Source organism: Meles meles, chromosome 3 (genome assembly GCF_922984935.1).
Source record: "Meles meles chromosome 3, mMelMel3.1 paternal haplotype, whole genome shotgun sequence".
Classification (NCBI taxonomy): Eukaryota; Metazoa; Chordata; class Mammalia; order Carnivora; family Mustelidae; genus Meles; species Meles meles.
In genome coordinates this window covers 143,019,308-143,596,023 of record NC_060068.1, presented here as the reverse complement: position 1 = coordinate 143,596,023, position 576,716 = coordinate 143,019,308, and the positions used below count along the sequence as shown (strand labels likewise).

At 40.7% G+C, this 576,716-nt stretch overlaps 7 protein-coding genes, 1 long non-coding RNA gene and 1 pseudogene across 22 annotated transcripts; 6 read left to right on the top strand and 3 right to left on the bottom strand.

Annotated features, from left to right (window-relative positions):
• Positions 1-21,112: 21,112 nt before the first annotated feature.
• Positions 21,113-30,218, bottom strand: ESM1 (endothelial cell specific molecule 1). The gene is made up of 3 exons (XM_045998902.1): positions 29,366-30,218; positions 25,943-26,095; positions 21,113-22,610 (listed from the first exon to the last, which is right to left on the bottom strand). Exons 1-3 carry the CDS (start codon positions 29,664-29,666, stop codon positions 22,513-22,515), a joined length of 552 nt encoding a protein of 183 aa, XP_045854858.1. The 5' UTR covers positions 29,667-30,218; the 3' UTR covers positions 21,113-22,512.
• Positions 30,219-53,463: 23,245 nt separating this feature from the next.
• GZMK (granzyme K) lies at positions 53,464-63,969 on the top strand. Its single transcript, XM_046000140.1, has 5 exons — positions 53,464-53,618; positions 53,980-54,127; positions 60,317-60,467; positions 61,261-61,530; positions 63,231-63,969. Exons 1-5 carry the CDS (start codon positions 53,555-53,557, stop codon positions 63,402-63,404), a joined length of 807 nt encoding a protein of 268 aa, XP_045856096.1. The 5' UTR covers positions 53,464-53,554; the 3' UTR covers positions 63,405-63,969.
• A 53,282-nt stretch (positions 63,970-117,251) lies between these two features.
• Positions 117,252-117,360, top strand: LOC123939369 (annotated as a pseudogene).
• A 23,289-nt stretch (positions 117,361-140,649) lies between these two features.
• Positions 140,650-143,627, top strand: SPINK13 (serine peptidase inhibitor Kazal type 13). Its single transcript, XM_046001172.1, has 3 exons — positions 140,650-140,719; positions 142,786-142,823; positions 143,496-143,627. The coding sequence occupies exons 1-3, from the start codon at positions 140,650-140,652 to the stop codon at positions 143,625-143,627; spliced, it is 240 nt and encodes a 79-aa protein (XP_045857128.1).
• A 16,330-nt stretch (positions 143,628-159,957) lies between these two features.
• On the top strand, positions 159,958-163,126 carry SPINK7 (serine peptidase inhibitor Kazal type 7). Its single transcript, XM_045998969.1, has 4 exons — positions 159,958-160,018; positions 160,857-160,882; positions 161,592-161,719; positions 163,081-163,126. Exons 1-4 carry the CDS (start codon positions 159,958-159,960, stop codon positions 163,124-163,126), a joined length of 261 nt encoding a protein of 86 aa, XP_045854925.1.
• A 9,540-nt stretch (positions 163,127-172,666) lies between these two features.
• Positions 172,667-226,902, bottom strand: LOC123939037. The gene is made up of 3 exons (XR_006817805.1): positions 226,769-226,902; positions 191,785-192,042; positions 172,667-172,798 (listed from the first exon to the last, which is right to left on the bottom strand). It is a non-coding gene; the product is annotated as an uncharacterized LOC123939037 (long non-coding RNA).
• Positions 173,159-178,391, top strand: SPINK9 (serine peptidase inhibitor Kazal type 9). The gene is made up of 4 exons (XM_046000901.1): positions 173,159-173,213; positions 174,154-174,182; positions 176,379-176,506; positions 178,267-178,391. The coding sequence occupies exons 1-4, from the start codon at positions 173,159-173,161 to the stop codon at positions 178,310-178,312; spliced, it is 258 nt and encodes an 85-aa protein (XP_045856857.1). The 3' UTR covers positions 178,313-178,391.
• A 125-nt stretch (positions 226,903-227,027) lies between the features above and the next one.
• FBXO38 (F-box protein 38) lies at positions 227,028-286,553 on the top strand. 5 transcript variants are annotated; one of them, XM_045999376.1, is made up of 22 exons: positions 227,028-227,112; positions 235,358-235,548; positions 239,320-239,453; positions 242,375-242,538; positions 242,961-243,126; positions 245,791-245,928; positions 247,216-247,353; positions 250,316-250,409; positions 251,604-251,734; positions 255,236-255,406; positions 257,056-257,198; positions 258,263-258,473; positions 266,396-266,515; positions 267,843-268,022; positions 269,532-270,041; positions 275,287-275,387; positions 275,579-275,681; positions 281,497-281,663; positions 282,982-283,127; positions 283,756-283,859; positions 284,136-284,249; positions 285,669-286,553. In XM_045999376.1, the coding sequence occupies exons 2-22, from the start codon at positions 235,421-235,423 to the stop codon at positions 285,845-285,847; spliced, it is 3,342 nt and encodes a 1,113-aa protein (XP_045855332.1). In that variant the 5' UTR covers positions 227,028-227,112; positions 235,358-235,420; the 3' UTR covers positions 285,848-286,553. The 5 variants fall into 5 exon arrangements, with proteins under 5 accessions (XP_045855332.1, XP_045855330.1, XP_045855335.1 ...); XM_045999374.1 differs by having other exon boundaries at positions 269,532-270,266; XM_045999379.1 differs by lacking the exon at positions 269,532-270,041.
• Positions 286,554-287,741: 1,188 nt separating this feature from the next.
• Positions 287,742-476,424, bottom strand: HTR4 (5-hydroxytryptamine receptor 4). Of its 11 annotated transcripts, XM_046000621.1 has the most exons (9): positions 470,569-470,865; positions 453,352-453,424; positions 372,461-372,586; positions 371,010-371,210; positions 352,098-352,251; positions 351,177-351,218; positions 347,936-348,504; positions 322,290-322,429; positions 321,559-321,655 (listed from the first exon to the last, which is right to left on the bottom strand). In XM_046000621.1, the coding sequence occupies exons 2-8, from the start codon at positions 453,375-453,377 to the stop codon at positions 322,339-322,341; spliced, it is 1,209 nt and encodes a 402-aa protein (XP_045856577.1). In that variant the 5' UTR covers positions 453,378-453,424; positions 470,569-470,865; the 3' UTR covers positions 321,559-321,655; positions 322,290-322,338. The 11 variants fall into 11 exon arrangements, with proteins under 11 accessions (XP_045856578.1, XP_045856570.1, XP_045856574.1 ...); XM_046000622.1 differs by lacking the exons at positions 321,559-321,655; positions 322,290-322,429 and adding an exon at positions 287,742-294,500; XM_046000614.1 differs by lacking the exons at positions 322,290-322,429; positions 470,569-470,865 and adding an exon at positions 476,250-476,424 and having other exon boundaries at positions 318,802-321,655.
• Positions 476,425-576,716: the final 100,292 nt, after the last annotated feature.

The window sequence follows — 576,716 nt, the reverse complement described above, 5'->3', positions numbered from 1 at the left end:
CCAAGCTGAAATTGAATGACCTTCTCTCTTCCCCCACCCCCGAAAAATAAATTCCTTTCCTTCTTCTTGCAGAAGAAGGAGCTCACTCTCGCCTAAAGTTATCACATCGCTTCCAGGCAATGGGGAGCCCGCTTTTTTTTTTTTTTTTTTTTTTTTTTTTTGCACCGATTGATTCTTCCTTAAGGGAAATTTTGGTGTCAGATGTTACAATAGTAATATTTTCTGTAGCCACCAGTCCTATTTATGACTTATCACGCTTTCATCCTTGTCAGGCTTCCTTTAGGGCTAGCGGGGGGCAGTCAGCTAGTGTGGGCAATCAGTGTGCTCTAGTCAGGAACTAGAGAGAGAAGCCAAAGTATACCGGAAAGGTGACAAAGCCTTACATGGCTACCACTTAACCCATCTCGTTTATGGAAAGAAGCTCTAAATGGCGGGGGGTTTTTTGCCCAAATTCTGTAATTTTTACCACTGCCCCTGGATGAAACCAAGCCAGCTACTGTCACATTGATAGGGGTGATGTGAACAGAGCTCAGTGCCTGAGCCAAAGGAAGTGCGAGGGGTGAATGGGCCAGACAGGAGAAAGCCAGTCTTCTATAGGAATGTGTGCGAATTCTGTCTAATGAGGGCCCTACGTGCTGAATGGTGGCACATTATCCCAATTAAAGCTTTTTGGGGAGCAATCAAGTGCTAAAATCAGCCAAGAGCAAGTGAATGTTCTGAAATGGTTTAAATCTAATTTTGGCAAAAACTATCCGCACTAATGGCTTTCCTTTCCTTCTCCTGACCTGAATCTTCCGTCCTCCTCCCAAATTGCTTTTCTGTTTACTTCCAGGGTCAGCATCACTGTGGGCTTTCATTATTCAAATAGAGGGCAACCAGGTCTAGGGGTAAAAACTGGGTGAGTAATCTAATGATCTAAGCCATCGAAGACGTCCTCCGTTTTTGCTCTGGCATTTGCTGCATAGACAGTTTGAGGATAGCTTGTCTGAAACTCAAAGTGTTCTACTGGGTTTTGACAAGCTTCATGAGGTGTAATTCTATGCGCTTTCACCCCTATCCATGCTAAGTAACTCTCACTTAGTGGCTTCCGGTTTCTCCTAGAAGTTGGATGCAAATGGGGATAAGCAGGACCTAGAAATGTCAGGGAGTTTACCCCTAGGGGTCTTCTCCCTTCACTAATGGGAGCCAGGAGCTGAGGCACACAGGCTTCTCCCTGTCACCTCACAGGAGTACTGCTCTGAGATCAGTTTCCTAAAGTTTCTAATAAGGCCCACACTCTTGGGGGACCAAGAGTCCCAAACTGATCAGCTTGATAACACATTCTAATAATGCCTTTCCCTGCTCTCCTGTTCTCTTCTCTTCGCTTCTCTCCCACTTCTTGTGAGTACTTAAAAATACATGCAAGAGGGGCGCCTGGGTGGCTCAGTGGTTTAAGCTGTTGCCTTCAGCTCAGGTCATGATCTCAGGGTCCTGGGATCGAGTCCCGCATCGGGCTCTCTGCTTGGCAGGGAGCCTGCTTCCTCCTCTCTCTCTCTCTCTGCCTGCCTCTCTCCCTCTCTCTGCCTGCCTCTCTCCCTACTTGTGATCTCTATCTGTCAAATAAATAAATAAAATCTTTAAAAAAAAAACATGCAAGACTTTATCACCAGCTGTTTTGGGGGAAAGACATCTATCATAAGGCAAAACACTGCCCAATAACTTTTGTTTTCAGGATAAGAATTTTGTCTTCCTAACATTAAAGATTTCATATGGGGGGTGCCTGGGTGGCTCAGTCATTAAGCGTCTGCTTTTGGCTCAGGTCATGATCCCAGCATTCTGGGATTGAGCCCCGCATCGGGCTTCCTGCTCGGCGGGGAGCCTGCTTCTTCCTCTATCTCTGCCTGCCTCTCTGCCTATTTGTGATCTCTCTCTCTGTGTCAAATAAATAAAAGAAATCTTTAAAAACAGAAGAGATCTCACCATCCATTTTTTTCAAAGAAATGGAACAAATAATCCTAAAATTTATATGGAACCAGAAAAGACCTCGAATAGCCAAAGGAATATTGAAGAACAAAGCCAAAGTTGGTGGCATCACAATTCCGGACTTCAAGCTCTATTACAAAGCTGTCATCATCAAGACAGCATGGTACTGGCACAAAAACAGACACATAGATCAGTGGAACAGAATAGAGAGCCCAGAAATCGACCCTCAACTCTATGGTCAACTAATCTTCGACAAAGCAGGAAAGAATGTCCAATGGAAAAAAGACAGCCTCTTCAATAAATGGTGCTGGGAAAATTGGACAGCCACATGCAGAAAAATGAAATTGGACCACTTCCTTACACCACACACGAAAATAGACTCCAAATGGATGAAGGACCTCAATGTGAGAAAGGAATCCATCAAAATCCTTGAGGAGAATGCAGGCAGCAACCTCTTCGACCTCAGCCGTAGCAACATCTTCCTAGGAACAACGGCAAAGGCAAGGGAAGCAAGGGCAAAAATGAACTATTGGGATTTCATCAAGATCAAAAGCTTTTGCACAGCAAAGGAAACAGTTAACAAAACCAAAAGACAACTGACAGAATGGGAGAAGATATTTGCAAACGACATATCAGATAAAGGGCTAGTATCCAAAATCTATAAGGAACTTAGCAAACTCAACACCCAAAGAATAAACAATCCAATCAAGAAATGGGCAGAGGACATGAACAGACATTTCTGCAAAGAAGACATCCAGATGGCCAACAGACACATGAAAAAGTGCTCCACGTCACTCGGCATCAGGGAAATACAAATCAAAACCACAATGAGATATCACCTCACACCAGTCAGTATGGCTAAAATTAACAAGTCAGGAAATGACAGATGCTGGAGAGGATGTGGAGAAAGGGGAACCCTCCTCCACTGTTGGTGGGAATGCAAGCTGGTGCAACCACTCTGGAAAACAGCATGGAGGTTCCTCAAAATGTTGAAAATAGAACTACCCTATGACCCAGCAATTGCGCTACTGGGTATTTACCCTAAAGATACAAACATAGTGATCCGAAGGGGCACGTGTACCCGAATGTTTATAGCAGCAATGTCTACAATAGCCAGACTATGGAAAGAACCTAGATGTCCATCAACAGATGAATGGATAAAGAAGATGTGGTATATATACACAATGGAATACTATGCAGCCATCAAAAGAAATGAAATCTTGCCATTTGCGACGACGTGGATGGAACTAGAGCGTATCATGCTTAGTGAAATAAGTCAATCGGAGAAAGACAACTATCATATGATCTCCCTGATTTGAGGACATGGAGAAGCAACATGGGGGGGTAGGGGGATAGGAGAAGAATAAATGAAACAAGATGGGATTGGGAGGGAGACAAACCATAAATGACTCTTAATCTCACAAAACAAACTGGGGGTTGCTGGGGGGAGGTGGGATTGGGAGAGGGGGAGCGGGCTATGGACATTGGGGAGGGGAGGCAAACCATAAGAGACTATGGACTCTGAAAAACAACCTGAGGGTTTTGAAGGGTCAGGGGTGGGAGGTTGGGGCAACCTGAGGGTTTTGAAGGGTCAGGGGTGGGAGGTTGGGGGAACAGGTGGTGGGAAATAGGGAGGGCACGTTTTGCATGGAGCACTGGGTGTTGTGCAAAAAGAATGAATACTGTTACGCTGAAAAAATAAATAAAATGGGGAAAAAAAAACAACAGAAGAGATCTCATACGGATGGTGTTCTTCCCAGTGAGTGGATGCATGGTGGTCCACTGACAGAGCCTCAGAACCCAACACGGCTGCTGCCAACTTAGCTCTCAAAATCTCAGTCATTAGGCAATGACCTATCAGAAGCTGAGTAATTCAAAGACAGTAGCAACAAATGACATCTTCATTATTGCATGGTGTGATGTAGGGTATGGCCTGTATGGCTTTTTGGTAAATCCAAGAACTCATTCTTTTATATATGAAACCATCATTGGTGATATGGGGTTTAACAGAAGTATTTTCATTTTTGTATTGAAGTTCTAAAATAATCCTAAAGTATATGCATATGCAAGCATTACTCTCTAGATTTGCCTTAGATACATTTTTCCCACTTCTTTTTTGTTAATCTTTTGATTTCACTTTAGGTCAGAGTATGACTTTTGAAAACAAATAGATTTTAGCTTTTTGTTATCCAATCTAGTAACTTCTATTTTCTTAATGGATGGGCAGGGAATCCACTTACACTTCTTAAAATTTCTCATATATTTGAATTTATTTCTTCCTTTATCGTTTAAACTTTATTCTACTCATAAATTCAACAGAAGGCAGAAACAATAAAAAAAGATTGTAAAGTTTCTTTATTTGTTCCTTTTTTCCTCATTGAGTTTTGAAGTTATTATTTTTATTTTTTGTGGTTACTCTTGAGTATGTATGATTTTTGGATGACTTGAATTTTTCTTGCTCAGTTTAGTAATTCTACCCTGAACAGATGAAAGATCTGAACTCTTTCAATGTTATCTATTATTGTAATATTGTCAAAATTCAGTTTTACCTATTTTGAACACATGCACACAATGATCATTTTCCTGTCAGTTTTTAACACAATTTGCCAACTTAAAGAAATTTATTTCTCTGTTCACAGTTGTGTCTTTGTGTTTATATTCTTTGGCAATTTTCCTTCTGTTGAAGTAGATGCAGGAGCAATTCTTTCACTGAAGACCTGTGGATGGTAAAGTCCTTTTGTACTTGTATGTCAGAAAATGCCATTATTTTGCCCTTATCCTTGAGTGACAGTTTATCTGGATATAAAAGTCTTGTTGCTAGTCATTTTCCCTAAAACACCAAACATATTATTCCAGTTTCTAGTGGCATCTATTGTTGCCAATAGGAAATCACTGTCAGACCAATGACTCTTTCAGACCAATTGTTACTCTTTCTCAAGTAATCTCTCTTTTCACTCTAAAAACTCCAGATTTTTTTTTTTTGGTCTTTATTCCTAAATTCTACAGTTCCACTAACATGTAGCTCAGTGTAGACATATTTATTTTTATTTTTACCCTCTGAGTTAAAATATATTTTATAGTCCCAAGATTTCTAACTGACTTTTTTAAAACCCTCTATTCTTAACACATTTCTTTCCGTTCTCTTTGCATGTGTGTATGAATTTCTGTGTAAAAACTTAAATGTATATTTAGGGGCTCAGGCCTTATAAAATTAATTTCCTTTTCAGAAAATTCATGCTTCAATTGTTGATTTTTATTGGCTGTCTTTCTTTGCATTTATTTTGGAATTCTGGTGTGGAGGCATATTTTTGAGTGGAAAGTTTTTAGGATTTTGTTCTTGTGGGATTTTTCTCTCTCTCTGGCTTCCTCCTCCATGCTCGCGTCCCTATCTAGTAGTTTTGTAGTTGACTCCATCACATGCCACTGGTCCTGCACGTAACCTAACAGACCAGGGAGTTTCTGCAGTGACAGATGTTGCAGAAACTAGAGATTCATCCATCCAGTCAAAGGGCATCTTGGCCCATAGAACTACATTGGCAAGTTTTCCACAGTTTGGAAGCCTCCTGAAATCAGCTCTGGCAAAGGTTTCAACCTCCCTCCACCATCTGCGAAAGCCTACCTGGTCCCATCATTTCAAGTGAGTCTGAGTCCTCCTTGCCTGCCTTTTAAAATGCTTCCTTGTCCCCACCATCCTTGCAGAAATGAAACCCTCATTTCCAACGCAGATATAGCTCAGCAGGCTCATGGCTTTAACCATGCTCACCGCATTCTAGCATCTTCCATTTTGTGAGGATTGTTCATGAGGGCATTTATCTTGTTTTTAATCTGGCTGCGTCTTTTTTATTTTTTCAATATCTGTGTTTCATGACTCAAACGAACTATTGAGACACTTTGACAGAAATCGATCAATACTTTTATATTCAAGGATAAAAAGAAAAGTGTATTTGCTTTTTTTTTTTAATAATACATTCCTTTTAAATTATAGCTCTAGTGGTAAAAAAAATATGAAATGGGAACTCGTTTTAAGTTGTAAAAGATAACTTTGTAATTTAAAATTTTCAATGTGTTTTCTTTCTTCTGTTAAGAGGAGAAGTTAAGTCTTTGTTATTTCTGGAGACATTTTTAAAATGTTGGTGGCAATGTGGTTTACAGTAATTTTGGTTCTTGACTATTAAGTCATAAATATATTCCATTTTCAAAAAAAAAAATCAACATAAAATAAAAGACTGTCCTGGCAACACACTCTGTATGAACTAAATTCCAGGCTGAACATAGTAAGTATAAAGCTAATGACTGCTTTGGAGAGCTACAAAAATATATGGCAGGATTTTCCATTTAAACTGTAGGATAGGAAATTCAAAGTATGACTATGGATCTTTTGGTCAAACTTTTTCAAATGCACTCACTCTTTTGGCAAACACTCCATTTGAAAAATAAAAATAAAATGTACTCAAAAGCAATGTGAGTCTTTATTTATCTTAATATTGGGTCCCAAACATATTTAAAAATTTTATTGCTTATTTATTTATTTTTACTTTGCTAACTTTCACATTTATACAAAGTGCTAAAACAAGCAACAAACTCTAAACCTAACAGCAGAATTTGGAGCCAATAGCACTCATTCCTTTTTTCGTGAAGGATTTTATTCTTCCCCTAGGTTACTGCTTTCTTCGCTCTTGTTGGCTCTCCATCTCCATTCTGGAATCTTGCTAAAGAAGACTGTACTGGTTTGCCCAGATCCAATATAATTTCACACAGGCTGCCGATGATTAACTAGAGTGTGGGTAACAGGTAAATCTGTGATCACAAAGCATCCCCAACCCATACCTCTTCAAGGTCACCTTACCCTGCTGTTCTCCTGTTTAGGTTTGTTCCTCAGTGGGTCTGCTAGCCCAGGACCCCGTTTCCACAGAGATGATGAACTAATAGTGTGGAAAGGCCCACATGCAGATCTCTGGCTTTCTAGTACATGGATCACTTCCGGCAACCACAATTTCTCTAGAAGGAAGGTATCTACCATGAATCACTGCTTGCTTTTAGATCTGCCATTTCACTCCCCTCTGGGGAGTCTGGAATATCACTGCCTCTGCCCATCTCCTTGTCTAGTGCTGGAATCCATATGGTATCACATCTAGAAGAGCTTTGAGGACTGGGAATTCTCTACCCATGTATGGATACCACTTGTGTTCATCCAAATCTGGATGTGAAGTCATTCCATTACATAATAAACAGCCTGACAGGTCAAATTTCCTGCTCATGGCACTTACCATCCTCATGGTTTCCTTACTGGACTACATCTACCTTGAAAAAGCTAAGAGCACACTTCTCCACCTGTCGTTCTATGTCTGTTCCACTGGTATACACATACAGAACTGAGTTCATCATTATACAACTGTGCACAGAGTTGTGCTCAGCTTCGACTTTGTTCCAGAAGAAAATCAACTCACTATATATAGCATTAAAGACCTTGTGCTATCTGTGTGGAGCTGCCTTGGCAGCTTCATCTTAAATTTCTCCAAACCCTAGATATATTAGTCACAGAATTACTTAAAATTCCTCCTATGTGCCATGATCTCACAAACCTCCAGGCCTTTGCATATGCTGTTCTCTCTGCCTCATACGTTCTTGACCTACATTGTTCCTCACCAAACCACAATAAATCTCAGTTTCTGTGTCCCGAGATGTTTCTCTGAGGCCCCGGTCGACCAGGACACAACTTACTTCAGAGCTTAGCCCAAAATATTGTCCTCCTAAAATGGTCTGCTCATCTCCTGAACTATGAACTGCTTTTGTAGATCCAGGATCTGGTTTATAGAAAGCAGCTACTAAACTTATTGAACGAATAAATCAGTGAAAACACATCTTGTGAAAGACCAGGGTTGATTAGTAGGGGCTGATTCATTCATTCATTTATTCACTCATTCATTCATTCATTCATCGATTCATTCATAACTAAGCACTTGATTACCCCTCTAACATATGTGAAATGTTGGACAAGCCTTATCAAGGATACAAACTGACCTTCACCTGTCTTTAAAGAGCTTACATTCTGTTCAGGGTAGTGACACGTACAAATAAGAATTCAAGGCAAATCTTCAAACCTAACTCATTGTCTCAAGTCCTACTTACAAAGGAATTTTTTCTATTTTTACTATGTGGTCACTTTGGCTGTTCCATCTAGAGTTTCTTTTACTTGGCCTAAAATTAAATTTAATCAGTCCTGATGGAATTGTGTCTTTTCTCTGGTTCCTGTCTATTGTTTGCCAAGAGCCCATGGGTAGAGTGGTGAGCTATCGCAATACCCAAGAGATGCTACACAACACGAAAAAATATTTTTTGATTGTGCCTAAACAGCAAGCAGCAGCGATTCCCCAGCCATTTTCCTGCCACCTGAGGAGTTGCCTTTAAATCTGAAGAGTGATTTCCGTTTTGCATTTTTCTTCTTCATTTTAATTAAATCCCAAGGACCTGAGCCTTGAAGAACTACCTATGGAATTTCCTTTTAGTTTTTTTCCTCAAATTCAAGACAGTTTATTTCACTTCCTCCTTGATTTTTTTCCCCCAGAAATATTTTTTCTTTTTTGTCGTTTATCTAAACTTAGGGAATAGGCCTGGTGATACAGAGCTTGGGTTGGCAAAAGACACTTTTCGGTGGTTTAATGAAAATTGCAAAAGATTACCAACTAGGCAAATGAATTATAAAGGTGGTTCCTCCCAGCTGATGAATTACACAAAGGTGCTTCCTTCAGGCAGAAGAGTTTCAGAGAAGGATCCCACAGGGCAAATGATCACAAAAAGTCAGGTGCATCTTGATGAGCGAACATGGGCTGTATGGAAACCCCAACTAACCCTCTAGGCTGAGTCCTTGTCCGAGGTTGAATTCCATGTAAATCCAACTCTGAAATGGAGATGGATGTGCAGGTGGTCTGTTAGGGAGTACTCTTGGAGCAACACCAGTGGAAGGGAAGGGAAAGTAAGGGAAGGGAAGGGAAGGGAAGGGAAAGGGAACAGAATAGGATATATGGAAAGCTGAGCTGTTGCAGAGTCTCCACAGAAACTTCAGGGAACCCTGCTAAAAGATTTGAAGCTGGAATACCATTAAGAGAGATACCAAGTAGGGCAAGGGGACTGGGCCTTTAGACTGCCATGTAGATTCAGACAGCCCCTCAAAAAGACTCTCTTCATCAGAGGCAATGCTGGAAGCTGACAGCTGAGGGCCTATGCCTGCTGGCAGCACTCCTAGCAAATGGGCTGTAGGTCCTCCATTCCTGAGGGAGTCTCTGGACAGCGCTGCAATTCCCACCACAGACCTACACAACTGTATTCATCCTTCCTAGCTGCGGATGGCCCTCTGCATTGCCTCTCATGCTCTCCACGTTAGCTCTTCTGTTGCTTCTTAGAGCCACGATGATCTCTGCAGATTTGTCACAGTCAGACCTGATATCCTCCTGGATACAGAGGAGAATGAGAGACAATGAGGCAAACTCAAGATGTAACATCCTACTTTGCTTTTGTGTCTGTCCTTTAGATGGCATGACCCAGGTATCAAGGGTCCCTGGAGGGGGCAGTCTTTCTTGTGCAGTGAAGAGATGTGTGGAATACAAAACAGCTCTTCTCTATCTCTCATTGCCACTATTAGCACCAACAAGTTCTACCTTTGATCCGTGAACACTCGTTAACAAGGAACGTAAACTGGGTATGTGAATTCAGCTTTTTCCAGGAGTGGCAAGTTGGTTTTCATCTTACCGATTAAGGGTTAAACTTGGGTTGAACCTTGGTTGAACTCTCTTAAGAGAGACTTTGGGTCCCACATGATGCTTGGCATTAAGGGTTTATATTGAGAGGGTAAAAGGTCGTGGAAGAAAATCCTGATCACATCTGCTATCTCCTGACTAAATGGAAGGGTTGGAGTTCTGGGACCTTCTTTCCTCACCTGTCACTGCTCTTAGCCAATCATAGACAACACTTGTAAAATGTAAGTTAAGGAAAAATGCACAAGAAGAAAAACTTTGCTATACATAATTTTTGGTGATGAAGCAAGCTGTCTTTAAACATTTAACAAATATTTATTGAGTCCCTATTAGATGCCAAGTGCTATGTACTTCCTAGAGGTAAGTAGTGAACAAAAACAATGAGATGAAATGTCTATCTTCATAGAGCTTATAATCTCACGAAAAGACCTGGTATGTGCCTAATTGATAGCTAATTGCTGACATAGCTACTGCCTGCAGAGTTACTGGTTGGTATCACACAGGAACTTAGCCAAGTCAAGGAACCCAGGGAATGTTTCCCTAAAAGTGGATGATTGCATTGAAATTTGAAGAATGACTAAGAGGGGCACCTGGGTGGCTCAGTGGGTTAAAGCCTCTGCCTTTGGCTCAGGTCATGATCCCAGGGTCCTGGGATTGAGCCCCACATGGGGCTCTCTGCTCAGTGGGGAGGCCGCTTCCCCCGCTCTCTCTGCCTTTTTGTGATACCTCTCTCTCACTGTCAAATAAAGAAATAAAACCTTAAAAAAAAAAGAATGACTAAGAGTTAACGCAGCAGAGGATGGGAGTCTGGGACATTATAGGCAAGAGAAAAAGATGCATTAAAGCCAGTGTGATTAGAGAGAGCTGAACAAACATAGTCACAAATAACTTAGATCTTTGACCCCAAGCCTAAAAATGTATCATTACTGGAGTTTCAGGCACTTTGCTAGACTAGGAGAAATTTGAGGACAGGTGACAGTTCTGGTGTCTTCAAATTGTGTTATATGGGCAGCCAGTTATCCAGTATGCTCATGGATTTACCCATATACACCCGTCTTTCCTGGACTCAGTCTTCATATTCTCGATCACCTCAAGCAATGAGATGAATCGCTACAGCCCCGAGGATTGAAGTCTGATTCAAGACTTTTAAGATAGAATAACAGAAAGGGGTCTAGAGGTCAATCAGTGAAACCCCTCATTTCACAGATGAGGAGAACGTGGCCTTTTTAAAAAAAGGTAGGCTGTGACCAAGCAGAACTTTTCTCTCACGAATCTGTACTAATATATCCAAAGATTGTCCTGTAGTCAGCCAGTGTGTTGGAACTCTAAAACGTTTATGTAGGGCTAGGGTAGAAATTACTGCCCAAACATGGCAATGCCTTGTGTGAGTCAAAGTAATGGAGGAGTCAAACCAGAGCCAGACTGCCTGAGTTTGAGACCCAGCTCTGCCCATGCCAGCTGTGTGATCCTGGGCAAGCTACTCTACTTTGCTATGCTTCAGTGTACTCAAATGGAAAATGGGTATAAAGGAAGTACCCGCCTCATGGGTTGTTGTGAAGATTACACAAATTATTACATGAAAAGGTCTTAGAACATGCCTTATGCAGAATAAACACACAACAAGTGTTAGCCACTACTGGTATTATGGTATGATTATTAATATTGTGGTTAACCAGAAGAAGACAATTGACAGAAGACTGGACAAGGCATAAAGAGTCAAACAAGATTAGGAACAAAGTCACAAGAATTGTGACCACAGGAAAGAGAGGAGCATTCTCTACTCCAGATTCCTTCTCAATTCCCAAAGGGCCGGCCTACTTTATAAGATTTCTATATCCTCAAAATAACACTCCCCCCTTTTTAACGTGAGCTCTTTTGATTGGATTTCTGTTTCTTGTAATCAAACAAGCCTAGACAAAAACATAGACTTCGCAGAGCGTGGTGCAGGCCAGACCAGTTGACCCTTCCCTGTTCAACGCCATCTACTGCCCCCAGGGTATCTCATTTATGTGTGCTGTCTCTGCAGAAACCCATCTTACTTCTCAAAATGCAACGCAAATGAATTGCCTCTCACGGTAGTCACCAGCATCGTCTCGATTGTATAGACATCTACAGGAACTAACCAGGAAGCCCCGGTCCAGCCATGTGTGGGAGTTCAAGAGGGAATCCTTCTCATTTCCACCTTTGAAGAACAGGTCTATCATTTCCTTTCTTGGGATCAGGCAGCCAGGATTGCCATGCGAATCCAAAGTGTTTCTAGCACTCTCTTGGCGAAGTTCTATTCATAGAAAACCTTGGCCCGGCTCCAGGTCTGTGTCACATTGTTTGTGTGGAATGAGGATGTGCTCTGCTTTTTCAGAATAACAAGCCCATGTTTTTGAGTCATTACAGGAAAAACTTTTCCCACAGCGCGATGAGTGGAGTTCATTTCATCGCAGCCAAGGTGTGTCATTCCAAAAGACACAGAAAATGTCCTCAAAGAAGAAACCCCAGAGCCACTCACATTCCAGCCCCCTTGTCCATCAGGAGACAGCTGAACAGGGCATCTGAGAAGGTTTCTCCCAGTGCCCTTGGATGCTTTCTTCCCGGGGCCACTGGCTCCCTCTCTCCCTTTTCTCCTTACTTCAGAGCACTTAAAAACTCCATGAGGGCAAGAAAACACATTGGAAGAGGTGGCAACATGTGGTCCAGCTTTTCCCATCTGAGTGTTCACCCTCTGAGCAGTCAAAATTCACATTTATCCTGAATTTCACGATTTCAGAATGACAGACCTGACGTGCAGGCACGGGCTCCTTCACCACCACCAGCACCTCAAGAAGGAAGTACATAAATCTGGTAACAACCTCCTCATCTATTAAAATCTCCTCAACTCTGAAAACAGAGTATTAATCTTGCTAGAATAGGAATAAATAAACATGGTTCATGAGGCAAATTGGCATATAACATTATATTAGTGTCCTGTGCACAACTTAATGATTTAATATTTGCATACATGGGGCTATGACCACCACAGTAGCTTTAATTAACTTCTGTCACCACATCTAGTTACAAACTTATTTTTCTTGTTATGAGAAGTTTTGAAGTCTATTCTCTTAGCAACTTCCGAAGATGCAGTTCAGCGTTATTAACTAAAGTTGTCGTGCTGTGTGTTTATCCCTATGATTTATTTATTTATAACTGGAAGTTTATACATTTCAACCATTTCATATTTTATATTTATTGTATAAATATAATATATATAATGTACTTCTGTATATTATATTTATATATCCATTTTACCTTTTGCCCACTTCCCACCTCCACCTCTGGCATCCACCTACCTGTTCTCTGTATCTATGAGTTCGTTTTTTGTTTTTGTTTTGTTTTTTAAATTCCACATATAAGTGAGATCATTTAGTATTTATCTTCCTCTGTCTGACTTATTTCACATAGTATAACATCTTTAAGATCCATCCATGTCATCCATGTTGTTATAAATGGCAAAATTTTCTCTTTTTAATGACTGAATAACATTCTAGTGTGTGTGTGTGTGTGTGTGTGTGTGTGTGTGTGTGTGCACCACAATTTCTTAATCTATTCATCCATCCAGGAACATGTAGGTTGTTTCCATGTCTTGGTTACTGTAAATAATGCTGCAGTGTACATAGGGGTCCACACATCTTTTTGAGTTAGTGTTTTCATTTTCTTTGGGTAAATGCCCAGAAATGGAATTGCTGAGTTCCATACGTCCTTTATTGTCTGGCAAATAGTTGCACAAGTAAAAGAAGGTGATATTGAACAGAGGAGATACTTTAGAATGAGTGAGCTAGTGATCATCTCACTGGGAGGGTGGACACTACTAATCACTATGTTGCTGCAGTTGCGTTGTAGCTTCTTGACTTGGCACTCGCTGGCCTGGCTGCACTCCACCTGAAAAAACCAGGTGTACTAGTCTCCCTGATGATACTCTTGGCCTTTATTGTTACTTCGGGGTGTCATGGCCACCATGCAGACTCAGAGCTGGAGAGGGCCCTTTCCATAGCCTTGGAAGCAAGAGGGTGGTCACCACCCTGAGCACATTTCCTAAGAGTGGTAGTTTTCAAGGTCCTTAATAGGTGTTATGTTGATCTAATTGTTGTCAAGACTACAAGAAAAGACGGTCAAGGAAGCAGTGTGGAAATGTCGATCAAACCATCACTGATCATCTTTTTGAACATTTACTTTGTCCTAATTTCAGATTAATGGAAAAAGTGAAGAAGAGAAAACATTCCTATATACCCTTCATCCAGATTCCCCAAATGCGCACGTTCCCTCTCTCTCAATATGTGTACATGTCTGTTTTTCCTGTTTGAACATAAATTGCAGCCATTTGGGTAGGATTGAAAGGAAGAATGTTTTTATTTATTTATTTTTTATTTTTTTAATTTTTTAAAAAAAGATTTTATTTATTCATTTGACAGACAGAGATCACAAGTAGGCAGAGAGGCAGGCAGGGAGAGACAGAGCAAGCAAGCTCCCTGCTGAGCAGAGAGCCCGGTGAGGGGCTCGATCCCAGGACCCTGGGATCATGACCCAAGCCGAAGGCAGAAGCTTTAACCCACTGAGCAACCCAGGCACCCCGAAAGGAAGAAGGTTTTTAAAAGTAATACTTCAAGACAAAGAACAAAAAGTCATTGATGTTAAATAACTGGATTTTTAAGAAGATCATTTTGCCTTAAAGAGATTGGGAGTAATAATGTTTTTGTATTTGGTACCAAATAAAGTCATTCAAGGAAAAAAAAAAAACAAGTAATCATTGCTCAGACTATGATATAGGTCAAGAGAGTCATCAAACTGTAATGATTTCCAGCCACCGACACCCTAGCCCTTGCCCCCTTCCTGGACCCATCCGAACCTAGCCATGCCTCTGCTCCATGCATCAAGAAGCTCCAACCAATCTGCAAAAATGCTTAAGTAAGGTGTTCACATTCGGTGCTTCTCCCCAAAGGGCCAATGACACAAATGACCTCCAGGGGGCCACCTACTTCCTAAATCCCCAAGACCATGGAGTGAGTTCTTGGTTCTCTAAGGTACTCCTTGCCCAGATTTTACTCTTAGTTGTTTCTTGTTATCTTATGCAACTTGTTTTTCTCCAGAACGGCACTGCCCAAAGTGATCAACATCTTACTGGCCAGACCGAGCTCTGAAGAGCTTTGGCTACATCCAAAAATGAAATCCAACTACAAAGGAAGAATGTTTGTCAGAACGGAGCTATTCATTACAATGGACCATAAGGTCAGAGGATAACATGCTAAAAAAGAAGTTTCAGAGAGGCTTGGAATGATCAAGAAGCACTGGGATATGAACAAATTGACTGTAGCTCTTGGTCCGAGCAGCACCCCAGTGTGATGTCTATTTGCTCCCCAACTGTCCTGCGTCCTCCAAACCAATGGATTCAGCAGGTGTGGTCTTGTCCCATTTTGCAAGACACCCCCATCCTACAAATAAACATTACATTTACGTTGAGGTTGGCTGAATCAGTTTTCCCACTGTTTTGTTTGGTGTTGCTTGCAACCAAAGAACTGCAAGTTACAACCCATGATTGAACTGGGCACCTGTGCATTTCACTTCTGTCTGTCCCATCTGCACAGGGCTCTTTAAGGATAGGGACCATACCTTCTCATCTGCTCACCCTGCTTCCTTTGACCTGAGAAGAGTGAATGTTCCCCCAAGCAGACTGCCTAAGCGTTCATAGGTAAAAGGTGAAAGAGTCCTGTGGTACACATACTGGACCTTCTCCTCATTTTATAAACTGGATTTTGCTTCTGTATAATCTACCAAAAATTCCTCTGGTTTTCAAGGCCACGAAACAATTTCAGGAAAATGGCATTCAAAAATCCACTGATCTCCATTCTCGGATGCCTCCATAGCTCTGATTCATTAAATAACTAGAGAGTCAACCAAGATCCTGGGTTTCCAGGGTTGTTTTCAAACCAAGAACTCGGCTGCTGCCAAGACTAGCAGGGGTTTCTGAGCTGGTCAACATTCCTTGAGTTTCCTTTGAGAGGTGAAAAAAAAGGCAGTTTAAAATGCATTATATAAGAAAGAAAGGTATGAACTAGTTGAGGGGAAACTACAAAGGAAGCGGGCCAAGTCCCAAAATAAAAGGCAGGAATAGAAAACTAAAAATAACACACAGGGAAGTGTGCCACATCTGTAGGGCTCCCTTGCATTCTCCTGGAGCATTGTACCTTTTTTTTTTTTTTTCAGGAGCATGCTAATAATTGTTTGGAGATTTAAATAGAACACTATTATTTGTTCTTTAAAAATAGTCACTTCTTTTGTAGAATTGTGAGAGAGTTTCAAATGATATTAATTGAATTTCACTGATCAGTTATTTACATTTTATGGACATCTTCAAGTGTGTTAAGGACTCAGTTTTCTTCAATCTCTATCCATCCTTAATGGGGCATTTAAAATATTTGAAATATTTGTCTTGTTGCAATTAATAGACATTTGAAATACAAACAAAAAATAAAGTTGGCTGATATGACAATACTTTAAATTATCTGCCATTTATTGGAAACCTTCCTACATGCCAGACACAATGAGAGGATATAATGGCATACATAGAACATGAGCAAAGGTCCTCACAACTTTGCCCCCAAGTCATTACCCACATTTTGCAGAGGACACTAAGGGGGAGCATGGATAAATGACAAACCCAAGTCAATAATTAGTGAATATTGCAATAAGTTAATCCTGCCTCCCTCTGACTGAAAAACCCTAGGGTCCTTCCACACCACTTAAGATAATCAAAAACACTTTTCAAATAAACTAACTATACATAGTTAACACAGAGCCACCAATAAGAATTCATTGTTCACTTTCTCACTTTTGCTTATTTTTAAAGACTTACAATTGAATTTATATTTAAACTCTGAAAATGCTTAGTATACACCGCATGACTAAGATAGGTGCCATTCTTCCTGGTTATAAGGTATGTCTTCTACCCTTCAGTTAGTTGTCAGGTTAGTATGACAGTTACATTTTTCCCTTAAGAGAAATATGTTATGATAGATTTGAAGAAAATGAAGCCTCCTACTGGGGAAGTGTCTATGGAGACGTCGTTTATAGCGTTTGTTCAATAATCACTTCCAAGTTGTAAATTCCTGTTTTCTCCAGACACAACAAAAACAGGAAATATTTACCAACTTCACAGGTGTCAGGAAATACTTGAAAAACCCTGGTGGCCTAACCACTCGCTTAAGCAGATAGCATTTCTGTGTGTAGGTGCAGAAGGTATATTGTAATTTGAAATGTGTACTTACGATCCAGAGACTTTCATCCATACTTCCTAAGGATTCACTGGGTTTGCTTTTGTTGGACCAGACTTATTTTTTTCCCCAGAAGAGAAGTATAATGTGCTAATGTGCTTTGTAGCCTTCCTAAGATTTGGAAGAAAATTACAGTTCTCTACATTTACTTGGTTTGAAATCCTATTTCTATATCTAACCAAGTGCCAAGATGACCAAGTACCCCTTGAAATGACTGAACTACGGGATTATGCCCTTTAGCCACCGTGTAGGCAATAAATCATGAGTTCATTTTCACTTGCTTGAGTTTGCTGCAATTTCCATTTCCAAAAGTGGAGAGATCTTTATTCTTTTTCCCAATTATAAAACTAATGGCAAAGATTTCGGAATATAGCTAAAAAGACAAAGAATCGGGTAAGCATTCCCATTAATATCTCCATTTATATCCATTTATATGTTTTTTTTTCCCCACAAGAATGAGACTATTCCTATGGCATCATAGGATGCTTTTTGACACCTAACATACAGTAGAAGTGCTCTTAAGCGGCCTCCCCTTTATCATCTCACCGAGATCACCATGCGTCCCTCTGCTCTCCCAATGCCATTCAACTATGGCTATGTCCATGGTGTACGGTGAAGGATGCAGGCACAGGGGCATGGGGGAGGCACCTGCATGCTTGAATTTCTACAGTTGAAATCAAAGCTCGAAGTCTGTTACATTGGTTCTTAAACCTGTTTGTGCTAGTTCATCACTGTTTATACACACACACACACACACGCATACATACATACACATACACACTATGTGGTAGGTAAACAAGGAATACACAAACACACACACATATGACTATGTGGTAGGTAAACAAGAGATCTGAATGTTTTCATTTAAAAAAATTGAATGGCTAAAAGTGATACGGTGATAAGTAATTTTCACACCATACACAAGATTTTATCACCAAATTTATTTGGGTCTAGGTGTTTTTACCTGTGAAAGAAAAGGTTTAGACTAGAATTCTTTGGGCCCCTCCCCTCAACTCCAATATTTTGGCTTTCTGTGTACTACTATATTTCTGAAGGGCTCAAAAATGTATAACTACTGTGAAAATTATGTCACAAGAATCTATATAAATGGAATTGTATAAACTGGATTAATGCAATCACATCAGACTCTATCATTGCTTCAGAATGGTTTCTCCCTAATCTTGAGGAAACAGAAAGGAACAAATACTCTCCTAGTATCTAGGTGCTTTTCTTGTTAGTTGCAAGCTAACTGCCCTTCCGTCCTTCCCAGATGACCTTCTAGAAAAGTGCTTGCCTGCCATGCAGTTTTAGTACACTTCATTCAGGCTTCCACCCTGATCTCTCCATGGACACGGCTCTTGTGGTCACCGGGGACCTCCTGAGGACTCTTTAGATCTGCCTGATCTCTTCATGACGCATGGCACCCCCAGTCACTCTTCTGGAATGCCTTTCTTCTGATGAGACCACACACCACTTGACCATTTCCTAATTCCACCTCCAGCCTCCTTTGATGGTTTTCTATTTGTCCCTGACAATCCCCCACGGTTTAAAGTTTCTCTGACATTTTTCAACCCTCGCACTTGTTTAAATAGTGAAATACCTTTAAACAACAAAAAGAAGTTGAATGAATTAACTGGTTAGGAAGTTATCAACTGATTAAGGAGCAGTGCATTCTTTTCACAAGGTCGGCAATGACCGGTTTTCATCACTCTTCAGTTTCTCTCCTTTCTAGGCAAGTCTAGATCTCCCTTTACCAGTGATCCTCCAAGTGCAGTCCCTGAACCAGCAGCATCTGCATCGCCAGGGAACTTGTTAAAATGGAAAATCCTTGGACCTCATCTCAGACTTACCGAATCAGCAATTTGTATTTTAACAAGGCCTCCAGAAAATTCTAATGCACAGTAAACTTACAGAATTGCTGGTCTGTGACATGTACCCTTTTAAAGCCAGGCCTTAGTTCAACGGTTAACACCAACTATAGATGATCAGAAGTAATCGATTTTCCTTCCAAATATCTATGTGATGTTGAATTATATCTACCGATCCTTGACTCTGAGGGATCTCAGGATAAAGGAAAATAATAAAATATAGACAGAAACAATAGTCCCCCCCAGTTACCTTTCATAGAAAATGACAACTCGAACTGACTACCATTAAAATTACCTTACACTGGGTGATATCCCCATTGCCTGATGGAGAAGCACTCCCCGTTTCTGTTGCCCTGGGCAACCGTATTTGTCAGATACACTGACTGTCACATATGTCCCCATGTTTTTCAATCTCCTCAGGTCCTGATAGGCAGGATAATAGCCACTGGGGAGATGGTAGCTGGCAGGTGAAAGGGATGGGAGGCCATCTGCTCCACCTGCTCTGCTGGAGATAGTCCTGTTATCTGCTTCATTCATTCATTCATTCATTCATTCATTCATTCCTTTCTTCATTCATTCCTCCAGACATCCACTCACTCACCCATCTTTCTTCCCAAACATCCTTCTACCCATCTATATACCAAACCACACTTTCATTCATCCATCCATCCATCCATCCTTCCATCCATCCATCCATCCATCATCCATCTATTAATCCATTCATTCCAGGAATATTTATTGGGTGGAATATGTGCCAGCTTGGTTTCTCTTCAATAGCAAACGAGGTCGAGTCTCACTGGAGACCACAGACATAGGGCATTTTCTTTTACTTCTCCAGTGTTTCCTGGGATGTCCATAATGGCGCAGGAAAAAACATCTCAGAACTCCCCTTCATATTTATTTTTTTATCTCTTAAAAGTTTCCACTTTGAGTATATATTTCATAACGAACACAGTGCATTAATCCTATGATATGCATATAGTTTAAAATAGCATGCTCAAAAATACTGCAGTCAAAAAGTGCAAAATCCAGAGATTTTCGATTAGCTGCTCTAAAGAACAGAGTCAGACTAGTGTTTGGAGTGAAAGGCACAAAGAGGTCCTGGTACCAGGAAGCTGGACAGCTAGAAAACATGCCTGCACCTGAGAGCAGATGAGCCCACCTTTGTTTGATTGTTTTGCCCATGGTCTCTCCTATTGCAGAGCATGAGAAAAGGCAAGTTCTGGCAGTCCAGCTTTTATTCCACAATATACCCTTCCCCAAGGGACATTTGGGCTGTGACCTGTGCTTCAGGCCAAGTCGGGGGATCTTTAAGAAACCTCACTCTCTGATAGCATGTCCTGAACCTCACTGCACACTGGTAATTTTTTGTACTTTAATTTAATTACTTTTTAATTACTTTAATCAATTTAAATGATTTGATTAACTTAATTAATTTAAAGTAATTAATTTAATTTGATTTGGTTAAATCATTGCTTTAATTTAATAATAATTTGAGTATCTTATGTTGATATAACTTTTTATCTCATTCACATTAAGTTTCTTCCATCTTAAAAAAAGGAAAAAGATTAACTCAGGCGAATTCATGTTTCTGCTAGTATAGACAATATTTTTTAGTGTTGTGTTGGTTCATTTAAATGTTTTCCTAATTTGCCCATCATAAGGCTGAATGAACCTATCTTGTTGCTGGATATGATACTCTCAAGCTGCAAAGCTGAATGCTACTCTATTCTTTTTTTTTCCCCTAAGATTTTATTTATTTATTTGAGAGAGAGAGAGAGAGTGTGTGTGTGCACCAGAGGGGGGAGGGTTGGAGGGATAAGCAGACTCCGGGATTGTGACCTGAACCGAAGTTAGATGCTTAACTGACTGAGCCACCGAGGCTCCCTACTCTATTCTTTTATACGTGCACTGAAATGTTCATCTTTGCCTTTGTCTTCTAAAGAGTAAGCACCTTCAGAAACTAATGGAAGACTTCTTTTGTTTTTGCCTCTGCAGGATGGGATAGTATGTGAGGACCTGCTTTTAAGAAGCTGTAAGGCATGAGAAGACCAAAAATGTAAGGCAAAGAAATAAATATTATAGCCTCAAGTTTTGACAGAAAATGTTCATCTGTAGCAGCAAAGTCAGTTGAAAAGCCTCCCTTTAATATGCATACAAGAGTCCCGGTTCATTGGATGAATCTTTTAAATAATTTAATGATTTAACAAAGTCATGAATGGACTCGAAGCAGCTGTCTTATTTTTTATTGAACAATCATAAACTTTGCCTTTTAAAACATATCCTAACAGCTTATTCAGCTTACATTCAAAGACCCTCCCACACACACATTCACAACTCTGCTGGCAAACTCTGAGAATAAAATATAGGTAAATAGTGAAATAATTCTTAAATAATCTTCACTCCAAATAAAATACTTCTGCAAATATTTCCTAACAAAATCTAGTACAACAGTCCTATTTGTGCTAAGGTCCTCCCAAGTGTACTCATAATTCCACTCATCAACCAACTTTAAAGGAAAGAAAAATAAGAAAATGAACACTATTTTAAAGTTGACATTTCCTACCGAAAACTGATTGTTTTCCAAACCTCCTAAAAAAGTATTTTCTACTTTAAATCTGAAACTCATCTAAGTCACTGCACTTTTAAATAAATTTCTTCTGTTGCTCATTTTCTGAGATTTTATAAATCCATAATGACTATTTTTTTCTAGGGTTCTCTTACGCTTATTACTATTAATATTGCTATAATTATTAATAATAAATTTACCATACCTCGGGTGTTTGGACACCTCTACCCATTTTAACAAATAGTATTTCGTTCATTTCTCAAGGTGATAATTATGGGTATGGAGGGTGACTCACACTAACATAATTGTTTACAAAATTATATAAATATTTACCTTCACACCTCCTCCAAGTGGGCAAAATAATTCCTACCTCTCTCAGTCTGGGGTGACATTCTTTAAAACCATTTATGAGAGTGTACATTTGCCCTCTGCCTCAGAATCATCCTTCAGATAAGGTAACCTGGGCATGACAAGTAGCAGCCCTTTGAAACCTGCCTGAACTCAAGGCTGCTCCTCAACCTCCCACAAGATTCAAACATCCCACTTCCTTCAGGGATTGTTTTGTGTTGACTTTTCCCAAGCAAATAAAAAGCACAACTAAATTCTATTGATGCTACCACAAGGAAGACCTAATTATCATACTTTTCCACCCTGCCCTCCCTTCTCTCACTCCTAACTCTCCCTCCATCCTGTATCCCAACATCAGTGTACATCCGAGTCACAGACGTGTGGACTCACTCTGGTCTTCAGCTTTGGCTAGCTCTCTCTTTGGCTGACCTGCATCCACATTAAGATTATCTAAATTGCATTTTCAGTTCTTTGGTATTACTATAAACACATATTTAACAAATCTATATGCATTCAAATATTTAACAAATATCTAAAAGTGTTCAGTCATATGCGTTTTATGGGTTGTTAGTAGCCTACATTTTTTTTTCCTGGACCCACACACTTGGCCTCCCAATATCACACGTCCATATGCTATAATCTAGACAGTTCCTAAAATGTTGGCTGTGTGTTGAATGATCATTAAAATAAGAGTCTTCTCTCAGAAATCCCACCCAGGATCAGCGAGGATTTAACCATTTCATTACAGGAGAGCGGGCATTCTCTTTTATGAGTTCTTCTTTCACAGCATTGCCGTCTCCAGATGCCATGTCATGCTCTGAAATTAGAAGGAATACAAATCATGTCCAGATGTTTATAACTCTAAGATGAAGAACAGTTTTATCTCACTTTTGTATTACAAGGGACGTACAATAAAATCCTTAATAGATTCACAGAGTCTGTGCTCACTGTATCCACCCACTCTCTGTCAATTGGCACGTCCCATTCACATCAGCACCCTCTGAATGATTTCTCTTCATGTATCTATCATCACTGGACATTATCTTATACATGCATTTGTCATTTTTTTTCATGTATTATCTCACTCCACCGCTAGAATATCAGCTCCAGGATGGCAGGGACTTTGCTTTATTCACGGCTACTGTGCCTGGAATATAGTAGGTGCTTAATAAATACTTATGGAATGAGCAAATGTAACAATAAATCTCTAAGTAAGATTTTCATACTATCTGGTATGTAAGAGGGCTTAGTTTATTGTGTGGCCCCAGAAGGCAGATGAAGATCAAAGGACAGAATTTTTCTAAAGATAGCTTTTGTTCTGCATAAAAGTTTATAATATTTAGAATTTTCCAAAGTGAAATTTGTCTGCTTCTGAGAGTAGCAAGGTGTGTTTGCTTCAACAGTGCACGTCTTACTATGGAATGCTGTAGGCTCAGTGCAGCCCGGCAGAGGAATGTGTGCAAAGTAATCAAATATTCCAGACCTTACACTCCCCAACTCCCCTTTAAAAAATTGCCGTGCAAATTCCCAGACTTAGAATATTGGAAATCTCACAACAACAAGAACAACAACAACAAATGGAAATAGGAAGGCAGGGAGCCCAATTGTCAAGAATATAGTGGCCAATAGGAAGAAAGCTAGAGAAGATAAGCTCATGGAATTAGGGTATGGAAGGGACCTCAAGAAGTCCCTGTGCAGACGAACATTGGAATCACTTACAAAGGCTTTGTAAACAGATCTGTGCAGAGGTGATAGGAAGTCTGGTGCAAGACTGAGCCCCCAAGCCTCCTCCTACAAACAGTGGCACGTGCACCCTGGCAAGCCCAACAGAGGTGACGCACCACTGAGCAGAGGAGCTCCAGTGCAGCCTTTCTGTGAGGACTTGAGGACATTCAGCTCTCCAGCCTGAACCTAAGGTTTACCAAGATCACACGAGTAATCATCTTTTGCCACCCCTTTAGGTAATGAAAGCAAATACCTTAAGTCAGAAAATGTTTTTCCTATGAATTTCTATTAAGAATCTTGATAGGTAATTTGGGCATAGAAATATTTTTTTGTGTAACCCATAATGTAATGTGTGGGTGGAATATCTGTGTCTGAAGCATCTATATAGTAGTCAAGAGATCTGTCAAATGTGCATGCAAAATGACACAGGGTGACAGGCTCAAGGGAAATAAACTGCACCAAAGTCCAGTGGAGAAGAAGATGTGTGGCTGGGTGTGCTATGGGAGGGACGGGTGTTCCGTTCCTGAAGATAATTCCAAAGCTGCTCTCATGGGCCTCCCAAACATTCATCCTAAACACCAGATTCACAAGGGATTCAATTCTCTCTCGGTGGGAAAAGTTTAGGTGCCACCATAAATGAATGAAGAGGAATACAAAAGTGGTTCTTCAAAGTGCTCTGTAGCCTGCAGTTGTTTTTTTTATATTTTATTTGATAGAGAGAGATCACAAGTAGGCAGAGAGGCAGGCAGAGAGAGGGGGGAAGCAGGCCCCCTACTGAGCAGAGAGCCCAATGTGGGACTTGATCCCAGAACCCTGAGATCATGACCTGAGCCGAAGGCAGTGGCTTAACCCACTGAGCCACCCAGGCTCCCCTGTAGCCTGCAGTTTTAAAAAAGCAAGATGAGACAAAAGAAGATGCAAGTGTTTGACACACTAGCTGTACTAAGACAATAGGTTTCAAACCTGTACTAAATTAATCAAATCATTCAAAAAATGTGTAGGTCTTGGAAAGTAGATTGATGGTTACCAGGGGCTGGGGAGTGGGTTATGAGGAATGGGAGCAACTGCTTAATGGATAGTGGTGTTTTATTTCGAGGTGGTGAGAATGTTCTAGAACTGGACCAAAGGGGCAGCTATGCAGCATTGTTAATGTACTAACTGCCACTGAATTGTTCACTTGAAAATGGTTAATTTTCTGTTATGTAAATATTACCTCAATATGAAATTTTGTTTTAGGACTTAAAACTCGAACTTTTTCCATTTTGCTTTTCAAGGACTATAGGACAGTGATAAGTACTTAAAATATTAATGATAATCTCAATTTCCAGATCAAATATTCACAAAGATACCTTCCTAATAGCTTTTAAAGGCAGGGTGGGGTGGTCCTTTTAAATTGATGTTTAAGGGCATAGCCACACTTCAACATAAAAATTCACTTAAAAATACAGCATTTCCTCTTTTAAAGTACTTAATTATATCCATGTGTAAGGAGGAGGTAAAGCTGGGAATCAGTACATTTGCCAACTATTTTGAATCTTAGTTAACTTGAAGCGCAAAGCACCAGAAACAAAAGCTAAATACAACGGACTTGGATTGTCAGCTATTTGTATGGAAGGAGGGAGGGAACCGTATAGTTTGTTGATACTGCAGTTTCTATGGCTACATGTTGTTTTAAATGAACTACTTTCAATTTAATGAAGCTTTACAATACTGGCCATTTATTGCATTAGATAACCAAAGATGTCCATAGCACCCTCTTGTATGTTGTATTTCTCACATTTTAACAACCTGGATCCGAAATACACATGCATAACAAGCATCATGTGACTATTACTACAGTTTCGTTCAAAGGCTTAGAGATAATTCTCAAATTTCAATCACAGTTACTGTCTCTTATCCTCTCCAACATCCATAAAAACGCAAGCTTGGAAATATCCCATTTAAATACTCCCATTTTGTTAAAAAAAAAAAAAGAAGAAGAAGAAATGCTCTATAATTTCTATCTTGGCTCTTAAACCTTATCCGATAAATTCCAGAGTGTATTTTTTTTCTACATGAACTTGAGAGAGAAGTAGCTTTGTCTAGGATGTATATAAAACAGATCAGGGAAGAATTTGAAGAACTTTATATATCTGGGTTATTTTCTTATTACAGGTGTTTTGATAATCAATCATATTTATTCTTCATAAAACAGGGTAAACTTTATGGAAAAATGTATAATCCCCCAAATTATTAATGAAATCTTAAAAAAAAACAAAACAAAACCAGCAAGAACAACCAAACTCAACCACTACCCTTTCCCCTGGGGAAAATTTAAAAAAAAAATCATTCAAACCCATGCTTTAAGCTTGTCATCTATATTTCTTGAGTTATTCAAACTGAAAATGAGGTTTTTCCAGTGTTTATACTGAAATTAATTCTTACCTGTGTGAGAAACAAATCTCCTGTTGGAAGACTTGGCTACCGAATATTGGAAGAAGGGAAATTTCAGACACTTGCCGGTCACTCTGTCACATATGCCTGACTGACAGTTGCAGGTCTCCCGGCATTCCATCCCGAAGGTGCCATAGGGGCAGTCTGAGGACAAAGGGAAAGTTGAGAGAGGGAGTCACTCTTGGGGTACAAGCCTGCTGTCTCAAGCCCCTGAGCGCACGGCCTCCAGATTCTGAACAAACCTCACAACGAATTTTGACCGTCAGGCAAAATCCAATTCTTGAAAAAAACCCAAGCTTTGGGAGTTGGTACTTAAAGTCACAAATCACATACTAAGACCAGATCACGGACACCTCAGCGGCCGTGTCCTGCCGTGAAGTTTATTTGAAGGCAGCTACGCATAACCAACATCCTTGAACCAGACCATTTTGTTCACTTTCTCCTTAGATACCAATAGACAGGTGCGTTCTCATAATTTCCTTAGATGACTCCCGTGACAGCTGAGTGAAGTGGGCAACGGAACAGACATATGCATCGACTTCCCAAAGAGTTTAAAGGATGTGGTGCTGCCTTTGAATTCACTGTTTTCACAAACAATGTAATATTTTGGATGGATAGGAAAGGGCTCCATCCACAGTAGCCAGGGGCCGAGAAGGGTGTCATGCCAGCTCTCCATGAAGTGATCCCTCCTCAGTCCACTCCTTCTTTGTTGAAATGGCACCACAATTTAACATCCCCGGATGTTAAGAGGATTTACTAGGATACCCTTCTGCAGATCTAAGATGCAACATACTAAGAAAAAACAAGAAAGCTGAGAATTTATTTACCTCTATATCTCCCCAAATCTGGAAGCATTTAAAACTTCAGTATGTTCATACTCAGACTTAACATGTAATACTGAGAAGACGACAAACCCATTTATTACAAATGCAGGGCCTTTATGACATAAGCAATATCTCTATAGATGACCCAGTCTTTTTTTTTTTTTTTTTTCGATGACCCAGTCTTTAACAACCAAGCAGAATAGATGCAAAATATTTATTCTCTGGGCATGAGAACATTCTCGTAAGTAGTGAAGCAGCTGAGCCCTTCCCAATCGAATATCCCACAGAATGACCAAGGTAGATGTTAATGAAATTTATTTTTAGAAGAGATTTAGAAGTCTTCTCACTGTAACTCTTCAGATTACAGAGGAGTCTGTTTTTTGTTGTTTTTTTTTTTTTCAAAAAGATTTTATGTATCTGATAGATAGACAGCACAAGCAGGAGGGAGAGGGATAAGCAGATTCCCCGCCCAGCAGGAATCCTGATGTGGGGCTCGATCCCAAGACCCTGAGCCAAAGGCAGAAGCCCAACCAACTGAGCCATCCATGCGTCCCAAAGAGTCTAGTTTTAAACATTAGCTTCTCTCTTGGGAAGAATTGTCCTTAAAAAGGATCCTTAAAAGCCTCTTGCAGAAAAGCACACGGGATTGGGATTTGACTGTGTCTCTAGTGATAGCGAACACTAACACATAAGCCAAAGTCTCAGTCGCGCTTCTACTGAAACCCCCAGTGTATTGAATAGCACTGGCTGGATAGCAGGTGTTCAGTAGCAATGTGTCTGGCTGGCTGGCTGTTAACCCAGCAGCATAATGCCAAACATCTGAATATTCAGAAAGCATCTGGAGGTACAGCTAGAATATACAGTTTTCCTATGAATGTTCTGTGAAACAGCTGAAGGAGGGAGTCTGCCCACAGCAAAACTCAACATCCCCGCGTAGAGTTAAGGAGGTTCATGCAGGCTCACTATGTCCAGCAGAGAGAAAAAAATGTTCGAAACTAGACTCGCTTGCAGTCTGAAGCATGCCAGAAAGAACATTTTAAAATACATTTTAAAAATCTATCCCATTAACAGCCACCTCATTCATTCAGTAGAATGTGCGATTGCTAAAGATCCCAGATGCCTTGCAATGTTTCTTTCCCCAGAGGTGACATTGCATTTACAATCACATTTACAGAGGCGATTTTTATGCCAAGAGAGAAAGCAATCCACCGCGTGTTCTTGCTATATCATAGTATGATTGTGTTCACCGTGTCCTCCCTAATTTCCTTCTGTGAAATCCTGTGATTTACAGAAAATACAGATCCTGGTCCGCCTAAACGTTTGTGAATGTTCACCAAAAAATGCTTCATCAATATTCTTTCATTGATTATAAACAAAAATAATCAGGACAAAAAAATAAGATTCTTCTAATAGTCCAAGCATTTATTTTCTAAATTCAGTATACATTGTAGATTAAAAGGTAAATTAATTTATAACATATTTGTCTAAAAGGTAGGTGAATTATTGAGACTGTCTCGATGGTGAATGCTTATGATTCATGAAGGAAAACAACTGTATTAAATACACAAAACATAAGAATGAAATAAGAAAGAAAATATAAGAAATAAATTTCCCAATCCTTTTAATCATTTTAAAGGCTTCTTTTTATTACAGAACTGATGAATGGGGCTATAACATATGTGTGTCATCTTGATAATGGCTTTTAATGATGAGATCATGAGGTATCCGTTTATAGACTATCTTAAAACCACCACTCTTTTGATTCTAAACATTTTAAACTACAGTCACTAAGTCTGAAATAAATTGTGTAACTGTGTAACTACATTGTTTAGTTATGATTTCAACCTAATGACATTCTTCTTTAAGTCTGTAAACTCTCATTCTTTATAGACTTCCATTTTTATTTTTCTTTACTGTTATTTTTACTTGTCTTAAGCCATCTGCTGTTTTTCTAGATGACCAAACACCTTTATAAAGTGGAATGGGGTTTGTTTTATACTTCAGGGTACCCTAAAAGAGGGTCCTCTTTTAAGGAATATGAGTCATTCTGTTAGATGACTTAAGCCCACCCTATTTCATGAAATGCATTAGCGTTCATCAGAAATATTTGATCTTGAGAGATGCCCTCCAACCCGTGGACCCTTTCAAGATCAAAGAATCCCTAAGCCCGGGGCTAGACACCCCTGAAAGGTTATCTAGGGCAGACCTCTGTAATCACTGTGTTGCAGAAAAGAGAGAACCTAAACCATCCAAACAGATTACCCATCAAGTTGCTAAAGTTTTCCAGAAAGGGAGGTCCCACAATTTTTCACTGCAACTTTTTTCTTACATCTCCTCCACGTAGGGAGTGAAATGCCCTGTTGCTTTCTGTGCCTTGCTGCACCCTGGCTTCGGCCCCGCTGTTTTGCTAAGTTCCTCTTCTCTCCCTTTCCCCATCACAATACTTGTGAAGGGCCTCCTCCCTAAGCCACCTGCATTTTCCCTCTAGTCCTTGGTAGCAAAGCGTCCGCACTTCCCAGGCAGGCTGAAAGCCCTCAGTGTGCCCCTCCCTCCCCTGGGGGGCGGGGAGAAGCAAGAGGTCACCCTTTACCTTTGCAGATACCGAACTCTTCACCAAAGTCATCCTCCTCACTGTAAAACTGACACCTGAGCCCCGGGCCGCACTTGACGCCGTCCATAGCCGACACGGTGCGGTAGCAGGTCTCGCCCAGCCCCGCGGCGCACACCCGGCAGCAGCCGCAGTCGTCCAGCACGGTCCTCTTGCAGCGCAGGCTGCTTTTGCACGCGGCGCTGTCGCAGCGCTCAGGGCAGTCCACCGCATACTTGGTGCTCCAGGCCGCCGCCAGGTGCGCTGGGACCAGGAGCGTGGCCAGCAGCAGGAGGCTCTTCATGTTCCCCGAGGGCTCTGGCTCGGCTGCCCGCGGGCGGGGTGGTCTTTGCTGGCGGGAAGCAGCTGTCCAAAGTGGTAGCTGCGCCTCTGCCTACACGTTTATGAGTTTTATACACTGGGTTGCCCGCATGCTTCCCCGTCATCAATTTCCTCAACCCAGCAGCAGCGCTGTCCTCTTGCCAGGCTCTCTTGTTTTAGTTTATGAAATCCAGGATGAAGGCTGGATTAACACGCCGCTGCCATCCAGGAATTGAAAAGCCCAAGCTGATGTCATCTGTTATGTTTAGATGGTTGTTTTGCATGAGCACTGAAAAACTCGCTCACATCCGTCTCAAGGGCTCAAGGACGTCTGTGAAGGGGGAATAAAGAAGGTTGCATACCCTCCTTCAGGACAGGAATTGTTCTGACACCGGCATATCACTTGGGCTGTGGCTTTGTCTCAGAGCCTCTGTCCCAGGGAGGAAAATGATATCGACGTGAATCATCAGGACGAAAGAAGCTCCTTTAAACAAAATAAATAAACATTTGGTATTTCCCCTCAATAAATAGCTGTGAGATCATTTGGAAGAAGAAAGGGTTATATTGTGTCTTTTCAATACTTAGAAGAAAGAAAATATTTTGAAAGGGATTTTTTAAGGACCCCTCTCTTCCTTCCTCCCACCCTTCCACTTAAATGTTATCTCTAAAACAATTCATAGACCATGCATCTGAGTTTATCATGGTTGGAGCTGTATTTCTAGGAAGACATGGAACTGAGAAATTTCTTTAATATCAATACGAAACCCACGGAAGAGGTGAGATGTTGCTGGCACTGTTTCTGGGTAACTCAGTTCTGGAAAAACTTATCAGTTGGACTTCTTCTGACCCAAAACTCCCTGGGGAGAGGGCTCATCCATCACCAAGTCTGTCTGTCCAATGACTGAGCCCCTTCGGAGCTCTTCCCCTCACTCCTGGCATCTACCAGAGCCCTCAGTAAAAACCGCCAAGCAAGGCAGCCAGCCCAAGGAAATAAGTGAGCCAGCAGGGAAATCAGAACATGGCCCAGAGAGGCAAGTCACAGGGAAGGGAAAACATTAACCATCGGGAAACAGGGTCTTCAAGCTATGGAGGGTCGCAGGGCCTATGTCGGACTGGGGAAGACGTAGCAGTCCTCTTACAGTATCAGCTGGACCAGTGCCTCATGGAACAAGAATCATGGGGCAGAAAGCGCAAGGTGAAAAAGAGGAGAGAGCAGAGCTCTTACACCAGCTGTGTGTTACGTCCCCAGTCCCACCCCTCACTTGTCAAATCAAATATAAACCCACTGTCATCTAGCAACTACTCAACCCATGAATGATGGATGACTCTTGCTCTGTCACAAATAAGGTTTGGACAAGCCACAGGACTTCTCTCAGCCTTGGTGTCCTCTTCTGAGAATTGCCAGTGTTAGGCTAGTTGACCTCTGAAATTCTTACCCCTGCTCCAAGATGAGGCTCAGGCCATTGGGTGGGACTTGATGATGCGCCTTCAAAAACACAATTTTAGGAAAATGGAAGGAATGGAATCTGGAATCCAGGAAACTGAGGGGGTGGGAAGTCAAGGTAAGAGACTTGCTTCCAACTTCCCGAATTTTTCCATGCAATCCAATTGGAAATATTCTGTCTGCCACTCTGCAGAAGCAAACATGTGTTTAGTAAGTGCTCACTCTGCTTTGTTGTTTTCAGTAGTGGGTATGACCGTTGAGGGCACACTGTGTACCATCACCATTCAGAAGCATTTCCCATGTATTGATTCACTCGTTTCTCACCACAATCTCATGAAGAAGGTACTATTTTCATGCCTATTTTATGAATGAGGAAACTGAGTCAGAATGAGTTTAAATAATTATCTCAGGTCCCCATAATGTCCAGGATGGAACTTGAGCCAAGGCAGTCTGCTGTCAAAGCCACGCGCTCCATTGCCTGTTACCACACAGCAGTGCTTCCACGGCTAATGGTTCTGATGACCTTATTTACAAGTCAGGCTGACCTTGGAAAAGGTTACTGGATACCACACCATGCAGAGCACTTTACATGGATTGCCATATTTAATTTTCCAAACAACCTCAAAAGGTAGGTACTGTTCTTATCGCCACTTTAGAAGTGAGAAATCTGAGGCCTTGAGGGGTTAAGTAACTTGTCCAAGGACACAAAGTTAGCAGATGGGGAAGCCTGGACTCAAGTCCTAAAACAGATTATTCCTGGAGGCTGCGATAAGGATGGCAAAATCAAACATACACAGATACCAGTCTGGTGGCCCAAGTGGGTAAAGTAATAAGGTAAACCAGATGGAGATGGGACTGGGCAGGACTTGCTCACCTTAGAGCACATGCCTCCACTAAGGGGAGTGGCCTTCCCTAGGAGAGTCTGGCTGCTGTCATGCAGGAATATAAGCCTACTGGGCCCAATCTTCTATTTTTTTTTTTTTTTTAAAGAGAAGGTGGAATCCAGACTGACTTTCAAATGTAATACCCGAATTTTTAAATGTTGGCTTGTGCTTCATTCAAATTATAAAACATTATATGCACCCTTATTTCTCACGGGCAGGATCCAGTCCATACATCACTTTGGTCTTGCTATAAATTTTGGATTCTGACAGTGCTGGATTCGAAGCACTATTCTGTCACTTCCTACCTAAGCGGCTGGGAAACTTAGTTTAACACCTCTAAACCTCCATTTTGTCATTGTGTAGAGTGGGACTAGCACCCTCTTCATAGGCCCGTTATAATGAAGGGATGGAAAGTGTCTCTCATTGTATGCATTCACGAAATGATGGCTGTTCTTCATTTTTAAAAGATCATCCTCATAAAGTTGGCAGTGAGTAAGGAGAAATAATAAAAGCATAAGGACCTTCTGATCTTCTATAGGAATTTAAGGAAGAAACAATAAAAGCCTTGCAGATCAACATCATGAGTGGTGGGGGAGGAAGGAGAAGAGGAACTCATGGACAACAAATGCATCTTCTGCATTTCCAAAAATGGATAATGCTTTCGGTAAAGGATAAGTAAAGAGAGGGAAGATGTAAGTTGAAGGTACCAAATCCCAAAAACGGTAAGCCAAAACATGTGCCCAGAAGAGTGGAGGAAATATGCTCAACAGAATTCTTCAGTGGTGGAAGTATCTCAACATGTAGTTCCTAACGACTCATTCTTGGGGAACGTTCCATTCCTTCCAAGACCCAACAAAAACTGTTTGTCCCAGAACGATCCCTATGGGATTTGTATCTAGCTGTATTTCTGTCTTTCCCAACCAGGAACCCAGCTCAACCACTCTTAATGAGGGAAGTTAGCAGTGGCCACACAGGGTTAGGAAATTGGAGCATGAGTAAACAAAAACTCTGCAACTAGAATCTGCAACAAAACAAATTAAGGTGAAAGCAAAGCTGTTGGTGATGAGGGCATGAGGCCCACCTTGGCTGGCTGGCTTTTGTCCTGCAGCTGGCAAATCTCTAACCTTGTTCTGCCTGTGTATGAGGTGTCAAACCAAGGAGTGAGAAAGGCTAAAGAGAATCACATTAGCTTTCTACAACTCTGAAAACAGAAGTTCAAGTTATAATAGGTCAAACCATATCGTCTTGGGATCCAAAGTGTGTGGCTTTCTGCAATGGGAGCCAGAGAAACAATGAAACTGAATAACCATTCAACCCAGTATACCTTTTTCATTTAAACTACCATTGTGACTTTTTTCCCTTAAATTTGGTATTATGCCAAGAAGGAAAATAAGACTAGGTAATGTGCTCTGGCAATTTGTGTTTAATTTTTCACATTCTGATTGCTTGTAACCAAATACCCAACATTTTCTTCTGGATAGGCAAAGTGGGAAAGGCTCTGAAAGGATTCCAAACCTTCATGGTCAAGTCAAATTGTCCCATGTTTACTGTGCCTTCCTCCCAAACCTCTTTAACAGATAGGTTTATTTTTTTTAAATTGTAATTGCTATTTTTTAAAAAGTAATCTCTATGTCCAACATGAGGCTCGAACTCAGAACTCTCAGATCAAGTGTCCTTGCTCTACTGACTGAGCCAACTAGATACCCCCAGATAGGTTGAATTTAAATTGAATTATGAAGGCAGCTTTGAAGGCAAACACTTCCAAGGGGCAAGTGGTGAAATGGAGGTGTATGAGACTTTGTGTTTAGTTTAGTTTTTATGTCTCGTACCATCTGAAAGTCTTTCTGCTTTGACACCAGCTGATGGTAATTTTGCCTGTGCCTAGGGCAAGGTTTAGCACATCACAAGAGCTCAATACTTAGTAAACATGTAAACGTGACCAAGCTGTTTCCCAGAATCATTTTCAGAGAGCAATAAGTTAAAATGTGCACCAATGTGTTCCCCAGGGGGAGTGAAGTGAGGCCCTGGTTCTTGAACAGGCTGAACCGAGCTGTGGACTGAGTGCTCCTTGTGGGGAATGAGGTAGAGGTTTCCATAGAGAGCAGAAGCAGCTGGGGACAGAATGGGGTCTGAGCAGAGTCCCATCATGGCAGCTCTTGCACAGCTGACCAACTTTTTCCTCTTGACCTTGCAGCCTTGGGTCTGGCAGCACCACACCCACCCCGAGAAGAAGTTCATGGGAGCTCCTCACTACTAATGGACCTTGATGAAACACATCTGACAAAGTGACTTTTACGGCAAGAACAGGTCAGCTGTCACAGGCTCTGGGGACTCCTCCCAGAACCTCCTAGCCTGGGAACAACTTGCAGGAATTCTAGAAACTGTGCTGCTATACCAAGCTATGTGATCTTAGGCAAATCACATGATGCACACCTCAGTCCCCTCATCTTTCCTGTCTACCTCAGTAATGAGTTAAGAAGACCAAAAGGGTCATCCTCAAAATTATTATCAAGAATCTAAATTTCTAGAGATTTGCTTCATTCTTGAAAAATAATTCTAGGTCTCAGAGAAAATATTACCCCCAAAGAAATATCCCCTTTCCAGTTCTCTAAGATTTCATTTCTAATAAAGACAACTTTGATAGTAAGGAGGGATTGGATGTTACAGCCAATTTTTAAAAACTACACATGCTCAGGGGTGCCTGGCTGGCTCAGTTGGCAGAGGATGCAACTCTTGGTCTTGGGGTCAAGAGTTCAAGACCCACGGTGGGTGTGGAGCCCACATAAACACAAAACAAAACAAAACTATACCTGCCCGGAAAAGTAAAGGTCAGTACCTGTGTTCTTACCGGCATGAGGTCTCTGATGTATCTTAGCAAGCAGATCAAGGCTCTGGGCAGCTGGAAGGCAGTCATGGTTGCTTATAGCTCTGCAAGAATAGTGAGCGTGGGCCAGTTTGAGGGAATGAAAATGGGACACCCACCATGTCTGCTGAAAACCTGGATCTCCAGGCTCTCAGAGAGCTTTGCCACCATATCCAGCGTTCTGGATCTAAAGGAGTCCCCCAAGGAAGCAGGCACGGACCTGGTTGTTTTTTAACCTTGACCAAATCCAGAAACTTCACCTCTGCATTAACACTTACAGGAGTTTTGAGCGTGAGAAAGTTTAGACATGGGAGCATGTGAGGATTCTTCCTACCTACCTGCCCACTTCTCTCTATCCCCGACTGTGGCAGGTCCTGGTGTGAAGAGTCAAGCGTGTTTTTCTAAGAGCTAGCTCTTTCTCAAGTCAGGTCTCTGAGTCTATGAGCTCATCTGCAAGAGATTCTAGTCATAGGGCATCCTTCCACCTCCAAATATAAAGCCACATCCGGAAGCATTGGGTGTTGCCTTGATCCAAGACCAAAGGCAGTATGAGTGGCAAATATAGCTCCACTTGGAACCCGAAGATCCGAGTCTGAATCTCAGTTTTACCGTCAGTCCTGTGTGAGATAGCAACCAGCCTTCTCGAGTACTGTGAAGTCCTTTGTCTCAGTAAAATCTAAAGGATAGAAACACTGTCCCTCTCTCAAAGAGATATTGAGACTCTCAGAGAGTAATATAGGTGTGAGAACAGGCTGTCCACTCTAAACTTCCACACAAGTGTAAAATGGTATGACTTATTCTAGAAGACAAATTATATACCATGAAAGGAAAAGAGCCTGTGGTGATCTAATCTCAGGCCTCACCCATCCCTCCATTTCCCTCACCTTCTGCAAGACAGCACAACTTTTCCATTCACTTAATTCACTGAATGAGGGCCAGGCATCCACATTCCCCTAAGGAAGACTCCATTTCCACTCCCTTAGAGCCCTCCTCACCCCAACCTGGCATGGGATGACTAGACAGTTCACAAATTGCTCTTGTGGGCCAAAGGAGGCTTTATTTTTTACTTTGTTCTGCTTTTTCTTTCTTTCTCTCTCTTATTTTCCTTTGGATCACCAGTTTCCTACATGACTAAAGAGTTAGCTAGGCATTGGAAGTCATTTAGACATTAGAACTATTGACATAAGAGAACCTAGGTTTAAAAAGTCACATTAGAAGCTATTGCTAAGACATTTGGAACTTTCATTAGGAATTTTGGAAGGGCTCGGCTTTCTGATTAACACACGAATCATAGGAAAAGATTCTGCTACTTTTCTTCTCTAATAACATGGCACTTCCTTGGCCTACCCCTAAGTTGACCCCTTTTATAATGTAATAAAATATTAATCAGGACCACCCTTACCAGACTCATTATCATAGCTTGTCTAGTGATGAAGAGCGTTAGTCTTTACAGGATATGTGGGTTGAATAAATAACTGAATTTTTTTTAAAAAGTTCAAGGTAAGTGCTAGAAGAAAATAAACAAGAAGTGTAACTTCCAAACCCCTTATTTATAATTTTTTTTTAAAGAATTGGCAGTTTCTGACTCACTTTCTAATCTGGCATCAAAATATCTTGGCTCTTTTCTTCCTGGGATCCTCCCAGTCAAGGGCCACATTATGACCTTCTTTTCTTCTTCTTCTTCTTCTTTTTTTCTTTTTTCTTTTTTTTTTTTTTAAGTGCCTTCTTTTCTTTTGGCTACCACAGACTTCATGAAGTCTCCAAGCCTACGATCTGAGAGCTTACTGCATACTGAGGGTGCCTCAGACAGAGGCAGCAAAGTACAGTTTGCTCAGGGCAGCAAAGTACAGTTGCCCTGGGACCCCTGCGTGGCTCAGTGAGTTAAGTATCTGACTCTTGATTTCAGCTCAGGTCATGATCTCAGGGTCATGAGATCAAGCCCTGAGTCAGGCTCTGTCCCATGTGTGAAACTGCTTAAGATTCTCTCCCTTTCTCTCTGCCACCCCTTTTTCCCCTCATTCACACACATGCTCTCTCAAATAAATACATAAGCGAGCATAGTTGCCCAGACCACCTATGTCAGTGTCCTGATGTCACAATGGCATGGCCAGGGATTCCAGTTTGGTGGATCAGGGATGGATGTAGGAATCAACATTTTAAACAAGACACTTGATTTTGACAAACTCAAAAATTTGAGAAACCTCTAGACTACTGATTTTTCCCAGTCACATGTTAACAGAATTAGTACTTATCTTTACTCTGGAGATTTCTGATAGACAAAGCCTATCTTTGAAGGGTTGTCCTAGAATTTTTAACTACAGGATACCCTTCAAAGTTTTTGTTTGTTTGTTTTTGTTTTTTTTACCATACTTTCCTGATTCTAAGACACACATCTTCACATGTTAATTAATAAGTTGGAGTTTGGTCATCATGATGGAAGTCATTGCTTTTGTGTACACACCGAAATTTGGAGGAGGAGGTGTCAGTTACTTGGAAGAGAATCTCAGACAGTAGTGGGGCTAGATTTTAAGACATGCTGTATTACTATTGATCTTAATGGCCCAGGACCTGTACTCTGTGAAAAAGACATGTTCTTGACACATGGCTCAGAAGGACCAGAATTTTATTTCATTTAGAAATATTTTAACTAATTTGTTGAATTTATATTTTTGTTCTTATGAAGGTTCAAAAGTTCTAAATGAATAGAAATCTATGTCCAAATTAACCTAAAAGAGTGCTTTCAATAAGTCAAACACTATACTTCAATAATAAATTTTTTAAAAGTATAAATAAAAATTCAAGAACTAAAGAAACATTATGTCAGAGTTTCATTAGAATTTTTTTCACATCATGACATTTATTATACTGATAACATTTTAGGTTCAATGAAATACAGTTCTCCAAATAAATAGACCTTCTTTTATTTTGTTGACCTACCACCAGCAGTTTGCATAGCAGATGTTTTTACCAACTTTTAATCCACTGCAACTTTATGTGATAGAATCAAGACCTTGCAAGTTGTCTGATAAACATCATCCTAACTTGGTCAGCCTAGAGGTAGCTTAGGGTGAGATAGATGTACTGTGCTTATGTATATGTGTGTGTACATAATATGTATATATTTCCGTATTTGTGTATATGTGTGCCCATCACAGGATATACGTGCCCACTTTCAGTTCCCACGTGCACACACAGCCAGCTTATATTTCTCACAGTGGACTATGAGCCCATGTATACACCACCACTTCCAGACAACATGCTGAGCCTGACTCCTTTGTAAATACATCTAGGAAGTACTCACTGAATAAAACACCAAACAATGACTCCAAGAATGAAAGGGATCCAACATACCTTTGGCTTTCTACATTCCAAGTGTTCTCAAGATAGCAAATCACAGTTTACACGGTCTAGTCCACAGAACTGGTTTATAAAGTATCAGCACTTAATAATAGATAATTTGATGAGCGATGACCATGCTAACTTTTTAGTATCAATGCCTTCCTTTTATGAACTTAAAATAATGGAACTTCAAAGAAGGCCATGAATGATCACCTGGTAAGCACCCCACATCCAAACGAGAATCTGTACTGAAAACCAGACACATAGGGGATCTAACCTCCCGGAGAATAGTTGGCAGGCGCTTTTGAAGGGACTGGCAAGGAAGCCACTTAGTAAAGCTGAAAACAAGATAACAAGTGCTGCATGCTTGCCATGATAACCTCCTTGTAATTGGCTGAAACACACACACACACACACACACACACACACACACCCCATACAAGCAAAAAACGTTGAGGCACCCCCCCTGCTGAACAGTCCTACATGGTGAGCCTTCAAGATTTGTGTACTTGCGGTTGGAAAGCTACGCAGACCTGCTGCAGGAAGACAGGCTTCTCCTCTGTGGGGTTGGATACATCAACAGAGCACTTGACATTCAATTAGTAGAGTCGGAATCTTCAAATTGCAAAATAATGCTTTCCCCCATGTTTCGTTCCACTGCTAGGGCAATTAGCATGAACAGGTAATCAAAGACCTTTAGTACCTGAAAAGAGGAGAAGCAGGTCAAAGCAATAAACATTGTCCCCCAAAGCTTCTTGAGCCCTAAACACACCAGAGCTCTGAGCTTAGAGCCAAAAAAGTCTGACTGAAGAAGTGGTTCAGGGTAAGTCGCTTACTCAATGGCTAAAGAAACCAGAGTTAAGGAACATTTTATACCTTGGAATTTTGTAATTTATTTTTTAACTAAATATATATTTTAAACTTTCCAGTTTTTGAAAAATCTTGCCCTATAGTAGTTCTACAACATTAGTATTTATAGGTTAGCAAGTAACTAAATATTTTCTTCATAAGAAATAGAAATGACCAGATTGTGGGCAAATGTGTCCACAGTCAATGACCAAGTTCACCTGGACCTGCTCCTCCATCTACCTGCTTGACTTCCTTTCTCCAGTCATTGAAATACTTTGCCCCCTGAGGCTGCGATGCCAGGGGCTGTGTGATGCCTTCCCTGATCTCCTCGCTGACCCCTCACCCATCTAGGCATGTCTACACTTCTAGCACTGTCCTTTACATCCAGGGGCCGTCTAGTTCCCGTGAGCAGAAAGTGTTTCATGGTTATTGTTGTGGTCTTCACAGTGCTCGGCTCTGGTCCTGCACATCCAAGGGGGACAAGAGATGGCATAGCGTCTGAGAAGAAATAAGCAAACCACAGAGCCTCAAGAACCCCAGCTCTCCAAGGGATAGTGAAGGGGCTACACTTCCCCATGGCCAGCGTCCTCCCGCCCTGCGCACAGTCTCAAGGAGCCCTGCTTTCAAGAGTGTGTTCTCACTCACCCTCTTCTAAAATTAAAATGGTGAGAGCAGTACCAGCGTTCCATCATTCACATGCAACTGGGAACGTTGATTAGATGGAAGGAACACTTTCCTTTCTGCCCTGCCCCTGCCGACCCCACCACTTCAGGCCCGAGCCCGCTACTCCCTGTGACCCCCTAGCTCCCCTGTCACAAAGGAAAGGAGGGTGGAAACGGTAAATTTATTTCACCATATAGAGCAGTGGCTAAGAATGTCCCATTTGGGGGTCAAGTTACTTGGGTTCCAATCCTGAGTATACAGCATATTAATACTACAGACTGAGCACAACATTTACGTCAGTAAGCCTTGATTTCCCCAGGTGCAGAAACACGTAAGAATGCAGATTTCATAGGGTTGAAGTGACACACGGGGCCCAGGTCCTGGCAAGCAGTGAGCACTCAGAATGTGTATAACGACAAGGCCCTGGGCTGGGCCTCCACCAGATGCCTCCTCCTGCTGTGGCTCCCCACGACCCCATGATTCCTGGTCTCAGAGCACCCAAGTGGAGGCACACAATGCAAAAAGAGGGGAGAAAGACGGTCCCCGGGAAGCAACAGAAGCTCTGGCTGTGTCGCCACCCACTAACCCCGCTGATGCCATTTACGTATGGTGGAGGGCAGGTGTGGATGAAGCTTCATTGACACAATAAAAAGCCAGTTTAGCCCCAGACTGTGAAAGTGGTTTATTTTTGTAGGCATGGCCTTGCACATATGGAAAGAGCCCTCAGCATTGGTCCAGGGTTTTGGGGGCTCTGGGGTCTGCAGCAGCCAGCTGCAAGGCTGAAGTTCAAGGCGGCCAGGAGTGGGACATATTTATAACAGCCTGAGGTTTCCAAGTGAGCAGAACAACAAGACCTTGCATGAGATGAGTCATACCGACTCCCAGGATCAGAGAAGTCACAGAGGATCAAAGAACAGATGAGCCTTCCAACTCCCTAACCCTCTCAACCCAAAAGACGCCTTTCGGAGGGCTCGCTCTAATCTGATCCAACTAATTTTCAGGGATTGAGTTGAGAGGAAGAGTCAACAGGAGATTTCGTTGCTATAGCCACTGGGATCCCTGACAAAGTGGGCTTCAGTGGAATAATAAAAAGCAACATTTTTCTCACAGCAGAATGTATGGAAGTCAAAACCTTACTCGTGATGAAGAGATTAAAGACATAACTTAGTATCGTGTCAAGAAATAAAAAATAAATGGGGATGGCATTGAGCAACTTGCAATGCACCACAAATAAATGTTACTTATTTATTCAAGGACACTTATGCAACTGTTTTCAAAGGGCGTATGTATTTTGCTTTTCCTGTTTAATTCTTTGTCCCGTTATGATGTCTGCCCACCAGCCACAGGGCAGGTAGCAGTGTCATGTCACACACGCTGGATCACGACGTTCGGTTTTCATCCCACTGGTCACTCTGCAAAGCAACGGAGATGAGTTTGGCACAGTGATCTTGGCTTCATGAGTGGACATGCGCTTGATTAAAAAGGATTTTGGCCAAAGGGCCGGGGAGCAAGGGGACTCTCCCTTGTTTGTGTCTGTCGTGGGAGACTTGCTGCCACCCACACTCCCCCGTCGGTTCCTGCCCGGGTTTCTTGTAAACAAGGGCAACTGGAGGAGCAGTGCACATGCCCTGGACCTGCCAGAGCAGAGTTCACGGGGGAGACGAGATCGCTTTCCCCAAGGCCCATCCAAGACCAGTGCACCAGAAGCCAAACGGAGCTATACTTTGGGCTGCACGATGAGGGCACACAGGCTTCTTACCTGGTATCCTCAGAGACCGCAGACAAGACTTACATGGCATGTCAGTACTCAACTCCAGCCCTACCCCACCAGCTCAGCACTCATGCTTCTGGAGAGACTGGTCTCTCCTGGACGAGGACCGAGATGCCACAAGCCAACTACAGAATTTCCCTATGAGCACCAGCGGTTAGGGAGGCATTCTCCCTTCTCCTGGCATGATCACAGGCTGACCAGGACTAACTGCTCTAGGCACTGGGACATCCAGGTATCCATAGAGAGGCCAGACTCACCTTTTAACAAGTGAACTCTGACCTCTACCAGGTCTAAGTGGCTTCATATAGTCATATACCTGCCACCCATTCTGCCCACTGGAATGTGTCTAGGGACCCTCTGAGCACAAAGGACAGATTTCTAAGGTACTCTTCCACCATTTGTCCCACCCACCCCAAATCCAATCTCTGCCCTTTCCTGCCATGCTCCATGCCCCCATGGACTACATCACCGAGGCTCCCTTGCCTTCCAGCTTCTCGTTGGTTTGGATGCCCATGGGGATTGGAGGAGGAGAGAGGGTTTTGGTGCTTCTTCCCCACTCCTTCCCTGCTTTAGCCTGTACTTGTGGTGGGGACTGTGTTATTCCATGCTCATGGCTCCTGCGGAGCACCTTCCTCCACAGCTGAGCTCTTCTGGGCACTGAGGAGGAGCAGCAGCTCTCTGCTCTCACAAGTCCCTGGGCACCTCAAGTCCCTTCGCCCTTGCTCACACTTCAGTGAGTAGTCCCTTCATTAAATTCTCTTCATTTTAACCTCCTGAGTCAGATTCTGTTTCCTGCCAAGATCTGACTGAAACCATATCTTTCAGCGGTAACATCCTGTGCTTTTTCACACTTGTGGTCTGAGCAGACATATATGCTTTTTTGAAACAGCATCCTGAAAGAGGTACATTACAGGCACTAAAATTATGACTTCTGATTCAGGTGGGTCGGTAACAGGACATGGGCTATTTCTTTAACTCAGGACTTTGGACTATAAAAGGATCTATTCATAATGATTAAGTCCAATTATGTCAAGTTTACTAAACAGTTACTTTGAAAATCACATATATAAACATACATATATCTCAACTAAATAGTATCGGCAAGATTTCAGGTATAAACTTTGAGTTTACTCATGAATTGGAGAAAACACAAATCCCTGTTGTAGACTTCTCTGAATTGTCTCTTGTCTTCTACTTGCATTGTCCATATTTGGATGATTCTTCTATGTATGTTCCATGTTGATCTTGTTCTGTGTCCAAGACTTGATTCCCCATCTAGAAAATGAATGTCATCAAGGACTAAGTCTTCACTGCTAAATTATCATGAAGTCTTGGCTTCGTTCTGATGCATTTGGCAAAATGCTAGCTGCCTACTGCTTTTATTCCTTATTTTCCATTGGAACAGTAATCTTGTATTTAATAAGTTAAAAATATAGTTCAGGATGCCAATTGTTGCCAATGATAATTATTAGTACTTTAAAACTTGAGAAAGGAGAGATTTTCCCCAGAAAATTGTTTTTTTTAGATAAAATAATAGACTTACCATATGTTGGTTTTGAACAAGAGATTTTATATCCATTTTTTTCTGACCCTTTTCTCTAAGAGTGTTGGTTATTTGGATGTACATGACCTTCCCCATCACCAGCCTCTGTTCTATAAGGATCTCTTCTGACACCTTCGCAAAATAAAAGCCTAAAAGACAAACAATTAAGACTATTCTAAATGTCTGGGATGGGAAGTTGATGGGTCTGCTAGAAGAGTTTTTTTTCTCCCCTAAGCTATAAATTATTAAAAGCCTCCTCATCTTACATAATACTGAGCACCATGATTTAAATCCCACACCAAGCATCCTTGGCTTTGGTTGAGTGGTGTCTTTGAATACTGTCAGCTGGTGTTGTAACCTATTGGCCTCAATCCTATCAAGTGAGTCACAAGGACACTTTTCTGACTTTTGACTGCATGAGACTTTCTTCTTACGGCAGGTGTCTGGCAGTTAGGACCATAAGACCAGTGCCATTCAAAGAAGGGCCATCTTCCTTAACATCATGCTATCCCACTGCCCTGCTTCCCATATTCTCATTCCATGTTACATGGAAATGGCTTCGGTGTGTGTGTGAATGCAGTCTGTGAACTGGAAGCACATAGTTTCGGGGGCCTTAATTTTCATCTTCTTTGCTTTTTAAGAGAAAGGTTTAAAACTCATTCTAGTGAGGAGAGTACTCTCTGGATGAAATCCAAACTTTAAAATATTTCTCTGGCCATCTCCCATACAACCTGCGCACACACTGGGCAGAAATACATGTGCCTCAGCACTTCTGGTTTAACAGTTTTAAACATCTCAGCATTGGCAGCTCAAGGCCTTCTGGCTTATCAATTACCCAATAAAAAGCAAAAACAAAATATGTCTAGAGCCAGCTTGTTACTTAGCCAGAATAGATGATGCCAATGTGGTGTGACTTGATCAAAACAAGGAATATTCTCTACCCAGACTGCCTTCATCACTGAGGATGTTTCTTCTGGATCTGTACAGTTATTATTATTATTATTATCATTATTATTATTATTATAGAAACATGAAATAAAATGAGAATACATGATAAAGAGGCAGCACTTTAAAATATTTTTGAGCTATGAGATATTGGTAGGAATTTGCTGACAATAAATCCTTGCAGATGAGGATTGTTAAGAGAAATCAAGATACCGAGAATAGAGATGCAAGTGTCCCCATGGTCACTTTTACCTTCTTTGGAATTTGCTCTTGACCAGTTCTGATAATTCTGGGTTTTTAGCTTGTTTTATTCTGTTTTGTTGATTCGTTTTTTGGCAAGTTTCAGAAAGCTTAGAGATACTAAAGACACATTCAAACTTTATTAAGGGAGAAATGATTAGAAGTGGATTTTGAAACATGTTCTTTCCTGTTGACACATGTTCAAAGAATGTCTGGAGGAAATACTAAATTAAAATACAGACTGATTCAACTATTGGCATCAAATCACTTACAATGTGATATGGTTGCTATCTTGAATATGAGGGAAAAGAAAAAGAAGCTTCCCAAAGTTATAATTTTGTTGATGAAAACAATGAAAATCTTAATTTAGAATCTGTTTTATGTTATTTTGATTTTATCACTGTGAATTCCCTTGGAGACATTTACTCAAAATGGCTCTATTATATTCCTGGTTCCTGATATTACTGATAGAAAGAGTATAGGGAGGACAAAGGCTTTAATATTTCAAATATAGAGTTAGTAACTATAAATATTCACCCATGAATATTCCTTCTCAGGTAAATTTTGAGTCTTCCTCCCAAAAAGTCAGGAAATGTAGTAGACAGGTAACAAGTTACAAAATCTTGACTAAACACATAATTTGGCACAACCACTGACCTGTTCTTTTGTTCACTTCGCAATTCCATAGAATGCTCATTTTATTCTGTGGGGAGCAGAGTAGGATAGTAAGATGTAAATATACTTCTGCTCATTCCCACCTTACTAACAGAATCTTATTTCGTTCAGGTCTGTTCCTTCTCAAAGATGATCCAAACCCCAGCTCCACAGATGTGTCCAAGCCAGTCCAGCATGAAATGGGAAACCTCCTTCTGCTGGCTAGTTACTGCATGTGATCTTGCTCTGTCCAACAGAATGTGGGAGGGAGAGATGCCAATGTGTTTCTGAGAAAGGTGTGGCATCCTAAAATACCTGCAGGAATTGCTGTCGACTTTTCTGTTCCCTCTGATCTTGTATCCAAATGTGACACCTGGGGTCATGAGGTTAGAGAACCCAAGAACTGAGGATGAACACCTGAGTCTTCATAACAACATCGAGCCTTGAATTAATCAACGCTGGTGTCCTACCCCTGAGCTTCTTGTTGTATGAGAAAGTGAATTTTCTTGTTGTTGATGTGCCTCTGGGTGGGGTTTTTTGCTACTTGCAGCTGAAATCATTCCTTGCCAGTGCAAAGTGCACAGACACAGTTCAGAAGAAGTTAACAATATCAGATGAATAGGCTGAATATGATACATATCATAATAATATCAAGCAAGATGTTAACATGATTTCTAAGGCTTCTTGTTGCTTTTGGAAGAGGGAAAATGTACTTCCACCCAGAGTGATTCGGAAGCACAACATGTGGAAGGTAGCAGGAGAGGCTACAGGAGAGCTGTTGGTGGAGTAATATTATGGAGAGAGGTCATGATGGAAAACTGAAGAGACTCACTGTCTTCCATCATGAGTTGTATGAAGTTCAGGCATCCAGAGGCTTTCGATAAAAAGAAATGTTTGTTCTATGGTAAAATAAATTTGAGAAACTAAGCAAACTCTAGCTCCACAGAGCCTGCTGGATATTAACAATGCCTATTAGTATTTAAAGGCTTGAAGAAGTCTTGAAGAACAGAACTACACTTACCTTCATTGAATTCCCTATTTGTTCCTGAAACTTCTTGGAAAACAGAACCTTTTTGCTTCAGGACAACTGCTATCATCACACCTGTGACTAGTGCTACGTGGTACACACTTTGGGAAGGGTTGGGCTGAAGAGAGTCGAGAGACTTCTAGAGAGAATTTGAAGAACAGGAAGAGGAAGTGGCATTTAAGACAAATAGTGATCAAAGGGGTGAAGAATAAACATACAACGTACCAGGAGTCAGGGACAGAGGATGCTTTCAGAAAAAGCTGGTCAGCAGAGTAAAAGGATGCGAAGAAATTAAAAAAAAAATGACTGAGAGAAGTCGACAAGAGTCACTGAAAACATGTTTCACTAGTAAAGTGAGAAAGGAAAGCAATTTGTCAGGGTGACAAGAGATAGTAAGAAATTGATTTTGAAAGAAAGAAAAGGAATGATAAACTGAAGAGCAAACAAATATTTCATGAATAGATAGGTCTGTTGCTTGCATACACAACTAATGTAGGGATAGATGGATGGAAAGATGAATATTGAAGGAATGAGCTAGTGAACATGTAGAAATTCAAGTTGCTATTTATTTATTTAAAAGATATTTATTTATTTATTTTAAAAGATCTTATTTATTTATTTGACAGAGAGAGAGATCACAAGTAGGCAGAGAGACAGGCAGAGAGGGGGAAGCAGGCTCCCAGCTGAGCAGAGAGCCCGATGTGGGGCTCGATCCAAGGACCCTGAGATCATGACCTGAGCCAAAGGCAGAGGCTTAACCCACTGTGCCACCCAGGCGCCCCTCAAGCTGCTATTTAAAGAAATAATTAAAAGTCCCCAGGAGATGAGGAAAAGAATAAATGTGTCCCTCTTCAGAGTTGCTCCCACTTGACCAGGAAGAAAAGATGAGTAGTTTGATAAAGAGAGAGATTATCCTTTAACTTCTGAAGTAGAAGGCGCAGAATTTTATCTAGTAAAGTGGGACATGGTATTCTGGGAAAGATGAAGAAAATCCAGAAAGGATATTGTGGCGCAGGATCTAGAAAATGAACACGAGATGAGGGAAAGAATTTCTACAGTACAGTGAACACTCTTGAGCTGGTGGGGTAGCCCACGAGGCTCTGTGATTTCTGCAGGAGTGCTCCTTATGGTAAGGGTGCTGTGTAGTTGGGCAGTTCCATAGTAGAAGGTTAAAAGGGTAGACAAACCTGAAGTTGATATGTGGGCCTTGTTATTATGACTGTCTTTTTCAGACTGAAAAGAGGTCAGACCTGTGCAGAACAGAGCTAGTGAGAATGGCTATGATGGAAGAAGGCCGGTGATTTGAAATTCTGGAGAGAATAGAAAATGTGTATTTTGGACCTTGGAGAGAAGGGATGAATTAAGGAACTGAAAGAAGGAAAGACGATTTACATGGTTCAAGATCTAAAAGAAATATCACAATTCCATTGTTGCTAAAAATCCAACTGACCCATCAATGATGAGAATTTAGTAGATTATGCCTTTGTTGACTCTAGTCTTCATAGTCTGGTGGTCTTTTTAATCAGTACTTGATATCATTGTTTGTTTTTTTTTAAAGATTTTATTTATTTATTTGACAGACAGAGATCCCAAGTAGGCAGAGAGGCAGGCAGAGAGAGAGGAGGAAGCAGGCTCCCTGCCAAGCAGAGAGCCCTATGCGGGGCTCGATCCCAGGACCCTGAGATCACGACCCGAGCCGAAGGCAGCGGCTTAATCCACTGAGCCACCCAGGCGCCCCAGTATCATTGTTATGCTCTTAATATATCAAACCTATACTTCCTAAGCTTTGCAAAAAATTTGCAATGTGCTTTATTTTTCATCCTATAATACAGGATTTTAAGTCCCTATCAAAGAAACAAATAATATTATTTTATTTGTATTTATATTGATTTGCTTGCCAGTTGAGCCCACTTATTGCTACTCTTAGCTTTTTTTGATCAATCTGTAAGACCACTTCATATGTTAAAGATATTCTCTTTTGGGGGGAATGTTTTTCAATACAAATGACAAACATTTTGTCAAAGTCTTTGGATATACCTGAAGTGTTGTTTGCCTTACATTAAGTCATGACATCTTATATGCTCTGACACTGATGGTTTCTTTTCTGCCTTCCCCTCTCAAACAGTATTTTAAATTAACCATTTCAGGAATACCTGGGTGGCTCCGGTCATGATTTTAGGGTTTGTGAGATTAAGCAAACCCTTCGAGCTCATCAGGCAGTCTGCTTGAGATTCTCTCCCTCTGCCCCCCACCATGAAGCCTCACACTCTCTCTCTCAAATAAATAAATGAATCTTTTAAAAAAATTTCCATTTCACTTTGACTTATAATTATTTCTTTTTTTTTCATAGACAATCTTTGATCCCCCTGGAATTTGTGAAAAAGACTAGGATAGGAATTCAGGGGTGTTGGGGGGGAAGGGATGGAGATGTGTTAGAGTGTGTACACATGTTCATGTGTGTTGTTTGGTCAATCATCAGTTTTTGGTAAGACTATTTCTTTTTTTTTTTTTTTTTAATTTCTTTTCAGTGTACCCGAATTCATTGTTTATGCACCATACCCAGTGCTCCATGCAATACGTGCCCTCCATAATACCCACCACCAGGCTCACCCAACCTTCCACTCTCCTTCCTTCCAAAACCCTCAGATTGTTTTTCAGAGTCCATAGTCTCTCGTGGTTCATCTCCCCTTCCAATTTCCCCCAACTCCGTTCTCCTCTCCATCTCCCCATGTCCTCCGTGTTATTGGTAAGAGTATTTCTATCATACTTAGAACTACATGATAAATTTCTACTTGATCTCATCTAAATGAAACAATGGATTTCTTTGAGTTCCAGTTGGGCCATTGCCTCATAAACAAATCTAATCATTACCTTTGAAATACCTACTATTTTGCCTCCCGTGACTTTATTTTATGAAACCCTTCTGATCAGTGCAAACAACTGACTTGCTTTCAATAGAATAAAATGATTCCTTTTTAAAGATCTGTTTCCAAAAAAGAAAAAAAAAAAAGATCTGTTTCTATTGTAGAAAGCTGATTTGTTTGGCTTGGGACACATCGGAAGTATTTAAATATAAAAGGACATGTGCTCTCATCTTCAACTGATTGTTTCTTTCTTTCTCTACAATATTTATTCCCTTTCCTTCCCTTCCTGCTTCTACCTTTCTTCTGGTTTTATCACCTGGTTCTTTCCTTGACTTGACCTACATATTGACTTCAGTTTTCTCCCTAAAACCCCACCCGGCTCAAAAGGCCTCAGTTCCTCTGTGCAAGGCCAGTGTCCCCACAGGCCTAGAGCTGGGAAGAGAGGTCAGGGCTCCAAACCTTCCTTTGGCAGGCATCCCTGGTGAAAGGATTTTCACATGTGTAAATCTTTTAGGACAAAGACTGCAGACAGCGTGAGTACAAGATTTTCTGGATCTGCCTCAGGTCCAGGACATCGCAGGGACCACCCCTTGTGGGACTCTCCTCATCATTCCCATAGCATTTCAGCTCAGTGAAAATAAACATCAAAAGCCACCCCAAAGAAGAAAAGGAAATGAAGAGATGTCAGCTTGCATCCTGGAAAGTCAGCTGAGAGAAGGTCAGTGTCTGACCAGGCAGCCAGCTCGGGGAGAACTAGGAGCCCCCTTCGCCAGCTCTCGAGCTGTTTTCCTGAGGTTGCTCTTTCTGCCGACAACTTGTATTTTACCCATTGCTCTTCTCTGCTGTTGCTATTTCATAGCTGACTTGGAATTGAGGGAGGAGGAGGTGAAAGGACTATTGTTACTTAACTTAGCAGCGGTGGGGAGGACACATATTCGTATTTAAGAGAGGAAGGTGATTCACACGCAAAATATGTTCTGATGAAAAAAGTTAAGATGGAGGAAGATATAATAAATTTCCTTCCAACTCACTCTCATTCCCACCACTGTTTCATTAAGGGGAGGTCCCGGAATAGTTCTCAGAAGTATTTAAGGGGCTTAGGAAAAAGCAGACTGCACATGCGGCAACCCATCTCCCCCAGTTTCTCTGTCAAAGAGAAACCATTGACTACTGAGACCACTGAGAGATCTCTGCCCTTGTGGGTCAGGCCAAAGCACCAGCTCAGGTCCCAGTCAAAGGGTACTTTGCGTTCCTTAGCGTTGGTTCTCAAGCTTGTCCATTTTATGGGAAGCATGGCTATAATGTGAAGTTGGGTGTATATTTTCTGGGGACCTCTGGACACAATGTCTCCACATGGCACCCCAATAGCCATTCCCAGCCAATTTTTAAAACTGCCATAGTTTCACCATATCGGTGAACAGATTGATTTATCAAGTGAGTGAAATCATTACTGGACAAGTCAAGAATGGTAGGGTGGTGAGCCATTAAGGAAGGACCCAGGGGAATTCTGCCAAATCCTAATCTCACATGCCTGGGGCTGAGGAGGATGGGACAGCTAGGGGAGTCTTGGAAATCTTGGTGTTGGGAAATTTTTTCAAAGGAGGCGAAAAGGAAAGAGAAGGAAAGAGCTTGAAACAGATCTGTTTTGCAGCTGTGTCTACAGAGCCCTGGTCAAACTACCTGCAGGGAGGACCAGGTGTGTTTGGGTTTTTGTTGTTGTTGTTAATTTGTTTGGTTTCAGTGTTAGTCCTTGGTGGACTGGTACTTTTACACAGTGCAACACAAGTAAATAGAAAACTTAAATTTTATAAAAGGCATAAAGACTATATGTCCTATTTTATTACACTGAATAGATAATAAATAGCATTTCATTAACTAAAATAAATTAGCACGGAACCCTGATAAATGGCTATAATGACTTTTAAACTGATACTCAGTTTCTGTCCTTAGCTTGCCCCCAGTGGGTAATGAATAGGTCGCGGACAGAGACAGTTCTGGGGCCGTGTTCTGAGTGACCTGGCTTTAGAGGGCACGGCTAATGAAAGTGAAGAAACAGGTGTCTAGTCTGGGAAAGAAAGCAGTCCAAAGGAGACAGCCACACGTGGTCTTTGGGCAGATCTATAAAGGTCTCCCAAAACATTGGAGGATCAAAAGAGAGGGGAGGGATGAAAGAAAACAAAAATGCTGTGCTCAGAAACAGTATCTCCAAGAGCGGCTAATGAGGACCGCTGAGCGCCACGCAGCAAGGGCGGACTGCAAGGTCCCCGATTCGTGAAGCCCGTCCAGCGCGGAGCCCCGCCTCACCCTTGCCCGGCCCAGCACAGCTGCTGCAAAAACCATCCAAAGCAAACACGGCTCTCCCCACAGCAGACTCAACAGAACAAAACCAACACCCAGAAATAAATTGGATCGCCGAGCTCATCATGTTACACAGCTCACTATTCTCAAATCCAGGATCCTGAATATAATAACAAATGATACTATTAACTGGTGCATCGGTCTGAAGCCAAAAGCAAATAACTCATTACTATAAACCAGATTGATTCTCAGAATTTTCCAGGTCGGCTACAAGAAAGAGTTATGACACTGTCCTCCCAATTGAACTAAATCTCACCCATGTCTAATTGCGGCGTATAGGGCTAAACCCTTTTTCCCCCTCTGCAGAGTCAGCTTGTCTCTTAGCACATCTAAACCCCAGGGACTTCTCGAAGCAGAGCAGACATGTGGTCATGTGAGAGCAACGTGGAGCCTGGGGCCAGCACCTAAGGGTCGAAGAAAGGACCCTGCCACCTGCTAGCTCAGTAATCTCTAGCCAGTCTTTGTCCACAAAACCAGACTGATGGCCACCTCCCTGGAAATTCAGTTGAAAATGCTTAGCAATTTGTAAAAAGCTACTGGATATTACTCCTCACTACATAGAAATAAGCAGCTGAGAGATGTTTTTAACCGTGCCTCCCGACCCCTCCAGAAGTGAAGCTTTGTCTCCTATACAGTTCATTTCCTCCTCAAGGTTCGAGCACTTCAGCATGTCACACGTGATTTTTCCAATGTCCCCACCATCATGGGGAAATAGTAGGGAATTGGCATCACCAGGTCCACTTCACAGCTTAGAAAAGTGGCTGAGGTGGGATCTACCTAAGGCACATGAGCAGTGACAAAGATGACTTGAAAATTCATAAGGACATTGGGCTGGAACTAACAAGTTTCGTTTATGAAGTTTGTGGCTTTTCTTAATCCGGCTCCTCCTTGTCTCACCCACTGGGACTCTGCAACAGGAAGTCACTGCTCTGCATTTATTTTGTTGTTAATTCTGCTTATTTAACACCCAGAAGAGCTTTACTATTGCTGTGTTCTTGTAAAGCGAAAACAGGATTATTTTTCAAATTCTGTGCTCTGGCGACGTTTATTAACATACACGTTATTCCAGGTCAGGCAAATAATTTGGTCCTGGTTACCCGCTGGGGAACCTTTAGTTTTAGCATCCCTGAGCCTCTTTCTTCAGTTGTAACCTAAGTGTAATAGTTGAACGGCCTTCCTCACAGACATAAGAAAACATGAAAGTATATGAATGATCATGTAATGAGAACCTAGAAATAATTTAAGACACTTCACATATATAATTAAATCAATAGATCATACACAATTATAATAATGTTTATTATTATTATTATTGTCTTATGTTAAAAAACAATTTGGTAGGATTCTCTTGCAATATGCCAAGCATGATAGTTCTGGATTTCAATTCTCCTTTATAAAAAAAATGGAGTATAGGATGCATATATCTTAGAAAAGAGAAAAAAAAAAAAACCGTGAATTCAAGGTAAATCTTGGTTAGTAGTTCTGGATTGAGGTTCCAGTGCCAGATTTATCTATTTGTACTCATTTTATAAAATTTGCACCATTGATCAGCAAGAAACACAAACAGAATCTTGTAGAATCTTAAGTCTGATCATGAAGGAGAAAGTACCATTGAAAGCCTGGCAATGCATTTATCATCTTCTCTTGAGGAGAATGACGAAATGCAGTCTTTCATTTTTAAAAGATATTATTATCAAGACCCTGGATAATCACATGATTATTTTCCATTAAAAATGAGTAAAGGAGACACTCGGAATTAAAAATATGTTACCCATGTTCCTCTCTAATACATTATGAAATTTCCCAAAAATGTAACTAAAATTAGCCCAAATCTGGTCAAATTTAGAGTAAATGGTATGACTAGGAATAAGTTTGCTACAAAACATATGGGTTTTTCTGGATGATGTTCAGGCTTTAGCTAAGCCTTAGAGCAATGCAACCATGATCTGTGCAAAATTCCATGTTTCTCCACATAATAAATCTATGTTCAAATGAAAAATAGGGGGAAACTTAATATGACAGGCACCATTTCTGCCAGGAAAAATAGTATTGCTATAGAGCAGTGAACATCTTTGGATCCTGTCTGCAACTTCATTAGGTTCTTATGGCTTAGATATTTTTTATTCTTTCACCATTTATAACATGAGTGCTCATACAGATATTGAAGAGGGTTCACTCCTGAAATGAGTTCTTTGTCGCATATACATCAAAAAAGCTCTCAAAGCATAGATCTGATCTTCTCAAACGGATTAACACTTTCAAACATAGGTGTGAAAAACCAAGATTCAAGTTCCACCACTGCCGTCTGAAACACTTGGGGTGAGAAAGATAAAAGTTTCAAGGTCAAAGCTCAGTCTTCAGAATCGTCTTCCTTCACCAATACCATCAGAAGAGTTCACCTGGGCTTCTTCAATCAAAGCCATTAACATGGTGAAGTTTTCTTCTTTTTCTTTGTTTTTCCTAACAGCTGGGGCTTATGTGACTCCAGAGTGTAAGTATCTTCTAGACTTACCACATTTGGGCATCAGATGAATTTCTAGTGATTGTGTTGTTATTTAGAAATGAGAATTTTTCCCCACCATGTCTATCCCTTGAAACTGTATTATAAATTATCATACTTATTATGCTATTTTATATTATTATTAAATTATATATTGCATATTATATATAATTTTATATATTATTAAGTGTACTCTACATGTATTTATTGGTAAAATTATTATAGCTATTATAGGTGATTGTAGGGTGGTTTTTTTTAATCTTGGAAATGATATAATGACTGTCGGAAGAAGAATTACATGAAATAATCTGCTTGGGTCTTTCATATTGAATCTTTGGGTTTTCTTCTGTAGGTTTCGGCATGGAGATTATTGGAGGGCGAGAAGTGTCGCCACATTCCCGGCCATTCATGGCCTCCATCCAGTACCACGGCCACCACCTCTGTGGAGGCGTGCTGATCCACCCACAGTGGGTGCTGTCCGCGTCCCACTGCCGCACCCGGTGAGTACCTGCTCTGACCTTGTGCGTTTGACCTCCACTGGCTGGAAGAGAAGCTCACCTCTCCCCGGAGAGAATTTTGTTTTTTAACATTCTAAGTTTAAGGAGCACAGTCATGTTTGATGAATACAGGTGTAATATGAAAGGGTACGAATAATGGTTCAATCATATATATGTAGATCCTTTTAACTGAAATAGAGTTAACACATACTATTAAATTAGTTTCAGGTGTACAACATAGTGATTCAACAATTATGCACATTATGATAGGCTCACCACAATGGAGGGCATTATATTATTGACTTGATTCCCTGTGCTGTAGGTTTCCGCCCTGTGACTTAGTTATTTCATAACTAGAAGTTTGTACCTCTTAATCATTTGCCTATTTTGCCCATGCCCCCCCCCCCAACCCTCCCCTCTGGCAACCACCAGTTCGTTCTCCATTAATGTGAGTCTGTTTCTTTCTTTTTTTATTTTTTTCTGTTTATTGGGGGATTTTGGTTTGTTTTTTAGATTCCACACATAAGTGAAATCATATGGTATTTGTCTTTCTCTGGCTTATTTCTCCTGACACACCATCCTCTTAAGTCCATCCACACTGTGGTGAATGGCAAGACTTTCATCTACCCTAGCTTCTGTGATCACAGACCAGCTGGTGGAGTCGACTTACCTTCTTGCCCATCCACATTTTCTGCCCTGGGTTTTCCTATTCAGGGAAAGCTGGGCCACCTTTCCCAGGCAGGCCACCATTGGACAGTTCCAAGTCGTCCGTCTGTGGAAGGCCAGGGAAGGCGGCAACAGTAGTGAGTGGAGCGGCAGCCTTCTTGACCTTGTTAGACAGTCTGGGTTTGCATCTCCCCTTTCCCATTTTATGAAAGGGGGATAATAATAGTAGCACCTGCTTCATGGGGTTTGGAGGATTAAATAGTGTCTATTTAAATATTTTAGTATGCTTAGTGCATAGTAAACACAAATAAGTTGCAGCCGTTATTGCTATATGTGCGAGAAACCTGCTTTGTTAATGGATTTTTAGACCCCTTATGGTAACTCCTCTGCCCCGCCTCCCTCCCCAAAGGCCTGAGGCACACAGTTTGGGAATCACAACCCACAGCATTATGGGGGCAACAAACTTCCTGGCAGAAAAAGATAGGGGGAAAAAAAAAGTTATAGATGATTTCTATAAGGAAAGAAAGAGGTATTTTTCTGAGATACTTAGAATCTAATAGCTTTTCTCAAAGCACCTTTCAGTCTGTGATTCTCTTGCTTCAGCTAAAAAAGTCCTAAGCTCTCCATGGGATGCTGCAAACTTTGCAAAAGGAAAAGCCATAGAAAACCAATTTGGTGTTTTTTGTTGCTTTGTTTACCTGCTGGTTTGGGGAGGTTTGGTTTTTGATTTATTTTTGTTGTTTTTGTCTCAATGTTTCTTTCTTCTGTCTCTTGCCTGAATAAGCCAAGAAGAGATGGGGCCTTCTTTTCTTATAAACATTATAACACTTCACTTAAGAATCTCTTAACCATAATGGTTTGCTCTCCAGGCTATGGAACAACTGAATTGTCTTTCGTCTCCATTTTAATAAGATAAGACACAAGTTTAGAAATTTTGAGGCCTGCACAAAATGAGAACTTCTGTTTTGTTTCTAAATAGCAAGTTACTGATTTCCAGTTTAATAAAGCTACTTCATTCAAATGGGGTGTTAGCTGCCATAGACATCACCCCCATCACCTCTAACCTTCTCAGAGTACTTGTCTCCTGGGGACTAGAGAAGCAGAGGGTGACTATCAAGAAATGTTCATTCAATTCAAAATATGCACATCTTCAAATATCCTTATGGCACACAATCAAGTGGATTCTAAGCTCCCCAAATACAAACCTTGACTTATAAATGCTCAAGACAGGCTGGATAGAAAGAAGGAAATAAATTGGAAGACTTTCTTTTTTTTTTTTTTCCCCCAAGCCAAAAACACAGTGTGTGAAGTCCTTCACAAGCCATATAGTGCTATCCAAAAGTAAATAATATTATTCATTTGAATTTAAAATTTTGTCAAGTGAACTTGACTCAAGAGGAGTGGGTCCTCAAACTGACAAATCGGGGAAAAGAACTCTTGGAATGAATGAATGAAAGAAAGAAAGACAGGGAAGAAGGAAGGGAGAGAGAGAGAGAAAAAAAAAGAAAGAAAGAAAGAAAGAAAGAAAGAAAGAAAGAAAGAAAGAAAGAAAAAGGGAAAGGAAAAACCAACTCTTGCTAAATACCATTTTAAATGGCCAGAGTTCAAAGAACTCCAGAAGATGTGGATCAAATTTCCTCTCTAGGACACTTGGGTGTAAAAATGTAGGCGGATTGGTGCTTGGAAAAATATTAAGCTTTATGAAATCCAAAATATTTATGAAATAGTTTAATGGTGGCTTCCCACAAATGTACTCCCAAGTATCCTGGGGGAATAGCTTACTAACTCCAGCCTTTGCTCTCAGCAAAACGGTAAAGGAGGCCAGATCTGGGGTGCCCCCTTCTCCCTACCCAACCATCCATGCAGCTCCTTACTGTGCCTCTTGTTCCCCTCTATTAGTTGCTTTGCCAAGTATAAACAGAAACCGGTAAAAAAGCTTCTTGTCTAATCTTATTTTCAGCGTTTCAATTTATCAGAAGCAAAACTCTCACTAACCCTTTTTCACTGTCTTCCTGAATTTCCCCCCTCACTGAGTACCCCCTCCTCTCACCTGTCTGGACTGTAATTAGATGAGCCTTCCCCTCTCCCCGAGCTCCTTCCACATGGCCTACCCCCATCTCAGACAGCCCCGGGCATCCAGAGTAGAATGGTGTAGATTCAGGATCCTGGGCTCAAACCAGCAGAGCTTCAATTCTCCTGCACTTGCATCCTGGAGCCTCCCCTTAATACCTGTGGGGCTTCCTCAAGTTTGGTCATTTACCTGAGCCTCAGTCTTCTCATCTGCAAAGTGGGGTAATCCTAATACCTCCCTCACAGGACTGTTGTGAGGTATAAATGAGGGACATTATGTAAAATGCTTAGCACAAAACCTGGCGAAGCACAATCACGTACTAAGTGTTAGTTCATGTCATCATGTTATTATCTGTATGTCCCGTGGTAGTCACTGAGACACAGGTCTCATGATCTGGGCGTACCGAGGATGGGACTGTAACAGCCCCTCTCTGACAGCCAACTAGCTCCCTCATGTCAGACTAAAGAGACCTCCAGGGAGTCAGGACCCTGTCTTTGTCAGCCCTGGAGGGGGTGGGTCTAAGCAGAAACACAGCTCAGTGCAGGGGCAAAATGGCAGAAGAAATAAGAGGCCTGAAGGGGCTTGGCACGGGGCTTCCAGAGTGTCATGGAAAGGAGCACTGGACTTGGAATCACAAAAGCTGTGTTTGAGTCCCTGTTGCCCTCCTTATCCTGTGTGTCACCTTTGGCCAAAGAATCTGTCCACCGGGGCGCCTGGGTGGCTCAGTGGATTAAGCCGCTGCCTTCGGCTCAGGTCATGATCTCAGGGTCCTGGGATCAAGCCCCGCATCCGGCTCTCTGCTCCGCAGGGGGCCTGCTTCCTCCTCTCTCTCTGCCTGGCTCTCTGCCTACTTGTGATCTCTCTCTCTGTCAAATAAATAAATAAAATCTTTAAAAAAAAAAAAAAAAGAATCTGTCCACCAATGAAGACTATACAGGGCATCAGCTTGAACAACTGAAAGGCTCTTTTGAGGCCCAATGGAAATGAGGTTTCAACAGACAGAAAAGGATTACTGTGAGCAATACTTTGGTTCAGGCTCTGCATGTAGTTCTGTTCCAGGTTAAGTCATTCTCCAGACAATTCTGCAGCAAAGACCTCCTGTGGAGAAGCCCTACAATAAACAAGTGAAAAACACAGGGATTATTACATCTTTGTGAGCTTAAACCTGGGTTTAGCTAAGGAGGTGGCATCCTAGAACTCAGCTCAGGTAATTCCAGGTATCCAGTGGGCAGAAAAATTGACCTTTGTATTGCAGATTCTAGCTGAAGCGTGCCAGGAAATGGAAGGTCAGAAAGCACTCATGGTCTGCCTGTGTTGTGCTGGGTATTAACATGTCCCAGTGGAGACAAAAATAGCCAAAATATTTCCAAGGCATTAACTAATCAAGGACTTTGGTAAAAAGATGAGGAAAACCAGAAATGCTCTCAGCATCCATCCCCTAATCAAAATTCATCTTCTCCACCTGGATGTGTACCCCACAGCCTCCCTTTGTTTGTTATTTATGCATGTTTCCATCTTTTCTGTTAAAGCAGTAGTCCTGGGGATTTGCTATCATTCTCCACCCTGCCTCCCATCCACAGTTTGGGTTTAATGAGTATGTTGAATTTGAGTTTGAATCAATCCTAGGAAATCTGATCCACATCCTTTGAGAAATTTCATCCCCATCCTGATTTTGCAATATGCAAGCTTTTCAACAAATAGAGCTGAAATTCCCCAAATAAACCAAAATAAACTCTTTTGGTAGAAACCAAAGAGTGGTCATTCCTGGCAGTCACAGTCCTGCCAGAGGCAAACCCACCCCACCATAGTCCTGAGCTCCTGCTTCAAACCTGAAATAATACTTTCTTCCTTTTTCTGTATGTTTCTACGCCTTTTAATTCTTATTAATCTTTATGAATCCATATGTGGGAGTATTTGTGTGTTTTTATTCTAACTGAAGTATAGTTGACATACAATATTATATGAGTTTCAGACATACGACATAGTGATTTGGCAATTATGCACATCATGAAATGCTCAGAATGATAAGTGTACTTACCATCTGATATGGAAGTTATTGCAATATTATTGACTAAATTCCTTGTGTTGTATTTTTCACCCCCTTGAGTTATTTTATGACTGAAAGCTTGTGCCTCTTAATTCCCTTCACCTGTTTTGCCCATCTGCTCACCCCTCCCCTTTGGCAACCACCACTTTGTTCTATGTGTCCGTGAATCTGTTTCTGTTTCTGTTTGTTTGTTCATTTGTTTTGTTTTTTAGATTCCACATATAAGCGAAATCCTACGGTACTTATCTTTCTCCATCTGACTTATGTGAGTGTGGGTGTTTTTATTGTAATCTGTCTTGATCTGTCTTTCAAGTCACAATGAGATAGTTATATGTAAACAAGTGTAAGTCTTTCTAGAATCTTCCTTGCTCTCTAAAGGATTTGAAGCAGCTTTCTCAAGGCACACATTAAAATGGGACTTTTTTTTAAATCTGCCAAACACCCCAAGGTGTTGTCAAGATCTCAAAGAAATCCTTCTATTTGCATAACTAGATATAAATGTAGTTTTGTTCGACATGCAGGAAATCAAACCAATTTTGGTACAATTGAAATACTGGTACTGGAGCTCTATATGACCAGGGATAAGCAAAACAAAACAAAACAACAATTGTTTCTTTATCTGAATCACCTGTTTCTATCCTGTAAGTCTTCACAATGGAGTTATCAATGGCAACTAACCCTACAGTGTCTTTATTTCAAATCAGCCATGATTTTTCACCTTGAGGCAAGTTTTCCTTTCTTGTCCAGATTATCTTTCTAATTGACAGGACAGAACATGGCATATCTGGCAGCCACATAATGGATCTTATTCTCCATATTGCCTTGAGGTGAGGTCTAGATATACCAGATTAGCAAATGCTGAGTTGAGTCTTTACCTTTTAGTTATTAAAACACTTAAGGTTGGGAAGATGAAAGAGCTCTGGAGATTGATGGTAGTGATAAATCAACAATGTAAATGAATTTAATGCCTCAGAACTGTACACTTAAAAATGTTTTAAATTATAAATTTTATGTCTATTCTACCAAAATTTTAAAAATGAACAAAGGTGGGTATACATCTCAACCCACAGCTGGAGAAATGTAATTTCTTTTTACATAAATTAACATAATTTTGTTGTAAACTTGATCTCAATTAGAATTTCAATCCTTTTCACCACAGCAGGATATAAGTTCTGATATTCTTTTGCAATACTAGGGAATTCAGGTGGGGTGGGTCTAAGAGCAGGTCTTTGGGCCCTTGGTATTGTCCTTTCATGCTTGGGTCCATTAAGACCTCCATCACTCCACCTAACCCAAACAGGTTGCCTTGGAGATGGTCCTTGTTTCTATATGCTCTCCACCATTTGTACTCCCTACTGGGGTCCTTGGGACTCATTCTGTTACTTCTATTCTCTTTGCTTTTTTTTAGGCATGAAAAAGTCCAGTTTTTCAAAGTGATTTTAGGAGCACACTCTCTCTCAAAGAATGAGTCCTCCAAACAAACATTTGAGATTGAAAAATTCATACCATTCTCAAGAATCATATCATATCGTAAATCAAATGATATTATGCTGATTAAGGTATGTAGTGTTGCCTTTCTTCAATTTCTCTAGTATCCTTATACACCGTAGTTCAGCTGTTATGAACTATGTTATGTTTCATCCACATAAAAACATTTTGTTAGCACCATCCCCATATTTGAGGTAAACGTGACACATTCTATAAGGGCCCCTTTTACTTCACGTACTGCCTTGAAAGAAACCAGAATTTATCACAACTGCACTAGGTCTTTGTTTAAACAAAGGAAAACAACCCTGATGCTCACATAATGTGGGAGGCGGAACATCCCAACAAGCCCAATGATCCCCACTGAAAGCTTTTTTCCCCAAATGCTTTTATCATTAGCAAATGAAAAATACAAGTGCTTTATACAGCCAAGCCAACCAAGTGAATTTAGGGACACATAAGTGAGTTATAACTTACTCTAGACCATACTTAGTCTAGTCCAAACTTAGTCTAGACCATACTCAAGGATCTTATCCAGCAGGAAACAGCCCAGCCCTCAAAGTCATGACCTATGGATGTTATTCTGCAGAAAACCATCCAATGAAGAGCAAAGGCCAGTTTGCTTAAGACTGGGCAAAATTCCTGCTTTGTCTAAGCTTCCTCCCCGAGCATCATTGAGCTCTACAGGGATTGGAGAGTATTTCGGAAAAGCAACAACCACAAATATAGCTGCAGGCTACCACCAAAGTAGATTCAAGAAGAGGGAAGCCTTCCTAGACCAGAGGGACCACACATACATTGCTCAGATTAATAGCAGAATACTACTGGGGAAGAATGTAATAATTTATGCTCTTTTCAATCTGTCAGCTTCACACGGCTGCAACCCTTGACAAACATGTCCAGCTGCTCCACCCAAACTCCAAAAATGATATCAGAGCTGGAACAAAATGCCAGGTTACTGGCTGGGGAGCCACTGACCCACACTTTTTAAGGAACTCAGACACCCTGCATGAAGTCACCGTTACAGTCATAAATCGAAAACTTTGCAACAGCCCAAGTTATTACAACCACAACCCTATTATAACTGAAGACATGGTATGTGCAGGAGATGCCAGGGGCCAGAAGGATTCCTGCCAGGTAAGAGCCCATCAATCAACCAGGCATCTTAAACACTATGTTGCCTGCAGTCCAGACTCCATGTGCTCCCTAGCACAGACAAGAGGTATGGAAAGCAAAAATCAGGACTTCAGAGAGTTCCTCTCCATTCCTGCACTAAGTCCTCTATTCTTTCTCATCTACCAATGTGAATGAGTCATAAGAACTTCACCAACACATAAGCACTCGTTAAAGGTCTGTGAATCAGGATGATAGACTGCATCTGGTAACTTTTACAGTCTTCTTGCAAGGGATCTTCCTGTCCTTAGAAAGCCTACCAACTCGGAGGTCACTAGTGTTGACTAAAAGATAACATCCCTTCCACACCTCCCCATCCCCCCAAACCCACCATTGTAGGTAATCAATAGAGAGGTGTCGGAACATTCAAATTCAAGAAGCTCAAATATATAGATGGTGTTGACAGACTGACTAAATGGAACAGGAGTCATACTTCTCAGAATCTCTCGTTTCCTGAAGCAATAAAAAAATAATAACAAAAATAAAAATAAAAATAAATTGTGTGTGTGTGTTTGTGGTTAAAAGTGACACGTAGCACAGCTGGATTACTAATTTTTTTTTTTTTATTTGACAGAGAGAGAGGTCACAAGTAGGCAGAGAGGCAGGCAGAGAGAGAGGGAGAAACAGGCTCCCCACTGAGCAGAGAGCCCGATGCGGGGCTCAATCCCAGGACCCTGAGATCATGACCTGAGCCGAAGGCAGAGGCTTAAACCACTGAGCCACCCAGGCGCCCCTGGATTACTAATTTTTAAGAAACTAAAATGCACTATTGATATCATACTATATGAAGTCTTCTCGAGGGGAGGCCATGATGCTTTCAGAGACCCTGAGTATCTGTAGTGCCCCAAGACTGTCGTCCTCCTCAGTCTCTCTTTCCCGGGCAAACAGAACCTTAAGCACTGCGGTTGGTGATGGGAGTGACCGCAGAGGCAAAGATGGCTCTTCAGATCAGAAAGCCCCCTCTTGTCACCCTGTCACTTTCTTTGACAGAATTGTAGTTACATGCTTAGTTCTGAGTCCTCAGGAATCCCTTCATGGGGCAAGTATTTGCAAAGTGTTGTACAGGTGCAGAGCATTATTTTCAATCACAGGAGAATGCAAAAACGGGGAAACAAAAATAAGACAGAGTCCCTGCCATTGATGTATTTACTATGATAAATTTCTCCTTTAGGCCTCTCTCAGTAGCAACTTGATTTCAGATCCGTGGGTTCCAAAATGAAATCCACAATTTAAACATCTCTTTCGTTTCAGCAGATTCCTTTAAACTTTGCACCTACTCATTCCTTAATGAATAAAGTTCTATAGCCACTGATTATCAAGGGTTTTATATATATATATATATATATATATATATATATATATATATATATAGTCCTAGACTGAGACAGGGATATGGACAGAGAGAGACAGACAGACCAACCCACAGATGGACAGAAACATGGTCCCAGACAGAGATAGTGACACAGACAGACAGATAGAGAGAATCATTGCCTTAGCCAGAGACAGAGACAACCCGCACTGAGTAAGAGGCTATATATAGGGCACTTTTCAGGACACAGAGAAACCAAGGATCCACATAATAATCCTTTGAGTAGTGGGTATTTGATGGTAGAAAAAGTTCAAAAGCTTCTCACCAAGTATCTATCTATTTTTTTTCTTTCTAGGGTGACTCAGGTGGCCCCTTGGTTTGCAAAGGTGCCTTCTATGCCTTAGTGTCTGCAGGTCATAAATGTGGTGAGGCCAAGAAGCCTGGAATCTACACCCTAATAACCCAGAAATACTGGGCTTGGATTAAAAGAAAGCTTGCTCCGTCTCATGCAAACTATGACCGCAAATGATTTTCTTGGATCTACCAGTTGCTTGTTTTGTTTTCATAAGATGTTCTAGAGGCCACCTTTGTCTTCATACATAGCTGGATGTAAAGTGGGGCACGACTAGGGTCCGCTCCTACCCCCCTAGGACTGATCTTGTCAAGGAATCAAGCTGTCTTTCACATCTGTAACTGCTGTTTCTACTACGCTGATTTCATTCTGAATAAATTTAGAAGACTATGTCCTTGTCTTTATGGAGACGAGATACAGCAGATGATATGCTCCCCGCTCTATTCACACCCCCCAAAGGGCAAAAAACCACACCTTCAGCCAGGCACCACCTTCAACCAGGTTTTGCTGTGATCTCTGCTGTGATTTTACCCTAAATTACATTTTTAAAATAAGAAACAGTACATTCAAACCCGCCAGTTCAAGTGAAGAAAGAATCATCAAGGCTTATACACATATTTAAGACAGTACTTATTATTGATTTCTGTCATATTGTGTTCCACACAGGATTTAAGGCAATGTACAAAATACCTGTGATAAATCCGAAGGTGGGATTAAAAATAAATTTTCCTCAAAAAATAAAGACTAGAAAATATTATATGATCCAGAAATTCCATTGTGAAGTATTTATCTGAAGAAAATCAACACACAAGCTTGAGAAATTATCTGCACCCCCTACCCATGTTCAATACAGGATCACTTACAATGGCCAAAATATGGAAGCAAGTTAAGTGTTCATCAACAGAAGAATAGGTAAAGAAACTGTGAGATAGATAGATAATATTCAGTAATATATATAATGCATAATATATTATACATATATACATATATGTATAATATGTATATAATGTGTATATATAATATATATAATATTCAATCATAAAAAAAGATGAACTCTTGTCATTTGTGACAACATGGGTGGGCCTCGAGGGCATTATGCTGGGTGAAATAAGTCAGAAAAAGACAAATATCCTATGAACTTTCTCATATGCGGCATCTTCAAGCTCATAGATACAAAGAACAGATTGGTGGCTGCAAGAGATGGGCAGTTGGGAGATGAGAGAAATGGGTGAAGGTGGCAAAAAGGTAAAAAAATAAAATTAATCATAAATAAATAAATAAATAATTTGGCGAGGAAACTGAAGCAAGGGGGAATTGAGACCTTTGAAGAAGATGAAGACAGGAGTTCTCCTACCCAAAGGGCCACCCTTTTCTTCCAACGCTGTTGCTAGAAGGAGTCGTAGTTGCCCCTTTTGTTTCACATGAATCAAAGCAAAAAGAGCAACACAACCAGTTATATGAATGACAGGATCCAGGAGATAAAAAGAAACTTATCTGTCCAGAGGCAGGAACGCTGGTGCTGGCACTGGGCCTGGAGATGACTGGGGTCTGTGTAGAAGGATGCCGTGTCAGGGTTCTCAAGTCCCTACCGACTGTGTCAGACCCGAGAAGATCCCTCAGTAACACACATTGCCCCGACTCCTTGCTCAGACATTTAGACTGAATGGGCTTGAGGTGGGCCTGGAAGTCTGCGCTGTTTAAAAGCAATTCAACTGATTCCGATAAATGGGCAAATCACAAAGCCCCTAAAAATGAACATCCTTAAAAACAACTGACAAGAAAGAACAGTAAGTGTCGTGGTGGTGTTCTTTTATAAGCCTTTCGGTGTGAACTGAGGACTGCAGACCAGGTGCCATTCAGTCAGCGTCCTGGAGGGTCTCACTGTCCTTGGCTGTGGCCTCCCCCCAACCCTCCATGAGAGTCTGGCAATTTCCAATCTGGTGATGGGAGGACCAGGGAGTCATTCAGGCTTCTTCTTTAACTATCAGAAAGCAAAAGATTGTTCTCAATCTCTCTATTTCATTTGGGTTTCAGAGGATACACAGTGCTCATTTCCAGCTGCCACCATTGGGTTTCTTACATTCACATAAAAATGGATGCTTTCATTTGTTCATTCATTTATTTGTTGTCATGGTTCTCAGAAACCATTCACCAGGACTACTTTCCTAGAAATACTTTGATATGTGGAACCACTGGGTTTAAAAGGAACCTAATTAAAATTATAGAACTGCTTTGAAAGTAAGTAGTTAAAAAAAAAAAGTAAGCAGTGAAAAAAAAAGTTCTTTCAGTATTCCATTTTGTATCATTTTGATTCATTAAAAATACACTGATTTTGGAATCTTAGAACACTGAAAAAATAAAATAAAATATAAAAATCCATATATTTAAAAATTAAAATATACGTATATATATATACTGATTTTGACCGAGAAATCCCAGACTATATTTCCTAAGAAAAGAAAGGGGAAATTGTAGAGACTCTGGACTCACCACTAAAAAAGTATTATATATTTCATCTAAATTCCAAATCCAATGGAATATATAGTTGTAAGTCTCTTTATTCTAGCAAAAAGATCACTGAGATTCCTTCTGATTGCAGTTGGGGAGTATCCTGAAAAATTTCACTAAAACCTGAGACTTGTTTTGGTTTTGGACCTCATGCTGTTCCCATCCAAGAGTCAAACCAGATAAGATTGCGGGAGAGGAAGCTTCTGTCAACAGCTACGGCAGACCTGGTGGCTCTTAAATTGGAAGATAAACAGTTTATTTTGACAAGTAGCAGATGATGGAACCCGCAACTGAAAAGTATCCCTCATCCTCCCAGGGAAGCAGTATTTTATTAAACATATGAAAATCTTCCCAACAGAGCCTAAAAGAATATGGTGTTTTGGTTTGGGGAAGTCTGTCTTGGAGACATTATTTAATTCCATCTATGACCTCAAAGAATGTCAAAATGAGATAAATATCTTAATTTTGAAAACTGCTCAAAGATTTTAGGGGGACATGGTTGACTGTTGTCATTCTAAATCATCCACTTTTTCCTCTCTTTGTGATGTGGACAGAGCACATTGCCTTTCCCCCAGACACTGAACAAAACTTCATGCTTTATTTTTTTTTATTTTATTTATTTATTTGACAGACAGAGATCACAAATAGGCAGAGAGGCAGGCAGAGAGAGAGGAGAAAGCAGGCTCCCTGCTGAGCAGAGAGCCTGATGCGGGGCTCCATACCAGAACCCTGGGATCATGACCTGAACTGAAGGCAGAGGCTTTAACCCACTGAGCCACCCAGGCACCCCCTTCATGCTTTATTTTATGTCCAACCAGTTCTAATAGAAAGTGACAGCCCTGGAAATAATTAGGACCGATATCATGCATGAAATAAATCAAGATAAATTCAGGTGGGTGACTAAACCAGTCTAGAACCAGGTAGTAGAATTAGTCCTACTGGCTGACCCTCATGGTTTTTGCACATAATAAATCTCCACTGACCCTGAAATGATAGGAAAAGCAGTGCTTCCCACTTGATTGCTACAGAAAGGTATCCCAATAAAGGTGAGACCTGCTCTCAGTCTGTCAGAGAACCTCTTCCTCTTTGACTAAGCTCTCGGGTTTATGACGGGGCACACACGCGATGGAGAGAGAGTGCTCAGCCTAAGGGCGATGCACCCAGATCTCTCCAAAGCTTACAGTTTCATAAGATGACCGAGGCAGCCCTGCACAGCCACTCCATTGTTGTCTTAAGGGATCTTTGAGTATCAAGTGTGTGCCAGCTGAATAGGGGGGCTCCTTGTACCTGGAATGATTCAGGCCGGCTTTTGAGGTTTCACACATCGACATCCTGTTTACTAATCTTAACTTGTTCAGGCCTTTTGCCGAGTCACATCAGTCAGCTCCAGACTGGCACGAAAAGATTGTGTTAGTTTTCTCGTTTTGACCGTAAATGTGTATGTAACAGCCTACTGGAAGCTGCCGATGGGTCTACACTGAAGCTTCTTTTGAGAACTTAGGAGTAAGTAGAATGAAATTGTCCTCGGAAAGTCTGCAAGACTGCCTGCCATCTGCTTGAAGGTTAACAACTCTCAAACTGGGTGACCCAGTCTGAAGGGGAGGAGGCCTGCTGTGGGTACAGGGAAAAGCAGGCAACACAGACAGTGGACCAACTAGAATTGATGAGGAAGCGGGGTGGGGGGGTGGGGGGTGGGGGGAGGGGTGAGCCCTTAGACCTGCTAGCCCACTATCCTCATTTTAGCCTGACTTCACTAAGCATTCAGCTGCCTTCTAATCCCATGTGCACCAAGCAAACTTCTGTGAGCATTTTGCTCCCTATGACAGTTATTTCTTACTGCAAATTAATAAACATTTTGCTTTTCCATATCTATGATAATTTTTTAACCTCTAAATTAGGGTTATTTGAATTTGTCTTCAAGAGTCAAATTCAGTCTCCGTGTGCTGATAAAAATCAAGTTTCCCTCCCCGCAATTATGAAGGTCAAACCCTGGACTTGGGTAAATTCACCAACATTATGAATACCCTAAGAGATTTTTCAACAGATCAACAGCCTGCCCTTCCCCTAGAGAGTACTCTTGGCAGCCCGGCTCTGGCCACAGGCATGAAATGTGCTCACACTTGGAGCATCTATACAAAATTATCCCATTAGTCCCCTGATTATCCAATAACTCCAAGAAAAATGATGGTTTGTTAGCTGTGTTCTGTCTGGTTCACCTAGTAGCACAGACTGCTGGTTTGCTACTCATCAGCCATCTCCTCTCTTCTCTGGTAACAAAACTCAAATATTATAAGCAGCCCCAAATGTACACAGCTTAAAAATGGTGTTTTCCAGCCTCTCGCCCTGCTAGAAGTGGTGAAGGAGATGTAAGTGAAAATCATTGGCTGGGAGCTTCCAGGACATTCCTTAAAAGAGAGCTGGTTCACTAGGAAGGATTACCCTTTCCCCCTTCCCTCTTCCTACTACCTGGATTGCAGATGTGGTGGCTAGAACACCAGCAACAATATTAGAACCATGAGGCAAACTTGAATAGAAGCCAAGTGTTTATTGCAATGAAGCAAAAAGAAGAAACCTTTGTGTCCATCCTGTACTCTTTACCTGAGGACTTCTTTTACATAAAGGAAAATAAACACTTGTGTTTAATCCTCTATCATATGGAGCTTTCTGTCAAATACACCCCCACTCAATCCTACTAGATAAAATCAGAAACCTAAACTTTCTATCCCTGACTTTTGCTCCAAACAATGACAAGCACATGTCTGTCTTTATGCCCTTATGTCCAGATCCCCCAAATCCCAAAATCCCAAATGGCTTTAACTTTCCACTGTGTCTTATCTAAATAAGAATTGATCCAGAAAAGTCACTTTTAAATACTATAATCAATAAATCATTTCTCCCTCACTGTTCCATCCTGTGGCTTAACATGGAGAAAATGCCCTGGCTTACTTGAGAAGATATTTTTATCTTAACCACACATTGCTGCATAACAAACATTCTTGTTCTTATTGTAAAAATAATGCGTGGCACTCAGTAATCTGTAACCCTATTTTCTCCTTTTGTGTATATTTTGTAAGGGGATCTCATGGAGCTGTTTTTTGTGAAGTTCTATGAAAATAATGTTTTCTGGCATTTGAGGTTTTTATTTGCTTTATTATTTCACAATCATTTGAAATAATGTATCAGTTTTTTTCATCCAGACTACAAAAGCAACTCCACTGGAAGATAGTGGGATATATTAAAACCTTGAATATTAGTAATGTTGTAGAAAAACAAAAGAGGCCCTCCTGTGGTCAGACCCGCCAATTGTGCAGAGTGACTTTGTTAACAATCAATGCATATACACTCCTGAATCCTCACTGTGGAGCATTCAGAGAGGTTCCCTAATTCATTCATTCACTCAACAAACACTTACCGAGTTCCTCTATGTGCAGCACACTGGGCTGGTTGTTGGAGATAACAAGGGGAAAGGACAAAACTCCTTTCCTTCAGAAACTCGCAGTCCAGTGAGGAAACATGGAGCCGCAGATAAACAAATATACCATGCTCCAAAAACTGTTATGAAGGTGATGCATAGAGAATAGTAATAAAGGAGATATGTACAAAACAATTATTTTATGATCCAATAATTGTTATAATGGAGACATGAACACGAGAACAGAAAGCTTAATCAAATGTGAGTTGTTCAGAATTCATGCAGGACAAACAATTTGCTCTACCACTCTGGGCTGATGCATTGAAGGCCTGATTCTCTTTTAGTTTGTCAACAATTTCCCAAGGTAGCGGGAAGGAAAAATTTAGACCACCAGATTTGTACAATCCACCTCTGACCCAGATAAAAGAAGACAATAGTTTCAGTAATTGCTGAAGTGAAACCATGTCAATAAAGGTGAACACAATTACTCTTGAGAAGTTGGCTGTCTGTGTGAGCTAACTGCATCATAGACACAGCCAAAGGCTAAGCAATATGAACATTTCCTCAGGAGGAAATGTTCCATTTCTCTCAGCATGATGATTCAGTTTATTCTGTGAATCAGAAATAATTATTAATCTGCCCTTTTAAAAGCTTCAGGGACCAGGGAACAGAAGAAGAATTTGTGAAACTTAACTTGACATTGAAATCTAGGATAGACTCATCTTAAACTTTGCCTTGCTTGCAGCCTCTGTTCACTTACTGGGGAGGGGTGGGAGGGGGAAGCAACTCAACAGAACATTCAAACAGAAGTTGACTAAAATATTGGTTTCCATGGGTCACCACCCTGCTTTACCACGTGGGGGATTGGCACACCTCATAGTGCCATCTAGTCACTTTAGCCTGCATAGGCTTGGGTGTGATGAACTCAGCTCTATATACACAAGGCCTCCATTCTCTCTCTAAGTGTTCTTACCTTAATATCTGTGTAGTTTAAATGTATATATTATATCTCTGTATATAATATATATATTATATCCTGATCTTAGGAAAAATCTATTTCAAAAAATATTATAGATGGAAATAATAGAATTACAGAAATCTTATTAGAATGTATGTGGGAGGGGCTCCTGGATGGCTCAGCCAGTTAAGCATCTGCAGCTTGATTTCAGTTCGGGTCCTGATCTCAGCGTTGTGAGATTGAGCCCTGCATTGGGCTCCCCACTCAGTGGGGAGTCTGCTTTGGATTCTATCCTTCTTCCTATGCCTCTCCCCCTGCTCTCTCTCTCTCAAATAAATGAATAAATCTTTAAAAAAACTTTAAAAAAAAGAATTTATGTTATAGAATTCCCCATACCATTGGCTCCGTGAGAGCCCATATCTGTGTTGATCACTACTGGACAGCCAAAACTTAGCATAAGAACCTCACATGTGCTGGCTGCTTAATAACCATTTGGAAATAGGTGGGTGAGTGGGTAGATGGAATGGATGGATGAATGGAAAATTTGTTATATGGATGAATAATTGAAAAAATCATTGATGTATTAATAAATCTCTATTTCTGGAGCCATTTAAAAATGTAGTGAAAATAAGAAGAAATCATTGAGGCAGAAAACCATAAAAGACTCTCAACTATAGGGAACAAACTGAGGGTTGCTGGAGGGGAGGTGGATGAGGGGATGAGGTAACTGAGTGGACATTAAGGAAGGCATTTGATGTAATGAGCACTTATATGCAACTGATGAATCACTAAATTCTACCTCTGAAACTAATAACACACTATATGTTAATTAAATTGAATTTATAACTGGATGTTATATGTAACTGATAAATTATTGAGTGCTACATCTTACTCATGATACTATATGCTGGCAAATTGAATTTAAATTAAAAAGAAAAAAATTTTAAGAAAGAATATAGTGATTATATGCTGGAAATTAGCTTCAAAAATTGTTCATAAAGGCAAGGAGTAACAGGGTATTGCGTGTAGAGTAGGTGACCTAGCAAGTCCCATGAATATTTGATAATTCCTAGAGATACGCAGTGAAAAAATACACTATATAAACACTGAATACTATTATTTACTTGAAAGTTTCAATGAGCCATCCTTTATTTAAGACTTGGTAAGCATTGTCATTTCTTTGTAAGAAGGAGGGAGAAAAGGTTAAAAAATAGTGTGCCTGGTCTGAAAGAGATTGCTTTGAAAGTTACTTGTTTTTGCCTTGCCGTCATTGTCTAAACATTGCAGTAATATAGTCACATTTTAACAATAATGAACTTAAGTGGTTAATTATTATGTTTATTTTCATAAAGTGCTTGCTCCCTTCAGTTTATTGTATGACTTAAAAGATTTAGAAATGTTAATATTTTCCAATTTGGTATTGTTAGGGAAGGAGAACTTCCTGTCCCCTTCCAGCCAAAGAATCAAATTGATATGAGACAGAGTAACAGGAGAAAATAAAATTTAATAGCACAAGTACAAGGAATCTACTCAGACATGGGAACTCCAAAAACAGGCAGGCAAAATAAGGTATATAGTCACTCTGAATTAAGGAGAAGGGTAGGGGTCTGGGACTTCAAAGGGAAGGAATGTAATTCACAGGAAGAAGAAAGAGTAAATATTTGGTAAACAAACATTTGGTGAGCCACTCAGAAACAATAGGACACAAAAGACTTGGATCCAGGTTCTTCCCCATTTATCATAACTAGTTCATATCATAATGTAGTTATCTGTGGTGAGAGCTCTCTTCTTGGAATAGTTTCTCTATCTAAACTCTTTTTAGGCAGATAGGGATGGGTAGGTTGTAAAGAGCTTTTCTTAAATCTACTGGGCTTCCATTGCTTTTTAACTCAAAATAATCTTCATGTCAAAGTGGCCATCTTGAGGTAGTCTGCCTTGACCCCTACAGGATAAAAACTACATTTTCCAAGGAGCCTGATGAATTTGATGTATTCACTATAGTACTATCTGGGTCAGCAAGTCTGAGGATGGATAAAACTTGCAAATCTTTTTGATGGTGGTATTGATGCAAAAAGCATCAGATAAATTACAGCTAACCCAAACTTGACTTTCATTAGAAATTGCTTGTCAAAGAGGTTGAGATCTTGAGCTCTACAGAGAAAACTTTTTTTTCCCCCATTTTTCCCTTCTCAAATGTCATTCTATGTGGCTTGCTTGTCTCAGGAGGGTTCTGTGGTACTATTAATTCTGAATATCTACTACATACCCTGGGAAGTTTGCCATAGAAATATTACTCCCACAGTTCAGTAATAGCTATGTCAGGAAAAACAGGCCCTAAATTTTGGGGTTGGAATTGCAGTTGGAAATGTGGGGAATAGAGAGGGGTAGGAAGAACAAGAGGCACGGGGGAACCCAACAAAATATTTAAAGGCTGACATCTTGGTTTGGTCTTCCCCAAAGGAAGATCTTGAGTCACAGGTTTGAGTGTATGTTAGTTGTGATTTATAAAGAATATATACTTGGACACTCAAGTGAACAAAATGTATTTCTCATATATATTTGGTCATTGTCCACGATTCCCCAAACCCTTGGAATTTCCTGAGCATTAAGAGCAATGGCAGGAAGAACAAATATTGTGAAAATGTCTATGCATTTTCACAATATTTGTCCTACACATTTAATGCAATCCCTATCAAAATCCCACCCAATTCTTTCAAAGAAATGGAACAAATAATATGGAACCAGAAAAGACCTCAAATAGCCAAAAGAATATTGAAAAAGAAAGCCAAAGTTGGTGGCATCACAATTCCAGACTTCAAGCTCTATTACAAAGCTGTCATCATCAAGACAGTATGATACTGGCACAAAAACAGACACATAGACCAATGGAACAGAATAGAGATAGAGCCCAGAAATAGACCCTCAACTCTATGGTCAACTAATCTTTGACAAAGCAGGAAAGAATATCCAATGGAATAAAGATAGTCTTTTCAAAAAATGGTGTTTGGAAAACTGGACAGCCACATGCAGAAAAATGAAATGGGATCATTTCCTTACACCACACATGAAAATAGACTCAAAATGGATGAAGGACCTCAATGTGAGACAGGAATCCATCAAAATCCTTGAGGAGAACACAGGCAGCAACCTCTTTGACCTCAGCCACAGCAAAAACTTCCTAGGAACATCGCCAAAGGCAAGGGAAGCAAGGGCAAAAATGAACTATTGCAACTTCATCAAGATCAAAAGCTTTTGCACAGCAAAGGAAACAGTTAACAAAACCAAAAGACAACTGACAGAATGGGAGAAGATATTTGCAAATGACATATCAGATAAAGGGCTAATACCCAAAATCTATAAAGAACCTATCAAACTCAACACCCAAAGAACAAATAATCCAATCAAGAGAGGGGTAGAGGACATGAACAGACATTTCTGCAAAGAAGACATCCAGATGGCCAACAGACACATGAAAAAGTGCTCCACATCACTCGGCATCAGGGAAATACAAATCAAAACCACAATGAGATACCACCTCACACCAGTCAGAATGGCTAAAATTAACAAGTCTGAAAATGACGGATGCTGACAAGGATGAGGAGAAAGGGGAACCGTCCTACACTGTTGGTGGGAATGCAAGCTGGTGCAACCACTCTGGAAAACAGCATGGAGGTTCCTCAAAAAGTTGAAAATAGAGCTACCCTATGACCCAGCAATTTCACTACTGGGTATTTACGCTAAAGATACAAATGTAGTGATCCGAAGGGGCACGTGCACCCAAATGTTTACAGCAGCAATGTCCCCAGTAGCCAAACTCTGGAGAGAACCTAGATGTCCATCAACAGATTAATGGATAAAGAAGTGGTATATATATATACAATGGAATACTAAGCAGAAATCAAAAGAAATGAAATCTTGCCATTTGCGACGACGTGGATGGAACTAGAGGGTATCATGCTTAGTGAAAAAAGTCAATTGGAGAAAGACAACTGTCATATGATCTTCCTGATATGAGGAAGTGGAGATGCAATGTGGGGGGTTTGGGGGGTAGGAAAAGAATAAATGAAACAAGATGGGATCGGGAGGGAGACAAACCACAAGAGACTCTTAATCTCACAAAACAAACTGAGGGTTGCCGGGGTGAGGGGGATAGGGAGAGGGTGGTGGGGTTAATGACATTGGGGATGGTACGTTCTATGGGGAGTGTTGTGAAGTGTGTAAACCTGGCGATTCACAGACCTGTACACCTGGGGCTAATAATACACTTTGTCATCATATTTGGTCTCTTGCTCTCAGCTCCTGAAAATGTTTCAGAGCCGATAAAGGTAAAATGGGTGTCTTTTTTTAAGCCCCTTTCTACCACAACAGGGTTTATGTTAATGAGATGAGTTTTAGAAGGCACCCAAGGATGGAGACTGGTTGCCAGGGCAGGAATAAAGGGCTAGAACTTTCAGTCCCACCCCCCAATGTCCAGGGAAGTGAGAGAGGCTGGAAGTTGGATCACTTAACAGTGGCCAATGATTTAATCAATCATACCTTTGTAATGAAGCCTCTATAAAAACCCAAAAGGAGGGGGTTCAGAGAGCTTCCAGACTGGTGAACCAGAATGCTTCCATATGCCATTATGCCAGGTCCCAAACTCCATGAAGACAGATGCTCCTTTGTTTGGGACCTCAACACATGTATCTCTTACTTGGCTGTTGATTCACTTTCTTTGATATCTTTTATAATAAGTCAGTAATCTAGTGAATAAACAAGTTTCCTGAGTTCTGTGAGCTACTCTAGCAAATTAATTGAGGTGGTCATGGAAATCTCAGATATATAGCCAGATGGTCAGAAACACCTAGAGCAACCTGGTTTTTTGATTGGCATCTGAAGTGAGGGCAGTCTTGTTGGACTGAGTTTTTAACCTGTACAACCAGATGCTATCTCCAGGTAGATAGTGTCAGAACTGAGTCAAGTTGTAGAATACCCATTTGGTGTCAGAGCATTGCTTGGTGATACAGGGGAAACACTGCCCCTTCTACACACATTGGAATTGATACCAGAATTTAGTGTGTTAGTAGGTAGTCATGAGGCACACCAGGAAACAAATAAAAGACTAATGGAATGAGAAGGGAAAAATACAAATCCAACAAAAGTACACACTTTCATGCCAGTTACCAATATGGGCAATGAGAACTCAAGGGGAGCTCTGGGTGACATTATAGAACACACCTCCCAGTTGTTCCAACTATGGGGCTAGGAAGTTGGGATATTAGCCACAGACATCCCTACCATCATTGTTAAAGGGTCACTCAGGGTCATTAACTTTCTTGCATTTCCACCTTGCGTAGGTTTTTGAGTGAGCAGCCTTCTGGTGTGTAGAGGTGAATGCCAAGGGGATATAGACACCAACAGTATCTGCTATGACTGCTTTGGAGGTACTCACCATACCCCCTTAATATCATTCTTTTTTTTCTTTTTTAAACATTCTTTTTTTTTTAAAGATTTTTATTTATTTATTTGTCAGAGAGAGAGAGAGAGCGAGAGAGCAAGCGAGCACAGGCAGACAGAGTGGCAGGCAGAGACAGAGAGAGAAGCAGGCTCCCCACCGAGCACGGAGCCCGATGTGGGACTCGATCCCAGGACACTGGGATCATGACCTGAGCCGAAGGCAGCCGCTTAACCAACTGAGCCACCCAGGCGTCCCAACCCCTTAATATCATTCTTGACGTTGCTTCCTACCACAAAGTCTTGACTAAAATGACTAGTTGTCTCAGCTGATAAGTGAATTGGTGATGAGGTGGTAATGACTTAAATGATTACATGTACTACTTCTAGATAACACATTTGATTATAACATAGTCTTTAATGTCATTATCTAGGACTGAGGTTTTCAGGTACTGTATCAGTTCTGGATTGAAGGAAATTTTTAATATCCTAAAAATCACACCCACAAGTAGGTTCAACAAGCAGATCATATTGGAAATTTCTAAGATACCTAATGGCCTCATAGGAAAGCCCTATAGGTCATGCCCAATGATTACTACTTACATCCAATTAAATCTTTGATCTTAGATCAAAGCTAGCTTTGGCTGAATGGCATCAGGCATTCCTCTAAGAATTGTACTTGTACTAATCCATTCAGCCTTCACAACAACACCATGATGTAGGTGCTGTAATAATCTTCATTACAGAGGATACAGAGTACAGAGGTACAGAGATTGATAACTTGTTCAAGGTTCCATAGCTAGTAAGTGTTAGAGCATGGATTCAAGCTCAGATCATCTGACTCCAGAGGCCACTCACAAACTCAGGGCTGACATGCACCTTTCTTCACTACCAAACATGAGTCACCACTCCCACTATGATGTTTTCTTCAGCCAATTATGCTGACTATTTTAAAGTCCTAACACTCCCCATCCTCTCAACACACTAGTTATTAGTTCCTTTCGTCTCGTACAGGAAAGACTGAAAATTTCACATGAAAGTAGAAAGTTTCCCCATAGAATTAGTGGTATTGATTACAGGGAGTTTAGACTAAGACCAAAGAAACAAATCAAGATCCTACCCACTTCAGATGCACATAGAGGAAAGCACTAGAACTCTGGAAATTGGGAAATATGGGCTCTGATCCCTACTCTTCCATGAACTGTGCAACCTTGACTAAGTCACTTCATCAGTGTGGGCTTCCATTTCTTCATCAGCCACAAAGGGTTGGACTACATATATATGTGTGTGTGTGTATGTGTGTATATATATAATTTTATATATATGTGTGTATATATATATAAATTTATATTACATAAAATATATAAGTATATCCAATTATATATATTATTTATTTATTTAACCTACTTTTTCTAGTTGTTTTTGAAGAAAAGGCTATTTTGAGACATGCTAGTCTGTTATAGCTGATTGCTAAGGTCTCTAACTTGCCTTAGAGAAAGTGGAGGGTCTATTTAGATTTGCTTCTTATACTAACTGCTGATGCTGTGTTGTGGCTCCTCTTGCCATCCCATTTTCTCACATATTTTACAGTTACATGTGAACTTCTCAACTAAACCTTAGAAATTCCTACTGGTTAGGAGACACCTTATTTCTAGGAAAAATGGGACTTGAGGCTCTTTCACGTTTCATCCAATTATAAGATTTGGTGATATTATGTTTCTAAAATACTATTGTATCAAGTTTTTAACTGAACTTCTAAAATATATTATTACTCATTTGTTTGAGACTTAGAAAATATTAAACCATTCTGTCATTAGACATTGTTTTAAATAAAAAGGTTATATGATATATATTTACTATATTATTTATCATTCTTTAATGGAAGCCTGGAAAAATGGTTATCACATAATGGGATGTCGTGTATGGAAGTGTATTCCAATTACACACACTGATGTAAGTCAGTGATGTCCATTAAAATTTCTAGGATGTCATTGAGTTACAGTGGATTAATGGATCATATAAATCTTATGATCAGAGAACTTCAGAACATAGTATGTGTGTTTGACTGAATGAAATGCTGCATCTAAACAGAAATCCTGTGAGACATCTGGTGTTTAGAAAATATTTACCAGGCAAGACAAATTGAATTTGCTCAATGAATAGTTAAGTAAACAGAACCATATGATCCTCACAATAGAAGCAGAAAAAGCATTTGACAAAATACAGTATTCTTTCTCGATAAAAACCATGTAGGAATAAAGAGAACATACCTCAACATTATTAAAAACCATATACAAAAGACACACAGCAAATAACATTCTTTTTTTTTTTTTTAGATTTTTTTATTTATTTATTTATTTGACATACATAGTTCACAAGTAGGCAAAGAGGCAGGCAGAGAGAGAGAGAGGAGGAAGCAGGCTTCCTGCTGAGCAGAGAGCCTGATGCGGGGCTTGATCCCAGGATCCTGAGATCATGATCTGAGCTGAAGGCAGAGGCTTAACCCACTGAGCCACCCAGGTGCCCAGCAAATAACATTCTTAACAGGGGAAAACTGAGGGCTTCCCCGCTAAGATCAGGAACAAAACAGGGATGTCCACTCTCACCACTGTTGTTCAACATAGTACTGTAAGTCCTAGACTCAGCAATCAGATAACAAAAAGAAATAAAATAAAACAAATGGTTTATCTTCCAAACTGATAAAGAAGAAGTCAAAGTTTCAGTCTTCACAGAGGATATGATTCTCTATGTAGAAAATCCAAAAGACTCCACCAAAAAATTGCTAGAACCGATAACAGGAATTCAGCAAAGCTGCAGGATATAAAATCAACACACAAAAGTCACTTGAATTTCTATACACCAAAAATGGAGCAGCAGAAATAGAAATCAAGGAATCGATACCATTTAGAATGACGCCCAAAACCATAAACTAGGAATAAACCTAACCAAGGAGGTAAAAGATTTGTACTCTGAAAAGTATAGAACACTTATGACAGAAATTAAAGAGGACACCAAGAAATAGAAAATTAATCCATGTTCATGGGTTGGAAGAACAAATATTGTTAAAATGTCTATAGTACCCAAAGCAATCTACACATTCAATGCCATCCCTTTCAAAAGACATTTTTCACAGAGCTGGAACAATCTTAATACTTGTATGGGACCCTAGAAGACCCTGAATAGCCAAAGTAATGTTGAAAAAGAAAACAAAAGCAGGAGGCATCATAATTCCAGACTTCAGGCTGTATTACAAAGCTGTAATCATCAAGATGGTATGGTACTGACACAAAAACAGACACATAGATCAATGAAACAGAACAGAAAACCCAGAAACGGACCCTCAACTCTTTGGCCAACTAATTTTGACAAAGCAGAAAAGATTATCCAATGGAAAAAAGACAGTCTTTTCAACAAGTGGTGTTGGAAAAATTGGGCATGCAGAAGCGTGGAACTGGACCACTTTCTTATATCATTCACAAAAATAAATTCAAAATGGATGAAAGACCTAAATGTGAGATAGGAATCCATCAAAATCGTAGAGGAGAACACAGGCAGTAACCTCTTCCACCTCAGCTATAGTGACTTCTTGTTAGAGACTCTACAAAGGCAAGAGAAACAAAAGCAAAACCAAACTATTAGAACTTCATCAAGATAAAAAGCTTTTGCACGGCAAAGGAAGCAATCAAGAAAACAAAAAGGCAACCTACAGAATGGGAGAAGAGATTTGCAAATGTATTACCAGATAAAATGCTAGTAGCCAAAACTTAAAAAGAACTTATCAAACTCAAGATACCAAAAACAAAGAAGCCAGTCAAGAAATTGGCAGAAAACATGAACAGACATTTCTCCAAAGAAGACATACAAGTGGCTAACAGACACATGAAAAATGCTCAACATCACTCAGCATCAGGGAAATACAAATCAAAACCACAATGAGATACCACCTCACACCAGTCTGAATGGCTAAAATTAACAAGTCAGGAAATGACAGTTGTTGGTGAGGATATGGAGGAAGGGAAACCCTCTTGCACTGTTGGTGGGAAGGCAAGCTGGTGTATTCACTCTGGAAAACAATGTGGAGGTTCCTCAAAAAGTTAAAAATAGAACTGCTTAGGACCCAGCAATTGCACCTCTAGGTATTTATCCAAAGGATACAAAAATAGTGATTCAAAGGGGCACATCACTCCAATGTTTATAGCAGCAATGTCCACAATAGCTAAACTTTGGAAAGAGCCCAGATATCCATCGGCAGATGAATGAATAAAGAAGATGTGTAAATGCACACACACAACACACACACACACACACACACATACAGAGAGTTGAATATTACTCAGTCTTCAAAAAGAATGAAATCTTGCCATTTGCAGTGATGTGGATGGAACAAAAGAATATTGCGCTAAGTGAAATAAGTCAGTCAGAGAAAAACAAATGCCATATGATTTCACTCATCTGGCATATTTAAGAAACAAAACAGATGAATAGAGGGGAAGAGAGGGAAAAATAATATAAGATAAAAACAGAGAGGGAGGCAAACTCTAAGAGACTTAAATATGGGAAACAAACTGAAGTTCACTGGAGGTGAGGTTGGTGAGGGTAGGATAATTGGGTGATGGACATTAAGGAGGGCACTTGATGTAATGAGCACCAGGTATTGTATGCAACTGATAAATCACCAAATTCTACCCCTGAAACTAAGAATACACTATGTGTTAACTAAACAGAATTTAAATGAAAATTTTAAAAAAACAGGGGCACCTGGGTGGCTCAGTGGATTAAAGGCTCTGCCTTGGGTTCGGGTCATGATCCCAGGGTCGTGGGATTGAGCCCCGCATCAGGCTCTCTGCTCAGCAGAGAACCTGCCTTCCCCTTCTCCCTTTGCCTGCCTCTCTGCCTACTTGTGATCTCTGTCAAATAAATAAATAACATCTTTAAAAAAATTTTTTTAAAAAGTAAATAGTAGACATTTACTCATCCATTCCATCCTTAAGTTAGTGCAGGCAGCTAGAGAACCGTGTGACCAAATTGTTACAAGCTCTTGCAGAAATTTTTACAATAGGCTATGCAATATCCTTTCCTCTAGGTAGTAGATGCACAAGAACTAATATTTGTTAATATCTGAATTAAGGCTTTTTAAAAATTCAATATACATTATTAAATGTCTATTTTATGCTAGCTGTGGTGAGAGACAGTAGGGGTAGAATGGTAAACAAAACAGACAAGATCATTTGCCTCAAGCAACTCACACTCAATTTGTTAATCATATTCCAAAAAGTCAATTTGAACTCATGATATTCATTTGAACAGTCTCTACCCTGAAATATATGTTGTCCTCATAAGCACACTTTTTACCAAAGCATACATCTTTCCAGTTTTGGTCATTGGGATCTGTGTTTCTTTGGCATTGTTTTGCTATTTCACTTCCTATTTTCTGGCACTGCAAGATGCCTCAGGCTCAACTTGTTTATCTCATGCCTCAGTCCTAAAATCAGCCATTTCCCCAAAGAACCTGATTTCCTTTTTGGGAGACTAGGATTTAGAAATCACAATCTAGGTATTAGGTATACTCTTTGCTGTTCCCAGGAGGTTTCAGCTGACAGAGCAAAGAGAAGTATGTGTATGTCCTATACATTTCCAATGGAGAAACAAACAGAATCTGGGTCCACTTTTCCAAAATTTTATTACTTGCAAAGGAACTTTTCTAACATCTAGGATCCAAATTAAAGTCAACTAGTCCCTTTTCCTTACCGCAATCCAAAGATCAACAAAACACAACAGCAAACAGAAGACCTCCGATATGTAGTTAGCAAGGAAAAAATGTAGGTGTAAAGTCCTCTTTTCATAAATAAGAAAGAGTAACTTACTCTCCCAGTCCTCTGGTTAGCCTATGATACTGTTTGCTCCATTTACAGAAAACGTTTACTTTTGAATCTCAGTATTTTCCTCAGGAAAATAGGAGCTGTATTGTTCCGGAAGGAATGTTATACACCAAGGCTGTGTTTCAAGATCCCCCACATGACCTACCTCCCACAGAGAAGGTGGTGAAGAAGGAGGTTAACTGCTCTGGAGATTGGTTATCTTGCTTGACTTTTTTTTCCTCATTTGCACAGAACCAGCTGGGGAGTTCTTTGATCTATTTGTGTGTGAGGAACTTGATGGATAAAACAAATGACCCAAGTGTAAGTCATAGGGGTAGTCTGCGTTCTGTCTAGAGGCTCTACAGTAGCTCATGTGCGGTTAGAGACAATTTGAAGACCATTTGTTGTGTTAAACCCAGAAATATGGGGAAGGAAGTAGCAACAAGAATGGTTACAGATTCTAAGATATAAAAGAGATGCACAACTTTTCCAAGCAAGTGGCCTAGAAAGGGACAAGAGTCTCAGAACAAGAAAAAAGAGTTTTGGAAACTATAATTAGACATAGGCATGACCTCTTAAAAGTTTTCTACACTACAAGCATATTAGACTCAGTAGAGCTATTTTATTTTTTATTTTAACCTTTTATTATCAAACAATTACAGATTTAAATAAGGCTTATAAGTATTTATAGATCTATACTCTTTAATAAATATTTAATACCTACATAGGATTATGTTATTTCTAACATCAAAATTATCCTAGGAAATTGTATTTTTTATCTTAAAGCTATTTTGTTCAATTATAAGATTTATCCATGAGAAGTTCAAATAAAACTGTCTAAACAAGTTAATAGAGTCACATATTTATCTTTTATACTTTCAAGTATTTCCATCTAAAAACATATGTCTTTCTATTTTTAAAGTCCATGTGTGAAGAAATCGATCTGATTAAATTGATTCATAGGTATTTTGTCTTCTATAAAATGACAGCCTTTGAGTACAAAGATGATTTACAAAATGTTATAGCATTAACTCTACCTTTTGAAATTTATATCTCTATATAGAGAGGAAAATTAAAGATCCTGTTTGAAGTGGTGATGAGAGAATCTTTCACATCCAGCCAGTCACATCAATTTAGAAGTTCCCAAAATAATGCCAGCTTGAGAATGGTGAACTAGAGGACCATCATGTTTCCCTTTCCAATATCCTGAAATCTATGATGCTTAGGAGAGTGTTTTAGAAATTGAAGACAAAGAGTCAAATTTATGGAGAATGATAAAGCAGAAAAACTGACCATGGAATTCCATGGAGGCAGATAATTTCAATTAGTGGTGAAGTCAAAGAAGCTAGACTTTGAAACTGGAGGCAGGCTTGTAATCCTCTTATGTAAGTGGAAGAATGTGGAAGAATGTGACCAACAAATGGATCCTATCCCTAAAGAAGTCCAAAACAGATATGCTCAGAGCATCTCATGTTGGAATATAACTTCAAGGTATATAGTAAATAAATTATAAAGGAATGAAAATGCTATTCCAGAAACAAACGCTTGACAAAGTAAAGTGGCAATAGAGGAATAGAGGTGAAATTAGATATTTGAAAAACAAACAGCAAAATAACAGAACAGAATAAGCCTTAACTTACCACTAATTATATGACAGGTGAATGGAACTAAACATTCCAATCAGAAGGCAGAGATTTGCAGAATAGATAAAAGAGAAATGAACCAACTGAATGCTGTCTACAACAGATACACTTTTGATTTAAAGACACAAATAATGTGAAAGTAAAATAATGAAAAAAGATATGCTATGCAAATAACAAGGAAAGACCTGAAGGGCGCCTGCATGGAGAAGATGGTTAAGCATCCAACTCTTGCTTTTGGCTCAGGTCTTGATCTCAGATACGTGAAATCGAGCTGTGTTGGGATCCACCTTCAGCACAAAGTCTGTTTGAGACTGTCTCTCCCTCTATCCCAAACAAATAAATAAATTTTTTTAAAGAAGAGAGGTGAAGTATTTACACCAATATCAGATGAAGTATAAGACAAAAATTATTGATTGATAAAAAGAAAATTTTATGAGAAAAGTGTCAATCCGTCAGAAAGACATAAAATTAAAACATATATCCACTTAGTAATTGAGCCTGAAACACATGAAGGAAAACCTGAGAGAACTGAGAAGAAAAATAGACAATTCGACAGTAGTACTTAGAAACTTCTATATTCAATGTTCAATGAGATAGAACAAGTAGTCAGAAGACTCACAGGGAAATTAAAGGCTTGAAGTTCACTATAGACCAACGGATCTAAAGATACTACAGGAAATTCCACCCCCAAAGAACAGAACACTATTTCTTTTCTAGCACACATGAACATTCTATAGGATATAACAAATGTTAGATTATGACATAAACTTTATTAAATTTCAGAGGATTGATATTACAGAAAGTATGTTCAATAACCTTCTGAATTTCTGTGCAAAAAAAGGCATCTGAAATTTTGAATGTGTTGAATCTGTAGATCATTTTGGGAAGTATGACTATTTAGACAATATTAAGTCTAAAACTATTTCCATTTATGTGTCTGGGATGTATTTCTAGTTATGTAGGTCTTCTTTAATTTCTTCAACAATATTTTGATTTTTCTGTACATAATTTTACACTTTTATTTAATTTGTTCCTAAGCAATTTATAATTCTAAAGTGCTGATACATTTGGCTGTCTGTATGCAAAATAATATAGTTGGACACCTTCTTACCCCATACACAAATATTAACTCTAATGGATTATTGACTAAGTGTAAACAAGACAAGAGTTAAAATTTAGGAGAAAATAATGTAGGAGAAAATCTTTCTGATCTTGGATAAGGTGATCATTTCTTTTATTTGACATCAAGAGCATAAACAACAAAGAAAAAAAAAGATTAATTAAACTAAAAGTTTTATGCTTCAAAGGACATCATGAAGAGAAAAACCAGCCCACAGAACGGGAAAAAATATTTATATATCTAATAAGAGACTTGTATCCAGAATATATAAGAACTCTTATAACTCAACAATTTAAAAAATAGTGTTTTCCTCAACAATAAAAAGTTACATTTAAAAGTGGGCAAAGTATGACATCAATAACAAAGTATGGGAGAAGTAAAAATGTAGAGTTTTTGTATGTGATTGGAGTTAAATTATTAGCAGCATAAAATAGATTGCTATTACCATAAGATGTTTTAGGTAAGCCCCATGGTAATCAAAAAGATAATATCTCTAAAAGATATGCAAAAGAAATAGGGAATGAAATCAAAGCATATCGCAGTAACAAATAATAACAGAGGCATTATAATACCCATTTTCAATAAAAGAACATCCAGACAGATCAGTAAGAAAACAACAGATGTGAACAACACTGTAGACTGAAGGGACCTAACAGGTATATCCCAACATTGCACTCAACAGAATCAAAATACACATTCTACTCAAGCACCCATGGAACATTCTCCAAGATAGGATACATTTAGCTTGGGTCACAACACAAGGTCATGAGAGATGCCTCACAAATATTTCACTATACATCTTTACTCAGCAGGAAGCTTGGAGACAATTTAATCTGATAAACCCTGAAGTATGAGAAGAGAGGAGGGTAGTAAGTGTGGTTATGGATTGTAAGATAGGTCAGATATGTGAAAACTCCACGCACGTGAGCAAGGAAAGAACAAGAGCATCAAGCAGGGAAAAAGGAGTTTGCAAATGTTAATTCAACAGGTATTTAAGTTCTTAGTGGTTTTAAAAACTCCATGAATATTAGAATCACCTGAAACATCTTGAAGCCTGAGGATGTACCAACTTGCTATCAAAACTGTAAATCAATGATTAATACACGAATCCTTGATATTGGTGTGTTTTAAAGGCTCTTATGTGAAATTTAATTGCAGGCATGTGTGAGAACCCCAGGGATAGAATGCAGAATGTGAATTCTGGGATAGGAGCAAAGAAAGGTTGGGGACAGAAATTGAGACCAGATAGGACATTGACCTATATTATAGGTTAAATGAATGTATCTTTACTTCAGGGGTACATGGGAGCTACTGAGAGCTTTTCAAGTAAAGGAGAGATTTTTCAGTTATTTTCTTTGTAACTAATCAATCAGCTTTACAGACTGACTCAATAGAAAGCACTTTGGGAGTTCAGTTCAAATCCCACCTATGGTCTAAACTTTCTAATGTAATTATGTATTTTAAGGTTTTTAAAAATATTTATTTGAGAGAGAGAAAGTGTGAGAGTATGGGGGTTAAAGGCAGAGGGAGAGAGTCCTCAAGCAGACTTCCCATGGAATGCAGAGCCCCACATGGGGCTCGAACCCAGTACTTTGAGATCACAACCTGAGCTGAAACCAAGTCAGACACTTAACCCTCTGAACCACCCAGGTGCCCCACATTTACTTATTTTAAGTATGAGAGCAATAATTTCTGTCCCATAGATTTGTCACAAATACTAGAGATAATATACTAAAACTGTCCACACTTTAGTTGTGTGTGAGGACCCCATTTGTCACCTGAAAGCCTTCCAGTGATTTTTTTTAACACTGAAGAAATCTAGAATTTAGAAAAAAATTTGAAACTGGTAATGTTCATAGCCAATTCAATACAAGAACCTAAATTCTTTCAAGTCTAGAAAATTTCCTTTAGTATCCTAAAATGAAATTACGCATACATAAATTTTTTATGTAGATACCATCAGAAAAATGTGCAGCTGACTAATTGTCCTGACGTAAGATGTTTGTGGGAAAAGTAAATGCAAGTCTAGAATTGAAAATAGTGGGAAGCGCTTATGTACATTTCACTGGACTTCTTTTTTTTTTTTAAGATTTTATTTATTTATTTGACAGACAGAGATCACAAGCAGGCAGAGAGGCAGGCAGAGAGAGAGGAGAAAGCAGGCTCCCGCGCGGAGCAGAGAGCCCAATGCGGGGCTCGATCCCATGGGATCATGACCCAAGCCGAAGGCAAAGGCCTTAACTCACTGAGCCACCCAGGCGCCCCACACTGGACTTCTTTTATATGTACTTATCAGCAGAGAGCAAGCAAGAAAAACTGCCTATTAGTACAGAAGGCTAAAATGTTTTGATATCAATCAGTAAAGTTAATGTTAGACAATGGATTATGTAATGCAGTTTCATGAAGAACATAATGCACTTGCCACCAACATTGTGGAAAAGGTAGAGAATACAATGACCTTGAGACAGAGATGATGAAAATAAGGCAAATGGGAACAGAGTGCAGGGTCCAGTCTTCCCAGTGTCACTGCTCCCCTTAAATGGAAAATTTCATAGAACGAGGCACCAAAAGGAAAAACAGAAGTAGAATCCATTTTTTAAATTTTGAAATCTTAGTATGGTCATTATTTTAGTCAATACTAGTATACCATGTCAATTTTCTGGTTTTGCCATCATGTCTTGGTTATGTAAATGGTTAGCACTGCATGAAGCTGGTTAAAGACTATGAGAAACTCATTTCTATTTATGGAATTTTTGTGACTATAAAATGAATTCAACACAAATATCATCAACAAACACAGAAATTAGATAAGTGGTTTTCGGAGGCTGGGGTTGATGGAAGGAATTGACAAGATGGTGAAGGTAATTTTTTAGGATGATGGAAAAGTTCTATAACTTAATAGTGGAGTGGCTTACATAATTGTGTGTGTCTAATTTATAGCTTAAAAAGTTGCATTTTATTATGTGTGAATTTAATTCAATAAACCTAAAACAATGAAAATCAGTCAACCCTTATAATAGGCAGATCTTCTTTTTTTTAAATATTTATTTATTTATTTGACAGACAGAGGTCACAAGTAGGCAGAGAGGCAGACAGAGAGATAGGAGGAAGCAGGCTCCCCGCTGAGCAGAGAGCCCGATGCGGGGCTTGATCCCAGGACCCCGGGATCATGACCCAAGCCGAAGGCAGAGGCTTTAACCCACTGAGCCACCCAGGTGCCCCTAGGCAGATCTTCTATTCTTAATTCTGGTGGGGTTAACAAACATTTACTACTATTAAAAGAGCAATTTTGTTTTTTTAGCTCAGAGCAGTAAAGTTAGTAAACTCTACACCTTTCTGGGTTTTACTGAATAAGGTTATGTGGATATGGCAATCCAGAGTTATGGCCCTTCACAAAGTTAAATATCCCAAGCATTTCTGAATCCTCAGATGAAGAATATGTCACAGTTTTACAAGTGAATTATGCATAGGGGAAGGGAAAGAAACTGAATGGGAAGTCATCAAAGAGGGAGAAAAACCATGAGAGACCCTTAGCTATGGGAAACAAACTGAGGGTTGCTGGAGGGGAGGTGGGTAGGGGTATGGGGTAATTGGGTGATGGGTGTTAAGGAAGGCATGTGATGTGATGAGCACTGGATGTTATATGCAACTGATAAATTGTTGAACACTATCTAAGACTAATGATATACTATATGTTGGCTATTGAATTTAAATTAAAAAAAGAAAGAGGAGAAAAATAAAAGTGGTCCTTCGATATTAACTAATTCAATTGGTGAATTGAATGACTTACTATTGAGTATAAATTATTTATCAGACAAATACCACAGATACATATTTGCAAGTTTTGCTTTGTCATTTCAAATAATTCAACTATTATAACCTGCAACATAGAACAATGGCATTTGACATATAGTCTTTTATTAAATGTTATTTTATGCATCTTTTTGAAAATATTATTACCTCAAAGGATGTATGGATTTTAAGTGCCATGTCATGGTATAGAACAAATAAAACTGGTTCGTATAGTTCGGATTTTTCATACTGGAGAGCTTTGTTAAAGTACACTCTCTGCCTGCATTTGGACTGATGGTTATCTGAAGTTTTTATTCAGTTCAGGATACCTAGACTTTGTATATGTATCTGGAGTAACTACAGGCAAGAGGAGTCTTGGTGGTGACTCTGAGGGAGGAGCAGAACTGATGTATTTGTGTCGGATGCTAAGTGAAGGAAACACACGGGTCTTTTCTTGGTCTAGGCCACAATACAATTTTCTTTCTTTCTTTTTTTTTTTTTTAAGATATTTATTTATTTATTTGACAGACAGAGATCACAAGTAGGCAGAGAGGCAGGCAGAGAGACAGGGGGAAGCAGGCTCACTACTGAGCAGGGAGCCCGATGTGGAACTCGATCCCAAGACCCTGAGATCATCACCCGAGCCGAAGGCAGAGGCCCTAACCCACTGAGCCACCCAGGTGCCCCCACAATACACTTTTCTTAAGCCATTCTCTTCTCCCTAGACTTTGGGTTCTGTGTCCAACTCTTACTCTATAATCTTAGGTTGCACAATTAATATTTGTTGTATGACTTGAAAATATTATTTTGGACAAGCTTCCCAGTTTAGGTACTAACTGCCATTTACAATTATACCTGGTGAGGTGGCTTTTGTAATGATCAGCAAAACACAAAACTACTTGCAATCTGTGCCTTATACAGTGTAATAGCCCTAACATAGAGTTGAAAAGTCACAATACCAAGAAGACTCTTGAAGAACAAGATGGTTCAGAAAAGCTCATTTCTGAGTGTCCACTTACTGTTTCAAAAAGCATTATGGAATGAATTGTTTGTAAGCTGCTATAACAAAAATACCACAAGTTGTGTCTTTCCACAATGTCAGCTTTATTCAATCATAAGGCAAAGTTAAATCACAATTACAAAGCAAGTTCAGAATTCTAAAGTCAATGGTATTTCATCATGTGATTAAACTTGGCTTCTTACACAGCACACAGAGCAGGACAGAAGACAAACCAAACAACAAACAAGGTAACAGAAGGGCGTAGGAAATGAACGAACCAAACTCGAAGTCATCTTCAACATCACCAACTGTTGGTGGGCCCACAGTTGACATAAAGTCTCGGTCCGGTCCAGGTCAGCTCTCGGCACTTACTGCTTCTGGTATGCAAGCAGCGGAGGCTCTCAGGTCTCTGTGGACATCAACTGAGCAGAGCCTCCAGGGGCAGCTGCCATTTTTAAAAGGTCATGTCTGAAGAGTCTGGCAGTTTGTTGCCAAAATCCTCTCCTTTTGAAAGGGATTTAATTGGTCTCAGATCCCTGCAGACCTCCTCTGGCTCTGCCTGTTATCAGTTCTGGGGAGTCGGCAGAAGCTGGTCCCCATGATGTTATAATATTGATATCTCTTAGCTGCAGTATAACTATTTGTGTTATTGCTTAACACAGGTCCTTGCTTGATAGGAAAGACTCCATTTTGCTCTCTACAATACACACATATACCTAACAATGGAATAGAATCTATGCATTAAACATATATACATATTGAATATGCATATCAAATATGCATACCCACCAATTCCACACTGTCTTAATTATCATATTTATATAAGAAGTACATACTAAGACTCAAAATCAGGTATTTTGACTCTTCCAAATTGTTTCTTCAAATTATCTTAGCAGTTTTAGTTCTTCATAATTTCATGCAAATTTTAAGATGAACTTGGTGTTATCTACAGAAAATCTTCCTGGGATTTTGACAGATTTTTTTCCTTGATTCTGAGTCACTTTAGGAAAAATTGGCATCTTTATTATTTTGAATCTTCCAATCATAAATGCCATGTTTCCCTACTTATTTACATTTTCTTGTAGGGCTTATAAGTACGATGCCATGGTGTAGAACAAACAACATTTTTGTGACATTTAGATATTTCTGGATCTAAAAAGTGTTAAGTTGAGTTATAGTGCCCTTGCCTTTTGTATTGGTGGTTGTCTGAGGCTAAAGCTTGGTATATAGTCTTTGTATAGGTGTCCTGAAAGTAACTAAAGATGAAAGGAAGTTGGAAAGTGAACAGCCAGCCAGTTAGAAGTTAGGTATGGGAAAAATGGAAAGGCTCTTTCCTTGATTTTGGCCACTAGATACTTGTCTTTAGGCAAACTGTACCTCCATAATGTGGGGTCCATAATCAACTGATAACACTATGGTCAATAATGGCTATCTCTATAAAACAACTTTTTTTTCATGGAGATGGAAAAAGCATTCATTTCCAAACTCCTTCAAACCCTTCCATGAATAGCTCTGTTAAGATACTTCGCTTCTTAGGGGTGCCTGAGTGGCTCAGTGAGTTAAAGCCTCTGCCTTCGGCTTAGGTCATGATCCCAGGGTGCTGGAATCGAGCCCACATCAGGCTCTCTGCTCAGCAGGGAGCCTGCTTCCTCCTCTCTCTCTCTGCCTGCCTCTCTGCCTACTTGTGATCTCTGTCTGTCAAATAAATAAATAAAATCTTAAAAAAAAAAAAAGATACTTAGCTTCCTATATTATGGGTACTTAACTTATTTTAAGAGTTTAGGCTCTTTGGTGGGACGTGAAATGGTGCTCTATGCCCAGTTAATTCATTCGTATTTTGATGAATGGGAAGTATTAATTTGCGCTGGAGTTCCAGTTAGTTATGTGCTAACCAAGTGGCATTTACAGTGGTGAGTTATGTGGAGACTTTGGTCATCACTACCAAGACATAAAACTACTTTGTAATATGTGCCTTGAAGAGTGTGTTGTAATAGCTCTACACTGGGGTTGGAGGATCTAGGAGTAGAATGTGTTGTAATAGCTCTACACTGGGGTTGGAGGATCTAGGAGGTTAGGAGGTTAGTAAAGGAATAAACAGGTTCAGAAGAACCAAGATTGATATGCTCATATAGTAACTTAGAAAGCATTGTGGACGGATAGCAATCATGGCTGTGCAAGCTGAAGGTATTCAACTTGAATAAAAGAGCACCCAGAAAGCTTTCTGTTCCTCCCTGGATCTTAATAAAGCCCAGCCTAACTCAAAATATCAACCTGGGAAATGGAGGAAACACTTTGGTATATAACATTGAGAATATTAAGATAGGTAAAATAAGATTATTTAGCATTAAAAGCCTTTAGATATTTTGTTGCCTTATGAGGATTATTTTTTCCCTTATGGTAGTAAATACATATTTCTTATTAAGATGAAAGAGTCAGAAAGTTGGAAAAATAAACATATACAATTCCATCACCAAGAAGCAACCACTTTAATATTTGGTATATTATCTTCTATTAATTTCTGTTTGTATTTTCTTAACTAAAACCATAGTGTATATATATAAATTTAATATCTTGAATTAGGTGTTTTTAACTGTTTCTATTACCTGAATAAAGTGTTTTAACCATTACTATTAAAAGCACTCAATATAATGGCTATAATTGAAACTCTCAACAAGAGTTTCTGATTCTTGATTCATTCATTGCATATAACACCCAGTGCTCATCTCATCATGTGCCCTTCTTAATGTCCATCACCCAGTTACCCCATCCCCCCACCCACCTCCCTTTTGGCAACCTGCAGTTTGTTTCTGGGAGTCAAGTCTCAGGCTTTGTCTCCCTCTCTGATTTCTCCCATTCAGTTTTCCCTCCCTTTCCCTATGATCCTCTGTGCTAGTCCTTATATTCCACATATGAGTGAAACCATATGATAATTGTCTTTCTCTCAATGACATAAAAAACTAATGAAGTACTATATGTTGGTGAATTGAATTTAAATTAAAAAAATAAATCAAATCTATCAAAAAAAAGAGTTTCTGATTATTTGGGAAAGAGAAGATCACCAATATCTCTACTTTTTATAAACATCCAAGTAATATAATATTTGGAAATTAACTTTTTAGTTCCAAATTTTTCTCCATATAATTCCAAGAGTATGCATTCGTGTTACCCCACTATTCAGCCAAAGACATAAAGGGCATTTTAATAAAACTAATACCACTTAACAATTTATTAAGCAAAATATTAGGAGTTTGATTGCATTAAGTTTTATGTTATCAAACATGCAATTAATATATTACTTTTTCAAGCTATCATTGTATAATTGAACATAGAGAATAAAAACCCTAAATCCCAGGATCTTAGAATTGAAAAAAACCTGAATGTCCAGAATTCCATCTTGTCACCAATAGGAGGATTTACCTGGGTTTTCTAGGAATTTAAGATGCTGATTTAAAAAATTCTAACTGTGCATACTGTAGAACCCACTGCAAAATGGGATTATAATAAAATCCCTACAAAAATATAACTCCATTAAAATTTAGCATTCACCAAAATGAGACAATATAAATTTGTTACTACTTTCTCTGTAGAAAGAAGGAGAAAGAAAAAACAAATTATTAAAAGAACACAGTAGGGGTGCCTGGGTGGCTCAGTGGATTAAAGCCTCTGCCTTCAGCTCAGGTCATGATCCCAGAGTCCTGGGATCGAGCCCCGCATCGGGCTCTCTGCTCCGTGGAGAGCCTGCTTCCTCCTCTCTCTCTGCCTGCTTCTCTGCCTACTTGTGATCTCTGTCTGTCAAATAAATAAATAAAATCTTAAAAAATAAAATAAAATAAAATAAAAAATAATATAAAAAAATAAAAGAACACATTAAACTCCTGAGAAATGCACAAAGTGCTCCTTCATGAAGAAGTTGGAATGTGGACTCCAGGAGGCACTGTGCTTCACTTCTAGAAACTTCTGGGCCTCGTCTGCTCCCAACCCTGCAGGTCTTTGCTGTGAGATTTTTTTTTTCTTCTTTTTTTGAGAGACAGAGCAAGAGAGTGTGCACAAGGTGGGGGCGGGGAAGGGCAGAGGGAGAGGGACTGAGAGAATCCCAAGCAGTCTCTATGCCCAACACGGAGCCCAATGTGGGGCTCAGTCTCCTGAGATCATGACCTGAGCCGAAAGCAAGAGCTGGAGGCTGAACAGACTAAGCCATCCAAGCCCCCTGCTCTGAGGATACTGACCCTTCCTACTTGCTCAGCCCTGCCTTCAGGCTCAGAACCTCTCTTGCCTGAGAAAGGGAAGGATTAGGGATTGTGAGAGTTGTTCTTGAGAAACAGATGACCATTGGGATTGTAAAGGAAAAGATTTTAGGAGAGGAGACATCTGAGAAAAAAAATGTGGACAAAGCAAGAAAGCTTCACAGAGCTATTAGACCACAAATCCCTTCAGGATAAAAGAGAAAGGAGAGGAAGTTTTGGTAGAAGTATACCAGAATGCCCTGCAGTCTGAAGAAGGTTTGAAAAGTTCTCATGAAGTACAGGGGACAAACCCAACCATGAGAGTAGTTTCTTTCCTGCATGAGTGGGCTCATTTGATGGATTTTAGAATATAGCACAGATCTACTGAATAGCATCAGAGCTTTGGAATCATATCATACTGGTTGTGCATTTGTCATTAGTAATTCAAAGTCGATTAAATTAATTGATTTATATGTTTTCAGAGCACCCAGCATGATTATGGTCTGAGAACTCAAACATGAGACTTCTAGAAATAAGAATTTCAAGGAAAGATACAAGTGTGTTTCTTTGACTTTTACAGAAATAGTAGTTATTTTCTGTGTATTCTGTGTTTAGAGTATCAACAGCACAGATGTACTAAGATTCTATAATTGTCATTTCATTTCTTAGAAAGCACACATTTACTGTCATGGTCTTACATCACGGCAAGGCAGAAAACACATTTATTCCAATAAGTTTGGCCATTTGTTGCCCAGATTGGATAATATTCTCTGCAAGTTTGCAAGTTTGTGCTGGATTATCATATACTCCACAAAGTGACTGTAAAACAGAAAGGCAACATAAGTTTACTGGATAATGAACATTTGAATAAAATTCTCTTTATATGAAATATCATATATATACAATAAGGTAAATATAATTAATATATAGGTACAAAGACAAATATCTGTGTATATACAACCCAGTAGAAATTTTTTAAAATTACCATTTCTTTAGATATATAAACCCTCCGCTAAGAAAAAGGCCAAGTAATTGGCACAAGTATTTTTATTATGTAGCAAATCCATAACTCATGATCTTCTCCAGCAGATCACATCTCCTTCAACCAACCCCCTTTACCAGAGGAAATTACCAAACTGAATTTTCTGTTGACTAGTTCCTGCATTCCTCTGTAATTTCACAGCGTATCAATAAATATATTCACTAAAGTTCAATATTTATACATTTCAAATTCATACATGTATTCATATATATGTTTACTTTAGGGTATCTTAGTAATTTGTACAATAAAAACTATATATATATATATTCTTATATGACTTACTTTTTATACTCCTTTGTGATCTTATATATGTATGCTGATATTATTTAGAGCTATAGTTTCACCTCTATGTAACATTCCACTATGTGAATGTATGGAAGTCATTAATTTTTTAACACTAAATTTATCATTTAGTTGTTCATTTTTTTAACTTGTTTTATGAGGATGAATAATTCTACTTCAACACACTTTCCTCTTAGATTCTTTTTTTTAAAAAAGAGTTTATTTATTTATATGACAGAGAAAGAGTGGGAGGCCACAAGGAGGGTGATAAGCAGAGGCAGAGGGAGAAGCAGGCTCCCCGCTGAGCAGGGAGCCCAAAGTGGGACACAATCCCATGACCCTGGGATCATGACCTGATCCAAAGGTAGATGCTTAACCAACTGAGCCACCCAGATTCCCTTTCTCAGATTCTCATGCACAACGGCATCTTATTGCCAATAAATAGCATGTTGGGGTAGAAGAATATGCATTTTATCATCTTATATAATAAGATAGGTAGTGGCAAATGGTTTTGTATTGCTGGCTAGATTATATTTCTTGAATATGGTATAATAAAAAATGAGCTGTTATTAAGAAATAGCGTACACACTGGTTTAATAAAAAATATATATTTTTTTACATTTGGAAACCTCATTCTGTTGTACATTTGGTCAATTTAGTGTTAAATTTTTCAATAAAATATGGTAAAAATTTTATATTTTTTACTTCCAAATCAATCAGTAATAACTTACTGAAACCTTGTTCTAAATAAGGATGATTTTACAAAGCCATTTTCTGCAACCAAAGCAGAGAAGAAAAGTTAAAAACAAACAAACAAACAAACAAACAAACAACATAGTCTCTGGTAAGAGGCGTCCAAATCTATTTGCAGCAGAAATTGAAGTAAATTGCCCACTCATTGCACCTAATAAATGAGAGTTTTGTGGGAGTAGTTAAAAAAAAATTATAATGAGACAAATCTTTTAAAAATTTAATTCCAAATTAATCTAGCTATGTGGAAAACCAGTGTGAATACTATTTGTTAATAACACCTCATACTCTGCTTGAAGACACTATCTTTTATATAAATTTTTAAAGGAGCTATCCTAGTCTCAAGGAAGAAAATGCTTTGCATGCATTTACTTAAGTAGGAAAAATTAATCAGTACTTGCCCTATTTGGGGGGCTCCAATTGGTACCTCACAACTACCTTATTCTGAAATTCACGGACAATCTTAAGCTTCATAGGTAGATAAGTTGTCAGAAAAAAAAAGAATCAATGAGCCCTCCTCTTCACAAAACCTTAACTTAGTAGACTCAGAGCTGGCAAACAACAAAGCAGATTGTCAAGGAATGTCAGACCTAGAAGACATCATTCTTCCTACATTTTGCACCTAGCAATCATGAAATCTGGGCCCTAAAAGGAAAAATAATTTAGATAAAGTTCTTGAGTTACAGATGAACAAAGACCTAAAAACTAATGCTTATTGTAACCTGCTATTGCACTGCAACTTCTCTAATGTGGGAAATGAGAATAACGAAAGTAATTTAAGGCATTTGGATCATGTGCCTGTTTCATTTTACTGGTTTATGAATTCCAAACTCCATAAAATCGGTTTCTCTTTTCCAAAATTACAGCAGTTGTTCTTTGCATTTTTTTCTAGTACATGTAGTGTTCCACCCAGGAATAAAAATCAACTCACCAGAATAACAAGGAAATAAGAAAGCAATGATGAAAAAAACTTTGATTCTTGAAGACAAGAGGGACATTTAATCAAGTCTGTGGAAGAAAGCTTTAAGAACGTTTATAACATTGATATATGCTAAATTGGATACCTGGAAAGAATCCAGAACCTAGTTTTTAACCCACTGAACTACCCAGGTGCCCCCAGAACCCAGTTTTCAAATATTTCTTCTTTCTAAAGGAATTACTATTCCCTTTTACCTTCCTACAACCCTATGATTCAGTAAAACATAGAGTCACATCAGCTGGAAACTCCCACGAAGATATACAAGACAGTCCCCCATAATATCAATTAACAAAATGGAAGGACTGATTATTCTCCCAACTTGTAGTTAGCCAAGAAAAAGCTTAGCTGCATTTTTAAAAACTACACATTTGAATCTCATTTCTTTTCCTCAGGAAATAAGAACTGATATTCTCCAGAAATACAGACCTGGAGCAATCCTCACAGCAGGGCCACACACCAGGGCCACCTCCATAGATGCCCCACCTGACTCACCTGACACAGAGAGATAATAGGGAGTCAACAGCTCTGGACACTATGGCTACCTTGTTTACATTTCCTCTTCAGCCATCTCCTTCCAGTTAAGTTTCTTTTCTTTGTCTGTGGGGGAGGAGATTGATGGGGTAAGATTGATGGCCCCGGGGCAGAAAAGATGCAGAGATATTCTTGTCTTTCTTTGGGACTATAAAGTAGGCCACACTACTTCTCAATAGATCTTCCTCAACAGGAGGTTTGATCCCCAGATCCCCAGAGGTACGGGGAAGCATCATAGATCCTAAGATCCTAGACCCTAAGATAAGATCCAAAGATACACAGGAAAGTTTTCCTAGCAAGTGAATGGAAAAAGGACAAGAGGATCAAGCAGGAAAAAAAGAGTTTGGGAATGATAATTTGAAAATTAATGACCTAAGCATTTAATATTTTTAAAACTACAGGCATATTAGAATTATATGGGAAACTTCAAGAGTATGAATACCCTGTCCTGCAGTCAAAATTGTGAATTGATTATTAGTAGATAAGTCCTGGGCATTAGTACATTATAAGAGTTCCCAATGAGTTTCAAAGGCAGCCAGGTTTAAGGAAGATTGTTAAGAAGACAGGATGCAAATATGTTTTTGTAATAGAAATATAATTGACATATAACATTGTGTAAATTTAAGGTGAGCAAAATGTTGATTTGGTACATTAACATATTGCAATATGGTTATCAATGGAGTATTAGCTAACACCTCTATCACATCACTTAAATCTCCTCCTCCTTCTCCCCTCCTTTTCCTCCTCCTCCCCCCCCTCCTCCTCCTTCTTATTCTTATTCTTATTCTTCCTCTTCTTGTAGTGAGAACAATTAAAATCTAGTCTCCTAACAGCTTTAAAGTTCATAAAACAGTATTGTTGACTATAATAACTATCCTGTGTATTTGGTCTCCAGAAGTCATTTTTTTAGAGCAGGAGAGAGAAATCTGGAGAATGAAGTTGAAACAGGATGGGACACTGTCTTAAATTATATGGTTAAAATTTGTTCTTTCCATCAGAGATATTTGAGAGACACAGGAAGCTTTTAAAGAAAAGAGAGAGGGGTGCCTGGGTGTCTCAGTTGGTTGAGTATCCAACTCTTGGTTTTGGTTCAAGATCATGATCTCAGGGTCTTGGGTTGTAGCCCGGTGTCAGGCTCCCTGCTCAGCTGGCAGTCTGCTTGTATTTCTCTTCCTCTGCCCCTCCCCTTGCTCATTCCCTCTCTTTCTCTCAAATAAATAAATCTTTAAAAAGAAAAAAGAAAAGGGAGATATTTGTTCATTATTATTTTCTCCTTTATTAATAACCTTCTTCAGTCTGACTCAGTGGAAAGAGCTCTGGCCATTAAAAAACCCAAGTACAAATCTCGTCTATCACCGAGTAACCTTGACTCAGTATTCAGTCATAAAGTTTGAATCCACAGTTTGTTTATATGAGAAGTATAGTATCTATCTTATATGTGTGTGAAGAATAGGGATAAAACATTTAAACTACCTGCAGTTAAGTTGCGTGTTTGGTAGGCTTGTGCCACCTTAATCCTATCTGCTATATTTAGCAGTGAGGAAGCCCAGAATTTAGAAAGAAACTTTGAGACTAGTAATGTTTTGTGCCAATTTAACTGAAGAACTCACATCTCATGAGTAGAGAAAATACGCTTTTTTATAGTCAAATGAGTATTATGCTTACACTAGGTCTTTGAATTATTTACATAGACACTGTTAAAAATGCCTGTGACTGACCAAGCCTTCTGGTGCAGGGTATTTGAGAAAAAAGCAAACTGAGGCCTAGAACTGAAGGTGTAGGAAAGATGCTTATATTCCATACATTAGACTTCCCTTCTTCTGTGTATTTGTCAGCAGGAATTAGGACCAAGAATTCTCAGTAGAAATCTTGAAGTACAGAAGATAGTGGATGATAAATTTAAGGTGAGAAAGAAAAAAACTGCCAAGTAAGAATCCTATATTTGGCAAAATTGTCCTTCAAAAATGAGGGAGTCAATTAAGACAACCCCAGAGAAATAAAAGATGAAGGTGTTCATTACCTTTAAAGCTACCCTGGGTGCCTGGGTGGCTCAGTGGGTTAAGCCGCTGCCTTCGGCTCAGGTCATGATCTCAGGGTCCTGGGATCGAGTCCCACATCGGGCTCTCTGTTCAGCAGTGAGCCTGCTTCCCTCTCTCTCTCTCTGCTTGCCTCTCTGTCTACTTGTGATCTCTCTCTGTCAAATAAATAAATTAAAAAACAAAAAGCTACCCTACAAAGAATTATGATAAAGAGAGACTTTCAATTTGAAGTGAAAGGCCAATAGAGAATAACTCAAAATGATATGAAAATGTTCTCCAGTGAATATAAATGCATGGACAATGATAAAACCCCATATTATTGTTATTTTGGTCCATAAATCCACTTTTAATTCTTTTATAGGGTTTTAAAGACTAAGGCATAAAAATTATTTTAAATTTATGTTAGTTGATAGGCAATATAAAAAGAGAATTTGTGAAGTCAATAAAATAAAGTTGAAAGGGCAGTCAGTGAATGGAGAAAACTTTATGCAATTAAAGTTAAGTGTTATCCATTTAAAATAGATTGTTATAACAATAGTATATTCAAGTATGTTAAATAACTGGAATTAAAATAAAAACCTTAAAAAACCAATAGCATATTTATGTTACAACTTTAATGTGTCATATGTAGTTCTCATGGAAACCATAATAAAAATTTCTATAGCATATACATAGAAAATAAGAAGAGAATTAAAATATGTCATTACAAAAAAATCAACTAAACACAAAGGAAAGCAGTAGGGAAGGAAATGAGGAACAGAGGATCTATAAGATATAGAGAAAACAAGTTAAAAATGGCAATAATAATTTCTACACTATTAGTAGCTATTTAAACGTGAATAAATTAAACTCCCCAAACAAAAGTCATAAACTGGAATATCTGGGAGAGATGGCAAAATAAGAGGACCTTAAGCTCACTTCATCCCACAGATACAACTAGATAACACTCACCTCAATACAAATAACCCAGAAATCAACCTAAAGACTGGAGGAACAAACTGCACAACTAAATGTAGAGAAGAGGCCACAATGAAGAGGGTAGGAAGGGCAGACACAGGGTGGTGAGCTAAAACCTGCAGGTCTGGCCACAGGAGGGAGGGAGCTGGGAGTGTGGAGAGGGGCAAGAAACAGACTATCATATCAGGGAACATGCATAGGGAACATAAATCCCCATAACAATTGGCTGTGGAAATCAGAGACATTGAAGTTTGTGAGTATTTACAACAGTAAAAGTTGGCTGCACTTGGCTCTAGAAGACCTTAGCTCTGTCACTCTTGCTGGAGCAGCCCTGACTGGCCCTGGTCTCTATAGCAGCTGCATATCCTCTGTGAAAGAGGACCAGTGTCACCTTTTTAAAAGTGTGTGCCCCACCCACTACTTTCAAGAGCAGGAGAAGTAGCTGGCTCTCCTAACACATAGAAACAGACATATAGAACTAGGAAAAATAAAAGACAAAGGAATGTCTCCCAAATGAAAGAACAGGACAAAATCACAAGCAAAACTGAGATAAGTAATATGCTTAATAGAGAGTTTAAAAAATTTTATGATCATAAAGACACTCACTGGACTTGAGAAAAGAAGAGTGAGGCCCTTACACAGAGATAAAAGGAACCAATCAGAGATGAAGAACACAATAAATGCAATTAAAAATACAGCTGATGGAATAAATAGCAGGCTAAAGGAAGCAGAGGAATGAATTAATGACCTGGAAGACAGAGTAATGGAAAGTAATCAAGCTGAGAAAGTGAAGAAAAGAAGAATTATGCAAAATGAGAAGAGACTTAGAGAACTCAGTGACTCCATCAAGCTTAATAATAACATTTGCATTATAGGGATCCCAGAACAATTTTGGCAGAAAATTTATGACAAAATAATAGCTGAAAATTTTCATAATCTAGGGAAGGAAACAGAAATCCAGATCCAGGAGGTACAGAGATTCCCCAACAAAATCATTCCCAGGAGGTCCACACCAAGACACATAGACCCAAGGTCACTAAAAGTATATTTCCAAAAATATTGAAATGAGGATCTTCCTGGCAGGCCATAAAGAGCTGGCATGATACATTCAGAGCACTAAATGAGAAAAACATGCAGCCAAGAATACTATATCCAGCTAAGCTATCATTGAAAATAGAAGGAGAGATAAAAAGCTTCCAGGACAAACAAAAACCGAAAGAATTTGCAAACGCCAAACCAGCTCTACAGGAAATATTGAAAGGGGTCCTCTAAGCAAAGAGAGAGCCTAAAAGTAGTAGATCAGAAAGGAACAGAGACAATATACAGTAAGAGTCACCTTAGAGGCAATACAATGGCACGAAATTCATATCTCTCAATAGTTACCCTGAATGTTAATGGGCTAAATGCCCCAATTAAAAGACACAGGGTATCAGAATGGATAAAAAAAACAAAACCCATCTATATGTTGCCTACAAGAAACTCATTTTAGACCATAAGACACCTCCAGATTTAAAGTGAAGGGGTGGAAAACAATTTACCATGCTAATGGACATCAGAAGAAAGCTGGGGTGACAATCCTTATATCAGATCAATTAGATTTTAAGCCAAAGACTATAATAAGAGATGAGGAAGGACACTATATCATACTCAAAGGGTCTGTCCAACAAGAAGATCTAACAATTTTAAATATCCATGCCCCTAATGTGGGAGCAGCCAACTATATAAACCAATTAATAACAAAATCAAAGAAACACATCGACAATAATACAATAATAGTAGGGGACTTTAACATTCCCCTCACTGAAATGGACAGATCATCCAAGCAAAAGATCAACAAGGAAATAAAGGCCTTAAATGACACTCAGAGAGACATCACAGATATATTCAGAACATTTCATCCCAAAGCAACAGAATACACATTCTTCTCTAGTGTATATGGAACATTCTCCAGAATAGATCACATCCTGGGTCCTAAATCAAAGAAACACATCGACAATAATACAATAATAGTAGGGGACTTTAACATTCCCCTCACTGAAATGGACAGATCATCCAAGCAAAAGATCAACAAGGAAATAAAGGCCTTAAATGACACTCAGAGAGACATCACAGATATATTCAGAACATTTCATCACAAAGCAACAGAATACACATTCTTCTCTAGTGTATATGGAACATTCTCCAGAATAGATCACATCCTGGGTCCTAAATCAGGTCTCAACTGGTATCAAAAGATTGGGATCATTCCCTGAATATTTTCAGACCACAATGCTCTAGAATTAGAACTCAATCACAAGAGGAAATTTGGAAAGAACCCAAATGCATGGAGACTAAACAGCATCCTTCTAAAGAATGAATGGGTTAACCAGGAAATTAAAGAAGAATTGAAAAAATTCATGGAACAAATGATAATGAAAACACAACGGTTCAAAATCTGTGGGACACAGCAAAGGCAGTCCTGAGAGGAAAATATATAGCAGTACCAGCCTTTTTCAAGAAACAAGAAAGGTCTCAAATACACAACCTAACCCTACACCTAAAGGAGCTAGAGAAAGAACAACAAAGAAAGCCTAAACCCAGCAGGAGAAGAGAAATCATAAAGATCAGAGCAGAAATCAATGAAATAGAAACCAAAAAAACAATAGAACAAATCAACGAAACTAGGAGTTGGTTCTTTGAAAGAATTAATAAGATTGATAAACCCCTGGCCAGACTTATCAAAAAGAAAAGAGAAAGGACCCAAATCAATAAAATCATGAATAAAAGAGGAGAGATCACAACTAACACTAAAGAAATACAGACAATTATAAGAACATACTATGAGCAACTCTACACCAACAAATTTGACAATCTGGAAGAAATGGGTGCATTCCTAGAGACATATAAACTACCACAATTGAACCAGAAGGAAATAGAAAACCTGAACAGACCCATAACCAGTAAGGAGATTGAAACAGTCATCAAAAATCTCCAAACAAACAAAAGCCCAGGGCCAGATGGCTTCCCAGGGGAATTCTACCAAACATTTAAAGAAGAACTAATTCCTATTCTCCTGAAAATGTTCCAAAAAAATAGAAATGGAAGGAAAACTTCCAAACTCATTTTATGAGGCCGCATCACCTTGATCCCAAAACCAGACAAGGATCCCATCAAAAAAGAGAACTACAGACCAATATCCCTGATGAACACAGATGCAAAAATTCTCACCAAAGTACTAGCCAATAGGATTCAATAGTACGTTAAAAGGATTATTCACCACGACCAAGTGGGATTTATTCCAGGGATGCAAGATTGGTTCAACATCCGCAAATCAATCAATGTGATACAACACATTAATAAAAGAAAGAACAAGAACCATATGATACTCTCAATAGATGCTGAAAAAGCATTTGACAAAGTACAGCATCGCTTCCAGATCAAAACTCTTCAAAGTGTAGGGATAGAGGGCACATACCTCAATATTATCAAGCCATATATATGAAAAACACACTGCAAATCTCATTCTCAGGAGAAAAACTGAAAGCTTTTCCACTAAGGTCAGGAACTCGGCAGGGATGTCCATTATCACCACTGCTATTCAACATAGTACTAGAAGTCCTAGCCTCAGCAATCAGACAACAAAAGGAAATTAAAGGCATCCACATCGGCAAAGAAGAAGTCAAATTATCACTCTTTGCAGATGATATGATACTATATGTGGAAAATCCAAAAGACTCCACTCCAAAACTGCTAGAACTTGTACAGGAATTCAGTAAAGTGTCAGGATATAAAATCAATGCACAGAAATCAGTTGCATCTCTCTACACCAACAACAGGACAGAAGAAAGAGAAATTAAGGAGTCAATCCCATTTACAATTGCACCCAAAACTATAAGATACCTAGGAATAAGCCTAACCAAAGAGGCTAAGAATCTATACTCAGAAAACTATAAAGTACTCATGAAAGAAATTGAGGAAGACACAAAGAAATGGAAAAATGTTCCATGCTCCTGGATTGGAAGAACAAATATTGTGAAAATGTCTATGCTACCTAAAGCAATCTACACATTTAATGCAATCCCTATCAAAATCCCACCCATTTCTTTCAAAGAAATGGAACAAACAATCCTAAAATTTATATGGAACCAGAAAAGACCTCGAATAGCCAAAAGAATATTGAAAAAGAAAGCCAAAGTTGGTCACAATTCCAGACTTCAAGCTCTATTACAAAGCTGTCATCATCAAGACAGTATGGTACTGGCACAAAAACAGACACATAGATCGATGGAACAGGATAGAGAGCCCAGAAATAGACCCTCAACTCTATGGTCAACTAATCTTTGACAAAGCAGGAAAGAATGTCCAATGGAAAAAAGACAGCCTTTTCAACAAATGGTGTTGGGAAAATTGGACAGCCACATGCAGAAAAATGAAATGGGACCATTTCCTTACACCACACATGAAAATAGACTCAAAATGGATGAAGGATCTCAATGTGAGACAGGAATCCATCAAAATCCTTGAGGAGAACACAGGCAGCAACTTCTTTGACCTCAGCCACAGCAACATCTTCCTAGGAACATCGCCAAAGGCAAGGGAAGCAAGGGCAAAAATGAACTATTGGGATTTCATCAAGATCAAAAGCTTTGCATAGCAAAGGAAACAGTTAACAAAACCAAAAGACAACTGACAGAATGGGAGAAGATATTTGCAAACGACATATCAGATAAAGGGCTAGTGTCCAAAATCTATAAAGAACTTAGCAAACTCAACACCCAAAGAACAAATAATCCAATCAAGAAATGGGCAGAAGACATGAACGGACATTTCTGCAAAGAAGACATCCAGATGGCCAACAGACACATGAAAAAGTGCTCCACATCACTCGGCATCGGGGAAATACAAATCAAAACCACAATGAGATATCACCTCACACCAGCCAGAATGGCTAAAATTAACAAGTCAGGAAATGACAGATGCTGGCGAGGATGCGGAGAAAGGGGAACCCTCCTCCACTGTTGGTGGGAATGCAAGCTGGTGCAACCACTCTGGAAAACAGCATGGAGGTTCCTCAAAATGTTGAAAATAGAACTACCCTATGACCCAGCAATTGCACTACTGGGTATTCACCCTAATGATACAAACATAGTGATCTGAAGGGGCACATGCACCCGAATGTTTATAGCAGCAATGTCTACAATAGCCAAACTATGGAAAGAACCTAGATGTCCATCAACAGATGAATGGATAAAGAAGAAGTGGTATATATACACAATGGAATACTATGCAGCCATCAAAAGAAATGAAATCTTGCCATTTGTGACAACGTGGATGGAACTAGAGGGTATCATGCTTAGTGAAATAAGTCAACTGGAGAAAGACAACTGTCACATGATCTCCCTGATTTAAGGACGTGGAGGTGCAACATGGGGGCGTTAAGGGGGTAGGAGAAGAATAAATGAAACAAGATGGGATTGAGAGTGAGACAAACCATAAGTGACTCTTAATCTCACAAAACAAACTGAGGGTTGAAGGCGGGAGGGGGTGGGAGAGGGTGATGGGGTTATGGACATTGGGGAGGGTATGTGCTATGGTGAGTGCTGTGAAGTGTGTAAACCTGGCGATTCACAGACCTGTACCCCTGGGGATAAAAATACATTATATGTTTATAAAAAATAATTTAAAAAAAGAAAAGAAATGAGGATCTTGAAGAAATATTGGCATATTCATATTTATAGCAGCACTATTCTCAATAGTCAAGAGTAGGACACAATCCAAGTGTCCATCAATAGATGAACTGGTAAATAAAATGTGGCATGTACTACAATGTAATGGTTTTCACCCTTGAAAAGGAAGTAAATCATGACAATACTATAATGTGGATAAATATTAAAGATATTATGCAAAGTGACATAAACCAGTTACAAAAATACAAACACTGCATGATTCTACTCATAAAATTCATATTCATATGTCAAATTCATAGAAATAGAAAGTAGAATCCTGCCTGCCAGGAGATTTGGGGAGAAGAAGTGGACAGCTGTTTAATGAGGGTAAAGTTTCAGTTTTACAAGATGAAAATTTCTGGAGATTAGTTGTACAAAATGTTAATTATTTAACATTACTGAGTTGCACATTTGGAAATGGTTGAGATGATGAATTTTGGTTATGTGTTTTTTACCACAATAAAAAAAATTTTAAATTATTAGAGCAAATTAAAAAGTTCAGCAGAATTAGAGACTATAAAAATCAATATTTAACAAATCCATTGTATTTCATGCTCTAATGATGAATAATTTCCTCCAAATGAAGAAAACCAATTCCATTTACACAATTTACACATATCCAAAATAGTAAAATATTTAGAAATACATTTAACTAATGAAACCTTTGTACACTAAGAATTTAAAAAAATATTGTTAAGAAACTGACCTCAAAATACAGAGGACAAAGTGAGGAATGCAAGAGAAAAGGGGTTTGGAGGGGTGGACAAAAAGGGTGAAGGGGAGTGGGAGATGGATGAATAAGTCACAGGAATAAAAGACACAGCATAAAGAATACAGTCAATGATACTGTAATAGTGTTGTTATATTGACAGATGGTAGGTATGATTGGTGAGCACAGCATATAGAGATATTGAATCCCTATGTTGTATACTTGAAACCAAAATAGCATTGTGTATCAACTATCCTCAAAGAAGAAACATAAATATAAACTGAATTTTTAAGAGATTTTAAAAAAAATTTTAAGAACATTAAAAAGCACTGCTAAAAGAAATTAAAGAAAACTTGAAGAAATGGAAACAGATCCCCTGGTCATAGTTTGGAAGACTTAATCTTGTTAAAATGTCAATAATCCCTAAAGCAATCTGTACATTTAATGTAATCCTGATCAAAATTCCCACTGTCTTTTTTGCCAAAATTGACAATTTAATACTAAAATTCGTATTGGATTTCAAGGGACTCTGGGTAGTCAAAACAATCTTGAAAAAGCACAAAGTTGGAGGATTTACATACCCAGATTTAACACACATACAAAGATATAGTGAAAAAAGTATGGTATTGGCATAAAGATTGACACAGAATAATAGAATAGAGTAAGGAGTCAAAATAAATTCACATGCATATGCTCAATTGGTATTTTATGACCTTATTGTTTTAGTGCAGTTTTAGATTTATAAGAAAATTGAGAGGAAGGTATAGAGATTTCCTTTATACTCTCTCCTCCTCACCCATGCATAGGTTCCCCTGTTATCATTCACCAAAACGGTATATTTTTACCAAGGATGAATCTACACTGACACATCATACTTACCCATAGTTTTCCTTATGGCTTACTCTTGGTGTTGTACATTTATAAATATGGACAAAAGTTTAATGAAATGTATTTATCATTATAATATCACAAGAGAGTATTTTCATTGGCTCAAACATTCCCTGTGCTCTTCCTTTTTATGTCTCTCCCCTGACAAATACTGAACTTTTTACTGTCTCCATAGTTTTGCTTCTTCATGAATGCCATATGGTTGGAATCATAAAAAAATATTCCTTTCCAGATTGACTTCTGTCACTTAGTAATATGCATATAAGTTTCCTCCATGTCTTTCATGGATTGATAGTTCATCTTTTTATGGCTGAATAATATTCTGTTGTCTGGATTACCACAGTTTTTTTCTTTTTTTTAACCCATTCACATACTGAAGGACATCCTGGTTTCTTCTAAGTTTTGGCAATTATGGATAAAGCTACTACATTATAGAGATTTTAGTGTGGACACAAATTTTTTAATTCCTTTGGGTAAACACGAAGGAGGACAATCAATGAGGTAGAATTCCCATCGCTGACGGATACTAACTTCCACCAGTATACCCAAAGATCCTAGAAGACAATAGTAGTACCTCCTTTTCCTAGCAAGCTTCCCCTACCATTAATACAGGGCTTAAGAGATGGTAGTGATTTTTTAAAATAATATGTTAAATAAAAGGAAAAACAATACATGTATAAATTTACCAGCATTCACTGAATGTTTTTTATACACGTCCTCTATAACATAAAAGTCTATGAAAGTGGCTGAAAGCATTTTTAAGAAAGATTTTTATTTATTTATTTGACAGAGAGACAGATCACAAGTAGGCAGAGAGACAGGCAAAGAGAGGAGGAAGCAGGCTCCCCGCTGAGCAGAGAGCCCGATGCAGGGCTTGATCCCAGGACCCTGAGACCATGACCTGAACCAAAGGCAGAAGCTTTAACCCACTGAGCCACCCAGGCGGCCCAACTGAAAGCATTTTTATAAGGTGGCTCTAATGTCTACATTCTACTGGACATTTTCATTAAGAATCAATACTAAAGATGTAGATGAATATGTAACTCCCACATACATCAATCTTTTAGAGGTGGAAGTGTTTAGTGAAGAGGAGAGCAGACCTGATAGTGTAGCAGATTGATACTTGTCTTCTAGTAATCAGTCTACATTTCTGACATTAAAATCAAGCTTCAAATGAACATATAACCACCCAAATAAAGCTTGTTTCTTGTTGGCCGAGAGATCAAAGAAATGGAGAATCACTGGACTTGGACCACAAATGGATAGACTGTATTGATGAACACAGAGTTGTCTGGTACCCCAGGATCACCAACTTTTCCCTTGATGGATCCATGAGAGAAAAAGAAAATTATATAAATTATCTTCCAAACCTCGGAAATCTTACAATATCTTTGAACAGACTCTCTAAGTCATTCAATGATAGACAGACCCATGTTTTAGAATTTAAGTGCATATTGCCTGATATTTGCAATTGTAAGATTAACCTGGAGTACATATTAGAATCAAATTCCCAGATCCCTCTCTTAAAGGTTTTGATTGTTTAGAATAAAGAGGAGCCCAAGTGTGTGTATTTTTAATAAATACACAAGAAATGTATTATTTTTTCACCTTTGAAAATATTTCTTTAATTACAGTTACCAAAAGTATTAATGTCTTTTTATCCACTAACCAATGAAAGAAAGGGTATTTTAAAAGGATATTATTGAACATTGTGTTGATTGAAATATTTATGCTTTTAAATTGCATTAGGTTTTATCTTGTTTAGTTAAGAAACACACAATTAAGATAATTTTTCAGTTGTCTTTGAATAACTGGAGATAGAAAAGAAAAAATCTCTCAATCATAGGGTCTTAGGAAAATTCTTCAACAACCTATATTCCATCTTAATACAATAGAAGTCTTTGTCTGGTTATCTAGGAATTTAAAACCCTGACTGAGGAGATTCTAACTGGTTGTAGAATCTACCACAAAACTGGATCACAATAAAAGCCATAGGAATTTGTAGCTCGGGCAAAATCAGCATCGACCATAATAACCAAACTGAAATGCTCCTCCACTTTCACTGTAAAGAAAGAAAAAAAGAAAGAAAAGGAAATCATTAAAAAAAAAAACAACAACATTTAAAATCTTTAGGTATTGCACTAAGTGCTCCACAATGAAGAGAATTTAAAAATGGCATAGCGTGTAGAGGCTGTGCCACAGGCACGTGGGCTTTGCCTGCTCGGCGGCACTGCACATGTTCCCCCTACACCTGAGGCTGTTTAGCTCTTCCTACACACTCAGTCCTGATTCGGTCTTGGAACCTGCACAGACCTGAGAGAGGAGAGGAGCAGAGATTCTCAGATTAAAGGAGAGGAAATATATGTGATAGAAAATGGTGACTTGAAAAATTGACCAAACTGAAAGACTGCAAACTCCTTTTGAGTGAAGGATACAGGAAAGGGGTTTGCATGGAAGATTCCAGAATGCCCTGCTTCTAAAAAAGGTTTGGAGTGTGTCATGGAGTTCAAGAGACAGAGCGGAGCATCAGAGAAGCACTTCTTAGCATGAACAAGCCCACCGTGATGGATTTCAGAGTTCTGTAGCTTCCTCAATAATGCCCATATTAGCTTGCAGCTACACCATGGAGACTACCTACCATTTATCATCTGGACTTTGGAATTATATCAGTCACTAGACTGTCATTAGTAAATCATGATAATTAAATTAAGTTCAACTAGTGACTTATACATTTGCAGAATATCCACAGAATTGTATTTGAGAGTTCAAATACAAAACTGCTTCTAGAAATGAGAATTTCACGGAAAGGTACAAGTGTGTTTCTGTGGCTTTTACAGACATAGTAGTTATTTTCTGTATATACTGTGTGTAGGCTATCAAAAACATGGGTTTTCCTATCACTCTATGATGGTTTCTTCATTATTTTGGGAGAGCCATATTTAGTCTTACAATTGTTCTTACAGTTGTTCATTGCAGAAAACGCATGTATTGGAATAAGTCTGACCATTGGTTGCACAGACTGGATCCTTTTCTCTTGTGCAAAAATGTGATGGATGTATATACACATCACAGCTTGGCTGTTAAACATAAAGAGACAACATAAAATGTATCAAGTAATGAACTTTTTAAATAAAATGTCCTTTAATCTTAATAGAAAATGTTATGCATTAAAATGGAATAAATACATTCTATATTGAGGTTGAAAAATAACATCAAGGTACCCACAAGTCCACTTACATATAAAATATTTTTAGTATATTTTTACAAAATCATATTTTTCTAAAAAAAATTCAAATGGATAAATGTATTTTTATAATTTGGGCACTTGGCCTGCACTTCTCCTCATACTAAGGTCAGATTTTCCCCCGTTGACCCTTGATCAGTGAGGGTCTTAGAGGTATAGACCCTCCCACCCCACACAGTTGAAATTCCACATATAAATTTTGACTCCCCCAAAACTTAAATACCAATACTCTACTGTTGACCAGAAGACTTATGACAATGTAAACAGTCAATTAACACATATTTTGTATATGTATTATATATGATGTTCTTACAATAAAGCTAGAGAAAAGAAAATATTAAGAAAATCATAAGGAAGACAGATTGTACTGTCTTGTAAAAAAAATCTGTGTATAAGTGGACCCATGCAGCTTAAAAACCAACTATATTTCATACCACAGGAAATCATGAGACAATTTTTAATAATTCCCTTGTCTTTCTCAATAGTTTCACTATTATGTAATCTGATGGTTTCAGATTATTATCCCAGTTATATGAATTCATATATGAGTGTTTGCATATGTGTATATAACCATATAGATATGTAATTTGCTTAATGATGGAAGTGCTGATTATTTACATAAGTAAACAATAATGTGTATATTCTTATATAACCTGCTTTCTAAATGTCTTTGTTTTTTTTTTAAGCCTCTTATTTTGCTAGAATAAACAGTTCCTCTTTAAACACCCCTTAACCCATAACGGACACTTGTCTATAACAAGGCTATAACTAATAATGGAATTTTTAAGTAATGAGATATTTTTACCTTTTCTTTAATGTCAAATGATTTTATTTGTCTGGCAAGATTCTGTTTCTTGAACTTAGTGTAATCATAAAACTGTTAGTTTTGAAGGATCATTCTGTTGTACACAGTGAAATTTGCTGTTAAAACTTACAATATAAAAAAATGAATTTTAATTCCTGAAGTAATCAGTATTAACTTACCATTTGACGACTTTCTGGGAAACCTTTTAAAGAAGTTTCTGCAACCAAGCCCCCCCCACACACACAAATTAAAAATAAGATGAGGAAGAAGGGAAAACCATCAGAGCCTCCGGTGAAAAGCACCCACATCTTTTAGTAGCAAAATATTATACAAATTGCTTAATCAAGACCCTGCAAATAATGAGATGAGCTTTTTATAGCAGTATCAAAACAGTAAGTTCACAAACTAAATTCAGATGTAGAAAAATAATTCCAAATTAGTCTCGCTCTGTGAAAATTACCTTTATTATTTAATAATCATCAAACCCTCGTATAAATACTATAATTGTGATTTTCCCCCCATTTTTATAGATAAGACATCCTAGTTGGAGAAGATAATGGTTTGCTTAGTGCCACTTATATGCCTTGCAAAAAGTCATTTAATATGAAGAAAATAATTATTATTTAATTAATTAGTACTCAGGTCTAATATCAGGGATCTCTCCACTACCTCACAGGTACTTTATTCTGAAATTCATGGGCTACCTTGGGCTTTAAGGAGCATAAGTTGTTAGCAGAGGAATCATTCTTCCTTATACAAGCCCTTGACTCAGAGGTGGCAAATAACAAATCAGATTGTCAAGGAATGTCAGACCTAGATGACACCATTACTTTCCAACTCTGCACTTAGCAACCATGGAATCTGACCTCCGAAAAGGAAAAAAAACAAAAACGGTAAATATCTTTAGTCATAGATGAACAAAAAGATAAGTTCATTCTGTAAGTTCCTCCTAACCACCTCTTTGTCTCCACATCTTTAAGGTGGGAAATGAGATAAGGCAACTCACTGACGCAATTTCAAAAGGTATTTCTAACTTACTCTGTTTCATTTTGCCAGTTTAAGATTTATAAATCCTATAAATCAAACTCCTCCATTTCTAGATAATAGCAGTTGTTTGCTGCATTTCTAAGATATGTGAAATGCTTCATCCAGGACTGAAAAATGTACTTACCGGAATAATGAGGAAATGCCAAGGCAATGATAAAAATAGCTTTGATCCATGTCAAGAAGAAAGACATTTTACCAAGTCTGTGGAAGAAACCCACAGAGATGTTTTAACATATGGCACCCATTTCCAAATGAAACTTGCTTATAGGTGAAGAAGCTTTTCCACTTTCCTAGACTCCTACTTAGTGTGGACTATTCCCTTTTTCCTTCCCTCAACCCACAGTGTCAACAAGACATACATGGTAACAGAAGACCTCGTATGGACTTGAAAGGAACACCAGGCAAGTCCTCTGTGCATATTTAAGTAGGAGCTGTTTACTCTCTCAACCCTTGGCTCAGCCCACAAGGAGCCAGGCTGCATTTATGGAAACATGCACTTTTGGATGTTACGTTTTTCATCAGAAAATAAAAGCCATTATTTAGGAAAGACTGACCCACAGCAGTCTTCCCATCAAATCTCCACACCACAACTACCTTTACAGAGAATGCAATGGAGAGTGGGGCCTAGAGCTCTAAGGACGGTGCCTGTTGGGTTCACTTTACTTCTCCACTATCTTCCAGGTGAAGAATCTCCTTTTTCCATCTGATAGTGAGGATCTTAATGGGGGTGAGATAGCTCCTAGCAGGTAAGATGCTGAGGTATTCTGTGTTCTATCTAGAGGCTCTAAAACAGCTGTGAGAGATGCCTCACAAATGCATTATCCATAGGTCTTCTCTAAGCAGCAAATTTGGGATAGTTTGATCAGATGTATCCAGAAGTATGGGGAGGGGAGATAGTAATAGTGCTTTGAAACCAAGATAGAAGAGAGATGTGAAATCTTTCCAAGCTACTGAGTTGGGAAGAAAAGGAGAATCAAAAGAAGAGAAGAAAGGGTTTTGGGAATTGTAATTAGAAATACAACTTGGACTCTAAGTATTTTGCAATGCCAGGAGCACATAGGACTTAATTGGAGATTTGATTTGTATTAACCTTTTTATTTTGAGATCAGTGGAGATTCTCCTAACCTTAAGTACTAATGCAGGGAGTTCTAATGTTCCTGTTAATCAATTTCCCCTAATGGGAACATCTTGTAAAATGATAGTACAAATTCACAACCTGAAATGTTCAAAAAAATTCCTTCTTGACCTTTGCAACGGGCCCACTTTGAGAACCTGTGCTGGGGGACAGTGTGTGCCCTGAATTGTATGATGGGTAATTTGATCTTTACCTCAGAGTTAAGTGGAAGGCCCTAGGGTTTGAAGTAGGAAGAGATTTAATCAGAGCTATTTAACTAATCTGCTTTGCAGTCTGGCTCAGTGGTTAAGAGATTTGGCAGATGAAAGTCTTAAGTTCAAATCTCATCTATCACTAAGTAACTTTGACACAATATTCAGACCTTCTAAGCCTTCCTAATTTTAAATGTGAGAATAAATTCTGTCTCACAGGCTTGCATAAATATTAAGGTTAAAATATTAAAAGTTTATGCATAGGTTGTGTGAGACTTAAATTTGTCACCCTAATCTAACCTGCATTTTCTTTGTAAATCAGTGAAGAAAACCAAGGTTTAGAAAAGAATCCTTGAAATCTAGCACCATTCCGTGACAACTCAATGGGAGGGTACCAAATCTGGTAAGTGCAAAAAGTGTTCCTTTATTATAATAAAGTGACTATTGTGTTTACATTGGTCCTTTGAAATATTTAACTAGATACCATCAAAGATATTCATGCAGGCAAGTCCTCTTGGCACATTTATGGAGAAATTAAACTGAAGTTCTCTTACACATATTGATGAGCAGAGGTTAAGAGCAGGAGACACTGCCTATGTTGCACAACAGGTCCCAAGTTTTTAAATTAACCACGAAAGAGAATGTTAAATGTATATATTATTTAATGCATAACTATCCTCCTTGAAAATGTTTAATATGCACAAATGTTTGAATATATGCATAAATGTACAGATATTTTACATACGACTATACTAATACCTCCCACAAATATATACGTAGTGTATATATAGATATGTGTCCATGTATGTATCTATATATGTATCTATGTATAACACATATATTATATTTGCAATAATATGTATTATTACATCTACACATACATAGATACCTATATACTTATGTACATATACACACATACACAGTATATGTATATATACTACATACTATGTATAATATGTAATAATATAATATGTAATAATACTGCACATAGCACATATACATATGTGTATATCTATGTATACATATCTATACACCTAAATTATCTAGGCGAGCCCTAAATGTCATCACAAGTATTTTTATAAAAGGCAAAAGGAAATTTGATGCAGACACACAAAGAGGAAGGCCTTATGAAGACAGAGCTGAGAAATATTTGAAGATATTGACCTTAAAGATGATAGACAATAGATAATATATAGAGATAGATATGATAGATAATAGATAGATATAGATAGATAATAGATGAGCAGATAAAAATAGAAACAGAAGAATATACAAAGATATTTCTCTGTAACTATCTTTTTTCATTTAACAGTCAATCGTATATCCTTGTATAAGTATGTACGTAATTATATAAGTACGTACACAATTCCTTTTAAGGTATTATTAAATACTTTTGCTAGCAATGTTGTATTGAACATGATTGTACAGGTCATTATATGTTCATTCAATTTGATCTAGACATTTAGAAGTTGAATTTTGAGTCAAATAATATATGCAGTTTAAAATTTACAGATAAGAGCAAATACTTCCAGCACCCTTGTAGCTTTTTACTATGAAAAAGATAAATTACAAACATGACTGTTTCTCCACACCTCATCAAATGAATGTCTTCTTAAATATTCATGTTTACATACACACACATCTAAATATATACACACATATAAAATATACATATTTGGATGATTTTTTTTTTAGTTACAGAATTTCTTCATTTGGGAATTAAGTTAAAATTATAAGTCGATGAAACCACAATTTCTATTTTTTATTACTTGTATCAATTTTTGTCTACAAACATGGTTTACTTCCCTATGTAAGTCCTGAATGTGTGAAGAAATCATTTTTTCTAATTAATAAAAGTCACTGTGATTTTCTTCTCTGCAAAATAAGAAATTCTGAGTCTGTGGTGGAACCTCTTGTCACAAATGGCATATACAAGTGGACCAACTTATTTGAACTGGTGATGTTTGAACTTTTGTCATGCTGCCTATCGTACCCAATTAGAAGCTCTGAATATTAACTCTTGCTGGGAAATGCTGACCACATGCTTATTTATGTCTCCTCTCCAATGTTCCAAATTTTTTTTAAAGATTTTATTTATTTGACAGAGAGATCACAAATAGGCAGAGAGGCAGGCAGAGAGGGCGGGGAGCAGGCTCTGCACTGAACAGGGAGCCCGATGCGGGGCTGGATCCCAGGACCTTGAGATCATGACCTGAGCCGAAGGCAGAGGCTTAACCCACTGAGCCACCCAGGCGCCCCCAGTGTTCCAAAATTTATAGCACTTGGGTAGTCCTTTTAGATACTGGAGGCAAAATAGCAAATATATGGAGATCAATAAAGGCAAGAGAATTGACCATGGGATTCTGTAGAAGGAGGCAATTCCCAATATGCAAGAAGCAAAAGAAACTAAATCTGATCATCAGAGGCAGATTTGGTAATCACATCTTGTAGCTGGATACAGTTGAAAAACGATGGTCGGGGCATCTGGATGGCTCAGTCAGGCATCTGCCTTCAGCACAGGTCATAATCTCAGTGTCCTGGGATAGAGCCCCAGGGAGCAGGGAGTCTGCTACTCTCTCTCCCTTGTCCCTTCCCCTGCTTGTGCTTGTTCTCTCTCAAAAAAATAAACAAAATCTTAAAAAAAAAAAAAAGAAAAGAAAACCATGGTCAGCCAATGACCTTTATTCTTAAAGAATTCAAAGGTGAGGAAGGCGTATGTCATTATCCAAACTAATATAGTCAAAGATATTACTTTCTTCCGAAAAATCAGATTCATTGATCCTCTCTGTGGGATATTTTGCCTCACTTTCCAACTGTACATAAGCCCAAGTTTGTCTTTGAAGCAAATTGCCTTGTCAGAAAACAGGCAATATCTTACCTGTCATAAGGAAAATTCCTTTATGGAATTTTCACAAAGGAATGTGGGGATGGTCACAGAATGGTTTTGCATCTTGATTTTGATAGTGGTTACGTGACCATGTGTATTTGTCAAAACTCAGAAAGGTATACCAGAAACAATAAATTTTTACCATATATAACTTAATTTAAAAACTAAATTAGAAATTTCCATTAAAAAAAAGAACAGTACAGTAACCAACTATTTGATCTTACCCGAAAACCAACATTTTAAAATTTGTAGTCATTTAATGTAGATCATCTAATTTAAAATAGCTTTTTCATGGTGTCACTTTTTAAAAAATGATGTCTAGAAATGTATAGGAAAGAAATTGCACTTGACCTCGAAGAGCCCATAGGTTAAATCACATTTCTTTCCCTTCATAGCTAGAAATATAAATTTAAGTGACAGATTTTGGGACCTATCTCATTCATTTGTGAAACTACTGTGAAACCCACCAACCCCACCCACTACACAGTGGGCAGGGAAGAGGTACAGGGGAGAGGTGGAGGGCAGAGAATGCAGTCTCCCCTTCATGCAGTTCTCCCCTTCTCTTCGAGCTCCTGCCTCCACAGCAGAGTTGGAGGGATTCTCACATAGACATGGCTCTCCTTAGAAAGCAAGTGATATTCAAGACTCTTCCTCCATTCTGGGAAGTAAGTCTGCAGGCTAAGCAGTGGTTCCTAGCAGGAGGGGCCCTTTGGTTGCTTCTTAGTAAGCCACTAGCACAGGGGAGTCTGGCTGTTGTTTTTCTTTAGAATGTGTTGTCCTCGTGACTTTTCATCCTCCCCTTGGCCTCGGTTATCAACAAGAAAACTCCTACTTAGGGTCCTATTAGATTAGGAAAGACTTACAAAGCATTAGGATCCCAGGAGGAGTCTACGGCCATACCACCCTGAACGCGCCCGATCTCATCTGATCTCGGAAGCTAAGCAGGGTCGGGCCTGGTTAGTACTTGGATGGGAGGATCCCAGGAGGAGTGGTCCTCAACATCCTGCAATGCATGTGTTGTAGCCAATTCAGTGTTAACATCTGGCGGGGGGGTGGTGGGGTGTGGAAGGAAGGATGATGAATGGAGGAATCCAGGATGCTAGCAGAGTGTCCTTGACACAGCTGACAATGAACGAGTTCCCAGACTGCATGATCCCTGAGAAAAAGACCGCACAGTTCATTTTACACTGGCACAAGGTGCACAGAGATGTATTTGTATATATATATTCCAGCTTTATTGAAATGTAATTAATATATATTGTTAACTTTAAGTTGTGCACGTGTTGATTTGATACACTTTTATATTGTAAATATATTATGTATTACCACCACAGTATTAGCTAATGTTTATCCCGTCACATAATTACCTTTTTCTTTTTTGTGTTGAGAATATTTAAGATCCACTCTCTTAGCAACTTTCAAGTGTTTAGTAAGTAGCACTAATTATAGTCACTCTGCTATACATTAGATCTCTGGAACTTACTCATCTTATAACAGAAAGTTTGTGCCTTTTGACTAACATCTTTCCATTTTTCCCCATTCCCCAGCTCCTGAAAACTACCATTCTACTCTCTATTTCTGAGTATAGGGTATTTTTTTCCCTTTAAATTCCACATATAAGTGATACACTATTTGTCTTTCTCTGTCTGGCTTATACTTAGCATAATGCCCTCAAGGTCCATCCATCTTCTCACCTATAACAGGATTTCCTTCTTTCTCATGGCTGAATGATGTTCCAATGCATTTATACACACACCGCATCTTTATCTATTCATCCATCGACAGACACTAAAGTTGATTCTTATCTTGGATATCATGAATAATGATACAGAATGGAAGAAAATATTTAAAAATCATATATCTGATGAGGGGTTAATTTCTAAAATATTATAAGAACTCATACAACTCAATAACAACCCCCCCCCCCCCAAAAAAAGAACAAAAATCTCACAAGCATCTGATTAAAAAATGGGCAGAGGAGGGCCGGGGTGGTTCAGTTGGTTAAGTATCTGCCTTTGACTCAGGTCAAGATCCCAGGGTCCTGGGACTGAGTCCCTTGCTCAGAGGGGAGCCTGCTTCTCCCTCTCCCGGCTGTTTTCCCTGCTTATTATTCTCTCTCTCTCTCTAACAAATAAAATCTTTAAAAAAAAATAGGCAGAAGAACTGAATAGATATTTTTCCAAAAAAAAAAACCCATACAAATGGCCAACAGGTATATAAAAAGCTGCTCAACATCACTCATCATCAGGATAATGCAAATCAAAACCACAAGGAGGTGTTACCTAATACCTGCAAAAACACAAGAGATAGTAAGTGTTGGCAATGCCATGGAATAAAATGGAAACCTTGTGCACTACTGGTGGGAATAGAAATTGGTGCAGCATTATGGAAAATAGGGAGTTACTAAAAAAATTAAAAATAGAATTACCATATATTGGAACATCCCATTTCTGGGTGTGTATAGTCCTCTTGACAAATTAAATGCACCACATCATATTGTTACTGTAGGCACCAAGTTTCACAGCAGAAATCTAGAAGTTTTTCATCTTGTATAACTATATCTTTATATCCACTGAGCAACAGTTTCTCCTCTTCTTCCTCCTTCAGTCCCCTTACCACCACTTTATTTTCTGCTACTATAAGTTTGACTACTTTAGATAACGCATACAGGAGAAGTCACGCCAGTATTTGTTCTTCTGTGACTAACATTTCATTTGGCATAATATCTTCCAGGTCTATCCACATTATAGCAAATGGTAGCATTCCTTTTAATTTTAAGGTTGAATAAAATTCCATTGTATGTGCATACCACATTTCCTTCATCCTTTTGTCTGTTGACATTTGGCTTATTTCCATATTTTAATTACTGTGAATAATGCTGCCATTAACACAAGAGAGTTGGTATCTCTTTAAGATCCTTATTTCAATCTTGGGGATATTTATTAGGAAAAGAATTGCAAGATCATATGGTAGTACCATCTTCAATTTTTTGAGGAACTTTCATTCTGTTTTCCATAGTAGCTGCACCATTTTACATTCTCACCAACATCTTAGTCCATTTGGAGTGCTATACCAAAATGCCATAACTGGGTAGCTTATAACAACCAGAAAATGAATGGTTCTGGAGGCTGTAAAGTCTGAGGTCAAGGTTCTAGTATGGTTGCATTCTGATGAAAGTTCTCTTCCTACTTCATAGCTAGTGCCTTCTCGCTGTGCCCTCACTTGGGGAAGGGGGTTAGGGCTCTCTCTGTAGCCTCTCTTTTAAGGTATCAATTCAATGTATGAAGGTTTCACCTGAAGCACCTCCCACAGACCCCAAGAATATCATCACCTTTGGGAGTTAGGATCTCAACACATGAATTTGGGAAGGGCACATTCAGATCATAGCACTAACAGCGTACAAGAGTTCCAATGTCTCCACATCTTTGCCAACATTTGTTATCTCCAGTGTTTTGGCCATTTTTAAATCTGGTTATTTGCATTCTACCATTGAGTTAAAAGAGTTCCTTTTCTATTTTGGAAACTAAACCTCACCAGATAGGTGGTTAGCAAATATTTTCTCCCCTCTACAAGTTGTCTTTTCACTCTATTGATAGTTTCCTTTGTTGTACAGAAACTGTTTCACTGAAGTAGCCCCACTCATCTACCTTTGCTTTTATTGCCTGTACTTTTGATATCATATCAATGAAATCATTACCAAGACCAATGTCAGCTTTTTCCCCCTTATGTTTTCTTCTAGGAGTTATACAGTTTCAAGTCTTACCTTTTAAGTTTTTAATCCATTTTGAGTTGATTGTTTTGTTAATGTATAAGATAGATAGGAAATGCCATACATCCAAAAAATGATAAATATAATCTATATGTTGGTCTAAAAACAAACGCTTCTGTAGGCATATTCCAGTAAATAATGAAATGTTACCAATATTGTTATAAAAACCCAAGAAAGTTCATGCAACTTGCTGACTGTGTTTCTATCATGTAATCAACTCCTCATCCTCACCCCTTCGAGGTCAGCCTTTTCTCATTCCTTTTCCTACATATACCAGAGGAAATCACCTAAACAAATTTTCTATTTATGATTCCCTTTTTTGAGAATTCATAACAATGCATATGCTCATGTACAATTTTGGATATTTTGATAATTTATGTAAAGAAAACAAACTGTATGCATCTTACATGTCTTTTTTTCTACATTCTCTGTGATCTGAATATATACTGATGTTTAGAGCTGTAGTTTATTTACTTTCACCCTTACCTAATATTCCACTATGTGGATGTATAGAAATCATTGCTGTTTATTCTTCTACAAACTGATACTTGAGGTGATACTTGTTTTCCATTGTTTTGTTGGATGAATAAGTCTACTCTCAATAGACTTTTACATCTCTTAGTTTTGTGCACAACAAGTAACCACTATGGAATAGTTTGGAATTTGGGGGTAATAGGGTAAATACACCATCACCTTGTATAGATAATGCTAAATGGTTTTAGATTGCATTAGATTCTATTTCTTAACCTTGGTGCAATAATAATACATAATTTTACTTTTTGGAGAATTTGGGTTTTTGTACAGTTTGCTTGGTCAATTTGGCTGTGATTTGAAAAAAATCAAAAATGGTTAAAAATGTACATGTTTCAACTTCCAAATGAACCGGTAATTACTTACCAAATGTCTTAAATGTGATGATTTTCAAAAAGCAGTTTCAACAACCAAAGAACAGTTTAAAAAAATAAAAAGTCTACACATATATCAGCAGTAGAACTGCCACTAACAAGGTCAGAATTTTGTGGCAGTAACAAAAGTAAAAAATTTCAATGTCTCCAAATTTTAGAAAAAATTAATCTCCAAATTAACCTAGATCTGTGAAAAATAGTGTCATATATTATTTTTAACAGCTCCTAATACCTACTTAAAGATACCAATTTTAAAGTTTTTATTTAAATGCCTCTTATTTAGCAAAGAGTGTAATATTAGTTTAAGGTGTACAGCATAGTGACTCCACACTTCCATATATCACTGGGTTCTCCTCATAACAAATGTACTCCTTAATACCCAACACCTATTTCAGTCATCCCCCACCCTCCTCCCCAGTAAGCATCAGATTTTTCTCTAGAGTTAAGAATCTAAGGATATCAATTTTTGAAAGCTTTATAAAAGAGACATTTCATTGTGACATAAGACGATGCCTTGTATGAAGTCACTTAAATTTGGAGAAATTCTGCTTTAATGTCAGGGTTCTATTCAATACCTAACAGCTACTTTTTTCCAAACTTTATGGAGCTAACATGAACTTTAAGGGAGGTAACTGGTCCCCTGGGGTAAGAATGAATTCTTTCCCTACACAAGGCCTTGATTTCAGGGACTCAAAGCTGATAAGTAAAAAATCAGATTTTCAAGGAATACTGGATCTAGAAAAGACCGCTCATTCTCTATATTTTGCACTGAACAACAGTGGAATCTGGGTCCCAAAAGGGGAAAAGAATTTGGTTAAAGTTCTTGAGTTGCAGGTGAGCAAAGAGCTATGGTCTATTGTCCATTCTTTTTTTTTTTTTTTTTAAGAGTTTTTTATTTATTTATTTGACAGAGAGAGAGATCACAAGTAGGCAGAGAGGTAGGCAGAGAGGCAGGCAGAGAGAGAGGAGGAAGCAGGCTCCCTGCGAAGCAGAGAACCCGATGCGGGGCTCAATCCCAGGACCCTGAGATCATGACCTGAGCCGAAGGCAGCGGCTTAATCCACTGAGCCACCCAGGCGCCCCTCTATTGTCCATTCTAACCCACCACTCTGTTTGAACTTCTCTAACATGGGAAATGAGAAAAAATAATTCAATGACGAGATGTTTAAAAGAAATTTATAACATGCCCTGTGTCCTTTAACCAAGAATTAAAAGGTCAGTAAAACAACCACTCCATTCCTAAGGTACAGCAGAAAGCTTCCTGTTTTTCTAGGATATGCAGTGTTTTACCCAGGACTACAAAATTTATGCACCTGAAAAAGAGGAAAGACCATGATGATGAAAATAGCTTTGATCCATAATTAGAACAGAGTTATTTGATTGAGTCTGTGAAAGCATATATCAGTATGCTTGCAACAATGGCATAGGACACATTGCCCATCTTCTATGGACAGGCAAACAGAATTTAGGGCACATTTTATAAAGTGTCTTACTTTATAATGAAGGAACTACTCCATCTCCCTATATTCCTAGTTAAGGTTACTGTTAGTACTGTTTTTCTCCCAATGCTAAAATTCAATAAGAAGTATGTCAACAGAAGGTTGTCCTAGAGATTTTAGAGAAAAGCCCATAGAAAGTGCTCTGTGAACAGAAAAAGTTGATTACTTTCCCAAATCTTTAAGTAAACACACAAGGAGTTGGCTGCATTTCAAGTAAACATGCACATTTCAATCTCAGTATTTTCTTCAGAAAATAGTAGTTATTTCTGGAAGGATCAATCTGGAGCAAGATTCAAACTATGCTATACCCTGGGACTACCTCCCTAGGTTCCCTGCTTGACATACTTCACACAAAGAGAAAATGAGTGAAGCAACAGAGGCTATTGTGTTCACCCTTTTTCCCCAACCATCAATCTCCATCCAAATAAAGTCACTTTTATTGAGATGTGAATGATGAGCTCCTTGCAGTAATACAGATAGCTCAGGGCACATAAGAGATAAAGGCATTCTGTGTTTCCCCCTGGAGGTTGTAAAGTACATCAGGAGAGATGCCTCACAAATACTTTTCAGTAGACCTTCCCTCAGCAGAAAGTCTGGGACAATTTGATTTAATGTACCCAGAGTATGAGGAGAAAAGAAAGAAATGTGTGCAGATACAAGTTTTAAGATAGAGAAGATAACATGAAAACATTCCAAGTAAGTGAATTGAAGAAGAATAGGAGAATCAAGCAAGAAAAAGAAAAAGTTTGGAAATGCTAATTCAATAAGGGTCTAAACTCTTGGACCTTAAAAAAATCTAGATGAATATCAGAATCACTTGGAGAAACTCTAAAGCCTGAAGATGCATCATTCTACTATCAAGATTATGAACAACTGTTAATAGTGAGTCCTGGGCATTGTTATGTTTTAAAAGCTCCTAGATGAGATTCAGGCCCAACCTGGGAGAGAGTACAGCATAGAAATTGCTAGAATAGGAGCAAAAGAAATCTGGAGATTAAAGCCGAAACCAGATGACGCATTACCCTAAATTATTTGATAAATAATTTGATCTTTCCTTCAGAGGTAAATGAGAAACACTAAAGGCTTTTGATATAAGGGAGAGATTTTTCCGTTATTTTCTTCCTAACTAACTCATTGACTTTACAGCCTGATTCAGTGGAAAATGCTTTGAGAGATCAGTTTAAATGCCATCTACCAATGAATAACCTGGAATCAACATCTAGACTTTATAATGCATATTTTGCTTATTTTAAATATGAGAATCATAACTCCTGTCTGACAAGTTTGTCATAAATATTGGAGTTAAAATACTAGAACTGTCTGTACTTGTGTGTGAGGATTATATTTGCCACCTTAAACCTACCAGTAATTAGCACTGAAGAATTTAGAATTTAGAAATATCAGAGACCCAAACTTCAAGGGGAATAGATTTTACTGGCACAAAAGAGACCAAAAACCAAAACAATAGCACAAACACCAGGAGTTTAGGTGGGGAAAGTCATCATAAAGAGTCACTATAAAATACTATTACAATGTCCATTTTTAACAAAATATATGAGCAACTCATGATAAAGGAAAGTATGTCCCATACACAGTGAATGAAAAAAATGCAAGGATAAAAATTCTCTTCAAGGAGCTAAGATGTTGGACTTAATAAAAAAATTCAAGGTAGCTTTTACAATATAATTAAGGATCTGAAGAAAATTGTATTATAGAATTAAAGAATGGAATGACAGTATTTCATCAAATAGAGAATATCATTAAGATACAAACTTATTTGAAATAAATGGAATTTCTGAATTGAAAAGTATAATAACCAAAACTTAAAAATTCACAATAGACTTGAGTTAGCAGAAGGAAGTACCAGTGACTGAGGTTAGATCAACAGGCAGTAAGAAATCTGAACAGAAAATAAAACAATAAGATAAATTGAACACAATATCAAAGAATCTTGAATACCATTAAATGTACCAACATATGCATAATAGGAGTAGCAGAATAATATGAGAGAGAGAAAAGAGCAGAAAAATATTATTGGAATGAAGACTGAAAAATTCTCAGATTTTGTTTTAAAAACACTATTCTACAATCTAAGACAATGAATTATAATTAGGGTAAATAAAAAATATCTAAATCCAGACATATGATAAAATACTAAAAGTCAAAGATAAAGTGAAAGCAGCAAAAGAAAAAAAAATGACCCATCATATATAGAAGAATAAAAATATAATTAACTTCTAACTTCCCATTAGAAAATATAGAGGCCAAAGTTGGTGGCTTAACATATTTCAAGTACTAAAAGAAAAAAAAAAACAACTTCAACCAAGAATCTTATGCTCAGATCAATGATCTTAACAAAATAAAGGCAAAATAAAGACATTTTCAGAGAGAAAAATACTAAAATAATTTGTTGGTATAAGACCTTGGTCTTGACTTACAAGAAACATTAATGTAATTATTTTTAGGTAAAAGAAAGTGATATCAGACAGTATTTTGCATCCACATGAAAAAACATGTGCAATCAACTTCTGGAATGATAGCATGAGAAATTCTGCTGACCCATTCTCCAATGAAACTGGTATAAATATTTTTTTTAGTCAAGTCTATGGAAATGGTTTTAAGAGCAAACAGCAAATGAAGAAGCATCTACTTTGAAAAAATCTATACAAATTCATAAGAAAGGCAAGAGTCTGCAGTATATGAACCAAGGTGCTTCTCCCCTTCCCTTTCTCCCGGTCAGTAAGGTAGAAACTCCATTCTAGACACAGGAATATCTCTTTACCCAGCTCCAAGCTGGAGGATTTTCTTTCAAGGAAGAGCAGACCTTCAGCCTTTCTCTTCTTACTGCCAACTGTCTGTTGCTGAGGCTAATTCCTGAGTGAGTGGACTCTAGAACTGGGGGCTTCCTCCTCTATCCAACTCCTCATTGTGGAATAGAGGCTCTGCCTCGGGTATGGCTTATAGTGAATACTGTACACTTATGGCCCTTCTGCCAGTTCACGAGGTGATAGTCCTACACCAAGAGAGGCAAATGAAATTAACCTGAGGCTACTGCTACACTTCCCCTGAGTGCCCAAGTCCTACAGAGTGGGTGTCACTCAGAGAAAGCCTTGTCATTGTCCTCACACCCAGCTCCAGAGCCTTGGTTCAGAGGTTTTGCCTTGGGGGAGAAGCAGGCCATAAAACAGATAGCTCTGGATCTCTTCCCAAAGGAACTTACTTCATTTACAATAGAGTGGAAAAAAAAATTGAAACCTCAGAGCTCTTTCAAAAACTATGGGGGTTATTGTGAGGGAAATTAGGAGATTTGTGGACTTAACGAAGACACAGCCTAGACTACACATTAGCTAGGACACAAATCAGGAATAACACAGCTGGGAAGAGCCTTTCTGTGGTAAGAATAAATATAAAACACTGACCTCAGAGACTATTCCACACAAGGAAATACAATTTGATTAGATTAGTTTGTAGAGGTATTTATGTCCCAAGACATTGTTGTAAATAATAGCATGATCTGCTGGCAATTAGTGGAATGTCAATTCAGAGACAGAGTGGAAGAGGCCCAATCTGTACCACTGTCATTCAGGGGAACTGTAGGCATACCCAAAGTTGTGCCTCCTTTAAAAGTAGCATCAAAGACTTAACATTTAGGGAAGATAGGGAAGTAAAGGACACTACAACTATCCAGCTTATCACTGAACAAATAAACAAGCAAATAAGTAAAACCGTTCTCATGGGGGAAGCAGTACCCAGAAATATTACAGAGTCATTATAATACGTTTAGTTTGTGACAAAATATTAGGAGGCATGCAAACAAACAGGAAAGCATGACCTTGAAAAAAAAAAAAAGCAGGCAACAGAATTGCCTGTGAGAGAGGCCAGATGTTGAGTATAACCAGAAAATATTTAAAAGTAGTCATTATTAGTATTTCAGAACTAAGGAAAAGCTTGATTAAAGAAGTAATGGAAGGTATGATAACAATGCCACTTCAAATAAAGAATATAAATAAAGAGAGGGAAGTGGAAATTTTGGAAATTAAAAGATACAGTTCCTGAAATAAAAAATTCACTAGAAGGGAACAATAGTAGATTTGAGCTGGCAGAAGAAATAATTAGTGAATTTGAGGATATATCAAGAAACATTATGTAAGCTGAAAAGAGAAAAGAAGAAATAAAGGAAAATGAACAGAGCCCCTGAGAGGTATGGGACACCATGTGGCTCACTAACAGTTGTATAATGGCCATACCAGAGGAGAGGAGAGGAGAGAGGAGAGGAGAGGAGAGGAGAGGAGAGGTGACAGACAGAGATCACAAGTAGGCAGAGAGGCAGGCAGAGAAAGTGGGGGGGAGGGGAGAAGCGGGATCCCTGCTGAACAAAAAGTCCAATGTGGGGCTCGATCCCAGGACCCTGGGATCATGACCTGAGCTGAAGACAGAGGCTTTAACCCACTGAGTCACCCATGTGCCCCTATTCTTGACTCTTTGTCATAAACTAATTGACCATACATGCATGGGTTTATTCTGGGCCCCCTATTCTGTTCTATTGATCTATGTGTCTGTTTTTATGCCAGTACCATACTGTTTTAATTACTATAACTTTGTAATAGCATTTGAAATTAGGGAGCATGGTACCTCCAGTTTGTTCTTCTTTTTCAAGATTGCTTTGGCTTTTGAGGTCATTTATGGCTTCACAAAACTGTTAGGATTCTTTGTTCTATTTTTCTGAAAAATGTCATGGAATTTTTTTTTAGATTTGTTTATTTATTTAGGAGAGAAGACAGAGAGAGGGAGAGCATGAGTGGGGGGAGGGATAGAAGGAGGGAGAGAGAGAGAAAATCTCCAGCAGACTCACCACTTGAGCACCGAAATCAAGAGTCAGACACTAACCTACTGCGTCACCCAAGCGCCCATCACTGGAATTTTAATGGAGATTATATTGAGTCTATATATTGCTTTGAGGAGTACGGACATTTTAACAATATTAATTCTTCTAATCCATGAGCATGGAATATACTTCCATTTATTTGTGTCTTCTTCAATTTCTTTCCTTAATGTCTTCTATTTTCCAGTATACACATCTTTCACTTCCTTAAATTTATTCCTAAGTATTTGATTCTTTTTGATTCAACTGTAAATAGGACTGTTTTCTTATTTTCTCTGATAGTTCATTATTAGTATATAAAAATGCAAAAGTTTTTGTGGATCCATTTTGTATCCTGCAATTTCACTAAATTTGTTTATTAGTTCTAATAGTTTTTTATCGAGTTTTTAGTATTTTCTATATATGATATCATGTCATCTGCAAATAGTGGCAGTTTTCTTCTTACTTTCCAATTTGGATACTTTTCTTTTTCTTGCCTAATTGTTCTGGATATGGCTCCCAATTCTATGTATGAGTAAAGGTGGAGAGCTTATTAGTAGATAGAACATGACTGAGGGAAAAATCTGACACAACACAAGATTTGATCTGTGAGAGCAATAATTGATAAGCTGGACTTCATGAAAATTAGAAACTGCTGTTCTGCAAATGACAATATCCAGAAAATAAGAAGACAGGTCCAAAAGATACATCTGATGAAGAACTGTCATCCACATGATCCAGCAACCATGATTCTTGGTATTTACCCAAAGGAGTTGAAAACATATTTCCACACAAAACCCTTCACACCAGTGGTTATAGCAACTTTAGTAATAATTGCCAAAACTTGAAAGCAACCAAAATGTCCATCAGTGATGAATAGATACACAACAAATGAGCTATTAAGTCATGAAAAAACATGGAGGAAGTTAAATATATATTACTAAAAGAAAGAAGCCAATCTGAAAAAGGATATATACTGTATGATTCCAAACCTATGATATTCTGTAAAAGGTAAAGCTACGTAGACAGTAAAAATATCAGTGGGTGCCAGAAGCTGGGGGAGGAAGGGATGAATGGGTAGAACATAGAGGAGTTTTAAGATAGTGAAAATATTCTGTGTGTCATAATGATGAATACAAGTCATTATACATTTGTCCAAATCCACAGAATACACAACACTGAGAATAAACATTCCTGTTAACTATGGACTTTGGGTGATTAAGATGTGTCAGCGTAGTTTCGTAAATTATACCAAATGCACAACTTTGGTGTCAGACATTGATAATGAGGGAGGCTATGCATGTGTGAGGGAAGGGGATATATAGGAAACCTCTGCACCTTCTTCTCAATGTTGCTATGAACCTAAAAATATTCTGGAAAATAAAGTCTCATTTAAAAGTAAGGACGAAGAAACCCATTTTAAAAATGGGCAAGTTACCTTAACAGATTATTTCTTTGATTAGATCTGGAAATGGCCAATAAGTACATGAAAACATAATCAGCATCATCAGTAGTAGTCAGACAAATAAAAAGTAAATGAAAATGAGATGACACTTCACACTCACTTGGATGTCCAAACACATGGAATGCAGAACAACGAGAGTGAACCCATAAACTATAGACTTTATGTAATAACGATGTATTAGTGTAGGTTCATAACAAACATACTGCTATGGTTGGGGACATTGAGGACAAGAGAAGCTAGGCATGTGTGGAGGCAGGGAGTAAGTGCTTGTGGCCCTACAATGCCACATTGCCTTCTCTGTTACCATTAAGCTCTATGGTTGATTATTATCCTGATCTTTCTTCCAGTTGCAGGAGACGAATTTTCTTTGAAGTGGTAGTAGAGTGACTTCTGAACCTAAACTTTTCCTTAAATTAATCATTGACCACCTGAGCCTACCATTTTCTCCTTTTATGTATCGATGAGACATAACCACCACCACCCAATCTCAGGGTCATAGTTACCATTTTCCTACACCTCCCAAACATCAGAGATATTGCATAAACCAGGTTATACCTTTCCATCTATATCTTGTCCCGCTCAGCACAGGGGAAAACTTTAAAATTACATTGTTACAGCATGCCATGGGACATCAACACTGTTTCCTACCAGGCATGAGGTATTTATTGCCATTTGGTGTGCCAGAGCCAACTCCAAAACCACACCCTTATAATCTACTTCCTATGATCATGATGGCAACTACTGTCATAGGCTGGCCTCCCTGGAATGTCTTAATATGTTGGTTCATGTACTAGTGTTAACTGAGGAAATGCTCCTGGAAAAGATTAGTGAAGGAGTGGAGTTAAATGAGGAGGAGAAACAAGTAAAGGTGCAATTTTATGTGAATTTCCAGACATAGCTTCATTCCATGGGGAGTGTAAATTACAGCACAATTTGTTCTGCTGAAGTCAAGAAATCTGTGCCGCCATACTCCTGCACTACTCACTCATTATACTGAAGTTGCTACAAGGGAATGTAAACTCCTAGCACTTTCAGCTTTTGGGACATACAGGAAAAAACACCACTAGTAGCCAGTAAGGGTAGTACTCTAAAGAGGGTTTTAGGTACAAGTCAAATCTGGGGAATAGGAGTAAACATTTAAATGGTAAAAGGAATCTGGGGTGAAGCACGCCAGTGTCCTCTATAGTATCCATGTAATCAGCAACCTGTTCAAGAACCAAACTTACCAAAATTACCAGAATCCCTAAAGCTCTCCTGGCTTTTATTCCCTCCTAGCCACTAACTCCCAAGATAACAACTATCCTGGCATCAAATACCATAGATGGGTTCCACCTGTTTTGTACTTTATATAAAAGTAATTATAGAGCATATTCTCTCTTATTTCTGGTTTTATTTACTCTTCCTTGTAAGATTCATCGTGCTGTTGAATGTATCAATAGCTCAACTTTTACTGCTATTTTGTTTACTATATGAGTATAATCAGTGTTTTTATCTGTTTTACAGTGGAAGATTTTGGATTATTGTAGTTTTTGGCCATTGTGAATAAACTTGTGACTAATACTTCATTCTCTGTATTTTAGTGCACATACGCTTTCACATTTGCTGTGGAATTGCACCATCTTAGTATATTTTTCAGCCTTCATAGTTAACACATCTTTCCAATTGAATTGAGTCCATTTACACTCATAATGTTAATGTACAAGTTTTCCAGTTTCCACATCTCCTCATCAGGCTTTGGTTGTATCAGTCTTTGATTCTAGCCACTCTAGTGAGGCTTAATGGTATATCATTGTGGTTTAGTTTTTGTATCTCTGATAATGAATAATGTTGTTTCTCATGATGAAGTACCATGAAAGCCACCTTTGAAAGATTGAAGGGCCTCCATGTCATCTCTCTGAACAATTGTATGGAAGAGAACACTACTTCCCCAACACACGGAACCACATTTAATTGTTTATATGAAAGTGGAGATATACATATATATATATGTGTGTGTGTATATATATATATATGTGTGTGTGTGTGTGTGTGTATATATATATATATATATAGTGTATGTTGAGCCATTTTAGGATTGCATTTTAAGATTATTTGCTACAACATTTTGCTTACATTAATATGAATATTTTTGGGCATCTGGGTGGCTCAGTTGGTTAAGCATCTGCTTGGCTCAGGTCATGATCTGGGGTTCTGGAATCAAGTCTTGCATTGGGTTCCCTGCCCAGCGGGAAGTCTGCTTCTCCCTCTTCCTCTGCTTCTCTGTCAAATAAATAAATAAAATCTTTTAGAAATAATATGAATATTTTCTTTGTCATAAGTATTAAATATTGTGCAATTCCCATCAAGATTCTCTTATTAACTCAGAGAATATTCATTAATTTGCAGGCATATGGATAATACATATTACCATATGTATTTCAGAATACACAGTCTGTGATGTCTTGGAATTTATTAAGGCTTCCTATATGACCTAAAAGATAGTCTAATTTTATAAATGTTCCCTGTGTGTTTAAAAAGAGAGTTTATTTTGTTTGATATAAAGTTCTACATATATCTAAAAATCCAAGACAATTACACTTATTTAAGTTATACTTATTGGGAACAAATGTTTTTTATTGGTTTTTAGTATTCTGTTTTTTTACAGTGAGAATGCTTCTTAAGAGTCTAAGTGATTTGGTGTGGGAACCCATGTTTCCATGAATTCTGTCGGATAACCTGTACAAAGGAAGAACTAAAGTCAGGCCCTTGCCTGAGTTCTTTTCTGGTGTCTATAAGGAGAAAGGTGGAGATAAGACTAAAGGCACAGAGGCCTAGACAGAACCTTTGGTATGCACTCCCATTGCTACCACCAAATCTGGGACCTCCTCTAGTCAAGTCAGCTCTAACTCTTTGACGTGTGCAACACTGGGAAGAAGCAGCCTGGGGAGTTGGGAGGGGAAGGAGTTAGAGGCAGGAATAGCCAAAGGAAGGTGGCTAGTTGCAACTGCCAGAATGAACTCCTAGCTAAAGCAGTGCTTTTGCACCAACCTGCTATTATGTGTGGACACTGGAAGCCTGGGCTGTTGCTGCTGATCTCTGTGGCTTAGGAGCAGAATAGGACCACAGTCATCAAATGAATTATTGACATGTACATTATGGAACATTGATGAAATATTGATTCTTTTGGATGGCACCATGACCTGGGGTGCCTGGACCCTTCAGGGTGATTGTCGCCAGTGGCAGGTAACCTTATCTCTTTGCTCTAACTTATAAATAGTGTTTTCTATGTGGGCCATAATATGATAAGCTTGGGAGGTACTGTTTTCCATGTGTGTTGACTGTTAAGAATGAGAATTTGTTTGACTTGTTTAATAAATACAGTGAATGATAGCAGCTTAACATTATTCATATTCCTAGCTTGCTTTCTCTTCCTTTTCTACCATCGCTGTCTTTATCACTCACTGACTCTTTACGCAGCTGTAGTATGCTTTCTGAGCACTTATATGTCACATAGTATATGAAGAAATAGTTCCATGTCAATAAATATTCTTTTACAATATTATTTTTAATAGTTACTCATATTTTCATTCATAGATAAACCAAACTGTGACCAACTCTCGGTAAGGCGATTTCCGTTAAGCAGTGTCACAAAAAGTCCTGTTATGAATATTTATGGAAGCAACTTTTTTTTTTTTAAAGATTGAACTTATTTATTTGAGAGAGAGAGTGAGAGAGATAACTAGTAGGGCGAGGGTCAGAGAGAGAAGCAGACTCCACTCTGAGCAGGGAGCTGGACGTGGGGCTTGACATGGGGCCTGACATGCAGCTCAATGTGGGGTTTGATCCTGGGACTCTGGGATCATGACCCGAGCTGAAAGCAGATGCTTAACTGACTGAGCCACCCAGGGGCTCCTGGAAACAACTTTATGATGAATTCTCACTTGGGAGTTTAAAAACTCTACAAATTTATGTACTCACCAGAAGTTTGTTCACAATATTTTTAAATCTTTGACAGTTTTCTTATTTATTGCAAATAATATTCAAATATAGAGATTTTATTCAATTAACTTCCAGTATTTATCTATTTTTATATAGAAACTGTCCTTTTCCCTACTGATATAATAAATTATAGTAATTTCCTTTCTAATATGTAACTGTCCTTTCATTCTTGATATAAATCCTACTTCTTCATTGTAAACTATTCTTTGGCATACCATTAAGTTTTATTGGCTAATCTTTATTATCTTAACATATTTCTAAGATTTCTAATATAAAATAGTATTGATATTTCATATATATATGTATGTACACATATATATATATATAGCAACTTGCACAGATTGAAAGTTAACAGATTGAAGAATTTCACAAAATCAACACACCCAATTAAAAATCACCCAGACCAAGAAATCAGACATTATCACCACGCCAGAAGCCCCTCAAGTCCCATTAGAGTTATGAGCTCCATCTACGTGGATGTTCCCATGGTATCTCAAACAATATCTTCACAATAAAATTCATCCTATTCTCCAAAGCATTTCTCACCATCTATTGTCAGGGTTGCTGGTAACTTCTAGATCATAAGATAGGCTTATATCTCTCTGGACCCCCAGCTTTAACATTAGGGCTTTTCAAGGTCTGAACTTACTCTGTTGATCATCACTGTCCTGACTACCCAACTCTCATCCAAATAACTGCTCTCCTCCCTTAGCCAAGACATTGAAACCCCTTAACTGAGTTTAGCTGCACTCCATAGTATGAGGCTCAGACTGATCCTAGTTATGGATTTTGAAAAAGTGCTAGGTGCAGTTTAGATGATTCCAAATTTGACAAATTTGCACCTTCTCCCACTAGGGTTATGGGTCCTGATTATGATACCCCTGCTCCTGATTTGCTTTAAGGTCCACCTTATATATACCATTCAGTAGCTAATTTTTTACTATGTTTTTTTCGGGTAGAATCTGTGCTTTCCTGACATTACCAGGAATCCTTTTTCCTAGAGACTGAAGTTCAGCCTTGTGTAGCCCAAGTGTTTGCTGCTTTAACTTTCAAAGGTCATATTTTTTTCTCAAGCATAAAATGAGAAGGAAAACACATTTTTGCCTCAATGCTTTCCTAAATTGTTGTTTTCCTTTCCTGTCAGTTTCATCCCCATGCTGCCATATTCACACACTTCACCAATTATTTCTGCCCAGAAATCTCGACACAGAGCACTCCTTTCCAACTTCCCTGCTGCCCCACTATCCACTCAAGGTGAATACAATGAGGCCATCCTTTGACTTGGCTGCACACTATCCAGCACACTTAGAGGCACATGGGTAAATGTCTTTTTTTCTTTTTTTTTTTTTAAAAAGTTGTTTACTATTCAAAAGGAAATACAGCATCGAAGGATAAAGTTACAACTACAGCATATACATGAATTCCTCAGAGAGAAAGTCAGAAGATTCTGCAACAGGAATCACACTGGGTGGATTTATGTCCACTGTTTAACCTGGCTCCTCTTCCTCTGATTTATGGTTTATCTTTCAAAGTGTCGTTTTTTTCCTGAGCTTGGAATCTCCACCCACCATTAACATCCCAGACTGGAGGAGATCCAGAGCTGGTGTGGTCTTGCTGGGGACTTTTTTCTTTTCAATATTCTAATCGGTGTGAGTTGCCTATTTCCCAGGAATGAGCTTGCACTCGTGTGCACACACACACACAAAGTGCACACACACATCTGCCAAGATCAAGTATTAATTCGTAAATGAATTCTCACTGTTTAAACCAATACCTTTTCTACTAAAGGCTCTGATTCACAAATACATTGTGAAATCAAAGTGGGTTACAACCTGCATCTTAATGGAATAAATGAGAAGAAAACAGAATACAATAGAAAATCCCATAGTGCATTGCACACAGTGTCACTAGGATTTTATGATGCTTCAGGTATGTGAATATATGTATATTCGTGTTTTATTTGTAGTTTAAAATTTCTTAAACTATGGGTTGCATTAAAAATAATGTAAAAACATATAAACATATAGAAACTTCTAACTGCAAGATTCTCTATCTTTTCCTATTTTCTTTCAGGCTTCAAGAACATCTATGCTACATTAATCCTGCCATAAATTTTAAAAAAGATAAATTTAAAAAAGATAAATTCTTAAAAAAGATAAAAAATATCTTTGAATAAAAAGACCATTTTAGTAAGGATTCAATTATGTTCTTAGACATGAGCCTTTGATTTCCGCAGTTTTTATTCAGGCAAAGAGAAGAAAGCGTTCTGTTCTTTTAATTATCTTATGTTGGGTGGGTTCTGTCTCTTCTGCTATTAGTTCCACACATGACTCAGGTTTTCCTCACCAACTGCCGCATCTCCTAGCTGGCTGCCTTTCTACTTTTTTGGATTTCTGCTTGTCACCTGCTTTTAATAAAATGCTAAGATTTATGAGAGCAGTAATTTAATGGATATCAGGCCATTTCTATGACCTAGCATAAAGCCTGGCAGTTAATGGGTAATCAATAAGGAATGGTAGAGTCAAATTGAATTCTGACCCTCCTTTTTTCTACCTGTTGGTATCTGGTTAATGTCAATGACATGACCAGACCTATGGGACATTACATATAAACAGTAATAATGAGCGCATTACTTAGTTCCATCAGGAATAAGACCCTACAAGTTAAACAAAAAGGTAGAAATCTGTTGACAAGGCATTAGTGCCTTACAGACGGTTGAGCTACCCATGGTTTGCCTACAGTTTTTACCACTTAGGAAACAGGTCCTACAAGAAACCCAGCTGCAAACCTAGGCTGATGAGAATGATAGCTCCTTGAATATAATGTTGTGAGGCCAAAAAAAAAAAAAAAGTCATTCGTGTTCCTTTCTTTGTCCTTAGGCTAGAGAGAACAGGCTTTTGGCAAGGTTGTTTTTTAGCCTGTGCTTCCTGGTGTTTCCAGGTTGCTACCTTCTTCAGCTTCAAGTCTGGGATACATGAAGGAAAAAGAAAATCAAGGAAACTCACCACCGTATTATTCTTCAGTTCCCAGGTCTAGCCAATCTGCTTTCTCTCGCTTACTGTATTCCTATGTTTATTTTATATATACTTCATTTGTTCTTAGTGGCAAAAATAGGGAAAGTATACCTATTACAGAACCAGAAGCAGCTGTATTGTTTTATAAATTTCAATTGTGTCAACCTGGTAAATAGTGTTATTCCAGTCATTTGTAACCTACATTTCTATCTTTTGTGTTAATGTTGCTGGTGTTGGAAGTGTACATCCCCAATTGCACAGAATGCAAAGTAGATAATATTGTCTGTTTTCCAGTTTTACTGCAGATGTGGGCACTGGGCAATTTTATGTACTCTCCAGATTTAGATTAAGTTTTTTTTTTTTTTTTTTTGAAAGATGGGTGAAGAAATCTAACTTCGCCAGCCACCATTTTCCTACAAAGATCAGGAGAGATCATCTTCTTAATGTTAGTGCCTTTTCTATCTGGCAAAACTAACATTATGCCAGTACACAAAGGATCTTTTAAGCTTTTGAAAACCAGAGAAACGGAGCTCACAGAAGCAACAGGTAATTATTAGCCCAAAACCTCTGTATATTCAACAGATAAAACTGTCTTGGGGTGCCTGGGTGGCTCCATGGGTTAAAGCCTCTGCCTTTGGCTCAGATCTCAGGGTCCTGGGATCGAGCCCCTTGTCAGGTTCTCTGCTCAGCGGGGAGCCTGCTTCCTCCTCTCTCTCTCTCTGCCTGCCTCTGACTACTTGTGATCTGTCTGTCAAATAAATAAATAAAAAATCTTAAAAAAACAAACAAACCTGGAAAGTGTATGCAGTTTTCTTTTCTCACTTGAATTTAATTTCTAAAGTAACTGATTCTACAGACACTAGAAAGTTTGACACTAGTGTAAGCAGACCCAAAACCCTCATTATCTTCTTCCCTTATCTTCACTCTTCTTCAGATCCATACTTCATTAAACCTCCATCTCCTGCTCCCAAAGTCCTAGGTCCCCGAGATGCTTTTTGTCTGTCATTAACTGAATTTAGATATTCATGAAAAAGTTGATTTCAGTTATAAAAAATAAGATGTTAAGTTTCTTCACATTCAAGTGTTACCATAAATAATAACCCCATAATATAACCAAGAAAGAGCCAATGGAAGATTTGAATACGGCAACAAGATTTGAATACGGCAACAAGATCAGGTTGTGTTTTAAAAATTGCACTTGAGGAATTCGTATACATTGAGCAAGTAGAAGAATGCCCCTGCAAGTTGAAAAGAAGGCATGTCACATTCATGGACGAAAAGACTGCATTATAAAGATGTTACTGACCAGTCAAAATTCCAGGAGGGTTATATCTTAGTGGACTAGACATAGTATCTCCAAAACACATCTGGGAAAACACATTCTCCAAAACATCCAAGAATGGGACACCTGGGTGGCTTCGTCGGTTGAGCTGCTGCCTTTTGTTCGGGTCATGATCCCAGGGTCCTGGGATCAAGTCCCACATCGGGCTCCTTGCTCGGCGGGGAGCCTGCTTCTCCCTCTGCCGCTGCCTACTTGTGTGTGCGCTCTCTTTCTCTGACAAATAAATAACTAAATAAAATCTTTAAAAAAATAAAAACAACAGGGGGCGCCTGGGTGGCTCAGTGGGCTAAAGCCTCTGCCTTCGGCTCAGGTCATGATCCCAGGGTTCTGGGATCAATCCCCCGCATCGGGCTCTCCGCTCTGCGGACAGCCTGCTTCCTCCTCTCTCTCTGTGCCTGCCTCTCTGCCTACTTGTGATTTATCTCTGTCAAATAAATAAATAAAAAATCTTTAAAAAAAAATAAAAAAATAAAAAATAATAAAAAATGAAAACAACAACAAAAAAATCAGAGAACAAAGTGAAACACGCAAAAATAATGAATAGATTCCTTCCTTTTTTCCTTGCATACATATTACTGAATACCTATTAAGTGGCTAAAAAAAAAAAAAAAACCTTGCAATGTACTACAATTAGAAGGTTTATATCGGATACAGTAAGATCTTTTCCTTCATGGGACATACAATCTAATTACCCAGGAGGCAGTGTTATGTAGAGACTAAGAGGACTGGCTTTGGAAGGAGGGACAAAGAGGAGAACATCAAAGATGCCGCCAAGAAAAGCATAAGATATCATACAAGGCATTCATGGTGTTGGTCTAAGAAGATTGCTAGAGAAGTTAAAGGGAACATTCATTCTCTAAGATGAGAGAAAATGTGGAGAAAGTAAATGAATACAGGCTTTGTAGTTAAACGCACCTTTGTTTGAATCCCATCTCTGACCATCAGTAGTTACTTCATTACCACTCATTAGTAGCTAGTTAGCTCCAGCAAATGAATATACTCTTCTAAGCTTCAGTCTCTTTTTCTTTTATATAAGTCTCACAATGTTATAAACCTCATGGGATTATTATAAGGAATAAATGTAATGATACCACATAATACCACAATACCACATAACTAGGTATTGGCAGAAAGAAAGGGATGGATGAATGTGTAGATCCCTCGTAAGGTGATATGAAGAGAGGCAGAAAAATGAAAGAAAGGTAAATGATAAAATTTCCAGAATTACAAGGCAAAGAGAAAAAAAAGTGGAGTTGGTTCGTCTTGAAGCTTCCCTACTTGATAAAGAAGAGGTGAACTTTTCTACTCAAAGTCATATAGGGGAGGCATGGTCAGATCATTGAAAGAATGGATTAAAAAAAAGAAATTACATAGATATGGGTGGCATGATTAGCAACAAGATATTAAATAAGAGGCTTCCTTAGGAGTCTGGCAGGTTTAGGTGACCAACTAAAATAAACTGAGGTCTGGTGTAGGAAAATAGGAAGTTGAGTTTATTCTGGCTTGAAAGAAGGGAAGAATAAAGGGTAGGATGTCAAGAAAGTATGGCCATATCAAGAAGTTAAATATAAATGTCAAACTATGGGACTCAGGTTGAGAAGAAAAGACAAAACAGCAAAAGGCATGCTAACTACTTGAGAGAGTTTAAGGTCTATGTATAGAAATTTTCCAGTTAATGGCACATTTTTAGGCTTTCCCATGCTGAAGTAGAGGGAAACAAGTGGAGAAACAGGGAGGCTTGAGTATTGCAAAGATAACTGGTTGTGGTACCCTTGTTTCCCAGGCTAATGTGAGAAATCATGTCCTAGAAAGATAAAACAGGTAAACCTTCTGAGAAGCAGAATGGACAAAGTGACCTCAGGAGGCAGAAGAGACCAGAACAATGAATTAGCCTCGAATTAGGCAAGAAAGTCCACCAGATCATCTGGAAAGTGGTAGGCAATTAACCCTCGCACATATGGTCATATGGTCAAACCTTTGCAAATATGGTCCTTCTTGTTCTCATGATCCACAATCAGAAACCACAAGTTTGGAAACTTAAGATCTGTCCCTGCCTGCTGGAACAGGAAACACCAGAGGAGGTGGTTCAAGAGAGGGATCAAAGAAAGAAAGAGCGGTTAGAGTACTTTCATGCCAAGTAAGTGGTCACTCAACTGAGCTAGGAGGCTGCTCCCTGTGCTCAGCATGCCCCTGGCCACAGATTCATAGAACAGCAACTTTACTCCAGGCTAGCTGTGACCTCAGGGTGACCAGAGCAGGCTCACATTCTGCAGCAACTCACTCAGGTAATATTTCTTCATCTCCTCCATACTTAGTCCACATTGGTGATAGGATATCTGCATTTCTTCTCTGTCAGTAGGTTTTCCCATGTGTCTCTTCTCCTCCAGTATCCTCCTTTTGCTTCCTCTGCACATGAAAGTAGGGAAAAATTCACTAGCAGCTAATAGGGTTCTCCTTCATTTCTCTGCTTCCCACTCCCCTCACCGGCTACAATCTGGAGAAGAGACAGAATGGACAGAGTAGGACAGGAGGAAGTTGAGGAAATCACCTGGAAAACATCTCTCTGGGCCTAAGTATTTCTGTCTCTACAAGAGAAGAGTTTGGTTAAAGAAATTGGCAATTTAATATAGATAAACTCTTTACTTAAATAGTATCAGTTGACCATCTCAATATGCTTTGAAGTTCATATTTTTTCTAAGACTCACACTTCTAGGAGATGTTGAAGCTAGGATTTGAACTCGGATCTCTCTGATATATATAAAATTATGTGTACCTATATAAGAATCATAAAAAAATATATTTAGATCCAAATATGTATCCTGATTCTTGTTTTAGGGAAGTTATATATAATTTTTATGATTCGAGGCCAACAGTTCTATTCATTTTTTGTATTTGAGCATGTGTAAGTGGTCTGCAAGAAGACACCCAGCGAGGAAATGAAGGACTGAAGAAACTGGTCTATCCCAGGAAATCAAAGGACTCACATTATAAAGTAACTTGTCCCTGATAATTCAGGACAGTCCTCAGTTCACACCTGTTTATTCAAAATTTTTATAAATTCGTAGACTGTTTCATATGAATACTCCAGTGTAGTTGGTGGATTATAGGGTGAACCTATGTAAAAGGAACATGCCGGGGCCAGCCCTGATGAGAGCCCTGAGCCCAGTTCCTCTCCCAGCCAGGACTGGGATTATTCATGGTTGCTGGCAGGAAAAAAAAAAAAAAATTCTTTTAGTGGTTTACTTTCTCTCTTTGGAGCAGAAGGGCCCTCAGGTCTGAACCCTGGGTGTCAGGCCAGTGTGAGGCCATCATGGTCAAGTTTATGGGAATGCAACACCTCAGCATAGTAGGTCTCTCATGTTTGGAAATCCACCTGTGCAAGATGTTAGGAATAAACTCTCTCAAGCCTTTTCCCAGGTCTCACCAGAGCAGGACATTGGATGAGATCAAAATGGCTGCTTTTTCCTACACGACCCTATTTTTCCTGGTTTCTTGCACTTTGGCACATACTGCTTTTTCAGGTAAGCAAACTTACAAGTCTTGGGAGAGAAACAAGTGATATTCTTTTAGTTGTAGAAAAGAAAAATTGCCATGTGTGACCAAGTGGGGAATGTTAGGCTGGACCATGCAAAGTGGGCGCCAACTGGGTATCCCTGTTAGGAAAGGGAGTTACTCTGGAAAACCCCTCCAAAATTTGAAAATGAAATAACATGTTTCTACGTAATGCATGGGTCAAAAAAAATTCAAAAGGCAATTCAAAATTATTTTGAACACAAGGAAAATAAAACAAAATGAGCAAAAGTTTAGGTTCAGAGAAGTGTCATTCCCTCCATACCCCTTTTCCCTTTCATTCCAACCCCACAGCCGTCTTCACAGAACCAGCCTCTTTGATCTCTGTCTTTACTGTGTTAAAGAGAAACATAGGTGTGCACATCGTGTCATTCTCCTACTTTCTTACCTAAAAGATAGCATATTATAGATACCTGCTTGCAACTTGCTTTTCTCAATTTACAAATATCCTGTAAATCAGCACGTATCAATTCACAGGGATCTTCTTCATTCTTTTATACAATGATACAGAACTTCCTTGGGTGGGTATACTAAAATTTAATCAATCAGTTTTCTACGTATGGGCATTTACTTTTTCCCAATATTTTGCAATTACAAACAATGCTGCAATAATCTTATGTATATGTATTTTGTATTGTTTGAGGTGTATCTTTAATGTAAATTCCTTAAACTAAAAGATATCTATAACACATATCACAGATATCTATATCTATATCTATAGATAGAAGAAAATATCTATAACACATATCACAGATAAAGGACTAACATATCTAATACACAAGAATACTTAAAACTGAGGGAAAAAAAAAACAATTGCCAAAATGAGTAATATGCATACATATACAATTCACACACACATACACATACCCCAAAATACAGAAATGGCTTTTAAATCTATATAAGATATTCAACTTCACTATGAAAAAAATGCTAATCAAGACCATGCTCAAGCACCTCACCTACTAGATAGCCTTTCCTATACTAAGATTAAAAAGAAATTCAGTCGATCTTTGCATGGTCTCATTTCTTATGTTCAGGTGTATTTGAGGTTTATTCTTATATATGGTATGCAGTATATATTTTTACTTTATTTCATTTCTACTAGATGGAGGCCTTTAGTTTTCTTTTTTATTACTATATCTAGCCACTTTTGTGATTAAAAGATTCTGGGTTTTTTTTTTTAATTAGAAAGAAGCATTCCTTTTTAAAAAAATTTTTAAAAGATTATATGTGCAATTGGCATAGTCTATTCCTGGAAAGGTTGGTAGGCTTCTTGTTTCCTCTGGAAAAATTTTTAAAAATATAATTCAAGTTTTCTCTTTGAACTTTGGAAAGTCTAACTTTTGGAAAGCTAGAATTTTCTAGACTATTTAAAAGATCATATTACAGTGAGAGATAAGGAAGAGCAGAACTATGATAAATCTTTTCTTATTTCCCTCTCCTACAGCCAGCTGGCCACCCTCTATTCCCCAGGCAACACCAGCATCCTCATACAAACTAGTTTCCCAGAACCAGTCAGTCTCTCCAGAGCCAAGGAACCCTTAAAGTTTCTGGTCATCACTCTACTATCCTCTTTAGTTTGGCATCTTGGTAGGAATAAACCCAATATTTTATGGATCATAACATATTTAATTTTAAAAACTTCAAAGTACATACACTCATCCCGACTGCAGTGAAGAGGAAACTAAAGCCAACAAAAATCAGGTAACTTAATGAAAATAACATAGTTTGCAAGTTATACCTACAAACTTAACTGGTTTTTACTCTTTCCTCAGTGACATAGAAAATTTATAAAGTCAGAACTGTGAAAATGAAGGAAAGAATGAATAAATGAATAAACTAGTTAACAAAAGAACACCACCCATAAATTCTGTTGCTATAAGTTATTTTGTATACTTTTGTGCAAATGAGTAATTAAATTACTTTTTTTTATTCAGTTAGTAACTTCAGTGGGTGAAATCAAACTCCATGAAGAACGATTTTCTTTTAACCTATTGTGTATGTACTTTGTCTGCAGCATTCTTCAAGCCACATGATATAAATAAATGGCCTAAGGTAAATTTAAATTTCTCAGTGAATTGTGATGCTAATCTGATCACTCTCTTGACATGAGAGACCTAAAACTGCACAGGGGCAAGTAGAACAAGAGTTTTCCATGTGAGAACCAGAGTTTTCCATGTGGCCTTGGGCATGTATAACGTTTCCAGACTTAGATTTAATCTAATGTAGCACAAACATTATAACAGTACAATACATCTCTGAGCATTAAATGAAATGACACCTGTCACTTGCTCAAGGTCATAAAGTTAAACAGTGGTAAATACAGGATTTATTCCCAGCCTCAATACAGAACCCGCACTCTCAACAATTATATTGGAGCCCCTTCCCCTAGAAGTTCACAAATACATAAATATCTCTACTCACAAACTTCTTAGAATGAATTCATGGCATTGGGATTCCAAGTTTAAGTGGAAACTTTACAAATGGGATTTAAGTGGGGATTTTATAATGCTTATGACTTTAGGAGATGAATGCGTCACCGCATTTTCTGACACTGTAGTCAGCAAAAAACCTGCCTGACCAAAGCCCAGAAGAAAATGTTGAAAAAGATCAATTGAATAGATATATTTGATATTATTTCTAGGTGGGGAGGAAGTGACAGGCCAGGAATAGATGGAAGAAAATCTATCAACTGTTATTCATATGACATTTTTTTGATATTTGCAGCCCCCGTGTAAAATGTACTACCCACTGGGTCCTTCTTATACATCAGAGTGTCCAGATATGATATCATATGTTTGTGCTACAAATGGCCACACTTACCAGAATGAGTGTTTTTTTTGTGTTGATCAGTGGTAAGTTCAAAATAAAATACCATTTTTTTCTTTGTATTTCCTCACAGGAATATCAAATAATCTTAGCCAAGGAACTGGATTTACTGATGGATGGGATATTTATTTTAAATAACCCCTATTGTTCATAAAAGATTGGGAACATGCTATGTATAAAGAGAAAAGTCTTTCTGAAAAATTTCAGTTAACATTCAAAGTTGACTCATTTAAAAAAAGAAAGAAAAGCTTAAGTGATGTTTTGGCAGAATTGAACAAAGATCATATTAATAGATATCTATAGATTATACCCAAACGATGAACAGAAATCCATTTTTTCAAATCACTCAAAAACTTTTAACAAATAAATTGACATGCCTATGAATAGTGTCCATAAATATTGCTTGGTAAACATAAATAGATATAGATAGTAATACAGACATAGATAGAGACATAGATAAAGGTATAAATACACATATAAATAATAAAATGGTTATGTGGGCTTACATAGATAAAAATAAGAGTTGACTTATATATTCCTTTGCCTTTCAAGTAAGTTCAATAGTAAAATTAGATTAAAAAATTAATAATATTCCTCATGATAAATTTTAACTCCATTTGAAGTTGTTTTTGGAAACCGATTTATGTCTTGTTAGTAACTCTTCCATAACTTGTTTGATCTTCTGTGTTAAAATCCCCAAGACTATACTCAGGTTGGATGATTTGCTAGCAGGACACATAGACCTTAGAAAAGCTGTTATACACATGGCAGCAGTTTATTACAATGAAAGGATATGAGTAAAAAATCAGCAAGGGCAGAAAGCTCACAGGGTGGAGTCCAGGAGAGAGCAATCACAAGTTTCCAGTTGACCTTTCCCAGTGGACTCACATAGAGTGTGTTTAATTCTCCCAGCTATGATGTGTGACAACACATTTGAAGTTTTACCAACTTGGGAAGCTCACCAACACCTTGGTGCCCAGCCCTTTCATTAGAAGCCAGTCACCTAATCTTGTGGCACCTGAATGACTGACAACTACTGTTTCCAGTCACCCTGAATTCCCAGAGGTCAAATTGACACAGAGTGACTCAGGACCACAGGGAATAACAACAGGCATTCACTTGATCATAAACTATATGGCATGGCCTATGACCTCAGGTTATAAAATCACTCTTGTCAGAAGGGATATTCCAAGGGCTCATGGTTACTTCCCAGGAGCTAATTTGAGCTTCCCAAGTCTGTTGAACTAACTCTTTAGTGCATATCTTCCTTTGAAAAGAATCTTTATGGGCTTCCAGTGTCATGTTTCCAACCCATGAGGCTGTTATTGCTGAGCACTGAAGGAAATGGGGTGTAGAAGCTAGTCCAATAAAGGAAATATGTGTTCATCTTCAGAGCAAGTACTAGACTCAGAGGATGATTGTGATGTCATTTAAAGGAAAAGAATGGGAATTGAAAAAAATGGAAAATAACCATGTATCTGCCATCACAAAGCAAGATGAATGAGAATTCATGAATGTCACCAGACTATGTGGAATAATTAAATTACATTAGCATTTCTTCCTAATAGCTGCTGTCACTTTCTTAGGCATGAGCTAATTAGGCAAGACACTTGGAAGTGTTTTCTTAGCTTCCAAAAGAAAGCTGGAGTAGCCATACTTAGAGCAAACTCTGATTTTAAACCAAAGACTGTAACAAGAGGCGAAGAAGGGAATTATATCATAGTAAAGGGGTCTATCCAACAAGATCTAACAGTTGTAAATATTTATGCCCCCATTTGGGAGCACCCAAATATATTAAACAATAATGAACATAAAGGAACTCATTGATAATAATACAATAATAGTAGGGGACTTTAACATCCCACTTACATCAATATACAGATCTAAGCAGAAAATCAACAGGAAAACAATGACATATTGTTTTGAATGACACACTGGACAAGATGGACTTAATAGTTATATTCAAAACATTTCATCCTAAAACAGCAGAATACATATTCTTTTCATGTGCACATGGAACATTCTCCAGGACAGATCACATACTGGGTCACAAATCAGGCCTCAACAAGTATAAAAAGATTGAGATCATACCATGCCTATTTTCTGACCACATGCTATGAAACTTGAAAGTCAACCACAAGAAAAAAATTTGGAGACACCACACATACATGGAGGTTAAAGAATATCCTACTAAGGAATGAATGGATCAACCAGGAAATTAAAGAAGAAATTTTTAAAAATACATAGAAATTAATGAAAATGACAACATGATGGTCCAAAACCTTTGGGAGTGCAGCAAAAGCAGTCCTATAAGGGAAGTATGTAGCAACACAGGCCTACCTCAAGAAGTAAGAAAAGTCTCAAATATACAACTTAACATTGCACATAAAGTAGCTAGAAAAAGAACACAAAATGAAGCCTAAAGCCAGCAGAAGGGAGATAATAAAGATTAGAGCAGAAATAATTGATATAGAAACAAACAAGCAAACAAAAATCAACAGTTCAAAAGATCAATGAAACCAGGAGCTGGTTCTTTGAAAGAATTAATACAATTGATAAACCCCTAGCCAGACTTATCAAAAAGAAAAGAGAAAGGACCTAAATAAGTAAAATTATGAATGATAGGAGAGATCACAACCAACACCACAAAATTATGAATAATTATAAGAGAATACTATGGAAAATTATATGCCAACAAACTGGAAAATCTGGAAGAAATGGATAAATTCTTAGAAACATATAAACTACCAGAACTGTAACAGAAAATAGTATAAAACTTGAACAGACAGATAACCAGCAAAGAAATTGAATCAGTAATCAAAAATTTCCCAGCAAACAAAATTCCAGGACCAGGTGGCTTCACAGACAAATTCTGTCGAACTTTTAAAGAAGAGTTAATACCTAGTCTTTTCAAACTGTTCCAAAAAATAAAAATGGGAGGAAAACTTCTAAATTCATTCTATGAGGCCAGAATTACCTTGATTCCAAAACCAAAGACCCCACTAAAAAAGAGAATTACAGGCCAATAACCCTGATGAACATGGATGCAAACATTCTCAACAAAATACTAACAAATCAAATCAAATAGTACATTAAAACAGTCATTCACCATAATCAAGTGGGGTTTATTCCTGGGCTGCAAGAGTGGTTTAATATTTATAAATCAATCGACATGATATACCACATTAAAAAAAGAAAGAATAAAAATCAAATGATCCTATCAATAGATGCAGAAAAAACATTTGACAAAGTACAGCATCCATTCTTGAAAAAAATCCTCAACAAAGTAGGGATGGAGGGAACATACCTCAACATCATAAAGGCCATATATGAAAGATCCACAGCTAATATCATCCTCAATGAGGAAAAACTGAGACCTTTTCTTCTCTAGTCAAGAAATAGACAGGGATGTCCACTCTCACCATTGTTATTTAACATAGTACTGGAAGTCCTAGCCTCAGCTATCAGACAACAAAAAGAAATAAAAGGTATCCAAATCATCAAGGAAGAAGTAAAAATTTCACTATCACAGACTCTATGAAACTCTTTGTAGAAAACCCAAAAGACTCCACCAAAAAATTGCTAGAACTGATACACAATTTTGGCAAAGTAACAAGATACAAAATCAATGTAAAGAAATATGTTGTATTTCCATACACCAATGATGAAGGAACAGAAGGAGAAATGAGGAAATCAATCTCATTTATAACTGCACCAAAAACCATAAGATAAATATGTAGGAATAAATCTAACTGAAGAGGTAAAAGATCTGTACTCTGAAAATTAGGATAGTTATGAAAGAAACTGAAAAGGACACAAAGAAATGGAAAAACATTCCATGTTCATGGATTGGAAGAACAAATATTGTTACAATGTCTATACTATCAAAATACCACCAGCATTTTTCATGGAAAAAAAAAATCTTAAAATTTGTATGAAACCACAAAAGACCCCAAATAGCCAATGCAATCTTGAAAAAGAAAAGCAAAGCTGGAGGCATCACAAGTCCAGACTTCAAGCTGTATTAAAAATATGTAGTGACCAAGACAGTATGGTACTGGTACAAAAACAGACACATAGATTGATGGAACCGAATGGAAAACCCAGAAATGGACCCTCAAATCTATGATCATCCAATCTTCAACAAAGCAGGAAAGAATACCCATTGGAAAAAAGACAGCCTCTTCAACAAAAAGGTGTTGGGAAAATTGGACAGCCACATGCAGAAGAATGAAACTAGACCACTTCCTCATATCATACACAAAAATAAATTCATAAGGATGAAAAACCTAAATATGAGATAGGAATCCATCAAAGTCCAAGAGGAGAGCACAGGCAGAAACCTCTTTGACTTCAGTTGTAGCAATTTCTTACTAGATACATAACAACAAACAAGAGAAACAAAAGCAAAAATGAACTACTGGGACTTCATCAAGATAAAAATCTTCTGCACAGTGAAGGAAAAAAATCAACAAAACTAAAAGGCAACCTTGAGAATGGGAGAAGGTATTTGTAAATGGCATATCTGATAAAGGGTTAGTATCCAAAATCTATAAAGAACTTATCAAACTCAATATTCCCCCCCAAAAAACAAATAGTCCACTTAAGAAATGGGAGAAGACATGAACAGACATTTCTCCAAAAAAGACATGTAGATGGCTGACACATGAAAGGATACTCAACTTCACTCATCATGAGGGAAATACAAATGAAAACCATGATGGGATATCATCTCACACCTGTCGGGATGGCTAAAATTAACAACACAAGAAACAGCAAGCGTTGGAGAGGATGCGGAGAAAGGGAAACACTCTTGCACTATTGGTGGGAATGCAAACTGGTGCAGCCACTCTGGAGAATAGTATGGAGGGTCCTCAGAAAGTTAAAAATAGAGCTACCCTACAATCCAGCAATTGCTCTACAGGCATTTACCAAAGGATACAAAAATACAGATTCAAAGGTATACATGCCTCCCCCTGTTTATAGCAGCATTATCAACAATAGCCAAACTTGGAGGGTGCCCACATGTCTATCAACTGATGAATGGATAAAGAAGTTGTGGGAGATCATATATATATATGCCATCAAAAAGAATGAAATCTTGCCATTTGCAATGACATTGTGGTAATGTGTCTGGTAAGAAGTTGCTGTGGCCAAGGTCACAGAGGTTTCTGCCTGTGCTCTTCTCTAAGATTTTGATGGATTCCTGTCTCACATTTAGGTATTTCATCCATTTTGAATTTGTTTTTGTGTATGGTGTAAGAAATAACTAACAGGAATTTAAAAAAAAACAAACTTGAAACTAGACAAAAGAAAACAGAAGAGCACAAGTCTTGAAAAAAGACAAAAGAAAACAGAAGCGTGCAAGTCTTGGCCAGAATTGATACACAGTCATAGCTGCTATCCTTAAAAGAATCCCTCAAGCCTACTCAGTGTAGGACTTTCATAATAACTACCAAGAAAATAGAATGAAAAATATCCCAGATGCTTCAGAAGTTTTTGATCTCATTTGGCAAAAAATATACAGGCCTAAGAAAAGTATGATAATAGAAAGTATGATAATAGAAAACAACACTGGTTTTGTCCAACCAAACAATATTTTAGTAGGTCTTGAAATAGTTGACAGCATTTCAAAAATCAGATTTTATCCAAAATATAGATTTCCAACTTATTTTGAAAAATCAAAGTTGTGCTAATAGGAAGTTAGGATTTCACATGGGAAAAAAAAAATAGCAACAGCTGCCTAGTAGCAGCTGCCCATCTAAACGGATTTCAGGCGTTTCAGGCAGTCCCACCTCTCTTTTGTGGTGAAGATGACCCCCTCTACTTATTTATATTACCAGCTTGGCTCCTACAAGTTAACATGTTTGCAATCCCTTACCAAAGTGAGTTGATCAGATATACATCAATGGTCAGCCTGAGATGGGGGTCAGGGAGAGAAGTCTCTTGAAAGAAGCTAAGTTTAAAGGATTCTTTTAAAAATGCAAGAGAAAATAGAATGGGAAATTTATACCGGGCTCTCTGCTTTGGAAAACATTTGGAACCGAGAAAATGTGCAGTGTCTTTAGGGAAGTAATAAAGAGAACAATTTTGTTGAAATGAATGTTGTGTATTAGAGAACAGTAATACCTCAAGGTGGAAGGTTGGGCAGAAGCTAGCCCTCTGGGAAAATATATACCAGAGTAAGGAGAATAGACTGTGGTCTATGAGCAGTGTAAACCTGGTGAAAATTTGGACAGGGTGTGAATTATGTGGATTATTAGGCATAGCATTCTTGTTATGGTCATCTTTTCCGTCTTGGTTAAAAAAAAAAAAAAAAAAAAAAAAAGCCGGCATTGTTATGTTGAATCCAAAGGTATCAAAATGGGAATGCGTTAGAAGATGAAAGATTCTCTGTTGAAAAACTTCACAGAACACCATTTTGAATAATTAAGATATGGAGAAGGAATGTGGGGTGGTGGGCAGGAAGAGACAGGTATAAAGGGAATTGCAAAGCAGCTCCCTTGCTCAGGACTACATTTGGAAGATGGGAGAATGTGAAGAAATACCTACATTCCTTATGATACTAATCTCATTTTTAAAAAATCTCTTCTCTTTAGGGAACTTGGGCCTCATATTAAATTTCATAAATATGGAAAATGTGACTAATGAGTGATGGAGTACTACACTTGCTTATTCGTTTCACTACTTAATTCCAAAACCATTTCTTTTGGAATTTAAGGGCATACGACAAATGACATCTATGCTACACCCAAATCTGGAACAAAGCTAAAAATAAAGGAATCAAACGAACGAAGAACCAACTGATACATTTATTACAAATAAAGGTAATAATGAAAGAGGTGGCATTTACCCTGGGAAAATGATTGTTTAAAATAAGCTTTCATTTTCCTTGTGTCTTAGATCTGTCACTTCCCGGAATTAAACTTACCCCAAAGTGCGGGCTCACCTGTGAGATCTGACCCTGCCCCACTAATCTCACCTAAAGATGAGCATAAGAAAACATCTCACGCGCACATACACGGCTGGTTTTTTTGTTGTTTGTTTGTTTTTAATTTTTTTTATTTCTTTTCAGCGTAACAGAATTCATTGTTTATGCACCACACCCAGTGCTCCATGCAATACGTGCCCTCCTTAATGCCAACCACCTGGCACCCCTAATCTCCCACCCCCCCACCCCTTCAAAACCCTCAGATTGGGGGCACCTGGGTGGCTCAGTGGGTTAAGCCGCTGCCTTCGGCTCAGGTCATGATCTCAGGGTCCTGGGATCAAGTCCCACATCAGGCTCTCTGCTCAGTGGAGAGCCTGCTTCCCTCTCTCTCTCTGCCTGCCTCTCTGCTACTTGTGATCTCTCTCTGTCAAATAAACAAATAAAATCTTAAAAAAAAAAAACAAAAAAAAACCCTCAGATTGTTTTTCATAGTCCATAGTCTCTCATGGTTCATCTCCCCCTCCAATTTCCCTCAACTCCTTTCTCCTCTCCATCTCCCCATGTCCTCCATGTTCTTTGTTATGCTCCACAATAAGTGAAACCATATGATAATTGACTCTCTCTGCTTGACTTATTTCACTCAGCATAATCTCTTCCAGTCCCGTCCATGTTGCTACAAAAGTTGGGTATTCATCCTTTCTGTGGAGGCATAATACTCCATAGTGTATATGGACCACATCTTCCTTATCCATTCATCCGTTGAAGGGCATCTTGGTTCTTTCCACAGTTTGGTGACTGTGGCCATTGCTGCTATAAACATAGGGATACAGATGGCTCTTCTTTTCACTACATCTGTATCTTTGGGGTAAATACCCAGTAGTGCAATTGCAGGGTCATAGGGAAGCTCTATTTTTAGTTTCTTAAGGAATCTCCACACTGTCCTCCAAAGTGGCTGCGCCAACTTGCATTCCCACCAACAGTGGAAGAGGTTTCCCCTTTCTCCACATCCTCTCCAACACATGTTGTTTCCTGTCTTGCTAATTTTGGCCATTCTAACTGGTGTAAGTGGTATCTCAATGTGGTTTTAATTTGAATCTCCCTGATGGCTAGTGATGATGAACTTTTTTAATGTGTCTATTAGCCATTTGAAATACAGTAGAACATATCAATGAAACTAGAAGCTGGTTTTTTGAAAGAATCAATAAAATTGATAAACCATTGGCCACACTAATCCAAACACGGCTGTTTAAGACTTTCTACCTCGTACTCATAAATGAAGCTCGCCTTCACTAGAGGAAAAAAAATGTTCATATGCTCATAGAAGAAGGGAGGAGTCCCAAGAACTTCTGGGAGGAAAGTATGTTTTTCAGAGGAAGAGTAGTTATCATTTGACCCCTTAGTTTTAGCATTTTTAATCCTTACTCATTCCACTGTTCCTACAACATCAGTCAATAAATTCATTTTTCATTTTTGCTTAATCCGTCTTATAAGCTCTCACTTATAATCGAAAGATCTTGACTAATACAGGGAGATGAAGCCATTATTATACTTTAGAGGCTGGGGAAATTTTACTTCATGGGCTCCGTACCATTACCTTCTGCTGCCACTAGATGTCAGCCTCACTCTTTTATCTTAATCTGACCAGTTCTTTGATGGGATGGGTCCCCACAGTTCTGCTTTCCCCATCCCCTTTCCAGCTAATACACAGCTCAGTTTTGCTGGCAACAGGGCCTTTGTCCTCTTACATCATCCTCTCTCCTTCCCCTGGGGCCCCTGGTCAGTAGGGTCTATCAGGATGGATCTCTTTGGAGCTGGGGAAATCGTTTCAGGTCTTTCTGTTTTCTCAAAGAGTCTCCTAAAATACAGTTCTTCTCCTGCTAATTTTGATCATCTTGCGTAATTTAACATTATTTTATTATTTCATTTTTCCATCTCTATTTTCAAAAATAATAAAAGGCAGACTAAAGAAATGGAACAGTAGAACAGGAACTCCACCAAATTAAAAATTAAGGAATGGAAATTCATTGCCTTCCAGGCAGGAGAGTCAAAGTGAGAGAAGTTTGGTAAGAGAAGATGGGGACATAGTTATGTATTTCTAGCCTGGCTGTCTGATCTGGACATGCTACATTTAGGCAGTACTCATCGTAAAATATGTAGGTATAACCTTAATTCATAGAAACTTTTGCTTAACTGATAAATCTTTTTATCTATTTATGGGCACCACTAGGATTGGTGTCTTCCTGGCGTTGATGCAGTGGTGGTAGCAGCTGAGGAACAGGGCAGAGGCTTTCTTTCAGCTCCAGTGGGTACATTTACCCTTGGGCTTTGCCACTGAAGGGGGCTCTGCAAAAGAGCCCCTGTTCACTCAGACAACAGTGATTTCAACTTAAAGGAGATTTTGTGTCGTATGGGAAACAAAGTGGAGGAGAATATGTTAAATATCTCACAGTTTCCTCTTCTTAATGAAGTTAAATTCAATCTAAAATGAAGAAATTTGTGTAAGTTCCAGTGAGGTATGCTTTCTTTCTTTTTAAATTCAGTGATGCAAGCTGGATGATTTCTTCCCAGTGCTGATGAATTCTCTTGTTACTCTACCTTGTGACTCATGATGTGGAATCTTAAAATTATTCATTCGTTCATTTGGTAATGATTTGTGGAGCAGTTCTTCCTCTGCAATGTGCTATATACTAGGGGCTAGTAGAAGCAAACAAACAAGGCAGGCAAGATCCTGTTCTTGTGGAACCTGCATCCCAGGAGCCAGAGATGAATAATGTGCAAATAAAGGAACAGGCAATAACAGGTAACAATGAATGCTGTGATGGAAATGAATAAAACAAGGTCCTATAATAATAAGTGAGGCATATAATAGGAGTTCGGTAAGTAGACATTAAATGGATGTGTGAGACCATAAGCTCCCAGACACAGACACTAATTGAAGTCACCAGGAGGAAAGATTATAATAGGAAATAAGAAGAAGAGAGACACATGGAGAAAAACCATCTAAAGAAGAAAAAACAGATGAAAGAATTTTGTAATCCAATTTCACATAGAATTCAGTGGAAAACATGTAGCCTAATCACAGAGGACCTGGGCTGGAGCCTGACTGACTTATAAGTTGACTCTTTTAAAGAAAAAGCAGCCACTTTATGTAATCCTGGAATTGGAGAAAATGGAATCCCTCAATAGGCTTGATGTGTCTATGGCCATCATACTAACTCTTCTCTCTGCACCACTGATTCCCTGGCTCTTCCAGAATGGCTCCTTGTCGTCATCAGGTGTCTGACCTCATCATTCAGGCTCTGAGAAGACTTCTCCAATCACCCAATGCAATATGTTCCTTATTTCCACATTTTCCTCTTCCAATGCCATGATACAATCTCTTTTAAATACTTGTTAAAATATGAAATCGTCTTAGTATTTTTTTTTATTATTTTCCTTTTTTTACCCTACAAGAAAGGAAGCTCTAAGAAGTAGGATTTTTGTCGTCCTTATTTCTCTCTGTTATCTCCAGTGAAGATGACCCTGACCAGAATAGCAAAGGGAAATGGTGAGGTTGATTACGGATTGTGTTTCACTGTTATTAAGTAATGAGTCTAGGGAACCTAAGGGATTCTACACTGTAAAAGAACTATTAAAGAAGCTGATCTGTATCATCTGGAGAAAAAGGACTTTAACTAGAACCTCCAGAGCTGCCTTTGCATATCTGAAGGGATAGACTTGGAAAGAGAGAGCAGACTCATTCCCTTGGTCTCGGTTGTGGACACTAGAAAGCCATACAGAAGCCCTACCAAGACGGAGTTCTGTTCCATATGATGAAGAACTGCTAAGCAGGCCAAACAGACCAAAAATTCAGTGATCTTCCTTAGCTGTACATCATAACCCTAGAGGAAATTGGAGTAAATCCCCGGTTTCTCAGGGTTAAAGAAAACACTAACATCTCTGTAGATGTTGTAAAGTAAACTATGGCAAATTAACTTTGGAGAAAATGGAGTTAAAAGTATTACAGAACGTTTAATGAAGCTAATAAAATAAAGTGCATTGTAGGTCCTCCCAAAAGAAACAGTGTTCCCTTCAGCACTGAGCACGATAGACGCCATCTTACCAGTAGGAGCTGGAAGCTCTGTGTGTATGTGTAAAACTAAATCCAGATAGTGTGAGGTCACATAGGAGCAAAAGGAACCAACAGGAGAGTTGTTGCCTTTCGTTTACATCATCTTGTCCCATAATCGAAACTGTTTGGCCTCAGCAATTCCAAAAAAATTAAAGAGAATCAAAGCGTAGGATCCCTGGATGCGCTAACTCCTCGTTGCCAAGAAAATCAAGGAATAAGGTCCTGCCAGATACAAGATCAAAATGCAACTATCCCTATCTCTAGGTTATTGTGTCCCAGTACACAAAAGGGCAAGAACAGTGAGGATTACAAAGAAGGAGGGGGAGGGGGGAAGAGAGAAAGTGGGGAAGGGGAAGCGTGGGGGGAGGGGAGGGGGGAAGGGTGGGGAAGGGGAGAGGAGGAGGGGAGAAAGGGGGAGGGGAGAGGGGGGAGAAAGAGGAGGGAGAGGGGGAAAGAGGGGGAGGGGAAGGGGAAGAGGAAGGGGCGGAGGCAGAGGAGAGGGAGGTAGAGAAGAAGAAGTAGGAGGAGGAGGTGAAGGAAAAGGAAAGGAAGAAGAATAAGAGTTAGAATGTGAAGGAGCCACATAGGGAAGAGAGAGAAGACAAGCATAAGGCAAGAGCTAGTCCACCCAAATCTAGGCCATTGATTTTAAAATTATCACAAGAAGGCGTTGAGGGTGTTGGATGGAGTATGTGATGAAGGCCAGGAAGGAAGGAACCCAGGGGGTTTGGAATGGGCTGATACAACAATTAGGAGGTAAATACAGAATTAAATGGTAGAGCTGCAGCTTCTTCTCATCCACCTCCAATCCTCAGACTTATTTATCAGTTGTACATATTAGCGTTTCAAGGAAGGGTTTTTAACTTGAAAACCTGAAGCACCAATTTCGGTCCATCTCAGTAGATGTGGGAGAAGCAGGAAGCACAGTGTAGAGAAGGGACTGTCACAGCATTGCACCTTAGACAGAAGAGAGTGGAGGGATGCAGAAGGAACACTTGTCCTCTGACTCTAGATCACCCTCTCTCCCCACTGGGACCCTGCTTCTTTCCAGATGATCCTCACCCATGAAAAAGTGACATACTTTGATCCAACACTCAGCTCCTTCTGCCTGCTCATTTAAAACATTAGCTGTCCTTCTTGACTTCCCTGATTTGACCAGTTTTACTCCTATGATTCTAATTTCCAGTGTGTCTCCAATCTATCAGTTAGATTTATATTTAAAGGCAATACACAAGAGCAATTAAAATGCACTGGCTTTTAACCTTAAACTAGCCATTTCTCTAAGTTCCTATTGCCTCAGCTAAATAACAGGACAAATAACTACACCAATCTCATAGGATTATTTTAAATCTGAAATGAGATAACGCACGTGCCAAATGTAGCACAGTCCAGCACATAGTAAGTGCATAATATATGGTTAAATTTCTTATTGTACCTTTCCCTTCTTACAGCCATTAAACTATACCTGGATTACTGCCCGCCGTGGTGCTGGCTTCCTTCTTTCCCTCCAGCTAACTGACCCAGAACCTCTTTAATCTGGTCCTGCACAAATTTAATTCTACTACTCATCTCCAACCTTCTGATGGGTCATCTTTCTCTTCCGTGTGGCACCTTAAATCCATTGGGGGAAGAAATACCTAATACTCTCAATTTTTTTTCTCATTTCATTTTTATGTTTTTCCACATTAGTTCTACCCTGCCTTCCCTAGAATGGGGCCATGGTCATCATCTTACAAGGTCTCAAGTTCTCCCTCCTTGCAGGAAGGCTAGGAGAAATAAAGACAGGGCCTCCAGCCTAAACAGATGACTTTTTGTCTTCTCAAGCTTCACCTTTCACCTCCAAAGGATCCTCCCTCTATAATTCATGGCTCATTATGCAACTTAAAAATTTCTATGTAAACAGCTGCCCAAACCTAAGCAACCCATCCATGCCTGATCATTTGATCTCACTTTTCCTCACCTTTTAAAATCCAAAGAACTTTATTTCCACCAATCTTTTATCTGCTTTATATTTGGATACACCCTGAGGATTAATATCTCAACCCCACCCCTGAGAAATTGATCTGACATTTTGCCTACTAGCCAAAGCCTCCATAAACAGTTGTTCATACTCTCCAAACCTACTACTACTACTAAGTCCACATGTATTCTGAACTTTGACCTCTAAACTCTTAACTACTCACATCTTGCATAGTCTATCAGAACCTTCTTGAACACTTGACTCTCTTCTGAGCCTACGGCCTTCTTTATGACTCCCCTCCAGTCTCTAATGTACATACTCCCTATCCAGAAAGTCACTTTTCTTTTTTTTTTCATTTCTTAATTGGTGTCATAATATATTTTGGGAGAAATATTCAGCATGGTACTAACCAAACCTGCAAAACTCTAGGGCTAATTTTGTCTAGTGGCCATTAATTTTCATATCCATTGTTGACTATCAGACATTCTTTCTTTGATGTCTGTACCAAGCCTCTCCAGCCTTCTTCAGCTTCCAGACCAACCCAATTTTTCTATTGCAAAAGGCAACCCCAGAACTTAACAGCCAGAGCCAACCTTACAATGTTGATTGGCAACTTTAAAGATACAGGTTATGCTCTGGATGTTTTAATTTTCTTATCTGTAACACAGAAATAATATTACATCCCAGAATGGCTTTGAGTATTGAATGAGATTGTATATAGAGAGATCGATATATAGAGATAGATATAGATATAGATATATCATACCATATCTATCTATCTCTCTATATATGATAATGTGATCTGCAGGACAAATTATAGTTTTCTCCCAGTTACAATTTTCTATAATGCTGTAATTAGCCACCCTCCACCATGTATCTTAAATTCATTCTTCTTCCCTTTGGCTGTAAGACAGGTTCAATCTGTCCTAGACCTTCCTGAAGCCTTAGTTTCTTTCACTCCCCTTTGATTATCTTTGACTATCAAATATCTGAAAAAATTATTGTGCTATTCTCTGCTTCATTCTAATTTCCCTTTGAACACATTCCCATTCCCCTTTGCTAAATACATTTTCAAACTGCAACAAAGACACCTCTTCTTGAAACATAATGGCTTTTTCTCAATATTCATTGTCTTCAAACTGTCATAGCAAACAATAAAACTTATAATGAACTCTCTTTATTATGGCACTTACTTCTCTTCTTTTCCGTTAATGAACTCAGCATAGTCTCCCCTATTAATTAGTATCATGATCTTGTGAAGATTACTTGAATCCTCTGAGTCTCAGCTTACTCACTGGTAAAATTAGGGTAATAAAAATTCCTACCTCAATGAGTTGTCCTGAAGATCACATTCCATATTCTAGCTACCATGTATGAAGCTCTAATTACAATCTTGGCACTCTCATACACAACACAAACACACACATGCACACACAAGAGTGTACATATATATATAGAGAGAGTATATATATTATATAAAGAGGCAAATATATATATATTTATAAATATATATATTATATATACTATATATAATTTATAATATATATATTATGGCATTCACTATTCAAAGCTATTTTGGGCAATAAATATTATTTCTATGTTACAGATGAGGAAATCTAAACATCCAGAGCTTAACCTGTATACTATAGAGTCAACAATTATTAAAAGCAAGAGTTCCAAATAAGACCTTCTCGACTCATGCCTGTGTTAACTACTACATTATATTCCTTCCCAAACAGATGAAGAAGTCAAAATTTTAGGAAGTCATGCAATGTCACTTATTATTATCTTACTATCCTTGCAGATGCTGTGTTTCACAATGTACTAAAATAAAGCCACCAAGCAAAAGACTGGTAGAACAGAGTCCATTGCCTTCCTCCAGGTTTTTGTACATACGGCCTCATGCCCAACAAACAAAAAATAACTAATCGGACAATTGTGTTTGGACATAGTTTACAATCTAATGTCAGCAAACCATAGCAGAGAACTTTGACTGATCATTAATAATAATTACAATCATGGGTGTAATAATTACAATCATGGTGGCTCAGTAGGTTAAGCCTCTGCCTTCAGCTCAGGTCATGGTCTCAGGGTCCTGGGATCAAGCCCTGCATCAGGATCTCTGCTCAGCAGGGAATCTGCTTCCCCCATCTCTCTCTCTTTCTCTGCCTGCCTTTCTGCCTGCTTGTGATCTCTGTCTGTCAAATAAACAAATAAATAAAGCTTTAAAAATTTTGGAAAAAAAAATTACGATCACAGTAACATTGACACACTGCATTTTAAAACAGATTTTCATGTAGGTGACTCCAGTTCTGTAAACTCTGTTGTGGTTAGCAGTAGGTCCCACTTGACAGGGCATGAATTTAAGGCTCTGAGGTGGTCTCTGTACTGTTCGGCAACTATTTTCCAGTTCTCTCCCTTCTGGTCTTCGAGAGACAAGATAAGATCACACTGTAACCTCTATGGTTGAGCCAGGTCACTTGACGGGGAGGGAAAATGACAGTAGTGTCACTTCTGAGGGGAATGTATAATTGCTAAAAATGGAAATTCTCAAGAACCCATCTTTACTTCGCCTTGACAATGAACAATATTCCAAAACTACTCGGCCCACTTGGGATGCATTGAAGGCAATATGGCACCATCTGCTGACAACTCTATGTGGATAGCTTGAGTAAAAAACAAACATTAAGTCACAGTAATCTGGAGGTTATACATTAGCACAGCATAACCAGGTCTCTCTGACTGATACAGGCTCATGGAACATAAATGACTTACCCAAGTTCACACAGCTAGAAAATGTCAGTGCCCTTCTCCAAGTCTCATAAACGCTAAGGTCACTATTCCTCCCACCAGGTCCCAGTTTGCTTCCTACGTTCATTGCTTCAAAAATAAACAGTATTTCCCCAGGAAGCAGAATATAAACCTAAGTGTGATCTGCCTAATCTGAGTCTAATATTCTTTCTTTGGTGGAAAAAAAAAAAAAAAAGTTTGACGTCTTTACTTATTTCATAAGTAGGCCAAGCGGCCTATAGTTGGTTCATTTCTTCTACTGATTGAAGCTGAGAATTCTAAATAACAGTCCCCACCTCTGGCGCAGGCAGGAAAATACTTCTCACCTTAAATAATCAATTTCTCGGTCAAATAATAAGTAGCAATTAAGTGACAAGAACCGCAACACCACCCAGGGTGTGACAGTGTGTTTTGAGAGCCTCTCGGAGCCAACACTGACTCTGGATGACCTCACAGGAAAGGTGGAGAAACCAAGCACTGGCATATAAGCCTGACCCCTTTCCTAGGGTCTGGCTGACGTAGCTGGTGTGACAGCCCTGAGAGCCTCTGTATCACAGTCATCTCTACCATGAAGACCATCGGGGGGCTCCTTCTGGTCTGCACAATGACTCATTTCTTCAGCAACTCAGGTGAGTCAAGGGCAGAGAGTGCACTGTGTAGCTATTAAACTTGTCTTCCCAAATAACCCCTTCTCAGCATTAGAGGGAAATGTCTGGTCATATGGACTTAAACGGTACTGGCTTATAATACAAAGAGCCCTGACCTAAGAAGGGGGACACTTACATACCAACAGGTGCTGGGGAGGGTTGGGTCCAGTGTTTTCACTTTCGAGGATTTTTATTTTCATCCATGGAGCCATAGATAAAAAAGAACGCATTTCTTCATAAGTCTACCATTCCATAAGGTCACTGGAGGTGGATGGTGTTATTAGACACTATTCCTCAGTGCAATGATATGGAAAAACTTGGATGTCTCTCCAAATTAATCCAGGAGAATCAAAATAAAACACAATTCTCCAAAGCCCAGGAGTCAACAATTAGACTTTTATATAGTGAAAATTATTTAAATAAATTAAGATTCTTACACCTTAAGGACATTCTATTCCATTTCTTTGTATCAATTCAGAGGGGGAGAATTTCAAAGGTGGTGGCGCTTCAGGCTCTTACAAAGGGTGACTGCAATGCTGGCTATTGTTATCTGACTTTGAATCATTATCAAAGATGTGATAAGCTCCAGAAAATTCCCCATAGTCAATAAAGGGAAGAACTGGTTAATTCTCCTGCCCGAATAAAGGGCTTACCTTATTGGCCATTTGGCTTCTTCCGCAAACATCTAGAGTTATATAAGAACAGAATGTGTGCTGATGCAAATACAAAGTCTTAATCCATAGGCCCAAATTAACATTAATTAATGAGACTTCAAGACGTTGCTTCATTTTTCACATTTCCATCTGTAACTCTCTTTCAGAAGCAGCTAGTCTGCCTTTAACAACAGTGAGTATATTGAATTAGATTTTAATTTCAATTCCTATTGACTGTCATTTAGTCAATAAATCTTTTTGAAATATATATGTAGAATTAATTCAGGGTGTTTGGGGAGGGGGCATAGGAGGAGGTGGGCACAGATTAAAAAATCTCCTCTGCTTTCCAGAGGCAGTTGAAGAAATAAGACATACATATAAGTAACTGTAGACTAAAAAAAAGGAAAAAAAATCTCAAGTTAAAGGAGACAGAGATGACTTCCAGCTGAGAGGTTGGTAAAGTCTTCATGAAAAGGACAACATGTGAGAGGCAGGACAGAGTTATCATGGTTAATTGCATGGGCTCTGAATTTAAATCCCAACCCCACCACCAACTAGCTTTTACATTATGCAAGTTCTCTGTTTTTAACCCTTAATTTCCCCCCTCTATAAATAGGTGTAGTAGTAGAACCTGCCCTATTCAGTCGTTATGAAGATTAAACAAAGAAAATTCATGTATGATTTAAGCTTAACGCCTAGCATGGAAGTGCTCGGGAATTATTAACAGAGTATGCTAGTAGTGACAGAGGTGGGGACAGCAGTATTATCGTTATGCTCATGATATTATTAGTAGAAGTAGCCACAGTGGCATCAGAATATTTAATCTGGGACTCCTAGGATGGTATTTTGCTTCCTGCCCAACAGAGGCCAGCATAGCCTAGGACATTCTCTTTTGTCCATAGCAGGTGGACTGCAGCATTTATAAGAAGTACCCAGTGGTGGCCATCCCCTGCCCCATCACATACCTGCCTGTTTGTGGTTCTGACTACATCACCTATGGGAATGAATGCCACCTATGCATTGAGAACTTGTGAGTACCTCATGGGAAGAAAAAGAAGTTGTGGCCAGTGCCCTTCACTGAAAACCTCTCCTCTATGAGCCTGTTTCACTCTCCATAAGCCGTGCTTATTCCAGAAACTGCCGGGAGGGAGACAAAACTGTCTGTCTCACAGTCAGGCTAGGTTTGGGCCACCTGCTCTACTTGAACTAGTTCCATCCATCAGCCACTGGCCAGATCCCGTCTCAATTGAGGGAGTCCAGTAAGACAAGGAGCCCAGAGGTTCTAGAGAGGCAAGGGGTTAAGGGGATCATTTGGGGGTGATCTCCAAACCCAAATTCAGCTTTTGGCTATTTTAGGTAGTGGAGTTCTCCACAGTATCTTGTTAGAAGAAAAGATCTTGAGCCTCATACTAAATAATCACTGAAAACCACTATCCTACATGATTTCTGAGATACTTGTGGCCATACTGCTTGATTCTTAGACAAACTGTGGCTAGAGAGCCTGTATCCTTCACATTCCTAGGGGCTCTAAACAACTCTAGCCCCAGGAGGAATAAGAGAAGGCTGCCGCGAATTTTTTTCTCTTATCTAAAACGGGATGCAAGCTGTCAGTGCTTAGATCTGGGTTCCATGGGCATGTTTTGCTTAGGTGTTTTTGTTCGGTCTGTGCAGTATTTTTGAAGGCAATATAACTAGGTAGTTGTCACTTCTTTAATGCAGAACAAGCACCTTAGCATTTCTTACCTTACACTAAGTCCATCTTGTTCATTGTTCAGTCTCCTTTAGACTACTGGATTTTGGCTTACCCATCTTTGGTCTTGTATTTTTCATCTTTGTGATTATCTAAACAAGTTAGAATATCAGTTTAGGCCCTGAGCTCAGAAGGATAGGTCTGCATCTTTATTTCTATTCAGGAACAGGGAAAATGCACAAAAGGGAAGATACTCTAACATGTGCACACATTGGGCCTTGGCCTAGAAACTGCCTTATGTTCAGGGACACTGAAGGGGACATGTGGTAGACGTTCTCACGAATGCGGGACCCAGCTTCATCACAGGCCTTGCTGGCCAGGAAAGGCTGAGGGGCGGGCGGGCAGCTTCAGCTTCCCGTGTCAGAAGTCCTCCTCCTTTGTTACTATAAGACATTGGTTAATGGGCCCTGGTTCTGGGATCCCTGGAGGCAGTAGTAGGGTGGAAGTATCACTGGACTTGGGAGACTCAGCTTCTGTCTCTGTCAGAAACTGTCTGTGGCAAGGACCTTCCTTTTCAGGGATTCAGTTTCTTCATCTATAACATTAAGCTCTGCCTCATAATTTCTACAGTTCTTTTTTGGCTCTGACATTATATAATATTTCCTCTTGTTTAATGAATCTTGTGATGTGTTTTCTCATAGGAAAAGTAATGGAAAAGTTCAGTTTCTTCATGAAGGAAGTTGTTAACTTCTCCACAGACATGGGTACAGAGCGATGATATCTTCACCGTCATCATCAGCCTTGGCTCTGACTGTCTCATCCTGGCCAGTGCTTTGGGCAGTGCTCTCTTTTTTGAGTGAAGAAAGTTGTGGTCTTCCTCAAACTCATGCCTTACTGACTTCCAGGCTTCTTTTTGTACCTCAATAAAAGAATCTCCCCAGCGAGTTTATCTTTACTTCTGCTTGTATTTGTTACTTAGATCAGGATATAATATCTCAGTTGAAAAATAGAACTGAGGAACATATAAATCTTCTTTAGGAGAAAATTTTGCATGAAGAATATCAAGTGACTTCCAAGAGACACATACACACACATCAGTGAACACCTTACCCTTCCCTGGAGTCTTTATTTTCCTTAATCAGTACATGCCATTGGGAACTAGTCTATGGACCATACTGATCCTTTATATTGGTCTATTTTCCAAAGCTCCTTGGAGGGGCACTTCCTTCATTATAAGAAGTCAACTCTGGGGGCGCCTGGGTGGCTCAGTGGGTTAAAGCCTCTGCCTTTGGCTCAGGTCATGATTCCAGGATCCTGGGATCAAGCCCGGCATTGGGCTCTCTGCTCAGCAGGGAGTCTACTTCCCTGCCCCCTCTCTCTGCCTGCCTCTCTGCCTACTTGTGATCTCTGTCAAATAAATAAATAAAAAATAAATAAAATCTTTAAAAAAAAAAGAAGTCAACCCTGGAGGGAAGATTTTCCTGCCCATTTCTTTCCATGAGCATTCCATAATTTCTCTTTTCTTGTCTCTCACCTTGCTAACCTTCTGCTGTAGCCTTAATAGAACATCTCTGGCACTAACTACTGCATTGGTTGACCTAATACTTCCCTTCCATAACTGTAAAATGCAGATACCACTATTACCAAGACAAAATTGAAATTATTGGCAAATTGTACATTTCTTTTAAATATAGAGATCTATAATTCATTCTTAGCAATGAAGCTGGAGTTCCTTCTATAGAGGATGCTTATGTGACCACAACACGTTGAGGAAGTCTTTAGTGATAGGCATAACTCACAAGAAATTAGTGACCCAGATTAGGCCTTCGTGTATTTTCATGGTCCTTACTTTCTCCTCCCCATGTTCACTTCTTCCCTCACTTGTTCCAGAACTCTTCGTGGCCCAGAGATTGAAAAAGGATAGCCCTGTCCAACCAACAGGTTGCCCTAAAGATACAAAGAGGTCTGTAGAAATCTTATCTCCTCATAGACTCAAGGAGACAGAGGGAGGGGTGCATGGGTGGCTCAGTCAGTTAAGTATCTGCCTTTGGCTTAGGTCATGATCCCAGTGTCAATGTAGGATCAAGCCCTACATTGAGCTTTCTGCTCAGCGGGGAGCCTGCTTCTCCCTCTCCCCCCACTCGTGATCTCTCCACTCTCTATATCAGATAAATAAAATCTAAAAAAAAAAAAAAAAGAAGAAGAAGATAGAAGGAATCCATAGCTAGGGTAACTTCATGAAAGTGGTATAAAAACACTTATAGTTGGATCATGGCTGCATTTATATTCTGCTGCTAAAGTGTTATATAATCATGTAAGTACAGACTCTGTCCCCATGATCATGACACACATAACATAGTCTGGATGATTGGGATAAAATATGGGTCTGAATCAGTCAAATTCAAAGTCAAGTTCAAAGTCAAGGTCAAGCCAGAACATGGTCAAGTCAACTATGGAAACTGTGAAGAAGAGCAAGGATAGGGAAGTATCTTAGACAAACAGAGCTGCTTAAGTAAAAGTAGCAGATAGGGAGAAGTTGTGATCTGGGTGGTGAAGGGCTTGGAATAGGTGGTCAAATGGTCTTGCTGGCTTAGTCCTCTTTAGTTGCTTGCCAAATTTAGCAGCACTCACTTCCCGGTTGCAAGCTCTCTCCCCTACTGGCGTGATCCTCTCCTGAGTGTCTCATACCTGCTCATGTGTGTGGAGCATCCCCTCGCCTGACTTGCGCACAACCCCACAAGTTTCTCAGTTTGCTGTGTTCTTCTCATCATGCCAATTCCTCCCATCTTCTTAGATCTTCAGCTTCTCTTGTCTTTATTTTTCCTGGTCTTGATCTATCCCTCCACCTGACACTGTTTGCCCTGTCTTAAACAAACACCTGCATTTTCCCAGTGCTCTTCATTAATCTTTCTTATATATTTTCAGTTGTTTCTACCTTCTTAGGAACCTGATTTCCATATTGCTCCACTTGCCTCACCCCTCTCTCCTCTGCTGACTTCAAACTTTTGGCTACCTCAGTCCTTCTCATTCTTCCTCTGACCTCACTCACATTTCCTCAGCAGAACTGAATCCCCAGAAGCTCATTTCTTTGTACACAAAATCTCTCTTTCTCCTCATAACTGGATTGTGATAAAGACCATGGCATGGGCATACCCCTACACTGTGAGCTCATCCTCACCCCCATGTATGGTACAGATGGAAAAACTCACAAAAATCCTTGTAGACTGTGCATGAAGATCAGTGGAACCATGGTACAAAATGTGGGCAAAGTACACACCTATATAAGAATTCCTGGTCATCATGGATGAAAGAGAGCCAGTTAACAGCCTCATTTTATGGACAGAAACTCTGAGCTACTCACATTGGAAATGCCTCATTGCTCACATGGAAGATGAGGACAAGAACCCATATCTGCTACTCCTAATCCAGGGCCCAAAGAAGTGTTTCCAGAATTTCATCCATCATATCTCAATATCCTCAGGAATCAAACTCCTTCTACTATGAAATGACCCAGTATATAACATCTATAAAACACTTATAGTTCACAAAAGACTTTCATATTCGTTGTCTCATTTAATCCTTACACAGCATCCATCAGCCTAGCTTCTCAGGTGAGATATAAAGTTCCCAAAGGGAAATGATGGGCAGAATTGCAGAACTGCAAATTCTGCTGGCTCTGAGTCTAGCTTGCATTGGTTCTACACACCACACTGCATAAAGACAATGAGGAGACACCAGGTTTCACTGCAGACCTGAACAGCCTCAGGTCTTTGGTCCATATTGTATCCAAGACAGGTACAAGCTGTTGGTGACATTGCCCCTTTTCTTCCAACACTTACCACAACTCATCGCCTAGATTTCCGATCTTTCTGATCTTTCTAAAATTGAAGTCTAGATTTGGTCTCCAATTGATATAGTCCCAGAATCCTTTTAATATTTATAAATGATGTTTAAAAATAGTTATTTTTCTTTAAATTTTGGAATCAACCTGTGGTTGAACTGTAGAAGAATGAATTATGGCATACAGAACAGAATGTGCATATTTTTAACGTCTGAAATGTAAAAGTAAACATAGAGGTGACAAATCTTTAGAGAGAAAATTTGACTGAGGGAAATGTATGGAGGCAGGTAAGTTTCTAGTAGGATTATGAGATGCTGCCTAAGAATGAGAATAATAGAAAGTGACTACGATATATTATTTAAAGTTATAAGGGTAGTATGCAGAATTTTTGAAAAATCATGATATACTCATCAAAATTTTGGAAGAACTAAAGGTGGGAAGCTAATATAAATTAACAACTTCCCCCCAAAATGGTAGTCAGTTCTCATATGGTGTCACTTACTTATGGAACATAATAACATGGAGGACATTAGGAGAAGGAAAGAAAAAGTGAAGGGGGTAAATCGGAGGGGGAGACGAACCATGAGAGACTGTGGACTCCAAGAAACAAACCGACAGTTTTAGAGTGGGAGTGGGGTGGAGTACGGGAATGGGTGAGCCTGGTTGTGGGTATTAAGGAGGGCACGTATTGTTTGGAGTACTGGGTGTTATATGTAAACAATGAACACTACATCAAAAACTAATGATATACTGTATGCTAACACAACAAAATGAAAAAAATTTTAAAAGTGGTGGCCAATCACCAATCAATCAATAAATGGTAGAATCTTCTTGATTCTAAGAAATTAGGTATAAGTATACCACTGAGAATTGTGACGTAACAACCTTAGAAGAGAAATGATTAAAATTAGCTCCCACTGAATTGATATTGGCAATGAAAGACTTTTGGTTTTCATCGTAAGCTTTTAGCATCAATGGAAAACACAAAACATACAAACTATATATATATATATTTCTTACTATGTCATATGTATTTCTTTTCTTTTCCTCTGCCAGGAAGAGTATATCTTTGCCCCAGGGATGCTCTTAAACCACCATAAATGTAAATGTACTAGGTGTATTTTTATTATTTATTTATTATTTATTAATGTATTTCATTATTAGGTGTATTTTTAAATTTTTACCTCTCTAAGTTTAGGCCTTGGAGAAAAAAATGACTTTATTCAGTTTTACTCACTTAGCTATATACTGATCAGCACTTGCATCACTGAGGTCTTTGGCATATTCATCATCATTGTCTTCATTATAAAACTCCACCAAGCAGCTCAGGAGAACACAACAAAACTTGGAACAGGAGAATTGTATGCTTATGTCAGCTTGGACATCACCAGGTGTGTGGCTGTAGGTTGGTCATTTATTTGTGCAATATCTCTTTCCTTATTGACAAAATCAAGAGAATCATAATCCCTAATTTAACCTGTGCATTGTGAGAGTCCGAGGATATATGCATGTGAACATGCTTTGTAAACTGTAAAGTCCTATGGAAATGAAAGTATTGATTAAGATCTGTATCCCCATACTCCTCCAACATTTACCCAGGCCTGAACATATAGACTACATTCTTGGAAATATGCTTGGGATTTTAAAGTAAAGGCCCATGATCAGTAAATGCTGTGGAGTTTTTTTCTTGTTTTGGGATTTGGGAATATTTCAGTTCCTTAAAAAATGATACTAGAAAGTGAAAAGGCAAATGTACAATTTGAACATATAAGATTACATGAATTTACTTATATAGTTTGCCCCATTTGGACATGGCCTCACTTAATACCATGAGTAAAACTGTGATGAAAAATGAGATATTCAAATAATCTCAAAAGATCCTGTCACAAAATATTTACTAATTTTGAAAGGAGAAAGAGTAACAGTAGAGTGGAGAAACATTGCAGACGCTAATGGGCACAGGTGATCAAATTAGCATAGTCAGTGATAGAGCAAATCAACATCATGGATATTATCTCCAAGTATACAGTGTGAAGAATACGGAATAACTTCCTATTTCCCTGCCAAAAATGTACAACCCAAATGTAACTACTAGGAATCATGAGACAAACTCCAATTCAGAAACCTTCCAGAAGATAACTCATCTACAACTTTGAAAAACCAAGAACAAGCCTTTTAAATATTCTGCTTTGAAAGGGGCTAAAGAACATAATATTGTATGATCCTGAATGGATCTTTTGTTGTTGTCGTTGTTGCTGTTTGTTGAGAAAGAGTTCACATACCATAAAATTCATGTTTTTATTTTTTAATTTTAAAAATTGATGTATAATTAACATGCAGCATTACATTAGTTACAAAAATTCTTGTTTTTAAAATGTAAAATTTTAGTCTGCTCACAAAATTGTGCAACCAGCACCACTATTTGATTTCAATATCTTTCATGACTCCAAAAAGAAACTCCAAACTGACTGGCAGTCACTCTCATTCCCCCATCTTTCCAGCCCCTGTTAGTCAAGAATCTAATTTTTGCCTACAAATTTACTATTCTGGACATCATACATAAATAGAGTCATACACTATAGGTCTTTTGTGTCTGACTTCCTTCACTTAGCATAAGGTTTTCAAGGTTAACCCATGTTGTAGCATGTGTCAGTATTTCATTCCTTCCTGTAGCAGAATAATATTCCATTCTATAGCTATACTACATTCATACATTCAAATACATACAAATACATTCAGTCATTTGTCCATTGATGGATACTTGGATTGTTGGCAATTTTGGTCCATTAAGAGTAAAGCTGACATGACTATTCATATACAAGGTTTTTGGTGGGTTTTTTTTTTCTGTGTTTTTTTTTTTTTTCAATTCTCTTGGGATAAATACCTAGAAATAGAATTGTTGGGCAATGGGGTAACTCTACATTTAACTTTTTGAGAACCTAGCAAACTGTTTCCAAAGCAGCTGCTATGATATTTTCCATTCCCATAAGCAATGTATGAGGGTTCCAATTTCTCCACATCCTTGACAATGTCTTGTCATTTTTAAAAGTGATCCTAATGAATGTGAAATGGTACTCATTTTGGCTTTCAATTGCATTTTCCTTAATAGCGAATGATGATGAGAATATTTTGATGTCTTTATTGGCCATTTGTATATCTTTTTCGGAAGAATGTTTCTTCAACTCTGTTGCTCATTTTTAAAGTAGATAATTAGTCTGGTTATTGTTGAACTGCATATATTCTGTTTAGCTTTATATATTCTGAATACTAGGCCTTCATCAGATCAATGATTTGCAAATATTTTCTCCTATTCTGTGGTCTGTCTTACTAAGTGCAAAATTTGGATTTTGATAAAATCCAATTTATTTTCCCTTTGCTTATTATATTCTTAGTGTCATATCTAAGAAACCACTGCCCATTCAAAGGTCACAAAGACTTATGCCTATGTTTTCTTCTAAGACTACTATACTTAATAACTCTTACCTTTAAGTCTTTGATCATTTTGAGTTATTTTATATTAGAGATTTTTTATACAGTCTGATTAGATTGGATGATTCTGTTATAAAGGCACTATTGACACAAATGGCAAAATGTGAATGGAGTCTTGAGGTGAAGAGTATGTGAGAATTTCTTTTTCTAATCTTGCAACAATTATTTCAAAATAAAAAGTTAAAATTCAAAAATGTGTTCTAGTACCTGCAAAACAGGTACTACTAGTAACTTGACAGACTTGTTCCTCCAAGAAAGCAAAGTCACAGAAGTGACTTCAGAACAGGAAGTGGCAAGAGAATATGGGAAGGATATGCCACACATACTGAATTCTTAAGTAAATTCTCAAATAAACCATAAGGCTCTGCCTACTTCCCCTCCCTCCACCAATACATACTAAAAATAGTTCCGAATTCAGTAGGCGAAAAAAAAAAAAAAAGAAACCCTTCAATTCATAGTGACTTTTTTAAAAAAAGATTTTATTTATTTGACACAGAGAGAGAGATCACAAGTAGGCAGAAAGGCAGACAGAGGGGGAAGCAGGCTCCCTGCTGAGCAAAGAGCCCCATGTGGGGCTTGATCCCAGGACCCTGGGATCATGACCTAAAGGCAGAGGCTTTAACCCACTGAGCCACCCAAGTGCCCCTCATAGTGACATTTTAAGCTGCTGCTTCTCCTTCTCCTTCCTCTTCTTCTTCTTCGTCATCTTCTCAGGAAGAAGTATAACTCAGAGCTGCCTAAAAGGTCTTGCTTATTAGGAGGAAAGGACCACCATTGTGTTGAAAGACATTTCTGAAGAGCTCAAGGGACTTTGTGTCAAAGTTTTCCTGATTCCCAGATCCCAAAACATTTCCCCAGAGATGACCATTTAATCCATGCATGCATATCAGTGGCTCCTAAACTCTGGCCAGTCTTCCCCAGAAGCAGAAAAGGTCTTAGCAATTATAGCCCCAGCCAGCCTGGCTCTCTGACACCCTCCGGAGAGTCAGCTTTATATTGGTTCTCTCTAATCTTATATCTAAAAATCTAGAAATTTAATTCTTCTTGGGCTTCAATTCGGATGACTTCTCTTTATTCCCTGAACTGGAAAATCTCCTTCATGGCCTTGGAAGTCTGTGTGAACTTGCTCCTTCTAAATCACCCTCTTTTTCTTCTCTTCTCTTTTCTGCATTCACACTCTTATAACCAGCCAACCCAAGGCTCTGATTCAGATAAGCTCTCCCTCAAGTAGTGCTTGCCTCTGAACTGAACCCCTATGGACCTATGAGCTGGAGTCACCACTTGAGGGTGGAATTTAGGAACTTCTCTCCTAGAATAGTGATTTTCAAATCATCCTGTGGACCCCTAGGGACTCCATGAGTGTGATTCAAGGGCCATTATAGGAAGATGGGGACAAGGAAATCAAGATGCCACAGTCCTTCTTCAAGGAATGGAGAATGTCTGTTATCTGTTTAGTGTATTATGCTTCTATACAACATTTCCCAATTCTACTATGTACTCTTGCGATCTTGGACAACTTGTTTATTTTCTCTGTGCCTCATTTCCTTTATTTGTAAAGTCTTGGTAGTAATAGTATTTACCTAATAGTTTTAAAATTTAAATACATTAATATTCATAGAACAATTTCAAAACTCCCTGACACATAATTAGTGCTCAGTAAAATTATTACTATTACTGTTATTGTCATTAAACGAAGTATTTTGCTGTTAGAAAAGTTTAAAAATGCAGATAGAGGCCGTTTTCAATTTCAGTTAAAGGAATCACCTCTGCAGGGTCCTTGGGAAGTATTCATTTGACCTCCAAGGAGACACTTAAAAGGATCTCACTACTTCTAGTCATTACCAAACTTTAGATCATCATTAAGTTCCTTTTGTGATGACATCCCAATATTTATCATTTCCAGTACAGCCACAAAGATACAACACTTCCTTATTTTAAGATAGTTCTTAAGGGCTTTCTGAGTCTTAAGACCCACTGTCACTGTCTTTGTCTTTGTTATCATGATCATCATCATCAAATCCAAAATTTGTTAAGAACTTACTATGTGCCAGACCCTGGATAAGAACTTTACAAATGCAATCTCATTTGAAACTTATAACAAGCTTATGATGATGGGCCATTAATTTTATTTTGTAAGCTTGTTAAGTATTTGACACTTGTTAAAATGGTAAGGAAGTTATCATTCAAAGTATAGTCCTGAATACTCCTATTGTAATTGGAGAGAAAGACTGGATTCAAGTCTGCATAAAACATGGGGGATTTTTAGCCAAGGAGCAAGTTGAGGGGGTCAGTAGATTGGTGAGCTTGTCTGTTAAAAATGATTATATTAGTGTAAAATGTCACTGGCCTCATATGTAACTATGGCCCAGGGCAAAGTCAACGTCTCATTCTTGAATCATCAGGCTGTGCTTTTGGGACTAGAGAATCATGACCAAAGCTCTAGGGACAGCCCAGCCTCTTCAGTCACTAAATAAATACATTACTGGCTAGGCTGGTCATATAGCTCTTTATTATTGCCCTTGAGAAGACCCTTCTCCCAAGGGCCCTTGATAAAGAAGCTTCCACCAGAGATCTGGCAGGTAAATGAGGTGTGACTGCTCACCAGCTCTACTCACTGTTCCATCTCCTCAAATTTAGATTCTTGGGAAAACTATACTCCTGCTAAAGAGCATCAATCATTATTTTTTTCTGCTGAATCAAGACTTGGGTGTTGGGGTGCCTGGGTGGCTCAGCTAAGCATCCGACTCTTGATTTCAGCTCAGATCATGATCTTGGGGTCATGTAATTGAGCCCTGTGATGGGCTCCATACTGGATGTGGAGCCTGCTTGAGATTCTCTCTCTCCCTGTCCCTCTGCCCTTTTCTTCTCAGCCCCCCCAAAGACTTGGATATTGATACCTTTTCTCTATGCCCAGTATGGAGTCTTATCTGGTCACATTTCCTATTTGGTATCAGAGGAAAGAGGGGAAACTGGAAATGTCTGAACTTAGAAGGCTGCCACGCTGATGAGTATTCCCGGAAGTAGTAAAAAGATGAATATGTAGTAAAACAGGTGAAATTACTTAACTTCTGTCACTTCATTTTTCTCATCTGTAAAACAAAGAAAATGGTAATAACTATCCAATAGATTTATTATGAAGATTCAATGGTATAACAGATGTGAAAGCACTCAAACTCTCAAGTATGTAAAGAAATAAGGAAGTAACAGATTTATTGGGTTCTATTATCTATTAAAATGACATAAGCAACTATCTGATTTCACAATAAAAGAATTCCCATACTAGCAAATGTTTCTGACCTCTTCCCATGATTCTGTTTCTGGAAATAGCTATTTCACAACTGAAGCAGGAACTCTTGACAATATATAAGGCAAGACCCAAGTGGGCCAAGCAGACACCAGAAAGTCACTGGTCTTGCCACCATCTGACTGTGCTTGGCCACTTCAGCAGCATGAAATCAACAGCCTTTGCCTTGCTCTTGGCTCTGGCACTTACGACCATCTTCAGTAAGTATCTCCCTCATAACACCACCTCTGTCCTGATACCATCTGATGTCATCTTCTGTTCACAGCATTCTGGGATATACAGAGCACATAGATAATAAGGGAAGCTTTTTGAAGTGCATTTTTTTTTTGTCTGTACCAATAAATCACTAAATGATACCACCTTTGGGGCTGAGTTGACCTAAATGGTCAGTTAAGGGCAAATTCTTATCCATATAAGTATTTATATTTGGTCAGTGTACATCCAGACTCCGCTTTGACTTGATATCTCTATTTATGGGTTTATGGGACCTCATTTCTTTATAAAACTGTCCTATCAACTGAGAGTGGTGGAATGGGAAGTGGGTAGGGGGATGGGGTAACTGGATGATGGGCATTAAGGAGCGCACATGATATAATGAGCACTGGTCGTTATATACAACTGATGAACCACAACACTCAATCTGAAACCAGTAATGTACTATATGTTGGCTAATTGAATTTAAATAAAAAAAAAATAAAGCCTGTCCCATCCATTGTTTGGCAGCATGAGCTCTTACTATTTTTGCATTGAGTTGAAATCTGCTTCCTAAGAATTTTCAACTGCTGGTCCAGCTTCTGCCATTTATGCCTCCCACACAATAGCAGACATTCCCTAGATATAAAACCACTTCTTTTTTCCAGTATTTTCTAAACTCTGATTATGAGGTAAGAAAGAACAAAATTCCTCATTATTATAGTAGCTTCTCCATGCTTTTGGCTATGCTCTAATCCTATCCAAAAAAGAAAAAAAAAAATCTATGCTGAGCTTCAATCTTTGATATTATATTGATACACAGTTCTGAAGAGAGTCTGGTATTTTTGATAGACTGAGAGCTGAAACATAAATGAGAGATCATTTTTCAACATGATTACGTTCTTCCAGAGTTTAATTTGGTTTCTCTTGTCTCTATTTTTCTTATAGATGTAGAATGTGCCACACGCCCTCAACAGGTCAGTACATCCATCCTGATATAAAAGTTTTACTTTTATGTTTTATGTAATTTTAAAGCCAGTATCAAAAAGGAAATATTTGCTACTGTACACTAATTAAATTGCTACATGTTTGAAGATTTTTTTGAGTATCAAAACTGATTTTACTTTTAAAAATTCATTAAAAGATCTTTCTGAAATGGACATAATAGAACAAAGTGCTTAGGTACCTAGCATCCGAGTTATTATAAAGTCCTGGGTTTGAATTCCAGCTCCTTGATCATGTGGCCATGGACAACAATACTTGCCTCATAAGCTTATTGTGAGGGTTAAAACCACAGTGTTTGAAGAGAGTTGAGCACTGTACCAGCACGAAAGAAGGACAAGTCATGACTCTTATAATGCTAAATGGGTCACCTACATCTTTGTTCTTTATCTTAGGGAATGGATATTTGAATTTAACCTTCCCTTTATGACTCATATTAACCAATAACTGTCCTTGAGAAAATCTAGGTGTGGTAGTAAAAACTTTAAACCAGGAGTCTAAGCTCAGTGGCTTTTCAGCAGTATGCCTGTGGGGCTCAGGAAGCTTCTTTCACTTCTTTGTGTCTTTCATTTTATGTATTAAAGAGAATAAGAGGGTTAAGAGTGTGAATGTTGGAGTCAGACAGTCCTGAGTTCAAGCCATCCTTCACAATTAGTAGCTGCTTGAGAATGAAAACAGTTAATGAATATGAATCCTTGGTCGTTATTTGGTCACACTGTGCATATGACTTAAGTCCTGACACTGGGCTTTGAGTAGGCAAGGAGAAGAAGTGAAATTGTGCTGACATACACCCATCAAGGGGCACCATCATTCCCATTCTCCAATAGACTCCACTCGCCTCTGAGCGCCTTCTGCCGTTTTATCATGTTTGCTTATCTTTGTATTGCCAGTCGTCGGCTCAATCCTGAAACTTAGAAAGTACGTGGCGTATGGTAAACAAAGGAATGAATAGATCAATTAATGGAACATAACTGAAGGGGAAGATGAATTTAACCTGAAGTTTGGGTATATTTCAGGCTATCCAAGTGGAGACATTCAACAATTAGTAACATACCACATGTGGAACTCTGAGTCAGAAAAACTGAAACGTAAACTCTTCGGTACAGAGCTATAATTTGTGTAGTCCTGAACGTAGAGCCAAGGGATAAAACTAATAGCGAGTATTTTTGTAGCATTTTCCATGTCATGAAGTGCTATGCATTTTACATGTATCTTCTTGATTATTTATTTTGTACTTGAATCTTACGATGTAGTTATTATCACCCTTATTTTGCAGATAAAGAAACAAGACTTAGAGAAGTAAAATGATGGTCACAGGGTCATCTTGTCAGGATTTGAAATGTGATGTGTTTGACTCTTACTCTCTATACTCTTCAATTCGCTCATAGATGAAAGCCCCAGAGAACCCCTATCTTGGTGATTGCAGACGGGCTCCTGCAGGGGCCTTCATGTTGGCTTTCCTCCTGGCATCTACAACAATGGTTCTCAACTACAGCAGTAAAATGCATGTGTCTGTCTATGCACTGAAGAAGTGTATAACACATGCTTTGTGACCAATAATTAATGGTAAAAGTTGCTAGTGATGTGCTAGTTCTTAAAACTATAGGAAATATCCCTATAATACATCTCATACTTGCATGCAGGTAGAACTTAAGTGAAAGAGAGAAATAGCAGGTAGAAAACTAACCCCATGTTCGGAATGATTACATCTGTGACTCTGCCATGTATGTTTTTAAATTCAAATTTTAATTTTTAGATAAATTATTTAGTTACAAGCTACCATAAAGAAGTTTATCACTCGTGATTTTATATCTGACGCAAGAAATCTCTATACTTGCTATATCTCAAAGGGGCTGGATGAGGACAGACAATTAGAATAAGAAACTGGAAGCGCCTGGGTGGGTCAGTGGGTTAAGCCTCTGCCTTCCGCTCAGGTCATGATCTCAGGGCCCTGGGATCGAACCCCTCAGCAGGGAGCCTGCTTCTTCTCTTTCTCTCTGCCTGCCTCTCTGCCTACTTGTTATCTCTCTCTCTGTCAAATAAATAAATCAAATATTTTTTTTAAAAAAAGAATAAGAAACTGATGATTTGAAAGCCCTCTAAACTTACTTGGGAAATCCTAAATTCTGGGAAAAAAGATTTGGTTCAAGGCTTTTAATATGTATCTCCAGGTTGATTGCAGTAAATATAAGAAGTTACCACCAGGAAAAGAGGAAAGTTGTTATGAAATATATGCACCAATTTGTGGATCTGATGGCAAAACTTACCCTAATGATTGCTTCTTTTGTTACGAAGTTCAGTAAGTGTTGAAATATTTCTATTTTCTATTCTATATTTTTATTTTTATTTTCTATACTTAAGGTGTAATTAAGTGTTATGGCAAATATACATCAATTAGAAGTGGTTTAGGGTAGGGGCGCCTGGGTGGCTCAGTGGGTTAAAGCCTCTGCCTTTGGCTCAGGTCAGGATCCCAGGGTCCTGGGATCGAGACCCACATCAGGCTCTCTGCTCCACAGGGAGCCCGCTTCCTCCTCTCTCTGCCTGCCTCTCTGCCTAGTGTGATTTCTCTCTGTCAAAAAAAAAAAAAAAAAAAAGTGGTTTAGGGTACAATGAATATGTAAATATGATGAATACATAGAATTTGGGGTCTTTAGTGTCTTTGGATCTGTGCATATTCAGGCAGTAAGAATAAATCAAAGAACTAGAATCTCTAAGTTGGAAGGAAATTTGAGGATCATCTAGTTCAATGTCCACATACTTGTTTATTGCTTGAACTCGCTCTACAAATAACTCGAGTCATCCCAGTGTGTGGTTGATTATCTCCAGGGACAAGGAACATCCCTCCTCCTAGGCATGCCAGTCCACTTATCTGTCAGAACGAACTGTATCTATTGTTCATTTTAATAATTAAGTTTAGATGTATTGGAGCCCCCTAATTATTGGCACGAAAGGGGATAATATCTAAAAATTCTAAAGAAATTTTTCTGTTTCAGTATGATTTCTCAACAAAACATATATTGAAGCTCTAATAAAAATTAAATTAAATTTGAAAATCAAATAGCCAAAGATAGCTTAAAGATTACAAAATAATCACCTGAAAGATATGCTAGTACCAGCTCGAAAAATATAAGACGGTACATGATACACCAGAATGTCTAGAAACATATAGATCCTTTTAAGCATTTTTAAAACATACATGAATGAAAACAAAAACCCAATATTGATGACATATTGTTCTGGCTTGTTTTTTTAATCAGAAAAAAATGTTTCTTTTTTTTTTTTTAAGATTTTATGTATTTGAGAGAGAGAGAGACAGAGAGAGCAGGAGTAGTGGGTGCAGGCACAGAGGGAGAGGGACAAGTGGACTCGCCACTAAGCATGGAGCCAGACACCAGGCTGGATCCTAGGGCCCTGCAACCATGACCTGAGCCGAAGGCAGATGCTTAACCAACTAAGTTACCCAGGCACCCCAGAAAAAAACTACCTTTATGAGAAATAGTATTTTTTGAAAAATGTAAAATATGACATTTATGACAAAATCATTTATGAGAAAAGGTTTCTAAGTGTGCCTTCTGTAGATAAGAAATTCATTAAATGTGTTTTCAGGGATATAAACTGATTATGATGTATTGTGAGCATCGTCCTTACATAACCAGCACCAGTTGCTAAAATATTTCTAAATTGCAGTCAGTCCCTCCCCGTTTTTTTTTTAAAGATCTTATTTATGTATTTGAGTAGAGAGAGAACCAGAGAGAGAGAACACAAGGAGGGGAAAGGGGTAGAGGGAGAGGGAGAAGTTGGCTCCCCCCTGAGCAGGGAGCCAGATTCAGATGGGATCCCAGGACCCTGAGATCACCATCTGGGCTGAAGGCAGCCCTTAACAGACTTGAGTGACCCACGTGCGCCCAGTCACTCCCTCCTTTTAAAAACATCACTGAGTGGACCAACTTGAGTACCTTGTGGGGGGTGGGTTCATTAGTGAATGCTAATTAGTTCCAGATGATAATAAAATGCCTATGGCCTCAGCAATTTTCATTTGTTGCTGTTTTCTCTCCACAGAAAAACTAACAACAAACTTAAATTTGTACATTTTGGAGAGTGTTGAATCTAGCTTGTGATTCCAGTTCACACGAAACACACTTCTCCCATGTAACCTGTGCCGCATTGCCTAATCTTGTCACCATCACGTCCAGATTTCTTTGTAGAATAAAGGAGACCTACATGAAATAAACATATGTCTGACTCTTTCTGTTTAGGAGTTGAATCTTCCAGATTTGTTTCTCTTTTGGGTGATATCTAAGGGACCCCCTTAGGGCCACATCCTGGAAGAAAAAGGTTAACTAAGACCTGAAGCAGAAAATCAAAAGACCTGAATCTGATGCCCTCTTTTGCCCAGACTAGGAAAACACCTCCTGTGAATAACTTAGTTCTTATGAATTCTTGAAACATGAACAGAAAAAAATGGGAGTCTTCAATTACAAGAATCAGGAAATACTGTTTTGCTAGATGTTTCTTATGTTTAAGACATGAAAGCCGCCCTAGATTGAGACGGCTCTTTATTTTCTACCAGAATACATGTTTGTGAAATTTGGTTGGTCAAACGTGCCCAGTAAAGTTATGTAAATTCCCATGAATTAGTTGATGTCTTCCATGCGTTTTTTTTCCCCCTAAAGTTTTTTTTTAATTTAGATTCAATTAGCCAATATATAGTACACAATTTTTTAATTAAAAAAAATTTTTTTACATAATTTGTTTTTGATAGAGTGTTCATTGATTCATCACTTGTGTATAACACCCAGTACTCATCTCATCACATGCCCTCCTTAATACCTGTCACCTAGTTACCCCATCTCCCCACCTTCCTCCCTTTCTGCGACCCTCAGTTTGTTTCCCAGAATCATAAGTCTCTCATGGTTTTTCTCCCTCTATTTCTTCCCAATCAGTTTTCTCTCCCTTCCCCTATGATCCTCTGTGCTATTTCTAATATTCCACATATGAGGGAAACCATATGATAATTGTTTTTCTCTGATTGACTTATCCTGCTAAAGTTTGGTCTCAGATCTAGGACCTGAAACTTATCTGATCTCACTATTTATATATTATATGTTTCAAAAACATATTATTTGATGTTCCAAGTATCCTATTGTCTGTTCCAAAGAACAGAGAGGATGCCTTGCACATCTTTGTAATCCATTTGTGCATCTCTGCAATTAACATATATCTATTAATGCCTAGTTGTTGTTAGTAACTGTGGTAGGATTTGGAGCATACAATGGTAAATAGAATAGACTTGATCTTGCCCTCTTGGAGCTTATATTCTGTGGAAGAATTTGCCATGCTTAGTATAGCATCTTGTAGAGAACTGATATTACATAAATATGTTTATTAACATTGAATCAAGGTTAAGCAATATTTCAACAGGATTATACCAGCACATTATGCATACACATAACATGAAAATCTAACTATATATTCTCCGCAAAGAGGGAGAAAGAGAAAATAGAGTCAAATCCTTTTGAGCTGGGGCACCTGGGTGGCTCAGTGGTTTAAAACCTCTGCCTTTGGCTCAGGTCATGGTCTCAGGGTCCTGATATGGACCCCCACATCGGGCTCTCTGCTCAGTAGGGAGCCTGCTTCCCTTCCTCTCTCTCTGCCTGCCTCTCTGCCTACTTGTGATCTCTGTCTGTCAAATAAATAAATAAAGTCTTTTTTAAAAAAATCCTTTTGAGCTGTGTTTTTGTCTCACTATCCATTAGAGATTCAGACACCAAGACTGGCCACAAAATGACCTGTGCTAATTTTCAAAGAATTCAAGTAGAATGGTGTGCTCTGAGGTGGTTTATTTTCTTTTGTTTCCTCTTTCGCTTTTTGTTGTGGCAGTTGTTTTCTGAATGATGCAAGACCATCATCACTAGGACTACTTAAAAGCACTCTTCAAAGAAACTTTTTAAAGAAATGGAAAATACTGACTTGGACTTCGTCTTTTCACCAAATATTAAACATCCACTCTTTGCTAGATGCTAGAAATGCATCAATGAACACACAAATATAAAAATTCATCCTTCCTTTGTGAAGCTTTAAATTTACATAGGCAGAATAATATTAATGAAATATCAAATGCATATATATATAATATATATATATATAAATAAAGTTAGACTAACTGCAGCCATCAGGAAAGACCTTCTAAGGCCTTCCTGAGGTGATTTATAACCAGAAACCAAATAATGGGTAAAAGTCAGGCAAAGGAAAATGGACACAGGAGTGGAGATGAGAGGAAGGAGGAGGCAGTAGCCATGGGATTAAGAAGTATCATTCCAAGCACAGGGAGCAGCAGGAGACAGGAACATAACAAACTAGCACAGTTATTGGCCAGTTCATGTTTTTCAGCCGCTCTACCAAGCCTCCCTACTATCCACTGCCCATAGTTCATTTCCAACTGTCTCCAGAAGGATAGTTCTCAAACACAAATCTTACCTTGTCATCTCCTTGCTAAAATTACTTCTGTGAGTCTCACTGTCTATAAGTCCATGAGTGCTGGCCACTTCTCTCTCCAGCCTCATCTGTCTCCGTTCCACATTATGAAATAGATGGGTGACCACTCTCAGAACCCTCCATGCGCTTTGTAATTGTGCACATCCTGGTCCCTCTTCCTCCAATTCTCTTTCCCAGTTCTCCATCTCACCAATTGCCTCTCATTAGAAAGATTCATCCCTAATGCTCTCTTCACTAAAAAGCTCCTATGTATTCTCTAATGAGCATCTCCTATGTATTCATTCATTCATAGAATCCTCCCAGATTATCAAGCATCATAGTATATCCTCATTAATTTGTAAGCATCTGTTTCTTTTGCTCTATTATGAGATCAGAGCTGGCATGCCGCAGGTATTTGATGAATGTATAATAAATTAACTGAATTAAATTAAGATGAATTGAATGTGACTTCTATCAACAAGTAAGCAAGGAAACCTTGGCATCTTATCCCAGATAACCCTGAAATCAGATATCACCTCCTGATCTAACTCTGGCACTAGAATATATCGCATCTGTTTGCATCTGCACCAACCCACACTCTGAATGCTTCTTCAAGAACCTATATAAAGAATCCATAGATATATAAATAAGAGAGAGTGATGACTGCATTTCCAGAGTTGGGGCGGTGGCTTAAATAGCAGTCACCTTGCTCACCTACAGCCTAAAGCTCCCCATTGCATTCCTATCCTCTATAGTCATCTCTTGCAACACCACCCTGCAAATCCTTGTCATTCGTAACATGAAGAGGAAACTGACATAAAATTTTAAGATGTACAAATCAAAGAAAAACAATAAAATCCATTGCTAAAATCCATTGCCAAACTGAGGCCTACTCACATTCTAAGAAATCTCATTGTTTCATTGTTAATTAGCTCTTCCTCATAGTTCAGCAAAGCAAGCACTACTACAGCCAATAAACCAGTCCTTCTAGAACAGGTAACTCGTGTCTCTCTGGGAAATCAAAGGGAAGATGAAGCATTGACTGTGGAATTTTAATTGACAATAATAGTACAGATGAAGGAAGCAGAAGCCAGATCCACAAAAACATTCCTTAACAAAACCTATCCGCAGGGACACATCCTGAAAACTTTTCAGAATTTCTTAAGAAAAAGAACTCTGAGTCAACTGAAGTTAAGGCTGTTATGAGTGCCTGCTGAAATGCTGGAAGAGAACTACTGAGGTTGTGACAGATGCCTCTAGGGAGCCCAGGAAACTATCTGATCGTTCCACTTGCCAGACTCCTAGGCGCTGATTTCCTAGGATGTGAGTCATTTGATGCTCAAAAATAGGCTCTGTGGTTAAAATAACGAAGACTGGGAGCAGCCCAGGCCTGTATGACTGACTCATCAAAGAATAAGCCTGGCTTCTGGGTTTCATTCTTCTTCTGGCCCATTGTTCCTGAATCTCATTCCATAAACCCAAGACCCCTGTTCTGACCAAGGCAGCTTCTCCAGCCTGAGGCCCTGCTCTGTAACCTGTGCAGCAGCCTAGCCCTCTGGGTTTGCACTTCTGGCTTGTGCTCTTGCTGCTCTTGCCTTCTCTACTCTGCCTGTGCCAGAAATGGAGCCCAGTGGTAGGCACCCCAAAATATTGGTGGACATCTGTTATGTTGGTCACATCCCTGGTTGCCCTGTCTCTGTTTGGGCTGCCTATCGGGGCTCTGGTTCTTTCTTGTTTTTTCTTTGGGGCCCATGGATTTCCTGAATCACCATTTGTTTGCCTCCATACCATTTAGATATTACCGTGTCCTCCATGTTAGGTGAAATTATTCATGAAACTTCTATAACATAATGGTTAAGAAGATGATCTTTTGGCAATATATACAATTATCGAATCTTTATGCTGAATATCTACAACTAATATAATGTTATATGTCAATTATATCTCAATTTTGTAAAATTTTCAGAAAACGAAGAAAAAAAACCCTAAGGAAATTAAAAAACAAAAACAAAAACAAACAACAACAACAACAAAAAAACAACAGGGTGTTGGGAATAGAAAGCCCTGGGATTAAATCTAGATTTGCCACTTCCGAGTAACCTTGAGTTACTGGTTGAACCTGAGTTTCAGTTCCTGCATTTCAGAGTGGGGACAGTTCCTTATGGACTGGTGTGAATCAACCTATACACCCAATACATCATACTGTGCTTGGCACATAATTAGCAAACAGTAAATCAATGATTTTGAAAACAATAACAACAAAAATCTATAGTCACCCTAACCTTGTCCCCTAAGCACAATGGGTAGATTCTGGCTTTTCATTGTCTTCTCCCCAATTCCACCCTAACACAAGCCCACCCCTGCCTAACGCCTGCCTGAGCTGGTCCTGAGAGAACACTATGAACCTCCTGTTAGAGGAGACCATCACTGTTATAGCCACAGAAGGCAACAGAGTGGTTTGACCACAATGAAAATATACTCCCACTGGAGACTTGGGAAAGTTTTTTAAGTTATCCTCATTTTTGGTTTAAAAAAAAGAAAGGAAGAAATAAAAAGAAAAAATATGTGTATTTTGGTTTGAAGCCCCCTGAGAACAGGGGATTGGGTCCGTTTATCTTTATGTCCAAAATGGATATTTATTTTTTTCTCCATTGCCTGATATATACTAGGCAGCTTGACATATATACATAATTTTTAAACTGTTAAGGAAAAAAAATGAAAACAAACTTAGGTTAAATATATTCAAAGCCATGTATTGAACATCTTAATGCCATTAAGAGTGCCACACTAAATTCTACATTGCCTGCAAATAACAAGAGAAAACAGTGTTATTTAACAAAGGGCAGAGAACAGAAGAACAAACTTAATTCCTCACAGCTGGAGAAATGTTTCTAGTCTATGGCTGCATGAGGGTCTTAGCCAGAGAAGAGGAAGATGGGGGTGTAGTAAGGTGGGAACTGGCAGCCTGAGTTACAGCAAAAAATGGGAGTTAGGGAGGAGGCGCATAAAAGCTTTTGAAGACGGAACTTGGGCTGTTTCTTAAACTGTCTGATAGACATATGAGCATTTTTGTTGCTATTAGCATTTAAACTGTACATGTGTATTATATACACTCTTTTGTATATATGGCATATGACAAAATAGAGAAAAGATAAGAAGGTGGGTAAGGAGAGAAGAAGTTGGTTTTCTCTGATATCAATTTGAATTTGAGTTCTGCTAAGTGAAAAGCATCAATATGTTTGCCTTTATGGCATTCTCTTCCTTCTCCAGTATCTAGAGGCCTCTTTGACATGCTTTCCTCAAGAACAGAGACTTACTCTTCTAAAATAGTGCTAAATGGAGCAGGAAACTAGTCCATATAGGGGCCCAGATTATAGAGGGAGGAATACAGGGTGGGGTAGGGCATTATATCACTCAACTGGTCAGAACAGTTCCACTTTCTCATTGAAACTTCCCATGAAGAACAAAGCACAGAATCAAGTGCATGTTGTGACTGACAGAAACCATCGTTCAAAAAGAAAAAAAGGACGTCAAATACTGAACCAGGAATTCAGAGATTTCTGGATATCATAGACCATTAAATTTCTTTTTAATAATTATTTATTACAAAATAAAGTAAAAAAAAAACAATAAAAATTCAACACAAGAAAAATCATCCACAATTTTCAGGAAACCTCTCATCATTTTTTCCATATACCATGATACAGTTTCCATTTGGCAGTAATATTATAAATGCGATTTTATATTCCATTTTGCTTAATATTATGCCATAAGAATATTTTTTTTTGTCTTTTTTTTCTTTCCTCCCTAATCTCTTGAAATAACCAGCATACACAGTAACCTAAAAAAAAAAAGTAACTATTGGGAGACTAATAAAGGGTTGACTTTTTTATATAAAAATTTAATAAAAATTATAACCTACTTTATTTTTAAATTTGTTTATTTGAGAGAGAGAGAGAGTGTGTATGGAGGGGGGCCAGAAGGAGAGGGAGAGAGAATCTCAAGCAGACTCCCCGCTGAGGAGGGAGCCCGATGTAGGGATTAATACCACATCCCTGAGATCATGACCTGAGTCAAAATCAAGAGTCAGATGCCCCACTGACTAAGCCACCCAGGCATCCCTAATCTACAGTCATAATTACTTTATAACATGAAATGATAGTTGTAATCATATACTGTTTTTATTACTTAATGGTTCTTATTTTTCCCCAAAAGTCTCAGCTGAACCAAGTAGTAGCATTTAAGAACTACTCAAGAAGACCAGTGATCTTTAAATGTTATTGTAAGGAAGACTAGGAAGCTCTTGGGGTTGCCCGAGCTTGAAAGCAGGCACAGGTCAGAACCTTCTATTCCTTCTTCAATTCAGATATACTTCCCTTTTATTTATTTCTTATATTGGGCAACAATAAGATTTCCTGGCTCCTCCACTGGATACCTGTTTGAACTTGGGCAAGTTTTGAATTTCTCTGGCTTATCTTCTCTTCCTCATTGGTTATGTTAGGATTCTGTTTACCCACCTAGTAGAATTTTTACAGGGATTATAAGTTCATGGATAATATGTGCTTAGAATGTTCATGGCATAGTACATAATAATAACACATAATAAACTCAATAAGAATTATTATTATAGTTAAAAAATATAAAACACTGATGGTTACAATCCTTACGCTCAATGCAGAAATTGTCTTTATAGGCATCCTAAAATGGATTCATGCAGCTTCTTCTTGAACCTGTTGAGTGCAAAGGCCATTATTAATGGGGGACTCTATTAAAACTTCTTATTTTTAACAAGCTTAGATTCACACCATATTATTTACCCTCTTATCTGTCCTAAATATAGCCCTTGAAGACACAGAGAAAAACTGTAATTGAGAACTCTTTCAGAATTTTTAAGACAGTTTTTATACTTTCTGAGTTTATTAATGTTAGTTGAAGAAAACGTTGGACCATGTCCTATACTAAATGCTTTTTCTTTTTCTTTTTTTTTTTTTTTAATATTTTATTTATCGGGCGCTTGGGTGGCTCAGTGGGTTAAGCCGCTGCCTTCAGCTCAGGTCATGATCTCAGGGTCCTGGGATCGAGTCCCGCATTGGGCTCTCTGCTCGGCAGGGAGCCTGCTTCCCTCTCTCTTTCTCTCTGCCTGCCTCTCTGCCTGCTTGTGATCTCTCTCTCTCTCGCTGTCAAATAAATAAATAAATAAAATCTTAAAAAAATATTTTATTTATTTATTTGACAGAGAGAGAGGTCACAAGTAGGCAGAGAGGCAGGCAGAAAGAGAGGGAGAAACAGGCTCCGCACTGAGCAGAGAGCCCGATGCGGGGCTCGATCCCAGGACCCTGAGATCATGACCTGAGCCGAAGGCAGAGGCTTAAACCACTGAGCCACCCAGGCGCCCCCCTATACTAAATGCTTTACATCATAAACTCATTTAATTCATAAACAACCCTAGTGCTAAATTTATGAGAATATAAGCAAGATATTTATAGTATTTACCATGGAAAATCTAGCACTTAATTTATTTCTAGGGCATGATCGGAGCTCAGAAAAAGAAAAAAAGAGAGAATTAAATTAGTGAATAAATCTGCTTTCCCACTTAAGAAAAATAAAGTTCAGTGAAGACTGATATGTAGTCCAACACTAGTAGGAAATGGCAGAGTTATGAAAGACAAGAGCTCTGTTTGACCCGTTCTTAAATACTTAAGCACGATGTTCCCTAGGCAGTATCGAAATCCCTATCCCCAGAGCAGCCCATCGGGACAGATTTTAGCTGTTTTTATTTACTCACGGAGAGAGAAATGTGAGCTCTCTGCTGCACAGCCTTTCCAGGCCAACGGCACTATGTCCGTTGGTGGTGTAGAGAATGTCTGCTAGCCTGTGAACTCCAAAGGCAAGAGGAGCTGCCAGTGTCACAGGCACAGATCCATAGAGTGGTTCCTTGAAATCATCGTTTTGCATAGTTAAGTCCTGGTAGCATTTAGCAAGAAGCATATATAAAGAATGTTTCATTTTGTTAAGTTACTGCCTAATACTAGGCACTATAAGAAGTGCAAGAGCTGCCCACCCTTTGGACAATGGTGGTGCAGTTGATGGTATCATTAGCTAAGTATGCCCCCCCGATACTGAATGCAATGGAGGTCTCTAGCTCTTGGCCATCAAACGTTACTTGGCTTCTAAATGTTAGTCCTATTTGGAGACAAAGACACCATGGACCAAGCACAGGAAAAGCCCAGCTTCGCACCACTGTATTCTTAAGATACCCACATGTACCGTCATTCTCGGTTTGAGGAAGCCGGTGATCTTCCCCTCAGGAAGCTTGAATAAGTAGATTCCAACTGAGAACAGGTATATTCCCAAAATATATCCAGCTAACTTCCCCATTAGCTTTACTTATACCATAAAATCTGGGCTCCCAAGAAAGCCATACATCACTGTAGAGCATGGCTTATTGCATAAGTCTTGCCAACCAAGACCAGTGAATGGATTCCTCTGTTCTGTGTCCAGTCTGGAAACAAATCCGGCAGACTTTCAGTTGAAGAGAACTCTGGGTAAAGGGCTAAGACAGCTGCTGCTAATAGCTATACTGATCACTACATCAGACTCACATGAAAATGACTCTATTGCAAAAAAAAAAAAAAAGAGAGAGAGAGAGTACTGAACTAAGGAACCTATCTTTAAAATTTATTTTAAACATTTACTAGTTCTGAGATCTTAGAAGTTATTAACCTCGCTAAGACCCAGTTTCCTCCTCTATAAAATAAAGAAGATGGTAATACCTCTCTCAGACACTTATGTGAATCATGTAACATAGTATATATGAAAGCATTAGGAATTGTTTATGTGTCATCCAAATGTAAATTAGTATTAATTTAGGTTATATTATGTAATCCTGTCACACGGAAATTTTTCCCATGATTCACTGAATCTTTTAAACCCGTTCTAGGGCACTGCTCCCGGAAGCAGCCATTTGTTAATAAAGATGACACATCTGGCTAGGATATAATGCAAGCCTCAGTGGGCTAGGCTTATAATAGCAGGTCACTTCTCTCGACTCCACCTTACTGCCCTTGGCTGCTTTTAGCAGCATGGGAGCAATAGCTCCTTATGATCCTAGAAACTGTGCTTAGGAAATTCTGAGATTTTTTTTCATCTTAAAGATAAGCAAGTTTTTGTTTTAATGCATTTTTCTCTCAATTGAGGAATCACTGAGTCACATAATCTGAGTGTTGGAGTGACCATAAAGCTCATCTAATCCAAATGTAAGAAAGCTTCCTGTGAGATCTCTGAGAAGCAATCATCTAGGTTCTGCTTTGATGCAAAACTCTCTTGCCAAAAAGATAGTCTACTCTTGATCTATTTGAGTAAATAGAATATTCTTACTTCATTGGGTAGAAATCAACATTGACTCCACTTGTCATTTATGACTGAGACAAGATTTAAAGAATACAAAAATATATAATTTGTCCCTTCTATATTTATGGAGTACTGAATATGGCCTAGCATCATTTAACAAACAAATTCTCATTATTATGATCCTCTTCCCAGTCTCAGGCCCTCTTTTATACTCCATTCTCACCCCACAAGAGCAATCATAGCATTGCTGAGTGAGTCTAAACTGATCATTAGTTTGATTTGAAGCCTTGATGGGAAACCCCACATCAGCCAGCACAGATGAAGAACCAAAACAAAAATCAGATCTTTCCCCCTCCAAAATTAATTTTTAATTAAGGAAAATGGTCATTTTACAACATGTGGTATAGTATTACTACTCTTACGTACTCTCAAAATTGAGATGAATTTTTCTCTGTCAAAATTGGTGGGTAATAGGGAGGGCATGTATTGCATGGAGCACTGGGTGTGGTGCAAAAACAATGAATACTGTTACGCTGAAAATAAATAAAAAAGAAAAAAAATAAAATCTCTTCCATACATTTTTTAATATCTAAAAGATATGATTTAGAAACATCTATCTAGACTCATCAGAGATAAAGCTGACATGCCACACAATTTTGTTATATACCTGAGTATTTGCCTTATTAAGTGTCAAAGCTGGTTTTAAGAATTTTAGATACAAACCATTATTAAATAGAGTCAATGGAGCATAATGTCGAAGTGCACTGGCCTTAGAGTCAGAAAGAATTCTGTTAGTTCCCAGTTTTGTCGCTGTCACACTAGGACACATCACTTTAGTTTTCCGGATATTCTGGACCTTGCGAATATACAATGAGAATAATTTATACAATGAGAATAATGATAATACCTACCTCATTGAATTGCTATGAGCATAAATGCCATAGCATTTTTTTTTTTTTTTTTGCGAAGGGCTATAAATAGCCCTTTGTACATAGTAAGAATTCTAGGACATTTAGCTAGTATTATTACAAAATGCCAATGTTCTTTACTTATTCATCAGGGAATGAAGAATGTGGTCTAACCTCTTCATTTTGATTCAGTATGAAAATTATTAATATTCTTTAGAGACTTCTCATACATGGTAATAAAAATTTTCAACTAATGGGTAGGCAATGTAAGTGACACTCTAAACTCTCTTTGAGGCTATGTTTCATAAATGAAAGAGAATAATAAATCAGCATAGATGTGAAGAAGATGTACTTTGAAGTCACAGACTTGGGTTTCAGCAATAGCCTCATCAATTACTAGTTACATGATCTTGGAAAATGTACTTAACTTTTTTCTGTTTCCGACTCCTTTTTTAAAGGAAATGTTAATAGGGTCTACCTCAAAAGACTGCAAGAGTTAAAAGGTAAACCCCATTCAGGGTCCTCGGGTTTCAGGCCAGTAGGGAGGAGTTCCATACAGCAAATGACATACATGTCATTTTGCCTTCCTATGAAGCATGTAGGCTGATAGGACACAAAAGGGTGACAGAAGACTGTGAGATGATTAGGTGAGCCTATCTTGTGGAAAAAAAAAATAGGATTTGCTGAGTAAACAGTTGAGAGGCAGTGGAGTACACGATGTAGGCATCAAACTAGCCTGACTTAGATGGAGTGAAAAGTTCACTGGACATGAAGCAAGCAGTATGTGGCTGAGGGGAGACGATGGAGTTTGGGTGGTCTCTGAGGCTATGGAGGTGCTCCAGGGTAGAGCAGACCAATAAGTGCAGTGTTGAGCCACTCAGCCTCCATCCTGCAAGGACTGGCATGGCATCATAAGCAGGCACTATCTAAGCAGACCCATGCTTCAGAAAAATCACTTTCCAAGCAAGAATGCCAGAAGGAGTGAGAATAATCACAGCAAATATGTAAAGACCTTTCTATTTGTCAGGTACTCATCTAGGTGCTTTGTGTATATAAACTCACTTAATATTATTAACAACTATATAAAATAGGTACTTCTACCCCCATTTTGCAGATGGAAAGGGCATTGGATTCAGAGTCAAAAGATGAATTAAGGACTGACTGTGCCATGGACTTTGGGCCAGTTACCTCAGCTTTTGGAGTCAGAAGTCCTCATCAGTTGGTAAAAAAGCAAATAGAAGTAACTGTACTTCACTGAGTTGAAGGGAGGGTCCTGTCAGAACATATATGATGGGAAACTGTGGTAGGAAGGACACTGGTGCTCATGTCAAAGAGTGCTGGCCTCAACTCCACCTCAGCTTATGATCATAAATCAGTCACTCATCATCTCAGAATGGCTACCACATTTTTAAAATGGGAATAATAGCTAGGCCTATGTGTAATACTTGGGGGACCAGGGGAAGAACTTCCTTTTGCATAGGCTTAAATATGGTACCAGTAATACTTACTTTTCAAGAGTAATACAATTAAATATCACCTCACATCTGTCAGAATGGCTAAAATCAACACAACACAAGAAATGAAAGGTGTTGGCAAGGATGTGGAGAAAGGGGAACATTTTTACACTGTTGGTGGGCATGCAAACTGGTATAGCCGCTCTTTGTAAAGAGTATGGAGGTTCTTTAAATGTCAAAAATAGAACTACCCTACTACCCAGCAATTTCACTACTAGGTGTTTACCCGAAAGATACAAAAATACAGATTTGAAGAAATACATACCCCCAATTGTTAATAGCAGCATTATCTACAATAGCCAAACTATGGAAACAGCCCAAGTATCCATGAATGGATAAAGAAGATATGGTACATATAGGTAATACACGTGTATGTAATATGTATATATATATACACATACATATAATATATATATATACATTATACATATATATAATATGTATGTGATGGAATATTATTCAGCCATTAAAAAGAATGAAATCTTGCCATTTGCAACAACATGGATGAACCTAGTGAGTATTACACTAAACGAAATAAGTCATATGATTTCACTCATATGTGTAATTTAAGAAACAAACAAACAAACAAACAGAAGAGAGAGAGAGAGAGACAAACCAAGAAACAGACTCTTAACTACAGAGAACAAACTGATGGTCACCAGAGGGGAGATGGTGTGGGGGGATGGGTGAAACAGGTGATGCGGATGAAGGAGGGCACTTGTGATGAACACCAAACGATGTAGGGAACTGCTGAATCACTATATTGTACACCTGAAACTAATATTACACTATATGTTAACTAAGTGGAATTTGAATAAAAACTTAAAAAAAAACCTATTATAAGAATTAAAAGATAGCATATGGAAGGGAAGTACCCAGAACATGTAACAATGTTAAAAATGTTAAATCATATAAATGCTATTGTAGCTGCTACTGTTATTATTATTAATATTAGATTATCATTATTGTTATTAGAATGTGCTTGGAAAATCACTAGTAGTTGTAGGAACATGGGTAGTATTTGGTTATCCTGCCTCCTTTTGCCCCTATAAAACACTGAAAAGCCTTGTCATCAGTTACTGTATCAAGGAGAACCTATATATTTCAGGCTGTGAGTTTAAATAAGCTCTTCTGGGCTTTAAGTATTTTAAAATCCATACCAGCAGCCTAGGGAGTACTCCTGAGGGGTTTGAGGTCTTGTACCCCAGTTTCCACTTTCTGGTTCTAAATTTTCTTTTCCTAAATGAAGCCTTCTCTCAGCTCAGCAAATATTTCTAGCATGCTTTTACCATCTTAAATCACTAAGCAGTAATCAAGGTGAATTCTCTTACTTGAATACGATGCAAGTAGAGGAGGCCAGGCTGGCAATGCTGGATCATCTGTCTTGATTCCATTCCACTGTCCTTGGCCATTTCAGCCCCACAAGCATAGCACTTGCCTCTTGCCTTTTGTCCTTGCCTTTGCCTCTGGATCTACCTTTCTTTGGTGTTCTTGTTCTTACCCCAGGCAACAGCAGCCCCCAGGACTGTCTTCTGCCCAGAGGATTCTGAGATACTCTCACCTCACAGATGGGTGGATATATTCTTCTCCTGAAAGACATTATGACAACACATTTTTATAACTACTGGGAAATTCCATTGTTTGACATGTCAAATGTTTAGAAAATTGTTTGCTCATAATCTCTTAATCAGCACTTATTCACACATCATGTGCCGGGTGCTGGGTGGGGGGCAATGATGAGTAAGATTGTTTTTGTCCTCAGTGAACACTTTATGTTGAGCCAAAAAGTTACAAAACACCGTGGTTAAGTTGGTGAGCTCTGGAGTCTGTTTTCCCAGGTTTAAATTCAGCCAATCATACTAAGAAAATTTCAGCTATAAGATGCTAAGTGCTGAGGTTCTAATGTAAAACATGGTGATTATGGTGGAAAACACTGTATTGTATAATAGAAATTTGTTAAGAGTGGAACTTAAATGTTCTCACCAAAAACAAAAACAGTAACAAAAAAACCTCCAAGGATAACTATGTGATGGATGTGTTAACTAACTAGATGGGGAAAACCCTTTCCCAATAAAAATGTACATGAAATCATCACAGTGTACACTTCAAATATTTTACAATTTTAAAATAAAATCTTTAAAAAAGTCCTGGCAAATATCTTATGCTTTTATTTGTCAGTCAATTAATGTAAAAATAATTATATTTGTATAAGGTAATTGTGGTTAAACTGACTTAGCAGGGTTCTTACGAAAACAAAGTTTTACAAGCAATTGCCCACATAGCCTTAGGAGATCAGGAGCCCAATTAAGTTAGTCAAGCAAAGAATCTTGGTCACACTGTAGCAATAATGATCTGTTCTAAGATAGTCCATCTTTATTATTCAAACTCCTAGTGCTTAGGAGAACTTGGTATTCCTGGGAAATGTGAGAACTGATCATATTTTTAGGATAACACATCCTTCCTTAAGAGTTAAATTTCATGTCTTTGTTTAGTAGCAGTCTGAACTAAGCCCTATTTCACCTTGTCATAACACAATCTTCAATACAGAATTATTGATTTTTCATGATCTCCAGATCTCTGCCTTGTCATGCAATCCAAGTATTATAACAGAAATCACACATAATAGACTTGAGTTTCCATGTATACATCCTGGATATTTCTTTAATATACTTTATGTTAAATATAATAGTAGATGTTATGACTAGGAAAGTAGGAGTGGCTATTGCAATAAAAAAGGATAAATAGATTGCTCTACTAAGACAGAAAAATTGCCATTAGGCAGAAAGGAAGAAAAGACCCGGAAAATTAGCCCTTTAGTATAAAATTGTGGTATCCTAATCCATTGGTTCTCAAGTGCAGAGGTGAATCAGACTCTACTATGCAGTGTGTGTGTGTGTGTGTGTGTGTTTGTGTGTGTGTGTGTGTGTGTGTGTGTGTTATCTGAGTCATACTCTGGACCTACTGAATTAGAATCTTTGGGTGGGAGGGAGTAGGTGTTAAAGACAGACATATAAATTTTTTAAAGTTCTCCAGAATTACTCACTCTAAGTTAATCTTTTTCACATTTGTTTCTTCTTGCTAGTTAAAAAACAGAATGTACTTCTCTGGAACCAGTGATAATTTAACAATCAAACAAATCAGTGTTAAATTGTGGTATCATACCACAGCCCTATAGCCTATGACAAATGAAATATTTTGGCCTGCAGAATATTCTTGGTCTTCAGTGACCCGGTGATTTTGTCCTTGGTGTCACATGTAAACAAATCATTTGCAAGGTGACTTCATAATGGGGTCTCAGTTTCTCATAATGGGTAGAACCCTCAGTTCAAGAGAGTTGAGCCTCCAAGATTCTGCTGGGAAGCTCTTGACAGAGGGAACTCTGGTGGATGAATCGCATTGTTCCTTTTGGGAAAAGATGAAAACTTTCTTTGTGGCTATTTTGGCTACCAGCTATTTCTCATGTAAGGATTTGTCAAAGACTTGGGGGAGGGAGTAAACATTTGATTTTCTTCTAAGGGAAGAAACAAGCCAACAGGAACTGTTTTCTAGATGTATGGATTTTTGAAACTTTGAAGTTTCTCTCAGAGATGAATTGACTACCTCAGTCAGAATGAATGGCAGTGGTGAATCCCATATTCTAAAAAACTCTGCCAAAAATGGGTTCAGATGCAAGATATCTTAAAGGATATCTCCTTTAAGATGAGAGGTATCATCACTATTTGACAAATAATTTGGTCTTGAGTAGATAATCAATTTTTTAAATTTCTTTTCAGCATAACAGTATTCATTGTTTTTGCACCACACCCAGTGCTCCATGCAATACGTGCCCTCCTTAATGCCCACCACTTGGCTCCCCCAACTGCCCACCCCCCGCCCCTTCAAAACCCTCAGGTTGTTTTTCAGAGTCCATAGTCTCTCATGGTTCACCTTCCCTTCCAATTTCTGTCAACTTCCTTCTCCTCTCCATCTCCCCATGTCCTCCATGTTATTTGTTATGCTCCACAAATAAGTGAAACCATATAATTGGCTCTCTCTGCTTGACTTATTTCACTCAGCATAATTTCTTCCAGTCCCGTCCATGTTACTACAAAAGTTGGGTATTCATCCTTTCTGTGGAGGCATAATACTCCATAGTGTATATGGACCACATCTTCCTTATCCATTCATCCATTGAAGGGCATCTTGGTTCTTTCCACAGTTTAGCGATCATGGCCATTGCTGCTATAAACATTGGGGTACAGATGGCCCTTCTTTTCACTACATCTGTATCTTTGGGGTAAATACCCAGTAGTGCAATTGCAGGGTCATAGGGAAGCTCTATTTTTAGTTTCTTGAGGAATCTCCACACTGTTCTCCAAAGTGGCTGCACCAACTTGCATTCCCACCAACAGTGTAAGAGGGTTCCCCTTTCTCCACATCCTCTCCAACACACATTGTTTCCTGTCTTGCTTATTTTGACCATTCTAACTGGTGTAAGGTGGTATCTCAATGTGGTTTTAATTTTAATCTCCCAAATGGCTAGTGATGATGAACATTTTTTCATTTCTCCTCCCATCTCTTCCTAATACTTTCCCACCATACTCCCACACACTGGTATATTGTGTGTGTGTGTGTGTGTGTGTGTGTGTGTGTGTGTATTCAAATTCCTTCCACACAAAGCAGTATTAGTTTCTAACATGGCTTATGATTAGAGCACAACCTGATGTTATCAAATCTCAAAGAGGGCTCAGCTTTTTCTAATTTACTCCAGCAAAATGGGAAGGGAAACCCATGATGTGAAACTAACTCTGCCAGCGGAGTGGTGAAGTGGAAGGGGAGGCAGGGAGGACATTCAGATACCGTAGCTGAAAGAAGTCAAGGCTGTTAAGTAGAATATAAAATATGAAAGTCATAGGAGCTTTTAATAGTTTAGGTAAGCAGGTGTTGACACAGAGATCCCAAACAGAGGAAGAGACTTCCTTATAAGCAGATAGAGTTTGGAAAGAGGATAGTTAAGATAGGCAATAGTCAAAAAAGAAGGCAGGTATCTATGATTTTTGCCAGCAGGTAGCCGGGCTGACTATGAAGAACTAGACTTTGTCTAAAAGGGGTCTACACAATGTCTGAGCAGCCCAGTGGAGGATGATCTGCTGAGTCCCAGAGACTGAAGCTTGGTTTTAAATCTCTTCTGCCGAAAGTCAGCATTAAACCTAAGAATGGGTTATGGTTGAATTCTCCAGTGGGACCCTAAGTGTATTTGGGGAAGTGTTCGGGGAATCAGGCATGGCTAGGCAAATCCTGCATGAAGGAGCCACGTATTTTTCTAAGATTTTCATGGTTATTAATTTATATGAGATTCCTTAAGGGGTTAATTAACTGGTCACACATCAATACTACAATCTTTACTTGATCCTTTTTCCTAAACATTCTTGTTTCAGATATTTTTGGTCACCATATACTCAAGGTAAGTTTTCTACTTCTTACATGAGAATGATTTTTACCTTAGGCTTCTAGTATTTCTATAAGGTGGAACCATATTAAACCACATGAAGTTGCTAATATTTGAGCACTTCTGATATACACAATGACAATGCATGTAGTTCAATCTACCCATCTCTGTCAAAAGAGATTCTGGGGTAAACCAGGATTCATCTCTGTCTCCACTATTTCTCTATCCCCTTATATACCACTAGCAATGAAAGCGCCTTATTTCTAGTTTTTCTTTTTTTCCTACCTCTAAATTCATTGCTATTGCCTGCATATTAAGCTCTCCTCACCTCTTGTTTGTATATTGCAGCAGCCACCCAATGGTCTTCTTGGACTGAGTCTGATACAGGGGTTGGCTAACTATGGCCACCTATTTTTGGAAATAGAGTTTTACTGGAACACAGCCATGCTCATTACTCTATGTACTGCCTCTGGCTATTTTTAGGCTACAACAACAGAGCTGAGTAGTTGCAATAGAGACAACATGGCTTAAAAATTATAAAATATTGCTACCTAGGTCTTCATAGGAAAAGCTCGCCAATTCCTGTATTAACTCTGCACTATAAGTGTCCGCCTTCTAAAATGAAAATCTGATTGAGATATCTTTCTCTCTAGAACAGTGACTTCTAGTATTGGTGGGAGATGAACCTTTTTGCATGCCTTACAATACCTTCTTCAACTTAGATTCTTTCTCCCTAACAGGAGAATTCCCTTTTCTCACCTTAGTTCTAGGTAATTTAAGCTATTTTGGATTCCATGCTATTTCAATTTTGTCTTTGTGTATATAATTCTCTCTAATCAAATTATCCTCCTTTTCAAACTCATATCCAATTTTAGAAAGCATTTTCATCTTGTAAGAACCCACTAAAGACTCCATTTTTTGGTAAAGACTTCCCAAACAAACCTTGTAGTCTTATTCATTAAAAGAGGAGATGAGAGACATAAACAGTATTTCCCCAAAAGTTATTTGAGTATCTTCTAATAATAATAGTAGTGATGATTTTAGCTAATTTGACAATGAATATTTTTTATTGCAGTAGTCACAGCTTTTCTTTAAAGCATGTTAGGAAAAAATAGAATTACAAATCCAAGATATCATGGATATTCGTGTTCAGGATATTTCTAGGATGAGTTAAGAAACCCATTCAACAAAAAATATTTTTAAAGAAAAATGGCCATGAATTTGGAAGGAATTATGAATCAAGTAACTGAAATTGGCAAACACTCCTGTCAGTAACAAGGGCCATTTAAGTTTCATAGACAGGGCAGTCCCCTGATCTATGGATATGTGGATATACTGTGATCTGAGTCAATGAAGTAGAAATTTGTGGCAGCTCACTCCTAATCTGCTCATTACATGGTGCTCAGGAACTCTCCAAGCCCCTCTTCTAACTATAGACAATTTACTTTGTCACTCAAGTCCTCTAAATCCAGCTTATTCCAATTCTTGGACTGTGAAGGAAGAAAAATAAAATGAGGAGATATTAAGGAAATCTCTTCTCACTATTTCAGCCTCTTAATCCCCAGAGGACTGGACAATAGCCAATACCAGAGTGGGACCACGCAGGGTATTTTGATGTGGACACCACAGTTAAAGGGGGTTTTGAACTAAAATGATTCCAGAAGCACTTGGACGGTGGTTGTAGGCATTTCTGTCTCTTGCCAGAATGTTCTTTCCCTTCTAACAAGTTACAAATATATTTTATACAGCTGAAGTTCAGGGCTGTATAGCCTCATCTGCCTTTCAAAGTGGAAATTCCAAAGGTTCTGGCTGCTGCATTTAAGATAAGGAAGTTTTGATGTTTAAAGTGTGAAGGAAGACATATTTTATCATTATGTCCTGTCTGCACAAAATGAAATTTCCAAGCACTAATATTAGAAGCCAATAAGAGATCATTACAGGATAGACAGTTTGACCTGTAAGTTTTGTTTTAGGACGTTTCATGCAGTTATTATCAAAGGACGTCTATACAAAAGAAACATACATGCTCCTTAAGAGTCAGCCCGTTATGCGCTTCTAATAATGTTACATATTCTAATACCTGCGTGTACTGCTTCGCTAACATGTAAGTGAAAACACCATACACAAAACAGAAACTTCTTTTAAGAATCTAATGGGAAGCTGACAGATAATCTATGGAACTGCTGAATCACTATATTGTATACCTTGAACTAATAGAACACTGTATGTTAACTACACTGGAATTAAAACTAAAAACAAAAACCAAAAAACAAAACCTTTCTACACATTTTGGAAAATGTGTGTGAAGTCTTCAAGATGTGACTCTGTAAGCTTAAAGTGTCACTCGGGTTTCAATTTGGCTGACTTATCATAAGGGGGTTGGGTGGGGAGAATCCGGGACTAAACCCCCGGGATTGGGAGCCCCACCTCCAGCCCCAGGAGATGAAGCCACCCTTTATATGTTTTGAACATTAGGCTTCAATATGAGATTATATGTGAAAAAAATTTCTGTCCCTAAAATGTTTGAAAATCACAGTTGTATGAAAAATCACCCTTTTCCACCTAAGACTAAAGTGGCAAGTCCCAGCACTCAGTCAGAAGGTTGGGTCCTGCCCCGTGGTTAAGCGATAACTGGGAACTCTGATTAAGACCTCCCTACCTCAACTTCTCATCTACACATCTGAGATAAGATTTCCTGCTTTACTTCCTAAATACGCTATGAACACTGACTCTTCTTTCCTGGTATTTTCAAACATACAAAGCTCTTTGTGGCTTTGGGACCTTTGGGCAAAAACTGTCCTCTCTCCTACAAGAATGTTTTCCCTCGCTTTTCACAGGACTTGTTGTTCCTCATTATCTGAGCTCCAGTCTAAATGTATCTCCCTTATAGATGCCTCCCCCGGCCATCCTACCTAAAATAGATTTACCTCTGATAGTTTCCATGTGCTTCTGTTTCCTTCATAATCCTTAGTGTAACTGCCAGATATTTTATTTTGCTATTTATGTTTGGCCTGCCACCAAAAATGAGCTCCATGAAGTCAGAGGGCAGGTTTGGGATTTATTCTCAGCATTTAATACAGTGTCTGGTGCCAAGTAAGCACCATAAGTACTTGTTGAATAAATGAACAAATGAGTGAATGGGTTCTTAAGGGGGATGAATGGGACCCTGGGCATAAAAAGTATTTTTAAATTTAAAGCACCCTTTATAAGTAATTCATTTTTTTAGTTTTAAAAAGTATTGCATTGGCTCAATCTCTCAGTTGAGTTGGTGGTTAAGACTAAAGGCTCTGACTCTATAGACTAGGATTGAAATTTGAGGTCTTCTATTTAAACCATATGACCTAGAACAGATAACTTAACCTCAGTAATTACCTGAAAAGCTGACTGCGAGAACTGAAAAAGATACTGCAGAGGGGCCCTTAGCATAATGCCTGTGTCATGGTAGGTCCTCAGTAACTACTAGCCATTAGTGTCCTTGTTGTCTTGCTTCCAACTAGACAACCTACCATCTAGGTGTGCCTGAGGCTGAAGGTTTTCCTGGGATGTGAGACTTTGAGTGCTAAAACAGAACAGTCTCAGACAAACCAAAATAACTGGTCACCTTCCCATCAACAGGCCTTGCTATCTACACCCTAGTTCTCCTTCCATATTTACCAACTCTTTCTTTCACTCAGACATATGATCTATACCATAGTCATCCTCAACCAGTGCAACGGTATTTTCCAGACAATCTCAAGACCTCATCTCATAGGCTTCCAATGTAGTGGTCATGAATAATCTCATGGCACACACTGAGGTTTCTTAGAGGAAAGAAACTGTACAGACTACCCATTCTCCAAATTTATTTTTAGCTCTTCCCTAGGATCCCATTTCAGGGAAATGAAAAAGAACTTCTCGTTGCTAAGAATTTATCCTTAGGGTGTTAATTTAAAAGCAGAGTGAATAATCAATTTACTCTTTTAGAGTATACAATCCACTGGTCGCCAGTGTATTTAGAGTGTAGAGTGACCATCAACACTATCTAATTTCAGAATAAATTTCATCAAAAAGAAATATGTATCCTTTCTACCATCCCACCAGTACCTGGCAAACCACTAATCTACTTTCTGTCTGTGTGGATTTGCTTATTCTGAACAATTAGTATGAATGGAATCATACAATATGTGGTTTTTTGTTTCTGACTTCTTTCATTCAGCATAAGGTTATCAAAGTACATCCATGTTGTAGAATGTATTCGTTCATACCTTTTTATGGTGGAGTAATAGTCCATTGCATGGCTATACCACATTGCTTTTATCCATTTGTCCATTAATGAGCATTGGGTTGTTTGCACTTTTTGGCCATCATGAGTTATGCTTCTATGAACATTCATGTACAATTTGGGTGAACCTTTTCATTTCTCTTGTGTAAATACCTAGGAGTGGAATTTCCAAGTTATATAATAACTCTATGTTTACTATTTGAGGGACTGTCAAACTGTTTTTCAAAGCAGCTGCAAAATTTTACAATTCCATAAGCAATATATGAAGGTACCACTTTCTCTACATCCTCATCAACACTTACTGGTTGATATTGTTCATCCTTTTTAGGACAACCATCCTAATGCGTGTGAAGTGGTATCTTTTGACTATGATTTGCATTTCTCTAATGACAAATGATGTTTAATATCTTCTCATGGACTAATCAGCCATTTGTCTTATCTTCTTTGAATAACTGTCTATTCAAATCCTTTGCTCACCTTTTAATAATATTATTTGCCTTTTTACTGTTGAGTTACAGGAATTCTTTATATATTCTGGATACAAGTTCTTTATATTTATTTGCAATATTTTCTCCCATTCTGTGGGTTGTCTTTTTACTTTATTAATGATGTCCTATGAAGTACAAAAGATTTTAATTTTGGTGGTGTTTAATTTATCTATTGGTGCTGATGCTTTCGCTGTCAAGTCTACGAAACCGGTGCTTAACCAAAGGTCACAGAAATTTACTCCTTTGTTTTCTTCTAAGAGGTTTGTCATTATTAGTTCTTATACTTAGGTCTTTGATCCATTTTGAGTTAATTTTTGTATATGGTATGGGGCAGGACATCCAACTTCATTGTTTTGTATAGGGATATCCAATTGTCACAGTACCATTCACTGAAGACTGTTCTTTCCCCCCCACTGAATTATCTTAATGCCCTTGTTGAAAATCAATTGTCCATAAATACAAGGGTTTATTTCTGCAGACTTAAATTCTATTCCACTGGTCTGTATATCCATCCTTATGCCAATATCACACTGTCTTGATTACTGAAGTTTGCCCTAAGTTTGAAATTAGGAAGGGTAGATTCTTCGACTTTGTTCTTTTTTAAATTGTTCTGGCTTATTCTGGTGCTATCCTTAGAAAGTTTTAAAGGTGTTGTCAAAGAATAATGCACAGATCTGTTCAGCATAATAGTTTTAAGAATAATATACAAGGAAAAAGTTAAACATTCTAATAATAGATGATGGGTTTCAATAATTTGTAGTAGAACTGCAGTCAATACTTCTCGGGAAACAGTCACAGAAAACAACTGTGTCACTGTTTATGGTAATTCTACAAATATCAGTGCTCCAATGCCCTCTGACTTTGCTAGAAATTTAGTATTTTCTAAGGTTTTCATTTTCCAAATTGTTCTTGGATGAGTTCAAAGACATTAGTAGCAGTGGAGGGAAATACAATTTTCTTATATAAATCTGCTCCCTTTTCCTGTTGTGGCACTGCCACTTAAATATCCTTGTCCATGTTCATCTCCCTGATGTTTAGTACACCCATGCCCTACTGCCAATCTTCTCTTTGTCCCGGTCCAGTTGAGAAATCCATTCAGCTTCTCATGCTTGGCCATGTCAGACAATTCACACATAAGAATTTTCTAAGTCCCCAGCTGTCACATTTATCTCCTTTGACTTGCAGTTTCTTTCTTCTCAGATTTTCAAGGTATTCCAAATCTGGGGCCAGGACACATTCATGATAAGATGAGGGGACCAAGCCCGACATTACACTCTCTGTATATGAGTCTCCCTCCATCCTTCTGGTTATGGCTCAGGTTCTGCCAGTACTTTACTTATGCAGCCTGGGGCAGTTGGAAGGTTGATCTGCTTGGGCAAACCAAAGACTTCTGGCTGAACATTTTGCTTCAGGGCTCATCCTTTTAAAGCCATATATAATAAAAAGAAATTTTACTAGACATTGCATATTTAGATTTCTAAAAATAAGCACAAGATGATGTTAAGTTTAAGCAAGGGAAAATATGAGGATATAAAACGATATATATGGTATGATCAGACTTTTGAAAAATATATCCATTTTATATACATGGAAATATAAAACACTTTAAAGAGAATACAGGATGGGGATTTTGAAAACTTACAAATAAACAGATGTAACTTCTGTGCTTATTTCAAGCCAGGCACTGTATATGCTACTACATAGTAATTACCTCATTCAATATTCAAAGTTATCCTGTGAGGGAGGTATTGGTATTCACTCCCATTTTATAGATAATGAAACTGAGGCTTAGAGTAATTTAGGGACATATCCAAGATCTCATAGCTCACAAGGGTAAAAACCAAGAGACGAGTCTAGAAATCTGACATCCAGAGCCTTCAAGTTAAACTTTGCAATATCTTATCTCATGATTAGGATCTTATATTTGGCTAGAGCTTTAGGATTTCTCAGAATAATTTCTCATATTTATCAGTTTGTCTCATAATTATTTAATAAGTACCTGTAAGTTCACAACACTGTGCTAGGTGCAGGAAAAGGGAAAAAAATATACTACTATTACAAATAGTACATGATCATAAAGACTGCTGCAGCTTAGAAAGAACTTTCCCAAACAAGGCACCTGTGAGACCCACACTAATACTTCCCTGTAGGCAGGAATATAATTATTCCCTTTTTTACATATAAAAAGAACAGATTCCAAAGTTAATTGTTGTCCAATGTCACATAGGAAGTATTTGCAGAAGATGAACATTTTTATCATTGCCCAGTAGCTCCTATGTGGCTACTTTAACTTAAAAAAAAAAAAAAAAGGACCATTTTTGGGGGGTTGCTGGGTGACTCCATTGGTTAAGCATCTGACTCTTGATTTCCACTCAGGTCACAATCTGAGTCGTGAGATGGAGCCCCACCTGCGGCTCTGCACTCAACGGCCAGTCTGCTGGAGATTCTCTCCTCCTCTCCCTCTGCCCTACTCCTTCTCTAAAATAAATAAATCCATGAAAAAAATGGACCACTTTTTCATGAAAAATGCAATAGCAAAAGCCCACTAACTATAATTTAGAACAAAATGTAGTCATTGGCTTGCTGTTATTATATTTGGCCAAAAAGGGCAAATATCTTCATATATGTTTTCCACATTGCTGTCTTTATCTTGCTCTTGACCTCTATTTCCTTTGCCCCCAACAATAAAAATCCTTTCTGCCTGCAGTTCATAGAGTACTCTCACAGTGAGCCTCAAAGAGCTTTCTCAGTAGGTACTCACAGTAATGGCCATTTTACAAATAAGGCAATCCTGGTTCAGAAAAGTGAAAAAACTTCCTGAGAGTACCTCAGCGAATCACTGTTTGTTCCTTCCTGTACTTCTTAACATAAGAGTTCACACATTTGCTAAAAGCTCTAATAATTTTTCATCATGATTACAAAGTGGAGGATTCCCTAGTGTGAAGGAAGGGTGAGGGGAGAGCCTATCTGTGTAGCTATGGATTATCTGTAAGTCAGGGGTTTATAAATCAAGGCTTCCCTTCCCTTAAAATCCTTACTGGAGTACAGCTAAGTTAGAAAGGTTATGCTGCATATAAATGGTCTCTAAATATTTATATCAATTTCTCTTAGAGCTTTGAAACTCACTCTTCATATTCAGTACAATGGAAAATGCAGAAGGACCAAAAAGTCTGGGATGTGACATGATTTTCCTTTGTCAGGAGTGAACCCATCTGAATTAAGCATCGTCTTTCCTTCAAAAAGTGGAATTCATGGTATTACTTTATTTTCAAAAAATTAATAAATCTTATCCTAATGGAAACCCCTTTTTAATTCAAGATATTTCTAATTAGATGCGCCAGAATTGTGTTTCTAGAAATACAGAGCTGAATAGAAAGTGAACCCTGACTTTGAGCAACTCATAGTCTGATAAGCTAATTGGACAATTTATTCATTTATTCAGTCAATATTCTTTAAATACTCATGAGATTGCGATTTGATTAAATTCTGGGACCTCAGTGGTAATCAAAACAGGTCTATGTCTTTGTGCAATTTACAATCCAGCGAGAAAACAAGAAAATGAATGCCTATTTAAAAATATGTGGGGAAGAAAAAAACCCCATGACATCTAGGAGCCAATCTTGGCACTGTTGCGGGTTAGCCTCCTGCAGCAGCTAGGCCTTGATGTCCTGTTTAACTTAAACAATTTCATGGAACATTAACACCCAGCAAAGCGGTGATGAATCAAGACAAAGACAGTACTACTCCATAATCACACCTGAACAAAGGCTAAACTTGAACATTATGCAATCTACAAAATGCCAAACATCCCCTAACTAGACTAATGTAAGTGACTGCCGCTTCTCCACCAATTACAGCTTTAGCCTTTGGCTATTTTTCCTTCTTTCTAAATAAGACTTTCTGAGATCTCAAAGCTCAGAATTGCTCCACTCTTGAGGGCATGCAATCTACAGCAAAGCCAGTCTTCCTTAAATTTTCCCCCAGTTAGTTTAACAATCTGAAATTCTACAGTAAATGTTTCCTAATATCCTTTTACTGAGCTGCGCTGACTTCCCACGTGAGTTCTCCCTCTCCACAACAAATTATAAACCCAACTTGTTCAACTCAAATGTTCCTGGTGTTTTTCAGCTGAAGGGCATTGACAAATGCAAAACTTGAAAGAGGCAACAATATCATGCCTGTTGCTCAAAACCCTCTTTTCTCACTTCTCTTTCAAGGCATTGAGAGGGGCAGGAAGAATATGAAAATAGGTGGTATTTGAACTTTTAAGGGATAAGGAATATTTTATTCATTTATTTTTTCATTCAATGACTCATATATCTTGTTCCAAAAATAATTAAAGGTGACCGATATTATTCAGTGGATTTAGAAGTACAGAGTGGAGGGCAGCTCTCTGAGAACAGTCATATAAAGATAACACTAACCAAAAGAGACACATGTAGGTCTCTCTGGAACCTTCAGGTGGGATCAGGATACCCCAAATAACACTGGCCTCTCAAGAATACTCCTTTCCCCACAGTTCAGGCTCTCCCTACGCTTCCCTCCACCTGGAATGACCCATGAATGACCTCCTGTCAGGTTCCACTTGACTCCTTGTCTCCAGAAGCATCTTCTCCTCTTGTATGGAAACCTTTCATTTCCATCCCCATTCTCAATCACCATCCCCTACTGATTGCAAGCTCAGTCTGAACTCAGGATCTAAAACAAAACAAAACAAAAGAAACTCATTTATTCCCCCTTAGCCTTAAAGAATTTAAGAAGCTCTAGTTCATTTCTCAGGTAATCCAAGTCCATCTGATCTCAGGATCTAAAACAAAACAAAACAAAAAAGGAACTCATTTATCCCTTCTTAGCCTTAAAGAATTTAAGAAGCTCTAGCTCATTTCTCTGGTAAATCCAAGTCCGTCCACTCTCGGTCAAACCTAATGACCTTTATGTTGAGTAGGACCATTCTCAGAAGAGCCATTAAAATATGTGTCTGTGACTTTTGCTTGTCCCAAAGACTGGAGTGGTACTACTGTCATTCAGTGGACTAAGGCTTTATAATGCACTGGAGAGTCCCACACCGTGAAGAAACGACCCTTCCAAAATGCCAATAGTATTCTTATTGAGAAACATCTCACCCACAGATGAAAAGTATCATCTCCAACCCTGCCTCTCCCTGTGCCCACAGCAGGTATCAGTAATCAATGATTGTATATGTAAGGACCTATTTTATATTTCTATTTTAGCCAGAGGCTTCCATTGAGGTTAAACAATAACTTTGTTGTTTAACCCTTAAACTGTCCCTGCTCCCTTCCCCCAGGGGACTTAAAAACAGGTCCTGGAAACCAGCTCCAGGTGTGGAGGTCAAGAAAAACAAGGCTGTACTCACCTCGAGTCTAGGCCTGACATAAGTACAGCCATCTTGGCAAAGCAAAAGCTGGCACCTTGCACTGTAAGAGTGGGTTAGCATAAGAATAGCCATCTTGAAGGCCGGGAAGCCATTTTACTGAGCATCCCTAAAGGCCAGACTGCGTTTGTGACTTGCGATAAGAGGAACTAGATAAAACCTGAAAAAACAACTTAATCATATACTACCAGGGCGCTTAGGTGGTGGCACCACAGGGACCAGATATTAATAAAAAACAAACACTTCTCCACATCCTCTCCAACACACGTTGTTTCCTGTCTTGCTAATTTTGGCCATTCTAACTGGTGTCAGGTGGTATCTCAATGTTGTTTTAATTTGAATCTCCCTGATGGCTAGTGATGAGGAACATTTTTTCATGTGTCTGATAGCCATTTGTATGTCTTCGTTGGAGAAGTGTCTGTTCATATCTTCTGCCATTTTTGATATGATTATCTGTTTTGTGTGTGTTGAGTTTGAGAAGTTCTTTATAGATCTTGGATATCAACCTTTTGTCTGTACTGTCATTTACAAATATCTTCTCCCATTCCATGGGTTGCCTTTTTGTTTTGTTGACTGTTTCCTTTGCTGTGCAGAAGCTTTTGATCTTGATGAAGTCCCAAAAGTTCATTTTCGCTTTTGTTTCCTTGGCCTTTGGAGACATATCTTGAAAGAAGTTGCTGTGACTGATATCGAAGAGGTCACTGCCTATGTTCTCCTCTAGGATTCTGATAGATTCCTGTCTCACGTTGAGGTCTTTTATCCATTTCGAGTTTATCTTTGTGTATGGTGTAAGAGAATGGTCGAGTTTCATTCTTCTACATATCGCTGTCCAGTTTTTCCAGCACCATTTATTGAAGAGACTGTCTTTTTTCCATGGAATATTTTTTCCTGTTTTGTCGAAGATTATTTGACCATAGAGTTGAGGGTCCATATCTGGGCTCTCCACTCTGTTCCACTGGTCTAGTGTCTGTTTTTATGCCAGTACCACGCTGTCTTGGTGATCACAGCTTTGTAGTAAAGCTTGAAATCGGGTAACGTGATGCTGCCAGTTTTGTTTTTGTTTTTCAACATTTCCTTAGCAATTCGGGGTCTCTTCTGATTCCATACAAATTTTAGGATTATTTGCTCCGGCTCTTTGAAAAATACCGGTGGAATTTTGATCGGAATGGCATTAAAGTATAGATTGCTCTAGGCAGTATAGACATTTTAACAATGTTTATTCTTCCAATCCAAGAGCATGGAACAGTCTTCCATCTTTTTGTGTCTTCTTCAATTTCTTTCATGAGTGTTCTGTAGTTCCTCGAATACAGGTCCTTTACCTCTTTGGTTAGGTTTATTCCCAGGTATCTTATGGTTCTTGGTGCTATAGTAAATGGAATCGATGCTCTAATTTCCCTTTCTGTATTTTCATTATTAGTGTATAAGAAAGCCACTGATTTCTGTACATTGACTTTGTATCCTGCCACGTTACTGAATTGCTGTATGAGTTCTAGTAGTTTGGGGGTGGAGTCTTTGGGGTTTTCCATATAAAGAATCATGTCATCTGCGAAGAGAGAGAGTTTGACTTCTTCCTTGCCAATTTGGATACCTTTTATTCCTCTTTGTTGTCTGATTGCTGTTGCTAGAACTTCTAATACTATGTTGAACAAGAGTGGTGAGAGTGGGCATCCTTGTCATGTTCCTGATCTCAACAGGAAGGCTGCAAGCTTTTTCCCATTGAGGATGATATTTGTTGTGGGTCTTTCATAGATAGAGTTTACGAAGTTCAGGAATGTTCCCTCTATCCCTATACTTTGAAGTGTTTTCATCAGGGACGGATGCTGGATTTTGTCAAATGCTTTTTCTGCATCAATTGAGAGGACCATGTGATTCTTCTCTCTTCTCTTACTGATTTGTTCTATCACACTGATTGATTTGCGAATGTTGAACCAACCTTGCAACCCAGGGATGAATCCCACCTGGTCATGGTGGATAATCTTTTTAATGTGCTGTTGGATCCTGTTTGCTAGGATCTTGTTGAGAATCTTTGCATCCATATTCATCAGTGATATTGGTCTGAAATTCTCCTTTTTGGTAGGGTCTTTGCCTGGTTTGGGGATCAGGGTAATGCTAGCTTCATAAAAGTGCAGCCACTTTGGAGAACAGTGTGGAGATTCCTGAAGAAATTAAGAATAGAGCTTCCCTATGACCCTGCAATTGCACTGCTGGGTATTTACCCCAAAGATACAGATGTAGTGAAAAGAAGGGCCATCTGTACCCCAATGTTTATTGCAGCAATGGCTACGGTCGCCAAACTGTGGAAAGAACCAAGATGCCCTTCAACGGATGAATGGATAAGGAAGATGTGGTCCATATACACAATGGAGTATTATGCCTCCATCAGAAAGGATGAATACCCAACTTTTGTAGCAACATGGACGGGACTGGAAGAGATTATGCTGAGCGAAATAAGTCAGGCAGAGAGAGTCAAGTATCATATGGTCTCACTTATTTGTGGAGCATAACAAATAACATGGAGAACATGGAGAGATGGAGAGGAGAGGGAGTTGAGGGAAACTGGAAGGGGAGATGAACCATGAGAGACTATGGACTCTGAAAAACAACCAGAGGGTTTTGAAGGGGTGGGGGGTGGGTGGGAGGTTGAGGAACCAGGTGGTGGGTGATAGGGAGGGCACGTACTGCATGGAGCACTGGGTGTGATGCCAAAACAATGAACACTGTTATGCTGTAAATAAACAAATAAAAAAAACAAACAAAAACAAAACAAAACAAAAAAAAAACCACTTAACTTGCAGAGGTAACAATCCTGAAAGACAAGAGTCTCCCTTGGTTTACAAATGTCCCAGTGATTTACAACAAAGAAGCCATCTTCTCAATAGCCCAATTTCCAGAGACAAATAGCTCAGTTCCTTGAGGCCTAAGGTCGCCCTCCCCACCATAAAATTGAAGGAGACTGGGGCGGAGGGAAATGTAAATAAAGTTAAATTTCTTCTAAACCTAAATCTCACTTAACCGCCAGGGTGATGCCGGGGTGGCAAAAAGTTAAACAAAGTTAAACTGTCAAAGTGGGGCACAAGATATGTATGTAGCTATGAAAAAGTGCCTTGAAAATGCTATATAAACCCTTGGCTTTGAGTGCTCGGGGTCCTTGTTGAAACCCGCTGTGCCGGACAGATACTTGGACCCCAGCTAGCTGGAAATAAACCTCGCTGTGTGACTTGCATTATCGAGAGTGTTCTCTGTCTCATTGAGGGGTGGTCAACTCTGTACCCCAACGGTACACTCCACTGAGCTCTGTGTGGCCTCAAAATCTTTCTCAGCATAACAATCTAGGCATGCCTTGCCAACCAGATTTGCCATGGAAGACAAAACCTAATCTTCTTTTTTTTAAGACCAAGGAAGATTCATGGTTCTCAAGATGAAGTCTTCATCTGGTACCTTACTCTTATCCCATTTCCTATGCCTGTAGCCATGACTTGATTTTCTGACTGCTCTCCTAGTCCTTCTAAGCCAAGGGCCCCATGAGGGAAGTAAGCTCTGTGGCTGGGGCTCTGCACCATTCCCAACAAGTGTCTCTGACAGTAAATGCCAGCATGCTAGTATTCCCTCTCTGGGGGAGAAAAAAAAAAAAGAAAGAAAGAAAGAAAGAGAGAGAGAGAAAAAAAAAGCCTTCCTCCTAGCACAGTGAGGGAGCTACACCCTCTAGTGGGGAAACCACATGTAACATAACCGACATTGTCAGACAGAGTAACACCCAAAAGAAAATCCAAATCAGTGACTGAAATTGAAAAAAAAAAAAAAGTGTGTCGGGGGGCAACTTCTACAGCTCCTACATATGAAAAATCAAGAGGAAGCTCTAACTCAGGCATGGCTAGATGAGAGTTTCAGAAAAAGTTGCCAGGAATTTTTCTCTCCGTTTTTGGGATCTGTGTTTTCTTTGATGTCTTCATTTTCAGACAGACATCAACCACCCCACCCCACCCTCATCCTTGTGGCAGATCTAAGTGGTTCTAGAATTAACAGTTTCAGTAGAAAACAGATTTCCTTTCCTGAAATTTTTAATAAAAAGTTTGAGCCTTTCCAGACAGACTTTAAGCTCTATTACAAAGTTATAATCATCAAGACAGTATGGTACTGGTACAAAAACAGACACAGAATAGAGAGCCCAGAAATGGACCCTCAACTCTATGGTCAACTACTAACCTTCGACAAAGCAGGAAAGAATGTCCAATGAAAAAGATAGTCTCTTCAACAACTGGTGTTGGGAAAATTGGACAGCCACATGCAGAAGAATGAAACTGGACCATTTCCTTACACCACACACAAAAATAGACTCAAAATGGATGAAAGACCTCAAGGTAAGGCAGGAATCCATCAAAATCCTTGAGTATACAGGCAGCAACCTCTTTGACCTCAGCTCAACAACTTCTTCCTACAAACATTGCCAAAGGCAAGGGAAGCAAGGGCAAAAATGAACTATTGGGACTTCATCAAGATAAAAAACACAGAAGCCTTTTTCTGTTGTATGGAAGATCATTTTTAAGACATTTGAAACTTTCTACTATAGTTTACAGAGCAAATTATTTTATTTTTATTGTAAATCTTAGCGTGAAAGAGCCGATTTCTAAAACAGGATTAGAGTACATAGAGCTGCGTGGTTGCGGAAAGTTGGCCCTGGGACCCACTGCGGGAAGCACCCGCCTGCAGGGGTGACTGTGCACAGGGGACCCTCTGAGGGAGGCGGGAAGCCACACTCCTCCGTCTGCCATGTGTGAACCAGGAGGAAAGCCGTATTTCCTGAATGAAAGACGTGTCTGCCAAAAAAAAAAAAAAAAAAGCAAAGGAAGCAGTCAACAAAACCAAAAGACAACCAACAGAATGGGAGAAGATATTTGAAATGACCAATCAGATAAAAAGCTAGTACCCAAAATCTATAAAGAACTTATCAAACTCAACTCCTGAAGAACAAATAATCCAATCAAGAAATGGGCAAAAGACATGAACAGACATTTATCCGAAGAAAACATCCAAAAGGACAACAGACACATGAAAAAGTGCTCAACATCACTCGGCATCAGGGAAATCGAAACCACAGTGAGATACCACCTTACACCAGTTAGAAAGCCTAAAATTAACCAGTCAGGAAATGACAGGTGTTGGTAAGGATGCAGAGAAAGGGGAACCCTCTTGGACTGTTAGTGGGAATGCAAGCTGGTGCAGCCATTCTGGAAAACAGTATGGAGGTTCCTCAAAAAGTTGAAAACAGAGTTATCTTACAACCCAGGAATTGCACTACTGGGTATTTACCCTACAGATACAAATGTAGTGATCTGAAGGGGCATGTGCACCCCAATGTTTATAGCAATATCCACAAGAGCCAAACTATGTTAAAGAGCCTAGATGTCCATAAACAGATGAATGCATAAAGAAGATGTGATATATATACATATATATATTAAGCAGCCATCAAAAAAGCCAAAATTGTGCCATTTGCAAGGACCTGGATAGAACTAGAGGGTATTATTATCAGTGAAATATGGCAATCAGAGAAATACAAGTATCATATGATCTCACTGATATGAGGAATTTCAGAAATAAGACAGAGGATTAATGGGGAAGGGGGGGAATGAAAAAAGATGAAACCAGAGAGGGAGACAAACCATAAGAGACTCTTAATCTCAGGAAACAAACAGGGTTTCTGGAAGGGAAGGGGGTGGGGGGAATGGCTGGAGGATGGACATTGGGAAGGATATGTGCTATGGTGAGTACTATGAAATTGGTAGGACTGATGAAGACCTGTACCCCTGAAACAAATAATACATGTTAATAACAAAAAAAAAATCTTTAAAAATATAAGATCCAAACTTCAAAAAAAAAAAAAAGATTTGAGGCATATTAGACTAGTTGGAATAAAATTCCTGACTCAGTCTGGAAGTTATGGCTACAGGCATGCGTAACTCTCATTAGAATGGACTGAATTATAAGACACTGCAGGAGCCAGGGGTGATGGAGCCCCTCTATATGGACTAGAAGAGGATAAAGAACTATTCCTGAAATGAATATTGAGGCACTATTTCAGGATAAATGAATGAAAGTCAAGCAAAAACAACAGATGCATTGACACTATCCTCTGTGGATGCCTTCTTCCCTCCCGAGCCTGAGGTTGCCCTCAGGCCTGTACAAAACTCAATTCCTTGCCTTTTTTTTTTTTTTTTTTGCCTTTACTACAATTAACTATTTAGCCCTTTTGTATCATGATAACACTCTATTATCTTGGTAGAAAGCAAGGAAATGTCACCTAGAGATCTAAACCTTCTGGAAAACATGCTTTCGTACTCATACAAAATTGACTTCCCATTTCACAAACGATGGGAAGTCTGGTAAGAGGACCCCAGGGAATTTCTGTTCTTACTACTTGCTCTGTATCTCTAAATTTGCAGAGTTCCCCATCAGCTTCCATTTCACCTGATACTGATGCCTCACTCCCTACCACTTTGGTGCAAGTGAGACCTTCCCCATCTCCTTCATTCCTCAAGCACTTTCAAGGCTCTTTGGGGAAACAAATGTTTTGTGAAGGTTTGAGAAAATAAGGGAGGATAATGGCTAGCAATCATAGGAGATATATCAGGATTCTTTTGGTTAAGAGTGATGAAAATCCAGGGCACCTGGGTGGCTCAGTTGGTTAAGCATCCAACTCTTGCTTTTGGTTCAGGTCATGATCTCAGGGTTGTAAGATTGAGCCCCCCCCCCCCCCGTTGGGCTCCACGTTCAGTATGGAGTCTGCTTGAGATTTTCTCTCTCCCTCTCCCTCTGTCCCTCCCTCCTCTCTCTTAAATAAATCTTAAAAAAAAAAAGAGTGATGAAAATTCAACTGCAACTTAGCTTAGGCTAAATAATAAACGTGTAGGTTCATGCAATTAGGAGGATTCAGAGTGGGTCTTAACTAAAGCTCAGCCACAGACTTAAATGATACCAGGAGTCCATCTCTGCCCTCTACTAGTCTTTCCAATTTTAGTATATGTGCTGCCGAAGCGAGCACCCTCTGCTAGTCTTTTAGGTACTGGTTTCATCATCATCCATACAGACTCCATCTACATGAGGAGATAATGACTGCTATCTCCCCAGTCAAGTGTCCTTAAGCTCATGAGCCAAAAGGAAAAGGAGTGGGGGTGGGAAGAAGGGAATACTAGAACACAGTCCAATATCCCTCCAATTAATATGCAACTAAAATCCCCAGATACAGGAAAGAGAATTTTTTTTTTACATTATTAAGTGTCTTATAATCCTCAAAAGATTAAATGTAAATATAGAAATGAAGATTGAATTATATTACTATCAGGTGTTCAGAAACAATCTATAAATGTCATTTAAAATACTTGTCGTATTTTTAAAAAATATTATCATATTAAAGAATATAACGGATGAATATTATCTAATTCAGAGTTTTTAATTGAGTACTGATTTAAACTTAGAATTTTAAGTTGAAAGAATAATAATTTTTTTTTCATTTTATTTATTTATTTATTTATTTATTTATTTATTTTTTAGAGAGAGAGAGAGAGAGAGAGAGATTACAAGTCTGCTGCAGAGCAGCAGCCAGAGAGGGGAGGAAGCAGGCTCCCTGCCAAGCAGAGAGCCCGATACGGGGCTCGATCCCAGGACCCTGAGATCATGACCTGAGCTGAAGGCAGAGGCTTAACCCACTGAGCCACCCAGGCGCCCCTATTTATTTTTTCAGTGTAACAGTATTCATTCTTTTTGCACAACACCCAGTGCTCCATGCAAAACGTGCCCTCCCCATTACCCACCACCTGTTCCCCCAACCTCCCACCCCTGACCCTTCAAAACCCTCAGGTTGCCCCAACCTCCCACCCCTGACCCTTCAAAACCCTCAGGTTGTTTTTCAGAGTCCATAGTCTCTTATGGTTCGCCTCCCCTCCCCAATGTCCATAGCCCGCTCCCCCTCTCCCAATCCCACCTCCCCCCAGCAACCCCCAGTTTGTTTTGTGAGATTAAGAGTCATTTATGGTTTGTCTCCCTCCCAATCCCATCTTGTTTCATTTACTCTTCTCCTATCCCCCTACCCCCCCATGTTGCTTCTCCATGTCCTCATATCAGGGAGATCATATGATAGTTGTCTTTCTCCGATTGACTTATTTCACTAAGCATGATACGCTCTAGTTCCATCCATGTCGTCGCATATGGCATGATTTCATTTCTTTTGATGGCTGCTTAGTATTCCATTGTGTATATATACCACATCTTCTTGATCCATTCATCTGTTGATGGACATCTAGGTTCTTTCCATAGTCTGGCTATTGTAGACATTGCTGCTATAAACATTCGGGTACACGTGCCCCTTCGGATCACTATGTTTGTATCTTTAGGGTAAATACCCAGTAGTGCAATTGCTGGGTCATAGGGTAGTTCTATTTTCAACATTTTGAGGAACCTCCATGCTGTTTTCCAGAGTGGTTGCACCAGCTTGCATTCCCACCAACAGTGGAGGAGGGTTCCCCTTTCTCCACATCCTCGCCAGCATCTGTCATTTCCTGACTTGTTAATTTTAGCCATTCTGACTGGTGTGAGGTGATATCTCATTGTGGTTTTGATTTGTATTTCCCTGATGCCGAGTGACGTGGAGCACTTTTTCATGTGTCTGTTGGCCATCTGGATGTCTTCTTTGCAGAAATGTCTGTTCATGTCCTCTGCCCATTTCTTGATTGGATTGTTTGTTCTTTGGGTGTTGAGTTTGCTAAGTTCCTTATAGATTTTGGATACTAGCCCTTTATCTGATATGTCGTTTGCAAATATCTTCTCCCATTCTGTCAGTTGTCTTTTGGTTTTGTTAACTGTTTCCTTTGCTGTGCAAAAGCTTTTGATCTTGATGAAATCCCAATAGTTCATTTTTGCCCTTGCTTCCCTTGCCTTTGCCGTGGTGCCTAGGAAGATGTTGCTACGGCTGAGGTCGAAGAGATTGCTGCCTGCATTCTCCTCAAGGATTTTGATGGATTTCTTTCTCACATTGAGGTCCTTCATCCATTTGGAGTCTATTTTCATGTGTGGTGTAAGGACGTGGTCCAATTTCATTTTTCTGCATGTGGCTGTCCAATTTTCCCAGCACCATTTATTGAAGAGGCTGTCTTTTTTCCATTGGACATTCTTTCCTGCTTTGTCGAAGATTAGTTGACCATAGAGTTGAGGGTCGATTTCTGGGCTCTCTATTCTGTTCCACTGATCTATGTGTCTGTTTTTGTGCCAGTACCATGCTGTCTTGATGATGACAGCTTTGTAATAGAGCTTGAAGTCCGGAATTGTGATGCCACCAACTTTGGCTTTGTTCTTCAATATTCCTTTGGCTATTCGAGGTCTTTTCTGGTTCCATATAAATTTGAGGATTATTTGTTCCATTTCTTTGAAAAAAATGGATGGTATTTTGATAGGGATTGCATTAAATGTGTAGATTGCTTTAGGTAGCATAGACATTTTCACAATATTTATTCTTCCAATCCAGGAGCATGGAACATTTTTCCATTTTTTTGTGTCTTCCTCAATTTCTTTCATGACTACTTTATAATTTTCTGTGTATAGATTCTTAGTCTCTTTGGTTAGGTTTATTCCTAGGTATCTTATAGTTTTGGGTACAATTGTAAATGGGATTGACTCCTTAATTTCTCTTTCTTCAGTCTTGTTGTTGTACAGAAATGCAACTGATTTCTGTGCATTGATTTTATATCCTGACACTTTACTGAATTCCTGTACAAGTTCTAGCAGTTTTGGAGTGGAGTCTTTTGGGTTTTCCACATATAGTATCATATCATCTGCGAAGAGTGATAGTTTGACTTCTTCTTTACCAATTTGGATGCCTTTAATTTCTTTTTGTTGTCTGATTGCTGAGGCTAGGACTTCTAGTACTATGTTGAATAGCAGTGGTGATAATGGACATCCCTGCCGTGTTCCTGACCTTAACGGAAAAGCTTTCAGTTTTTCTCCATTGAGAATGATATTTGCGGTGGGTTTTTCATAGATGGCTTTGATAATATTGAGGTATGTGCCCTCTATCCCCACACTTTGAAGAGTTTTGATCAGGAAGGGATGCTGTACTTTGTCAAATGCTTTTTCAGCATCTATTGAGAGTATCATATGGTTCTTGTTCTTTCTTTTATTAATGTGTTCTATCACATTGATTGATTTGCGGATGTTGAACCAACCCTGCAGCCCTGGAATAAATCCCACTTGATCGTGGTGAATAATCCTTTTAATGTACTGTTGAATCCTATTGGCTAGTATTTTGGCGAGAATTTTTGCATCTGTGTTCATCAAGGATATTGGTTTGTAGTTCTCTTTTTTGGTGGGGTCCTTGTCTGGTTTTGGGATCAAGGTGATGCTGGCCTCATAAAATGAGTTGGAAGTTTTCCTTCCGTTTCTATTTTTTGGAACAGTTTCAAGAGAATAGGAATTAGTTCTTCTTTAAATGTTTGGTAGAATTCCCCTGGGAAGCCGTCTGGCCCTGGGCTTTTGTTTGTTTGGAGATTTTTGATGACTGTTTCAATCTCCTTACTGGTTATGGGCCTGTTCAGGTTTTCTATTTCTTCCTGGTTCAGTTGTGGTAGTTTATATGTCTCTAGGAATGCATCCATTTCTTCCAGATTGTCCAATTTGTTGGCGTAGAGTTGCTCATAGTATGTTCTTATAATTGTCTGTATTTCTTTGGTGTTAGTTGTGATCTCTCCTCTTTCATTCATGATTTTATTGATTTGGGTCCTTTCTCTTTTCTTTTTGATGAGTCTGGCCAGGGGTTTATCAATCTTATTGATTCTTTCAAAGAACCAGCTCCTAGTTTCATTGATTTTTTCTATTGTTTTTTTGGTTTCTATTTCATTGATTTCTGCTCTGATCTTTATGATTTCTCTTCTCCTGCTGGGTTTAGGGTTTCTTTCTTGTTCTTTCTCCAGCTCCTTTACGTGTAGGGTTAGGTTGTGTACTTGAGACCTTTCTTGTTTCTTGAGAAAGGCTTGTACTGCTATATATTTTCCTCTCAGGACTGCCTTTGCTGTGTCCCACAGATTTTGAACTGTTGTGTTTTCATTATCATTTGTTTCCATGAATTTTTTCAATTCTTCTTTAATTTCCTGGTTAACCCATTCATTCTTTAGAAGGATGCTGTTTAGTCTCCATGTATTTGGGTTCTTTCCAGCTTTCCTCTTGTGATTGAGTTCTAGCTTCAGAGCCTTGTGGTCTGAAAATATGCAGGGAATAATCCTAATCTTTTGATACCGGTTGAGACCTGATTTGTGACCCAGGATGTGATCTATTCTGGAGAAGGTTCCATGTGCACTAGAGAAGAATGTGTATTCTGTTGCTTTGGGATGAAATGTTCTGAATATATCTGTGATGTCCATCTGGTCCAGTGTGTCATTTAAGGCCTTTATTTCCTTGTTGATCTTTTGCTTGGATGATCTGTCCATTTCAGTGAGGGGAGTGTTCAAGTCCCCTACTATTATTGTATTATTATTGATGTGTTTCTTTGATTTTGTTATTAATTGGTTGATATAGTTGGCTGCTCCCACGTTAGGGGCATAGATATTGAAAATTGTTAGATCTTCTTGTTGGACAGACCCTTTGAGTAGGATATAGTGTCCTTCCTCATCTCTTATTATAGTCTTTGGCTTAAAATCTAATTGATCTGATATAAGGATTGCCACCCCAGCTTTCTTCTGATGCCCATTAGCATGGTAAATTGTTTTCCACCCCCTCACTTTAAATCTGGAGGTGTCTTCGCGTCTAAAATGAGTTTCTTGTAGGCAACATACTGATGGGTTTTGTTTTTTTATCCATTCTGATACCCTGTGTCTTTTGATTGGGGCATTTAGCCCATTAACATTCAGGGTAACTATTGAGAGATATGAATTTAGTGCCATTATTAGCCTGTAAGGTGACTGTTACTGTATATTGTCTCTGTACCTTTCTGATCTACTACTTTTAGGCTCTCTCTTTGCTTAGAGGACCCCTTTCAATATTTCCTGTAGTGCTGGTTTGGTGTTTGCAAATTCTTTCAGTTTTTGTTTGTCCTGGAAGCTTTTGATCTCTCCTTCTATTTTCAATGATAGCCTAGCTGGATAGAGTATTCTTGGCTGCATGTTTTTCTCGTTGAGTGCTCTGAATATATCATGCCAGCTCTTTCTGGCCTGCCAGGTCTCTGTGGATAAGTCTGCCGCCAATCTAATATTTTTACCATTGTATGTTACAGACTTGTTTTCTCGGGCTGCTTTCAGGATTTTCTCTTTGTCACTAAGACTTGTAAATTTTACTATTAGGTGACGGGGTGTGGACCTATTCTTGTTGACTTTGAGGGGGGTTCTCTGCATCTCCTGGATTTTGATGCTTGTTCCCTTTGCCATATTAGGGAAATTCTCTCCAATGATTCTCTCCAATAGACCTTCTGCTCCCCTCTCTGTTTCTTCTTCTTCTGGAATCCCAATTATTCTAATGTTGTTTCGTCTTATGGTGTCACTTATCTCTCGAATTCTCCCCTCATGGTCCAGTAGCTGTTTGTCCCTCTTTTGCTCGGCTTCCTTATTCTCTGTCATTTGGTCTTCTATATCACTAATTCTTTCTTCTGCCTCATTTATCCTAGCAGTGAGAGCCTCCATTTTTGATTGCACCTCATTAATAGCTTTTTTGATTTCAACTTGGTTAGATTTTAGTTCTTTAATTTCTCCAGAAAGGGCTTTAATATCTCCAGAGAGGGTTTCTCTAATATCTTCCATGCCTTTTTCGAGCCCGGCTAGAATGTTCAGAATCGTCATTCTGAACTCTTGATCTGACATATTACCCATGTCTGTGTTGATTAGGTCCCTAGCCTTCGGTACTGTCTCTTGTTCTTTTGTTTGTGGTGATTTTTTCCGCCTTGTCATTTTGTCCTTAAGATAAGAGAATATGAAGGAGCAAATAAACTACTAAAAGGGTGGCAAAGACCCCGGAAAAATGCGCTGTAACCAAATCAGAAGAGACCCCAAATTGTGGGGGGGAGAAAGGGGATAAAAACAGCTTCTGAAAAAAAAAGAAAAAAAAAAAAAGAAAGAAAAAAATTTAAAAAATAAAACAAATAAAAAATATAAAAAAGAAAGAAAAAATATATATATTTAGATGAACTAGTCAAAAAATGTTAAAAAAGAAAAGGGTAAACGTTTAAAAAAAATTTAGCAGAAGAAGAAAAACGAAAAAAGAAAAAAAAACTGAAGTAGCCGCAAGACTAAAGAATCATGGGGAGAAAGCCATGAGTTCCGTGCTTTGCTTTCTCCTCCTCTGGAATTGCTCTGCTGTCTTAGGAATTGAATCTGCTTTCTCCTTGATAGATGAACTTCGTCCTGGCTGGATATTTTGTTGATCTTCTGGGGGAGGGGCCTGTTGTAGTGACTCTCAAGTGTCTTTGCCCGAGGCGGGATTGCACCGCCCTTACCGGCGGCCGGACTAAGTAATCGGCTCAGGTTCGCTTTTGGGAGCTTCTGTTCCCTGAACGCTTTCCGTAGAGTTCCGGAGGACGGGAATGAAAATGGCGGCCTCCCAGTCTCCAGCCCGGAGGAGCCGAGAGCCTGGGTCCCCACTCCTCAGTGCACCCCCAGAGGACAGCACCCAATCACTCCCGTATCCCCAGCCTCTAGCCGCGCTCCGAGCTCACCCAGCCCGTGACCAGTTCAAGGTAACCCCGAGCTGAGAGTTCAGTCCTCGGCTCTGTCTCTCCAGCCGGCTTCTCCGTTCTAATACCTGCGAGCTCTCCGACACTCTGACACCCCCGATCCTTCTGTGACCCTGCGGGGCCTGGGGCCACGCTGGCCCCGCGTGGGCTTCACCCCGGTTTAGCCCCTGGAGCAATGTCCCTCAGTGGAACAGACTTTTAAAAGTCCTGATTTTGTGCTCCGTTCCTCCGCCGCTTGCCGGGAGCCGGCCCCTCCCCCCGCTGTCTATCTTCCCGTCGTTTTAGATTCACTTCTCCGCCAGTCCTACCTTTCAGAAAGTGGTTGATTTTCTGTTTCTAGAGTTGCTGTTCTTCTTCTCTTCGCTCTCCCGTTGGATTTGTAGGTGTTTGCAATGTTTAGATAAGCTATCGAGCTGATCTCCTGCTACCTGATGTAGTCTCAGGCTGCTACTTCTCCGCCATCTTGACTCCTCGAAAGAATAATAATTTTATTAAAACTATTATTGGCATTTTGAGAAGTTGTCATTCGTCATATTTATATGTTTAATTAAATAGAATTATAATGTTTATTTATTTGGGAAAGTTTTGTTTATGAAGCAATTGAAGCATTTAAAAGGAAAAATTGAGTGTATTAGATTTATCCATTCTTTCATGAATCCCTTCCTTCAACAAAACTTAACTGTGTGCCCATCCTCCACATCTGTTCAATTTTGAGAAACAGTTCACCTCTATGCGTATTTATCTGTCTTCCCTTACCAAACTGAAGGTCTGCCATCATTATTATTTCCTTGAACCTAGTCCAATGTCTGGCCCCAGAGCAAGCACTCAGGAAATATATACTGAATGAATGAATGATCCACATGAGGCCCAAAATGCAATCAGCTTTTAAAAATTATGACTGTTATCTCCCTGTTATCTTTGGATTTTAAGGACCATCAGTTTCTGTTGCAGTATTGGGTTCACCTAGGGGCCCACCTTCCATTTCTTTCCTTTTAACAGCTGAATGACATTGATTCACCTTCTGCTTAGAGGGAGGTAACTTGTTCATTCGGCTAACATGAGGGGGAGAATCACAGGGTATGCAGGGGCAGAAACAGTGAATCCTGTGTGCAGTTGGAATACAGTTTGTGAAGGGAAACACGACTGAAATGGTAGGCCATAACCAATGTGTATTGGGCCTTGGACATCTGATTAACAAGTTACAAACGTATACATGAAGGTTAAAAATTCAATCACAAAGAAGCCATCGACACAATCCACAGTATGCTTTAGGAAGATTAATCAGATTTTCATTTGGAGGAAAAATTACAAGAGTGTACCATTTAGTAATAAGGAAAATGGGTTTTGAAGTTGTATTGCTCAGATTTCATAATGATTCTCTGCAATTTACCAGCTGCATGAACTTTAGCAAAAAACTTAACCTCTCTGAACCTGAGTTGCATTATTTATAAAATGGGGTCACAATTCATTGGATTAAATGTGATGATGTATTGAAATGACTGGTAGAGTGACACTGTGAATAAAAGAATGCAAAACCAAAACAAACACAATGAAAGTGAGACTTTGCAGAGGAGGGACTGAGCGAGGATGATTAAAGAGAAAGAGACACACTTAAGAAGCAGTGTCACAGAAGCCCATAGGGGAATGAAAAGTGAGTTAAAGAAGCTGCTCACAGTTATTCAAGTGTAGCTGCTAACAACTTGGTCTCACTACTTGGTCTCACTACTTGGTGCCTACTGTGTTGGTGGGTATCCTGGTATTCTCCTGAAATGTTCTTTGTACATGTCTCCCAGCCTGCCTAGGAACAGAGACTGGTTCTTGGTCATCTCTGCAGCCCTAGTGTCTAATATATTCCCGGTGTCAATGAAATCTTCTTAATAAATGTCGACTAATCATAAATTGTTCTTGACATTTCAAACGATCTTCCAAAGAGAAACTTCTTTGCTCTCGTATCTCTAGAGATCAGGCTAAAAGATCTGGCCTAGGGGTGCCTGGGTGGCTCAGTGGATTAAGCCGCTGCCTTCGGCTCAGGTCATGATCTCAGGGTCCTGGGGTCGAGCCCCGCATTGGGTTCTCTGCTCCGCGGGGAGCCTGCTTCCTCCTCTCTCTCTCTGCCTGCCTCTCTGCCTACTTGTGATCTCTCTCTCTGTCAAATAAATAAATAAAATCTTTAAAAAAAATTATTAAAAAAAAAGATCTGGCCTAGATGTAGTGACAGGGAACACACAATACGAGTAATTGTAAAAAAAAAAAAAAAAAGTTTGTTAGTTTCTTAAGTTTCATCCTCAATTTTTTCACTTTCCTATGACATAACTTTGATCTGGTGCAGTTTGGTCCAAAAAAAAAAAAATAAAATAAAATAAAAAGCAAAGGCCTTGTTGTTGATTCTTCACTATAGAGCTCAGGCTTACAAAAGCCTCCCATGTAGGTTCTTCTCTCTCCTATTTTCCTTCATTCTCTCTCTCTCTCTTTTTTTTTCAATTTGTTATTTATTTTGGTGTTCTTTTTTTCCTCAATTTATCACCTTGTGTCTGGTTTTGAAACTGCAATTCTCTATGTATATACCTATGTATAATATCCTTTCTTAGGATTTCTTTGTGTAACTTGGTAAAGTTTTAAATGCTTTGAAAATGAACTTCAGAAATAACACATGCTGAGAGTTCAGCCCTTGCATCTTCAACTATAGCTGAGAAGAAGGAAAGAAAAGAGGCCTTTGGACAGTGACATAATAACAGCTAAGCTTTGTGGAGTTTTTGATGCGTGCCAGGCACTGTTCTAAGTGGGTTACCAATATTTCCCCACAAAGAACAGAAGAGAGCAAAGATGTGGAGAAACTGGAATTCTTGTGCACTGCTGGTGAGAATGAGAAATGGTGCAGCAGATACGGAAAAATTAAAAATAAAATTACCATATGATCCAGCAATCAATCCACTTTTGGATATATGTGTGAAAGAATGGAAAGGCGGATCTAGAAGAGCGATTTGCAAACTCAAGGTAACTGAAACATTGTTCACAATAGCCAAGAGGTAGAAACAACCCAAATTTCCACAGATGGATGAATGGACAAACAAAATGTGGTATGTACATACCATGGAATATTATTCTACCTTAAAAAGGAAGGAAATTCTAACACATGCCACACAGGGATGAAGCTTAAAGACATTATTCTAAGTGAAAGTAGCCAAACACAAAAGGACAAATAATATATGTTTCCACTTATCTAGAGACAAAAAGTGGAATAGTTGCCAGGGGCTGGGGGCTGGGCAGGGATGGAAGTTGTTTAGTGGGTACAGAGTTTCAATTTGAGAAGATTAAAAAAAAAAAAAAGGTTCTGGAGGTGGATGGTAGTCATTGTTGCATGACAATGTAAATATAATTATTGCCACTGAAATCCACTTAAAAATGTTAAAGATGGAAAATTTTATGTTATGTATATTTTTACACAATTTAAAAAACATGTAAAGAATGATTCATGTGCAGACTCAAAACTATTTGTACTGGTTCGGTTACCAGGCTTTCTTTTTGTCACCTGTGCTAACAAAATCTACATATATCCAAAAAAACTAAAAACAAACAAATGAGGTTGTTGGTAAATTAAAGATGGCCACAAACTCTTTGCTACTCCTTCAATTAAGAGGTGGAGTCTTATTCTTTTCCCCTTGAATCATGGCTGGCTTTGTGTCTTCTTGACCAATAGACTGTGGCAGAAGTAACTTCTGGGATCCAAGGCTAGATCATAAGAAGTCCTACTATATTGCTTGGAACAGCTCACTCTCTGCATGTACAGTCTCTGAGAGCTCCCTCAGCAAGCACTTTGTTGTGAGAAATCCAAACCAGAGAAAGAGGCCATGTGCAGGCACTCTGTGGGATAGCTCTAGCTGAGCCTCCAAAGAGGGATTCCAGCCTGAATTGCCAATAACATAGTATTCATTCGAACCTGAAGTAAACTAGTTTCAGCTGACATCTGACTGCAAATGTGTAAGGGACCTCCAAGCTAGAACCACACAGCCAAGTCCAGTCAACCCACAGAATCGTGATAGATCCTAACAAATTGTATAATTTACTAGTGTATAATAATACACTAAAATCTGCTGTGGTTTATTATGTAGGTACCATAATGATGTCCATTTATACTTGAAAAACCTGAAGCTGAGAATGGAAATGCTTGCTCATGGTCTCTGCCAGTAAGCAGAGGAACTCACACTTGAAGCACATATTTCTTTTTTTTTTTTAATTTTTTATTTATTTCTTATTTTTTATAAACATATAATGTATTTTTATCCCCAGGGGTAGAGGTCTGTGAATCGCCAGGTTTACACACTTCACAGCACTCACCATAGCACATACCCTCCCCAATGTCCATAATCCCACTCCCCTTCTCCCAACCCCCTCCCCCCAGCAACCCTCAGTTTGTTTTGTGAGATTAAGAGTCACTTATGGTTTGTCTCCCTCCCAATCCCATCTTGTTTCATTTATTATTCTCCTACACCCCTAAACCCCCATGTTGAAGCACATATTTCTAAACTTCTAGAATTGTAATGCCTGCACTGCTGACTACTGAATACAGTTTTTCAGTTGAACCAGCTATAAAAGGATTTACTTCTCAAAAAATCCTGTATTTAATTCAGAGCTGAGTTCTGCCACATTACTCAACTCCAAGGGTAATGTGGATGACGCCAAAGTGCATGGTACCTCCTGCAGCTGTGCATTACACAGGCCTCAGAGCCATAAGAAAGGGACCTGAACAAACCTGTCCCCTATCCTCAACCAGAGCTTGTTCTCTTAAGTGTTAACACCTTCCAACAAATGGTCAGCCCTTGTCTAAGGGCCTAAGAAATTTCAAGGGAGAAGAGACATTGGTACTAGAACCTATGGGAATACCAGAAGTAAGACATATTTAAAAATTTAATTAAGGGGCACCTGGGTGGCTCAGTGGGTTAAAGCCTCTGCCTTCAGCTCAGGTCATGATCCCAGAGTCCTGGGATCGAGCCCTACATCGGGCTCTCTGCTTGGTGGGGAGCCTGCTTCCCTCCCTCTCTCTGCCTGCCTTTCTGTCTGCTTGTGATCTCTGTCAAATAAATAAATAAAAACTTTAAAAAAAATTGAATTAAGGGGCGCCAAGTAGTTCACTCTGTTAAGCACCCAGGTCCTGCAATTGAGTCCTATGTCGGGCTCCCTGCTCCTCAAGGACCTGGCTTCTCCTTCTGCTTCTCTCTCTCTCATGAATAAAAAATAAAATCTTTAAAAAACTAATTAAAAAGTAGGAAGTAAGAATTAAAAAAAAAAAAAACAACAGAGGTTCAGGGCCATTTAGCGTAGGGCAGATTTCACTGTAGAGGGCAGAGCTTCCCTGGTGATGCTACGGTATTAGAGCAGGGAACACTAGCTTCCAACTCTAATAAAAACCCACATCACCAACGAACAAAAAAATCTTGGAGTTTAGTAAAGGGAAGTACACCTTCTACCTTAAAACGTTAAAACTGTGGTGCCTGGGTGGCTCAGTCGGTTAAGTGGTCAACTCTTGACTTTGCCTCAGGTCATGATCTCAGGGTCCTGAGATTCAGCCCCACATCTGGCTGTGCACTAAGCAGGGAGTCTGCTTGTTCCTTTCCCTCTGGGACACCCGCCCCCCAACAAAGAAATAAATAAAATCCTAGAAAAATAATGTTAAAATGAGTTTTTAAGTCTATTTACACACAGCAGGCACGGATTGCACTCAGAAAACATCTCTATTCAGCATTTATCACAATATTTGTAAGTAAGCTTTCATTTCCCTTTCTAAATTTGAAGTAGGAAACATATCTTATTTGTGAGTATTTCTAGTCCCACCATAGTACTCTTTACTGAAGGAGGAATGCTAACCCCATTCGGTAATATATTCAAATAAAGATTCAATCCATTTGCACTGAAATAGACTTTATTCAATTCCTTGTGTCTATGCCAGGCTCAGTGCTAAACATTTTCATATATAATCCCTATTTGTTTTCCTAAACAATCCAGAACACAGGAAAAGCCAAGGTTTGTTTTACTGTTTGATTTATTTAAGTTCAAATATGAAAGAAATGAATGGAAGCAACTAACATGGGAACAGGACTTTATTATCACTTACAGGAATAATGTGACATGAAAATAGGGATTAAGATGAACAGTATATAAATATGATGAGGTTTTGTTGCTCCTTCTTCCCAGAGCCCTATATCAAGACACCTGATTTGACACCTGGAATGGCATAGTTAGAACTGTGACTGCCATGATAAGCTGAAACCTATGATGCTAAACCATAGTAGGGAAAGAGGAAAAACCAGTTTGCGCATCAAGAAAGGATTAGGAAGGGGGGCGCCTGGGTGGCTCCGTGGATTAAGCCGCTGCCTTCGGCTGGGGTCATGATCTCAGGGTCCTGGGATCGAGCCCCACATCGGGCTCTCTGCTCCGCGGGGAGCCTGCTTCCTCCTCTCTCTCTGCCTGCCTCTCTGCCTACTTGTGATCTCTCTCTCTGTCAAATAAATAAATAAAATCTTAAAAAAAAAAAAAAAAGGATTAGGAAGGGCAGTGCCCCCCTCTTCCAAACTTCATCTTCAGGTCTTTTACAGCAGAATTGTCTAGTTGGCCCTGTATCTTGTCAAACTGGGTCTCATGCACACTAACTTTCCTAAAGGTTATTTGTATCTATTTTAGTTTATGCATTTTGATCAATTTCACTTACATGTATACAGCGGCAAGAACGTAGGATGTGGAGGGTAAAATTCTGAGTTTCAGTCCACCTGTGTGACATTAAGTCAATTAATCTCTGAAGAAATAATTTTATCCATTAAACAATGAAAAAAACCGATTGATTCCTAACCGTCTGTCAGAGTGGTAGGGAGTTCTTGATGGGAAACTCACGTGAGAGCCCTTTGGAACCTATAAAATACTGTTAATTATGTGCAGAAACAACGTCCCCAAAATAGAGAAGGGCGATTTTCTTTTTTTAGCTAAACGAATTCTGGAAAAATCCCTACTGGAACGCAGTGGTTTTGCACATGCCAAACGCAAGGTCCAAAAGCTTACCCAAAGCCGCCGACAGCAGCAAAGTGAGACGCAAACCACAGAAAAGTGACTGCCGCCCCAGCCTCAGACTCTAAGCACTTCCGGCGCAGCAATGCAGTCCCGGAAAGATGGACGGGCTCCAGCACCCCAGGAACAGCCACGCTCAACATGGCTGCCATGAGTCGACGACAGCGTCCCACACCCAACATGGATATATGGAACGAGCCCAGCCCCGGAAGGCAACCCTCCGGAAATGCTCGAGCTGCGGCGGAAGCGGAAGCGCCGAGGCGGTGGGGGCCGCGGGAAGTGTCGGTCGCGTTTCTCCCTCCCTCTCAACCACAATAACAGACGGAGGGCCGGCGTAGGTGAGGCGGCGGCGGAATGGGCCCGGGGACCGGCAGCAGGCCGCAGAGCGGGGGGTGTGGGCGGCGGGGTGGAGGCAGCCGGGTGGGATCTCCGGGGTTCCCGGACTCCCGACCGCCTGGGCTCTCGGTCTCGGACTCCTTTCAGGCCTAGAGCTCCCGGGAGAGCAAGGATTGGGTTTGTGGGTCTTGGCCTTGTAGGCCCTGGTTGCGGGGTTTGCCTACCTTGCCCAGAACTGGCCGAAGATTCTAGCATACAGAACCCTCTTTGGGTTTCGGGTTTCCTCAGAATGGGGGCGGGGTGGGGGATTGGCCTGGGCAATTCATGGGACACCACCCCACCCCGAGCGTCACGAATTCTACGATTTTTACGTTGTCAGTGTTTAAGCCAGTAAGTTAAGGAAGACCTGTAGTCAGTGTACCGAGGAATGTCTCTGAGCAAGACGCAACGAGTACATTTTTTTGAGAGGCGGCCAGCCCTGGGATCAGGAGCCTCAAGTTCTAGTTTTACCTCGCCACCGACTCCCTGTGTGACCTTGCCCGGGTGCATTACCCTCTCTGTAGCGCAGTTGGTTTATCTGTAAAATGAAAGTAGCCTCTGATGCATCTCCCAGCTCTGAAGATCAGGTTCTCTGCTCCTTTTAAAAGGAGTCTTAGAGACAGACCTGAAAAGCTTGTTTTCCCTGCCTCCTGGGTAGCCAGGAGTTGACTGATAAGAAATGTCTGCCGTGTTTCTTTCCAGGCACCAAACTGGCCAAGGGCAACTGGGTACTTAGGAAGGTTCTTGTGCAGGGAGAAGCTCTGTCCTGACAACTTCGTTTTATAAATCTAGACCAGCAGTGTGAAAACACTCCTGTGTGAAGAATGGGAGATCTTGTTTTTTGTCTTAAAGCTGCTTTTAACTTGCTGTTACTTTGGGCAAATTCCTTTGCACTCCCTGGACTTGAGATTTCTCAGCTGAGCGCATTGGATTAGGTCCCTGATTCTTAATCCTCTTTCCGATACTCTCAGCACAACTGAAGAAAAAAAAAATGGCTCTATAAGACCAGGATATTCTGAGAGAGAGAAGAGGTGGGATGTGGAAAGCTACATACTGTGTAGTCCTATAGACTGAAAAATCTGTGCTTGTAATTTTTAACTTCTGACAGTTACTGGTTTAGGTGACCCCAAGGATTCTTTCCTCCTTTTAAAATTTACAGTGCTGTGATTTCTTATATTCTCTTAGGGTAATGAATATGGACTTGTGTGTGTGTGTGTGTGTGTGTGTTTATTTATTTTTAAGATTTTATTTTAAAATAATCTACACCTAGCATGGGGTTCAAACTTCGAACCCTGAGATCAGGAGCCATATGCTCTATCGATTGAACCAACCAGGCACCCCTTGTGTGTCTGCAGGTACACACTTTAGTGAAAAAGATAAAAAGGCATAGAATAAGAGAAAAAGGAAAAACGACTTTTCAGTAAGGTGAAGTAACATAGTAAAATAAAATTGGTCTTGCACTGGAGTTTAAGACGTGTATCCTTGCTTCAGGTCTTGTACTTTCTGACTTTGTGTCTTTGGACAAACCAGCTTACCTCTTTGGGTCTCACTTTTCCTTATCTGGAAGGTGAAGTGTTGGACTGGATGATTTCTGGATCCTTTTGGCACTAGAATTCTGTGTTTCTTTTTTTTTTTTTTTTAATATTTTATTGATTTGACAGAGAGAAATCACAACTAGGCAGAGAGGCAGGCAGAGAGAGAGGAGGAAGCAGGCTCCCCATGGAGCAGAGAGCCGGATGCGGGGCTTGATCCCAGGACCCTGGGATCATGACCCGATCTGAAGGCAGAGGCTTAACCCACTGAGCCACCCATGCGCCCCCTGTGTTTCTTTTTTTATTTGAGCGGTTTGGTAGATGTGGTGTGGCACCTCTTTAGGCAAGAGAGGCTATCCTAGGTAGTAGACATGGAAGCTCTATGATGTTAGGATCTATGATGTTAGGTCAGATTAAGTGACATGCAAGATTATTTTGATATGAGCAAGCTGAAGCCAATAGAAACTAAATTAGAACCTGAGGGGCAGGAAAGCCCTCGACCAGATAGATGATTGAAGACACTAGAAAGTTTTAAATGGGAGAGGGGTATTTTTGGTGAGGGTAATGAAAGGTAATTTAGATTATAGTTATGGAAATGACTGAGTTATAAGAAACTGGTGTTAGAGTCTACCTGCATTCTAAGACAGTAAGTTTCATGGAAAGACAGACTTCAACAGCTGGCACTTAGTAGGCAGTAAATGATAGGGGAGATAATGGATGAACAGATAACAGCTATCAAGAAAAGAAAAGGAGGAGTTTCTCCATAGAATTGTTATTAATTAGATACAGAATTAGAAATTGGTTCAGAATTATGAAAATTTTATGGGACAAGAGATCCCACAGTTTTCTGGTTTGTTGTAAGTAAGGTAAGTTAGTTTATCTCTGCATTGTAAAGTGTGTTAATAAGAGACAAACGTGCTTGGGAAGGCCTGGCGTGGTCTGAGGAAAGGATTAATTAATAGAATAAGTCAGGGCTGGTGGAGAATATTGACAAGATGGTAGAGGTATAGGAAGATTTTTAGATGTGACATTTAGGGAGTGAAGGAGTGGACTCATATAGGATTTTTGTAGATATCACCAATTGTCAGAATTTTGAATAGTAGGTACTAAAACCTCTATAGTGGAAATAGAGGACTAAAAGGAAAAGAACTTGATATTGCAAGGAAATGTTAGGCCTCCCTTGCAAGAGGTGGAGATAGCCTTAAGGGTTAGGGATTAAAATAGATGGGAATAAATTTGGGGGCAAACAGAATGAACTGAATTAATAGAGGATAGTATAGTTCTGTTTGGGAAAAGAGGAGATAGATTTGACTGGTCATTTGGAAGGAGAAGAGAGCACACCTAAGAGAAATTGTATTATGGAAGGACTCCCTGGCTTAAAGAATACACACAGATAACTCAGGTTACTACTTAGAATATACTTGGCACCACCCGGACGATAAAGGTGCTTCCAGTGGCTGAGGTCTGCTAAACAGACAGCCACCAAAAGACTATAGGATACCCAAGACTGCTAAAAGCTGTGGTGTGGGACCCTAAATTAGATGGACCACAAACCCTAATTTGTGAAGCAGGGTGTGGCCAGCAGCAGTTCTATCAGAGCATCCAGAAGCCCATCTCAGAGCACTGGGGCATAGCTCTGGAATGCAGAGGGACAGCTGAGGTGCAGAGCCTGGCTTGATGATAGGGTGTGTAATGTAGGCTGAGAAGTTTGAAGACACTTAATACATGCCCTTGGGCAAGTGACTTATCCTCTCTGGTTCTGTTTGTCCATCTGAAAATTGAGGGGGCTGGTCTTGAGGACCTCTGGATGAATTTTGATGTGTCTGTGAAGCCCCTGAAATTGTGTATGAAACTCATCGTGTATGTTTTATTTTCCTCTTGGGAAGAAGATGTGCAGCTTTTACCATAGCCTCAGATGGGTTTGTGACCCACAAAAAATTAAGAACTGTGTGACTGGGTAGGCTCTGAGGGCCCCTTCAGCTTTTAACATTCTGGGATTCTAGACTTCTGTCAAAATGACATTTCTTTGAGATTTGGAGTCTGAGTCTCCAGAACTTGGCTGGCCTTAGAAATAACACCCGCAAAATAGATTCTTCATGTATTTGTACTCACCTCTCTCTTACCCTCTATGACTCCTGCTAGATCTGCTTCAGAGTTTCATCTTCACCTACTGTTGATTTTTCCTTCTTAGTCCTTTCGCTTCCAAGCTACTGCTGCTTTGCACCTTCCCTCCTTTTTTGAGTTTCTCAAGTGGCAAATGGTGATATGTGGGCTATAGGGGTAGGAAGAAACCAAGATACAGAAGGCTATTTTTCTATTCACTCGCTTTTGTCCTTTATCCCACTAAAAGAAAAGCAATTAAGGGAGTGCACGGACAAGAGAGACAGCATCATCATTTAGATTTTGCTCATTTTGTGCGCTGTTTTTTTCTCATACAGAGTTGCCAGGCCTTTGTTACTCTCAGCATAGCCACCTCAATGAAGATGAAGCCAGCTTTAGTTGAAATAATTTTGTTGTCCTTTACAGAGTTTGAATGGTGGTGAGGGCAAATAAATGAATTCTTTAACAAGGAAGCTTTTTTATCTCCTGGATATTTCCAGGACACCTACTTGGAGAGGACTGATGGCTTTCCCCTGGCTGTGGGTCCTGACCTGTTAAACCCCTACATGTGGGATGGAGATCTTATCTTTTACCCTGGCCTTCATCTCCACATGTCCCCCACCAGAGGCTTCCCGCAGGGGAGTCACTACTCCACTCGCTGCCAAGTAGGTAGCTACATAAATAAGTCTTCAATTCTAGGCATCATACAGAAAATACATGTGTAATTTCACCTAAAAAAATGCTGCTAATTTAGGCCCTTTGACAGTGTTAATGCATACTGTAAGTTAAATAGATTTTTGTGGGCTCGCTAGGGACCCTATCTCTGTGTAATGTTCTATAAAGTCATATCTGTGAGTAAATACTTCTGAGTCCTAAACAAGTGAACATTTATAAACCAATGATATTTCAGGTACAGTCTATTTGGTTTAAAAATTCAAGTGTCAGTTGTACACTGAGGCATTAAATCTGATTCCCACAAAATCACAGCTTGCAAAATAATAAGGAACGGCAAAAGGCGGAATCATAAATGAGGGTATAAATAGCGATGTAGATTTGGTGAAGGAAAAGAAGGGAGAAAGGCTAAGAAAGATTTTTACTTACAGGATGAAAAGTTGGGAACATCGTATTCCTGAAAGGCTAGATGTCAAGATTCTTAAAAGTGAAGCATGTGCTAAAAATATGATAGCTGGAGAATTCATCCATGGTTGGATTGGTCAGAACTGGTTAATAGTCTTGTTGAGGCATTTGTAGGTGCGGGTAGCTGTTTGTTTTGTGTTTCCTGATTAAAATCTGGCTGCATTTTGCTAGGTTATAAGCTTGCTACTGAGATTGTGGAGGACTGTGGTAGCAAACAGGATGCTCAGAGGGCAATGGTTCCTAGCAGTCTTGAAGCTACTGGATGCCTCTGGAATAATGGAAAGACTGATGGATGTTCATACATCAGATATTTGAGCATTTATTATGAGCAAAGACTTGTTTTCACCTAGAGGCAGGAGACTGAGATTCCTTTGCTTTTCCTGGCTGAAACGTGGCCAAAAAATACTACACAAGGAGAAGCACATGTTAAGTCTCAACAGGGAGCTCAAAAGAGGGGAGAAGTTTTCACAGAGGACTTAACATTTAAACTAGATTTTGAAAACAGATTAATGCTGTTTTAGGCAAAAAAGAGAAGGAAAGGACATTCTAGTCGGAGTTAATAGCTTATTAGGAATGAAAGATCAATATTTGGGGGAACTAAGGTTATTGGTGGGGCAGGAGTGAGTGTCCTGAAGAACAAGTGGTTAAGGATTGAAAGATAAGATTGGGAAGGTGCCATGGGATGAAATTAGAAAGATTTTATCCTGTGGAAACTGGGATTCCTTGTGGGCTGATTTGTTTTTTGTTAGTTTTTTAAGGGGTATAATATGCAAAACAAGTCTAAATGTTCAAATAAGGGAGAAGAGTAGAAAAAGTATCTTTGTTACATTCCAAAAACTCTGTTCTCCCCCGAGGTAACCACTGTTGATATTTTGTTGTGGACCTTTCCAGAAACGTCCCATACAGACACAATCATATTTGTCCTTTTTCTCTAATGCAAATGAGGTAGTGCTTTTGAATGACCTACATTTTGCTTTTTTCACTTAAGTGCAATCAGAGGAATGGTTTAAAAACGTAATTCTGGTTTCGGTGTGGAGTATGGTATGGTAAGCATTTATTCAGCAAATTACTTATTGCCAGCCTATTGTGCGGTAGGCTTTGTTCCAGGCTCTAGGGAAATCACTGAGGAAGCCATTGTCTCCAGGTGAGGGTTGATAGAGGCCTGAAAGCCTGAGGAAGGGGATGCAAGAGCAATATTGTGGTAAGATTGGTAAGAATAGCTGATCAAGTGCCTGGAAAGTGAGAGATCACCGAATATTGAGGCTGATTTAACAGTTTCTGTTTTGGGCATCTGGTAAACCAGAGTAGGGAAAGTAGGGGTGTGTCTGTCTGTCTGTCTGTGAATGTGTTTTGGGAGGGGGTGGTTGTGGAGAGAGTTCAGTTTGGACATACTTTTGAAGGATGTTCAAAGAACTGAGATGAAGGTTTCTGAGAGGAAGTAAATGTCAGAACTCAGGAGAGATGGGAGCTAGAAGTGGATTCTTTTTTTTTTTTTTTTTTAAGTATATTTGTAGTAGCAGTAGTGGAATACAGAGTGGATACAGTTGTCTCAGGCAGAAGAGAATTCTAGGGTGAACTGGCAAAAGAGACTGAGGAGTGCTCATAGAGGAATGAAGAGGACCAAGAGAATGTCACTTTGGGGGTCGCATGATGTGAGAGTTTCAAAGAAAGAGTGGTTAACAGTGCCCATACTACAAATGGGTCAGATAGGGGAGCCTCGAAGGGGGTATATTGGATTTCATGATGAGGAAGTCAAAATAATCTTAGAGCAGTTTTGGGAGCCATTGTAAGGTGGAAAGATTCATTTTGCTGGGGAGAGAGCGGTGAATAGGAAAAGGTAGGTAGTGATAGAAACAGAGGAGTATATTTATAACTTTTTGTGGGGTGTTCTGAGTACAAACTTTTATTTCTCCCAAGGCCTGTTAACCAAAATGGGATGGACAGCATATAAGCCTTTGAGAAGGCAAAAGAGAGGTCACAAATTCAGTGCAAGGTAGCTCACGCACCTACTTTCTGCAGAATCGCTTAGGTCTGTACTGCTGGGTGCTTGTTGATACTAATCCGCACACAGTTGTGTAAAGATATTTCTTTGGTTTCCTAGGCCGTGGCTGAAGAGGCAACAAATGAGAGGGGGGCTTAGAAGTAGGTATAGGGATATGTCTGTGCATGTGTGCGTGTGTGGAATGCAGGGAAAAGTGAGCATGCTGCCACCTGTGAGAAATTACAAGTGACCTGTCAGTGAGGGAAGAGACCAGAACACACACAGGCACAGGAAATCGGAGGATTCACTTAGTCGTGCAGTTTGCTCCCATTTATTGGTGATGCAAAGAATTCCCAATAACGCCACAGACTTCTGTAGTTCCTGAGAGGTATCATAGAATATAATGGATATTCATATTAATGTCCTGAGGTCATCAAGAAAAGGTAAGTTTTATTGACTCCACTTTGTAGGAAAATAAAAAGTCCTCTTTAGAAAATTTCAATAGTAAAGAATTATAATTAGGAAAAAGGAAAAGGTGGTCCATGACATGGAGCCAGAACTATTCTAGAGAAGCACTGATTTGGAACTGCACTTGCGTGCATCACAGCAGCATGATGCAATTTAAGCTCTGATCTAGAGTTCTCTGAGTTTGAGTCCAAAGCATTTTGGAGAATTTTACCAGTGATAGTTGATCATTGCTACTTAGAGGACACTGTTTTTACATGGTTCCCTCTTAAGCTGACCAATAAAATAAAACAAAACAAAGCCCTCTGGGTGCTTGCTCATCTGACTTTAATTCTCCTTCTACCCTCCATCCTTTCCTTTTTCTCCCTCCTCCCCTCTCTTCCTCTGTCACCAAAACTTACTCTAAAAACAGACAAAATATATATACATTTGACACAAAAGTGAGTTAACCTTTGCTCCTTAATGTTTACAGGACCCACTGATCGTGTCTAATTCCCTCACTTTATAGGTGGGAAAATGAAGAATTAAAAGATGAATCAAGTTCATAAAAGTAGTTTGACAGTCCAGGACTAGGACTGTGAGGGGCAGTCCTAGAATCAGGAGATCCCAGAACTGGAAGGGGTTTTGTTAACCTGGTTTAACTATCTTACCTTACAGGTGAAGAAATTCATGCTTGGGAAAGTTGAGTGGATTGGTTAAAAAGCAACAGTACAAAATAGAATCCAGAACTCCTGATTCCTTCCATTATATTTATTTTTTATTTTCTATTTTTTTTTTTGCTCATTCTAAATAATGCATTTTTATATTCTCTACTGCTTTTCAGAAAAAGATGTTCTGTGCATTTTGTGTAATGTTTTTATTAATTTGAATGTAGTCTGTATCTTTCTCTCTCCTTTATAAAATAAACATCGTTTTACAAACTAGGTTTTTGGGATCATTTCTGAGGCTGGAGTTGGTGCGCTTTCATCTTCTCTACTCTCTGCTTGCTTTCAGGTGCTTTGAATTCAAGTTATCAAGAGGGAAGATTTGCTCTTTGATACTGGAGCTAACACAGCAATGGGTCCACGAAAGAAAAGTGTTAAAACATGTCTCATGAATAATGAACTTGTTGAGGAAACAATATCTGATGAAACAAAGGACTATATGAATCAACTTTCACATGAAGTGCTTTGCCATATTTTTAGGTAAGATTTTGTTTGGTTGACTTTTACCCCCCTGCCCCCGAATGTGTAAGTAGGAGCCAATTCTAGGAGTGTGCTGTCTAGCATGGTAGTCACTAGCTACCTATGGCATTGAAATTGAAATGAAATGAAATTAAAAATCAATCCAGTTCCTCAGTTACACTAGCCTGTAAGTCTTGTGGCTGCTATGTAGGACAGCTTACACAGTGAAGATAGAGAATTGGTTGCAGTAAGTTCTATTGTGTAGCCATTTTCTACATTAACATCTCAGGCTTCTCGAAATTCGTAGTGACTGATTTGTTGACTTTTGTTATTACAGTACCATTTGTGTACAACATAAGGCAGTGTTTCTGACTTTTTTGACTACAACCCACAGTAAGAAATATTTTCTTCATACGCACATATATGTAAGTGATTGGAATCAAAGTTTCATGAAATAATACCCATTGTTACTGTATGCAGTGCACACATTAATTAATTAATGTTTTATAGTAAATTTTTTTCCAAAATCTTTTTTAAATTACATTTTTGTCCAGACTACATTATAAACAAAAGTCAAAGAAATCAAAACAAAAAACAACAAAAACCTGTCACTTCCAGTTTCTCCTGCTTTCTTCTTACAGTCATTATCCATTCAGTAAACAACCCTAACACACTTTGGCTCTGGAGTTGGAGACCTGAGTTTAAATCATGAGTCTTTCATTTACTTGCCTTGGACCAGGGGTCAATAAAGACGTTATTATAAAGATTCAGTGAGATAATGCTTTTAAAGCACTCAGTACGCTGCATAGCATAAATGCTGGTGGACCGTTAGTGGTTTTGATCCTGTTCTGCCTTTATTCTATTGCTATATGGTCTTCATAATGAGCACTATGTCACTATGTGCTCACTATGACACAATAATTATGTCACAATGATTGTAACATAACTCAGTATGACACAGTAATTAACTTTTCTCTTGTAGTCTGATGTCTGGATTGTTTTCTAGTTTTTCTCTTATACAATTGCAATGAACTTTTCGAAGCATTTGGATTTTCCACTATTTTATTTACCTAGGAGGAATTTCCATTTATGAAGTTTTTAGAAGTGTTCTGAATTTTTGAAAATTACTGAATATTTGCAGAAAAATTTTATTTTTAAAAATATTTATTTGAGAGAGAGAGAGAGCAAGCACAAGCGGGGGGAGGGGCAGAGAGAGAGAGGGAGAAGCAGACTCCCTGCTGAGCAGGAAGCCTGATGTAGAACTCAATTCCAGGACCCTGAGATCATGACATGAGCCATAGGCAGACACTTAACCAACTGAGCCACTCAGACGTCCTAGGAAATTTGAAAATAGAGATAGCAGAGCTACTTTAGGGAACCATGGACATTTTATTTCTCTTTTCTAACATAAATTTGGATTTATCTTTAGTCTTTTAGTCTTTATCATCTACAGTTCGTTGTTATGTGACATAGCATAGTTTTGTCACAGTTCAGTTCTGTCCAGGAATAGGAAGTCCAAAATAACAGAATTTTTTTAACATAACAAAGTGATACTGAAGTTCATTTGGAGGAAAAATGTCTGAAAATTTTTCAGAAAGTTTCTTCAGAAAAGGAGTCTAACCCTACCAGATGTTCAAATATATTCTAAAATATACAACAGTTGAAGATTTGGTACTGGAGACGTTAAGCAGACAGTTGGGTAAAACCGTTTCCATATTAAGCCCCATATGGGGATTCAAACAAAGTTTGTCGGGATCTAGTTTATGATGGTATTCACGGCAGTGAGGAAAAGCTGAGTGGATTAATCAGTGATGATATCATAACTCAGGAATCATTTGGAGAAAGTAAAAAAAGCGTGTTCTTACCTTCGATATCTGATACCAAATCCTAAATGCATCAATGAATTAAACAATAAAGCTGTTAAAATCCGGGAAGAAGCCGTATATAAAATTGTTCGTAGGGATGTATGTTAGGTATTTGAATAATAGGAAGGCATATTATAAACAAATTGGACCATATTTTAAGTTGAGAGTGGATATGATAATATTTTGCAGTTTAAGCAGATCATTCAAATGGAAGGAGTGGAATCTAGTGTCACATCTTTTTAAAAATGTATTTGAAATGCCTACAACTCTTCGATTATATATCTTTGAAGAAAAAGTACGTTTCTTTTTCTCAGGGCAAATACGATGTAAGACCATCTTCATGAGACTACTGATCTGTTTGGATTTAGAGGGGATATAATATTTACTCAGACATATACTTTGGATAACAATCAGTGATTTGAGGAAAAAATACTTCAGTGTATAACTTGATTCAGAAAACAAATTCACTGTTTTTCATTGTTTATAAAATGTTTATAATTTCTGGAAATTACCCTACTTATATCTAAGTTATGGAGACTGTAAATTAAGTTAGCAATAATGCTTTTTTTGTAGAAAGTTAGATTTGATTTTCTCTTTAAATAGTCTGAAGGGGAAGAGAGAATGTCCAGAGGTAACAAAAATGGAGCAGAAATGCTCAGCAGGCATACTTGGACTTGACTTTTAGAATTAGCTTAGTTTTTAGGAATTAGAGTCAGACCTAACTGTGTTGACATCCTTGCTCTTCCTTCCTCTTTCTAGCTGTTGATTTTCTGCAGGTTAACTTTTTTGAGCTGATTTTACCACTTGTAAATAGCACTTGCTATGTCAGTGAGGGTTCTAGCAGGAAACAAGTGATATACACTTGGCTGGAATTTGAAGATCATTTAATAAGGAACTATTTAGAGAGGTTTAGATGGGGTTAAGGGAGCTAATAAGGAGTGCTAAAGAATTCACCTAGGAGACCAGGAATAGCAAAAAGCTTTTGCCCGTGGTATGTGTTGGCCTAAATCACCCGATAGTGGGAAGGGTAGGGAACACAGCCTAGCAGAGAAAGAAAGAAAGGAAATGGATTTGGGGAGAACAAATAAAGAACGACCTACTTGGTCAAGTTGTGAAAGAGTGACTATAGTACAGTGTCTGTGATACAATACAAGCTTAGTAAAGGGTAGTTTTTACTCTTTTTTTTTTTTTTAATTTAGTTGTGTATGGAGGGTGTTCCGGAAGAGAGGGAGACGTGAGATTTTTCTGATCTTTCAAAATATATTGCTTTTATTAGAAACAACAAAAGTACAGGTTAGTTGAAAAGTTTCAAGAAGGAAGAGATAATGGAGAGTTGGAAAAAAGGAAATTATAGTTGAAATGAGGTGTTCTCATTTAATGCTTGTGCAATACTTGTGTGTGATCTAAACTGTAAAAAGATCTAGGGAAAATACATATTATAAACTTGGTATTACGTGTATGTTGATGGAGAAGAGTTTCTGGGTGTGTTGAGGGGGCAGAAAGGAATTTTTTTAGCTACTACAGGAAATGATTTCTATAAAAGCTATAAAATTATATTGGCCATGTTTAAACTGATTAGTTCTCTCTTTCTCAGGTTCCCTTATCATCAGGCCTTGAAATTCACTGAGATCCTTTTTCTTCCTTTTTTTCCTTGAGATTTTGTTTGTAAAAGCGTAAAAGGAGAAAAGCAGGTTTTAGCAAATATCTTATGGAGAGAACTCAGTATTTATTTGGATGCTTGAGTATTTGCTGACTTACCTGTTTTTAGTGAAAAGCTTTACGTGCATGTTAATCTTAAAACCCTGCAAATATTCTTAAGGTCTTATTTCATTCAAGGAATGGGAGAATGGAAGAAGGACAAAAGTAACCTGTTGGTGAGAGGAAGTACTTACCACTTGATAAATATGAGTTTCTTTCTCTCACAAAGGTACCTCCCTCTGCAGGATATCATGTGTATGGAATGTCTCTCCAGGAAGCTAAAAGAAGCAGTGACCCTGTATCTGAGAGTGGTGAGGGTTGTGGATCTCTGTGCAGGGCGGTGGTGGGAATACATGCCAAGTGGTAAGTGGATCTAGCCTGTAAGGTAACCTGGAGTCCTACTGGAACCTCATAATATTCCCACCAGATGTTACTTGTCTTAAGATAGGCAATATAAGTCACCTTGTAGGTAGGGAGGCAGAATTTATCTAAATTAGTTAGGTTCGTTTGGATTGAAAAAATATGTTTTGCCTCAGGCTTTACTGGTTTTGTTCCTTAAGGGACTACATCAGCCCGTTCCACGCATGTAGCACTGGAGAACTTAACATATGCTATTATATTAAAATAGTATATTGATTAATATCTGTTTAACGAGAGGATGCCATTAAGGGGTACAGGGTATCATGGAACGAAGGCCATCCGTTCCATGATGCAGGTTTTCATAGCTTCCCTGTACCCCTTAATGGCATTCTCTTGTTAAACAGATATTAATCAATTTGTGTAAAGCTGCTCTAGCAAGCCACAGAAATTGCATTTCTGGCACTTTTATTTCTTTAGCACCTTTGGAAGGGCTGTACAAGGTCTTAAAAGATTCTCAGATAAGGCATTGGTCTTGTAGGTGAAGAATTCAGAGTTAGTAGCCTAAGCACACAAGTGGATCTCGGGTAAAGAGACCAGAAAAGAACATTGATGACTTAAACAGAATACACCTGAAAGGGACGAATTAAAATGAAGAGCTAATCAAGGCTTCTTTTTAGTTAACACCAATCTGTTAGTGACTTTTAGTTACTGTTGTATACCAATTTTCAATGTCTTGTTTAATGACATTTTATCAGCATTATCCAGATCCTGATATTTTGAAAATGTGGTGAGGGTGGTGGGGGGAGCCTTCGCGGAAGTGAAGTGGAACTGGATAGACTCTCTGTGGTACTAGAATATTTTTACAGTTTGGGGTGCTATAGCCTTTGGGAAGGGTCATCAGTCAACTGGTAACTCTTATCAATTGGCCTCTTAGTTATCAGTATATATACCTTTTTGTGAAGAACATTGCAAAGACCTGAGGGTAGAACTTAGCTTGGTGGGAGGCTAACCACGGTTGTCTTCAAATACTTCAAAGAAACCATCCTAAGGGAAAAGGACTCCTTTCATTCCAGAGAGTGATCATTTATAGCAGGAAAGAAAAAAAAAATGAGGGCAGTGTGAAAATGATCATCAGTCCTTAGATTAGATTTGCTTTCATAGAGGTTAGACCAGCAGGAATTCTGGCGATGGGATTAATGCACTGTATAAAGAGGCAGGATGGCAGAGCTCCCATGTGATGCAGCCTTAGCCTTAACACTTCTGCCCCTTGTCAAATTAGAGAAAAATCTGTCTGCACATTGCTGACTTTCAGACTGTGATAAATACCTGTGAGCCCAAGGCTTCCCATCCCTGTAATGAATATAAAAGAGGATCAAGGCAGTCTCTAGCCTAGAATAAGATCTCATTAACCCTGCTTACTAATGCCACTCTGGCAATAGTTTAAGCTTGGAGTTTAAGCCCTGATTCTCTATATAATAATAATAATAATAATTTCCTATATAATAATAATAATAACAGTAACAACAACAATGAAGGTTTTTACGTAGTAATAATAATAACTGTGGTTTTTATGTAGTACTTTATGGTTTATATATGTGATCTCTTTGGGTTTTCACACAATCTCAATAAAGAAGGTGGAACTATACCCATTTTTTGATGAGAGGCAATGTGTAGTATATGACAAAAGAGGGACATGAGCAGTGGTCGACTCAGTTTGAACTCTGGCTACTCACACAGTAGCTTTTAAATTCCTTCAAGTTTATTTTTTGCATTTCTAAGTACAGTGATTACCTTTTTCATTGGGTTGGGAGAATAGATGAGAAAACATAGAATTGTTAGCATGTTGAGTGGCTCTGTTAGTCAAGGTTACTCTATGCAGTGATAATAAGAACTCTTAGTGTAATCAGACCAAGTGATCGTTGAGGTCTCTTCTTTTCAGTTTTGTGATTCTAAGGTTAATACAGTCATTTGGACCAGCCCTGTGCAAATAGAACAACTTTTGAAAACTTTAGTATGTTAAGACTTAGTGATTTGGGGCCTCACTTACATTTTTGAGAGTTAATATTTTTGTCATTAGTGGGTAGACAATTGGATTTCTGACAGCCTTCGTTAAAGACAAAACACCCTAGATAATAAAGTATCAACTGTGTGAAACTTGTCTTCCTGCTTATCTCACCAAAACCCATGGTGTGAAAGTGACCTGCCTCTCCATTCCCGTCTGGTGCATGGAACACAGTTGGCCTCCCAGATAAACAGCTTTGTGTCAGCTCAGTATTCCTTCAGTTTGGTTCCCTTATGTTCTCTTAGCTAACTTGATTTTTTTCAGAAGAATGAGCTCTCTGAAATGTCCAGGGAGTGGTGGTTAAACACAGGATAAAGTAATTATTAGGAAATGGGTAGACCAAGAGAACCTGTTTAGAGAAGGGATTTTGGTTAGAACTGTGAACTTCCTAAAGGTGAGGATTATATCTTTCTCCTTTTTTAGTTGTGTGCTCTGCAGAGCCCTAGAGGTTCTCTGGACCAGAGAGCACCTTGGAGGGAGGAGGAGAGTGGTGCCGATCAGATAGGTGGTCCTTCTTCACCCAGCAATCCAGTAATAGGTGCGAGTTATTCAGGTTAAATGTGTGTTGTCCCATTGAAGATTTCTGTGCCTTAAAAGCGGCAGCCACAAAAAGGCAATCATAAATTAAAAGCCTCAGCTCTGTAAAATATTAATTCAAGATAAGTGGGGTTTCTGAAACACTTCCTCTATTACTAAAGGAATATATTACCTGTTTAATCATTTGTTCAGCCATAGTGTTAGTCTTACGAAACTTTAAAAAGGAAACCTTTTGTTGTTAACTTTTGACAGAAATGACAAGCGCCTAATAAATGTTCACGAACCCAAAGATGAACTTGCCTCTAAATGCTTCTGAATTTCTCAGGCTTCACAGATTCCAGTTTTCTAACACTATTGAAGAAGATGCCAGATGTCGAACAGCTTTATGGCCTTCACCCTAGATACCTTGAGAGGCGAAGGGTACGGGGCCATGAGGCTTTTAGCATTCCAGGCGTTCTAGAAGCTTTGCAGGCATGCCCAAACTTAGTGGTGAGTGTACCTAGTTGAACATTTGGTATCAACTAATAGATGAAATAATAAAGAATGAACAAATTTGGGGCGCCTGGGTGGCTCAGTGGATTAGGCTGCTGCCTTCGGCTCAGGTCATGATCTCAGGGTCCTGGGATCGAGCCCCGCATCGGGTTCTCTGCTCCGCAGCGAGCCTGCTTCCTCCTCTCTCTCTGCCTGCCTCTCTGCCTACTTGTGATCTCTCTCTCTCTCTGTCAAATAAATAAATAAAATCTTTAAAAAAAAAAAAAAAAAAGAATGAACAAATCGTCTCACTCACATGCAGATTTCTTCCATAACAGACTTTTAAATTCCATTGCATACTTAGCATCTTAGATACAGAAATAGAAGCTTTGGATACAAATTAATAGCCTTTCTTATGCTTGCTTGGCATTATTTTCTAGGGTGTAGAAACTTCTCATTTGGAATTGGTAGAATCTATCTGGACATATATGCCGCATGTTCATATTTTGGGGAAATTTCGTAATCGTAATGGAGCATTTCCAATTCCTCCTGAAAATAAACTGAAAATTCCTATAGGAGCCAAAATTCAGACTTTACATTTAGTTGGTAAGTACATGTTTCTTGGGTCACCTGCAACACCTCAAAATGTTTTATAACTGAATATTCACTGAGAAAGAATAACGAGAATTTTAGAAATAGCTTTGTTGGTTGATGATGGCCAAAGAAATGCTTGTGAGAAGTGTATGCAAATTTGTATTTCCCATTAAGGAGTCCTAGATAGGGGCTGGAGGGTTAGAGAAATAACCGCTTCACAACCAGTCTGTTCTGTTTTTGAAAACCATCTGGGTAGTTTTGAAAGTTGTTAGGGTGTGGTGTGGTTTGTTTTGTTTTGTTTGATTTTTACGGAGCCGGAATCCTGCCCTTGTTCTTTGCCCATTTGGTCCTAGTTTGACCCTTCAGAGAAGAGTTCTGCAGTTGGACTTTCTGTGGTGATGGAAATGTCATGGTTTTGTACTCTCCCGTGTGGTTCCCTCTGTGGCTAGTGAAACAGAGGAACTGAATTTTTATCTTAGGTTCATTTATCAGCCACATGCAGTAGTGGCTACTTTACTACACAGCTCAGCTCTAGAACACTAAGGAATAAAAAGCCAAATAGCTCTCAGTTTACTTGTATCTTCTCCAAGCAGAACATTCCCCTATGTTCAAACCAGAAAAAAATCTGCTACTTTTCTTTTTCTCTGAGAAATGGAAATGGGGTGTTCTTTTTCCAAAAGCACCTTATTTGCAGTGATTGTAGTGTACATTTTCCATGCAAATAGTCTCTGTCCCAATAATTTCTATCTAGGTAAATAATAAGGGCAGATATTTTCTCAAATTTAATTTGCCACCTCTGACTTACATTACTGTAATTTTTGGTTTTGGGAGGACTCCTGTTACTGTAGTCTGACTTATAATATTTATTACATATTTTATTTAAATATCTGTTGAGTATCTGCTCTGTTCTAAGCATTATTCTGGGCATTGGTGATGGTCTTAAGGACTAGAAATTTCTGAAACTGGGTCAGGTGGTGTAGGGAGTGCAGCAGGATGGTAAGGAGTGGGTCTTAACTGGGGCTTATGTGCACAGTTATGGCAGAAGGAGAATGCTCTCTAGCCCCCTTTTATTTACATGCTCAAGGGATGATTGTGATTAGGCATTTGGATATCTAGTTTGAGACTGGATTTTTGGATTCTGAAATTTTACAATATAAGCTCTGTAAAGTCAGTGTTTTTATATCTTTATGTTTCCCATGATTCCTGTCATTGTTCATTGCAGGTACAAGCTTTTGGTAAATTTTGTTGAAATGCATTCATTCATTTGATTAATTCAACAATCTAACACTGTGATGGTGTTGTAAATGTGTATAGTAAATTAGTGCACATGCTGGGAAGACGGTAATTGTGTCCTTTGTTTATAGAATGGGTTTGAAGCAAAATGTGGATTGGGCATAGACTAGAGCTTTGTTGTCTGGTGGATCTGTCTCACTCTTTCTACTGAGTTTGGTAATCAGAATTACCACTATCATGGTGGTTGCTAAGTGTACATTTTTGAGTCCTGCATCTTTAGTCTTAGTCTTTACCTCTTTGCCTCTGCCTTTCTTCTTTGGTCTCAACCTCAATTTTACTTCCCGTCTGCTGCCATACAGGGTATATGTGTAGTTCAAGGCTAAAGGTTGCTGCTTTTTGGGAAGGGGCAGGTTAAGGGATACTCCTTATAATAGGAGCATCCTGCAGAATTTAGATTCTAAAGACCCAGTCATTCAGGGGCTCTGCTAGTTTGCTTTCTCTAGTCCCCTTGCTATCAGGGCTTCTACCAACTTCAATCTGAACTTGTATTAAACTGGTGTTGCCAACTGCTGCTTGTTAAATGCCATCACACTGGGTCCTTGGAATTTCTATCAGATATTTCTGTCACTTCTTTGGCTTTTCATGAGGCTGTGGTGGTTTACTGTTGGGCAGGTTCCTTGATCTGCTTTCTTCCTTTTAGAACTTGTAAGTTACTTATCTTTTTTCTTCTTTGTCTCCTGACTTTTCCCTTCCACTTTACATCCCCTTTCTCTCAGACAGTGTCCTCTGCAGGTATGACTCATAGTGTTAAGTCACTTACAGATCTGAAGGATAAAATACCTTCATCAGTTTGAAATATTAAAATATATGACTGATGGGTTTCTCACTTTCTCAGAGTCATGCTGACTGGCTTCTTCCACGCATTTACAAATCGTTAAGTTTCATTCATTTGTAGAAATAGCTTTAATCTCTGTCTCTGGGTATTATGGTATTTGAAGACAGCTAGCCTGCCTGTGTTTTAGTTTTCTCACTGGTGGGACAGTGGGCGTTGGTAATCAAATAGTACTTTTGTGTATTCCTTCCGCATAATTTTGTTTTCAGTAACCTGTTTTCATTTTATATCTGCTGGTGTATATATGTATCCTGAAAGAGTTGTAGAGTTATGAGAAAGATTCATGTGTATAAAATGTGGAAATACTTTTAAGATCCCATCTCCATATGCCTTTTCTAAAGAACTAACAAAGTAGAGTTCATGATTTGCTCAGATTGTTCATTACAAGCCTGTTTTAAAATAAGCCAAACTTGATGGACTTTAATTAGGTAATTCTTTCTGGTGAAAATCTCCATGAAGGACAAATTGTCAACTTGAAAAGTAGACTGTTGCACTTTTATGCAGAATCCAGAGTTTTTTCGTGATTTTTGTTTTTCGGTATATGTTTTTAGGGGTGAATGTTCCTGAAATTCCTTGTATCCCGATGCTAAGGCACCTTTATATGAAGTGGGTAAGACTCACTAAGCCACAGCCGTTCAAAGACTTTCTTTGCATTAGTTTACGAACTTTCGTCATGAGGAACTGTGCAGGTAATGGCACATAGTCATGGTAGAATTATACCTATGCTATTCTAAAAATCCTGAAGCAAACTCCATAGCTATGTTTGTAAATGGAATTATTATCATTTATGTTCAGTAATTTGTTCACCTTGTGAAAATAAATGTACTTTTTGTTTTAAGGTCAGTTGACTCATGATTTGTGTTTTACCCTTAGTTGGGGGGGGGAAGCATCACATTGTCTTTACATATTTTTTACAGGTACTTTCTACTTTCTTATTTTTTAAATTTTTGAAAAGATTTTATTTATTTATTTGACAGAGAGAGGGAGTACAGGCAGGCAGGGGGAGGAGGAGAGGGAGCAGGCTCCCCACTAAGCAGGGAGCCCAATGCAAGTCTCGATCCCAGGACCCTGAGGTCATGACCTGAGCTGAAGGCAGAGACTCTCTCCCCTCACTTTTTACTTTCTGTAGGATTGTTGTAATGGATCTCTGTCTGATTACGTCACTCTGTGTAATCTCGTAAAGCAGAAAGCATTGCTTTATGGTACTGCCTTTCTGTTCAGAAACCTTCAGTGTCTCTGTTGCCCTAGATTGTCAAGTGGGAACTATTCTGCTTTAAAGCTTTTAATAGCTGGGGTCCCCTCTCAATATCTTTTTTCTGAGTCATTACCAAGATGTACCTTCTTTTATTGTCAGGCTTGCCTATTCACTGTCCCCTCTGCCATTCTACCAGTCTTCACCTCAGTGTCTGTCTTTACACTATGTTACTGTTCCCTTGTCCTAAGGTACACACTTCCTTCTTTCCTCTTCTCTTACTCTCTTCTTTTTTATGTAGTACAACAGATACTATTTTTATAGTTGATATGTCATGCCTTTGTATTCTTAGATTATTCAGTTTTATCTCCATGTGTTTTGCAAGCTCTGTTGTAGATAGGCCTGTGTCTTGTGATCTTCCATATCCCCTCCAACAACACTGCTCCCAGAGAGAGGTATTTATGATCCAGCTCTTTACTTGGGTGAAGGACCACATCCTCAACTCGGCCTTCTCCCTTTAGTTATTTTGAACTCAAAACTATTGAAACTTCAGAGGATTTACAAAAAATACTAAACATTCCTCCAGCGTTACTAAAAAATCCTTACGCTGAATAAATACATCTTTATCAGGGTAATACGTTCTAATAGATATAAATTACAGAGAGTTACCTACTTGGCTGTCAGTTTCGCACATAGAATTTGTAAATTATTTCAACTGCTGGTTTGAAAATTCATCTTTTAAATAAATTTACATTGTTTCATTGCAGTATGTTTTACTCCCTAGGGCCCACAAACTCCTTGAAGTATGTCCCTTTAGTAACAGGCTTAGCATCTGCCCGAAACTTGGAACATTTGGAAATGGTTCGAGTCCCTTTCCTTGGAGGTCTTATCCAACACGTGGTTGAAGACAGTTGGAGATCAGGTATTCATTTTTCTTTAGTTACTGAAAACTTTACAAATCAGTTTTAAAAATTACTATGCTTTTATTTAGCTTCTTTTGTCAGTCTTTTTAAAAGAAATTGCTTGTTAGTAATTGCCCTGTCTGATGCATTTGATGGAGAGTAAGTACCTGTGAGCATGGACTAGTACTCATTTTCTTTTTATGCAATGCTAGGCCTTCTCAAAATAGTAGAGTGTTAAAGCATGTTTTCTGGCTTATTACTTAGTTAACTAGACAGCTGTTATATTTGGAATTTTTCTAAGAACTATTAACAGGGATTTCTAGAGTCCGTTGGTGAAAAGAGATGGTTTTTGACTTGAACATTTTAGGTCTACAAAAGAACTCAGGGATTAGTAATGATAACATCTCATGTTTGTCTAATACTTTAAGGTATATCAATGCTTTCATGTTTACACTTGGATATTAGCTTCATCTCAGATGATGGCTTTTAAAAGCAAAGTATATGATACTTGACTCTCTCTGCTTGACTTATTTCACTCAGCATAATCTCTTCCAGTCCCGTCCATGTTGATACAAAAGTTGGGTATTCATCCTTTCTGATGGAGGCATAATACTCCATCGTGTATACGGACCACATCTTCCTTATCCATTCGTCCATTGAAGGGCATCTTGGTTCTTTCCACAGTTTGGCGACCGCGGCCATTGCTGCTATAAACATTGGGATACAGATGGCCCTTCTTTTCACTACATCTGTATCTTTGGGGTAAATACCCAGTTTCACTTATTTGTGGAGCATAACAAATAACATGGAGGACATGGGGAGATGGAGAGAAGGAGTTGAGGGAAATTGGAAGGGGAGATGAACCATGAGAGACCATGGACTCTGAAAAACAACCTGAGGGTTTTGAAGGGGCGGGGGGTGGGAGGTTGGGGAATCAGTGGTGGGTAGTAGGGACGGCACATATTGCATGGGGCACTGGGTGTGGTGCAAAAACAATGAATACTGTTATGCTGAAAAGAAATTTTAAAAAAAGTGGAAAAATAAAAGGAAAGTATATTTTACTCTCTAGGTCCTTTAATTATATTTTAAATAATGATATATAATAATGTGCTCCACGTTAAACATCTCATTGCAACACAAATACCACAGAATTTAGCGAGGTAGATAACTAACAGTTGAGAACAAAATCTAACTTTGTATATTCAGAATACAAATAGAGTATCATTAAGTACTGTTGGTACAAATCGATGTTATTAATACTATTAAAATATGAGTAAGCATGGCATTTTTAGGCATTTTTTCAAGTTTGGTGGAAGTACACTTTCATTAAATTGTGAAGGGGATGGAGCAGGCTCCCTCAGGGTCAGCAGCATTATTTTTATTGTGCATGGCTGTAGCTAACAGGAAAAAGTCAGAGAGGAAGACCACAGTGGAGCCATTCATTAGAAGACCTACAGATGCCAAAAGTGAAGAGTTCGTATAAATGTCCTGAAAGAAAAACAGGCTTTCTCCCCTTATGAGCATTTAAGAATGACTCTGCCTTATATTTTAATTAAGGAGTCAGTTATACCTCACACAAAAGTTAATTCCAAATGAATCATAGATCCAAATGTGAAAAACAAAACATTCGTTTAAAAAAAAAAAAAGTAGGAGAATGTCTTTTTAACCTTGGGTAGGGAGAGATTTATTAAACAGGATACCAAAAAATACTTACCATAAACAAAAAATTGATAAACTCTACTATATTAAAAATTTTTTTCTGTTCGTCAAAGGCATGATTAAGAATGAAAAGCAAAGCTTCAGAGTGTGAGAATCTATTTGCGATACAGGTATCAAATGAAGGACTTGTGTCTAGAGTATATGAAGTACTACTAAAATTAATGAGAAAAAGGCAGACAACCCAGTAAGCAAAAGAGGGATACAAGCAGAATACAAAAGACTTCACAAAAGGGGATAACCAAATGGTCCATAGACATGAAAAAATGAGAAATGTCCTTAATCATTAGGGGAATGCAAAATAAAACCACAGTGTGATACACAAGCCCTAAAATGACTATGCCTAAGTATGACTGATAGGAAAGAGACTTACAGGGCTTTCATACACTGCTGGGGCTGAGTATAAATTGATATATTCCCTTGAAACATTGTTTGGTAGTGTCTGTGCATAGCAACAGCAGCCTTCCTGGTTTTATTTATTTATTTTTTGCTTTCCTGGTTTTAAAGCCAATAGAAATGCATACCTATCTTCACCAGGAGACAATGCCCAAAATTGTTCATAGTAGCACTGTTCATAATAGCCTCCCGATGGAACAGCCCAAATGCCCATCAGCAGCAGCATGGGTGGTTCACACATGACGTATTTGTGCAAGGGAATATTACACAGCAATGAGAGTGAACTGCCACTGTATGCAGCAATCTGGATGGATCTTCTAAACAGAAATTTCAGCAGAAGAAGCCAGATGCAAAAGTACATACTGTGTGATTCTCTTCATAAAAGTTTAAAGTCAATCTTGTGAAAATGCACTGTGCTGTATGTATACATTAATAATTTGCATACTGTTTTTGCTCTGTATTTACAAGTTTCAAAAACATAAAACAGCTGAAGTTAAAGGAGTGGTGGTCTTGTTCCCAGTGATACATTGGAGGTTCAGACTTGGGCTAGAAAATGTCAGGATCCCTTCTTTACAGTTCCCTTATGAACTTCTAGCTTCCTGAAAATCCTTTCTTTTAACAGTCTCAATAATTTGGAGTAATTTTCCAACACGATCAGAATGCCTCTTCAGGAAGACAGTGTCTGTTTTCATCTCTTCTTAGGAAATGACTGGTCGTCATAATTCATTTTGAGTTACTAATTTGAATGGAAAAACAAACGTAGATTTACTTTTAACCAGATAAATGTCATCTAAAATGCATATAAATACTTTACTGAAAGTGCTGTGGTCGAAGGAAATACTGTTTTTGTTCCTTTTCTCCCTTATCTAGGTGGTTTTAGAAATTTGCATACTATCGTTTTGGGAGCTTGCAAAAATGCACTTGAAGTAGATCTTGGTTACCTCATTATCACTGCTGCTCGTAGGTATGTTTCTTCTTCATGTTGTCTTTTGTCTTAGAGTAGTGTTTTTTCCTGTTTTGCAAGGATTTGAGGGAATGTGCGTAGGAAGTTTGATTATGCCTTGTCTAGATGTGAAATATAAAGGAGTTGTTTAAATAGCATTAGAACATCACTTATTTGTGGTGGTCTTCTTTTACAACTGATGACAGCTGAACTGCCCTCTAGACTCATCAAGCTCTTGCAAGGGTGCGGTCTCATCAGAGAAATTCAAGCAGTCAACATTCTGGAGGTCCGCCAGAAGTCGGCACTGATGCACTGGAGTCTGCAACTCTCTTGGGAACCATTCTTTTGGAATTATTTTAGTTAGTTGGTGACACTGTTTGCTATTCAGAAATCAGTATTTTAAGTCAGCTTTTTAAGAATCCTGACCTTGTAACACCTTTATATTTTTAATATAATACCTTTATATCAGTTTATGCCACATTTATGGTGTCCTGCAGATCAAAGGTCTACCTGTGCTTTTATATTGTATTAAAATTGAGTTAACCATTTCTTTTTTTTATTTTTTAAGATTTTATTTATTTATTTGACAGAGATCACAAGCAGGCAGAGAGGCAGGCAGAGAGAGAGGGGGAGGCAGGCTTCCTACTGAACAGGGAGCCCGATGTGGGGCTCGATCCCAGGACCCTGGGACCATGACCTGAGCTGAAGGCAGAGGCTTTAACCCACTGAGCCACCCAGGCGCCCCTAGTTAACCATTTCTTTTCAGTTTCAAAACTCTTGCTTTCCTTGAGAAGAATGTTATGAGTATAAACAAAACCGTTTCTAAGTTTTAGCAAGTAGGTATTCTTACCCGTTACGGAACTATGATCTTTGTTAAAATGGCACTTTTAACAGCAGCATAAAAAGAGATGTTGAATAATCAGCACTAGATGCAGATTCTGACTTTGACTTAAATCAGGTTTAAGCAAACATTAGAAAGGATATACAATTCTTATGTGTAACTTGCCGTTAATGTAACTTCAGTGTACCACCTAAGACATGTCCACACTTAACAAAATGCTCCTTTAAAGGAGACATCTCTAATGTTTTTTAGTAGAGGACAGGAAAGTTGTTTGCATGTGACATCTCAGTAAGGTGAATTTCTTTCAGAGCCTTATGCCAGGAAGAACCTTTGATTCTGATGTTTTTTATTTTACTCTGATTTTTTTTCCATAGGTTACATGAAGTTCGGATCCAGCCTTCCCTAACCAAAGATGGCGTCTTTTCTGCCCTAAAGATGGCAGAGCTGGAGTTCCCTCAGTTTGAAACACTTCATCTGGGATATGTAGATGAGTTTTTGCTGCAGAGTAAGACTTAATCTACCATTTTATTCCCTAGAATTGCTGTAGGGAACTTACTTGACAAACTGAAACTTGAATTGAGATGTGTGATACTTTCTTCAATATAAGACAGCTTAAAGTCTTAGGGGCTCTGCCTTCTTGAAAAAGGAACTTTTAATGTAAACTTGAAATGTCAGTGATTTTTTTCCCCCCGTATTGCCTCTGACTTAGCATATTATAGAAAATATAATGATTAACAGTATGCAAAAAAAAAAAAAAAAATCCTTACCTACATTTGATATTGTCTTCATTTTACTGCCCAAGTTTCTTTCCCATTCTGCTTCATTTTTTTCACAGAATGTCATCCTTGGTTCCATTTGTTGAATTTGATCTGCCACACTTCTTGAAGCTTTTGATGGTCCTCTCAGATGAGGTCCCATTCCCTGTCCATGCTCTTCATTTCCATAATAAGCCCGCTGGGGGTTCTGGATTTCCCAGATAGTGTGAGCACATAATGGTCAGTATTCATTTGATGATGATTGCTGTTGGAAGGCTTGTTGACAGCATTTTCTGGAATGTATTTACAATTGGGAACTCATTCCTTTGGGTTTGAATGCATGTCAATTCATTATTCAAGCTTTTTTCCTACATGACATTAATCAGACATGCAAGAGCATTTCCACCGTCAGCATGTTTTTATTTTTTGCAAGAATTGTTTCTTCCCCGTGTAATTTCTAACAAGTCTTTCTTAAACTCACTGTCATACCAGATGGCAATTTTTCGTAGGATCTAGTTTGCACCTAAAAGAACACAAGACTTGATTCCTCTGGTCAGGACAAGTGATTCCTAGGTCAAACAAGTGACTGTTGTCCTTTTTCATTTTTAGTAGACATCTCTGTTGTTTTGTTTGCTTTTTCTTTGTTGCAGTGCTCATTACTACATGTGAAGGATTAAGAAATCAAATCATTATCTTCTTGCCAGTTTAATGGGAATAATTTTTCATTATATAACTTAGAAAAAGATTGGCTTTTCACCAACGTAGCTTTAAAATGCTAACCTAGTATAGTCATTTCATATAAAATTAATGTATTTGATACCAGGCTTTTCTGGTTTTGAATGAAGTTGCTTACATTCTCTGTCTTGTTTCTATAGTACCTTCTGTGTAACCCAGCAAAATTTTTAGCTTGGTAATTGGTGTTCTTTCTATAGTTTTATGTTTTCCTCTTCCCCAAAACTCAAAACTTGACAAATTTTGTATTTTCAAGAGGCCACATTTAGGCCCACTGAAAGATTGTCTTTTGAGGGTTATCTTTATAACCAGCTATTTCCCAATTGTGTCTCTTTCCCTGAAAGACACATTCCGTAGAAAAGCACTTTATCTTTTGACTACTGCTATGTTATGCTTTTCAGCATGTTTCATAGTGTCTTTCATATTGAAATCTCTGTCTTGACCTTTTCATAAACATTTCTTGTTTTCATATTTGCTGCAGTTCATCCATTTCTCCAGATACATATTTGCCTCCGACCCTCCAAAGACAGCCCAGGATTGTCTATCACTGTAGGCGCCAGGTGCCTCTAGCAGCATCCAGGGAGGAATGCGTGGTCACTGCTCATACTTTGCCACTTAATCTCACTCTTCGCAGTAATTTAGATTTTGAAGCACCTCTCCTTAGGGTGGGGATAGTATCACCTCTAGTAGAACTTGGATCTCTGTTTTGTTACGAAGACTTGGCCAAATAGCAGTAGAAACATCACCTTTGTGTCCCATACATTTATGGGGACAATGACAGGGCCATATTGGGGAAATGGATGTGCTGAAAAGCAGATGCTGTGTGTTAAGGGTAGAAGAAAAGTGTTCCAAAGATGAATACTTACAGGGGTTTTTCCTTTCATAGATTTATGATAGCAGAGTTTTATTCGAAGGTGATAGGGATGTAAATCTCATTAAAAGCCAGAGTGCTGTTGTTTTTAGTGCTGGGGCTTTGGAGACAGGGGGAGAGATGGAATTGAGACGTGCCTCTTACAAATGATGGGACCTTGGGCAAGTTACTTCTTAAGTCCATGGTTTCCCATTTGTTAAGTAGAGATAAGACCACTTGCCATTTTTTCCATGGGTGGTTTGGAGGAGTCAGTAATAAAACCACTGTTATCATAGAATCTCTGACCCTTAGAAAGCATTTAGTAAATGGTAGTTTTTACTTTTAGCTGACCTGTGGGCTAAAGAAAAAAAACAGAAATGTGTTCTGGGTGATGTCATCAGAGTTCTTGAGGGAACATGACAATCAGGAGAACGCAAGAGCTGGAAGAAGGTGGTGGTCTCAAAGGAATGAATGTATGATGGATATGTTATGTCAGGTTACAACATTTATGCCGACAAGAAACAGGGTCAGTTCAAGATTTACCCAATCCTTAGAAAAATTTCAAGTCCAAAGGGCAAGAAAAATGTTTTTACAGCAGGCTAAAGAAAATGGCTCAGCCAAATTTTAAAGGACGGATTAAGGTAAATCTGCAGAAAATGGACAATAAATATCAAAAATGGGGACTGTAGGAGAGAGACTGAAACTATGTGGACAGTAAAATAGGAAGAGTTTGGAGTTAATAGTTGTTTTAAATCCCTGTAATGTGTGTGTGCTGGGGGGGACATCTTCACCAGAGCAACAGTGTTTTCTTTGTACTTGGTGGCAGGTGGTAGTAAGGACTGTGAGAGATGTTTATTAAGTTCCTGTCTCCGCAGCACCCTGCTGGTCATTGAAAATGTGACTGTCGCCTAACTAAACACAGTCTCTTTTCCTTTAGGATGCTTGTAGTCAAGCAGACCATCCTGGAGAGTAAGGACAGGAACCGGGGGAAAATGAGGACAGGAGGCAAGGAGTGAGGTTGATTTCCAGTGCCACCACAGTTTAGGACAAGGATTGTCTTTTACTGATACCCACTCCCCACCCCTATACTCCTGCGTGCCTGCACGATGGGGGGCAGTAAAGCCCATTGGCAGAGGGGGTGGGTGTATTTGAGTTAGAAGTCCATTTTCTGGGGATGGTCACATCTTTACTAACCAATACCGTGTATTCTAAGAATGACCCTGAATTACCAGTTTACTCTTTTCTATGCATGGGCATACCTGACTCCAAAAACATGATCCCGATACTGTAAAAGAGAATTACATATTTAAGATCTTATTTTTCTTTTTAAAAGCTAAAGCTAAAACTTCACTGTAAGTGTGAACCAGTGCAATATATCCCTGTTTTACTTTAAGAATTTTTGCTTTTTTCCCCCTTTTCTAGAGAATTGAAAACGTTTCTGTTAGCTATCCCTTGACTTTTAATATAAGTTTTTATTTTGCAAGATAAGTGGCATTTGCACAGAATACCTAACCTAAAATTGTATTCAGACTTGAACCTGATGATGGATCGATGACACACAACGATCATAGAGAGCAATATATTGGATGTTAAGATAAAGAATCAGCAACATCCCATGACATTTAAGAATCTTTTTTTTTTTTTTTTTTTTTAATTGATTTCTCTTTAGGTAGAATGGCGAATGCAGATCTGGTAAAGTATGGCTTGGCTGATGTGGTAGAAAATCCTGGTATCATCACCGATATAGGGATGAAGGCAGTCAATGAAGTTTTTTCCTGTATCAAATACCTGGCAATTTATAATTGCCCCCATCTTCATAACCCATACAATTGGATCTCAGGTACTGTAGGCTTAACTATGGCTATGTCTGCCTGCTATCAAAAGAATATATATGTTTGTTTTCTGTGTGTGGTATGAATTGTATTCCTAGTGTAAAATGTAGATATTTTATAAGATTGGTCATACAAGTGCTGGGAACCTTTGATAACCAAGTTGGAAGTATTCTGTCAGTGCCTCTTTGAACTCCTGAAGTTCTCTGCCTAGAAATTGGCACTGTCTCGGTTATGGAGTCAACTGCCTTGATTTTTTTATATATATTTCTTTGAGCCAGGCACATAAAATTAAGGTTAGGAATTGTTGCCTGGGATATTACATTTGTTTTCTCTGAACTACCTTCAAATGGCACATCATCTGAAAGGACAAAATGGGTATGTATTTAAAAAACAAAACAAAACTTTAGTTAGGTGACATACTTAGCATTAACTTGTGAAATTTTCATTTGCCTTAAAATTTTAAGCTTTTTCAGCTCTCCCCCGCCACCTGACTCCTTGTGTATAGAGTGTGACTTTTGTACTTGATACGTTTCCTTATGTGGGGAGTTCTTTTTCCTCCCTGAGAGAGTGCTATTATTTGTTTCTTTCAAGGCCCTTCTTAAATACCTAAATTCACAAACCTTTAAATAAATTCTAAGCTAGAGAATTTTCATTGTGACATCCTCTTTACCAAGCCAAGCCCCCTCACTGACCTCTGCAGAACAGCCTCCTTTCCTGTCTGAGTTGCCTCTTTGGGCTACTGTAGCTCCTTATAGAGCCCGTCTCCAGCCTCTTTTCAGGCTTTGGAGCATCTCTTGAGATTACTCATTGGAATGGCCATGTCTCCCCTACTGGAAGTGGAAATCCTGTCCCTAGCCCAGCTGCACCAAGAAGTTACTGGGAAATACAAACTTTAGATAGTAGCAGGCATAGATCACTTTTAAAAAATAACATTTATTGGATTTTTGGTTTGTTTGTTTTCTTAAATACAGAAGTGTATAAAGAAGAAAACAAAAAATGGCCTATAATCCCATCACTCAGAACTCCTGTTAACACTTAAAAACTAAAAGTAATACATGCATTTGGTAAACAATACCAAACAGTGCAGAAAGGTACAAAATGAAAAGTCTCCTCTTCTCAAAGGTAACCACCATCAACAGTTTCTTGTATATTCTCTGGACAGATTATTTTGTGCATATTGCAACCTATACATGTGTAGCATTTAAAAACGATTTATATATACAAAGGACCTTTTCAGGTATACCCTCTCCTGTAAGCTTGGTTTTTACACTACGGGTATTTGGGAGAGTTTTCCATAGCAAGCATACTCAATTTTCCTTCATTCTTTTTGACAGCTGCATAATGTTCTATTAAATGGCTGCACCAACATTTCTTTAGTGTCCTTTTGTTGAATAGGCATGTAGGTTGTTGAATGGATCACATTCATTAGATCAAGGTTCACTTGGTTTCACTTAATAATTTCCAAGCCATGTAGTTTCCGCAATGAAATTAGGTAAGAAGACATCATAATTTAATCATCAAGTTTTTGAGATCACGAGATAAAATCAATGTTATTTAAAGGAGAAGGTTTTGAAAATCTTTGTGACCTATAGCAGAATTCATCTGTAATGGAGAAAGTGTTAGTTAAACTCTCTGGCCATTTCATTTCTCCCAACAGACCACTCAAGATGGACACGATTGGTCGATATCAACTTAGTGCGGTGCCATGCTTTGAAGCTGGACTCCTTTGGCCAGTTTATTGAATTGTTGCCCAGCCTCGAGTTTATTTCACTGGACCAGATGTTTCGTGAACCACCCAAAGTAAGTCACATTTGAGGAAATTGTTTATTTTAATACTCAAGGAGGAAAACAAAACCTCAGTGATTTTTTTTTCCTAATAATATGCCCTTACATTGTTGCAATTGGACTTTTTACTGCTATCTTCCAAGGAAGGCATATAGGTTATAATTTGCATGGTGTCTTGCTCTGGTAAGGGTTCTCCAGTGAAGGGAAAGGAAAAAGTAAGTGGAAAGCTATCTCTGTCAGTTCCGTAAACTGAAGGTAAGATAAGAGCGAAGGTGGGAATTTGAGCTAGGTTAAAATTTATTACTCAGAGTAATTAGTTGGGAGATCAGATCTCTAATTAAAAAACTCAGATGTAAATATGGATTAGGATTCATTTTGGAAATATTTTACTTTGCTGTTCTCTCTTCTGTGCAGTTGAAAATCCTGGAAAACCCGAGGTGGTCTAGTTGTATGAAATGTTATTTTAAAACTGCTTAACCAGGGCGCCTGGGTGGCTCAGTGGGTTAAACATCTGCCTTCGGCTCAGGTCATGATCTCAGAGTCCTGGGATTGAGCCCCATATAGGGCTCTCTGCTCAGTGGAGCCTGCTTCCCCCTCTCTCTCTGCCTGCCTTTCTGCCTACTTGTGATCTCTCTGTCAAATAAATAAATAAAATCTTAAAAAAAAAACTGCTTAACTAATAAGAATTTCGCTGTCATTGTAATAAAAACTTAATGCTTCAGCTAATTATCTTCTCTCTCCTTCAGTTATTAATGGTTACATTCCCACTGTGCAAGCAGTACAGTATAGCAGGGAAGGCTCAGGATTGAAGGTCAGATTACTGGGTTTCAAGTCCCAGCTCTAGCACCTACCAGTCTCTTACCCAGATCTCTTTCCACTGCATTTCATCATCTGTAAATGCAGACCAATAGCACTGCATCTTGCTTGAAGTCTTATGAACCTCTAATGAGGTGCTTGATGCATATGTGAAAGTAGTGCTTTGTAAATATTCTTAGATCAAAGTGAAACAGAGGAATATGAAAAACGAAGTGTTTTATACTAACCAGAGTGAATACGCATGGGCTTTCTTCTTGCCTTAGGGCTGCGCTCGAGTCGGCCTGAGTGCAGGCACGGGAATTGGGGTTTCCTCGGCCCTTGTTAGCAACCAGAACTCCAACAATGACAATGATAACAATGCCCAGAATAATGCCAACATCCATGACAACAATCACCATCACCCAGATGACTCTGATGAGGAGAATGACTTCCGGCAAGACCTGCAGCCAGGAGAGCAGCAGTTTGCAGCCGACGGTAACCCAGATCTTTTGTGAGCTCCACACAGAAGTGATTTTTACTTTGGATTGTATTTCTCTGACCCTGTTCTGTTTCCTTCTCCCCGTATCGCAGTTTGTCACTTTACATATGGGGGCCCTGGTTGACAAGGCAAATGGGGGGGCGGGGATGAAATGTGCCTATCTGCTGGCTTGTTTCAAAGCTATCTTTGTGATGCCTCTTGTCCCTAGACTCTGTAACAGTGTACAGTGGGCACAGTGAGCCTTAGACGGTGTACAGGGTACAGTGAGCCTTAGAGGCCTGGCCTGTGATTTAACTTTCAGGATTTGGGTGAAGGAACATCTCTTTATATCTTCCTGACCAGTAGATCGGTAGATAGAACTTCATTGGGGGACCATTTTTGGATGTTCTAGAACTGAAAAAAATGAATAGCAGTCATGTGCTAGACATTGTAGCTAGACATTGGACACCTTTCATCATTAAGTCTTCACAAAGACCCACCAAATAAGTACATGAGTCAATAAAGACCTATTGGATTTCACTTATGTAATTACCAGTGCATTCTTCAGTATTGACGGAACACCTGCTGTATCCAGCCCATGTGCTCTTGGGCTTGTATGGCCCTCTCTTGGGGAGTGAGGATGAAGGGAAGTTGTTCTCTTACCAAGTTTTCCAATTTCCCAGTTGGCCTTTAAGAATTGGAAAAGGAATCTCTTCAAGTTACCTTGTTTTCATTGCCCCTTTACTCATTCTCTTGGACACAGTGGTTACTGAGAAATGGGGTGCCCTGATGTTACGTCCCTGCTTTCATCATGAAAGCATAGTGTGTATAGAGCATACTTTCCTTTAGGATTGCTCTGAGTATATTATAGGGCCTGACCTAAGAATCATCTGTAGGCATTGTCTTCACCTCACATGTTCTCTGTAGAACTCTCCATCTTGGCTCTTGGCAAAGTCACCAGTGACTCTCCTGAGAACGCTAGTGGTCATTTCTCTACTTTTGTCATATTTGACATCTGAGCAGCATTTGTCATTGTTGCCCGCTTCTACCTTCCTGAAATAATTCTTCTCTTGGAATCTGCGAAACTGTTTTCCTTGTGTCTCACCGGCATGCCTGCTCGGATTCCTTTGCTTTCAGTATCCCCTCTGTTCTACTTTGGTCCCTGATCTCCCAGTTTCTTTCTATACGTTTTCTCTACAGAAGTTCCTTCAGTCTCCTAGCTTTGTTATCAGCCATATGCCGATGAATTCCAAACCTTTGTTCCTTCTCTCCGTATCGCAGTTTGTCACTTTACATATGGGGGACCTGGTTGACAAGGCAAATGGGGGGGCGGGGATGAAATGTGCCTATCTGCTGGCTTGTTTCAAAGCTATCTTTGTGATGCCTCTTGTCCCTAGACTCTGTAACAGTGTACAGTGGGCACAGTGAGCCTTAGACGGTGTACAGGGTACAGTGAGCCTTAGAGGCCTGGCCTGTGATTTAACTTTCAGGATTTGGGTGAAGGAACATCTCTTTATATCTTCCTGACCAGTAGATCGGTAGATAGAACTTCATTGGGGGACCATTTTTGGATGTTCTAGAACTGAAAAAAATGAATAGCAGTCATGTGCTAGACATTGTAGCTAGACATTGGACACCTTTCATCATTAAGTCTTCACAAAGACCCACCAAATAAGTACATGAGTCAATAAAGACCTATTGGATTTCACTTATGTAATTACCAGTGCATTCTTCAGTATTGACGGAACACCTGCTGTATCCAGCCCATGTGCTCTTGGGCTTGTATGGCCCTCTCTTGGGGAGTGAGGATGAAGGGAAGTTGTTCTCTTACCAAGTTTTCCAATTTCCCAGTTGGCCTTTAAGAATTGGAAAAGGAATCTCTTCAAGTTACCTTGTTTTCATTGCCCCTTTACTCATTCTCTTGGACACAGTGGTTACTGAGAAATGGGGTGCCCTGATGTTACGTCCCTGCTTTCATCATGAAAGCATAGTGTGTATAGAGCATACTTTCCTTTAGGATTGCTCTGAGTATATTATAGGGCCTGACCTAAGAATCATCTGTAGGCATTGTCTTCACCTCACATGTTCTCTGTAGAACTCTCCATCTTGGCTCTTGGCAAAGTCACCAGTGACTCTCCTGAGAACGCTAGTGGTCATTTCTCTACTTTTGTCATATTTGACATCTGAGCAGCATTTGTCATTGTTGCCCGCTTCTACCTTCCTGAAATAATTCTTCTCTTGGAATCTGCGAAACTGTTTTCCTTGTGTCTCACCGGCATGCCTGCTCGGATTCCTTTGCTTTCAGTATCCCCTCTGTTCTACTTTGGTCCCTGATCTCCCAGTTTCTTTCTATACGTTTTCTCTACAGAAGTTCCTTCAGTCTCCTAGCTTTGTTATCAGCCATATGCCGATGAATTCCAAACCTTTGTTCCTTCTCTCCGTATCGCAGTTTGTCACTTTACATATGGGGGACCTGGTTGACAAGGCAAATGGGGGGGGCGGGGATGAAATGTGCCTATCTGCTGGCTTGTTTCAAAGCTATCTTTGTGATGCCTCTCGTCCCTAGACTCTGTAACAGTGTACAGTGGGTACAGTGAGCCTTAGACGGTGTACAGGGTACAGTGAGCCTTAGAGCCAAGAGAAACCTTTGATCTTCTGACTTTTTGAAGTAAACATGGTTATATACAACTTCATACTTTTTATTTCCACATGAGTACTTTTAGGCATTTGAAACTTACGGTTTAATTCTTTCCCCTGACATCCACCCTCCACAGTACAAAGACAGAAGTGCAGAACCAGCAGGTGCTAGGACTGGAGGAGGGAGAGGAGGTCAGATGTTGTCTGTTAGCTTTATTCTCCCTTAGTGCCTGAATCATACTCATCGGTGGTGCCGTAGGGACCTGGACTTCAGAGGACACAGACCACCCACGAGAAGCTGTTAGAGTAGCTTCAGCGCAGACCTACCCAAATCCTAGGAACCCAGTTGTGGTTGGAGTGGATGTACTGGACAGATGATAGTGTCCACTGGAAGTTAGATGGTCATAGGCTTCTCCATACAGAATGGAGAATGCCTCCATTGTGAAGTCACATACTGGTGCAGCAGAGACCAAAATGTGTACAAGAACACTATAGTTGATTTATAGGAGAGAACAGTGGAACTTAAATCTACTAACATTGTAAACTAAGATTTCGGGAGATAGAGACTTGCATACAGGCCACATTTTGAGGTATATATTGTCAAGTACACTATCTTCAAATGCTGTTAAAGGCTCAGAAGCAAAGGTGCTACATAAATGCCAGGTTTTAAGAATTAAACACCTTCAACCAGAGGAAGGCTCAGAACACCACTGATGATGACAGTACTCTAGGGAACTGCAGGTTATCCTAAAACATTGGTTCCGCAGATCTCCCTGAGTTGGCAGTGTATTTATTTGTATTTGTTCTTACATTACGTATCAGGTCAGTTCTTCTAAATAAAAAATAGGAACTGGAGAAAGGCTGTGGGACTTTTGATCAAAACCGGGGTGGAAAGAACTCACATATGAAAGAGAAGCAAAGAAAGTTTCGTTAAATAGTGGTACAGAGATTCAGACTAAAAGGGATCAGTGGGACCTGGTGTTTGTTGAAATGATTAACATTTGATGCTTCCACTCTTTAGGTGGGATCTTGATAATTTAAAAATTATTTTAGTTTGAAAGTCGTGTTGATATGTTGACTTTCCTTAATTTAGAATTTTAAAACTTCATGCATGGGCCTCTACGTGGTCTTGGAACAACCCCAGAATGAAGCAGAGGTCCCCCACTCTTTCTTGCCCTGTTATATTTAACTTCATCAGCTTGCCTGAATTAACAGAGTTTAAAAGAAGAGCATTGTATAATTTTAAAATTAAAATTTAATTTGTACAAGTTAAGTGGCTTTGTTTATAAACTGCTATAATAAGTCATGGGTGTTTTTCAGCAAACATTATCATTAAGGTAATACATGATTTTGGAAATAAGACTTTATTGCTTTACAGAGTAGTGATTTATCAGTATATTATAATTTGCTAAAGATTATCATTCTTAGATTTGCACTTCCAAAATTCTTAAGATTTAGAATGCTTTATTATGGGCCAGTTATGTTAATTGAGAATTTAAGTTCATTACTTGCATTTTACAGCACTCTAAAACTGAGGAATAGATATTCGTATTTTCTAACAATTCACATTTGCCTAACATAAAATTACCATGTGTCAAAATCATGCTTCTGTAATTGCTAAAGCATTTTGCCAAATTATTTTAATATAATTACTTTTGAGTTAATTATAACCATAAAGCATAGTTTTGCCTCTACGTAATTTTGCTAAGTTTCTATCTTGACTTAACACATAAATTCTGGGTATTTACTACTTTTAAAAATGGTGTGCCCCTCTCCCTTTCCTCACCACTGCCCTCTACCCTGCATTAAGCTAAATTAACCTAGGTGAATTGCTCTGCAGTTTTTATTTTTGGCAGTGACTTTCAAACTTGAGTGCCTCAGAATTACCTGGAAGACTTGTCAAAACACAGGTTGTTGGGCTTAGCCCTCAGAGGGTCTGAGTTAATAGGTCTGGGTGGGGCCACATAATTTTCATTTCCAATAAGTTCCCAAGTGATGCTAATGCTGTTGGTCTGGAGCCCAGTTTGAGAACCATTGATTTATGGAAAATCCTTAGAAGTGAAGTCTGAGGGTGAACTACAGTGTGAAAAAAAATCACAGTAAATGCATTCTGTTTTATATTCTGGGCAGATAATTGTCAACCACTAAATAACATTTTTAATATTAGAGATTATTGCATATAAATAATTTCTTAAAAGACAGTGAGTTCTCCTTTATTTTGTAACATTTAATAAAGGTTTTGAATTTCTAATGGGGCTTTTATAGAAGAGACCAGCTAATATCTTTGTAAAAAACTGCTCAGATCCATTAAGATTTATGCTTACATATTATAACAGGATTTTTTTTTACAACTGAAATAACATTTAAACTGAGTAAAACATTTGGTAAACATTGATATTTGATTAAAAGATAGTGTATATAATTTCTTTAAGTTAAAATCACTCTGAAAAAAATTTACTGCTCTAATGATACAATATTCTGAAACAAAAAAATCTAAACCAAGAATCATTTGCACTTTCCCTATCCCAAAGGTATTGCCATCTCATTTAAAAATCAAGATACTCTCTCTTTTTTTCTTTACGGCCCACCTGTCTACTCTCCATGGCATCGAGTCCTTTAGCAAGAAATTTTTTTGACTGTCTTCAAAGCATCTTGCCATTCAGTCTACATTCTCCTTGCCTACTTTACCACCATTGTACCACCTTTTTTTTTTAATCTAAGAAAGCAGGGTGACCAGATAAAAAGTAGGGTGACCAGATAAAAAATATTTATCTGAATGCTTTAATACATTTCAGACTGCACCCTACTTTCTCTCTTGATCAGCTAAAATTAGGTCTTAGAACAGCCAGAGCAGTATTGTTAAAACATACACCCGATGATGTTGCTCCCTTACTTCAGACTCCAGTAGCTTCCTACTGCCTCAGGGAAAAAAGTCGAGTTTCTTGATTTGGGCCATAAAACCCTACATGATCTGGCTTGTCCCCGCCTCACACACCACGCTTCCTGTGTGCCACACTCGCCCCTCTGTCACAATAACTGCTGCGTCTCCTTGGGATTTCAGCACTGTTTCTCTGCACCTAGGAACAGTGACACATTGGAGTAGCTGCTTAATAAATATTCAAAGGAATGAATGCAGTGAGAGAGGTTAAATATAAAGTAACTTTTGGATATTATATGAAATGCCTCCGCAGGTTGCCCTGCAACCTAAAAAGCTCTTGCTCAGCAGCTTTGGAAAACCCTATCCATGTGGGCATATGAATGTACTTCCATTCTAATGGTCTGCCTCTGCATATGAGAAATAATTCTGAGCTTTTTAGCAAGACTTTCTCAGCTTTTCACAGGCTGTGGCCCAGGCTACCTTTTTAGCCTTACTTTCTTTTGCACCCTCATTTCAGTACAAACACTTGTTCTTTCTATCACTGGAATACTTACTCTTCTGGAAAATGTAGCATGCTTCCCAGTGTTTAGGAAATGTCACCTCCTATCCGTGAGAACTTCCCTGCCCAACAGGAAAACTAGTTGCTCTCCTTTTTAACCTATATTCCCCTTGCACTTGGACTTTTGAAGCACTTAGCAAGTCTCTTCTGACCTAATTCTACGTATCCAACATCTCTGTTAGAACATGCACATTCTCTTTGAGAGCAGGGATTATGAATGTCCCATCTACTCATTGTCCCTATACTGTAGCAGACTCAGGAAACAGACTTCAGTTCACATTCTCACAAATTACTGCCCCTTTTAAGCCTCACTTCCCTCAGCTGCATAAAGGAGGCTAGTAATAATGTTCTTGTGAGTTTGCCATAAGAAATAAATAAGGTAATGTATATATAAAAGCATTTAGCTGAGAGCCAGGCATGGAGCATGTACATGATAATTACTGCTCTTCGTGATTGTTCATAAGAATTGAATGAAAGAAGAAAATCGATTGGCTTTTATCATGGAAGATTTATAGGCAAGGTCAAGCCTCCTTTGGGCACTAAAAGAAATGCAGAAAATTGAGGTCTGGAGTGGGGCAAGAATTTGAGATGGGAGACTGACTGTAAGGGGGAATGTGGTTTGGTGTATATTAAAGGCCAAATCCCCTTGTCCCCACAAAATCTCCAGTTTTACTGTTGTATATTCCAGAAACATTTATCTGAATGGTATCTTTCTGTTGTAGTCCTGTTTTGCCTCATTTATTTGTTAACTGAATTTGTTTTGTCTACTTAAGTAGATTCTTTAGTTCTTTTAGGAACAGAATCTTGTTTTCTCTTTTCTTGTCAACCAAATGGTTGGTTGACTTCCCAGCAGTAGCCCTTGAGCAGCCCTAGGCATTGAGGATATGGTGATGAACAGGCTAGATGCAGTCTCTGGGGCCATTGGGCTCATGGCCGAGCTATAGATGGAAAGATAGTATGGTTATTGCCAGACTCAAACTGAGATCAGGCACACAAGCTTAGGTTGTAAGAGGGTACTAGATTGACTGTCTTGAATGCTGATTTGAGGGACTTGAATTTAATATTGTAAAAAACTGGCAAAGCCAGGAATTAATTCCTTTAGGTTCCTCTTGGAAAAGTGAGCATTTTATCTTAAGAAGATACGGTAAGCTAATTGAAGCTTATTGGTCTGAAATTGCTCACTGTGCTCATCTTCTGGAAAGATATAAGTAAAATCACACATTCCCGTTCACTGACAGGCACTAATAACTGTCACAAATTCTTTGATGTAGAACATTTGAGTGATAGTAAAATGTTAACAGTGCGCTGGTGTATTTGTTCATAGTCCTTGGCCTGGGCTAGCTGAAAATGATACCAGAACCTTCAGAGAGTAGGAGAGGAAGTAAACAGTTTGAGCTTGCCTGCCCAGTGCATCCTGCTGTTGCTAGCAGATACTACAAGACTAATCGCTTGTAAAATGATCATGAGGTCTTCCAGTAGCTGGCCCTCACTACTGTCTGGCAGATCGCTTACAGGGAGGCATGGTTGCCTCCTAGAGCCATTCCTGGTGACATCTTCAGGAGTGAATGCAGTGCTTTTCTTCTCTCCACTGTGTGCCACTCTCCCTGCTTTCCTCTTATGGTGATGGACTGGCATCACCAAGTGCTGCTTTTCCCGTCCTGATTTCCTCTCCCATAGAACGGCTGGGCACTGCTTGCTCTCATCTGTGTGATGAAGCCCTGTTGTAGGCTGTTCTTCCAGTGCGAGCCCAATAATCACAGGGCTTTTCGTTTCTTGGGGCTGTCACAGATTTGCCTGCCATTGGGTGTTTTTTTTTTTTAAACTTCTTTTTGGTTTCACTTTGACTGTGTTTGTTTTTGTTGAAGCATTGAATGAGATGGAAGACATGGTGCCAGAAGACGGAGAGGTGGTGGCCGCGAGCGGACCGGAGACGGTAGCTCACAGTCAGGCGGTTATCCCTGTGGATGTTGACGAGGAACAAGCAGGTAATCATGTGACTTCTACATTCATGGTTATGAAAACTTGGGCCTGACTCTGATGAAGAAAGTGAAGCACTAACAGTGATTATTTTTGAACGTTATGGCTGTTGATGTGTTATATGCTGTTTATCACTGACAGCATATTATACTGATATTCTCCTTGCTACACACATATATTATTTCGTTAAGGTTTGTGATTTTTTATAACTGGCAGCAGCTTCTCTTTCTATATTGGTGCTTATACGTGCGTGTTTTTGTGTGTATGTGTGTGTAGAAAGAAAGCACTCAGATTATTGATGGAGAAAATAAATGACCTGACTGAATAGTTTGCTTGTCCTCTTCCTTCATTTTGGTGGGGAGGAGCAGGAGTGGAGAGGTCGACCTAATTTAGTTAACAGACCAAGATCTTGTCTCTCTTTGCCCCTGGGTGTGTTACACAGGCTCCATGGAGTCATAAGGCCCTTAAAGATTACCCAGAACAACCCTATGTTTTACATATGGGGAAACTAGTTGTCTTTCTCGGAATGAGTTTGAATAATTTGCTTCAGGCCACTCAGCCAGTCTTAAAGGGACAGCACTGAGATTAGAACCCAAGTTTTCTTACTCCTGGTCTGTTGGAATGCTAATTTGTCTTTGAATTGAAAATATCTTTAACTATCCTTGTTTTAAGTGTCTTACAGATGCAGTCACTTATTCAACAATATTTATTGAGTGTTACTCTGTGCCAGGCATTGTACAATGTGACAGGAACAAGACAGGCAAGGTTCCTTGGAGCTTACACTTAATCGGTGGAGTGAACTTCAGTCATTTGTCAGAGAGATTTGGGTCATAAGACTAAACGTTTACAAGCTGTACTGCCAAGCAGAGAAGACACTTTTTACATACATATAAGTACTCAACCAAACTGTAACATGCATCTAGCCTTTCAAGACCATATCTTGCTACTTCTAATGAGAAAGCCTATATTCAATCAAAGAATGTAGAGTTTGCCAGTCCTATAGGTGTCTGAGGTTCATTTTCCCTTGCTTTGTCTTTATTCATACATTTGCAAAATTGGGAAAGTAGGTGACTTTTTAAATGATTATTATGACTTATTTGGTTATTTTTAGGATTTATGTGACCTTTTCAAATAGTGAATGTCCTCAAGGGGGATGCCATACGATCTTCTATTTTGATCTGCCTTTAGAAACGTGTATATTCCATTAACATGAGTGATAAGAGAGGCTACATAGAGCCAAAGCATCCCTGTGAGCCCAGATCCCTGTGAACAGTTCTTGAAGTGAGAGTCTTTCTTGGCAAGAAGTAACTATTAGGCCTGTGCTTTTTGTTGTAGGACCCAGTGGTCTTCAGCGTGTAGTAAAACCAACCCCAATTACTGTTCATGATTCAGAGAGTGATGATGAGGAGGACAGTCTAGAACTCCAAGAAGTCTGGATTCCTAAGAATGGTGCTCGGCGTTACTCCGAACGTGAAGAAAAATCTGGAGAGTCAGTGCAGTCCAGGGAACTGTCAGGTGAGAGGGAATGTCTTGCTGGGACCGGTTAGTGGGAGTCATCATGAGAACTGACAGACACACTTGACCTTTATATAATGTGTCCTTACCACAACCTGTGGTGCAGTTAACATTCCTTATGGAATGTGACAGGAGGTGAGAAGGACAGTAGCCCAAGGGAGAGGGCAATCTGGGTGGTGCTCTCGAGGACAAGTGTAGCACAACAAAATATTGTGGAATTGTGGAATCAGGGTTCAGGGAAGGGAAGATGTGAGGACTGTGACTTCCACAGTGGAGGCTTTAGGGCCTTGTGGCATCAGGGTATCAGGGATTAGTGAGAAGCCTGGGCTTCATTTGGGGGATGACTCCTGAGGTGTCCAGAGCAGTGAGAAAACAGCCACTCCGCCAGCTACTACTCTGTCCAGTTGTGCTTAGTCCGTGTTGGTGGCTAGTTGGGTACTTGAGGGAGTCCTGCAGTTTTTCTGCCTCCCCTTACATCTAGTCAGCAGCCTCTACCATTTGTCTCACCAAGAAACTATAATTCTCTTAACCTTCGGTTCATCATTCTTCTGTCTTTCCTTCCCTTCTGTTTCTCAGAACTACGGGCATACCACTCTGAGCAAGGATGAGGTTTTTAAAATTTGTCCACTAATTTCGCTTGGGTACCCCACTCCTTAACATGTTTGAACGTTCGGTGTACATTTAACACTGGCCCTGAAATATATAACCACTTTTGGGTGTGGAAAGCTTAGTTCTTTAGACTTGGAATCATTTACTAATCAATGACTGATTACTCCATTCTTATTTTATTCCTTTCAAGAAATTTGGGTATTTTCACACTGGGGTCGAAGGGAGCTTTTATGGAAACTAAAATTTAGGAAAAGGAATATGACCAGCTGACTAACCTAATGTTTCCTAGAATATACAATTTCTGAATTTAGAACCTAGATCTGTCAGCCAGAGAAAATCTTATTTAAGTATTCCTTTGTATATTCATTGAGCCTTACTGTGCCCCAGGTACTGGTAGGTGCAGTGAGGGATGCAGAGATGAATACATCATGATCCCTCTCTTCTAGGGAACCTCTATCCTGATGGAAGAGTCAGGCCAGCAGTGTAGATGATAATATGCAGGGCATAGCCTCCAGGGGCATCGGGGTGGGGGCGCAGGGGAGATTGAACAGAGGTGCAAGGCTGAAGAATGGGTGAGAACAAAGGCCCAGAGGTAGCACGGCAGGGGTATGTTCAAAGAAAAGTTTGGGCTAGCGTGTAGTCCGCACGTAGAGGGGCCGAGAACAGACAGCCAGCTTGGAACGAGATCCTGGTGGGCCGCGGAGGCTGAGTGGAGAATAAACCAGGTGGGCACTAGAGACCATAGAGAATTTGTGAGCAGCTGAGTGATGTGGTCACCATTGTACTTGAGGAAAATTAGTGTACATTGTTTCCTGTTCCAAATTTACTCTTGCCTTTTGTCCAGAATTTGTACTGAAATCTTTTCTTTTCCTCGGGCCATTCTTCTTTTTCTGTAAGCAGTAAGTGGAAAAGGCAAGACTCCACTTCGAAAGAGGTACAACTCCCATCAGATGGGCCAATCGAAGCAGTTTCCCCTCGAGGAAAGCAGCTGTGAGAAAGGCTGTCAGGTCACCAGTGAGCAGATCAAAGCCGATATGAAAGCAGCTAGGGATATTCCCGAAAAGAAAAAAAACAAGGATGTTTACCCCAGCTGCAGCAGCGCCACCGCCAGCACAGCGGGAACCTCCAGCTCACACAGCACTGCTTCTCAGAGCCCCGACTTTGTAAGGACGGTGAACAGCGGCGGCTCTTCCGAGCCTAGCCCTTCAGAAGCGGATGTGTCCAGGCAGTGTGTCTGCTCCCCCGGTGGGTCAGAGGACTCTGAGGCCATGGAGGAGGGTGATGCAGAGAGTTCTGTCTGCCCCAGATGCTGCTGTCACAGGCCCCAGGAATCCCAAAGGAGAACTAGCAGGTGTTCTGATGAGGAACGTCCTTCAACCAGCCGAGCCTGTGTTGTGAATGGCCCGGATGGTACGAGATCCGCCTTTTCCTTTAGGACTCTGCCACAAGGGGGGTCTTCAGGCCCAGCACATGATGAGAGGACTAATGGGAGTGGCTCTGGGGCTACAGGTGAGGACAGGAGGGGGAGCTCCCAGCCTGAGAGCTGTGACGTGCAGTCTCATGAAGACTACCCTCGGAGGCCCCTAACAAGGGCCAGGAGCAGACTCTCCCATGTACCGCTGGTATCTGAGTCAGGTATGACAATGCCGCCAGGATTAGCAACTGCAGGGCAGGCCTTGCCAGGGGCATGAGCTCGTTCCATAAGCTTGCTTCCATGAGGCCAGTTTGGCAAATGGAATTCTGTGTTGGGGTTCTGTGATCATACAGGGTTTAAACTAATTTTCAGCAGTGGTGCGGGTGGGGGGAAGGCATGTGAAACATCTTGTAAAACCTCCAGCCCAGGAAAACTCAGATCGTTAAGCTTCTGGGAAAAAAATCTAACTCTGTATGTTGACCCTAAATACCATACTGATTCTGATGTCTAAGTCCCAGTGCAACTCTGCTCCCAGACCATATTTAGGGAAGTTACGACTCTTAGTGAAGCTTTAAACCTTAGCCAAAAGGTAAGGACCTGAAGTTGCTGGGGCTGGGGAACATAGCATATGGGTATACCCCTCTGTCTGCCTCTGCACTATTTAGTAATTCTTTCTGAAATCTAGTTTTCTTCCAGTTAGGTTTGCCAGGAGGTAAGCAGGTAAGTAGGTAGTTTGGCTGAGAATTATTTTTGGTGAAGATATATTCAAAACATACATATGTATATAATTTCATTGATAACATTTATAATGTATATGCCAAGGCACTGGATTGGATGGGGTAAGCACATTTCTCATAGTTCTGTTTATATTTCTGACCTTATTTTTAAGTAATCTCTCCTGCCTTTATTAAGTCATGAATAGCTATCAATGAATAATATATTTTAATTTTCTCCAGGTCTCCCTTAATTTGAAGATCTTAAAATTAGCTCCAGAACATAGAGTTAGTTTTTTTTTTTATAGGCTAAATAGAGCCAGTCAAATCATGTGGAGCTAAATAAGCTTTCATAAGCTAAGTGCGAGACCTTAATTATGTACTAATCATAGTACCTTAAACTCAGAATAGAATGAGTTTTCTTCACACATTTCATTATGCTTTACAAACACTAGTTCTGCCATATGATGAAAAATACATTTCCCTTAAAATTTAAATGTTTTATCGTACTTTTTTTTTCTTATACATAGCGCACAATTCACCATGTTAGCCATTTTGAAGTGTACGTTTCATTGGCATTAAGTACGTTCACGCTGTCCTGCAACCATTACCACCATCCTTCTGAACGTTTTCATCCTCCCAAGCGGAAACTCTGTGCCCATTACACAGGAACTCCTGTGACGACGCCTTTTGTTGCGTGGTTTTTCATGTTTGTCAAGTCAGATCCACTTGTTTAACCTTTATGGTTTCTTTATTTTCTGCAGTGGAAGACCTTCCTTATGCATGGTTCAGATCATTGTTCATATTTTCTCATTCTTTTATCCATTTGCTTATTAGCTCTTTATTTTAATCTGTGGGAATGAGCTTAATTTTTTTATTCCAAATTGTCAGAGTTGTTTCAGTGCTGTTTATCGGCATCCATTCTCATTCCTTATTTTGACGTGTTTTTCTGTCATGTGCGTGAGATAAGCTTAGTTTTGTCTCTGGGCACTCTGTTCCATTCCAGTGTTCTGTCCTCTTTCTTTTTTCTTCTTCAGAATTTCCTGGGCTAGTTATGCATTTCTCATTTATTTTTATAGTTTTTATAATAATTTTGTCACGCTCCAAAAGCAAATCTTGGGATTTTTTTGGAACTCCATTGCATTGATCTACTGAAAAGATAATTGTTATTTTTATAGTGTGGAGTCTTCCTTTTTAGGGACTGTGTTGTTTCTCATTTTGTCTTTTGTCTCAGTAAATGTTGTTACTGTTTTGTGGTGGGGTTTTTTTTGTTTGTTTTTGTTTTTAATATAAATACTTAATATTAACCCTAGGGGCTTTGACTTTTTTGTCGTCTTATGCTCCGCTGTCCTCTACCATTTCCTTCTGTCTTGTTTCAGGTCTAGAGCTTTCCTTAGGTTAAAGAATTCTTAGAAATTAGGGGGGGAAAAAGGCCCTCATTTTTACTTTTCTAGGTAAATTATATCTGTCATGATTTTTTTCAATTTGAGAAGATTTCTGATGCGTGTTTAACTAATCGTACAATAGGTAAATTACTACCTCATATTTTTTCAACAATGCAAATGTCCATTTTCTTTCAGTAACAACTTTGCTGGAGAGAATCAAAGTGCTGATTTTAGTATTCTCTGAATCTCTTGGAAAGAACAAATTATTTGAGTAGCTTTCAACTTGGTATTTTTGATCTAGCATGTTTTTGATATCTCTTGGCCATTCTGCTCTTCAGTTTTAAGGAGAAAAATCCACTGTAATAAAGGAACAAAACTTGATTATTATGGATTTTTTAAAAAATCAGTTTTTCAAAGAAATTGTTTGAGTTTTTATTTTGGTTTTCGAATTATGGCCTTATCTTGTGTTAAAACCCTGTTAGAAGCTAGCATAGCTATCTTGTGAATTCTTATTTTGGGAATAAATACCTGTAAGTTGTTTGGATGCTCATTGTACACTGTGTAAAATATCACAAAAATAACTAATTGGATTATCAAAGAATAACATTTAAGATTAATATGGTATGGTTCTCATAAATACTAACCGCTTTCTCTGACACCTCAAAACTGAATTGGTTTGTTTTCTGTGTTTCTGTAGTGTCTTCTACGCCAATGTTAACTATACTGTGTTGTAATTCTGTGTTTTATTGTCTGTCTTTCCAATAGACTGAGCTCCATGAGGGCAGGGACAATGTCTGCTTGTTTGGCATTTTATTCCCAGCTTCTAGCACAATGTGTTACATGGTATGGGGCTCAGTGAATAATTGTGAACTTAATTAAGTGGTAGGAACCAACGTATGAGGTATGTTGACGCTGGTTGATGTATGAAATCATGAGAATTGTCCCCAAAGAGGGTGGCATGAGGGGAAAAAACATGAATTCTTTTTTTCTTTTACATTGGGAAGCCTTTGTTTTTAATGCTTATCTACATGTAAAGTGTGACTCTGTTTTACAACTTTTCTTAGAAAATATGAGCTGCCAATTTGGGTGCTCTGGAGAGCAGGAAATTTAACTTTGAACCCCGTGTTCTGATCAATTAAGGGAGAGAGCATTCCTGGAAGGTGAAGAGTTTGAGAATCAGATCATAAAAAAGAGAATGCCGCAGAAGATTGTAGTTTCAACACTGTCAGAGAGGAATGGAAGCAGATCTCTTTTTTGTTTGTTTTCATTTTTTGGGTACTAGGAGACAAACCCGTTCCTATTAATTGGTTGTAACAGGTGTATGAATTTTATCTGTCATCTGAAATGTGCTATCTTTAGCAGATTCCTTGTCAATAAAGATAATCAGATTTTGCATGAAGTTCCTTCAAGAATACTGTGAAAGAAGGCCTTCAGTGGGCTGGCTAGATCAATAGTTCTCTTCTTTTTCCAGAATCCCAGGGTTTTGTTTGGGTTCAGGGTCTTTAGAGGAAGTTCCATGGGTAGAACTCCTAGGCTGTCTTTTAGCTTTCAACCAGAGTAGCTCCTTTCAGTTGGTTTGCATCGTATGATTTCACAGAGGTTTCAAATGGTAGAGGAAAAGGTTCTGGTGTTTGGGGGGGGTGGGGGTGGCGGGCGGGTGGGCACTTGGATTAGATCTCTAGAGTTCCCATCTAACCGAAGCCTTTTGGAAATTTGCAGTATTGGCACCTTGTTTCCTTATCTTTCTTTCTAAACTTCGTTTGAAGTTACTTACCAAGTAGGATGTTTGTAATCTAGTAGTGGTATCCAAAGGCAGTGTGGTAAGATTTAATTCACGAAGATCAACTTTACTGCATTCACTAAATGCTCTCCTACAGACCACTTGTCAAAAATGAGGACAGTGATTTTTTTAGTGTCGTGTCTTAGAATGTATATGTGCTTGTTAAAGTTTCAGAGATGAATTTAAACCTTGCCTTTAAATAAAATCAACGCAATATTTGCTCTTACAATTAAACTGCCAGGTTTTAGAACAGCATTAGTAAATGAGTTAGGGCTTTACTAACCAGGATCTGGCTAGTTAAAAGATTGCAGGTTTTCTCATTGTCTGGTGTTGCCTCCTGGGTCCACCACTAAGACCGTGGCAGGCTGCTCTACCATCCCTTGTCTCTGTTTCCTCATATGTAAAATGGGGAGAATAATCTCTCTCAGAGGGCTGTCTTGAGGATTCTATTAGTTATTGCAAGTAAAACCCTTAGAAGAGTGCCTGATGCACAGTAAGCGCTCAGTAAATATTTGTTACTATTATTACTCCATTTCTGCACCTGCAGTGCACTCCTTCATTCATTCAGTGAATGCTGAGTGCCATTTGTTCAGTAGATGTTCATTTTAGATCACTGCTAGTGGCTGACATTGACACAAAGGTGAAATAAGGCAGTGTTCTTGCCTTCAGGGAACTTTTAGTTTAAGTGGAGAAACAAAACAAGTATGCAGGGAATTCAGAACCACTTATAAGTTTTGCGGGGCCCAGGTGATTTGTTAGAGTAAGTGGTATTTGAGCTGGACTTTTCAGGAATGGGTAGAATTTCAAAAAGTGAGGTCAGGAAAGGTTGTTTGAGGCAGAAGGAGCTAGAATGATTTTGGCTTCAGATGCTCTGGTGGTGGCAAATGACTAGGACATGGTTTGGAATAAAATTGAGAATAGATACCAGGCCTTGAAATATTTTTACTAAGCAGTAGTTAGTAATTTAAAGTTCAGCAGGAAAGTGGTGAGTTTAATCCACCAGTAGTTTGGGTTGTTATACCCATCCTAGATCCCAGTAGTATTTAGGATGTGTATAACAAGGAATTAGAGTTAATACCCAATTAGATTGTTGATATGGCCGAAGTATGAGAAGGGATAATCCTATATGATGTCCACTGGCTTGAGTTAATGGAGGGTGATCTTGTTTTGGAATAGTTAGTTGGAAATAGCGGTCATGTGTTCTGTTGGGATATAATCCGGTGATACCCTTCCTATTGGGAACCAAGTCATAGATTTGAGAGTTGCCTTGATAGAGTTATATGCAATACGCGGTTGAATGTGTTTTCTTGATGGAAAGAAAGCTAATAGCTAACAATTAGATTTTCCTCTTGCCTTTTTCTAGAAGTTGCCAAAACAAAGCCACGTCATGCCATGAAGCGAAAGCGGACAGCAGATAAGTCCACCAGTACCAGTGACCCTGTCATTGAGGATGACCATGTGCAGGTGAAGGGAAAAAAACCCCACTTAACTTTCAGTTCAGCCAAGTTCCTGAATAATGATTAAAGTTTCCATCTTTTTAATTTTTTGCCCTAAAAGAAGAAATTGCTACTTCTTAACTTGTGCACTGAAAACATTTATGCTTTAAAACAAAAATCTGCAGAAAAACACATCTTTTAACATTTTTCTCCTTGTAGGTCCTTGTATTAAAATCCAAAAATCTTGTTGGAGTCACTATGACCAACTGTGGAATCACAGATCTCGTGTTAAAGGACTGCCCCAAGATGATGTTCATCCATGGTATGGATCTAGGCCTGTGTCATCCAAAAGCATCACAGATGAGCTTAAAGAATTAAAGACTCATAAATACTATAATAACATTTCTTTATTTTTTTTCAAAGGAATCATTACCTTGGATTATTTCTAATTCTGTCCTTGTTCTGTAGTTCTCAAGCAGTTCCTCCATGGTATTTGTGAGGGAACACGTGCAGACTTCATCTTTTAAAACAGCCTCTCCTTTGCTTTCCTCCAAATGATAATTGCTACTTGATCTGACGGAGTAGATTCACAACATGGTGGGCTTTGGAGTCAAGTAGATCTCAGTTTGAATCCTCTCTTGACTGTTGGCCGTGCTATATGACATTGTTTATGTTTTTGCCGGAAGTGGGGATTGTGCCTTGCGTACTTAATGGCTGTAGGTCTGATTGACATCATCAATCAGAATTTCAGTTTGTGGCATGTTATCCTTAGTTCAGGCTTTTCCTCTTGGTCCCATTGTCCCACGTTGCTGTCTTATCAGCCTTCACCGCCTCTACTCATGCCTTTAATAGTGCATCTCTACTTATACATGTATTTACCTATGAACAAATAAGAAGGTAGGGTATTTTTTATGTGAGCTTTTAAAATTTCGCATGTATGATATGTCCATTTCTCCATTTTCACTCAAAATTATGTTTTTTATACCTATCCATGTAGAATTATGAAGATATGAGATGTTTTTTGCCTTGGACAAGTTATATATTGTCTGTGTTCATTTCTTCTTCAATTTTAAATTACACATAATTATGTCTACCCTATAAACACCTATTTTTGAAGATTAAATACAGTAAGTGCATGTGCGTGTCTATGTATGTATGTATACACATATATAGTGGAGGGTCTGACCACTAACTCAAAGCATACGTAATATTGTTAGTTTGTATTGTATTTGTACTGGAGTATTAGGGGCTTTCTTTTCTTTCTTTTCTTTGCATTTGTCTGTTACTACTAGTAAGCAAAGCAAAGAAATCCTTAGCAAACAGTTTGTCATACACTAGGAGAATTCCAGAAAGAAGAGATAAAACGATTTAAACACTACCTCTCTCCTGAATTCTAGAAATCTCTAGACCCTATGTTCACCCTTAAGAGGTAATACTTTACTCCATTCCAGTCAACGAAGTTTTAAAATATCTACTAAATGACCATCTCCTCTTGGACTTTGCTCCTAGACCGGAATCAGGGGGCCCTTCAGAAGCCCAGAGGTTGTAACAGCAGAGGAGCCCAGCCTGGCTTAAGGCATTACTGTTCGCACTCTCCCCTCTGAGGTCTGAGAATCTGCCTCGCAACCTTTGAGGTGCTTTGACTTCCTGTTCTTTTCTCTCTTCATCTCTTGGAGAATCTATTTTTCACCTCTGCACTTGACTCTGAGGATTCATTCTCCCCATATCCTCTCTAAACCTAGTGATGGATCGCATGGCCTCAGGTCCTGCCTTTTGTTTGCCCTTAAACCAAATTGTTTAGCTCAGCTTATCATGAGACCAGGATCCTAAGTAAGAATCTCTGTCCCTGGATATTTGCTGACTGAGTTAATGGTGGGCAAAATGACTAACTGAGCCCCGAACTGACCTCAGCGTTGTCCGGTTTTATAGTGCAGAGCCATTGGCTCCATTATCACCATCTGGTCCTCTCTCTTTTCCTCCATTCCTATCACCTGCCCTGCTTCTCTTTCCTCCTTTCTCCAGAAGGAGAAAATGAGTCAAAAAGGCAGAAACTTGCTTAGCCCTCCAACATCAAGTTAGTTACAGAGCTCAGTTGCTCAGCAGGTGATGACACTGTGTCAAGATGTTATAGAAGAAGTCTTTATGAAATGTTGAAGCGATCAAGCGTATTGGCCGTATGGTTTTATTGTTATCTTCCATCGATTCTCTCTTGAGTTGGACCAGGTTGAAATCTGTAGTAAAAATTGAATCAGAATGAATTTTGAGGTTAAAAAAAAAAAAAGGAAGGGGATATTTTTCTGAAGTTAGCCTACTGTTAACAGTTAAATGCATTTATTATATAGCACCAGTTTTCTCTATAACCCGACACTTACATGTTAAATAGGGAGCATATTTAATCCTGTTTCAGGCCAGCATTTTTTTTTTTCTTTGGAAAATATTTTTTTAATTTCATGATCCCTGTTTGCCAATACACAACATTTATCTGAGTGTTCTCATTCATGGCTTACATGGTGATGGCCACAGGATGTCTCTTATGGTCTGTCTCCCTCCCGATCCCATCTTGTTTCATTTATTCTTTTCCTATCCCCCAACCCCCCCATGTTGGATCTCCACTTCCTCATATCAGGGAGATCATATGATAATTGTCTTTCTCTGACCATAAGACACTCTTAATCTCACAAAACAAACTGAGGGTTGCTGGGGGGAGGAGGGGCAGGGAGAGAGTGGTGGGGCCATGGACACCGAGGAGGGCCTGCGCCACGGTGAGCGCCGTGAAGCGTGTAAACCCGGTGACCCACAGGCCTGCACCCCTGAGGCCAACAATACACCATATGTTAATAAAAGATTTTTAAAAAAATTTTAAAAGATTGTATTTTCTCATGTTCTTAAAGTCCTCATGGTTATTTTAGAGGCTGCTTAGTAATCCATCAAGTGAATGACCTATTATGAATCATGCTTGCATTTGGGGATTTTAAGGTGTTCCAATTTTAGCTGCTGTAAGTGGCAGTGTCTTTTTGTCTGTAATGTCTGTAGTGTCTGTAATGGCAGTGTCTTTTTTTTTTTTTAATCTTTAAATTTTGTATTTATTTCTTATTTTTTTATAAACATATAATGCATTCTTATCCCCAGGGGCACAGGTCTGCAAATTGCCAGGTACACACACCCCACAGTACCCGCCACAGCACACACACCCCCAACGTCCACAACCCCACCTCCCCCCAGCAACCCCCAGCTTGCTCCATGAGACTAAGAGTCACCTATGGTTTGTCTCCGTCCCAATCCCATCTTGTTTCATTTATTCTTCTCCTATCCCCCTAACCCCCATGTTGCATCTCCACGCCCTCATATCAGGGAGATCATATGATAGTTGTCTTTCTCCGATTGACTTATTTCACTAAGCATGATACCCTCTAGTTCCATCCACGTTGTTGCAAATGGCAAGATTTCATTTCTTTTGATGGCTGCATAGTATTCCATTGTGTATATATACCACTTCTTCTTTATCCATTCATCTGTTGATGGACATCTAGGTTCTTTCCATGGTTTGGCTATTGTAGACATTGCTGCTATAAACATTCGGGTGCACGTGCCCCTTCGGATCACTACGTTTGTATCTTTAGGGTAAATACCCAGTAGTGTAATTGCTGGGTCATAGGGTAGTTCTATTTTCAACATTTTGAGGAACCTCCATGCTGTTTTCCAGAGTGGTTGCACCAGCTTGCATTCCCACCAACAGTGTAGGAGGGTTCCCTCTTCTCCGCATCCTCGCCAGCATCTCTCATTTCCTGACTTGTTAATTTTAGCCATTCTGGCTGGTGTGAGGTGATACCTCATTGTGGTTTTGATTTGTATTTCCCTGATGCCGAGTGATGTGGAGCACTTTTTCATGTGTCTGTTGGCCATCTGGATGTCTTCTTTGCAGAAATGTCTGTTCATGTCCTCTACCCCTCTCTTGATTGGATTATTTGTTCTTTGGGTGTTGAGTTTGATAGGTTCTTTATAGATTTTGGGTATTAGCCCTTTATCTGATATGTCGTTTGCAAATATCTTCTCCCATTCTGTCAGTTGTCTTTTGGTTTTGTTGACTGTTTCCTTTGCTGTGCAAAAGCTTTTGATCTTGATGAAATCCTAATAGTTCATTTTTGCCCTTGCTTCCCTTGCTTTTGGCGATGTTCCTAGGAAGATGTTGCTGCGGCTGAGGTCGAAGAGGTTGCTGCCTGCGTTCTCCTCAAGGATTTTGATGGATTCCTTTCTCACATTGAGGTCCTTCATCCATTTTGAGTCTGTTTTCATGTGTGGTGTAAGGAAGTGGTCCAGTTCTGCATGTGGCTGTCCAATTTTCCCAGCACCATTTATTGAAGAGGCTGTCTTTTTTTCCATTGGACATTCTTTCCTGCTTTGTCAAAGATTAGTCGACCATAGAGTTGAGGGTCTATTTCTGGGCTCTCTATTGTGTTCCATTGATCTATGTGTCTGTTTTTGTGCCAATACCATGCTGTCTTGATGACAGCTTTGTAATAGAGCTTGAAGTCCGGAATTGTGATGCCACCAACTTTGGCTTTCTTTTTCAATATTCCTTTGGCTATTCGAGGTCTTTTCTGGTTCCATATAAATTTTAGGATTATTCCATTTCTTTGAAAAAAATGGATGGTATTTTGATAGGGATTACATTAAATGCGTAGATTGCTTTAGGTAGCATAGACATTTTCACAATATTTATTCTTCCAATCCAGGAGCATGGAACATTTTTCCATTTCTTTGTGTCTTCCTCAATTTCTTTCATGAGTACTTTATAGTTTTCTGCATATAGATTCTTAGCCTCTTTGGTTAGGCTTATTCCTAGGTATCTTATAGTTTTGGGTGCAATTGTAAATGGGATTAACTCCTTAATTTCTCTTTCTTCTGTCTTGTTGTTGGTGTAGAGAGATGCAACTGATTTCTGTGCATTGATTTTGTATCCTGACACTTTACTGAATTCCTGTACAAGTTCTAGCAGTTTTGGAGTGGAGTCTTTTGGATTTTCCACATATAGTATCATATCATCTGCAAAGAGTGATAATTTGACTTCTTCTTTGCCAATTTAGATGCCTTTAATTTCCTTTTGTTGACTGATTGCTGAGGCTAGGACTTCTAGTACTATGTTGAATAGCAGTGGTGATAATGGACATCCCTGCCGTGTTCCTGAACAGGCCAGCATTTTTAATAGAACTCTCTGCAGTGATGGGTATGTTCTGTATCTACACTGCTTGATATGGTAACCACTGGCCACATGTGACTGTTGAACACTTGAGCTGTGGCTCATGCCTGAAGAGCTAAATTGTTCATTTTAACAGACTTTAGTTTTTATAGCAATTTAAAAAGATGACCACGTTGGACTATATAGCTTCAGACCAAAGTACCCAGATATTTTGGGTTTTTAAAGGTTTTGCTTTTATGCTTATGATAGGAGTTAAAATCAACTCTGCTCATTTCCTGTGGGTGAATATGTGATAGTATTTGTAAATTATTCTAGGTTTATTTGAACATTACCCATAAGATTGTATAATTTAATAGTTACCATCATTCATTCTTTTTGGTAAGTAATTTTATAAATAGTTGTTATGTTTAGGAAAATTCCCCTCTGGAACACGGACTCTTTACCAGTAAAATCTTAGCTAGGAAAAAGTAGCTTGACATTCCTTCAACATGATGGTGACCACCTTCTTTTAAATGGGACAGAATTGTTATTATTAATTTTTTTAACGGTTTTACTATGAGAGAGAGTGTGCACATAAGCACAAGCAGGTGGGCCAGAGAGAGAGGGAGAGACACTTCCAAGCAGACTCCATACTGGGTGGAGAGCTTGATGTGGGGCTCAGTCTCACAACCCCAAGATCACAATCAGAGCTGAAACCAAGAGTTGGACGCTTAACTGATTGAGCCAGCTGGGCACCCTATGACATTTTCAAATCATTTTGATCAGTGTTAACTGTACTTAATGACAGTGCTTGACCTAGGTTAGAGATATCCCCCTCTGCAGTATTTGTTGCTAATACAGATTGTCCCAGTCCTCCCAGAATGATTCCAGATGGGCTATACACTGCTGTATTATTTTGTGTAAAGTATCTGTAGAGCTTACCATTATTTTCCTTTTGTAGCTACCAGGTGCAGGGTACTGAAACATTTAAAAGTAGAAAACGCCCCCATTGTGAATCGATTTGACTATGCACAATGCAAGAAGTTGAACATGGATCAAGTGCTAGATCAGATCCTCCGGATGCCGCCTGACAGAAACCGCATCATATACCTACGCCCGATGCAGCAGGTAGCGAGCTCGCTCTGCTCTTCTCTGAGCTTGTTGCAGTGATTTTTTTTAGTCTTCTACCTTTTCAACTCAGAATTTATTCATTTGCTCAACCTGTGATAATGAGTCTTTAGATTCTACACAGTTCTTTTAGCCAAGCTAGACTACCTGGTCAGTCTTTGTCCTTAATACTTCTCTGCTTGAATTTTATGGGTTTTTAGCAAGCTATATGATGAGGGCAGTCGTTATTTAAGTTTTTATACTTAATAAAAGTTGCCTGTGCTTATAAGAGCACAGACTCTGGTTTCAGACAGCCTGATTCAAGTTCTTGTTCACTGACTGGGAGCAGATTACTTGGCTTCTTTGTCTTATTCCTTCATCTGTAAAATTAGAATAAAAACCTACACCGATAATAGTTAAATGAATATATGTGAAGTGACTTTTTATCATATCTATATAAGATGAATATTGGCTGAACCTGTTATGGTCCTCCTTTCGCAATGTATGTAAGTCAGACTATTGTGCTGTATGCCTTAAACTTATACAGTGATTTGTGTCGATTACTTCTCAATAAAACTGGGCAGGGGGGAGGAGCAAACATCGTATGTATGACTCTGTGCTTGGTGCTAGAATAAAGTTTAAAGGAAATAATAAATAATCGTTGCAGTCAGTGTTTAAGCTTGGCCCCAGAAGATTCATTCCAACAAACATACCATTTGTTGTCTATCATTTTCTGGGATCGAAGAACACATAGTGCATCATCCTTCTCTTGAGAAGTTTGCTTTTCCAGTAGGAGGTAGACATATTTGCCATTAAGATGGTAAGGTGGGATTGCCTAAATAGAGACGGGGAAGAGGGCTCCTTGAGAGCAATGCAAGTGAACAAAGGCTACAGAGAGGCAAGGGAATGTGTTCTTTAGGTTCGGCAGTAGGCCGGTTTGAATAGAGTATATAGAACCTACACACTCGCGGCTCTGTAATGCAGCCAGTACTTAGCGCTGTGGAGGACATAATCAGAAGTGGATCCCCGGGGTCAGTTACCTGCATCAGGATTCCCTGCTTTAGTGGGTGTGTATATAACAGGGACATGTAAATCAGCAAGTTTGCTGAGAAGAATTTTACTAAGCCCCACTCCCAGCATGGCAAGCTGTGTTCAGGACTGAATGTGACTGTTTGATTTTCAAATCCACCAAAGATTTTAAAACAGGTTCCAAAGGAAGATGACCCGTACTCTAAAGAGAGATTTGCAAGGCGTTCTCTTCCTTGGTCCACCCTATGACATTTTCAAATCATTTTGATCACTGTTAACTGTACAGCCCTGTCTGTGATGTCTTCCGCAGGTAGACACACTGACCCTGGAGCAGAAGCTGTTTAGCGGCCCCTACCCCTACCATATCTGTATTATCCATGAGTTCAGTAACCCTCCCAATGTCCGGAACAAGGTGCGCATCCGCAGCTGGATGGATACGATAGCAAACATCAATCAGTAAGTAAGCTGTGGCCCCGGAAGGGTTTTTGGTCATTTCCTGTGGCCAGGGGTCCCAGAAAGGAATCCTAATTGTTCTTTGTTTGAAATGATTTTGTCTGAGCTTTTCAGGCACTGAACCATAGGACATATAAGATGTAAAAAATGGAGGGAAATTAGTACTTAAAACTAAAAAGCATGCATATATATTTGTAACTTCATTTCTAAACTTAGAGAAAAATTGCAGGAACAGACCATACATGTGCGTTGACTTCATTCCTTTAGCCCCAGTGCATGGCAAAGAGATAAAATTAAAGATCTTTAAACTTAATATTTTACATCATCAGAAAGTTGGACTTCTTTATGGATTTGTTATATAAATGTTTTATTTAGCACCTTATATACACAAGACATTTGATTAGAGTGGCTTTCTTTCTTTTCCCAATAGGATTTTGAAGATAGGAAAGTAATTTTGACCTGACTAGATACGTATCCTCTCATTATCTACTTCTGTTAGCTATTTAATACTTTGTTTGAGATGTTCATTAGACTTTAGGCCCGATACAACTTTGACAGGTTCTTTTTTCCCCATACCCTAGCACTGTTTCTAGTTTTGTAATTTTTATTTAATTCTTCTTGTTGCCTCCAGAGAACTCATTAAGTATGAATTCTTCCCTGAAGCCACACGAAGTGAAGATGACTTAAAGAAATACCCCAAGTACCCCTGGGGTAGAGAAATCTACACTTTAGAAGGTGAGCATTGACCATTGGTTGGGCAGCTTCATAGCTGCTCACTGATTAGATGGAGAGACAGGCCGTAGGGAGGGTAGGAATGGGTGTTCTGAGTATCTGCCAGTAGCAGGGACCAGATGAACACTACTGTCCCTCTGTGAGTCTTCACCATCCCCAAAATAATCCGAAGCAGATGAGAGAAAGCACATTGTACATTCTGCTTACAAAGTATTACAGTGTTTGGCCCTGTTCTTACTTCCACACCAGCAGCATTGTTAATGTGTCTTCTTCTTTTAGGGGTTGTGGATGGAGCTCCATATTCCATGATCTCTGACTTCCCTTGGTTGAGATCATTACGGGCTGCAGAACCCAACAGCTTCGCCAGATACGATTTTGAAGATGATGAAGAAAGTAATTATGGCCTGATTTTTATTCTGTAGTTTGAGTATATCCTACTGTGTTAGCTACTTAATGTTTTGTTTGAGTTAAAAGCAGTGTATGTAGCCTTTATATTGCTTTTCATGTAAATGGGGGGGGTATTTTAAATTTTTAAAAAATGTTATTTTAGTTCAGTTAACATATAGTGTATTATAGTTCACTCTACATATAGTGTATGTAGAGTTCAAGGATTCATCAGTTTCATACAACACCCAGTGCTCATTACATCACATGCCCTCCTTACTGCCTGTCACCCAGTTATCCGTTCCCCCACCCCTCTCCCCACCCAGCAACCCTCAGTTTGTTTCCTGGATTTAAGAGTCTCTTATGGTTTTGTCTTCCTGTCTGATTTCATCTTACTTTATTTTTCCCTCCCTTCCCCTGTGATCCTGTTTTGTTTCTGAAATTCCACATGAGTGAAATCGTAAAGTTGTCTTTGTCTGATTGACTTTCTTCACTTAGCATAATACACTCTAGTTCCATCCCAGTGTTGCAAATGGTAGTTATTTGATTTTTTTTTTTTGATCACTGAGTAATACTCCATTGCGTATATGTACATCATGTCAAAAAAAAAAAAAGTCACCCTACAACCCAGTAATTGCATTAGTAGGTATTTACCCAAAGGATGCAAGCATAGTGATCCGAAGGGGTATCTGCACCCCAGCTATATAGCAGCAGTGGCCACAGTAGCCAAACTGTGGAAAGAGCACAGCTGCTCATGTAAATGTTTTTATTTGCCTTTTGTTGCTGTTTGGTTCTCCCCCTGCCAATAGCAGCTCTCATTTTGTACAGTAAGTTGACTTACTGTGGATATATAAAGGTTGGTGGACAGGAGTCCTGGAGGCAGATATTTCTACCTAGATGTTTTTGTTACCTAGATGCTTATAATTTTCTTACTCTTGACTAAGAGTTTGTCAGCTGTATGGTTTTGAAATTGTTCCATTTACATGAATGATTATTCTCCTTTTGAACTGCTTCTCATTGGATATCATAGAGGAACTTACAATTCAGGTGTAGCTATTTGGGGAAAAACTTGAAGGCTCTTTTGAATAGAGTTCTTCTGAGTGTTAGCACACTTGAACATCCATTTGTAGGAAGTTTTAAAAACATACTTTATGAAGAAACCGGTTTGGAAGAGTACACATACATATATCTGTGACTTACCTGTCTGGTGCGTTTTCACGTTGGGCCTTTAATCATGCGCACTCTCCGAGGCCCCAGACGTGGGTGGTGGCATGGCACGTGTAACGTGGGGCCCAGTCCAGGAGCTACACCTAGTTCGGTGGCATCACATTACAGCACATAGGCTTTTCTCATGTACCAGCTTCACCAGTGACCTCCAGATGATTCTCATAATCCTACATGTTTCCCCTTTACTTTCTAATTTCCAAGGCACCATCTATGCTCCTCGACGGAAAGGGCAGCTGTCTGCGGACATCTGTATGGAAACAATAGGAGAAGAAATCTCCGAGATGCGTCAGATGAAGAAGGGTGTGTTTCAGAGAGTAGTGGCCATTTTCATCCACTACTGCGATGTCAATGGGGAGCCAGTGGAAGATGACTACATTTGACTGGTCCCTCCTACTTCCCAGGTATTCTGGCACAAGCCAGAAGGGGTCGCCCAGCCGCTGGCAAGTTCCACAGGGATTCAGGGCATGCAGTTTGGAGGCCCTGGCACATTTTGGTATATAGGAAATGTATAAGGAACATTGAAGTTGTATACAAAGATTTGTACATAGAGGAAATATACAAAGAGAATTCCTGAGTACCACCTTTATATCATATGTTTATACAATTTAATTTAAGAATTCATTTTAATGAAGGCAGATAATTGGAAAGAGTTCATTTTGTTCATTTTTCCTGACTTAGTTCATAAAGTTGTCACTTTTTGGCTGAGCCCCCATTTACTATATTCTTAATAATCATTGTCATCCCCTTAAATCTGTGCCTTTTTCTTCTCGAGCAAAGCTGTTTGAGTAAATCTGTTGAAGAGTCTTTTTGTCTTGTGTGCTTTTTTCTGTGTTATTATTAAAACCAACGAAACCCTATAGGAGGCAGCTTTATATAAGTTTGTGTACAAAATGGTGATTCTTTTTTTCTTGGTATTATAGTTGCCGTATTTCTTAAAATCAAATAAAAAGATTTATGAGTTTAAAAGAAAATTGAGTTTGAGAGGGAAAATGGAAGTTTCCAAAGCATTTCTAATTATTTATTTCCACATTCAATTGTGTATATGCTTTATCTTGAATATAAAAATAAAAGTTTATTAAAAACGTTTTTCTTGCCTTGGACCTGAATCCCTGTTTTAAAGAAGAGTAGCAAATAACTGCACAGAAATGGAACGTGTAGAGTTGTGTCTAAGTAAGATTCCAGTGTAATCCTGTCTCTCGTCTCTTTTTTCTCTAAAATCCTGTGGCCGCAGAGTAGTAAGTAGAGCTCTGACGTGACTGAACACTGGGAGGGGCAGAATTTCCCAAAATACTTGGTCACTAGGAGATGGCCTTTCTCCTTTCTCAGAAGAGAACTTCACCTCGATCTATGCCTCATTATAGGACCAGGGGTCAAGAGCAAAAAAAGCTTTTAGAGCAACACCTATGTTTGAGGGATAGCTTTGCCGCTTGCTAGCTGAGTGACCTCACAAATTGCTTAAACTGAAAGTCTGTGGAAAAATTTTGTCAACCTTTCCAAATGGAATATGTACAGATGGTCTCTATGAGGTGTGATGGCCCTTAGAGACTGCCTAATCCAACCTTTTCACTTACGGGGATTGAAGCCCAGAGAGGGAGAATTTCTCAGTTACGGTCAAGAACTGGTCAAGGCTAGGTAGGCAAGAATTGAAGTGTCTGTCTGATTCCCACTGGGCTCAGTATCACGTCCATAGGAATGCAGGAGCACCAGCAAGTTTTCCTAACACTAAAATAGTGTGAATGATCATCAGTGTCTTTTCATCAAAGTTCTCTCTTTTTCAAGACAATTACTTCTATCACATTGGGGAGAATTGTCCAGTACCACATTCAGTCATCTTTTTATTACCTTATTTTTAACTCGGCCAATCTCCCTTTTAACTAAGAGTGTGTGGTACTCTCCAGTTTCGAAAAGGCAGGAAACAAATTCTAAAACATTCTAGATATTTTGAAATAATACAAACCTCCCCAACTTAGACTGAGTCTAACCCTGTTTTTTCAGTGTAACCGAAATAACCAAATCATCTAAACAATGCTCAGATGGGCCGCTAGAGGCCGCTGCCTTCTAACTTGTTAGTTTCTCTCTCCTGCTTATCTAACCCACTGTAAGAACAGGGACAGCAGGAAGTGCTAAAATCATTGCGAAGGTGTCCAGACCAGAACATCTGAGAAACAAAACCGTGAACTTGGAAGAAGACTCCTGTAGGAGGCATTTGGTCAGTGTGTGCAGAATGAACGGCTGCACAGCCATTGCCACACAGCAGGGTCAGCCCACTTGCTGTCCGGGGGCCACAGAGCATGTTACTTCGGGCTCCCCTGTGGCCGTCCCCACAGCCACAGAGGGTACTTCGACAAACAGACGTGGCTGTGTTACAATCCAACTTTATTTATGGACACAAATTTAAATTGCGTATAATTTCCACATGTCACAAAATATCTTTTGTTTCCCAACCACTTCAAGAAGTAGAGACTGTGCTTGCAGGCTGGAGGACCTGGCTCCCAGGCCGCCGTGCGCTTGCCCACACCTGCCATCGAGAACGGAATTGTCGCATCCAGCCATGAAATGCGGTGCAGCGTCTGTCACACATAAGAACTGTTGCAGACGATGACTGAATTAATGTCAGTGAGATACTCCTCTCTTGGGATGCTGCCAGCTGTGACCGTGAATGACCTCTGGAGGGCGCAGCGGGCTCACATCTCCTACAGAGACCTTACCGTGAGACTCAAAACCTGGATTCAGATCCTAACTCGTCAGTGACTGCCGAGTGACCTGGGGATGGCCACAGCCTCTACTCCGGGGGCTCCGTTTCCTCAGCTGTAAACCGGTAGCAAGGAATAATGGGTCCACCCTACAGGGCAGTTGTGAAGGTGCAGTGAGAGAGCCTCCAAAAACGGAAGATGGGCCACAAGGGGACAAAACACGGCTTCTGCTGTAATTCCCTTCATTAGGGAAGGGGGTTTTATTACTCTTTCCATCACCTCCTGTTTCTTCGGCCCTGTTCCAGGATGGTAGGAAGCAGAGAGAGCTGGTGAGGCCATTAAGAGGAAGTATTGATACCATGAAGGCATTTTTAAAAGTGTTTCCATGGGAGCCTGGGTGGTTCAGTGTTGAGCGGCCAACTCGATTTCAGCTCAGGTGGTGGACTTAGGGTCGTGAGATCAAGCCCCTGTGTTGGGCTCCACACTCAGTGGGGAGAGTCTACTTAGAGTCTCTGCCTCCCCGTCCCCAAACCCAAGGTGTGCATTCTCTCAAATAGATATTTTTTAAAAAAAGTTTTACCAAGTGGTTTGCGTACATGCTCATACTAACCCTTTAGAGTGTGACTGATCATTCCGTCCCTGCTTTACCACTGGGGAAATCAGGGTTGAGCAAGTTAAGTATCTTGTCAAAGGCACGCATCAGGGAACCAGCAGAAGCAGGATGCTGTCAGTCGGCCTGCAGGGCCTATGCCCCTGGGGAAGAGGGTCTCAGTCCCTTGAAGGGGGACCGGGAGGCCAGCAGAGACCCAGGTAGGATGGGCCTTCTCCACAGGGCACCTGCCTCATAAACGCTAACCCACTCTGGCTGCCCTTCACGTGGTTAGCACAGTCCCAGAAAAACGGAGGCTGCTGATTTTCCGATGCGGGCCTCCCATGCCCTGCTCATCCCCGGGATGCAGCCAGACCAGAGGAGAAGCAACCCCGCTTGGCAGACAGCATTTGCTGTGTGGCCTGGAATGACGAAGCGTCCCACGTATTGATCCAAAATGACACTGACAGTGTAGTTGAAAAAGGCAGGTTGCAGGTGATATTCTAGAGCGTTATTTATATATAGGAACAAAACAAGACCACATATTTTTACCCATCCATTTAGACATACGGAGATAGACAGGACGCAGTCTCGGTAGAAGAGCACATACTTCCCTGGAGGGGAGTGGGATTAAGCTGGAGTCAAGGGGTGTTTTACTCTACCTGTAGTTAGAATTTTGTATCGTGGGGACGGACTGCATTAATACATTATCTGCGTAACCTAACCCATTATGTAACCCATCATTTATGTTGTCTAAAAATAGGTAATTTGTGTATTTGGAAACAAATTTAAGAGGAGGAAAGCACTCTGCTAGAATGGAGTGACCTGCAGTGTTTTGGCCCTGACTCCTGTGACCTTGGCAAATCACCTTCCTTGACAACGTCGGCTTCCTTTTCTAGAATAAGCTGTCAGTAATCCCTCCCTGCAGACTACCATGAGAGGCCCAGGGACCTCATCGGGAAAACAAACCATAAAGTGCCTGCAGTGGTGAGCTCCTGGGACAGAAAAGCCTAGCTAGATAGTGTTCCAGGCTCCAAATACGAAGTGTGGCAAAGTCAAGTTACCTTCCACTGGAGCCACTCCTCATCTGCACACCCCAGGGAGGCTCTGGGATACAAGACAGTGCTCGCTCGGCCTCGTACAGAGCTCGTACTGGCTACTCAGTAGCCCGACAGCTGAATTCTGGAGAGAGTAGGAAGGATCCGTGCAGGAGGGCCTTTCCTCCCCATTAATCATCTACTGCATTCCTCCCTTGTTTAAAGACCCAAAGAGAGGCTCAGAGGGTGAGAAGAAGCCAAAGAAGACACTAGAACAAGTGTGGGGCAGGGCTGCACACTGGAACAGGCGCGTCCTAGATTCCTGTCCAGGCCCCAGGCTGAAGCAGAAGGGCACTTCCTAGGCAACAGGAGGGCAGGGCCACCCCTGCTTGCTCACACTCTCTCCCAGCACCGTGCCCTCCACGAGAGAGTGAAGTGAGCTCAGCCCCGTGTGCCCTCGGTTAAGACTGTGGGCTTAGCCATCACACTCCCTGCGGCCACACTCGAAACACATGCTTCCCGCCCTGGGGCCCGGGCTAGACCTCTCAGCTGATGTCTGCTCTGCTGCCAAGTGGGAGAGATCTGGGTACTTACTCTGCAAGGATTTTATGAGGATTAAGATAATCTACGTAAAGCACTTACCACAGTGCCTACCAGAAAGGAGGTCATTAAATGTTAGCTTCTCTTATTATTGCTACATTATTATTACAATTATTATTATTATTAACTCAGATATGTTCTGGGGTGAGCTTAAAAAATAAAAGAGGGGAAGGGAAAGGAGAGGCCATCTGAATCAAATATAATAGCAATTAAATATATCACCAGTTTCGTTTTCCCTCTCTCTCTGGTTCCAAAAGGTATCTAATTCCACTGGTGATTAACCACATTCATGCAGAAAGTTTGGAAGTTCCCCTCCGAAGTCCTCACAGCCCTTCCCAGCTTCAGGAACCCCTTGTCGGGTAGGGCACGCCCCCCCCCCCCCCACCAAGTCCTCCAGCACTCAGCTCCCTTTTAAACACATAACCACTGGGCTCAAGTTAGAACTTTAAAACCTTGTTTTGTTTTCATTTATTTATCTCTATGACTGCTTTCTATTTATGGCAAGTAGTGCTGATTTTCTATTCTGGGATCGATATAATGTTTCCCACTAAAATGTTTATCTAAATGAAAACTTGAATTGACTTCAACGAAAAATATTAAGTAAATCACAGTATTAGGCAGGACACACGGTAGGGGATAATCCTAACGGGGGCCCTTGGATGTCTGTTGGAACACTCCCAACAGTCCTACCAGTTCAGAGAGTTTCTTTGTTTTGTGGACGAGACAAACAAGGCACGAGCTGGTTAAGGTCCAGAGCAGAACGCCGTCCCAAAGCCAGGCCTTCAAGAGCATCCCTGATTTTTTAAAATTTAAGCCAAACACTCAGCCTCCATTTTCTAGACTGAATGAAGAAAAGATTGCAGATCACAGCTAGAAAAATTAAGTGTATTAATCTTTTCCACTCACAAGACCAGCTGTTACAAGGAAGGACGTCGATCAGAGCACAGCGGAGTAACAGAAAGTCAAAAGCAACACTGATCTCTCCCCGGAGAGAAATGCAACACCAACGAGAGAAACGGGCAGACAGCACAGCACCAAGAAAACATTACTTCGTTCTTCCTTGAAGACAATATTGAAGGCAGGTTTGTCATAGCCACGCGCAGCCCCTCCCTGGATCCCCTCCCTCACCCACCCACCACCCACCCCCCATCTCCCAGGTGGACAGCAGCTCGCTCCAGGACAGAGCAAGTGAGCAGCGCGAAGTGGAAATGGGGGTGAGATGAGAAGGCGAAATCTCAGGAAGAACGGGTCTGTCCACAAGCACATACTTGGGGGTCAGTTGAAGAAGATGGTTGGAGCATCTCTTTTGCTTTCCAGCTGCCGACCAGGAGCTGGATGAGGAATTCAGGGCTTCTACCTGCCCAGGCCTGTGAGCTGGAGAGGCAAGTTAAGAAGAAGCACAGCTGTAGCCCCTCGATCCCACGTGTGGGGTTGTCTGGTGGCAGCAACCATCACCGCCGTGATTGTCCAGGCTGATGTGGCAGGTGTAGCCCGAGGCGTACGCCCCCTCCCTGGAAGCATCTCTTCTTGGCACCTGGGGCTTGCTGGAAGACGGTGGTCTTCTCAGAGAAGACCGCGGAATGAGTCTCCTTCCTTGGACAAACTCTACATCTCCTCCTTCTCAGTCTTCCATACGCGTGCTCTATTACCGGGACTCCGGGAAGCCAGACCTCTCAGAAATGCCCGGCTGGCAGCTGTCCAGACGGAGCACCTCTGCTCCCGTCCTATAAACTTCCAATGTGGCTATTGGGTGCATGGCCATGTCATCCCGGCCCCGGTCCAAAGCCACAGAGAAGAAGAGGCCTTCTCCGCAAAAGAGACCATCTTCTTGACGATGGCAAGGGCTTCCGTTTCCTCAATCGCTACTGTTTCACTGGCCCAGGGTGCTCATGACCTCTGCAGACACCAATCAGGCGCTGACCCACAGAAGCGTGTCCCGAGAGTCCAGAAGGTGATGGCCTGAGGATACGGGAAGATCTCATTTTTCCACGCACGCTGTCCTCTGTGGGTCCCTGTTGAATCCAAGTTACCATTGAATATGGTAGACCTACCACCGAGAAATCACGGTTTACACCAGCAGATAAGCTTGCCAAGCTCCCGGGAAAAGAAACATTTCGTAGGGAATGTCAGTCCTACTGGATGTATGCTCGTGTGTATGCGTGTACGTATGCAGTAGCCGGTACTGTCGACTTAGAGAGAAAAGCTCACCAGTTGCCACAAAGCATTAAACCTATTCCTCCTCACGATGATCTGGTTCTCAGGATCTCTTAGTTGTTCCCTAAGAAGTTCTTCGTGCTTTGAGATCAGAGACCTCATTTAGACAGCCTGGGAAGAACTAGACACCTGAATTCACTCAGCTCTGCCTTTTCCATGAAAAAGTGTAGAGAGAAAATGCAGCTGTGAGGAGGCCTGTTAATCTTCTCTGGGAGGGTCCCCTATGTGGGGTGACTAGCTGGCCTCCTTTGCCTGGAACTGATGGCTTTCCTGGGATGTGGGACTTGAAGTACAAAAAGCGGGGTGTCTGATCATCCTTCCCATTATTTCTGAAGACAGAGAGAAGGGGGAGAGCCAGTGAGTTCTCCTTCCACGGATAAAATCAGTGATAAGGAAGCAATTGTGGCTTCTGGGATGACTTAGGAAGGAAAGTGGGGTCAACAGATCAAACACAAGGGCAAGGAGAACTGGGGAGGCTAGACACTTTGGGCCCATCTCTATTTCGTAACCTCCCCCACCACCCACCACCCACATTGCCTGCTCGCTGGCCTGGGTCCCTAAGGACCAGCAATCCATCTTCGCAATAGCATTTTTGTCAGCAGTCAAAAGAAAGGCTACTGGAAAAAAATCTGCCCTCAAGAGATTCAGCCTAGGGAGATAATTCACCAAGATGAAATGATTTGCCGGTAGCTTCGAGATCAAGGCAGCATCTCCTAAGGAGCTCGGAGGAAGTGAGATGCTTAAAATGATGCAGAAAAATGGAGCCCCAGCAGCTTCACAGGCAGGGGGCCAGTGAATTTTCCCCAGAAAGTAGTGGTCTGTGATTATGTCTTTGCCCCAGTGAGCAAAATGCCTGCCCCGAGACCAAGCACTGCCTCAGCACAGGGTCCGGAAACCCCCGAAATGTGTCTTATTGGAGCAACTTCATTTCCTCGCCAAATCAGTTGCAAGATCATCCTTCAGCAGTGTTCTCGGTAAAGTTGCCGTTCCTTTTCCCATGTCACAGAAGGAGAGTGGATCAAGATTCATTCCACGTGACCTCAGAGCCAGTATGCCAAAGAGAAAAATGTCATCTTTAAACACACAGAGAAATTAGACTAACAGTAAAGATGCCTTTGGATAATGGATCCGAAATCAAAACCTGAGCAGTTTCCAGATCTATCCCCAAGAAAAAAGAGAAATGTTCTTATCTATCAACCAGAAAACACTGACGTTTCACTTGTCAGCTCTTTAGTGCTTCTGGACAGACATCTTGGCATTGGTATCAACTTCATTTCATTACAAATCAAGGAGGTGGTCGGAATGGAGAAAAGACTTAAAAGGGTGTGTAGATGGCAGATCAGTGTCTCCCAATATCTAGGAGCTCTCAAAAGGGATAGGGAGCTAACTGCATTGGCCCCGATGCAAGACGGAGCAGAGATGGGGTTGTGTCCCAAGAAAGGGAAAAACTTTCTTACAATTAAAACTTCCCTACAATAGAAGGAACTGCAGTAGGAGGTAGTGAGCTCCTGTCCCTGGAGATGTGCAAGCAGAGACTGACCAGACTTCCAGGGATGCTATGGAAGATGCTACTCCTGCACTGGATGGGAGGCTGGATCTGGGGATGCCTGAAGTCCCTTCTCAACTCCGAGATCCTCCGTATTCTGGCCTTGGGTCCTCTCCCACACTGTGCTTCATGTACCTTCCCTGGGCCCTTGGCCTTACTGCCTCATGCCTCACGGGTGGTGATGAGGGTCAGGAGAGATGCCAGGGTGTCCTGTTCATGCAGACACGAATGGGAATGAATGGCTTAATCATGAGCCATGTTCTCAATCAGAAGCATGATTCCAAGGATTCTGGGTCATTGTGTATGGGCAGTTTCTCAAGTTCCTGGTGGTGTCCACTGTGCAGAACTGTGTACCTAGGGAGGAAGGCAAGAAAGCATGAGAATTCAACAGGCTCCTTCAAATGCCCCCAAGAGGGTGTTCCCACCCGCTACTGTTGACTTCCTTTCTGCTGCATGCTTCTGAGAGCATGGCGAGGTGGCGCTGGGCATGGGGGGACATCAAGAGGGAAGTCCCCAGAACTGAATCCAAGTTGCAAGCTAAGTTTCCTCTACCGGGGAGGGTTCTGAATTCAGTAATAACAAAGTACTGAGATTCGTAAAGTACTCAGAGTCTGAGAGACACAGTAACTGTATTTGTTTCTTTGATTCCTTTTGGTGACATTTGGGAAAGTAAATCAATTAGACGATCAAACAGCCTGTTGACTCCAAGCATCGCCGTGAAATTTACTACTTGACAAGTGTTTATTATTTGTCTGCAGCATCACACAGCTGCTCTCGTATGTTAAGTGCCTTTATATCCATCTCCGTCGCAAGTGGGTCTTATCATCAATAACCCAGATTCCAGCATCTGGCAGTTATTCTTATGAAATTTCTACAGAGTTTCGGAGCACGACCACCGCTCACTTCCCTCAGGCCGATGTCAAGCCCATTCAGTAGAACAAATAAACACATGCCAGTTATTTGGCATCATATGTTGACAATCCACTTGGCCGTGGCTTCTCATGAATTACATTAATGCTTTGCTTTGAATTATAATGCATTATTGCTGACTTCTAATGCATTATTGCTGACTTCTAGTGACTGGTATTTACCAGGTACCGCACACACATTTCTCCCGTGTCACCTTATTTAATCTTCACGACGGAAGACAGTATTGTATTTTGCAGTTGAACAAAGTGACACAGAGCTTCAGTGACTTGCCCAAGAGAATAAAGGTAATAGGTGAAGAAAAAGTCAACCAAACTCTATCTGATGCCAATACCCATGTTCTCACACAACCCTTGGACCCGGTATGGACTTAGAACAGTGGGTCTCAACAGAGACAACTAGGAGACGTCTTTGGTTGTCATGGCCCTTATGCAAAGGCATCTAGTGGGTGGAGATCAAGGTGCTGCTAGACATTGTGCAACACACAGCACAGTGTCCCACAACAGAGAGTTACCTGGTCCCAAATGTCCATAGAGCCATGGCTGAGAAAACCTGATCTCGAAAAAAAAAGTCCTCTGAGCTGGCTGAAAGCAGATGTTAGTTGAGGAACAGAGACAAGGTGACAGACACGAGTCTGAGCTCTCAGAGAACTGTCCACTGCAGCTGCCACTGGGCTTGAGGCTGGGTCAGGGGGATGGGGAATGGGACTTGAAAAACCACCTGCTAGCACCTGCTAGAGGAGAGATGAGAAGACTGGAGTGGAAACGGCTCTAGAGAGGAAGACCATGCACTTCTAATGAGGATGACCAGGCAAGGTGTCCCGGGGAGGTATGTGACTGAAGACCTCAGGGAAATCAGTGTTCCAGCTACTGAGTCATTATGCTCGGCCCCAAAACCACTCCTCTAGGCTTGGCTTTGTAAGGATGCTGCAAACGAAATATCAGCTTTGTATGGGGCGCCAACTGGGCTTCTCCACCAGGGGGCGCTGCAGAAGGATGGACGTCTAGGAGAAGGCACAGGGCCTTGCTCCTCCTGCTGGCACCATCCCTGCCAGTCTTCTTCAACCTGGCAGCTGAGTCCAGTTCTCAGTCTAACTCTTGCATAAGCAGCTTCACGGCAGCCCCTGAAGGACGACAGCGCCAGCTGGCCAGCGCCTCCTCTTCAGAGGTCTCTGTGTCTGCTCTGCTCTGTGGGGTCCCTCCTCTAAGTTTCTGTTCCATCTGTTTGCTGTCTTGTCCTCTCAGCCCTGGAAGCAGTAGTTGCTTCGGACACAGCTCGCGGCACTGAGGAAGTAAGCTGGGCTCCAGGAACCACTTTCCATAATCACATACATTGTTTCATTTGTATCATTTACTCTTCTCAACTCTAAGTGGTACCTACAATACTTAAACCCATTTTATAGATGAGAAAACCGAGGCTCAGAGAAGCGAAGTGTTTGAGAGAAGGCCACAGTGTCTGTGATGCTTGACCTCAAAACTCTTAACCCTTTACCCTGTTTGTGGCCAGTAAGTAACTTTCACAGGCCATCAAGGGCACCCCCCTCCCACACCAAGTTCATGTGAAGAGGGTGTCCTGGATGAAAATGAAAACTGATACACATGATCACATTAGAAAATGTGCTTCCACGGGGTGTAGGCACGTCTCTCCAGCAGCCTTTCCTCTATCTCTCCTAAGCGTCTGCTTCTCATGTGCCCTTGAGCAGATAGTTCGGGAATGACTAGAGAAGAGGTGTGGAACTGGAGTGGATGTTGCAAGTGGAGGTTCCCTTTACCCAGAGCACAGCTGAAGGGCAGTAGCCTTTTGAGAGATGGGGGTCGGCAGAAGGACATGCTTTCTAGTTACAACACGTGTGTGGGGAGGGTCCTCACCATAGTGTGGTGGGTGGCACACACAGGATGGAGGAACCAGTCTGACACTTCAGTGGTGGAACCGTTTGAGAGGCTGTGTGTCTGCAGTGGAGTCTGGCCCGAAGAGGTACTCTCTGGGCTTGGGTGTACATTCCCAGGTCTCCATGAGATACAGATCTTTAACTTGATGTTTTCACTTTCATGGTCTATGAGTATTTAAGCAGATCGGGGGACATCAGGACAGCCACGTTATGAACCCACACTGCGTTGGGAATTCAGATCCCACACTTGCATGAGGTCCACCCTGATGTCGCACCAACAGTGGCAAGTTTTAGGTTTTGTCTCTGCAAGTAGGACGCATGAACCTCCAGCAGTCTGTAAGTATATTCATGGGGATCTACACATCCCCAGTTTGAGGACCAGTGGGGAAAAGGAAGCACACGATCCTTCAGACAACAGAACAGCCTTCAAGCCCTGACGCAACCATCTGCTGGTTGTGTTGCTGGTCAAGGAGGTCAGTTCCACCTACCTCACAGCTTCTTTGTGATGATAAAATTACCATCTCTAAAGGGCTTAGCAAAGGGCTGGACACATAGTAGATACTGGTATCTTCACTGTTAAGGGAACCAAGGTTCAGAAAAATATGACTTTCCTAGGGTCCAAGAAGTAGTTACACGCGGGATGGTTAAGAATACAAACTCTTGGGGCGCCTGCGTGGCTCAGTGGATTAAGCCGCTGCCTTCGGCTCAGGTCATGATCTCAGGGTCCTGGGATCGAGCCCCGCATCGGGCTCTCTGCTCGGCAGGGAGCCTGCTTCCCTCTCTCTCTCTCTCTCTGCCTGCCTCTCTGCCTACTTGTGATCTCTCTCTGTCAAATAAATAAATAAAATCTTTAAAAAAAAAAAGAATACAAACTCTTAATGCCTAAGTAAATCCTGGCTCTGACGCTCACTAACTCTGGGAATTACTACAATTCACAGGGTTGTTGTGAGCATTAGATGAGGTAATGCACACAAAATGCTTATTAGAATAGTGATGGCCAAGTAGTAAGCACTCCATAAATGTTAATGAGCGCTGTTGCAACTTGACATTGGACATAAAACTTGAAGTCGGTTCTTGATCGCTGATTCGGTGCAGAAATCCATTCTTTAGTAATTGATCAGACATTTGTTCACCTAGCAGTTGATTACAGAGCCAAAAGAAACCTTCATGATGGGTTTACAGATAAAGAAAGAGCCCCAGAGACAGCCTGTCATCTGTCAGAGTGGCAACAGCCTCTCGGTTCGGTTTGGTTTATGATCTTACTTGGCGTTCTGCAGCTGTGCCGGGTGGAACGCAGACCCCAGATGTGTGGGTGTAAACCTGGGCAGTTTCAAGTCCAGATAAAAAAACTCATGGCTGTTTCCCAAGCAACGGCGAGGCAGGAGGGAGCTCCCTTCAAGCTGGGTTGCTTCCCCCTCTTAGCATTAATTTACTCAAACATGAAGGGAGCCACATTAGGTTTGGTAATTACCTGAGTCTGCAATTCATTCACTGAACAATTAGCATCGCACTTAGAGCAGCTTGGATGCAATAATTAGTCGCATAATAATAGCCCCCTCAGCCTGCCCAGCCTGGCATTTTAAGGAAATGATTAGACTTTATTCCACGTCACCCCAGCGCTCCCCCGGCATGGCGGTGCTCACATGGGGTGCCTGCCAGAGGTTTTAATTATTAAAATAGAACGTGCATGGGTTAAAGGGATTCAACCCTAAGGCAGAGCTTCCTGCTGGCGCCCCAACTCCTGGGAACAGAGATCTCACATGGGGCGTTTTCTTGATGTTGGGAAGAATGAGACTTTTAGGTCCTTGGCCTTTTTCATTCGGCCACTTATTTATTTAAAAACAGGGGCACCTGGGTGGCTCAGTGGGTTAAGCCTCTGCCTTCAGCCCAGGTTATGATCTCAGGGTCCTGGGATCGAGCCCCACGTCGGGCTCTCTGCTCAGCGGGGAGCCTGCTTCCCCCTCTCTGCCTGCCTCTCTGACTACTTGTGATCTCTCTGTCAAATAAAACAAACAAACAAACAAACAAACATATTTTCAGTGTCTACCACTGTTCAGCAACTGTGCCACGCCCCGAGACACGAGGGTGGTGAAGAAAATCCGCACAGTCTCTGTCCTTCTGGAGCGAGCCCACAGCGTGGCGCGGGAGACCCACAGTCAGACGCAAAGTCACAGCCACAAGAGGTGTTGAAACAGGATATTTGGGCTTGCCGTGAGACCATGTCACAGGGACACAGGTGAGGCTGTGCATCAGGGTCTTGTGGGCCGGGAAGCGGTGGAGATGAGAACCGAAGGGTAGGGAGGGGTTCAGCAGGCCAGGGGAGAGGGAGGCTGGCAGGAGGACCACTGCCACTGGGTGGGTGGGAGCTCTGAGGGTCAAACAGGCTGCGGGTCAGTCTAAGATGAGCACAAAGACGCAGTGAGGCTCGGCACACCATGGGTGGCTTCACTCAGCCGAAAGCCACGGAAAGCTGGCCACGGCTGTAAGCAGAGCAGGTGCACAAGGACTTCACGTCTGGAAGAACATTCTAGCTGTGGTGTATAGAATGGACTGGAATGAGGCTGGAGCAGGAACCCAGAGGTAATTTAGGAGGCGTATTAGCTTCCTATTACTTCCGTACAAACAGCCACAAATTCGTGGACTTAAAAGAACACAAATTAATTACCTTACAGTTCTGGGGATCAGAAGTCCAAAAATGGGTCTCACTGGGCTACAGTCAAGGGATGGGGTCGAGCTGCATTCTTTCTGGAGGCTCTAGAGGAGAAGCCCATCCCGTAACTCTTGCGAGAAGGCTGAGGGCTGCGTGCAAGGCCTGGTTTATGGCCGCCCCGCCCTGCCCTCTGCTTGCATCGGCACACCCCCTCCATTGAAGACCTCCTGCCTCTCGTCGTAAGGGTGCTTGTGAGTACAGGGGGCCTCGTGGACAACCATCTCCCCATCTCAAGATGCATAGCTCAATCATATCTGCGAAGTCCCTTTGGCTGCGCAAGGTGGTAGATTGTCAGGATCTGGGGGTTAGGACGTGGGCCTCTTGGGACAGCCATTATGTCACGTGCCACACGATTCTCAAGGTGTCCAGAGGTGGCTCAGAGATGTGGGATGGGACAAGTGGGGGTGTTGAGAAGTCAGGTTCAGGATATGTTTATCTTGAAGGGTCTGCTTATGCCTCACCCATGGGGGCAATAGGGGCATTTGGCGTTTGAGGCACAGCAGGAGCGAGGTGAAGGCAAGGAGACAGGACTGAGCGCAGCGTAGTGTGCTTTCTGGAGGGAGGGCGGAAGTTCTAAGACTATGTCCTATATGGTGAGTTGAGAGCGCTGGGACATGAGGCCGAAAGGAGGGTGAGGTGGCATTATTGGGGATCTTAAAAGCTGGGCTAAGGAGGTTGGGCTGATTCCTTAGGTGATGGAGATGGAGATGAACACTGACTGCACCGTGGGAAATGGGAGGGAGGGTCAGGGCACTGAAACCGGCGTGGAGGCTCCCTCGTCTGCGAAAGTTGAGGTCATGAGCAAGGCTGGTAGCAGTGAAAGGAGAAAGAGGACTTTGCAGAGAGTAATGGGAAGGACGCCATCATGCATGGCACATGGGGACCCACTATGAAGGGTGCCCCAGTGAGCCTGAGTCTAGATGGGGCAACTAAGTGGATGCCATTCACGAGGGGGCCCCCGACCACCCAGAACCTTCTCTTCTCCGGTAGAGACACCTCCAGTTCCTCAACATTCCTCACAGATCAGAGTTTTTACTCTCCTCAGCTTCTTGGTTGTTCCACTCTGGACTAGCTTACCTTTGTAAGGTGGCTAAGGGTCCCGGGCCTCAGGCTCTCCCATTGGTTATGTATCAGGGGAGTCAGGATCAAAATCCACATTTATGGTCCAGGTGTCTATTTTCATACAGGTATGTATAACTATTCCGAAACAGGGAGGGTTTCCTTTAAGTCTGCTCCCCTCACACTCCCACCCCATACTTTCAGGGGCACAGAATCTCCTAAATGTGCTTCTTCACCATAAGATGCAGCTGTGGCACCCAGCCCCTGTCTCCCACAGTCTGAGGCACGATCCCCACCCCGGCAGTAGGCCCTCCCTGGTCCCAGTGGAGGCCAAAGCTAGAGCATTCCTCTTCCATCTCCAGAGAAGACGTGACTGGGGACGACGTCAAGACACCGTGTCAGGCTCTTACTGCTTGAACAGAGAATGGGTGGGGCTGGCTGAGGGAGCCGGGTTTGGCCCGTGTGTTCACAGAAGCAGAGAAAGGTGGTCCAGAAAGAGAAAAGACTGAAGTTGATGCGTAGTACAAAGCAAGCCAGAGATTATGGCCTCTGAGAGATGAAAAGAGGAATGCCAATCCCTGAAAGCACTCCATTCCTTATTTCAGCCCCAGGAAAGACCAGTAAACTTCCTGCTCTGGGGTGTCTGTATCTCTCCAATAGATGTCTCTTTTTTGTTTTTCTTCAGGAAGCATGAATGGATTTACAGCCTGTGGTAGATACTATGAATTATGTATTTTAAAGCCAGTGCCCAAACTCTCTTCTTTCTTCCTGACAGGGGACGTCTCTCAGTAGAGGCAAAAGTGCTTGACGCATTGCAGCCGAGGGCTTGGCCAGTGATCTTCTCCTGTTGGACAGGACCCGAAGGTCTGCTAGGGGAGTCTGCTGAAAAATGTTTTCATCCTGAATGAAAGACAAGTGCAAGAAGAGTCTGCCTTATCTTTGAGCGTTTGATGATGGCTATGCTTTTTGAGAAGAATGCAGTGTTTGGAGCTGTTGCAGCTATTTTGTGACCATAAGAGCATCATCCCAGGATGAAAACTAACAGGTTGAGAATGGCAGAGTGGAAAGATAAAAAGGATACAAAGCATCTGGGTCCTCCATGCTGCTGTTGACTTAATGGATTAACCAACCCCGAAACTACCCAGCTCTGGACTTTCTATCTTGTATAAATGATCTCCTTGTGTAAGTTAATTTTAGTTAGGCGTTGCAGATTGTCCTTGTAGGCCAAAGTATTCTGAATGATGTGATGTCCATGCTCCCTGTCTTTCATGTCTACAGACACTTCCCAAATTCTGCCACATTGAAATCCTACCTCTCCTTAAAGACCCAGTTCAGTGCCCATGAGGAGGCCTTCCAGAAGCCTTCTACACTATCCATCAGCATTTAGTGTCTGTAGAAATACAAATTATCTGTTAATGTCAGGTGTTTGATTGGACATATCTCTCGCCTCCTAACACTCCTGAAAGGGAAGGTCCCTATCTTATAAGAGGTAACGATCTTTCAGTCCTCTATACCAGACCCTGCACTAAGTGCTTGGAAAATAATATTGCATTTAGTGCTTACAATGACTCTATGATGTCAGTGCTATTATTTTATATATCTCCATTTCACAGATATGGAAACTGAAACTCAAAGAGCTTTAGACTTGCCAGAGGTCATTTACGCTGCAATGGGCAATGCCAGGATTCAAATCCACACGTGTTAGAATCCGGAGCCCTTTTTGCTGTTAGTAATTCCCAACCTTATTCCTTCTTAGTCTTTACTCTAGAGCTCACGACACCTCCCACAGAGTGCAGAGTATCATGGAATCCATAGAAATGGAATGCACTGAATGCATTACAGAATGAGACAGTCCTCCCTGGCATTGCTTGGCATTTATATTGATTATGGAGGACGTTGGCAGGTCTTCTGTCCCTGGTCCTCACATGGCTCTGTGTGTTGCTCTGCTCAGATAATCTCTGCCTCTGTGATGTGCTTTTCATCTTTTACATTCCATGCCATAGCTTCTTGGGGGGGGGTCCCCTCCACATTTGGAAATGGCCCTGCCTGTGGGTAGTTTTGGTTCTCAATCTCTCCATGGGAAGGAGACTGAGAAAGCTACCTTAGCACAAAAATCGCATCATGGGCTGGGGTTGTCCCCATGGAAACAACCCGGCAGAGAAGCTGCGAGTCTGAAGATGAAGAAAGCCATGTTTTCCAGCTGGCAGACGATGGAAGGTATTATGGACTAAAGGCATCCCACCCCAAATATGTCTCTAACTCCCAAGAGCATGGTACTTGCAGGTGGGGCCTTTGGGAGATAATTAGGTTTAGGGGAGGTCTTGAGAGTGGGGCAGCCATGAAGGGATTAGTGCGCTTATAAGAAGAGGAAGAGAGACCATAGCACCTTCTCTCTCTCTTCCTCCCTCCCTGGTTCTCTCTGTCATGTGAAGACTCGGTAAGAAGATTACCTGTCTACAGGACAGGAAGATGATTCTCATTGGGAAACGAATCTGCTGGCTCCTTGATCTAGAAATTTCCAACCCCTAAAACTGTGGAATAAATGTTGGTTAAGCCATCCAACCCATGACAGTTTGTTATGGCCGCCCGAGCAGACTAGTACTGGAGATCTTAAGGAGCCAAAGCACAAATGTGCAGGGAGGGAGAAGGAAACAACAGGCTATGTTAGAGAGAGGGGACCTTTTGTCTTTAAGAGATTAATTCAGAAAAACCCGAGGCATCAAGAGAAAATAAACGACCAGAGGGGTGAGAGTCAGTGGGTGCTTCTGTGAATCTTTTACTAACACTTCATTTATCTAGAGGTCAAGCATCCAGTGACCTTACCTATCCAGAGACCTGACTGAGAGGTTTTTATTTGTTCTTCTTGAAGGCCTCTGAATCATTGGAGTAGTTGCCGCAAGTGCGCTGGTTTGTCTTAGCCCTCCTTGGTTTTTCACTCAGAGAATATTGACACTGGGTTTGTGTGTAACTCTAAAAAGTTTGGTTCTTCTTCCACACATGGCAGATCAGAGCTCGCTAGAGCGGGACAGACAGGCTGCCACACAAAAGGACAGTGGATGTGTGCAAAGAGCAAAGAAACATAAGAAAGTTGACAGAAATTGACCCAGTGAAGCCAACAGCGGCCACTTGCTGAAGACGAAAATGTTTCAATCCATCTCTCTAGGCTGTGACTGTACTAGGATGCCTTAATACAGGAAAGCCAAAACAACAGCTTTGAATAAAGTGGCTCCAAAATCTGATTCGATACTGGGGAATCCAAATAAAGTCTGTAGTTCCACGACTACTGTTGGGAAAATGCTAATTTTCCAGCTTTGATCAACTATCCATGGTTGTGTAAAATGTTAGCATTGGGGAAAGCTGTGTGAAAGGTGTACAGGAACATTCTGTACTATCTCTGGACTGTTCTTCCACAGATATAAATGTGTTTCCAAATAAGATGCTAATAAAACACTATCAAAAATCGCCCTCATCCTGATTTGGTCACAGTCACTTGTTTAAGAAAGATGAAGGGTGGCGCGCCTGGGAGATGCCGTCGGTGAAGCAGCTGACTCTTGAGTCTGGAGACGGTCGTAATGTCAGTGTTGTGGGATCCAGGCTTGTGTTGGGCTCACACCCAGTGAGGGGTCTGCCGGAGAGTCTTCCTCCCTCCCCTCGGCCCCTCCCCCCACTCGCTCTCTCTCAAATACATAGATAAATCTTTGAAAAAAAGGAAAGAGGAAAGAGTTCACCACTTATAGCGAGGAGAGACAGGATGAATGGGGACCTGGGATGACCCAGATGACAGAAGTTCCGAGGACCATGATTTCACGGGGTGAATCCAGCTCCGGCAGGGGCTCATCTCCCAGAGGCCCAGGGAAGGCTGTGCTCCCAGAACAGGGAAGAAGCCCCAAACAAAATCTAAAAATTAAAGAATAGAAAAAGAAAGAAAGCCCCCAAATCATATATTTCTCCAGCCTTCAGATCAATAGCAGTCGAGGTCCAGAAGGAAGTCTGGGCGTGGCGGGTTTCTGGCAACAATTGTGACGTTTCCCTGTCAGGTGACGTGTCCGTGGGACAAGCGGGTCCAGTGAAGACAGAAGAACAGGCAGAGACCAAGGACATGGTGTAGGGAGAAGGGACGAGACAGACACAGACAGACTCAGAACACAGACAGTGACAGACTTACAGAGTCAGACAGGAACTGGTCTATTGCAGAAGAGCAGGAGGAAGCCGGAGACAGGGGAGCAGCCGCTTTTAGTTGAAACAGAAAACAGCCACAGATGAGGGACAGCCAAGCAGAAGTTGAGAAAGAAAAAAGAAAGAAAACACAGAGGTTAGTGGACAGGGGGCCTTAGCCTAAAGGACTGTGCCAGCAGTGTCGAAGTGCCTTTAGGGAGGATAAAGCGGGGAGCATAATTATTGCACGGCATGGTTGCGTCACACTGTCTAGAAAGCACTTTACTAGTTGGCATCTCATGTGGGTCTCACAGCAATCTGGGAGGGTCACTGTGCAGGAGACCCCCTGAAGTTACCACAGAAGGTCACAGACCTAAAGAGCACGGTCTCCTGTCCACAGGTACCCAGGAGCGAACAGGGCTGAAAGCCACGTGTTCCGAGTCAACCTTGCACCGTGATGGGTCTCCAGGACGCACAGACAGCCACCCCCTACTCCCGCCTCCCCTTCCTCTTCCTCATCACTAGCCCCCATTTCCTGAGTCCTTATGGCTGCCAGGTCCCATCCTGCATTTCTTATGTGAACGAGGAGTGACCCCATGTCATATTCACCACCACCTGGGAGGCAGGGCATCCTGTCCCCGTTCTCTGATGAGGAACGGAGGCTTTGAGGCAATGTGACCAAGGTAATCTGGTGAGCAAGAGGGAAAACACGGCTCAACCCCCAGGGCCTGACTCAGAAGCACACACCTTTAAACTGCGAGCATCTCCAATCTGAGCCTCGCTTCTAAAATCCTGGACTTCCTGTTCACATCCCCCAGGTCCCACCGCCTCGTCCCGGCTCCCATCAGACTCTGAGCCAGGAAAGCAATGAGGCTTTTTTTTTTTTAACTGAGCTCTGGGTCCCATTCTAAGAAGGAAGAGCTGTCCGTGTCTCCCTCCTGTTTCCCAGAGACACCCGAACCCCTGTACTAGGAAACCCCACCCAAATATCTATCCCCTTCTAGGCTCTAAAAGGCTCTCTTAACTCTGCCCATGTCCCCCGCTAGCAAACATCAAGTTGCACTTTAGATGAGACAAGCAGTCAAGAGAAAGCCAGGATCCCGCACTTAAGATTTCTAAGGGCAGTCTGATAAAATGATTCGCCATAAGGTTAAAAAGCACAGAACATACCCTCTTCAGCTCTCCTCTCTCTTCTTTAGGTCATCCCCTGTGATAGGTCTCTGTCAAAGAATCTTTGAAAATATCGTTGGGTAGATATGGCCGCTTCCTCCATTCAGCTATCTCTGCCAACGTCAACATGATAACGCCTTTCCTTCTTGTAAACAGACATTGCACTTCCTGCTTCTATAATTTATTTGACAATATAAGCTGCCTTGTGACAGCCCTTGATGTAGTTTAATGAAGTGCAACCTATACGTGCGAGTACCTGGTATGTTTCCCGATAAATTACCAGCTGCGGCTTATTCATCTTACTGATCATTGTTCGCTAGGCAATGCTGATTGAGAGTCAAACGTCCAGAATTCTAATCTCAGCCCCACTGCTCAGTTGCCCCTCAACCTTGGACCTCCCCATGTCTCACGTTCCTCACCTGTACCCCCAGAAATCACTGAACATAGCACAGGGAGTGTTAACGGACACAAAGCACGCTCACCACGTGCACGGGGCTCAGTCAATACGAGCAGGCACTACTCTCGGCAAACTTTCAGTTAACGACGTGCTTAAATGGCAACTCGGACCCTCAACTTTTGCTTCCTTCAACTGGTTCTCTCCAGCTCTTCGTTAGCACCATGACGTGTCTCCCAGTCCTTCACTAACAAATCTCTCTAGGGCTTACTGTGGGAGCATTCTGAATATTCTGTGAAATTCTTCAATTTCAACAATACACAGGCTGGTGTGAAAATGTGGGAAATTAGGAAACTTTCATTAGGCCATAAGTAATCAGTTGAAGACTTAAATGTCTGGGTATTGGTTTGCCTGACATGCTTCTCTGGAAGTCAGACTATCAGAACCCAGGGGCTCAAATACCGGAAGCCATGGTGCGTTTTATGCAGGAGGAGCGGAAATCACCCCTTCTCTCTGGGTCCTCCACCCCCAGTCCTACTGGTGTAGGGCTGGGATTACTCACAGGATAATAGAACTGTAAACTGTACAAATAACTAATACTTGGGGGAGTGTGTGTGTATGTGTGTGTGTGTGTGTGTTTATGTCCTCAATCTTCTCATTAAAATTTTAACTACTCTTACACATTTATTTATAATTTTTTCCTTTTAAATGCAAGCCACAATACTGTTTTTCTTGACTATAACACTTAAGGAGTCCAATGCATGAACTTTTGGACAGGCAATGTGTGGGGAAGTTTATAAACATGTCTGAACATAGCAGATGCCAGCCAAAAAAACAAAAGAAAAAAACAAAAAATTTTTCTTGTGAAAATCTTAGACTAGAATGTAATTCTTAACACTTTTTCACACTGCCTGATCCTTAAAAATGGGAGATGATATTACACCCTGAAGTAAGGTTAAGATGAAATTTAAAATATGAATAGGAAATAAAAATTTAAAATTTAGATTTAAATAAAAATAAAAATTTAGATTACCAGAAATTTTATCATTTATATTGAAAGACCTTATCAACTGTCCCCTGTCCACGTCAACCTTGCTGGGTTAACAGGACAGTCTTCCTGGGACCTCCCACTGTTTTCATTCTCACCGGCTGGAGCGATCACCTAAAACCACGTCCAATCAGGTCTGTTTTTTTTTTTTTTTAATAAGATTTTATTTATTTATTTAACAGACAGAGATTTCAAGTAGGCAGAGAGGCAGGCAGAGAGAGAGAGGAGGAAGCAGGCTCCCCGCTGAGCAGAGAACCTGATGCGGGGCTCGATTCCAGGACCCTGAGATCATGACCTGAGCCGAAGGCAGAGGCCCAAACCCACTGAGGCACCCAGGCGCCTCTCAGATCCGTTTTTATTTACAGAGATTGTTTCTTACGTTTGTACTGCAGGCCGTGATCTTGCAAAACCCCTTTGACGTCCATTATTTTTATATTCACCACACACCATGAGGTGGTGTGAAGATCTGAATGAAAAAACAGGTCCCTTGTCCCCTTCTTCTGCCGAGACAGTGGGGGAGACTTTAAATTATCACACTAGACCATGCTCCCTGGCCAGGCTTACCTTTCTTAAGCATGTTCAGTCCAGACACGGCCTCTGCTGGGAGCTCAGGACAGACCCAGCAAGACGCACGAGGCGGGCTGCCTTGGCTGCTCTTCAGATGGGACGTGACCGGCCAGGGATTGGTCGGCGGTTAGCCAGCTGCCTGGCAGCAGGTACTAACGAAGCTCAAAGCCAAGCAAACAAGGCTCGGTGGCAGACAAAGAGACGGGCCTGGTCGGGAGCTGGGATCCTGGAATAATGGCTTGGAGTGCTTGGAAACACCCCGGAGAGCTCCTGCAACCTGCTTGGACATTCTGAGGTCCCTGTCTTCTCTGATCAGCTCCACTCCTGCCACTCTTAGAGGAACGCTTACTTAAAAGTGATTATTCACAAATATTGTGTTAGTATCCCGACATCATTGCCATAGGCTCATATGAGAAGACCCCAACAGGCTCAACACAGAGACCCACAGGGCTGCCTTCCCTGGGCGGGGAGGTTGTCTTGCCCTCCTGCTGCTCAGACTGACGGTTCTGTGTCTCCCAGACAACGGGTGGGGAACAAGTTACATGCTGTTGCTGCCGCCAGGCAGACGCAGGTCCTGAGCTGTCCCTAGCGGGGCAACGCCCCTTCTACAAAGTACCCTTTCAGTTCTTCTGCCCTATGCGTCAGGGGCAATGCTGAAGCTCCTTACAGGTCATTTTCACGACTTCTGCAAAGACAGCCTCAGGGAGCATGATCTTCCACACCGTCCAGCAACGGAGTCTGTTTGCATCTATGGCCTTAACGAGAATCTGAGCTAACGTGGAATTACGGCTCACATTGGTCAGAAATGACAGGGGCCCTTCCATGAGCGAACTTGGAGACATTCCCTATTTCTAGTCCTGAGCTCACTCTCACGATATCTACCGCTCTGATCTTAACAACCTGCTTTACACATCACTCCGAGGGCACGCTTTGCTCAGATGTGTTTTGGCTTTTGGCCAGAACCAAATACAATACAATACACATCTGACCACAACAGCTCTGTTGTCAAAAATGTGCTGATTTCCCCTCTCACGCTTCCCCATGGCAGGTAGCTCGGCTGGTCCCTAGTGGCAGACTGAAGTCTGGCACATCCTGAAGCCAACTGTCCTGAATGGAACTATTGGGAAGGTGGGTGCTGGCGGCTGTTGATGAATTTCACTCTCGGCAGCATAAACAATGAGGTCCTAAAGGGGGGGTTGTGTTTGTTTGCTCAGGGCTTTTTCCATTAGGCTTGGTCATCCGCGGTTGGCTGGTTACATATGCAGTCCTAAGATCAAATGGCTGGAATCCAATTATCCCAGCTTCCTGTCTGCAGAGCCTTGCCAGGGAAGAACACAGTCATGTTTGCCTGTCTTGTTAGGCTCCCAGGACTCAAAGTATATCATTTGGAGAAAACTAACAAACAACAGATCCTCAGATGTTTTATGGGAGAGGCAGCATGGTGTGGAGAGAGGACAGGCTGGTCCAGAATGCAAAATCTACACTCGCCCTTATTCTCCCTCTTCCTGGCTCAGCATCTAGCCCTTTGCTTCCCTGAGTTCAGCTCCTTAGTTATTAGCGGGGGATGGTAACACCAACTGCTGGGTTGTTGGGAGCTTCTGGTAGGATGATGTAGGTGGTCATGGAGACTGTAGTAACAAGGGTAGCTGACATTTACTAGTACCTTCTGTGAGAAGGGCACCGTACTAGGTGCTCAAGAGATGCTGTCTTCATTTAATACTTGCAAACACCTTTGGAAAAGTTGGTGATGATGGCCATATGATTTTAATAGCAACGGCTAACATTTATTTCTTCAGTGTTTACCCTAGACCATCCTCTAGTCTCAGGTTCATATGTACGCCGTACATCATGAGCAGTAAGTGTTGTTATCACTGCTTCCCGACATCGGAGGAAAGTTAGAGACAGAAGTTGGCTAATCTGCTCAAGATTGTGCTGCTGGGAAGAGGCCACAAGGAATCAAACAGGCATCCTGATTGTAGAGCAGGAGTTGTAAACTTCTCCTATACAGGGCTAGATGGAAGTACTTTAGGTCATCGTATTATTACAGGGCTGACTTCCTCAGGCACGCAGGTCCTATCGTCCTCATACAGTCTCTGTTGCATACCCTTCTTCTCCTATTTCACTTCGTTCTTTTTCTGTTTGGTTTTATGTTGTTGATTTTTTGCTTATTTTTACACCCTTTGCAAAAGTGAAAACCACTCTTAGCTCAAGGGTGACAAGAAACAGGCCGATGGTTAGACGCAGCCCATAGTAGTTTGTTGACGCTTGTTCTAGAAAGAATTTTACTTTTACAAATAAAAAAACCAAACCTCAAGTGGTTAAGTTCCTGATGTTAAGATTCGAATCCAGTTTGTGTGCTTCCAGAAACTGTCAACAGCTTTCATGGGTGCTTTTAAAATGGAAGATATTCTCACTGAGTTAGGGATGTTGGACTCAACCCAGTCAATTTCCAAAGAGAACAGTCATTTTCCTCTTGGAACAGACTTAGGAACAAGCCAGAAGTCTGAGATTTGGCAGACCCAGAGCAGAGGACCATGCCCGACACACACATCGCCACCGAGTGAAATAATTCAGAGTTCATTCAGTGATTCACCAAGGTCTCAGCCATTTGCTCAGACTCTTCTAGACCTTGCGTTGGAGTCAGAAGGTGAAGACAATGACACATTCCACCATTTAGCTCAGGGGGAATCTGTAGCAGTTTATGAGATAATTGCCACAGAGCTATTTGGGGGAAAGAAAGATGTTACGAGAAGAAATACGTTCTTTACGACAAATCACTCGACAGACAACGGTGGCACAGGAGGCCGTATTTACGGCTTTGAAATAAATATCCCACCAACCAGAGGCCTCACAGGGGAAAAGACTCTGTGACATCATAATCAATATTGTTGTATCCACAGACACGGGCTCCCATTAAGCAGGGGTTTTCATCTTGACCTTGAGTTTCTACTTCAGAGAATAAATGAGCTTCTTGGACATGTATCTGACAATCTGTGCCTATGTTCAGATCTTTAGGGGAAAAGCCAGAGATTTTATCTGGTTCTCAAAGAGTTTTATTGGGCCCAAAATGTTAGAACTGTAATACATTTTTTGTTGTGTAGTTTTCACGTAATGAGGAGAAGGGAAAGATGAAATTTTCTGGCGTGTAGTAATTATTGGGTTTTGCAGATGTCCTTGTCAGTACGATGCTTCCTTAAGCCCTCGAGATACCCACGTGGGGTCCTCCCCCAAGCAACTCACCAGTTCCCCCCTGGCCCTGGTGTGTGGGTCTGCACATCCAGTGGGAGGGTTAATGCCCAGTCCAGGCTGGCTACAGTGAGAGGCACTCAGGGTAAAGCAGACCCACCACCCAGCAAGACAATCTCCTCTGCTTTCTATTTCTCCCCAAGATGGGGCCCCCCGAGACCACCATGACAAGTCCTGAGGCTTTTCTCCCCATTATTAGGGCCTAGCAGAATTGTATTAAACAGCAGGTGTTTTATAAAATCTATCTGAATGAAGTTCAGGATACTAATGAAATTGATAGCAATTACTCCTTACATTTCTAGGGTGATTACTAAGCTTGTTTCTTATTATATCTCTTGAGATACTATCTCAAGGACACCATCTCTATGCCCTGGTCAGTCTTGGTCAATTAGAGGATGTTTTTCCTCGGTGTTGTTTGTTGCTGGTGGTGGTTTTGTGCTGAGATGCCTGGTTTGGAGGTTTGTTTTGTGTGTGGGCCTGAGAGCATCCTTCCTTGGGGACTGTGGTTGTAGCCCCAGGAAATTAGGTCCTGTGGACTGAGACCGGGGTGGGCTGGATTAGGCTCCACAGACAGGGTCGCCCATGAACTGGGACTTGTCTTTAACTAGCATGTGATGGGAGAAAAACACAAGTGGGCTGCAGCAGAGCTGGGAACGGCCACGTAAACGACCTGACGGTTAGAGTGGGATTGTGTTTTGGGCACGGACGACATTTTGATGAGCTACTGGGAACCACTTGAAGTTTCTCAGGAGCATTGTTGAATATGGAAAATTTTCAGCAAATGGAAAAGTGGGGTGGTTACTTTATTTTTTATTTTTATTAGTTACTGTGTGCCTGTGTATAATTTTAAAAATACATTAACCTAGACAGACATAAAGGAAAAAGAATTGGAAAACAGTGTAGTTGTCTGGTATGATGGAATGGGGAATGAGCCCTGACAACTGGCAATGAAACAAAAAAGGAAAAATGAGATAAAAGACCTTTCAAAGGAAGAGAATTTGGAAACTGAATGTAGGAGGCAGAGATGGTAGAGAAATCAGGAATGACTTCCCACCGAGAGTACTGGAATAGTGATGATGATGACGGTAGTGAAGATGATGATAGTTGGCATTTGTTGCCCAATCCAATACATTTTAGCATATGGTTTCTTAACCTCACCCAACTTAGCACTTCTCGTCTGGCTTTCTAGTTTTGGGGACCATATCTTTTCTCACCTATTAACATGGAAGCCATCAAAGGCCAGTGAACAACATTAATTTATTTCTCTCTTCTCTGGAAGCACAAAAATCTTTATCAAGTGAATAAACAGTATTTGGTATCTGTGAAATAGGCTAGGACACTTGTTTCGTGAGGGATTTGAGGCTCAGAGGAGAAGTGGCTTGCCAAAAGCCACTCAACAGGCAGCAGAATTCAAGGGGACATCAGAGTCCATGGTTTTTTGTTTTTTTTTTTTTTTTCCATCACACAGCCTACAGCAAGTGAAATCATCAACCGCAATAGGAAGGTTTGAATAGCAAATAAATGCCAGGAAATAAGAAAATAAATAGAAACTGCTCTCCACTGAGAGGGCTACTATTAGATGAGACAGAATTCTGGAATGACTTTGGCCTTTTACTTTTATAAGCTCAATGTTTCCAGAAGGCTCTGTGTTGAGGAGAGGAGATGCAGTAATAAGGGTGGCCCCGATAAGAATACTCTTTCCTCGTTCCTTCCATTGACTCACATCCCCTTGACCAACTGCCCACTCTCAGGCTGGCTGGAACAAGGAGTCCCATCAGAAATGGTGCCGTGGCTCAACCAGCTCAACCAGGGGTTTTTCACTTGAAATTAGAAAGCCCTCACTCCACTTCCCTTCCACAAAGCCTTAGTAATGGATGACTCACAGGCTCGGGACAAGTTCCTGAGGATGATAAAGACACATTGCTTTATCAATGGCTTTGGAGGAAGAATGTGAGGTGAAGAGGAGGACAGTGTGTACTCTGGCCAAGAACTTCATCATTAAATAATGGAATATGGGTTCCCATTTGGACCCTGTTGACCAGAAGACCATATACGAATGATTACCATGCTAACTCAGGGGACCGGAGCCGGAATGAAATGACATAACCCCCTCATGTCATTCAATCCTGAGAAGTACTCAATTGAAATTAAATTATCTGGTCTCAACCACGTTTTTTTAAAAACACAGATAATGTCTGACCTTTCATCCAGGCTCCAGATCAATTTAAAGGACTATCCATCCAGGCTACATGTTACTCACACATGTTAAATAATGTCTTCTAATTTTGGAGGGAGTGTCTCTTCAAATTTGATGGCTTTGCTTCTGTCTCTTACCTTCTACACAGGCAGGAAAGTAAAGCAATCATCCTCAAGACAGGCAAATCTAGGTTTGTGTCCTGGCTCGGCTCATTATTATTTATATGACCTTGGTTAAGGAGCTCAGTGTCTTTGCGCCTCATTTTATTTGTCCACAAAATGGGGTTTATCAGATAAAATAACCATGAACATAATAATAATAATTTTACCAATTATCTGCCTGGGGGTGTTCTAATCGCTAGCATACACATAGCTTGATTTAAATTATACAATCTCATAAGTTAGGTAACATTGACGCCTCTCTTTTACTCCTGAAGAAACTGAAGCTCAAAGAGGTGAATTCCCTTGCCCAAACAGGCCGGCAAACTGAAAAACCAAGATTCAATCCAGCCAATCCTTTTTTTTTTTTTTTTTGAACGTTAACAAGTTACGGAAAGGGCCGCAGAAGCACTGCCATGTCTTAGGGACTCAAAAAGTGGAGTCCCTTTACCCCTTGGCAGGTAGAGCGTGACTATGGCTTAGGAAGTTCATGAACTGGAGCAAACAAAGAGACATTTCGGTGTCCTGTAATAAGGCGACTGGGTGACAACTCGGCTTCCTGTCCCTGCTCATCACGTTGTACTTCTCCGTCCGATTCTGCAACCCACTTCTATGTCCTCCTGCATGGAAGTCACAGCCTGTCTGGTTCCAGGTCACGTGACTGACACAGACACAGCCAACACCCACCCCCCTCACCACTGCCCTGCCCCCGGTGCCTCAACGGGCTTCCTACAGGACTCTCCATGTGGCTTTGGGATTTCAAATTTCACGAGATCCAGAGTAATAATGGTAGCAGCTCCCTCTCCGGGAGCACTTCCTGCTCGCCTACGCTTCACTGGTTATGAGCCTGCACCTTCTCCGGGCTCAGGGGCTCATGACAACACTGGGGGAGGCGCCGTCATTGTCTCTGTGCGAGGAAGAGAGGCTCAGAGAGTCAGGAACCTGTCCGAAGTCACACACCGCTCAGCAGTAAAGCCTGAATTTAAACCCATGTCTACCTAATGACAAAGCCCAGCGCTTCTCAAAACTGAAGCCAGAAAGGAGCAGGGACCTGCACCGAGCCAGCCATGTAGCAAGTTAGTTAGAAAATTAAGGCAGGGGCACCTGGGTGGCTCAGTGGGTTGGAGCCTCTGCCTTCTGCTCGGGTCATGGTCCCGGGGTCCTGGGATGGAGCCCCACATCGGGCTTTCTGATTGGCAGGGAGCCTGCTTCCCCTCCTCTCTCTCTGCCTGCTTGTGATCTGTCGTCAAATAAATAAACAAAATCTTAAAAAAAAAAAAAAAAAGAAGAAAGAAAACTGAGGGGGGAGGACACAGACTTGCTATCCCTTGAGCTCTCTGCATGACAACTTAGCCTGAGCAATCTCGCCTTGGCCAATCCACACCCACAGTCAGGCCCAGCCATCAGTCCCTCTGTGCTCTGTGCTGTCCCAAGAAAGCTCACTCTTGGTGAAATGGTGGCCGCTGTTCTCTAGTAGGTCACACGCCTAGAGCAACCTCGGTCTGATCCCCCACTGCATTCGGCAAATACAAAACCTTAAGCTTGACTCCTTTTTACAAGAGACAGACAGGAACCAAAAAAGATAAAGGAGACCTTGCCATAAACCAGGAAATAATGGTATTTTAAGGCCCTAATCCTTTTGCTCCTTTCAAGAAATATGATAAGCATCTTGATTTTATTCAAGACGGTCACAGGAAAATTCTCTTATCAGCCTTATGCAGCCTTTGCAGTGGGTGGAGACACACCAGAGCCGTTGCGAGATTTGGAGGGTGCAGGGCGGACTCTGCGGACAATGAAAAGCTCCAAATTCTTCCAAAGAGGCAAATTCAATGAATTTATTGGACAGCTCCAGGGCATAAAAACCTGTGATGGGTGAGAGAACCAAAAAAATGACCCATAAGAACTGGTCGCTGTCCTCCAGGAGCTCAAACTCTTGTAGGGAAGCTCAGAATGTACATAATTAATGAACCACAGGGGAAAAGCACCGGAGAAGAACAAATCAAGTGCTTTGGGGGTTAGAATAGGTCAAAAGCCTCCTGCTGTTCTGGAGGCTGGAAAAGACCTTCAAGTAGAAGGTGTCCTCTGAGAGGGACCATGTAAAGGAGTTGGGGGTCCGTGGGCCCAGAGGAAAGAAGAGCGGGACGGACAGCTGGACCGTGAGATACAAAGGTTAACACACAACGTACTGTCTGCTTTGCAGGGATGCAGAGGAAGGACTGGAGGAGATAAAACTAGACAGGAGGCTTAGGAAAACAATGTGGAGCCCAGCATCTGGGAGGCAGTGGAGAATTCTTCTGGGGTTCTGATTAAGGAAACAGCATGCTCCAAGTCGGGTTTCAGAGCCAAACACCGGTCCAGAGAATAACATTAGTTGTAGAAATATGATGTCAGGAACGATGGAGATAAGGAAATGCAGGAGAAAAAAAAATCTGATTATACAACAAGATCGAAGGTCTCCTTAGCATGCCTCCTTAGCATGGTAGGCAGCTTGTCAGTCTCATATAACAGGATCAAATATCCTCTTACTTCTGATACAATGAATAGTTTTCATAGGAAACCACTTTCTGGCTGGCCAAGAATTGGTTTTTACTTCTAATTAGATGGTATTTGGAATTAGCTTATTTAAAAGCAATGAAGAACCACTGTATAAATGCATCTTTCTTTGTTTGGACAGCGAGCACTCCATGGAGAAAGACGGAGGCAAAAGGGAAAAGGCATATGGGAGAAGGATTCATTGGTTTCAGGGATGGTGCTCGCTGCTGAAGAGAACAGGCCTCTTGTGGGTCAGGGTCCCTCAGCAAGGGATGCGGGGGAGAAAGGCTAGCCTGGGCAGGGACTGGGCCCCATTTCCAGCTCCCGGTAATCTCTGCATCCTTTAGGAAATTTTGGGTTAACCTCTCAGCTCTGCTTCCTCATCCAGGCAGCAGGGAAATGACACTTATCCCCGGGGTCTCCTATAAAACGCTTCCCACGGCGCCAGCACCTAGTAAGTAACTGACAAATAACAATCTAAATCTACTCAATCGCTATCAGCTTTCACGTCCTCATCTGACCCCATATCCTATCACGTTCCCCACATTCACTGAGCACCAGCCACACACGCCAAGCTCATTTCTGTCCCAGAGTCTTCGCACGCACTGTTCCCCTTGCCTGACATCACACTCCTCCAAACCAACACATGACTGACTCATTAGCATTCTTGTCCCATGTCACAGGGCTGACCTCCTTAAAGCTTCCCCTGACTGCTCCAGATAAGGAACACACTGTGTCCCGTCTGTACTTTTTATGTTCTTTATGGCACTGGTGAGTATCTGAACTTGTCTCATTTGTATACTTTCGTCCCCTTATTTTCTCCCATCCGAGTACTAACCAGGCCCGACCCTGCTTAGCTTCTAAGATCAGACGAGATCGGGCGCGTTCAGGGTGGTATGGCCGTAGACTGTCCCCTTATTTTCTGGTTCCCAAAGGGACAGCAGACACATCGTCTGTGGTATTTATTAATGGGCCTCGGGCAACAGGCCTCTGGCACATAGTAGGCTTTTGAGAATTTTCAGTTTCTCTAAAGATTGTAGCGCCATTGGCAGAATTGGTCCATGGAACACATAGAAACCACGTAAAACACAGTGAGTACTTCATCAACGGCAGTTCCTCTTCCTCGCGTGGGTCCAGAGAATTTCTTCACTTTGGCTGGCTCCAAAGTGAAGAAAGACAATCTGGAAGGAAAGCGAGGAAGGGGACAGGGCCCAAGGCCAAGTCAATCAGGTTTCTGAGGTTCATTCTTCCCCTGGGCACAGTGGATGCTTCACAGGGGTGGAGTCTCAGATTTTCATTTTCGGAAAGAAGTTTCGACCAATGGGGCATTTTCTGTATGGAGGAAGAAGTTTTGAAAATAAAGTGGACAGGCGTGATTCTGAGACAAATCACCTGGAGAAATAGTTCATAGGAGTCTTATGAATGCTTTATAAACCTAATGAGGGGGGGAAACCAAGCACCATCAGAGATTTTAGAAGGAAAAAACCCGGCCCAGGGGCGCCTAGGTGACTCAGTTGGTTAAGCGTCCGCCTTTGGCTCACGACATGATCCCAGGGTCCTGGGATCAAGCCCCGCATTGGGCTTCCTGCTCAGCAGGGAGTCTGCTTCTCCCTCTGCCCCCCTCATCCCTGCCTCATGCTTGTGCACTCACTCTCTCTCTCTGAAATAAATAAATAAAATCTTTAAAAAAAAAAAAAAGGAAGAAAAACCTCGGCCCAGCTGCTTAGGGTTTTAGGCTATAAAGACGGCTCTATCCGGGAATATAATTATTATATTAGAATGGAGAATATATTACATTGTAACATTATAATATATTATATATATATAATATATAACATTATAATATATAATTATTATATAGTCATTATTATATTATAATATTAATGAGCAGAGATGGGGAATCCAAATCTACCTGTTCCCCATCCTACTTTGACTTTACGTGCTATGGGGATCCTAGGAAATTTGTGTATGAAGAAAGGATTTTGATTTGAAAACCTAATTCTTGTCCCCCGCCCCTGCATTTTATATGTGAGATGATGGGGGCTCCACGGATGAAACAGAAGGGTTGAGATGAGTACCATGCTCTGAATGCTGATGGCATCTTTCCATTGCCCCACACTCAGAAGAGAATGAGCCTGGATTTCACAAACACCTACTTTAGGCCTAACCTCCCGGGGGTTCCAGGGTAAGGGAACTAGACTCCGGACTCTTGGATGATTCATGACACCAAAAAAGGTATTGGTCAGGAAGCACACGCTTAATGACCTCAATCCAAGACCTCTGGATATACAACTGTCCAGATGCCTCGAATGTGTGTGCCCTGAGAGCGGCTGGGCCGGAATCTTCTCTATCCTCTGCTCTTGGGATGGCCATCTCAAAGGCATCTGTGCTAGGGCATGAGGCCCTAACCAAGATGGCAGGCAGGCAGACAGGTAGAAGCACATTATTTAAGGGTCCTGGGCTTCTGGCGTCACCTTTCGGAGAACCTGATGCTGGAAACAGGAAATTCTCCAGCTTCAAACACCAAAGCATCTAAGAGATGGGCTGGGCTACCAATGTGACAGAGAAGCTCCACAAAACTGAGGCATGGGATTGATTTTGGCATTTTATTGTGTTTCAAAATTCAGTTATTAATTTTGAGACTTATGCTTTCCCTCAATATGTAATCTATATAAACATGTACAGATGCATAAATATAAACAGATGTGGAATTTATCAAATATTTATCAATAAATAGAGAGAATTTATCTATTACAAAAGCAAGACTACGTTAGTTCCTGTTTTTCCCAGAATGCATTCCTGGGAACCGTATCAAGAGCAGATCAACATAAAATCAAGGGTGTTTTCCAGAGAGATAAATTAGATTCAGGGATCCCAGTACCTTCAAAGATTTAGCCTCCAATAAATCACAGATGTACCTAATAATCTCATAAAACCAAAGATACAACCATCACTAAAATTTCCAATCCTTTGAAATTATATAATTAAGTTCCATGTTCTCTATAACAGGCACATATGTACATTACATGTTGATTATACAGGACACTTAGTGCATTAAAAACTGTAGGAGTGGCCCCACTCTAATTCTACTTTATTGAAAATGTAAACAAAATTTAGGTGGTGCCTAAATAACATTAAACCATAATTAACAATAATTTACATGGTTATCAGATTAGAAAACATTTTTTAGAATTATCTGGTTCAGTAGCTCAGTAGATTCTTTCTGTAACAGTCTTATCAGTTGCTCGTTCATAATTAATCCATGTTTGAGTTTTTTATTTGCACAGAATTTATATGTGTATATATATATATATTTATAACATTTACAGAATGGGGATCATTTCGACGACCCAGGTCTTTATTCTCGAAATAAATGTTTTCATGGCAAACGGGCATGTGAATTTTTGTCATGTGACTTTGACGTTTCATGAAATCAAGGCTCATTCTGACCCAAATTAGCCTGTGGTCACCATCTCCCTCCACCGACTCCTTTAGGAACAACAATATCCCTTCCAATGAGAATGTTTCTGCTGTATAAATTTGCAGTGTGAGTGTGTGCGGTAACCAAACAAGGAGGAGTGGATTTGGAAGAAAGAAGTCCTGAGAAGTGCTCCCTTGGTATGGTTTTTCGACATGGGAAGCTCATTCTCTAAACTTGGTGAGGAAATTCTTTGTCCTTGGGAGCTCAGGAGCATCCAAAGTAATCCAAAGTAACGATAAACATACAAAATGGCATTTTATGATTTACAAGATGTTTTCACAAAAATTATCTTATTCATCTCCACAACAACTTTGCAAAGTAGTCAAGAGGGATTCTTTTGAGGCCAGAGAGGTTGAGGGTCACACAGCGAGAGTCAGCAAAGCTTCATTGCCCCTGGCGCTTCTGTACCACATCCATCTCTCCCTCGCGCTCACAGAGGCAATGGGTAGCATGTCAAGCCGAGCAGAGAGTTTGGGGCCCATTGCTGACTTCAGGACCTTGGGACTCAGAACCTTGTTGGGGCCTCCCTTGTATTAAGAAAGAATGGTCCTCAAGATGATGGCTGTCGCCTAAGCCTGAATGCAGTCAGCAAACAGGGACTTGAAAAAGCAAAAGAAATTGGTCCAGCCAGAGTCAAGGTGCCCATTAGGACTCACATAAACTGTCTCCATCCTGGATGAGACTAGATCTCCAGTTCAATCTGATCTCCACTGGTCAGCGAGAGTTCCAGCCTAGACAGGGAACGTTTCAGCGTGGTGCTGTAAGTCTCAACCACATTCAGGAGTTCTAAATAACATTTCTCTTTAGAGGCTTTTTCCCTTCCCTAAGGTGTGACTTTCTCCCCAACAAAATTAAGCTTTTGCAGGGCAGAGGTTTTTTTGTTTTTGTTTTTTTTTGGGGGTTTTGTTATTTTTTGTTTTTGTTTTTTTTGGTTTTTTTTTGTTGTTGTTGTTGTTTTTTTTTTGGCATTTAGATGGTTTGAGGACATCTTTTCTTCCTTATTTCAGTCTCTTTCCTTTCCGGTTCAATTCCAGAACCAAAGTCAACATCAGCGGAAATGGTAACTGACATCTTTTAAGCAACAGGAGCAATGAGTATGATAAAGTCCTGAGATGCGATCAAATCACAGCCAGGATCACTGTTAGAACCTTAGATGGCTCTGGGACATGGCAGTGTCTAGTTCCTTGGGACTTTTACTCTGGGGCAGCTGGTAAGAGCCAAGGACCTCAGCTTCGACTAAAAGACTTCCTGGTTAATTCGAAGGACAAAGTTGGCAAGATCAAGAGTCTAGAAGGCCCAAATGAGGATGGTGATTCCTTTGAAACAAAGTCAAAAGACAGGCAAGCCATGGCTTTTCGAGGTAGCTGAGGGATGTAGCAATATCCTTGGTCCTAGAACCAGAAAGGGATCTTGGAGATCCTGGAGTCCGAACTTCAGTTCACGGATGTAGAAAGTGAGGTCCAGGAATGGAAGAGCTTGGACCATGATCTCACAGCATGTTAGGAGCAGAGCCAGGGCTGGAATCGGGATCCTAGACTTCAAGTCAAGCACCCTTCCCCCACCCCCCCAAGACACTGCTTAGTCCGGCCCTCCTCCACGTGCAGTGAGGAGATTCACTTCTCCCCATTGTGAGCTGCCAAGAGTTCTTTCCTTTGGGAGCAACAAGGCCAGATTCAAGGCTTTTAAGCTGCTACTGTGGGTTTTGCCACAAGTTCAAGGGAAAGATTCCAAAGTTTTTTTAAAAAAAAAAACAATGTTGTTGGCCCTTCCTTAGGCCCTTCAGCAGAAGATGCCAGTTCTAGTCCAAGAAGGAAGCCAGCATCTCGGAGCAGCAGGGCCCGAGGCCACGGCACTGGGGGAAGCTGTCTCTGGCCAAGCTCCAAGGGTGCCGCAGACACTGTTCTCAGATAGATCTCTGCTCCCATTTCTTCCACGGTAAGTAAATGGAGCATGTCCTGAAGAGGACTGGAACTGGCCCTAAGGAAGAGTGAGCAGGAGATCTGCAACTGACACGGGGGCTGGCCAGGAGGACGCAGGTTTGGATCCAAACACCAGAAAGAAAGTGTATTAGACTCTGGCCCAGAACAGGATCTGGCCCAGAACAGGACAGAGACAAGACAACAAGGAGTTTGAACATGGCTGTAACAGGCGTGAACAAGCAAGAAATGCGTGCTTTTGGAACACGGCTCTGACCAAGACAGGCGCCAGGAGGATGTGTTTTGACAATGTCTGTGAGCAGACACAGCAAAGAAGGCATATTTGAAGACATCTATGACTGAGATAGGACACAGTGAGCGATGGTGTTTGGAACATGAGAGAGACAAACCAGGAACAGTAAGGGGACATATTGGGGACAACAGAGAGTGTGACGCAAGGGCGAGACGCCAGGAAGAGGGAGTGCTGGAAAATGAAAAAAAAAAAAAAAAAATCCCTTCGTAGAGGATCTCTGGAAGAGAAACCCCAGAGAACAACGAGGCCTCCTGTCCCCTGAGTCCCTCCAGCGCCACCTGCTGGAGCCCCAGAGAAAATCCTGGTGGGCGTGGCTGCCTGGCGGAAGGCGGGCTGGAGAGAGAATGGCAGGAGTGGTCCCACACAAGCAGCAGCTTAGTACCTGCCCTCACTCCGAGGGATGGCTGTCTTCTGAGTCACCGCCCCAGGGACTAAGGGTCACCGGGCTGAGCAGCTACCAAGGAAGAAGTTGCTGGAGGATGGCAGTGACTCTCCCATTGGCCACCACACTCCACCGCATCCCTGGAGAGGGGAGATCATAGTACCTTAGATTTGGAACAGACCTCCCTGATGATCTCAGCAAAGGGCCCACCCAGTGCAAACCAGGCCCTCGTGCCATGCAGATGGGTGGTCATTTAGACCCTACTTAGGAATGAATCTTCAGTGACCCGCCAGGCCTTTATTATTTTTGAGCAACTTTAGTTATTAGGACAACTTAATAATGTTCAGCCAAAATCTTCCTACTATGATTTCAACCCAGTGAAACTACTGTGCCTCTGGGCTCACTCAAAATTCCTCCCTCTGCTAATTATATCCTCCAAGTTTTCTCTTCTCCAGGCTACACATTCCCATTTTCTTTAATGGTTCATTATATATTATGGTTTCCGGATTATTGCCCATAATGATCACTGTCCTCTGAAAACAATCCTTATTATGATTATCTCTTGAAACACAGCACCTGGAAAGAACACAAATCTACACAGTGAGCCTGCCATGTCTGTATCATGTACATTTCATCATTAATTTGGTTTACTTCTATGAATGTGGTCAACACCAAATTCATTCCTGTTAATGGCAACATGTTCTTGGCTTACACTGAGTTTGTTGCCAATTTGTATTTTCTTGACACAAATAGTTGTCCATGCCTGTGGTTCTTTATTACACCAGTGCAGCCTATTTTATTTTATTATTTATTTATACCAAATACAACCCATTACATTAGTCTCAGATAAATTTCATTTTATAGGTTTTAGTCAACTGAGATTATTCTAAATCATAACAACTGCTACATTCAAGATATGATTACTTAGCACCCATTCAAACCAGACTTCAAGGGTTTCACAAGCTCACAGAAGAGCAGATAATTTATTGCTACCTAGATCTTTCAGCGTGGTGTCATCTGCCTGCTAGGTCTTCAGGCTTCAGTCAAGATAAAAACAAACAAACAAAACAATAACAAACCCCCCCCCACTGCTTAGGACAAGGCTAAAACCGAGAATTGTTTTAGGCACAGACTGCCTTCCCAGTAAACAGCCATCATTCGGTGTGCCCGAGAATAAACCCACCCGTGGAAGGCTTTATCCAGTGCCTTGCTGAAATGTCACTGCCATGCAGTCAATCTGTCCTGATAATGAAATTAGTTGGCATGAGACATGAATTGTTTTTTTTTAATGAAACAACATTGACTCTTTGGCTCACAAATCCTTTGTGTAATAGCTGTCTTGAATATTGGTAAGGTCTACTTCAAGCTATGAGTCTATAGTTTCTGGAGTCTAGCTTCAGTCTTTTTTAAGAACTGGGGCAATATTTACTGGTCTCCAGGCTGCCTTCTCTTCTCCACCCTCGAAAGAGTACCAGTCAGAGATCTTATCAACCAATCCCTTTAATCCCGAGATAATACATCTTGGCTCAGAGATAGTTAAATACTTTTCATGAATCTTGGACAGCAACCTTTTCCCTATAATATTCTCATCTTTCCGGTTGGAAGACTATTCTTATTGAAAGAGAATATGCAAGATTTCTTCCTAAATATTGAGATCTAACTATTTCTGGGTTTGCTACTTGCTCTGAGCATAGCTTTTGATTCATCCTTGGCTATATATTCCCTCTTCCATGCTATTTTCAAGTATAAGTTCTCCAGATAACTCAAGATGCAGCCTCAAGTCTATATGCCACCCCCCATTGATATGACTTAATCACTGAATATATCTATTAAAAGAAAAAAATGAGGAAACGGAAGGAAGGAAGGAAGGAAAAGAAGGAAGGAAGGGAAGGAGGAAGAGAGGGAGGGAAGCATAGTGTTTCTCATTTCCCATTGGCCAAGTTTCCTTTTTTATCATACTTACTATTACCATTATTAGCAATAATAAAAACAAGCCAGGCACTATACTATGCTGCACTATACGCATTAATCTGTGAATTTTACACCCATTTAACAGAGAAGGAAACGGAGTTTTAGAGAGTTTAAATAATTTTCCCAAGTTTACTCAGCTACAATTAGTAGGATCAGACCTTATATTCTGGTCATATTTGATACCACAGTCTGTGCTCTTAATTGTCCTGATATATGGTCACTCAAGGTCTCGAGAACTGGCACAGCTAAGCCCCGTGCTCAGGTGCTGCTCGGTCTCTAGCATTTCCTTGTCCCACTGTGACACATTCCCAGGTCAGAGAGGCCTGTGCAGGGGTTCACATCCTTTTCTGTTCCACCTGGGGAGAGCCCGCAGGGTGACATGGCTCCCCCTTTTACTGAAACGCTGTGTGTCTGGGATGTTAACGCAAGACTCATCCCCGCGAAGCCCCTTGCTCACTAAAAGAGAATTTTTGCCAAGTGGTCCATATACTTTTTTGTAATGCAGAACTGGGGAGAGGAAGGCGAAAAAGGAAAAAGCTTCGCAAAAGGCAGGAGAAAAATCGGGAGGACAGAGTCAGAGAGAGCGGGTGGGTGAAAAAACATAGACGAGAATGAGGACAGAGAATAGGAAACACACCAGGAGATCAGGGCTGAGGAGAGCCATGGAGTTGGCTATGTGGAAGGCCCCAGAGCCGCTGCGGAGAATGAAGGAGGCTCTTTGAGAAGTGTTTTCAAAGGCTACCTTGGCTCTCTCACACAATCCTGCCGGGGAGTCAAATAAAGATCCAGATGACCATGGAATCCCTGCTGGGTGTCTGCCACTCCCAATCCAGGCTACGTGAATGTGTAGGGTGTGGCGATTCGAACAGTAAGCCAGCACGCAGGGACCCGGGAACGAAGGCCTTTTTGGCTTCCATCCACACGTGCCTCTGATGACTTACTCCCTTTCCTGTGCCTCACTTTCCCCACTTGTTACAAGAGGAGGAGGATTATCTCCAAGATCCTCTGCAGCTCTGACATTCTGATTCCAACAGGAGCAGAGATGGTGGGTGACAGATACAGACTTTCTGATTGGGCACCAGCTGTGTGTGGGACTGTTCTCCAAAGCTGTGGGTAATTGCTTGAATTTGGCTTTTAATATTCTATTGTTAGTATCTGATACTTTATATTCTGTAGGGAGGGTAGAGGTTTCACTGGAAACACAGACAGGGTAATTTTTGGATTTGTATTAAAGAATCTGAAAGACCTCAATTTCTGAATCTGTGAAATTACATTGCAAAGCTGTTAAGTGGATCTGGGTAGGATAGGCTCGGATAGCCGAGATGCCACAACTTAAAATGCAGCGAGACCACAACTGTCTCTCCTGAAACATATGCTTGAGCAGAAACATTGGCATGAAATTCAATTGAAATCCGCTTGAAATCCCTGACGCCAAACATCATTGAGGAGGAACCTCCGACATGTTAACACATGAGTTTCAAATGCAGTTTCTTGTTTTACCGATGTTAGTCAAATCTTCTACAATTTACGAAGTATTTTTACATCTTTTCCCACATTTAATCTTAAACCCAAGTCCCTAAGGAAGGAGGGTACAGAGTCTCATTTCAATATCAGAAGAGGAAGAAGGTCAATGTAGGGGCAGGGGTTGACTGATGGGAAGTGGGGCTGGTGCTGTAAACCAGGCCTTCTGCCTCCCAAACCAGGAATTCTGTCCACGGGGGAATGTGTGCAAGTTCTCTGTGTGGAGGGAAGAGTTTTGTGGTGAAGTTTAACACTAACGATTCTTGAAACAGACTTACAATTACCCATGTCCCAGAAGAAAAAGGAGGAAGAGGAGGAAGAGGAGAGGGGAAAGAGGAGAAAAGACACAAGCTAAGTCATCCTTCACAAAGTGGCCTAGAGGTTACGTGCCTCAGCGTTATCTTGGGAGCTACAATAAATTCGGATTCCCAGGATCCACACCTGACCTCTGTCAGTGGGGGTGAGAAGGCAGGGGTCAGGTGGGGGCAGCAGACATCTGCACTTTCTTAAAAGATTTTATTTATTTATTTATTTATTTGAGAGAGCGAGCATGAGTGGGGGTAGGGGCAGAGGAAGAGGGAGAAGCGGGCTCCCCGCTGAGCAGGGAACCAGATGTGCGGCTCCATCCCAGGACTCTGGGATCATGACCTGAGCTGAAGGCAGTTGCTTAACTCACTGAGCCCCGACATTTGCGTTTAAGAAAAATGCTCTTAGGTAGTTCCTGTGCACATAGGAGTAAAGATTCCCTGAGCAGGTGGGTATCCATCTGCCTCACGTGTGAGCCAGCGCTTTGGGCCGGAGGCTTAGGGGGCTGCACAGAGGAAGCACAGGTGAGTGGGAAGGGCCGACTCCACGGTTTGAGGCACTTGGTGGGGTTCCAGAGGGCATCAGAGTGTCAGCACCGAGATAGACACATGCAGCGCATTTTAGCCAAGTGGATGGGGAGGTACTTACTGGTTTTTATGACATTAGTGATGAAATAAGACTGGATGGTGACTCATTGATATGAGAATTTAAAAATGTGAAGAGATACACACGGCAATTTTTGGTAGGTGTTCTTTACGTGATGAAAAAAAATAGAATGCTTGGGTACAAAGAGCTGATACAAGTTAACTGAATCGTCTAGAAGCGGTAAGCACATAGAATTGTACAAGTTATCCGTAAGTTCAATCACTCAAAAGGGAATGTCCTAGGTCGATTTCTTCATCTGTCTTTAAATTCACTATCAATCGGAATAGAATATGGACTCTGAAAGAGCCAGTATTTCCCAAACATGGGATGTGTTCCACAGGTGAAATGTCAAACACTGGGATCAAGTTATATTTGAGTAATAATAATTTCTACAAATAACAATTTGTTTTGTTTTCATTGCATTTATATTTAAAGTAATCGTCCGTATATGATTTTGCATTCAAGGTCATGACATAGTTTTCTTTACAAATACATTTATTTAGATTAAAAATATATTTAGGGGCACCTGGGTGGCTCAGTGGGCTCAACATCTGACTATTAATTTCGGTTCAGGTCATGACCTCAGGGTTGTGAGATCAAGCCTGCACTGGGCATGGAGCCTGCTTAAGATTCTCTCTCTCCCTCTGCCTCTGCCCCTACCTCCCCAGGTAAATAAATAAAAAATAAAACTTTGCTTCCCCTGTTCCTGTCTACTAAAAAAAAAAGGCAATATTAAAAAAAAAAAGGATTTAAAGGTAAATAGTAAATAAATAATGGCATGAATAGAATGCTGATATGGTAAAAGTTGTGAGAGTCGCAGGCAAGTGACAAACGATCTTACCAGACAGATGAGAAAACTGACTTGCAGGAAACACAGAGTCCTAGCAAGGACAGAATGCAGTGTGTCCACCAGGTAGAAATTCTAAAATCACGGTCAGCAAGCGTTCTGTGATTTTGTGCTACTTGTAGAAAAGACCCAAAGAGCTGAGTCTGCACAGCTTGAGATGCCTGCCCTCTGGCCTCTGGACAAAATGTGTTCCCAGAGCTTTTTAATTCCATCACCGACCTCACACATGTCCATGCTTCAGTCTGCCAAAGGGCAAGATCAAATTGATGGGCACAGCTCGTTTCAAGCTCAGTGCATCTCTTACCCTATGCCTTGATACGCATATATAACTAAGGTCAAACCACTCTCCTGTGAGATATTTTCCCTTTGTCTACCCTGATTCCTAAATGGCAAATAAGAGGATTGGGACTTTGAGTCTTTGGGGAATTGGACTGACTGCCCGTTTTTTTCCGCTGAACTGTTTCATTATGACTGAACCTAAATATTATCTAGGAGAAAATGCCTTCAAAGTTGGAACCCGTAAGAAAAACAGCCAACATCTATTATGTGCCATTCACTGCCACTCACAGAAACAAATCATCGAATTGCCGGATATAATTTTCACCACAATCCCCTGACCTGGGTTTTATTATTTGCAGGTTCTGGTTGAATGGCAAGAAGCCTGTAACCTGTTCCAAATCCAACGTGTCACGAGGGGAGCCTGGATCTGAGCTGGGCAATCCAACGAGCGTCTCACCACTCCAGCCTGTGCCTCCCAAGGTGTGCCTTCACTGGATGGGTATCCTTGGCTCCCAGCTGCTTCAGGTGAGAAGATGGTCTGCTCTTGACAAGCTTCCCAGGTGGTGAGAGTGTGTCAGGTGCATAAGAGTACGTAAGATGCCTCATGATGAACTAAGCTTCCAAGAGGAGAAGCAGGTGGTAAGGGAGTTCAGAGGAGGAAGTGACTGGTTATTGCTCAGAGACTGAGGGGGTGGGGATCAGGGAAGTTGGAAAGCTCATGTTGGAACTATGCCTTGAAGGATGAGTAGGCTTGGATGCCAGGCAGGAAATCGAGAAAGAGCATTTAAGACAGCAGGAAGAATCCAGAGGTAGGAGAACTCACTATTTATTTGAGGGGAAACTGATCAGTCTTACATGCACATTGCACAGGGAGTTAGGTCAGAAAAGAATTGAGGGAAATGAGCTGGACACCCACATTGGGCCAGGAGAGAAAGGCTTTATATGCCCTTCACTCTCTGTCCATCCACCCCAAGTCCCAGTATGTTGCTCAAGGTTGTTCCATTACAACTCAATACAGCGGGCATTTGCAGTTTAAAATCCTACACACCTGAATGACCTTTCCGCCCTCTTGAATGATACATATGAAACGGGTTGTCTAGCCATGGGTATATTCTACACATATACCAAAAGAAAATCAGAGGTAGAAAAAAAATTATAATTTGCAATATTGTCAAGAAAAGATCACCCTAAAATTACCGAATATGTGCATAGCCTTGAGTTGAATCCCAGAGCCCATTCATTGGGAAAGTCATGGGCAAACTGGACCGAATGCAGAGGAAGTTGTCCAGGATGGTTTGTTTGTGTGTGTGTGTGTTTGTGTTGTTTCCAAGGGCTCAGACCATCAAAAAGAAACTGGATGGTAACATTTTGACGGTGAACTCCTTGACGGCAGGGATCTTGCCTGTCTAGATTTCTGCCATGATCCCACTGCCTAAAGCAGTGCCTGGTCCATATGAGATGTGTAAACAGAGGCCACTCATGTATGAGTAAGTGAGAATGAGCTAAGTGTTCTGAGACTTGGATTCAGATCTTAGTTCTGTGGATACAGCAGCATTGTCTTAAGCAAACATCTTAAGTGTTTGAGCGTCAATTTTCTTGTCTGTAAAATATTGGGTTCACCAGTCTATTTTCAGGTTTTTCTCTTAACAAGACTAACAAGCCCATGGAGCGGCCACAGGAGACACTGAAGGGAGGGGGTTGGTGGCCGTGTGCACACACATGCGCAGATGACCACCTGTTCTGCCAAAGCAGTTAGAGTTTCCCCATTCACACTTCCAAGTAGGATTCCACTTGGACAAAAGGTTTCTACACCTGAAAAAAAAAGTGTTTAAAAACTGCTGGACTACTTGAGCTCTGTTATCGCTACCAGTTATAAAACTTTTAAGTTTTTGTAATGTCATGACAGAGAGAAGTAAAATTGGACCAAACTCTGATACAGGAGGGCTTTTCAAACAATGGAATGTCTTGCTTTGGATCCTAAGGACCTGACTCTCTCCTCGGGAGGGGAGATAGACAGCTGTCAGATAGGTTACAGAAGAGACCATTGCCTGGGCTGGAAGATGTGACCAGATCACTTCTGAAGCCTTTCTCGTGTCTAAGAGCCAGAAGTTCTATATTCTTTCAAAGTTTTCAGTTAACGAGTATGGAGTACAGCTTAGTGGTTTTCAGCAAGGGCTCTGAAATCAGATGAATGCGGTGTGAGAACCCTGGTCCTAACCCTCACCAGTTGTAAGCCACCGGCCAAATTATTTTCTCTCAGTCTCAGTTGCTTCATCAGTAAAATGGGAATAATAATAGCTGCTCCATAGAGTGTATTAAAGATTCAAGAAGATGGTACACGTAAGACAATTAGCTCAATACCTGGCATTTAAAGCAATGTACTGTACGTTGGCTAACTGAACGTAATACTAACAAAAATGAAGCAACGTCAGTAAATGGTAGATGCTACAGTGATGGTGACATAGAAGGAGGAGGGGGAGGGAAAGAGGAAGAGGAGGGAGAAGGGGAGAAGAGGGGTGTCTGGACCAGGAAACCAAGTTATTCCTGAAACAACTAATTATTATGCATGACAATCACATATATGTGTATGTGTGTATATCCCTATGTGCATGCGCACGCACGCGCGCGCGCACACACACACACACACACACACACACTCCTTTCCCCAAAGCGAGAAACTTGAAAGCAGCCAATGCCCATTCACAAAAAGAGGAACAAATGACATTAAAGCAACCAGCGAAGAAAATCAAAGTCTGGAAAGAATAATAAAGGAAAAGGAGCCAGCACCAAATATATGTGTTTCTCAGGTTTATCAAAATATGGATTCACTCATTTCTTACAGAATAAAAGGCTCTCTAAGAACAATTCTAACTGTGAAGTGTTTCTAGGAATCTTGTTAAAAATAACCTGAAATAGGCAGGGAAACAAGAAAAGACATTCAGAAATCATTTTGTGAAAAGTGGGTTCTTGGCTCTTTGCTTGACTGTCACCCAGAGCGCACTCAATTGTTTGTGTCGATAATTAGAAGTCGTTTACTAGGCTTCCTCGTTCAGGGCTTGCAGATGATTTCACGGCATTACCAGCAGGGCAGCAGCTAGAACTTTCTGCCTACCTTTCTCCACAGATCCCCTGTCCTTGCAGGCAAAGTACTTCTGATCCCAGTGCTCAGAAACTGTTTTGCCCCTTATCAGAAGGATATTAAGGTGGCACGTAACCATTTCCCTTTACCACGTGTTCTGACAGTGAAGCAGTGTTCCAGCAATCAGAGCCTTGCTCTACAAACCTGTGTTCCTGATTTTGCCTCAAAAGATGATGATTGTGATAATGATAACGAGAATGAGAACACAATTCATCAATAACCTACCTGTTCCATGATCCATACGCACAAGATCTCATACAAGCCTTACCACCATCTTATGAGGCAAGAACCATTTTACCCGGAAGAAACAGAGGCACAGAGAGATCAAGCAACTTGCCCAGGGTCACACAGTTTCAAGGCGGCAGGACCTGAAGTCAAGCAGGTCCATGAGATACCACGTCCTATGCTTTTAGCCATGACACTAAGCTGCTCTAACCGGGACTCTGGTTCCCTCTAGGTTGGGATCCTACCTTGTTATTTCCAGAGCCTGAAGTCATGGCCCTAACATCTCTATGTGAAAAAAGAAGAACATGAAGACCACATTGAGGGCAGTGTCTCTTTAAATCCAGTCTCTTTAAATCCTTCTTCATAAATATATTTAGATAGTGATTGTGTTCAGATGAAGGGCTCGAACGATAGAAATTTATCCTGATGGATGGACAACAATGTTTTCTTCAAATGGGGTCTCAGACACCAAATTAGCTATGGAGCACTGAGCATGTACAGAGGCTGGGGAGGGATTTTCTTACTTAGAGAAGTCTAAATTGCCTTCCACCCACAGACTGCCAGAGGAATCGTAAACCAAGACAAAATGGCCCCTGAAATGAACAATATCACCTCTGGCACATTTCTTCCCACTGGCAATCTTTCCAGAAGGTCTCCGGCTTCAACCAAAAGAAAGAGTACACTGGTTGAAATAGGTTTTAACTGTACCGAGGGAAGACATCTGGCAGTTCTGTAACTCACACAGCCACAAAGGAAGGTTGTCCCCTTAGACAACCCGTCACCTCCTGGGCTATGCTGACCGTTCAGTCAAAGCTTTGAGTGACTGATGTCCATCATCACTTTGATGTGGCTGGTGGTCATCCAATTTTCTCCTTCTGTTCTATTCTACTCATTCTCTACTCGGTTCTACTTATTAGGAACACCCTAGTGGGGCAGTCCATTCCATTCTGTGCTGAAATACGTACTCTTTAAACTTCAATCTTCTGTCCCTACTTCTCTCCCCTGGGACCTTGCAGAACAAGCCAGACCCTTTTCTCCTGTAACAGTCCTTAGGTAAATAAAATCAGTGCTTATGACCTGAATCTTCTTTATGCTCTAAGCTTAGCATCCCTTGTTCCTGACATGGTTGCTCCCAGGTCATTAATTCTGCAAGGAAAAATCTCGGTGTCTGCCCTCTTCTGGACACACTCTAGTTTGTCGACGCCCAGTATAAAACCGTGCTTTACCGCCTCTATGGGCCGGGGACCTACCTCCGTACGCTGCGGACCGAACCCGCATTTACAAGGAGTATGTTTTCCGGTGGGTCTCTTGTGTGCTCTGGAGGCGATTCCTTCCTGAACAGCTGCTCTGACTAAATCGGGAGGGCTGTGTCCCTGCCAAGTACATGCTGTAAGGGAACAAGCTCCGGGAGCATGCTTGCTGGAAAGGGCTTGTCGGCAAGGTGACTGCCGGCATGCTACCCTCAGAAATTCCGGGCCCTTCTTCGCAGCAATAACACCAACTGCCTTCTACAAACAAAACTACAGGGTGGTTTGTTTGTTTGTTTATTTATTTATTTATTTATTTATTTATTTATTTGTTTGAACCTGTCTTGTCTTGGCAATGGGTGTAAAATTAGAGGAGCCACACGGTGCCAGAGCTGCGCGGATGTGGGCAGGGAAAGCACACGCCCCTCCCGGCACCGAGGAAAGACCCCTCTTGTGGGTCCCTGGCCGTGGTAAGGAGATTCTGTGTTGCGAAGCCCGGAGGAGTTGTTTAAAGTGGGGTTCCTCAACCTTGGCACTATTGAAATCTGGGGCCCGACCATTATTGCTGGAGTGGGGGTCGGGGGCTACCCCACGCACTGACGGAGGCTGAGCGGCATCGCCGGCCTACGTCTACTGGGTGTCTGTAGCACCCACTAGTGCTGGAAACCAAGGATGCTTTCAGATGTTGCCAAATAGCCCCTGGAGTACAAAATGGTCCCCAGTGGAGAACTAATGGGCTAGACCCACAGCATCTCAGCAGTTTAAGATGCGGAACAAACCCTAAACTTGAAACATTACCTCCAATTTCCCTGTTTTTTTGTTTTCATTTTTTTTTAAAAGACTCTATTCACCACCTGAGAAAAAGTGAGAGAGCAGGAGAGCAGAGTGGGTGGCAGAGGGAGAAGAGACTCCCCACGGACTGGGAAGCACCATGCGGGACTTGATCCTGGGACTCCGGGACCATGACCTGAGCCGAAGGCAGACGCCCAACCAACTGAGCCACCCGGGTGCCCCACAACCTCCTTGTTTTATTGGTGTTGGAAGGCAGGAGATGATGGGCTGCTTGGTGACTGACACAGGCTTCATGCTCTCTCCTCTATACCAGCGGGTCTCAGTACTGCGGTACATGGGAGCTTCCTAAGACATGTGCATTTCTGATTCCCAAGTGGATCCATTAAATAGACTCTCTACAAGTGGAACCCAGGCTCAGCTATTAAAAGCTCCTAATGCCTCTAGAGTGATACAAGGTCGAGGGTCTGAACTGCACACTGACCCCATCCGTGACCTCAGACCACCTCAGGCATCCCTAGAGCCGGGTGTGCCCTTGGAGTCTGCCCCGTGGAGCAGCACACACCATCCCTCTGTGCTGTTGGGCACCCATGCCAGGGGGCTGATACACAGAGCCCTAGCACCCTAGCAACAAGTGTGCCTGCAGAGCCAACGGGGAAAAACAAATACACACAGAACGCACCCAACTCATTCGACACGGTTACCACGTTTTCGTTTGGGTCTGAGACATGCCTACAGGTAATTCAAAAGCCAGTGGCGTATTCAACATAACAGCCCCAACTGTTGAGCACAGGGCACGATGTACCCAGGAAACAAGGCTCGTCTCATGTTGCTTAAACAATTATTTATAAACAGTGTGATTAATTTAATTTAATTCCTCGGGTTTTTCTTCTGGCAGAGGGAGCTCTGCATTCCTTGTCTGAGGGCAGTGTTTAGAACACAGAGATTTCTCTTGACTCATTTCTTAAGAAATGCTTATCAGGAAGTTGCGAAGATAACTGGAGAAGTTTGTTTAACCAAGATATGAACGATGATATATATACAATTGTAATAACAGCAACTGCACCTGCTTCCGTTCAGGGAGTGCTTTCTGGGTAACAGCAGGAACTGGACTCAGTTCTGCAGAGATTTCACCTTCACAAAAGCCCGAGATGATTTTTTTTTTTTTTTTAATGTTCAGTTAGCCAGCATATAGTACATCAAGAGATGAGTTCTAATAGTATTCCCATTTTACTGATGAAGGAACAGGGACCCAGAAATGTCCGGGTTACACGTTAAAGGTTATTATCAACAGTAAATGTCAAGTCTTGGGACTAAAAACCAGGTGTGCCAGACCCCACTTCAGCCCACCTTCTTCTAACTCAGGGGTGGGAACTTGTCCTTGAAAAATGTCTCAGTGGAGGGAATAATGCTTCTGCTTCAGCATTTCTGCACAGAAGAGGGCATGCTGGAAGGCAGCTTAAGCCACTTGATTACTAAACTCAAGGCAAAGGGAGCTCTTCCAGTGCTGTTATTCTGCCCGTGTTCCTGGTGTGACCCCAACAAGCAGGATGTTTCCTGAGACATGCTTTAGGTTGTGAATGGGAAGGATGGGGCGGGGGGGGGCGGGGAGGGGTGCAGGCCAGCTTCATGGTTGTATGACCAGCGCAGACAGATGGGCCAGCCAGATGGTGACCAGCGTTGCCATCTTGAAATTCTTAGGAAGTTTATCTTTGAACCTGTGAGGTCTGAAGGGAAAATAAAACATGCCTCAGTGACAGGGGGCACCTGGGTGCACAGGCTAGGTGTGCGTGTGTGTGTATGCCATAGCTCCTTGCTGCCTCAAAACATTAACGATGCCCCACAAGCACAGAATTCTGGGGGATACACCATGCATTAGGGTTTACTAAGACTCCAAGCAAATGCATGGTGAACACATTATATATAGAAAGCACTTCCTTTTTCCATGGCCTATCAGCAACTTCTACAACATGTTTACCACCGAGTCTTACTGAATTCCCACAGGTCACGGGTCCACCAGAATCCTGTGCTCATGCTTCTTATCAGCACGTCTATGACTGAATGACTGGGAATGCAGACAGCCCTGAGAGGTCACGGAGTCTATTTGACCAGAACTTGTCCAATCCAGGAGAAAGGCAGTGCTGTGCTAAGAAGGAGGAACCAACCAAAGAACCCTATCACATCTTTCCTCACTCATGCTGCTCCCCTGTATTAGCCAACCCTTTCTGCTAAAAATATCAGCACAGAAAGAACGGATAAGATATGGCCAACCATGGCTCTTTTCCCTTTCAGTGCTTCCTTGCTGAGCAGGAAGCTGAAGGAGGCAGAGTGTTAGGAGGGCGTGTGGTTATCAAGAGGTAAAGTACAAACCGTTGCGTTAGTTTCGTGCACAGGCTGGTAAACACAAAACACACACGCACACTTGAATTGTGAAATAGGATTTGTGTGACTTGTGTCACTTTGGTGATTCCATATAAGCAAAATGCTCTCGTATTTGCACTGAAAACTGGCACGGGATAATACACAGACGAATGGTAAATACTTGCTAATAATTTATTTTATTTTTCTTCTGGAGGGCAGGTGACTAGAAAAGAAAATAAGCCATGATAAGTTGAGAGGAAAATTGCAGATGAAAGAAAAAGACTTTACATCTAAATACTTTCCACGGAAGTTTACACCTGCACTTTGATCAAGGGACCCTGCGTTTGCATTTTGTGCTTGGCCTGCCAGTTATGCAGCAAGCCCTGGAGGAGGCTGGGGGAGATAAGACAAGGTCATCCTCACCCATCTTTGATTCACCCAGATTAAGTCTTGCTTTGGCTCAAACAGTGAGTTAAATGTTGAATCAAGCTATAACCTCCACAGTATAAGGCAAAGGCCACAAAATAGCTTTTAAATGTTAAACAACTTTCCAACATTAGCAGAAACCTCTAAGCACCCAAAGTAAAATCAAACCTAAATTATTGCCTCATCGGTGGGTCATCTTTCAACCCACAGTATGAAAATCTCTATTTAAAAGGGAAATGCTGGTGTATTGACATTGAAAATTGGCAAGTGATGTCACAGTGAAAGAGACAATGATGCCGGTTACGGGATTAATAAGTATTTGTTTAAAGAGGCGAAAACTTGTAAGTATACACGTTCCAGGTGAGCAACAGGGTCTGATAAAAGCGTCCATTCGTTCAACCAATAAGTATTCGAATTGAATCATGTGCTCTCCCCTAGGGGAACATTTGGGAATAAAATAGACCTGTTATCTGGCCTCATGTATGGACAGTCTAGCTGAGGAGATGGATAATAAGCAAGTCAGCAAAAAATAAATACAATGATAAATTCTGTTAACTTATTTATAAGGGAAACAACAAAAAGCAATAGCCTGGAAGAATTTTTTTTCTCCTACTGTTCTTAGTGGAACCCTCATTCTGTTTGCCTCTTTCTCACTTTCAATTTTTCTCTATCCTCATTATTTTCCACCTCTATTGACTGCATATTTAAACCTGAGCATACTAATCTTGTGCATGGAAATGCCTAAGACTTCTATAGCACATCCATTAGAATTGGCTTATTAACTGAGCTATGTATGGTTGGTAAAAGTAAGTCTGAGGAAAAGCATATACTGCCTCATTCCAGAGAGAAGGCTCTAGAGCTATTTTGCCCAATAGAACTTTTTACAATAATGAAAATATTCTACTTATAATATGTGGCTACTGAATCCTTGCCATGTGGCTGAGGGTTACCCTATTGGACAGCACAGCTCTAGAGATCCCCAGGTCAACAGAAAAACTGTTTATCAGGCGAGACTGAGGGTGGGTAATAGAGGACAGTAGCCAAGAGCCCAGTTAGATTGACAAGAAGTTCTTTGGGAAGTGCTTGCAGAAGTTCTCAGTCTTCTAAGGAACTGGGTGAGTGTCCTAGGTTTGGGCAAAGTCTAAACTTGGAGAACCAAGAGGAGACACCTAACCCTGGCCTGAGAGCAGAGAAATCCATGCCCAAAGCTAAGCTCTGTGTGCCATCTCTGCATTGCTAAGCATGCGATCTTAGCTATTTACCTAACTTATAAATAGTCTGTTCTCATAACATAATTATCTCTCCCCTGAGGATGCAGCTTTGCAGTTAGCAAAGCAATTTCACCTCCATTACCTAGTTTGATTTTCACAATGAGGTAGTGAGACAGGCAGGGCAGAGATTATTTACCCAAGAAGCCAAAATTGGAATCCTCCGTGGATTTCATCTAGAGAAAATTCTGTGTTCTAAGGTTACTGCCAGCCCCACAAATCCTTGCTCTGCCTTGGATCTCTGGGGCTAATCTTCATAAAGATAGTTAAACAGAAGAGAAGCGAGACCAGGGAAAAGGGGTAGAAACATTGCTTTACTCCTTGTCAAGTCTCAAAATGTGCCAGGCACTTTACTAGGCTCTGAAGACTCAGCAGAGAATAGCACTGGCAAGATCCTAGACATTTTTCCAAAGATAATGGAAAAAGAACTCCAGAATCAAACTCCCAATGGACTCCAAGTCACAACAGGACGGCTTCTTCCTATCTCTTGCCACACTATGTGTTCACAGCGTATGTGATCACACTTCACCCCCCAAGTGGCTAGAATCACTTGGCTGGAAGAATGGCTGAGCTGGGGCAACTTCCAAAGGAATTTTACTAGTTCAACCACGTAAAATTATTACCCTTTAAGAGAATCTTTAGGACCTAAGAATTATAATATGTGTCATAACCCGGAAGCACAGTCAATACCAGCACAGACTGGACCATTCCAATCCACCGGGGTCAGAGTCTATGGTTCTCCAAGTTGAAAACGCATAAGAATCATCTTGGCAAAAATGTTATGTTCCCTAATTTGCCTCAATTCCATGAAAAACACAGGAATCTGTGTTTTTACTCAGCTCCCAGGTGATTTTAATGGGAGGGGGTCTCCTGACCATAGGTTGAAGAAAAAATGATAAAAAAAAAAAAAATAACAAAGGTTACAAATAGGGGGGCATGATCCTGCTCTCCAAACCTTTAACAATATTGCATGGAGAGTAATGGAATAATGAAGAAAAGCTTCAGAAGGGACAGAGAACTAAAACATACAGAAAGATGTAGCCTTGTTTTCTCTTTCTCAAAGCAGAACTAGGGCCAGCAGGCAGAAGTCATAGGGATGAAGATTTCCCCTCAATATAAGGAAGACCTTCTCAACTCTAGAATTGCCCAACCACTGAGCAGGCTCATTGAGTAGTACAATTCTCTCACTGCAGGAATTCAAGCATCAGTGATGATGAGAAAACGACTGGTTAGGTAGCAATCCCTTCGGCTCCCATTAAACCTTGGGCACAACGTCAGCAATGCCCACTGTACTGTAATTATGTACTTATGTGTCTCTTTCCTCATTTAGGCTGTGAGCCCAGGGAGATTCCGACTCTCATTTATCTTTCCATCTACCACCTCGTACACAGTGCCTGACACATTAGGCTCAGGAAATAGTTACAGCAAATCAAACCTTAGAACCTAATAAATCAAGTTCCAGAATCTGCAAACCTGGTTTCTGATGAGTTTCCTATAACTTCCAAAGAAAAATCTGGAGGTTTTAGTACCCTCTTCTGCTGTCCACAGTGAACTCTTAGCAAGATCTCAGATTTCTCCTTCAGTTAAGGTTCTAAAGTTCCTTTCTAGTATGTCTTATATTTTCATTTTGCACTTTTTTAGTAACTTTAGTTACTGCTCCTGTGGATGATGGTATTTTTCCTAATCTAAATTCTAAGTGATGATTTCTAGTATGTGGGAGTCACTGAATGTTGGGTTAGTTATTCAGTATCTGGACATCCTGTGAAACGTCTTAGTTTTCATGGTTTAGAGTAGATTTTCATGTTGTTTATAAATAGTCACAGTTTTGCTCTTTTTTCTCTAATTTTTATATTGCATAGTTCTCCTTTCTGTCACTTGGATTTTGTATGCAATGTTGAATAGCAGAGGTGACAAGGCAACCTTGTCTTGTCCCAGGCTCGAGTGGGAATGCAGCCAGTGTCTTCCCACTAGGTTATTTCTTCCCTTCTCTGCCATTATGTCTGATGGGAGTTTCCTAGAGTGGGAAAGGTGACTTCTATCAGATTAAGAGACAGATTGGTGGATGGAGAAAACAACAATAGAGCCAGGTTAAAGATTTCACAAGGAGAGAAGCTAGCTCCAAATTTGCTAAGAATCAGTCCACACCCAGGATGAAGCTCTTAGAATCCATTGTCCACGTGCTGGCATGATGCCTCTTCCTAATGTATATAGGCATACAAATTAAAACTGCCCAAGAAACATATATATGACAATAATTCATGTTTGGAAGCTCTTTTTAAAAGGCTATGTAACTGGGGTGCCTGGGTGGCTCAGTGGGTTAAAGCCTCTGCCTTCGGCTCAGGTCATGATCCCAGAGTCCTGGGATCGAGCCCCCCATCGGGTTCTCTGCTCAGCAGGGAGCCTGCTTCCTCCTCTCTCTCTGCCTGCCTCTCTGCCTACTTGAAATCTCTGTCTGTCAAATAAATAAATAAAATCTTAAAAAAAAAAAGGCTATGTAACCTACATATCTAGACAAACTACTTCGTTAGCCAACCAAATGGTATGTTCACTTCTATTCTGATCATGAGCTGGATATTCCAAAAAAGATGCTTATCTCCCCCCCAAAATTAAACATGACTGCAGACATCTCCGCTACATTCTACATTAGTTCGTTCAAATTGAGCGGTCAAAGTCCACTAAGACTGTCTGGCAAAAACATACTTTATTTCATTGGCTGCCCATATGTTTGCTTAATAATAAGATGTTGCAAATAAATCTTAAAAAAAAAAAAAAAAAGGGAGGGCAGAGGTGCCCAGGTGGCTCAATCAATTCTGCAGCCAGCTCCTGGTTTTGGCTCAAGTCATGATTTCAGAGTCCTAGGATCAAGCCCTTCATGGGGCTCCAAGTTCAGAGGGGAGTCTTCTTGTGGATTCTCTCTCTCCCTCCGCCTCTGCCCCTCCCCCTGCTCATTCACACACACACTCTCTTTCTCTCTCAAATAAATAAATAAATTTAAATAAATAAATAACCATTTTGCATAAGTCAAAGGACTATAAGAATGGGACTAAGACAGGAAGGCCTACTATTCCAAACCAGTGAGGCAGACTGGCCTGTTTTTAGTTCAAACTGGCAAAATAAAATTCTATTCTATTCTTTTTAAAAGAAAAAGGTCTCAAAGTTTTGGAGTATTGTCATGACCTGGCTCTCCCCAGTGTGATTCTTGGGTTGCAGACTAAGTCCTCTATACATTGTAGAGGGAAGATTTTTTTTTAAGGGCAAAGTAATTTTCAATTTTGAGTGTTTTACTCTTTCATTAACCTGAAGACAATCATGAAGACTTTGTGTGATCTTGGGCCAGTTCTATAACCTCCTTAAACCTCGGTTTTCTCATTGTTAAAACCATGATAATTGTAAGAGCAACCTATTTGGTTGTTGTTAAAATTAAATGCAATAATGCATTCAAAGTTCTTAAATACAGTAACTGGCACATATTTCTGGAATTATGCTGGGCATCATAATCATTACTATTAGTAACATAGTATGACATAATTTGCCAATGAATGCCTTGCATGAGAAAAAGAAGTTGCACTTAACAAATTCCAAATTCAGTTATATGCCAATAAGCTAAGCAACCTAGATGAAATGGATGCATTCCTGGAAAACTATAAATTCCCAAAACTGAACCAGGAAGAAATTGACAACCTGAATAGACCGATATCCAGCAACGAGATTGAAGCAGTAATCAAAATCCTCCCAAAAAACAAGAGCCCAGGACCTGACGGATTCCCCGGGGAATTCTACCAAACTTTCAAAGAAGAAATAACACCTATTCTCCTGAAGCTGTTTCAAAAAATTGAAGCAGAAGGAAAACTTCCAGACTCTTTTTATGAAGCCAGCATTACCCTGATCCCCAAACCAGGCAAAGACCCTACCAAAAAGGAGAATTTCAGACCAATATTACTGATGAATATGGATGCAAAGATTCTCAACAAGATCCTAGCAAACAGGATCCAACAGCACATTAAAAAGATTATCCACCATGACCAGGTGGGATTCATCCCTGGGTTACAAGGATGGTTCAACATTCACAAATCAATCAATGTGATAGAACAAATCAATAAGAGAAGAGAGAAGAACCACATGGTCCTCTCAATTGATGCAGAAAAAGCATTTGACAAAATCCAGCATCCGTTCCTGATGAAAACACTTCAAAGTATAGGGATAGAGGGAACATTCCTGAACTTCATAAAATCTATCTATGGAAGACCCACAGCAAATACCATCCTCAATGGGAAAAAGCTTGCAGCCTTCCCGTTGAGATCAGGAACATGACAAGGATGCCCACTCTCGCCACTCTTGTTCAACATAGTATTAGAAGTCCTAGCAACAGCAATCAGACAACAAAGAGAAATAAAAGGTATCCAAATTGGCAATGAAGAAGTCAAACTCTCTCTCTTTGCTGATGACATGATTCTTTAGGGAGTCCTAAACTCCACCCCCAAACTACTAGAACTCATATAGCAAATCAGTAACGTGGCAGGATACAAAGTCAATGTACAGAAATCAGTGGCTTTCTTATACACTAATAATGAAAACACAGAAAGGGAAATTAGAGAATCGATTCCATTTACTATAGCACCAAGAACCACAAGATACCTGGGAATAAACCTAACCAAAGAGGTAAAGGATCTGTACTTGAGGAACTACAGAACACTCATGAAAGAAATTGAAGAAGACACGAAAAGATGGAAGACCATTCCATGCTCTTGGATCGGAAGAATAAACATTGTTAAAATGTCTATTTATTCTCTTTCTATTTTTTTTTAAAGTAATCTCTACCTCACCATGGCTCAAACTCATGATCTCAAAATCAAGAGTCACATGCTCTACTGATTGAGACAGCCAAATGCCCCTCAAATTCCAAATTTTAAACATGCAGCGAGATGTTCAGGCATCATTCTTCACTTCTGTGGTTTACATTTTTGCTCCTGTGTTTGGATTCTGTGTTTCACATTTATTTAGATTGAATTCCATATTTTTAATATCAGCTGATTGTTTTTTCTTTTTTTTAAAGATTTTATTTATTTATTTGATAGACAGAGATCACAAGTAGGCAGAGAGGCAGGCAGAGAGAGAGGGGGAAGCAGGCTCCCTGCTGAGCAGAGAGCACAATGTGGGGCTCGATCCCAGGACCCTGGGACCATGACCTGAGCCGAAGGCAGAGGCTTTAACCCACTGAGCCACCCAGGCGCCCCTGATTGGTTTTTCTTTTTTAAAGCTTTAAATCTGCAGTTTAACATGGTAGTTCTCCCTGATAGTGACAGAGAGTGTCTAGATTCAGTAACGTGGTAGATGGCAGGTCCACTTATAGAGACAGAGGAGAGCCTGGAAGCTTGGAGTAGGGGGCTGGGTGGGGTATGCAAGAGAATTCTGTTTAGATACATGAAATGTGATATTCTTAAGAGGCACCTATGTGAGGCTGTCAAGGAAGCAAATTGGATTTTGTGGTCTGGAGCTTAGAGGACAGCTATGATCTAGACCTATTAATTAAAGAGAGATTGATGGCACAAAAACTATGGATGGTCAAATCACATTAAGTGAGAAAGTCATTTGAGAAAAGTATGAAGAACCAAGCCCTGAAGAACTCTAACATTTGGGGCCAGAGAAGGAAGAACCTATAAAAGATACTAGGAATGAGTTGCTAGTGCGTCAGGAGGCAAACCAGGAAAGTACACTGTTTAGGAAAATTAATGTGAAAAATATTTCAAGAAGCAAGACAGGTTAACTGTAAGAGTTCAAATCAACAGTGCTTTCCAAATTCAAATACTTTTTTTATGAAAAGAGTTAAAGTTCAAAAGCACGCAGAAAAGAACGAAGTGTATTTACAAACTATAGAAGAAAGGATTAATACTTAGAATATGATATTCAGAAATGAATTAGAAAAATACAACGAAGTTGTCAAACAAAGCACCACATATGTGAAGACGCAGTTTGTACAAGGATAAATATACGCCAACAACTTTTAAATCAGTCAGTAACTAACTTAAAAGAGTTTCAACTTACCAAATCATCTGGAAAATGCAAATTAAGTGACAGTGCATTTCTGTAATTAGCAAAATAGTAAAAGAAAAATTATGTATCATGTTGGTGAAAGGAAGGAGTAGAGGTACTCCCACAGCATGCTGATGGGAATGCAAATCACTACAGTATTCTGGGAGGTTGATCTTACAATAAATCTAATATTTTTAAATGGAGCAATTTCACTTTGGGGAGCTCTCTAAAAGAAATACATATACACAGGGGCGCCTGGGGGGCTCAGTTGGTTAAGCAACTGCCTTCGGCTCAGGTCATGACCCTGGAGTCCTGGGATGGAGTCCCACACATTGGGATCCCAGCTCTGCAGGGAGTCTGCTTCTCCCTCTGACCTTCTTCCCTCTCACACTGTCTCTCTCTCTCTCTCAAATAAATAAATAAAATCTTAAAAAAAAAAAAGAAATACATATACACAAAGAAAAGTGTTCAAGGGCATTAAAAACAATACAGATAGATACAGCAAAAGATTGGTAACACCTACATATCCACTGATGCGAAATTAATAAATTTTAACACGCTTGTGGAATAGTTATAATGAATGAGTTAGATCTACATGTTCTGAGGTGCAGTGATCTCTAAAATACATTCATCAGGGATAAAAAGCAAGGTGCAAAAAAGTACATATAAAATGATCTCATTTATATAAAATAAAGGGAATAAGAAAGTGGTCCAGTTTCATACTTTTGCATGTGGCTGTCCAAATTTCCCAATGCCATTTATTGAAGAAAACTGTCTTCTTCCCATTGTCAGTCATTTCTCTTTTGTCAAAGATAACTAAACTGAAAATGGAGGAAAGACCTAAAGGTGAGACCTGAAACCATAAAAATCCTTTAGGAGAGCACAGGCAGTAATTTCTCTAACATTGGCAATAGCAACCTTTTTCTAGGCATGTCCCAGGAGGCAAGAGAAATAAAAGCAAAAATAAGGATGCTTGGGTGGCTCAGTCAGTTAAGAGTCAGCCCTCAGCCCAGGTCACGGTCTCAGGGTCCTGAGGTAGAGTCCCATCATCAGGCTCCTTGCTCAGTTAGGAGCCTGCTTCTTCCTCTGCCTGGCACTCTCTCTGCTTGTGCTTTCTCTCTCTCTGGCAAATAAATAAAGAAAATCTTAAAAAAAAAAAAAGCAAAAATAAACTATCAAAATTACATCAAAACAAAAGGTTTCTGCATAGTGAACAATCAATAAAACTAAAACACAATCTACGAAATGGGAGAAGATACTTGCAAACGACATATCCAATAAAGGGTTAGTATCCGAGACATACAAAGAACTTATATAAATCAAAAACCAGAAAACAAACACCCCAATTAAAAAATGGGCATAAGACATGAACAGACATTTCTCCAAAGACATCCAGATGACTAACAGACACATGAAAAGATATTCAAACATCGCTGGTCATCAGGGAAATGCGAATCAAAACTAAAATGATCTGTCACTTCACACCTGTCAGAATGGCTAAAATCAAAAACACAAGAAAAAACAGGTGTTGGCAAGGATGTGCAGAAAAAGGAAATGTACGGTTTGGTGGGAATGCAAACTGGTACAGCCACTCTGGAAAACAGTCTAGAGGTCACTCAAAAAATTAAAAACAAAACTACCCCATGAGCCAGAAATTGCACCACTGGGTACAAAAAAATACCCCCAAAATACAAAAACACTAAATCAAAGCTACCCATGCGCCCTTATGTTTACTGCAGCATTATTTACAACAGCCAAACTATGGAAGCAGTCCAAATGTGCACTGATAGATGAATGGATAAAGAAGAAGTGGTATATTACTCAGCCATAAAAAGAATGGAGTTTTGCTATTTACAACAACATGGATGGAGCTAGAGAGTTATAACATAAGCAACATAAAGTCAGTCAGAGAAAGACAAATATCATAAGATTTCACTCATATATGGGTTTCAAGGAATAAAGCAAAGGACCAAAGGGAAAAAAAGAGAGACAAACCAAGAAAGAGACTCTTAACTCTAGAGAGTAAACTGATGGCTCCTGGAGGGGAAGTGGTGGGTGGTGGGTGAACTAGGGGACGGGGGACTGAGGAGTGCACGTATGATGATGAAAAAAATAAACAAAGGGAGAGAAATCTATGAATGTGTATGTTTTTATGAATGTTCGTAAATGCATTTAAAAAGTCACCAGGCTAGTTTTAACTGTCTCTGAGGTGAAGGGTAGGATCAACAGGAAAAAAGCTGATTTTGCTTTTAATTGTCCAGGTTTTATATTTCTTGAATCCATCTGAATGAGTTGATGTCCTGCTTACAGGATTTTTAAGAAAAACATACATTGTTCTTAAGTGGTGCTCATACAATTGATCGAGAGAATTAATTGTATGCTTTGTTAACTCACCCATCAAGAGTTTAGTTCCAAAAAAATAATAACTTAAAAAAAAAAAAAGAGTTTAACTTCCTGTTGTACATCAGGCAACATACTGGGTATCTGGTATGAAGCCGTGAACGAAACAGGCAGGATTCCCGTCCTTGCAAAGCTTACACTATAGCCGATTCAGCCTTCAAACAGTCCTCTCTGTGTCGGCTCTTAAAACATTCCTCACCTCCCCCAGAAAAGTATCTCAGACCAACTTCCTGCACTCTTCTCTACTTTATGCAGAAATACGAAAACTAAAGGATGGAGACTACATTCACAAGCCACCTCGAAACTACCATCTTCGCTTTTATAACCCACTGCAGATTTTCCGGATGCAGCAGGAAATCAAACACCATGTCAGTAAAACAGGTCTCTTGGGCTGTCCTTGAAACCCCGTGGTTTCTGGGACAGTTTCTATGGGGGAAAACCCCTCTGGTTCTGAACGATGGACTTATTAGCAAAGGCATGCTCTGTGAGTCGCTGACAGCCCCGACTCAGGCAACTGCTAAGGCAAATAGCTTTTAGGCCCCCACACACAAGTTCTTGCATACACACTTCCTGGTTGGATTCTTCATACGACCCTTGCTTAAGGCGCACTAATCAGGAGAGAACGCAGGCCTAGAGGAGTAGTCCTGGAGGCCTTTCCACCTGCTGGAATCTCAACACCAGACTAGGCTTTAACTATAAGTCTGCCCACCCCAGTAGCAGTAAATTGAATTCAGGCTTCTGAGCAGTCTCTGAGGCAAAGTGTTTCTATTTCACTGCAAACCTTATTTTCTCTTCTTTTCCTACACACGCAAATGAAAATTCCCCAATTTTCAGCTGCTGGGACAGCTGAATACTGCCATCAGAAAAATTAAATGACTGTGTCAACAAAGGAGCTGCTTTTTAGAAATGCCTGTGCATCTCGAGGCAAGGAAAGAAAATGCTGTTGACAATTTATCTTTGCCACAGGATGAATGGACTTATTTAACACATGCTATTTTATGGCTGAGAATGACTCTAGCCCAGGGGAGATGGAAAATTCTCAGGGTTTAGAGAAAGGCATCGTGACTGCTCACTGAACATCCAGCTCCAAAGTTGCTCCCATCTCCATCAACCCAGGTGACCTTGGGTAAACCACGTGACCTTCCCATGTTCTTTCACATTGCATTTCTTGCCTCATGCTGTTTGATTTGCTAGAATGGCTTCCTTGATCTTTCCCCCAAGTCTCAAATTCTTAAAAAATGTTTTCCTCGGAAGCTTTTCCTGAGTTTCTAAAGCCGAATCAGCTTTTTTCCTCCTCAAATTCCCTTTCTCAATTACCCACACCCCCACTGTACCTCTTACCATATGGTATTACTGTTGCACATCCATCCTCCTATTTATTTCACTTATCACATTATTTTGTGGCTATCTTATCTTATCTTATCTTATCAGGCCGTATGTTATTACTGCTGCTCCTACTAATCAATTTTAGTATATGTGCTGCCGAAGCGAGCACTGCTCCTACTAATCATATGAGTAACATTTTTAGGAGTATTATGAGTGCTTACCTTGTGTCAAGCCCTAAATGAATACATTAGCTCTAGTTGTTACAAAAGCCCTATGAGATGGATGTTACTTTTTTTTTTTACAGTTGAGTAAAATAAAATCAAGAGAGATTATATAAATGGTTAGTAGGGCACTAAGAGTCAGAATAAAATCTCTTTCACCTTAAAGCCCATGCTTTTAACCACTACCGAAAACACCACCTATATATATATATAATAATATATAATATATAATAGCAGATAATATTTGCTAAGTGCTTACTAGGTGTTAGGATCTGTAATATGTGCTCTACCCACATTAGCTGACTTTATACTCAGAAAAACCCTGTGACGTAGGTACTGTGATTGGGATCTCAATTTTTTTAAAATTGAAATTGAAAAGTGAAATTGAAATTGAAGTTCAGGTGGTTAAAGAACTTGCCCAAGGTCACAGAACTACAGAGGCTGGATATGAATACAGATCAGTCACCCCCAGAGCCCAAGTCCTCCTTATCCACTATTCTACGTCACAACCAGATGGTAAATTTTCTTTAATCTTCGTAAATGCTTCCCAGCTTTTCAAGAACAGCCCCTCTGGAAACAAAAAAACTGGAGAGGTACCGGTTCCGAATCATGTAAATAAACTCCACCAAGCCCCTCCACACTCACCTTAGCACGTGTGTGGATCCATTAATGGTTGTGGTTGAACAGGGGACAGTCTGGCCCAAGATGGAGGGTCTTCGGTAGCGCTCATCGTCACAGCAGAGGATGATGAGGAAGGCACGTCTAAAAGACTTATTCAAGAAGGCGTAGAGAAAGGGGTTCAACCCAGAGTTGATATAGCCAAGCCAGAGGAAAGCGGTCCACACCTGCCCAGGAACGGTGTAGTCTATGAAAGGATCCACGATATTGGTGACAAAGAATGGCGCCCAGCAGAGGCAGAAGCAACCCATGATGATGCACAGGGTCTTGGCTGCTTTGGTCTCTGTCCTCATGCGATGAGTGCTGTGCTGGTCGGCTGGCTGGGGCCTGCCTTCTGAGGAGGCCCCCGCCCGTTGTAACATCTGGATCTGGTGGGCATGCTCCTTTGCTGTGACATAGATGCGGTAATAGGCCAGCACCATGAGGAGAAACGGGATGTAGAAGGCCACCACGGAGCAGGTGATGGCGTAGGGCTTGTTGACCATGAAGATACAGTACGTAGAGTTAGAGTTCTGGTTGAACTTCCTTTTTTCTATCTGAGAGTTGGAGGGAGAGAAGACATAAGGAAAGAAGGGAGAATGGGAAGGAAAACGTGAAAAGAAAGAAGCCAGAGGGGAAGGAGGAAAATTGTGAGAAAAGAAAAAAAGGTGAAAAAGCAAAGGAGAGATTGGAAGGGAGAGAGAAAAGGAGGGGAACAGGGAAGGAGAAGAAAAGAAGGGGAAACCACAAGAGGAAAAAAAGGAGGAAAAGAGAAGAAGGTTTATCAGCCAAGTTCTCTTTTCCTAATAAGCTATAGCACATAGAACCGCGAAGGTAGAAAGGAATAGGATTGTATCCCGGGGCGCAGAGGGACTGTCTCTGCACAAGGGACTGAAGGCCCCCGGAAAGAAGAGAAATGAGATGGGGACAAAATCATCCTTCAGTCTCTCTACCCAACGGAGAGTGGAGTTTGCCTCTCCTCCCTTCCCCGTCTGCCTGCACACAACATGTCTGGGAGTTAAAGTCTCTGAACTGTGGCCCCTCTCCTTCAAGACTGTTCTTACATCTCAGCATTTCCTATATAAAATTTAGAATTAGCTTATCAATTTTCATACAGATCTTTGGGGATTCTAATTGGAGATATGGTAGAATGACGGAGGAACATGGACGTCTTCCCATGGTAAGCCTTCCAATTCACAAACATGGTGATTCTTCCCTTTACTTAAATCTTTTAAAATGTATTTCAGTAATATCTTACAATTTTTGTGTAAATGTCTTGCATATCTTTTGTCAGATTTATTCCTTAGTATATGACTTGCTATCCTGTTACAAATTGTACCACCTTAAAGTCCTTAACCCTAATTGCTTGTTGCTGGTATGTAAAATCTGGTGAAAATTTTTTTGTATGGCAATGTAGCCAGCAACTGTGTTAAGTTTGTTATTAATATTTCATCTCTAGATTCTTATGAATTTTCTCTGTAAGTACTCATGTGATCTACAATAATAAACATTTTACTTCTTTCTTTCCCATCCTAGTATCATTTTTCTTGCATTATTGAACTTGATAAGACCTTTCGTGTAATCCTGAATAGAAGAGATAATTGTGGACACCATTTTACATTCTCAGTTTCAGGAGGGGAGTTTCAATATTTTACTATTAAGTATGATACTTGCTGGAAGTTTTTTATGGATGTTTTCTTCTGTTTTTAGTTTTATGGGAATTTTAAAAAATCATGAATAGATACTGAATTTTATTAATTAATTTTTGGCAGTAAAGAGACAATCTTGTGGATTTTCTCTTTCTATTATTAATACAGTGAATTATAGTGATTGTGTTACATTCCTGGAATAAACCTCACTAGCATTAGATATTGTGATACACTGGATCTCTTGTAAAGACTGACAGACTCTTCTCCCTACTATAAGCTCTGTCTACTGACAGCTCTGTGTTATCAGCCCTGTCTAGGAAGAGCCCTTGGCTGAAGAGAGCTGTCCGAGGTCAGCCTGCATCCCCTGTGAACATATACATGAGCAAATGCATGAATAACATATATGATACACACATGTTATCTTATTTGTGTTTTATCTAGCATCTTGTCTCATAGTATATTATAAGATTAAAATATACCTTCCTATTGACCTTTTTCTCATAAGGAAATACTTCTCTTTATCTCAAGCAGTATGACTTGCCTTAAACATATTTTATCACTGATAATAGCACAGCTACACCAGCTTTCTTCTGATTAGAGTTTGCAGATTCTAGTTTCCATTATTTTGTGTCAGCCTTATAGTCACCATACATCTCATGGGCCTCTCTCCTAAGCAGCATATATTATGAATTGACTAGTTGATGAAAACATTGTGACCAGAACCTGTAGGAAACTAACCCTGTATTTCTCCGAGGAGCAGAGTCAGTATTTGCTAATTCAGGACTTGTGGCAACTTTATAGAACTCACTTACTGCGAACGGTGAGAATCAGCTGTATCAGTATTGTGGACGTACGGGTCGTGCTAGCTTCTCTTAGGCCTGAATTGGTGCAGGTGAGTGGAAAGATAGGCAATGCAATCACAGTGTCATGGAGCAAATACTAGGCATGTTCACAGCAAGCAGATGCCCCATTCCCCAGCTGCATGAAGTGAATTAGGGATGCCTCTATCTCACCCTCAAAATGGACAGCAATTCTCTAAATGATTTCCCTTAGGAATTCTCTATCCAAAGGTAAGAGTGTTGTACTCTTTTTGAAAGTTCTGATGCACAAAAAGCTTATGCTTCCAAATGCCTTCTTCATTAGGGAGTAAGTCTACCACAGGGATTGAGAGCCTAGACTTTGGAGTGCAGTAGCTAGAGTCATGACCACTCCCTGCCATTGTGGCTTCAGCTCAAAACTTAACCTCTCTGATGCTCCTTTCCTGAGGGCAATGGTAGGATCAACCTCATGGCATGGTTGTGAGGCCTGAGTGAGGATCACAGAAGTGATGATTAAGTGAACACGGACTCGGCCAACAGTAAGTGTTCAACACTGGCCGGCCATAATTATTACTCTACTGGTCATTGGAAACTTGAATTTCATCTCCCTTGAAAATGGTGAAACTGGAAGTTTGAAAGAAGAAGGATAGGACTCAAGAAAATATGCATACAGTCTCCCTGGTATGAATTCCCTTTTACTTCTCCACTCCTTTGTCCCCAGCATTTCTTTCAGAAGCCCAAGGAACTCTTGTTCTGACATACCACATGCAAATCCTGGCCCAGCCTTGGCTTGGATATCCTTTCCTGGACAAAGAACAAGGCAAGATTAGGGGCTGGGAATGTGGTGGAGAGAAGAACAAGCAGCTCCTACTCTAACTAGGATTACTGGGTGGGAGCCTGCTCTCAGTCTGTCATCTCCAATCCCCTTCCTACCTCAACATGGTCCCCACTGCAAAGTGACTGCTTGACAACTTCCTTAGGGAGATATCACTGCCAGTGAACCCCATGGTAACTTTGGGTCTTCATTGCAAGTTTGGCACTATCAGCACCATGTGTCAGAGCTGGAAGACTCTTGAAGATCCTCTGGACAGGGGCTGGCAAATGCCTGGCACGCACATCCCATGCTGCTCTCCTGCACCCTTACAAGACACGCTCCTCCACTGAAGACCTTCTCATTGCAGTCCTTCAGGGTCCCTACAGAGTGGGCTCAAGGTCCAATTCTCTCGGCTCCTGGCCCAGGAGTCTCTCCCCATTCTCTGGAAGCCTCCACCCATGTGATGTGTTTTCTGTGGATCACTGGAAGCCATGAAATGGGCTGAAGCCCTCTCAGGGCACCTCACATGCCTCAGGCTCTGTAGTCCGAACCCTAAGCTTTGAGTACCTGTTCTGCTATTTACTGGGCATGTCACTTCATCTTTTTGAACCTGACTTTTCTCATCTGGAGGAGATGAGAGAAGGATGTTGTCAGGATCCTATGTAGAGTCTGAGCATACTTTCTGGTATACAGCAAACATTCCAAAATGTTAGCTTGCATTTTTTGGTTGTTACTGTTATCACTCAGACCACTATCAGAATCTTTCTTAGATACTATCCACCCAACCTGATATTGTTTGTTTATTTAGAACCCCAAGCAAATAAAGTTCATCAAGAGAGGAAACTAGCAGGGTCTGCACAAGTACTCACCAGATCAATGATGCCAATATTATTCCAGCCTTGCATTATAGGGAGAAAAGAGATAAACATAGGGATGACCCAGCAGCCTCCCAGCATTAATGCGATGCGCAGAGGGGTCATCTTGTTCCTATAGACCAGAGGCTGGCAGCAGATGGCATAATACCTGGAGAGAGAACATACATAAGTCGTGGGTACCACGGGAAAGGAGGAATGAGAGGGAGAAGGAGGGAAGAAAGATTCAGGAGAAAGAAGAATAGAGAAGAAGCAGAGAGGAGAAGGAAGAGGAAATACTGGGAAAGAGGAAAGTTGGAGGGGGGACTAAGAAGAAAAATAAAGAGGGAAAAGAAGAGAAAATAATGGGGAGAAGGCAAAGAAAGAGGGTAGTAGAGGAAGGGAAGATGATGCCAGTAAAGGACAGAGGTAAGAAAGAAGCAATTACATAATGGGATGTGATATTGCCCATGATTCTGTGGACATAAGTATCAACCTTAGATCACGGCTGAGAGTCACTGCTGGAGTTGGCCCCACATCCCTCTTCTCACTGTCACTGAGAAGCTTGATACACACCTGAGGGCCTGCTCTGTCTCAGGCATGGCTCTAACACTTACCTCCGTGCCTGGGGACTTCAGGATCTTCTGTCTAGGCCTCTGGACCACAGTGTCCAGGCATCTGTGGCCCCCTTTGGTAACAAGATGAAGTCTCCCAGGCTTGGCCCTACATCTGAGCACGAAGAACTGGATGTCAGATTTGCCCCCATCCTCTTGATCCCCTGGCTATCCTGAGGTGAAGTTCTAAGTCAGTGTTCCAGAGACTCCACTCTTCTCCCTTGCATCAGACTCACCTGAGGAGGCCCATTTAAAATGCAGATTCCAAGGATCTCCTGAATCAGAGTCTGTTGGGGAGGGAGTCTGCATTTTGACAAGTGGAAGTCATTGCTGCTGTTTGCTAAATATGTCCAGCTCCCCCTTCTGGGCACATGTGCTTCTGACCTCCTTGTAGTTGGATGAGGCCAAATGATTGGTCTGGCCAAGGAGTTATGAACAGAAATGACACGCAATACTTCGGGACTAGTCCATTTAATTGTTTCTCTGATGCCAAGAATGTAAAATTTCAAATACTCCCTGCTCCACCATGTCCTACCTACTGGTAGAGACCACCTCACCCTCATTTACTGGAATGTGCTCTCCCTCATGGGACTCACTGCTTACCAGTCCCTGTTCTGCCAGCGTACTAGCTTCCGTCTTTCCTCCGGAGACAGATGCAACCTGCTCCACTCAGTGATGTGGTCTCTAACTCTCAGACTGCTCCCTGCATGTTATTCCAGTCTTGGCAATCACCACCTTCACGGCCAGGCCATTCAGGGAATTTAACAGCAGGCAAAACACTCCAGTAGGTCTATCAGCTCTTTCTTCTTTGGAAGTTTCAAAGAATAAGTGCAAACAGAAAGCTTGGAGGATAAGTCTATTCTTTAAGATTTTATACCATTTAATGATAAGACAGCCCCTTATAGCCCACATTTTATGCAACTGGCTTTAATTTTTCCCACCTCTTCTTTTTTCTTAATTCAAAGCATAACTAACATAACAATGGCTATATTCTTTGAAGAGGTGGTTGTGGGATGAATTGGGAAAGAGGGTGGAATAAAAAAGAGCCCCGTCCATGCCAGAACATGAGAAGTGGGTGCCTCTCAAGTGGAGGGGGGAGAATTATACCCTTCTCTCGAAGGCCTCAGGGAGCAGCTGACCATAACATGATAGGAGGCTTCCTGTGGCCAGCAACACAGCAGGTGTCCTGACCTGGACCAGAGTACAGGGAACAAGGGACCAAAGATTGGGAGAAAGACTCACTTGGGAACTCATTTTCTCTATCTATAAACCTGACATGGTAGCAAAATATAACTAAAGACAATGCAGTAAAAGAATCATGATTAGCTGGAATTCCCTCCATGATCTTGACTTATAGGAAAGGCAAATCATACCAGATTGACAAATTTTTCTGAATGGCCATATTAATAATCATCAAGGATTTATTATGAACATAGAATTAATCATGAATTCGGAGTACATGAAAATATTTTTTTCCCAAATTGTGCTCCCTTCCTTGTTTCCTGCTGGAGAGTCTAGATAAGACTTTAGTTTTATCCATTTAACATCCTACCTCCTTTATTTTGGTAATAGCAACCCAAAACCTTTGGGAATCATCTCTTCTCTGTTGTTTTCATGTTGTTGGGAGAGCAAATGATGGTGCTCCCAATTTTTCTGGCCACGCAGTGACCCAATCAGACTTTCTCCTGGGATTCTGAATGCCATGTGGAGTGATGCAAAGATGGGAATGGGAAGTCAGTGGACATCGCTTGATACAGCAGCTTCCTAGTGGAGCTGGGAGTAGGTCCTGCTCCTTGGGTGGTTGGGCAACCATGCTCTTGCCTTTTTAGGTCTTCTTGCTTTAGCTCTTCCTTCAAATAAGTAAGTCACCAAATATCTTTCCAATAAACTCCTCTTTTTGCTTAAGCTGGTGTCCCAGATTGAGTTGTGTCCTCTCTCCCTTTCCTAATAGATATGTTGAAGTTCTAACCTGCAGTCCCTTGGAAGATGACCTTATTTGTACATAGAGTCTTCACAGAGGTAATACAGTAAAAATAAGGACATTAGTGTAGGTCTTGATCCCATATGGCTGATGTCCTTAGAAAAAAGGAAATTTGGACACAGATTCAGATATACTCAGAGATGGAGGATTAGAATGATGCCTCTGCAAGCCAAGGAACACCAAAGACTGCCAGCAAACCACCAAAAGCTAAGAAAAGCCAAGGAAAAAAAATCCTTCCTCTACAGGTTTCAGGGGGAGTGTGGCTCTGCTGACATCTTGACCTCAGACTTCTAGCTTCCAGAACTGTGAGACAACACATTTCCTGTTCCAAGCACCTAGCTTATGGTACTCGTTATGACAACTCCAGCTAACTAACAAAGTTGGCTTAGGTCAATCTCTTTCCAGCAAAATTTCCTGCCTCCATAAAAATGATTTTGAAAGTCAGACATGTCCTTCATAGATACTTTGTTCTAGGTAAGATTATCTTTGTTTGATTCCACATACTTTCAGATCATAGCTCAAAGTTAGAATATCCCTTCATCTACCATCCCAAAGAAAGCAATCAAGGGCTAAGTGAAGAACAGATGTTGCCCTGTCTTTGCTGTATGATTTATGATTTTTGAGACTTGGAACAGAAGTTAAGTGAAGACAAGATTTCAGGGGTTTTGGTTGGGTCTCCAATGGTACAGAAATGCAAAAGTGCAAAAGACAAGGCAAAATTAAGTATGTTATGGGACAAAAAGGTCAGTTTGAGGAAGCAGGACATCTTAGCTGCAAAGACACTTTAAACTTCCTTAGGTGGATATAGATATTTAGAGGGTCATGTTGGGAAGACAACAGAATGTGCAGAAGAAGACTTTAGAATAGATAGTCCTATTAGCGCTCAGAACATTTTTGTGAAAGTCTTTCTTGACCAGAGTGATCACCTCATTCCCACGGCATGATGAATATCTTGTGCACAATAAAATCTCCTCATGTTCATAGTCGGGGTGGGGGAGGATGGGCAAAATAGGTGAAGAAGATCAAGGGAGACCAACTTCCAATTGTAAAAAAATAAGTCATGGAGATGTAAAGTACAGCATAGTGAATACGGTCAATAACATTGCAATAACATGTATGGTGACCAATGGCAATGAGACTTATTGTGGCGATCATTCATAAAGTATGTAAGTGTCACAAATCACTGTGTTGTACATCTAAGTGATATAATATTGTATGTCAACTATACCTCAATAAAAATAGTTAGATTTAATTTTTTTAAAAAAATGATCTCTCCATGATCTGCTCGTCCAGTGTTCTCACTTTATTTGCATTACCTGAGGTTACCAGGAGCTCCTGCCATAGAGAAGTAAATAGTGATGGCAGATTTCCCTTTGAAGTTCAACCTCAAGGGGGAATACCATGGATGTCATACACATTTCACCAGTCTTTTCTCTATTTGACCTATAAGGTAGGCATGCTGGATAATGGATGCCTGAAAAATGGTTACTTGGACAGCTCATACCAGAGGGGCTCAGAGGAAGGCATCCGTGGTCTCTTGCACCGATGGTTGTCGAAAGTTACTCTTGCATGCTGTGGGGTGGTTGCATAAGCCTAAGAAAAGTCCTTTATTTCCTACTTTAAAAATCAGCAATCAGTAAAAGAAAAGAAATAATTTTATGTTATTTGAATTTGATTGGCTATGTTGGAAGGGATAGGTAAGGATGCATAGGAAAAATACCAAACTCGTGTCTTGGTATCTGTTTGACTTGAATTTCCCCTCTACATCATATCCAGCCTGATGCTGTCTAATGACAGACATACTTTGATTTTTAAGTAACATGGAGTAGAAAATATGAGATTTTTATTTGGAACTCTGATCATAGCAGCCACGTGACTGATGGGTTCAAGATTCTTACCAAGGCTTTGGCACGCGTGAGGCAGCTGCCCTAAGTAAGCCACGTCATATCCTTCTATCTTTCCTGATAACTTTATAATCTTTGCTTTCTAGCAATGAATCGAGAAAAATAAACATTCTCTTAAAGTCTGCATTCAAGAATCTAAAGTAAGTAAGTGAAAATAAACATCACTGAATAAAATGATTAATAAAAACTGAGCCCGAGTGTTAACTGAATAATGGAATTTCCTTAAAAATTCTAACCTTTGTTTACAGATCAGGAACCAGACAGAAATCAGACTGGTTACCTGTCGTAGCTGTTTTTTCATTCCTATATTTGAATTATATTACCCCTGCAAATAACAAAACTATTTATCCTTTCATGAACTGCTCCAAAACACCCCAACTAGGCAGAAGTAGCTAAATTTGCAAGCTCTCTGGAGATCAGGCAAAGCGCACTGGCTGAGTTTACTTACCGAGGGCACTCCCTGTATTATCTCATTTAGTCCTCACAGCTACTCCTGAGATAGGAACTACAAAGGCACCCGTTTTGTAGATGAGGAAACAAACACACAGAAGGCTCAGAATGTGCCCAAGATGAGTGCTGAGCTGGGATCTAATACAGGCAGTTTGACTCAAAGGCCAGGACATCAATTTCATCATTATTAATTCACTCTGCCCCCTTCCCAAAGTCCCCAAGGGATGTTTCTATTTTTTAAAAGCCACTTTAGAAACAATCAGAATCACTGAATCTCAGAACTTGTAGGATCCTCAAAATCCTGAAATCTCCAAATCCTCTCTAAAATGAAGTATTTCCAGACCTGGATTCCCAGGGACCATAGCCCATTGCCTTACTTTCTAAACTTAAGACTGTCCTGGGGCACCTGGGTGGCTCAGTGGGTTAAAGCCTCTGCCTTTGGCTCGGGTCATGATCCCAGGGTCCTGGGATCGAGCCCCACATCAGGCTCTCTTCTCATCAGAGAGTTTGCTTCGCTTCCTCTCTCTCTACCTGCCTCTCTGCCTACTTGTGATCTCTTTTCTGTTAAATAAATAAATAAAATCTTAAAGACTGTCCTGAAGTTAAGAAAGTTCCTTCCACAACTGATTCTCTGTCAACCTCCAGCTTCACCCTCTGGCTCAATTATACATTTCTATCTCAAATTCTTTTTCTGCATAATGCTCCTACAGACATCTAAGGAGAGTTTTAATTTTTTTCTGAAGTCTTACTTTCTGTAGGAAAACATACACCCAGTTGGATTCAACCCAGGTTGGTTTTGCTCACCAAGGGGTACTTGGCAATGTCTAGAGATATTTGTTGTTGTCACAACTGAGAAGGGTGATGCTATTGGCACCAGCAGGTAGAAGTCAGAGGTGCTACATGGATAAGACTGTCCCTCATTACACAAAAACAATCACTTAATTTACAACGTCCACAGTGGTGAGGTTAAGAAAGCCTGGTTTGGAAGAGGTGAGGTGCCCTAATAGCAGGGCCTCCGTTTCCTCGGCACGTGCTAGTGTGCCACTACCAATGAGAGCATAAGACTCCCATGCATCTTCTGCAGACCATAGAAGACTAGCACATTGCCTTCCGCCCTGCTCACCGTAACTTAATACAGCCTGGGGGACACCCGGCTGTGCAAGACACCCGCACTCCCTCAAAGAGCTATGATCTATGACAGGGGGTGAGAAAAGTCCACCTTACCTGATTTATAAGATCCAAAAACGTTTGCTTCGTTTACAACTATATCCCCAACGCCTCGTACAATGCTCGATAGAGGGGATGTTCACAGAATGGGTTGAATACATAATAAACCCGTAGCCACTACCATTTAAAATAAATTCCATTACAATGTGGGACCAAGTTTTTGGGATGTAAGGGTCATATTTGGTAGAGGGATGGAAAGGTTTTCTCCAACAAATGTCTTTTAAAGTGGTCACCAGAGCCTGGGTCAGGATGGTAGAGAAGAAAGTACAACCCATGTACTATAAACAGTCTGAACAAAGGCCTGGAGACAGAAATTTTATATATATATATACATATATATATAATTTATATATATTAAAAATATATATGGTATATAAATAATTTTATATTATATATTAAATATACAAATAACTATATATTTATTACTTATATAATTTTATCATATATAAATATACAAAATAAAACCATAAATTTATATCCATGTCTCCACATAGCCATATAAATGTAAAAAGAATACAAGTTAGCTGGACCACAGAGTGTTTGTAAGGAAATAGAAAAAAATATGTCTAGAAAGGCCAGCTGAAAGGCAGTGGTTCTCGGGCTGCAGCATGCAACAGTATCTCCTGGAGGCTTTGCTGAAACAGGTTGCTGGAAAATCTGGAATCAGGCCCAAGAATTCGCATTTCTGTTATGTTCCTGGGGGACGCTGCTGCTGGTGGTCTGGGGACTCTGAGAACCACTGTCTCAGAAGTTTTTGTATGCTATGCCAGGATGAGTCACCAAAAGTTTTTTGAACTGGAAAATGTCCATTGCAACCAACACTGCTGCGTGCTCCACTAAAGAAACTGAGTTACAACAAATTCAGGAGGAAGGATTGTTGGTTGACAGGCTAGGTGGGCAGTGCTCATCAGGGAAAGCAGTTTTGTCTCATCTTAGGGATGGATTTATCTGCAATATCTGTTCCTTAGACTTCCTTTGGACAAGTCCCATTCTTCTTTAATTAGAATACTTTTACAAAGCGGTTAAATGAATGCTTAAGTGACAAGTGAGGTTCCAGATGGCCTGGATTAACTAAGATGTGGCATGAGTTTTTGTAAAGAAATGTCTTATGCAAAAGCATTTCAAACTATTGCTTATAGAACTCCATCAAAATCCCCTTTGATACACCAGCCACCCGCTTCCCCAACTGCAGCCATGTGTAAATGTGTGTTCAAATTGCTTTTAAATGTCTCTGGGGACACAATTTACTTTGACAACTCTTAGAAGACAGTCATGTATTTTAAGCTCCATGCTAATCTCTTCCCCACTCGTCCTGCAATTAAGGAAAATTCTTCCTCCTCACTTCCTGCCATCCAACCACAGGGGAAGCAGAAGGAGCAAGGAGAATAACTTGGAACCTTAGATTCTCAGAATTAGAGGAGATTTGAGCAGTCTACTTTATGCCTTGATCTGGGTATCAACTCTCCCTGCCTTAACCGTTTATTAGCTCTGTGGTCTCAGGATCAGTTATCCTGATCTCCACGATTCAGTTTCCTCACATGTAATATGGGAATCACTGTGTCCACCTCCTTGTCTGACGGTGAGAATTGATGACAAAATGTTTTAAAATAGAAACTTCCTGGCACATAAATAATAAGAAATAATAGTTACTATTTTTACCTCTATTTCTTCTGATCTTTTATGTATATATCTAATATCTAAGCATATAAGTTTTTATATGTGTGTGTGTGTGTGTACGCACACACACATATACATAAATAAGTAAAAGATCAGAGGGTATATATAGATATACACACAAATATATATGAATTCAAGTAGATTCAAATGCACTTTGGAATCAGGGGCTCTAAATTATTTAACAAATAAAATGGAAGTCACTTGGTTCAACATCTCTTCGGGTAGTCAATTATAAGAAACAAAATGGTGAATGAGTTGGTCCCTAAAAGTGAATGGAAGCATTGAGACCATATTGGTTATAAGCAATGAATTTGATGATATGTAGTATCTTCTTATGGACTTAATCCAGGCCCAGTTCTCCTACCTGAAATGATCAAAGGTAACATCCTAGATGGTCACTGAGACCAAATGTCTAATCAAGATCAAATCAACTAAAGAAAGAAGTATCGAGTGCATGAGAGAAGAGATGAAGTAGCACCTGGCTGCTGAGACCCAAGTATGGCAATGGGATCAGGAAAACAAATCTTTCACCACAGACTACCCCCTCTCCCCATGGTTCCCAACAACTCATAAAGTGCAAGCTAATGGTCTTCAGGGCTTTGGACTAAGGGGATAGAGAGCTTCACTGAATCAGTAAATTTATTAGTTACAAGGGCATTTTTGCCTTTAGCAAGAAAAGCAGTGTAGTCCCAACTCTTTCATGGCTATTCCTTCCAACATTTGACAAATCACTTGGTGTCTTCGGGTCTGTTTTCTTATATGTAAAAGGGGATTAATTACATCTTAGTTTTTGTAAGAGGTTGTAATTGTGTTGGATGGCCACAAATACTTTGACCCTTCCCATCCACAAGTGGAGAGCCCGTCCCTTCCCTTGGATCTGGGCTGTCTTGTGACTGCTGCAACCAAGAGTTCATGAAAAGTATTGTATGCCGGTCCCGAGACTAATTTTTAAGAGGGCTCTTGGTTTCTTAGAGCCTCTTAAAAAAAAAAAAAAAAAAAAAAAGAGCCCTGTTAGATTTCTTACATGATTTAACATGAGATCATGTATAGAGACCTGGAAATCTATGGACAGGGAGAGGGGCCCAGCTGAGCCCAGCTTTCCAGATGACCTCACCAAAGTGCTATGCATGTGATAAATTGCCTTAGACCCTCCTAAGCTAGTCCAGTCTCCAGCTAAAGACCACCAAGAGACTTTAGCCAAGCCCAAATTCCTGGTGCACAGAACTGTGAGATCTAATAATAATACAATTGTTCAGGCCATTAAATTTGGGGGCAGATGTTATATAGATAAACACAACAAGTAAACAAGTAATATATAGTCTGGTTTAACTGTGGGGTTCACTGGCTGGATAACAGTACTCCCTCCAGTAGGGGGATCTAGCCAAACATTTTGTGGCAGAGTTCTGGATAAAGAGATTTATCTTTCTGGTTGTAGTAACTGGTTTTTTAATATTCCAGTTGCTCTGGTTCCCCTTTGAAAGAGATGGAGAAGCAGCAGAAGCTTCCCAAAAAACCCAAAACCAAAACCAAAACCAAAAACTAAAGGGCTTTTCTTATGTTCCCCAAGGGGCTTGGCAAATGGTCAGTCACCTAGAGGATCAATGAAGAAAGACCCCAACAGGGATATTCATCAGGAGCCAGGGACATAAAGGGGAGCCGAGAATGTACCCAAGAGCAGAGTGAGAACTCGGGTTCCAGGAAGAAAAAACTGTGGGGGTGGTGAGACAGGGAGAGACGCCTTTCCATCAGAGACCTGAAGGGCATCAGACTGGGCCTCTGCAGGAGCCATAACCCTCTGTGCATTTGTAGATCTAATGTTTACTGTGCTCCTCTCTGTTAAATATTCTTCTATGGCTTCGAGATCAGAAAACTTGCAAGAAGGGGAGTGTCAGCTATCTAGGAGGGGGTCTTCTTGAGCTATTATAGACTAAAGAAAAAGGAATAATCTGCCAGAACTGTCATCTGAAAACATCCTGGCAGAGCTTACTGGACACACATGAAGGTTTCCAAGGTATCCTAAGTTTAGGACATGTGTGGATTGAATTTAGGAGAGTCTGGCACCAGGCACTGGATGACTGCCCCATCCACCCTTCCAGATTCAGCTCAAGAATCCTATAACCTAGAAAGTTCTTTCTGCCCCCCCTCCAAAAAAAAAAATAGGAGAGAATTCTTTCTGTTAGAGATCTGTAATCGGTTCCCCATCTCTGGTCTGGTTTTTCATAGTTTTTTGTCTATGCCTGAGACACAGCTGCTCTCCAGTTGTACCATAATTGTCTTTCTTCTCTCTGCTACAATGACCACTATTCCTACCAGAGGTGCCATGCACTCACTGAGGGCACACTATGTGGCCAGAGGTGTATTCTATATTGTATCTAATTCCTATAGCCCCTCTCGGGTTGGGGGAGAGGCAGAGGGAGAGAAAGAGTCTTAAGCAGGCTTCATGTTCAGCACAGAGCCTGCTGCGAGCTCAATATCATGACCCTGAGATCAAGACCTGGGCCAAAATCAAGAGCCACCCAGGCACCCCTCATCCACATTTTCAATATGAGGAAACTGAGCCCCAGAGAGTTCAATCCACTCAACTAATATCAAACGGCCAGGATACAGTAAAACTGGGACTTAAACCCATTTCCACCAAAGTCCATGCTCTGGTATTACTAGTAAATAAATGGGCAAGTTGATATCAAAGCAAGCCTATTTAGGAAGAGGAAGGAGATTACGTGGCACCCTATAAGCTTTTTGAGCTGAGGACCCATGGAAAATAAGGAAAGATATTTAAATAACTTAAAGATACTCCTGACAAATAAGAGAATATACAGGAATAATAACTAAAAACCTACTGCAACAACCAAGAAATGGGAGGGGGAAAAGGAGTGAGGAGGAAGAAGATGGATTGGAAAGATATTTACGAAAATACATCTATGATTTGGCATCCAGTGGTCATGGTAGGTAAGTCAAAGATGATTTCAAAGAATTGATTTAAATGACTAAAAGATGACAAATAGATGCACCTCTGATGTACAAAGTAGAAAAGGGTATTAGTTTATGATGGAAATTTCCACTTTGGGCACACTAGAATTAAGAAGACAGACAGAAGCTTAAGGCAAGATGCTGAAGAGACAGGCAGAGATGGGACCCCAGAGTCCAGCATGGGACACAACTGCAGGAGAGATGACAGCCAGGGGTGCTGGTGAGGCTGTTGAATGGGCAAGCTCTCCAAAGGTAAAGGGGAGAGGCCCAGTGCTAGCTGGTTGAGGGGCAAACCTTGAAGGACTCTCAGTCATTCAACACAAAGGAAAAGGCAGCTACCAGTGTCTGGGAAGGCACCCACACCAACCAGTAGAAATTTGCATTTGAAAGAAAACAATAATGGAAGGACAGTGTGGCTAACATTTACTGAATCCTTACTACGTCCCATGTACGTACTAGTATATGTATACTAGTACTAGTATAACATACGTAGTATGTTCTCTGCATGCATTCCGCTATTCATTCTTCATAAACTCCAAAGAGAAGGTACTATTATTAGTACAATGTTACAGCTGAGTAGATAAAACCCAGAAAATTTAAGTAACTTCTCAAGATTAGACAACTGATAACTACTCAAGCCGGGATTGAATCCAGGCTGTCTAACATCCCAAGCCTCGTCCTTAATTGTTTGCTACATTGCACATTCTAGAAGGGTAGAAAAATGAACACTGAAGTCTGTCCAAGCAACCACAAATCACATCTCAGAGCATCAGCTAAATGTGCCTGGAGCAGCTACTGGGGACTGATCAGAAGAGCACAGGACAGGTGAGCTGGAGGATGACTCTCAAGGAGCTTCTAGTCTAGGCTGAGAAGGACCTAAACCAATGATTAAGGTAAGTGATAATTGATATTTAACATTCTGTGGGCACTCAGGAAGAAACAACAAATCTTGGGAATGAATCCTGGCCAGTTGGTAGAGAAAGTGACATATTTTGCCTGAATAGTAAAAAGTAAGAGTTCATCAGGAAAGAAAAGGAATGTAAGACACAGGCAGCAACACGGGGCTATGAGGAAGCATATACTCAGGATATGATAATGGATCACTCGTGGCTGGGAGCTGAGGTAGGAAAAACAGACTGAGGACATGTTGGGTAAAGCACTGAAAGACAAGATAAGAATTTAGCCTAGAGTTGATGTTACTGAGAAACCTCTGGGACTTTGCACGTGCTGTTTTCTGGAAACTTCTTTCCTCATGCCTCCTCTTCTTTCCTTTACCTACTGACATGTGCATATTCCACAGATCCCAGCCTCACCGTTACTTCCTCCTAGAGCTTCCCCTGCTTTGGAGGCCAAGTTCTCCTTGAGTTCAATGGCCACCATTTTACCATAATTCCCTACTGACTACCAGTATTCCCCTCTAGACTGAAAGCTCTGTGATTCAGAGCTTTTTCTGGCTGTTCACCACTGCACTTCCACTGCTCTGCTCAGCTCCTAGCAATTAGCAAGTGCTCAAGGCATATTTGATGAAATGAATATAAAAATAAGAGTTCATATCCTCTAGCATGAGATTCACTCAACAAATATGACTATTCTGTACAAAGCATGAACCAGGCCTTGGAGAGTATGTGAGAAGGGGAAACACAATACATTTTCCTTACAGAAGCCTGTTTCAATCTCATTGGGAAAACAAAAGTAACTGTGTGACACAAGTTCACAATGACAGCCACTTTTCACGTACATGTTATAAAGCTGAGTGGTGCTACCGGAGAGCCTGAAGACGTGCGGACATGTTTCTCTCCAGCACAGGATGAAATACACAACCTTTGAGTCAGAATCATGTGTTTAACAAGTAAACCTGTTTTAAAAGAAAACCTGTGACTAAGAAATGGTTGGAATAGTTTTTGCAGATAAAACTCATCAAGTTCTTGGGCTGCCAAGGGAAAGGGCGGCAATTTGGTATCAACGAGGAGATCTTGCAATGCTGTAGGGAATAGTACACTGGGTGAAGGGGAGTCACATTTGATGCCAAATACAGGACAAAGTACAGCACTGATGAGGGAAAGGGGATCAAAATGGTAAAAAGTCCAAGAAGTTTGGCCTATGAAGCCAGTGGAAGGATCTAGGGATGTTTGGCCTAAAACAAGAAGGGGAGGGAATAGCAAACCTTTGTCATGTTGTGGAGGCTCCATAAAGATATCTGCATGTCCCTCAACCAGCTTAACAGAAGCTGATGTCTGCTACTCTTGTCTGCCTGGAGGGAACTGGTGTTCTCCCATGCCATACACTTCAGGTAAACCTGACAGGCACGTCGCCTCACCTCCGCCCAGCAACCGGGTGTATCGTCCCACCAGGGTGATTAGTCAAGACAAGTGTGACTCAAGCAAAGGCTGCCAAAGTTCTTCCATGAGAAAGATCATTTGGGTTTCTGCTCTTGCAGACTCATGAGTAAAGGATGGTTTAAGACTCATTTTTCTAACCCCAGTCTAAGACTGAATCCAATAAGAACACAGCATAGGGACAGAGAGGACAGATAGAAAGACAAGAATACAGAGAAATGTACAGAGAAGGAGAGGGAGACAGAGAGAATGAGAAGGAAGAGACAGAAGAAAGAAGAAAAGGCAGACACAAGCAGGAGAAGGTGACAGAGACAGACGGGGAGAGCGAGTCTAGATGGCATTGTTCAAACCCTCCTCAGAGCCATGCCTGACGCCAGACTTTTTAGCTAACCGAACCAATCAATTTATTTTCTGTCACACGCTGCTGAAAAAGATCTTACTAATATATCAATTGAGAAGCAATTTGGTCAAAACGCTACATTCAGAAAATTCACTGGGATATATACAGGGAAAGCCCTTTTCAAAGATTTATTTAAAATATAAATCCGTTTGAGTAAACTAAAAATATATTCACTGAAGTCTGCTTCTTGCATATAAAATGACTAGTTACAAAAGGGAGCTACTAGTTACAGTGGTTACCTCTGGAGTTTTCAGCTGTGGAAGTGCAGAGGGAAAATGGAGACCTTTTTATGTTCTTACTTGTAAACTGATGGCATTTTTTTTTTTTTTTAACAATGCCCAGGTATTACTGTCATGCTTGTTTAAAACTGTGATGATTAGAAAAGAGGCTGCTGCAGGGGGTCAGGTGAAAGGTCATGACCTGGGGCGGGACCAAGGAAGATGGATGGGAGGGTCAGAGGGAATTAGAGGGTGCTGACCCTAGGAGATGGTAAGGGCTTCCACCGGGGGTGAATCCAGGGCCTCTTGTGGGAAAGTAGAGGGGACACGTTGGCCAGAAGATGTCTGTGCTCTCTGCCTTGCTCAGCCCTCAGAGGGAACTCTTAGCCTAATGTCAGAATGTTCTCAGTGACTTGAGATTGTGTTGGTCTAAGGAGCACTTTCAGCCAAAGGCTATTATGGATACTCCTACATTCAAGAAATGTCAAGATCTAGCAAAGGGAAAACTGAAGCTTAAAACTTGTATTTTAGAAGTTAGCAACAGTGATGTCTCCCGACCCATTATCAGTTAGATAATCTAACTGATTATCCAGTCTGGCCAGGACCACTCCCAACTTGGCTCCCGCCTCCCCCCGGTTGCCCACCCCCCTACCCCCACGGCCATATAACTCTAGTTATTGGTTTGGTGCAATTTCATTCATAGTCAATCTCTCTCTCTTTCTGTCTCTACCCGTCTCACACTCACTCATGTACACCTAGATACAAAGATCTCTATATTTATTTTACAGAAGTGGAATTATTCTGAACATTGAAATCTGATACTTGTTGTTTTTGTTTCTGTTTTTGTTTTTTCCAAATAACACACCAGAGGTCTCTTTCCAGGTCAACACACATAACTATTTCCCATGGATTTTAGTGGCTGGATTAGAACCAGTACTCTATGACAAATAGTTGGTTTTCATTCATCACAGAACCTCAAATTAAAAACAATCAACTGTACTATAATGCTTTTAATGCAGTTTTCTGGTCTCCCATGACCCATACTATATGACGTATATAGTTTAATTATGCTTCAGAAATGATTTTTAACAAGGCAATAACTTTCATTAATAGGATTCAATTCTCAAAGCCCCAGGAAACACAGTGGATGGAGCACTGCAGTTGGGAAAAAAACATTTTATAATATTAATGGAGTCCTACATCTTGCTTTGATCTAAAGGTCTGCCATCTCAGTAGAATTAAGAATCATAGTCAGCATTCTTGCCTGGGAAGCACTACCCTAGATCAGTTGTCTCCATAGACTCAGGGTAGTTCCAGAGAGGAAGACAAAACATTTTGCCAGGAATCACATCTCACTGACACACTCACTCTGTGCTCTGGCTCAGCCCAGTCCAACCCAGACTAACTGTCAGCTGGGAGGGACACAGAAAAACAGAAGTTAGGGCACCTGGGTGGCTCAGTGGGTTAAAGCCTCTGCCTTCATCTCAGGTCATGATCCCAGGGTCCTGGGATCGAGCCCCACGTCGGACTCTCTGCTCTTCGGGGAGCCTCTCTCTCTGCCTGCCTCTCTGCCTACTTGTGATCTCTGTCTGTCAAATAAATAAACAAACAAACAAACATAAGTTAGATGATAAATAAAAGCGTACTCTTCCAGGCTAAGTTGTCATGTTGTCATGTTCAGGGCGGACCTTCCAGCACAACGAGAATATTGGTATAGAGACAAGAGATGCTAGAGACAGTTGGCAAATTTCCCAGGCTCCTTGAGGAAAATGAACCAAATAAAACCATCTGACTGCATCTTATTTATGGCACTGGAGGTTTTGATGTCCACTATCAGAGAAGGAACTGGAACTAACGGTGGCACAAAAAGAGGATTTTTAAGAGAATCGCCTCAAAAAGAGAGTGTACTGAATACTCTATTTTTTTGAACAGTGTTTTCCAAATACCCAAATCAGTATTTATGTAATTACTAGTCGATTGTTAATTTCCCCATTAAAGGGGGGGGGGAGTTCCATGAGGGCAGGACCCTGTCCTTATTCATATCCTTGCACTTTCTCCCCTCAGGGAAGATATTCCACATATGAGTGCGATATAAGAAAGAAAACAAAACAAAAAAAAGAAGAAAAAACCCCTAAGACTCTTAAATACAGAGAACAAATAAGGAGTTGCCAGAGGGGAAGTGGGGGGCAGCGATGGGTGAAATAGACAAAGAAGAATAAGGGGTATAAACTTCCAGTTACAAAATGAATAAATCACAGAGATGAAAAATACAGCACAGGGAATATAGTCAATAAAATTGTAATAACATTGTACGGTGACAGATGGTCACTACACTTATCCCGGTGAGCATTAAATAATACACAGAATTGTTGAAGCACTGTGTGTACACTTGAAAGTACTATAACATGACATATTAATTATACTTCATTAAAAATGTACACATGCACAAAATTAAAGAATTGATTTGAATCACAATTGCACTAAATTTTACAAAGCAGAACTGGTTTGATGGAGTCAGAGACAGCCTCTGGAAGGAGGAAAGGATTGAGCTAAAATCTGAAAAACAGGCAGGAAAGGAGGGGGCAAAGGAGCTTTCCAGGCAGAGGGCGGAGCTAAGGGCCTGGGATGGCTGAGCACAGAGCACTGAAGAGAGAAAGGAGGCCAAGACAGCTTGCAGCCCAGAGAGTGAGACCGGTGAAGGGCATTAAGTGAGGCTCGGGACAGAGAAGCAGACAGATGGCACAAAACCCTACAGGCCAAGGAGTCTGGTCTTGATCCTCAGTGATGATAGCCATTGAAGGGTTTCAGGCAAAGAAGCAACAAGATCAGAGTTGCATGGTTGACTCTGGCAATGAGCTCTTACAAGGTATGAGCAGACTGGAGGAGGATAAAGTAGATGTGGGGAGAACAATCAGGAGGTTGCAGAGGTGGCTTATGCAAGAGATGACATTAGTTTGCACTAGGATAATAAAGATGGGGAGAAACAGAGTTGGATCTGTTTAGGAAGGAAAATCAGTAGGTCTTACTATTTAAATGCAGGGGATAAGGAAAGGCCACATTAAGAACAACTACCTGATTCCTGGATGATGCATCTGCTGGAGCAGCTATTCCCTGAAGAGGTCCAAGTTCCGTAAGAAGGATCATGAGGTGCACGGACAGTTGCAGGAAACTGAAATCAACATCCACTAGCATTGTCGACGGTGCCTAGCTGGGCCGGTGCTATGCCTTCGGGGGACTATCTCACTTAATCCTAACTGCAATTCTATAAAATAGATGCTATTGCCCCCATTTTTAGAGATGAGAAAACTGAGACTCAGAAAAGCTTAGTAACTTGCCACCATTCTTAGAGCTGAACATTGGCAGAGGTGGGATTTGAACCCAAATCTCTTCAGTCCTACAGCAGATGGTTCTTAACGACCAGCCCATCCTGCTTCATGACAGCTCCCGCCTACTCGGGGAAAATGTCATGATTTCAAAAGAACCTGACAGTTAATCTGGAACTCTGAAGCCAAATCTCCCTAGGGAAACTTCAGTCCTTCCCTCAGGACCGCTCAGAGTAAATTTTCCATATCAGGGAGATGATTCTTCACGCCCCCTACCCCAATTCTTCACTCCCTATTCAGCTCCTTTTCTTCCCCTTGCTTTTGCCCCAAACTGAAGGTTACCTCCAGGTGCCACGATCCCCCCAGCTTTGCCTTCTCCAAGTTCCTGTAACATGTCCCGTCTTGGCACTCATTTTGGCAATGATCACATGCAGGCTAGCCTGTAAGATTTCCATGCATTTTCTACTCCCTGGCATTTCATTTTTTTTTTTTTCATGCTGATTTCCATGTATAGACTGACTGTCTTCAGGTCTTTCATGGACTGAAGTCAGATTGTTCTAAATAAGCTGATAAACACAAATTTCAAACGATGAGAGGCTATGGGTCTGACTGCCAGCCAGCAGCTCAGATTTACCAATGTCACTGTCCATAGCTAGAGAGTTTCATCATATGCGCACTTAACTTTAGCACATTGAACTATGTGTTCTTGGTAGAGCAAGAGAGAGAAAGAACTCACATAATTTAAACAGAGCTGGCCATTACACTCGCCATTCCAGCCAATAAGCACCTGTCCCATGGGACAGGAGATGAAACCGGTGTTCCTGCAGCTGCTTTCAGGCCCCTCAGGACCTTCCCCAGAGTGAGTAATTCCTTGGGCAGATTCTGATTTTCGTGTTTAAAGACACATATTTTGGATACATCATAATCTCTAATTTTAGTCAACTGCTTTTCCTATCACACAATTAAAGAAACAGCGACCTATCCCTAGACCAGAAGAAAAACTGGGTTTCTTGGACTCTTCCAGAGACAGAAAAAGTTTGTCTCTGCTCATTTTGATAACATGCGACTCGCACACCACACCTTCTTTTGGGAGATACCCCTAAGATACAGATACCATGGTGGTGGCCTATGATCCTAGAATCATCTGAGCTTTAAATTGCACTCTGCTTTTACTACTGAATACAAGCACGCAGGAACTCATACAACTGACAAATGTATATCTCAAACAAATAAGGCAAAGATGGAAATCATTAGGCCTCCCGAAGTCAAATGTGAAGAAAAAGAACAAAATCTGCATGCTAGCCCCGCATCCCCCAAACAAGAAAATATTCGAGATTTTATAATTAACTTTCTGGAAAAGATTCCCCAAGTTGCATGCACATAAAATCATAATACAGACACATTTTGGGGGGAGGAGGTAATGTTTAAACATCAGACTATCATTCTGAACCAGCCCTGCTACCTACAGGGCTGGTGTATTGATTCTTACTCCCTCCGAGTTTTGATCACACCATCAGTATAAAATGTAGAGCTTGAGGGTGGGTCTGATTTCCACGCATTAGCCACCTGTCACTGGCTAGATTGCGAGCTCCCCGCAGGCAGGTTCTAAGCCTTTCAAATCTCTGTGTCTGCAGGACCTGAGAAAGGGCCTGACTGAAAAGGAGCCCTCTGCAGAGACTGGAGGGCGGGGGACCCCGTGAGTAGCCAGATTTCTCTCTCTGAGATTCATCCCTTCTAATGAACTAGGGAAGAAAGAAAGGTGTGGTCCAATATCCATCAGGTCCTTGCCCCTAGCATGGAGCTCTGCTGTGCCCATTGCTCTGCCCTTACCGATCCAGAGAAATGCAGCACAGGTGAAAAATTGATGCTGTCGTGAGCAGGACGTCTAGAGATGTCCGGACGAGACAAAACATCTCCCCATAAATCCAGATGTCTTGAACCAGCTCAATGGCACCAAAGGGCATCACCAGCACCGAAACCAGCAGATCCACGAAGGCGAGAGAGACAATGAAATAATTGGTTTTTATCTTCCTGTGAGTGAAAGCAGGGGGAGGGACAAAGGAAAAGGGGGGAGAAAGGAGCACAAGAGAGGAAAAAAAAGGAGAGGGAAACAAAGAAGAGAGAGAGACAAGGCGGGGAAAAGTCAACTGTGCAATGCATTCTGGTAGATTCCCTCTCCTTCCTGTCACACGGCATGCACGGTCCAACCACCCAACTTTTCCAGACCCTCTTGCCCTCTTGCACCAAAATCCCTCCATCTTCTTCCCTGAGGCCACGCAGGCTTGATTTGAGCTCCCCCATGCATGGAACCCCTCCTGAGGGCCTAAGGAGGAGAAGGTTGTCCTCTCTCCCCACCTGCCCTTCCATTTAGGCCATGGCCTGGTTATTCTCAGGGAACCCTCCCAAAAAGCCTTCCTCACAAACAGTGTCAAATTCCACTGTATTCCACTCTGAGCCTGACTACTATGTGTCTCGTGTTTGTGACACTGGTCAGAATCATGCTTTTACACTTTCTTGGCATCATCCCTGGATTCGTGCATGCCTTGCTTAGAAAGGAAGGCCACAGGTCAGGCAGGACCACATCTTTTATGTCCCTTTATGGCCTGGAGGCTCTCGATCTAGGGTGAAGCCTAGAATCACCTGGTGAATTTTTATAAATATCAATGCCCACGTCTCTCCCCAGATCACTTAGTTCAGAGACTTTGGGTAATGAGCCCACCCACACACCAACACCCAAGGGTTTCAGATAAAATAGAGGACTCCTAGTTAAATTTCAATTTCAAATAAACAATGAATAACTACTTACTCTAAGTATGGTCCAAATACTACATGGGACATACTTATACTACACATTAGTAATTATCAAAAGGTCTTCAAGTGATTTTAATTGCAGTTGGGTTGAGACTCATGCAGTGCAAAGAGCAGAAGACACAGGTGTAAGATTAGTCACTGGGCAGCCACCTCTTTTCTGAACCACTGATAAACCTGGGAGGTTAGATTAGATATGAGGTGTGTGTGTGTGTGTGTGTGTGTGTGTGTGTGTATCTCACACCTATTACCAACCCCCTGCCAAAACCCTAAGCTGAACACAGGGCTTACACTGGTTATGTTAGTCATGGGGAATTATGTGTCATCTATTCCCTGCTCTATTTCACAATATCATTTCCCTTTCATAATTACAATTGTAATGGAATTCATAGGTCAGATCCCAACTGTCCAGGGAGAGCCTAGCCTAGAACTCTACCCCAGTTTTCTCCTGAGGTTCCCCTCCTGCTACTCACCTGAGCTGCCTGTCTCTGCACACAGCCACCATCACCAGCAGGTTCCCCAAGATGGCCATCAGGATAACTGCTGACAGAAACGTGAGCAGCACGACCTTCTCCACTGACCCAAAACCCTCCTTGGAACTGGAAGACACACATGCGTGGACACACACACACACACACACAGAATTAAAGGAAACCCTGAGACATGGGAAAGAAAATCTTTTCCCTCATTTATCTTCAGGAAGGTAACTTTAACATCAGCTGCTGTAATACACTTATTGTGCACCCCTTGTATGCCAACGTCTGTACCTGTCAGTTTACATGTTATACTAGTTAACTCCTCCATTAAGCGGAGGAGGCTCAGAGAGGGGAATTAACTACCCTAAAACTGCACAGTTATTCCCCATCAGAGTGCATGTGATTTTCCTTCAGATCACTTACCTCAGTTGTGCTCGGAAATGTATTTTGTTGATTCCTGTTTTGTGCACTTCCCCAGCTAGAGTGTAAGCTCCATGAGGCGGAGCCCTTGTCTGTATGATCCACTGATCAATTCAAATACAATGTATCACTCACATTTGTCAGATGAAGGAAAGATGGCATTGGATGAATGAATGACAGTAACTTGAACCAGGGTCTGCATGAATACAAGGGCCACCCCGTCTCCAGAACCCTGTCCCTGCCCATGTAGAAGCTGCTGAGTATAGGCGGGTTGTCTAAGGGAGAGGTCATGGCTTGAAGATTATTCTAACAAAGTTGACCTGAATAAACAGATCTCTCATTTGGGGAAATCCATCGCAAAGACAGCAGCCAATCAATATGCCCAGGGGTTCCTTTCACTTCCCTGAATCCTATTTCTTTTGGTGCCCAACATCACAGCTCAAATCTGTGTTCTTGTCAATTTCAGCATCTGAGTTGGTCCTATAAACCCTGCCCTCCGAGTGTAACTCAGCATTTTCTTTTATTAATTTGGAAGCGAGTGTCCCCAATAATGAAAGCACAAAATCTGCAGGTTACTAAGAAGTTATAAGAAAAAGGTTTATTTACTTTTTTAGTTTTATTTTATTTTTTCAGTGTTCCAAGTTTCATGGTTTATACACCACATCCAGTGTTCCATGTAATATGTGCCCTCCTTAATACCCACCACCAGGATTACCCATCTCCCCACACCCCCCTCCAAAACCCTGTTTGTTTCTCAGAGTCCACAGTCCCTCAGGGTTTGTCTTCCCCTCTGATTTCGCCCAATTCACTTTTCCTTTCCTTCTCCTAATGTCCTCCATGTTATTCCTTATGCTCTACAAGTAAGTAAAACCATATGATAATTGATTTTCCCTGCTTGACTTATTTCACTCAAAAAACGGGCAGAAGACATGAACAGACAGTTCTCCAAAGAAGACATAAAAATGCCTATCAGACACATGAAAAAATGTTCATCATCATTAGCCATCAGGGAGATTCAAATAAAAACTACATTGAGATATCACCTTACACCAGTTAAAATGGCCAAAATCAACAAGACAGGAAACAACAAGTGTTGGAGAGGATGTGGAGAAAGGAGAACCCTCTTACACTCTTGGTGGGAATGCAAGTTAGTGCAGCTACTTTGGAAAACAGTATGGAAATTCCTTAAGAAATTAAAAATAGAGCTACCCTATGACCCTGCAATTGCACTACTGGGTATTTACCCCAAAGATACAGATGTAGTGAAAAGAAGGGGCACATGCACCCCAATGTTCATAGCAGCAATGGCCACAGTCGCCAAACTGTAGAAAGAGCCAAGATGCCCTTCAACAGATGAATGGATGAAGAAGATATGGTCTATATATACAACAGATTATTACATCTCCATCAGAAAGGATAAATACCCAACTTTTATAAAAGTTTTATTTTTAATAGAGTAGTAATAAAATTTTCTTCTTTAATGAAGTTTCAAAAGGATCTCAAAACTTCCAGACCCAAACCCTACATTACAATATAGAGAAATTGAGGCCAAGAGGGGAGAACTGAACTGTCAAAATATATTACTGTCTGGTTTGGGAGAAGCTGCTTGTCCTGTGAGCCCACCACTGGAAACACAGGGTCCCAAGATGGAAGAAACAGCTGTCTTTACTGAGCTACTTCGACTGAAAACCAAGCAGTGCTGGCCCCAGATAGCAGCAGCCCACCATGTTCTAGCTCTGGCCCCATCCAATTTTTTTTTCCATTAGGCATGGAAGACAAGGGGCCAATTGGAATAAGGAGCCAGCATTGCAGTGGCTGGAAAACCAGCAACTTCCTCCACTCTGCTGACAAGTGTTGTGACTGACTGATTGAAGTTGTTATAGCTAAGGGTTCAGGAAAAGAAATTCAACCTATGTTCATCCAAATCACTCTTCCAACTTAAGTTCCAACTACCATGTTAACAAATACTGGACAGGGACGATTTAATTCAGGAGGAAAAGGCTTCGAGAGAGTGATATGGCTACCCGGAACTAATCTGATCTTAGGCCATGTGAATGCAGGTGAAGTGTCTATCCAAGGAGGTAACAGTGGTTTTTTCCCTTGTCCTTCTCTGAGGTTCTGACTGAGAGCCCTTTCGAAACATGCCCAGCACCCCCTCCCTCCCCTCACCCTCACTCAGAGTCTCTGTACTTGCTGTGCCTTCCTCCTGGAATGCTTCTTCAGTGGCTGCCTTCTTCTTGTCCTTCAGGTCTCAGAGTAAAGTTAGTCCCTATTTAATGGCCACAGCCAACAAACATTGTGCATTTTCTTTATAGCACTTGTTATCTGAAATGACTTCTGTTGTTGATTATTATCACAGAATGACTTTGATTCTCTTTTCACTGTAATTCCCAGATCCTAGCACAGTGTCTAATCTGCAAATTGTGTGTACAGGTATGGGTAGTACATGGGAAGCACTCAATTATTTCCTAATATAGTGAAAGAAAGACAATGTATTCATAACAGTGAAGTTTATTTGTCAACGTCTTTGAAGACTGGCTGTAGGTACAAAGGTTTTGTCTAGAGAAGACGGGCAGAGAGACACAGAAGCCATTTTTAAATAACTGAAGCCCTGTCATTTGAAATAAGAGTAGATTTATGCATTCATTCATTCCACACTATTTTCTGACACCTACTCTCATTAGGCATTGTTGTTTATCTTCTAGAAGCAGAGAAATGCAAAACAGAACAGACAATGAACAGATAAATGAGAAACTGTGTGAAGTATCAGCCAGCGATACATACTATGGTAAAAAATCTAGGAGGGAGTGGAGGACAGGACTCCCAGAGGGGGAGGAAAGACTGGCTATTTAATAGGAGTCATCTGAGAAGGCACTGTGATAGGGTTGTAGCAACTGGTGTCCTGCAGGCTACGGAACTAAGTGGGACCAATGGTCAGGCTGGAAGCAGTGGTTCTCGACTTTGGTTACACATTAAGACAAATACCTTATGATTTCACTCACACGTGGAATTTAAGAGACAAAACATAGGGGAAGGGAAGGAGAAAGAAAATAAGACAAAAACAGAGAGAGAGGCAAACCAGAAGAGACTCCTAACTCTAGAGAACAAACTAAGGGATGCTGGAGCGGAGTAGGAGGGGTGATGGGATAACTGGATGACAGGCACTGAGGAGGGCCACTTGATATAATGAGCACTGGGTGTTATGTGCAACTGACGAATCACTAAATTCCACCCGAAACTAAGAACACACTATATGTTAATTATAAATGAATTTAAATAAGACATTTTTTTAATCACCTATGGAGCCTTCACAAATGCCAATGTATGAGCTCCAATCTCAGAGACAAGGATTTAATTGGTCTGGGTTTTGCAGCCTAAATATTGGAATTTTTAAAAGCTCTCAAGTGATTCTGATGGGCAACCAAGGTTAGGAGTCACTGCTAGAGAAAGGTAAGATTTAGTAACAAATAGTAAGAATTTTCTACAACTAGAGGATGGTCAGCAACATTCTCCTGGTCTTGTTTTGAACTCGCCACCTCAGGAGGGAAATGTTTAAGAATACCTCGATGTCAATAAGCTACCACTGCACACCCATTACGATGGCTATTATAAAAATAAAACTGAGAAATGATCAGTGTTGATAACCACGTGGATTCTGTGGAGTTATGTGTATTTTATCACAATAAAAAAAGGTTACACTGATGACCACATACCAGGATATTGTATAAGCCTCCTGTGTTAGAGGCAGGTTGAACTGGCTGATCTTTGGTTGTTTTCTTGCCTATGGACAATGATCTGAACATACTCTTAGAGCATGAATTCTTCATCAACCACATCATTAGAACCAACACCCCTGTACTGCCTTTCCTCTTGTAGGAGAAAAAGCCAGACTGAAGATATGTGGTGAACACCTCTGGCATCAGAGAATTTCATTTCAAAACAAAAGGGTATGTCAGGGTCAGAGAATCCCAAGTTATGTGTTATGGTTCATTTGTGGCCTCCAATTAGGAGCTTAAACTTTAAACTGTGAGTGACAAGCAAAATTTAAATCATGGAAGGAGCTTTTCTAATTAAACAGAACTGTCCACTGAACTAAATGTAAGTCCAGTAAGGATAATTAAAATAAATTAGGAACCACTTCAGCAAAATCCAAGTTAGATCCTTGGGTTACCTCTGACAGCCTTCAACCACTCGGTCAGCCATGACCAGGCAGTCCTCCTCTGGCCAAAGAGCTGTCCACTCCACTAAACTGGTTCTTGGATAGCCGTCCTTATGAGAAATTTTCCTTTCTCTTCTTTTTTTAATATTTATTTATTTTAGAGGCACAGGGGGGAGGGCCAGAGGGAGAAGGCAAATGAGAATCTCAAGGAGACTCCCTGCTGAGTGCAGAGCCCAACTCAGGGCTCGATCCCATGACCCTGAGATCATAACCCGAGCTGAAACCAAGAGTCCGATGCTTAACCCAGCTGTGCCACTCAAGCATCCCTCCTTTCTCTTCCTCTTTGCTTTCTTCAGTGATCTCTTGATCTATTAATAAAGAAACCACAAACTTGTTAGCTCTGTGTACCATTTTCTCTGTTCTTAATAGAAGAAAATGTATGACAATAATTCTGGTTAAATTTCCATATAAGTTAGTGTATGTGAAAATGGATTATAAATGACCAAGTCTAATATAAATAAGTAATCATTGCTATTAATATCAGAACTCCATATAGGGACAATAGTTAAGAAAGTTTTAGGTTTGTAACCTCATCCAGAACCATTGTTTTCAAGGTCACACACACGCAGAATACACTTTCTAAGGAGTCAAGAACACTTTTCTCTTTTTTGGCACCGGCCATGTTAATAACAGCTATGTAACTTCAAAGAAGTCACTAACCTTCTCTGAGTCTTAGTTTCTTCATGGATCAATTTAGAAAGTTAGAGTAAATCTCTCGTTTATCAAATATGTATTGATTGCCAACCATATGCCAAGCATTGTGCTAAGCACTGGGATACCACAGTACAGAAGGTGACCAAGACTCTCCCTTCACAGAGTTTACATTATTAATGGACAAAGACAATAAGCAAGTGCATAGCTAAAGAAATATAATTGGTGATCAGTACTTCAAAGTGACCCTCTCAAACTTTAATGTTCCCGTGAATCTACTGGGGATCTTGTTAAAATGCAATTCTGATTCTTTTGGTCTGGGATGGGAACCAGGGTTCTGCATTTCCCACAAGCACACAAAGAGCATCCCGGATGCCCATATGCTGCTGGTTCATGACTCACACTTGGGGTCGTAAAGTCATCACAGGCATTGACAGGACAGTGGATAGAAAACAACTCACTCAGAGGGAAACTCCAGGTAATCAGGGAACATGGGAAGTGACACTCAGCTGAATTCTGATATATGTGGAGAATCCATGAGTTAGAGGGAGTCAGGAGAAGAACACGTGCAAAGGTCTTAAGACAGGAAAGACATTTTGTATTCACTATTTTGGGAAGGGAGTGAGCAAGGAATAAAGAATCTGGGGTAAGCTCTGAAAAGTAGCCAGAAGCCAGATCCCTCGGGCTTTGTACAGAAAGATGAGAAGTTTATCTTCTATCAGACAATAAAAGAGAATGCAATGAAGTGAATTATGCAGAAAAGTGGCCCTGGGGATGCAAATGTGAGAGAAAGAGAATAAGCCTGTAAGGGGCCCTTGCCTGAGTTCAGGTAAGTGAGGACAGTGGCTTGGAGTAGAGCTGTGGCTATGGGTAGAATAAAGCTACATTTGGGAAGTCAAGGGATAGGTAAAAACAACAGGTCCTTGGATGGATAAGAAGAAGAAAAGGAAGTTCCATATCTGAATTGCTTATCTGAGTAATGAGATAGAAATTTCATGAGATGGGAAAAACATGTTGTGTGAGATACCTATAAGACATTTAAGTGAAGGGGTGCCTGGCAGGCTCAGTTGAAAGAGCATATGACTCTTGATCTCGGAGTTCATGAGTTCAAGCCCCACACTGGGTATCATCCCTTCCTGATCAAAACTCTTCAAAGTGTAGGGATAGAGGGCACATACCTCAATATTATCAAAGCCATCTATGAAAAACCCACCGCAAATATCATTCTCAATGGAGAAAAACTGAAAGCTTTTCCGTTAAGGTTAGGAACACGGCAGGGATGTCCATTATCACCACTGCTATTCAACATAGTATTAGAAGTCCTAGCCTCAGCAATCAGACAACAAAAAGAAATTAAAGGCATCCAAATTGGTAAAGAAGAAGTCAAACTATCACTCTTCGCAGATGATATGATACTATATGTATATTAAAAATTAATTAAAAAATTATTTTTAAAAGACATTCAGGTGAAGATGTCAAAGACACAATTGGATATTTGTGTCTAGAGTTCAGAAAGGGTGGCTGGGAAGGAGATACACTTGGGATTTCCAGCATTCTATGGGATTTAGATCCTGGGGGAGGGATGCAATCATCCAACAAGAGGGCCAGCGGCTTGATGGACTCTAATACTAAGCCATGCCGGAGAGAAGGAGGAACCAGCAGAGGAGAATGAGACAAAATGCCCAGGGATGTGTGAGGAACATTAGGTGAGGGTGATACCGTGGAAGCCAAGAGTGAAGAAAATGTCAAGTGGGGGGAAAAAAAAGCGTTCTTTCTTAGCTCCCCAGAAAAACCACAGGACCACTTCTGGGAATGAGGAGAGACCAAGAGGCAGGGTGACTAGAGCAGTTCTTCCTCTTCTTTTGATGTATTGGATTGTGCAATAAAATTATATCTGAGCAGCAGGCTCCTGCCTTGGACCAATGATCTTTGGAGAACGTGTCTCCTCTTCCAGTTCTCGTAAGTCCCAGTCACATGGGAAGCATCTTTCCCAAAAGCACATCCACACGGGATCCCAGGCAGCTCAAAATACTCCCTATCCAAGGCTTCCTTCACCCATCCTGTTCACTACTGAATGGTCCTCTGAAAGAACTACAGGTAAATTAGAAAAGACGGTATTTGTTTTCTTCCAATCAATAGTCGGCACAAAGGGTGCTAAGGTACTCTGACTTAAAAGAGAGACCCGGACTAAAATTGGATTGTTTTTCTAGTGTGGGTTTTATTAACCTTAAATGTAAGGTTCCTGGTGTTTTCAATAAAGATGAAAGATTGGGTATTGACCAAGGTGACCTTAACTTTCTGCTCAGCTTGACTAGACTTTAGACAGACTTCTCTGTACTCTAGATTCTGGCCTCCCTTTTCTTAGAGTATTTGCCTTATTTTTTTTTTTAACTGGAATACAGTTGACATACAATATTATATTAGTCTTAGGTGCACCACATCGTGATTCAGCATTTATGTACATTATGAAATGCTCACCACCATAAGTGTAGTTACAGTCTATTACCATATAAAATTAGTGCAATATTGTTGACTATATTCCTCATGCTGTACTTTACATCCCTGTGACTTATTTTTTAACTGGAACTTTGTACGTCTTAAACCTCTTCACTTATTTCAGCCCCTCCCCTTCCCACTGATCTGGCAACCACCAGTTTTTTTCTCTGTACTTAGGAGTCTGCTTCTGATTTGGATTTTTTGTTCATTTATTTTGTATTTCAGATTCCACACACAAATCATATGGCATTTGTCTTTCCTCTGTCTGACTTATTTCACTTAGCATAATACCTTCTAGGTCCATCCATGTTATCGCAAATGGCAAAGTTTCATTCTTTTTTATGGCCGGGTAATATTCCATGGTTTATACATGCCACATCTTCTTTGTCCATTCACCTGTCCATGGACACAGGGTGCTCCCATATATTGGCTATTGTAAATAAGGGTGCAATAAACATAGAGGTACATGTATCTTTTCAAATTAGTGTGTTCATTTTCTTTGGGTAAATACCCAGGAGTGGAATTACTGGATCATATGGTATTTCTACGAGGATCCACCGTACTATTTAGCATAGTGGCTGCATTAATTTACATTCCCACTACGAGTGTACAAAGGTTCCCTCTTCTCTACAAGCTCCCCAGCACTTGTTATTTCTTGTCTTTTTGATGCTAGCCATTCTGACAGGTAAGATCTTAGAGCATTTAGTTTAGGAACCTTGTAACTGTAAATTCTTTCTCTGGCCTCTGGAATAGAAATATTTTTAAAAGCCTTTTTCTAGTTTTACAAGCTAGAACTGTCTTTCTCACGGACCTAGCAGCCATCCCTTTGAAATGTTATCATTAAGGAAGACAGAGCTCCTACACCTCCCAGTTTCTGTGGGAGGGTAGGAGCCTAACTTCCATGGACACATTGCTCCGCATTGTAAAACTACCTCCTGTTTTCCTTTGGGTAAGGCCAGATAGCAAACACAGATGGCCTGTGAGCCCCACCCCCGCTCGATTCCTGGAAACCTCTCCTGTCCTCTGTTTTCAGCGAAATTGAGTTCAGACTGCGTTCTGGTTTCTCTCTCCAACAGCAACAGCCTTGAAAAAGTCATCCTTATCTGTTTAATTTTGCCCAGTGCAATTTCTGCTTTGACAGTATGCATCACTTTTACAACTAATTATGTCGTGTCGTGTGTGTATACGGTCTTCATTACTCTATTAGTTGCCATGAACAAAACCCACGACAGAGCACATACAGGAGGATTAAGCTCAGATAATGTTTGTGTTGGTAATATTTCTTACGTAAATTAATTTTTAAATGCCTTTTTAGGTAAAGTAGAAATAGTAGAGCCCATGGGAATGTTACCTCTTTTCCTCTGTACCAATAACTTCAGAAATACTGTAACTGTAACGTTTTTAAAGCATACGTCATTTCTTGGGACGCCTGGGTGGCTCAGTTGGTTAAGCATCTGCCTTTAGCTCAGGTCATGATCCCAGGGTCCTGGGATAGAGCTCTGTATCGGGCTCCTTAATCAGTGGGGAGCCTGCTTCTCCCTCTCCCGCTCCCCCTCTTGCGTGTTCTCTCTCTAACAAATAAATAAAATGTTTTAAAAAAGCATACATAATCTCCTTTAAATATATGCACTTATTTTCTGGGTTTCTTGACACCTAATGTACAAACAATGGCCAGACCCTATAAAACAATAAAACTCCGACCGGCACTGTGTGCCGCAACCAGCACTGTGTGCCGCAACCAGCACAAGGTCAGACCTTACTCAGTGACGGCCAACCTCTGTATGCTTCCCCTCAACAAATATGCCCCCCAAACCGATTACATGAGAGGCTCCCCTTCTTGTCAGCTCACCTCTTGCTTCTCTGTGCCAAAAACCTCCAATCAGAGAACGGCTAAAGCCCTGTTTTCACTATAAGCTTTTCTGATCTCATGCCTGAGTCCTTGCAAACTGCATGTGATGATGGCTGGTCCCCAACCCCCCTTGCTGTAGCCTCTGTGGAATGCCCCTGTTCCCATTCATGTGGTCTTCATTTATTCCCATGTTCTAGGTGTGTTTTAGGTCTTCCATGGACTTGGAATATTATTATTTTTGAATATTTTTTTTATGTTACTTTGGATTCTTAATGGTAAGTTTCTGGGCCTTCCAGCTAGATTTTTTTAAGTATTTTTTTTTTCCTTAAAAACCTTTTTATTTATTTTTTTTTTACAGAAAGACTAAATAGGATAATTCGTCTAAAACTGTTTCATCATAAAAGCATCAGAGCATGGTGCTCCAAAATCACTGGGGAGTATCAAAGCATGGTTAAACACAGATTGCTGGGTCCACCTGCACAATTTCTAATTCAGTACCTCTGGAGTGGGGCCCCAAATATGCCTTAACAAGTTCCTGGGTGATGCTGATGCTGTAGGGTCTGGGGATCACATTTTAGAGAACCACTGACCTCGAGCATTAAAACAGGATGCCCTTTACCCTGCCCTCATTTCTCTACTGCAAGTTACTTTGTTTTCTCCTAGGTGTGGAACTTCCTGCTTGCAAGTGAGAAAATTCTGACATTGATTTCTTGAGCACCTATTCTATGGCAAACAGCGCACTAAGGAGATTTTCGATGCTGCCTCACTTTATCCTCACGGTCACGATGTAATCTAGTATCATGCTGTCCTTTGTCGCAAGAGACTGGTGCTCAGTGTGGTCGGGAAACTTAAGTTCCTAAAGCTCTCGAGTGGTGTGCATGGGACTTAACCCTACACACTCGGATTGCAACCCAGTGCTCTTCCCACCAGATTTTAAACATGCTCACTGAAAACTGAATAAAATTCCTTATAAAAAACAAACTGCTGAAGTTTTACTTTTTGTCTACAAACTTAATATCCAATGTGATGATGATGACTGCTAATACACCTTGTGAAAATATGCTGGCTATCGAAAATGGTAGAGATAGAAAAATCTTTCCCAGGAGATTATGCAAAATGGAGTTCAATGCAAGTAAAAAAAAAAAAAAAAAACCAAAAACCAAAAAAAAGAAAAAAAAAACCAAACCCAAAACAACCAGCCAAACAAAAAAACCCTCCTTTTGTTTTTGAAGACCCTCCCGAGGAGGGTGGGAGGGCAGGGGTGGTGGCTCGTGCTCAGCTGATGAAGGTCAGGTACTTTTCAAATGCAAACCTGGGGAGGAAAATTCTAGTAGCAAGCTTTTAATAGGCTCTTCGAGGTCCTCAAAGATCACACATGTGGGCCATGAGAAAAACTTCAAAGCCTTAAGAGGCTCTGTCTGTATAGAGTATAATGGGGAGTTCAAAGCTGCAGGGAATACAAAGGCTATCAGGATCAAAGATGCCCCGTTCGAGGCCAGGCCTGAATGCAAAGCCAGGCCAGGACTGAGGTGACCAGGTGAGACCTGCATTTGGGAAGAATCTCACTGCTGCACAGCGTGTTAACTATGGGGGCTTCCATCCATTTAGGAGCTATCATGCTAAATGCCAGTGCCAGTAAATTAAACCCGAGAGGTGAGTCTTGCTCTAAGGAAATCCATTCTCCCAAAACTGGAACTGAGAAAATAGCTGAAGAGATATATATTTTTTTTCTTTGCAATTTGTTTTTTTCTTTTAATCTTATGCAAATTCAGTGTAGGGTCTCTGGTCTATTTTGCAAACACCCCTTTGCCCACACTTGCTGAGGGTCCCTAATGGACCTGATTTCCAAAGGAAGAATACAAGTGGCATGTGTTCAGTATTTAGCTGATCATTCCCTTGAAATTATTCTTGTGGTTATAAGAAATCCAGCCCAAGGGGAAAATAAAAATGTGGGCCACATGAGGCCTCTTCCCTGTAGTCAATCATTTACCCTGGATAAGGGCTCAAGGAAAAGCGGAATTTCCCATCGTTTGATAACAAGCTGCTCCCCATCGCCCAGCTATAGTTGGCCCCCGTCACTGGGCTCCGCTGCTAATGAAGCCCGCTCTGCATATTTTACCAGGGTCCAGGCTTGCGGTTGCTCAGTGTTCTGATTTCTCACCTACCTCTGCTCTGACAGTGTAAAACTTTTCTGCTCAAGATGAAAGAAGAAACCGCTTGGTGTTGCTTTACTATAGGGACAGCCGTGCAATGGCTTGGTGGGCCAAACCCAGCCCTCTGCCTGTATTCACAAATAAAATTTCACTGGAACACAGTCACACTCAATCACGGATGCATTTTCTATGGCTGCTTTCCATGACAAATGCAGAGTTGAGGGGCACCTGGGTGGCTCAGTGGGTTAAAGCCCCTGCCTTCGGCTCAGGTCATGGTCCCAGGGTCCTGGGATCGAGCCCTACATCGGGCTCTCTGCTCAGCGGGAAGCCTGCTTCCTATTCTCTCTCTGCCTGACTCTCTGCTTACTTGTGATCTCTGTTGGTCAAATAAATAAATAAAATCTTGGGGGGGAAAAAAAAAGGCAGAGTTGAGGAATTATGATGGAGACTGTGTGGACTGCCAAAGCTGAAATGACTTACTCTGACCCTTTCTGAAACGAGTTTGATGATCCCTGCTCTTCTCGAAACCCAAACGAGGCTGGTCTAAAGAAGAATATGGTACGGAGACCCTAGGATCTCTGAGAACCTATTAAAAGAAACCTTTTTCACGGGGAGTCATTCATTCCTCTGGATTTTTTCACTAAGTGGAAACAGGCATTATTCCACTTGACCACGCCAGAAACCAGGCATCTGACTCCATCTCTCCTCTCCTTGACCTAAGCCACTACCTACTCTGAGTAGCTCTTAAAACTCCTCTCTCCTCTCCAGTCCGCCATCAACACCCTAACGAAGGCCCTCCTGTTATCTTTGCAGAGACTACTGCAACCACTTGTGTCCCACTGCCTACTGTGCCTTCAGTTATGGGTCTATAATTGAACTCTTCGTGGTCCTCGCATCAACCCTGCTTCCCATCTCAAGAAGCAGGCTATTTTCCCATTGCTTGGGCCCCTTAATCTTAGAGTAATTCTCAGTAAGCCTCCTTTTCTCATATATCACACACATCAGCAAACCGTGTAGCTCTACCTTAAAAATGTCTCCGACTTTGGACCCTTTCCTCGCTCGTTAACCTATTACCACCCTGGTTTCAACCACAACACGCCTCACCTGGGTGATGGCAAAGGCCTCCCTTTGGTGTTCCTGATTCCCCTCTTTTCTGTACACAATCTACTCTTCACCCAATAGACAGACTGAGCTTTGAAAAATGTTTCAGATGGAACGTGTCACTTCCCTAATCACCACCCTTGAGATGGCTTTCATGACACTCGCAGTATCACCCAGAACACTTGCATGGCCTACATGACTCCACAAAGCTGGCTCTTGGCTGTTCTATGGTCTCCACCTTTTCCCCATTCTCCTTTTCTCATGCTGCTCCAGTGTAAAGGCTTCCTCGTTATACCCAGAAGGAGCAAGTGGGCTCTCACCTTAGGGTTTCTCAGTGGGCGCTGCCTCCATCTGGATGTCTCTATCCCAGGGGATCAAAACCACTCACTTCCTCATTCAAGTCTCTGCTCAGAGTCACCTCAAAGAGATGGCTTTCCTGACCACCAGAATGAACACAGGACGTCTCCTCTAGTCCCCTCTCTTGAATGACTGATCTTCATAGCAGTGGGCTAGTACGTCCTCCTACACACCAGAATGTCTTGCATGTAATCCCCCTGAATTGGTCTGTTATGCTCACTGATGGTATTTCCAGCCCCTAAAACAGGGTCTGGCATATACAAGTACTCAAAAAGATGAAGGGATAAATGAAAACTTGGATGAATAAATGAATGAACCTTTTAACTGGTCATCTGTCTTTATTCTTCCTCTTCCCAACCATTAGCTGCACTGAAGTTAAAATGTGTTTTTGCTTTTTTCCAGAAGGAACTAACTCACTTCTCCCACTTGTCCAAAATCTTGTAATGTCTTCCTTTCTCCCAATGCAATGTCAGTAAAATACCAAATTTGACCTGATTTAACCTGGGCTCTACTTAGTTCTCCATCTCTTTTTCTGACACTATTCCATAACAAACTCTACCACAGAGAAATGCCAAATCCCCACTGGAGGATGTGGGACACACTTGCTGTCCCCTTTCTCTCCCTTCCCTTCTTTCCCTGGCAAGCCTTTGCATGTCCTTTGGGGCTTAGTTAAACATTTTCCTCTCTGGGAAGCCCCAAGAACTTCCTCTTCCTATAAGTTTTATAGCACCTATAATTACATATCATAGCTTTTAGCACACTCTATTTTAATTATTCACTTAAATATATGTGTCATCTCAACCATACTGTCTTATTCACTTTGGTATCTGCAGAGCCTAACACAAGAAATACACACTAAACAAGTAAAAATAAATGTGTAAGTTAACCCATGCCTGAAAGTTGCTCAAGCCTTAGCAATCAACATAAAGGTGTGTTTTGTTTTATTTTTCTTTCTTCCACTCAGTACTTTGACTTAAGCTGTATCTAAACCACTGTCTGAGTCAGGTGTAGCAAGGCCACCAATCAACTCTTTTAGTTACAACTTATATAACTGTTGATGCCATATGTAGACTGCCAATAGTTAGCTAGCTTCCCTAGGGAATATCAGAAGCCTTTCCCATATACTCTGAAGGCTGACAATGCTTTTAAATCTATTTTCTAGTCATCTCCTGGGCACTGGAGTTGTTGTGAGGATTAGTTAAGGAAATACATGTAAAACATTCAAGATATTGCCTGGATTATACTATATGCTCAATAAATGCTAGCTATTATTATTCATCTTTTCTGTTTATTTCAAATACACACACCCAACATTCCCATGTGTCCTGATCCTCTAACTCATAGCATAGCCAGACACACAACTGTGTTGATGACTGGTCATCGTGACAGCATGTTGTAATTTGGCTGGGGGCTTTTGAAATAACAACTAAAATACAGTCCAGAGGAAGGAGATAATGAGTAAGAACACACTGGAATTTTTCCAGACACAGCTAGGAGAAAAGCAAATGTGACAGAGCAAAGAACGGAGAAAATGTGCTGAAAGTTCACAGGAGTGTGGATGGGGTTTGGAGGGTGATGTGCAAGTGTAAGAATTGGGAGACCCATCAAGCCACCACAAGTCTGAGACGTGAAGGGTATCTAACATCTTGATGGGACACAGGGTTTTGAAGAGAAAGCTCTGCATTCAAGTTTATGGTAATGTGCACACCCACTCACACCTACACGCCCTGTCAGGTACAGAGTCCATAACGACAAGCTGGGGAGCGATGGGAAGAGGCGAGAGCAGGCGGAGAGTAACTGCGGGGTCACCTGGATTCTCTACCTGCATGCCAGCAGACATCCCTAGAACAGAATCCTATAAAGTAAGCTTGCTTAAAGATGACCACTTGGGATTCCAACCTGCCAAACCTAAGAACTGTACTACAGTCCATAAATGCGTGTCCAGACCATGCACTTGACAAAGTGTAGGAAGAGCCTTAAAACTTCGTGCTCCAATAATCCTACTTCTAAAAATTCATCCTAAAAAGATACACTATTAGAGCCGCTGTTAAAGACTCAGGTATATCAGAGGGGCACCTGGTTGGTTCAGTGGGTTAAGTGTCTGACTCTTGGTTTTGGCTCAGGTCATGACCTCAGGGTTGTGAGATCGAGCTCAGTATCAAGCTCAGTGCCCAGCGTGGAGTCTGCTTGAGATTCTCTGCCTCTCCCTTTCCCTCCCTTTCCTGCTCCTCCTCCCATTTCTCTCTCTCTCAAATAAATAAATGAGATCTTTGAAAAAAAAAAAGAAAGAAAGAAAGACTTGATACATTATGACTCACAGTCATATTGCTTGTAATTGAGAACATTGGAAACAACCTAAATGTCTAAATTTGCGTATCAGTTACATAAACAATTTTTATTCATTTAATGTTTACACAGCCATTATAATCTGGGTTTGAAAAGACTATAATAACAGGGGAAGTTCTCATAAATATTGTTCAGTGCTCAAAGCAGGTATGACACAGTAAATCAAAAGTTCAATTTTCTATAAAAATGATGTTTTATATATGGGTCCAGAAAAATATCTGTTGAGAGATTAACTTGTGACGTTTTGTTAAAATCACAAAAAAACTATGTTGAACAAGAGTGGTGAGAGTGGGCATCCTTGTCGTGTTCCTGATCTCAACGGGAAGGCTGCAAGCTTTTTCCCATTGAGGATGATATTTGCTGTGGGTCTTTCATAGATAGATTTTATGAAGTTCAGGAATGTTCCCTCTATCCCTATACTTTGAAGCGTTTTCATCAGGAACGGATGCTGGATTTTGTCAAATGCTTTTTCTGCATCAATTGAGAGGACCATGTGGTTCTTCTCTCTTCTCTTATTGATGTGTTCTATCACACTGATTGATTTGCGAATGTTGAACCAACCTTGCAACCCAGGGATGAATCCCACCTGGTCATGGTGGATAATCTTTTTAATGTGCTGCTGGATCCTGTTTGCTAGGATCTTGTTGAGAATCTTTGCATCCATATTCATCAGTGATATTGGTCTGAAATTCTCCTTTTTGGTAGGGTCATTGCCTGGTTTGGGGATCAGGGTAATGCTGGCTTCATAAAAAGAGTCTGGAAGTTTTCCTTCTGCTTCAATTTTTTGGAACAGCTTCAGGAGAATTGGTGTTATTTCTTCTTTGAAAGTTTGGTAGAATTCCCCAGGGAATCCGTCAGGTCCTGGGCTCTTGTTTTTTGGGAGGTTTTTGATCACTGCTTCAATCTCATTACTAGATATCGGTCTATTCAGGTTGTCAATTTCTTCCTGGTTCAATTTTGGGAGTTTGTAGCTTTCCAGGAATGCATCCATTTCATCTAGGTTGCTTAGGTTATTGGCATATAACTGTTGGTAATAATTTCTGATGATTGTTTCTATTTCCTTGGTGTTCGTTGTGATCTCTCCCTTTTCATTCATAATTTTATTAATTTGGGCTTTCTCTCTTTTCTTTTGGATTAGTGTGGCCAATGGTTTATCGATCTTATTAATTCTTTCAAAAAACCAGCTTCTAGTTTCATTGATACGTTCTACTGTATCTCTCGTTTCTACCTCATTGATCTCTGCTCTAATCTTGATTATTTCCTTTCTTGCATGTGGAGTTGGTTTGATTTGTTGTTGATTCTCCAGTTCTTTAAGGTGTAGAGACAGCTGGTGTATTCTGGATTTTTCAATGTTTTTGAGGGAGGCTTGGATGGCTATGTATTTCCCCCTTAGAACCGCCTTTGCTGTATCCCATAGGTTTTGGACCGAGGTGTCTTCATTCTCATTGGTTTCCATGAATTGTTTAAGTTCAACATAGTATTAGAAGTTCTAGCAACGGCAATCAGACAACAAAGAGAAATAAAAGGTATCCAAATTGGCAAGGAAGAAGTCAAACTCTCTCTCTTCGCAGATGACATGATTCTTTATATGGAAAACCCCAAAGACTCCACCCCCAAACTACTAGAACTCATACAGCAATTCAGTAACGTGGCAGGATACAAAGTCAATGTACAGAAATCAGTAGCTTTCTTATACACTAACAATGAAAATACAGAAAGGGAAATTAGAGAATCGATTCCATTTACTATAGCACCAAGAACCATAAGATACCTGGGCATAAACCTAACCAAAGAAGTAAAGGACCTGTACTCGAGGAACTACAGAACACTCATGAAAGAAATTGAAGAAGACACAAAAAGATGGAAGACTGTTCCATGCTCTTGGATTGGAAGAATAAACATTGTTAAAATGTCTATACTGCCTAGAGCAATCTATACTTTTAATGCCATTCCGATCAAAATTCCACCGTTATTTTTCAAAGAGCTGGAGCAAATAATCCTAAAATTTGTATGGAGTCAGAAGAGACCCCGAATTGCTAAGGAAATGTTGAAAAACAAAAACAAAACTGGCGGCATCACGTTACCCGATTTCAAGCTTTACTACAAAGCTGTGATCACCAAGACAGCGTGGTACTGGCATAAAAACAGACACATAGACCAGTGGAACAGAGTGGAGAGCCCAGATATGGACCCTCAACTCTATGGTCAAATAATCTTCGACAAAACAGGAAAAAATATTCAATGGAAAAAAGACAGTCTCTTCAATAAATGGTGCTGGGAAAACTGGACAGCGATATGTAGAAGAATGAAACTCGACCATTCTCTTACACCGTTCACAAAGATAAACTCGAAATGGATAAAAGACCTCAACGTGAGACAGGAATCTATCAGAATCCTAGAGGAGAACATAGGCAGTAACCTCTTCGATATCAGCCACAGCAACTTCTTTCAAGATAAGTCTCCAAAGGCCAAGGAAACAAAAGCAAAAATGAACTTTTGGGACTTCATCAAGATCAAAAGCTTCTGCACAGCAAAGGAAACAGTCAACAAAACAAAGAGGCAACCCACGGAATGGGAGAAGATATTTGTAAATGACAGTACAGACAAAAGGTTGATATCCAGGATCTACAAAGAACTTCTCAAACTCAACACACACAAAACAGATAATCATATCAAAAAATGGGCAGAAGATATGAATAGACACTTCTCCAACGAAGACATACAAATGGCTATCAGACACATGAAAAAATGTTCATCATCACTAGCCATCAGGGAGATTCAAATTAAAACAACATTGAGATACCACCTAACACCAGTTAGAATGGCCAAAATTAGCAAGACAGGAAACAACGTGTGCTGGAGAGGATGTGGAGAAAGGGGAACCCTCTTACACTGTTGGTGGGAATGCAAGTTAGTGCAGCCACTTTGGAGAACAGTGTGGAGATTCCTGAAGAAATTAAAAATAGAGCTTCCCTATGACCCTGCAATTGCACTGCTGGGTATTTACCCCAAAGATACAGATGTAGTGAAAAGAAGGGCCATTTGTACCCCAATGTTTGTTGCAGCAATGGCTACGGTCGCCAAACTGTGGAAAGAACCAAGATGCCCTCCAACGGATGAATGGATAAGGAAGATGTGGTCCATATACACAATGGAGTATTATGCCTCCATCAGAAAGGACGAATACCCAACTTTTGTAGCAACATGGACAGGACTGGAAGAAATTATGCTGAGCGAAATAAGTCAAGCAGAGAGAGTCAAGTATCATATGGTCTCACTTATTTGTGGAGCATAACAAATAACATGGAGGACATGGGGAGATGGAGAGGAGAGGGAGTTGAGGGAAACTGGAAGGGGAGATGAACCATGAGAGACTATGGACTCTGAAAAACAACCAGAGGGTTATGAAGGGGCGGCGGGAGGGGGTGGGGTGGGGTGGGAGGTTGAGGAACCAGGTGGTGGGTAATAGGGAGGGCACGTACTGCATGGAGCACTGGGTGTGATGCCAAAACAATGAACACTGTTATGCTGTAAATAAGCAAATAAAAATAAATTAATTAATTTAAAAAAAAAAAGAAAGAAAAAAAAATCACAAAAAAAGACTAGAAGGAATGAGTGGTTATCTCCTCCTCTATCCTAAAAAGATAACTTAAATTTGTGTTTTATCAGCAGCATTGGTTATGGTTTTTCAAGTTGTAGGGCTGAAGGCAGAAATTTCTGGCACCAGAGCATAATCACCTGCTCTAAAGACAGAAAGAGCCAGTTAAGGAAGGAGAGAGGTTTCAAGAACTATGACACAGAGAAGCCAGAAGTGTGCAGACTCAAAAACATCAAGAAGGAACACAGCAGTCCCTCTCAGGACTCACAGACACCAACCATTAGGATCAGAGATCCCGGGGTCAAGGTTGACATAGAAGCAGCAGGTCTCTTCCAGGGACACAGTAGAGGTGGACAGATATATTGGCAGTGGTGCCCACAGTGGACTGGAATGCAAAAGGCCCAGCTTGGCCCAGAGAGAAGAAGAGGTACAAAAAATGCCCGAGATTGAATTTCCCCACGAGATCCATCTTGAAGTGTTCATTAAATTCAGAGATTGAAAAAAATGGGGCATTTCTTACAGCTCAATTTTATAGAGTAAAATCCCAATGCAAGCCTGGTAAGTACATGTGAAATACAAACACATAATATACATACTTACACACACACACACATATGATCCATATACAGTAACTAATATTCATCCATGTAATAATCTATAGATTACATTACATATAACCCATATATTGAAATTATATGCAAACATAACAGTGATCTCTAGATAAGGACACTCTAGAAAAACTTGGATTACTTCTTTATATTTTTCTACCATTTCCAGTTTTCCACATCAAATGTGTAATATGTCCCCAATGCCCAAAAGTTATTTTTTTTTAAAACGCAGTGCCTATCTCTAGCTCTGCTCCTAAAACTGCCTTGATTAGTATATTGCTTCAGCAAGTATTGTTTCTCCAGCCAATTATTAAGCTTACTAATGGCTGTGCTTAATTTAAAGAGTTATTCATTGCAAATGTAGTTGTAAGCTGTGGGGCTTACTTAAAGGAATCCATTTGTTCTCAGTGTTTGCCCATCCACCTGAAGCTGCAGTAAAGAAAGAATAACTTTAATACTTTTTCCAAATTTTCCTCCCCCTCTTCCATGGATGTTTGGGTTATCTCCAGTTTCCTTCTGAATCTGACCACTTCCTACCAGTGACACCACTAATATTAGTCTAAATTAGTGCCCTCTGCAACTTAGTCTCTTGCAAAAAACCCTGGTCTTCAATCCCCAGCCCCTATGGCCTATTTCCAACACACAAGCCAGAGTTAAAGACTTGAAATTTAAGCAGACAGTGAGAGCTTCCTGCCCCAAAATTTGTCAGTGGCTTTCCAGCTCATGAAGCATACCTAAAGTTTCTACCGTGATCACCTCATAAGAGCCTTCTCACTATTTCTTCAATATGTCAAGAGCACTCTGACCTTTGCACCTGTTGTGTTTTGTTTTGTTTTTTTTTTTTTTCCCAGAAACTCACCCCCTGATATCCACTGGGTTTCCTCCTGGCATTCAATTAGGTTTCTGCTCAAAGCAACCTCATCAAAGAGGGCTTTCCTGATCATCCTAATTGATGGAACGTGCCCCAGCATCTCAGATTCCTTCCAGTGTTTTATTTTCCTTCAGGGCATTTATCTAACATAATGTCTGTTTCTTTGTTTCTTTGGTGTGATGGTTTCCCCATCAATAAATTATTGTGAACACAGAGGTTTTGTCTGTTTTCTTGGCGCATAGTAGGTGCAACAGTCCCCTTTTAACCTGGTTCCATTTACTGTGCTTCTGGAACAGGCGATTCTCCTGCTGACATTGGTCTTAGATCAACAGTAGCTAGCGTTGTGTCACAATGCCTACATCACTCACTTGACGTCACCCCATCATGAAGACATTTTATCATCTCAGAGCATCACGAGGAGGGTGAGTGCAATACAGTAAGACATTTTGAAATAGAAACCACATTCACATAATTTTTATTACAGTAGATTGTCATAATTGTTCAATTTTATTTTTAATTATTGCTGTTAATCTCTTACTGTGCCTAAGGTACAAATTAAACTTTATCATAGTTATGTACCAGAGGAAAAACATAGTACCTTTAGGGCTTGATACTATCCACAATGTCAGACATCAACTGGGGGGTCTTTGAACACGTTTCCCTGTGGGTAAGGGATGATTACTATACTCAACAAATACAGGTTGTTAGAAAAACATCATTTAAAACGTTGAGGGATAATTTTCTCCCATCAGATTGGGAGAACACTAAGTTTGCAATCATTTGAGCTGGTAGGGATGTGTTGAAAGGCCACTCACAAGACTAGCGGAGGGAAGATACAGTGACAAAGCTTTGTGGATGTTCCTTTGGCCAAATCTTTGAAAATTCTGAATGCACACTTTCCACGTATCTATTCTAGGGGAATGTTTAAACACTTGCTTAGGTGTAGAAGGACGTGTTTATTAAGAATGAACACCTGGGGTGCCTGGGTGGCACAGTCAGTTGAGCATCGGACTCTTGGTTTCAGCTCAGGTGGTGATCTCAGGGTCATGGGATTGAGCCCTGAGTAGGGCTCTGCTATCAGTGTGGAGTCTGCTTAAGATTCTCTTTCCCTCTGCCCCTGCTGCTCATGCTATCTCTCTCTCAAATAAATAAATAAACCTTTTTTAAAAAAGAATGAACACTTAAAAATAGTATAATGTCCACCATTCCAGAAATGATGAATTCAATCACAGTACTTTGATACCCTTAAATATTACGCAGATGTTAAAAAGAAGATGAAGGAGGGGCACCTGGGTGGCTCAGTTGGTTGAGCATCTGCCTTTGGCTCGGGTCATGATCCCAGGGTCTTGGGATTGAGCCCCACATCGGGCTCCCTGCTCAGCAGGGAGCCTTCTTTTCCCTCTCCCACTCCCCCTGCTTGTGCACTCTCTCTGTCAAATAAATAAATATTTAAAGAAAATAAAATGAATATGAAGGAATCCACATACCTGTAATGAAAAGTATGCCGACAGGCATTGGGTTGATAAGCAATGGAACTAGGGCAGGGACTGTGGGGTGGGGGCAGGAAGAGGCAGCTATTTTATTAGGAGATTTTGCTTGTATTTTATACTTGAAGGTGGGTCACAAGCACACAGGTATTCATTCATTTTTTTCAGTAGCTTTTGCTATATTTGAGATATTTTACTTTTAAAATGAAAAACGTATATGTATGTACTTAGATAACATTTCATATATAAACAATAAAATCATATATAAAATATTAATAAAATGATATCTACCAGACACATGCTTAAATGAAAAACATCATAGATCAATACACATGATACCATAAGAATCTGAAGGAAAATAAAAGAGAGAGAAGGAGAGATATGTATGCATACATATAAATTCAGATGCTATGGCCATTAGATTGTACAACCAACTGTTAATCATAAATATTTTGGGGGTGCCTGGGTGACTCGGTTAAGTGTCCAATTCTTGATTTTGGGTCAGGTCATGATCTCAGGTCATGAGATCAAGCTCCACGTCAGGTTCTGAGCTGGGGGGCAGATTCTGCTGGGGATTGTCTTCCTCTGACCCTCTACCCCCCCACAAAAATAAATAAACAAACAGAAAAACAAATAAATATTTTGGGCAGGGAAGTGGAGCGTATTGGGAGACTTTTCTATCTGGGGCATTATTGGAATTTTAAACTACAAAAATATGTTTATGTGTTCCTTATTACTGCTCCTTCTCCTGTGAATCCCATCTTCTCTTGCACTTCTAGCAAACTCACAGCTTTGACACGTCACACAAGAAGGAAGGTTAAGGTATTGTTCCTGCCAAACAGGTCATACGTGAGAGTGTGGATTTCTCTCAGCAGCTGAACGCGAGCTCTGTTCTAACTAGAAAACAAATAAACTCACTCACTCGTCGTTGCCTCCCCAAGGAATGCGAGGTTAGCTATAGGCTTATGTTTGTTCACTTGTTCATTCGACCATGCCTCTGTCTAGCCAGCCACTTGTATGTGCACTCAACAGAACATTTGAGGATCTCCTTTATTTCAGTCACTGGGAAGAGAAAGGAGGCATGGCTCTTCCCCTCAGGGAGCTCAGAAGCTACTGGAGTAGGTAGACATGAACCCAGTAAGTGCCTGTATATAAGATTACAGCTGCTGGGGAAGCTATGAGAAGAGGTACACACAGTGGTGTTGACCCCAGTGGGAGATCAGAAAACATTTTCCTAAGGCAGTAATAACTGAGCTGTGATTTGAAGAAGGAACAAAGTTGACTAAAAAATGGTGGGGAATGTCAGGGCCCTAGGTTGGATGTGCAGCAGTGAGAATGACATGGTTTCCTCCAGCAGCTGGAAGAAAACCAACATAACGGGAACACAGGGAGGCATTGAGGCACCATCAGATGAGGCCAACAGGGGCAGACTGCGAGGTGACTGGACGCTGGGCTAAATATTTAGGTCTTCATCCTGACTTCAGTGTGGAGTCACAAACTGTTTTTGGAAGGTTGGTGCTGCAGGTGACCTGATCAGAGTTGAATTTTGACATGTCAGAAGTGTAGAGAGACAACTGTAGTTTGCTGTTGGGAGGCTTTTTTGTTTGTTTGCTATTTGTTTTTGAGGATGGCCTTTGGCTGTCGTAATATAAAAGCCTCTTCCTTGCAGGTACATCAATCAACTTATCTAGAACGTGATTCTTAATGAAAGAGGTGCCGCCCCATAGAGGCTGTTTGAGGGATTTGTGGCGCATTAGGTCATAGTTATGACTGAGGAACACTAAGGGGGAAAGTGTGAGGTGACATCACAATATGAGAGACAACATCTCATAAAAAAAAAAAAAAGTCATTCCACCTTTTCCACGATTTTAGAATGTCCTACCAGCCATTTGGGTAAGTGAAAATTTTGTTTATAATTTCCTAATCTAGAACTTAACTCCTTTTCCATGTAAACACAAATAAATTCTTGCATGTTAATTTATATTCACTCAATGAAGGGAAGATTCTGCTTTCATTTTGTTCAGAGCAAGTACTGTCTACATGTCACCAACAGCAATGCCACTCACGGTACTGGAATGTCCAGTACACCACGCCTGGCCTTTGTTGGTAGTTGCTGCATTCAAGGGGATTTAACACACAAGGGGCAAGTGTCTGACTGCTTCATACAGGCTTGTAAATGAGCCTGAACACTTATATAATGGGATACATATTCTTTTATCATAAATCACTTTTTTATATTCCAATTAAGGCATTATGTGGAAAATTATAAAATCATGTCTAGATTATATTAATCATGGATTTCATTTCTGCATAATCAAGGTGTATTTTAGTTATTTATAAAAGGGCAGGGTAGGTGTGCCTGGGTGGCTTAAGTCAGTTGAGCAGCCGGCTCTTGATTTCAACTCTGGTCATGATCTCAGGGTCCTAGGATCGAGCCCCGAATTGGGTTCTGTGCGCAGTGGGGATTCTGCTTGAGATTCTCAATCTCTCTCTAAAATAAATAAATAAGTCTTTTTAAAATTAAAAAGTGCAGGGTAGTGGTTGATCTGATATGACTCAGAATTACTTGTCTAAAATGGTAAAGTAACTTTCAAGAGCTTGACTGTTTCCTCTTTTTGAACTTCAGACGTCCTGTCTCAGATGAATGCGCTGAAGCGTTCCTGATTTATCAATCCTGGACATGCGCAGCTAAAGAGCAGTGAATGTCAAAGGTTGGAAACAAGAGAGCAGAGGCAGAGGCAGCACACTGTTTCTCCATCAAGAAAATTAGGAAGATCAGCTCTAGCTTCAAGCTTTTTTCATTCACAGCCCAGAAGGATTTTAACAGCTATAATACACATCTTCCATGAAAAGCTGTATTTCATTATCTTATGAATCTCTAATTTGACAATATTTGCAAATCAAATTTGTGGAATTCTGCGTGCGTGCGTGTGTGTGTTTGTTATTTTTTCACAGTATAATTTATGGAGTAGAAATGCTTCTATGCACTAGAAACTGCTGAGAAAGAAAAAATTAATTTTGTGGTATCGTTAAAATAAATGCTAGACTGCAATATGTAAGGTAATGTAATATACTGTAATGTGATCTAATATAATTAGGGCAACCCCCTAGGGCTGAAACCTTCAGGTCTCTTTGGCCTCTCAGCTTTAATAATGATGGGGTAAAGAAGAGTTATCACTATCTGAGTGCCACCACGTGCCGCAAAGAATGCTGTTTGTGAAGCATTAACTCATTGGTCACAACAAGCCTATGAAGGTAAGTGCTACTACTGCATCCAATTTTTAGATAAAGAAACTGAGGCACAAACATTTGAACTGATGTTCCCAAAGTCACACTACAACAGTAAGTCATAAATTCAGGATTTGAACCAAGGTGGCCCTCAGTCCAGGACCAATGATGCACTGAGTGAATGTTCTAAGATGTTGAAGAAAATTTAATAACCAGTGGCATAGCTTCTGAAGATAATCTAAGTTAAAACAGGTCATCTCGAATAGAGATGAATGTAAATGCTTACCTCTTAAAAAATGTTCTGATGACTCCTTCGAGATCTACGAGTTCCTAAACCTGTTCTCCACTGAGCTTGTGCTCCATACTTTCTCAGTTACTCGCTCCAATGTTCAATGCTTGAACTTTTCATTACTGATAACTCTAACCCCCAACAACTATACTTTAAAATATCTCATTTTCCAACCACTTCCTGTCTTCAGAACTCATTCTATTAGCACTCTGACTCCAGCAATGCTTTGACTCTCTCAGGATATTCAATCCATTGACCCAAACAAAACCTTTTCCCTTATAACTCACCCTTCTCTCCTTTGAACATGGCACACCCTAACCAGGCTATGGGATCTTAAAGATATGGATGCTAAAGTTTCTAGAAGTCTGAAGATAAACTGAGACTTGTGCTGGAAAATGATTAACCACAGATAATTGAAAATACCTAGACAGGGTTAACAAAAATAAAAAATGGCCTTTGAATTAATCCCTATGTCACAGATAGAGCAGTTGAGGAAGTGAAGATTTCAACCTGGAGGCCAAGGGACTGAGAGGTGCTGGGGTAGCTAACTCTAATCTCTGAAACACCAGCAAGCAGCTCTAAAGAGTGGGACTGGGTCCTGTGAGGGGGAAACATGGGAAAGTAGAATTCAACTCAAACTAAGACAAAATAACAAATACTTCTCATTTTATAAATTCAATCCACTTGTATAGTGAAATGCTATATTGAGAAGGTTTCTGAGAATGGGTTCTCAGTCACTATGTCAGTCAGAATGGGCTAGATTACACTTTGATAACAAACAACTTCCCATCTTCAGTAGTTTAGAAGAACAAATGTTTATTTTCACTCACTATACATATCTGCTGTGTGCAGTCACAGAGACTCTGTTCATCATGTTTGCTACTGAACCCAAATGATGAGTAGCCATCATTTTAAATTTTGTCCGCTGCCATGCCAGAGGGAAAGAGAAGTCAAGGAGTAGGGGAGTGTCAATAACTGGGAATAAAATGCTACTGTCTGGAAATGGCTCACATCACTTCCATTCAACAGTTCACTGGAAATGACTCACATCACTTCTATTCAACAATTCCTGGCCCAAATTAGTCACATGACCCCATCCAGCCATAAGGGAGATAGGCTACTCAAATCTACCATGTACCCAGAAGAAGGTGAGCACCATAATGAGCACCACAAGGAGCACAGTGAGCAGAAGCATTCCTCATGGATCCAGTTGAGACACTGTGACATTTAAGTATGGTATTTTTCATTCCTACCCAGCTCTTCAGAGCTGCACTGCAGCTCTCATAGTGTAGTCAGCTCCCCAAAACCACAGGGGTACAAGGAAAGGCTAGAAGATTTGTCAAATGACTACGTTGTACACCTGAAACTAACATTGTGTGTCAGCAAGAAAAAAAAACACAACACTAAAATGTAGCATTAAGTATAAGAACATTCAATAAATGTCCTATTTTTTCATTAAAGAAAATAGAAAAGGTTAGAGGAGAACAGGTCAATGACACCATAGAGGCTATTCCTTTATCTAATAGACTAGAGGAATGATAAGCCACAATATTAAGGTTCTACATGGATCCCTTACCACACCGAAATACACAGAACTTGGCACTGTGGAAACCCTTTGCCAAATGCAGCCAGATCTTTAGAGAGAAAGAACTAGTTCTCAAACCAGTTACGTGGCCCAGCACCGAATTTTATTCAACTAAATCAGACCCAAACATGGGCTGACTCTTACTGTTCCATCATTGCTTCTCTTTTCTACACACACAAGAAAGTCAATTACATTATCTCCCTCCCTAAGGACAGACAATGATCAGATCAATCAAACAGAAAGCTAAGCAAAGGATTTCCATTGGGAGAAACCCTGATTGCAAGATATGTAGTGCTACTAAGGTTTCTTTACAAAAACCAGAACCTGACTAGCAGCCCCCTGTTACACTACAGACAGAACAGCAAATGGTTAGGAGAGAAAATGATTTGCTATTCACCAGAGCCCATGAATCACAGACAAATCAGTGATAGATACAACATCTGAGGAAAGGCAAAGATGCATTAAAGGTTCTCTCTCTCTCTCATATACACACACAGATGATAGATTTTAAAAATCAACATCTGAATTCAGCCTTCAGTTAGCAAAACCTTTCCTGGCTATTCCCGTTTAAACTCCATATTTCAGAGAGATTGGGATTATTATTATAAACAATACTTTCAGATAAGGAAACTCAGATCCAAAAAGATTAATTTCATTCGCTCATTCTTATCTAAGTTGGTCTATATATGTGGTGCCCAGGAAAGCACCCGAATGGGTGGGGTCCAAAGCTGACTTTCTAGTCCATCAAAGTTGACATAATGGGGAAGGAACCACCTCAACACCCCACCAACGCTTCCCCATTGCTAGAGCTGATAATGGAATGTTGGTCTTGATGGACCATGAGTCCTGTAATTTATGGAACTTCTTGCATTCTCAGGGAAATTATTTATCTTTGACATTCTCTATTAAGTCACATTTCCACCTACCACAGAATTCATTTTATTTTTCATAAATCACCAAGTGACATAAAATAATTTTCTCTGGTTTCTGCTGTGAAAATATCCCCATGGTGCAGCTGATTATAACATCCCAAGAGAAAGCAAGTACTACAGGATAACTAATGAGTTTGTCCACATGAGAGTTAATCATCAGGCACCCTAGAAAATAAGCCAAATCATCTGTAGATACAATGGCTGGCTAGCTGATGGAACTGTGGCTCCCTGGTCCAGTCAAGAGAAGAGCTTCTGGGGCATCTCCTCTCTCTCTTTCTGCCTCTATCTCACCAACTTGGAGCCTTCTCACCTTCTCACCTTCTCCCCTGCCTCTATCTCATCAACTTGGAGCCTATCTCTTTTCACCAACTTGGAGCCACTCCAGGCTCCTCGACACCTCCAACGCTGGGATTAGTATTGCCTTTAATAAAAGGAGAGGTAAGTAACCCTGGGTCGATTACATAGAGGTCTAAACCTCAACTCAGCCTGCATGTGACTCCAGTTTGGCTCTCTCCAAACACCAGCTGCACACTAGTCCACCAACTGGATTCCTTTCTTTTCCTGTGTCTCGTGTCTGACTTCTTTCTTCTGTCTCCCTCTCTCTTTCTCCCTCTCTCTCTCTCTTTCCTCCCATTTCCCTTTCCTTCTTTCTAAATTACATGGGTAAAACATGAACACATTATTCAGTTAACAAACTGGATTAGCAATAATTAATCATGGCCATGTGTTGACAGAGGATCAGGAACAATGGGGCTTCTTATGAACTGCTGGAAGGAGCACAGCCACGCTGGAGAGGATTTTGGCGCAACCTAGTAAAGTCAAGGTGTTGACGCCCTACAAACCACTCCTAGGTACAGAAGCTAAAGAACTTCACACAGATATCCGAGGTGACATCATTATTTATGGGATAGTTTTCCGTAATTGCAAAACACTGCAAATTATCTTCAACAGCAGGAGAACCATAAAAAATCATGACCATAGAGTAGCTGCCTATGCAGGAGTGAAAAAAATTAAACATGTCACTATTGATACATTTTGCATATATAATGCTGAGTTTAAAAACACCAAGTTGTAAAATAATACACACAGTGTATTATTTATGTAAACTTAAAACACATTAATATTTTATTAACATACTAAATTTTTATATTATTGGGGAATCTATGCTTGTATACTAAAAAGTATAAAGAAATCCATGGGAACAATAGACTCCAAATCCTAAGTGGCAATTATTTCTTTGGGGGGAAATGTGGAGGAGTCAACTTATTTGTCATGCTTTGTTTCCTAAACTGGATGATGGTACACAGGAATTTGTTCCATTTGTTCTACTATGTGCCATTTTGTTAGCTTGACCTACTTCATAATAAATTATAAAAAAATCAAACATTTCAAATAAACCTTAAACTCACTTTGACTACTACCCAATGCCTAATTCCCAAAACATTCCAGAGGTATCTACTACTATTACTAATTCTTTTCTATCCAATACATATAGCATTGTTTGGACAAGTGGGTCTTTCTTTTTTACATAACACCTATACTTTCAAGTAATATCATGTCTTGCTCATATATATGTACATCCCTCATTAAAAAAAACACTTTAAACACATTAAAACAAATTTAAACACATTAAAAAAAATTTCCCAGATATTTAGCATTTTTTTTCTGGAAAGAAAGGTATACTAACGAAGAAAACAGCCTTTGGAGATATGCCTGAGTTCTAGTTAACACTTAATATTTACTTAGGGCAAGGTATTCAAGTTTCCTGTATTTCAAGGTTCTCATCTTTGGAACAGAAATAATTAATTAATTATAATTATTTTATATATAATTTATTTACATATAATATATAATTATAATTATTAATAATAATTAATTAAGTAACAGCCTCTTAGGACTGTTTGAGGATTAGATAAAGAAATTTGTGTAGAGCACATAGAGAAGTTTCTGGCCCATAACTGGCCCTTGATAAATACTATTACCATTACTATTAGTTTATAGCCACAGTCTATGCCTGACGAGGAGAGGTCTTTATGACCACACCTGCACACCCAGTTTAGTTCATGGTCCTTTTCTAGAAGAATTGTGATGTCCCTGACCCACCCCTGCTACTTGGGCTAACCTTTGGAAATCAGTTGCCCTTCAAAACACTGTAGAACCCATGGCGATGTCCAGTCCTCTGGTTCCTGCATACCAAGTTCTATTTGTCCAGATTCTAGGCGTTCTTTTCTTATAGAAGAATTTATTTATAAAAGTTCATTCATTCATTCACTCATTCATTTGAGAGAGAGACAGCACAAGAAAAAGGGGCAGAGGAAGAGAATCTCAAACAAATTTCATGCTAAGCACAGCACAGGACATGGAGCTTAATCTCACAATCCCAAAATCACAACCTGAGCCGAAACAAAGAGTCAGATGCTTAACCAACCGAACCACTCAGACACCCCTCTTAGAAGGGGCTCTCAGCTCTCAGCTAACTCATAGCTCTCAGTTCCTGCCAAGTGAAGCTGATAGCTATAGAAATACACTTACTGATTTACATGTAACCATTCTTTCTTTAAACCTGGAGGCATGGACATAGCTAACCCTTCTCACATGCATTCTCTAATATTTTATGTTAAAGAATATGTCACTTTAGGGGCACCTGGGTGGCTCAGTGGGTTAAAGCCTCTGCCTTTGGCTCAGGTCATGATCCTAGGGTCCTGGGATCAAGCCCCGCATCGGTCTCTCTGCTCAGCAGGGAGCCTGCTTCCCGCCTCTCTCTGCCTGCCTCTCTGCCTACTTGTGATCTCTCTCTCTCTCTGCCTGCCTCTCTACCTACTTGTGATCTCTGTCAAATAAATAAATAAAGTAAGAGAAAAAGATAAAGAATATGTCACTTTCAAGTAATTTGTTTCCTCATTGTTGTTGGCAATTTGCTCCAAATTCATCACATCATTTCTGTGCATTTTATACTTGCACTTAGCAATTTAAAATATCTATTTCTTGCCTTATATAAAATGTGTGAATTGGATTATTCCCCAGTATAGGGGAGATTCAGAACAAAAGCTATAAAACCAGCCAGGCTGGAGTTAGAATCCTAGCTCTGTCATAGGTTGGTCAAGCACCCCAAGGGAAGCATGTCAGTTTTCTGTAGCCACATAACTATTTCACACTTAATGGCTAAAAACCACACTTATTCTTCAGCTCATAGTTTTGTAGGTCAAAAATGTGTGGTGTGACTGAGTTCTCCACTCAGGATCCCACAGGCTGAAAATAAGACTCAAGTAGGGCTCATTGTTTGTCTCTTTGGGAATTCAGAGTTCTCTTCCAAGGTCCCAGTGGTTGTTGGCAGAATCCAGATCCTTGCAGTAGAAGAACTGAGGCCCCCATTCGTAGCTGCCAGCAGCTGGGGCCACTCCCAGTTCCTAGAGACTGCCCTTATTTCATGCATGGACATCTTCAAAATCAACAGGGGTTTTTCTCTCACATCAAAATCCTCTCACATTTCAAATCTCCAATTTCTCTGCCTCTTACCTCTAGACGAAGACTTAAAGGGCTCATGTGATTGGGTCAGGCCTTCCTGGATAATCTCCCAATTTTAAGGCCAGCTGATTGGGGACGCTAATCACATCTGAAAAGCCTTTACAGAAGTATACCTAGATTAGTGTTCCCCTGTGTACATAGGAGGAGTGTGTCCTCCAGAAAACAGGAAATCCCGGAGGACATCTTAGAATTCTGCTATTCACAGTAAGCCAGTTTGGTTCCATGAGCTTCAGGCAAACACGGGGACACGGGTGCTCACTAGGTAAGAAAAGTCAGTTGGATACAAAGAAATAATGATAAAAGCTGCCAAGTTCTGACTATGTTGAGGCTTAGGCTCCCTGTTTTCACTACCTCAGCTTGGAGCAGCCATTTTGAAATGAAGGAGTCCAGGACACTCTTTGGGTGACGGCTCTTGCCTTGTCCCCCAACAACTACTCATTCTATGAAAGAATGAGGCCAAGACTACTATTACCCCATCCTACAGATGAAGATACTCGGGCTTAATGATGACATCTATAAAGCAGTTAGCACAGGCTCAGGTGCGTGCTCAGAGCTCATAAATAGTAGATGTTGCCACCTTCACTTTTATATTAGAAAGGAGAACCCCAAAGCCTACCATAGCATCTACCACACACTCTTCACACAGGCCACGGACACACCACGGAGATGTTGAACACCTTGCAAGGCATGTCTGAGGGGCCACTGTTCCCTGGGAAGATGCTTGCCCACTGTTTTGGCTGCCTCTGTAATACGCCAGGGACAGCTGCTGTTGAAGCCCTCATCCTAGGACTGACACACCACAGTCCATAAGTTTCCAGTCTCTTAACACCAGGCTGATGGTGGCATTTGCATTCGCTAGTGTAAAATGCATCCCTTCTAGCACTTGCATTGGATCTTTGTTTTCTGGTTCTACAACTCCCTTTATCTAATTTTACCTGTTATTTATTTTAAAGCTTTTCACTGTAGCTCACCTAACTTTCAGGAGAGACTCGTGTTTGAAAGCTCTCTCAAACTTACAACAGCATATAAAACATTCTGCACCTATTAAACACCCTTCATTCTTTTCAAATGTCAATCTAAAATCAACACAAATAAGGTCAGCGGACAATGGTATCCAAAGAGGTTTTAGACTTCTTCTGGTTCGAATTCTTCACTGTACCAACGAAAAAACTGAGGAATAGATTTTTTTCCTTTCTTTTTTTCTTTTTGAGGGGGAGCAGATGAGAGGACAGACAGAATTCCAAGCAGGCTCCATGCCCAGCACAGAGCCCTATGTGGGGCTCGATCTCATGACCCTGAGACAATGACCTTAGCTGAAATCAAGAGTTGGACGCCTAACTGAGTGCCCCAGGAAGTCATGAAATAGTGGCAGAATCAGGACTAGATGGGGTCCTCTCACCCAGTGGCACAGCCTTTCCAATGACGTGGCTCCACCTGGCATTTGGTTTATAGTCTCCAAAGCACTGCTTAGTGATTGGCTTCTTCATTGTGTGTGTGTGTATTTGTGTGTGTGTATATAAGAAAACAAATCATTACAAAGTGAAAATAGCTCATCATTGCTTACAAGTACTAGTGAGCAAGCAAAGATTCTCTGTCATAATTCAGTGGGCAGGCTGCCCTACACAGGTACTGCTGACACCGACCACTACCCTCCCTCTTGCTATTCCCTCCTTTCTACGTAGCAGAACCTCAGTTTTCTTTGGGGGCACCACTGTGCCCTGCTCCAGGAAGCTACTGTCTTTTCCAGCCTCCCCTGTTGCCAGGGGTGACAAGATATAATTTTGACCAATAAGCAGAAGTCAGCTGGGGGGTGGGGTGGGGAAGAAGGCTTTTGATTCTCTGAACAAAAGGATGGACATTGCTGGATTCATCCCTTTCCCTCTCTTCCCCTTGAACTTGAGTATGGTGTCTACAGCAATTGCAGCCATATACAAGGGACAACAAAAATGGAAAGCTGGAAGGAACATGGATGCGTGATATTACTGACATCCTTCGCCAGCCCTGACATACTGGTATTTTTATTCAGGACAAGAAACAACAATTCAGAAAACAACATGTGATCATACCTAAAGGCACAGCCTGAGACACATCTAGGTTTGAGTCCTGGACAGCTGCCTGACATTGAGGAAATTACCTGACTTTTCTGAGTGTCAGTCTTTCCAACTCACAGGAGTGTTTTAAGATTAAATAAAATAATGCATGTAAAGTGCTTATAATGGTACCAAGGTACATTGCAAACCTTCAGAAAATGGTAGCCTGGTTAAATCCAGGAATTGATTCCAAAATTATTTTATTATTATCCAATGTATAACCAGGAGCTATATGCAGAGCCAATCTAATCGGTCAGCGAACACTATGTATTACTCTCACAACTTCATACCTTAGATTGCTGCGGAAGGCACAATTATCAAAACAAGACTAATGAATCTTCATCAAAGATGACCTCAAAACCCAAGAATGCTAAAGTCAGAAAGACTGGTTAGTGTTTATCCAAAAAACATTTACGGAGTGCCAAATATATGTTCATCACCATCCTTGTTGCTGTAGACATATCAGTAAGTAAGTGAAATAAGACCCCTGTTCTTACAGTGCTTAAACTCCCGTGAGGGCTTTTCTCCCTGAGTGGTTCTGTTATGACCAAGTCATTTTGCATTGGAGAAAGCAGAAGCCCAGACAGGTGAAGTGACTTGCAGACTTAGCTAATCACACAGCGGTTAATGGCACATGTCGGAGCAGAAGTCCAGTCCGCTGATTCCTACTGCCTTGATCTTTTGTTTTCTAGATCAGGATCCTCCTGGATCTAAACTTTTATACACCCCACACGGCAAGCTTTGCCACCTATCATGATGACGGACAAACCAGAACCTGATCCCTGCGTTCCCTTCAGTTCCTACACACCCTCTCATTCTCTCTGCTCGGTTGTAATTCCTCAAGCATGTCAAACTCGTTCCAGTTTAAGACTTTTACATTAACTGTCCCCTCTGTCTGGTTGCTCTTCCTCCCTAGTGTTATTTGGAAGCATCCTTGCCGTATTTAGGTCTTGATCTGAGTACTGCTTCATGGACGATCTCTTGAAACATATCGTTCTTACACGACCATTTTGAAATTATCTTACAATTTTTTTTTTCCTCACCTGCTTGGTCTGCCTAAGAATAGGGACCTGGTCCGCTCTGCTCACTGCTGCATTCCAGAGGCCAAAACCATGCCTGGAACAGAACTGGCACCCGAGAAATAGTTGCCAAACATTAAATAATGCCTTAAACTCGAAGTCTAGGCTCTCTAGGCAATCTTTATAGTATGATTGCCCACAATTTATGTCAAATGAATGAATGAATGAATCATGAAGCCGTTTCATAGCTAGCTTCACAGACTATAAAATGCAGATGAGATTTTGGAACAAAGCTACTCCAGCTCTTTCACGTGAAACAGGAGGAGAGTGAAGTCAGGGCTTGCCTCAAGATCGAACTGACTGAATTCGGTAGATATACACAGGAGGTGAAGTTGGAGGTGAGATCTATCACAGGCCACCTACCTAAAAAGTTAGATGAATGCAGGATGAGGTAGCAAATGACGATCGACTATAATATGCTCTTATCTCTCTCACTTCTCACTGCTGCCCCCAATCCTCTTAAACCTGTGACTGATGCCTGGAATTCCATCAGCAATTATCCCTCTCTTCTCTCTGGGGCTGCACACTAGTGACTCCTGACCCAAATCCAGCCCCCAGAAGATTTTTGTTTGTTCAGCACAGTGTTTATGAAACATTTGCACGTGAATGCCTTTGGGTAAGCAGACACTCTTCAGTTCCCCGACACCCACACTGTTCTCGATTATGTTACACCTGCCTGCTTCAGAAATTTATGCAACCTCCCTGGTCCCTGGAGACATCTGAGTTTGCCACCTTTGTATTATGGCTCAGATGTAATTTCCCCAGCTGTCAGAGGTAGAAGACACTTGACTGTGGAATCCAGTTAATTTTGTGGCATCCAGTTAATTTTGTGGCTTGGAGAGCAATATCTTAAAGATGTTTGTAGTTGCGTAGCATATCAGAGGGAGAAGAAAATTTAGAAATTCATTTGAGTATGAGAAGAAACTGAAGTTTAGAAAAGATGGGTGACTGGTTTAAGGTCACAGAGCAAGGCAGTGGCAGATCTGGGATGGGAACTCGGACTTGGTTGTATCACACCGATGGTTGTTATCACAGGGATGCTTTGAGGCACTGGGGGTGGGAGAGAGCTGGGCGGTGGGTGTGGGTTTTTCAGAACATCATCAAGATTTCTGCCTGGGCTGAGCCCACCTTTCCAAGGCTTTTCCTCCCAGCAGAGCTCTGAAAGGTGGGATGCTTGTTCCTCCTGCATAATGATACATTTGTGCCTTCATCCTCCTTCACTAATTTGTATCTGTATCTTTTCTGTCACTTTATATAACTAATTACTGTTTACTCTTCCCAAGCAGGTTCTGTGGGGATCCGAACTGTGGGAGAGGATGATGTTCCTTAATGAAGCCCTTGAAGAAACAAGACAGTCTGGAACAGAGGGAAACTCAGGCTGCAGAGCTCTCTTCTCTTCTCTTGCCCAGCCTTCCACCTGGGCTCCAGAGAAAATTCTATCAAGGAGTGAGCATCAGTAACTCAGCCTCAGCATCTCTCACCACCCTAGGCTTTCCTAACTCGCACCTTTCCCTATCAGCCTCTCACTGCTACCTTTGACTAGATTTAAGGACTTCTGGAGTAATTTTAACCACACGGGAAAGCAGTGTGATCAGGTAGAAGAAATTTAAAAACCCAGACTCTTTAAGACTTGGAGCTAGCTCTTTTGCTGCCACCAACCAACTCTGGGTCTCCCCTGCTAAACCATCCATCAGCTGTGGGATTGTAATATCAACAGACTTTTCTCAGCATCTGTCTGATGTAACCATTGCACCACTTAGCATTGTTGATAAAGCTCTTCCTTAAAACGAAAAAAAAAAAAATTCTAATTATGAAACATTTAAAACATTCTTAAAAAATAGGGAAAATATGACTTGAACAAACAAGGATAGAATGACCAACTGTACAGGACTGAGCAATGTTCACTGGAGGAAAGTTCTCGATTCTAGAAGCAAGTGTGGGGGCAAGGTTTTAGCTGCCTGATGGTTAAACTCTAGGATAATGTTGGACTTTGACAATGGGGAGAAAACAGATACAGCTAAAGCCTTCATCCTTTCACACTTCCTCCCCAGAAGTTATCTGTACACTAAAAGTTAGTATACACCATTCACTCATATGTGTTAGTCCTTTTATTATATATGTGTATAGACAAAAACAAAATACACTATTTTTTACATTTTTCTACATTTTATGCCTTTTTGGTATCATGTTGATCGTATCTTCTTTTATTCAGTGTCATCTTTGGAGATTTACCTGCAGAATTCACATTGATTGAGTTAATTCATCTTAATTGGTACGCTAACATGAATAAGCCACAATTTGTCCATTCTCCTATGAAGGACGGATAATTTTTTTCACTGTGTTGTTGTTGTAAAACCAAGCTGCTATCAATTCCCTTGCTTACAAGTTCGGAAAAATTCTCTAGGATAGAAATATAGGAGAATTCTAAATTATTGAGTGTGTGCTCCTTCATTCTGCTGCTTTCCAAAAGTTAAGTCAAAGTTTTGCGAAACATATAGATGAAAATTTTGTAAAATCGTCCTTCAAAATCATTATACCATTTCATCTTCCCATAAATAAACTTCCTGTTTCTCTACATTCTGCCAACACGTGGTATCTTTGATTCATTAATTTTTGCCAATACGATGGTATCAGACGGCTTCTCACTATATGATAGTTAGCATTTCCCTGCTTTCTTGTGAGATCATGTAGCTTTCTGTTTATTTACTGGTCATTCAGTTTTCTTCGAAGAATTTCCTTGTTTCTTATTTTCTGCTCAGGTTTGTTTTTTCTCTTACTGTTTTGTAAGGACTCTGAATTCTGGGTGCTAAAACTTTGTTAGCTATTTGGTTTACAAATAATTTCTCTTGTTTGTCTTGTTTTATTCACTTTTTTTTGTACCTCTGCCATAGAGATGCTTGAATTTTTATGTAGTCAAATACAACAATCTTTTATTGTTGGATACGATTTTTGTGTTCCATTAAAGATGTTATTCCTATCTGAATACTATACTAGGTCCTTGTAATATTCTTCCCATCTAAAATGCTATTTTCTCAGGACTTTGGTCCTACCTGTTTTTATTACTCCAAATCATTACTATTCTTCTTATTTTATTTTTATAGAACAGCAGAACAAATATTTGTTTAGCATTAGCCATATGTTCATCAAATAATTTGCTTAATATTGCTTTTTGTATTTCTACTTTCTGGCTCAGTTTCCTCCTTCTTTAATTTCACCCTTAATACTTAAGCAAGGAGCTGCTATATAATAGCTCTCAGTCTTATTTGAAAATGTGTTTATTTCTGCATTACATGTTAAAAAAAAAAGAAGAAATGGATAATGGATTTTACCACATGTTTGTTCTGTATCATTTCATCTGGTTTAATTTTTCCTCTTTAGACTGTTGATATGGTGCATTACATTGATACATTTTCATGTTGAAACATCATTGCATATTCAAAATAAATTCTAATAAATTATGGTATACAATTCCTTTTTTTTAAAAAGGAAAGAAAATGTGTTTATTTCAAAAATGATACTGAAAGATTTTTAATTGGATACAGATGCCCAAATTAATATTTATTTTCTCTCAGCTCTTTGTAGATAACAGTCCTGTGTCTTCTGACCTCTGTTGTTGCTGAAAATTTGCTGCTGCTCTACATATACTTATTCTTACTTCTGATAACTTTTACTCTTCTATGGATCTTTGATATTACACAGCTTCACTGAAATACATTTATAAATAGATTTACTTGCATTTTTTTCTACTTAGGACTCATCATGATTCCTTTACATTAATATTCATCTCCTTTTCATCAATTCTGGAAAAATCTCAGCCATCAATTTCTTTGAATATTGCTTTTCCCTCATTCAGCCTATTTGCTTTTATGTCTCATTCTAAAAGTTTATTAATTATTTCTTCTGTTCTCCACGCTTTTTAAATTTTCAGATATTTTCTATGACTGTGCTACAGCTGTGCTGATTTCTTCCCTTCTGTCTTCCAGTTCATTAATTCTCTCTTCAGCTATAATTTATCTTACATTTATTTTTCCCTTGAGGATTTTTAATTTGAATTACTGTATTTTTCTTTTTCTTTTTTTAATCTTCTTTGAATATTTTATTCTTTTTTTAAGTTTTATTTATTTTTTTAATTTCTTTTCAGTGTTCCAGAACTCATTGTTTATGCACCAAACCCAGTGCTCCATGCAGTACATGCACTCCATAATACCCACCACCAGGCTCATGGTGAGATGGAGAGGAGAAGGGAGTTGGGGAAAACTGGAGGGGGAGATGAACCGTGGGAGACTATGGACTCTGAATTACTGTATTTTTCTTTTTAGAAGTTCTATTTATTATTTTGGCTTGCACAGCAAAGGAAACAATCAACAAAACTAAAAGGCATAATATGAGCACTGAGTGTTATATTGAACTAATGAATCATTGAACATTATATCAAAAACTAAGGATGCATTATACCTCAGCTAATTGAATTTAAATTTAAAAAAATGCAACAAGGAAAACGCAGCCAAGCACAAATTCAAACAAAACAAAACAAACAAAAACAGAAACAGAGAAAACTAAAAGTCAACCTACGGAATGGGAAAAAATACTTGCAAATGACATATTCAATAAAGGGTAAGTATACAACATATACAAAGAACTTAGAAAACTCAATACCTCAAAAATGAATAATCCAATTTAAAAATAGGCAGAAGACATGAATAGATATGTTTCCAAAGAAGACATACAGATGGGGCACCTGGGTGGCTCCATTGGTTGAGCGACTGCCTTTGGCTCAGGTCATGATCCTGGAGTTCCAGGATCGAGTCCTGCATTGGGCTCCCTGCTCAGCGGGGAGTCTGCTTCTCCCTCTGACACTCTCCCCTCTCATGCTCTCTCTCTCTCAAGTAAATAAATAAAATCTTAAAAAAAAGAAGAAGAAGAAGAAGAAGAAGAAGAAGAAGACATACAGATGGCCAACAGACACATGGAAAGATGCTCAATATCACTCATCGACAGGAAAATGCAAATCAAAACTACAATGAGTTACCAGTTCATGCCTGTCAGAATGGCTAAAATCAGTAATATAAGAAACAAGTGTTGGTGAGCATGATTTTCTTACATGTGGAATTTAAGAAACAAAACAAACAAGCAAAAGGGGGAAAAACAGAAAGAAAGGGAAACCAAGAAACAGACTCTTACCTATAGAGAACAAAGTGATTACCAGAGGGTGGTAGGTGGAGGATAGGTTAAACAGGTGATGGGGAGTAAGGAGTGAACTTGCTGTGATGGGCACCCGATGTTGTATGGAAGTGAGGAATCTCTAAATTGTACACCTGAAGCTAACAGTACATTGTATGCCAACTAACTGTAATTTAAGTAAAAACTTAAAATATATATTATTTTTTAACAATAGAAACTCCAGTGTAAATGTAAATTGACATAATTACTTTGGAAATCAATTTGTTATATTTTTAAAATTTAACTATAGCTGTGGGCACCTAGGTGGCTCGGTCGGTTAAGCGTCTGCCTTCAGTTCAGTTCAAGACCCTGGGATCCTGGGAACAAGTCCTACATCAGACTCTCCACTCAGCAGGGAGTCTGCTTCTCCCTCTCCCTCTGATCCTCCCCAACTCATGCTTGCTCTCACTCACTCTCCAATTAACAAATTTTTAAAAATTTAAGTATAGCTGACATACAATATTATATTAGTTTCAGACGTGCAATATAATGATTCAACAATTATAAAATGCTCATTATAGTAAATGTGTTACCATCTGTTAGTATACAAAGTTATTGCAATATTATTGACTATACTCCCTATGCTGTATATTCTATTCTTGTGACTTATTTATTTTACAACTAGAAGTTTGTACCTCTTAATCTCCTTTACCTATTTTGCTCATCTCCCCATCCCCCTCCTCTCTGGCAACCACAGTTTATTCTCTGTATTTATGAGTCTATTTCTGGTTGGTTTATTTGTTTTGTTTTTTATATTCCATATATAATATATGGTATTTATCTTTGTCTGACTTATTTCATTTGGCATAATACCCTCTAGCTCCATCCACATTGTTGCAAATGGAAAGATCTCATTCTTTTTAATGGCTGAATAATATTCTTTTGTGATTATATGCCACATCTTCTTTATCTATTCATCTATCAATGGACACTTAGGTTGCTTCCATATCTTGGATATTGTAAATAACACTGCAGTAAACATAAGTGTGCATATATCTTTTCAAGTTTTAGTGTTTTCATTTTCTTTGGGTAAATATCTAGAAGAGGAATTACTGGATCATATGGTATTTCTATTTTTAATTTTTTTTCTATTTTTCTTTTTCTATTTTCTATCTATATTTTTCTATTTCTATTTTTAATTTTAATTTAATTTCTGTTTTCCATAGTGGCTGCACCAGTTTACATTCCTACCAACAATATACAAGGAATCCCTTTTCTCCACATCCTCACCAACAATTGTTATTTCTTGTCTTTTGACATTAGCCATCTGAGTGATATGAAGTGATATCTAGTTGTGAGTTTCATTTCCATTTCCCTGATGATCAGTGATATTGAGTATATTTTCAAGTGTCTGTATGTCTTCTCTGGAAAAATGTCTATTCAAATCCTCTGCCCATTTTTTATTGGATTATTTGCCTTTTGCCTTTTGTGTGTTAAGTTGTATGAATTCTATATAAATTTTGCATATTAACCTCTTATTGAATGTATTGTTTGCAAATATCTTCTCCCATTCAATAGATTGTCTTTTTATTTTATAGACGGGTTTCCCTCATTGTGCAAAAGCTAATTTTTAGTTTGTTGTAGTCCCGATTCCTTCTTTTTGCTTTTGTTTCCCTTGCTTAGAGAGTCAAATCCAGAAAAATACTGCTAAGACCAATATCCCAGAGGTTACTGCTTATGTTATCTTTTAGGAGTTTTACAGTTTCAGGTTGTACACTTAGGTCGTTAACCCATTTTGAGTTTATTTATTTTTTTTTAAAGATTTTATTTATTTATTTGACAGAGAGAGAGATCACAAGTAGGCAGAGAGGCAGGCAGAGAGAGAGGAGGAAGCAGGCTCCCTGCAGAGCAGAGAGCCCGATGCGGGGCTCGATCCCAGGACCCTGAGATCATGACCTGAGCCGAAGGCAGCGGCTTAATCCACTGAACCACCCAGGCACGCCTTGAGTTTATTTTTATGTATGATATTAGAAAGTGGTTCAGTTCATTCTTTGAATATACTTGTCAAATTTTCCCAAAACCATTTATTGAAGAGATATCTTTTCCCATTGCATAGTCTTTCCTCCTTTGTTATAACAATTGATCTTATAAGCATGGGTTTATTTCTGGACTCATCTTCTGGCCCATTGATTTATGTGTCTGTTTTCATGACAGCACCATACGTTTTGACTACTATAGTACTGTAGACATCTTGAAATCTGGGATTGTGACACCTCTAGCTTTGTTTTTCTTTTTTAAGACTGCTTTGGCTATTTGGGGTCTTTGGGGATTTCACACAAATTTTAGGATAATTTGTTCTAGTTCTGTGAAAAATACTATTTGTATTTTGATAGGGATTGCACTGAATCTATAGATGGGGTAATATCACTATTTTAAGAATATTAATTCTTCCAATCCATGATCATGGTTTATCTTTCCATTTATTTCTGTTGTCTTCAATTTCTTTCATCAATGTCTTACAGTTTTAGGAGTACAGGTCTTTCACCTCCTTGGATAAATTTGTTCCTAGATATTTTAGTCTTTTTGGTGCAATTGTAAATAACATTCTTTTCTTAATTTCTCTTTCTGCAATTTCTCATTAATAGTGTATAAAAACAGATTTCTGTATATTAATTTCTTATTCAGCACCTTTATTGAAATAATTTATTCTAATAGTTTTTTTGGTGGAGTCTAGGATTTTCTATATAGAATATCATGTCATCTGTAAATAGGTACAGTTTGTCGTCTTCTTTACCAATTTGGATACCTTTTATTTCTTTTCTTTGAGTACTTTAGTTTGGATTTCCAGCAATATGTTGAATACAAGTGGTGAGAGTGGACATCCTTGTCTTGCTCCCCGATCTTACAGGAAAAGCTTTCAGCTTTTCCCCATTGAATATGACCTTAGCTGTGGGTTTGTCGTATCTGGCCTTTATTATGTTGAGGTGTGTTCCTTTCACACCCACTTTGTTGAGAATTTTTATCATGAACGGTGGTTTGATTTTATCAAATGCTTTTTCTGCATCTATAAAGATGATCATGTAATTTTTAACCTTTTTATTTTGGGTTTTTTTTTTTTAAGATTTATTTATTTTAGAGAGAGAGAGAGCAAGCATGTGCAGGGGGAGAAAGAGAGGGAGAGGGAATCCAAACAGACTCCTTGCTGAGCATGGAGAACCATGAAAGGCTTGATCCCAGGACACTGAGATCATGACCTAAGCCAAAATCAAGAGTTGGATGCTTACCAACTGAGCCAGTCAGGGACCCCTATCCTTCCTTTTCTTAATGTGGTATATCACGTTGATTGATTTGCAGATATTGAATCACCCTTACATCCTTAGAATAAATCCCACATGATCATGGTCAGTGACCCTTTTAATGTATTACTGAATTCAGCTGGCTAATATTTTGTTGAGGATTTTTGCATTTATGTTCATCAGGAATATTGACTTGTAACTTTCTTTTTTTTTAGGATTTTATTTATTTATTTATTTATTTGAGAGAGAACATGAGCAGTGGGAAAGGGCAGAGGGGGAAGCAGACTCCATACTGAGCAGGAAGCCTGACACAGGGCTCCATCCCAGCACTCTGAGATCAAGACCTGAGCTGAAGGCAGATGCTTAACTGACTGAGCCATCCAGGTGCCCCAACTTTCTTTTTTTGTAGTGTGCTTGTCTCATTTTGGTTTCAGGGTAATGCTGGCCTCACAGAATAAATTAGGAAGCATTCCTTCCTCTTCTATCTTTTGAAATAATTTGAGAATGCTAAGTATTAACTTTTCTTTAAATTTGGGGGGAATTCACCTGTGAAGCCATCTGGTGTCTGTTTGTTTGGACTTTTTTGATTACTGATTCCATTTTGTTACCGGTAATTGGTCTGTTCAGATTTTTTCTATTACCTCCTGATTCAGTCTTGGAAGAAGAGTGTATGTTTCTATAAATTTATTCATTTCTTCTAGGTTGTCCAATCTGTTTACATATAATCTTTAAAATATTTTTATAATTATTTCTGTTTCTGTGATGTCAGTTGTAACTTCTCTTTCATGTCTGATTTTATTTGAATCCTCTTTCTTTTTTTTCTTGATGAGACAAGGTAAAGTTTTATCAATTTTGTTTATTTTCCAAAGAACCAGTTCTTAGTTTCACTGAGCTTTTCCACTTTTTAAATTTATTTCTATTCTGATCTTTATTATTTCCTTCCTTCTACTAACTTGAGCTTTGTTTGTTCCTTTTCTAGGTCCTATAGGTGAGAGTTTAGATTGTTTAGTTGAGATTTTTCTTGTTTCTTGAGGTAAGGCTATTATCTATTTTGGCTTATTCTTTATCATGGTGTCTCGTAATTTTCTTAGGGTTTTGATTACCATTTTACAGTCCTATTGATTTAATTTTTAATTTTTTAAAAGATTATTTATTTGACAGAGAGAGAGATCACAAGTAGGCAGAGAGAGAGGGAGAAGCAGGCTCCCTGCTGAACAGAAAGCCTGATGCGGGGCTTGATCCCAGGACCCTAAGACAATGACCTGAGCAGAAGACAGAGGCTTAACCCACTGAGTCACGCAGGTGCCCCAGCCTTACTGATTTTAAACAATTACTTTGTAGTTTGTATCAAATTGGTCTACTATCTGAAGTTCTCAAAGTTAAAATCTTGCTGAGTTGGAGGTCTGCTGACTCACTGAAATCAACTTTCCTCTCATATATTTTGCAGTTTTGGACTGTAAACTCATCTTTGGGGGTACTTTATCTGGGATAATTCTAGACCTTCTACATTCAGTATGTGTCTGTCCAGACAAGTTCTGAATTTTCTTTAGCAGGAGATCTCCTACGGTCAATTTTATGACTTTTTCTTGGCTTGCCAGTTCCCAGACCATGAGAATAGTAGAAATTTGAACCCCACATCCACATTACAAAATTGGATTTTTATCACTTATTCCTGAGTCTACTTTTCCTTTAGATTTTGTTCTAGTCAACTGGTGAATAAACTAACATAGCGCTATCCTTAATACCTCATATTTTTTTATTCTTTCATCCAAATATGTAAATCCTTTGCCTTCTATTTCTTTACTTTTTCTGGGAAATATCTACTTCTGTCCATCTCTAATGAAACTAACTTAGTTTTTTGTTTGTTTTTTTGTTTTTGTTTTTGTTTTTATCTCATACATGAAATAAGCCTCCTAGTTACTCCCTCGGCTTGACCTCAAGACTCGACCTCCTCTAATTCATTATCTACACTGCAACCAGTCTGGTCTCTTAAAATTCAAATCTGATCATGTCACCCTTCTGCTTAAAAACCTTTGGTGCCCCTTCAATGTGACCTTCAAAACAAAACCCAAAATCTAAGATGAACTTCAAGGTCATTGATAGTCTGATTCATTTTAGACTTTATTTCTTATGAATTTTCCTTCAATACTTCCAAATGACCAATTCCTCATTCATACTAAATTTTAAAACTACTACAATTCCCCAGAATATATTTTGAATATCTTAGAAAAATTATAAGCTGAGCCATAAAGTTCAGGTGCCAACTTGTCAGCATGAATTTTCACACCTTTCCTATTGATGAAACTGTTTTTCTTCATTATGCTTAATAGTTAAAGCATATTAAGTAATAGTCAACAACAATGGTCTGCTTTTTAAGTATTAGTGGAATTATACTCATTTGCTTATATTCAAGTCACAACATCATATATATTCCTAATAATAATATATTTTATGTCCTATAAACATACTGTCAATGACCAATGTAATAATAGAATCCTCACAAGCAGATAAATGCTTGTCTTAAAGCAAGTGAACTCAAAGAACTAGTTTCTTAGTTGATATAATTAGAAATTATAAGAGTTAATTTATATTAATAGAATGAGGTTAAAAAGCCCCTTTCCAGTTCAGATTTCTGTAACTCTGTGGGGGGTGTGTGTGTGTGTGTGTGTGTAAAACTACCTGGTACAATAGTAGAGGCAATTCAGTGGGAAAACTAATGAAATCATAGAATGTTGGAGCTAAAAGAGACCTTAAGGATAATTTAGCTCCACAGATTCTCAAACTTGTTACTAGTCAGGAAACTTTTTCAAAGAAAATTTAGAAATCTAATATGCAAGACAGATATATTCTTTAGCTTATTTTAAGGTGTAGGATTCTATAGCCCTAGATAGATGTAATCCTTCTCTACTTCACCACAAACAAAAAGGCTACACAGAGGCAAATTTAAACGTCATTCATCTACCCCAACCAAGTCACTGTGCAAATGAAAGAATGTGAAAACCCAGAAAGGCAATGATATACTCAAGGCCACACAATCAGTTGGAGGCAAAGGTGGCATGGACCCTGATCTCCTAAGTCTCCATCAAGTGCTATGGCTATAGGTCCCATTTTTTACAATAATTTCAAAGCAATCTCAGAAAGCCAATAGAATTTCTCATTTCTCATGTTCCACAAAGGAACTAAGGCTATAAAGTAACAACTTTTCCCATGTATGTTCCCAGAAGTTATAGCATAAGAGACGGTTGTTCATTGCAGAAAATTACAAAACTAAAGAAAGGCAAACACAAAAAAAAGATGGAAACCTCCAGAAATCCCACCTGGAACAAATAACCAATGTTATGTTTTCTCTGTACAAACAATTCATTTAAACCAATGGGATCATATAGGAGGTATTAATCAGTATTTCTGGTTGCAAATAGCAAAAATCCTCTGTAATTTAGGCAGAGAAGACATTTATTAAAGGACATTAGAAAGTTCTAGAATCTCTAAGAAGATCAGAGAGTTAAGGTTGGAGTCAACCCAACCAGACAAACACTCAAACAACATTATGGGACTGCTCCAGAGAAAATTCCATCACCACCACCACCACCACCACCACCACCAGGCACAGATGCCACAGCTCACACTCTGGACTCTGGAGTAGGCATCACAGTCAATATCCCCTCGACTGTCCTCCAAAGCCAGATCCTCTGCTCTCTTCCAAAGCCAGAAAATGGATTTCCCATGGCATCTGCACTATCACATTCCTCTCTTCCAAACACTTCACTGACACAAGCCTTAATAGCCCACAGGACACAGGACAAATTCTACCCACAAGATACAAAAAATGCCCCAAACACAGGAAAGGTGTTCAAATATCCTAAATACAATGAAATAATATTTCAATCAGTTGAAATTTCCATATACAGGTTTCCCTCACTATCCAAAGCAGAGCATTCTTATGAAAACTTCCATAAGTTCAAATGCTCGTGGTGGTGCCCCCTCACTGCTGTCCATGCATGCTGCCTTCCTACGGGACTTGCTGCAAAACCAACACTGAACAGGATTTTCGCTTTTTGCCTTTTTTCATAAAAACCACAATCCTCCTCAGATTTCTTTTGGTTAGTGAAAAGTAACGCAGATCTTTTGCAAAAGTGAAGTGGCATAACACCAACTTAAAAAAACGGAGGCATATCTGTATTTTGGTTGCTTTAACTTGTAATGATATCATTATGTTAATTATTGGCCTGATAAGATTGACACATCAACCATTCTATACGAATTAGCTTGCTGAGAGCGATTACTGTGAATTCTCAATGTAATGAATAATTCAATTTGTCCTTTCCTGTCCCTTTATGTGAGGTGTGAGAGATAATTTCTAGATTTTTCATAACCCCTCTCTACCCTCTGGCATCCTCAAAAAATTGTTTTACAAATATTTTCCAATTTCAATGATATAAATTCTAAAAATGATACAACCTATTCATAAGGATGAAAATCCATAAAACTGTGGGCTGCATGAGGAGTCAGAATAGTGACACACTTATTTACTGCTGTGACTAATAATCATTGCAACATCGCGTTTTCATCTCTCCATGTTAGTTAAAAATATAGTACAGAAGATCAGTTGCCTCAGACACCAATCAGCAGCCCACGGACTTCCAATCAAAGTCTGTGGCCACAAATCTATTGCAACATATGGTATGTGTGCGTCTATTAAAACCTGGAGCAGCAACTGGGGACATAGTTAAGTACATGCTAATCAGCAGTCTAACAAGGCAATGTATAGATTGTAGCTACCCGATGCCCATTTTAAGTGACGAGCACAAAATGTGAGAAAGGCCTTTAGGATGTGATCAAAACAGCCTACTAGTCTCAGAATATGTCCCAAGAAGTCTTTCTTTTTTTTTTTAATTAAAATGGTATAATTACCACTAACTCATTAACAAGTAATCCTGACTCATCTTCCCGCAGCAGACTTCAAATTTAATCCCTCCCCAGTTTCAACCCTTGATTGGTTTTCATCATATACTGTTTCAAGTCCAGCTCTCACCCAGGCATTCAAAGCTCTCTAATAAATATCAGCAGAGGCAGAGGACAAGTTATATGAGAGTATCCATCAGGCCATGTCCCACATTTCTAAGATTAAGAGGAAGCAGTAGGACCAAGACAAGAGGAGGTGGGATCAGTCAGGCAGAAAGAACCAGGAGACAATGAAAGAAAGATAGGTTGGAGTAGGATGGAATGGGGTTCGGGGGGAGGGGGTTACAGTACAGAAGTGGGATAGGAAGGTAATGCACAGAAGACCAGAATTTGAGATAAAAATAAGTGAAATCAGTGAAGGTAAGTTGTTGGTAAGACCACCGAGCCATGTAGCTTAGCATTTAAAAAAGCACCTTGTCAGAAAGGATGAATACCGAACTTTCGTATCAACATGGATAGAACTGGAGAAGATTATGCTGAGTGAAATCAGTCAAGCAGAGAAGGTCAATCATCATATGGTTTAATTTACTTGTGAAGCATAAGGAATAGCATGGAGGACATTAGGATAAGGAGAGGAAAAGTGAATCGGGGGAAATCGGAGGGGGAGATGAACCATGAGAGACTGTGGACTCTCAGAAACAAACTGAGGGTTTTGGAGAGGAGGGAGGTGGGGGGGACCAAGCCTCGTGGTGGGTATTAAGGAGGGCATGTATTGCATGGAGCACTGGGTGTGGTGCATAAACAATGTATTTTGGAACACTGAAAAAATAAAACTAAATTTTAAAAATACAGATAAGCACCTTGCTACATAGTAGGTACTATAGAAACAGTTGTTATATAGCTTCTGATCACATCCTCTTCTACTTAAAATAAATCTACTCTTTAGGAGTGTGGCAGACTTCTTTGGGATTGCCTGCCTACTGGTCTTCCTTCTGGTAACAAAATTCACATTGAATGGTAGAATGGATCACTGGTAGGTCATTCAGACACTGCAGTTATTATAAGACACAGGCTCTAAAATGACTATAATTAACATGTTCAAAAAAAAAAAACAGATGACAGGATAAACAGAATTTCACAAGAAAACTTTAAAATACTTTAAGAACTAAAATGAAAATTCTAGAACATTAAAATACATTTTTGAAATTAAGAATTTAATAGATGGATTTAATAGCAGATGCAATATGGACAGAGTAAGCATCAAAAAATTAGGGAGACAGGTAAGAAGAATGCACACTGGCTTAATCACAGAGATAAAAACCAGTATGGAACACACACAAATTAGCATGGTAGATAGATAGGACACACTGAAAAAGTCTAACATTAATGCAACCAATATCTGAGAAAGGTTATAAATAAATAAAATTTATCTTATTTTATAAAAGTTTATAAATATTTATAAAAGGTTATAAATAAAAAAGGAATAAAAGAGGTAAAAATGGCATTTAAAGAAATTTCTAAAACTGCTGAGATACATCAAACCCAAGATTCAAGAAATACAATGAATCCAACCAAGATGAATACAAGGTAAAAGCACACCTAGGCACAGAGTAATGAATATAAACCACTTAAAATAAGATGTCCATCAACAGATGAATGGATAAAGAAGATGTGGTATATATACACAATGGAATACTATGCAGCCATCAAAAGAAATGAAATCATGCCATTTGCGACGACGTGGATGGAACTAGAGCGTATCATGCTTAGTGAAATAAGTCAATCGGAGAAAGACAACTATCATATGATCTCCCTGATATGAGGACATGGAGAAGCAACACGGGGGGGTAGGGAGATAGGAGAAGAGTAAATGAAACAAGATGGGATTGGGAGGGAGACAAACCATAAATGACTCTTAATCTCACAAAACAAACTGGGGGTTGCTGGGGGGAGGTGGGATTGGGAGAGGGGGAGCGGGCTATGGACATTGGGGAGGGGAGGCGAACCATAAGAGACTATGGACTCTGAAAAACAACCTGAGGGTTTTGAAGGGTCAGGGGTGGGAGGTTGGGGCAACCTGAGGGTTTTGAAGGGTCAGGGGTGGGAGGTTGGGGGAACAGGTGGTGGGTAATGGGGAGGGCACGTTTTGCATGGAGCACTGGGTTTTGTGCAAAAAGAATGAATACTGTTACACTGAAAAAATAAATAAAATGAAAAAAAAAATAAAAAAATAAAATAAAATACAAATAGAAAATATTAAAAAATAGCCAGAGAAGAAAATAGACATGTTCCTTCACAGGAGCAAGAAGACTTCAACCTGACTCTGGAACAATACTTAGGGAAGTCAAAAGACAACAACATTATATTTTTGCAGTGCTGACAGAAAACAAAATGGTCAACCAAAAATTTCATAACCAGGAAAAATATGCTTCAAATGTGAAAGAAAGATAAAACACTTCCAGAGAAATTCCAGAGAATTTAGTATCATCAGTCCTGCCCTAAAGGTGACAGAGAGTTCTCTTGGCAAAGGACAATGAGCCCAGAGAAAAACCCGGGGATGCAGATAGGAATGAGGAGCAATGGGAAGGGTGAATCTGTGAGTGAAGCTAAATGGTGCTGGACAAACAGTATATGAGGTATTGTGGTGTTGAAGTTATATGTAGGGTTACTAGTAAAACAAAAAAGAGAAGAAGAAGATAAATTGAGACGGGGTTTAAGGACTTCAGGTTGTCTGAGAAATGGTAAAATTACAAATTTATATTAAACTCTAATAACATATGGATGTATATTTCAATCCTTAAGGCAACCACTAAAAGAATACTCAGCTAAAAAACTAATTCAGGAGAAAATACAATAACAAAAAATAAATTAGTCCAAAGTAAGGCAAGCATAGAAAATAATCATAAAATAGGTGGGACAGCTGGAAAGTAAAATATATATAATATATAATAATATGTAATTATTATTTTATGCCTGTTAATATATAACAGGCATAAACCCAAATATATTAGAATTTTGTTTAAATACACCAATAAAAAGGGAAAAATTGTCATGGATTGAAAAACTATAAGCTGCTTATATAAGGATAATTTAAATATAAGGACACAAGTAAAATATGGACATATGTAAGAAAACTTGTGTCATTATTGTAATATATAACCAGGTAAACTTAGGACCAGAACTAGTGTGTCAGCAGTAAAAAGAGATATTTCTCTTTTTTTTATTTTAATTTTTTTATTAACATATAATTATTAGCCCCAGGGGTACAGGTCTGTGAATCGCCAGGTTTACACACTTCACAGCACTCACCATAGCACATACCTTCCCCAATGTCCCTAACCCCACCTCCCTCCCCCCAGCAACTCTCAGTTTGTTTTGTGAGATTAAGAGTCTCTTATGGTTTGTCTCCCTCCCAATCCCATCTTGTTTCATTTATTCAAAAGGGATATTTCGAAGTGACAAAAGTGTCAATTCACCAGGAAGATACAGTCTTTACAAATTTTTATATATTTAGTAACATATTTTCAAAACATGAAAAAAAGGACAAAACTGAAAGGCAAAATAGACATATCCACAATCAAAGTGGGAGACTAACACACATTCTCAGGAACTGATAGAAAAAGCAGACAAAAATATCAATAAGGGTAGAGAATCTGGATTAACAGATGTGGCCTAAATGACACACAGAACATTGTACCCAAGACTCACGGAACATTTTTTTTTCCAAGTACACATGGAAATCTAATGAATTTGACCATATGCTGGCCAAAAGTATATGTCAAGAAAATTTTTTTAAAATGAAATCATTCAGAGCAATTCACTGACCATGTGGAATTAAGCTAGAAATCAATAATAAAATAACTAGGAAATTTTTAAATATTTAGATATTAAGCTATAGAACTCTAAATAACCCGTGGCTCACAGAAGGAAAGTTGAAAAGTATTTTGAACTGAATAAAGTATTTTGAACTGAATAATAATTAAAATATGAAGTATTAATCATTGTGTGAAGCAAACAAAACAGCATTTAAAGGGAAATTCATAACCTTAAATGCATATGTTATAAAAAATTTGTTGATAACATTAAAAAAAGCTTCTTAAATTATCTAAATAGTCCCCTAAAAAGCTTGAAAAATAAGAGCAAGTTAGTCCCAAAGAAAGAATGAAGAAAATAGGAAAAGCTAATGCAGAAATTAATTTAAAACAAACAATAGAGAAAGTTAACAAACCAAAACTTCCTTCTTTGAAAAGGCTAATAAAATTGACCCTACCTAGACTTGTTATTTAAAAAATTTTAAGAGAGAGATAAGGTTCAATTTACTAGTGTCAGGAATAACAAAGGAACATACCAGAGAGTATATATAAACTTTACCAACATAATAAAAGGATAATATGAATAACTTCATGCTAGCACATTCCAAATTCAGATGAAATAGATAAATTCCTAGAAAACCATAATTTACCAAATCCACTCAATAAGAAATTTACTAAACCTAATTTGTCCATGTCTATTCAAGAAAACTTAATCTATAACTGAAAACTTTCCCACAAAATCTCCAGGCCCAGCCAGAAAACTTCACAGGTGAATTCTTCGAAACATTTAAGAAATGAAGGAAATGGGCGCCTGGGTGGCTCAGTGGATTAAGCCGCTGCCTTCGGCTCAGGTCATGATCTCAGGGTCCTGGGATCGAGCCCCGCATCTGGCCCTCTGCTCTGCAGGGAGCCTTCTTCCTCCTCTCTCTCTGCCTGCCTCTCTGCCTACTTGTGATCTCTGTCTGTCAAATAAATAAATAAAAAATCTAAAAAAAAAAAAAAAAGAAATGAAGGAAACTTTTAGAGAATAAAAACCAGAGTGCCCTTGGTAGCAATATCTGAAAGGACATCCCAAGAAGGATGATTATAATAGACCAATGTATCTCATTAGGATTCAAAAATCCTAAACAACATATTAACAAATGGAATGCAACAGTGTAAAACAAATGAAAGTTATGTATAATACAGACATAGGTATGCTCCTCATATCTATTGCTCTAGTATGAATGATTAGTTTAATAGCGAAACATAAATCAGTGTAATTCTCCAAGGAAAGGAGAACACTCATACCATCATCTCAGGAAAAAGCATTTTTAAAAATGTGACACCCATTCAGGACTAAAAAATTAAACCTCTTAGCAAACCAGGGATAGAGGGGAACTATCTTGATCTAAAAGAACATCTTATAAAATTCTGCACACCATTATGCTTATGCTTAATAGAAAAACAGTGAAAGGTTTGCCATAAGACGAAGAAGAAGGCAAGGAAGGATGTCCTCTTTCACCACTTCTACTCGACCGTGCCCTGGAGGTCCCCGTCAGTATCATAAGGCAAGAAGATAGAGCACAAAGATTAGAATGAAAGAAGCAAAACTGTCATTAATTGCAAAGAAACCTAATTGTACATGTAGAAAATACAAAATAATCTGAAAACAAATTGCTTGAACTAAACAAAGAATTTAGCAAATTTGCTGGATACAAAGTCGTTTCAAAAATTAGTTCTATTTCTACGTATCATCAAATACCTTGAACCACATTAATGAAGGTACCGTGTTGTCAGCATAAGACTAGACTAACAAAACAAAGTACAGAATAGGGTCCAGAAACAGACCCTCACACAATCATCAGTTAAAATCAATCAGAAGACTGAATACAATGGCAGAAAGTGGCTTTTTCAGTGAATGTTGTTGGGTCAATTAGAGAACCATATTGGAAAAAAAAATCATCCTAACCTGTACCACACACTATATAAAAACTCAATTCCAAATGAATTATAAATCCAAAAATGAACTATAAACTAATAAAGTTTCTAGGAGAAGACTTTGGAGCATGTCTTTTTGACCTTGAAATAACAGACCACTTCTTAAATAGGATATAAAAAAATTACCAACCATAAAAGAAGGCATTGATAAACTGGATTATATATTACATTTTGAAGAGCTTCTAGTCATCAAAAGTCGCCTTTAAGAGAGTGGCAGAAGATATATACAATAATATATTGGGGGAGAGGGGACTTTAATCCAGAATGTAGAAAGAGATGCTTGAACAAAAATTTCATTAGGAAAAATATCAAAATTGCCCATTATATGAAATTCAGAACTAATTTATGATGTCAGGTCTTGGGATAATTTTTCCCTCTGCTGGAGAGAGGTAGTGATTAGGCATTTGGGGTGTTAGTAATATTTTCTTTCTTGCTCTGGGTATTGGTTTCTTGATAAATTTGGGGGAAATTTATCAAGGTATATTCCTATCTGGCCACTTTTCTCAGTGTATTTTATACTTCAATAAGATAATTTCCTTAAAAATAATTAATTAACCACATATGCTTTTCTCATCAGGCTCTTCCTCCAATTTGTCTTCTCTAATATGTCACTGCTTAGTCCTCCTGATGTTTTCTTTGACTTTGTAATACAATTTTCATTTGAAGGGGTTCCAAAAATACCTTAACAAAGCTGACATCTTAACAAGATGATAATGCCACTTATACAATATAGAAGGCTACAAATACAAAATACTTCATCACTCAGATAGCTGCAACTATTGTAAAAAAACATTGGTATCACAGGCACAGCTCTTCCAAAAATAATATATCTTCCACCACTTCCCTGGGCCAGCTGGGTAGGAACACAGGAAAGAAAATGGCTCGTTACCTAGAACACTGAATGAGATGATAGAAGGAAAGCGTTCGCTAAACTCTAAATCACTATGTAAAATAAGGTTTCACTACTGATTCCATTTCATAGCTCAGACAATATAGAGACTCACTGAAATATCTCACATAATTACAGTAAAGGGTGTTGGTTCAGATGGGGATCAGGGTCACATGGACCCAGAGAATCCAATACGGCCACGATGCTCTCCCATGTGTTCTCTTGGGTCTCTGCTTCCGCAGATGGAGCCTGTGGCACAGGTCTGGCCAGTGAGAGAACCAAATTTCTCTGGCCACAGTGACTGATGCATCCAATACGGCTCAGTCACAGTAAGGAGACTTGTGTAGGAGGTACCATGAAAAGCTTCTCTTTTTTCTCTTCCCTACTGGGTTTGCAGTTAGAATCTAAACATAATGTAAGCCCCATGGATGAAGCCCCACACTTGACCCAATGGCTAGAGTTTTTAGGAGAGTTAATGTGGAAATGAAGACACCATGGAAATTCTTTATTTAGACTTTTGAAGTTAACTTGGCAAAATCTTATCTTGCGAAGTCTGTGATTACCAGTGGATTCCAGTCAGAATCCTTGGGGGTGAAAGCTAAGATGAAAAATGTCCCAGAATCCCAGACCATTACTCTGGACTTGTCTAACTGCAACTAAAAAGTTATGTAGTCTGGACCATACCTCCAAGGTCTACAGTCTGCCCCAAAATATAGTCTATGTAGTCTTGTATGAATGAACAGCTGTCTTTTTTTTTTAAGATTATTTAAATAAATATTTAAATAATATCTATCAAATATTTATTTGATAGACATAGATCGCAAGTAGGCAGAGAGGCAGGCAGAGAGAGAAAGGGGGAAACAAGTTCCCTTGCTGAGCAGAGAGCCTGATGCGGGGCTCAATCCCAGGACCCCAAGATCATGACCTGAGCTGAAGGCAAAGGCTTTAACCCACTGAGCCACCCAGGTGCCCCAATGAAGAGCTGTTTTACCAAGAGGCAAGTGAAGCTGTGTTGGAGCCCAACTTGTGAACCTGGCTTATCTGACATTTATTTATGGAGTATACACTGGGCAAAAACTTGGTTAAACAAGACAGTGTCTGCCTTCATATACCTTAAGGTCTTGTGGAATAAAAAAAAACAACAAGCAATTATATAATATCATAAATGTTACAATGCAATATAAAGGGGACACCTTCCAGGGGTATCCAATCCAGGCTTCCATGGTCCACCAAAGCTTCCTGGAGAAAGCACATCTAAGCAGAGACCCAGAGGATGTGACAGACCCCACCGGCCGAAGATACAGAGAATGCTCTCCAGAACAAGGAAAACACCATTTAGAACAGAAAAACACAAGTCCTGTCCCGGGACTGAAGTGCAAGCAGCAAAGCAGAGAGTGGGATGATGTGGCAGAGACAGACCAGGGGCCGGTCGCAGAAATCCTTAGCAGTCATGTTAAGGTGTTTGGATTTTAATCTGAGAACAACGGGAAACTGCTCAAGGCTTTAACGAGAGAAGCGGCATAACAGGAGTCACATTTTCGAAACATCCCTGCAGATCTAGTATGCAGAACGGACTGAGGGGACACAGCAGGGGACAATGTTTCCTTCTGTCCCTCAGTGTGACCAGTGACAAGGCTGTTGCCATCACCCAGGTGACAGATAACAGTGTTCTGAATCAAGACATTGTGCAAAAGATAGAAAAGGATTTCACAAGAAGCAGTAGACTTCATATTTTACTGGTTCTTAAGCTTGCCTGATACTCAACCTTATCAACTCCCTGGCGGCTGGCTAATCAGGATGATACATTCTATTAAGGATGTTAATACCAGAAGGGATTTCTCATGTCAGGTAGGGGACTGGTTCATATCACTCAAGATCCCCTTCAAGTTTGTTGTACTTTGGTTCTGTACTGAAGACAGAAAGTAAGAGCGAATATTTATTTACTGATTCCTTGGCTAACAGAAGTAGAGAGTCCTTGTGGCTTAAATATTGGTAAGACATTGGACATAAAAATAAAGCACTACTTACAATGGAGTTTCAGTGTACACTCACTTCATCTACTCTGAGAGAGAGAGAGAGGCAATTCTGCTCACCACTCCCCTGAATGATCACAGGCCCCCAAATAAGAATGAGAAGGGAACTGGTTATGTGCTATGACTTCAGTCGACTCAGCTCCCCTGTCCTTCACTGGGTACAAAACTTGTCACTCTGCTTGTAATTCTGGTGATCAAAGATGAATATTTTTGAATCTTCAAACACCATGCTTATAACCCAACTACTTCATTCAGTTCTCAAGAGAAGAAAAGGGATTTGTTCTAACACTAGAAAAAATGGTGATGTGGGCTTATTGAGAGAGTGTATTATTAGTCCCTATTTAGTTCCCATATTAGTCCCTATTTCTATATGCTGTCCTTTATGCATACAGTTTAAGGAATTTTTTAAAAGGTTTTATTTATTTATTTGATACAGAGAGAGAAAGATGGCAAGAGAGAGCATGAGCTGGGGGAGAGGGAGAAGCAGACTCCCCACTGAGCAGGGGGCCCCAACATGGGGCTTGATTCCAGAACCCTGAGATCATGACATGAGCTGAAGGAGATGTGTAACCAACTGCGCCACCCAGGTGCTCCCAGCTCAAGGAATTGTTAAGGGTGATTTTTTTTTTTTACTACATGAAAATACACCTTAGGTACTGATAGTGGAAACCACTGAGTAAGATTTGACTCTAGGAAAAGTAAACTCATAGAACTCACTCACCCAGAAGTCATAAAACCTAAAAATACAAATTTTATAAATTCCAGGAGGACTATAAGGGAAACTAGAGGGGTTTTGGAACAACCCTAGTACGATATTATCCTTCCAATAAAACACGGTTTATCACAACTATCCAAGAGAAGGAGCAAACGGGGGCTCCATGGCCTTGTAGATGGGAAGATACTGAAGCACTACGTGCCCGGGACCTCCTTTCAGGCAGACTGCTCAGGTCGAAGGCAACCTCAGGACTTTCATCTGCCAGTCAGTTCCTCAGGTGGGCCCCAAACCACTTCTGAAAAAGGTTCCCCTGACTGAATTACTCAGATGCTATGATTTAATTTCCACCTAGAAGACAGAGTCTGGACATTTTCTTTTTCACCTCACTTTCTGTAGCCTTGTTCTCCTTCGGCCCTCTCTATTTTTTGATATAAAATAAAGGACAAGACTTCACAGTGATTAAGAAGCACACACAGCAATTCTACTAATGTTGCTAGGCAACAAGGGCCATGTATGGGCTTTTTGAATGAATTCTGAGCATCTGCATGAAAGAGAAATCGAAGGAGCCAGTGAGTGAACTGTCTTGCTAACTGTAGAGGTTAGGACTTTTTGACACCCATGCTCCTGGATTTGCCTGAGTAAGGAAATGGCACACTTATTTTAAAATCTTTCTGGTAGTCTCTGGTCCAAAATGTGTTTAAAATTCTTCTCTGGGGAAAATTGACACAATTTGCTGTCATGATCACCAGCTCAAGAGAGGAAAGGAGGTAAAAACAGCTTCTATCTGTGTTTTTCTAGTTCGGGGCTATGCTGCCTATAGCTTGGGCTATTTCCAACAGTCTCCAGCCTGATCTGAGCATGTTTTTCTCCTCCTCCTTCAGTTCAGCTCAACTAGCCGATTAATTACAAGGGTATTCTCTATCTCCTAGTCAGCAACTCCCATCCCCTACAATCAGCACTTACCTTTTCAATTGCAGTGAAAATATAATTGTTGACTGCAATTAAGTCTGTTTTATTTTGTTCTTATTACAAAGCAATGTATGATCATTAACAAAAAGCAGAACAAAACAGACACACAAATGAACATTAACATCCGTTAGCCTGCTCGTGAGAGACCAGCAATGTAAATATCTTGATGCATAGCATTCTAGATGATTTTCTTTGCATACATAAAGGGACTTTTTCCTTACAGAACTGTATTACCTGTATACAGGAAATCATAAATTTCCCTATAAATTCAGCAACAGCCAACATAATTTTCAATGGTTTCTACACTATACCATTATTATTTAAGCATTTCCACGAAACTTGGAATAATTAACAGAATAAATGACCAATTACAAGATCACTTTACTAATCTTACTGCAGTTTCCTGCTTCTCCCCTGATCTAACCATAGCTAGCCTTATAAATTCCCCAGTCTTACCCCACTATTTTCTTTCCATTTCTCCTGGTATCCTACTTCAAGTCTCTTACCTAGCTGTTTGCAGTGAGGAATTCATTAGGACTCTTGGTTTTAAAAGTCAGAAACCCTAACTCACAGTAATTTAAGCAAAAGTGAAAGGATCAGTGCCTGGCTGAAAGTTTCAGAACAGGGGCTAGCTGAATGTGTAGCGGGATCAGGGACTGAAATAAGGTCCGTGGGACTTGGCCTCACTGCCTCCACATCCCAGAAATTCCGTCTTCAGTAATGGCTTCATTCTTGGGCAGGATCTCCCCAAAGGTGACCGGTCAGCTGTCAGCATCTCCAGGTTTCTGTGTTCTTAGGAACTCCAAGGGAAAAGGCATTCCAGTGATTTGATCCTGTGAGCCACTGATTGTACCCACCTGAACCAGTCACCGTGGCCAGGGGTCAGGCATTCTGAGTGGGGCCAGGCCTAGAGTACATGCTCATTCTGGAGCCTGGGGACACACCTCACCCTACCCAAGACACAAGAACCCAAGAGTCAGGGAGGGGCCATTCCCTAAAGCAACACCAGGGTGCTGTTACTGGGGAAAGGGGGACTAGATACTAGACAGTCAGAAACAATAACCATCCACTACCATTTGCCTGTGTGCTCCCTTGGCTCTTTTACATCCATGTGCCACCCTCCTCCACCTGGGTTCTGTGTAGGCACCATATCAATCAAGTCTTTCTCTCTGGCCCCCAACTCGATTTAGTCAACAGAAGAGGCATTGTGAGATCAGAGAATTTCTCCACCTCCCTCCTTGTTGAGCCATAGGTGAAGACCACAGCTTCTGCTGGGTGAATGTCTACAACCAGCTACAGACCTTTTTGGGTTCTGGTAATAATTCTCTCCCCTCAAGCATAGTGGTGGTGAGAGCTCACTACTGTTGTGAGCTCCAAGGTGCTCCACCATCCCTCTTTGTTTCAACCCTGCACACACATTAACCCCATCTGCATGTGCCTTCTCTTTCCTATGGTATCTCAACAGGTCCAGCCTGCTGACAGGTTGCTCGGCCAATCAGTGCTCCTGCACACCAACCACAAATCTGTTTAACCTCTAAGGTCCTCATTCAAGAAACGATGTAAACGCTGGAAGCTGAATTTCCAGGCAAAGGGCTGCTGTCAATTTAACTAAAATTACAAGGCCACCATGACGAGGCTTTGGTGATCACAGAAGTACGCTGAAGAGTGGGACACATGCTAGTGATTCCAACTGCTTTCGCATTTGGTTGATTTTGTAGGTGGTATCGGAAATATACCCTATGAAGATGATACTTAAACTCAGTTGAGCCAGCTTTCCTGGTAGGAATTGAAAGGAAAAGGAAGCAAGGAAGGAAGAGAGCAAGGGAAGGAGGGGAGGAAGGGGATGGATGGAAAATAAAGCCATAGTGATAAGGAGTTCTGACCTTGGAGTCAGAAAACCGGAAACTCAGTCTGGCTTTGCCTGTGACTCATAGTAGATAGCCTCGGGACCACTGGGAGTCATTATCCTGACCTGTCAGACACTGAGATTGGACCAGAACACCTTTAAGGTCCCTTTTGGTTTTAACAATCTATTAAGTTCTAATGAACTACAATGCATGCCTGCAAAAACGAGTGCACTTACAAACACCGCCAGTTCAAAGACGATAAAGATATTTCTCGAAGGTGGATAAAAATGTTCCTCCTGACCAAGAGAGCAAATACTTTTTTGAGAATTAAACAATCATTTAAGTTAATAATGGAATAGAAACCTAAGGCTCCGACCTTGTTTCAAAACAAAGTTGTGTTTGTTCAGATTCTTGCTGCGGACCAAATTTTATGGACAGACAATGTGGGCGTATCAGTAGGGATAGGCAGTGAAGCCCAAGAAAAACTACTCATAAAGCCAGGAGGAGCCCACACAGCCTAGCCATGAACACAAGCAATGCAAGACTAGAGATACAGCAGAAAATCCGCAAAGCGGGGAGTGCCCACACTTTCTGTGGTTTCCTGGTCCAACCAAGATCGTGGAAGTTGTAGGGGGAATATTAAAAAAAAAAAAAAAAAAGGCAAAGCAGGAAATGAGCTGTAGCTTGACAGTCACAAAAGAAAACAGAAAAGCATGAGACACATCAGGTCCAAAGAAGGAGCTTAGAAAATGCAGTCTGTTTATTCAGAAATGAGGCAATGGGTAATATTAAAAAGGATAAGAAAAATTTAAGCATTGAGGTATTTCATACTAAAAATATCCATTATAAATAGCCAGGTACAAGGACAGGCAATAGACAAACCGAGTGTGGGTAATGAAACTTACTACGGTATTGCCCGGAAAGAGGGGGAGAGACTTTGTTCCTGAGGGTTTGAGGTTTACTCAGAGCAACTTAAGTCGAGGACAGAACATCAGCACCAGGACCCAGTGAGAACTCGGCGGCCTCAAATGAGAAGGTGGAAGAATAAGAAGTGAAAGTCAGAGGTTGAACTATCCGCATTGGCAAGTGGTTTTAAGTCACTTGCCGAGATCAGTTGGTGCTGGATGCCTCAAAAATCGTTAAGAAGGATGGAGAACCAGGACACGGGAAGAAAGAATGACAGAGCAACAATGTTTGCAGTTGGGGGGACAGGTAGGGTAAGAATGGGGAGTGGTGGCCCATTCAAATAATTTGCTGACCTTGGAACATGTGTTCTAGAACTTTGCCGCCCATTACAGTAGCCACTAGATACGTGTAGTTACTGAACATTTGAAATGCATCTGGTCCAAAGTCAGGTGTGCTTTAAGTGGAAAATAAACACCAGATTTTAAAGACTAAATACCAAAAACAAAACAAAACAAAAGTAAACTATCTCAGTAATGATTCTATATTGATTATATGTAGAAATAATACTTTAACTAGGTTGAGTTAAATAATTTAAAATTTAATTTCACTTGTCTCTTTTACTTATTTTTTTTTATTTATTAGCATATAATGTATTATTAGCCCCACGGGTACAGGTCTGTGAATCGCCAGGTTTACACACTTCACAGCACTCACCATAGCACATACCCTCCCCAATGTCCATAACCCAACCACCCTCTCCCTACCTCCCTCCACCCAGCAACCCGCAGTTTGCTTTGTGGATTAAGAGTCTCTTATGGTTTGTCTCCCTTCCGATCCCATCTTGTTTCATTTATTCTTTTCATACCCCCCAAACCCCCATATTTCTTCTCAACTTCCTCATATCAGGGAGATCATATGATAGTTGTCTTTCTCTGATTGACTAATTTCGCTAAGCATAATACCCTCTAGTTCCATCCATGTCGTCTTTTACTTATTTTTAACATCATTACTAGTAAGCTGAAAAATCACATTTGTTCTTAGCTATATTCCTACTGGACAGAGCTAGTGCGTGAAGTCCCTTCCCCTCTCTCCAGCCTCCTGCGATCTTAGGATGTTTGGGAAGACCTGACTTAGTTCTCATTGTCTTTCCTATCTCAAGCAGAGTCTAGTTTCAGACTAAGTGAAAGAAAACCATGTTGACACCCAGCAGCTGCTGTATCCCCACAATTCACACCCACTGGGGAGTATACATTTACTTAGAAGAACAGTCACCACCGCCTCCGCACATGTATACCCACTTACCATATATGTACACAACCATATTTGTATATGTCAGAATAATATCCATAAATAGGGAAGGAATGTTAGCAAAATCATTAGGTACAGTGAGATTCACATTTCCACCATCAACTGTAAATGTTCGTTTGAACTACAGAGAGTCATTGATGCTTGTTAATAAGAAGAGGCTTTTGTGGGCACCTGGGTGGCTCAGGTGGTTAAGTGTTTAGTGTCTGCCTTTGGCTCAGGTCAGGATCCCAGGGTCCTGGGATCAGGTCTCACATCCAGAGCCCTGCTCAGCGGGGATCTGTGTCTCTCTCTAACCCTCCCCCCCTGCTTGTGTTCTCTCTCTCTCTCTCTTTCTTGCACTCTCTCTTTCTGTCTCTGAAATAAATAAATAAAATGTTAAAAAAAAAAAAAAGCTCTTTGAAATTCAAGGGTGTTTGAACTTCAAGTCTCCCACTTCCCAGCAAGAAGCCAGTTCAGGGAGCAGTGCTTTCCAGTCTTCTGCCTGTAATCAAGAGTTCCAGGGCTGTTCATACATAACACCAAGTAAAACCCAAGGTTTTCCCTTGGGATGAAAACTTCTAGTGTCATCTATCAATCAGCGCAATTGGTTCTCTAGACTCGTACTCTCTCCAAACCCTAAGAGTCACAGGATCCCTCCAGCTTGTCGGTTCCACTGGAACCTTCTACCCGGCACACCTATTCTCAGTACCTGCTAACTGCATCAGACTCCTGGTCCAAACTCTGTTTGGTCAGTCTATGGTGACACAATAATTTTACATGGTGATACGATTCAGATCTTACCCCAAACAAAGGGTTTCCTTCACAACTGAACTTCAAAGAACTCCCCCTTTGAGGACAGTCTCCTTTATGCAAGAATTTTGGCTCCTTTATTGGACTTTTGCACTTTTAGGCTATCAGGCATTCATCCTCCCTTCATTTGACAGAAGAACTCCATTTTCTTTGAGGGAACCAGCCTCAGCCCTACTCTAGTCCATGTGGTTTGGGTGGTGCTGAGCCTGTTCTCCACATCCCATCTCCAGGGACAGCACATAATCTAGGCCTGCCAATTACCATATTTAACTTCCCTGGAAATTCCAATAGAAGCGTAATGTGAACCACAGTGATTCAGAGATGGTTCCATGGACGCACACTGGTCCAATGATCTTTAATTCTGAGACTTTGTTGCAACTAATGGGAAGGATGGACCTTGTTTTATCTGCATTTGAAGCTGACAGTGCTACATGAAAAGGCCCCACTTAAAAGGATGACAGAAGAGGGAAACCAAGTCCAAAGATATTGCTTGAGGCCCTGGTCCAGCAGACTGTACTCCTGAACTGTTCAGTTTGGTAAGTTAACAAATTCTCATTTTTGTGTACACTACTTTGAATTTTCTTGAAACAGAGAGAATCCTGACTAATATCACTCTTTAAATATTTAGCTCACTACATGGAGAACTTCTATTTTTCCTATAGTTCAAGATTCTCATGAAATCTTCCCAGGTGATGTAAGCACACCCTGAATTTTCCTTTTATTTCGTCCTTCTTGACAAATAGCTGTAAGGCCTATTATCATTATTAGGGCTCACCTTGGAGATCTGGTCCACCCAGAATCAAGGGAATTCAAAGGTCACTTTACAATTTCATGCTGAGTTACTGATAATAGTTGACATCAGGTTAATCTTGCTGCTCATTTGGATTATATCCCAGTTCTGGACTCTGGGTTCCCGTACGGATTCTGAGACACAGCTGCCAATATGCATTCCAGCTTTGACTGGTGTCCAAATTCATCCCTGTGTTTCTGACTGCCTCTTGTAATGATTGCTCCAAGCCTCAGTTACTCTGGCACCAGGGGTCTAACCTGACCATTCCTCCTACTTCAGAAACTGCAGATGAGTCCCTAGTGTATTCTGAGAAACTTCCCTAAGAACAGTACTCTATATGGGTTAAAATGCTCAACTTTCAGATTCCCCATAACTGTGGTCTGAGTATGACCAACGGCTGGATTTGCCGAATGTCGCCTTACGAACTAATCTTTTTATGATGTATCTGCTATGTTTCCCCCAAACCAACCTTATCCTGAGGGAGAAATCTGTCCTCACACATTTCTCACCAAACTTTAGTTACCCTTCCAAACATCCCAACCCAGGCCAAATACCATAAAACCTCTCTCCTTCCATATTAGCATCTTACGACATCACTGTTACCATTCTGGTGTACTGTGGATACTCCCATGTTGACTTTACCCATGGGTAAAGTCGCCCAGTCACCCTATTCTCCCACCCACCTCCCCTCCAGCAATGCCATTTCTAAAATAAAAGAAAAATGTCTTCCAATGAACCAAGTGAGGGGTTGGATTAAGAAAGATAAAGATGTAGAGAAAAAGACGAGGTCAAGAGAACTCTTGGGCTGTGAATGATAGCGGAAGTGCTGGGTGAGTGGAAAGGCAAGAGAGAAAGAGAACCAGGGGACATAGGGTCAGGGAATGCAAGAGGACATGCCAGTAACAGAATGGAGGAGAGGAAGAGAGGAAAAGGTAGTGGAGAATATGAAAAAGTGAAAGAACAGAAAAGGCATCCCTCATTTTTAAACCAGAGCCATTTGCTTGGGAAACACTCAGGGATTGAGAGAGAATGAGCTCCTTGCTGCCCAGGGACTTCTAGTTAGCTAGGAGAGAACTGGTCATTGGAAGCCATCTGAAGGAGAGCGGTACCACCCAGTGGAGTCAGGGGCAGGTGCACACACTGCCTACTCCAAGCAAGGCGACAAGTACAACAACCAGAAAAAAGAAGAACTCAGAGGTTGAACAACTGCACAACAGAAAGAAAGTGAAGGGGCAGAGGAAGAACTCAACAGCCTATAAAATAAAACCTTTTGCCAGATCTAACTATTCAAACTTTGCCTAATTTAACAATCTCATGTGACTGCTTCTCTCCAGTGAATACCTAATCATCTGGACTGAATTCAACCAATTATCTGGACATACTTAAAAAGACTAGAGGGACGCCTGGGTGGCCCAGTCATTAAGCTTCTGCCTTCAGCTCAGTCGAGATCCTAGGGTCTTGGGATCGAATCCCACTTCAGCAGGGAGCCCTCTTCGCCCTCTGCCTGCTGCTCCCCTGGTTGTGCTTGCCCTCCCTCTCCTCTCTTTCTCTCAAGCTCTGTCAAATAAATATATGAAATCTTAAAAAATAAAATAAAATAAAAGACTAGAATTTTCAAGCAGAAGCTGGTGGCTACTTTCTAGGACACCACAGTGGGAATGCTGGTACATGGGAGAGGCTTCAACTCTTGTATGGCCTCTTAAGGACCACTCCTGTGCTAACATTTGAGGTCACCAGCTGATCTCGGTCATCTCTGAGGATGGGAAAGGAGGACAAAGGTAATGCAGCTAATGGCTTTCTGATTGGAGATGAGGGAAAATTCCCAGAGTATGAGACTGTCAAAGAGAGAGAGAAAGTCCACTGAAAGGGAGGTGGAATTTGAGGGAACTTGAAAGGTATTTAAAATATCTCATCGAGTCCAAAAAGTGTTACTTTTCAGTGTTCCTGAAAACAATTAACATGAGGTTATTAAAAGCAAAATTTTTTTCTGAAGTGGATGGGACTCTCTTTTCTGAGAGAATGTGAGAAGAATGTCCTCCTCTCTGAGGAGCCCCAATCACAGAGCACACGGGGCCCCCTCTCTGGGATGACACGGGCTCTCTTTCTCAGAATGGGCTATCTAGTGTTGCCCCAGTGACACAAGGCACTGCTTACAAAGCCCTCAGCATACTGCTTGGAATAAATGAAGAAAATCTCATACTAGATGGAGGTGGTAGTATACTAGATGGAGGTAGATACTAGTAGAGATGGTAGAAATAATAGAGTTAATGGTTGGCGGAGGATTGGAAATGGCAGAAGATGAGTGAGGGCAGACATGGGACCCGCTGTAATATACCAATGTCCGTAGCAGAGGTGGCTACAGGACAGCAGTCAGGGCCTGGAGCTCGGGACGCAGACCTCCTAGGCTTGGATCCTGGATCCTTGGCTCTACCAGGTGTGAGCCATGTGAATCTGGGCAAGTTAATCTTTATGTGTCTCGTTGTTACTACCTGTAAAATGAGCAATGCTTTCATAGGGCTGTTCTACGGAGTGAATGAGAAAATACTTCTAAAGGGTTTAGCACAACCCGGACACTAGTGTTCAATATCTGTTAAGCTAGAAATAGCAGGAATGGTGGTGGGAGTGACAGCATTGACAAGGGGTCCATCCCAGGTCCAGAATGTAAAATAAAGGGAGCATCGACCCTGTCGCTAAAGGTCCCATGCCAGAACATCAGCAACAGCCCCACAAGAGAGAACTCTCATCTTCAAATGCAGAACTGGTGTTCCTTCCATACTCTCATCTCCTCTCCAAATCCCATAGCCCCAGAATCCACAGTTACAGGTGAAATTCCGAGTGTGTGAACGAGAGGCGGGAAGTAGAGGCAGTTGCTGTGAATATTTACTGGGCACAAACCTTCCTAAGATAGGCCTTCAGCAAGGATGAGATCTTGCCTAGAGAGTTACAATTGAAATATAAAGGCTTTCCCAACTTTAGTTAAATCTCTCCAACACTATGATATGCCGGACAGCATGCTAAATAATGGACACATAGCGTCCAGCTGAGGAGGTAAACCCATAAAACAAATAATCCCCAATAGCTCTGATATTTACAAATAATTGATAAGAGCAATTTGTACACAGAGCTCTGGGAGTGTCGAGGGTAGGAAGGGAAGGCTGGGGGGCGCTCAGTAGGAGATAACTGAGTTTGGATGGAAAGTGTGAGTAGCAAGTTGAGAAAAGACAGGGATGGGCATGATCGGGCTTAAGCCACGGAAAGAGGCCAGTCATCTGGCAGCTAAACGAACTGGAGGCCGAATAGCCACAGCCAAGAGAGGAGTTTGGCGATGCTGCCAATCACTCAGAAAAGACATGGTGAAGTCTGATCACAGCAGTGACAGCAAGGGTAGGAGAGGGTTGCAGAGTCAAGGTTACGTAATTCTAAATAAAACAGTGCTAAAATTAAGCAGGTGTAAAAAGGTTGCTAGTTATTTTCTTTTCCACAGAGTAAAACCTCATCAGTTCATCATAATTGGATAGAAGCATGTCACAATTAATCAAATATGAATTACAGATTTTTTAAAAAAAAATATGACTAACTGCTTAGGCTTTTTTGGACGCGATGAGATATTTTAAATACCTTTCAAATTCCCTGCTCTAAATAAGCAGCTTCAGTGTTCCTGCAAACAATTAACGTGAGGTTATTAAAAGCAAAATTTTTTTCTGAAGTGGATGGGACTCTCTTTTCTGATTCTGTTCCCACAAATGTGCTTCCTGGATCACAAGAAAGTCAATTCCTCTTTCACTAGTAAAGGAAGTCATAACCCTGAGCTCAGGCTGATTGCCCAGAGAACTGATTGGAGAAGGCTATAAAATTTCTCAACACAGAGACTGGCTGGCTGGCCCTTTTCCTCGCCCATTAGGGGTGTCAAACCAGACAATGCTAGCTCATCAATAACACAACCATAAATAATGATATGTTTGAAGTTACAGACAAAAGTCAGCCAACATTTTCCTGATTCTCAGGATCATTGGAGGTGACTGAGTTTGCTTTTTAAAACTTCGACAGTGATGCAATGATAAAATTCAGCTCAATCCCAAGACAAGCAACCAAACCATTGACTTTTAGGGATGGGAATTTATCTTATCCTCTGCTAAAGTATTAAATTAATGGAAACCTTTCATTATCATAGCTTATCTAAAATTCACACTAAATCAATACACTCCCAAATAATGTGCATTTCTTAATCATGACACTCGTGAGTCATTAAGAATTTATTTACTATGAAAAAGACAGAACCCTACTCTCATGATTACACTAAGTAGAATATAAATCACAAAGGAAATAATTCAGGACTTCACACTACTTAAAGAGACACAACACATGGCTTGCTCCCATAAGCTTTGGGAGTGTGGGAGATCGGAAGGGGCATAGTTCTAACTTGCACCCTCAAAACTTCCTTGATTCTTGCAAGTTAGAATGAGATGATCCCTAAAGTCTCAAGAAGGAGGAGGCTTCATAGCGAAATAAGTAAATCAGAGAAAGACAATTATCATACAATCTCCCTGATACAAGGAAGTTGAGAGGCAACATGGGAGGCTTGGGGGGTAGGAAAAGAATAAAGAATACAAGATGGAATCGGGAGGGAGACAACCCGTAAGAGACTCTTTATCTCACAAAACAAACTGAGCGTTAACCAGGAGGAGGGTGTAGGGAGAGGGTGGTTGGGTTATGGACATTGGGGAGGGTATGTGCTATGGTGAGTGCTGTGAAGTGTGATTCTGAATCTGGTGATTCACAGACCTGTACCCGTGGGGCTAATAATACATTATATGTTAATAAAAAAATTAGAAACAAAAACAAAAAAAAAGAAGGAGGAAACTTCAGATGAAGGCAATCTTATTCGTATTAATATCTGGAGCTACCTTCATTTTTCTCTTATCTAGATTGTTGGAGCCTTGGGGTGGAGGTTAATTTCTATTCAATTCTATTCTATTCTATTCACTCCACAGCAGTTTGGATCAGAATCCTTCCCAAAACATTTCCCCACTGAGCTCCACGCAAATTCAGCCAACTTTCTATTCGATAGCTATCACCAGAATGTCTCACAGTTTCCTCCACCTCCACCAGCAGACCAAGCTTATTTCCTCATGTACCCTACTCTTTCTTCACGGTCACCTTCAAAACAACCTCCTCTTCCTTCTCATGTGATGTGATTGCTTTCTACCATGAATTCTGCTTCCTAACTTCCTCTCGAATCAGTATCCTCTTTCCCTATACCAGCTCCCTCAATCTTCGGTTTGGCCCTTCTCCCCATCCCCTAGAGAAGCATAAGAGTTTCCTGAGTCCCTGAGACCCAACTCCTGTCGTCCACTGGAACTCAGGCTGCACTCAGCCAGAAGCATCCTCCCCAAATACTTGTCATGACCCTTCCCTCTTCTGTGCAGGCTGATTCCGTTCCTGGACCTTCCATAGCTAGCTTTCTTCACTTAAACTCACCAGCTACTTTTCAGATGCTGAGAAGTCCTCTTTTTTTATATATTAAAAAAAATGACTTTCTAGTTTTATATATCTACATATACAGTCTCTCTGGAATTCAACTTTTGAGGGTTTAGACTGCAATAATTATAAATAATGAACAATGGTGACATTTGAGATAAGGTGAGGCTAAAAATGTCAGTTATAGTGTTGATAGTGAGACCTTATTTCAAATATGTGTCTATATCCAAAATGCATAAAGGTATGATAGTATTGAACATTCCAAGATGAGTACTTTGTATAAAACCTTTTGCAAGCACTGAAATTAATAAAGCCATTATAAGTTAAGGAGCAAGTGAGTGGGCAGAGAAGAAGGGGGGTTAAAAAAAAGATTATTCTTACAGTTCTTTAGAAATGCAAATAAGAACATTGCCTGAACATCATTACCTGACTGATAAAATGTTAATCACGTAACGGGTATTTATTTAGAAACCTGTTCCAGTTCCTTAATTGAAAAAGTTCTTAAATTCAACACAACCCTACTTGCTAAATGGTAATAAAACAAATTTCCAGAGAGAAAATAGCAAGTCCTAAGTGTCATAATATAGTCTCTAAAATTGGAGATAGTTCTTGTCATGGTTTTTGAAATTAAAATGATAAAATAAAAAGACATCAAGGGCCTGGCAGGCAGATGGAAGTCTCTGGCCAGCTAGACTCTGGCTCCGGAAGGTCACTTAACAGTTCAAAATGGCCTCTTTTTGGACGATAGGAATCAACGTTACTTTAATAAGTGGGGGAGTACCCAGCCTCTGAAAAGGCATGTCAGTCAATTATTGAAAACCTGGACAAGCCAAACAAATGTATCTGCCTGGTCTTCGACTTGAGAATCCAAGTCTAAAAATGTCTGATAACAGACCCACTATGACTCAGAGATCTTTGTTGGAGCAAATTGTGAAGATCTCTGACATCGGGCAAACTTGGGTGAAAATGCTGGCTTTACCTCTTCCTAGAAATGTGACTTTGGACAAAATAACAATCTGTCTGTGCCTTAGTGACCTCACATGTCATAACAGGGACACTCTCGGTAAGTATCTTAGTTTGGGCTGCTGTAACAAATTACCATGGACTGGGTGGCTTGAACAGCCGACATTCATCTCTCATAGTTCTAGAGTTTGGGGAGTTCAAGATCAAGGAGCCAGGAGATGGGTGTCTGGTTAGAACCCACTTCCTATGGTTAGAACCCACTTCCTATGGACAGATGCAGCTGTCCATCTTCTCACTGTATCCTCTCATGCTGGAGAGTAGAGTAGAGTGCTCTCTAGGGCCTCATTTATAAGGGCACTAATCCCATTCACAAGGTCTCCATCCTCATGACCTAATTACCTTCCAAAGGTCCCATCTCTGAGCACCATCACATTGGGGGTTAGGGTCTCATCGTATGAATTCAGGAGGACATAAACATTTGGTGCATTCCAATAAAGAACTCACAGTGGTCTTGTGATTAAACGCAATTGCATAGGTCATGTATAAGCATCCAAACCATAGCAAACCATTCTTGTCAAATGATCAAGGCAGCAAATAACAACCAATTGTACTATTTTCCTAGTGTTGTCTAAACACATCCTTCAGATTTAGACACGTTCAGTGAAGTCAAATTTTAATCTAAGTTATATACCCTTTAGATAAGAGTTTGTTGTCTTTGGATAGCTAGAAAATAATTTGGAAAAAAGCAATGATTTTGTAAAGACTTGGGTTTTAGTCCCTGGTTGATAACTTGTTAGCTGTGTGGGCTTAGGAAAAATCACTTAACCTCTCTGAAACCCTTTGTATTTCTTTTGTGTACTGTGCTTTATGAGGATTCTAGCACTCCAAGCTCCAAGCAAGGATCCAGATAATGGAAAGGAGCTTTTGGAAGAAACTGCAAATAATTCTCAGGGTCAGTCATCTGCTTCTTGAATCTCCTAACAGCTAATTCTCATTAAGAGGGACAAAAAGGTTCCACCTTGCAAAGACGGGATCCAGGTGACCTTTCACTACAGACCGTGCTCCAATCCTATTAATTATAAGCACTGAGGATATTCTGGTTGGACTGAAGCTATGCATCAACTGGATCTTATAAATTTTTTGGTAAAATTAGGCAATACCTTGGGGTGCCTGGGTGGCTCAGTTGGCTAAGCGTCCAACTCTTGGTTTCAGCTCAGGTCGTGATCTCACAGGTCATGGGATCGAGCCCTGCATGGGGCTTGCACTCAGCTTAGAGTCTGCTTGGGATTCTCTCTCTTTGCCCCTCCCTTCACTTGTGCACACTCATGCACTCTTTCTCAAATAAATAAATCTTTTTTTAAAAAATAGGCAATACCTCAATCCCTGCCTAGCTATCATCTATTGATTTACACAGGTTCTGAGAAACTATCTAGAAAAATCTTCTTGAAATTTGAGATTTAAAGAAAGATGGGTGATGGTTGAGACGATCCCAAAAGAACCAAGCTGCAGTGAGGAAGGCCAAGATTTCCTAAGAGAAGGAACCAGATACGCCAGGGTTGACCAGGCCAGAGAGAAGAATGCAGATGAGTGGCAGTTCTGAGAACGTGAAACAGTTGGTACGGATGTTCATTAGGACACAGCCCTTCTGTGTGCCTCTGGAAGATTCGTCCTGAGACGTGGACATGCTACACTCCTGGTTTCTGAAACACTTCTGCCTCAAGCAGTTCTCAAAGGGGACCCACTCCGATCAAGAAACACACAGAAAGCACACTCCTCTCCCTTTACATGTTTAACGATGTTGAATCCCAGGGGCTAGGTCATTCAGCAGGAGAGGAGTCAGATTAGTGCCCCACTAAAGCTGGAGGCTGCCAGAGCTCAGCTTGGGAAGCAGAACAAGTTCAAGGCCACATACAGCGCTCACTTTCAAAAGTAATGACAAATACCCCAAACACTTGGACAACGTGAACCGGGGAAAAGACAGCTTCCTGCAGTCAAGGAGATGGAGACTCAGAAACACTCAACTCCCCATGTTTATGTTCATGCCATCACATGTGAGGTCACAGATGTGAAGCCCAGTGCATCAGGTCCCCAAGCTCGAAGTTCCCCAAGGAAGTGACGTTATAGGGAAGAAGCTATAGCTGTTATTGGCCACTTTCAGGCACTCATCTTAGCCAGAAGGTAGAAGCCTGAAAACAACATTTTCCATACTTCCTCTCCCCTTTCCAAATGGAAGGTTCAGAATGGGAAAGTGGATCACAAGAGGGAAAAAGGACCATTTCTATCCAGGATCCGGAGGTGTTTCAAGCAGTGAGAGCAGCAGCCAGTGGTTCCCTGAGCAACAAATGTGACAGTACAGCACTTCCTGAAGATCTGAGGCTTCCTGAAGATCGGTGAGTGGGGCTCATAGAGTGAACAGCCCCACCTCCCACTCTTTCAGGAGCTTTGGGACCAATTGCCTGCATTACACCTCCCTTTGCTTGAAATAGATACAATAGCTTCCATTTTCTGGACTGGACATTGACAGAAGCAGAAAGAAAGAAGCCAGAGGTGTCAATCAAAGGATTAATTGCATATTAAAAAAAAGCTGACTATAGGACGAGAGCACAAGACTAAGAGTCAAAGAGATACAATCCTAGATCCTAGATCCTCCAATTCCCACAGAGGAATGTGCCTAAGTTCATGGGAGCTGCAGAGTGAAGAGTCAACAGCGCTGGACAAAGTATAAAAGAGCAGGGTCACATCCCTAATACCACATCTGTGGCATTAGGCTACACATCAGCCTTGACACTGAGGGTCTCCCATCACCTTTAGAAAGCGCAGTTTCCTCACTGGATAATAGGCCCAATCAGGGATAAATCATCAAAAAATCTAATGGTCAGCCAATTAAATCAATACTGAATTTAAGCCATCAAAAAACATCTATCTCGACTGCAGTAATTGATTAGCCATTCTACGGCTAATCAAAACCCCACATCTCATGATTATTATGGAGGACTGAAGACATTTAGCAATTACTCGATGTGGACCATGTATGAGATACTATATTAAGAGCCTTGCCCAGTTTGCTTCCGATTCTCACAAGAAAAAACAAAAAACCATTTTCAGATGTCCAAACAAAAGGCTCAGAGAGATTAAATAATCCGTTCAAGGTCATACAGCTAGTAAGTGGGGAAGCCAAGACTTGAACCCGCATCATCCCATTTCCCAAAACACCACTCTCCTGGCATCCTGTGTTGCTGCTTGCTGAAATCATCCTGGCGCCTGTAATTTGGAAGCAGGGAAGTGTGACATGCAGAGGAGAGGACTTCGGGCTTAGCTCCGCGGGAGCACACTCCCAGGCTGCAAGAGCCTTGGGCTTTAGTCCTCTCTCCATCCTTGCCACGGTCTCTGGCTTGAGGTCCCCTGTGACCCCAGGAGGCACACACAGGGATATCCATCACAGGGCAAGTTCCAGTTAATACTTGCTGTGGTCCTGATCTAATCAAAAGACTAACGGAATTATCACCGTTTTGTCAGTCAAGCAATAAAGTTGAGTATTATTCCCATTTACATTTCTAAAGCAACATAAAAATAACCCCTTTCAAACGGTTACCCACTCACTTTCTCCTTATATGCTAATGCATGCCACAATTTCAAAGCCTGATGAGAGATTTCCTGCAAAACATTTCACTGCCTTAAAGTTTCACATATTCACAGCTTCAATTGCCAGGATACAAACATGAATTAACTCTGGTTCCAAATCAATTACATACTGGTAAGTCTTCAGGGCAGACAAGTCTTACAAGCGGATTTCAAACACTATGAAGTATCTTAAAGCTTTAGAATATTTAGCGTTAGGAACTCCCACTTCATCCTCAGACTTCGGTGAAACACATGTATTGTCACCAGTGTTCATAATCAAACCAAAAATGAAGACCCTTATTTTAAAAATTGCTCTTTCTCTTTGCTAAAATCGAATCACTTCAATGAATTCTTGCAGTCACGTTGCTTTCCAACTAATTTCATTTCTTCACTTGCAGAAAGGAATCGCAACCTTGTGCCATGAATCAGAACAACTGGGTAATTAATCCAAAGACGCCACTCACCTTTGTTATGGTTTTTAATTAATGTCACGTGTGTATAGAAGGTGAGTGCACGTACATGAAGAGTATGTATTTTATACATTAAAATATTCAGCTTTTGGTATTTATTCAGAGTTTTCTGGGTTTCATACAAAAGCCTGCCATTTTGGTCTTCTGTTCAGAAATGTCTAGTGGCTCTCCAGCACGAGGTGTCAAGCCCTACCAAAAAGAGAGGAAAGAAAGATTCTCCCTCCCACGTGGAAAACTGGTTTCTTTTCAGATTCCTTTCTCCCTTTCTATCTTCCTTCTTTCCTTCCTTCCCTAAAGTGACTAACAAGAATAAAAAATGTAAGATATTGTTCAGGAAGCAAAGGAACAAGATGGAGTGACAAAAAGAGCTGCAAAAAGAAAAATAAAGGCATGCTACAGCCATAGTAAGTGCCTGGAGCATTTCTGTCACTTGCCAGTGGTTAATTTTAAACTTGGCTCTGAGTTTCCTAGAAACCCTAGCAAAAGGAGGAAAATGCTACCATTTATAGGATTCATCATTCTTGCAAGATGCCTTCTTGGCTGGTAATGAGAAACATGAATGAGAAAGCACAACCATTATTCTGTGGAGGACAGAATCCTAAAACAGCAGGCAAGTGTAGATAGCCCATGGGGCAAGGAGGTCAGTCAAGGGTAGGAGGAGGCCAGAGCTAAAAAGAATTAAGGTATAAAGTAAATTTTTTCACTACTGGAAGTCTGGGATCTTTATCCTGAGAAACCATCAAAGAGCAACTTCGTATATATTTGGACTTTACGTCACTTATCTCCTGTCTGAACCTTGTACTTTCTGAAACTCGAAATTGATAGGTAAAAATTCTTAGAAACTTTTTAACTGTAATAAACAGCAGGAAGCAGGGGCAGGGGGGTGGGGGGGCTGGATTGCTTTACGGATCATACCCGAGCCCAGGAAAACACGTCAGAGGGAAGAATCTGGTAGTTAGGGAGATGAACCATAAGAGACCCTGGACTCCGGGAAACAAACTAAGGGTTTTAGGTGGTTGAGGGGTGGGGTATGAGGGGGAGAGGGCAGCCAGGTAATGGATATTAAGGAGGGCACATGTTGTGACGAGTACTGGGTGTTTTTTGCAAGTAATGAATCATTGAACACTACATAAAAAACTAATGATGTACTATACAGTGGCTAACTGAACATAGTAAGAAAAAAAGGCGGGGAAGAATCTGGTAGTTAAAACAAAACAAAGCACAAAGCATGGGCTATCTCTGAAGTCAGTAACTGTTTCAGGTGTCATTAAGTAGTTATCATGAGCTTAGGGATAGCCCTGCGGTAAGGCCCCAGCAAGTTCACTGCCAAGTGCAGGCCGATGGTGTCCTACAAAGAGTATTTGCTGCAAAATCACCAAAGCCACTGTTTCCAGTCTCTGTTCTTCAACCCTTCAAGAAGAGCACAAGCTGTCTCCTCCAGGGCCCCAACAAGAAGCAAACAGAGCAAAAAAAACAAACTAACAAACAAAGAAAAAACACCACCAGGTGAGTGTCAGATTGTCTGGAAAGAGCTGCCTGCTGACTGGTAAGTTGGTGAGACACTATTTACCAACGGAGAGGACTGTCAGGCACTTGCCTTTATCCAAGGTCTGATTCACTGCCGACCTTTCATTGTGAGTCAATCCATCCTACATGGACTGCCCTCTTCAACTTGACACAACCATGGACTGCGTTTAGGTGGTTAATTAATGTACATAAAACAAATGAAAGAACCCTCACTTATTTCTATTTATACACAGAGCAACGTTATTTAAATACTGTAGTTAAATCCAACTGCTACAAAACAAATGGGATTAGATGTTGGTCATATTTTGGCTACCCAGTCTCCAGTCCTTCTTCCTAAAAAGCACCCATTTCTTTGGAGAACTTAACTCTTTCCAACTGCATGTCATCTTCCTGAGTGGTACCTGCCTCCTCCTTTAAAACCTGGACAGCAAGGACCACATGTCTTAGCTCAGCCAACCAGATGTCATCTCCCAGAACTCTCCCTCTTGAGTAGCATAAGGAAAAAGGACTTGCATGGAAATGGAGGGTACTATGCTAAGTGAGATAAGTCAATCAGAGAAACACAATTACCATATGGTTTCATTCATATATGGAACATAATAGTGCAGAGGACCATAGGGATGGGCAGAGTGGGGGAACTGAATGAGAAGAAATCAGAAAGGGAGACAAACCATATGAGACTCATGACTCCTGAAAAACTAAGGGTTACAGAAGGGCACGTGGGTGGGGGGATGAGGTAACTGGGTGATGGGCATTAAAGAGGACATGTGATGTGAGGAGCAGTGGGTGATATACTCAACTAATGAATCATTGAACATTATATCAACAACTAATGATATACTACTATACCTTGCTTAATTGAATTTTAATAAATAAATAAGTAAAATTTTAAAACTTAAAAAAAAAAAAAGAAAAGAAAAAGGAAATGATTGGATGTTATCCATGATGCAGAAATGAACTGACCACTTCTTCCTGTGGTTGGCCATTTTCCCACTTCCTCAGCTCTATGAGAATTCCCAAAGTTCTTGTTTACTTGCAAGACAGGTTCTCCACAGCATCTTTGCCTTAAATATTTGACCCTGTATGTACATTGGGGCTTCCCCAAGATTACGTCTGAACATGTTAGCCGGTTAGTTTCTGATGCTGCAGCCAAGGACACTGATAGATACCCATTGGCAAGGATCAATCTTAATTAGCAAACTCAACTGAATGGAACCAAAGAAACAAAAAATGAAGGGGCCAGAATGGCCTGAGAAAATACTTAAACATTAAACATTTTATTCAGCCCTAAATGTCAACTAGGGCTTCTCTGTCCCTTGATATCTGAGGGAAATTGGCCAGAGTCTCTTAATTCTACAGCCCATAGGGCTTTAAAAACTTTTACTCTGGTTTCTGAAGTTTTCCCAGGCATACACACTCTTCTGTTATCCTGTGTGTTTTGAGTGTTCATCCTCATACGTGAATTCTCCCTCCCAAACACACCCGGACAGGAGTGTAAGCCCTGTAACTAAGAAGCACTCAAGCACACACACACGGTCACATAAAATATGTGTCGCCTAGTGGAGGAACCATGGTTCCATGGTCTTGAGCAGGTCAATTCACCTCTTTGGGACTTTGTTCCCACACCCTGTAAAGCGGGCATCATAATGGCAAGGGCCTCCGAGGACTACTTGAAAAAAATCGCTTAAAAAAACTTCACATGTATTAAGTTCATAACTCAGACGCAGTCAACATCAACTCTCTATTCCTAGTCAAGCTAGAAAATTTTTCTAAGGAACGGGAGCCTGGGAGAGGTCAGCACACACACCATACACACTTCAAACAAACAAACAAATAAAGATTTCCAACCTAACTTCTCTGAGTCCCTCTCAGGCAACCTGCCACTGGATGGTGCATGCTTTTCCAAGCAGTGCCCCATCATCTCTTTTCTTCTCCAATTTCTCCCTCCTCTGTTCACTCATTTTCCCATCTTCAGAGCAAGCCGAAAAATTCTTCTCCTATACCAAAGCCCTAACTCTTTGGCTCTCTTTTTATGTGGGAACTTCACAGACTGAAAGTGTTTCCTTACTGGAAAAAAAAAGAAAGAAAGAAAGAAAGAATGAATGAATGAATGAATGAATGAATTTCTGATTCCTGCTCTTGAAGTAACAAAATTTATTCTATCTAATTCTACCTAGAACATTGGTTTCTAGAACCTACTCATTGACACAGCAAACTTACAAATTTTTTCACATCCTGTTACTAATGAGTATTTTAAAATTACATAATATTTTTCTTTATACAAACTTACTTTCCTTTACCTTTTTTTTTAAGATTTTATTTATTTATTTGACAGAAAGAGACACAGAGATAGAGGGAACACAAGCAGGGGGAATGGGAGAGGGAGAAGCAGGCTTCCCACTGAACAGGGAACCCAATGCGAGGCTCAATCCTGGGACCCTGGTACCATGACCTGAACTGAAGGCAGACACCCAACGACTGAGTCACCTAGGCGCCCCTACTATCCTTTTCTTAAATAAACTTATTTTTACATTTTAAATGAATGTAGTTTAAAAGAAAACTCTATTTCTCCACTATAAGTGCCAAATGAGTATTAAGCCTCATGATATGGTTACTTTAAAAATATATATTTACGTAGAAATAACAAAAGATTCATATACCACCTAAAATCATTATGTATTACGAGTGATCTATGTGTCACAATTTGGTAAATGTGAGTCTAAAATATCACTTTTATTATGAATACCCAGAGGCTGGACTGAGGAAGATATGAGTAGAAAGTGTGTACATTTGCATGTTACTAATAGTGTGGGTAGAGAGGGGGAGTGAATGAAGATGAACATATGTTGATGGGATCAGGTTGAAAATCTGACAGAGAGGATGGTCCGGAGAGAAGATTCTGGGGAGCAATACCATCTTGTACCCTGCAATATTGTTACATAGCACCCAGGAGAGTGCCTAATGTTCATTTAATTGAACTGTATTCTGCTGTTACAATTCAATGCTACTATAAATAACTGTTGAAAAGCTGGAAATGTTAGGGATCATAAAATCTGAATTATCCAAAAAGAAGTTCACTTTAACAGCTGATGCAGTTTGACAGTGTTTGAAACTTAAAAACAGTGGCATAACTTCTCATCATCAACATGGTCCCCTTTGGCCTTTTAACAGAAATCAACAACAACAACAACAAAAACGGAGATTCTCCAGATTTCACTCTGCTTACCCTGCACAAAGAAGCTCACAAACTTTTGGAGGAAAATTAAACACATGACACTGGCCTCAAAATTGGTTCAAAGTTCTTAGACTTTGCACCAAGTCAGAGCTTTGGGTGAGTAATGAAGTCTAGGATGCTTCTATTGCAAGTGGAAAATGTTTTATGGCTAAATGTACAGGGCCCCTGCGCATAGCCAGGTACACTAGAATCCACCTGGAAATATGTGTATTTCCAACCCAGTTGGGGTTGGGTATACGTATCCACACCAATATATCCAAATATACATATATCCAACCCAATTGGAAATATATGTAATATATCAACAGTGACTGGGTGATCAGAAATTCTCTATTAAATACCCACCCTGTGCCAGGAATTAGGCATGTGACACCTTCTGCCCTTAAGGAATTCTCGGGTTTGGGGTGACAGTATGTCTCTGCAGCTCAAATCGCATTACACCAGACTCTCTGTCAAGATATTTGACAGCTCCCTTTCATCACGGCATTGTACTACGTCAAACATGGAAGCGCTGCACCCTCGATCTATACCTGAAATGTGCTTTCCTCTAGTTCTCAGGTGAAAGAAGCACCGCTCCCATGATTGCACCAGGAACTTTTTTTTTTTTTTTTTCAGAATATTTTCCAGCTATTGATACAGACGACTAATGCTCAGCCCCAAATGCCAATTCATAACATTCAAGCCTTGTTGAAGACAATTTTCTTCACCCTATTTGATTGTGCCAAATAAAATGCAGCAAACCTTCAGAGAAAATCTTCCTTAGGAGCCACCCTATTATCTGATCTCCAAGGGTTGAAGGAAATGACAGGAAAATCAAACCAAACCATCTACCTTTATGTAAGCATATCATGCAGCCATCAAGCCACATAATCTAATGGCCTGGTTGAAATAAGAAGTGGGCAGACCAGAACCTGCTATAAAAAGCTATCTGAATGTATACCTGAGGTTTTGATGTACAGAGAGACACTCTTCAGCTATTTTTACCCCCATTTAAACACATCTTCTTTCTTCCTATTAGAGAGATGAATATCTATTTTCATATTACACTGCCTCTCATAATGCAGACTTTCAGTAAAAAGCATCTGGAAATATTTCCAGCCATATTATATTTATGACTTAAGCAAAACTGAAAAAAAAAAAAAACCCTCTAACAATCAAACAACATGGCACTCATGAGTACATATGAAACACTGAAGAAAATCCGCATCTGCTGGGTTTGTAACGCTACCACAATACATTTTTCAGAGGCTTCAGAGTTCAAATGGCCATAACTTACAGCAGCATATTTACGGTATATACGGAAATATGATATACCTCACATTAGCATCAAGTTCATCCATTACAGGAAATAGGCATGTGTGAGTTGGATCTCAGTGCCCACAGGGTCCTGTATGTGAGGAAAAAAAAAAAAAAGTTAGACAATGAGTTAATTTAGGAAAATACAAGTCCTTCCTAAAGGAAAAAAGTGCCAGCTAGTCATGTTTGGGGGCACCTGGGGGTGCCTTCAGCTCAGGTCATGATCCTAGGGTCCAGGGTCCAGGGATTGAGCCTTTGTTGGGTTCCCTGCTCAGTGGGGAGCCTGCTTCTCCCTCTCCCTCTGCCATCCACCACTCCACCTCACCCCCGGCTCGTGCTCTCTTTCTCAAATAAATAAAATCTTCAAAAAAAAAAAAAAAAGACTTGTTTTGTAGACTATTAGAAAGTATTTAGTAAATTATACTATAGCAAAAAGCTACTGGCATACTGAAGTATGACAGAGCTGAGTACTGCAGTTTCTTTAGCGTTTCATTAATCTCCCGGAGATTAAAACACACGGGTACTTCTCTGTACTCCATCTTAATCAGTTTACTTCTTGTTGCTCTTCCCAGAAACACAGCTTATTTATGCAATCTGCTTTAGGACACTAGCTAGCGAAAATAAGTTGCTATCTTGTTATGATTAAAATGGTATCTTGCCTAAAATGGTCTGCCATCTTGTTTCCCATGAAGATCTTCAGGGTTGGTTTTTCTTCTTTAAACTCTTTTTGAGGCTAGGTAATCATATGCCCATTTGAAAATCCAGTAAACTCTTGAGAACTCCCTGCCCAGAAACAATGATGGACATGCACATACATACACACTTCCAGATGGGCGCATTATTTCTCGAAGCCCATTCATGAACTCCAGGCTCAGAACTCCAAATGGAAGGGAAGTTCACATTCAAACTACCAAAAGCCCCTCTACCAGGGACTATTAGAAGACCTGACATACTTTCCTGGGAAGGTACTCACTGATCTCCATCAAGTTGGCCCTTTTAAGTGACTGCAGTTTCATTTTTCAGAAGAAAATATTTTGCGTCATCTTTGTTCCACACCATGGCAAGTCAGAGAATGTAGGGGCAGGTCCTGGGCTGCTTCTTTGGAGGTGGCCCTGAACTAGCCCCTTTTCCCTTATGAGTTTCATCATCCACTTCTCAGTAAACAGAGGGACTGGAGGAGATGATCTCTGGGTTCACTTCCAGCTCTGACATTCTATAATTCCATCTGCTGATTTTCTAATCAAATCTTAGCAAGAAGAAACTATAAATCTGTTTATCTACAAAACAGAACCATGAACCTCAGACTGGGCCCTTGGATGCTTTGGTCAGGGTGGACCAAACACACTCGCTTGGCCGCCAGGAAGAGAATGGCAGACCCCCAGAGTTGGAAAGGATGTAGATCTCTCTGTGTTTTTCAGTGTCTGTTCTTTAGAACCTCGTAGATGAACAAGGACTTCTGTGGGCATTTCTGAGTCTAGGGCAGGTGTGGAGGAAGGCTTAGCCTCCAGGACTCTGAACCCCCTACTCTGACCTCAAGCAAAGTAGCTCCATCCACTTCAATCTCTTTTACATCTTTGAATCCGGATAATCTTTGACTTGAAATATTTAAGTACAAAGCCTTAACTATTGAAGGGACAGGCCGCATCCTCCTTTTTCCTCTACTTAGATCTTTCTTGAAGTGATCATATCCATTCACATGGCTTAAAATAAAAAGCATTTCAGAGATGCCTGGCTGGCTCAGTCAGTGGGGCACGGGACTCTTGATCTAGGGGCTGTAAGTTCGAGCCCCGCATTGGGTACAGAGACTACTTAAAAAAAAAATTAAAAATAAAATAAAAAGCATTTCAAACTGAACTCTACATTTCCCACTCCCAACACAAAAATCTAATCCTCCCCTAGTGCTTTCCGTTTCGGCAAATGGTGCCACCACTGACCAGTTACTTAAACAAACAACCCCTTTTTCTCACACCCTACAACCAAACTGTCAGCAAATTCATCCTATTTTGAAAATGATTCCTTAACCTAAGTTTTTCTCATTCCCTCCAGAATCAGCACCCTGGTCCACACCACCATCTCTTTTCTTCGGATCCCTCCATGCCCTCTCAAACTGCTCTCCTGCTTGCCCCACTACCATTGTCCCCACAGGAGCTGGCAAGGGATTTTCAACATGTAAGTCAAATCATGTCTTGCCTGCATAAAATTCTAGAGGCTTCTAGTCACCCTTCGAATAAAATCCAAACTCCTTATCATGGCCAACCAGACCTGAAGTGATCTGGTCCCACCCAGCTCCTCCCCAACCTCAACTTTAGCCGTGACTCACCCCTTCAGTGCCCTTGGGTTTCCTGGTTTTGCTACTTTCCTTGGCCATAAAAGTAGTTTTTCACCTCACAGCCTTTTCGCTCTTTGCCTCCTAACTACTGCTCAATTGTCACTTCCTCATTGAAGTCTTCCCTGATCACCTGAGTAGAATTTCAGACCTCATATTCTGGAAGTTTCTATTCTCTTTATCCACTCCATTTTCTCTTACTAGCACATGCATTATTATATACTCCATTGTTTCTTTATTAGTAATTGGTCTTCCTCACTAGAATAGTTTCAAGAAGGCATAGTTAGATATCTGATCACTATTACATCCTTAGTGCCTAGAAAAATACCTGCTACGTTACACTCTCTTCATAGATACTTGTCGAGTCAATCTATCTAACTAATTAGTTTTGCAAATGAAGAGTAGGTTTGAGAGTTTGTGAATTTCCAACTGGGAGCTAATCTATAGATCATCCAGGGCACAATACAGTAATTTTTAAAAGTAGCAGAAAACCATCTCCTCTATTTAGTTATCATTTACTAAGTGTTGGCAAGGGCCAGACACTGTCTTTTTCCTCTTCTTTTAGCCTCAGAGTCTTTTGTCCCTACTGTAAGGTGAAGATACTATGAGCCAGAGAGGCTAACTGACTTGCCAGTCACCCAGCTGGCACTTGGCCAAACTGGGAACAGAATCCAGGTCTGTGAATTCTGAAATTCAAGCTTTATTTCGTAGAGTTCTTATCATCATACCACACTTCCTTCTACTAGAAGAGAAAGAATCCTTCTTTCTCTGAAAAGAGCACTTTGAATTTCCTTTGGAGAACCCGGCCTCAGTCCCTGGGTCCAGTGATAAGCACAAGACTGGCTCTGGCCAATCAGAACAGTTCACTCCCTGGCCGGAATTCCTTTGCTCACTGGCTAGACTAGTGAAAGCTAACCCTGGGATTTTTGCTAGAAAGAGTCTCTGTTTTCCCTAGTGTTGCTAGACTGTTAAGACCTTCAGGATAAAGCTATTGGGGGCCATCAATGCCACTTTGTGAGGAGAGCCTGTCAAGAATGAAGGTAACCACAAGGAAAGCAGAGTTGGAACATAGAGAACTTGAGGTTTCAGGTACAACAGTGTCTTAAGATAGTCTTACACCTGAACTTTCTAATTATACGAGCCAACATACTCCTTTTTGTTTTCCCTTCTCTTTTTTCCCCCCTTCTTAAGCCAGTTTGAGTTGGGTTCCAGCGATTACTTAGAACCAAAGAATCCTGAATAATAGACCAAAAAAAAAATCAATATTGTATTTATATACAGATTAGAAGGAAGAAAAGAACTAAGAAAACCAGTTAAGAACTCGCTGAAGTTCATCTCCTTGAAACTGCATTTGAAAATGTTACAACACGTGGGAAAAAAAAATCCCTGATATATTCATGGCAATACACATTGTTATGTCTTGCTCATCAGAAACCCAATGAGCAAATTTAAAATGATTGCCATTTAACAAGCCAGTGAGACAGCCTGCATTTTATCAGAAAGAGAGAGGAACAGTAACAGAAGATAAATTGGTGCTGATTTGTATCTATCCTGATTTGATTAATCCATCACAGTCCACTATTTTCTGCCATGCTCACCAGGGCTAACTAATCAGAAGCGAGATTACAGGGACACCTCTTGTCAGGAAGATTGCATGTTGCAAGAGGGGTGTTCAAGGAACCAGTGATTTTATCTCACATACTTACATTTCTGGCTCCTTAACCACCTAGGCAATTAAAGATGCAATCAACTGAGAACATCTCTTATGTCTGGGTATAAGCTATGTCACTTCTAAAAGTTCTGCCACTCTGAAATTCAATTAGACCACATGGATGTTTTAACTGCAGTCATGCTGTATCCTTATCTAAGGGACAAGGAGAGAGACCCCATGTTGGTCTCCTTCAGGGAAACAGTCCTAGATTCTCGTAACCAGACAAAGAGCATGGCAAGTCTTGGGAAAGGCGTGGAAAAGAGAGTCAAACAGAACTTTCTACCATGTGAAGTCCAAAGGGAATCCTCAGTATTCTCTCAGGGATAGGACAAGCTCATGCAACCAGAATTATTCAAAATGCTTTATCTGTCACAAAAGTAAAGCTACAGCAACATCCAACTCTATCAGATTCTTTGGAGTTTCTTTTCCTTGTTGGGTACATTGAGATTGATCTTTTCCTTAAGAAGGGGGAGGAGGGGCGCCTGGGTGGCTCAGTGGGTTAAAGCCTCTGCCTTCAGCTCGGGTCATGGTCTCAGGATCCTGGGATCGAGACCTGCATTGGGCTCTCTGCTGACAGGGAGCCTGCTTCCCCCCCGTCTCTGCCTGCCTCTCTGCCTACTTGTGATCTCTCTCCCTGTCAAATAAATAAGTAAAATTTAAAAAAAAAAAAAAAAAAAAGGAGGAGGAGGAGCAGGTCATCATACTTATGCCACCCAATGCTGATTCCAACCCTTGGTTTTCTGGCTTACAAATTTTAAATATCTAAAGGGCAAACCCTAAAGGTAAGTACACCCCATCTTTACCCCCTTGTTCTTTTACTCGGAATATCCTGAGGGATTGCTGTGGAACAGTTGTTAATGGTTAACAGAAGGTGTGTAGCTGCATCTCTATTATGAGAAGTGTGAGCATAGGGCTCACCTGTAAATAGTCTCCACCTGCTGGAGTGAAATGAGACGTAGTTTGGTACAGTGCCAACACCTGTCAACCTGAAGCTATGTCATAACCTCAGCTTGCTCTCCTGCACTTTGGTTTTGTTTTCCTCTGGTTTTGATGGCATGGGCGGATATTCATGCATAGCGGTGCATGGATTGACCACGTTTCTTCATAGAGTATGCTTACACGGGTTAAATTTCTACATCAAAGGGCATATCCTAATACCTTTATTTTGGACAAGTGTCAGCAATAAGTAAAACATTATTTATCTTAATAGCCAAATTGAGGGTGGGAGCTTGACATATGAGAAGGAGCAGGCATTGGACCAGGAGTCACTGGGCCTGGGATCTCAGCCCAACATGGCTACTAACCCATTATTCCTATCCTCAAGCAGGTTGCAGAAAAGAAGAAATTTCAGGTAATTAGAGCTTCTCAGAAGCTAACGGAAATTTTGGAAAGGTGAGTTTCTTGTCATTGGAGGCATTCAAGCAGCATGTGTTTAAGGATGTCTAAATGAGAGCTATGATTTTGGTGACTGACAGGGATTCTTCCAATAAAATTATAGGACTGTGACAGTCTATACTGTCAGTTCTGTCTCTCATATCCCCAGAAAAAGGCCAAGTGTTTTCATTCGTTTCCCCAATTAAAAAAAAAAAAAGATACATGCTCAATTCACATAAACTGTTTCAAATAGGCTTCATCTACTGGGCATGAGAATAGACATCTCTGAACAGGTGGGACAAAAAGAAGAACAATGTAAACTGTAAGCAAATAAGGCCAGGTATTTGATCAGTGTTAGCTGTCAAAGCTCATCACTTCAAGCCCAAACCTACTAGTGGCCATTTGTACCAAAACAGAGTATCACCACGATCAAACACACAAACATTCCCACAGCCTTCTATACCCCATGGTGATCATGATGGCCTAGTAACTATTACTGTGAAAAAAAATTATTGGACCATCCAAAAAATTGCAACTGTGCAAATTCTCACTACATAGAAGAAAAAAATTCTTCTAAATATTTATAGGAACTTTGTTTTAGCAAACATTAGATATCTGTAGAATGCTGTTTTAGTACTTTTTTCTTTTTAAGATTTTATTTATTTATTTGACAGACAGAGATCACAAATAGGCAGAGAGGCAGGCAGAGAGAGAGGAGGAAGCAGGCTCCCTGCCGGGCAGAGAGCCCAATGATGCAGGGCTCGATCCCAGGACCCTGGGATCATGACCTGAGCCAAAGGCAGAGGCTTTAACCCACTCAGCCACCCAGGTGTCCCATTTTAGCACTTTTTTAAACCTCAGTTGATACATATTCTTTAAAAGAATTTCTCTTTGTAAATTAGTACTGAAAAAATTGTATTATTTGTTATCTAGACATCTAAATGGTGGTGTGTAAGCCGTTAAAAAAAAAAGCCTGCATTACTGGAGTTGGGACCTATATTAGCAAGTGTCTTTCTAGGGATGGCAGTCAAAATGCCACTGATAATAAGTCACCTGCAAAGATTTAGTCCTAAAGAAAAAGCTTCTAGCTGTTTCATTCCCATAACTGAAAACCCATACAGATGCCAATTCAGTTATACTGAACGGACCATGCAGATATGTACAACTGGGATGCAAAATGTGTTTGAACATTTTTTTGGAATTGACTAAGAAAATATTCTTTCTGGACAAATGCACATTTCTTAACTGGAAATTTTTGCCCCTTTTTCAGAAAACTGATGTTGCCAACAGCCCTGAACAGTGAAAGAATATTTAAGAAGCATACTTAATCTACCTTTTGGGGAAAAGAATGGAGCAGAGGAAAAGTAAAGAAGAAACAGACTTCCTTTTCATGAGACACTGAACAGAGTCCATCTAGAGTATTTCTAGGAATCAGATATTTTCCAAGGCAGAGATTGCCTCTAAATACTTGTTATTTGGAGGATTTCCAATCACTTGATGAATGTCTCACCTCTAATTTGGCCACAGGTTCTAGGAGAAGAGACACACAATACGTGATCAGTGCTAGTCAAATGAATAATGTGATATGAAACTCTTACTTGATAATTAGGGAAGGAAATAATCTTGTTTTTGTGTCTCCAAAGGAGAGACAGAATCTCAGGAGAAGTTTGAGACTCACTCTGAAGTAGGTCATCCAGCATCAGAGCTGTCCAGTTATCGACCTGTGTGTCTTGGCAAGCAACGAGGTCCACCTCGGTGGGAGGCTCACACAGAAGCCAGAAAACCATTGGTCAGTCACGGTTGAGGGGAGGAAGCAAGTCTGAGATGATTCTGAATTCTGATGAAATCCAGGAATGCAATGAGAGTAGAACTAAATAAGAAGCTATTTACTGGAGAGCAGCGGTTCTCAAGTTTAAGCATGCGTAAGAATCACCTGCAGGCTTATTAAAACACAATCGTGGGGCCCCACTTCCAGCTTTCTGATTCAGTAGGTTTAGAGTGGAAAATTTGCTGATGCTGCTGGTCTGGGGACCACTCTTTAAGGTAAAACATCAGTTCCCCAAGTGTGTTTCTCTTGCCACTGGAGAAAAGCATATGATATTCAGCAGTAGGTGGATAGAGCATTAAGTACTGTTGGATCATATGGTTAAAAATGTGTTCTCCTTTCATTTTCTATTTTAATCACTGTTATTTACGTTGAAGAAAAGAATTCAAATAAGTGCTAGTTCATCTTCGAAACCTTCCTGACATTTGGTAATCTCTATTTTATAATAAGAAAAGAACAGGTCCTGAGCTCACAATCTTTTGCTAGAAACACGATTCTCTCACTGAGGTCCTCCGAGAAGCAGATCTTGAGGTAAGGATCAAATAAATGCACATTGTTCATTTGGCAGGTGCGAGTAGACTGACAGGGGAATAATGATATGGGGGGGGGGGCAGCCAAGGAGGAATGTGTTTAAGCTACTGAAGCTTAATCTCACACGAAAGCTCTGGGAAATGGTATAAATGTCCCTCAGAATTATCCTGGACAAGTGGGGAGGTCGCTGGGTTATTAATACTGCCACAACCGTCGTCGGTTAAGGGCCCTACACAGGGGGAACATGGTTTCCCAGGTACCTCCAGCTCACTGTGCTTGTAAGCACAGTCAATTGTAGAAGACCAAGGGTAGCCCTCCAAAGATGGTGCAGGTTCATCATTGGAAGTCAGGACGGTGAACACAGAAAGGGTGAGGAGGTCTGCAGGAAAATGAGAGAAACCATCCATCTTCCAGCTGAAATCCAATATATTGTTTTGTATGTGCTGCATTTGCTTTTACAGCTACCTTCTATTGCTTGCCTTTGGCACTGGTTTCCACTTGCATTTTTGTTTCTTTGTAAAATAAATTTATTTAAAGAAAACTAATTGATCTAAAGAAACGTGTTAGGCAGATAATGCTCCAGATGGCATGAGAAGGTGGTGAGAATCACAAAGGTAGTACTCAGATGATTAAAGCTTGGGAGACACTGGCATCGTGGCTTAAAGCAGAGGTTGGCATTCCTTTTTTCTTCTCTTTTTCTCTTTCTTTCTTTCTTTTTTTTTTTTCTGTAGAGGGCCATTTAGCAAATATCTTAGGCTATCTGGAGCGTAAGGTCATTATTGCAACTACCTAACTCTGCTGTTGTAGCACAAAAACTGCCACAGACAATACATACATGAAAATGCACGGCTGTTTTCCAAGAAAAAGTATTTATGGGCACGAAATTTGAATTTCATATTATTTTCCCTTGTCATGAAATAATATTCTTCTTTTGTTTTTGTTTTTGCAACAATTAAAAAAATGTGAAAACTCTTCTCAGCTCACAGGCCATACAAAAACAGGCAGCCAGTCAGATAGTTGGCCATCCTGGTTCAAAGTATGGCCTTGGTGTCTGTCCTAGTTCTATTGATTAGCAGATATACGCCGCTGGACGAATCACTTACTTTTCTTAGCCTCTGAGTTCCCATTTGTATAATAGGGATAAGCATAATACCAATCTCATAAGGTTGTTGCAAAAAAATAAATGAAAATGAACACTTATGAAGCAAGTGCCCAGTGAGTCCACAATATAGTTTTTAGCCAGCTCTTGGGACAAGTCGTCTTCAGCTTGACAGTGCCCCTGTCTTTGGAGGCTGGATGTTTCCTTCTCTGTGAAGGCAGCTATGCACCTGGGGACTGATCTCCTCTACTTTGCGATGTGGTTACAGAAATTATCCCTCTTCTCTACAGGCTAGGCCCCTGAAAGCTGAGTCTCAGAATGCCTTGAGTGTCTGATACTCACCCATCCCAGGGGCCTGGAACTGAGAGGTCAAGCTAAAATTCGCAGTCCATCTAAATAAAGTCCTGAGAATTAGTGTTTTGAACTTTGCAGAATTATGTTGCTGACAACAGTGGGTCTCTAACATTAGAATACCTACAGTCACTTGCAAAACTGCAGATCTGGGTGCCTCCTTCAAAGCATCTCTAGTCAGTGGGTACCTGCATCTGCATTTTAACAAATGTCCCAGCCATTCTGGTGCAGATGGTTCCTGGAGAGCTCTTTGGGAAGCTCTGCAAAGACAGAGTGCAATCCGCTCAGGTAAGCACATCCCTCTGAAATCCCTTTTAAGAGTTTTTCTTATCTATTTAAATGCCTTCTTGGCAGAAGGACCTGGATTACAGTACTTGCTATGCATGCCAAGAGAAAGGTCTCTGCCAGTCTGTTTACCTCTGTCCTCCCTCTTTTCTATTCCTTCTGAACCTCCTGGATTAGAAAAACAGTTTATACAGAACTCTCCACTTCAGATATCATGTGCTGATTATCATATCCAATTAAGTATCCTAGTGCAATCTCAAAGGACATGGGCTATTTACAGCTTGCATGGGAATTCTTGAGCAGAATCTGCATCTCTACTGGACTAATAAGAAGTCCCCTCGCAAAAAGCTGCTGAGCACACTCTCCCTCCAAGAGTTCCTAAATAAACCCCTTGGGAAAAAGATTTATCTAGACCCATTGACTTTAGAGGGGCCCATTTAAGGAGAAGAGAAGAATCCTGTTGAGCTAGCAGGAGAGGAACAATGGCAGATTTCTATAACTGATATTCATTGAGCACATACTAAGTACCAATCCCTTCACCCATGTTACTTCATTGCATCTTCACACTACACTCTGAAGGAGTGCTGCAATTATACCCATTTCACAGATGAAGAAACTGGGGCATAGAAAGGAGCCATTGTCCAAGGCCACACCAGGCAGTGGCTTTAGAACACAGAACTTAAATCACTAGGCTATCCCATAAAGGATTTCAGTAGCCCCACATCTCAACTTTTCGAGCTCAATTTTATTAACTAGGTATTTATGTAGCTCCTCAAAACTTAAGAGTATTTTTGAAAGAGGCTATTTTCACCAAGGCCCCACTTTGTTCTTAGTACCACGTGACTCTGAGTTCCTCGTTTGGTTTCTACAGTCCCCAGGTTTCCAGCTGTTCAAGATGGTGAAGTCACCCAGCGCCCCTGTCTTACAGATCTACTACTCAAAAACTTCAGATAAGAGGACACACACAAAGTCCTCTAGACAATGTAAAAAGTTACCTAAAATGGTCATTCCCCAGCCTGTCATTGCCATAAATTATCCTAAGTTGTTGACAGTGTATTAGTTTTGTAAAATCTTCCATGTCAGATATTAGGTTTTCCAGAGGTCTGGGTTAGTTTGTAAAATACCAACCCTGCAGCTCTTTGCAGAGCAAGGAGATCATCATCTTTACTTGTGGAGCAAACTATCTATCACGGGTCAACGTAATGGAAATTTCAGGAGCTTGAGAATTTGATGACCTGGGTGCTGGTCATTGCCTGCCACTAATTGACCTTGAGTGAGTCTTTCCCTCCCCCCTTCCAGGAGACATAATGTGGCTTGATGCTCGAGAAGGGGTTGGGAGCCAGACTGCCAGGGCTAAATCTCAGCTCCATCCCTCCACGAGAGGTGGTGACCTTGGGCAAGTCATGTCAACGGTTTTGGCCTCGGTTTCCCGATTATAAAAATGAGAATAAGAAACTTATTTTGAAACCATCCAAATAATGGACTGACAAATGGATAGAAGGGTGGACAAACAGAAATATGACAAAGGAAGTTAGCGACATGTTAACTATGGAAACTCCGTGGGGAGTATGTGAGAGTTTGCCATAAAATCCTTTCAACTTTTCTCTTCAGTGTTTGGGGGTTTTGTGATAAAATGTTGGGAAATAAAAAAGACAAGTTTGTTAGAAGAGTTGGATGAGATCCAGAGCTTTCAGGCAGTGTTCACAGTAAGTGCTTGGCCTATATTATCAGTATTATTTACTGTACAGATAAAAGAGAAGGCAAGATGATGGATCCCCTCAGCTTCAAGGATCTGTGAGTCAGAGCGATGCTAGGTGAGCCAGAGCCTGACACGCATGAGCAGAAGGAGAAGCCGGGCCACATGGCAGAGAAATCAGAGGGACAGAGAGGAGCCAGGATGCAGCCACAGACGTCTCAGAAACCAAAAGGTATGCACAAATGGAAGCCGCAGGACCCCGTGCAGGGAATGCTGCACGTGGGGGGGACCTTGAAAATAAAAGCAGGGCATCTTTATTACCTCCCAAATTAATGTGTTTCTCTATCAGGCATCCCTTTGGTAGGAGAAAAGCATTGGCTATAAAGTTAAACCTAAGATCAAATTTTGTCTCTGTCACACTAGTTGTGTGACACAGGACACCTTCATACCAGTGTCCACCAGACCACTTATACTGGGAATATCTACCACTCCAACAGGGAGCCCTGTGGCAACGATGCTTCTGCTGAGACTACTTGCCCATAAATGACTGGGCCAGTCTGATTCTCACTGCTGAGAGAACCGAGAGATGCACCCTTGGGAGTGGGTCACATCCCTGGCAGAGTCATGAAGAAAGGGCCGTGAGCTCCTGGAGCTGAGTTCTCTGGTCATGTCCTGGTTCTCATTCTTCCTGAGGTCTAGTTCCTGAATACATGAGAAAAGCCTCATTATCCTTCCAATAATTTCCAAGTTTTGCCAAAGCAAGCCAACATTGCCTCTTATTATGCGTCCACTAATATACGTATGTCATAATACAATTATCCTAACTAACATAAGAGTTTTCTTCAAGTTTCCAGGCCTTGATTTCTCTGTCTGTAAATGAGAGAGACCTACCTTCTCCCAGGGTTTTGGTATACAAATCCAAGAAGGCCAGGTGTACACAATGCCATGGCATCTGGCAAACATTCAATGAACATTATTTTAATAATGAGTTTCTGAGCTTCACAACCACTAGATCTTTCTGACCCGCTACTTGGAGTCACCTTGTTCAGGTGGGGATGTGTGGTTGTGCAAGAAGAGGCAAAAGTTGTGTCGAGAAGAAGGAATGGGCTGATGGAGCTTGAAATCTGGTTTGAAAAGAAAAACTGATCAAGATTTTTAAAAAATGTCATCGGTTACATGTAAATGTTCTGACTTGAATTTCTGTTGGGCTTCTTGGTTGGGCTAATGTTGGTCTGAACACAGGAAAAAAAAAAAATGCAAAGCAACTACAAGGAAACCAAAGCTGGATGGACAGATAAGAAACCTTTCTCAATCTAACAGGGACTGGTCAGAAAGTATCTGGCAGCAGGTAAGATGTTTAAGGACTTTTCATTTGGATTATCCTGTGAGTAATGAGGGATTTTATCATTCCAACAGAAGTAGCCATGGGGCAGTGTGAGAAGAATGGAGTGCGAAAAGATCTAAGATCAGAATTAACCTAACCTAGGGGTGGCTGGGTGGCTCAGTGGGTTAAAGCCTCCACCTTCGGCTCAGGTCATGATCCCAGGGTCCTGACCCTGATCCCACATCGGCCTTCCTGCTCAGCAGGAAACCTGCTTCCCCCTCTCTGCCTGCCTCTCCGCCTACTTATGATCTCTGTCAGATTAAAAAAAAAAAAAAAAAAAAAAAGAAGTAACCTAACCTAGAAGTACCATAGCTCTAAAAAGGCAAAGGCTTTTATTATTAAAACATTTCAGGTGGATGGGTTGTGAGTGTTATTCAGTTCGCTCAGTCCTTACCCTGTGGTCCTCATGCCGTGGGTCATGGACCAGTAGCATCAGCATCACCTGAAATCTTAGCCAGGAATACAAATTCTCAGACCCCAAACCAGAAGCACTGGATCAGAACTTCTAGAGATAGGAACCAGCCATCTGTGTTTCAGCCCATCCTACAGATGGTTCTGGAGCTCACCAAAGTTTGAGAGCCGCTGTCTTAACCAATCTGTGAAGTTTGCGAAACTAAAGCTCTACGCTTTCTTTGCTGGCAACTAGCCACCTTGTGGCTTTGCTGATACAGGGGCTTAGAAGCAGGAGTCAGCCTTCTCAGTCAGCCTTGGATTGTCAAGCTTAACAGTAACGGGTAAGGTCATCATTCTCACCCTAGCAATGAGCCTGCTTGATGGCCATTTACGCTGCATTTTATGTTCTTCTGTCCCAATGTGTTCACCTACTGTCTCAGTAGCAAGAAAATATTATGCAGCACGGAAGAACAAGAGAACAGGCTAAGAAGACAGAAGGAGGGAGTTGATAGAAATATGGCAACTTCAGCTGTGGGGACTAAAGAGATAGCTCAAGTTTCCATGACAGTGAGAACCTGCTGGAAAATGAAATGCCTCATCCATTGTTTGCTCCTTTTTCTCCATCCTTCCTTTCCCCTGAGCCCCCTCAGCTCCCAGTGTACCCAGCCCTGCTATCATCTCTCTTCCCCTGCTTACACCTTGGAGCTCTTTCTGAATAACATGAATGACAAAGAGAGAGAAGAAAAAGGGAGAAATTACATTATTTCAAGTGAACCCAATTGCCGACTTCAGTTTCTAGCCTTCCTAGAAGCAGACTCGGTTCTACAAACCAAACTAGGAGCTGTTTCAATTCATTTCCACCCTGTAATGTCAAGATCCCATTCATGGAAGAGAGTTTAGTGTGGGGGCTCAGAAGACACTCCGGAGTCAGACCCAGCTCACCGGCTTCACAGTGCAGAGAACTCAGACACTTTATCCCACCTCTCGAAGTTTGAGTTACCTCATCTCTGCCAAGGGGCGGGGGGGAATAAAAGTATCTCTCTCACGGGACTCTTAATGAAGATTAAATGAGATCATCCACGTAAAGCATTTAGACCTGTGCCTGGCACAAAATAAGGGCTGGATTAATGTGAGCTATTAGGATTATTATGATAATGTCTCCAAAATGCTTCTCAGCCTTGAGCAACATCTTGAGCATTTCCAGGCATAGCAACAAGGCAGTGAGAAACCAGGCGGGATAAAGGTAAATCTGTGAGGGTGATTAAGCTGGGAGGGGGTAGAAAAGCAGCAAGCAACACACCAGTTCAAAGACTTATTAAATTACTTTGTCAGAAGGTATTTGGGTACAAGGTCACAAGACTTGTGTTTGAATTACAGCAGTGGTTCTCAACAGGGACTGGGGGTAGGAAAAGATTTTGTTCCCCATGGGCACGTTTTTGTCGTCACAACAGGTGGTTGCTATAGTCATTTAATGGGCACCAGAGACACTGCTAACTAGCTGGTGATGCACAGCACAGTCCCTCACAACAACAACAAAAAAATATCGAGTCCAAGATGCCAATAGCACGAAGATCTGAGAAACCCTGAATTACAACATTATGTGAAGTTTTCTTAATAAGACTTAACACACTTTTTCAATTTTCAAAAAGGTGATGGCATGGAAGATTCTGGCACTTGATGGGACATGAGAATAGGTGACCTCTAAGACCCCTTCAAGCCAAAGGCTTAATGTGGGCAGTTGACCACAAATTTAAGTCAATAGTGTTTCCACCCTTCACCCTTTTGCCTGGATCCTTTCCCTAAGGACACACAGAACTTAAAAAAAAAAAAAAAAAAAAAAGGTTAGATATTGGAAGACAACCATTAAGTCACCAAGGGACATGTTTCTCACTGAAGGAACACCAATGACAATCAGAGACTTATAAAGCGGGAAGAAACCTTAGGAATTGATCTAGCAACGAGATTCCAGTTGAAATTGTCTATCACATTTCACAGATAAAGAAGCTAAAATTTAGAAAGGCCCAGAGACTCCATCTAGGTCACAGGAAGCTACCAGCCTCAGAATGTCCAGATCCTTCCAAAGAACTTACTTAACCTATTAGTCAGACAATGATAGTATCAAGGGTCTCCTCTGTGCATGTGCTTGGCATTTTTTTCAGTGATCACAGTCTTCAGTTGTTCCTACCTCTGGAAATCCCTGAATGTGGGGTTCACCTGATAAGGGGGTGTCAGTGGGAATAAAAAAAAACGAACAAAATTAGACTGAAGAAGTACTGAGGGAAAACGGGTAAGCCCCGCCCACTGATCCGCAGCTGTGGCTGCCAACGATGAAGGGGAGATACAATGAGGTGACTTCAGTTCCCAGCCAGAGTGACTTGGAGCACAGCTGGTGGTTCAATAACATAAGGTGGGGGAGGGTCAGGAGGTGGGGAGCAGGTATCTTCTGCTGGGTTTCAAGTGCTATCCTTCCATCAGAGAACTTGGGGAAGGGGATAAGGGGATGAACAGTGTCAGGGAGGCCCAAGAGAAGTCGAGTGGAAGGAAATATAATCCGCTTGTTGGTGGTGAGGGCACTGTGACCCCTATAAGGACCAGCTTTAAGGAATAAAATCCAGAAAAATCAGAGGAACCAAGAGCACCACTTTCCTCTGGGCCCTCCACGTGCTCAACAGGCGCTGAAGTAAACACACCCCCAAGCTCCCCGCGAGCTCAGAAGTGCACCAGTTCTGGGGCAGAAATGGCTACCTGCTCAAAGGGCCATATTGATGATGCTCGTGGTGTTTCCCAGGGCGGGCGCAGGTTGTGATGAAGACACAAGAGAGTTTAGGGTAAGGGTGGATGGGAAAAATAGATTTAAAAAATTGATTTTAAAAAATGGCTTCAGAATGCTGAACACTCTCTTTACTTTTTAGTAATTTTCTCCACCTCATCCATTCCTGGGTGAAAGCTGCTCCTCAGAACCGAATGAGTCTCATCCCCTGTCCTGACTTTTTCCTTCTTTCTAGGGCACAGCATCCGTCACGGTGTCCTTTCCCTTCACCACCTGTGCTCACCAGCAGCCCACAGCAGCTCCTCCTCCCTCACCGTGGAGCCCGAAGTTCCACCCGGGGACCAGGCAGATACTGGGGGTGGGGGTGGGGGGAGCCCACCCAGGGAGCCCGTCTCCGCAGTATCTAGACAGCCTGCCTCAGTGTCCTTCCATCAAAGCCCACCTAGGAAACATTTTCTGGTTCAGTTTAATGCACCAAAAGGGAAATCAAGCCCACATTTTCTCTTTAACCTTGCACTACAGGAAGAAGAGCTGGTGGCCATGACCTGTCCACCTCTGCAGGCCATCCCCTCTTGGGCTCCACAGCCACTTCTTCCAAAGGCAGCTAACAACACCCTGCCACACGCCGCTGGGGAGCACGCTGAGGGGAAATGCTCCTGAAACCGGGATTGGGGTTCTGTGAAAGACAACCGCAGGAAGCTGGTCCTGGCAGTGACCGTGAACGCTTCATGCCGCACAGCGAGCCCACACACTCGCGGTCACTCACACGCGCAGGCAGGTATGCACCAAGAACCTCCCTGTCTTGTCACATACAGACACACGCAGTGAGAGGGAGTTACACTCTCTCGGCCACACACCCAGGACCACGCTTCCAGTCCACACACACGTATCCAGTTACACACACGGTTATGGATGCGCTACGTTACGCGCCTCTCTCTCTCTCTCTCACAAACACACACACACACAGAGTCAGTGCACAAACAGGCAGTTTCACAAGTACTCACACACACAAGCGCAGGGCACGGGCTCCGAGCCCGCGGCGGTCCCACGCCGGAGACGCGACCGGCACCACACCACCCGCCACTCTCCGCACCCGGGGGCCGCCACAACGCCCACCCCTCCGGCCGGGCGCGGTCTCCCGGCTCCCGCCGGCTTCCGCCGGCTCCCGCCAGCCCCCGCCGCGCCCCCGCCCGCACACGTGGGCTCCCAGGGCCCCGGCCCCGCGCGCCCGCCGCCGCCGCACCTACCCGCCGCCCGAGGCGAGGGAGCCAGGCGCCCGGCACGGTGCAGCAGCCACCCCCAGCCGCCGAGCCGAGCTTCTGCCGCCGCCGCGCTCCCAGCCGCTGCCTGCGCCCTCCCCGCCGCCCCCTCGGGTGCCGGCTCCAGCCCCCGCGCCGAGAGGCCGGCGGGTGCGCGGCGCGGGCGCGGGGCTGTGGCGGCGGCGGCGGCAGTGGCTGGACCCCGAGGTGCTGGCCCCGGCCGCGGCTCACCTGGGCGCGTCGCGCATCGTCCTCCCCCCCGGCCGGCGGGGCAGGGCTGCGCGGGTTCCACGCCCCCAGCCCCGGCGGTACCCCCCGCCCCGGGAGCGGCGACGGCGACTGCGGCGGGGCGCATGCCGGAGTGGGCGCCGAGGCTGCTGCCGGGACCTTGCCCCTCGGGGCTGGCCGCGGGAGCCTCCCCTGCTGGAGGGTTGCCCCTGGCCCGCGCCGGCTGCTGGGTGACCTTGGGCAAGTTGGTTAACCTTTCTGAGTACCCGTCTCCCCTCTGGGAAGAGAATAGATATAAAAGCTGAAGGCGCTAGTGGTACCCGTGCCAGGGGAAATCCTAACCCCGGATAGCTTACTTCCTTTTCATGCCTCTGACTCTGCCCAGGGCTGGGTTAGTTTGGGAGCAGGGTTCAGAATGAGCTCTCTAGTGCCCGAGATAGAGGGCTCCCAAGTTTTCCAGAGGCAGCGTTTCATTGGCCTGAAATCTTCGTAAGGGATCCTACCCAAGAGTGTTAGTCCACTCTTGGCTTCCCTGATCTGGAAGTAGCTTGTTCTCCCAGCTCCGTCTACTGGTGACCTTGAGCACCTGGTTAGATCCCGGGTCGAGCCTCTGGGCTCCCATCTGTAAAATGGGAACCAGAAACGCACAAGCCGTGTTGAGACAGAGTTCCGGCCTGTGTGTCACTTAGTGAGTTGTCATTATCTGTGAACAACTCGGATAGAATGCAAAATATTTTTTCTCAACATGTCTGACAACGGCCTCGAATCCTAGGGACGAAGCAATCCAGGAGTTAAGCAAGCCATGCTGAAAAGGTGCAAAGAGGGTCTGGTCTGCCTTTGGGGAGAAAGGGGAGGAAGCCTGGGGGGGGGGGCAGAATTCACCCCACAAGGACCACTGAAGCTGCCTGGAAGCCTGACAAAACAGGGAAGCTGTGACAGTAATTAACCTCTGAAAGCAAATAAATCTTCCAAGACTCTCTTAAAAATTATTAACTTATAATTGTGAGCAAACCCCGAGTGAACTGGAAATTTAAATTAACCAACCCATTCATGCCAGAAACTTGAGCTGGTCCCTTTCTCAGTTTATCTCTCTGTTGATATGCCTCTCATTTCTCCCTTCTTTTACCAGGCCTGTCTGTCTTCCTCACAGTCTGTATTTCTTCCCGGTCTTAACTCCATACACTTTTTCCTTCTTCTTTCTCCCTTTTTCCGTGTTGGTCTGTACATCTCTTCTTTACCTTCTCTGTGCCCCGTCTGTGTCTCAACACCTCTCACTCCCAGTGTTTCCCACCCATTACTTCTCTCCCTCGCATGGATAGGTCTTGAATCTTTATTCATTTGCAATTGAATAGTGGAAAAACTGTAAGTTATTTCTCTAAGGATAATAAGGTCTGAACTTAAATTTATCACTACACTGCTGCCCTAAACCAAATACTCTTGATAAATGACACCATTATCCTCACACTCATGGGAGCTCACCACCTGAGCCATCTTGAACCACTGCCCCTCTGTTCTTTTTCTCCCCTCTCTCCGCTCAATCACTCTCCAGTGCCCAGAGAATCTATCCCCACGCTGCCACAGGCATCTGTCCTTTCCTTCCTATTCTCACTGGGCAGAGTCATATTTTTTTCTGGAATCATAAAAAGGACCTTCCACCTGGTCTCTGCCCTCCAGCCCATCCTCCTTCCTGGTATCAGCCAGAATGCTTTTCTTCGGGCAGATCCCAGTGATGTCACTCCTGAGCACTAAAACCGAATGCCCCTGGAAGGCAGAAAGTGGCTTCCCAAAGATAACCATGTCCTAATCCCCAGAACCTGTGTCTATGTTACCTTGCAGGGCAAAAGGGACTTTGCACTTATGATTAAGTTAAGGGCCTTGAGATGGGAGATTATCCTTGATTGTATAGGTGGGTCCCTCAAGTGTCCATAAAAGTAGAAGCGAGAGGCACAAAAGGAGATCAGAATGATGAGCTGAAAAGGACTTGAGCAGTTGTTACTGGCCTTGAAGATGGAAGAAAGACAAGGAATGCAGATGGCCTACAGAGGCTGGGGAAGGCAAGGAAACAGATGCTCCCCTAAAGTCTCCAGAAAGAAAGGCAGCCCTGTGGACGTCTTGATTTTCGTGCAATGAGATTCATGTCAAGACTTCTAAGCTCGAGAAGTATACAGCAACAATAAATTTGTGTTGCTTTAGCCCACTAAATAACTTGTTGCATTAGCAACAGCTAACTAATCAGTGCATCTCTTTTATTTATGAAGGGGCATGTCAATGCCTTATCTTGCTATGAACAGCAATCCTATTTTCAACCACCTTGCTCTACCCAACACCTTGGCTTTCAAAAGTTCTGTCTGTTCCCTGTACACCTTCTTTTCTTCTGTCATCTGTCCTGGTGTACAATGTCCTCTCCAGAGTGCCCCCACTCTGTCTGACCCCCCCCCCCCACCGCCGCGACATTGCCAGCCTTGACACTTTCCAGTGCACGTGGGTTCCATGGAGCCATTCCTGATCTCTCCCTTCTTTGATTCTCCAGAACTTCGTATTTGTCCACGTATATCTCCCATGTCAAATGGGGTTTTCTAATGGGAGAGAAGGGGATAAGACTGAAGACAGGACTCCAAATGCCCAGGTCGAAATTGCTCCTGGCTCTCTGCTCTCACAACACCATGTTCATCTCTCACTGTAGCAGTTACCGCCACACTGTGCTGATTTGCAAGTTATTTCTGGGTCTGCACAGCCCACTGGATGGTGAGTGCCTCCAAGGTGGAGACTGGGTCTTACCTCCCTTTCTGTATCCCAACCCCTAGCACGGTGCCGGGCGCATAGTAGGTACCCAATAACTGCTTTGAGTGGATGGATAGGAAAACAAGTGCAGTGTCTGATTGTGTTGAGCAGACAGGCTATTAATAAATATTTCTTGCACCATCTGTCTCTATTCAGTTGGGGTGATCGATAGAAACACCTCCTTTAATGCAATGTGGTTTTAAATAGAGTGCGCTGATGCATGGCTTGAACCATAGACTTTTTTTTTCCTTTATTTAATGTTTGTTTGTTTCTGGTTTTGTTTTGCTTTTACTGAAAAAGAGTGCCACAATTAAAGGGCTATTTTTTTTTTAAATCAGTCCTATTTTAAAAGGGCTATTACTCCAAGTAAAATCATTATAAACATGCAAACTCTTTGGCCCAACACTTCTATTTCTTAAAATGTGTCCTAAAGGGTAGTAAGTCTATGTGCACAAAGGTTGACCTAAGATTATGTTCACTGCAGCAGGATCTTTTATAAGAATAAATAATTGGAAATAACCCAAATGTCCAACAATAGGAGATTAGCTAAATATATTATCCCTACAATGAGATACCATCCAGGCATTAAACACAATTTTGTCTATTGGTATCTATTATATAGAAAGATTCATGTGAATATTTTTACATTCTTTATTATGCTTACCTGTATTTGTTAACCACCATACGACAAGCATATATTTAGAAGTTAGGTTCAATGATTTTTAAAACTAGCTTTGCCTCCAGAAGGAAAGTTATATAAAACTTCAGTATTTTTCCAAGTTCCAAGAAAATCTATCTACAGATAATTCTCTGACTATGACAAAAGCAAAGTCACAAAAGTCTTGAAATACAGCCGGTGCCTGTCTTCATTCTACTAATCCATTCACTCTAAGAATATTTATTGTGCCTTCTCAATTAAGGCCTTTGGTAGCAAGCGGCAGGAAAGGACTTTAGCTAACTTAAGCCAAAGGGAAATTATTGGAATACTATTTAAAATCTCACAGAATCCTCGAGATGCTGGGAGCCAGGCTTGGAGAAGCAGTTACCCAGAGAACTCCAGAAAACCAAGACTCAAAAAAGCGCACCAACTGCATCACAGAAAAACTCCATCAGAATGGTGTGCCATCCATCCTGACACAGGGAATGGCCTCCACTGGTCTCCATCCTTGGGTCACTCACCCAAGGTCAAAGTCAGTGGAATATACCCCAGACTGGCCAAGCCTAGCTTTGTGTCTCCTCTTTCACCCATTCTGAATCACAGATGAAGGAGGGAAAGCATCAGGTCCTTCCACCAAGACTATGCTGTGGGGGAGATTTGATTGCCCCAGTAAATTTGGGGTGCTGCTAGAAAGGTAAAAGGGACGCTGGCAGCGTGAGGATAATAAGCGGCCACTGCAGGCCCCTGCCACGTGCTGTTCCAACATCCAGGCCCGATTTCTCAGCCAGGAACTCTCCAGCACGAAAAGCTCAGAGGAGCTACCAGGCCCAACACACAGCTCAGAGGAGATGAGGAAGTCTTCAATTCTACTAGGACATTGATAAACTTGAAAAATGTTAAGGTTTTCTTTGGCTAACTTCTTCCAGTCTGCAGAAACAAATACATACTGTTTTTCTCTTCTGGTTGTCTACACTTAACTTGTGGGGTACACATATCTCTGGTGTACTTACTGCCCAACAGTCTGCCGAGCGGTGAATATCTTATCAGCGCCCCACTACGGGGGTTATCTTAAAAGTCTCAAAGTTTGTATTAAGTTTCTTTCACTTTGGCTGTCTTCATTATGGAAAGAAGCTGTGTGTGTGAAAAAGAGAGAGAGAGAAAGTAGACAGAGAGCTCTTCTTTGTTCAGAGAAGATGGAAATTAAATTCCAAATCCAAATTGCTGAAATAAATCAGTGCTCCCCTTCGCACTCACAAATTTGAAGTCTGCATACCTTCCATCCACTTAACTGCTGCTAAAAATTTAAACAGTTGAACGAAGAGTTTTAACATGGTTGCAAAGGCACAGAAACCAAACTGTGGATACCTTTCCTAGTAATGAAGCCAGGGCGGCCTGGCTTCATTTTAGCCAATTACCCAGAATAAGTGAGACCCTAGCACAAGACACAGTGGAATCCACAAGCACACGGGTCATTCACAGGAGTCCTCAGTGTACCTTATAGACAACCGTTCTGTGTCAGGGGAACAAATTTGAACAAAACTTGCTCTAAATGCAGTTCTGAAACAGAACTTGTTTGCAAGAGTGGGATCTCCCGGACAGGGCCATGTTTATTCTCATTTTGTACCACGTCCTGGACTGCATGATTATCTCCTGTGCCCCAAACCCAGCTTAGACCCTATGAGACGCTCTGTGGCTCAGCCCCTGTCCTCCTGGACTCTGCCTCCTATGCCCGGGCAGCTCACAACACTTTCCTCTCCCGCTGTGCTCCAGCTACAGGACTCTTCAGGACTCTGCTCAGAGACCGCCCTCTCTGGCCCGGGTCTTGCACTTACTGTTTTGTAGACCCAAAAGACTTCTCCTCTGGTTCAACCTTAATATCTCTTACAGCATGGTTTCCTCTTGACCCCTTATCCTGTCCTGTGATTTTCTGTCCTGGCACTGTTTATGTAACGAATGTCCCTCATCTCCCCCTCTGTAACTGATTCAACGATGTATTTTTTTTTACCTGCTTACTTTCCGCTTCCCCAGTAAAATATAAGCTGCTCGACGCAAGAGACTCTGCACTTGAGAAAGAACCTGACCTAGAGCAGAGAAAGAACCTGACCTAGAGCAGACACTCCCTTGGTAAGAGCCGACAAATGGGAGGATGACCCAGACATCTGAATTTGCATCCAGAGCTTTCATGCTTCCAAGCGGCGAGCGTACTTCTAGGAACCAAGGGCCTCTGGGGGCCAAAAGAACTCACATCCCCGTGGATGAAAGGATGATCTCTCACTTCTACGGGAGACTGTGGCTTCAGGAGAAGCAGACTCGGCGGCAGGAGGCATTGGGAAACAGAACAGGTGGTTCAGATGCACTGACTTCCTCTATCAGAAACCAAACGGTGGGAGAGGAGCCACGGAAAGAGGAGAAAAGCCTCCGGCTGCCTCTCACCCGGAAAGAGGTGCCCGGAAGTCAGTCTAGTCTAAAGGGAATTAACAGGATTAGGCAAGAGAATATGAGACCACATAAATTCAAGATAGAGTGTTCTTAATAACTTGCTATGTGGCAAAGTCTTTATGAACCAGCTGTTTGAACACGGAAAAGCCGACGCCTGAAGCAGCGGAGAATAGAGGCCGATAAAGAATGACCCAGCAGAGTTATCGCGTCCTGATAAGAGGCTCTGGCCCTTTTTTGTGTTTAGCTGTTCTTTGTCCTCTAGTCTTCCTGATATTGTTGAGTTTAATCTATTTACATTTGAAAAGGCCATTAACGAATTCGTGTTTTATTATCAATAAAAATCAAGTAAATGAATATTTAGTCTATCCGGAAGGAGAATGAGAAAATAAAGTGTCCAAGGACAACTGGATCAGGGAGACAGCAGGAGTGTGACTTGCCAGGCAAAACTCTGGCACGACTGAAAGTTTACAAATTATTTCTAAATTTATAGGTAGTAGAATTCACTGGTTTTTGTTGTTGTTTGTTTGTTTTGGTGTGGAGTTCTGTAAGTCTGGGCAAATGTATAGAATTATATGACCACCACCACATTCATGATATGGCAACACTGAGTTTTAACGTAGATAGGGGTATTTTAGGATAAATTAATTCTTTTAAAAGATTTTATTTATTTATTCATGAGAGAGAGAGACAGGCAGAGGGAGAGGGAGAAGCAGGCTCCCTGCTAAGCAGAGTCTGATGCAGGACTCGATCCCAGAACCCTGGAATCATGACCTGAGCCAAAGGCAGAGGCTTAACCCACTGAGCCACCCAGGCACCCTTAGGGTAAATTTAATGGGACGTGTTTTACTAGCTTTGGCTAATATGAACAAGTCTAGTCCTCCCCACTACCCATCCCTGCCCCCCCCATCCTGTACCAGTTTGTCCCATGCAGAAACTTGGAAGCTTTTGTCTTGTCACTAAGAGACGAAGCTCAAAAGAGGGCAGAAGTGGCCACAAGAAGGAAAGTGGGCAGATTTGGAATGGCCTCTTACCCCACCAGATTCCTTGGACTGGTTTGAGCTGTAGACAGAAAGAGTCAAAAGTAAAAACCAGTGGGGACATTCAGGAAAGATTCATGAGAAGCTGAGAAGTCAAGACTGTGTTGAGGGCCCAACTAATAAATCTGGGCTCAGACCTGGGGAGAAGGCCATGTCCTGGCACTTGGAGAGGCAGGTCATTCAGAGTCCCAGCCCTAGCACCGGCATTGGGGGTCTCACGACAGAATCGTTGTGACGCAGGGGGTCAGAGCAGACAGGGATAAGTGAGTGTGGCTGACACGTTTGGGTTGGGGGGTGTGTGTGTGGTATTCCCTTGGGGTCTCCTACAGAGAATAAGGGCACTTACAATAGGTTGCTTAGTGGTTGGTTTGAACTAGCATTTCATGTTTAAAGAAGTTGACCTGGGTACTAAGGAATTGAAAAATTGACAAATATCTGTCCTGCAAAAGATTTACTAGTTTTCCATGTGGCAGACCCCATGCTCCACCATGGGGATATGAAAAATAAGAAGATAGATCTATCTCTTTAAAGCCCTCAGAGCCAGCTAGAGGAGATGGGGCTGGACAGAGATAATTTCAATATATTGGGAAGGTTAATCGGGCATACATGGCAAATGGAGCTTATGGCATTTATTACTGTTGTGGTCATTATTTTATTATTACATAACAAATATTTATGGAGCGCATACTATTTGCTAATCACTGTGCTGAGAAAGGTTTAGGAACTTGGTACTGATGGAACATGACATGGTTAAAAAGTGACAGGGCCAAGATTAGAATTCAGGCTCTCCGACTTCGAAGGCTCTGCTGTGAGCAGCCATGGAATAGAAATCATAACGATAACAACAATAAGATACACACAACATGAACAGTTGATGACATTATATGTATTGGGGCTTCACTATCTCCTACAATGTTAAGAGCAGTTATGCAGAGGGAAACAATAAAGCGGGCCAGATTTCTGAGGCATGAGAAAGCGGAACAGGGTCCAGGATATTAGACAGAAACAATTCAGCGGGTGTAAGACTGTCTCCACATTTGGAGCCGTCTAGCACGGGAGGTACCAAAGCACTGGCTGGCTACCATCTGTCAGGAACGCTGAAGCAAGAACCCCTGCTCCAGGTGCGAGGTTCAACATCACCTCTGCCACTCCCCCAGCTCAATGATTCTCTGATGCTGAGATTTGAAAGCTCAGTCTCTTGTGCCAGCTCCTTCTCCGGCGAACACTTAAATGTCACAGCCCTTCCTCTTCTTTCACTCTCTACAGGCCCCCAGACTCTTCCATCCACAAGGCTTGCTTTAATTATCCTTTGTAAGCTAGCAAGTCCCCAGTGTTGCATGTCAGCCCAGAATTCTTTTCTGAGCTCCAGTTCTACCCTCTCGGATGTAAGATGGTTGAAGTTGGGAGTATGTGGTCTAATTTGGTCTGGCTGAGCACGGAAGAGACATCTGAACACAAAGAAACAAAAAGATGCAAATTAGTTCAAGTCAGAGCCTAGGAAACTTACAGAAATGGTAAAGGTGTTTGATGGTGCTTAGAAGATTTGAACTTGAATGACACAGACTTGTATCTTTGACCACTTAGAAAGGTGGTGTAACTGAGCATATCATTTGAGTCTTCTGGGACAATATTTATAATGTCATAATGATTTAAGTGTTGTTTTCATAATGATCAATCCAGGCATGAGCAAATGGTCCAATCTGGGCCAATGATACCCAGAGAGAATTTGCTGGGAGTCTGGGAAGAAACTGTTTTCGCTTTCCCCTAAGCAGTCTCAGAAAAGTATATCTCCCACCTTCTCTGTACAGTGAGATATAAGGATACAATCACAGGAAATTCCACAGCCATCTCTGTCATTGTAGTGACACCCAATCTGGGGGTAGAGCAGTGCATGAAAAGGATGAGTGAGAATCTCTGAGGAATGGAACAAAAGTCCAGATGATGTTATCATCTGCTGGATCAAGCACACCTGAAGCCATAGATAACCCTTGAACTATTCAGTTATATAAAGCAATATATTTTTTTAAGGACCTGCCCAATATTCTTCATCTATATCTATGAATGACAAAAACCTTAATTTTATTCAATAGTGCACTGATTCCAAATAAATAACTACATTCCCAGCCTCCCAGCACACAGCTGAGCTCTGGCCAATGAAATTTAAAGAGATGTGCTATAGGGAACTTTCAGGAAAATGCCTTCAAGCTTTTTGATATGCCAGGGCATGCCATATTTCTTTTGCTCCTTACACCTTCATATGGAGTGAGGAGCAGCAATAGGCATTTTGGAACCATGAAGATAGAAGCCAAGAGCAAGCAGAAAACCAGCAAAGCCTGAGTCCCTAAAATATGGAGCTTATAGAAAAGACTGATTGCTTATCTTCAAACTTCTTTTCCCTGAGAAAACAAATGGTAAGGTGTGTGAATTATGTATCTCCATTATATTTAGTAAAGCTAGTCCTAACCAATATAGCTGTTTTTTTTTTTCTGTGATGTGCAAATTTAAACAGTCCTGATAGAGGAATTTGAAAAAAAAAAAAAAAAAGAATTATCTTCTCGGAAGACTACCAATTCTTTGGTGGTAAAAAGAGAGAGTGGTAAAAAGTGGTGGTAAAAAGAAAAGTGATTGTCACTTTTCCTGTAAGTACTTCATTACTTCACTTTTTAAAGCTTCGGTGTAAAAAAATAAAAACCTGAAGACAATGCAATGAGGCATGGAGAAGCCAGAATAAGGAGTAAAACATCAAAATATAAAGAGGATTGATGTTATACAGGAACCCTGAATGGTTCTCTATCTAAGGGAAGTTTTAAATTATGGAAGAAATTACTAGAAAGCACTGTGTGTATATGTACACACATACACACATACACACACACATATCAGAACAAGGTTGCATAGCCCATTAAATGATATGAGAAAATATTCACAAAATATTGTTAAGAGAAAAAAAAATGGAATGCCTGATAGTATGTTTAAGAGCTTTCCAACTGTAGAAGTGACTGTGGTACAGGATTAAAACACTATGAAGAATTTCATAAAACAGCCGTGGTTGTCTCTGGATAGCAGAATCATAGCTCCTACTTGCTTTTTTGAGTTACACATTTTAGTGTTGGTTAGATTTTCTGCATGTAGTGTGCCTCCTTGATAATCAGAAAAAAGCAATACACTTCCTTTCAAATGTTTTAAAAATATTCTTTAATTGAAAAGAATGCTGGGCACTGATACCATAGCTCTTTGGGAACACCAGCTGGCATCTGGCCAGCTGACTGGGGCCGGGGATGTGGCCACAGGCAGGCTCAGAGCCATGGGAAATGAGGTAGCCTGGCTCCAAAGGCCAACTGGGCTGTCCTCACAGCCCTGTGAGAGTCACACTTCTCAGGGCTCAGAGCAGCAGGTGTGGCCTGAGAAAAATTGCTGAAACGCAGAGAGTCCCCCACACACCTTAACAGGTGTGCCTGTGGCGACACAGTAACTCAGCTCAGAGGATGGGCAGCTAGAGTCAGCAGCCAGCTTTGACTCTGGCCTCCTCCATCCTCTACCCAGAGACGGACTGGGGATGTAGAGTCAGAGAACAGAGGATCATATGATGAGCACAGGACAGCACATACTCAGGGCTGCTGTCCTTCTGAACACTCGTGATACAAAGCCTGGCTTTGTGTTTTATAGCTTCCGATATCTTTCTGATCCAAAAGGCAGTCGGGGTCATAAAGTACCTGAAGGAGAGAAAACAGAAAAAGGTACAAAGTTGATGCAGATAGTGTCTCATGCTGGCACCAAGAAATATCATAAACTCTAGATTAAGAGCACAAAGGCAAAGAGGCACCTTTGAAGTGGGTTAGTGATTAGCTTTTTAAAACAAAGAAAACTGTCATGATCTTAGGGGGAACACGAAGCAAAAGATTTTTTTTTTAAAGGTTAACACTTACTGAGCAAATAACCTGGAAATTCAATGACCCTTCTCTATGGTTCATTTTATAGCCTAAAAAAATGAGATAATTGGGCAAAGTCAATGTTTTCAAACTTTGGAAAGTTACACAGCAAAATTACCGAAAGAGCAGGATTCCAGTATAAGATTGGTACTAGTTCATTAACAGATGAGTTCTCCTGTCTGCATTTGTTCAACGCAGTTTAAAACAGAGATGCTTTAATAGGCAAAGAGCTGCAATTTGCAGTCTAAGTTTTTTTCACTTGGGTCTTCACAATATCTGTGTCACACCTTCTCCAAAGCTTAAGCATCTTTCCACTTTGCCACACTGCTCTCTGCTCTAGGACCCATCAGGGGTCCTAGAACCTTCTTCTAACATTTCTTGTCCTCCTAGCTCTGCCTCCTTCTTTTTCTAATGATAATGGCAATGATAATAATGACAATAAGATAAAAACCATGATCTGACAGGTTAAGAACAATACCTACAATGCTGTTGAGCACTGTTTTTTAAGCATAAAGCCTCTGAAATTTCTGAGCCAGTAAGAGGGGGGAGGGGGTTCTTAATTCATCTCTATATCCTCAGCACCTGGGACAGCATCCGGCACAGAGAGAGCATTCTGTTAAGAATAATGAAGGAACTCATGAATTCTTCCAGTCCATTCAAGAGAAATACTTCCCATCCTTTATCCGCAAAATCTCCTCTTTGAGGACCTTCATTCATGATAGACCCAAAAGAGGCAAATATTACTTACCAGAGAGGCTGAGAGGTAATATGCATGTGTACTTAACTTGCACAAAATCAATTTTATAAGCTTGTCAAATAAATAAATAAATAAATAGAAAAACAATGACTTAGATCCACAACAGCAATTCTACCCTCCATTCCATAAAATGACTGTGTGTCCTAGAGGTAACAGATGGGTGGAGCAATTCACTCCACCCATCTGTTACCTCTAGGACACACAGTCATTTTATGGAATGGAGGGTAGAATTGCTGTTGTGGATCTAAGTCATTGTTTTTCTATTTATTTATTTATTTATTTGACAAGCTTATAAAATTGATTTTGTGCAAGTTAAGTACACATGCATATTACCTCTCAGCCTCTCTGGTAAGTAATATTTGCCTCTTTTGGGTCTATCATGAATGAAGGTCCTCAAAGAGGATACGTGTGTCCCCATGAGAGCTTGTGACTGTGGCACAATGGAAATTCACCTTCCATCTCAGGCTTCTCATTTTGCCACTTCCCCTCGCCTTTGTTAGTTGAGAAAATAGATTGTGCAGTAATTATAGAAGTTCCTGCTCCAAGGGAATGACTTTTTCTTTTAAATTGGTTATATGTTTCTTTCTTTCTTTTTTTTTTTCAAAGAGAAAATGAGACCAGAAATTCGAGGCAAAGATAGCTGGGGAGAAGTCCATAGCACAATGGCTACCAGAGAAAGGCAGACTGAGTAAAAGAGAGCCGTGGAGATACACACATGGCATCTATATCTTGGAAAATATGGGTGTTCTATCATTCGCAGAAATTAATGCTATGCGTAACATCCAAGTCATAAGCGATATGATGCTGGACAAGCTACTTCCTCTCCATAGATTTCAGCTCAAAAATGGGCACAACCATGGTCCCTGCCACATAGGATTGCAGTAAAGACTGGAGGAGATAATACATGTAAGTGTCGGCCCACATATCAGTTGTGCAAAACTGACTCAATAATGAGATATTATTATCATTCTTCACTCATTAAAAGAAAGGATCAGGGTTAGACAGTCCCCCCAATGCCAGATTTGATCTTTTAGCACCGCACTGTCCAATAGAAATATCCAAGTCACATACATACTTTTAAATTTCCTAGTAGCCATATTTTTAAAAATTAAAAACAGGTGAAATTCATTTTAATTATGTTTCATTTAATTATTGCCTACAAAATATTATGATTTCAGCATGTAATCAATATAAAAATCATCAATGAGCTATTTTGCCCTCTCGTATTCAGTCTTTGAAGCTGAAGTGTTAGACTCACGGTCCATCTCGGTTCAGACTAGCTGCATCTCATGTACCCCATGTGGCTACTGACTGTCACATTGAACATAGTTCTAGAACAACAGCGAGTTGAGTTTTAAACTTAATTTGCGGGGCACTTGGGTGGCTCATTCGGTTAAACATCTGCCTTGGGCTCGGGTCATGATCCTGGGGTCTTGGGGTCAAGGCCCCCATCCAGCTCCCTGCTCCGCAGGGAGCCTGCTTCTCCCCTGCCTACTGCTCCCCCTGCTTGTACTCTCTCTCTCTCTCTCTCTCTCCCTCTTTCTGTCAAAATAAATAAATAAATAAAGTCTTTAAAAAAAAACACTGAATTTGTTTTGGCTGAAAGCTGTCTAAAAAGCAATGTCTCTAAAGCACTTAAAAGTGAAGCATTAAGACCTTGGGTGAGAAATTGGAAATGGAAATGAAGGAGCTACTTGCATTGTTAACACCAGGACCATGGATGGTCACTATCAAGCCTGCAGTCTTTCTTAGGGAACCCTCCACTGGGTGGAGCCAGTATGTCCACAAAGGAGCTACAGGAAAATACATTCCCTTGAATGAATGATTGCTAGCACCATGTGGATTTCTCCATGGGCTTATGACAGAGTGAGAAAAATTACATTATGCTTGGGATCCTGATTAAAGCCTGATGACTTCATAGTGCCTGTTGTTTTATTTATCATAACAATAATGAAAAGTTAATGGACAAACAGATTTGCGAGGATGATGAAAATGTACATAAAGATAGTTTGATGTTAATACTTGAACCAGAAAGACGCGGACAACGAATTGTGACACAAAAGAGGCAAATTGTGTGTGTGTGTGTGTGTGTGTGTGTGTGTCTGGGCCATGAGACCAGCTAAGGAAGGATTGGCTTAGCGATTGACCCAAGAATCCAAAAAGATTCTGAGCAGACACATCCTAGACGAATGGAAGAAACAGCAGAGAGAATCGCAGGGCAGGAATTGTTAAAATATTGAAACTGTCCCCTGTGGCACTTCGGTTGATCTACCCCAGCCAGCCTGTCTAATGAGCCTTGTCACAGCCCATAGGAAAGACTCCACTATTAAATCCTTTTCAGGGCTCTACACACAGTGGAAACCGTCTCTTTTTGTTGTACCCATCTATGACATCTAGACAATGAGAATGAGAATATGAAATGATTCCACCTTTGAATCAATGTATTTCATCTTCGAATGAGCAAAATGGAAAGATGAAGAGCTCAGACATTAATTAGACCATACCTGAGCCTCGGTGCTGGCTCCACCATCTGACCTGGAACCAAGTCTCTCTAAACTCTGGCTTACTTGTGAAATGAAAACCGAGGTGGTACCTCCTTCACAGGAGCGTAGAGACATGCAAACCCCTAGCCTCACTGCCGGGCATCTTGTAATTATTGCTGTTTTTTCTACCCTCTCACCCTGCAGATGTTACTTTGCTAAAGGCAAGCTTTTAATTTGGCAGATCATAACCAAGAACAAACATTTGGATGATTCTATACATTTTGCTCCATATTATGCATTTAATTATTTTGGATAGTTGGGGGAAAGAATTAATAAAAATGTTAAGAAGGAAGGCAATTCTTAAAAATGTGGTTACCATTTTCAAACTTAAAAATAGAAAAGAAAACATGTATTCTGACTTCATGAGGATAATCTCGAAGGCAGCATTGTGATGGCACTGAGACACAATAGAATCTTCTGGGGACAGAAATTCATTGGACGGAAATTAAGTTTTGAGCCTCATTCGAGGGAATTTAGCTATTAAAATATGAACATATGACCTCACCTATCAGATGGTTCCTGGCCCCAAGAAGCTCCTCTAGCCTTCCTTCTATGTACCTCAAATTTCTCATCTGTAAAGTAAGAGTATTGTGCTAAGATCCCCAATTTCCTTCTCACATTTAGGATTCTGTGTCTATAGTAGAACTGAGTTTTGCTGGTTCTATTAATGAGCATGTGACAAAATGAAAGCAATTAGCTTTTGAGGACCCTCCCCCTAGAAGGGAGATCAGCCCTATCATTCCTGGGATAATAGGGTGCAGGATCAAGAGGAAATAACATGGGTGAGGGTAACAAAAAGGACATAAGGATTTAAGGAATGAGGACAGGGAACATCTGCAGTTTGAGAAGTGGCAGGGAGGAAGCAAGAAAAGAGGGAACTAGAAGGTCCCTAGGGACTATGCTTCTCATTCATGTTGTTGAGACATATCTACAAAGATTTGGTTTATTTTTGAAGGGTTGTAGATGGCTGGTCGTGCTTTGATACAACACCAGCCCTAGACCAAGCAGGTGGGTGGCGGCATTCTCAGCATTCCTCCTATTGGTTACCAAGGGCCTGACCATTTCATTTCATTTCATCTCACCATTTCATAATGATACACACCTGCTCTAACTCCATACCTACTCTAAGGTACTTTCTCAAGCGAGATTATTGAATATATCCTAAAATTGGCAGTTTGACTCCTCTTGTCTGGGAAAACCCAAGACCACAAAGAGTTAGGAATTTCCTTTTCTTATGTAGTTCGGAATTTTCTTTACCTTGACCCACGTCCATCCATTGCACATGGACATAAGTGATGGGTAGACCATATGTTTCACTTTTCTGGGGTTTTAATTTCTTTCTCATTTTTTCCTTGCATGTTACAACCACTCTTAATACTTCTGAATGGAAAGAGGAGAATAATTGGCAACTGATGAGAGATTTCTTCCCACTCTTTCCTCTCATCCCTTTTTGGGCTAACTCCAGGACAATTTTCAAATACAATTTAGGCATTGTCTCTCTGAAAGCTTCCTTGACCCCTCTCTTTAGATGCATAACACCTTCTGCAAAGTCTCTCATCACACTATGTTGTATTCAAAGGATTCCTTTAGCAGCCCCCTCTCCTACCTGGTAAGCACTAGATTTCATTCACCTCCTCTTTCTCAACGCCTAGCGCAGCATCTGGTGTCGAGCAGGTCCCAACAAGTGTTTGTTGTCCCTCAACCACATGATTTTGAATTTTGAAGCAGCTCCTAAAAACCCCCTCATGGTCCATTTTCTTTTGCTGAAGCCCAGAGGGGTGAGGAAAAGAGGGAAGTCCCTCTCTACGTTCCCATGGAAACTGAAGTAAATACAGCAACAATTAGAGGAGAAATGAATATACTAAAAATATCATGTAATAATGTAAAGGAATGTCGCTTCTTCAAGTATTCACGTTACACCTGCTGCCCTTTCTTTCCTTTAGGAGAATGTTTAAAATAGTTTACAAAATGACGGTTCTTTGTTACCTACAAAGCTGACTTCCTCTATCCTAGTAATACAATTCATGTATGTATCCTTACTGACTAAATGTTGATGGTCCCCTAAAATTCGTATGTGACAATGCTCACCCCGACGTGATGGTATTAGGAGATTGGGGCCTATGGGACGTAGTTAGGTCATGAGGGTGAGGCCATGATGAAGGGGATGTGTGCCCTTATAAGGACAGATACGAGAAAGATGATTTTTCTCTCAGCCACGTGAGGATCACTGAGGAGATGGTAGTCTGCAAACTAAGAAGATGACGCTCACCAGCTACCAGGGCTGCCAGAACCTTGACCTTGGACTCCCCAGCCTCCAGAACCATGAGATACAGATGTTTGTTGTTTAAGCCCTGTGGTCTATGGAATTCTGTAACAGCAGCAGACAGACATGGATTCATGTCCCTCCACGGTCTGGATCTGTCTATGACCCTCTCTCTTTCTTTTACTCAATAAGGCATTTTTTTGCTCAGCGCCAACAACAATGCATCAGTGAACCATGACCAAGAGACCCAGAGGAGTCCCTCGCTGACTGGTGCAGTTCAGGGTCTAGCAGGAGAAACAGACGACTTCACAAGTGAACAGATGAATAGATACACAACCTCACGAAGAGCCCAAGAGGCATGCAGGAAGGAGCCAGGTGCTCTGAGGGAGAGGAATGGAGGCATAGTTGGGATGGGCAGGGACAATAAGCCTAAGGCAGAAGGAGGCCAGAATTTGAGGGATGGACAGAAGGCTTGTGTGGTTGTAGCAGAGTTGAACGGGAGGAAACTGCATCCCTGAGGTGGAGAGGAATTTAGGTTTCCTTCAAAGTGAACCGGGAAGTCGCAGACGCATTATAAGCAGGGTCGAGCTGCTAATACATTTCAGCGAGCACTGTGCTTGCTGCCTACAGAGCAGCCTGGAGAGGGTAAGTAACAAATGGCAGAAGCCAGATAGGAGGTTTTCAAGAAGTTCAACAAGAAACCGTAGTGCTTTAGACAAGGATGATGGTAGGGAGGCAGGGAGATGCGGATGTGCTTGAAGAGTATTTTGCAAGTAGGCACGTCAAGACTTCTGTCATCTCTTTGAGCAAAACATTGTTTGTTTTCTTTGTTAAGATTTTATTTATTTATTAATTTGAGAGGGAGAGAGAGCATGAGTCGGGGGGGAGTCGAGGGAGAGGGAGAGCAGATTCCCTGCGGAATAGGGATTCTGATGCGGGGCTCCATGCGGGGTGGGGCTCAATGCAGGGCTTGATCCCAGGACCCCCGAGATCATGACCTGAGCCAAAGGAATCAGGGATAGACTGCTGTGAACAACTGGGTTCTGCTTTTTAATGGGGTAGAAAAAACTGAGGGAAAAAAGAAAGTGTTTCGATATTGTGATAGAACTAAAACAAGCTTAAATCCATTTTATTCTATGATAAAGTCAGTGTTTAGAAGAAAATGGCATTGAATTTTTTTTTTTTTGAGAAGATGAGAAATAGTGATCTTGAGAGAACTGGAAGGCCTGGCAGAATAGCTAAGGAGAGTGCTGGCTGCTCCTTCCCTCTCCCTCTCTCCCTTCTTCCTTCCTCCCTGCACAACCTGCTCCCTTCCTGCCCCTTTCCCTCCTCACCCTAAAGCACCCTCCACTGCTCTCCATGGTGAGCCCTACCTCCTATCTTTTCCCTTTTGTTGTCTCTAGCACTTCCTGCATTTGCTTTGAGCTGTCACTTCCAGCCACTCATAATCTAGCTTCTGAGTTCCCTGCAAACAAGACCAGTGACTTCATCATTAGAATAAAATCCTTCTATTAATTTTCCTGAGCTTGCCCTTCCAAGCTACTCACGCATTTATATAACAGGAACCATTCCCTGGGCTAATAAACCTAGACCAAACACACCTCCCTTTCTACCTACTTGTTCAGGCCTTTCCCTCTTTCCTAGGGCCACCTCGTTCCTCTCCATCAGCTTTTATAATGAACCATGGGCTTTAAGCTGCCGTGACAGGGCTAGGGGCTAGTGGCTTTCTTATGGACCGGGAAGACTGCTTAGAAAACGTTTGGCGGATGAAAGAAACACCAGCATTTCCTTGCAGAGCCACGCACTCATAAAAATGCATTCCTAATTGCTCCCTCAACACTTCACCCTGATGCTAAGCATCCTGCTCCTTGCCGGCCTGTTGGAAGGGAGCTCTTTTAATTTTCTGTTTGATTGACATACTGTTGCAGAGAGGATTAAATGGAGTAATACGTGCAAAGCAATTAGGACAGTGCCTGGCATCTAACAGATGCTCAATAAATGTTAACTGTTCTGAACAATCAAAGCCCTTTCCCTCTGCCTGTTGTTGGATTGGGGCTCATCCAAAAGGAGTCCCCCAAAGGATTCTCAACACCAAGGGGAAGCCCTCTCCTTGCTGAAAGAATTCACACCTTAGGGCCTATTCATCTTCATCTGTTTCAGCCAGACAACTGACAAATGATTGAACTTGGTTTTTTGGTTTTTTTTTTTTTTTTGGAAACATCGAAAAATTAAGTTTAACAAAACCAGGTGGTTATTAAACTAAAAACCATGGATCTTAGTGTTTTGGGGGGCGCTTCAACTCTAGACATACAGTGATGGGTAGAGAGTGAGAATGTAAGCCTGAAAAAGACCTCCAATATCATTACTCGGTTTGTCATTTTCTTTTTCTTATAGGAGATTAAGGTCCAGAGGGAGAAAAGCAATTTGCCTAAGACATGTAGTGAGTTTGTGGCTGAGCCAAGATGAAACCAAGTTTTCTGACTTGCAGTCTGGTGCCTTTCAGACATCCTTCCCTCATGGCAGGGGTTCCCCACCCAGAGCTGGAGTCAGATCTCATTCCACAAGGGGACAGAGAAAGGGGAGCCTCAGGCTGTGGGTGGATCCAAGACACTCATGCTAATGTCTCAGGCACAGTGAATGGCCAAAAACCAGTGGAAAGTTCTTTGTTGGTCATGGTCACCTTGGATTAACCCAGAGTTGACCTAAACTGAATGCTGATTTGCAGAGTCAAGAGCAAACCAAGGATGGGGTAGAGAACAGGCAAGTCGGTGCGCACGTTCCACATCGTGTTTCTTTGAGGCAAGGACTGTACTTTTGTAATCCTGCATTTCTCAATAAATATTTGTTGAATGAATGATAAGCCCTCAGCTTTGCTCTGGCTTCACCCTTAAACAATATGTTAAACATATTCCAAACCCCTGTCAGAGCCTCAGGCACCATCCTATCATCTGGTCATGCAAGAACAAGGCAAAATTAAGATCTGAAAAATAAAGATGGCCAAAAACCTGTGCTACAAATAAATGTGCCTAATGGATTTATTTTCCAGCTCATTTATCTTTTTATCAATTTCCTATTTATCAATTTTTATCACTATCAGTTTCCTAGTTCTGTGTTTGTCTTAAAAGTCTCCTTATTTTGACAATTTTTAAAAAATATTTTATTTATTTGACAGAGAGAAATCACAACTAGGCAGAGAGGCAGGCAGAGACAGGGAGGGGGGAGGCATGCTCCCCGCTGAGCAGAGAGCCCAATGCGGGGCTGGATCCCAGGACCCTGGGATCATGACCTGAGCCGAAGGCAGAGGCTTTAACCCACTGAGCCACCCAGGTGCCCCTTGACAATTTTTTGGTAAGAGTATACATAGTGCCTCCATGACTAAAGACACAATAATCAAATGATCACCAAATAAATACATAATTACCACTGCAGTAAGCCATATGGAATAAGGGGAATGCTGAGCAACAAAGGCCTAATTACTAGAGGTGAAACTTGCAGAATGTGGAGGTTATGGTCTGCTATGACTTATACTTTTCCCCCCATTTGAATTCTGAGTTCAGATCCAGCTGGCTCCCTCTATATTAGGACCTAAGCAAGAAATTCTCCCATAGACTCCATGATGGTTAGTCTGATTTTTTAAGTGCCATTCTTTTAAAAGATCTGCTTCTTTTCAGAGCAGGAACAGAAATAGACAAAAGGAAACTAGATTTCATTCATTCATTAAATATTTATGGAGTCCCTGCTAGGTGCCGGGCACTCTGCTAGAGCTTAGGATACAATGGATATTGAAAGAGACTTGGTTTCTGATCTCTTAACATTTACAGTCTTATAAGAGGGGTGGATGATAATTACATGAGCATACAAAAAAGATATAAACATAAATTATAAGTGCCAAGGAACACAGGAACTTATGAGAAAGCATAATTTAATTCCAATTAAGTGTCTTAAAGGGTTTTCTAAAGATTTAAAGTGAAATTGAGTTTTTTTTAGAAACCATTTTATTGAGGTATAATTGACATATAAAAAGCTGTACATGTTTAATATATAGGACTCGATGAATTTGGTGATAAACATCTATCTGTGAAACCATCAGCACCATATAGATATTAGACATGTACATAACCTCCCGAAGTTTCCTCCTGTCCTGTTTGCTATGATTCCTGTGCATGTGTGTGTTTGTGTGTTTGTCTATGGTAAGAGCACTTGATGTAATATCTATCCTCTTAGCAAATTTTAAATATACAGTATACTACATTGTTAGTTGTAGGCATGATGTTGTACAGTACATTTCCAGAACCTGTTTATCTTGCATCAGTAAAACTTTATACCCTTTGATTATGATCCCTCCATTTGTCCCACCCTCGGACCCCGACAACCACCATTCTACTTCCTGCTTCTATGAGTTTGATTATTTTAGATTCCACATGTAAATGAGATTGTACAGTATTCGACTTTCCATGTTTGGCTTATTTTGCTTAGTGCAATGTTCTCCAGTTCTATCCATGTTGCAAATGGCAGGATTTCCTTCTTTTTTTAAGGTTAAAAAATAGCCTCATGCAAAAGAAAGCAGTTGGACTCCTATCTTATACCATCCACAAGAATCAACTCAATATAGATTAAACACTTAAATGTAAGATCTGAAATCATAAAACTCCTAGAAGAAAACAGGGAGAAAGCTCCTTTTAATTTCTGTTCTTTTTCTGGGCAATCTTTTTTTTTTTTTTTTTTTTTAATGACTCCCAAAGCAAAGGCCACAAAACCAAAATTAAACAAGTTGGGCTACATTAAAATCAAAAGCTTCTACACAGCAAAGGAAATCACTAACAAAAGGAAATGATCACTTACAGATGGGAGGAAGTATTGCAAATTAAAAATATGAACAGGGGTTGATACCTGAAGTATATAAGGAACTCAAGTCAAATGCAAAAAAACAAATAATGTGGTTTAAAAATGGACAGAGGAACCAAATAGACATCTCCCCTAAAAAAACATGCAAATGAAATGAAACAAGATGGGATTAGGATGGAGACAAACCATAAGAGACTCTTAATCTCAGGAAACAAATTGAGGGTTGCTGGAGGGGAAGAGGGTGAGAGGGATGGGGTGGCTGGGTGATGGACCTCGGGGAGGGTATGTGCTATGGCAAGTGCTGTGAGTTGTGTAAGACTGATAAATCACAGACCTATACTCCTGGAGCAAATAATACAGTATGTGTTAATAAAAATAGTTTTAAAAAAAGACATGCAAGTGGCCAACAGGTACATATAAAGATGCTCACTTAGGGGACCGCACATCCGAAGTACAGACTGATGGCTAAAATCAACAGCACAAGAAACAACAGGTGTTGGTGAGGATGTGGAGGAAAGGGAACCCTTTTGTATTTGGGTAGGATTATAAATTGGCATAAAAATTATGGAAAACAACTTAGAGAATCCTCATAAAGTTAAAAAGAAAGGTACCGAGTTGAGATTTAAAGAAGGTGTATAGTTAACAAAGCAGAGAGCAGCTTTGGCTGCTGGCATAGATGCCACACTGCATTGGGCCGGGTGGTACGTGTGGACAATTATTTTGCCTGATGATTAAACTGTAAATTATAGGGAACTGGGTCTCCCAGAGTAATGAGTTTAATTACTAGGGCTAGGGACCCAAATCTAGCCCTCATGTTTATTTTTGTACCGTTCATGAGATAAGATATTTGTTTGTTTATTTATTTATTTATTTATTTGAGAGAGAGAGAATATGAGAGGGGAGAAGGTCAGAGGGAGAGGCAGACTCCCACAGAGCAAGAAGCCTGATGCGGGACTCGATCCTGGGACTCCGGGATCATGATCTGAGCCGAGGGCTGTTGCTTAAGCAACAGAGCCACCCAGGTGCCCCCACCTTTACTTTTTGAATTGTTAAAAAAAAAAAAATCGGAATAAGAATAGTTTGTGATGTATGAAAATTGTATCAAAGATAAATTTCAGTGTCCACAAATAAAGTTTCACTGAAACATGGCTGCACCCATTTGTTTATATACCAAAGTAGATTTGAGTCATTTCAACAGACGCCATATGGCCTGCAGAACCTAACTCTTCGCTCTTGGGGCCTTTGCAGAGGAGCTGACCCATGCCTGGATTATGAGAAAGTGTTTCTTTTGAGAAGATGTAATTGTCGATACTGAGTTTGCTGCTTTTGAGGAAAGAGTTTAAAAGTTTAAAGTAGCAAACTTATATTCGTTCCAAGGAAAGTCCCTTCCATGTGTATAAAAGTGACGGACCTGCCCTCTGGCCCAGGTGTCCCTCAGACTAATAATAAGCCCCTCTGTCCCTACAATGAGGAGGCAGCCACCTGCCGGGGTGGGGACGTTTGAATGGCAGTGGCAGTGGCCCATCTGAAAAGAACTGTCTGTGGGACTTGTCAAGTCTGACGTCAGAAGCAGATAGCCAGTATCCGGGGACACCAAGGCTGCCAGGGCCCGTGATTCTCATCTCTCTCCTCCTGCTACCCTGACACAGGAGGGTTGTAAAAAGGAGGCTCCGTTATCTAGAATGCTCACCTTCCCCATATCCGCTCTGTCCGAGGCAGTGGCCCCAAGGCACAGGGTGTGAGCAAGGAAAAGCACACATGCGTGGCTGCCCATTTGCTCTGTGCGCATCTGACAGCTTGTAAACACAGGACCAAGAAGCTCAGAACAGAAATGCTCCTGTTTCCATTCGGACAGAGACTGGGGTGAGATCAGTGGGGCTTTCTGAGGATACGTGCTCCCTCCACTCCCATGGAAAAGCCACAGTGACACATTCCTGCAAACAGCACCCCCACCACACGACCCCAGGGCAGTGGCTGACGTTAACCTCCAGACACAGAGCGAGCCGGTTTTGACACCAACCAGCCCCAGCTGCTGAATCGCTTTAAGCTTCTGGGATTCCCATGTGAAGTCCCAGACACTATGAAGTAGGACCAACCTTCTTGGACTTCCCAACCCCCAGAGTCCACGAGCATAATAAAATGGTTGAAGGTGCTTTATGCCACTAGCGTGTAAGGTGACAAGGAATGAGACTATATGGCTATAGATAACCAGAATGAGGGGCTAAAAATCCTAGTTTCCTAAAACTCAGTCTTGTCAATTGCCTTCTTTTTTCACTTGGAATATCTACTGGCAATACTTCCCCCTTTGGTGTTTAACCTAACCACCTAGAATGACATAGAACTCTTTCCAAGCCCTACTTAGGCTCCCCCTACCAGTTCTGTTGTCGTGGCTTCAACCCACACAATTCTTTCACAGAGCCCACCAACAACACACAGTCTCACCTGCGAGGGCATTGGAAAAGGACAGTCAAACATATTTGGGATTTTATCTTGCTTCTCCCCAAAGGGATGATTTACCTAAGAGGATTTAGGGAGGAAAACTGGTAAGCCCAAATCACTGCTCGTAGCCACGGAAGTTGAAAAGAAATGAACATTACATGCAAAGCTCATTTTGCCTAGCTGCAGGGAAACGTGGACGAATCGAACACCTGCTCACAGACTGTCACCTTTCTCACAAACCCCGGGCATGATTTTCTATTCAACCTGCATGCAAATTTGATCAGAACACAGCTTGCTTACTCATCATAGCCTGTTTTCTTGGAAACAGATCCCTCCTGGAATTGCGGGAAGTTCGACGTAAACTGTCAGGTTTCCCCAAATGCTGGCGCAGATTGCTCCGTGGGTGACTTTTTTTTTTTTTTTAAGATTTTGTTTGAGAAAGAGAGGGCACTTATCAGGGAGGTCGACTCACGGTTCCATCCCAGGAACCTGAGATAACCACCCAAGCTGAAGGCAGATGCTTAACCGACTGAGCCATCCAGGTGCCCCCCCTCCGTGGATGTCTTCTGCCAGCCACTGCTGTTCTTTGTCTGCCACCTGCCTGTCCATCCTTCCAGCCCTTTTTAGCTTTTAGCTAACAAAGGGGAGGCTTTTAGCTAACAGTTAAGTGGAAGAAGGCAACTAACCATCTCTCCATTCTGGTTCTTGGCCTCTGACTTTGCAGCCTTTTTGTTCACAAAGAGAAATAAGAAGGTAGTGGGGATTCCTGGGGACCAGCAGTTTCCTACCAGAAGGGAGCAATCACCTTCAAAGGGAAGAGCAAGGCACTCTGCTTCGGCCAGCATCTTCTGCGGCTCTTTTAAACACTGTGTGATTTAAATACAAGAGGAGACTTTCAGATCAAATACTTCTAAAAAAATGGGCAGAAGATATGAGCAGACACTTCTCCAATGAAGACATACAAATGGCTATCAGACACATGAAAAAATGTTCATCATCACTAGCCATCAGGGAGATTCAAATTAAAACAACATTGAGATACCACCTGACAACAGTTAGAATGGCCAAAATTAGCAAGACAGGAAACAACGTGTGTTGGAGAGGATGTGGAGAAAGGGGAACCCTCTTACACTGTTGGTGGGAATGCAAGTTAGTGCAGCCACTTTGGAGAACAGTGTGGAGATTCCTGAAGAAATTAAGAATAGAGCTTCCCTATGACCCTGCAATTGCACTGCTGGGTATTTACCCCAAAGATACAGATGTAGTGAAAAGAAGAGCCATCTGTATCCCAATGTTTATTGCAGCAATGGCTACGGTCGCCAAACTGTGGAAAGAACCAAGATGCCCTTCAACGGATGAATGGATAAGGAAGATGTGGTACATATACACAATGGAGTATTATGCCTCCACCAGAAAGGATGAATACCCAACTTTTGTAGCAACATGGACGGGACTGGAAGAGATTATGCTGAGCGAAATAAGTTAAGCAGAGAGAGTCAAGTATCATATGTTCTCACTTATTTGTGGAGCATAACAAAGAACATGGAGGACATGGGGAGATGGAGAGGAGAGGGAGTTGAGGGAAACTGGAGGGGAAGATGAACCATGAGAGACTGTGGACTCTGAAAAACAACCAGAGGGTTTTGAAGGGGTGGGGGGGTGGGAGGTTGAGGAACAAGGTGGTGGGTAATAGGGAGGGCACGTACTGCATGGAGCACTGGCTGTGGTGCAAAAACAATGAACACTGTTATGCTGAAAATAAATAAATAAAAATTTTTAAAAAATACTTTTAATTTCTAAGAGGAGATCAATTCTAATTTACTTCTGAAATTTGGCTTTCATGAAATAACCTACTTTGCTGTCTTAGGGAATCCTGACTTTTACAGTAGATCTCAGACCGAAGAGGAGCATGTATGAAAGGCATGTGTGGAAAGCCTAAAGGGCCATGCTAAAGGAAGATCAATCTAGGGGATGATGCCAAAGAATATTTTTGAGCACTTACAAGAAGCTGGGCCATGGCGATAAATGCACCGCCCACAAAAAAGAGTCTTTTTAATTCTCCCAACAGCCTCATAAGGTCCAAAGTAACATTGTCGCCATTTTTCAGATCAACAAATTGGACGTGGACAGCCCCAGCGACCTTCACATAGTCACATGGTGGGGTAGAGGCAAAGCTGGGATCCAGTCACGTCAAACAACTCCAAAGCCAGCACTAATCAGAGGCCACAGTCGACACTGATGTGAAGCCAGGTTTGCGAACCCGTGAGCCAAGGCTTCCAGGTTTCATTCACTTCTTAATCGGGAAGCAGATCGGCCACACGCACCACAGTTTTGCAGGATGTCTGTCTGATCTCAGTTGAGGAAAGATAATCACTTCCCACAATGTTTGCAATTTTTCTTCTTGACTGTTTGGATATGGTTGTTTAAAAAAAAGACTTTTAAAAAGTGCTTGGTGCCTAAAAATACTCTCAGTAAACTATGTAATGTAGCTTTTAATTGGAACTTGCTTGGAATGGAATGCACAGTAATCATGACATCAAAAGTAGGGGCTGCCCAATTTGGAGGTGGAAGGTCCGGATTGTGACCCTGCTCCACCCAGATTTGCTGGGTGACACTGGGCAAAGACAAGGGCATCCACTCCCACTTTTCCTCCCCTCGATGGAGGTGCCAGCCAAGGGTCCTTAACTTTTCAGCGCGTAGCTGGCTCCATGACCTGTATCAGGACAATCAGATCCCCTGGGAAGACTCCAAGCAAGGAATTCAAGAACAGACTCAAACTAAAGCATAGTAATCCCCTAGAAAAGGCTGGGCTCTGGAGCTTTGCTGTTCAGAGGCACAGACCTGCTCTGTCTAAGGTCTGCTTTGTCATGTTTCCTTGGGATCTGTGACCCACGCCAGATGCTCTCAATACATTCTTCATTGGGGTATGTCAGGCAAAATGGGTTTCTGTTGCTTAAAACCAAAAAACCCAGCACAGTGCTTCTTAGAAGAAAACAAATCAGAACCACAGCGTAGATTTTCCCTAAGCGCTTTTCAGGCTGCTAATGCTGGCACGACATGGTTTTTCTATCACAGTCCTTCCTAGGACCTAAAGCTGTTTCTCTGCCCTAACGCGCACCCTTCAAATGCGGTCTGAAAAGGAAGAAAAAAAATTCAGGCCATTTGACATTTTCCCTACAAGTTTCCAAAGTGAACATCTGGGAAGGTTTGCCTGAAATTTCCAGTCTTCGTATGTACTACAAAAGTCTAACTGGGGTTAAGTCTGAGGAAATTAGAATGAGCTTTGGGGCGAGAAAGATCGGAATTCAAAATTATCACTGTCTTTCACGAGTGTTTAACCTTGGGCAAGTCGCTTCATCGCCTGATCTCAGTTTCCTCTCTGTAAGATGAGTGTGGCAAAATGATTTATTAAGATATTAGTGTTTGGGGCACCTGGGTGGCTCAGTGGATTAAAGCCTCTGCCTTCAGATCAGGTCATGATCCCAGGGTCCTGGGATCGAGTCCCACATTGGGCTCCATGCTTGGCAGGGAGCCTGCTTCCCCTCTCTCTCTGCCTGCCTCTCTGTCTACTCATCATCTCTGTCTGTCAAATAAATAAATTTAAAAAAAAAGATATTAGTGTTTTATTCTCACTCTACTTTTACCTTCCATAAACCCCCATGAACATATGCATGTGTACAAATGCACATACCTTCACACACAAGTAAACACACAGAATTTCAAGGACAGGAATTCCAAAAATTTCGGGCCTTTTGTATCTCTTTGACTTAGAGCCAAAAAAAAAAAAAAGAACCTTGAAAATAGGATATCTGCTTCTGGGTCTCGAACTTCTGGAGTGATTTGTACTAGGGGAGGGAGCACTGGAAGAAAGACATTCCTCAAGACAAAAAAAAAGGGTAAGTTCTTTGGGTTCCATGTAGTAGGAATTGGGGCCCTGATTCCCAGAGCCATCTCCATGGAGAGACTAGGACCAGAGAGGGATCTCTCAGAGGGAAAGTCTGGTCTCGGGAAAGATTCTGCTCCACGCTTAGTAAGGCCCTGTACTGCCCAATCGATGATCCATGCAAATGTGGACAAAATGGGCATGAGTGGCCACAATGGGAGATGGGGACCTGGGGATTTATATGTGATTCTAGAAAGGGAGGAAAATTCTCCCCAAATCACGGAGATTGAGTTTCCTGTCTTCCTATTAAGATGAGACTCCCAAATTTGCTTTGATTCAAAGAAAACAAATTGACATTTCTTGTCACATATATACATATATATAACATATAGAATAGTATAAACATATAATGTATGTAATTATGTATTTTATCCATATAATTTTATATAATACATGTTATAGATGATATTATATACATATAGACTCTGGCAATTGCTTGCAAGAATGGAAATATGCAATACATAATATTTATCACTTGCTTTTTTTCAATTAACAATGTATTTTGGATATTTTCTATGACAATACATACAAAAATGTCTAATTTGTTTTTTAAGATTTACCTATTTATCTGAGAGAGAGAGAACACATGTGAGCAGGGAAGGGGCAGAGACTCTCTGCTGAGGGCTGGATCCCATGCCCCTGAGATCATGACCTGAGCCAGAACCAAAAGTCAGACTCTCAACTGACTGAGCCACTCAGGTGCCCCTCTCCGATTACTTTTTAGTAGAAGTAGTACATGCTACTATTTAAACAAATTCCATATGTAGAAGGTATAAAATATAAAATTAAACTGTCCCACCCAGTTGCAGAAGTAACCACTATTCACTATTTCATATGTTTCCATTTGAATAACTTAAGCAAATGTGAGTATATCTTCTGTCTGCTTTTAATTAGTCTTAACCATGATCGGTTATTGTGGTCTCAGTTTCTTTTCTATGTGTTGCTGCGTGAACTGTCTCTCACCCAGAAGAACCCTTAGTCGGAGTCCTAAGCCATTCCCTGAATATAACAGTAGTTAGACACAGGGACCCCAGCAAAGATTTCTATTTCTAAACAAGCTTGATATTTTGTCTTCTAAATATTTTTGAAGCTATGAAAAACAGACAGTGATTAATACAAGAATATGCAGGAGACTAAACAAAATCTGTAATATATACATAATTTTAAGTGTGATCTAGTGTTAAAAACTATCCATAAATGGCTTTCTTTAACAAATCCTACTCCCCACCCATCCTTAATAATGGTGATTCCAAGTCCAACTCTCATGTTTACAAACCTGTAATGGAAAAGACTTTCTAGTCTGTTTATTTAACACACCCATCACTTATCATAAACATCTCTGATAGTTCCAGTTATACAGGCCAAATGTAATCCAGGAAACCAAAGTGTTGCTAATGACCAACCAATGGAATCCTCAGAACACACTTTTTAAGGACAGTTTTGATTACATACCCAGTCTTCCCTGCATTTCCCACTAAGATTCTTGTCTGTGGAAGAATCTTGATGGTGTCAAGAACTCAGCTCAAGAGCAAACGGTCTTAAGCCCCACTTGACACCACAGTTACTTGTTTGGTGATACAACATGCAGTATTGTCCTTAAAAGGACACACAAATGCCATAGAGGAGAATGTCCACTTCTCTAGGTAACAGGGAGTCATCCAAACCCTCAAGTAAGGAAATGGCACACATTGGTCCGCCTTTCGGGAAGGAGGCTTTAGCAGCTTCAGGAAGGGATATTAAAGTGACAGGAAGCTAGAAATGATGCCCAAACCCATGATTCAGGCAAGACAAGATTAAGGCCAGAACCAGGAACGTCCTAGCAGAATAAAGTGGGCTGAAGCAGATCCAGTAGGATTCTTTGACATTATATCGAGTAAAAGAACCACAAAGGTCAATATAACTTTGAGGTTTATAGCTTGAGTCCAATACTGGCCTGGAGTTCTAATGTAAGGTAGGACACTCTTGAGGGTAAGCATGGGCAATAAGGAGTTCCATTTAGGAATGCTGAGTTTAGTATGTCTACTAGATATTCCCCATTCCAGGTATAAAGGGAGCAAGAAAAATAATCCACCATGAAAATCAAAAGTACGGTAGGAGACGTATTAATGGAAAAGAGGGAGATTTTGTGAGAGATGCTGCTGATATAAAGGGACACATGGGGAGCTTTCCACAATTTTAGTTCCCAGCGTCACAAGATTCATTTTTATCCAAACTTGTTTTACTCAACAAAGAAACTGACAATTGTACCCATTAGCTGAGCCCAGTGGGACTCCCAGGGCTTATGCTACTCAACTTTATCTCCTTACAAATATCCAAATGATGCCAGGGACAAAGGCTTCCCCTTCTGAAAGGAAACCTAAGAGCCAGCTTTCTCCCTCTGCCTTCCAGATGGCATTACACATGTCGATTAGAAATGTTCAGGAAGTGCTTTCCTCTTTGTAACCAAGAGAAGCATTTTCTTTCTTTGGAGACAGCTCCTTCTTTCTTTCCCCCCTTAAAAGGAATCTGATGTGTTTTCCCCAAATTATCCATGACGGGTCCCTTGCACTGTTTGTGCTCTTTGTAGATACTCTGCAGTGGAAAGATAAGGATGGGGTTCAGTGACGTATATTTCTCTCCTGGTTTCCTTAGCAATGCCCCAGCAGGCTTCCAGCTCCCCTACAAAACTGCTTCTGACTCAGCCTGCTTTCAGCCTATGGTCCAGGCTCTGCCTGAATGCCACTTTAAAATAATAATAATAATAGGGGGCAGGGAGGTAGCTGCGTGGCTCAGTTGGTTGAGCATCTGACTCTTTGTTTCTGCTTAGGTCACCGAGGGTCAAAAGATAGAACCCCACACGGGGCTCCATTCTCAGTGGATTCTGTGAAATATTCTTTCTCTCTCTCTCCCTCTCCCCCTCCTCCTGCTTGTGCTCTCTCTCTCTCTTTCTCTCTCAAAAATAAATAGATAAAATAAATCTTTAAAAAATCAAAATAAAAATAATTTTTGCTTCAGGGTAGCTTATCATTTATAAAGATCTATCATGGTCTGTATTTTATTTTCCCTTCACAGCATGATCTTACAGAGAAGATATTATTCCTATCACCATTTTATAGGTAGAGAAATCAAGAGTCACCAGAGTTTAATGACTTGCCCAGATTGCATGGCAATAAGTCAACAGAAGAAGATGAGGTTTGGAAACAGAGCTCCTGGGGTTTGTTCATCTTGGGCAACAGTAGCCACTGAGTCACAGCCAGACTTCCTTGTGAAGTCTGAAGACTTCAAATATGGGCTATTCCAGCCCAGGATGAAATAAGGTTAATGAATCTTTGACAAAAGAGTTTTTTCCAATGAGAAAAAGAGAGTTTCTTCAACAAATGATTTTGGGAAAACTGGACAGCAACTCATAAAAGAATGAAACTAGACCAATTGCTTACACCACGCAAAAAAATGAACTCAGAATGAATTAAGGACCTTAATGTGAGACCTGAAACCACAAAGATTTTAGAAGAGAGCAGAGACAGTAACATTTTCTTCTAGATGTGTGTCCTGAGGCAAGAGAAATAAAAGCAAAAATAAACTATTGGGACTACATCAAAATAAAAAGTTTCTCCACAGCTAAGGAAACAATTGATAAAACTAAAAGACAACCGACTGAGTAGCAGAAGATATTTGCAAATGACATATCTGATAAAGGGTTAGTATCCAAAATGTAAAAAGAAATTATACAGCTCAATATCCAAAGAACACATAATCCAATTAAAATATCGGTAGAAGACATGAACTGACATTTCTCCAAAGAAGGCTTACAGAGGATGAAAAGACACATGAAAAGATGTTCATCATCAGGAAAATGCAAATTAAAACTACACTGAGATATTACCTTACACCTGTCAGAATGGCCAGAATAAAAAACACAGAAACAGCAAGTGTTGGTGAGGATGTGGAGAAAAAAAGAACCCCTGTGCACTGTTGATGGGAATGCAAACTGGTATAACCACTCTAGAAAACAGTATGGAGATTCCTAGAAAAATTAAGAACACAATTAACCTATGACCCACTAATGACACTATTAGATATTTACCCAAACAGAGTGAAAACACTAAATCAAAAAGATATGCACCTCTGTGTTTATTGCAGCATTATTTATAATAGGCAAATTATGGAAGCAGTCCAAGTGTCCATTGAATGGCTAAAGAAGATGTGATATATATAGATAAATATATATATTTATAGTATGTATATTTATATATTTAATATATATAATGGAATATTACTCAACCATGAAAAAGGAACAAACTCTTTCCATTTGCCACACTATGGATGAAGTTAGGGAGCATAATACTAAATAAAATAAGTCAGACAGAGAAAGGCAAATACCATATGATTTCACTCATATGTGGAATTTAAGAAACAAAATATATAAACAAAGGGGAAAAAAAGAGACAAACCAAAAAATGAGCTCTTAACTCTAAAGAACAGAGGGTTACCAGAGGAGAGATGGGTGAGGGAATGGGTGAAATAGGGGAAGGGGATTAAGAATACATTTGCCATGATAAGCACTGCATATAGAACTGTTGAATCACTATATTGTATACCTGAAACTAATATAGCATTGTAGGTTAACAATATTAGAATTAAATCTAAAAACTTAATTAAAAAAATAGAAGGCAGTTCTTCCTTCTGAACTAAGACATGTTCAAGATTCATTGACAAAGCCTAGTTCATGTAATGATAAAAGGCTTCTTAATTCAGGTACCAGCTTGTGCCCCAGGCAGGATTAGTGGTCAAAATTCAAGAGCCTCTATAGTTTTCATCATAAGGCATTTGTACTATGAACTCATCACAGGTGTACCCCTTCATTTGGCCAATGTATTTGCTTTAATTCTTGACTCACACTGTTATGGCTAAGTTTGTCAGGTATAACACTGAGTTGATTGGATTACCAAAATAGTATATAGTTGGTAGAATTTCTGTTGAATAATTGGTGCAGCTTGATAGCTGGGAATAGCTGGGGATGGCATGTTTACTGGCCTGTGGCTGTGCATGTGTAAGAGAAAATGGAGAGAGCAGTAGAGTCCTCAAGGGGTTCCACAATGGTGATGGGTAATGAGGTTATGTGTTACACAACTCTAAATGTGCCTATAGGATCTCCCGAGACACCAGGGCATGGGGTTAGTTTGAAACTTGCAATTATTGCTGACTTATCTAGATCTTTTTGACTCTCTTAATGCCTGAGGGAAGCCCTGAAGGTCTAGTGGTTGAATGTGAACCAAACACTCAAAAACCTGAACACTGTTATCCTTCTCTTCCTGGCAAAATTGAAATTAATATTTAAGGCGTTTGATTTTTTAAAGTCCTTATTGGTTATTGGAAAACAATGAAAATCCACTGAGTTAAACTATTCATCCAAATTTAGACTCTACCTGCGTCCCCTGACTCACGAGTCTCACTATCTCCCAAGACAGTCTGATTTTTCTACCACACACTATCTTATTTCTAACGAATGATTCTAGTCCTCTTCAGAGTTGGTACCAGTGGCCTGCAGTCATAGATTTTCCCCCTTATTTTGATGGACAGAGGATCACGGGCCTCTCCTTAGATCCTTCTGGCAACAAAAAAGCCCGATACCTCTTGAAGCAGTACGTTCTTAATATTTTCTTTATACTGATTAATATTCTGTCTTCTTCTGGCTTCTAAGAGAAGCAATTAAGCAACAAAGACAAGGTCTCAGGTTTTGCAGTGAGGTAACTTGCATTTAATTGACTGGTTCTACTACCTGGGGAGAGTTACCCAATAGTTTGGAATGGCAGTATCCCGATCCATAAATAAGGGAGAATAAAAATAATAATATCCACCTCACGACTGGGATAAGGACTAATGGAAACAATGCATATAATATTCTTATTGTACAGTGGTTGGCACATAGTAGTGCATAGTAGTAGCATAACTACTATTAATATTCTACACCTTGTCCTTACTTAGCTTGGTCTTACAGAGTCTTGTGAAATTGTTCAGCAAGTTCATCCACATGTAAGCTTTATCTTTTAAAAATATTTTATTTATTTATTTTAAAGAGAGAGCACCAGCAGAGGGAAGGGCAAAGGGAGAAGGTGACACGGAATCTCAAGCAGGCCCCATGCCCCACACAGAGCCCGATGTGGGGCTCCATCTCACTACCCAGGCACTGTGACCTGAGTGGAAATTAAGAGTCTGATGCTTAACTGACTAAGCCACCCAGATGCCCCACATGTAAGCCCTCTTATTAATTTGAGCATGCTCTCACCTATACCCATCCATGTCTTCTCTTACAGCAACTGATTTTAAGTAACACTGCAAAGTAAGTACAAACCATTCCTATTGACACAAAGTTAATTAAAAGATAACAGGGCTCACCATTGGCATTGGAGAGATTAAGACTTGGTCCCAAATAAGCTTATAAGAGATTTATAAAGAGGTTTAGCATAATACAGCAGTGAAGAGAGTACCCAACCAGGATTTCAGAGAAATGGGTTATATTTGCTCTGCATCCTTGGGCAAGTCATTTGAGTACTCCAGTATCTCTAATTGCAGGAGAGGAAATGAGACAAATGGTACAAGACTCGTGGTAATTAAGGCGATCCATATGCAAAACTAACTATGAGGGGAACCGTGCTTAGTTCATAAAAGGCATTCACCTGGTACTGGTTGACTTTTATATCTAGACCTTGGTTACTTTGACACCCACTTAGTATTCTCAGTCCAGATAGTTGGCCTTTCAGGTCATGGTTGTAATGACTTCTTAAACTAGTCTCCTCTTCTAGCAAGTCCCCAACCCCCAAAGTCCGGCTTTAATCACCTGCTCAGAATCTAGTAGCAAAATATAAAGAGAATAATAATTATGAATTGAAGTCTATAGGAAGTGGTCAAAACAGTGTTTAGAGGAAAGTTCATAGCTTTGTTTGTCTTCATTTAAAAAAAATAAAAGAAAATTAACTAAGTTCTCACCTCATTGTTTAAGACAAAGAAATGAATAACAAAAAGAACTACAGGAGAATCTGAAAGTGCACAGGTGATAAGATAAACAAATGAGTTAAATAATGAAGAAAACAAAAAGAAGTGATTAATATAGCCCAAGATTTCTTGTCGAAAAAGACTAACACATGGCAAATTTAATTGAAAACCAAGTAAAATGAGACATGAAGCGGCCAATAGAGCATGCAAGATAATAGGGGGAAAATGTATCAGTAAGGTCTTTGCATGGTTAAATACCAGTTATTTTAAATTCTATGAGAAATAAGTTATTTTCTCAAAAGCACAGGATTGGTTGCTTGCTGAATGTTGACTATGGACCTTGTCACAGTATGGAGTGTTTTAGAGGCATTCCCTATCTTTGTAGGTATGATGAACCCATGAAATAAATATTCGTCCTCCTTTTACAGGCAGAACTGAAGCTTAGGGAGATGAAACTATCCGTCCAAGGTCACCAGCTAGGAAGAGATGCAGCTGGAATTCAAATGCAGATCTGCAAGGCCTATACTATTTATACTTTCCATGTTTCCACCCTAAAAATGTAAAACATCAAAATAGTCACCACAAGGAAGAAGAAATTTGAGTATCCAGTACTAAATATATTGAAAAATTGTTCACATGCCACACACCCATAACTAAATATACTTGTTTAGATCAAAATTTTTCCAAACTTTCAAATAGTGAATAATAACCTAACTACCCATTTCATCTCCAAAAAAGAAAATAATGGCAAACTATGTAAAATTACTATAAATGGAAAAAGTGTTTTTAATCCTAATTGTGATTAAGACACACACACACCCTACACATGAGCTTGCTTTTTATAGACATGTTTTTTTTATAAAACAAATGAGCAAATTGAATAAAGTGATAAATTAGCACATGCTAGAAGATACTAGCAGAATACAGCCATAGTAGAAAATACAACAAAAAGAAAATATATTCTATTCGATATTTTTTAAAATTTAAATTCTAGTTAGTTGACATATAGTGTAATACTGGTTTCTAGAGTAGAATTTAGTGATTCATCACTTACATACAACACCCAGTGTCCAACACAATGAGTGTCTGGCTAATCCCCTTCATCCATTTAGGCCCTCCCCCACCTGCCTCCCTCCATCCACCCTGTTTATTCTCTATATTTAGAGGAGTCTCTTATGGTTTGCCTCTCTTTCCCTTTTTTTTTCCTTCTTCCCATATGTTCATCTGTACTTAATATTTTTATTTCAAAGTCATCCTCACAGCAAAATCGCATCAATAGAAGCAATAAGCCATTTGACAGAATCTAAGTGCCATTCTTGATTTTTTTGAAGGTTTAAAAATAGTATAGGGCAACGTGACAACATGAGGGAGTTCCACAGACCTACTCCCCAGTGAAAGTTATATCAAAACAAAAACAACCATTTAAAATATGTGGAGATAGGCTAGACGAAGCAAATTAGAAAATATGTACCCAAGAAAATCTGCCAAAATTTGGTAGTAAAAGCACTCCCTCTCCCTCAGCCCCCAGTCGGAGCTCTCTTCCCAGGAGGAGCAGGGTGTCAGCACTTTCCATGCTGTACCCCACTACCTATTGGTGAGGCTAAGTTCCAAGCAAGTGCCAGTGGGAAGTGAGGACCTCAGCTACCACCCAGCCTCCACCGGTGGGATGAAGACACCCCTTGAGTGTGCTGCCTCTGAAAATACTGAGCTCCATGAGCCTGATGAAGTTCTAGAACCTAGGTGAGGTTCGGTGGGGTGAGGTCCGGAGCCAATGACCAAGAAAGAATTCTTGAGACATCTTTGGTGCAAAATGGTGGTTTATTAAAGCACAGGACAGGACCCATGGGCAGAAAGAGCTGATGCCCTGGGTCCTGTCCCCATGCTTTAATAAACCACCATTTTGCACCAAAGATGTCTCAAGAATTCTTTCTTGGTCATCGGCTCCAGACATCACCCCACCGAACCTCACCTAGGTTCTAGAACTTCATCATATGGCACCCAACATGGGGCTGTGAGTCTTTACATTTGGACTCTGAGCTTCTGTGCAAAATTGGTGAGTACTTTCTCTCCTTTTTCTTTAGTCTCATTTCAGGGCCTTTTCAAGGAGTATGGTCTTATTGGAACACTTGCATGTCAGTTGCTCAGGCTGTAATCCTCTAGCCCGTGGCTACTCTACAGGGAGGAGAGTGTCTACCTTTTGGCTGTAAGTTAGTACCCTGGCTGGAATGGCAATAAGACCCAGAAACTTGATGGACTCTCTTTATTCCTGTTCTTATATAAAGTTGTCTCCCTTGGGCCCGGGGAAGCCACCTAAGTCACCAGGATGGCTGCCAATCTTAAGACTCCCATGTGAGGTTTCCTCCTGATTGAGCTAATGTGATCCCCTCCACATCCCTGGTCTAGCCACTTCTGGCCACGAGACCTCCACTGGGAGTCGGCCGAAACCAGAACCCAATTGAATTAAAACACAACCGGGGACCATTTCCTAGGGAAGTTGGCTGCAAGGACCACATGTGTTGGAATGTCGCATAGACCATGATGGATTTCAGTCTTTACTGTTTCTTGTCAGTGTCTTCTACAGACTACTTAAAGCTACAAAATTGGGTAATTTCCCCTTGTAAAAACCTTCCTAGTATTCCATGGGTTAAAATGGCAAACAGTATGCAGTCTTCAGGACAGATGATGGCATGGCATGGCACAGTATTTTGGTCCATTCACCAGGCACCCATCAGCAGCCTAGGATGTGATGGGGAAGAGGAGGGATGCTGGCACCCCTCCAGGGCCTTTTACGGCAGGAATGCCTTCCCAGGGAAGGCAGGATGGTGATCAATAGCGATTTTTGTTGAGGGATGCCTCCAGTCGCTTTTGACACACGGGAACCTCTGACAAATCCTGCGTGGGATGCCACCCAGGAGTCAGGGGGGATTTGGTAATGGACCTTCTTTACGTTTCTGGGAGCATGGCCTCAGTAGTCTTCTTCAGTTCCCAAGGACTCTACTTGGGATGCCTTTTAACCCACTGGAAATAATTTGGATTGCAAAACTTAGAAAAGAACTGAGCTCCTGTAACACTGCATGGCCTCAGTGGGAACTATCAGTTAGATCTTCTCTGCAGGAAACAGAGCAAATGGACCTAGGATACCTTCATTGCTCATACCTAGGCCTTCATTGCTCTGCATCAGGACCCTGAACTAAGAGGATTTTGCAGAATGTGTTTGCCCAAATGAGACAACTAGTAAACTTAATCCTGACATACTGGATGATAATTATGTTAGTAGGACTTCAGATAAACCCAGGTTGCTGGGCCATCCCTAGCAAAGGGGACTCTGACCTTATTTCTCTCTGTTACTCCTAATAGGTGTGGGGGCTTCTCCCTCACTCATTTCCCATGTTAATGGCTATAACTGGAGCCAACTGGGGTTAGTCTAACTCAAGACAGGGACCGTAAGGAATATTCCCAAGCAGCTGCCGAAACTCCCTTTGTTTCAGGGAAATTTCCCTGTCTTTTCTGGCCCGACTTGGACGGCTTAACCCCTCCCCCCTTGCTGGTGGGAAAGCATGGCGTCTGCTCCTCTGTTGGGGCTTATGAGCTCTAAAACCGTGAATCCTTTCTCTGCCTCCTGGCAGCACTTTGTTTCTTCTGTTTCCTCCTTCTCCTGTTTCTGCACCAACGTGCGTGCAGCCTGCATGTCTAGCCTCTAGACCATGCACCATTGTTCCTTCTCTCTTCACTGTCAAGGAGCAAGAAGAGCAGCCCCTGGACCTAACACCCCCCACTCCGGACCTTCCCACTCATGTCTCAGGTAAACATTCAAAGTGGAGTGGGCCCAGGTGGAGCGTAAATCAGTATTTGAACTAAGTTAAGTTTGTTGGTTTCATTAAGATACACATGTCTTTTAAGTTATTAACAGTAAATGTGAAACTTCAAAGTTTACTGAAGGTCAAATAAGCTCGTGTTATTTGTTAAAATCTGTTAGCAAAGAAATGACTAAACTGATGGTTAATTGTCTGTCTCAAAGTTTTAATGGGTAATTGCTGAGATAGCTTTCAAAGTCTTTGGTAACCTGAAAGTTTATAAAGTTTTGGTTGGATAACAAATGGAATTAAATTATGGACATCCAGGTCTTAACCAAACAGGATAAAATGCTAAGTCTCTAATTACTGGATGTAGGTTTGTGCTTTTGACTTCTTATTGCAAAGAAAATAAGAATATTTAAATCTGTTGGTAAATATGTTTTGCACTTAACTGATTGATAAATTTGCCGTCTAAAGAATTCTGTTATAACAGTTCACAATTGGTTAATACTTAGTCTTCACTAGAGGTTAACGTGTTTCTAAGGGTACAAAATTCTGCTTAGTGTAACTAAGACTGATGGAAATAAGGGAAACAACTCTGTGGAAAAGCAGATGATATATAAGAAAGATTTAAGGAATGGAAATGCTTTTTATTAAAGATAAAAGGTAATTTTGTCCTAAATAAGATGGTTGTTTAGAAGGAAATGGCTTGGGACAAAACCAGAATGCAAAGGAAAGTTGTAGAAGGTTTGTGAAGGGAAATCTTCAGAAAAGGAATTTTAGTTATGGTTAGGATGGACTAAGATTAAAATGAATGGGTTTTAAAGGTACATTGGTATAAAACTGAAGTTCTCTCTGTTCAAAAGGACAAAGTTTTCTTAGATTAACTGATCTGCTGTTAAGAAAATGTAAATGGTTTTTTCTTTGCCTGCCCAGAAAACCCAGTTTCTGTGTTTTGTTTTATCAGGTGTTTAACATCCCTAATTATATTTAGGCATGTGCTTTAAAACTTTATAAGATTTGAGCAAATGTTGACAAGATTTAAGTTGTAAATCTCTTTAACTCGGGCTTTTCTTTGGTATGCTAAGTTACTCATGATGAAGTACTGCTAAACCAATGATAAACCTTGGGTCACATTTGGGAAAATGCTACAACTATTCTAGAGATTCTATGCATTTCCTAAAGTTTTAATGTTTTGAGAGATCATGGCTTGATATTGTAATTATGGAAATGTTATGTGTCATAGAAATAACCTGATTTCCTTGCCAGCTAAATTGTAAACTCTTGTTTCATCAGCTCTAACCATATCCATTCTGAGTTTTTGTCATTTATAATTGTTTTAATTCTCTTGTAAAATGAGTTTTATCTTCAAGGAGATTCATATAAAGGACTTTCAGGACAAATACAGATATTTGATACACTTGAAAATCCTGGAACTGAAATGGGTAAGAATTTCCAGAAGTAAAAGCTGCATTCGGCTAAACCAGAATTAATAACATGGGACTAGATGAACTGAAAGGTTGTAATGTTGTGTCTCTTAATGTTTTAAACATTACTGGTTCTGTAATGTTTGCCCCTCCAGACTAGGGAAAATTTTAAGTTATCTTAACCTACAGAGATGCAAAAATAATTATTTGTAAAGGAATCAAGGCATTCAACTTTTCTCTCTATCTGAACCCTCTGAAACCAAAAGGTCTTAGTAAGTTTTCTTTCTTTCTTGGCAGTCAGTCATTTGCATAAGTTCAATAAGAATCTGTTCTCCTTGTAACAGGACACCATTGGAAACTGGTTATCTTACCAAGGCTTTGACTGGAATGTCATATTTGAAAAGACTCAGGTATGACCAGACAGTTTAAAGGAACTAAGGTTGACTTTATGAAACCTGGAGCCATAAAGCCCCTTGGGACTGTTGGCCTGATACCTTGCTTACAGAGTTCCCAGCAACCTCACCAGGTGAGTAAAGAATGTCACTCCCTGGCAGGATACTTTGGGACACTCAGGAAGAAGAATTTGCCCAAATCGACAGGTATTGCAGGCATGCCTGATGGCAAGTACGTGGCTTGGCTTCTGGCCTGGAGAGGCTACTAAAAGTTCAACCTAGAGATTCCTTATAAGAAGTTCCAGCAAAGCAGATTCTAAAAGATCTATATGATCACTTACTGTCCTTGCTGAGCTTATGTAAATAATAGGCCAAGTTTGTGAAAACTGGACTTGTTTCTCAAATAAATTAGTTCTGATTTGGCTATCTCTGGAAATGAGGGTTATTTTAGAGAGAAAAATTATGTTAACTAACACATCTTTATGGATGTTAAATTCTAGATCTGATTGTCTTTAAATGTTTGTTTACCTAAGCTAGACAATTTGAGGTAAACTTCAGAAAAGTTGCACAATAGCTCATTTAGATGATCTTCTTGTTTTTAATTCTGTGGGGATAATAACAAGACCCCATGGCACACGATTAAACAACTGGAAAATGGGATTAATTCCCCACCAATTTTATAACTTAACTATCACCTTGTGTGTGGCTGGAATAATGAAATTGCCTAAACGCCAGCATACTGCACTCCATAGGATTAACTATGGACTTGTGGAGCTAATGGATGACCCCACTTTCTTTATGAGTGGATTGGATGATGCATGTGGGACTCCCCTTATCTCTTGACAAGTTTTCTCCCACTTGCCAGTGATCCTCTGTATTCAGGATATTGTTAAGGCTCAACCACTCAAAGGGCTTCTTAATGGTTTCATCCCTTAGTCATATTTATCTTAGAAGCCACCTCTGTTGAGGTACAATTGCAAACAAATGTTTTAGCTAAGCATAGAACAGCCCTCATAAAAGGAGCCTCAAACCTCACTATGGGACAGTCCCTAACTGTAATGACTTCACATCAGGTCCAGATTTGTCTTAGAAGCCAAAGGCCACCACCAATGGGTGGTGGAGGCCGACTTATTAAATACTGGGCCATACTTACAGATAATGCCAGAAATAATACTTAAAACTTGTCAAACTTTAAACCTAGTTACCTGTATGCCTGAACCTGACCACTGTGCTTCTTTCTCTATAGAGCAAAACTGTTCAGAGGTTATTGATCTTGCTTACTATAGTTGGCCAGATTTAAGATGCCCCTGTTAAAAATACAAAGGACAGTTGGTTTACTGATAACAATAGTTTTCATAGAAAGAATAAGAAAAGCTAGGTATGCCATAGTGCTCCCTAGCACTTTGCAATTGCCAAAGCCTTACAAATAAACATCAACACTGACTCCAAATATGCCTTCCTGGTACTACATACCTATGGAGCTATTTGGAAGGAAAGGGGATTGCTGTCAAGCCATAACTCTCCAATCAAATATGGGCCTAAGTTCTAAAACCCTACTTATCACTATACTGAGGATGGCATATGTCAAATCTGGGATACATATTTGTGGCTCACACCCACTATTGGACAGCTCAGTCAAAAGGCAGTTTTATGCCGGGCACAAAGAAATCATATGTATGATCCTTGGGCAAATAGCACACGACATCTAGGATGGCTATCACTAGAAATGTGTTCCCAAATTATAGTACTCCAGGCTACTGATGGGTTTGCTACTGATTGGGCAAGGCAACCTGGCATTAGATGGTCAGCTCCAAACGGAACCCACTGGATATGTGGAACTAACCTGTGGCCCTGGCTTCCTCCAGGGTGGATAGGTTGCTGTACTTTAGGATTTGCCTGGATTCATGGGTGCATTACTAAAAACATCACTACTCAACTAATCTCTCCAATTTAAAGCAAAGATGGACACGATCTGTTTTTAAATGGTATGATCACTTAACATCCATTTTTGTTCCATCTGTGGGACTAGAAGATGTCATTTGGCATGTAAAAGCCCTTAATAAATATACTACAAAGGCACTCAGTGATTTACTAAATAGCATCTCCTTACTTAATATAGAAATCTCAGAGATACGCAAGGCAGTCCTACGAAATGGAATGGCCTTAGATGTCCTGACAGGAGCACGGGGTGGCACGTGTGCAATTATCAAAGCAGAAGGTTGTGTGTACATCCCAGACTATCACAAAAATGTCACAGGCCTAATAAAAGATATGAATGCCAAGATTAAGACTCTACAAGATCCTTCTCTCTCTCTCAGTGATTGGTTAGCTTCCTGGTTTGAGGGAGGACTATGGCCAACAATTAAAAATCTCCTTTTCGGGCTTCTCATTCTTATTGCCTTATTAATCTTAATGTGTTGCTTTGTTCAATGTTTCTCTACTTGGTGCCGAGACTCCATTGCTGCAATGACTTCACCACGACAGATGACCCTGACCACACGCAAAGACACTCCTTCACTGTCAGCGCTGGATTCAGCTGCCTCCGCCTTTTGTAACTCCGTAACTCCCCTGTATGTTCCTCCACTGATCAATGTTGACCCGAGTAGGTAGGGACAGCTCTACGCCCCTATTCAGCAGGAAGAATTTACAGAAGATGAGACCTTCCACCTTCAACTACCTTAAAGATTTAAGGGTCAAAATTGTTCAGGAGGGAATGATGAGGGAGCAGGAGGCTGGCTGAGGACAAAGCAAAAGCTGGAACCTTGCACCCCCTCTCCATCCGCTCCCCTCGGTAATGTGTAGCGTTCCTCAGGCACCCCTGACCACCATAAACGAGAAACAAATAGTTAACTTGCAGAGATCACAATCCCAACTATCTTGATGTTAATGGCTTGCTATCAAGCCAAAAGACCTCTGGGAAGACCTCTGGTATTCAGGCACCTTGTAGGCCCTCTTTAGCATATGAAAACTCCGTTGAAACCTCCCTTTCCTCACCTCTCGCCAAGCCAACCACAGGGTACATAACCTGCCATCCCTCACAACCCGGGGCAGCAGCTCTTTCTGCCCATGGGTCCTGTCCGCATGCTTTAATAAACCACCATTTTGCACCAAAGATATCTCAAGAATTCTTTCTTGGTCATCGGCTCCGGACCTCACCCCACCGAACCTCACCTAGGTTCTAGAACTTCATCAAGCCCTTGCCCTGGTTCATAAGGTGATGCTTCCATGAAGAAGAGGCCAGTTAAGAAGATGGAGGCCACTGTCACCAAGAGCTCAACTTCCTCAGGTGGGAACATCACTCAGAAATAAATGGTTCCATATTCCCACCCTCAGCTCCACAGTCCTCTCAGAGACATTGCTTGGAGGGTGAGAAGCAGGCCATAAAGTAGATAAATCCTTGTCTCTTCCCAATGGAACTGATTTCCTGGGAATAGACTGGTGAAGTTCAAGCCGGATACTCCAGAACAGTGGAGGTGCTGGTTGAAGGCAGTTGGGAGGATATTGGTAGATTCATACTGGTAGATTCACTGGACTGGTAGGCTGGCTGATTTGTTCAGGAGAACCAGGGAAAGGCACAACCAGATGGAGACATCTGGGGGTCAGAACAAACCTCCAACACAGACCTCTGTGTCTGTAACTATCCCTTCAAAGGAGCATAATTGGATGGTTTTGTTTATGGAGCAATTTATGCCCCAGGGCATTTTTGTAAAAGAATAGAGTAATCAGCTTTCAGTTAGTGGAGTTTAACAGTTGGGTGTGGACAGGGAAATAGAGAACCAAAGACAGCCCTGCCAAAACCTCTATTGCCGGAGATGCCTGCAGACAAACGTAAGGCTACACCCACTCTGAGCAAGGTCAGAGGCTTAATGCTCTGTGGGAGGGAAATAAACTCCACTAAAATAATCCAGTTAGTGGCTAAGCAAATATCAATGAAAACAAGCAGGGAGGGCGGTACTGAGTTGCTACAATATATTATCTAAAATACCCAGTTTCCAACAGAATTGCAAAGACATGAACAGAGAGAAGAAAATATGGCACATATACTGGGGGAAAAACAGGCAAAATAAACGATGAGAGCAATCGAACGTCAGATTAAACAGACTGAGCCTTCAAATAGCCATCACAAATATGTTCAAAGAGCTAAAGAAAATCACGATCAAAGAAGTAAAGGAAGGTCTAATGCAAATCAACTAGAGAATATTAGCAAGGAGATAGTAATGGTTTAAAAAAGAACCAAATGGAAATTTGGGAGTTGAGAGGACAATAATGGAAATGAAAAATTCACTAGAGAAGTTCAACAGCAGATTGATGAGAGATCTATAGGGGTTATACAATCCAAAGAACAGAGAGAAAAAAAGAATGAAGAAAAATGGACAGTCCATGGTATTTCTGTTTACTTGCAATAAACAAACCAAAAATAAAATTAAGAAAAACTTATTTGGGGCGCCTGGGTGGCTCAGTGGGTTAAAGCCTCTGCCTTCAGCTCAGGGCATGATCCCAGGGTTCTGGGATCGAGCCCTGCATCAGGCTATGCTCAGCAGGGATCCTGCTTCCCTTCCTCTCTCTCTGCCTGCCTCTCTGCCTACTTGTGATCTGTCAAATAAATAAATAAAATCTTTTAAAAAAAAGGAAAAGAAAAAACTTATTTAATATAGCTTTGAAAAAAATTAAATACTTAGGAATAAATTGAATAAAAGGCATGCACATCTATAACTGAAAACTCATATACAAACAATGAATGATGGAACACTACATAAAAAATTAATGATGTACTGTATGGTGATTAACATAACATAATAAAAAAAAGAAAAAGAAAACTCTAAATACTGAAATACATTTTTAAAGTTTTAAATGAATGGCAAGCATCTCATGTTCATTATCAGAAGACAGTATTTTAAGATTTATCTCCAATTTATCTACAGGTACAGCACAATTCCTGTCAGAATCCCACCTATTTTCTTTGTGGAAACTGGCAAGCTGATTGTAAAATTTGTAAGGGGGTTGCAGTGGACACAGAATATTCATATCATATTGAAAAAGAACACAGTAGGATGACTTACACTTCCTGGTTTTAAAACTTGCTACAAAGCTATGATAATCAAGACAGTATAGTACTGACATAAAGATAGCACTGACATAAAAAAAATGAATGGAAAAAATTGAAAGCTTGGGGCACCTGAGTGGCTCATTTGGTTAAGCGTCTGTCTTTGGCTCAGGTCATGATCCTAGGGTTCTGGTCCTGGGATAGAGCCCCAGAGCCCCAGGTAGTGTCCCCTCCTCAGCATGGAGTCCGCTTCTTCTCCTTCTCCCTCTACCCCCTCCCCTGCACCCTGCTCCTGTGCATGCATTCTCTCTCTCAAATAAGCATATTAAAATCTTTAAAAAAAAAAAAAGAAAACCTGAAAACTAGAAATAAACTCAAGTGTCTGTGGTCGATTGATTTTGGGCAAGTTTGTCAGGACCATTTGACGTAAGAAGGAATAGTCTTTTTGTTTGTTTGGTTTGGGCTTTATTTTCTTATTTGAGTATGGTTGACATGCCATGTTACACTAATTTCAAGTGTACAACACAGTGATTTGATACTTTTTTTAACACATGGTACTAGGACAACTGAATAGCCACAGGCAAAAGAATGAAGTTGGACCCATACCTCACACCATACACAAAATTTAATTCAAAATGGGTGAAAGGACTAAATCTAAGAGCTAAAGCTATCAAACTCTTAAAGAAGAGTAAATCTCTATGAGCTCAGATTTAGAAACAAATTTTTAGCTATGACACTAAAATCATAAGCCACAAAAGAAAAAAATAGGTAAGTGGGACTTAATCAAAATTAAAAATTTTGTGCTGCCTAGGACACTATCAAGAAAGTAAAGACACCCTACAGAATGGGAGAAAATATTTGCCAATCCTATATCTGATTAGAAACTTATATCTAGAATATGTAAAGAAGACTGCTCATTTAATAATAATAAGAGAGGTAACCCAATTTAAAAATGGGCAAAGGACTTGAGCAGACCTTTCCTTAAGGAAGATATACAAATGGCCAACAAACACATGAAAAGACACCTGATGACAGGAGTCACCAGCGAAATGCAAAATCAAAACCACACTGAGATTCTACTTCACCCTACTAAAGGTCCAATCAAAAAGTCAGATAGCATGGATTGGTGGGATGGGATGAAATCGGAACCCTTACATTGCTGGTGGGAATGTGAAATGGTGCAGTCACTTTGAGAAGCAGCTGGCCAGTTTTCCAACAATTAATCATAGAGTTAGCTTCTGAGTTACCTTACCAGCCATTCTTTTTTTTTCTTTTTTTAATAAACATATAATGTATTATTAGCCCCAGAGGTACAGGTCTGTGAATTGCCATTTACCAGCCATTCTATTCCCAGGTCTATACCCGAGAGAATGAAAACACATGGCCACACAAAATCTAACAGCTGATATACAAAAGTTTAGAGCAGCATTATTCATAATAGCCAAACCATGGGAACAACCAAATATCCACCAACTAGTAAACACATAAACAAAAAGAAGTATATCCATACAAAGAATATTATCAGGCTATTTAAAAAGAATGGAATACTACTACATGTTACAACATGGATGAACCTTAAAAACAGGCTAAGTCAGTCACTCTCAAAAGACCACATATTATAGATCATCTTTTATATGAAATTTCCAGAAGAGGCAAATCTGTAGAGACACAGAGTCAATTAATGGCAGCCGATAGCTGGGGCACATGGGGAGGACAGGAACTGGTGACAGCTAAAAGGAATGGGGTTTCTTTTTGATGTGATGAAATTGTTCTAAAATTAACTGTGATGATGGTTACACTGTTAGGGTCCATGGTCAAAGGAGAGAGACTGATACAAAGTGAAGATCAAGCAAAGCTTTATTTCGCGCCAGTATCGAGAATCACACTGACCAGTCGGGGCTGCCTCTTACAGAGAGAGCGACCCCTCCCAGCCTCACAGACTAACTTTTATAGATCAAAGACCATGTGTTTGAGCCTGGCCACACACAGGTCGCCAATGAGATTGAAACACACAGAGAAAGTTGCATAGTCATGCTAGGTCACACACGGGTGGCCAACTGAATTACAATTCACCCTATAGTAGCTATTTGAACTAGCCTATCACCTTGGTAAGAATTGGTGCCCAGAAGTCACCCAAAAGGCAGGGCCCACATTCTTTCGTAGTTAGGGAGATAGTATGTGCGCTTTACTGATTAGATGTCTCCATGTGGTCTTACTCATCCTTGTATTCTGGGCTCTGTTATCAGGGGCTGGTCGACCATGTATTACTGGTTTCCCAGACTTGCTTTTAAGTAAGTTCCCCTGGGGTGGGGGGGAGGCAGGGTCAGTTTAAGTTTTACTGCATAAACAGCAAAATCACTGTTTAACTAAGATGGAATCGCTCTGGCTAAATAGGCCCTTACAACACATAGTTGTGAATATATTAAAAACCATTTGTATTCATTTGATGGGGCAGCCATAACCAAATATCACGGACCCAGTGACTTAAACAACAGAAATCTATTATTTCTTGGTCTAAAGGCTGCAAGCCCACAATCAAGGTGCTGGCGGGGTTGGTTGGCTCAGAAGCATTTCTCCTTGACTTGCAGGTGGCCATCTTCCTGCTGCTTTGTTCTCACACAGTCATCCCTATGTGCATCTCTCTTTCCCTTTTGGGAAGTACCACAGGCCTATGGGATTAGCATCCCACCCTAATATCCTCATTTGAACCTAATAACCTCTTTGAAGGCTTTATCCCTAGGTATCTTCGACATCAGAGTTTTGACCAGAACACCATCAAATTGCACACTTTAAAGGAGTGAATTATGTAATCTGTGAATTACATGTTAATGATGCTATTGGAAAAAATAGCGTAAGAGTGTTCCGCACATGATTTAAAAAAAAATCTTCCTAAAAGCTACAGTTAAACTTATTGGAGAAACAGTACTCATTTTCCTTAAAAACAAAACCCTGATGTTATGGAACATCTGGAAAGAAGGTTGTATGGAAAGCACACAGCGTAAGGGAGGGAAAAGACAGATAACATCTTGCAGGAAAGGAGGTGGTCTCACCACAACACTCTGCCTGGCCCCATGGTGTGTCCCATGAAATCATCAAATTGATTCATTTCCTTATGCAAGTCTTTGAGCAGCCACTACGGGCCAGGCACTCTTTGAAGTGTGTGTGCCATACATGCACAAACAAGGTGGAGATCCCTGCTTTCGTGGAGCTCACCCTTCAGCAGGAGCAGGGGTGCAGACAACGAACTGGGACACAATAGGTAAGCTCCTTCCGTATGTTAGAAGGTGACACGTGCTCTTGAAGAACTGAAAGGTTTACCAGAGTGAGGAGACCTAATGATGCTGGGAAGGGGCAGGTTGAGAAGAGGGTGAAAGGGCTGGCCATACAAATATTTAGGAGAAGAGTGTTGCATTCTCACGCAAAAGCCCTTGTAGAGACCTTGGGGAAGGGTCTGCTGAAGTGTTTGATGAACAGCAAGAAGACCAACATGGCTGGAAAGATGCAGGCAAAGGAGAGAGTAGTACAAGACCAGATCATGCAGGGCCTTGAAGGACATTGTAAAGACTTGGGCCCTTACCTTAAGATGAGGAACGTTTGCAAGTCTGAGAGCAGAGACGTGACAAGATCTTGCTTGCATTTCAGAAGGAGCCCTCTGGTTGCTGTGTTGAGGCTGGAATGCAAGGAGGCAAGGATAGAGACCAGGGAACTTTGGGGGAGCTACTGCATACAGAAGCAATGAAGACTGGATATGTGTTTTATTTTTAAAATGATGGTATATACTGTGCATGTGGAGAGGATGAGGAGATAATGAAGAAGCAGGGGTGGAATCAGACAGTTGAATCATCATCTTCTATAACAAGGAGTCAAGTACATAATATCTAAAATTAATACACAAAGAAAAGAGGTTAAAAACATAGCATATAGAAATATTAAGTTAATTAAAATAGGAGGTAGCTAAAAATAGCTGGGAATGATTGCTACTGAAGAGAGAAACTGGGAAGAGGGACAAGGGATACTTGCTTATTCTGAGCCTTCTACTTCATCCGTTTAACCATAGAAAGGTATTACTTTGATAATTCCCCTACAAAGGACCAGAACAAGGTTGCCATAGAACTTCATAATTAACGATTCATAATTCATGATCAGTTAAGAAATTATGCAATTGCAAGAGGCTACAAAAGAGAAGAAGAAGTCTAGCTATGGGGAAAGTATATGTAAAATATCGTTATTTGCAGATGGTGGAATGCAAGTAAACTATATCAGTAAAGTGATCAGATAAAGAGGCATTTTTAAAAAACTGATTGGCTAGTATGACATCTTGTTTTATAAATGCTTTTCTTAAGTGGACTAGAATTATCTTGCCTACTAAAAGTTCAGTGCTAAATTCAGCACTCAACTATAGTTAATGACTAATATGCTAGAGAATTGCCCTTTTTAATTCTTAAAAACTAATATCCATTCAGCTGTTTCTGTGGTTTAATATTATTTACTGTTCTGAGCACCTTTGGGAAGAGAAAACACTTTATTTCCTCCTGGATATTTTTGGCTTAGAAGCAATTGCCAAGCAGACCAAAAAGTTCAAACACACACCATGCTCTGGTCAAAAACCAAGGGCTGGTCACTACAGATGGCTTGTAATATTCACTTGCTCTGCTCTGAAAGGGGAGTTGAGGGTGGTTTCTTCCTGAGTCCAAGTCAACAGTTCATCCATCCATCCATCCATCCATCCATCCATCCATCTATCCATCCATCCATCCAACTATCTATTTATTCAAATTCTTTCTGAGCAAGAGCAAGCTGGGCCTCAAGGAGAAAGACTTTCCCCTGGCTCTCAGAGGGCTTATGTGAACAACACACAGAAAGGACAAGCACAGAAGACAGCAGTAAGAATTAAGAGAGAAGGGTGCCCAGGGTGCTTGTGGAGCAGGCTCAGAGTTAGCATGGGTGGAAAGTGTTGGGTAGAGGGAGTGCTAAAGAAGCAGAAAAGGCAGTGGATTGTATGGGTTGAGTGAGCCTGGTAAGACAAGTGAACAACACAAAGAAAGGAGACGGCAAGGTACAATGCTTTGAGAAACTATAGAGAAAGAGTGTGTTTTTCAGTGGTCCTAACTTCGAATGGCCACAGGAACTGGCAGGCAATATGAATGAGTGAGGTAGACTGAGTCCTGGGAAAGACAAAAGGGCTTAGTGCCCACTGTGGGAAACTGAGGACAGCATGCTGCACTCAAAGGGGCTGGCCCTCCACAGTTCTGGTGATAGACACCAGGTGGGACCTGCTGCTCCTATGCCTTCTAATTTTCTAACGGAAATCCAGATTTCTGTTGCGGCAGTGGGTAGATGAAGATAATTTTTAGTGAATTCACATGCCTTAAAATGATAATTAAAAAAAATCTATTGTGGGGGACACCTACGTGGCTCAGTGGGTTAAAGCCTCTGCCTTTAGTTCAGGTCATGATCTCAGGGTCCTGGGATCAAGCCCCGCATCGGGCTCTCTGCTCAGCGGGGAGCCTGCTTCCTCCTCTCTCTGCCTGTCACTCTGCCTACTTGTGATCTCTGTCTGTCAAATAAACAAATATAATCTTTAAAAAAAAATCTATTGTGCCTCTCTCCCCCACCTCCCCCAAATGTGCCTGATTTCAGCTGAGAGCTGTTAGTTTGCTACCCTTGGTATAATGGTTGAGTTGTTCTACTGCCTTCAACAAATCACTGAAGCTATCCTAAGCCTCAGTTTCCATACCTAATAGCAGCATTTCATTTAATTTATTTAAACTACAGGATTTTTGAGATCTAAATGAGGCAAGGAAGGTACAGCTATGCCCTATTGAAAGATGCTGCTTTGTTATAAAGTTGTCTTGGAGATATTTTTATTCAAATATATGCCATATGCATATAAATAATTACAGTACAGCACATATAATGAATCATTACACTACACTCTATACACAGATGTATTTGCTGCCTGCCAGGGAGGACTCCAGAACGGCTGGGTAAAAGGTATTCATCAAGGTGTGTGGTTTACTCTACTGTTAATTTCCTTTCTGCTCTTGATTTGGCATTCTGGCGAGCAGGTGTTGCCCTGTGCCAGCTGACCAAGATTGGGCAGGTGGACAGTACTGGAGCTCCCTGGGTGACAAAGGAAAGGTGTCAGTCTGCATATCAACATGCAAGTCCCAGCAGCTCCTGAAGGACTCCACCGCGATGGTGGCAGCTGGGGGGATGAAGACAAGCTGGTGATCGGGGTGAATACAGACCCCAGGCAGAATGAAGGATGTCCCTACAGCCCAGGAAGATCAACCAGAAATCCAACGAAAGGAAATTGGTAGAAACTGAGATTAAAGGCGCACAGTGGTCTCAGGAAATTTGAAAAGAATGGAACAGCAATCACCAATGAACAATGTGTACAAGATCTAGAGGGGAATAACGCCCGTACAGATTTCAACTTAGTCAGGATTCCCGTTTCCAGGAATTCCCACTTGGAAATAAATGGGATTTATGTTAAGTGTTTAGTATAGACTCGGGTCCCCCGAAGTGAGCTTTTATTATTATTTGCTAGTTATGGCTAGATTAGACCATGTATATAAGAAAGTGGTTAAAAGGTGGTGAAATGTGAGGCTGAAAGTGTGGGTGCCCAGAGACCAGATCACAAAAGGTCTTAGAGGTTATGCCAGGGAGTTGAGAACTTCTCCGAAGAGCTGGCAGTGCACTGAAGTTAAGGAGAGTATTTATCACCCACGTTAAGTGTGACATACAACAAATGGCTTACGACCTTAACTCAAACCCGGAATGATCAACATGAAACTGAAATATTTTCAGTGGATTTCTTAGTTCTTTACATTGGGTCCAAGCATAGAGGGGATGCAATCTTTAGAACCCACTCTTAATTAATAGTATGTGTCCCAGGGAAGAAATAAGATTTAAGTTCCATATGGTCTCCCCAACGGCACTGCTTTCTGAACTTGAATCAGTCACCTCTCCACGTCAGTGTTAACAGAAAATAAGGACAAAGAGACCTCACTGGAAAAAAGACTTCTCTATAGAATTGAACTTCAACCTAGTTAGTAGACCCCAGAAGTGAATCAAAAGGTATGTTAGTTCTGCTTCCTGATCGCTGAAAGGGGCGGGACCTGGCAGAGAGTGGGTGACAGAGGGAAGTGCACTTTGCTGACAGAAAGAGCTTCTTGGTAAGGTCTAACCTAAATACTGAATGGTCAGTGCCACAAAGATCGCCAAATAAATGGTCTCTAATTCTTGATATGGAAAAGATCTCAACACTTCTGCCTCAGTTTCTCTCATTCTTTCAGGATGATAGCCCAGAAATGAGTCGAGAAGAAATGCCTGTGTGAGACAATCTTCCCCACAGTTCCTAAACTTCCTAGCCCTGGAACCACAAAGGGTACAAGGAACTAAGGCTGATAACCTGCAATCTCCTGGGCTTTTGCCATCCACTGAACTAAGGAAATTGTCCAGGATTTTCCTACACAACTCTTCGCTGTGCTGTCCTCTGACATTATCTCCCTAAGGCGGAAAGATTTTGGAAATAGTCAATGGCCAGATAGTTGTACAACGAGTCTCTGTTTTGTTGTTGCTTGTTGCCCTGATTAGAACCTTGCTCCCGCCTCCTGCATCCCCTGTTGGGATGCATTCTGACTGATACCTAACCCATTAAGAACTCACCTTAAAAACACACTGCTGGGAGCACCTGGGTTGCTCAGTCCTTTAAGCATCTACCTTGGGCTCAGGTCATGATCCCAGGGTCCTGAGATTGAGCCCCACGTCGGGTTCCTTGCTCAGCAGGGAGCCTGCTTCTTCTTCTTCTGCTCCCCCTGCTTATGTTGTCTCTCTATCAAATAAATAAATAAAACCTTTCTAAGAAAAAAAAAACACATACTGCTGAACATATTGAGGGAACATAAATCCAACTGGATGAAATTGGTCAAGGCTCCTGTACAGAAAGCACCAGAATCTCACATTCTGTTCCTTTTGCTTCAGGATAATTGCAGGTGAAGCTACTGGAAGGCGCCTGGGGAAATCAGTATAATGTTTCAACTTATTAAAATCTTTGAGAAGGCTTCTCCCTCTGCATCTGTTTTAGATGGATCACCATTGGGTATCATGTGTCAAATAAAGATTTCCTAATATCCTCCCAGATAAAATGGTCTGTCTTCTTGTAAGTTACCTTGGACCCCAAGAGGCCATGAGCACTGGAGGGTTTGGTTTTGGTAACCTGAAACGCTATACAAATATTAGCAATTATTATTGAGTTAAGGATTATGATTTAAGACAGATTGCCAGGAATGCTGCGTGATAGAAACTGATCATGGCTTACTTCTTACCCAATACCACTTCCTCCTTAATAATAGAAACCAGATCTTGTTGGGGACATCAATGTGCCCTGAAAAAAACTACTTTTTTCCAGCTTCACCCTAAGGTAGGGGTAGCAAGGTAAGTTCTGGATAAGGCTTTCTGGAGGGGTGCTGATGTAGTTAGGAGGTCTTTTTGCTTTTTCCCCTTTCTCCTTCTAGATTTGATGTCTGGAGCTGGTGGAAGCCAGGCTGCCCCTTGAAGATGGAGGTCACATGTTAATGAAGACAGAAAAAAAAAGAGATAAAAGCAGCTTAGGACATAGTTTATATTCTAGAATCGCCATAACACCTATAGAAGGTCACCCTCCAGAATGCCCTAAATGTGAGGGTAAAATAAATTTTCATGCTGTTAAACCATGTTAATTGAGGTTTCTGTTATTTGCCCCAAATACGGTTCCTGGCTGATTCATCTTATGTGTCACAATATAAGAAAAGCAAACTGGGCACCTGGGTGGCACAGTCTGGTAAAAGGCTGACTCTTGGTTGTGCCTTAGGTCAAGATCTCAGAGTCCTGGGACCGAGCCCTGTAACTGACTCTGCACTCAGTGGGACTTCTGCTTCCTCTCCCTCTGCCCTTTTCTCAAACAAATAAATAAACAGTATACGAAAAGCAAGGGAAAATCCAATCAAGATGTAAAAAAAAACCCAAAAAACATAACATTTAAATTCTGTAGTCTTCAGGGCCTGGTGCACTATCTGTGGGGAAGGAATTGTTGGGTGGGGACCACGGGATAACTACGCTGCTCAGGTTGGCTAGGAGGAGGATTTCTTGTGAGAGAAAACTGCAAGACTCCAGCAGATTTCACCTGTGGCTTTCAATCACTTTGCCCTTTATGGCGATTATAAACCTGCATTATTTATCAACACTGAATTTGCCTAGTCTGTAGGAGAAATGACTGATCCTTGGAAAGTGTTTCCCCGTGTGGGACCTGGGAGACTTCCGAATCTATTTCATGAAAAATGAAATGAGACAGCATAACAAGTACAAGTTCATTCAAGTCAACATCAATGCCACTTTCTCCAGAAGAAGCAGGAAAAGAGACCAGCAGAGAGGAAGGTAATAAAAAGCTCTTGGCTCTGCTTTCCTAATTATACCTAATCCCCTAAAGAGCTGGAAACATCTTACAAATGGTAATTAATTAAGCCCCCTACCAGTCAAATGATGAACCCGGGAAAAGGCCTCTCTGCTGAAAAGTATGGACTGTGACAGAACAGTTATACAGTCCAAGAATGACTGTGACATTTCCAGGGCTGGAAATGGATGTCTAGCCAAGCAGGCAGTGTTTGAAGTCCTGTCAGGTCAGTGAAGACAGTGAGAAGCACTACCAGGACTACAAGAACAAAGAGCACAGAGTTAAGAACTTCTGGAAATCAGCATGTGTGAAGTCAGTGACTATCTTTTCTTCACCCTACCCCCCATCCCGTTTCCAACTTCTGCTGCAATGGAATAACCATAGTGACCTCTACTCTCAGAATCCCTTACCTTCCAGAATTCTTCTGACTTTTACCTCTGTCCTCTCTCAACCACCATCAGCACAAACACTTGCCAGAATCATCCCATGATATTATCCTATTTTCATGCTTCCCAAATTATGTTCTGCTTAATCATGTTGCGTCAGAGATTGGAACAAACCGCAATGCTTTTGGCTTCAAATAAAAGAAAATTCAAGTCAGTGTAGGTTAAACTGTGAAGGGAATTTACTATTTCTGCTTTATTTAACTGAAGAGTTCAAGGGTATGTGAACTTTAGACATTGATTTAAGATTAGGGCTCTGGCTCCATTTCTAGGCGGTTCTCTAGGTGTTATTCTCATTCATTTGCTCTTTCCTGGGACTGATTTTTACTATTGTAACCAAATGCTACAGCAGTTCCTGATGATACCACTATATATCACAGCATCCAAAGAAAGAGATTGCCTCTTCACCCAGATGTCAAACAAATGCCTTGAGATCCATCCCTAACAGATAAAATCGGGTTGGGTACCCATTCTTAAAAAAATGTTCAATCTAGTCCCAGAAATGGTGTGTGAATCAGCCTCAGCTAAGTTGTGCTATGGTAACAAATGACCCCCAAACCTCAGTGGTTTACAAAGGTTTATTTGTCATTTAACTTTCCTGCTGGTAGTTGTGGATCAGCTGAGACTTCATCCATGACCTCTTTGTCTGGGGACTAAGACTGAAGGAGCAGTCCATTTCTAGGGTGTAGTAATCTTATGGTAGGGCCACATGTTGGCCCTTCAACCTCCCACTTGGAAATGGTGCATGTAACTTCCACCCACATTTTATAGGACAAAGCAAGTCATCACCTAAGGCTGTTATCAGTAGAATTGGCAATAAAATCCTTCTGTAAGAAAATCCAGATATGATGAGCTTGGATATATTTTGAAAATAATACAATCTACTGCAAATGTTGTATGCTGATTGGCTTAAACTCGGTTGTTCGTCTCTCCACCAATTACCAGGTAGGAAGATAAGATTCTATTTGAGGGTTTATATCAGTCAAAGCCCACTCCTCTAAGTGGGAATGGGATCACTCAAGCCTACCCCACATTGTCTACTTCACCAACAAATAAACAGCATAGACTGGATCCTCATTTTACATGAAAAAATTGAAGATTAAAGCAATTGTACCTGTTGAGGATTAGAAAGCTTAATTTTGGGACACCTGTATGGCTCAGTTGATTAAGCTCCTGCCTTTGACTTGGGTCATGATCCCTAGGTCCTGGAACTGAGCCCCGCATCCTGCTTTCAGCAGGGAGCCTGCTTCTCCCTCTGCCTGCTCTGCCCACCACTTCCCCTGCTTGTGCTCTCTCTCTCTCTCTCTCTGACATAAATAAATAAGAAATCTTTAAAAAAAGAAAAGAAAAGAAAAAAGAAAGGTAGAATTCAAAGCCAGGTCATCTAAACTGATGTTTAATCCTTTCCATGGTACTAAAAACTTTGAGTTTGAGTTACTACTGTCTCTAAAAACACTATCCGTACTTAACTCATTCATTTGACTAATAAACTTAATTAACACAGGGAGGAATCATATCCGTAATTCACTATACTTCCCAGACAGTCACCATCTATAAAATAATTCATAGGTTCCAAATTAAAAAAAAAAAAAGAATTTGAAGGCCCAGAAAAAGACAGACTTCATCTAGGAAAACAGGCATCCTCAAGCAACGTGGTTCAGAAAATACACTTCACATATTTCCGCAACATCAGTTTGACCATATCTCATAGATTGACCCAGCAATTTCCCATGTAGAAACTTATCTCATGGAAATATTCATGATTGAGAGCAAAAACTTAAAAGAAGTAAGCAAATAAACTACAGGATGTTCAATGCAGAAAAATTTTTAAACCAAAGATCCTAAATATTGAACCTGAATATCCAGCAACATGGGATACATTAAGTAAACCAGGGAATATGCAGTCAATAAAATACTGTGTAGCTATTGAAAAAGAATCACATCCCTGAATATTTAATTACATAGAAAGATATTTTTTAGCAAAAGCAAATTATCAAATGATATATGAAATATGTTTCCTTTTATATTATGGAATTATAGAAGATTTGTCCTTTTTGTTTGTGTTTCTTTTCCTCTTTTTTCTTTTAAGATTTTGTTTATTTATTTGACAGAGCACAGAAGTAGGGGGAGCAGCAGGCAGAGGGAGAGAAGTTGGCTCCCTGCTGAGTAAGGAGCCTGATGCTGATGCAGGGCTTGATCCCAAGACCGCGGGATCATGACCTGCACTGAAGGCAGACGTCCAACTGACTGAGCCACCCAGGAACACCTTGTTTATGTTTCTATTCAAATTTTTATATTAAACATGTATGAGTTTTATGCACTAAGAAAATAAACAATGAAATATTCTTTTTTAATGAATCGCCCTCCAAAACTAAAACCCACAGAAGCCACTGGAAGCAGATCAGGTTAGCATCTGCAGAAGTCATAGGGCCCTAAGACTATATTGCTGATTAGACAAGATGTCTCTCATACATGATGGAGGAGATTAAAATATAACTCAAGCAACATGACAAGTAGCTTTGTGAGATGCAAGGAAATGGGTCTAGAAAAATGAGAAACTGTGATTAAGAATGGTCATTATGTCTCTAGAACTACCCACTGGAAAGGGTTGTAATTTTAATTGCCCTCATCAATGATCAAGGCAGAATTTTACCTAGAGAGAAGATAATTTATCCAAATGTTCCAGTGTGGTGCTGAAAAACACCAGCTTCCTTTCATTTAATCCTAAATTGAGCCAGCTACCTTCTGTATGAATTTTCTCTTTCTTCAGGATGGCAAAGCCCCATGTCAATGACATGTTACTTTTCCTGTTAGAATTCTCATCGAATAAGGCTAGTTAAAAATTGTGCTCTATACTACGAGTTTTGTTGGTGGGGTGGGGAATAGGAGGGGAATTTAATCAAAGCCATTGTGTTTGCCAAGGTCATTTCAACCCAGGGTGAGTTAATCCCATTGAACGGAAGACCACCAACTGGCTTCTTTCTCTTTATTAATATTTCTACTTCTTTCTCTACCTGTGAAGTTCCTAGTGCAATCAGATGTATTGGCCAATGTTTCCAAAATGTTACCCTTTGGTTTCCTAAAACTTACGTATCGGTGTTGTCTATCCTCAGTGATTTATTTAAAATATTTGCTTGAGCATCATAGAAAGGAAAACTAGAAGTGTGCCTCCTCCGTCATCTGACCATACTTTCACCTACAGTGTATAAACCTCCATTGGTATCTCCCCAGCTTCTGGACCCATCCATCTTGCAGGTCTGCATCCTGGTGTCTCTTTGTTCACACTCTTCCTTCCATACCATATGTCAAAATCCTTCTCAACCACCAATTCTCTTCCCTAAAATTTCTTAATTCTAGAATTCTAGTAAGGTATATCCTGTTAAGTAGGAGGTAAGCTCTATGAAGACAGGGACTTCATTTTGATCATTTCTATATCTTCATGAGTTCTTGAAAAGTGTGTTGGGTTAGTAGATAATGCAAATTGTGTAAGTTAGGGTAATTGTCTTATTCTTAGCCTCTCCCCTCCCCTCATGGAGAACAGAGGAGGGCAACTTTCCTCTGAATCTCTCGTAGAGTTGCACAACACACATTTTAACTCTTTATGCTAATAATTTTCAAACATACTCCTAAGTAGAGATAATAGCTCCAGCCCATATAGCCCAGTTTTTATTTTAACCATTATTCTAGATTCAACAGTGAAACTCTTGAGCAATCGAAAAATGCATTCATACATGAGGCAAGGATAGAGTGATGATGGGGTAGAAGATGATATTTGTATTGAGTGTTACATTCCTCACCCAAAAGCCAAAACTTTTAGGGGTTTCAAGTACAGGTCCTAATTGAATGGATCAATTCAATGAAAGTTCCCAAAATGTTCCCTAGAGGAAGGAATTAGCAAGCAACACTTCTTGTTAAAACATAATACACCAGTACCCCTGTTTTCAACATTATTTCTATAAATGTCACATCTTAAGGCTTTCCATTATGACAGCAGAGCTCACGGCATTTTTTTCTTTTTTTCCAATATTTAATTAATGCATTTATTGAGGTATACTTCTTTGAACACAAGTTATTTTTAAAAGGCCAAGAAAGTTTAATTATACACTATTTTTAAAAAAATTGAAATATAGTTGACAAATGATGTTGTGTTAGTTTCAGGTGTACAATGCAGTGATGCGATCTGCACTTTTTCTTCCCAGAAAAGTTTAAAAATAGGACGGAGAGAAGCACTAAGTGTGTGCTAGGTGCTAGCACACAATTATCAAAAATGTTTTTAAGAGAAAAATGATCAGAGAGAGAGAGAGACAAGTCACAAGACTCTTAACTATAGGAAACAAACAGGGTTGCTGGAGGAGAGGGGGATGGGGTGACCAGTTGATGGGCATTAAGGAGAATGTTATATGCAACTGATGAATCACTGAACTCTACCTCTGAAATTAATGATACACTATATGTTAATTAATTGAGTTTAAATAAAATAAAATGAAAAAAAGAAAAGAGAAAAATAGAGTGGATGAAAAAGTAAATCCCTGTCTCCAGATACTTCAATATTATTGTTTTAAAAGAAGTTCTGGCTTGAGACCATTCTTGGTGTATCTTTGACATACGCTACTTTTCTATAACACAGAAACTTATTTTTTTTAATTTGCTTTTTAAAATTAATTAATTAATTAATTTTTAAAAAATATTTTATTTATTTGACAGAGAGAAATCACAACCAGGCAGAGAGGCAGGCAGAAAGAGAGGAGGAAGCAGGCTCCCTGTGGAGCACACAGCCCAATGTGGGGCTCGATCCCAGGACCCTGGGATCATGACCCAAGCCAAAGGCAGAGGCTTTAACCCACTGAGCCACCCAGGCGCCCCTTTAATTTATTTTTTAAATAAATGTATAATGTATTTTTATCCCCAGGGTACAGGTCTGTGAATCGCCAGGTTTACACACTTCACAGCACTCACCATAGCACATACCCTCCCCAATGTCCATAACCCCACCCCCTTCCCCTCCCCACTCCCTCCAGCAACCCTCAGTTTGTTTTGTGAGATTAAGAGTCACTTATGGTTTGTCTCCCTCCCAATCCCATCTTGAGAAACTTATTTTTGAAAATTTAATACACTGCTGGAGTTCAACGAGGGGTAATAGAATCTCAGAGTTGAAAATACTATGAACAATATGATGGGTAAAATGATCAGCAAGAATGAATATCCTTGGCTAGGGAAGGAGCTTGTTCCTCAGAAGTGGATAACAGGCCAAGGACACACAGAACCTTCTCATTTCCCAGGTCCAGAAAGGCCTTGCTTCAGGTTATCCATTAGGCAAACGGCAAGGGTACAGTGAAGACATACGTCCACATGTTGAAGGCTGAGGTGTGGCGATTTCCTCATCTACTGCCCTAGGGCTCCTTGGTCCTTTTCTCTAGTCATCTCTTTCCTTTCCCAGCCATCTTCCATGAATCTGGAATATAAGTGTTTCCATTGTTCTTCCTTTCTTTTCTCTCTTCATTGCCGGAAAGTGCATCTCACCACAAATAAATCCTGACCCAGAGAGATAGTCCCAGAAACACGATGGAGTCAGCCTAGGAAGTTTCTGGAAGCCAGTAATGGCACATGAATCTCTAAATTACTGGTATTAACCAAATGTCTCTCTCTCTCTTTTTTAAACCAAATGTCTCTTAAATTTCTTCACCTCATTGCTTTCCCACATGACCCCATGACTTAGAGCCAACTCCTTTCTTTGACATAGTTCTTGACCCCTGCTATTCTTGGAGTTGCTTGATCTAAGACATAATAAGTTACCAGCTCACCGCACAAGAAGAGGTAGCATTTAATGAGTGGAAGGAAAAAAGGAGTGGGCAGTAGTGAGCCAGAATGAAATCATGAAGCCCGAAATTGGACTCGATGGGGCAGGAGGAAGGCAAGAAGGAAAGAAAGCAGAAGCCAAGGAATCAAGAGTCACAGTAGGCTTCAAGGTGGATAAATACAAGACCAGCTCCTGGAGAATACAGTAGATGACTTCCGTTCTTTCTTAGTGTACGGGACATCAGGTGCTAGACAAGGACGGGTCCCCTACAGAAGGTTCAAGGTGCTGCAGTGGAAATAATACCAGCACCATTTCACAAGTACCCCTGAGCATGTCAGGTGCTGTACCTGCATGACCTCATTTCACTCTTACGACAGAAATGCGAGGACTGTTATTTGCACACATAATCGACCCACATGGTTCTTAAATAAACTGATACAGAAAACTATATACTGAGAAGTACTCCTACTATCTGTATCCCCATGTACCCCCATTCCCACTCTCTCCTCTTATAGGTAACCACTTTGATTTGTCCCTTGATTATCGGCCTGGTTTCTTAGTTTTTGCAGACAAAAGAATAAATGAAAAAATATATTCTTATTTTCACCCAGGGAAAGTAGAATTACCCATACACAAGGAAACCGAAGTTTAGAGGAGTTGACTATTCCTCCTCTGAGCTGACTTTTGGCTGGATGCTTCTGGGTTTGTTGGCTTCAGGATCCAGCCTGACAGTTAAGGGCCAAGGGACTCAGCCGAAAGAGACTTCAGATTCTGAATTCAAGGACTCTGGTCGAGTTAGCTGATTTAAAGGTTTAAAAAATGTTACACCTTTGTCCCATAGTTCCAAGAAATCAAAGATCCAAGCTACCACTATTGCCTGGAGCTGGATGTTTCCATGTACCCCTCTTTCTTAGTGCTCTTTTGTAAGCTTTCCTCCTAAAGGGAAAAGTCAGAATATGTGTGCTTAGGGAAGGCTGTCAGATAAAATATAAGATTCCCAGGTCAGTTTGGATTTCAGACAAACAATAATTCTTGAGTATATCCTGCACAATATTTAAAATCATGCCTGTTATTGTCATTATTTGCTAAACTCACAGCCCGGGCATAAGGAAGTATTTGTAACTTGAGCCTTTCCATGCATCAAAGACGACTGGCCTTGGGTCCAAGGGACTGAGAGGTTCCTGGAGTCTGGGAGGAGCTGGGACTTATTCCTCGGTAGTAAAAAAAAATCCTTTAAGTAGGAATCTTGTGTTCTAGATTTCACAGACCTTGAGAATAGAGAAGACCCTTTGGTTATTGTGTGAAATACAGATTTTCAAAAGTTTCCTCAATTCCAACTGAACGGTCACCAGCAAAGCATGAGAGTTACAGTGGGACCCCACCTCGCCGGGACACCATGGCCAAGTCTTTGAATCTTCTGTTGCCATTAATTTAGCAGACGTACAATGATACCTGCATATTGCTTTAGTTTTCATTTTCTTAATTATTTTAGAAGACAATATTCTCTTATGTATTTCTTTACTCTTCATTGTTTTCCTTCATGTAAAAACATCCTTTTTATCCATTCATACTAAATTTGAAAGCTTTGAAAGCTATATAATAGATTATTATAGATATCAGATGATTGTCTGTCACATTCAATAAAAACATTTTCTGCCTTGCTTCTTAGCCTTTAATTTAAATTTTTAATTTATGGATATATTAATGGTTATACACCAGATTCCATGAGTAGGATTTTTTTTTCTTTGCATTTGCTTCCATTTCTTCAAAGCAATAGAAAGAAAGTTGCCATCTCTCTATGGATCTCACAAATCTCTTATTTTTTGTTTGTTTTCCTATGTTTAAAAATATTCATTGTCTCTTATGTCGTTCAACAGATGAATGAATAAAGATGTGGTATATACATACAATGGAATATTACTCAGCTATCAGAAAGGACGAATACTTACCATCTACACTGACGTGGATAGAACTGGAGAGGATTATTCTGAGTGAAATAAGTCAATCAGAGAAAGACAATTATCATATGGTTTCACTCATATGTGGAATATAAGAAACAGCTCAGAGGATCAAAGGGGAAGGGAGGGAAAACAGAATGGGTTGTCATCATAGAGGGAGAAAAACCATGAGAGACTCTTAACTATTAGAAACAAATTGAGGGTGGCTAGAGGGGATGTGGATGAGGGGATGGGGTAATTGGGAGACAGACATTAAGGAGGTCACGTGATGTGACAAGCACAGGGTGTTATACGCAACTGATAAATTATTGAACACTATACTTGAAACTAATGATATACTATATGTTGGCTAATTGAATTTAAATTCTAAAAATTAATTGGCTCTTGAATCTGATGGTTCTTAAAGAGTGGCTTGAGAATCCTTTGCATGGTACCTGCTTCAAGTATTTTCTTGTTTTAATGCTCAGTCCTAATACCCATGACAGACCTAATTAATCAAAATTACTCTAGAAGGTCATGGAAATACATGTTTTTTAACCACCCTCTAGGTGATTCTTCTGTCCATGAAGCTTGAAAACCACTTCTTTAAGCCAATGGGATTTATTATACATTTCTTCTCCCCCTTCCTTTCTCATCCATCTGATAAGCTCAGTGGGCTGTGGAGGGCACTGAACACTTTAATCCACATTGGCTACCGCTCATGTTTACGCCTCATCCTGGAGGAAATATCAGATCCGCCCACAGCCTGTTGTGATAACCTAACAGCAATATCGAAGCCAACACATTTCCCAAAGAAAAACGGTGGTTTGCTGGGATAGTCCAAACTAAATCTCCATGGAAAAATAAGTCTCTGTAAGGACACAGTCCTATTAAACATACTCTTTATTAAGCAGTTTGCCTTCCTGACAGAGTGCTTTACATCCCAGTCTGAAATCTTTGACAGGGTCTGGGTGACTTCATGGACTCAGAGCCTGGACTCAGAGACAATGAATGGGCATTGGCCTTACACGTATGATCAAACGTTTCACCAAATTGCTGAGGCTAAGAATGCGACCCAAGAAGGGTAGATGGGGTTCAAAATCTCTGGTTAAGTGTTATAAATAATAAAAGGAGGAACTTGCTGAACCACAGGCTGGAAGTTTGAGCTGGCAAATGGTAATCTCAGTAGTGAGACCCGTTCTAAGAAACGCGTGGAATACTGCTGTCAGCAAAGGCAGGTTTCTCTCATCTCTGTTGTAAGGAGGCTTGTCCTTGGGCCACTGAAGACTCCGTCCCAAATGCTGGTTCAGAACGCCAGAGAGATACTGACAGTGAGACCTGAGGACAGGGCTCTGATTTATGACTTGCCGGCATCGCTCGTCTTATGGTTGCAGTCCTGAAAACAAAGTCACAGTAGCTTTGTGCTAGCTTGTGTCCAGCTTGTGTGCTGGAGAGTTCTGCAGGCAGCCTGGGGTCTGGACACATCGGGCCGCATTCTAGGTCTTCATTGTTTACAGGCTGGATAGCTGTGACCCTGGACAAGTCATTTCACCTTTCTGTACACGAGTTGAAAAACAGCACAGTCAACTGCGAAGTGGCATGTGGCTCAATAATTTGTCAACATAGATGACTGGGGGGCTTGACCGAAGAGAGTTCCTAACTGGGGATGCATAGAGCAGGCAAGAGCAAAAAAAAAACAAAACACCTTAGATTCCATCTTACAGATGAGGAGCTCCTGCCTGCCAGATAGCTCTCGGTCCATTCCCTTCAGTTTTTCCTTTATACACCTTTTTGCAAAAATTTAAATGAACTCCAGAATAATTCATTTGATAATAGTTACCTAGACTGGATTATGGAACTTCTTTAAATTGTGGCCAGGCCTGCCCTCTAGCGGTGGGAAAGTTGCAATGCCTCATTATCAAACTGCTTTTGAACTTGGTAATTTCTAGTGGTTGGGTCACCTCTGCTGTCAAATTAGCCATGAGTTAGAACATCAGACTAAAAGGGATTTTAAGATTCATCTGATCTGTCTCTTTTCACAACTCAATCCTTCTAAGAATGTACCCGACTCTTGTTTTAACACCCAACTTCCACCTAAAGAAAGCAGAGTAAAACAAGATCACACAAACTTCTTCCCATACCTGATGAAATATTAATTTTAAAAAAGATTTTGTTTTTATAATCTGACAGAGAGAGACACAGCGAGAGAGGGAACACAAGCAGGGGGAGTGGGAGAGGGAGAAGCAGGCTTCCCCTCGAGCAGGGAGCCCAATGCCGGGCTCTATCCCAGGAGCCTGGGATCATGACCCAAGACAAAGGCAGACGCTTAACGACTGAGCCACCCAGGCGCTCTGACAAAATAATAATTTTTAAAAATAATTCACTAGCAGCAACCAGAGAGGAAAGAGATACTACTTGAACCATACTCTTTCAGGTTTGGCAGCCATAAAAAGAAAGAGATTCTAATGTGAGTACAACTCCTAAGGCCACCCACATTGTCCCAAAGCAGTTAGTCAAGAAAATACTGGGAACTCAAAATGATATTCTACATTTGAAAAATGAATAGAAATCTGTACTCAGCTCTCAGGCCATTGGATGAAGGAGGGAAGACAAAACAGTCCCAGGTAAAGTGGGAAGGATTGTGGGAGAATTCACCTGCACCGTCTCATAGAAGGTATAAACAAGCTCTTCCTTGATACAGGTGAGCAAAAGGAGAAGAATTAGGACAGAAATCACGCAGATCTGCTATAACAAAAGCGAGTAATTGGTCAGGCAAGAAAGACAAAACAAACAAACAATTCTTAGAAAGAAAATAAAACCCAAAGGAGAAATGTTGATTTCTTTTGAATGGTTCATTATAGAGAAGAATTCATTATGAATATGAATTCAATAAAACAATCCCTTAAAGAAAAATTGTAAAACAATTGACTAAGATGAAAGAAGAGATTGTAGAGCTAAGGAAAAAACTGAGAAACAAAGCAAGATGGGTACAGATCTAATCATTATAAATGGAGAAGAAGGGAGAAACGGAACTGAAAATGGCACCGTGAGATGTCTGCTGTTATCATAGGAAGTGCAGAAGGAAAATGCAACATGATTAAAGTAAAGATAAAAGATACAGAGAGAGAAAAATTGTCCAACCTGAGGACAATTGGTATCCTTGGAACATCAAGAAAAACAGAGAAGATTTCAAAGATACAACCCAGGAAGAATTTCCTGGAAAGGAAAATGCGTATTCACAGATAAAAGGGGCACAGCTTAGGTCAAGAAAAATGGATACAAAATGATCAAAACTGAGTTATTTCTTGGTTAAATTATTACATGCTAAGGATAGGGGCTCGTGGGTGGCTCAGGTGGTTGGGCATCCGACTCTTGATTTTGGTTCTGGTCATGATCTCAGGGTCATGAGATTGAGCCCCATGTCAGGCTCCACGTTCAACAGGGAGTCTGCCTGACAGTCTCTCTCCCTCCCCCCTAACCCCCACAACCAGTCGCATGTGTGTGCTCTCTCTCTCAAATAAATAAATACTTAAAAAAAAAAAAAACCTAAATGCTAAGGATAAAGAAAAAAAAATCATTCAGAATTCAGGGGGAAAAAGCAAGTCAGCTGCATGAGAAGTTAGATGACTTCCTAGGCTTCTCCATGGCAGGTCCCAATGCCCAGAGGCAACAGAGCAATGACCGCAAACTTGGAAGAAAACAGTGTGACCCAAGAATATTATTCCAAGTCAGGGTGTTATCAGGTAGAGAAATAGAAGATGGATACTTTCTGATGTGAAAGAGTTCATGAAATAGAATAAATATTCATAATCTCATTTCAAAAATAGAAGCAAACTGAACTATTGATGAATAATCCCAGTTGAATAATAACAAAGCTCTCAAGAATCCAAAAACTATGAAAAAAAGAACCAGTGTGAAATACGGCTATGGTCTGAATGTGCAGCTGCCCAAATTCATGTGTTGAAATCCTAATCCCGATTTTATGGTATGAGGAGGTGGGGCCTTTGGGAGGTGATTGGTCCCTTAGAAAAGAGGCCTCTTCTGCCGTGTAAGGACAGCTGTCTAGGAAGTGGACTTTCACTAGACACCAGATCTTCCAAGGCCATGATCTTAGACTTCCTAACCTCCGGAACTGTGAGAAATAAATACTTCTGTTTTATAACTCAGTTTATGGTTTGTTTGTTTTTTTTAATAGCAGCCCAAATGAAGGCAAACACCACGTTTACATAATTTCACAACTAAGGCTAATCATGTGTGGACATGAAGACAGAATAAAATATACATTATCATAAGCCCTAACAACCTGAAAATAAAAATAATCAAAATCCAGAGAAGCGAGGTAGAAGGAGGAGTCAGTAAAGTAATTCTCTTATCTTTTGTAGTGTAGAGTCAGCAAAATATAATCTCAGGCCAACTCCCATCCACCCCCTGCTTTTGTAAATAAAGATTTATTGGAACACAGCCACACTCAGTTCATTTACCTGTCCTCTCTGTCTGCTTTCTTGCTACAACAGCAAAACAGAATAGTTGGGACCAAGATCTCTTGGCTCTTATGTGTTAAAATATTTACTATCTGGCCCTTTATAGAAAATAGTTGCTGACCTATATATAACACTGAGATAATACAATATATTTAAATTATATATATATAATTTATATATATATATGTTATATGTTGATTAAGAAATGAATGTGTCCTTTGAATTGCTTTAATAATTTTTTAACTGATGGGATCTTTATTGAGGACATTTTTATACAACTTACTATATATATACACATACATCCCTACGTATAAAATAGTGTTCACTGAAGGTTAATTCTTGTTCTTGCTACTTCTGAGTTGTTAGATCTGGAATAATTTGTTGCTTTTTTACGTTTGTGGAGTTCCCGATTTTTCTGTATGAGCATGTATATTTAAAAAGAAAAAAACAACCAATAAAATGATTAATTACACTTAAAAACACAAGAGCCAGTTCATCCCATCTCCAACCCAGCTTCTTTGAGAAGGCTGAACCTATTTACTGGGAGCTTCTTCATTCCCTCCTAGTCACTGCAAAAATGTGGATGTGTCTATTTAGGAAATGCGTTTGGAGAATTTTTGTGCGTTCCATAATCAAGAGCCTGGAAATTCTTCACTTCCTATGGGAACCTGCCTTGAAAGCAGGGTTGAAGAGTCCTTGAACCGGCAGAGGGCGCCTCCTCCACGTTCCTGGGAAAGCGTGGCGACCTCTCCGCTGTGGGCTGGAACCCGCCCAGCCCTGACGCTCTGTGGTAGTGTGAAGACCCGTCATCCAACACCTCTGGGACTCAGTTTTTCCACCTCCCGCTCCTGGCACCCTGCCGATCCATCCAACTCACAGCGGAGCCGGCCATGCCCCTCTCTCCCAGCAACTCCTCAGGGACTTCCCATTCCACGCAGAAACAAATCTAAAATAAACTAAGGGTGACAAGGTCCCTCCGCCTCCCACCCTTCCTTCTCGTTCCTCACACCACGCTACACCCTGCGCTCCAGAAGCCTGACAGCGGCTCCATACCTAGAACATATTAAGCTCTTTCCCACCTCTGGGCCTTTGGCGTCCCGTTTCCTCTCCTGAGCTCTTTTGCACCAAGGAATCCTTCTCAATACGTAAGCCGCGTTCGCTATCACCTCTTCCGAGAGGCCCTCCCTGATGACCTTATCCAAAAATTTCACCCACTTTACATTCTATCACAGCACTGTGTGTGTGGTATGACCTGGGCTTATCACCTTCTGTAATGGTTTTTGTTTGTTTGGTGGGTCGCACTAGAGCTTAATTTCCACGAGAACAGTTACCTCCCTGTCTTCTTGACCATTGTATCTGTAGCCGCCGACTAGTGCTTGGCAAGAGACTACCCAGTAAATATTTGCTAAATTAATGAATGAGGGGCGCCTGGGTGGCTCAGTGGATTAAGCCGCTGCCTTCGGCTCGGGTCATGATCTCAGGGTCCTGGGATCGAGCCCCGCATCGGGCTCTCTGCTCCGCAGGGAGCCTGCTTCCTCCTCTCTCTCTGCCTGCCTTTCTGCATACTTCTGATCTCTCTCTCTGTCAAATAAATAAATAAAATCTTTAAAAAAAAAAAAATTAATGAATGAATGGATTGGCCAAATACACTTATTGGCTGCTCCCTCAAGGAGGATAGAATATAGGACGAAAGAGTGGGAAAGCCCATGTTGTGGGCTGAGCTGTGTTCCCCTGGAAAATTCCTATGTTGAAGTTCTAACCCCCTGTACCTCCGAATGTGACTGTATTTGGAACCAGGTCCTTTGAAGAAGTGATTAAGTCAAATGAGGACATTAGGATGGTATCTAATCCAAAGTGACTGACGTCCTTCGAAGAAGAGGAAATTCAGACCCACAGAGAAACCAGGAACGCGCTCACAGAGGAAAATCCACGTGAGGTCTTCTTGCAAAAAGTGACCACCCACAAGCCAGGGAGCGAGGCCTCAGGAGAGACCCAAACTGCCCACACCTTGATCCTTGTCTTCCAGCCTCCAGAACTGTGAGGAAATACATTTCTGCTATTCTGTCCACCCAGGCTGCGGGCATTGGGTCAGGGACAGCCTTAGAAAATGAATACAGCTTTTCATAAACTAGAAAGTAGTAGATGAAAACAACAGCTTGGTATTTGAAAGAAAAATGGTGAGGCACTCACGGGGGCTGGAAATGGGACGGGCATCCAAGCTGTGCAGCTGAAGCGACAGAGGTTGAGAGGCTGACTTCTGAGGCCTGAAAGGCAGGGATGACTTCAAGAGTTGTGGGCCTCAGGCCAAATAAAAATATAGGGCCCCTTGTTCAAAAAGCAGGGAAAAAAGGTGCCGCCAAAGACAGTAAAATATAAAGCTTTCTCTTGCCTCCATGGCCTCTCTCTCACTTACCATGGTGTTTTGTATCTGCTGTTTGACCTTGATCCAAGAAAAATTTAAATGTGATATTAGTATGAATTTTACCATCATCCATATGTGTGCAATAAAGGCAAACGTGAGAGCATTTACCTCGATGCAGAACCCCTGAAATTACACTATTTGTATTTTGTAGCTCACGTGGGTGTATGTATTTCCTTCCTAGCAGAGGAGCGAAAATACTGTGAAAAACTAACTCGCCCCTTTTTATTTCATTTCCCGATACACACACATTCCAGCCACACTCTACCTTCCCCTTGCTGATGGGTGAGGAAGCACTGCAAGGAAAGGAACCGGGGTTTGTCCCCACCTTTCCCTTTTTTGTGTGTGTTGGCTACTACACACAAGCAAGAAAGGATATGATGGGGATCCTTGGTAATTCATGATTCAGAAAATGCGATTGCCCTTTCTGTGTTCAAAGCAAGCTCTGATTGGGACAGAAGCACAGCTTCTCTGGGCCGACACAACATACTTGTCTTGTACTCATTTTGGGTCTCACCTAACTTGCATGCATCCTGGGTGCAGCTGAGCTCTGTCCGCAGGGGCCATGGTGAATGCTAGATGGGAATGAGGCCCAAAGGAGCTGCAGTGCGCATCTCTGTGTGTGTATCTTCCCTGCTCACACGCATGCTTCCTTCTCCAGCTGACTCGACCTACAGAACATGAGATCAAAGATAAAATTCGTAGGGACTTCAAGCTGGTCACAGCTGAGCATTAAACTAAGCACGAGGCCCCGGGGATATGGGCTCCTGGGCCACCACGCATGCCCAAGGCTTGGAAGTGAGCCTTGCAAAAAGGAAAGCCATCATTCAAAAGCAAATACACGGAGAGGGCTCCGACTGACCGCAAGAAAATTCCCAGAGTAAGCCTTCCTACAAAAAAGTTTCAAAGTGAAGGTCGGGATCCACCCCTCAAGAGTAGACACAGGAATTAAGAATCTCATGCTGCTACTGTCCACTGGGCTTTAGGAGTCAGATGGAGAACCTATAAAACCCAAAACCACTTGCTTCTAGGGGAACAGTTCTTGAGTTCTCAAAGACTGGCTTGCGAATGTTCTTCGGGAACCCACCTTATTTCTAATTTCTAAAGTAAAAGCCACCTGCCCCCATCAGTCTTGGGGGGATGTTGGGCTCTTTAATAAGCAGAGCACAGTCCGGCCCCTCACTGGGGCCACAAACAGGTGGATGGGGACAACCCCAGTGTAGTGGGATGCCAGGTGGGAGACCAGCTCTGATAGGAATCGTGTAGCCTTAATCAACTCCCTTCCAAACAGTCTCGTTTCTCTCTTCTGCAAAACAAGCCAGTTGGATTATGATGATCCCCAAGGGCCCGTCCTGAGCTAAAAATAATCCCAACCAGCAAAACTTTGTGTGACAGAGAAGGCAGAGAGAAAGAGTGACAAAGTCGCATGGAATAACTTGACAGTGAATAATAAACTGGGGCCAAATTTAGAAACCACTGGGCTGGTCCTCATCGGCTCCACGAAGGTCTTGAAAATTCCCTGGCCACTTAGGGTCTGACTTCTTCCAGGCCAGGGGAGTTTGGACTGGGGCAGTGGATCACCCGTGGGCATACGGTGCCCATCTTGCCAGATCTTTCTGGCCTGCCCACCTGGGGCAGTGGCTTTCCTCCTGTTACTCTGTGGCCCCTCATTGGCTAATTTGTGACACTGGGCCAGAGGGAGATCGTGAAGGACTTGGGACCTCTGTCATGTTTTAATCCTGACTAGTTTTCTGATTAACCCATTCATGGCCTTTGACCACCTTCAGTCTCTGGGAACATTGATGGAAACAAAGCTCTCAGATGACCATAAGGTTTGGAAGAAAGTAAGGTAGGCGAACACCTGAAATCTTGCTTTGATCCTAACAAGCTGGGTGACCTTGAACAGGTTCCTTCTTCTCGTGATTATGGGTTTTTTTTTTCTCTCCCCAGCATCTCTTTTCTGGTGAGAAGCACCCTGGTTTTTAACTGTGGATGCATCTCTCTTCTATTCTGAAATCCTAACGTTTCGGTGGGACTGACCCTTCTCCCAGTTCTGCAAGTAGGCTTGTCCTGTCTTACTCCAATTGGCACATCCCATACCTCTGGTCACAGTGATGGATCAGGGCCAAGAACAGGCCAATAGAAAGGCTTCAGGTCTCTACTAGGGCTTCTGGGTGAGCAATGTTCATTGTCTGTTCACCAGATTTGAAGACAAAAGCACGCGAGGCTTGGAGTTGTGGTAACTACCTCACCATCTCGCAACCAGGCCAGTCTGAGATAAAAACCAACAAATGTAAGAGGAAAGGCAAAACAAACAGTAAAGTAGAGACACTGGGTCTCAAAGACATTTTTTGAGCTCCTGGTTCATACTGTACCTGAAGCCAAAAACCACCCCTGGATATGAGTCAATAAATTCTCTATTTTATTTAAAATGGTTTAAAAAGAAGTTTTGGTCCTTGCGAGAATAATAATCCTAACAACGATACTTCAGATCTCTGGTCCTGTTTCCTCTACTGCAAAATGGCTGTTCTGTGGACAGTAATTAGCGTGGGCTGGCATTATCTCTTCCAGGCGCAGCCATAATTCCAGGGTGGTGGCAAAGGGCATTTTTCAAAATGCCAAGGACTGGTTGCTTCGCCAGGTAAGCATCAGACATCATGGTGTCATGCGCACACGACCGGGTGACCTTTAATAAGCGTGATTATATTGTTTGCATATAATTTAATTCTGTATTTCTAACTGGGGTCTCTTTTCAGAGCCTCAGATGCCATATTCAGCTGAATACTAGATAACGTCCACCCGGATGTTTCACAGTCCTCTCGACCTGGCGGGTCCCAAACTGAACGTGGATCCTCCAGCCCTCCCCTCCCCTTGCCTGTGTCCCCAGCCGAGACTCATGGCACCACCTCTTGCCCAGAAGCCCAAGCCCGGAACCTCTAAGTTGCCCTTCCTTCCTCTCCCTCTTCCTTCCGAGTCTGTTCCAGCTGTAAGCCTCGTGAAGTCCGCCTTCCAATAGCTCTCAGAGTTCCGCCTTTCTCTCCAGGTCTCCTGCCACTTCTCTATTAAAACCCACCAGTATCTTGCCCAACCACTGAAGAAATTTCTAGTTGGTCTCCTTCTGGGTTCTGGTTTCAACTCCCTCCCCTCACATCTTTGGACCTAGAAGGGGTAACAGCTTCACTGCTACTGACCCTGCATGACCACGTGATCCTTTGTGCTTCCGGTTTGTAAACAAACCTTCCTTAGATTATCTTCAGGTGAAGGTCCCATCCATTTCCCACCGGGACCCTCACTCTTCTGTCTTCTTGTAAGCACCTCATCCCCCATGAGGATGACATCCGTGATGACTTTGTATCTCTCCTTTCCCCTCCTCCTCTCTGAGTCTTCTCATCATGGAACCTGGACGGAAGAAGGGAGGAGGACCTGAGAAGCCCACGATGGCAGGGCGGGTTGTGGCTTTTAGGAAGCTCTGGGGGTTTGTGGAAGAGAGCTCCGGCCCCCACCGTTGGAAGCTCGCCACCAGAACGCAGGACGAGCTCCTCCTTGTCCTTTCTGGGGGGGGGGCCCTCCTCGTCCATGCAGGAGCAATAAGAAAAATGTGGTTGATCATCCTCTCAGAGCCAACCTTCCAGGGCAAGAAGCCCCAAACACCTAGAGGCTGATATTCTCTATTTATTAAGTCTCTTATCAAAGCTTCGCCTTGAATGTGTAGGAGTGGGCGGTACTCACGCAGCGTGGCGTAGCAGTCAGTCCTCCCTGGAGAGAAGACAGGGGCGGGAAGCAGAACAAACACGCCCAGTCCGACCTAGCTGGTCATGAATTTTCTGCATCCAGGAGAGTCCTATTTGTGCAACACGTTATCGTTTAACAAGGGCTTTCATCTCCTAGCGGCTGGCACGTGGCTGAAGAATCAGTACGTGTTTCGTAAATGATTGAATGGATCGGTGGCGTCATTGTCTCCCCTTCAAAATCACCCTGTAAGGTCAGCAGAACAGAGATGAACTTTCCCGCTTTCCAGAAAAGGAACCCGAAGTCCAGGGGGATGGGATGCATTTCCTGAGAGCACGTAGCTAGCGATGGGACCAGTTCAGACCAGAACCTAGGTGTCCAGGCACCCCAAGCGGTTCATCTGGGGAGGACACTGGCCCACCGTCAGAGAGGGGGAATGGCTTCTAGAAGGAGCGGGGGCTTGGATGGGGTCCTGCCTTGACAGGCACTACTATAGGACAGTTGGGAGCTGCCACGGGGCTAGATGGGTAGGCAGAAGTTCAGGCTGGGCAGCTGGGAATTGAGCAAAAGGAAAAAGAAAAAGACCTTCCGGTGCCAAGACTCCAGGGAAATGTTTGTTGACTTTTTGCTTTGTATCGAGTATTTCCAACTAGGCTTTGAGCTAATGTTTTTGGCTACAAGGACTCCCTAGGGTGGGTGGGGAGTTCACGACCCCGTTGCTGTGGCTCTCCAAGCAACCGCAAGCCCACAGCAGCTCCAGGAAGATGCCTGAATTACATGGAAAGCGTCGAGGGAACTACGCGGAAAACAGAGAGCACTCCTGGGAAAGTGGACAGAACAACAAGAATCGAAAGGGCAAAACAAGACCAGTCGTGGGGGGAGGATGGGACACAGCCGTCAGCACTGGGCCTTCAGGAATCCCGGACCTGTGCCCTGTGTCCCTAGTCCTTGCAAAACTGAACTAGGAGGGGTCAGAAGGAACCAGTAGCCTTAGCACTGTGCTATATCTCTTCACCTGAATCTCTTGGTGGAATAATCCAGAAACATAGATATGAACATACGCTTGCCTGCTCATAACCTCTCCTCACTCCCCACCACCAGCAGAAAGAAGTCTGGGCTTCTCCCCAGAGCCCAGGGGCACTACCCAATCTCTCTCTCCACCTGCAATCATGTACTTGAATCACATTTGTGTGTTTCTCTCTCCTTGGCCAACAGCCTGTTTAGCCCAAGGCTTAAGCTTCAGTGTTGCTTTCTCCAGACTCCCCCAACTCCACAGTGGGTCCAGCCCTTCCTCTATAAGCTCTCACCGCCTCACCAACCCTTTGTAACGGCCACACCGCCAGCTCTGTTAGGAGCATGTGTGTCCCATCCTCAGCTATGAACAGCAGGAAGTAGAGGTCAAGTATCCACTAAGTAGCTGTTCAGTAAATAGGAGGGAGAACTGGTCAGCCTCTTCATAAGAACCTTCTCATTCACCAAAAAGGGGGGGGGGAGGGGAAAGCACCAAGTGGGGAGATTAAAGCGAAGAGATTTTCTTAAGGACAGAAACCCGAAGACATTATGAGTCTTAATCTAGGGGTGGTCAAGAATCACATTCTCTTCTTGATCATTGTGCCACTATAAATCTTCTCCCGAAAAGAAGGGTCTTCTTGGAGGGGTAGGAGAGATTTGGAGACATCCTTCCTTAAGAATAAAAGCGGAGCATCAAAACCCATCCAAGTTCTGGATACATGCGAACAGCGATCACACTCAGATGAGAGCGTGGATCTGTGGGTCTGACAGTGGCTTCCACCTACGGGAGAAGCTGCTCGGCCCCAGCCACTTGCCAAGATGCAAGAATTCAGGCTGCTGCTGCCAGAGCTCATGATTTTCCCAGAGAAGCCAGAAGTCCATGTGCGTGTGTGTGTTTAAATCTCCCTAACTTGTTTGTATTTTTTATAGCTACTAATCAGCCCAAAAAAGCGGCACATAGGAGACCCAGAAAGGCCAGTGTTTGACCTTTGCCCCAAGAAATCTGGCCTCCCATGGATGTGTTTACCTAAACCTGTTGACACTAAATCTCCAAACATGATTCACCCATAGAAAATGAGCAAGACATGAATGACTAAATGAGGACAGTGGCTTGTTCTGGCTCAGTTATTGGCACATGATAGCTGTTCAGTAAGTAGCGAGCGGGAGAAAAAAATACATTAATAATGCATATGCCTGAAGTTTGAGATTTCTACCACTAGAGGGCGAAGCTCTTCTTCTCCACCACCTTCTGCTTCTCCTCCTCCCTTTTTCCTGCAAATGGAAGCATCACTTGGGAGACTTTTCAGTGGGATGATTTACCTTAGAACCAAACAATCCTCTGAAGAAAGAACATCTTTTATTAAGATGGTTTTATGGGCATGTCTACAAGCCATGCATACTTAGCTTGAACATCCCACAGATAGCAGTAACTGTTTTCCCGTGGTCTTTGCTATCTCTCCTCCCTCCCCAGCCCAGTCAGTTCTGGACAAATAACGTCATTAGAAGGAGATGGCTTCCATGGGTCTGAGTAACACTGTGCTTAGAAACAGAGGAGGAATGCTGCATGGTGGTGGCAGGGGAGGTCAGGTGGTCAAAAAGTTCACAGTCTTTGGGGCTCAATAGACCTTTAACCCTGGATTGGGTACTATAGCCTTGGTGTGCAGATGAGGCTTTGGGGACCTAGCAGATACAGAAGTGACACCATCTTGGTCGAGGAGGGTGTGATAAGTCCTTCGAGGAATATAGCTCACAGGTTGGATGGCCTTTGAAGACAATGAGAAGGAATTCACCAAGGTACAAAGGGAGGAAGAATATTCACCCGTTCATCAAATATCTACTGTGTGTTCAGCGCTCCGCTGGTCATTGCAGATATGGTGCAGAGCAGGAGGCTAATTTTGTGCTAATAAATCAGTTTGCAGGAAGAACTGGGGAAGAAAGAATTAGGATGCTGTGATAGGAAGTAGGAAGCAAGACCTATGTCATAAAGGGTGGTCCAAGGAGACCTCTCCCAGAAGATGGCATTATGGCTGCCCCTGAAGGATGAGAGGCACCAGCCATATGTGGTCACGGTGGAAAGAGAAGGGGGTGTGGCAGGAGTGGGGGGCTGGGGGGGTGGTCCTAGCAGAGGGAATAATGAATGCTCGCCGCAAAGAAGATGCAGCCACTGTGAAACCATTTGTGAAAGGTGGGGCAACTCCTGCTATATTTAAGAACGAGTAAAATCTTGCTGTCACCTTGGGATGTACATTGTGAAAGGGAGAAGGAAAATGGCGGGAGCTGAAGCCAAAAGGAAGGGGAGCATCCAGTTTGCAAAGAACCTCAAGACTTCATCTGAAAACTCAGTCTTTCCCAAACAAGTGTCCTACCCATGGCCACCTCACCATTTCCGCCATATCCTCATTCCGTCAGAACTATCCTTTCATAGGCAGGCGGTCATTAAAATGAAGTATTTGCATTTTGTGAACTACATGCACTGCCCAAAGTGAAATAAGGGGAATACCCTTGAATCCTATAAGAGGATTTTTTTTTTAGTTTAAATATTTTAAAGGAAAAAAATATGATTGCTGTTACTATATATAGAAAAACAGGATCGCTTGCCATTACAAGCAGGTAACCAGAAAAATAAATACAAGACCAACAACATTGTCAAAGGTCTCACACAACCTCCTACACTTTTCTCAGGTAGTTCATGTCCTACGCTTAGGGATGAGGTGATGGAGGACATCGAGGGGATTTTACTTAGGGAACTGAGGAGTTGGGACTGCATTTCAGAAATCAGTCTAACAGCACCATTCCATTTATATCTCCTATAAAAGTGTGCTAATGATCCTGGCAGCCTCAGAAGGGATATTCCCAGACAAAACCTTCTCCCCCCCAAGGGGCTTTCCAGTGGAGAGTTACATGAAGCCCAACTTTGAAAGCCCTGGTGAAGAGCAGGCTGCCACACAGAACTCACAGAGAAACTGGGTAAGGACGACCTGCACACCGAAATCCCCATGTTTAGCAGCATTTCCTCCAGCTTGAGGAGGATTGCTTAGCTACTTGGCAGCTGATAAGTATAGACATTTGAATAAAGCTCCTGAAAATGAGGAACTAGCTCAGAAGGCTTGACTAGGGAAAGCCACCGTACAAAGCCTGACAGACTCTTTTGTTTTTCTTATACACACCCATCTGGCAGCTCCGAGGGAGACACACATAAGCACACATCTTCTGGAGCGGTGTAAGCCTTTCATTTTGCCATTTGACACATATTTATGAAGCACCTATTTTTAAAAAAAAAAAGTCATGTGTCCTGTGGAAATCAAAAGTGCTTCGCAGGGTTACAAATTCAAAAGCCTAACAGGGGCCAGGAGAGAAAGGTTAATGAAAGATGCAGCCCCGTGTAAGACAATAGGGAGTGGTGAGGACTGTGGTGAGCTGGGTAACACCATCCCCATTTGCAAGGGGCAACACAGGCAGGCCCCAGATGTCTCAACCAAAAAATCTTTATACAATGGTCATCATATTTAGGGGGAAAGTCGGGCATGGAAGGAACACCTTTTGAATTTTAAAAGCTGGCCAATGAATCAAACAAAGTTTTAAATACTCTGAGGGCCAAGTAAAACTTATCTATGGATGGGATGCAATGCAAGGGCTCCAGAGAGTGGCCCCTGGGTGTCACAGAGTCTCTGCCTTCTGGGGCTTGTGTGTTGGGAGATATGACAGGTTCATAAATAACTTGGATGCAAAACATGGTGACAAATATTGCATGAGCAAGGCAAAATGCTAGAAGAATGCAGAGGAGGGAGAAATAACCAAGTATTGAAGCCCTAAGTGGGGAGTAGGGGTTTCTCACAAAGCTGTTTCTGGCTACGTATCAAGGAAGCCACTGAACTCAATGAGAAAGGGTGGGGAGAGGCGTCCAGTGAGCCCAAGAGCCTGGTCAGTGAGGTAATGAAGTCAGGACTGAGCGTCAGAATGTCCTAGGAAGCATTTTCAAGATGCCCATGACTAGCGCTTACGCAAGACACCTGAAATGGGAATTGCCTGGGTTATGAATTATGCATTCAAAATTTTATTTTATTTTTATTTATGTATTTTTTGCATTCAAAATTTTAAAATGTCTCTTTGGTAAATCCTCATTAAGGTCCTTCTTTAAGAATCTCTGCTCAAGGGTGCCTGGGTGGCTCAGTGGGTTAAGCCTCTACCTTTGGCTCAGGTCATGATCTCAGGGTCCTGGGATCAAGCCCTGTATTGGGCTCTCTGCTCAGCAGGGAGCCTGCTTCCTTCTCTCTCACTCTTTGCCTGCCTCTCTGACTACTTGTGATCTCTCTCTGTCAAATACATAAAATCTTAAAAAAAAAAAAAAACTCTGCTCAAAGGAGGTGCCCCCAAAATGCTCACTAAAATAACAAATATGACTCTTTTGTCCTTCTTATTCTCCCCAATTCAGACAACCTGGGATTTGTAGGTTGCCAGGTTTTCATCTTGCATTAATATAGCCTAAAGTATATTGGGAATGTCTAGTCTGGGACAGCACCGGGGGGGGGCCCACCCTAGGGGGTGTGCCAAGGCCAGCCAGATGGGCCTTGGTGAAGCACTGAATTAGCCCATAGAAAGCATCTTCTTTTTCTTGGTCCATTTGGAGCAGGGGCCATTTTGCTATCCACACAAAGGCACTCTGTGTTAGCAGAGTCTGCCGATTGTATAGGGATAATAAAGATTCCCAAGCCATCTTTCTCTCAACATTATCTAATAACAAATCCCATAACACTTACATTAATACAGATTATACAGAAAATGTAGTTCAAGGTGTACACTGAGTATGCTTAGGATGGAGGATGGGATTTGTATTCAACACACTGCTCTAAATCCAGGAAGTTCCCCTACATTTTTGCAACTTAGAACTCAAATTTCTATCAGAATCTTTCCATCAATGCCTTCGTTTTCAGTTTCTTACAGGCATATCTGGGCTCCGTTTTCACATCAAAGAAACCCAGCAAGTAGTCTCTGTTGTTTCTCTATTTTTGTTGCCACATGAGCGATTTTTCGGGGCTCCAAATCCGCTGCCCCTCTCACCACCGACCATCCCTCCTGCTTATCTAAACACCAGCCTACCCCGAAAAGCCTTGTTTCACACTGTGCACGCTCCCAGAGTGGATGTACAAAGGATGTGGTGTTCTTTGGTTGTTCGCTTCACATACATTTCAAAGTCAAGGCTGTCTTTAACACGGGGGGGAGGAGGGGGGCTGCCTCCTCAGAGAGCTCCTCCCCTTCGGAGCTGTGGCCATCCCTTCTCTCCCAGTTCCCACTAAAACTGCGAGTTGGACATGACTTCTAAACTGAGAAGTGAAAAAGACTATGAAAGCTCACGGCTCCATAACGCTCCGGCGGCGGTCATTAAAATAGAAATATTTGCATTTTGTGAACTACATGTGCTGCCCAAAATGAAATAAGGGGAATACCCTTGAATCCTGTAAGAGGAAGCGATCCCAGGAAACTTTTGAAACAGCAGTCAGTAGGGTAGAGACTGCTCATTCAGCTCGATTATGCCTGTATGCTTGACAAGGGGCCATCACGGGCCTTTTAAATAACGCTGCTTCGGGCTGTGTGCATTTCTGTAGCTTAGAGACGGTTACCCGCACGACCTCATTTTATTTTCATTGAAGTCTTGACTGGTGGGCAGGGAAGGATAACTACCATCATTTTACAAAGAAACTGGGACCCAGAGAAAAGACTGTAGGAGATAAGCAACATTACTGGCACGCATCCCTTTACCCTTCTCCTCATTCTCCTCCAGGGACCACCTTCCCCTGTTCTCAGTCCACGTGCTCGGCAGGATCGGAGGGTGCCCTCCGTCACTCCCAGGATGGGGCATGTGAATCAGAACATCAAACTCTTCGGGTCCCACCAGTTCCTTCAGGGATGGGCCTAGAGACTCGATTAGAGTTAATGGCATGCAAGAAAACTTTGGTTGTGCTGGAAAGATGTGTCTACTTACCTTCTTACCATCCGGTGAGACTCACCAGAGGGCGAGAGACTTGGTCCAGGGGAAATGATTGGCTTTCCCATAGCAATTACATTTTCTTCTCCTCCTCCTCCTCCTCCTCCTCCTTCTCCTTCTCCTTCTCCTTCTTCTTCTTCCTCTCTTCTTCTTTTTCTTCTTCTTCTCCTCTTCCTCTTTCTTTCTTTCTTGTTGTTGTTGTTGTTGTTCTTCTTCTTCTTCTTCTCCTCTTCCTCCTCCTCCTTTTCCTTCCCCTCCCCCTCCCCCTCCTCCTTTGCTTTAACTCGTGCTGGGCTTATTGATACCTGCAACTAAATTTCAAAAATGCATATGGTGTCCATTTTCCCATAACTTCACTTTGCTTGGGGTCCCAGAGTGCTCAGCCCCACACTCAGCCTCACCTTTCTGCATTCACATGTGTTGTTACCTGGCAGCTTCTCTCCGTATTTCAGGAAGAGAAGTGAGAGAGAAAATGTAGCCAACTCCTCGCAGTCTAAAACTGTCTGGCTACTGACCAGCCAGTGGATTGCATACCCTTGGCTCAAGTGCACCCTTCCTTCCTGACCCACCCCACAGCAGCCAGAGGGTGGGGACTGGGAAGGGCCACGGGTGATAAGGCACAGGACATGGCCACTTATGTGGCAGGGGCTTAGAAAACGCAGTTCCCCTAGAGAGTGAACCTTTTCATGGAACGCTCAGTAGAATTCAGAATTCTCAGTAGAATCTCAAAGATCTACAGATTTGGGCATTCTATGACAATGCTGGAATGTTTCATTGGGATTTATGATCATGCAAACATTTTTAATACTTGAGTCACAAGCATACGACCTGATGAAATTTCAGTGTCTGTTGTGTTTATAAGCAGATTGATCCCAAGCAAAGCCACTCAGGTATCATGGCAAGTGAAACAAAAAAATAGAGACAATCTTAATAAATAAGGGCTGTGTTCACATTGAGTGAAAGCCAAATGACATCACAGAACCTCATGCAACTCAAGTTTTGCAACAATGCAAACAGAAAATCTGTGCAGAGGAATCTGAGACTCAAGGGGGAATAGGAGGGTCAAACTCCAAGGGACCTTGTCAGAGTAAGTGTGAGCAGAGAATTCTTTTTGGCTAAAGAGAATCATCCATCATGCTTAATTAATTCGGTCCATTTAAATTGCAGTAGGTGTTTTGTAATTTTATTTGTATTTAATTTATAGCTTTGTTTTTGTTGTATGCAAGCTAGAAAGTAAGCAATTTATTCCTCCTTTTATGTTTGTGCAAGTGCAGATAACATTATTCCAAAAGACACAAGTCAGTATGGGGGAACCATGAGAAATTTGTTTCCTTTAAAGGAGTTAGTCAGCATCACAAGCTTGAAAAGCTTCTCCCAGAACTACCTGCCTGCTCCTGGCTCCTTCCTGTGGCTTAGTCCTGCAATACCCTTTTCCTGGTGCATTCTGTCTCTGGTCTTTCCACCACCTGATCCATCCAATCCAGAGCTAATCTTCTTTACGTACTTTCATCATCACATCGTTCTGGACTCCAGAACTTCCAGTAGCTCCCACGTTGCTATCAAACATAAGTCCAAAACTTCTCTCCCCAACATTCGAGTCCTGGGCCTGGGCCATCATAGCTGCTCACAGTCTGTCTTCTAGTCACTTGGATCCTCTTCTTGTGTCCCAAGCACATCCCGCAGCCACTCTCCCCTCTTTGCTGGTGTTCCTGACCTGGTCTCTGCATTGTTCCTTCTCCTATCAATTCTTCCAAACTACTGCAAGTTCTATTTTGATTGCCAAGTTTTCTATAAAATCAGACAATAATTCCAGCTCCCAGCAATCCCAGTTCCAGTCCTACCCTTACCTGATGGGCGTTCTCTACCTTTTCCTGCTTGGTAGTCCTCAGGGTGTGTGCTGTCTGCTAGTGATATCTACTGCAACCTCCCCAAAAGCCTCAGAATTTCCTTTTGGGTATTTTATCAATGAGTAGGGTAAGCAGTGATGCCTTGCCTTTTGGCCTTATTGTCCAGATGAAGAGACTTCCTGAAGGTGCAGGTAACCCAGAAGGAGAATAACATCTGTTCTATAGTGGGTACATATGTATATTTGTTAAAATATCATAACCACTAAAAATGAAATATACTGTGCTACAAAACCAAATGTTTAAGAAAATAAATAGATGAGGTACTTTTTTGTTTCTCTTGGGTATTAACTATTATCACTCTCTACTAAAATAAATTATTTCATTCTTTGCATCTTTGTTGTTTAATAAGACCTCTCATTAATCTTCAAAACTATCACCTTAGAGTCAAAAGTTCTTCCTTGGGCATACATATATCTGGTACCTTAATGATCTAAATCAGTGCGTTATGAGACTCCCTCCCCTTCCTCTTTCCCTCCCTTCCTTCCTTCTTTCCTTCCTTCCTTCCTTCCCTCCTGCCTTGCCACACTAATTTTTCCTGAACAACTGCTATGTTCCAGTCTGTGCTGGGTGCTGAGGACACAGCAGCAAGCCTGCCAGATGTCGTCCCTCTCCCGATGAGCTCATTGTCAAAGAGGCACCTCTGTTGGGGCACCTACCTACTTTCTCTGGACCAATCAAAGCCCCAGTTCCTCTGATCTTCAGCTTACCTAAGTAAAAAACTGTTAAGAGAGAAGAAAAAAGGTAATGTCTTCTGTCTACCAACTCATAGTGATTTTTGCTTCTTTGTTCTTAGCCTTCAAAATGTGAAAGAATTTTGAGTCAGTTTTATCATGCTATATCTATAAGGGGGGCTGTGCCCTGATCAGCAGTCCTGAAAAATGTGCAAAGGCTCCCACTTGAATGGAAGCATTGTAAGAAACCAGATTTGAATTATGCGATTCTGGTGGACCCACTAGTCACAGTAGACCTTGCACCTGCTTCAGCGTCAGTGCCGAGCCCGGGGACCTACTACACGTGATGTCTTGTCTGCTGACCACAGTGATGGTTTCGCAGGTGTGCATGTGACCTCAGCTGGTGCAAACCAAGTCCTTCTGGGATTTTCTGCTTTGGAACAGATGAGAGTTTACCTTCAAGGTTCAAGGAGCAGGAAAAAAAAAATGTGAACTCAAATTTTCTCTCTGCTTTATTGCTCCACAGATGAAAGATGGCCACTACGATTTGAAAAGACGAAATCAACACATGAAGAACAAGAGAGGAGAAAGAGGGAAGAAAACGTCTGTCTTGATGCCATCATCTGAGACCCTCGATATGGCTGTGCCTGAAGAAAGACCTAAAAATGCCCTCTTCTGTATAAAACAGTTTAAATCTTACTCTATGTCATTTGCAACTGGAAGAGTCTTGATTGCTAGAAGATTCTATGGCTTGCTGGTTGTTCCTTGAGAGAGTCCATTAAGCTATTTTCTCTAATGCTTGCTGCTTCAAGAGAAAAATATATACGTGTGTGCGCACAAATGTGTTTTGTCCTGAGCATGTTAGAAACAAGCGGGGTAGGATTCCAAGGGGATTCTGAAGCCTTGAAAAATATGGCTTCCTCACAGGTAACTAAAGCCGTTATGTCATGGATGGAAGCAAGTGAATTAATCCATTCATCCCATTAATCCATTGAGAAACATTTGCTGAGCAGTTACCTTTGAATTCTTTTGAGAACACTAAAATAAACATGCCGAAATACTTTTTTCTTTTTTATACAATGGAGCACACACTATACATGCTGTTTGGGACTTTGCTCTGGCTTTTCAGCAACTGCCTCAGCCTCACCACGAAGCTCTTCCTCATCCTTCCTACGTGGCTTCATGCTTTTCCATGATACAGATGTTCCGTGATTTTTAATAGTTCTTTACTCAGGGAGAATCAAGGTTTTCTTTTTCAATTTTTTGCTACTCCGAAGGAGCGTTATGATAAATGATCATGTACAAATATCTCTGCTGTCCAAAAAGATGGGCGTTTAGAAATTTGGCAGATTTTGCCAAACTGCTGTTCAAAGAAGTGGTACCAAGCATATGAAGATGGCTCTCTGTCCCCTTGGCTCTGCTACCTTGCCATCCTATTCAATACCCGCCAGTCTTATGGGTGGAAAAACCACGTTTCCATGTTTTCAAATGCATTTGTTTAACTACAAATGAGACTGAATATATTGATATATTTTGAGGCCGTTTTATTTTCTGTGAATTTCCTGTTTATATCATTTATCCAGTTTCATTGTTTTTTTCCCCCAGATTTATTGTAGCTCTTTAATAATGGGAGAAAGGAGGCTCTTCTCTTATTTGTCACAATTTATCTTTCTTCATAGCAGTTTTCAATTTTTATATGGGTAAATTTATCACTATTTTTGTAGCTACTGAGTTTTGTGATTTGCTTTAAAAACACTTCCTCATTCCAAACAAAACTTTCAAAATATATAGTCATCTTTTCTTTTAGCACTTTTATGATTTTAATTTTCTATTTAAATATTTTATCCTCATGGTATTTATGTGGATAGGAAGATAACTGGACTTTATGTCTTCCCAAACCGTGATTAAATAATCCTTCTTTTCCCACTCATTTTAAATGCCATCCATATTGTCTATGTAATCTCACATATATTTGGGTGTATGACTGACCAACTTGCTATTTAATCTGGAACTATTATTAATAAAGGCATTGTGAAGGATACCAAAGTGTAACACGAAAGCTATTAAATATTGCTTCAAGCACCACAAAAGTCAAAAGACAAGCAAATTTAGGGGCACCTGGGTGGCTCAGTTGGTTAAGCATCCAACTCTTGGTTTCAGCTCAGGACATGATCTTGGGATCCTGAGATGGAGCCATATGTCAGGCTCTGCACTCAGCGGGGAGTCTCTCTCTCTCTCTCTTCCTCTGACTTTTCACCATTTGCTCTTTCTCAAATAAATAAATATAAAAGAAGACAAATACAAAATACAATTTTTTTAGAATTTTTTTAAAGATTTTATTTATTTATTTGACAGACAGAGATCACAAGTAGGCAGAGAGGCAGGCAGAGAGAGAGAGAGGAGGAAGCAGGCTTCCCCCTAAGCAGAGAACCCAATGCAGGACTTGATCCCAGATCATGGGATCATGACCCAAGCTGAAAGCAGAGGCTTTAACCCACTGAGCCACCCAGGCGCCCCTAAAAAACAATTTTTGTTGGCATTTTTCTTCATGTTTATAATTACTCTTATACTTAATCTAGCATTTCACTGTTTCACATCTATTTTCTCCCTCTATTCTAGTTCTGTAGGAAAGGTGTTGCTACTTCTCCACTTTACAGATGAGGAAACTGAGGCTCAGGGAAGTCTTCTGGTTAGTTTTAGAATGTCCTACTGGCAGGTGGTGGGGCCTGCTGAAGTGAGGTTTTCTGATTTCTATAGGTCTCCTACTGAGCTCCAACAGCCCTGTGAAAAAATCAGACATCATATAAATAATGAAGTTATTTATCTCCCAAACTGTTCCTCTTTCTACTCTGTCTGGCTCCTATGAGAGTGAGTTCCTCAATCAGACATCCCTTTTTTTCAGCTGGGAAAAAATATATATGTATATGTACATATACATATACATATACATATATATATGTATATATATATGTGTGTATATATATATATGTGTGTGTATGTGTGTGTGTGTGTGTGTATACACACACATCCAGAGGGGTCACAATCAATATTCAGTTGCTAAATATTCCAGTCATTTAATACATCTTCCACTTCTGGTGGAAGAACGGTATCTATCCTCAGTGGAAACTCTTTCAAAAGAAGAGGGCTTTGGGGCACCTGGGTGGCTCAGTGGGTTAAAGCCTCTGCCTTTAGCTCAGGTCATGATCCCAGGATCCTGGGATCGAGCCTCACATCCGGCTCTCTGTTCAGCAGGGAGCCTGCTTCCTCCTCTCTCTCTGCCTGCCTCTCTGCCTGCTTGTGATCTCTGTCTGTCAAATAAATAAATAAAATCTTTAAAAAAAAAAAAGAAGAGGGCTTTGGGGAACTAATATTTAGTATTAATATCTAAATATAATTTCAGAAAAATGCATAATATTTCAGTCCTCAAAGTCATCCCCTGCCTCTCATTCTTATGCCATGAAACCTTTGGACGTGGTTGGAGTCTATTTTCTTTACACTTGGAATCCCCTGGAATTCAAAATTGATCATATAATGAAACTGATTTTGTAATGATCATATGAAACCAAGTTATCTGTGATTAGCTTCTCAACAGCCATGACTCACAGCAAAAACCACAGTATCCCAGCCAATCCCAGGGGGCCTCCTTAGGCAACACTCTGCACACAGCCAAGTTTCCATGCAGAGAAATGGCACTCACTTTCTCGACAGGCGGGTTTGTGCCATTTCAACAGCAAGAGTTAGACGTTTAACTTCTAGCCCGTGTCCTTCCGCGCATTTCAAGGATTTACGAAAAAGAAAAAAGGGACAAACCCCAAATGATGAAAACTTTGCGGTGAGTAGAGTATCAGCATGTAAAATTATATTTTACGTACTGTTATATTTATCTCAGGAAGGCATCCAGGAGTCCCCAGGTCCTGAGGGGCTGTTGGGCAGAAAGCGGGCTTGCATTCACTCCCTCGGCCGCCTATCTGTGCAGGTAAACCGTGAACAAAATCCGGTGTGGTCTCTGCCCTCTCAGAGGCTGCATGCTGACGGAGATCCAGGCCTGCTGCTTGAGTGTTTTATTTGCTGCTTGTTCCATTCAGTATTTGATCTCCTGCTTTTCCTTTCCTGATTTTCTTAGGGCACATTTAATATTTGTTTAGAATTCCATCTTAATTTATCTATTGGCTAAGCTATATCTCTGCTCTCTCCTTACTGGCAGTAGTAGTAATAGTATTCATGCAGCAGCTCTAGAGGATTCCAGCCACATTTTTAACATTTCAACCTCCTCGGAGTTAATATTGGGCTTCTTTGTTTTAAATGAGAGAAATCCACAACCATATAAATCCATCCCCCTCCCCTCCCAACACTGGTCCTTTATGCTCCAATTGTCATGGTTCTCACATATGTAAATGTTACAAATCCCACAGTTCAAAGTTACAATATTTGCTTTAAATGCCATATGTATTTTAACGAAATGAAGAAGAAAAATAGTTTAAAGAATATATACCGGAATGCTTTTCATTTCTGGTATTCTCATCGCTTAGGGAAGAACCACATTGCTCTCTGTTGCTATTCCCTTTCAGACGGGAGAACTTCTTCTGGCTTTTCCTGGAAGGTAGGTCTGCTAGTGATGAATTCTCGAGTTTTCTTTTGTTGGAAAATATCTCTATTTTACCTTGATTCTTGAAGGCTGGTTTTGCTGATGTAGAATTCCAACCCGACGAGTTTAGTTTGTCCGTTCCTCTTTCTCCGTCTCTGTCTTTCATCTCTCCCTTTCAGGACTTTCAACGTGGAGTTCTACTCTTTCCTGGAATCCATCATTATTAATAAGAAGTGAGAGATGATTTGTAGTGTTGTTCCCTTATGGAATGTGCCATTTTTCTCAAGCGGATTTCAAGATTTTATCTTTCGTTTTGAGCAGTCTGACTACAATGTACCTTGATATAGTTTTATTAGTACCTATTCTACTTGACATGACTTCTCTTCTTGAATCTGTAAATTTGTTTCTTCAAAAACGTTTTTTTTTTTTTTCTGTCCTATTCTCTCAATCCCTTCTTTCTGGGATTCCAATTACATTTTTGTTCATCTTTTTTTATATGATCCCACAGGTCACAAAGCTGGCATTGGCTTATTTTTAGTCTTTTCGTCTTTTTCTCCAGACTGGATTTTTTTCTATTGCTCTATCTTCAACTTCCCCAACTCTTCCTTCTGTCATCTCCCATCACTGTTAAGTCAATCCAGTCAATTATTAATTTCAGATATTCTATTTTTTCTGCTCCCAAATTTCTAGTTCTTTTCTATGATTTCCCCCTTTTCCCCACCTTAATTGTTTATTTATTACAATAATTATTTTACTTCATATCCCTGAGTATGGCTTTAATAGATGCTTTGTCTGCTAACACCAACATTTCGGTCCTCTCTGGGTCGGTCTCTTAGGACTTAGTCTCCAGTTTGAGTCCCAATTTCCCTGCTTCTTTCCATAGTAGTAATTTTGGTTGTCTCTAGGACATGGGAGCGATACATTGTAATGAGAAACCATCCAAGTGCTTTAAGGAGAGAGATCATGAGGACCTTATTGTCTCAGATAGGGGATGTGGCTACAGCAAGGAGAATGGGGTGAGTGTGGATGGAATAGTGGGAGACAGTTGCAGATCACCATTTCACAAGCAAGGCGTGATGAACATTTACCAGAAAGATGGCGGTGCAAGGTTGGAACTGGGTAGAACAGGTTGGAGAGAGACCTGGAACGGACTTCAATATTGGCTGACCCCGAGGTCATCTTCTCCTAGATGATCCCCTAGCACCTTTTACTAAACAGGCCAAACAGAACTCCATTCATCAACTTCCAAAGAGGGAAATTGCAGTCGTTCCTGATGCTTCCTGCTTTTCACTCTCAACAATCAACTAGCTTCCAAGTCCCAGCAATTCTGCCCTTAAGATTTCCTCTCTCCATCCATCTACTACCACTGATTGCAGAACTTACCCCTTTATACCCAGATGAGTGAAACAGCCTCCTAACAGACCTCCCTATCTCCAATATCACTCTTTTCTTACTTGTCCTCTGTCCTGCTTGCATGGCTATTTTTTTTCCCAAAGACCTAAGGTAAATTTCTGTTTAACAAATTTTCAGGGCCCATATTTGATACAAGAGGAAGTCCAAAGTCCATAACATGGCCTATAATTATCATGACTTAGGTATCTTTCCTTTCATTTTTTTCAGTCAATACTTTTGTGTGTCTCCTATTTGTTTGAAAAAAAAAGGGGGGGGGGAAGGTGACTGAGATCTTTGTCCTTCCATTGCCAGTAATCTAATGAGGGAGACAGAGATGAATTTCAGCTTCATCTACTTCCTCTTCTGCCCTCAGCACTCTCCCCAAATTTTCCACTGTGTGCAGAATGTTTTGCCATAATTAACCATGTTAGTCTATACCTGGATACCTCTGAGCCTCTTCTTGTTGTATGTGCTGTTTCCTCTCCTTTCCTTACCTCTTTCCCTCCCTTAAGAAGAAATCAAACTAACTTAAATCAAATAACACTTTGTCCAGTTCCCCGCAGTCATGGTATAATCATTTTTCCACCTATTTGTTTAAATCTCGATGAAGAATCAATCTACGGCTTGGGAGATGCCTGGATGATTCAGTGGGTTAAGTGTCTTCCTTCAGCTCAGGTCATGATCCCAGGGTCCTGGGACTGAGTCCCTTAATCAGCGGGGGGAGGCTGCTTCTCCCTCTGCCTGCTGCTCCCTCTGCTTGTGCTCTCTTTTTCTCTGACAAATAAATAAAATCTAAAAAAAAAAAAAAAAAAAAAAAAAAAAAGAATCTCCTGCTGGGAAGCAGATACTTTTATAACAGTCCTTATAATTCCACATTTAACTTTCTGTTTCCTCTCCTGTCCCTTGCAGTCAGTTATGAAATCTTTGGGAGCAGGGAGCTGGTGTAAGTCATCTTTTGTTCTGTCGTGTAACGATCACCTGTGCCCTAGTCTGCAATCAATTGTTTACTGACTCTTCTGCATGCTTCTTGTTTTACAAGTGAGGAAATAAAAGTCCAGAGAGGGGAAGTGACATGTCTTGCCAAAGGTCTTGGACTTGTTTTAGGATCCCTGTTTCTAAGTAGGGGGTTGTCAATATTTCTCTGAGTAACATACTAGAAGGTTTCTTGGAAGTAGCAGCCCTTGAGACAAACCGGTGTGTTCAAGTAGGACTTGGAATTGTATATATGCATGTGGAAGCTGGTAGAAGTTGGGCTGGGAGGAAGGAATTTGATCAGTAGCCTGATGCCTCTACAAGCTGAACCTAGGGACACAGATCAACTGTGTTCAGCTGGAAAGCAAGGGGGCTGTAATGAAGAGACCTAACCTGCAAAGAGAAACACCTGGGTTCTATGCAGATGTACCCCACAACTGTGTGGTCCTGGACAAAGTTCACAGTTTCTAATAATAAAATAAACAATAGGGCGCCTGGGTGGCTCAGTGGGTTAAGCCGCTGCCTTCGGCTCAGGTCATGATCTCAGGGTCCTGGGATCGAGTCCCACATCGGGCTCTCTGCTCAGCAGCGAGCCTGCTTCCCTCTCTCTCTCTATCTGCCTGCCTCTCTGTCTACTTGTGATCTCTCTCTGTCAAATAAATAAATAAAATCTTTTAAAAAAAATAAATAAAATAAAATAAACAATAACAATAATAATAACAAGAGCCACTTATGCTTACTAAACATTTCCTATGTTCCAGGTGCTATTCTTAACCCTTTATGTTTTTATAGATGAGGGCACCTACTTTTAAAGAGTTGAGATAACTTAACCAAGGTTACATAGTTTAGAAGTAGTGGAAGTAGGATCCTTGTTCCAGAATGTTGGATTGAATCATGTAAATTCCAACTTAACTATAAAGACTTTAAAGGAGTTTCTCTCACAATAAACCTTGGCCATCCTTGGCTTATGAAAAGAGTCCCTCTCTTGCATGGTGACCTGTGTGCCTAGATCCTTCCCAGCTAGAGAAAACCGCTCACATGGAAAGCATGGAGATTAACTCTGGCTTGCACACACTTAAAAGACATGAATCATTTGAGGCTCTAGTTACACTCTGAGTTAGCTGTGAAAGGAAATCATTATTTTTAAAAATAGTTTCAGTACACAAAAGACTTATCTGCAGGGTCCTGTATTTCACTGTTATTTTCCATCTCCAGATATTATTAATCATATAAACAATTTAGCAAAGCACTTGCACACGCATTATCTTATTCAGTCAACACAACTGCCTGTTTTCCAGATGAGGACACAGACCTTGCCAGTGATTTTCCTGAAAGCATACAGGCAATAAATGGTGATGGTGGTTGAACTCCAGATACCCACCCCTCTTTGCCATCTTCCCACCTTGAGAACATGAGCCAGCTACAATATAGGTAGGATGATCTGTAATTTACAGAAATGTACTGAATGTACTATATGTACTGTAATTTACAGAAATGTACAATGTACTGAATTTACTGAAATGCAAATTTTTTTAATCATCAAATAATAAGCATCCCAACCATCTTTGACTCGCTGCTTTGGAGCATATTAGAAGATGAGAGTTGGAAGTGTTCTTAGAGGTCCACCACTTCTCTTGTCTCTTGACCTGTTCCAGGCTTCAGTTCTTGAAACACCCCATTAGGTGGTGGCCCAGGCTTCCAAAATATCCCCTTTGATCTCTGAGGAGCTCTGAAGGTCAGTAACTTTCTTCTATAGAATAAAATCTGCTCCTTGACATTACCCCCTACTGGTCTTCAATCAGCCTCTTGTTCTTTCTTTCTAGCAGCTTCTCCGGTCATTAATTCCAATTCTCATCCTCTTTAATCCTTTTCACTTCTTCTGTGACCTTGTCTTGGTCTCAGTTTCTTCATCTATAAAATGGATAAATGGACTGGTCTTGGACGTCCATAAACTTTCCTCTTGCGATCCTATGATATCTAAATGCCTGTGTAATTATTTCCTAAAACCCGAAAAGCCTGCTCACTGCCAGAAATTCTTATTTCTTTATTGAGGTCTATGACATATCACATGTATTAGTTTCAGGTGTACAACATAATGATTTTTTTTTTTTTTTTTTTTTTTAAAGATTTTATTTATTTATTTGACAGAGAGAGAGAGAGAGAGAGAGAGATCACAAGTAGGCAGAGAGGCAGGCAGAGAGAGAGGGGGAAGCAGGCTCCCTGCTGAGCAGAGAGCCCGATGTGGGGCTCGATCCCAGGACCCTGAGATCATCACCTGAGCTGAAGGCAGAGGCTTAACCCACTGAGCCACCCAGGCGCCCCCAACATAATGATTTGATATTTGTATGCATTGTGATGTAATTACCATAATAAGTCTAGTTAACATCCATCACCATGGTTACAGAACTTTTTTTTTTCCTGTAATAAGAATTTCAAAATTTACTCTCTTAGCAGCTTTCAAATATGTAATCCGGTATTCTTAACTATAGTCCAGGAACTCTGAAAGGAAGGTGTTTCCTAACATTTTGCCCATTGTGTCTTTTCCTTCCTTCCATTTTGTTTGTGTTCTTCTGGAGATGGAGAAGATAGATCAGAAAAGGGGGAGCACTTGCCTTATTGTTGATGGCCCTGTGCCCTCCAGCTGGGAGGGGACTGGACGTGGTCAGGGATGCAGAAAGCCCCAAGCAACTCCTCCCATTCCCACCTTGGCTTCCAGCTTTACTTCCAAATTACAGGGAGGTTTCCAGATAAAAATCCTGATTGACTGGCATTGACCCTAGGTCCCATACAACCTCCTCTCTGGCACCTTCTCATAGATCCCTCACATACCCAAGTCTATCTGTGAGGTCCACTGCAAAATCTTCTCTGGTGAAGGGATAGAGCCTCCAAAATAATTATAAAAGATTTATGAAAATACAGGGAGAACCAAACTTTTAGGAAATCTGATTAGATCCATGCACTAGTAGGTGACATGATAATAACAATAAAAATACCAGCAAATAATTATTTATTGAAGACTAAATATATTCCAGACACTAAATCAAGAACTATATGTGCTTCCTATTATTGAATTCTCACAGTAACACTATGAGGTAGGTACTGTTTTCGTCACCCTTTTATAGATGGTAAAACTAAACTTTGAAAGAATATCTGTGTCTCCTGTCCCGTGTCATACCACTGACAAATGGTAGAGCCGGAATTCCAGCTCACGTTTGTCTGTGGTTGTCTTTGTGTTCGAACGGAGTATGTTTGAATAGTTCCCACTTCAAAAACTACTTTATTTTTTAAATTGTTTTAAAAATTTTTCATCTATATATCAGTTCTCCTGGGAAGCCTTCCAGGATGCCTCCCCTGAGAGCTCTGACTGAGAGCGCTCCACTGTATTTCCTTGTATCTGTGCCTCGTTTGTACTACTGCTTAGCACACTGTTTGAAATCTCGTTTGTCTTTCTTCCACTTTAGGCAGTAAACTACTTGAAGGCAAGTGCTGTTGTCTGTTTGTTTTTCCTTGCTCAAGTGTATTTATCCTCTCACGGATAGGATTTTAGGGCATTCTTTCTCTAGAAGATTGTCAATAGCTCTTGGTTTTATGGCCAAAATCGAAAGTTCCCGGATGAGAGGATGACAAACCAACCCTTCCTCAGTGATTAGGGGATTCTCCTGGGTCTTCCCAGAAGGGATAGACACTCGGGCTTTGTGTTCAGGAGAAGGAACGGTCTGACTGAGAGGTAGCTTCTCTGAGATTAAGAAATATGGTAGCATTTCAGGGTTTTTACAGAGAACTTTCTTGAACACTGCTAAATATCCATGGATCATGGCATCTAAGTCATGTGCTCTTGAGAGGAGCCAAGAGGACTCTGTGGCTGAGTCTGGGCTCGGTGCAAAGAAAGAGGATGAGGAGCCCATCTGAGTGCCTCTGAAGGACCAGTGACGGCCAACAGCATGGAGAGCAACAGCAAGAATGACGCTGGCGGGCACTGGTGTTCTAATCGGGACCCAGCCTGCCCTGCTTCCCAGCCCATTCAAGCTCCTGAAGGTCTTGCAGCATCTTAAGGAAAGGCAGTCCCTCAAGCATGGAAAATTTCATTTACTATCAACCTTCATGTTCAGGGACCAGGACATTTATTACAGCAAAATCATGGAACCAAGTCAGATCTGGTCCAATTAAATATGTGTATTAGTGTGTGTGCACAAAGCATTTCTGGGAGAACGTGCAAGAAACTACTGAAGGCAGCTGCCTCAAAGCAGTGAGACTGAAGATCTAGGGAGAGAGGGGAGCTAACATGTTTTACTGGAAATGTCTTTGTATTGCCTAGATATTACACCATGTGTATGCATCGTTTGTATAATAATATAAACAAATATGCTAATTTATGTAATAAATATAATAAAATGTATTTTTAAATAATAGGCTCAAATTCTTTTTTTTTAAAGACTTTATTTTTAAGTAAACTCTATACCCAACATGGGGCTTGAACTTCTTAATGATTGGAAGTCAATCAGTTCTATGCAGAGATCCTGCTTGAGCCTACACTGTGGATTTTTGGGGGGCTCAAGGGGAAGAGCGGTGGGGTAGATCTGCCCAAAGTTTATTTACATGGGGAATGACAATGTCTCCTGAGCAACGGACCAGAAAAGGATGGAGAGAAAGACCGAGAATGATCGTGGTGACAAGGGAAGAAACTGACATTTAACCAAGGAAAGTACTAAATTCTTTACCTGGATCATCTTGTTGAAGCTGGTATCATTATTCTTTCTGTGGAAACTGAGGTCTGAGAGTCTGAATAACCACCAAGTAGCAAAGCTAAGATTTCATTCCAGGAGACCTGAAGCCAGGTTTGCGTGATGACTCCGTGTGAGCCGGACCTGTTACCGATACGCAGATTCTTGCCCCCCAGCCCACTCCCCTATTCAGCCTTCTTTATAGCATAACTGCCTCCAGTGGTGATTGAAGCAACCGTACAGGAACCCCACCACAAAATGCCAGACCCTTCTTGGCCACCTGGCACCAGTCTCTGGATTCCCTGGGAGACACATCCTGAGGACTCCCAAAGTGTCTAGAATGAATAGAGAGCACAGAGAGGCAGAACCAGAGGCATACTGTCTTGTAGTTATTATCATGACCCTATTTTTATTCCCTGTGGCCTGGGAAATTCAGATTTTCATAGTGATGTTTGAAGAAATGGGAAATGTCAAAGCAGGGCCTCCTTTCCCCAAGTCACGACAATAGGATTTTGTCTGTTCCTGAAGAGCTGTTTTTACCTGAGGTTTCAATGTAGGAGAAGAACCTGCCTTCGGTCTGCTGGTGTCCATGATCCCGGAGCCCAAGAAGTGGGACGAGGAGAGGATGGCCAACACGCCAGTGCTAAGACTCCGCTATGTGTCCTCCTCTGTGGGGAGTGGTTTCCGGAGACTTTGCACAAGGTGCGGGAAATCACTGCAGTCTCATGGACTGTAGAGCTCAAGACTCAACTCCCACAGCTGCTGAACGCACTGAATGTCAGACTGTCCCATCTGGAGTGAGTAAGGAACTACAAGTTCATCTGGTTCAGTGGTTCTAATTTTTGTTCATCTTTATAAGGAGCAGAATCCTCCTTTTCTTTTCCCAACTGAGCTCCTATGCAAGAAGTGTCCCCATGCTGAAAGGATTGGGGCTGCTCCACTCTCTCCCGCCCAGGCATCCCTGCCCAGGCACCACCCCCTGGGCATTGCTTCCCCTCCCACTCTCCTCCTGTTTGGGCAGAAATGCCTTGCACCATGCCAAGTACAAAGTTTACAATCTTCCCATGCCACTTCCTGAAACCTGTCCCTGCTCCGGGGGATCTCCCAAACCTTTTGGGGTGTTCCCACCAGCCTTCTACTCCCACCCAAGGTTGGGATGTGCCACCTCTCTGATCTGGCAGGAGCAGCTCTTGTCTGGTATCCTCATCCCTCTTAATCCATGATCGACACATACCCTAGGCTGTGATTCTCCTGGCTTAGTTCTTTATAGGAAAGCCCACAGTCAAGAAATGATTGGTTCCCCTCTCAGTAAGATGGTGTTTTTGCAAATCAACAGTGTTTTCCTATCAGATCGTATCTTGTTTAGCTAAGGGCTATGAAATCTCTAGGAACTATTAGGTGTTATGTGAAATACAAACAGCTGGCTTAAAATTAAAAAAAAAAATACCATTCCCACGAAATATTCAGAATTATCCCAGTAGTTTTTCTCAGAGATCTGAATTATGCCGACCATCTTCCAGCATTTCAATATGTGAGAAATGAAGGGAGGAGGCCAAAATAAGCAAATTAATATTATTGAGTGTCAACAGAACAAGACATCGTGCCTGGTGTTTTTTCTTTTCCTTCTTTTCTGAACCCTCAGAATATCTTTCTGTAGATATCATTCCCATTTTACAGGGAAAGTAAACAAGTCTCAAGAAGAGATTATTTAGGGACACCTCAGTGGCTCAGTTGGTTAAGAGACCAACTCTTGATTTCCACTCAAGGCATGATCTCAGGGTCGTGAGATTGAGCCCCAGAAAGGGCTCCACACTCAGCACGGAGTCTGCTTGAGATTCTCTACCCCTGCCCCCCTCCTCATTCCCGTGGGTTCTCTTTCTCTCTAAAAACAAACAAACAAACAACAAAATAACAACAACAACAAAAAGAGATTATAAAACTTCTCCAGGAGATCTGGCTAGATGTGATGAGGGCAAGATTCTCAGCCAGTGCACCAGCCCCCAAACTCTATCTCTCTCCCCCTTTCTGGGGTCAGCAAAATATCAGTCACTGAAAGTCAGCCTAACGGCGCGGTTGGGTTTCAGATCCCATGCGCGTTCTTTGTAGCACATGACGGCCCTTGCAATTACCAACAGACATGGTATACTTATGACTGTTTGTCTAGTTTTTGGAGTAAGCATCATGTACTGACCTTAAATGTTGGTGATGCTGGTGCCTGTGCCTTCGCTTTCCGACCTACCAGAGGTCCTACCCTTGAATGGTTGGTTGTGGAATCCTCAGTTACCAACAAAGAACCAACAATAACGTTATTGGAAAAATTAAAGCTGCTATTTGATGATCTACTCTTCAATAGAGTTTCCAGGAGAGTGTGACAGCAAAGAGAGGGCAGTGCCTGGACATGTCAACGTGGATTTTCCTCAGCTGCCCTGACTCAGAGGAGAGGCTACAAGGCCTGCTGAGGGCAGATCCCCCAACTGAGCATGAAGGAGTCTCTGGGTGGCATGCAGACAGACTTATGACAGACATCCTGGCAACTGAGCCAGGAGAGCCTTCTGGGGGAGAAGGCTGTCCATACAAATACAACTCTCTTATCGTGAAAATCCTCTCAGGCCCTGTAGGGAAGCCTGTGGTGCTGATATGCCCATTGAGGGTAGTAGCCTCAGTGAAGTATTTCCTACAGATTCGGGAGCAGAGACTCCCCAGACCATCGACGACTTAACCTCTCCATAATTAAGGATGTACAACTCACCCACTTCCCAAGAATTTGGGTGGCCTATGACAATGCCGGTAAAGGGCTGGAATTAAGACAGTGTTGTTCTTCAAGTATGGGTGCAATCCAAAATTTAAATAGACTTATATTCCATAAAAGGTACCTTTTTTAAAAAAGATTTTATTTATTTATTTATTTATTTGACAGACAGATCACAAGTAGGCAGAGAGGTAGGCAGAGAGAGAGAAGGGAGGAAGCAGGCTCCCTGCAGAGCAGAGAGCCCGATGTGGGGCTCGATTCCAGGACCCTGGGATCATGACCTGAGCTGAAGGCAGAGACTTTAACTCACTGAGCCACCCAGGTGCCCTAAAAGGTACTTTTTAATCATTTAAGTCATACTTCATATATGTGTATATGCAGATAGAGTTACAGGGATACATGGACGTGTGCGTGTGTGTGTTAATACGAGTTAGCCCAGTTTAGAAAAGGACACGGTCTAGGACTGAGATCTACACTGTAACCCTGGCTTTTCTAACAGCACCCTGAAGGTCATTGACCCTTTCTGAGCCTCAGTTGCTCAGCTTGAAGGCAAAAGATGTTAGGCTTCCTTTGGTATTGACTGTACATATTAAGCCCAAGAGGCACCAAAGGCTTTTGTGAACAACTGCTCCATTTGGTTCCCTTAGAACGTTTGGTCAGATTTGCCTTTCATACACCCACAGTGTGCCTTCCTTTGTAACACTTATTGCAGGTGAAATAAAAGAATACTTTCTAGAATTGCGTTGGTTGATACTACTTTGAAGACGCTGTAAGATCCAAGAGGACAGGGACTGTGCCCTCTTGGCCCTCATTGTACCCTTGGGCTGGCTCAGTACTGGCTCAAGCTTCTTGAATGAACAAGTAAATAATCAAAGACAGGAATCTGTGAGGAAGGAATTAGTTCTGAGGTGCTGAAAATGGCACCTTGATGTATGAATTCTCATTTTCCATGCCCTTTTCATGGCTACACTTGCCCTATGACCTTATTGTCTAACCCAAAGTCTCCCCATCTAAAATGTCAGTCTGGATCCTTTTGCTCCCCTCTTCAGTTTCACCATGGCCTGTCCCCCCTCCTCTGCAGATGTTCTTCTCTCAACCTCAGTGGTAATGCCCCTTCACAAGCCTTCTCCTGTCTCCCCAAGCAGTCTTCTCTTTCTTTTTCAACTCTTCCTTGGGATGCCCTACACATGGCGTCTGCTGGGGTTCACCATATCACTCCTTTGCCCTCAAACTAGGCATCTTAGACTGTGAGCATAGACTTGTATTGGATTCATCCCAGTATTGACAAGATATGCACCAAAGAGGAGTTCAAATGTTGAGGGGGTAAATATTTCTCAACTGGCAAACCTACAAATTTCCATGATATTAACTGTCCTTTTACTATTCCCATGTACATTGTCAGCCTGCTACCTCTTTCTGTATTCCAGATTAGTAAAATTATTAGTTCCCTTGGGCTGCCACAATAAATTATCACAAACGGGGTGGGTCAAAGGAACACAAATTATTTCTCTCACAGTTCAGGAGGTCAGAAGTCCAAAATCAAGATGTCAGCTGGGTTGGTTTCTTCTGGGATCTAAGGGCAGAAACTGTCCCATGCTTTTCTCTCTTGTCTTCTGGTGATTGGCAGCCATCTTTGGTATTTCTTGACTTGTGGATGGATCACTTCAAGCTGCCACATTCAGATCCCTGTCTTCTCTGTGTCTCTTTGTGTCCTCTTCTGTCTCTTCTAAGGAAACTCTCATTGAATTTTGGGCTTCCTTAATCCAATATGATCTCATCTTGATCTTCACTTTGATTACATCTGAAAAGACCCTATTCCAAATAAGGTCCTATTCTGAGGTTCCAGGTGGACATGATTTCAGGGAGGACATCACTCAACCCGCTACAGTCTACTCTCTAGCCTGTCAAAATTCACATCCAGTCCATGCACAGAGTACATTCATCCCACCCCAACATATTCTGAAGTCTTATTTCATTCCAGCATCAACTCAGAATTTCGTATCTCATGTAAATATCATCAACTCAGAAAGTCCCAAGTCTCATTATCTAAATCGAGTGTGAGTGATGTTCTGGGTTTCATCCATCCTGTGGCAAAAGTCTTCTTCATCTATGGGCCTATGAAACCAAAAAACAAATTATCTGCTTCCAAAATGCAGGGACAAGCAGAGTATAGCCATTCCCATCCCCACAGGGAGAAGTGGGAGAAATTAAGAGGTCTTAGTCCCAAGCAAGCCCAAAAACCAGGGGGGGAAATTCCTTTGGGTTTTTAGGCCTGGGAATAACCCACAGTAGCTTGATTTTTGAACAGTTTGACTATGTACAAATAAAGTAATATATGCACAACCAAATAAACTCTGAGCAAAATTAAAAGACAACTTTGGGGAAAGTGCAACTTATATGACCAATCATGTGTTGTTTCCTTTAAGAGGTAAAAAGTCTCTGAAAAATGATAAAATAAGACCAACACCTATTAGAAAAGTGGGCAAAGAGTAGACGAGATATTCACAGAAAGAGAAATTCAACTGGCTCTTAATTATACAAAGAGATGATTCATATCACTCGTAATGAGAGAAATAGTTTAAAACTTGGCGAAGATGAACGATGTAAGTCGGACAGCTTATTCGGAGGGCAATATGACAATGTCTCACAAAATTACAAATGCAGGTACTCTTTGATCCAGCAATTGCACTTCTGGGAATGCACCTTACAGATCAATTACCAGACACGAAAAATGACAAAGAACAAGGTTAATTACTGCAACACTGGTCACAACTGCAAAATACTAGAAAATACATGGGTGAACATTAACTGGGAACAGTTTAAATAAATATACTCTGTAGGGGCGCCTGGGTGGCTCAGTGGGTTGGCCGCTGCCTTCGGCTCAGGTCATGATCTCAGGGTCTTGGGATCGAGTCCCGCATCGGGCTCTCTGCTCAGCAGGGAGCCTGCTTCCCTCTCTCTCTCTCTCTGCCTGCCTCTCTGCCTACTTGTGATCTCTCTCTGTCAAATAAATAAAAATAAAATCTTTAAAAATAAATAAATAAATAAATATACTCTGTAGCCACTAAAAAATGAAAATCTCTTTATTTCAAGGTAAGAAAGGTTCTCCAAGATTTATTTGTTAAGTGAAGGGGGAAGAAAAGCAGTCTACAGAGCTCTGTAGGGGGGCAAAAATAATATGTGGGTATATTTGAATATGCAAGCATAAAATATCTCTGGAAGGCCACTCAAGGAAGTGTTGGCATTGGTGGCAGAGAACTTGTTGGCCAGGAGCTCTCTAAAATTTTTTGGAGCTTTTAAAATTTGAGACCCCCAAATGGTTTACCTATCATGATGAATTAATTCATCAACTGAATTCTTTAAAAAGGTATTAGAAGAGCACCTGGGTGGCTCAGTGGGTTAAAGCCTCTGCCTTTGGCTCAGGTCATGATCCCAGGGTCCCAGGATCGAGCCCCACATCTGGCTCTCTGCACAGCAGGGAGCCTGCCTCCTCCTCTCTGCCTGCCTCTCCACCTACTTGTAATCTCTGTCTGTCAAATAAATAAAATCTTTTAAATAAATAAACAAAAAGGTATTAGAGACTACCAGTTAAGCATAGCATGTTGTGAAAATGATTTATCTCTACTCCATCCTGAAGCCCACTAAGTAAACAGTGAAGGAAACTTATTAAAAATCATGAGTCAACAGTGACAAAAAGAGAAGACAGTCACCAATTTGTGGTGCCAGCAGAATCTTGGAAGGAGGGGGAGCCTATGACCCCTCCCCCCAGGAACTGGGCCCCAGGATTTCTTAAAAGGGAATAGGGTAGAGCCAAAACACATACTAAAAAATAAATGTCAGGGGCGCCTGGGTGGCTCAGTGGGTTAAAGCCTCTGCCTTTCGCTCAGGTCATGATCCCAGGGTCCTAGGATCGAGCCCCGCGTCGGGCTCTCTGCTTGGCAGGGAGCCTGCTTCCTCCTCTCTCTCTCTCTCTGCCTGCCTCTCTCCCTACTTATGATCTTTATCTGTCAAATAAATAAAATCTTAAAAAAAATAAATAAATGTCAGCATAAGCAGTGTATTCAGAACTACTGAGATAGATAGTAGAAGGTATATTAAAACAGTTGGAAGGGGTTGGCTCAGGAATGGAGCTTTTTAAGAACCGGTAGGGCAGAAGACTACCATTTTTCATTATAAATTTCAGCTTGAATTTTTAAAAAAGATTTTATTTATCCATCTGACACAGAAAGAGATCACAAGTAGACAGAGAGGCAGGCAGAGAGAGGAGGAAGCAGGCTCCCCTCCAAGCAGAGAGCCTGATGTGGGGTTCGATCCCAGGACCCTGAGATCATGACCCGAGCCGAAGGCAGAGGCTCAACCCACTGAGCCACCCAGGCGCCCTGAGCTTGAATTTTTTAAACTATATACATGTATTATGACTTTGGAAAAAGTGCCTTAAGAAATTCTTCTTTTTCTTCTTCTTACTATTATCATTATTCACAGTGTCCTGCTAATATATTTGAATTTTTGCTGACATGAATAGGACTTTACAAAACTAGGAATGACAAAAATTACCCCAAAAAGGAGCACAGAGATGTAAACTGACTAATGAACCAAGGGAAAAATTAGAAAAAAAAATTAAAGAACCATCATTATTCCCACAAAGAGATAATTAGTGTTATCGATAATTTTTTCAAATTTTCACCAAAAATACTCTATGTTTTAAAAAAAACAAGAAAATTATTATAAAAATTCATTTTATTACAGGATGCTTTAAACCTGAATATAAGCAAGTACAATTCATCCATATAATGAGACAATTATTCCCTATAATTAAATACCATTTATCACTGCAAAACTGGGAAAATTCAAAGAAAACCAACAACACAGTAAACCAAAGCAGAAACCATCAGAAAGACTTTTGATAAAATTCTCTATCAACCTTGAACAGAAAGCAGGCAGATAATTGGAATAAGAGGAGGAATAAGGTATGTTTCTGTCCTCCAGTAATTTGCTGTGTTTTTATATTAAAAAGTGTAAAAGGGATTATTTAACATGCAAAAAGCATTGAATAAAAGATCATGGATATTGAAATTATCCCACTCATTGAACAAATAACTTTGCAATGATTCTGTGAGTCAGATGCTCTTGGATAGTGGATTGGCTAAAGATGAATAAGACACTGACCCTGAATTCAATAATCATGATCACTGTCATGGTCATTACCATAATAGCAGACATTGCTTATGTGCTACAGCTGAAGACCTTATGTAGGACTGGTGACCCGTAGCTCCCCAGGCAGAGGAAAACGCAGTGGATGGTTGAGCAAGGGGGAGAGAAGCTTAGAGTCAGGGAGAAGAACTGTGGAGCTGGAGATGCTGGAGGGGGGCAGTTACAGGTGAGGACAGGTACCAGATGGTACATGGCAGTGCGATGACAAAATGACAACCACTCAAATGCCCCAAAATAGAGTCAGATAAGTTGTATTGTGACACATGGAAGTAACAGAGTACCATGTAGACAGAAAAGAGAAATCTACAAGGGCCATAAAGATGCATGGATGAAATAGAGTTAAGTGGAAAAAATAAAACAACAGATTGCAAAGACCCAAGAATTAAAGGTGAATAGGATCTCTGCACAGTGATAATGACAGGAAGATATCATAGACAAGGGTGAATACCTCCAAAAAAGAGTCTTTGAGTCCTTCAATGTGTTGATGTTATGTAACGATGCACATTTTTTTAAAAGGAAGAATATCTTTGCTTCCTCCCAAATTATCTCCTCTACTGAATCAGAAGAGACCTGTCATGACTCTAGAAATTCCAAAGGAAACTCTCTTCTTCTCTGTTCTGGGACCCACAATTAGTTGTTCCTTATGCAAGCCTGAGGGAACATTTATAACTAAAAGACAGGTTTAATGAACTTCACCAAGTGAGTCCCTGTTCAGAAATGCCAGCAGATGTCTGAAATAGCTAAGAACACGAACAAGTTCATTGTTTTATTTCACCTGAAATATCCACAGTGCCAATGAGTTTCCATAGCTGGAAGGTAGTCTAGAAATCTAGTCTAGTGGATTTTAAATGTATTTTTAAGAAATTTTTTATTTTTTGAGTAGGTTCCACGCCCAACCTGGGGCTTGAACCATGACCCTGAGGTTATGAGTCACATGTTCTACTGGCTGAACCAGCCAAGGATCCTAGTCCAGTGGATTTTAAATTCAGTTACAGAGATGACTCAGAGAACATGATGGGAGAAAGGGGTGACAAGCAGACCCTGTTCCTTTGTCTCTCCCCCATACTTCCTCCTGGTGCTCCAAGCACAGTATCTGCTTCAGACACTGGGGTTCCCATAGTAGGCACCATATGAGAATCAAATGGGAAGATGAAATAACATGCAGAGATCTAGGGCCAACCCGGTACCCCAGACATACTGACACAGAATTTCTAACAGCCCAGCAATCAGGATGGTTTCAAAGCTCTTTATCTAATTCTGTTGCCATACAAATACAGAAACATTCTCTGCAGAGGGCTGGAAAGAGACACACATGTGGCCCTTGTTACCATGCTTCCAGTTATGGAGGTTTCTTCCCCACAGAAAGCAGTTTGGATCACTAACAGAGAAACAGACACTCCATGGAGCTGAACTAGCCCTTTGATGCTACCCAGAACCAGTGAGCTCCCCCGTTCCCAGGACAGGTGAGGGGACAAAAGCTGATAGCCATCTTTCATAGTGGTGTTTCCACCCTTTCTTCTACTGACCAGTTCCACCCACCTTTGCCACGATGATCAGCAAGATTCAAGACTGGTCCATCATAATTCCTTAACTTCTGGCCAGCGTTGGCGACCCCACCCAATCTGCTCAGAGCACTTCTGCAAGACTTTGTAAGACTAAAGTCAGGGTCAAGAATCTTCTCTTTCTGGAGTCATAGGGCTACAAAAATATAAATTGGGAGCCACAGGTGGCCACATCTTGGCCCTTGTTGTAGTGGATCCTGTGATGAGCTATCAGATTCATGACTGAGACATTGGCAGGTACACTCCCGCCCCCAAAGGCCATGCGTTTTGCCTGCTGAAGGCTCACAACTGAGTCTTTCCACTGGGCAAAGGGAGCTGCCTCGCCCATGCTCACTACATCCGGCGTGCCTGCCAGTCCACTTCCAGAGATGGGCTAGCATGGAGGTAGAAAGACCTAGATCCTGTGCTTCGGTTGGGGACGACACCGAGGAGATGTCCCGGCTCCAGAGCTCCCTGCTAGGTGTGCTAAGACCTCGGCTCTGAGAGCCCTGCAGCCCGACTTCTCCCTGTACCCGGTCCTGGGGCCTTCACTCCTCCACCGCTGCTGTTCCAAACAGATTTCCAAGCAAATCGCCATCTTAGAGCTTGTTTCCCCATATTCCTGGGGCGGAATCCCATCTAGAAGGAAGAAAGGGATCTGAACGGTGACAGCTGAGATGAGAGATACCCAGAGGGAACCCTGGTGTCACCCGTGGTTCCCCAGTTCTCCTCTTCTCCCTACTCTTTCAGCTGTGTATGGTCACACCTGCTTCCAAATATGTCATCACCCCACCAGTGAGATGCTCAGATCTCAGTAGGCTTGTCCAAATGTGGACCTGCGAGGCCAGAGCGTGAAGAATGTTGCACACATCATACTTGTATTAATTTAGTGGGAGATTAGCTCAGCTTCTCAGCAGCCCAAAAATTCTGTTGGCTTTTTGGAGTTTGTGTTTAACAAAGACTCCTACATCGCTTTCTGTCAAGCCAACTCCCTCTGCCTGCTCCCAAACATCATTTACATGTCTCAAAAAGCTGCCTCAACTTTATGACTGGCAATATTTCTTAGTCTTTTAAACACATACCCCAAACATGAGCCAAGATATGGAAGGGGCCAGGGGAAGGGGAGATGGGAGGTGTGTTTTGTTGTTTATAGTATGAAAATTGTTGAGTATTCAGAACACACTTTTCCCCCCAAACTGCACACGTTCTTCGCCCATCCCATGTTAACCCCCTTGAGAATTATAGAGGACCTCTCCAATGATGGCCTGGAGTTCTTATAGTTTTTATTTGGAACTTTTAATCAAATCTAATGTGTGTTATGCATGTAACAAGAGTCCCAGTGACCTTGCCAGTAACGCGGCTGTATTTGACAATTACATCCCTGGTGATTAAGTCCCACCAAGAAAATTGAAGTGGTGACAGATTTGGGGCAAGTTTGTTTTCTTTCGTTTGTAACTATGAAATGTTTGGGACTTTAGACATCTTCCAGTGTCCTGATGGCAGATACTCCGCTCTCCTGACACTCTTGGCTCTAAGCACCCATGGCAGCCGTTGCTTGTTGGACCCAGCGCTCTGCACACAGAGCTCCAGTGCCATCCCTGTCCTAGAGGGCCTTCTCCCACAGGGCCCAGTGGTGCCCCATAATTCTCAAGTACCACAAGAGACTGCTGGTCAACAAGTAACTGTTTCTGGCAAACCAGATGAACTTAATTTTCTCTACCCCTTCCAATCACCCTCCTTCTTATATTGATCCAATTCCTACTATGTTTAGCAATCAGGCTTAAGCTCCTGGTTCCCAACTCAGTGTTCTCTCCATCTGCCCCTTTCTGAAAATTCTCCAATCTTTTCAACCATTACAGGCCTACAAACTGGTCAGGTATGCAGAACACTCAACAGGTGTGTC

Bases quoted from the DNA above. Each gene is read 5' to 3' on its own strand.
- ESM1 (XM_045998902.1), bottom strand. From the start codon at position 29,666: ATGAAGAGCCTCCTGCTGCTGGCCACGCTCCTGGTCCCAGCGCACCTG. The intron at 26,096-29,365 runs GTAAAGGGTGAC...CTTTGTCCTCAG, and splicing joins AGAGTTCGGTATCTGCAAAG to ACTGCCCCTATGGCACCTTC. The intron at 22,611-25,942 runs GTAAGAATTAAT...TTCTAATTTCAG, and splicing joins GAGATTTGTTTCTCACACAG to AGCATGACATGGCATCTGGA.
- GZMK (XM_046000140.1), top strand. From the start codon at position 53,555: ATGGTGAAGTTTTCTTCTTTTTCTTTGTTTTTCCTAACAGCTGGGGCT. The intron at 53,619-53,979 runs GTAAGTATCTTC...TTTCTTCTGTAG, and splicing joins GGCTTATGTGACTCCAGAGT to GTTTCGGCATGGAGATTATT. The intron at 61,531-63,230 runs GTAAGAGCCCAT...TTTTCTTTCTAG, and splicing joins GCCAGAAGGATTCCTGCCAG to GGTGACTCAGGTGGCCCCTT.
- SPINK13 (XM_046001172.1), top strand. From the start codon at position 140,650: ATGGCTGCTTTTTCCTACACGACCCTATTTTTCCTGGTTTCTTGCACT. The intron at 140,720-142,785 runs GTAAGCAAACTT...CTTTGTCTGCAG, and splicing joins GGCACATACTGCTTTTTCAG to CATTCTTCAAGCCACATGAT. The intron at 142,824-143,495 runs GTAAATTTAAAT...TGATATTTGCAG, and splicing joins ATATAAATAAATGGCCTAAG to CCCCCGTGTAAAATGTACTA.
- SPINK7 (XM_045998969.1), top strand. From the start codon at position 159,958: ATGAAGACCATCGGGGGGCTCCTTCTGGTCTGCACAATGACTCATTTC. The intron at 160,883-161,591 runs GTGAGTATATTG...TTTTGTCCATAG, and splicing joins CTAGTCTGCCTTTAACAACA to CAGGTGGACTGCAGCATTTA. The intron at 161,720-163,080 runs GTGAGTACCTCA...GTTTTCTCATAG, and splicing joins CACCTATGCATTGAGAACTT to GAAAAGTAATGGAAAAGTTC.
- SPINK9 (XM_046000901.1), top strand. From the start codon at position 173,159: ATGAAATCAACAGCCTTTGCCTTGCTCTTGGCTCTGGCACTTACGACC. The intron at 174,183-176,378 runs GTCAGTACATCC...ATGTATCTCCAG, and splicing joins GTGCCACACGCCCTCAACAG to GTTGATTGCAGTAAATATAA. The intron at 176,507-178,266 runs GTAAGTGTTGAA...TTCTCTCCACAG, and splicing joins TTCTTTTGTTACGAAGTTCA to AAAAACTAACAACAAACTTA.
- FBXO38 (XM_045999374.1), top strand. From the start codon at position 235,421: ATGGGTCCACGAAAGAAAAGTGTTAAAACATGTCTCATGAATAATGAA. The intron at 235,549-239,319 runs GTAAGATTTTGT...TCTCTCACAAAG, and splicing joins GTGCTTTGCCATATTTTTAG to GTACCTCCCTCTGCAGGATA. The intron at 283,860-284,135 runs GTGAGCATTGAC...TTCTTCTTTTAG, and splicing joins AGAAATCTACACTTTAGAAG to GGGTTGTGGATGGAGCTCCA.
- HTR4 (XM_046000614.1), bottom strand. From the start codon at position 453,377: ATGGATGAACTTGATGCTAATGTGAG. The intron at 371,211-372,460 runs GTGAGTAGCAGG...TTTCACTCACAG, and splicing joins TGCAGAGACAGGCAGCTCAG to GAAGATAAAAACCAATTATT. The intron at 348,505-351,176 runs GTATGTCAGAAC...TCCAACTCTCAG, and splicing joins TGGGCCAGGATTTGCATGTG to ATAGAAAAAAGGAAGTTCAA.